At 40.7% G+C, this 561538-nt stretch overlaps 3 protein-coding genes across 5 annotated transcripts; 2 read left to right on the plus strand and 1 right to left on the minus strand.

The window, feature by feature from the left end:
• Window positions 1-68963: 68963 nt before the first annotated feature.
• ARHGAP6 (Rho GTPase activating protein 6) lies at window positions 68964-382451 on the minus strand. 3 transcript variants are annotated; one of them, XM_058018515.1, is made up of 13 exons: window positions 381948-382451; window positions 127729-127888; window positions 110286-110357; window positions 100786-101042; window positions 95986-96181; window positions 92938-92993; window positions 89122-89272; window positions 87746-87894; window positions 84485-84664; window positions 80127-80224; window positions 73757-74019; window positions 71682-71762; window positions 68964-70962 (listed from the first exon to the last, which is right to left on the minus strand). In XM_058018515.1, exons 1-13 carry the CDS (start codon window positions 382449-382451, stop codon window positions 70274-70276), a joined length of 2856 nt encoding a protein of 951 aa, XP_057874498.1. In that variant the 3' UTR covers window positions 68964-70273. The 3 variants fall into 3 exon arrangements, with proteins under 3 accessions (XP_057874498.1, XP_057874499.1, XP_057874500.1); XM_058018516.1 differs by lacking the exon at window positions 381948-382451 and adding an exon at window positions 228419-228484; XM_058018517.1 differs by lacking the exon at window positions 381948-382451 and adding an exon at window positions 189135-189147.
• A 5132-nt stretch (window positions 382452-387583) lies between these two features.
• LOC131096945 (uncharacterized) lies at window positions 387584-392352 on the plus strand. Its single transcript, XM_058045578.1, has 4 exons — window positions 387584-388109; window positions 388176-388720; window positions 391178-391225; window positions 391312-392352. Exons 1-3 carry the CDS (start codon window positions 387584-387586, stop codon window positions 391184-391186), a joined length of 1080 nt encoding a protein of 359 aa, XP_057901561.1. The 3' UTR covers window positions 391187-391225; window positions 391312-392352.
• A 28284-nt stretch (window positions 392353-420636) lies between these two features.
• On the plus strand, window positions 420637-442225 carry MSL3 (MSL complex subunit 3). The gene is made up of 13 exons (XM_058045087.1): window positions 420637-420787; window positions 422641-422723; window positions 423298-423393; window positions 423957-424057; window positions 424960-425051; window positions 425824-425946; window positions 426363-426523; window positions 428443-428601; window positions 429246-429508; window positions 429892-430001; window positions 430187-430286; window positions 430718-430802; window positions 440028-442225. The coding sequence occupies exons 1-13, from the start codon at window positions 420689-420691 to the stop codon at window positions 440125-440127; spliced, it is 1572 nt and encodes a 523-aa protein (XP_057901070.1). The 5' UTR covers window positions 420637-420688; the 3' UTR covers window positions 440128-442225.
• The last annotated feature ends 119313 nt before the right edge of the window (window positions 442226-561538 follow it).

Consider the following 561538-nt stretch of genomic DNA (forward strand, 5'->3'; position numbering starts at 1 on the left):
TGGCCCCTGAGGAACGAGTTACAACCAGTGAATCCAGTCATCCCCGGGGTCCTGTAACCAGGGGTACACAGTTCAGCTTTAGTTCTATGCTTCATAATTAGGCATCCATGATGAATACACACACGAGATTGAAACACAGGATTCCATTGTGCTTTCACTTATTTGCAAACCTGAAAAGTTTATTTTTAAGCTCAGCATTGTATAGAGGGTCTTTTCTTTCCCTCCTGTCACATGAAATGACAGAGAGGGATGGTTATTCTGGAAAGCCTTTTTTTGTTAAATGTGAACAGCAAAGAAATTAAATCCCAGGCCAAACATTTTAGGATTTGAAAAAGGACAAAAATTATAGAAAGCCAAAAACAAAACAAAATTCTTTTTCTGCATTAGGGGTTTTAAAGAAATTAGTGTAATTCTACTGATTTACTTCACACTTATGATAGCATAATAAAGTGTAGGACTGGTGGATTTACAGAGCATTGCACTGGGTTAGTGCTCCTCTTTATGTTTTTGCAGATTTTCCTGTCTGTTTCAAGAAGTTCTCACAGCTCCACATATATCTGTCAGATCTAGGACTGACTTTCAGGCATGTGAGCTGTTTAAATCCAAGGCCTGAATTAAGTCAAACATCTAGTGACTGGTGAAAAGTTATTATCATTAAATATAAACTTGTTGTCTTTTTTCAAAAAAGATTTTTTTCTCAGTTATCTTTCCAAAGTTTTCATAATATTTGTCAAAGTTTGATTTATCAAAACACAGCTGCTGGTAGGAAAGACAAATATGTATTTTTAGTGTCATTTGAAAATATTAGAACTTTAAAAGCAACTCTCTAGGACGTCATGTTTGGCTACAAGTGGATATTCTCACAAAATACTTTTTAAAGTACATTTTTAATCTAAAAAGTTTACATCTCAACTGCTTCATCTCTGCTGTATTCCTCATCTACTTGCTGGAATAGTCATATCCACATGACTGTTTTCATCTTGTCTCAACTCTTCTCAAACTCCCTCACCCTATAAATTTGCACAGCCTTTAACAATGGCACTTCTATCTGGGATATTATTTTAGATATGACTGAGATACTCATCATAATAGCAGTAAGAACTGTAAGCCTTTTAAAATCTTGCACAAAATCCTGCTCTTTCAATTTAAGATATTACTCCATTAGCTCTTTCACAACCTTCTTCTCCAGAGCTTAGCCTTGGGACATATGAGAAATACTTGAAGTCATTTGAAGTGTTAGATTGGCGCATTTCCTAGAACTGAAAATAAAAAACTTCAGCTTCTGAAATAAACAAAAAAGAGCAAGCAACAAGCTGTGTGTTTTAGACATTGTGAAATCCTGGATTTTATTTGACCTTTCTCCTCTTCTGGAGTGCACACTGGGGCACAAATTCTCCTTCCTGATGAAGTACAACTTGCTATACAGCTGAGGGTTTCAGAAGCAATGAAAAGCAATTTTGTATTATATTAGCTTCTACAACAATATGCCTCCCAAGGAAATATTTTCCTTTAAAGTTATTACTGCAAAATATTAAATGCATGTTTAACTTTATGTTAATTGGTAGTCCCATTGTCTTCAAGTGCAGATTCTTTAAAATTACAGCTTACATTTCTCTTGTTACACACAGATGCTTCTCCTCAGTAGCAGAAGAAGATATCAGGAAAGAAAAATGAAATTTCTCTCTAAATGGATATGTGAAAATGTAATGTCTGAATTGACAGGACCTTCTGTGCTTTAGGATTAAGAAATGGAGAAAGTGTACTTATAAAAGATAACTCCAGTAAAATGTATCCCCAAACTAAGAATCCTGGTTAGTGCAGATGTGTGGCAGCCTTTTTCCTAGAAAGAGGAGAGTTTATTTCTGGTTTAAGGTTTTAAAATTATTTTTCATGAACTCTCAAATGTCAGTTTATGTTAAATAATATTCCAACCTTCAAAAGTTCCCTCTGGTAATGGAAGAACAAAACACAGGAGAAAGTAAATTCTCAATATGCAAGCAAACATAATAAAATCAGACCTTTATAATGCACGTTGACATTTTCAAATGCCTTTTTATACTGACATATAAAATTTTCATCCTTATAATCTATAAGAAAAAATTATTTTAAAGATGGCAAAAGACATCTTCTGACACTGAGTGTAATACAGGTTTTTCGGATATTTTGACTTTCAACTCTTAGCATTTTCAAAAAAAATTAATCCAAATTGGGTTTATAATAAGAAAGAAAGAAAAAAAACAGCAATAACCACAAAACCATTAATTTGACCATAAAGTATTTTTGCCTTACTTAATCAAAATTTCAGCAAGCCATAGAAGTCTTAACCTGCTACACTTAATCTTTAGATTTGGACCTAGTTCAAAGCTTTACTAATGGACTTCATTGTTCTGAAAATTAAAATTTAAAAGAAGGGGAGAAAAAATTTAAATAAAGTGTTTTCCAAAGAGATGTCTAAGGGTATTTTTTAATTTATTACCCTGTGGCAACAAAACAATTTCAGAGGAAAACAACCCAAAATCTCTAACAGAAAGAAACTCTGTAAAACAAATAAATATTCAGGTATTTTGTCATTCACATTTTCTTGAAACAAATTTATGTCACATTTTCTTAAGTCCCTTGGGCTTATTTATTTCAGAGTAAATTAGCAAGCCTTGAAGCTTGTGGCTTGTTCTTTAGTTTTCTCTCCTAATAGCAGCTACACAAGGCAGCATCATTTAAAAATGCCCTCTTCCCAAAGCCTATTTGGGTTTACATTTATCATTTGCATATATAACAAAAATTTAGAATACCAAAATGCTGTATCTTTTGATGAAAAACCGGAAAGTTTGTTTTAGGAGCCTCTGAACAAGGATTCAGTTTGAATCTGAAGCTTTCAGAATTCTTGTTGTCTCTGTGAAATCATCTGCGGTTCAACAGCTGTGATAGGGATTCACAGAGGCTAAACCATTATTTAGGGGAAATGTGAGTCTCACTGTATGTCATACATTAGAGTGAAAAGCATGAAACATCCATTTATAAAAATCTATTTTTCCTGTGACAGAAGTAGATCAAAACTCAAGAGTCTGTGTAACAGCTGTGATGCATTTAATGCACTGTTCTATCCCGTTTAAACCTGTTTTGAAATAATGTGTGAGAGGTTATTAGTGGAACTGGTATAAAGAGGGTTTTGACTGAAAAATATTTCCTTTACAGAGTGATGAGGCAAAAAAACTAGAACTACCTTCCTGTGTTAAACAAAGTAAGCCATACCATTAGGAAGGCATCATTTACTTTTTTCTTATTCCTAAAGGTTATTCCTAATTATATTTAATGAAACAGAACTATATTTTTGACACAAGCACAACTGCAGAAGTTTGATGGTCTTAATTAACAAGAGCTAATTAAAGCACTAGGAAAGACTGTAGCAGAATGGTGATTTTGGTCCATTCAGTTCAAGTCTCTGCTGATTTAGAAGACAGTTTGATTCCTTGCTTGCATTCTTTAGCTAGGACTTGTGCAAGCAAATATGAATAACAGAGGAATACTATTACTGCAGGTTTGGAAGACAGCTGAAAGCCAAAAACACTACAAATGAAGCAGTGCAGATCAGATTTCTGAAAGAATTGTTTTTCTAAGCATGGCTGAGGAATTAACATTGAAAACAAATGTTAAAAGCTTTGAACAGTTGTGTGTCTTTACCTGGGTTAGATTATACCATTGTAAGTTGAAAATTAGTCAAACAAATTAACTCTGTGTACCTAAGCATCACTGAAAACAGAATTAAAAGAATTGAGATGTATTTCTTTTTTAAATGAAGTATTTACATTTAAGATATTATTGACATTATTTTAAGGCAGTCCTGAAACTTTGTTAGGACTAGTTTGGAGAAATAATATATGCCCAAATTTTGCTGAGACAATCATGTTGCACATTTTCATCACTGAAATGTACAATATTACAGGGGAATGTTTACTTTGCATACGTTAGTTTACTTGGGCCTGCTCATATATCCTGGGCTTCTGGAAGGAGAATTTTGAAGGAAGTGAGTCCTAACCCAGTGAGTCCTGGGTTAGTCATAAACAGCATCCATCAGGATACTACAGAGTGGCTTCAATAGAAAGTATAACCCAGTAAAGTGCTTTTGTGTCTACCAATTAGTTGCTGCAGAGCTCTAAGCTCTCGGGGAATTCATCTCCAGTAAGTCATTGAAAGTCCAAAGCTATGACATGGGCTGCCCCTGGCCTTAAAGGATCCCTGGGACAAAAGGATACCAGAGGCTGAGACAAAAATGGACCATTTTGCGTAACAAGCCACCTATATATTCCCAAGCAAATTGATGACCACAAAATATTTCTGTACCAGCCTTGTTGAGGACATAAACTTTATCCTTACAGTCTATGCAATTCCATGCACAGAGGCCAAGACTTTTTTGAATAATGGAGGCCAGCTATCAAAGGAAGGACAGGTGCACAATTAACCTGTCATAACAGCCTCTTTTCCCTCTTCTGCCTCCAAGAAAATAGTTGCAAGCAAGGTCTGACTCTCCTACTCCTGAAAGAGTCACCATGGCTGCTCAGCTGCAGAGGCAGTGCTGGCTTTCTGTGCCTGCCCATGACTTCCCATTCAGCCCCAGGTTATCCCCAGGAGAGGATCCATAGTTTGGATGCTGCGTTGGCAGAGGCAGGACTCCAGAGCACAGAGTCTAACCACTGCCTGAAAGAGGCATTGTCCACCCAGTCAGCATAATGTTCAAAAGTTGGCTACAACTGCAATTTCTGTGCAGTGCTCCACCCACGTGGCAGCAGCAAGACATTCTTCTAAAGCACTTGGGAGCCATCAGGTGCCACGTAGCTCAGGATTTTAAGGTTCTGTATTTTAAGCAGGATTAGGTATGAAAGACTTAATGGAATTTCTCAGGGGAAGACAGCAAGAGAAAACGTGCATCACATTTAGGCTTAAAATAGACTAGGCAGGTACTGGATGGGGATTTTTCACAGATTATGCTTCAATTGTCCACCAAGATTAATCTCAAACTCTGCATAGCAAGTGAGAACAAGAGGCATCTGAATTATTGGTTTAATTGAAGCACCTGAAATGTAAGGTAATCCAACAGGAATGGAGACTCTCCATGCAAGTCAGCATGTGTTGGCTGACACACAGCTAGCAAGAAGTAAGACAACTAGTAGTCTTGTAGACTGTAGTAGCCTCACAGGTCATAGGGACACTGTAAGATGAGGACTTCAGGGTACAAATTTATAGCTTAAATTAGTCAATAGGATGTGTGGTTGTAAGGGTGGGATGATGACTTATCCCTTCGGGCATGCAGAATCAGATGAATTGTCTGCTGACCTCTTTAGCTACTTGGGACTTAGCAGAATTATGCTTCCCTGGTGGTCTTCTCATGTTCTACACCATGTAAACTTAAGTTACACTACACGCAATTCTCACTTTTTAATTCCAGCTGAATAGTAGATTTGACAAAATTGTTTCACAAGAAATAAATTCACAGATGTCACAGAGAACTTCCACTTGTTTTAAATCACAGAATTATCCAGGATTTCTCTCCCTGTGAAAAGCTACCCACAACAGCAAAAATGGAAAAGAATCTTTCAATGGAAGTATCAAAATAATGTTTTTATATAACATACACTCCTACTGGAAGCATGTCAGGGTTTATGTATCTCACACCAGAGGAAAGGTAATTAAATTCTAGATTCATGCTGAAGCCTGTTCCAAATAATTGAGCTTTAATGGGAACTTAGTGATTTGAGTCAAGAGGTCGAGGGCTATGTGATCTTTGGCATGACATTTCTCTGTAAACCATGCTGTCTTGTAAAACCATAATCTATTCTGAACCACAAAAATTGACACAACTTTTCAACCCTGGCCTAAGAGGCTCAAAAAGTTCAGGTGACTGATTCCCAGCAAGACAGGACAGGCCATAGAACTGGAAGTGCAGTGAATAACTGTGCTCCTTTTGCAATGCCTGCAGTAACATTAAGGACACTATCTTCCTCACAGGCAGGGGATTCTGGCCTCTTGGAAAGCTTTACAACAACGTTTAATCTACTCTTTCGATTCAGCCTATTTACATCATAGTTTTTTATTAAAATGACTGATGTTTTATGAGAAAGCAGACATGAGTTAGACATGCCACATGACTTAGAAGCTAGAAACGCAGCTTTGATTTAATTATATTATTTATTTATTATTTCTTTTCAAAGTAGCATGACATGTAAAAACTGTGATCACTTCAGCGACTTAAATATGAAAAACAGTAGGTAATTTGGGGTAATAGAAAGGAACTACTATCTCAGGATTTCTAACAACGCACAAAAATGATAGAAATGTCAGACGGTATAATCCACTGCTGCTCATTAATGACCTCGTGTCAATGAGTTGTATTTGTGTGTGAGAAATACTTGCTCTCATTGGTGAGGTCTCAGGTTATATTTGATCAGGGAACTTGAGAATGTTTCCCTGCTTTACATTTGTCTCCCTGGCCCAAACTAATTCTTATAAAGACAGAACCCAAATGCACAACATCATTTCCCACTTTCCACATAAAGGAAACCCAAATACAGGCGTCAGACAAGATGCAAGTGATGCATGGACCAGAACCACAGGGCATGCATCGTATGCTCCAGCAAAAAGGTTAGACACAGCTTTGAAATATTAGTAGGAAACTAATTGAAGAAATCTCATTTGGTTTTTAATGTCTGAAGTGCCCATCAAAAGTGGGTTTCACCAACATCTTGTCACAAAACCCAGACTCTCAGAATGGGGCTCTGCAGGAAGAAACCTCACTCAAGCAAAGATTTGGCTATCAACATTTGAAAAATTCTTCAATATCCACTTTCTAGTCAATGAAAAAGTAATCTAGAAAAACTTGCATGACAGGCATCATGATAGGTACATCTTTCAATTCAGTGAGCTAAGCTAATTTAATTTTATCCCTTCTTTAGTGTATCAAGTGAAAGAATCCCCTAATCAGTGAAATATAATATTAAAGCAAAATAGAATCTTCAATATTAACCCAGTGTAGCATATACAAAACCTCACAAACCACAGTTCTGGGTCCCCAGGTTTTCCGAATTCAAAACCACATGGGTTTCAACTTTCAAATCATAATATTATTTCATTATGCTGAAATATTTAAGATGTTACTACATTTCCTCCTCAGTCTTAGAGACAGATGGAAGAAAAAAAGGAGAAACTACCAAGGAGATGAGTGGGAATTATAATAGCACTGCACAACAAATAATACTATCACCTTTTAAAACTACCTCTTTTCTGTGCATGCCAAATGAGACTAGGCTTTCAAATTTCAAAATTAGAGCTTCTAATGGCAGTTTCATTTCATTTTTGTTCCTTGTTTTTGTCCCTGTGTCACTGTAACCCTATTACATCTGAAGTTACTAGCAGATTCACATCAACACATGAAGGAGAAAAATACTCCTTTCTTTTTGTCTGGCCTCTGAAAGAGTTTTTAATGCCTCCCTTATCTATACGCATTGTTTATAAATATGCATAATTCAGTACCTAATTTGGATAGTGATGGACCAAAAGAATTTGCATGGATCACATTCAGAGCAGCTCAGAGAAAATTACTTTGTCAGAGGCACCACTAGTAATTTGTGCTAAGCAATGGATAAAAAACCTCAAAGACATCTGCTTGAAATACCTATGCGTGTATTAGAATAAAACTAACAGAAATATAGAAATTGTTTCCTTAGAAATTTAAGGCAGATTTAGTGAGCTTTAGTCAAATCAATATTGTTGCCAGAACAAATATTCTGGATACACTGGTTTAGGGATTTGTTTTGCTCAAAGTTCCACTGGAAGAATCCCAGCTACAGACTGCCCCATTGATTCGCAGGACTATGTGCAGGAATATCAGTTTTTCCCATGCTAAATTACAACAGTAGAGAGGAAAGGTCTTTCCATTCAGAAGAATATTCAGCATAAACTGCTGTAAGAAGGCTTCTTTTGAAACATTATTTCTTTTTTGTTTAATTTAGTTTGGCTGATATGAAATTTGAATAAAGACATGAAAGCCTTACGGGAAAATCTGTGGTGCTTCTAGTCTGTAAATGACAGTTTTAAGCCTCTTATTTTTCTTTTTCATTCCCTTTGTTACCATACTATTGTCAAAAAGCACTGGGGGATGGATCCATCCCCTAAAACCCTGAAGGAATCTTAGCTATTTGCTGAGCACACACAGCAGTACACAGTCAGCACTTGTCTTGTGCAGTGCAAGACTGCCTTTCTTCACAAATGCAGAAATACACTTTATGTCTACAAACATCTACACTATAAAGGTCTTTGATAATTTCAACAAAGTGCCCAAGATGTGATGAGACAGATTGCCAATATGTCTCCTAACTCAGTGACCCTTTGTAACCAGCAAAGGTGGCTCTGTGCACTTTTTTCCATTAAGGAGTTCCACTACAGCATCAGCTAAATCAGCTCCATCCTGATGCTTTACTTCACTTCTGACCTGAACTTTCAGTGAATTTTGGTGTGGACCCATAGATCTCTGCTATTTCAGTCCAAGTGCAGGCTCAACAGCGTGACTAAGCACGGTGGTTGTCCTGAAAGGATCCGTACCTAAAGGTTGTGCAGGGGGTTATGGTGCAGGATCCCCTGGTCCAGCATCGACCCAGCTTGTTCCAAATCAGAAACAATACACTCAGCAGTGAATTTGGCTGCTTTGCTCCTGGAATAGAGACTGGCCACCTTCCAAGGAATCCTGCAGTCCTAAGGAGATCTGCTACTCCGCTGTGAGTCATGGGGACTTGTGATTTTCCCTACAGACACCGGAACTTTAAGAATCCATTAATTCTCCTACATAATGTCCTATGGCTCTGTCTCTGTGTGAGCACAGGGAAATGCAAATAGTTCATTTAGTACTAAATAGTTGACCCCGTTTTTTAGTTTTTAAGTTGACCCTCTGCCTTCCTTCAGGGGCTCCATGAAGTCCAGCATCTTTTTTGTCAGACAGCCATACAGATGGGGCAGCCAAACAGTGGTTATGGTTTGAGAGAGCGGTGAAAAGGGAAAGCTGCCCCCTTCCTGTTAAGATTTCACTTTTTTGGTGGCAAGGCATAAAGTTGGCTTGAGACTTTGTGGTGTAATGCAAACTGAATAAAATTACTAGATCTTGGAAGGGCTGAAAGGTACTTACAACCATCACTCATTCCAAGTAAAGGTCTCAGCCTTAAACTTCACCCAACTGAACTGAACTGGCGACAGTGACTCAGGGGAGAGGGCGAGAATGCCTGTCATGGGAGGCACAACTCACAGACATCCCATGGGTGGACAAGACACAAGATGCTGGAGGTGACAGTGCTGGCAGACATGGTGCCACCCTGACAGCACACTGGGAGAAATGGATCTCCAGGAGAGGCTGACAATGAGCACTGCACGCGTTCTCAGGCTCCATCCCTGGGGATGGACAAAGCCACAAACTGTGGGTGGCTCATCTGCACTCACATGAGGCAAAATGCTGATTAGCAGCTTCAGCTTTTTCAGTCTGGGTCTCAACTGGGATAGTGTTCAAAGGCAGAAATACGACAGACTAAAAATAGCTGTCAAAAGCAGAAGTTGGAATCTGGTATAGTATCTGGGGTTATTCAGGCTTGTGAATGTGTGATGAGAGTCTAGGGAATTACAGACCTAACTCTCTTAAGGCATTCCTCCTAAGGCAAACAGTAAAACTCCTGTGATAGGAAATTAAAACATCAAATTGGAGCCTAATCATCTCAGTAGTTTGAGAAAAGAGCTTAATACCTTGACTTTCATTTTATAATTTGCTCTTGATTAAAAAGAGGATGAATTACACATCTGTGTGACTAGATTTTATTCAGACAGTATAGGAAAGGAAGAAAAAGTCAGTTTTGTGGATATTTTTAAATCTAAGTTTATTTCCTTCCTTATTTACAGTGACAAATGGATTACAGTACAAAAGCAAAGGCCGATATACTTAATTTTAGTACCATAGTGACATATTTTCCTCAGTTCACATATCAGCTTTTCTACAGCAACACTTTATAGAAGAGAGTGCAGCACAGCAGAAAATATTGCTGGCTGAAGCTCACCCTGCTAACAGCCACCTCTCTACTACACACTAGAAGAATTGAGAAATTAAAGATCTTTGCCTCTTCCCATTAGAGATGTCCAAAGTAAACCATGAGTTGCCAGCAGCTTTCCTTTTAGAGTTTAAGCCACACTCATCCAAAGCCCCCAGTGTTTGCCCTCCTTTTGCTTTATTAACCTATCAAAGTCTCAGAGAACGCATCTGTGCACAAGCTTGAACTGGCCAGGGGTGTGCTGACAACTTATCCCGTGGCCAAACACAGCGTTAGCTCTTCATCCTGCAGGGCTCCCAGCCTCCCCCACACAGCCGTGAATGCAGCTCCCTGCAGGAGCACATCCCCAGCTCCCACTGCTGCCCTTCCCGTTTGAGATGGAATTTGGTGTAACTCCATCCTGTCTGCTGTCCTAAACAGTTTGTGTGTTCAGACATTCTGTGTTCAAGCATCTGCAAACTTTGTGGGGACATTCCAGATGAGACAGCTGTTTCTGCATCATTTCAGAGAATTTTAGGAGCCACTGTTGAAGCTGTGGAAGCAAGCAAGGACCTCTTTAAAAGGTCTGACTTATCATATTGCTATTAAATGTGGACTGACCACTATTAATCCACAGAAAATTTGTACAAATCTCTTGCAATAAGAAAATAGGTGTGGAGGAAATAGCAGCTTTGCAAAATTGAAGCCTGTGTTTAATTTTCTAACAGGCAAGTTTATGAACCTGATTCCTATAATTGATGGCTATACACACAGTTCCCTGTCCTGAGTTCCATCCAATACAAACATTGGGTTTCCAGCAGAGGAGAAAGCTGTGATATGAGCTGCAGCAAGAAGGCCAAGCACTAGGGAAGAGCACACACTACCCAGATGGTGCAGAATGTACAAGACAGCCTTGCTGCTTCTTTCATAAAATATATGTTTACTTTTAGTAGGTAGGTCTTGATCTAGGAAAAGAACAGGCAAGCAATGGTATATTGCCCAGATATAGCCTGGAAATTAATTTCATTTAGCCTGTGATGTCTTTCTCTTCTGACTTAGACTGTGCTTACGAAAAGAGTATGCATAAGATAGATAGATAGATAGATAGATAGATAGATAGATAGATAGATAGATAGATAGATAGATATAAATATATATATATGGATATATATATATGGATAGATACAGTTTTCCAGCTGATTTAGGTTTGTTCCTTTCTACTCAACAGCGGCTGCTGTCATTCCTTTATCTTTCTCCTCTGCTCTCATTACTCCTTTCCCTCACATTTGTCCTCTTGCCATTTTCTTTCTAAACTGGATGCAAAACCAAAAACATTTTTTCTCAATGTGTTAAAAGCATTAAAAATGTTCATGAAAAGTAAATTCTCCCTAATACATAGCAGCTTGCTATATATAACTGTAATCACAGCATATAAAGCCTATCTATAAAAAGTTCTAAAAACAGTGGGGTTTTCTCACAACTTTCATTTGTCATTGACATTAGCCCTGCTACAAAAAGCAAAGTAACTATAAATAAACTAGTCAATATCTGAAAAGGGAAAACTATTAGAGCTAGCTATGGAGTGTTTGGGTTTTTACTCCTGAGGCTATACAGCAGTAAGCCCCCTATTAAAGTTGTGTTTTCTGAGATCCCAGTGAACTGCATGAAATTCCAAAGATGTAACCAAGGCTTGCTTTTTTAATACTTTAGGTACTTGTTTGCATGTAAATAGAAAATGCCCCTTTCAGCTTTTGCAGTCTGTCTCTCAGAGAGGAAGATCACCAAAAACTTTCCCACAGAGGCAAATAATTTATAACATCAGTCAATGAGCAACTGGGCCTAGGTGCAAGGGACACCAGATAATGAATATAAATGTCTGAGATTTGCCAATAGCTTTTTACTTTATGACCTTGGGCAAAATATTTCAATATTTTTTTAATTTTTGACTTTGGGCAGAACTCCTCATTATTCTTTATGTACATATGTAGAGTCATTTGTGGCTGCCTGCTACCAGAATTATCTGATAACATATGAAATATTTAAATTGTGCTTAGGATAACAAAGTTGATTCTAAGATTTCAAAAGCTGAGATCAGAGTCAAACTGAATTTGCTTTTCAGCTATGGGGGGAAAAAAGAATTGTATTGTATGCAGAACAACACACCATCACTTTGCATGTTGAAAGATTGTCTCCTTAGCCCTATGATTTAGTCAAAAAGGAAGCAAATTTTCTGGATAAGCAACCCACTCTTCATAAATATGAACAGTATTAACTATCAGGCAAGATAAATCCATGGTGCTGTAAGTGAACCTTACTTTAAGGTCAAAGCCATCCCTCCGGCTATTGCTTGCAAAATGTGCAAGACAGAGAATTGTACACATTTATTTTTTCTACTCTATTTCTCTCTCTGTCTTTTTAACTTATTTGACCACCCTGGGCTCAAAGCTCTCATTTGCAGATGAGTGTACTTTCCAGGTGGCTTTCCCCAGCCTTTCTAATGGGAGAAATTTTCTCTTTAAAGTGTATACAAACCATCACTTAAGTCCAAAGAAAAACATTGGCTGAGTGATGTCAGTTTTACGATGCTGTTTATTACCAGCTATATAATCCCAGTTTGGGGCAAGGATTACTCAGCATTTACAGATAATCCACTCAGATCACTGCTACACCAAATGAGGACAGCACAAGGTTATACCAATTTAATCACTTTAGTTTCAATAATCATTTCACAGAAAAAAACCGACAAAGTGACACTAACATATGACTTTAATAAAAGTAATAAGTTTCTTTTAGCTCTCATGTTGAAAGCCACAAGGTGAAAGGTAGAGAACACAAAGCTCATTCAGAAGTACAAGGAAATTGGCAATACCAAGCATCTCCTGTGTTTCTCCAGCCCCTGTAGAATTAGGGTCACTTCACACATCAGCCTCCCAGCAAATCAGATCAAGGAAACTGAAACTGAGTATTAATGAAAATTCAGAAATAATGTCATATACTGATATTTGCTCAGCCACATCAAGCACATTTTGAGAAGCCATGTCTAACTAGATGTGACATAAATAGGGTCTTAATTGCTAAATTTACAATCTGATTTAGCAATCACATGATTTAGGAAGTAAAGGACCTAATATGTTAGGACACAGATATACTGAATGCCTTTCCCTAGTTTTCAGGCACATATTATTCTAAACAGGGTCAGACACCATTCAGCTCAGGTAGAATCACTGAGTTCATCACGGGATGTGGGTTGTGAACATCTGCCTAATTCACAACCTCAGCCATGGAAAAGAGTCAAAAGCCAAGTGAACAACTTTTACAAATATTCCCACAAAAGCTGCAATACATGAATCACCAGAAGACTGAACTTGCAAGTGACAAACACAGAGCAATTTGGCACAGGCATCATGACAAAGATAAAGAGAAACCTCCAAGTGGGCCTGGGGAGACAGCCATGAACTGCTGATAAAATCCTTCTCCTACCCATCCTCATATAAGAAGTACAAAACAACAAGTTATTCCTACCTCTACAATATGTCTTTCACAAAAAGGTTCATTTTCTTTAATAGCTGGGATAAATTCATTGCTCACAAGAGTCACTATCATGCTCTCCTAGCCCTGGCTCTGCTGTGCAAGCAGACAGCTAGCACTGAATAATTTAGCGAGGGAAGGGGGGTTACTTGGAGAAGCAGGGTGGGGGAAGGCAAAGAAAGCTAATAACTCCAGCAGTCCCCCTCAATCATCTCCTAAAAAGGGTCAAAGTGCATCTGCCCTGAAAAATCCAGGCCATGTCTTGCCTGAATTCCTGACATTTGCAGAATTCCAGACACGATTAAGAGAGCATTAACAACAGGGAAAAGCACCGACCGTGTGCAATACAAACAGCAATTATCAAAACCATTGCCAAGTTTATGTCCCAGGGATGCACACTTTGTTAAGTGAAATGGTTCTGATAAGCAAAGTATGGCAGCTAGGGAAAGCAAAGCATGGCAAAAGAGTTCTTTGGTGAGCTCTCTCCCTTGGGCTGCCAGGAGGGGCAGGAGATTCCACAGGGCTGAAGTCATCTGAGCTCAGAGAAGGTCCTCAGCGTGGGAATGACACACCTTCACTATCACCAGTCGCCAGCTTGAGAGGAAACCACCCTACCAGCCAGGGAGTTATCTGTACCTTCTCCTAGGCTTTTCTCCTCTTCTCTCACTCCTTCAGTAAATCATGTTATCAATGAAAACACAAACAAAACCCAATTTAGACCAGAAGAATCTTTCCTTTTTCTTTTTTTCTTTTTTTATTCTTCAAAAGAGAGCCAGCAGAATTTCAAACATCTTATGACTGGTGATGAGAACATGAAGAGAACATTTCACAGTATGTGGCAAACATAAATTTTTAATTTAAAGCATGTAGCTGCTTCATGAAAAAAAAATCCTTCTGGCACAGGCTAAAATGGTTACAGAATCCTGAAAACCAGTACCGGCCATATACATACTGATGTGACAGGAGGCAAACAGTCACCAGCTTGAAGGCAGTGACTGGATCCATAATCTTAAATTAATGTATATGGGGATAATTCACTTAATGCATTCAACTTTCATAAGTTATATCAAAGAGCATATTTTCTTAATTGCCAAAACTGCCAGGAGGCACACAGTAACACATTAAGATGCCAGCTACAATCCACAGTTTGCACCTCTGAAAGAATATTGAGAACATTGTGAAAGGTACAAAAGAAAGGATTTGAGGCAGAGAAAATATCTAAAATATCTTCAAGAGGCAGACATAGAGACTGAGTTTACAGGGAGAGGATTGACAGACGACATGGCTGCATGCAGTTATGTCATAGAGAAAAACAGCAGGCTCATTAATTGAGGAGCATAATCCTCACTGGTCAGAAGCTGATGCCAGATAAAGTTAAATTGAAAGTAATCATTTGTTTGGACTTTGTCAATCATCAACAAAAAGCTATCAAAGCAAACCTCCCCTAATTTCAGATCAAAACCGGATGCCTTTGGGAAGGCATGTTTAAGTTAAACAGGAAGCAATGTGTTCAACATGGATAACAGGATAAAGTGTAGCAGCCTGTGAGATACAGAGAGCAGACCACACTATTGCCTTCCAGCTCAGGCCTCGTGAATCCCTGAGTTGTTGTCGTGGGCTTGCTCAGACACTGCCATGAACCATTTCTGTGCATTTCACAAGGCTTGACCTTCATTTACACCCTGGGCTGCACTGTGCATTCTCTGCATGAACCTCTCCTCAGCCTGTGTCAGAGGCAACTTGTTAGTTCACTAAAAATTCATCTGAACAAATTTAGCACAAATAACGACAAATAAATCAGTTCTGAAACCTGTGTCTGAGAAGCTAATTTTCAAAATATGTGTAAGTTGGTGAAATAAGAATCAATTTCCTCTGGAATGTGCTTCTCCTCAGCAAGGGCTATTTCAATGCCAATGTGCTCTCTCACATCATCTGGTTTGGCTGTTATACTATTAAGTGGAAGTGGTAATGGGTAAAAATGCTAATTTTCTGATGTGACTGAGCAGGGTTTAAGGTCTAGGAGGGTTTAATAGCCTTAATATGCATATTTGAAAGAAACAAGACCTGAAATTTCCAGTGTAAAAATCAGGGAATATTAGATTACAGTGATTGAGAAAAACAGTTGGGAGAAGATTCGGACACTTGAAAACACAACTATGCTAAAGCTGTAAGAGCAATTCTGAGAAGTGATAAACCAACCAACAAAATAACCAAAACAACCAAATATCAATGGAGTTGCAAGGAACGAGGCAGGGGGAAATCAAACCTCATCCCTGCCATGGGCTTCCTGCAGGGCAGCACAGCACAAAACATCCCCTTCCCTCAGGGCAGGCAGAGGGAGCACGTGGGGAAAAGCAGCAGCAAAACCCCAGCAAGGCTGGGAGCCCCCGGAACACTGTCTGCTCCAAGCACTGCCCAAGAAATTCGTGCCAACAGTGTTCTCTGGAGGGGCTGGGGCTGAACGTGCTGCCCTTTAAGGATACAGGACATGTTTGGATCCAAACATTTGAGATGCCACTCTTTGGACCCAAGCACAACAGGAGAGAGAGTGGAAAATTGTGAAAGAAAAGAAAAAAGAAAAGGAAAAGGAAAAGGGGAAGGAAGGAAGGAAGGAAGGAAGGAAGGAAGGAAGGAAGGAAGGAAGGAAGGAAGGAAGGAAGGAAGGAAGGAAGGAAGGAAGGAAGGAAGGAAGGAAGGAAGGAAGGAAGGAAGGAAGGAAGGAAGGAAGGAAGGAAGGAAGGAAGGAAGGAAGGAAGGAAGGAAGGAAGGAAGGAAGGAAGGAAGGAAGGAAGGAAGAAAGAAAGAAAGAAAGAAAGAAAGAAAGAAAGAAAGAAAGAAAGAAAGAAAGAAAGAAAGAAAGAAAGAAAGAAAGAAAGAAAGAGCATAATAAAATAATAATAATTTTAAATAAATATATATATATATATAAGAACAAACAAAGAAAGAAGAGGGAAACAGGAGGGAAAGGAATATAGGATGAGAAATCTTTCCTGTTCTCTCTGAGCCCACAAATCCTCAGGACCACCCTGGATATAAGTGAAAACATGCCAAAAAGGAAAGAGGAAATGCTTTTCACAGAGCTGTTACATTTCACCTCTCAGCTTTAGAAATGCCAGGCTGCCATTTTCAGAACTTATATAAGTACTGGTTTTACCCTCAATTTTCTTTAGTAGTGAATCATTTTACAATAGCAATCTATTTTTAGAAATTATGGCAAGAATCAACTCTCAGAAAGCAGCATCTGTCATATCCATTCCTAAATGCAAACTTGTTTCATCCCATTCTGAATCCTGGTTAGTAAACAAATCCATAAATCCATTTTGACAATGTCATCAGATCAAGCACTGTTTTATTCAGGGGTGCAGGAGGGCATGACAGGACAAGAAAAAACTTCAGAAGAATAACAGAAGACTAATTTTTTTAAACGAAGTGAGAGAAAACATGAACAGTTCAGTGAAAAATAATTATTAAAACCCACACCAACCTCATTTATTCATATCCAGCAGCATTGAACTGGGCCTGTTTCCACCAGGAGTGAAGGTTTTCCATATTCCATATGGGGGAAAAAAATCCTTTCCCAATTACACAGCTATGATGAATTTTGGTGGGGTTATTTTTGGTTTGGGTTTTTTGGGATTTTGTTTTGTGGGTTTTTGGTTTTGGGTTTTTTTTTTGTGCCAAATCCAATACAGAAAATTAGTCACCATCCTTCATTCATCTGAGGGGAAAAACTTGAAGCAATTTCCTTTGGTTGAGGACAAGGAGAGAGCCTGCAATACAATACAGTAAATTTACAGTACCCATGGTCTGAATGCATTTGCTTCATGACATATGAGATATTCATATGGGGCTAAAATACACACATGTCCTGCATATTTATATCTGGCAAGGGGCTACATGACATTTTCCATTCTAAAAGATTTGTGGAAGATTTTATAAAGATTAACTTCATTTAAAATGAAAAAAAAAAAAAGGCAACAACAACAGAACCAAAAGTGTTACAATTAAAAAAAAAATCCTGGATTAGGGAAATGGCCTTTTTTATGCTGTGAAGTTTAGCTAAACTAGGAATTTTCACAACTCTGTATGTACCCTCATAGGCTTTTCTAGGGAAACTCCACATCAAGAGCAATAAATTACACAGGGACAATTGGAGTATGCCTATACCAGTAAGTGACACAAGGAGATGCTCCCAGGCACTGCAATTTGTATCATTTCCTTCTGGTTGGTTTTGACTTACACTGTGGGGAGCACTCACAGACTGTTTCCAGGGATAATTTAGAAGTCAGCTTGGGTCCATTGCTGACAGGTGGTCTGCATGGCTGCTTTGGAGGGTGGGAGTTTGCCAGCACAGCTGAGAGTGCTGCCCAGGCAATGCTGAGTGCACCAGTCTGCACCAGTGCCAGGCTGGTGCTGCTCCTAAGCAAGCACACTGTGAGCAGCACACCTAGAGCTGCTCTTTTTGCCACCAGAGAATGGGAGTCTCCATATGAGCTGTGTCAAGCTTTTCCCACAATCTCTCATGCAGTCTCAGGGCTTCCCACATCCTCTAGGAGGAGGAAGGAGGAGAAAGCTCAGCTCCCTGTTCCCTGCCCACAGACCCCACACAGAGCCCAAAGCACCCTGGGCCAGCAGTTGGACAACTTCACTCATCCCCTCATCCCTAGCAGCAGAAAGCACAACAGGAGAAACTTGCTCAGTGCTTAAATAAAAGTTACATATGCTACAGGAGTGATTATAGTTTGACAACACACATTTCATTTTACTTTTTATACTGATGTTGGAAAATTTTCACAAATTCTTTATGATATTTTGGTTGACAAAGCAAATGTCTGTGAAAGCTACGAAATGCCACATTGAGATTTCTGTGCAAACATTATATATCTGCATCTCTGATGTAAGTTTCCTCCTGAACCAGTTCCCCCCTCCCCCTTGCAAATTCCTCACTGCCAAATAAATGTATTTCCAGCTGTATCTGTGGGAAACAAACAGTGTCATACAATGAATGAGCAGCTAGGAAATGCACACCTGTCATAAACTAAAGCGCATCTCGTGGGATATATTGTATTCCATTCCCAGCTTACCAAGAGAGGATACAATGAAAAAATGGATTGGTGTCAAATGCCAGATGTTTTCAAGCCTCTCTAATTAGGTAAAAATTAAACAACTGCTATGTCCTATATTATAGATATTTTGCAGATGTGTAATTCACATAAACATAAAGTCTGATTTTCATTTACACAGAGGCCTCTTTACACTGCTTTGGCATCACAACATTGCTTAATATTTGCCTTAGTTACTCATGTTTGCATTTCAAGCTCTTTTTTTTTTTTTTTTTTTTTTTTACTGAGAGAGTAAAATAATCAATTTCACATAAGCATCCCAGAATAAAGCCCACAGTATGATGGGGATGATTTTTGCAAGGAGTCTTGAGGGATACTAGAAGGAAAAAGAAGTCATATTCTCTTTTAGTACTTATATTCCATGTAGAACAAGTCTGCTGAGAATGACTAGGTTCAACTCATCTGTACTGTACAACTTTACAAATGTCATTGCATATTTAATTGCAACTGTGATTAATTTGCTCATGAGGAACACAAAATATTAAGCTATTTCCATTACCTGCTTAGCCCCTCTCCTCAGGCTCTGCACAAAACCCAAAGCTGAAGAACATCTAGGGAAAGAAATAATCAAGTAAATCCTGTTTGTACCAAAACAGGACAGTTTCTCATCTTACAGATTAAAATAAGAGGAAAATTATCATTAGTTAAGGTAAAGGGAATAAAACTTCAGTGAAAAAAATCAATATTGAACTTAATTAACTACTTAATTCTGTTCCTAACAATCTGAGGGGGATGGGGGGGAGAGAGTTCCTGTGTTTTTTTTAACAAAAAGGCTGATTTATCTGTCCCACACAGTTATCATACATTAAGAGCTATAAGATGAAGCATACTTCGGTGCAAATAGGTCTGCTCACAGGAACTCAACATGATTTCTTTGTACCCTCAACCCAAGTAAAAATTGCCAGATCTTTCTATAGTCAGATACAAATTTGTAACCATAAAAATTAAATCGGTTTTTAAAAGAAAGAATATCTCTTTTATAAAGAACTAAAGATGGGAACATGATTGACAATGTTTATCAGCATCTGACTCCAACTATTTCAAATACAGCTTTCTCATTCTCCTCAGACATGGATGTTTGTATTAGCACTGCAACTGCAACACAGTCCCTCCACTGGGGACTGCTGCTGGGAAGAAAACCCTGATAAACCATATGGTTAATAGAAAGAATGCCTGGACTGAAAATTATTATTACTACAGAAGATTAGACAAACACATTCACAGTGTATCATTTTGCCCTTGGAGAAGATTCAAGCATGGTTATTAATGTATTTGATTTCTTTCTCAGCATTCCTGAATTATTATTTGTCTTTTAGCCATCTGGTCCAATTGTTAATTTTCCTTAGAGATGGGCAGTCACACCATGTGCTTATGGTAACCATCATTTTGGTAACTATTTTTTTTGCTATTATAGGCAGTATCTGTCCAAATGATATTGCACTAGTTGAAAACATTTGTCCTAAAATCCAACAAGACATCATGAGATAATCCTGATTAAAATGCTGTAAGTTTTCTTGCTATGATACAAATTGCTCAGAGAAAGAGTGTGTTAGTCTAATCCCCATGTTCAGCTCTGTTTGGAAGAGAGTTTTGCGAATTGCTGAGAGGTCTGGTTTCTTGCTTAATTTCTTGTTCATTTTGTGAAAAAATTCAAAATTACAAGGGGAGAATTGTTTTTCACATGCACGGAGCATAAGGATGAAGGCTGCCACCTGTTCATGGACAGCATATGCAGAAGTAACCTCAAATATGGGCTGACAAGGCAAGGAGAGCCCAGGAGACATCAGCAGTTGGGCTAGAAACACCATCCCAGTAATCCAAGATACTGTGCAATATGCATGTGGGATAAGTATGTCCAAGACCATGTAACATACCCTAAAAGTGACACATAAGTCCTGTTCCTCCTGATGTAGTCTAAGCTGCAGGGCATGTCAATGTGTGTAATGTTGTCTCGGTTTGGAAAGACAGATGTCTGCTAAGGAAGGCAGGAGCCTCCCCTGAAATGGAAAAATGTAAACCCCCTCCCTCTGAATTGTTATAAATTTGAAATTAAGGGGGGCTCTTTGGAAAAAAATATGGGAGCAGGAATAATAGTTCTTTAATAGGGAAGAAAATAAAAAGATAAAATAAACAATGCAGTAAACTAAAACAACACTGACAGAGTCAAAATACAACATGGCACCCTGTGGGTCAGGGTGCTGGTAATAGTCCTGTTGGAATTGTGGCTGCAGTCCTCCTGCAGTGGTTCTGTTGGAGCAGGGATCCTGTAGAAAGGTGTAGTCTTCCTCTGGAGATCCAGTGGAAGAGGCAGCTGCTCCTCTGGGAAATCCAGTGGAGAAGCTGGATTTGGTTTCAGAACCTCAAGATTATATCCAGGTAGCAAAGCTTGGCTCCTCCCTCTGGGCGGAGCATCTCCCAATGGGATGCTGTAGTTCCTATCAGTCATGCAGTGACATTCAATAGCTGTTATCAGCAGATGCCTCCCCAGAGAGAGGAGTGGTTGTGGAAGAGATAAGGAAAACTGCCCACTTAACAGAAGACAACTGCCATACAGATGGCAAATAGAATACAATTTGCTTGGCAATCCAGGACAAATGTCAATACTTTCATATCTTTTCTGTCACTTTTCTCTCATTTGCTTACTTGTTATGTCTCCATCTCTCAATTCTTTTCCAAAGTCTTGTTTAATACTTGCTCTGCCACTTTTTAACCTTTACTTCAATCATCTTTCTTCCCTGTGAAAGAATGGGGATAATTTCATGGCACGATGCAGCATTATCCAAATGCACTTGTGCAGGCTCTGGACTGGACAGGCAGTGTCTGGATTCATTAGCATGCACTCCCAGACTAAATTTCATTTGCTAGACACATCTCAGAGAAGCGTTAGTTCAGCTGCTTGTGGTGGCCATGCCTTGGTGTTCCATGCTTGGTGTTTCAGTGGAACATTGCTGCACCTCGCTGTATCAGCAGACACTGAACACAGCTGCCTCTGGTGCTCAGACTAAGGATCACCATGATTTTTTTTTTTTTTTTAAATAATAGGCACTCTCAATTCACTCAGGCATGAAAAAAGCTGCAAAAGTAAAATGCTGGTTGAGATGTAGGTCACAGGATCCAAACAAATTACACTGGCATTGTCCCTTCTATATCCTTCTCTCAACAACATCAGCACAAACAATTAAATACCAGTAACAAAAGGGCAGTATCCATCTCAGCAACACTTTACTAGTGGAGCCATTGAAGAGGGCAAAAGACTGATAGCTGCGTGTATTGCCATCCATCACAAGAGCTCAGCACTTATGCAGGATGTATTAGAGAGAACTTGCCCCAGGAGTTATGGTCAAGGGGATCACAGAGGAAGGAGGAAGGGGCTGCTCCACCCCATTCACAGGCAGCAAGTAGCCCAATGAGCACTCCCACCTCCAGGTTCCAAAAAAATGCTCCCAACCTGGCCCCATGCCTGCCCAGCTATGCCTCCCAAGGCCTGTCTGGCAACTGCAAGCTGCTCCAAGAGGAGTCCCACAGTATGGGGAACAAGCTGAAATACACACCTGCCTCATATTGGAGTAGGAGAATTTCTTTCATTTTCCACTTGTCCAGCAAAACTACATGTGTGTGAACATGGAGGACAGATGCATGGCTGAGCTGGAGCTGCTGAAAACTCCTCACAAACATCTGCATCACTCAGTGGCTTTGGGAAATATCAGCAAGGCTTTATAGGATAGTGGGTATTCAGGTAGGGGAAAGGAAGTTTACCAGCAGTGTTGAACAGTGGGGACAGAGACCTCTGTCTCTCCCCACCAAAAGCCAGCCCAACCACTCATTAAAATATTCCTCTCTCTGCCAGCACAGGAAGAGCTCTCACCTCCTCTACAGCCAGTAGATACTTTGTACTCTAACCCGAGTACCCTTACCCCACACAGACCAGACAGCCTGATTCCCTGTCTCTGCTCCTCACCATCCTGCCCATTCTCACCAAGGAAATCATTTCCTTCCTCCAGTAAGAGCCCCTTTCCTTCCCTTGGTCACCCCTCACAGCACCCCTGTGCTTCCAGCAGCACTGACATAGCTGGGAAAGAAGCTGTGGGAAATGTTCTCCCTGTACCATGGGGAGAAGGAAGCCAGGGTCAGGAGGGTCCCATAGCTTGGACCTGAGGATCCTGCATCCCCACCAAAGATGGGAACCAGCCACCACTCATCCTGCAGTGCTCAGCTCCCCTGGGGATTCCTCCGTAGCTGCACCAGCATCACGAGGCGTTTGGTGAACAGATACTCCTCCAGAAGGTGTTCTTCAGCAGGAACACCACAGGCAGCCAGCAGTCACCATCTCCTCATTCCTCTTCATCTCGGTAGACAGCTGCCTTGGGCAATCACATCATTAAAGAGCCCGATGGTTTTACTTCCACCCACTCCTTTTCCCAGCAATCCACTGAGCCCCTGGCCACCCAGACACCTCTCCCCTGAGCCTTCCCAGCCAGGAAAAACTGCTCCTTGGGGGCCTCAGAACAGACCCAGCTTTTAAGATACAGCAGCAGCAACAACAAAATGATTTGGGAAGGGTTTTAAGTACATCTGGTCCTCTAATGAGTTTGCAGCATGGCCTCTTCAATGCAACTGAGGGGATAGAAGTGAGCAGCAATCAAAGGATCCCTTTGTCCCATGGGAGCACACAATACAATATATCACCAAACCTCATCTGTTTTAATAGCTTCCCTTCCCAAACACACCCTGGGCCTTGTAAAGCAAGAAGAGTCATTAGACCATTGGCCTCACCTTGAGGAAGTTTACTGTTGATCTGTAATCTCTTGGGTTTTATCTCTGAGAAAAGAGCAGTGGCACGTCTGGAAGAACCTCTGTCTACGTCAGTCCCTATGGCCCTGTTTGCTTGCCCCCACTGTGAGCCTCTTCAAGAGCTAAACTGCAAACAAACCAGCTCCTACTTTCAATAAAATTCAAAGGAAGTCTTCGTTGAGATGTACTGGGAATCTTAAGTGCCAAAACAAAACCTTTGTGTTCCAGTCCTTAGCTTGGGGATTTAAATGGGATGCCTATTTCTTTAACTTTCTACTTTTAAAGAGCATTCCAGTTCTTACTACATCAGTATTTTTATTCTGAATATGATCATTCCTATCACAAAGGAGGAACAGATGGACTTTCTGCCCATTATTGTAAAGCAATTTAGTTCCCTCATATTGACTGTGTCAATATTGAACTCCTGAGCTTGAATGCTATCAGAGAGTGAAGCCCTTGCCGAAATCCTTTCCTCAAAACCACAATATTTCTTGATGTGTGTAACTCTGAATGTCTTAAATGAAGCATTCAAGTGTAAAGAAGATAAGGATCTTGGAATTTGGTCTGTGATTATGAACACCTTTCTATTGGATTGGTCAATTATCACACATCACCTCCCAAGTAAAATAGATCCTTAATCTTTTTGCATGAACATGTATCTGCATTCTAGCAATACAAAGATTAATCAGAAAAAAACCTTTCTGTGTTACTAAATCATACAGAGGAAACAAAATAGAAAGTTTAACAAAAATTGTTTCACTAAGCTTGTTCAAATAGAAAAAACAAAAAAACAGGTGGATATGTGACAGCTATAATTGATACAAACAATGTTTTTAATTTCAACTCAACATATAAGTATCTTCTTTGTAAGTCTGATGAAATTAAAAAAAAACATAAATCTGTTTATCAAGTTCATCATGCACAGAACCAGAAATAAATGGTTTTAAACTGAAGCAAATGAGGTTCATGTTAGATGGGAGGTTCTGTAAAGCATTTGAGAAAGATGATTGCCTAAGGAAACTCAGAGATTTCTATCACTATAATTCCTACAAGAACAAGTTAGACAAATTTGACAAGACATATATTATATATTCACCCACGACTTCTTGGCTCAGGAAGGAACAAAAAAAATATTCAGTGCAGATCCTTGTTCTGTGTTATTACCTAAGTGATATTAATTTTTAATTACACAGTATTTACTACCTATCATTTAAGAAACATGTAATATGTTTGCATTTTTGCAGTTTTCTTTCTTATTTGACAAATAAGAAAACAGCAGAAAAATTGTTTCATTACAGCCTTTAACAAATCTATAGCAAAGTCAACAATTCAGGAGTTTCAGCATTCATTCTTATGTCCATTAGTGGGATTTAATGGCTCTTCATAAAGGACTAGCAAACACAGATTTGTTTCTAGAGACACTACCCAGAAATTCTTTGCTATTGGTGCACTGTTTCAAATGAAATATCATTTAAAGCAAGTTTTATTAGTTTTAACTGTGGCAGCTGAACTTGCAAAAATATTCCTTCTACCATCACCTTGAGATCACAAAAGAAGTCCCAGGAGACTTCAACCAACAACTGCATGAGCTGACTGTGGTGATGCTACATGTCATGTGTGGTGGAATAGGGAAATGCAGAACTAGGGTTTTACAAGCAGACTTGAAGGGGAAAAAGAATTTAAAATCTCTTTTAGGGCTTTGTGCAACATTAGCATCTTATCTTATTCAAAATACAATTTTTAGATTTTATCAAAGTACCTAACATCAAGTCATTAAGAATAATTTTTTTTTTTTTTTTGGATCCTATTTTTTTTGGATCCTATGCTTCCCCTTACTTTTTTTTCAAAAGCAACATGGTCAGGCTTTGATTTTCACATAAATTTAGAGTTCAGCTCTGCATTTGTTTTTTAGAAAACAAACATACTTTCAAATCTTTAGAAATGGTTTATTATTTAAAGAATCATATTTGATACATGAATTGTGATAAAGTGTACTAAAAACGAAGCACAGATAATGATGAATTGTGCACAGGTAATAAAGAACTTGAAGACAAAAAGCTTCAAAAGCAAAAATAAAATAGTCAGAATTAAAAAGCTATTAATAGCACTTATGGAAAGTTCTGAGATAAGATAAACCTGAAATACTTTGAAGTGTGCATTGAAGTGAAGGAAACAACCTTCCCTTTACTCTGCTTCATCAGCAGCATTGGTTTAGAGTCCTTCCTGGCTATGTGCACCCTAGGAATATATGCTCCTGAAAAGTAGTTTGCTGAATTGAACACTGGGAGGGTGAAAAAACTCATTATTTTATTAGGAACCCAAACTTCTTGGATCTGTCTCTTTGGCTACATTTGCCAAGGAGCAAAATGCACTGGAAGAATAATTTAAAAATCAAGAAACATTTTTCCAGCAGTGACATAATTTTCCATTTTGGTTATAAATGTTTTAAGGTATTTCTAGGTTTGCTGTTATAGCCCTTTGTTTTAGTACCATCATTGTATCCCATCACATAATAAATATTAGCATGCACAATGTACCAGTTTGTATAAACTGCTGTACATATTTCAACACCTACCTACCTTCAGTAACCTTGTCCAAGTATTGAGTTAATCATAACTGTACATAACTGTACTGTACCAAAGTCTGTACATTTGAGCTTTTGCATTATTTTTAATTTTGTCTGAGTTGTAGTGTATCTAGCCCCTCCATAAGACAGCCTTCATTAAGAGTGTGAGTGAAGAATGTCCTAGGAGTAGAGACTGTGTGGAAGCTGAGGTTCACGTTTGTGCAAGGACACCTCAGGCCACACCATATCAGTAGTTTTGATTCCTGGGCTACACCTGAAGGAAGGAGGAAGAGATTGATTCTTAGGAGCAATGCTTACAAACCAACACATTGTGGAGGTTGAGATTTTGTTTTCTCATGCACACCTGAGACCACAGCCCGAAATCCCAGCAAATACTTACATTATTGCAATAAAGTCAGCAGTAGTTGTGTCTACCTCATTGAAGACATGGTTAGAGCATTTCTCCATTTGAGCTTGTTTAAGCCACAACTCAGATTTTGCCAGAGACTGCCATAACCAGGCATTCCTCAGTTTGGGAAAGAGACAGACCGACCACTTTCCATCCTTCACGTGGATCAGAATAAAAGGCATGTGTTGGGACAGGCACATGTGGGACAGCACAATGTGCTGCATTTAAGGAAGGAAAACAGAATTAAGACCAAGACCTGCTGACACACATTGTGTGAAACACTTGCTGAGGACCATGGTCCAATACTAAATATATGACCTGGAGTCTGGTATCACAGGCTCCAAGACTAATTATGCTGCTGAACACAGTGGACAATTTTGTAGCTCTAACTGTGTCAACATCTCATTTTCCAACCTGTTAAACTGAGATAGTTCAATCAAGCTAATCTGTAAAGTATTTTGATATCTAGGGAAGTGCATGCTATGGAGAAGCTCACATTATCTTGCACCTGCTTTGAATGGGAACTGGATCTAGCTCATGTTGCAATTCATTTGGGTTGGCTGGCTTGGAGGTGCCCAGTACCAAAATTCATGGCAGGCCTGGGCTGCTTGAGACCCAACCTGGTAGGAGCAGATTTGTCTGCTCAAGAGAGATTTTAGGTGCTGAGATCCAGCGTGGTGCACGTGCGTGTGAAGCTGCCCTCCCATGGACAGCATCAGCCTCCCTGATCTGGAGGGATGAGAGGTGCAGAAGGTCTCACTCAGCACCACAGAGGGGCAAGCAGGGGTCAATTGTGGCTTCACAACTCCTGAGAGCAGGACTGCTAAGGTTTGTTTCCCACAAATATCCCAGTAGCAACATTTCACTCTTCCCCTTCAGGCAGTCTCTGACTGCGGCCCAGCACTGCTGAGGGAAGGGAGAACAAGGAGGGGAGGGAATGGATGCTGTTACATAAATGCTTCCATAGGCCTGACTACTGTTTCCTGGGAAAGGAAACTCCATTCATCAAGTCTGTAATGAACTGACATCTCATCAGCAGGGGAAACAAGAGGAAGGTACTTGTGAAGGGAGAAATCTGTCCCTCTACATACAAGAACTGTTTTCCTTTGCATGCCTAATCTGTGAGGTGACTAAAGTTTCACCCACTAGTGCTATAATACTCACATGGGAAACATTAAGTTAAATATTACAAAATTAAAGTGTAAGAGTTATTGGAAACTAGAGCCGAACAAAATATTAGAATTTTCATCCTGGGGGAAATTCTAACATTTCAACGTTTGTTTTCATCCAAAATTAGAATGGAAATGTTGAAATACCTCTTATTTCAGAGAATGAACATGTTCTCAGCTACTTTAACATTAAAATGAATTTGACAAAGGTGTTACAACATCTCCTGGGAATTGTTGTTAAGGTATTTTGTACTTAGAACCGTGTTAACAAGGAATATTTCATTTGGGTTATTGAACCAGAACTGTAAAAAAATGCTTGGGGTCAGGCAGAACTTTCATTTGATTTTTGTTTCCTTTGAGGTTATTTAACCCTTGTATCCCCTTTAGCAAATGAAAAAAAAACAAAACCCAAGAAACAACAAAACAAACAAAAAATACAGAGAGAAAAAAATCTTGCTCTGCTCTGAAAAGGAAACAAGTTTTGCAACCATTCAGTTTGAAGATATTCAACAGTCTTCTGGATTTTCTATCTGATCCTCATATATGGTTCTTTTTGTGGTTAAACATCAAAATGAAAAAACTAAATTTGTTTTGCATGTTCTTGCCGAGAGGAACTATTAATACAGACTCTAACAGTTGCTTCAGTTGATCCACAACTGAATTCATTGGGACAATAAATCACTGAAAAAAATCTATCTCGTTTTTAAAAATATCTTCATAGGCTTCCTTCTTTGGTTGTGTGCCCCATAGTTGATCTTCAAGCCATGAAGTTGAAATCCTCTCATGGTATTCTTCAACACTGACACCTTAGCAAGTAACATCCTGGAAACTTACTTTTTTTTTTTCTCTTCAGAAGGAATAATTCTTTTGTCCTGATATTGTGTTGCTGGGTGCTGCTTGCTGGGTAGGTCACTTCTTTTATTGGAGTATTGCTGGCATGCTGGCTGAAGTCTGCAGACTTAGTAAGTGATGGAAGTGAGCAGAATGGAAAAATCTCAGGGAAAAAATGCCCTTATGGAGGTGAAAAGGTATCTTGCTGTAATTAAATGCACTCTAAAACACTTGAGAAGCAAAAAGGGGGGACCCCACTGTTCAGATTCATTTTGCAGATTTAATCAGACTAGAAATTTTCCACTTACTCACAGATCATTCATTGATCTTCTGATGTTAGTTTAGTTGGCTGGTACGTTCTAAGGTCTCAGACCATTTTTTTCTATTAAATAAATAAGACCTAAGACCTCAGATGTCTATATACCCACGTTTTAAAAAATTCCTGTCCATATTTTTTTTTTGCTGTTCTCATACAAAGGCTAAAGGTTAGGGTTTTAGTTTAAACATAATATTTTCATGGTTCATAAGAAAATCTGTATTGGTTTACATTTTTGGCAACTTTCATAATACCCTAGTGATTCCTAGAAGTCCTTGTACTTTCCTGCTGGTGAGAGATACTTTCCATAAAATAACATAGTATAAAAATAGTAATTATTAACTCACTGTGATGTATTTTCTTAAGGTGCAGAGAGTGTGTCCAAAGGAATAAATATATTCAGTGTCCAGTTTTGTGGCCATGTCTTCCAGTTAAAAATTATTATGTTGTATTTAAAAATGTACTTTAAAATCAGCATTAGAAGTTTCACTAATGGGAAAGACAGGAAATAATCCTAGTTACTTGTAACATCCTCATATCCCCTACATCTGACAGACAACAACAGTTCAGTGTTTAAAAAGGATTTAAAGAGGATTTTGAAGGGTCTTTTCACTGCAGAAAAGTCCCACTTTGAAAGCAGCTCTAAAAATAATTCCAGAAATTCCAGCTCTCTGCTCTGACACATTATCTAGGTTGATACCTGCAAAATGTACATTTAAAGGCTGCAGATATTTTATATTCAGTATACTGATGCAAAAGAATTTTTCATATTGTTTTTTCCCTAAAGGATGTTTGAGTTGTCAGGAAAGTGTGGATTCAGCAAATTCTAAATAATGCACATAAAAAGCCAAGCCCATACACCACTGCTATGCACAGTGCTGCTCAGCTGAGCTCAGATCTAGGAGATGCCTTAATTTAGGTAAAGGCTCTGTGACTGGGAATGGTTGGTGACTGGTGGGAAATGGGTTGGCCTTCACACACACTGCCTGAGCTGAAGATGGGCATTGTGATGAAAGGTGATCCTGCCCAAATTACAGGAGTTCCTCTAAGCTAAATTTGTGTCCTGCATCCCTTTGCTGACTGTGCAAATACAGAAGAGTGGCATTTGTTCCCAACAAATTTAACTTCCCACCCCTGAAACAAACTGTGCTTGCTGCCATGAGCCTTCCTAGGCCACAGAAACTGGGCCTAGCTCAGCTAGGTCAGACTGAGAAAGGCTCAGCTGGGTCAGACTGAGGAAGGCTCAGCCAGGTCAGACTGAGAAAGGCTCAGCTGGGTCAGACTGAGGAAGGCTCAGCTGGGTCAGACTGAGAAAGGCTCAGCCAGGTCAGACTGAGGAAGGCTCAGCTGGGTCAGACTGAGGAAGGCTCAGCTAGGTCAGACTGAGGAAGGCTCAGCTGGGTCAGACTGAGGAAGGCTCAGCTGGGTCAGACTGAGGAAGGCTCAGCTGGGTCAGACTGAGGAAGGCTCAGCTGGGTCAGACTGAGAAAGGCTCAGCCAGGTCAGACTGAGGAAGGCTCAGCTGGGTCAGACTGAGGAAGGCTCAGCCGGGTCAGACTGAGGAAGGCTCAGCAAGGTCAGACTGAGTAAGGCTCAGCTAAGTTAGACTGAGGAAGGCTCAGCTAGGTCAGACTGAGGAAGGCTCAGCTCGGTTAGGCTCAAGTCTTTGCAAATGATCCTTGTCTTGCTGAATTTAAGATGGTGTTTCTGCAGGACCATACAAGCCCAGGTTGTGTGTGAATCTCTGAGAAAGGTAAATTAGTAGTAGTGCTGCAGGGGACTTTCTTGTGGCTATTCAATATTGATAAAAGTATTATTGTCTTTTTATGGAATTCTCTTCAAGAAAGAAATGGAATTTTATGTCATTAAAGCTTTTAGAATTTCTCAGAATTATTTTTCTCCACCAAATCCCCTTGAATGTTCCCATCAAGTTGATTCACTCTAAGATTGGAATACATTAACAGACTGAAAACATTTAAAATTTTATATGCCTGTCTTTACCAAACACACTCACAAGAAGAAGTCTAGATTCATCTACAGAACAAAAACAGATGACAAAAAGAAATAGTTCTAATAGTGTGAGACATGTAGATTTTACAGAAGTATACCCTGTAACATATTATATATGTCAACAAGAAAAAAAAGTTGATCTATTTCTGTACATATTTAGTACAGACAAATTTCTAATGTTTCTTAAATTGCTTGAAAAGATGTCTACCAAAAATTACATCCAGAGGCATCTCATGTCACTTTGAAGTAGAAAGCAGAGCTGCAGGAAAAGATATGGTAAAAAAAAAAAGCAATCCTGGTAATCTTTCACACAAAAAATTCACCCATAGATCCAAAGCAAGTATAATATATACATTTTAAAGATGGAGAAATGCATAAGCAAGGAAAAGGAGCATTAGCCTATTTGCTTAGGTTTTTCAATTCCTTTCTGCTGGATTTCCACTTGGATTTCCCTACTCCAGTAGCTGTAGGATCCACAGAACAGCATACAGTAAAGCAGTAAAATCAAATACTAAAGCAGATTAAATACAGTGAAACAGTGAAGATCATGAATGGAAACTCTACATTAAAGTGTGCAAGGGAACACGGTGGGTGACAAGCTGTAAAGGAAATCATTATTAGCAGGATAATATTAGGAGAATCTAAGGCAAATGTTGTGATTTCATGAAGTGTATTTAACTACTTTAATATTTTTATTAGTAAGTGAAATGAAAAAAAAATCAAAATCCTACTTCGGAGAAAATAAACTCCTACCTCCTAACAGCAGAACTTTACATGCTTCTCTAGAAACAGCAATGGCATGTGTTCATCAGAGACTGTACAATTCTCACAAGTAAAAGCTAAAAGCTGAAAGCCAATAGCTTTGTCACACTGACAAAGAAAAACCATAACTGTTCCTAGGCTGGACATGAATACTAGAGGTTCTAGAGTTACAGCCTATTGACAAAAACAGAGACCTTGCCTCAGATTTTGAGAGAGGCAGGAGCAGACCAGAACTGATTTAGCTAGAAAGAATGAATACCAAACTATCCCTTATATTCATATATTCTTTTTTACTTCTTGCATTCAAAATTCCTGTCCCTTTATTTAAAATATTTCCACTGCTCAAATTTTCCTAATCTTTCTTTCTTTTATTACTACTTTGTCTGGACATGCTGAACAAGTTATTCCTATTTATTGACTTCAGTCTATGAGGCAAATTCTGAACATGCCAAAACAACTCATACAGATTGAGTCAGACGTGTCTGGTATCATATTTTGCAGAATACTTAAGTTACACATGTAAACACACATACACCACTGTGAGCTAATTTTTTGAGATATGTTCATTTTAATATGGTTTCCAAATTCAAGTATTTCCAAAAAAAATTTCTTGCGTCCTTTAATCTACTGATCAAGCAACTATGAGTACAAAATGAGTATTGTACATAGTCTGTGTCATATCAGAACCAGCTACCTTGAAAATTTCTCTAGGGATAAATGAGGGAAAAAAATCCTTTGAAATAAAATAATTCTAAGAATCCTGTATGACTCTTAATGACAATCTTTCATAATTATTTCACAACCTAGGTCATATTATATCTGAAGTGATAAGCCATGTTATATTTGAAATTATATGAGAAAAGCAGTAAAAATTGAAGCCAAGTGTAGTAAATCATCAGTTCTAAAAGATTAAATACTTAAGGAACCAGTGCCATAAAAGGAAACTTGCTGGAATGAGGAAAGAATATCGGATATGTTTCATCTTCAATATCCCATGTATGAAAGAAAAATTGTTCTTTTCATAATGCAACTTCAATTGCACAATTTAAAACAGTTCCAGAGCAAACAGCATGCAATCAAGAGTCCCAACAGGTAGTTATTGCTATGCACTTAACACATGAGCTCAGGTACTTGAATATTCTGCTTTTAAGGGAAGAAAAAATACTGATGCTTTTTACATGTAGAATTTCTAAGTAGCTAAACATTAAAGATTGTTTTTTATCCCTTTATTTCTGTAAAATGCTCCACATTCCCATCATATATAATGTGGAAGCACAAATCCACCCATACAATGTGTTGCCTGAATGATACCAAACAGCTATTCCTTCCTGTCCCAGACAAGGTAAAGTTGCCTTGGGAAGCAACAGCAGCTTTGGCAGCACCCAGAAAAAAATACATCCACAGGCACAGAAAGCAGCTTTGCCCCCTCAAAGCCAGATTTAGCTCAGACAAAGCAAAAATCCAAAGCATCAATGAAAAGAAGGTAAATATCTTGTCTCTGCAATCAAGTTTGGAAATTCTAGATAATCTAAGTATTGAGAGAGGAGATCCTGTCTGCTCCCCAAACTATCAATTCTTCCTCACTACTGAACTGAAAAGTATTTTAGCCTTTGCAAAATCCAGTTCCTATTCACTTTTCACTTCAAATACCCCTTCAATTTTGCAATTTGGATTCTTCCTACCATTTGCAGCCTTTTGAACTTCATTGTGGATACTGCTCAGACTTCCTTTCCTCTTATTTTTAACCTTTCTTCCATCCTCTCTCCTTTATTCTTCACAAAGGCAAGACCACAAAGGCACAAAGGCTGAGATTTTAAATCTCAAACACTTCTGCAGAACTACACCTTCCAGGGAGGCATTTGGGCAGCTTGATGGTGTGTCCTTAACAATAACAGTTATTAGGGGCTACGTTGAAGGAGCTCATTTTCAGTTAACAGTCTGTCTGAGCTCCTGTAAAACTGCTACGTTATAAATCACTTCACTCTGTTATTTTAAAAAAGGGGTAGCAGACAATTAGCAATATAATTATAGAATTATTATGCTCCACAAATTATACACCCAGGCCCCCAACACATGTAGCTGCAGGGCCCCAGTGCAGCCAGGAAATTTTTTTCTTCTAAAGAAACAGATGTGTCAAGACAGATTAGAAAGTTTTTGCAGATGCATATGATTTTAGGTTTGTTTTATTTTTTCTTTTGCTGATGTCTTCTGTAAGAAAATGTACAAATGAAGATATGGTAATGATGTAAATGAAGGCTGTGAAGTTCAGCTTAAGATTCCAAAATTTAGCAAGCCTAGCTTGCATCTTGAAGTGAGGATGCTTGTGTGACACAAAGATGAGCCAACATTACAGAGGGAGCTGAAGGCCAGCTGGCTTCTCCTCTCAGAAGAAATCCTGCAGAATGCTGAGCATGTCCAAGCTGCTCTGACAAAGATTGGAGTCACTTGCTGGTGCCAGGGCAGCAGCTGAGGACCCTCTTCTGCAGAGCTGACCCCACCAGGCCTGCTGCTACTTACTGGCTGCCCCAGGACAGTAAAATACAGCACTGTTCCCAAGAGCTTAGTTAAGCCTCATTAATCAAAAAGGGTTTTGAGACAAAACTCTTGGCTATTTTGTACAGGTGCCTACTTAAAATGAGCAGTAGTACTTGACTTCTGCTTACAAGAACATAAACATGAACACAGGTAGCCAGAGAAATTAACCCGCTGATATGCAAGAAAAGTTAGAAGCTGGTCATCTTCTACATAACATGACATTTCCATAAGGTATTAAGAATCATCTGAGTTATCTATTCACCTAAACCAATTTGGCACACTACCCTAGCCCTAATCACAAACATAACACAGAAACAGATTGGAATTGGATCCAATCTTTCCTTTTATGAGAGGGGATGAGGGAGAAAGTAACAGTTCTTTTTTGCCTGCATGGTGAGGCAGCTGCTGAAGTCTGTTCTAATAATAAAAAAGCAGGAGTCACCAGGATGGGTTTGCATTCTCAAAGAACAAAAAACAAAAACAGCAACTGCTAACTGCTGCATCCCACATCTTTGAGGTATCTTTGACAAACTTGAGGCACAAAGGAACATGTACAAGGTAAGCAGCATTCAACATGTCCGGGGAGACAGCAGTTTAAAATGCAGCAGGATTTCCAGGCTGCAGTGGGGCTGTGGAGTATTTCTGTCAGAAGATCTCCTGTCTCACTGTCTGGGTTCAGTTTTCTACATAGCTCCATGCTATAATTAGTCTGATAGCTGTGCACTTATTTTAATGAGTAGCAAAGCAGCTGCTGGAGTTGCCTATAGCTGAATTGGTATGTCAGCTTATAAATTACAGTTCTATTGCCTACACATTGGAGCTTTAAGGCCTAAAGACATTTCTCTGCAATTTGCTAATTATTGTAATTGTGATAATTTTCCATGACCACCTCTTTACCAAACAAACAATATATTGAAGAGTTTTAATAGTTTAAACTGTCTCAGGAGTTAAAAAGAAAAGCATTTAGCACTTCCAGCATGGTTTTCAGTGTGTGAGTGCTAAGAGAACAAGTGGATACTCAACTGTTCATTTAGCTCTCAGGTCTGTAAAGAATGTCAGTCTAGCAGAAATGCCTACACAGATGAGGAGGTAATTTTATTATAAGGAAGTGAATTCTCAGTCTGCTCTCCTTCCAGACATTTGCTGTTTTTTCTCATTAATTTTTTAATGCCCAAAAAAAGCAGCTTCTTCAAGCATCTCCTACTGGCATCCACTGAGTGGCACAGCCCTGCTCCAGCAGGAGGTCCCTGAATGAGGAGCTCAGGAATCTGCTCTTATCCATCAAACCCTCAATGACCTTCACCCACCCTCACTTTCTGCAGTTCAAGCCCTCATCACTCTGGCACCCCTGCTATATATTCAGTAGAATTCATGTCAGGGGTATGACTGCACCCCAAAATGGATTTCAGAGAGGTTAGCACTGTGCTTCAGCTGTGGACATCTATTTTAAAAAGCCAACACCAGCATGCCCCAGACACTTGTAGTGACTTCCTATTTGAACCTTATCAGCTTCCCCATGATCCAAAATAGCAGACAGCACCTCAGTAGCATGGGACCTTGGCACTCAGTGGTGTTGAGCTGTTATTCTGTCACTGCCCAGGGTCAGCCACCAGAGCGAGTTTTTCAAGGAGCAAATCTAGATGGGCTGCCTGCTCCACTGCCACTGACACCCTGCTTCCCTCCCTGACCTCCTCGGGCTCTGGAATCTTTATAAATAAAGGTCAGTAGGATTCTAGCACGGTGTTCTCTGCCTAGGAAAAAGAGAGGAAAGCACATCATTGAGCATGTATATCCAGAGTGAAGGAGAGTTAATTCCCTCTCAATTAACACCTCACCACTCTCTCCCCTCATAAAAAAAAACCATCAAGGAACTAATAGCCTGCTCTTGCCAATTCTTATTAAATTATCTGGAAGCTCACACCAAATTATCGTGGTGGCTCCATCTGGTCATATAAACCACTCTCTCCAAGTTCTTGCCCTTTGGAAAAGTCATCTGTTCCTATGTGAGAAGAGTGGCAGCCCACCTAACACAGCAGTGATGTGGCACCTGATGGAATGGGGGGATGGAATCCACCATCAGTGTACCCTAATAAACACCCACAGTCCCAGCTCCCTGGCATCTGGCACTGGGTGCCAGGGTGAGCTGTCAAACCCTGCCCAGCTTCGCAAAGCACAAGCAGAGCCACATGGGACTTACAGCTTCTCAAGTCCTTTTCAGTGCATGCCTAAGAATCGTGAGTCTCTTTGAGAAAACAGCCTTTTTTATTGTAATTGTTTTCCTTTTACAATATTACAGCATGTAAGTGTGGATGCACAGTAGTTATAAAGCCAGAAAAAATCAAGGGTGGACGTTCTGTACCAGCAGGAGGAATATTACTCCTCTGCTCAGTCATGAAGACTGTCCCTAAGGTGACAGGAGAAAGGGCATGATCAGGATGGTCTAAGCCCAAGCATCCTTTCTGAGCTTGGACTGCACCTGGTACCTAAGCCATGATCTCATCCAGCTGAGGGGGAGCCACAGTGGCAGAAGGAAGCATAGTGACAGGGAAGGTTTGCCCTACACTTTCATAGTTCCCACTAGACCTGTTTTTGTAGGCTTTTCTAGCAAAGCAGATTAAAATATGTATATCAAACCACATAATAGGTACATGAAGAAATCCAAGCTGTTCCTGGTGCCCTCTGTAAGTACTTTAACTGTTCTAGCAGTGATGGTAAAATAGAAAACAAACTAAAGAATCATGGATTGTTGTTTGCTTTTCACACTGCACTTCAGTAAATATTATTCATTGTCAAGACAATTATTCATTGTCAAGACTATTAAGTTGTAAATTAGAAAAAAGGGTCATTATCTGCAAAGGGCTTTGTAACAACTTCTCATGTGTCCTTTCTCACACACAGACTGAGCTGCTGCGTGCCTGTGTCTGCAAGCCTGGGAATAGCCAGCAAAATCCCCACGGCTGGCTGCTCCACAGGCACGGGAATGCAGAACTCTCTACATTCTGATGGGGTAGTTAAAAAAAGCCTAGGCATATTGTGGTTCTGGGGTTTGACATGGCTAAAACCCTTTTTTGCAGAGTAATTACCCCAAAAATTTTTACTTTGAGATTTTATTCCAAAATAATGAATCTGAGGAACCTTTTGCCATTAGTTTTCTAAATTAATTTTGGGAGGAATCCTGCTTATATTAGAAAACTTGACCAATACATTAAATAGAAAAAGCTGCCAAGATTCTATTTACCTTTAAAAATAATTACTTAGTCATACACACTGAAAAAAAAAATTCTGAGAGCTTTAATTATGTCTTCATACCTTGTATCTTAAGTCTGCAATATCAGGTAGATAGAGAAAAACAAACCAACCTCCCTGCACTTTGTCCCTTCCCAGCTTTCATTGCTAGTTATTAAAACAGAGAATAAGCAAAACCACAATGAATGCTCTTGCTCTTAGATTTTATTGAAAGATTTTGGAAGACAAAATTGATTCAAAATACTAAAGACAAATCTACACAGAAATCTGTCCAGATCAAACCCAGAAACATGCATGCATTTATTTTTTCATTAGTTTTGGATAACCACATTAAAATTGTATTTCATGGTCTCTCATTCCCATCTTTGCTGGATATGAACCAAAGAAAGTCCTCACTTGTAGTGAGAAGTCCAAATTTCCACACTGGGCCTTGCTCTCAGCTCCTTAGAAAACCCCAGTGGCTTAACCTTTGGAAGCTATCAGTTTTCATCTAAAAGTGTAGTTTGAACCTGTATTTTGCATCAGTAACCTACAAGATTAGCATCAGACCATGCAGGATGATAGTTTGAATGAGTTTCAGTCAAGCTGGGTATCTTTCACAATTGGACATTACTGCCTATGAAAATGGCATTAACACACACTGACATTGATGGCTGGCATCAAATCATCAGCCTCATTAAATCTCTTCCCTACAGAAGCTAAGGAAGTCTCAAAAGCATAAATGCAAGCTAATTTTGAGTAAGACGGGAAAATCGGATAAAAGTGCATAATTATATGAAAGAAAATATTTCAATATTGTTGGTTATTTCCAAGGACTTTGCCAATTCCTCTTTTTATCATCCTCTTCCTCTCCTATTTTAAGAGTAATCTAGAAATCTCAGAGAGAACTTCTAGAAATTTGAAGAAATCTCACTTCTCAACTTGATTCTTCAGGGAGATGGGTTTCATTAGTATTATTATGATTTCTTTCTTTCTATCAAAAGTTACTGGCATTTAAAGTTCATCTGTGAATTGGTGTCCAGTAATGCATGAAGGGGGAAATATGCCCTAAAGAAGTGCAACTGAAGTGTGCAAAAACCAATTTAAACCTCTGAAATTAGTATTTCAGAAACTATGTGTTTTGATATGAAAATGAGATTTAAATGACACAAAATATGATAAATTTATTTCTTTGCTCTGTAATATCCCTTCCAAATTTTTCAAAGCTCTGTGGCCAAATCATCTTATTCCAGTCACATCAGAAGAGCACAACTGTGAGGCCTGTGCTTGCAAAATACAGTCCTTTAAAATGGCGAATAAAAGTGCCTGACTGAAATTCTCAGACTGAAGGGGAAAACAAGAAAAAGGAAGTTGTAAGGAGGGAATGATATCTGCAGCAACACTTAGCAAGGATGGACAAATTGCAGTGGAAAAATAAACGGCCACTTCCTTTTCTAAAGAGAAACTAAATCAGAATAATTTGCTTTGATGTTGATGGGAAATCACTGTATACTTTGAAACTTTGGGACCTAATAGGCTGCCACTCGACTGGAACCACAGTGTCTGAATGTGAGGAGAGAGGTGTGTGGGCAGAGGAGTTCATATGGACAAAGCACAGACAGGGTTGCCCCCAGTGATGTGAAAAAGGAACAGGACAGCTGTGCTTCAAACCAGTTACCCACTGGATTTCATGGCTATTGTTAATAACACTTTGTAAAGAATATTTATTTAGTGTTAATTAGAAAATTCAGCTCTAAGGGGGAAAAAAAAGCAGTTGTAAAATTAATGTCTCTATAGAGATTGAAGTGGTCCATTTGGAATTTCAAAGGCAGGAAATTCATGAAAACGATCATACAGTGGAACTGTAAAGCATTCAGTGATATCAGATACTTAGGGAAAGGGCTCAGTATCTCAGAGGCAGAATCTGTCACTGATTGCTAAGTATATCTAATGGTAACTTATTCAACAATTCATGTCCATGAACACAACAGGAATACCCAGTATGTGAGCTGCTATTATTGAAAATGTTCCCTTTATTACCACAGCATATTGGGAAGTGCTATAGCTAAGCACACACTCTAGAATGGAGTGCACACTACACACTCTAAAGAAAAACTCTTGCCAACCTTAACATCTGTGCAGGGCTTTTAATTTATGAAAGAATTGCAAACAGGCAATAATGAATGGACTACAACACCAATTAGTTGTTTTTATTAATAAACTATCCATTTTATCCATTCTGACAGCCATTGCTGCTGTTTGATCAGTGAGTTCTACAGCTCCTCAGATGACAAAAGCAAGGCAGGACTGAATTTTGTCACAAAGCCAAATTGCAGGGTAAAACCTTATGTAAGTTTTTATTTCTCCTCCATAATTAGCTAAAATAACTCTATTGCTGTTGTCATTCATCTCTGACCAGCTCACCTTATTGCAGTATATTTCTCTTTCTAGCTTGTCTGTGCAAAGGTATATAATTCTGCCCATATTACACATAGGGATGGGCCAAGAAAAAATAATTTTCCCCATATGTTCCTTGTGATGTATTTCAAACTACAACATAATCCACAATATATAAAAAGCCCTGTCAGATGCCATATGCTAATGGCAACTCTTCTCAATACTTTGGAAGAGTCCTGGAGTCCCCTCACTACTTCCCTTCCTGAAGGAAGGAGGAGCATCTGACAGAACTAAGCCCACATTTTTGTGATTTAGTGCAAGTAGAATATGATTCCTAAATTTCTTTGAACAAACCCTCTACATTACCTGTACCCTTCTTTACTCTGATCTACTAGCACCATGGGAACAACATACCCTAGGTTTACCAGCACCACCTCTACTACTTCAAACTAAGTTTAATGACAAATGCAGAGACATTTTTAGCAGAACTCTCTACTTTGCAAGATTTAAAGAAGGGGTTTTAGATGCAAGCACAGAAAAAAAAAGATAAATTACTAAATCGTAACTCAAATAAAATCCGATGCTCCTGCATAGCTGTTTCAGCTCCACTCTGTCAGAACCTCTGTCTTGCCTCTCCTTGCTGCAGGTCCTGGGACCCTGAACTCAGATACTTTCCTACCTCCCCAGCTGCTCCCTTTCTTCTGAACTCAAATTTTCCTGCTAATTCAAGTGCCCCATGACAATCTACCTAGCTCAGTTTTTCAGACTACTCAGCAGGATTTCTTCAGCCCCACTTTGCTTGTAGCCATCCAGGAACACATGATCCAAAAATGAACACTGATGAGACTGCTAAAACTGCATGTTTAAGACTAGTGTCCTTAGTCAGCCCTGGTGTTTGCCCCCCACTCAGTGCAGATCACTCCTTTGGTCCTCTAGAGATTACTAAAATATTCATATTAAATGTCATACAATGCATACATTTTGTCCAGCTCGTGATCTGGGTCCCTTGAGAGCTTTCTGTGGAGACCACACAGTGCTTTCAAATAGCTGAGAAACACTCTAAGAGGTTAGGAAGAGAAATCCATCTCTGCAGGACCACACTGAAGATCCGTTTAATTCAGAAGATGATGTGAGAGTAGTGAGCATTTTGGAACAGAGTAAGAGACAAGGGAAAGCAGACAGAGATCTTTCCCTTGTATATTCTACTAGTTCCTGGCCCTGCACAATCTAAAACTTTCTGAGCCAATGGTCACATCAGCATCTTAATGTTTAATAGGCCTGGGTGGAGAGTTCTTCCATGAACTTGTGTTATTGCTGTGCCTGGAAATGCTAGAAAGGCAAGCTCTTCTCCAGTCATTTGCTTTTACTGGGGTTCCCATGACACAGGAGGCAGTGAAATGCATAAGATGTTTCAGCACTTCAGAAGATAAGTACCTGGAAAACAGACAGCTGACTCAGCTTTGGTCTGGATGAGAGCTCAGTGCTGCTGTTAGATGGAAGGAAGCCTCTCAAGGGTAAACCACAAGCCTGGAATTAAATTTTAACGGAATATATCTGCCAGGCTGTGATTATAAACCACTGCACATTCAAGGGAGCTTTCTCAGCTGCCAGATGCCCAAGCAACAACACCCCAAAAATCTACATAACAAGCAGATGCATCATTTCAGAGCATGAATAGCAGCAGTCAACCTCACCCAGGCTCTCATCACACCAGAGCAGGGCTCAGCAGAGGCACCAGCCACTTTCAGCCAACCTGTGAGGTTAAGGGTGTTGGGTTAAATAGTTTAATGGTGGGATAATGTACAGGATTAACCACCAGAGGTGTTTCAAGCAGTGGGCAGCAGGAGCCTAGAGCTCAATATCCAGCTGATCCAGCTAGTGCAGACGGTACTGCCTGTCCCAAACCTGGCGCTCTGCAGAGCCCAAGGCTGAACACGATGGCAGTGGTTTCCTCCACCCATAACAAGGAGTCAGAGTCTTTCCATCTACACAGCAAGATTCAGGCTTGCAAACAAACACACAGCACTGACAATATAGGAGACAGCCCTGAAGGGAAGAGAGCATACAAATGTCCCCAAAGAAGTAAAGTCTATGTGAGTCTCCATTCCAGGAAAAAGGATGCATATTTCCCTCTGTGTAGCTGCAAAAACATTTATGGCCATACAACAAACTTCTAGGTGGACTTAGCAGGTCATGAAAAAGTACTGAAAATATATTTTATTTCTGATGATTTATTTTTCCCAAAACAAACACTTCTTGGGAGCCATGGTGACATCTAGACATCCACAGATTTCTCAAGTCACCGTGTGGGTGCAAAGTCAGAGTCCCTGAAGAGCTTGGTCTCAGATTCTAACTAGACAGAAATGCAGAAAGAGCCAGAGGCACAAAAGGCTTGCCTGGAGTCAAAAAGGCCCAATATCATAGAAAAGAAAAACCCTGCTTCTCCTGAATTCCAGGCTAGTTCCCAGTGTATGCAGCCCCAGGGTCTGCACAAAATTCAAGCCATATGAAGGACAAAGAATTATAAAACCTGAGGCTAATGAAGATAAACCACGGACAATACCATAAAGTGGATGTATGTGGTATAAGCTCAACAGAGCCAAGAAAATCATAGAGAATCCTTTCCATTAGTACAAATAGATGAAATTGATGTATATTTGTACAAGTCTTCTCCAAGAGCAATGGCATTAACCCATGCTGTAATGCAAACCAAATGCAAAGGGAAATCATGTGACAAAGGCCTATTGAAAACAATAAATAAACATACACACATTTACACATACACACACATATATGTATATATTGTATTCTATGAATTATATATATTAAATGAATACTCTAGAGACATCTCATGGAAATCACTCTTGAACTCTTCTTTCCAGGATAAGTTTTGAAGTTAAGACTTCTGAAAAACTGTGCTGTGAAAAAAACCTAAAGAACTCACCTACAATATTTGACATGATGGGTATTTGTAATTTTATTTTCAGTCCTTTGACATTCCTGCCAGATGGGTGCATTCTCATCCTCTCATTTTTTCAACCTTAAAATATCCTTTATCTGCATATCAGCAATTGCGCTGAGTGTTCATCACATCTTTCTGGTTAGCTTTCCAATATTTGCAGCAGGATCCACTTGGTTGTACAGAAAATAAAATCCTATTATACAGTCTCCTATATACAGGAGACTGTACAATATACTCTGCTGCTCAGCCATAGCAAAGCAGTCTTTGTAGCACAATTCAAAGTTTGCCATTGCTGCTGTAATGGCAAAATAAACAATTCAGGACCGTATTTGGAACACCAAATTTCTGTCCTAAAGAATAAAATTGCTGATGAAGATGGTCACAAAAAGGGCTGACCCAGCATTCCTCCAAGCCCTTCTTTGGAGGGTGGCAATATGAGAATGGATCCCAAGTATAACTAGTATTTCTATTAATATATGATTATTTTCCAGTGATGGAAATGTTTAACCTAATCCAAAAAAAGCACAGATCTGGTTTGGAACAAATTCCTTTACTGCATCATGTCCAACATATGAATTACTGCAGTGCCTTCATGGATATTTTTAATTGTCTTGTTATATAAAACATAAACACTCGGGAAAAATGGGAGGAAGATCCTCATTTTATAGAAAGCCTGCTGATTCCCTAAAGACTGGAAATGCATTTCAAGCGTTATTTGTCTTAACGCAAATCGAAGCCATGGCTATTTTTGATGCAGTGACTGAACTCATAACTTATAAAATGAAATAAAAACATTTGTCAGGAGTTGCAAACCAATTGTTGAAAGGCGTGCATTTATCATGGGATGTTAAATATAAATTTACACAAGTCCAGACGGCTTTCCTGTGATGAGCCCTTTACAGAAATATTTAATGTTCAATTCAATTCATTCATGGCAATTAGCAAAGGCGATCATAGTAAAGTGTCTTTAGCAGCCAATATTTGTCATTTGGAGACTGGAACAAATCTCAAAAATCGAGTTATGAATATGGGAGTGATTTAAAGTTTATTAATAATACAACAAACAAACCTGATTTCTGTCTCTTCGAGGAATCATTGCAATTTGCAGATTGCAGTGCAAAATGAGATGGAGCACAATGATTAACCTTGTGAGCTACAGAATAACTACTATACATGTAACAGATGTCTGCTGTGACAAGGGGCACATTACCTTCATGTTTATATTAAGAAAGAAGAGGGATTCAACTGTTTCATATGGGAGAGTTGTGGGAAAGATCTCAGAAAGCTCCCTATGAGAAGGTGGGGAATTATAAATATTTGCAAGTGTTTATTCAGGTGCCACTACAGTACACGGCTTGAATGCAAAGGGGAGCGAGGAGGAAAACATCTGATCTAAATGTTACTGGATTCATTTCACTGGTACAGATATTGACCCAGTTCATCTCATTTGGTCAACACCAGCCCCGAGCCAAAACTTGCATGTTCATTAATATCAGATGCACAAGCAACAGGACACTTTTCAAAGTAAAATCTTGCTGGAGAAATAATATTACTGAAAGTAATTACTCCTGAATAATTAGAAGCACAGGAAGCAGCTTACCTTCATAAAGGTGGGTTGATCCCAAGATGTTTGGAGACACGGCCTCGATACCCTTCTGCTTTCCTTGTGCTGGGCTTTAGTATTGAAAGCAGCTGATGCCGTTGCTCTTCTATGACCATCACCCCCACCAGTTTGCACCACAAAGCCAGGTTCTTCTAGAAATGTGTGAAGTCCATCTTTGCATGAGCTGGTACAAGGATTTAGTGATTTTAGTTGGAGTCCTCTTCAACTTCTGATGGGAGAATGAAATTATTTCTGCCCTATATGAAAAACAAAAAACCAAAACAGCAAAGCAGACAATAGACAGAAAGGGTCGGATTCAGCTAAAACAACTGACATATTGTCATATGTATGTGTGACCCCTTGTCAGCTTGGGGCTTCAGGTCCCACCACGTTCAAATTGCTCATCTGAAAATGGAGCTGTAAGTGATCTCCTGGGCAGCTGTCTGATTTCTGCTGAGCTCACTTTGCCCACATGGTGACACCTACACAGAGACATCTAAATGTAGGTGTCCTAATTTGCAAACTGAATATACCTGAATTTTGTCTTTATGAAAGAGAGACTATGAAAACCAGGACACAGTGAGCCTGTTTGTTGAGATGAGCCTTCCCTCCCCACCCGTGACTCTGAGCATCCAGAGAGATTGAAGTTTTGGAGGTCTTGACAGCAATTACACTGTAGGGCACCCATAATCATTCTCCTCTCTAAAAACTGATCTCATCATATAAAAAATTGAAGAGTCACAACTGGCTGTTTCTCTCTCCTGTTTAATAACCTTGAGCAGTCCAAATAACACACATTTCATTCCAAAATCTTGCTGTTTAAGTTTGTCCCCTAATGGGAAATAGCTCCAGTGCTCACCGAATTCCCTTCCTCCCAACCACTGCCGGCAGGGAGTGGGTCTGGGAAGAGAACTGGTTCAGAGCACACCCAGCTCCATTTGTCCCCATGGACAGTGGCAGGAAAAGATCCCAATTAATTCAGCTTTAGGAATGCTGCCATCTGTACTGACAAAGGCAAATCATGAGGCCATTGTCAGCTGGTGCTTCCTTTGCCCAGTGCTCTAGGTGGCTGATAAGAATTACTATGCTAAATGATGATAAACTATGGGGCAGGGGGAAAAGAAGTTAGGCTCCAATCCAATACACCCCAAGGCTTCCCCAAGTGTGGCAAGGATATAAACTCAGTAGCTGGGTATGCACAGTGTTTATTAGCTCTGCTTTTCTTATCATCAATTTCTGATTTCATTTTAAAGATCTCCCAGAGGAACTCAAATGAAAAAAAATCAATTTATCTTCCAAAGCCAGACAAAACTGGGATAATGTCCAACCAAGGGAAAAATTGAATTCAATCTGCATCTTAGTTGAGCAGAGCAACTTCATTGACTGGCTAGGCAAGCATGCTTTATGTTTGGGGCACAAAAGGTGTGAAATTCCAACTGACTTCAAGAGAAACAGAATCAGGTCCTCCAGAAAACAATCTATAAAATATATATTCACTAAAACCCACAGGCATAAGCCTAACTGTATTTATTTCACAGAGGTTATTGGTATAAAACTGCAGTATCATCAGGCAGCAAAGCAGCATTTGGCTCAGTCTCCAATGAAAAAACTGAGAAATGCTGTACATGTAAGGTTTGTGGCACCTCCTGCCTGCCAGTTCTCTCCATGCTTCTAAAATACCAATTTCAATTGAGACCTGGCAATCTCATGTATATGTAAACAGACCTAAATTGCATGCAGTGCAAAATGTGCCAGGATCAGAAAGCAAAGTATTACTAAAAATGGCTTTTTCCTACAAACCAGAAACTGGAAGTGCAACTACAAACTCTGAATCAAATCTCATCTCTAATACAAAACCATTGGCCCTGCATGGTCTCAGTGGCACCAATTAAAATTGTCTTTGTTGGAGATGATAATCACAGGAGGCAGGAAAAGGGACACACAACATTTCTGTTTGACCTTGGAACATCCCATATGCATGAAGCAACGTGAGAAAACATAATCATGCACAGAAGATGTAAAATAAGATAAAGGCAAATTCCTGTGGAGAGGAGAGAAGCACCTCAGGCCAGCCCACATGAGCAAATAGCCACCAGGAAAGGGAGCCATGGCACTGCAGAACATGCTGGAGCCCTGACAGATGATCAGCCTGGGGATTGTAAAGGATTTCAGGGCTGCCCAGGGTTTCTCTTCCACACTGAATTTCATGTGAAATGTTTAACAGAATGACTTGTAGCAAAAACAAGATGGTATTTGCTAAAAGAACCACTCAGTGTAATTAAAATATCAGGACAATCAGAGGAATGCAGTAACCATCCTTATTCCCTGATCTACCTCCTCTGCCTGAGAGTGTGGAGAGGTGAGAGGAAGGAGAACAAGATTTCCAGTTTGCACAGCAGGACAGAAACAATCTTGTGGGCTCCTGCTGTAGTACTCTACTTGTGTACTATCATCTTTGCTGAGGATGCAAACACAAAGGTCTACACCTACTTTTCAAAATTCAAACCAAGCACAACAGTAAGCAAAAGAAAAACTAAAAATAAACTTAGGATCAATAACTTGCAAATAAGAAACATAATGGGGAAAAAACCCAAATCCTTCTACAGGAAGATCATCCTGACAAACTTAAGCGCTAGCTCCTTTAATTTTGTACAGGAAGAACATAGCAGCAGTCTGGAAAATGGTGAAAGAAGGAAGAAAATCTAAATGCCATTTTGCAGCTGCAGGTGTCTGGACCCAGCATTTATACTAAACATAAAGAGTATAAAGAGCTTTCAGATCAGAAAAATAGCCTCTTCTGCCCAGGGGGAAGAACCTATAGAGGCAGGAAACCAGCTGTAAGGACAATTCTGACTGAGGACATTCACATGGGAATTGGGAAAAGGCCTCTAATAATCTACAAAGCTAAGATGTGGAGCACTCAAAAGAGTAGTGGGATTAGACCTTAAGCCCATAAAGAAGAATTTATCAGGTGTTGGTAGCATATGGCTGTCTAAGTTAGCAGTGGGCTGGACAAGGTGATTGAAGTCCTTTCCTATCTGTATCTGTATCTGTTTCTGTATCTGTATCTGGTCTCCACATAATGAGCACAAAGAAACATGGCTACTGTAATACAAACACCACACATCACCATTTCAGAGATTTTTTTTCTGCTGAGGTAACCTGCTCACTTTCATCTAGGTAAGTAAAGTAGATCCAAAATAAAGTAAGATAGCTCCTTAAAAACAACAACAAAAGAACGATAAAAAGTTGAAAGTTCAACATTTTTGATCAAAAATAGTTATCTGGTTAGCTAGGTTTAATTTTCATCCATGACCCTCATCTCCAGAATGCCAAAATTCCTTAGGTCCCAAAGGCAAAATCTGTCTTCAAAAGTGCTTACCAAGGAGCAAGCACAGCCCCATGAGCTGCTGTACATTCTGGGTACCCAGCATGGACCCTTTGAGGCAGAAGCTGGAGTCTGAATTTTGGTGTTCAGCTTGGTCCCTCAAGCACTGTCACTGTGTGAGAAGGGCACTCCAACTCTGCTGCCTTTAGCAGCACAGCCACGTGTCTGTCCTTCCCACAGGCACATTCCTCTGACAAATGGGAGGGAGAGCAGGGGCAATGGCAATATTTGGATTAAACTGATTAATCTGGAAGTGATCCAGTTCTAATCAACACTTAAAAGAAAAGCCCAATTTCTTTCCCACTGCCAAAACTAGGCCATAGTCTCCCTGATCATCCAGCAGTATTGAACTCAGATGCATTTTATGTAGCTAATTCACATATAGTCAGACAAAATGGGAAGAACAACTGCTGTCTTCCAACATATTAAAAAGGACCCAAAACAGCTCAGTCCAAATCATCACATTTGAAAATATGTTCACCACACTTGCAAAAACTTAGGACCACCTTTTATTTAATTATTTCCAGGAAATAATGGAAAATTTCTATTAAAAGTTAAATCCCAGGATCACTGTTAGCAGAGTGCACAATGTAGGAGATCCTGGTTTAATGCAGCTTTCAGGAGTCAGATTTTGCACCATGCTTCAAGATGTAGTTTGAAACAAACATCTGGTTATTAGTTGAACCCATTATTATAAAAGTGAGCAATTCTGTAGCAACAGAATATGTGAACAGCTGAAAGAAATACAGAATCATGAATCCTAAGCAAATAAAAATCTTTCATAAAGGAAACATTCCAAAATATATTTCTAAACAATGGTTGATTGCAACCAAGTAATTCACACCCCGTTGTGAAACAAACAGTAATAATTTCTAGCAGACACTGGGGCTCAGAAACAAATAACGATCCCCTTTATTTCCCCCTCCTCTTCCAACTGTGTTTACAAAAAAAAAAAAGTGATTAAAAGTAGAATATATTAAATAAAAGAACTGAACTCACTTCCCACTCTAAGGAGAAAGTAGTTCAGTAAATGCATTTTTTCCTTTAAGTGCTATTCCCAGCAGAACAGTCCTTTAAAAAATCAATCTACAAGCTTCAAAGTCAGCTCAACACTTTAAAAAAATCACTTTCTATCAAAAATATTTTTGGCATGAGGTTTGGCTATTGTTTTCAACACTCCTCCCAAAGGCTGGTATGCTGTAACAGAGTGACTACAAGCTCAGGCCCCACATAGGTGACAGTAGCTGTATGCACTAATTTTGCAGTTCCTTGAACTTGCATGAATGGGGGCAATGCTCACCTATGCTCTGTGCTGAAATCACACAGCATTTTGGTTTAAAATTATTTTGCACTTCAATACAATTAATATTTTGTATTGAAACTGTAGAGCACATTTCCTCCTTAGTCAGACAATGAATGTTTTGAGTTCTTTGAAGCATTCCAGTAATAAAACTCGCAATGTTAATAATGCAGGGTTTTTGCCAAAGCTGTGTGAGTGACACTTTCTGGCACTCTTTTAGACAGGTGAGGATGAGGATCAGCAATTAGGTGTCAAGCACAGAAGGGCTGCCAAGGCGCCACAGGCTCTCCTGGCCCTCCAGGTCTGGGCAGGTGGAGCATCCTTGTCCCCAGGACCTCCCATTGTAGGACAGATGTCCTTGTGTCTGTTCTGTCTCTGACCCAGCCAACGGCAAAGGGAGGCAGCTGGCTCAGGGGCAAACCTCAAGCACGTCATAAGTTTCTGAGGTCTGTTTAATCCCTAAAAAGTTGGGTCAATTTGAGAAATCTGTATCCCCATCTGGAATAAAGACCAGTCTGCTACGGGACCCAAAGCTTTAACAAAAGCAGAATCTCCAGAGATTTTTAGTGGTCTTTGTGTCAGAGAAGAATTAAAGTGCCAATGTTGAGGGGGACTAGGGGGATTCTTTTTAATCATTGACATTTTGTAGTTGATCTTTTACTTTGTTGCAAACCCTGAGGCTGTTTTCTTTTTACCAAACCATTCACCTGCAGCAGAGGTATGAACTTCGGCATTTCAGTGGTTTGAATACCATGCAAAGATTGAGGGTATTTTTTGTGCTACATACACTGCTAAAATCAGTGTGCACATCCTAATGGAAAAAAAAACACCCTGAACAAGTTAGCCAATGCTGAATTTCTCTTTTTAAAGAACAAAAGAGTTTGCTGAAGCCTGATGAGACTGACCCAATTTTACAGAAATCTCAAGAATCTGCTACTGCTCAGTAATAAAATCATAACAGAAATCCAATAATAAAAGAACTTTAACAACAAAGTTATGTGTAAATGATTTTGCTTTGCCAGCTGTTCTAAAATGCCATTCTAAAACTTTTCCTTCTAAAACTTTCTCTGAAAGTTTTTTTCCCAAGTTAGAAATCACAGACATGAAAGTTTTCAAAAGTAGAAATTTGAAAATTTTTATTGATGCAAATGAAATAATCTTTCTGTCCAGAAAGATGATTTAAAGTTTCTTATGACCATGTTTGTTTTTTCCCTTGCTCTTGCCTTCTATAAATAAAAATTATTCAATTGTAATGCAGACCATCCTTATATAAGCTGTATGGAGCAAAGACAGACTTTCTTTTTATCTATCTATCTATCTATCTATCTATCTATCTATCTATCTATCTATCTATCTATCTATCTATCTATCATCCATCCATCCATCCATCCATCCATCCATCCATCCATCCATCCATCCATCCATCCATCCCATGGTACTTGGAGCAAAGCAAGTGTACACTGTAGCATACAAAGCAAGGATGCTTTTTCACAGAAAGTGAAAGATGACCAAGGTGCTGCTGCTCTTGCACCATTCTAAGCATTACTTAAATTCTGAGGCTGAGGTTGTTTAGAAAATTGGTGACTGTGACAGAATCAGCCCCAGGAGTTTGTATTACTTTCTTGTAGGAAGGCGGCAATACAATTGCCAGGATGCTAAAAAAAGAGATGTCACATTTTATTTTGTCTTGTTTGGGAAAAGGAAATATTTTCCTGTTAGTGGTTTTGATTAGCATAACCTGACTTCTCTGCTGTGAGGGACAATAATGCCCCTCAAGACAGAGGGAATAGTGAGTCAAACCCTGCATTACTATTTTCCCTGTAGATTTGATTTTTAGGCTTTGTACCATCAAGGAACAGATTTTTGGCTCTTCTACAAGTTCCCTGAAAGTCACTACCATGGCCTTCCCTCTCTTCACCTCTTTGAGCAGGAAAACTGGAAACAATAAAAAGACTTTAGAGAAAAGCCATTCTGTCTCTTACCTCTGTGCATCATCCCCAGAGGTTTCAATGCAAGTTCAGCCTCCCTGCAGGAAGAAAGAAGCAGCAGCTTATGTCCGTGAAGGCTCCAAATTGGACCTTATTCTCCATGCTGTGGATCCCCCAGATATCCAAGGAAGATAACTTAATGAATCCAAAAAACAATCTAATTAGGAAAATTATTATGGATCTGAACAGGTGTGCCTGAGCAATTAGGCGTCTGTACTCTGAGTGGACCCTACTTAAGGAAGTAGAAATAAAAGTTTTGAAAATTCCAAGACAGTTGGGAACAAATTGCGTTGCATCCAAAATTTGCACACCATATGAAAAAAACTCTTCAAGCCTTATTAGGCCTTTTCCCTATCATCCCTCTCCTTCTAAACCTCCAGCATGGAGATTAGGCTCACACAGACCACTTACATCCTCATTTCATGCCATCCAAAAGTTCAGCTGCGCTGAGTGTTCAATGATTTGGGGAGGAAGGATTTACCAAAATGAATATTTGCAAATGGTCTACAGGAAAAAGAAAAATTCAATGGACTCACATACGATGAATAAAATACTGAAGCTCCCTCACATATAGATGCCAAAGGTAAGTTTGGCTTCTTCAGCTCTGTGTGTGTATATAGAAATATAAACCCACACAGGGTTACAATGCAGAAGCTGTGCTATGTTTGTTTAACAAATGAAATATAGATACTTAAATGAATATTAAACAGTCAAAACTTTGTTATTGTAGTAGAGCCAAACGAGCGTAAAAATCCATAGAATAAATAATCTATATAATCCTCTGGTTAAAGTAATTCAACAGACCAACTCATATCAACTCCAAGGATTTGCTTATCCCTGTCTGCCTAACTAGGTCTCTGTCTTAAATTTAAACTGCAAATAGGATATGCAGTTATCTTCTGAAGGACTTTGCAATTGCTTTTCTCTAAATTGTTTGTAGGATTCAGCTGGTTCTTAATCTGGATGGGACGAGATATGTCATACAGAGAGCCTTGTTTGCAATTTCATTTCAGGTTTTTGTAATCAATTTCTTAATAGGATTATATTCAGGGTTCATTCAGTTATCTCTGCACTGAGCCTTAAGTTTCCTTGGCCCTATACTTTACAGCAACACTCCTACTGTGACATTGGATAAAGTTGTTTACTCCTTATGTATCTGTAAATATCAGCACTGAGTGTAAATGATATAATGCTGAGCATGTATTTAAAATAACAAAAGATGGAAGAAAAGCTAGATGTCATCTCCAAGCCAAGTGTACAGCATGAAGGAGAGATACTCTGACTGCTTAGAAAATATTTAATTCTAAACCCTCAGAAGCCTAAATTGTTAGCAGTTAAATAAAGGGGGGAAATGGGAATAAGTGGGATCATATTTCTCTGAAATGATTTCATTTCTGATTTCCATAAGAAGCAGAGATGCCTCTTTGAAAATCCTGATGGACACTGATTGTAACTGCTCCCTCAGCCTGTGTCAATCTCCTGAGGGCTGCTACAAAAAGTCCTCAGGCAGAAGCCAAGCCACACTGCTTATTTTTGTTTCCTCTTTTTACAGCTTCTGTCCAAATACTTTGACCCCAAAATTTTAGGGTTTAGAAGACAATAATACTGGGTGTCAGTCAGTCTCTCTAGCAGTTTCACCAGGTGAAAGGACATTAACTACAAAGGCTGTGAGCACCAGGTAAGCCAGCACAGGGCCTTGCCTTAGAACAGAATCACAGAATAGTTTTGTTTGGAAGGGACCTTTTAAAGGTCATTTAGTCCAGACCCCCTGCCTTAAGCAGGGACACCTTCCACTAGGGCAGGTTTCTCCAAGCTTCATTCAGCCTGGCCATGAACACTCACAGGAACGGGGCATCAGCTTCTCTGGGCAGCCTGTGCCAACGCCTCACCTTCATTGTAAACAAATTCTTCGTTGCATCCAGTCTAAATCTACTCTCTTTCACTTTAAACCATTCTGCCCTTGTCTGATTTCTACATGCCCTTGTCCAAAGTCCACATCCAGATTCCTGTAGGTCCTCTGCAGGTACTGGAAAGTGCTATGGGGTCATCCCAGACACTTCTCCAGTCAGAACAGAAACTCTCAGCCTGTCCTCACAGGAGAGGTACCCCAGCTCTCTTACCATCTTCATGGCCCACATCCTCCTTTGTTGGGGGTCCCAGGGCTGGACACAGTGCTCCAGGTGGGTTTTCACCAGTGTCCTGTTCCTTCATCTTGATAAAGAGCCACAAGGTTTGTAGAGAGGAATGGGGATGTGCATTTTTATTCTATACATGGATGTACATGATTGGGGTCCAGAGTCATCTCAACAGAAGGTGCCTGTGGAGCACCATGGGGTGCAGTGGCCCCTGCACAGATGCCTGGGAGGGCACTGGGCAGTGGAGGAAGAGCCTCTCAGAGCAGGTTACAAAACAGCCCCCATTTATATAGAGACCTGCAGAAAATGTCAGGTCAGTCCTGCTCCACTGGCTGCCAGATCTCCTGTGCTACCTCTGCTGGAGAGAGGTAACAGCCTGCTGTTATTCACAGCCTGCTCCAAACCCACCCAGCCTCTCCCTGGCTGCTGCTCCCCAGCGCCAGCCTATCCCCACTCTGAGCTGGACCTGGGAAAAGGAAAGGACCCTTATAAGGACGTTTATAGGGGAGGAAAAAACACCCCAAAAAAGCCTAAACATACAGCTGAAAGAGTTCCTCCATCACTAAGAAGTCCAGCAGTCTGGAAGTATGAAAGGTCTGGGAGCACCGACAAAAAAAATTTTTATTAGAGCCATAATAAACAGGAGTTTGCACCAGTATTCCCACTGCTGAGTATGATTTTCCTTGAAATCAATTATTAGAGAACAGATAGCTTCATAGGGAAAAAACCCTGACATGGCATCTCAAAAACTCAAAAATTAATATTTTAAAATATTGTTGCTAGTATTATTATTATTATGAAAAACAACAAAAATGCCTTTTGTTGTTACCTTTAAAACCCATACTTGATGTGATTTTTGTCAGTTTAGAATCTGCATAAACCTCATTCTTGCACAAAGCAAGAAAACAGACAGTACCTCATGACATGGGTTCAGGGGTATATGGTGCAGCTTCTCTTCCATTGTGGACATCTTCCACTTCCTCTGAAGACACAGCTAACAGCCATTTTTTGTATTTCTCCTTTTCTCTTCCTACCCCTATAACCCTCCATTGTTTCAGTCCTCATAAAAAAAAAAATTATGCAGTGGTCAAGCACACCTTCAGGGTGTCTTTTCTCTGAGAATCACAGCTGTGGCCAAAGACCAAATGTTTCTTATTTGCCTATGAAAACTCTCTGATAAGGGATGCAAGATAAAAGGGTGGTGGGTTACCAGAGGGCAATCAGTGTCCCAGCCCCACAATACTGACCCTACATAGGAATATCTCTGCATTTCCCCAGGTTATCCCTGGACATCAGCCCTCCTCCACACCCTCTTCAGACAACACTGGTAAAGCATCAGCTCCTGAAAGGCAAAAGCAGTGCATGGCTGTCAGGTATGCCAGTCCCACGGGGTCACAAACCTGCTGCCAGCAGCACCTGTGGAATGCAGCAGGGCTGGAGGCAGCTGGGTTGCTCCCCAAGGAGAGTCAGACCGGGACAGAAGGGGCTGAGCATCCATGGCTGCAGGGAGGGATTCGGGCTGGAGAGGAGTCACACCGGCAGCAAAAGGATGGGGTGGAGGAGAGGCAACTTTTGAGCCCGTGCAGCAAAGGCAGCAGTAACCCAGTGGGTGCAGGTATTGCAGAGATAACTCTGGGGAGACATGCTAAGAACTCCCTGTAAAAAAATCTGCCCATTCTCCCAAAGTACTGATGACAGGAGAGAATGAAGTAAATTAATCAATCCTTAACTAAATGCATGTATTCCTGAAGTTCAAAGTGTTTTCCCATTCATTGAACAAATCCTCGCTGGCTAGGATATTTCCAGTCACCTTTGTTTAGAAATCCAGTCAGTTACTAAAGAGAGGAAAGTTGGATTATTCCTGTGCTTATCTTCCAGAAGAGCAAACTCTTGCAGACTCTACTTAACAACCTAAGAGGGGAAAAATAAACAAAACCTTAGAAAGGTTTGAAGTCTTTGTGGAAGAAAGGATCTAATCCTGATTGTGAGAGGATCTTGACAGTATAATAAGATAAAATAATGCATCCCTTTAAAGTCATACTATACATTTTGTATTTTACTTATATACTCACTGGAAAGCAGAACTGAATCATAAAAATAAAAGTTATGTGAAATGCAGTGTAAAATATAAATGAGCTGGTTAAAGGACATGTGTCTCACAAGCCAAAACAGAACAGAATTTCAGTCTAGATAGCTGTACCTTCAGCATGAGCTGAGGAAAAGGGGAAAATGTGCACAAGTGCAGACAGGTTTCATATGTGCACACCTGAAGCTTTGCTCTTGTGGAAAGAAGAGGGTTGGGTGGTGCATGTGCTACACTGCATGGGGGCAAGGAAAGAGCAGAGGCTCAGGCTGACTACCAAGGCAGAGCTCCCAGTCTTAAAAGAGATATTTTGAGATTTTTAACATCCATTGCAGATAGAGTCTGAGGTGGTCCTTTAAACAGAGCTTTCATGCTTGACAATACAAAGGTTGTTATGTAGGACTTCCAGAAATACGCACACACCTGTCTCCAAGGGCTTTAAAACTGGCACAGTAATATTTAAATCAGCTGAAAATGCTACAGGATAAATAACATCTCCTCAGGGTAAAGAACTGGTTATTCCCTCATTCCCACCCCAACCTTTACTTACCTACAGACTATAGACTACAATTGTATTTGTCATATTTGGGAACTTTCTCTTGCAAATACCAATTGTTTCCTCCTCTTGATAGACTAGATTTTTTTTCTGCTAAATTTTCATTGTATAAAGCATCTATTTTCAAGAACCACCAACAATTGTAATGTAACTTCCTTATACCTGCAAGTGCTCTCACCTGCATTCACACTGGTGCTCACAGCCAGCTCTGAAGGCAGACAAGTTCACTGCAAGGACTGAACATGCTCAGTGTCCAGTATGTTTTTAGTAAATACAGATTTCTTAACCATCACTCTGCTGATTGCAAGGGCCAGATTTTAATGTTACAATAGAAAAACAGGTTTAACACACACCTGGAAGAAAATCTCAGTTTGCAGCACAAATTTACACAGTCAACTTTGCAAATAATATCCTGGTGTTTAGCGTGGTCTTGTTCCAAAAATCCTAGAGGGAACTCAGTAGTTTCCACTCCAAAGAAACAAAACATCTCATTGCCCTCTGAGATTTCTTGCATATTATGTATAAACCTTCAGACACCACAATGAGTGCAGTGCATAAAAAGTAAATTATGTATATTTGGAATTGTTGTGTGCAGCAAGTAACCATGAGAACTAACAAGAGGAATACAAGCTCTTACTCAACCTAGGGTCATTATTTTCTGCTTTCTTGAATTCTTTCAGGTTATTTAGCAAGGAACCAATTCAGAATTCACTGAATGGCTATGCCCCTAGGACCAAAATCTCAACATGGTCCAAAATATCTGAGAAAAGGAAAAGAAAGAGAAGATATTTTTTCTTGCAAGAATTTATTTCTCGTGCAAGCCATAACCAGCATCTCTGTCCTCCTGAAGATACCTGTGCAACCCTGGCCCAGCAGCCTGAAGGACCACACTATTTATCCATCTTTCAGCTAAATGAGCACTTTGCTGCTAGGCACCATCATGTGCCTTGGAATGGATATTTCCAGTTCAAGAGCTGGTCTTTAGGCCAAAATAAAGAACATATCACTGAATATGTTGATTTTATTTTCTTGGAAATAATCCCACATTTCATTCCAAATCAAGCAAACACTTGTCAGGACCTAAACCAAGAATTTCAGTCAGCACTGCTGCTCCCCCCAAATACACACTCCTTCATTCAAATGGTCAGGAAATTTACCTGAGGCGTGTGAAATTTAGTTTAAATCTCATTATGTATGTAAGGGTATTTAATTTTATCATCTGCCTTCTACATGCCTTGTTCTTCAAGTGATGAGGGTTGTCTGGGCAGAGTTCCCTCACTCTCCACAACACAGAACTTTGTGGAAAATACTGGGCTACTGCCTGTGGGAGGAGCAGCATTATGTCTCACACTCCTAGCATGTCTCACCTCTCAGCACTGCTGCCTATTTATTTCTAATATCTGCACATTAATAATGGATGACATAGCACCACCAGGTCACCCTGAGGAAGATCTGCCTGCAAATACCCTTTAGCCTTGCATTTCATAACCTATCCTCAGAAAAACTGGGATGGGAGGAGGAGAGAAGGAGCTGAAACTCCTGCTCAGGAAGAGAAAGTGGTCAAAACTTGGTCTTCCACATTCCTGCTGGACTGGCTATTGAGCAAATTGCAGAGATGACTGACTCCCTTCTATTCATCTAGCATAAAACAACAGAATGCACACTGCCCAGCAAGTTCAGACACATAGCTCTAGGGTGCCAAAGCTGCATTTTTCCTTGAAGGAAATAATCCCTCTCCCCAGTCCCGTTTCCAAGGGGATTAAAAAGAATCTGTCAGCCCATCCCTCTAGGCTTGCTTGTACAAAAGCAGCACTCCATAAGAGCACTTATCTCTTGAGTCAGAATAGTTCCTCCATCTAGTAAATAAAATATTTTTTGGTTTGAATAAAGAACCATTCATAGTTAATATCTTTACAAAGAACTTTTTATATAGTTCCAGAAAATAAACCTGCAACTAATATCCTGAGTCTGAGAGTGTTACTGATCTTGCCAAGTCAATCTAATACATTGCTTTAGAGAGTAAGAAAGATAATGTAGACCCTCTGGGTGGGATTTCTTAAAATGGGCTCAGAGGAGAGAAGTTCTAGAGGCAAATCAATAACAGGGAAACCACCCCTTCTCCTCTCTGGACAGTAGAAAAAATATTCATATTCCATCCCTGTCCCTCACAGCAGTGGTACATTATGTACCATAGATCCTGGCACAGATAAAACCCTTATCTTCCCTCACCATCCTTATCTCGCTGTGGTGAGCACAGGATGGCCCATAAAGACAGCTCCATGCTGAGAAGTGTTAAAGCTTCTGGGGGTTCATGGCTGAGAAATGCAGAGGCATGGAAAGCATGAAGTATACAACAGCACAGAGCAGAGAAACAGAGATATACACAACATAGAGAAAACAAGGATTCTTTTCTTTCATAAACAGTTTTGTGAGAAGAACACATGGATGTAAAAACTAAACAAAGGCTGCAGCAACTGCCCTTGGTACAATGGGAGGAGTGGTAGGGAGAGAGGCAATTTCCTATGATACTGGTCCCAAGAGGAGGGGGTCTACACAGAATTAGTAGAACAAAGGGCTTAACCACTTGCCCAGCAGCTTTCTCTACAACTCAGGACTAAAATGAGGGGTCTTCTGGAAGGACTGGACTTCATCAACAAAGCATTTGTTACCATTCCTGTGTGTGGCTCCATCAGTGAGGGGTGCTGCGAGTGCCTGTCATGAACATGTGTGCCACTGTCAGTCAGGGCAGCAAAAGGTCACTGAATTATCCTTTAGCTGAGGCAGATTAAGCCAAAAAACACACTACAGAAGGCCTTCAGTTGCTGCAGGATCTTAAGTGCTGATACCCAGTTTTTGTGCAGGAGTCCCAGACATTTTGTGGAAAAAAAAAGTTTGTGGGATGAAAGAGGGCAAGCAAAGATTCCTTTGATGGTGATAGACTCTGAAAAGAATTAAAATGGTAATTTGTCTGAGTTGGTTAAGCCTAGGTATACAAAAATCTCCAAAATGCTGTAGCTGGCTGTTGAACTAGTAGGGACATAGCTATCCCATCACAGCACTGTGTGAACACAGTAGATTTTAACAGCCTGACTGAAAGCCAAAGCTCATCATCCTCTTCAAAATCCTAGAGCTTCCTGACATAGTGATGAGCTGCTTTGGAATACTGATCCTGATGTTTTACATTACAAAACAGGGTAACTCCCTATTTGGCTGGGATGGAAGGTGTTGGGATCAGCAAGGTTGAAGCTGAACCTCCTGCTCCACCACATGTGCTCCCATATCTGCTCTTGTCTTCCACAAGAGTGGAGGCCTCAGGAACCACTAATGAAGGATAGCAACCCAATCTGTTCTCCAGATAGAGCTTCCAAAAGGAGAGATTTGGGAAACTGTGTGGGTGCTTCCCAGTGGTCAGGATACAGTGGCCATCCCAGACTTTGAGAGAACAAGTTGCCAGCATGCAATTCAGCCATCCCAGGTGATGCCCAAGACACCAGAGCACAATTAGGAACAGCAGCACAGCTGGGATGCTACCAAGGATGGGACCTTTGCTTATAAATTTGTCTTGAGAGAAAAACAAGGCAAAACCCAAACATTTTGGGTAGCTAGGGCAGCAATATCAGATAACAATTCTGAAAGGGGACTTTGTCAATTTTTATTTCATGCTGCCTGAAAGTTTATAGGTATAAGAAGTCCTTTGTAAACTACTGCATCGCATCACAGTATGTTCATCTGAGCCCACCTCATTCGCTTTGCCAAGCATCTATCATGCAATATAGAGGTAAATGCTAAGAAACATTTTAGGATTGCTCCTGTCTGTGAGAACAGGCATTGGGATGTGCCCCCCCTCATGCTTGGGATGACAGAAGAGCTGAAAGGAGGGCTAGTGTTGCTGTTCCCCAGGTGCTCTTCCAAAACTTTGGGAAAGCACCCCAGCCACACCTGGGGCTGTGCAAGGATTTGTCTTTTCCCCCTACAATATCCAGGAATGGATGTCTAAAATAAATGAAAGTCATTCTAAGGGTCTTCTAGAGATGACCTTTGATGTGAGCCATGAGGACATTTCTTGGGACACTGTGCTTATAATTCCATCAAGTGGTTCAGACACCACCTGAAGAACACACAAAGGTCTCTCTGCTGTTTCTGTCACAACACACACATTTGCTTCATACTGATTCTTCTATACTGGCTGAAATCTCAGTTCTCCCAATGATACTTTCTGGCATTCAGTCAGGTGGAAGGGTCAGTGTTCCATGAGTCTGTTCTGCCTTGCAGTGCCATCCTGTTAACATGAATCCCCAAACAGATTTTCCCTGGCAGCCCAACCATTCACTATTCACTCCAGAGTGGCCCTGGTGTTAAACATGTGACAACAACAAGTAGAAACACTGAAACAGAACTTAAAGCCCTTTGAAAAGATCTGACAAACAAAGCTATTTAATGTCTGTTCTGCTGTATCTACCAGAGTATAATGTTCAGGAAACATGAAAGGGACTTTAGCCCCCAGACTGGCAGACAGCTGGGCAATGAGACGCTTTCTCTGTTTAATCCCTTTTCTAGGAACATAGTCTAAAACTCTCACACTTTACAGAAAAGGTCCACAGGCTCTGACATGCACAGTTACCCGAGTTTTCTGCTGGTCTTGCTGTGTGACTTCTATCTTGGTTTACTGAATAAATCTATAAAGCTGAAAGGAAAGGCCTGTGTGGATGTATTTTAAGAAAAGTCTTTTTTCCTGTCTCCCTTCTCACTGAACATCTAGTTCACAGGGGACAAGGTTGGCAGGGTTTTGGCTGCAGCCACGAGGAACTGAGCCCAGCAGCCTGCTTGCTGGTGGAGGAATTAAGGTATTCAGCATGTTTCTTGTTGATGCCAATATAATGGGTTTACATTAACACAATTGTGCAGTGAGCATAAACTTTCTGAGCAGAAAGGTCTGCTCCAGTTGCCCTGCTAGTGTGTTTGCATAGGCCTGCCAAATAAACAACATTCCCTGCTGGGTGATTGGGAACAAGTGTGAGAGGTCCTGAGTCTAAAATGCTAATCCTTATGGTATAATCTCATCGCTGCTCTACAAAGGCTTCTCCAGCCACTGGATCTGACAGGGTCACACAGCACAGCCTGTGGGCTGGCAGTGAGAGCTGGATGCATGGCCACTCTGAGATCCTGCCTGCAGCTGAGCTGAGGATGCAAAACTCCTGGGGCTCATGGATTTTTGCCCACCTACCCCCTGGCACAGAGTCTTGTCCTGCACAAAACTTCCAGGCAGGGAGGGATGTGCTATGGAGGGGATCAGAGCCATGGAAGGTGTCTCCACAGCACTCAAGGAGAATGGCACATCCACCAAACTGCCTACAAAGATGTGAAGTGGATCTGCACCAAGGGGCAAAAGCATCATGACTGTGGTTCATGTTTCCTTTTTCCTCTCCCTCCCATCTAAAATACCCTTTAAGGTTTTTTCAGAGGTAAATGCAAACCTGAGGGTCAGGACAAGGCAGTTTTTGGCTTTTGAAATTGAGTGAGTCCAAACCTATCCCTACAATGGACACGCAGAGTGTTTGCTGCCCTTTTCTAATATGCAGAACTGCAGAGAAGTGCCCTCCTTGCTGTGACTAGACAAGTTTATAGAAACACTAGGTTTTGTTTTTTTAAAGGAAAAAATTAAGAGGGAGGATAGCATTTGTTATTAAGTTGTAAATACAAATCATGACCTGGAAACTCTGATCTTATCCTATTTATTTTAGTTTTCAGGGACTCTGCATGTTGTGGCAAATGTCCAGAATTAGGCAGAAGTTATCCACATTTTACCATTATGATTGATATGCTTTGGTACAGCAGAATATGGCATCAACACCTTAATAGAATTGTTTTGTTGTATGTGGTGCCCAAATTTATTTCCTTGCCTTATACTGTACTCAGTTCTGTCTCAATCCACTGGCTGATCAGAACTGACATGGGGTATTTCTTACTTGCTTGAAGGAAAAATGGTCATGGAAGATTTCTTTAAAAATCTTTCCTATGAAAAGGGATGGTGGAGCTTTCTGTCCTCCCAGTCTTCTATGGTTACTTTTATTCTTCCACTGCCATCTGCATCCCTGATGCTCCTTATCCACAGCCTTAAGCTAATCCCTTGATACCAGAGTAAACAACCACTGCATGTTCTCCCTGCCCACTCCCTTAAAACACAGAGCAGAAAATTGCCTGAGGGTAGCATGAATATTAAACCAAAACTCCTCTGAACAGCTGTCCTCACAGGGCAGTGCAGGTTTCTGCTCCCTCTTTAGCACACAGGGCAGATCCTACATTCCCTGTGCATGTGAAGATGCAGAGACAAAGGAACAGAGCAGACAAACACCAAACTAAACCAAGACCCCACAGCAACCACAAAGAGGACACACACCACAGGCACAGCTCTTGTAGCAGGAGCTGAGCACTGCCCTGCCCATCCAGGAGGGTGTGAGAGCACCTCCATGCAGTGACAATTGGATGTCTCCTTGTGGGTAGGGGCAGGAGTGATGAATTACCCCTACCAAAACAGAGGTTTCTCTGGGATCCTTAATTTCTTTTCAGAGCCTCCCATTGGCACCTCCACATGATTCTACATTAGGAGTGAAACAGAAATTTTCTGGTACCAGCTAGCAAGGGCTCATTTTGCAGCAGTAACTCTGCTGCTTTCCCAAGGCTCCTGGCTCAGCTTGTCTGGCTCTCAGGGACAACTCTCATTTGGTGTCTGAAGGTGTCCCAAGGGCTGCCTCAGAGTATGAGGCTTTCCATTTACTCACAGCACAACATGTGGTGCTGGCACAGGGCACACAAAGCTCTCCCAAGCTCCCTGTGCCTTAAAACACCATGGGCCATACCCACATGCTCAAACCCTTGGGGCATTTGAGTCCCAGTGTAGCACAAGCCGGAACAGCTCAGGCAATTTAATCTTCAGTGCTGAGCAACTATCCAAGGGTCCTAGGGCACAGAAACTTCCACATGGATCCCAAGTACTGGGCAGCACCATCTTCAGGTGTGCTTCCCTGTCCTTGGGGAAGGCATCAGCTTCTCAGCTAAGCTCTGCCATCATGGGCTGTGGGAGAGACACACACAGTTCTGAATTCTGCCCCCAGAATTCAGCCCAGTGGGAGAGCCTTGAGGAAGGTGGGACCTGAGAGCTGTGTGTGGCCCATTGATGAGAGCTGTGCAGCTGTTGCACTGCCCTTGGTCCCTCCCATTAACCAGTGGGATGGTGAGGTATTTTCAGGGTCCCCCGTCATTGAGAGGAAAGATGAATCTAACTCCATGTTCTTAGAAGGCTATTATATTATATTATATTATATTATATTATATTATGTTATGTTAATTATAGAATGCTATACTAAAACTATACTAAAGAGTACAGAAAGGATACTTACAGAAGGCAAAAGGATAATAATGAAGACTCGTGACTCTTTCCAGAGCCCTGACACAGCTGGACTGTGATTGGTCATTAAGTCAAAACAATTCACATGAAACCAATGAAACGATGACCAGTTGGTAAACAATGTCTAAACCACATTCCAAAGCAGCAAAACACAGGAGAAACTAATCAGATAATTATTGTTTTCATTTTTCTCTGAGGCTTCCAGCTTCCCAGGAGAAGAAATCCTGGTGAAGGGATTTTTCAGAAAATATGATGGTGACAGGATGGGAGAACAAGATAATAGATACTCAGGGTTTAAATATGCCTGGTACATCCCAGAAGTATTGCTCAAATGACCAGGTGACAGGAGGGACATATTGAAGATTACTTCTTCAGTCCTGGCTAGGGCACAAGGCAGAAGAAAGGAGCCCTAAACCCAGAAGAAGAGCAGAACAAAAGGCAGTGTGGCTCTGTCCCTGCATTTGTGTAGCAATGCCATTCCAGCAAGGTTTAAAATTCACACAGATTCTCACACCCATCTTCTCACTAGCACCAGGATTAGGCAGAATTAATTCCAGTGCCATGGAGGACAAGACATGCAAGAGAACAGGGCCTCATCACACCTGCTGGGTTCTCTGGACCTTGCTCTACTCTATCACACCACTTCTCAATGTTTCCAACTACAAATCTTGACTCTTCAAGGACAGGAAAACTTGAAGATTCGGAAACTTGTCTGCTAGAGGCAGATATGGGAAAACAGCATTCACTTTGCATCACAAACTTTGTCTCCATCTGTCTTTCCTTATTTTTTAAATTACCTTTGTTGTTCCTTTAACAGGGGAGCCTCCCAGCTCTCTAGGTTCTACCACTTGCTTGCCACTGTCAGAGTTATAAGCAATAGGTTCAGATGAAACCAATGAAAGCACCAGTGGGATGAGGCTGCTACTCCGGAGCTCTTTTTTTTCACAGGCTGAAAAGTGGCTTGTAATACTGGAGCCAGGGCTTTTTGTGGTTTTTTAGAAATATTTCAGAAGAGCCTTCCTTCAACTCTGAGCTCTTTCAGGGCTCCAGCTCTCCCTGCAATCACAAATAAGGCCACAACTACACAATGTCAATACCACCCTGGGCAATACCACCCTGGGCATGTTTTACGGTAACCTTTAGCTGCTCTTCAGATCTACAGAAATAGCTTGTGGGTGAAAGGAAGAGTTTGTTCAGCATTTCACCCTTTTAAACCTTTTTTTAGGAGAAAAGCCAGATGCTGCTTCCATATTCAACACTCCATCTCCCCAAAGTGATTCTTGTCCTCAAGTGAACAGTGTGTTTTTACTGCAGTAACCCTGCTTGGCAGGTTACCATGTGCATTTGTTATTTTCTGCATGATAAAGTGCTTTTTAGTTTGAATTTATTTATTTATTTATTTATTTCCTTCCTTCCTTCCTCCCTCCCTCCCTTCCTTTTTGAATGGTGTCTCTAACTCACCTCTGTGAAGCTGAAGACAGTAATCAGGGCCAGGTAGTCTTTGGTCTTTTCTCATAATGATTGAAGAGTTTCTGTACTCTAAAGGATGCCTTGCTTGGTCAATACTCCTTTTTCAAAGCAGACAAAATTTGGATTTCTATTAAGATGATGCAGAAAGAAATATTTTTCCCAGGCTCATTATATTTTTTTTAATTGAAACCCATAGCTATGGTTGGAAGTAAACAAAAGAAAATGGAATTGAGCAAACACAGAAAAAGGAAATGGTGATTGAAGTGTCTATTCATGTCCCTTTTGTTCAAAAGAGACACTGTTAAAAGCTATTCTCTTTTATTTAAAAGTTTGAATAATCATTAGAAGAGTGCACAGAGTCTGGGGCTGAAGTCCTCCCCCAGAGAGTGTTTCAACCACCCAGCTGAATACTGCTCTCACCTGCACCTGCTTTCACCCCTCCCAACTGCAGCTTAAGAGAGAATGTGGATCCTCTTTCTTCCTTCCTACTCTACTCTCTGACTCTAAAACTCCAGTGGCAAAACCACTTACTTTCTCAGAAGCAGAAGAAAGAGAATTAACACCCATCTTGCAAAAGGGAGATTTCATCTGCCTGTCTCCATTTGCCAGTGTCACTTGAGAATCAATACAAACCACCTTTCTCTATATATATAATGCCCAAATTAAGTTACTTCTAGAAATCATATATTCATTTTTAAGTCTCTGAACAAATTATTCAATTTTTTTGTGTTCAACTTTGTTGTCTGTTCATAAAAACTTTCACTTCATCTGGGAACAGAGTTTCCAGTGAATAAAGAAATCCAATTTGAAAACAAACCAGCCAAGCAAGCAGTCACACATCAAAACAAAGGTTAAAATCCAGCCCAGGTAGTGTCCCTCCCTCACTTTGCACAAAGCCAGTATTTCTCCCAGAGCTGAGTGTGCCATCTCCCCAGGCCCCCAGGAGCAGCACTGACTCTGCCAGCCCCACAAGTCCCAGGTTCACCTAGGAACCACAATGCTGAAGCCTCTGGGTAAAGTTCATTTTCCTAAGGGCTGGAAACTTGTGTTGAACATTCACCATCCCATTTCTGGTTTACTAGACCCTCAGGTGGAATTCACTCCAACAAATTTGGAGTGCTACCGTATTTGGGTGACTTATTTAGGCTCCCTTTATATAGCAGGGGAAGGAAAAAAATAGGCCCTTCTAGCAAACAGACCTTCAAAAGAGACTGTCCTTCAAAGAAAGACATGTAGGCTCTATCAAGGTAGCACAGAAATACCCACTTCTTTCCACTAAATAAAAAGGGAGCCTGTGAGTAACTTTTCCAGATGCAGATACCACCTTTTGAGATGCTTTGCACTTCAGAAAAAATTAAATTAATGCTATTCTCAGAGATGGTGCATTTTATGACCCAGCAGCCTGAGTGTCTACATGCCTGGAATAGCTGTGTGGTCTCTGCAGCACTGGATGGCTGCAGACACTTCCCCTATAGCAAGTGTAGCACAGCAGGCCTTTACAGTTCCCAGTGATGTAAAAGGACTTGGTAAAAGTCCATTACTCTTTAATGCAACTGAGAACCATTTCCACTGCTTTACAGCTCTGTGAGGTTAAGTAGTGCACAATGGAGCTACTATTTTCTTTTTTTTTTTTTTTTTAATTAATGCAAAACAACAAGGAAGGGAGAGACAGAGATGAAGATCAGACATCCTGTTCCCCAGAGAAGAAGGAAGGCCCTGATCCCTGCAATGCAGGGCAAGCTGGTGCTCCAGAAAGGCTGGAATTGAGATTTCTGACCTCCACCAATGCCTGTGAAACAACAAAACCAGTGAAAACCCAGGTAACACCACCCTCACCACACCATACAACCACAAGTTCCAGTCCACTGCACCTCATCGTTTCAACAGCAGAGAAATTCTGAGTGGCAGTAATTTATGGTGGCAGCCTGGGCTCCCAGTGCAGACAGCAGAGGGCTTGAGATTCCATGTACCCCAGGCAGCAGCTGGGTTGGCTCAGGTTTGTACCTCAGAGCCACTCTCAAGTGCTTGGCTGGGCTCCTGGCTGCAGGTTGAAGCAGCAAGCCTCAAGGTTGCTGGAGCACCTGACAAAAGAGCCAGTCTCACCCTTTACCTCTCCCCATCTCTGACCCTGTCCATCCTCTTCCTCCCCTCTGCTCACCACTTGTGAGAGCCACTAATTTTATGTGTTCCATGTTCAGGACAGGTTTTAGCCAGATCAACAAGCCCTGAACTCCTCCCACCACTCCTTTAATGCAGATGTGATAGAGACCATGACCCTTTGGTAAAACAGGAATCCTCCTCCCAAGGGAAAGGGTCAGAGAAAAAGCTTTGGTACCCTCACACTAAAGACTTTCCCTGTAAAACGAGCTTTATGGCTATTCAAGAGCATGTGTATTCAAGCTGGTCTAAGGGATGGGATAGTTAACTGGGGAAGAGGAACAAGGTGCACCTGACCCCTGAGCTGAGGAGCATGGTCTTGGAATGCACAACACAACAGTGCGGCCATGTCTTGTTTTAAAAGATGGCAGCAACATGAATGTTTAAAGTAGTGCTTTAAGGTCTGTATTTTCTTTCTCCCCTGGCTGACAGGTTCCTCACATCTGGCTTGTGCCTAGAGCTGTACTGAATCCTTGCATTTTTTGTTTCTGCAGCAGAAGTGCCCCATGGGCAACTGGCAGGAGCCTGTCCTTGGAGCACCCACATCCCATCTCTCCTGGGTTCACCTGTGAGTGCAGCACAGCCCTCCTCCCAGCTGGGAGACACCTCCTGAGAGAGGGAATTCAGCCCAGGAGGGGAAAGAGTTTATTTACAACCCTAGGTGGGAACCAGCGTGGTGTGATAAGAAGTGATAGGAGGGAAATTGAATTTGCCTAGAGGCCTTGAGACCTCCAGAGGGGGCCTTCTCTATCACATCTTCACTAAAGCCTGTGCTTTATCGGACAGTGTGATAGAGACATGAGTCCTTTGCTAAAACAGCAATCTTCCTCCCAAGGGAAAGAGTCAGAGAAAAAGCTTTGATACCCTCACAATGGAAACTTTCCCTGTAAAATTAGTTTTATGGCTATTCAAGAGCATGTGTATTCAAGAGCATAGGATCATTTAGAGATCTAAAATGGGATATCCCACACAGATTTATCACTCAAAATAAAACTAGAAACAAGATTTCATGGTTACCTTTCTTACAAAATATATATTAAAGAAAAAAAAAGGCATACAAATTATGTCATTGATTTCAGCCTGGAAAGACTTACAACTAAAAAGTACATTCTTAACCTGCTCATGATAACTCTGTAATTTTCATTTGAACCCTGTTCAAATGAAAAGTACAGAAATTATATAGTCTTGCCAAGTGTTACTTTAATTTATTGGAATTTATTTTGTATCTTTTCTCTTCCACATGACAATCTGTTGAAATGTGTGCACACAAGGCTGTCCTCCAGCAGTGGTCTTGTCTTTTGTTTTCATCTTTTGTTGCATAAACTCTATGTAGATGGCAATACAAAGATATATATAAATACATACAATGAGAGGGAGTGGAAAAAAGCAATCTCTTAATGAGGCTGAGTAATCCTCAGACATCTTTCACTAAAAAGGTGCAGGTGCTCCTGTATTTAGAAGGGTTTGAAATGAAGAGATGGACATCCAGTAAATACAGTATCTTCTGCAGTAAGACTTACACTATGACTGGTTTTGACTACCTAGGAGCTAATTCCCTGTAGCAAATCTGTATAAAGCCTGGAACAATATTGAGGTAAGATCAAATAGAGAAGATTGTAAGAGCTCATTTTTGTCTGTCTTTATGTTCCACAATCATTTTAATTTGGGGTGGACTGCCTTTTTTTTTGGGAATAAATTGACACTGAGCTGCTGCAACAAAGGGACACATGTGAACCTTCTCCTGTCAAGTCTCATACCACAATAATATTTGGAAAAGCTTTGCAACTACCAGAAGAGAATTTTATTTATTCTTCATAAAAAGAGCTATAACAGCCAAAAGGCCAAATCCTGCCCCTGTCTACTTGGCTTTGTGCTTTTATCTTATAACTTTACTGGGGAAATGGAGATACGATGAGAAATGGAGATCTGAAGGGAAGGACTCTTTTATATGATGGATTTTAAGCCTCAAACCAAAGTAAAACCTTGAATCTTATATATTTAAGTTGTATTTGAAGGTGGCCCATAAGCTCCTCTTAGATGTTTTTTATACAGACACTTAAGAATGCAATAAAAACACATCAATATCCTTAAACCTTCAAAAAAAAGGGAGCAAAAAATATGCTCATTGTTTTACTCAGCTTTTTATTCCATCAGTATGATACAAGATAGACAACATCACTGAGTAAGTCTTCAACTTCATTAAAATTGAGCCTAATATGTTTAATGAAATTATTTTGCTATGATACACTTTCCCTTGTGGTGTGCCAAGAAGGAATTTCTCTGGAACGCTGGAGTACATTGCCACCCGCTGCCCACAGGCGGCTCTGCAGCTGAAAAACAACGTGAACAGAACAGCAATATTTAACACAACACAACATACAGGTACCGAGGCAGCGGGACTGACCCCGACTTTGGCACAAATTTCATGGAAACACAGTTGTGAGCTTCTCCAAATGTCACGTTCTTTCCTGAAACTCTACTTCACTCCCTTTCATGTGTCTGTCTGCATTTTTTGCATTTCTCTAGCTTTCTTAATACTGGAGCTTTGATATTTCAAAGGAAAAGCCATATTCTTTCTCAGTGTTACACATCTCAATTTATTAGGTTTGGTTTTCTAAAATTTGGATTCCAGTTTATTGTTTTAAAACAATACATAAAACCACACATTTATAAATATATATATTATATCCTGCATATATAACATTGGTTTTCCTTTGGAATGGGAGGGCAGACTTTGCACTACATAGTTCATTGGTTAAGGCACAATGTTGTTCTTAGATTCTCTGAGCTGCTTCCTATCAGAACCTAAAAAAATACTTTTATAATCTTGTATCAAATTTTGAAGTTTTTTGCAAATACATGTATAAGAAAAAAATATTTTGTATTTCCCCCTCTAAGCTCACTACTACCCTTATAAAATATATGGCTTTTCATGTTCCACTTTATTTTAGTGTTTTTCAAAAGGCAGTGAAAAGAAGTACAACTTTACCCCTTAACAGCTTTTTTTTTTTTTTTAATATAATATATATATATAAGCACAGAAACCAGCTTGTGCACTTTCTATAGAATTCCAATGCATATCATGGTAATGTAAGTGCAGTGATTTTTTAAAAAAGCAGTCATGATTGATTGACATCTGTATATGAAAACATAACATGATTATCATACAATACCCATTACAGAATATACAATCATCAAAACTGCAGATATATAAATACATTTTTAGCAACATCAAAGCAACACTTTTATCTTATACACAGCATATGAATACAGAGTTATTACACTTAAATTTTCACCTTGTTTTTTCTCAAAAGCTTGCTGAAAAACAGGAACATGCTGTAGTTGCAAATTAACTGCTTGACAGTGCTGTTGAGAAATTAAAGTGAACAAAGTTTTAAAAAAGTATATGCAATTGAGCTGGTATAAAACAAACAGCCTCCCCCATTTTCCAATGTCCCCGTTGTTTTCCTATGAGACGGAGGCACGGGTAAAAGCGGCAGTTCCACAGAGTCAGATCATACAAGGGTTTCTGGGAGGGCATCAGGGTTATCAGCTGATAACAGCTCCCAGATCTGCCACCTCTCCCTTTGCCACTCATTCCAGTCCGCCTCGGAAGCACTTGTACTGTTCTGGCTGTGAGGTGCTGTGGGACAGCTGTGACCCGCTGGCGTGTGCGGGGCCGGCTGCTCCTGCCTGGACGTGGCCTGCTCAGGGGCTCTGCCTGGCGGGCCTCCAGCTGCTCTCGGCCCCGAACTCTTTTCTGGGCGTTGAAGTCTCCACAAAGAGTGCAGCGTTGAGGAAACACTCGAGCTGGTTTTTGCTGGGCCTGGGTAAGGGGGCGGCGGCCGCTCTTTCCTGTAGGAGGGCTTGGCCGTGCTTTGCAAACAGCCCGCGCTCGAGTCGCGCTCGCTCAGGTCCTCCACGCTGCTCAAAGTCAAGCGCTGCTCCGAGCGGGAGTGGGACAGCCCTGAGCTCCTGCAGCCGCCGTCCCTGTGGGCGTCACTGCACGGCCGGGACGCCGCGGGATGGAGCTGGCACTCGGCAATGGCGGCCGTGGTCTGGCTCCTCCGCATCGCCTGCCGGCCGCCGGCCAGGTCCGAGGAGCTGCCCTGCCAGCGAGGGGAGCACGTGGCCAGGTTCCCCTGGGACAGGGAGCACTGTCCGGGCCGCAGCGAGCTGCTCTCGTAAATGTTCCCGTAAGAACCTGGGCGTGGGGTCAGAAACACAACATGAGCCTGCAGAGCCATTCCTGGGGCATTTAACAAGCTACTACTGCTTTTTCCTTGGACTACATGGTCCAAGGGAGAGGAGAAGATTGCCCAGAAACCTCATAGCACCTTTCAGTATCTGGAGGGGGCTGACAGGGAAACCAGGAACTGTAGTGATAGCACAAGGAGTCATGGGTGCAAATTGAAAGAGGGGAAATTCAGGTTAGATATGAGGAAGAAATTTTTACTGTCAAGGTGGTTAAACACTGGAACAGGTTTCTTGGAGATGCTGGGGATGCATCCAACCAGTGTTTAAGGTCAGGCTGGGTAAGGCCTTGAACAAACCAGTTTAGTTGGAAGTGTCCCTGTTCAGGGGAGGGGGGTTAAGATTAGATAATCTTTAAAGTCCCTTCCAACCCTTATCACTTTATAGTTCTATGATTCATAGAATCATAATAATTTAAAACTATTTCTTGAAGCAATTTTAAAATAACTTTTAAAATTATATTTAACAGTTTGAAATGTTGCTGTTTTCTGAATTTCACTGAATACAGAGAAGTATTCACTGTGTTCCTCTGTATTCTACTTTAGAGTCACCTTTTTAAGTCCAGCTCTGGACAATGTGAATTCTACAGGTTTCACTGTGATTTCCTGACAACAAGAAATTGTTTTTTTCTTTGTTAGATTTGGGCTTTAAAATTGAGAAATTACTGACCTGTGATTACTGGATCTTTGCAGCCACTTTTCAGCGTTGAATGCCAAGTGCCCCAGATATCAAAATGATCTTCAGAAACATCTGAACAGCAGTAAGAGCAGGGAAAAGATGATTAATCAATCATCTTCAAGACATTATTTAGAAATACACAAGTAGAACACTTTATGCATCAGAGTCATTAACATCCAGTGGCACCTTCACTGTGTACCTAACACAAGTACCTCATATGTGAGACCCCACCTGGAGTACTGTGTACAGTTCTGGTGACCCCAACATAAGGACATGGAAGTGCAGGAAAAAATCCAGAGGAGAGCTATAAAGCTGGTAAGAGGACTGGAGTACCTTGTCTACAAACACAGGCTGAGAAAATTGGGGCTGTTCAGCCTGGAGAAGAGAAAATAGTATGGAGACCTTGTAACAGCCTTCCAGTATCTGAACAGGGCCAACAGGGAAGCCAATAAGGGACTCTCCATCAGGAACCAGTGACAGGGCAAGGCGTAATGGGTGCAAATTGAGAGTGGGGAAATTCAGGTTAGATACTAGGAAGAATTTTTTTACTGTGAGGGTGGTGAGGCACTGGAAAAGGTTGCCTAGGAAGGCTTTTGATGCCCCAAGCCTGGCAGTGTCCAAGGCCAGGCTGGTTAAGGCTTTGAGCAATCTGACCCCCTAATGGGAGGTGTCCCTGCCCATGGTAGGGGGGATTGGAACTGATGATCTTTAGGGTCCATTCCAACCCCCTGACATTTTATGATTCTATGTATTTGCTCACAGCTACTTGTTTCAAGAACAGACCCTGCAAGCTCTGTATGGGCAGGGTGCCTGAGTTTGCTGAGTTCTTAAGTCCTCTGCCTTACTGCAGTCAGAAAAATTGCACAAGAACAGGGGAATTTGGTCCACAAAAGGTGGTTTCTGGCAAAGCTCCCTCAGGCAGCCCCAGGGGTCACCATAAGGCATGATATATCAGCACAAGGAAGCTGCCACTCTTACCCAGAAATGCAGCCACAGGACAAAGATTTAATGAAATGCTGGGTTATAAACAATTTAATGCCTTTTTCTGATTTCACTAGTCAGTAGAGGAACTTCCTAATTTGTCCTGGTCCAGTATCATTGTGATGCATATTAAAATCCAAAAGATGGTTAATACAATAAAACTTAATGTAATTTCCTATTCATAACTTAATAGAAATCTGACCAAATTCTTAAACCTCTTCAGAGATTTAGATTTTGAATACAGAAGATAAATTCCAGTTGGCATTTATAAAGCATATAATTGAGATAATAGTCTAAATCCCATTAAGTCCAAAGCAAATTAAATGCCTAGGCAGTGCATCTGAAATTAGGAGGTTTTAAAAATACCACCAAACAGTTATGTGCATCCCTAAGCATTAAAAGGTCTCAAAGTTTGGCTCACTAAGTATAAAATTCATGGATGACGTTTTTTAATATATATATATATATATATTTAAAGGAAAAGCATCTTGAAGTGCTGATGAGCTTATTTAAACCACAGTTCTTTACCAAAGAAATCACTCAGGTATGCACTCCACAGGTAGCTATGGGAATAATGGATCCCTGCACTAGTATTGCTCAGTGTGTAATTGGTTGCAGATGTAAAGCTGTGCAGCTCAGCTATGTTTTCCAATGACATGGTGTTGAGGTCATTCTTTGCGACTGGAAATCTTAAAATCTCAGTTTTTTCCAAAGCCTGAACCATAACCTTGCAGGTATTACAGTCCCATGGATCAGGACTAGACTTTGCCATGCTATCAGAGACAGGCTGAAAAACTGGACATATATAGTTCTATTTTCCTAATTAATATGTCCAAGTTTTGAGAAGTGCCATACCATGAGCATCCCTGACTGATGGCTGAGTGAATGAGAAGGACTCAGCACAGATCCTTTGGGCTCAACACAAAAAAAAAAATATATTGGTCTGTCATTTTTTATAAGGTTATTTACGCTATTGCTCCTCAAATCCTGGTTGCTGATAATACAAATCTGGCCCTTTTCAATTATTTCAGGAGTGTCCATCGGTCACTGAGAAGGAGGAGGAGCACAAGCAGGATGCACTATACCTTTTTCAGCCTGTGATGCAGAAGAATTCTCCTTTGGCTTAGTTTGCAAGTGTCCAACCAGCGTGTACTGCTCAGGTACCTTGTAGAGCTTATCTGGGCTGTGGGCAACTTCTTCTGGCATTGCCACCAGCGAGCGCTCGGACAGCACTGGGGAGTTGTTGTCATAAGGGGAGACATCACCACTGGAAGCTTTGTTGGAGTCTGTGGAAGAATGTCTTTCTCCTGTGGAGTAGGAACCTTCTGACCGCAGCATCTCAGGGCTCCTGAGAAATTTTGATGAACAAACTATTGTTAATAAAAGAATGCTTCATGTTCACAGTTACAGGTGCAGTTTGGCATCAAGGCCAGGATGGAAGGGGCTCTGAACAATCTGGTCTAGTGAAAGGTGTTCCTGCCCACAGCAGGGGGTGTGGAATTAGGTTACTTTTAAGGTCCCTTCCAACCCAACTATCCTATGATTCTACGATCATACAGATAAAATCAAACACATGAGAATGGTCACAGCTGCTGAAACGAAAACACTTCAGAAACACTTATTGAGGTGGATTTTCCATGAGTAAAACTTTTGCCATGAAGTGGCCAGCAGAGGCCACTCAAAATCAAAAGATGATGTTGTCAAGAAAGAAAACAACAAAAACCCACACAACTGTACAGTAAACCAGAGGAAACTAAGCAGTTAATAAATTCCTTATGTTACCTTGACAATGTAGCTTGTGGCAACAATAAAACTGAAGGCGTGATAGGGAAGATTAGTTTGATGCTACGCAGTATGCTAAAACAAATTTTTGTATTCTGAAGTTTTCCAGAGAGAAATCAAACACTTAGCTTGCCTGTCAAACTACAAGAATGATCCTCTTCTAGAGACATAAGAAGGTAAATGTTCTACAGGGGACAAACAGATGTATTTACTGTACTTATGGCTGGGGCATCAAAACTGGTTCCACTGATACCTTCTACAACTTCTTTTACCTTTTCACCTTCACACCCCCAACAACATGAATTGCCTTTAATTCTGCCAAGAAAAGGCAAACACAACTCCCACCTAAGTACAGCCAAAGGTCAGAGAGACAACTAATTTTTGAAATGTGCTGGGAACATTGATGGAGATTTCTTGAACTGTCACAGTTTGCCATGCAGGTAGGAGGCAGGCTGTGAGTCACTGAATATCCACAAAGAACATGCAGAACTACTCTGTAAATAAACATAATTTTTTCCCTGTTGTTCCTTGCTAACTCATATTTCTATTACTCATTTTTCATTTCTCTGCACCTCTGTTTTGTAAATGCTTATTTTTTGCTTGAGTCAAACACTTCTTTAAGCAACCTCTCATTAATATCTGTTCTAATTTCATGTGATACAACAGAGGCTTATTCCTCTAAATGCCTGAAAATGGTCAGTCCTTTTCACAGTCAAATCCAAAGACAGCTTGAATGTAGTGAGCAGCCAAAATTCATTTCTCATTATGGAACAGTAGCTGTCTTTCCAGACAAATAAAATAAAACTGAGGAAAGAAAATAAAGAAAACACAAAACAAACCACAGGACAATAAATATTAATACAAAAATAATGACAAAACTTAATACCACTTTCAAGCTGTTGGTTTTTTCCCTGGCTGATTTACATATCCCATGCCCCAAAAAATAAAATATATACAATCAGCAGCATGATTACTATGTTATTCAATATTCCTTTTTTCTTTTCCAGTATGAAAGCAATCATAATGTGCTGGTAACTAATTAAATAATGTTACTCCTCAGTAACTCTCAGTGACAAAACCATCACTGGACTTAAACTCAAGGAAGCCCAAAAAGCAGAGCTGCCATTTGGCAAAGTTGCTCTGTCACAAGCTTCCCAGAGAAGCATGTTAATGCTGGGGAATCATTAAAAAAAAAAAGTCTCAAGTATGTAACTTCTCAACTAAATTTCTTATCTGAACATAAATCCAATGTAAATTAATCTATAAGCAGACACACACTGAGGAACTATAGTTTTGTAAGTATGTATAATTCTATCAAAAACCTTTTTTCTTGTTTTTTGTGACTTGCTTCTTTCTTTCTGTCCTCCTAAGTCCTAAAAACCCTCGTGCAGTGATATGAGATTTAAGCAATGTCTTGGGATTTTCAGAAGAACTAGAAGGACTTAGAAGAACTTAGAAAAAGGGAGAAGGAACTAGAAGAACTTAGAAAAAGGGAGAAGGAACTAGAAGAACTTAGAAAAGGGGAGAAATGTTGCTATCTGCAAGTTTCCTATGACCAAATGCCCTTTTTTCCAGCCTTCTAGATTGAATGTCATCCAAACTGGAAGGTTTATTGCATGTAAGTCTTTGCAGCATCAAAACCATCAAAAGTCTCCTGCACAGGGTAAAGACAGAGGTAAAATAGCACTTAGCCATGGCAAGGTAACACAAGGAATAAGGGAAATGGAAATGAAAGAATGTGGGAACATAAACTTGAATTTTGTGACACACTGATTTCATGTCTTACCTTGAATGATCTGTTATAGTCTACCTCTTCTCAAGACAGAGCTCCTGCTAAAAATTTACCTGAATGGAAACTTTCAAGTCTTTGGAAAGATTCAAACATTCAAGTTTCTAAACTGATTTATAGTTTTGGCTGGTAAGTCCATACTATTTTTTATATACATATATAATATCACTGTCAAATTTGTTCAGGCAAAATAGCTTTAAAAATCAAAGGAACTGCAGTGGACTCTGTCAATCTTACTACAAGAGACCATCAAAATGGATTAAATACTTAAAAGCAGGAAATTGAACTCATACATTTGCAAGTTTGCTTCACAAACAAAATACAACAACTTGCAAGAAGACTTTGGTTTGCTTCTTTGCAAATAAAGAAAGAATTCTCACAAATCCCTTAAAATGAAAGTTTTGCATCTGTTTGCTTTACTGTTTGAGTTCATTAGCAAATGGATGTTTGCTACAATTCAAAATTCTTCCCTTGGACAGTGAGATTCTCTACCCACTCACCTGGGAGAAATTAAATTGGAAGGCAAACATAAATACTGTGTAAGATACCCACTCCTCAATATGCAATATATGAGGAAGGGTAGATAACTGTCCCCATAAGGAATAATAGATGATTATGTGCAATCAAATGTGAGGAATGGGAAGGCAGGTAAAGTATTTCTCAGGGACTATGAAGTATGTTAAGGAAAAGATTTTAAAAGTGGCTAAGTACTAATGGAAATATTTGAAAGCAGCAGAAGAAACCTATGCCACATAAATTTAAAAATACAATTTCAGATTCCAAAACAACAGGCATCTTTCTATGAATTGATGTTGTCCACCAGAGTCCAGCTGCATGGGTGAACTGGAAATGTGTTAATCACAATAACTGCTTCTACTGAGGATATTCTTACTTTTCTACTAGCATCAAGGTTATCAAAATAGGAAATCCCTTTCTGTTTCTGGCAGAAACCCTTTACTGTTATAACTTAAAGCTTCTGAGTGGGAAAACAATTACACCTTCAAGAGGCAAATCATATGGAGTGATATGGCTTGGCAGCACACAGTACTAATTTCCACACATATTTGAGTAACACAGGTGCTGCCAACAAGGCAGATTACTGTGGGATCGTGATGAGGTTGCTGCTGTAACAGGGTAAAGGACTCAATGTTTCAAGGAGCCTCTGCAGCTTTAAAAACTGCATTTACACATACTGCATGACCTGTTGTATGGCTTCATTTTGTGTCACAGATCAGGATGGATTGAAACTCATTATCATACTCCAAAAACATCCAAAACTGCTGTAACTTTGCAACTTATTTACTCTGAAAGGACTACTAACCATGATAAGCATTAAATAACCATAAGAAATAGATTTTATTTTTTGTTAGTTTAAAGATGCTTCATCTTACAGCTGTAAACCCAAATTCCATTGCCATCAAGCCAACATACAAAAAATTGGGAAGTCACCCACAAAAGCACAGTTCACAATTGCTGCCATTTGTAATTAGCACTTTATCATGAACAACTTCCATAAATTCCCTGACACACTGTTCACAATGCTTAGCTCTTAAGAGAACTGAAAGATGAGGAACATGTGATTTGTCCTCCTCTGGGGAGGAAAAGAGATTGTGTTTTCTGTGTTAGATCAGAGCCAAGAAAGCATTTATAATGACAGCAAGAGCAGAAATGTGAGGGCAATTGCAGAACAGGACCTTCAAAGCAATTAAAGTGACATTAAAGTCTCAAAGTTGATTCTATACTTATGCAGTCAACTAGCTTTTCTGATGAAGACTGTCTCAAGAATATATAAAGTTTTTTGTCCACAGATCCACATTTGTATTTTGAGTATGTGACCAGGCAATTTCCAATAAGAAAGATATATTTTGGAGGCTCATTTTTATGAAATCAAGACAAACATCTCCTTGTAGTCTGCTGTCTCACATTTCTTATAGGAAAAATAAGCAACACATTTGTAGCCTCAAAATTGAGATCATGTTGTGAAATACATTAATCTCTTAAGAGCATCACACTCCTAGCAATAACACTAAGCAACATTCTCTCTAATTGCCTGGAATATTTTAACCAAGAAGTTGCAACCACAGTGAAAACATATCTCATTAACACTAAAAGTAAATTACTTACATGACAGCAAAGTAGAAAAAAAATGACAGTAATTTTTTCCTAACTCAGTGATATTTCATCTGCCCATTACTGACAACACAATAAATTAGTACTACTGTAGCTATATGCTCCTGTTTGGCTTCAGAACATTTCCTTACAAAATGCCTTTTGTCAGTTGTGACCAGCTTTTCACAAAAGCTGCATTTTCTCCTGAAGGTGTGCATGCTGGCTAAGAGTAAGAAACTTCAAGGAAAAGTCAATTAAGGAATCAGGATCTAACAATTACCTGTTACATCCACAATGATTTGTGACTAACTTATGCACAATAGGTATGTGTAGTCACAAGTGAGATATGATTTGATGTCTTTTTGTTATACAACAGTGAAATCCTGCATGAAGTTTTTATTAGCTTGAGCTAGAAATTATCTGATCATTCCAAACTAAGGGCTGAAACATATGACATAAGCTCGACACACTACCTTATGTCATATGTTTTGTAGTGTCTGTCCTGATTGTAGTCTTGGCTTCTGGCAAATGTGAAACAAGTCTTAAAGTCAGTTTATGTACCTCTAACTATCCTGCACTTACTGTGATCTAAATATACACATGATTACTTGTCAATCAGACAAACTAGCTGAAATTACTTCACACAAAGAAAATTACCCCAAATCAGATGATCTGTGATAATTTTCTACTTCATGTGGTAAAGTTAGGAAACTAATAAAATCCTTTACAACTCAATATATACTGCACTTATTTTTGTTTCCAAATTTTATAGTTAAAGAAAGCTTTTTCCTGAAGGTGTTAGTTAAACTATTTCTTGTATACCTTTCCCTTTGAAGCCAGGCACACCATTACATTACCTCCAAATATAAAATGTTAAGAGGGAGAGAAAAAAAATCATAGCTGACTACACAAATTCAATTTTAATTATATTCTGAATGCACTAGGCACTTTCCACAAACACAGGAAGACAAAGTCCAATATGTCCCAGAGAGTTTAGAGTCTACAAACCCTCTTAAAAATTACTTAAAGCAATTCTATCAAATTTTGTGATTTTGGGGTCTGCCATATTGGGATTCACTAGAATAATGACAATGAGTGCGTGGTCCCATAAGAAAGCCAGGAATACTCTTAATCTGAATGTACAAACTCACAGCATTAAGGCACAAGGGTGCAGGTACACCATACACAAGAATATGTTATGTATCATAACTGCTATAGAGACCAGTGTGATTTTTTTTCTCTTCAGATCCTTCACAAAGCATACAATTAAATAATATCCAAAGTCTCCATAGGGCTGCTGTTGTGGCAGCTGGCTTGTTCACAATGTCCTACATGTATAGGATAGGAAAAGAATGACAGAGTGGTCAAGCAGCTCGCTGTGATGGTGTTAAGGCACTCTAGGGTGTGTTTCAAGGATAGTGGAATACATGCTTCCTGTTACTGAAGACTACAATAAACCCAAGACACAAACCAGCAGATGACTAAAAAACATCCTGTCAGATAATAGTGCACTGAATATTTTTATGTACATATCATTCTGTTCTCTGCAGCAGAACACAATCTTTCCTCTGAATCAGGGAAACAAGTTTTGTCCTTAGAAAATGCTGTACAAGAGTCAGAATTTCTTTGGCAGAGTCTGTGTAATAGGGAGGATATTTCTACTCCATTGTAGACAGTGCAGAAGAGCTGTGGAAAACTAGAACCTTTTGGACACTTCCAGTGGGAGATAGAAATTCCCAGAAGAAAAAGGGATGATGAAAAAACAGATTACTCACGATGACTGGGAAGCTTTCCTCCTCAGCAAATAGTCTACAACATCTGGATCAGTCTCTAATAAGCTAATAAGCACTTCATTCTGTAAATCAGGGGAAACCTATGAAGACATAAAAGAATACTTAGTTGGAGGTTAATATCCTTTCATATACATTAATTTTGGTGCTATGCTTAATCTAAATGAACTAGTACAAGTACATTTACAGAAAGTATATAAAATATTCAGAAGCTTTCACTTAAAAGAGAAATTTCATGTAAAAACAGATGAAGTAGGACTGAAGATCACTTTGTACAATGTTCAATGCTGATTACTGTTGAATAACTGGTAGGTGTCCAGTTGGTTATTATATCTGGAAATAACAGTGGCATCACTTAGATATCACAATCTCTAAAGCTACCGTTTAAGGTATTTACTTTACACCACACTTCAAAGATCTGAGGACATTTACCAATCTCCATCTCTGCCTCTCCAGCCACTCTGATCAACAGACTCAGAATTTGTGTCACCTTTGGAGTTTGGCCTTCTGATGTGCTTTCTCTTTGCACTTTGTATGGATATGAACCTTCAAAACCCTTGACAGCTTCAGATGCTGCAGGATACAGCAACATCTCCTGGGCAGGTAGCAGAAATGGCACCCCAAAATCTGCACAAGTAAACTTTGTGTTTCCAACTGCACTTTACATGACTCTTATCAATCTTCAAGTAAGGATTTGTCTGCTTTGTCTGCATTACAGCAGAACGCTCAACACAAACTTCAAAACACTGGAACAGATGAAACCATCCAAGAACAGCCCAGGTTCACTCATGACACGTGAAAGTCAGTGCAAGACAATCTCAGCAAGGGGTCATCAGCTGGGCAATATATGTTTCTGGATGTAATCTGTCAGAGCCTGAATCTCTTGAGCTTCAAGTCACACTTCATGGACCATTTGTTCTCCCTGATATTTCCTGGGAAATAGGAATAGCATTACTAACATGTTCCCCAGAGGAATATCCCGTTTTGGAAAGTATTTAAGGAGTCTAGTTACATAAAAGGCATATTTCTTAAAATAAGGAAATAATTAGAAAATAAATAAAGATATGCATAATTTAATTCAAACTGATCCAAAATCTCTATGAAAAACTTGTGTAACCACATACTCATTATTTTAATATTGTTTTCAATCTCTGAACTGGAAAAATATCTTACTGATGGTCACTGATACACTGGTCTTTAAACAATTCTTTTTATAGGAATATAATTTTTAGAAACCTGGTGTACTGTAACTTCTCCATTTAGACAGCCTTTCTGTACACTAGAAGAAACTCCACATAGAGTTTAATGGTAACAAAAAAATCCACACATTTTTGTCTGTATCTTTCTACTCAGCTTTTTATCAAATAACTTTCTAAGAAACTACTGAGAGAATTTTGTCAGAAAACAAAAATACATCTTGCCTTATTAAAAAGAATGATAAATCCATCACAAAAAGTCTGAAAAAGTTCCATGAGAAGCTCAGTTCCAACAGAAAGCTTCTCTGAAACCCAAACTTAATGGTTCTACTGATTCATAGGGGTTTTACCAGAATGAATCTGCAAGTAGATTTGTACTGATGGTCTCCTTGCTAGGTGCCTATTGGGTTTGGGGGTTCCTCCTGTGCACAATTTTCTTCAGTTTAGTTCAGTAACTTGGCAAGTACAGAATTGATATGTAATTGCAAACTTACACTTATAGAGAACTACAACAGCAGTATCTCAGGAAGATGTCATCATATCACTGAATTGCTTCACTGGTAATTGCACCCAAGTAGATGGATGAGAACTTGAAATCTGGGACAGAAGGGAAGCCAAGGGAGCTGGTGAAAACACAGCTCTAGAGGACATACAGGGACATATCAGAGGGCTCCAGGGTTGTGAGGACTCCAGTAGAGTACCAGATATTCTGAGATTTTGGGGTTTGGTGCAACATGACAGTCATAGCTGTTGACATACAGAAGGGTGGAGGAACCCTTGAAGTGTCTCCTTTTGCTGTCCCTGGCCATTGATGTGGCACAGAATGGCAGTGTGTGGCTGCCTCCACAGTGGGAAGGTCACAGTAGCCTCTAACAGTAAAAATATGAAATTTCATATACTCTGTAGCACTTCTTTGCAGCAGGGCTGGATTTGGACACTAGGAGATGAAATACATGAACAAGCTGCTGATCTCCATTCTTCATGCAAAGCCAAGCCAAAAATGAAGAGCGGCTGAGTTGTGCTTCCTTTCATTCAGCTGCAGAGACTGGCAAAGAACAATCCTTAATTTTAATACGTCCCCAAGACTCATTGAAATGGGCAAGATTTGGATATGAAAGTGATTATCATCACTGACATCAATGAAGCAATGACCAGATTCCATCTTCTACAGGAAATCCACTTTTGCATGCTACTGATGCTAATCATAGTTACTCAGTAAAAATGGTGCTCAATATCCTGGGTTGTTCCAAAAAACAGAATTTCTCTGATCCACCAATAAATCAGAATCATTCTGATATTGTGGTCCACCACTACATTTTGTTTTCCTAGGGTTTGGTTCCAAATGTTCTTCCAGTTTCAATGCTGAAACCAATCACAGTTTCATAACCTCCCCATATATAAAAGTAACAGAAAGAAAAAAAAAAACCCAAACACAAAAGCATCTGAGAATTAATACACCATGTTATAGTTATAGCTGAATGTTTAACTCCAGATGTTCTCTTTTTTTTTTTTTTTTTTTAATGTAGCATAAACGTCGAGTATAAACAGTAAAAGCAACTCTGGAAAACCAAAGAAATTCTTTTTCCCACACTCCATTTAACCTCCAGAAGAAAGCTGAAGCACTGAAGAGAAGAAGGAATAAATCCATCAGAATTAGAGCCCTGATGCAGGTTAGTCTAACCTTAGCCTCATCCTTTCCACATTGAAAGTCACAATGCATGCCTTAAGTATTATGGACTGAGTTGTGTCTGCGCTGTTAGAAGTTCTTAAAGAGAAACAACAATAAGAGCACTTCAACTATATTAATTATTCTTATTCAAGTATTATCTCAAACTTGATAGTGCCATCCACACTCTGGCCAGCAGACCTTCACACAAGAGTGCAGTTCTGTCACTTTCTTTTACTGAGGTGGAAGGAAAAACAGCACCTAGCATTTCCCCCAACTGTAAAAAGCATTAAAAAAAAAAAAAAGAAAGAAAACACAAAAGAAAACTACTGCAAGTGTCTCTCTGGTACAAGAATAAAAATAAAAGGCAGGAAAACCACAAAGAAGTTCATCTGAGGCTAAGATATCTGAGGCAGGGCTCATGATTGCTTTCTCATGCTCTACTCCCTTGTTGAAACCCGATAGACATCTTCCATTTACAGTTCTATGTGGCCATCAGCCCACAGTTCAGGGTTGTTCATCTTCTTCCAACAAGGTCTCCAGCACTTAGCTTTGCTGAAGCACTGAAGGTTTCCAGAGTGTTCTTTCTGCCTTGGGAACTTATCTCCTCAGTGTAACATACAGTGCTGCTTAGTCTCACACAACAACCAAAGTTTTTTCCACTTCTTCAAGACTACTGGTTTTGTTACAATGTGTATTTTTACAAAAATGAATACAGAATAATGAAGACCACTGCTAGGTCTGACTGGCCTCTGCTACCTCCAGAGCAGGGCTCCCTCAGACACAAGTCATGCTGAGCTGACCTACAATTTTGTAGACAAAAAGAGGATGAGATAAAGCCACAGAATGAACTGCTCAGGTTCATAAGAAATGTGACCTAACTCAGCTTCATCTGGAGTAAACAACATGTCCAACTTCAAGGCCATCAGCCTTCTTATGAAGAACTTGCTTCAGCTAAAGAACTGAAGGGAACTCAGGAACTACACAGATTTATGTTTTATTCCCTTTACCCAGCTAATAAACAAGAAAGCTTTATCCTTCCTCTCCATCCGACCAATAAAAAAGCCTTGGGTAGGGAAGGTAATTCCTTAAATAAATCAAGGATGTCTTAATCCCTGCAGAAAAATTTTCTTCCTGACTTATAAAACTGAGATGTGAAAGATCATTTTCAGTCTTGTCTATACATTGCTCAGTATACAACTGAATGGCCAACTCCATCATTTTCAAGATCTTCTAAAAAATGTACCTTTACCTGCACAGAAACCATTCTAACCAAGATATAAGCACACATTTTTAATATTTTTACTTACTGCAAATCATTCTCCTTGCTAGAAGACTACTCTTTGTTACCAATAACTACTGATTCTAATTTAATGCAGCTTCTACAGTTTATTTCATCCTCATCTACTTTAATACTAATCAGCTATTTTTGTATTCATCTTACAAATATATAAGAGAAATATGAAAAAATATCCACCCACCATGAACAGGGTTTCATAGTTTTCAATCATCTTTTGCACAACAGCTATGATAGCAGTACTCTCTTCAGCTCGAGCTGAGCTCTGAACTGAGAATTCTTTGTCTGTAGATTTCTGCTTGTGCAACAAGTTAGGGCCAAAGATGGTGGCCAGGTTAAGCGATGTCATTTTGTTCCCAGTAATCTAGAAAAGAGAAAAAAAAAATGAGGTGGGGTCTCACAGGCCCTAATGTATACAGATATGTATATAGACACATCTATACACACTCACACTCCTAACACCCACACACAAACACACACTCTGTCCCCCCCTGATTTGGTAGATGCTTCATTCATCAAAACCAAAACTGCTGCTTGTCATTAAAAACGAGCAACTTTTAGAAACACCTTGTTTTGAACATCTCTGCAACAAGCACTGTAGATTTTCTGGATATATTTTCAAGTGGATTAGAGGAGTAGAAGGTGGAAATGTTTTCTGCCTTTAATTCCCTGGGAGCTCAACAGTGGCAAACTTCTGAACTCAGAGCAACCTCCCTCCTACCTCAGCATCTCAGCACGTTACTGTCTCCTAGGACCTAATGCTGAAAGCTCCCGGCTTTCTCAAGCAGCATTCATGATTTGAAACAAATGCAGTGATACTTTTCCACATTTAAACTCTTGAGATTATTAAGGAGCAGGCTCACTTCTTTTATGAGTATTTTCCTGTATTTCTACAACATGCCAAATGTTTACTTGTTTGGTGGCTTGTTTTAGTTTGTTGGGGTTTTTATCTTTTTTCCTACTTTTATAAACCTGTGCTCAAGGAAGCAACGTTAACCTGAATTTTGAGGAAACAAAAGGCTAGGAATACATACTAGACTAGACAGGAATTACCTGAAAAATATGTCATATACATTATTACATCAATACTTTCGTTGTCATATTTGTGATTGGACTATTAATTTCCCTTTCTATTCTTCAATAAAAAGTAAAGGTCATTTGAACAAATAGTTTTTAGAAAGGATATAAAGAGACACCAAAAAGAGATAGTAAAAATAGAACTTCAAAAGTGAGTTGTACAAAACATGATTTCAAAGCCGTATTTTAAATTTTTTTTTGTAGTTGATCATTCATCAAAGACTCTAGTCAAACTTTAAAATTGCACTGACTACATCTGTTTTATTTTTCAAAGAACTCAACTAGACAGCACAGAAATGACAGTAAAAAGCTTTTTGTTTGTAGGAGCCATGTGTAGTGTTGAAAAGAACCTGTACTAAGTAGGTGCATGGGCAGTGATAGCAAACATGTTGGCTCTTTGTTTAGAGATCCATCCCAGCAGGACTGTGAGAACAGCAAACCTTGTTTGCACAGCACCAAGCACCAGCTGTTTCTCAGGTGACCTGCTTTTTAAACTCTGAGTTTTGAGCCAACACAGATGCACAGGCACAGGGGGCCTCAAGTGTGCCAGGGCAGCCTCAGGCTGTGCCCAGATCTGCATGTGCAGGCTATTTGTACAGTGAGCCTTTTCTTAAGGGCAGCCTCAGGGCAGCCTTAAAAAATGTTGTAAACATTTCCACCAAAATAAACTGAATGAGCAATTTTAATAAAATTAGTCATCCATCTTCATCTTTGTTAGAGAAGGGTTGTTGAAAGAAATCAACAAGAGGGCCTGTGTGCCAAAGCTTGGCTGTTTTCCTTCCAGTGATAGCAAACAGTCTGATAAAATACTTTCTCTTGCCCTGGATGCTTTTATTCACTTAGTTCTTCATAAGTTGCTTAAATAATTGTGAGCAGAATACTGTATTATCTATAAAAGGTATCCAGTTGCACATAATATTCCTGATGCTCACAGTACTGTCAAGATAAGTGACAGAAACCTGCCTTACCAAAACACCTGTGGCAAAGCTGATGTACCATGGCTGAGCCAAATGAACTCTGCTCAGCAGCATCCCCTAGCCCTGCAATAAGATCCTCTTGGGTACATTCCTGAACCAACAGAGAACTCTTTGCAGGACCAGGGGGACCATGACCTTAGCTGGCTTATACATGTTTTTAAGCACACTAAAGTATTACAGGCTGCTTTTTTTAAATGTTTCCCATCAGAGCGATATAGTTTTTTATCAACTCCTTGCTGAGAACAAAAATAATAGCATTTAAAGTGGATTTAAAAGTGAAATGGGCCTTGAAGTCACATGCAACACTGGAAGTTAGGACTGGTAAAGATGGAATAACTGGAAGTTAGGATTTGAGGCAGAAATTTGGCAAAAATAAGTCTCAAAGTGCTAATTGTTGAAATCAGACAGCTGCAAAAGGGATCCAAATCTGACAAAATCAGCAGAATTTTCCATCTGGAAGACAAAATTCTCAAGGAGTTTCATAAGAGTCTCAGAAGTAGTCTCTGCTGCAGTTCAGAGGACTGAGAAGTCCTTCCACAGATAAACCAGTATATTTTTGTCAAGCACTGACAGATTATATTCATTTTATTCATTTAACAGAGTTGCCTCCTTTTACACAGCAGCCTACTGGTGCCAGCACTTCCCTGGTAGGAAATGGGAAGCCTGGATTTTCAGGTCTTCTCCAGCGTGAATGGGCACAGGGTGCAGAGAGGAAAATGCTCAGGGCTAGAGCTCAGCCCCATGGCTGGGGGTATTCTTGTCTCTGTGGGGTGAGTGCACATCAAACTCTCCACAGAATTTGGTCCAGGCTGCAAGAGTTAAGGAGGTCAGAAAGAAAATGGGCAAAGATGAACCCTGACTCCAGCTAGTGATGAGGTCTGTCAGTTGCAAGGATACAGATGGAGTTCCTGTCCTCTGTTTATTTTTCACTACCCAGGGCCCACAAGGAAGCAAAGAGAACCAAGGAGCGAACTGCTCTGTCCAAAACTAATGTAAAAAAGCAACAAGAGCAACAACAGAGAATGAAAAGAAAATGAAGAAGCATATCCTTGCATGCCTGACCTTTTCTGAGTACTTTTCCCATAGAATATTATGGGATAAAACAAGGCAGCAGGGGAAGAATGGATGACATTAGACGTTCTTGACAGCAAGGCTGGTACACTGAATCTCCCAAAGGAAGTGGTAGATGCTTTATTGGTTAAGTCATACAAAAATTAAACCTTCACAGCCCTAAGAACATTGTAAACAAATGGCAGAAGTACAGACAAACAGATAAAGTCTCTCCCACCTTTCAGGGATATGCCACCATTGTGTATGTTTCAAGGCTTTAAAGATCTCTTTTCAGACCATGAATTCAGTGAAGTCAAAGGACACAAGTGACCAGGACTTACCTCTTGGCCATCCTTGTCTCTGGTGTCTTCTGCATGGCCAGCTACTGTGGAGAGGAACTGCAGCAGGCGGTGAAGGGTATCGCAGTTACAAGGAGGTAGAAGATAAATGAGAAGCTGTAAGGTGCTGAGCTGCTCATCTGGCTCTAATACTAAGAGGGGAAAAAATATGTTCTAAGAAATCACTCCAACTAACCTAAAAGCAGAACAAATATACTGATCCCAACCCAAAGGAAGGTATAGGAATAGCTTTGTTTAAGAACCATTTTCCTTACAACATCAGAAGAAAAAGAGAAAACTCTAAGGAAACATCAAAACTCTAAGAACTACTACTATGGGATTTTTGCCTTAGTTGGTCAACATTTTGCTCACGAGATAAGATTTTTCAATAAGATTTTTCTTATCCTGAAAGAGAGCAAAACCCATGTTTTACACTCCATCACTGTTACTGGACTCAAATATTCCTTACTTTTCTACTTACTCCATTCATTTAGGTATGGCTACTGGTATGTACAGTAGCTATCAAGCATTCCAGTCAGGTTTATGCTTCAGACATTTTTAATCAGTTTTCTTACAGTTTTTCATCTCACAGAAGTACCAGGAGACTGGAAAGCCACCAGAGCAATAAAGGACACTCTGCCATCACTACCATCTACCATCTAAATGGTAGCCAGTGACAAAGGTGGGACAGAGGCAGGATCTCAGACATGAGGGCTAGAAAGCATCTGAAGAACCCATACCAGGCAGCTGCTTAAGCTTGAACTGTCCAACTTAACTTTTTTCCTAAATCCCTGACAGTGTGCACTTGGGTCTTAGGCAACACAATTGGGAGTACTTAATATGATGGCTTTGAGGACCATCAAAGAAGAATAAATGAAAGGAACAATATGAAGAAACTGGAATTTTTCAAGCCAAGCTGGAACTTTGGTCAGTAGACAGATCTAAAAATTCTAAGAGACAAAGATTCAAATGGGAGTCTGTGACCTGGCACTGCTGGATCAAAGACAGGGTCAGGTTTTAATAGAAAACATGAATTCTATCCTTACAAATGCAAAAATATATATAGTTAGTGAAACCCTTGTTCTACTTTTCTGGATTATATTTCTACAATATAAAACCAAGAAGTAAAACCAAGACCTCAGTAAATTTATACTAAAGAATATACTATATTATTTATATTCTTATACACTATATTGTATTATATATATAATTGTTATTAAATATAATATATAATTTATAGTGTATTAAACAAATACTTGGAGAAAATCGAGGGCCAGAGCATTAAAGGAATAGACTAAAAGAAGGCTATTAGTAGAGACCAAAGAATGCAAACAAATTAGCCTTTGAAAATTGATAAATCAAGATGCTGTAGAGCTCACAGAGAGTGTTGATGAAAGGTGTATAAAGCTCTCTGGTGAGAAGTGGATCAGGCATGTCACGCAGAAATTCCTTTAACAAGGCAGCAACATCATGAATGCTGTGCTCTTCATCTAATACAACATCTACACCTCGGTCAAACTCTTCACGTAACTGAAAAACATCATGAGAGAAAACTACAGTCACTTATTGTCCCCAGTAATGCATCCCAACACAGAAAATCTTTAGAAAAGCAGATTTACTCCTTTTTAATTTCAAGAGTGAGCATGACTAGTCTTTGGTAAGGTCAACGACATAATTAATATCTAATTGCTGCTTAATATGTAATAAATAACTTAAGGTTTGCACCAGGCTGTAATAAAATACATTTTTTTTCTAGCTAATATATGACACTCTTGTATGAAAACATGTATCCAAGAATAATTTTTGCAGAAATGCAAGATTCATAGCAAGGGCAGAAACCAGAGAAAATAAGGAAAATTACAAGACAGGCTCTCATATCACCTTACTGCATTATGGACTCAGAAAGACTAAAATTGCATTTTATAACACTTATGATTTTGTAGAAAAACATTATTAATAATATCATGTTAATATCCACCAAATTCACATATCTCTTGTCATTTAAGACTGTATGTAAAGATAGGTATCAAGCAGACAGGTTCACTAAGACTTCACAGTATTCCTTCACACACACCTTGTTCTGCTTTCCTAATTTAGTTATGTTCATTAAGTAATCATCATTACAGAGTTCACAAACAGCAAGCTAACATCATTACAAGGTATTGCTAATTTTTTCCCCTGCTTTGGTCCTCAGACAAATGCTGTATTAAAGGCATCACACTTTGAATTAAAGGCATCACACTTCCCAAAGGCAGATGAAAACACTCTTCCAAATCCAAGATATCTTATGAAAAGGTAAAAGCTTGCCCTTCTAGAGGGATTTTCCAGCAGAAAGAGCAGAATACTTTCCTCAAGGAAGACAGCTTCACCTTTTACTGTTTTTGCATTTTGAAAACAGTCTAGAGGTTTTAAAACTATTTCCTAGAAAAAAACTGTACCTTTGCTAACCTTATGAGGTATCACAATGTCACACCTATCTTCTCAGAGAGTGATTACAGCTAAATCTTATAAACAAGAAAATGTGAGGTATCAGGTTTCTTCATCAGGAATATTACAAATACACCAAAGAGAGGAAAGAAGCTAAGTCACAAGCAAACTACATGCCTGTAAAAATTTGTAGCAAATCTTGGTCACATGCAAATCTATCTTCGGTGTGTTCAGTGTGAAAATCCTTTGTTTTCAGCTCAGACTGTGCTTTCATATTGGTTGATAGATATTCATTAAAAACCACAGTCTCCATTCTAATTTATTAGGATTACTTTTAACATTATTAATATCAGTCATTATTAACAATAAATAATTATACTATGATGACCAGAATATGTTCTTTATCTAATATTATTCTTTGATTTATGGTCAAAGATTTTCCAGTGCCAACTTGAGAACTTCATTTCCAGCCTAATTCTACTCTCCAGACTGGTGACAAAAGCAGAACATCCCTGCAGAGCACCATAAATTACCTCAATCCAGAAGATTGTTTCTGTGCTTAAGTGCCCAAAAGCAGCTGAGGAAACAGATTAGCACTGCATCAGGAATTCAGACTTCCCAAATAGCTGGCTAAATCACAAACTGCTGTTACAGACTTGAATATGGCACTTGTGATCTGATATCCTGTGAGACCTACAGAGATATCCTAAGCAGCAAAATATCATAGAAGCCTTGATGAGATGTAGCCACATTTCAGGCCCAGGTATCATGGCTGTTAGAAGTGTATATTGTACATTTAAACTTCAGGTCTTTCAGACTCCATTCACATGGAATGCTTTCAGACTTTGGAAGATACAGGTGGTGAACTACAGCATCCACTGAATCTTGGATATGAGAGATGAGGACATCTGTGCTGGAGCAGGGGATAGGAGAGCAGAGCTCCAGCTATTTCACTCTTCATCCTCAGGGTTGAAGCTGCCACAATGTCACCAGGCCCAGCATCAAGGGTTCCCCATCCCAATCTTGGCAACAATGCTCAGACACAAGATGGAACCTGGCACCCCGATGCACCAGATCTCCCACCTTGAGTCAAGATGAGCTTGGGAATCTCTGTCCTACACCTCACTGAACATGAAAGAAGAAGTTTGCAAGAGATACAAATGTTCTAGGTTTTCTCTTCCTGCTCACCAAAAAAACCCACCTCTGGCACATGTATCTACTTACTTATGTATTTACTGCAACAAACTACAGTCGAAACAGGACATTTTCTAACTGAGGAAGGAAGGCAAACAAAATATGCTTACTTTCTACACAAGAAAAACTAATGAACAGCTGCAAAAGCACACCAAAATCTAAGTGCTGGGTTTGGCTTTCTACGGTTCAGAAAATGAGTGGAATTTTAATTGAATCAAGACTTTCCCATGTGTTCATGTTGACAGCATTTATTAATGTAACTACAAGGGCCAAGCTGATGCTTGTTGTTTAATGAAATATATCAGCTTACCTAGTTCAATAAATTAGTCCATGTAATAAAAAACATAGATACCCAAATCTCTTGATTTCCCCACCTTTTGAAAACAAAGTAGAACAAAAAGTGGTGAAAGTCATTAATGTTCAGAGTAAGGCTTAGTTTACAAGTGAATGATAGAAGCTCTGCTTTTTCCCCAGATGTATGATGCAATTGTACTCACCCCTAATGATTATGTATATTTTGACACTGAAGCTTGCAAATGTGAGACAACTTCACTACTTTATCTAGTTCAGTGTTGATCTGAAAACTGCCTCTGCTGATGTTTTTATAGCCTAGTGTAACACCAGTGACTCAGGCATAGAAACTGCTGGAGAATGAGCTACAATTCAGTAGGCTATGCTGTCATACCCGCCAAAATCAATTCAGTTTAGCTATTCAAGGTAACTTTCCAGAATGATAAAACATTACACTATGAAGTTTTTGCAACTTTTTGCAAAGAACTATAAACTGTAGGATCAGATGCAGTCAAGCTTTCTGTTGCCTTTTTTTTTTTCTGTTTGATGATTTTTGTCTTAACTTCCTGGGAGGGACATTTTCCTCTATCTTTTCATCTCTTCCTTATGCATCATGCAAACACTAACAACCATCTCCACTGCTCTAATTCAACATGTATTCCCAGCTGCTGGGAATGTCTAGGTGGGTATATCTAGGAGCTAACACCCACATTTGACTTTATCTCTGGAACCTAATTGCACACCATCTGTGCTTTTTCATAATTTAGCTGATACTAAGACTTGGAAGGGTCTGCTCTGAGCTTGAAGTCTAGCAGGGGTAAAAGAAAGGTGATATTTAGAAGCAGCAATCTTAGGGTAAAAGAGATTGTTCTGTACTTGCATGTTTTCTCATACCGTGAGTTTTCCAAAGAAGATTTACAGTTTGAGTTTACTTTGGGAACTTCAGCTGTTTCTGAGATGAAACGAACAGCCAAGATTTTTTTTCCCCTGCAGTGTGACCTTTGGAAAATTTCTTCACTGTAGTTTATTTGGATCTCCAACCCTGTGCTACTTTTCCAGAGCAAAACATACAGAGACTGTTAACCTGCTGAGAACCTGACAAGGATTTCACCAGATGTAAAAGATACTGGAATAGCCTTTTATGAGCCATCAAAAAATCAGCAAAGTCACTGACCCAGAAAGACTAAATTTCACCATGCTACAGATGGGAAAGAAATAACAGAAGGAATCAGATTTGTTTATATTATAGCTGATGAAAGAAAATCATATCCATATCCACTCACCTGTCTTACTCTCTTTTTTGAGCTTCCAACTCTGAATATTCCTACTGTCTGGAGACCTGCAAGTGAAACATATCATAGCACTATTTTACTGTTAAATTTTCTCCTGAAAATTGCATTGAACCAAAGCATTCTGACCTATGTGTGTACTTATAAGAATAAATAAAAAGAAAAGTAACATATTTCTCCACAAATGTTTACTTACCATTGATGCAAGATGTGATTAAGAAGCCATCCACTGTGGTTTTAAAGGATCACACTTAATCTGCAAAATGGCATCTCTGTGACATTTCTGATGCCACTTCAGATGTGCCACTGCTATGAGGAACAGAAGTATGCAGAGACTGGGGCACTGCTCAGGGTTTGGAGGTGTAACTTCCAGGACTGATATCAAAGGAAACAGGCAGTAAAACAACTAAATATGTGGGCACTGAGCTGTGTATTTGGATACAGGATGAAGCTGGTATTTGGGGTAACTCACTGGCTCCAAAGTTCCTGTCATGACAAAGTTGAGAGTCTCCTTCAAAGGTACCTAAATTGGGCACTCAGGCAGACTGTGAGAGGGAAGAACTTCAACAGGGAGTTGTGTGCACTTTATAAGGTAGGAATAACTATTATATAGAGGGAAAGCTATAAAGAAGCATTGTGGTACTTTAGGCAAAGTGCAGAAGTGTGTCATTTAGACTTAAAGCGATTAGGAAATTTGTGTTGTCTGCTATTTCATAAGAAATCAGTTCAAACCTTCTTGTAGTCCTGCAGAAAGCCACTACAAATACAAAAAATTATAATTTGGTTCTCAAATGGACATATTTGAGAACTAACAGGACCTGAAAAATTTGAGAGGTGACATGGTCTTTAGCAATGACAATGTGCGTGGAAATTTTAGAGCCTGAAGGCCTGTGTATGTAATATAATTTTACATGGTTATACAGTTTTGCAAAAGGGATGAAATTATCCATAAGCTTGGAAGTTTATGGTCTAACAAGGACTACTCTGCAGCTCTAATCTCTACTGACATACAGGAAGTGTAAAATTTCCTTGTGAAATGCCTTCTGACAGCCATTAGGCTACATTTGCTTGCTGGAGATGTGTCAACTTGAACAGTATTTGGAGTTGCAGATCTTCATCACAGAAATTCAGATAGGATTCTGCTTTTTAGATTTTAGTCTCAACATAACACCTCTTTTCAAATCTTCTCTCTTTGGTTAACAGAAAATTACACTGATGGGCTACCATTTAGTAAATCCAGGAACACTGGCGGGGAATCATCTGAGATGGAGATTACACACATTGGGCAATCTGCAGGCTGCTTACCCATTCCTACACATGCAGCGTTTTTGCTACACTGCAGGTCTACAGAAAGCCAGGCCTTTATATCTCTGGGATGTGAATCCAGGGAAAATAGGGAAGGTGAACAAGGACAGGTGCTCTAATGTCTAAAAACATAACCATTTTTGTCATATAATGCTCAGAATTATCCTTCAAAGCAGTCATCAGAAACTGCTGGTGATTTGTTGCTGGAAAAGGACTTATGCATGTAGGCAAGTATTTCAGAATCATGAATGATGTTGCTACAGTGTCCACCTTCTACCACTTTTAGGTTTCTCTCAGTGCCAATGACTGTCTTGTGAAAAGCAGATTAAATTCAAAATTGAAGAATTTGCCCCAGATTATATCGGATTATTGCACTGTGGTATATCACAGTTTATTCTTAAACAAGGCACAATAACTCATCATAAATTTCCTTTAAAAGAAAACTTCAGTGTAAAGGAAATATAAAGAGCATCATATGGAAAAGAACTTTGTTATGAAAGTGCATTAACAGGATTAAAAAATTTATCACAGATGATCAGGTGACATAAAATCACAGTACACAAATGATGCTCAGCTGGATGGCTTTTTTAGCTGACTCAGATACTTTTATGTTCTCCAAACTCAGCTACCTTTGCTTAAAGGGGTGAAAGTCATTCATCTCAAATTTAATCATCCCATCCTTACTTGTCAGCCATGGTATCTAAGCTCTGTGAAAGCCTAACAGCAACTATCTTTTGCAGTGTTCCTTGATACATTAGTAAGGAAGATAGTTTTCAGTTATGAATTGTGAAAGCTCAGCATTGTTGTTTAAATTGCAGTCCCTCATCTTGCAAAAGCCTTTCATTCAGAGTTAGTAAATGATTTCTTGCTGGTGAAATTAGCATCAAATACATAATTTGCTGTTACAATCACCATTATTTTATGGTTTGTTGATTATCTGGCCACGGGATAACTCCATCTTCCTGTGGCCAAGTTATTTCAATTATCATTAAAAAACTTTACAAGGCTAAGATCCATTGGCAGAGATGGTGAGCAGATACCTAGATTGACTATTGTTTCTGCATTAGGTAAAGCTGTGGGAGGCTTGTGTCTGGACAATCATGAACACACAGGAAGAATGCTGGCAGGAGTTTGTGATTTCCTTTGGAGAGGGCAGGCCTGAGCCTGAGGCTGGTCAGGAGGAATCAAGCCAGAGACAAACTGAGTATTCAGCCTTCAAGCCTTGCAGGGAACAGGAAGATGCTACTTGGAGGTTAATATATATGTAGCATGGAATGCTTTCTTATTCTGAACCCCCATCTTCAAATATCAGAAGCCTTACAGCATAAATAGTTAATCTAGATCTCACAGCTTAAGATCCACTGGCTGTGCATGACTCCAGACTGACTGGAACATTTCAGACCTTTTGTTCTGAAGGAACAGGTAAACCTGTGGGGTGTGAAGAGCTGTTTCTGCAGAGCTGAGCACCCCCAGTACAAGATGGGTGACCTCCAAGAAAAGGCTCCATCCCTGTGCTCTATGGGCCAGATTACAAGCTCACAGCACAGATCTTTAGTTTGGAAAGCTATCATGTACGGAATTACTTGTGAGACAGTATTTTTAGCAAGAGGCAAAACATGAGGGAAAATGTCTAGCTTTCAAAGATGTCCTTGCATATACTTACTTCTCAAAATAGGCATTTATTTATATTATAGTAAAAATACATCTGGCACTCCTGGGAAAACAAAATATTCTTACCATGCTTTTCCAAGTGCTGGCAGCAGCTATCTACAAGCCGGGGAACCTGCCTGTAAATAGGGTTCAGGCTTAGTTTCTTATCTCTTGCCTTTTCTTTCTTGCTCTGAGCTTCTGCTGGCAAAGACAGCTGGAGAGCCTCCAACAATCTTGAGTGATTGTCATCAAGATCTGTGATAGAGTCCACAGACATTGCACCCTGTAAAATACACACACGTGAACAATCAGTAGGGCTGGGGAAATCTCAGCATCACAGGACGTCCAACAAAGACTTTTGCCTACCTGCATTTTAAACATAAATATAAAAATATAATTAATATATAATATAAATATAAAATATCATTAATATAAAATATAAAAATATCATTAGCTACAACATTTTTATAAATTAATTAAGTTATAATACCAGTGTAATGGATAGGAATGGTACCAATGTTACTCTTATCATATTACAATGAATACAAATTAAAATACTGAAAATTGAAATGCTTTCCACTCCTTCACTCCATGCTTTTACTGATGTAAGCCTGCATATACTGCAGGGCAAGGATGAATCATGGTCTGTGGGTGCACCTCTGAAGTACTGTATTCATGTGCATGGAGATATTTAAATATTTTTAAATCTTATTGACTAGTTCTTCTGTATCTTGGACCATTGTATCAGTGAAATTTATGCAAAATGATTAACAACCATACACCATATATATTTAACAGTTAATATCCCAAATTCATACATCTGTGGAGTTTGAAATAATCCCACTCTATCACAGAATAAAGATACACCAGAGAAGTTGAGGTGTAATATTTTTTAAATAATTCTATTTCACATATCTTAATTTTTTAAAATCACTAAAATTCCAATGAAAGCTTTGAAATCCAGGTTTTGATTACAGCAAGGTGCAGAAGTTCAAGCAGTCTGTAAAGGATAAAGCAGCACAAGCAGCTGGAGGTTTCTGGCATGTTTTAATTTTCACACTTTAAAAATAAGATTTTTTTTCAAAGCACAAGATTCCTGTAATTTCATTTCTCATAAGTCTTATTAAACTTAGGAGGCAAAAAAACATTCTAGGTCCATGTATAATAATAAGAATAATATTAATATTATTAATAACAACAACAATAAATAATTAACACAAATAAAAGTTTCAGATTTTTTCCTATTAAAAATATCTCTTGGAAACAATTTTCTTTCTTTCTGAAACAAAACATAAATTTTACAATAACATAAAATGTACTGTAAAGGGATGAAGCCTGTCATCCTAAGAAACAATAACAAAAATGTAAATTTCTACTCAAAATTTTTCTGACAATTATAGTTTGTTAAAAGCTGACAGGCAATTTATAGACTGCTAGTCAGAACTCTTATGTCTATTACATGAGAACTTGAGAATTAAATGAGAATTGCTTACAAGGGAATTTAAAGCTCTAAAAGTATTTTGTTCCATCAGCCCAGCCAGCTGAACTTTATGAAGATTTTCAACTCATAGGCAAAATTCACAAAAAGTCCACTGAGATTTCAAACTCATTCATACATTTCTAGTTCTTAATACCTTAAAAAAAACCCATTTAACTTATCAGGTATAGTTCTGTTTCTTGTAACTCATGGTAGATGTATAAATGAAACACAGTGAAGTTTTAAGATTTTTTTTTACCCACATTACTATAAACAATTACTAGATCCTTTAGAATGCAACTTTTGACCTTTATTTCTGATGTCTCTCATAAGTACATCTGCTTGATTCCTTTTACCATTTCCTGCCAACAGGAAACAAAAACACAAACAAAAAAACCCTCCAGACCAAACAAGAACCTCTGGCTATGATCCATGTGTGTAAAATTCCAACTGAATGATATTTTGAGTTTATTTAAGAGTTTGGCATTCCAAACATCAAATAAAGGAATTGGCACTGAAAATCCTAACTCCACCCTCACCAGTGCAGCCCCTGTGTGACAGGTGCCCTCCTTTATAACCTGCCTTTATTGGTCCCTTCCTGTCTGCAAAGCATCCTCACCTCATGAATCATTATCAGAGTTACTTAAATCGGATTCAGATCCCTAAAATAGATGCAAATACAGTCAGTTCAACGTGGTCCTTGGGCATTTTATCAAAGTTGTGGATTAACTGGTACACTGAGCTGGCTTTAGGAAGAGTGACCTTGAGTTCAGTGACTGAAGTCATGGCTTGGCAATAACAAGTTCAGGCCAGCTCTGATTTTACAAAGTGCACAAGAAAATGTTACCAACATACTCCACAAACCCAGCTCAAACTCAGCCAGACCTATTAGTCTGGGCTCAGTCTGACCTACCTGACTGCTCAGGAACAGAGGAGGAGACTGCACACCACTGCTCCAGGTCAGTAACACACACACTGCAGTGCCCAGCAACTAAAGAAAATCAAGTTCCATCTGCCAGCCATTACCTTTGCACATGATGGATGCCAGTCCCTGCTCCCCCATGATGAGATCAAAACCTAAATACACTGGGGAAGTCTTAATCTAAGCACACAGAAACATGAAGGAAAGTGGAATTTAAAGTCTCAACTTCCAACTGCTGGGCAAAAATCCTACACAGAAAATGCAGCAACAGTGACTTTTGTCAAGCTGTTGAAGAGAGAACCACAGCACTCACACCATGAGCTCTGCAGCCAGCATTACCTTCTTCTAACTCTTATTGAAAGTCTTAGGTGAGTGTTTGAAGACTCACTTTTGTGTTTGAAATACACAAAAGTGAATGACACAGTTGCAAAGAAGTAAATGGAATAATGATAAACAATCTCTCCAGTTTAAGTTTAAGAGGACTGGACTCCAGGTGTCTGTGCAATATTTTTGTGATAAATTGGTTGTATCAGTTGCATTTGCTAACAAATATTTTTTCCTTTTTTTGTAAGCATTTGTCAGTTGAAAACAGGGCAATGGTGCTCAAGAGATAAAAGATAAGTGCAGGCTTCCTTATCATCCCCTAAGTAAGCTCAGGGCAGAGGGCTAAGTGCACTGAAAAACAGAATTATAGAGACAGACAAGATATGGGACACGAGTTGATATTAATGTTAAATAATGGGAAATTCATGAAGTTTATTAGGTAAGTTCATTCCCTAAAGAAAATGCCAGATCCCTCATGTCACACTGTCCACCTTAGGCTAACTTTTATTTCTCTGTGGGTGAACCACGTCCTACTGCTTCTTCATGGCTGTGGAATAAAGGCTCCAATTCTGCCCTCTGAAAGCTGCAAAGGCATTAATGACAAAAAAATCCCCAACTATCCAAACAAACAAAACAAGCAAAACCCTCCCTCAACTTCTAGGAACTTGGTCCTGATGGATCTCTGTGGATGTACCAAAGGATCCATGGCCTTCTGCCTGCTCACTGGTCAAATACAGGTCAGAAATCTTATAATCCAATCTACGTGAAAAGAACAGCAGATGAGTCACCTCTGGACACATGAGTTATCTTTCCTATGAAAAAAGGTTCTGAAGCCAATGACTACATACAGTGAAGTTTTATTTTTTGTCATTGACTGCCAAACTCTGAAAGAAGTTCATGGGTTTCCCTTAACTTAGTCAAATTCATGGGTTTCCCTTAACTTAGTCAAGTAACTTTGCACTTTTGTGTGAACACAAATGCCTGCTCATATGGTTCGCACAGACAAACAGATGTGAGTTAATGAGTACACAAGACTGCAAACACCATGCTTTCAGTTTTGCAGACAGAATATAGACACTTCAAGCTTCAGCTGGCAGCTAGACAAAGAAAGAGTCCCATGACCTGCCTTCTGCCTTCTCTCAATTTGCAATTTACTCCAGTTCCACCCCTCTTAATCCCTGGTTTGAAGAGCCCAACAGAGAATTTCTATGAAGCAGTTTTAGGCTATGGATGAAAGAAGGCGAGGTTCTTAAGAAAATACTTTCTTTTCCAGAGTCTGTTCTTGCACCTTAATTCTTGCTCAGATTTATTAAAAGGGGTTTTATTCAAAGTATTGTATTATGCAATTTTTTTCTCTCTCCATTGCAAATGAAATTAAAAAGCCAGAAAGTCTAGAACCTCTATTCCATGGTAACAAAAGAAAAAAAATTACCAACTGTAGAACTAGAAAGTTCAGAGCATAAAATTTACTTGCAAGGAACAGGTTTATGCTAAAAAATTATCAATTTTACATGCAGATTAATATTCAACCTAAACCCACCACTATGTGTTTTGCTGTCAAAGGCTTCTTCCTAGTCTGCATGCAGAAACATCCTTTGAAGACCCTGGCACAAATCTAGTCTGACAACTCCTTACTTACCATGGAGGATATGATAAGGGTTAGAACATGAGGATTTTTATTAATATAAGGATAGGGGTTAACAGTCAAGGATAATTATTATTTATTAATATAAGGATTGGGATTATTATCAAGTTAGAGCTAGATTAAGATAAGTATACCTATAAATATCAAACACATAGGTTTAGACTTTAAAACTGCTGAAAAAATTAGGTTAAAGACAGATCGAATTTGTTAAATCTGAAAGACTTAGAAGGAGGTAGATAAAGGGAGCAAACAGGAAGACTTCTAGATAATCTCTCTGCCTCTTTGTGATCTGTTACAGACTCACAGGGTCTATATGACCTTTTCCCACCAGCATCAGCAAAAGAAGATTTCCACTACAGTTAAGAGTTTTCTGAAGTTGATGAGGCTGACTTCCACCTGAATAAAAACCACTATTGAACAGAAAGTAGTCCACAGTCCACACACACAACAGGGATGTCCTGGTCCAGTCAGACCCTCTGGACCTACAATCACACACCCCATTGTGATGTGTCTACTTACACGCCTCCTTGCCCGTGGCGCTGGCTCAGGTGTGTTAGGAGAAGTGGATTCATTCGGTGTTTCTGAGGTGGAGCTGAGAGATGAGTTACTGCTGGAAAGTTCTTTGTTCTGTCTTTTAGTTCCAAATGGCAAGAGAAAGGCCACAAAATCTGAAACATCTTTTTGCTCTTCTCTCTGAGAGTCTTGCTTGAGCTTGTAGGCCCGGTCATTAGCAATCACTTGAGACAAAGGCATTCCAAAAGCCTGGGGAATAAATTCTGCAACAACAACAAACGCCTAATAGTTACCAAACATCTGGTATTTATTTAGTACAAAAAGAATTAACTCTTTCTTTGTTAAGAAAAACAATCTGAAGTCTCTTTAAATATACAGTAATTCCAATGAAGTGTTGGACTCAGCAATAATAGCAACAACCATGCCAGGTTGTTGTAGCCTATCGTATCTGAATCATACATCCAGTCACATAATGCAAGATACTCTGCACAGGATCTGGAAAATCACTTGAGATCAAATCTAATTAGGATGTTAACTTCCACCAAAAGTAAATGAAGTCAGGCACTTCTGGTTACATGTAGATGGTGCACAGGGGCATCAGAAGCTCTGGTAACCATCCTGAGACTGAGCCTCATTGAAGTGTTCCAAAGCTCTCCCTCCTGTTTCAGATCCCTCCACCAGGCTCCTTCCTCATGAATGCTGTAGGGCACCAGAGTCAAGGGGTCCTGGCATGTGCATGGGTTTCATTACAGTTCAGAGAGTATCAATCTACCTGTGCAGAGAGCTTTGAAGTACATTCACCCCTCAGATTAAGCCTTCAAAGATATAATTTTAAATTTACACAAGAACTATACTGTTTTAAATACTGATAAGATTGAACCTGTTTAATAGTGCTATATCAGTGTAAAGTTCCTTTGTAGCAGTAAAAAAGCATGGACACATGGAAATATAGGAGAACACGTTTGTCTCCACTAAGAGAAAGAACATAATCCTTTCACATCAATACAACTGTAATGTACAAAACCAGCACATATCTCAGATCTCAAAGTAAAATGCTTAAATATTTTACAAAATAGAAAAATTTTTTACAGTGAATCAATCAGCAATTACAAAATTCTCATCAATAATTTTCAAACCATATCTATCTGAGATTAGCAGAAGCAAAACTACTGAGACAGATTTCCAACTAGAACTGGCTTGTGCTCAAAAGAAATAGAAAAAAAATTAGTTATCGATGCTATTCACTCTGGTGAAAATAAGTGCAACTTCTACTAGGTTGCAGCTTCAGACATGCTCAGATCAGGCATAAATAAAGCACCAGAGATTAAAGCCAAATTGCCAAATTTCTTTAAGCATCAAAGAAGGAATTATTAAAAAAAATACTATACATCTCTTTTGCCACAATTACGTAAATGATGAAACCAAAATTCCTCCTGGGATTTTAAGTCTGACTAGGTCTTTGATGACACTTGCTAATTGTATCTGGATTTGTATTGAATAAGGCATTGAAAAGAAGAGGATATTTTAAGAATCTTGAATGAGGACACTACTAGTCTATCACACTAAAGAAACAACAGCCCATTGTTCTGATTTGGTAGAAACATTCCTGCTCTTTAGAAGCATGAAATGTTAAGATATGAGTTAACTTTAGTGGCCAGTCAAAACTAAATCAGGAAGCAGTGCCTCATATATCAAGCAACTCTGGAGGTGACCTGTGAGTAGAATGACACCTAAAACCATCTGCATTTAATTTAGGACAAGAAAGAATATCCTCACACAGATATCAAGCAATGCAGGATTTGCCAGTTCCTGTTAGACTTTTCAGTCAGACTTTAGACTTCAGTTAGAGTTCAGTTAGACTTCTCCCTCCTGTACTCAGCAGAGTGTGTCTATAAAATTATGACAGTATTAATTTTTTTTGACTGTCCTGAATTATCTTCCTAACGAACATTTAAGATGATAAATTTGAAACGCACATGTGCAACACGTGTCCCCTCTGGCTGTCTAACCGGGTGCTTTCTTATACTCCCAGCACCCCTTTTTATTTGTCCTTCTACAACATTTCCTGAGAAAAGCCAACACAGTATATTCCTCTGGTTTGGCTCAGAGCTGCCTATGATTCAGACTGGGAGAGGACAGCAGTATTTATTTAGCTCATGTGATGCCCAACAGCAGGCTGGGGCCATTGATGCTACATCAACTGGGGCAAGATCAGCAGGAGATGAGCTCTCAGCACTGCTTCATTAAACAAGTTTCATTAAAATGACCCTCTCCTGACTTCAGTATGTGAAGGCTGGCATTTCAAGGTAGGCATTGCCCCTCCCTGGAAACTCTCAGGTGTGGGATTCCAGGTTTTTAATTGTGCTTGCTCAATGTAGCCCAGAGAAAGGACAATGAGCCGCTACTCCAGACTGCTCTGATGTAGACCTTCTCAGGACACAGAACCACTTCCTCAATTTCTCAGTGTCTGGCAGAGAGGTGGAACTGGATGAAAACCAACTGGCTGAATTTCAGATTAAATACAGATGGCAGTGGGGCTGGCTGGCAGTGGTAATTACATTGAAGAGTTGGCAAACCCAGTAAAGTTTTGCTCATTTGTTGAAATTAGAGAATCAGTTGCCCCCTCTGCAGACTGCCTGCAGCCTCAATTCCCACCAAAATGTGTGTGTGGCTGTGGTGGCAGGGAGCATGTTCTACCCACCACGCTTCAGAAGCATTCAATCCCAACAGCTTCCTTGTTGGACAGGTAATTAGAGTGAATGTTAGCCCTTCTGTCATTTCAGATTCATTACCAAAGAAAAGCTGTACCATGTGAAGTAATTGTGAAGTAATCAGCAACCCAAGGATGGGACAGAAAGGGCTGCAACTCAAATCACAAGATGTGTGGGTTTAAAGCTCCAGTCTCACAAGAAAGGTAAAAGGACCAACTGTCTTTTTACAGATGCATGCTGGGGATCCCCTCTGTCAGAGAGGTTTCATTTGCATGAAGAAATGTACCTTAAAGCACTGGCTCAAGCCTTGGTCTGCTGTATACATACTGAGTGCCAAAGCTACTAAGTTAGTTATTCTCTGTAAATTCAACAAAAAATTGATCACTTATTCAGTGAGGAGACTGGGCAGCTTAAAAAGACATTTTGCAAAAAGCATCATGTAAAAATGTGAAACAACCTGGCAGATTGGGCAATCAGCTTGGAAACAGACTTGTATCCCTAGCCAGCACCACTTTTAATACACTCCAGTTTTCAGTGTTTACTGGCAAAGGAGGAAATTTACTATTTTGGAGAAGTGCATAATTTCTCTTACCAGAAAGTCAAGCTCGCAGCTGAAACAAGATTCTTTAAAAAATTTTGATTGAAACTGATATGTTCCTAAGAAATCTTTCTTTGGCGGTAAATCATCATTTTCTAATAAAAAGCAGCATATCACAGAAAAATTCCTAGCCAGATCAAATAGGAGTTTCAGTGATCCCAAATCCTCCTTTTTGCTAATCAAATGATAATATTCAGGATGTTGACCCACATGATTATAGCTTACCTGACCTCATGTCACCCATCCAAACATAGTTTAAAAGACTCTCTGAAGTTTCAGCTGGTGAAAACTGCTTTCCATCCCACAGAACATAACAGTCTATTAGGAGCCAGTGAGATCTATATTCTAGATTCTAATGAGTCTTTCAATACTAATAAAGTGAAAAGTAACTGTGGTTAGGGTCCTTAGCATTTGGAGTTTTTTCTTAAGTACATCATAAATGTTGGTTTTGGGTTGCTAAAATCTGTGACCAGGATTTACTAAGGTGCTTGTACCATATCTATTTAAATGACAGGAATAGCTTTTAAAGGGATATTTAAATGGGGTCTTTAAGTCAATCTCCCCAGCTAGCAGACAGGGTAACTCTGTTTCTGCTAGATTTCTGCTAACTGAAATCAATTATTTCAGATCTGCAGAGACAGTGATGGAAGCAGAAAACACGGAAAAGAGAAACCTCAGTCCATAATGGGAACTCTGAAACTCCTTCCATCTGAAGGTTCTTCAAAACATGCACTGACTCCAGGAGATTCAAGAGAAGACAGTATTTTCAGCACCAGTTCTGTGGCTGAAAATCTCTTCTTCAGCTACTCACAGCTCACTGATCTTCAAGGAGTAATATATGGCCCTCCCAATTACATATGCTTTTTTGTGGGAGTAGGTCTGGGGTTTTTTTACAAAAAATTAAAGAGACTATTTGGTACTTTACTTGACTTCAGTATAAAATATGACACATTATTGATTTAAAAACCCTCTTTTTATGCCTAGAGAGCATGAGAAACATATTCAAAGTTTTTTTTATAGAGGCATGGTAAGCTGGTGGAAAGACTTTAAAAAAAAACCAATTTCTGATAAACTACAATAAAAAAGAGACTGCATTTATTCAGTTCCCTCCTTAGGCACACAGACACCACAATAGGCTGAATTACTGAGAACAAATGCAAACATTAATATATTAATTTACTGAGCATGAACAGGAAGTAAACACAAATGACATTTTCAAGAATTTTGAACTAAAGAAAAATTGAACATCTGCTGGATTTGCATATGCCACAGAGTTACCAGGAAGGCCTTTTCTCGTGAAGTCCTGCATACACAGCAGCTCTGCTAAGGCCCCAGAGATGAACCTGTTAAGTATTTACATACCATGCAGAAACATCAGCAAAAGGGATAATTCTCAGTTACTCAAGCAATCACATAACAAGTGGTTATAAATTGTGAGCAGGTCTCTTTGTTAACCTGTAGGGTTTTCTGGAACCAAGGCAAAACAAACTTGGCTTACTGATAAAATCTTCTAGGGCGAGTAATTTCTGGGAGGCATCTCTCTCAGGAATGCCTGTGTGTACTCTAGAAGTAGGTCTGCTTTCACTGACACCCCTATCACTGGCAAGGGATGGCAAAAAACCCTGCTTCTGCTGCCTTAAAGATTAGCACTGAATTCATAAGGGAACAATATCCAGCTGCCAGCAGACAGCATCCTGAGAATGTCTTATTCCAAGCAGCACAGACATGTTACTGCTCCTTCAGCCTGAGTACTGTTTGTTAGCAGCCAAAAGCAATGTTTGGAGACATCTGTAGGCAGTAGGATTGAGGGTCATGATGGCCATTAATAACAAGGAGGCCGGGTAAAGCAAAAACACTTGAACGATAGAAGCTGAAAATATTGCTTAAATGTCTGGGTGGAGTGCTGCTCTCCTGTTTAGTCTGTTTACATCCAGCAAGTTTTGCTATATCCTGCTTTGGTGAATTACTCAGAGATATAATAACAATTGAAAAAAACATTCCTTTTACAATTTCTCCACTTTTAACGAGATGTTGACAGATATAAAAAAGGACAAAGATATATGAAACTCATTTAAAGTGCATTAAATTCTACTGTGGTGTCTTTATTGGCCTTCAGAAGTGTGACAAGTTGCTGAAACTCTCACTTAACAGACAGGTTGACTGATCATCTAAATAAAATGTGAATTTAGACAGTAAACCCTCCATAGATTGGACTGAGTCCTAAAATACAAATTATTAAATCTCCAAACAGTCCTAGAAAAAATAAGTACCATTACTTTTGGTTATGCCTTTAAAGCATAGATGCCTGGTGGGGCAGGTGGGGAAGAACAGTCTTGGGCACACATTAGAGAGAGGTGGCACCTCTCCAGAGAGTAACCCCACAAACCTACACCATGGGGCAGTTCAGTGCATGTCAGTGCTGAAGGAGAGGGTTTGCCAGGCAAGAGCTGCAGTGAGGCCTCCATCGTGCATCCCTGGTGACCAGCATGGTGGCCCTTTCTTTCCACCTCTGTGGCCTCCTCTGCCAGGCACATCCCTGCTATCTTTGCAACCCTCACACATGATCACATGGTGCTGCATGGCTGTCAGGATTAACCTTCAGGAGTCTGTCCTTACAAAAGGAGATTTTCAGGTGGCCCATACACTCTGGGCAGGACCAACAACATGCCCCCCTCAGCCATTACTTGTCCGGGTATGTGGGGGATCCCAGGCTGGGACAGAGAAAACACAAAATGTTTGGGATTAATTACTCTCTCAGTTGCAACTGTGTTTACAAAGTGATGCTGAAGGGATGGAAATGAAGTCTGCACTAAGGCAGCTGCATCTCCTCTCTACAGAGTGTCTGGTGAGCAGCTTCCCTGCTTCCCCTCCGACATCCTGCCGCCTGCTCTTGTTTCCTTCTCACAACAGTGCAGCTGGACAGTTACTGAAAAACCCACCACAAACCCCCCAAAGGAAACACAAGGAAGGCATTCCATTCAGGCATGAGCACTAGGGACCTGCCTGGGTGGTGTGTGCTCCCAGCCTTTTGTGTTAGCACACCCATGTTCACAGTTAGGAGTGTTTGTCCTGGAGCAGCTGCCCAGAAATGGAAGATACCCTCTCTAGAGAACAAGCCTGCTGTGAAAGGCATGTCAAGGGAGGTTAACTCTGACTCCAGGTGACATGGAGGCCACTGTTCAGGGAAGGTGGTGGGGCTCGATCCTGGCGTGAACATGGCAGGCTCATCCTCATGTAGACCAGCAGCACAAGGCCTTACATTTTTCTTTCAGAGCTAACTCATCAGCTGAAAGCTGGGCAATACTGTCCCCCCTGACTCCTGAGGCTGGAGGAGATGCTGGTGCTGCTGCTTCCCACAGGAAAACAGCCACCCTTCAAGCACAGTGCCAGGCTCATGCCCCCCTGGCACAAACCAGCACTCCTGGTTGTTCATTCCCTCTGCTGTGATGCATTCATAGTCTGCTAAACAAGTACCTGAGTGGCAGATGATCTTTAATAACTCAGAAGGGCAGAGAAAAGTACACGAGGATCAACCATGGCCAAAAAACCTGACAAATAACATATGCTGCTATTTGGGCTATTTTTGCCTAACACTTGCTGTTGGCAAATAGTAAGAGTAGATATGCCTTTCTTTTCACTCTGCTAACACAACCTGTTCAGAATGTGACTCCTTCCAATTTCCTGGACTCTTACTGACCAACCCAAGTTTTTCCTAAAGGAAGGAGAGAAACACAGATTCTACTGTTTGAAAAGTGCTGGGGTATTTTCCTCTCAGAGGGAATTTATATTTTATAAAAGTTCCTATAATACTTTATAAGTGGACAGTGCATGTAAAGCATCTCTGTAACTCAGAATAAGACAGTGAGAGATGTGAGAAAAAGGATAAAAGCAGATGGGATAAAAAAAGGATAAAAGCAGTATGTTTGAAACATCTGAATTTCAAATAATAATAATAAGAAAAAAGGAATTAAAATTAGGAGAATCAGCATAGTGATTTCTAAAAATGCTTAGTATAAGTAACCAGACAGTATGAGCAAGGCTGAAAACCAGGAAGTAGATAAATTTAAACAATGATGAATAAATACAAAGTGCTGATCTTTAGTGGCAACTAGCAAGCCCTAAAAGGCAAAGTGCACTCAGAAAACTCTTCAGAATAAAAATCAAGTATATCCCCAAAGCTACTAACTGAATGAAGTATAACTGCATATAAATGTTACCATGCAAGGTAGAGACAAAAGAAAATCCCTCAACAAAAGTGCAATAGCAGAAAATAATATTATATTGAAGTGCTCAACTGGTGCAGCTGTATAATTATCAGAAATAAAGGTCAGCTGAAATAAACCTGTAAGGAAATAAAATAGAATGCAAGGCAATATAAGAAAACAAAATGTTTGAAAGATCTTCGGCAACAGAGAATTTAGTGGAATAAAGACCAACTCTGGGTTAAGGATTTGTATCCATCACCAAAAGGACACTTTCACTTCTCAAGGCACTGCACCAAAGAGCATTGGTGGAGCTCTGAAAGTGCAACTGCAAGGATCTACCAAGTCTGGGTGACACAGCAAAATTCTGGCTTTGGTGAAATATCAAAGCACTTTATCATGGTTAAAATCTGCTACAGTAATGAAAAAATGTGACGGAAAAAAAAAGCCAAAATGTTTTTTAACTCTCAAACTTCTAAAAATAAGCTTTCAACAGAGACTACCAAAGTCATCGTATGCCTAAGGAAGGAAAGATGAAAGCTCTCAGCAGACCAAAAATTTGTGAGAGACAAAACATTTTAAAATGCAGGAAGTGGTTAGCCTTTTCTGATGCAGAAGAGCACCTCACAGGCCCTATGAAGCTCAATCTCTGGCAAACACACTGAAGAGCAGAGCAGGTTTTGCACAGAATTATGTTGCTTTGCACTCTTATCTGTATGAACAACTACAGAAAAAAAAAACCTAGCAATGACTAATTACCATGTAACCAAATGTAGTGAATTAATAGGACAATGCAAAAAAGAATTTCCCCCAAAGGTGGCTACAAAATAACTAAATCTCTTGCTTAATGACTCCTCCTGCATGTGGCTTCACTCCTATATCAAGTAATTCTTGTAATGAATTAAAAGTTTGGTACTTGCAATGTAATAATGCAGGAAGCCACTGGATGCATCAAACCAATGTGTCAGGGCACATTCCATTTTAGAAAGATTAATACAGTATTTTCCAGGATCAATTTTAAATCAAGAAAATAATAATAAGGTATTTTAACTCATCAAACAAATAAAAATGAAAAGAATAATATTTTCTTCTTGATGACTACGTAAACTAACTTGGAAATGGGGATGTTAATTTTTACCGTGGAATTTTGAAGTTCCATTCTTCTGCTAAACTAGACTTAAAGTGAGGACAGCAGAGTAACCAGGTCACTACTTCTGTCAAAAATTCCTGGATTTGAGTGCATGTTTGTGAAACTGGGATATCAATACTGAGTTTTATAGCCATTTTTCCAGAAATGAACACAAAATTAGATGCACAATTTCCTACATGCAATTTCACAGACACTTTCCAGCATCTCAGTACTCAGACTTGGTTCAAATGGCTCTGAATTACAGGTCAACTTCAGGCCTTGGATTAGGGCCCAGCCCATAAAGCTGATTAGTGTCTAAACAAAAGAGTGCAACCATATCTGTAAATCCACGTCACGTGGGGTTTATTAAAATCCAACTGATCAGTAGCACTGAAGCATTTATGTATTTTAAACAATGGTTATTTTCCTAAGGTTAAAGAAAGAAAAGCATACCAACAGACTTGCTTGGGCAGTGCTGGGTTTATGTGCTTTGTAAATTGAGAGTACAAATGCAGGTAAAGAACTGGATCACGTTATACAGACCACATTCTGCACTGGATGGTGAAAGTGGGTAGAAGGACAATTGGAGAAAAGATGCAGTCCTTTAAGTCTTCCTTTTTTTTCTCAGGAAAAAAAAAACCAAACAAAACCGACAAAACCAAATCAAAACCAAAACCTTTCACTTGAAGAGATCTGACTTATACTAAAGTCAAACAGAAAAGATAAAACGTATTTGTTAGGCTGAAAATAAATACTCAGACAGTATATCAGCTCAACAACATTCTACTTGAAAAAATATTTATCAGACTAAAGAAATCTCATATGCAAAACTAAGACCTGATCACCAAATATGTACTCATTTTTACCTTTGTCTCTGTTCTTCTCCTTTCCTAAAGAGTCCAGTTTCTTTCTTAATGACTTCTTCCTCTTTTGTCCATCTGTAAGAGGCAAAAAAAAGAAAACAAGAAAAGGAAGTAAGTGAAGAGAAGCAACCCTGAACAAACTGCTGCACAAGCTGTAGGAGCATGCAGTGAGATGGTCACAGCACTGGGGATCAGGAAGGGTGTGAGACACATTTCACAAAAGCTGGGGACTGTCACAGCCCTCTGGCCCCAAGGAGTGTGGCTTTGCTCACCCCAACACTGAGGCTGTACTGGGGAACACAAATGTATCCCCTGCATGCTGCTGGGCACATTTACACATGCATGGTCACTGAAGAGTTAACAGCGGACGTGTTTTGCTGGATGCTCTTGATAGCAAAGCACCGTAAACCTAAAAGCTATATCCTAAAGAATAGCCTTCATCCATGGTCACAAGGCTGTGATTCAGGGGTGGAACTAAAGGTAGTATTTGGAAAGGGAGGATTACTAACCTCCAGGATAAAGCTCTGCATACCAGCCATACCAGTTGGGTGATAGCTGACCACCTTCACATGACCCATCTGATCTGAACTCATGTTGGGAGCTGGCACTTGAGTACAGCATGTCCAGATTGGTTCAGATGGATTAGAGCCTCAGAAAAGGTTTTGTTCTGACAATCGACATATTGTCCAAGTTTCCACTTGGGTACTAAGGACCAATGGTTTTAAGCAATATCAGAGGCGGGTTGGTTCTTGAAACAATTATATCAAAAAGTTGGCTATCATTATTTCCTTCAGCAACATCTTTCATAATGAAAAGTCAACAAAACGGAATTTTATTTATTAGGTCTCAACAAATACCAGGGATTAAGTCAGGGGCCTGCTTTAACTTGTACCTCTGGAATTTTTTAAGTTCTAAAGCAATATAAAGTGTCTACCATAGACACTGCTCTAGATAAACTTTAATGAACATGTACCTTTGCCCTTACTGGTTTTGTATCATGGTAAAACCTCAAAAATAAGTACACCATATCCATTTCACTTTTAGAGCAAGAGAGTCACCAAGTAATGTGTCTCAACACATTTTTCTAGTTGTGTAAGCAGGTGTCTTAAATAAGTCTTAAGTCTTTTACAGCAATGAACATACCACAAAGGAGTGAAGTGGATCTCTGTTAACAAACTCTCATCTTTGCAATAAGGAGTCATGAGAGAACACAAGCTACTTCTCCATACCTTTCCCTCAAATCCTTCTGAAAACCAAATCCAGAATATTACCTGACAGACTGCTCAAAAAATCTGACTTTTTTATAGCCAATTAATATCCTTTAATTTTAAAAGTAACATTTCTTCTTTTTAGTTTTTGTAATGGTGGTTGAACCAACTCCACTTGTACTCTGCAGTTATTTCCAGGACACCACAGAATCACAGAATGGTTAGGGTTGGAAGGGACACCTCTAGCCCCCTTCCTAGGAGATAATCTAGTCCAACCATTGCCCCAGAGCAGGATCACCTGGAGCAGGTGACACAGGAATTTGTCCAGGCGGGTTTGGAATGTCGCCAGAGAGGGAGAATCCACAACCTCCCTGGGCAACCTGTTCCAGTACTCTGACCTCCTCAATGTAAAGAAGTTCTTTTGTCATGTTGAGGTGCAAATGCGTTGTGTTTTAATTTATGGCCATTGCTCTTTGTCCTGCTGCTGGGCACCATGGTAAAAAATCTGGCACCATCCTCTTGGCACCCATATTTGAAATGTTTATATGGACTGATGAGATCTCCTCTCAGTCCTCTCAAGCCTAAACAGGCCCAGGTCCCTCAGCCTCTCCTCACAAGAGAGATGCTCCAGACCCCTCATCATCTTTGTAGGCATTTGTTTGACCCTTGCCAGTAGCAGATTGTTTCTCTTGTGCTGAGGAGCCCACAAGTGGACGCAGCACTCTGGACGTGCCTCACTGAGGGTGAGAAGATTGGCAGGATCACCTCCCCTGATCTGCTGGCAAAGCTCTTCCTGATGCACGCCAGGATACCAGCAGCCCTCCTGGATGGAAGGGCTCCCAGCACCCACAACTCTGGTATTTGGTTCCTGTCTCAAGGTACAATTGCCAAGTGTTGGTTATATTAACTCTCCCTTTCCCACACCTGCTCTGGTGAGAATTCATCTCTCTGAAATGAGAGTTCAGCAGTATAATGGTGGCAATTCATTTCCTGATATGGTCTATGATTAGATTTTCCCCTTTTTTCTTAGCTACATGACAAGGCTAAAATTCAAAGTCATACTCTGATTGATGAAAAGCCCAGACTTTTCACACCCTCTGACATTTCCTGTTGTTAAGATTGAGTGTTTAAGAGAAATTCTTTCACCTCTTGGCAATGTGAATAGTTGGTAGCCGGCTTACATGCACCTGACAGTACAGCTTGTTTTTATAAGGTTCTCTGCTACCATTGTGTTCTGGCTTTATATCTATAAAATTATTTTCAAATTATTTTCCATGTTATAAATTCAAATTACTGCTTCACAGACTCTTTTTGACAGATGATTTATATTTCTTTGGAGTCATATTCTCCAAAAACTCATTTATTGATATACTGAGACATAAAAAAATGAGAGAAAGAATAAAAATTTGATGTAAAATGCAGTGTTTTGCTATGATCATTTACATTTACAGTTCACCCCACCCCAGCAAGAGAAAAAGAGTTGCATATGAAAATAAGGCTGAGAAAAATCTCAGCAAAAGCTAAAGCTCAGAAGATCTAAAGAGGTCTAAAGTCAGTTCAAGTTTTTATCCTCCCCAGCAAAAGACATGACAAATTACAGTCCATATGCTGTACATAAAAATATGTTTTCAAATTATGTTAACACAGGGCACATCAGGCACGAACATTGCTGAAATATTCATAATGTGTTTAAAGACTTATGCAACCTCAGCAGTTTTACATATTAAATGAATTCCATTCACAATAATAATGCTTGCAGTGAGCTGCAGTGTGGCTTTGAAAATATAATTAATATCCAAAACATTATTGAGAAACAAGCAAAGCATCACTACCTACTCTTAATACCTACGGCATGGTTTTTAATTAATTAGCAAATACTTCTGCAAAATAGCATTGTATTAGTCTGAAGACCTATTAGGTATGGATGGATTGCTATTTTTAATTTCCACTTTGGAAAAGTCTAAACCACATAGTGATAAAAGCTGCTGGGCTGTTATCCAGCCTTTTGTGTCAATAAATTCTCAATTTATGTCTTCTTTCTGTAGATCAACAATACACTGCTCCTTCAACAGGTTCCACTCAAGAACATCAGCAAGACTAGAGAAGCACTCAAATCACAACTGTCACAGTGAAGGATGCTGTGGCTTTTTTCCTTTGCTAACCCATTCTGCTTTTCCTGAAGGACACCTGTGCAGACAGCTGTGCAGATCAGCTTGTTTGTCAGAAATGGACTTCATCTGTACAGTGCTTACTAATTTATATGCTTGCTGCATTTCTCACTGCAATGCATACATCACTCCCTAGGCATCTATTTATTAAGACTGGCACAATGAATATTTAAAGACCAAGAGTCTAGAATCAAACTCCTGAGTGCACATTAAATTGCTATGTGACCTGTTTTTCCAAAGTGGTGAGCACTTCCAGGTTCAGTTAATGCCAAAAAGACCTTTCTATCTGAAAAATTAGGTCATCTCTTCATGACTCTGCCAGTGAACCACACAGCCTACAGAATACAAGACTATTTGTACTGATCTACAGACTTTTTACAAGAATTGAACAATCTGACTTCTGAGATTATCAAAGCTTAAATATTATGAGTTAAAGTTGAAATTCACCTGCAGTGTCATCACTAGCACAATTTTTTTAGCATTTATTCTATCAAATCCCAGATTTTCTACAGACCATTTGAGGGCTTAGATTTCTAAGTGAGACCATGGTTCTACAAACTAGATAATAAGAAGTCATTTTCACACTGAGGATATATAAACTTCAGCTTTGACAGTCAAAACATGAAAAGAAAGAAAGAGAACTTTGTACGTTTTTAAAATTATTGTTCTGTTGCTTTGCACAAGACCACCTACTAGCCACTTACCTTCTAGGACTGCAAGAGAGAGTAGTGCAGGCTGAATCCTGTTACTATTTACTTCCAGAACTTTTTTATTTAACTTATGTGTCTGGAAATGAACAAGTCTATTTGGTAGGTAGAAGTGTTGCTCAGCATAAGCTAAAGAATCACAGATTAGGTATAGGGAATTAGCTCAGAATTATACAGTTAGTGGCAAAATTAATACCCAGAGAGTCTTGGCCTAACAGTTTTGGATTATGTCACTTAATATCCTGTGAAACCCTAATCCAATATGCTTTTACTAATTAGAAAATGATGCAGTAAAATAGTACAACAGCATCCAAGCTTTGTACATAGTTTCTGGGACAATATTACAGTATTAGGCTTCAGATAATGAAAAAAATACCCTCTCAAATATGCTTGAAGTGAACCTGTAACAAAAATAGGATTTTTCAGCACTTTCCTTTTTTCCAGCATGGACTGGTGGATTATCTATAAGAATGATATTCCTTTTATGTTACTTACATGCAAGGACACTTTCTATTACTCAAAAACTTAATAAATTCATACAAATCCTTTAAACGAATTTAACTCAGCCGGCTTTTGACATAAGAGGTGATATGCTGCTGACAGGGTTGGAGAACAAAGAGAACTTCCCATTTATTGGCAAGTTCCTTTGCTTAAGAGAAATAAGTTTCTTGTCCATTTAGGGAAGAATGTTTGTCAAGTTCCACAATTAAGGGCTATTTTAACACAGTGTAAAAAGAGGACCTATCTCAGTGATTATTTTCAGACCCATAGCTCAATTACCAAAACACAAACAGATAAAAAGGTTGATATTATGAGATTTCTAAACTACTTCTTCATAGTAATTCTAATTCTATTCATGGCCATTTTTCTTAATAACTACTAGTAATGGGATCTAACAGCTCTTAAAGGAAAAAAAAAATATATCTTCTAAGACTGCAATCAATTCTGTCTTGAAAATTACTAAATTACTACCAATGGCACCACAAAGCACAAAATTAGATCTCTCTTGAGCACTTGCTGGTTCACTTCACTCATCCAGAGCAACTCATTTCCCAAGTGCCAGCCTCCCCCAGCCAGCCTGTGTGCCAATGTCAAGCTGCAGTCTCTGTGGCCTGTGCAACACTGCAAGTAATTGAGAGTGTCAATCAGAAAACACTGCTAAGTTCTGTTGACAGAGCACAATAAAGGCAACACTGCACTTCATTCACTGACAGTTGCAGTGTTTGTGGTTGTAGCTTCTTTGGGTCACTATACAAAGCAAATTTACTTCTGAATATGCACTTGGGGCTGCTCTGCTGAAGAAGAGGGTGATGGTTTTACTTAGCCATTTCTGTGACTATAAATGTTCATCTTGAAATATTTATTTTTAAAAACTTGTGGAAATGCCCTGCCCCCAATGCAGTAACTTCCAAAGCACTGCCAGCTGCAACACAAATGTAAGATTAAATTCAACCAGAAAAACAGGATTCTGGCACATAAAGCAATACAAAAAGGCGAAGGCTGAGCCCTCAAATATTTCTTATCACACTCACCCTTTGCCTCAGCCATACACACACAAGATCTCCATCAGTGATGAAGATTACTGTATTTATTCAGAAGCCTTGGACTATTGTCCCATTTTTCCTTACTGTCTATGTTCCCCACTTTATTTCATTTTGACTTAAATCAGCATTTCTTTATGCTTCTCAGCTGGCAGCTGATGGAAGAAAAGCCATAATAATTCAAGAATATCCCACAGCTGCAGTCATGGCCTTCTAGGTGACATCTGGCTCATGGATGCTCACCTCAGTCCACAGCACCAGGTTCAGGCTGCTCACCAAAGGCACCACACACAACAGAGGCAGCTTTCCTCTGATGCAGCAAACAAGCTTCAGCATTCCCCTCTCTGAGAGGTTCCTGAAGACTGTGCTCATGGCAGAAGGACCAGCATGAAAAAGGCAGAGCTGAAGTCAAAGCCAGTGTTTCAAAAGGGAGATCCCTCCTGTTGGACTGTGCACAGGGGACAGGGCTGGGCAGGGGCAGCACCTGGGCCAAACAATTCTCAGGGCAACCATGAGAAACCAGGAGAGCTGTGGGGAAAGTCAACTGTGCAGGAAGCAACGTTCTCAGCAACACACAGTGCATACAGTACAACCACCTGAGAAAACCCACAGCCAGCAGACAAAAGCGTGATTTTAATTCACATCTTCTACATCCCAGCAGACTCTTTGGTAACCTGTGGGAAGTGCATTTTATCAGACCTAGCCTTCAGTGCCTCTGGGCTGAGGCACTACTAATCGTTAAAATGAAACACAGACAAATTACAAAGTCCACTTGTGCAGGTTTTAAGTGATTCAGCTGCTGAAAGTTTAAAAGCTGCACTACACACAATTTCTTTACTGTTGAACAGTAAGAACTTGGTGATAGTGGTAGACAAATTAAATTATTTATCTAGAACGTATTCATAAGTTTCCATGGAACTCATCTAGAAGGCAAAACTGATGGAAATCTCACCAACTTCCAAAGAAAGCTGCATCCCTATAGGAACTACAGTTTTATTTCTCAAATAACAGTTCACAATAACCTCCTGTGTTTCCGATACAAACTTTTAAAAAACCCCAAACAACCAACCTCACATAATTTGCTTGCCAGGTACTTTATACACATCAGTTGATACTTAACAGCAATTCCCAAGGCAAAGGTGATATATCAATTTATACTTGCTGAGCATATTACCAGTAGACTGCCCTGTCTTTTAGGAAAACAAATCTGAAAAGTATAGTTCCAAACTAGATTCAAATCTAGAAAAAAATGCACTACTTCTATTGAAACCTATTTGCAAGGCCTATTTCTATCAAAAATATAGACTCTAACTGCAGTGAGATAGGCATTAACTCTCCTTCACATAAAAACCCACAAACAAAGCAGATACAATAAACAAACAACCACCAAACAACAACAATAAAAAAAAACCAAACAACCAAGACCACCACCACAACCAACAAAACAACAACTTACTTTGGCCACTGCTCTAATTCAGATAGCAAATGCTATCCAGGTCCTGTGGCTAGAGGAATCATAAAAAAATGACATTTCCACTCCATTTGCCTACATGTTCCCTGGTGCATTTAAGGATTTAACTAGTCTCAAGTATATATGTTGTAAAGAAATAACTACTTCTGTATTTTCAAATACATTCTTCCATGACTCTCTGTCATGAAGAGACTTGCATTAACTGGTGGGCAAATGCAGGTGCAATGTATTCTAAGGGTGAGAACCAACATGGGATTTGAGCTCTGGAGCAAGGTCAGGGCTCCTGAAGCCACAGCCAGAGGAGGGGGATGTCAGAGCCCACCCAGGCAAGGAGAAGAGCTGGGAAGGAGCAGCTTCCCAGGCCACTGCGCTCCCGCTGCGCAGGAAGCTGCAGGTCCTACAGATGAACACAGCACAGCTGCACCAAAAGAAACTATTCAGCAAGTACAAAGTGGATGCTTGCCTTGTTTGTGCAAGCTGTGTATAAATATCCTTAAAATAACAGAATTCTTAGTAGTTGCAGAATTTTTTGAACCACCACAACAAAACCAAGAATAAAGTTTCTTATCTTTCCTTTTAATTTGATTTTTTTTTTTTGAAAGTATTCTTCAATCTTTTTGCATTTGGACAAATGACTGGAAGTAACTGCATTGGAGAAGTCAGGGAAAAAAAACCTGTTCAATTATTTTGCCATTCCTGTAATGAAAACATATACAGTTTTTTTGCCATTTAAATATTTTTTAACTAATAATACATTTAAGATGGCTGCATTACACAAGCTCTGAGGAACTAGATATTCAGTGAGTTTTAGTATCCAAACACTAAATTATAATTGTTTGGGAACTGATTTGTTAAATCTTCAGCTAGATCCCTGGAAAAAACTAATTTTAACCTAAAAATAAACAGCTGCTCAAGTACTTTTCTATGCCAGAATGAGGAAAATGGCTGCTGCTGCCATACATAGATGGGATGATGGAAGTAACACAAAAAACCCATGCTAAGCTACCTGGCAGCCTTTAGAGGATTATGAAGGAAAGGTCAAATACCCTTGTGTGTGGCTGTTAGTGGAAAGCAGCAAAAAGCAGGCAGATCCCTGGGAAGGGAAAACAGATACACAATGCCAGGTCTGACTTCCCTGTGCATAAACCCACTCAGATTTTCAACTCATACACAGCTCTGCTTGCTTCAGCACCTGCATTAGCACAGGACTGCCTGCGTCATAAGAAATCCCAAGTCACAGTAATCTAACAAAATAATACCAAAAATCCCACCTCCCATCCCCCAACAAAACCCTTAACAAAACAGCCATAGAAGGTGGTCCAGGTCTTTTGATGGAACACATGCCTTGTGTCAATAATGGAAGTAAAACATCTCTAGGCCCACTGAAATTAGGGGCAACCACTCCTTCTAGGCTTCATATTTCTACATTGACACTGATTACAGCATTCATGGAACAGTAACATCAAGCAGCAGGTGCAAGACAAAATATAGATGCTACTTTTTCTCATTATAGCAGTATCCACAGTGTGGCAGGAGTTTCCCTGGTCTCCAAAGATAGGAAAGTTCGTGACTTAAATAGCCTGGGATACACCAGGGACCCTGCTGCTGCCCCTCTCTCTAAGTGGAAGACACAGAAACCGTGATGATGGGCAGAGGTTTGAAAGCTCTGAGAAAGACTGAACAACACTCCCTTCTTGGAGTGTTTTCATAACTCAGAAAAACTGTCAACACTAAAACAGGTCAAAAAAACCCAAAAAACAACAGGTTAAAATTATCCACACTAATAAATGAAAACAAGTACAGTCAATGAAAGTATTTTAGCTGTACTGAAAAAAATTCAAAATACCAAATTAAACCCAAACAGGAGCCTTGATGCTATAGTCTGAGATAGAAAAATACAAATACAAGCTCTAAAACTGCTTTCAGTTCACTGAGGAAACAGCAGGCAGAGAGACATTGACTGTCTCCTGGCTTCAACTGCTTGAATAAAAATTTTATAATGTGGAGGGGGAGAGTAGTTTGACGCTATTGCTAATCAAAATGTCTCAATGTGATAAGGAGAGTTACCTTCAATCCAAACACTACAGGGTGGGCCAAGGCCAGAACAGACACAATCAATCACCAGCATGCAGCTGGCCTTGGATTTACTGTTATCAATAAAGCCACTTGCAGGTGAAGGAGCAACCAAACTTCTTCACATCTCAAATCTTTCCCCCTGCATTGCTCTCAGTGTGAGCATGAGTTGAGCTCTTCAAAGGAAGAGAAATTCCTTTAACCCTCTGGAATTTAGGAGACCAGCCAGTGGTCACAGAGATGGTTCAAGGCACCCAGGTCTCTGTAGATATGACTCCTCTGTGTAAGTCTGTCCTCAGACTCTCACCTTAAAGAAGAAGCCACATAAGAAAATAAAACAGCTTTCATAGCTTACTCTCTCTAGGACTAATTAAACTAGTCCACAGTAGTCCTGCTCAGAGCTGTGATGGAGAAATGAAATGAGAAAGGAGCTCTCAGTGTGTGGAAGTGAAGTCACAGTGCAGCAGGTCTCTCACTGGACAGTTTGGTGGCTCAAATAACTGAGCTGTTATCCCTCTGAAAAATGACCAACAGATCTTACTTCTAATAATGCCTCTTTGTAGTAATTACCTGTCCTTTGAATCATCAATCATAACAGAAACAGGTGTTGAAAATGTAAACCACAGAGCAAAAAGACACAAGGAGCTCTGCAGGGAACACTTGGGTTGACTTCCTGCACAGAAATAGAGTCACATGGACATCTGTCTAATCTATTCTTAAAATCCTTCAGCAGGAGATTACATCTCCATTAAATCTCAAGGCAGCCTTTTCATTGTAGAAGCCTAATACAAAGATATATATAGTACCACAGCTCTGATAAAATAAATCTATCTGGAGTCACTTTATCTTTCCTAATCAGTATCGAGAGACATTATGCTTCTGGCACCAACCACAACTGCACTTAAATCATGCCTGTGGAAAAACTAGAGAAAATTTATTACCCAAGGCAAGAAAAAAATCATCAGGAATATTCCCTAATGCACTACTGAAAGGAGCAACACACACAAGATAATATAAATAAGCCTGATTTTCAATTGAAATTTTTGAAGAAGTATGCTGGAAGAATACATGTTATACTGATGTTCCATGCTGACAAAGCTCTGCCAAAGGCAAGCAGAACATGGAAACTGGTAGGCTGCAATGTCAGTATTCTTAATAAAGGTTCAAAAGCTTTTTCCTTGGCTGGTATTTAAATTTACTGGTATTTATTATTTGGCTTTGAACCACAATAAAGCACAAATTCATAAGTCACTATCAAATCACTGGACATATACATTTGACTGTTGGCAAAACCCGGACAGCCTAGATGGCATTCAGAATTAAAGGGTAAGTACTACATGAAATGTTAAAGACAGATTTGGCAGAACACACCCAAGAATGTCTCTGTTACACTGGTGCTTTCTCAAAGGAAAAAGACTGAAATACCTAATTTTGCAAAGCAGTTTTAGAGCCTCTCAATGTGTATTTTGCTTCCCAACACTGATTCTCTCTACCATGTGTCTCAACTTTTAAATGTGGCCAATGGTCAAGATATATGTTTTAGAATCAAAGCTGAGATTTTCAAGTCTGACACTAATACAGACAAAATACCAAATATACTTACATGTACGTCAAGTCAATAGCTATTCCAAGTGTACTCCTAAAGAAACTATATTAGATAGGATTTTTTTTTTGGTCTCAGAAGTAATTTTTAAATTCTATGAGACATAATATCAAATATATGTGGTATATATAACATCAAATACATCTCGCAGCAATCTCCGGATCTGATGTTTCAAAAGCAGTAACCTAAATGTACCACAAAGAGCATCTAAATAAGCAACTGGCCTAGTAACGAAAACCCTGGTCATGAGCCTATCTTCTCTAACTTTTCATGATATATGAATATAAGATATATGAACTTTTCATGATATATGGAAACACGGATTGTAATATTTCCTTATTTACCATAGGAATTTAAGCAAGATCTCTTTCCTTCACTGTGAAGGGAACTGAAAGACTCCTGCCTGTCAGTGCTCCTGCCGAACCACAGCTCAGTATTCCTTCAGTGTCCATCCCTGTCCTCATTCCTTTCCTCTCTCCACAAAATATACCTACACAACAGGCAGGTTCTCAGAAATTACACAAATCTTTATTTTAAATGTGCTAAGCTATAAACTTATTTTGTCATATTTACATTATCAGTGCCATTGATTTTCCTGTGAAGCCTACAGCGTTTTCTACCTCTTTTCTGTGTTCCTACAGCACAACGAAAATGCATGCTGCTTCTCAATCAATCAAAGCTCCTAGTTATTTACAAAATACTATTTAGTAAAAAGACAAGATTTTTTTGTTTGTAGTGATTTTTTTAATGAGTAAAACATTTTCCTTTTAAACCCATTAGCTTACCTCTGACAGAATAGCTAAGTTGAATAAAGCTTTCCTGATATAAACAGACATGTAAAACATGCCACGTGATACAAGAAAATCTCGGAAATCAATTTGCTGAGCATGGCATAGCCTTTTATAAAAAAAACTGCCTCACAGCAAAAATTAAAAAAAGGAACATCCCTCCCTCTTAAGTTTTGAAGATAATAAATCATTTCCCCTGTTACAATGTTGGAGAAATTCTATTCTTGCAAGCTTGAAGTATTTCCATTTTGTTCTTTTCTCAACAGTGGCAATAAAGTGAATTTGAAAGAAAAAATCCCAACAAAAAATTCTGCAAATTTCCTTACTGGGAAGGAAAAAAAATGAAAAAAGTTTTTTTCTTGTTTTCTTATCTCTCTGCCTGGAAAAACTCCTGTCACCTTCACTTTGATAAATGACTGTGTAGCATAGTTCAAGATTGTGTCTCACAACCTCTACCCTGCAGCAGCTGGGACTTCTCCTAGCTTAAAACATTAATTCAATTTTCTTTCCTTCTTTATTTTTTTTTTTTACCCAGACTGAGAGATACTTAGTTTTGTTTTCTTAGAATGAAGAAAGAAATCCTTGGAAAAATACATTTTTCCATGAAATATTTAAATTGGATGCACAGGTGGGAAGTTTCAGTCTGAAAATCAGCAAGTTGAACAGTTTTCATCTCTGACCAGTCTGTCTGACACAGCATAGCCAAGATTTACTAATGTAGCATAAAGGAGGGGAATTTATCTCAACCTCACTTGTCTTAAATATGATCTTCATGAGCTCTACTACATTGAAATAAAATCCATGGACTCATAAGCCAGAGACACTATTTGTATGAGAAGATTCAGCAGAGGCTGGCATTAAGAGGGGTGGTAAGAAGCCTCTATAATCAGAAGATACTCCAGTTGAAAAGCAGCCAGTCCCTGAGCCTGTAATTCCACAATGTATATGCTGCAGTTTATTTAGATGTTTTCCACTGCCACAACAACTATAATGTATGCAACATGGTCAGTGATTAAAAACAAAGAGCAGTTTGGAGCCCTCACAAAAATGCAAGCCCAGATAAAAATCATAGTCACTCTCAGTGTTAAGGAAAATGAAAAATGAAATATAATGGAGAGTAATGTAAACAAAAAACAGATTGAAAGAAGCATGCCCTGCCAAAATAAACGAGAAGCATAGAATTGTGTAACTCTTAATTCCCTTTTCTATTCAGAGCTTAACTGGAATGGAGGGGCAAATTTTTACCATTTACAAATGAATGCTAAAAATTCAGAAAGCCCAGCCATGTTTCCCTTCATTTCAGAGACAGGGTTGTCTCAGCTCTCAGTCTGTAATCACACACTTATCCAGCCCTGCTTGTTCAATCTCACCTTTACTAAAACAGGTCATACAGGAGAGCAGTGCTCACTCCCTGTGCACATGCACGGTGTCACATGGCACAAAGCTCACATGCAAAACTATACACCAGCACATGTTCAAGCAGCTTCCTTAAAATCACCTTCCTTAAACAACTGGGACTGCATTTAGGCTTCTAAACCTGCCCTTACATCATCTTCATTACAACTAAACAAATTACCTGAGAACCAGATTTGGCAGCAGAATTAAGAATTACTTTCTCTCTCCCAGAACATCACAGAATCAAAGAATCAGCAAGGTTTCAAGAGACATTCAAGATCATCCAGCCCAACTGTCAACCTAGCAGCAGCATAATCACCAGTAAACCACATATAACCCCAAAATGCTCTCCTTATTGATTCTTGCTCTCCACAAATCCTCCAGCCCCACTGCAAAGCTGAGAAGACAACATCCTGTTAGGAACTGCAAAGAACATAAGAAGTAATGTTCTCTTCTTGAATAAAGAGAAGACCCAAATATGATCCCTGAGTCTCAAATCCTATTTTCAAGCCCCTTCACCAGCAGGTTCCCATCATACCTTCAAAACCAAGGCAGATGCTCTAGGAGCTGAAATAGGGTTGAAGCCCTAATTCCCCATTTGCTCAACTCCTAGTAGTTCCTACCCCTGCTTCCAAACACAGGGTCAGTGAAGTGGGACAGGACTGTTAAGAGAGTCATTATAAACATGAGATATTTAGGAAACTGATCCAATCAAACCTCATTCAACAACCTCTCAGCTCAAGAGATATCTTGGAGACAATGAACAGAAGAAAATGAGCTCCTCTGCTGCTCTGCTCCCAGTTTTACTCTGCAGAAGCCATCTAACTTGAGTTAGCATTTGCTTGTGAAGACCTTCTGTAAAAGGTTCATTTTTCTCACTAATTCTGTGCAAGGACATACACAAAACCGTAATGTCACCAAAAAGTAAGCACACCTGAAGTGAGCAGCATCACCATTTTTTTCTCCTATTTTAAAGAGAAGATTGACTTCCCTGAAATGGGAAAAGACACACTATATTGTAAACATGAACTGCAAAGAAGCATCAGCAGAATGGTCCTGTTGTGACATTCAGAATGTCAGCAAATTAAAAATCTTTCACAGAGTAATTGCATTGGTAAAGAAACTGTGTAATGCTTTGCCTGGAAATTACATCCTCTTGCAACTTAACACATTAACCAACAAAAGATAAATGACTCTTGGTCTAATTTCTGGTGGCAAATGGGGGAATGACATGAGAGCAAAAGAGGAGTTGATTACAGTATTTGAAAGAGAAAGGCAGAAAAGCAAGACAACAAGAAATAAACGTGAAACATCTCATGGTATATGTAAATCTAGTACCTCTTGACCAACTTGAATTTGTTTGAATTACCTACTTTAGTGCAATTGTAGCATATTTTAAATGACATGCTGGTTCAAGAAATTCCTGTGGGAAGTGATCCCTTCTCTGTGACCACAGGATATTTTACTAGGAGATGTTAGTAATGCTCTTCATTAACAGTAATAGCTACAATACAGTGAAGGAGAGGGATTACATATGAGGTATCACAGTCTGTGCATCCCTACACAAGGGTGGGAACAGCCAGATGAGCCCTGGAAGAGGTAAACTGCACTAGCTGTGACAAAGGGACCCTCTGAGCATAGGAGGACTGAAGCATTGTGAAGAAGCAACCAGTAACAGCATGTCTGTGGTTGTAAGATAAGGCAGAGGCATCTGTACTCTGGTTTAACCTCCATGCATGCATGTTTGGCACTAGCACTTGTTAGCCATGAACAATGAATTTTTATTCTTCACCATAACTATGCCAGTAAATGTAACTATTCAAATGCCTGCAGGAAGTAAGTGCCCAGCAGGCACATGCATGTTCTAATGTAATTCTCTAGCAAGTTTTGAAAAGCAGTCAAAGAAACACAAAGAAGTACACCTCTATACATAGACTTCTAAATTTTCTAATACATAAATAGTTGCCTCTACTCATGAATATTTTCATATGGCATTCTCTGAAGTAGAGGAGAGTTGTAGAGTACATATCTCATTTTTCTGGATCTCTCCAGACCTACAGAGCTTCTCTAGCTCTCTCAGACAGTACTAATTCTACATCGCACAGTTTTAACAGTTTGTTTTTAACTTGAGTCTGGTTTTAACTTGATGGCTGTGATGGAATTTTATTTTATTTGCATTCTTGCATGCCCAAAGTGCCCAAGCCAGTTTCACATGGATAAAATTTGAAATTCCCAGTTTACACATGATGTTTGAATGTGATGATTAACTGGATGGATGCCTGTAAACTCTTGTCATACATTTTCATTCCACACATTTAAAAATTATAGGAACATGAAGAGGACTTCAGAGTGTCTCTGCAAAGGGTCTAAACCAATCTAATAATTTCAGAATATGGTAGATTTTTATTCTCCTATCAAAGTACCAGCACAGATGTAGCATGATGGATTGACAGAGTGATTATTAGATATACCCACTTCAAAATATTATTTATTTCTGTTGTCAAAACTGGTGCCAAGCTTTGAAACAGGATGGACAGCTAAATACAAAATGCACCTTAATTCTAGCTATTACCTTCACTTCCTTCAATAGATGGTATTACAACATTTTGAAATTCATTTGTACTGGCTATTCCTTTGTGATGTATACCTTAAAACACAGAAAATCTAATGATGTGGCCATTCAAAGCAAGCATACAGATGTGCAATTACTTGGCTCTTATTAATAATCTCACTGGTGCATCCAAACTTGAGAGCAGAACTGAATAGCCAATTTACTTCTCAGTCAAAATGAGCCAAGAGATTAATGAAATTATGGGGTCAGCACCAGCAATGAAACAGTAGCCTGGAGTTCCTGACTTTTTGAAATGCCTTTTATTTTTAATTGCTTAACAAAAATGTATATTCTTATTTAGTTTCTATGCTTACAATTACACTTTTCAGATTCAATATATCTAAAATTAATTTCATGTTTTATATTTACCCATGTATATATATGCTGTGAAAATAAAAATAGTTCTTGTGTGTGATTCAAATCTGAAAGACTCCTCAAGTATTTGGCCTTTTATGGCCAGATAGGTGGTGGATACCCAATCCCTGAAAACATTCAAGGCCAGGTTGGATGGGACTCTGAGCAATATCTAGTTCAAGATGTCCCTGCTTATTGCAGGGGGTTGGCCTAGATGACCTTTAAGGTCCCTTCCACACTAAGCTATTCTGTGAATGTGTATACTCAACTGTCTTGGATGATATTACCACACATCCATCCACATATGTAGGACCTCCATATATGTATTTTCATTTCTCTCTGGAACAGCCATTGGCAGTTCAGACTGTCAGAAATTATTGGAATGCTCTTACTGTTCCAGTTCCTCCTAGGAATATCTGATAAAATTGTTTTCCTGTTGATCAAACTTGTTTTTGAGGGAGCAGGGAAGCTGGTGAGGCTTGAAGAAATTGATAAAATCCATCTCACTACAAACTGATGCCTTGCTATATGCATGAAGTTGGACTTTGTTGGTTTTGGCAGGAGTTTTCTGCAGATACTAAAAAGCTGATGAATACAAAAGCCTGTCTCTTTGACATTTGTTTCCTACGTCATTATTTTCACAGACTGGACAAATTTTTTCTGCTTAACTTAGATCCACTAAAGAATTGCTCCTGTGGCATCACTGTGTAGATGCTACCACACGGCACCTCTGGTCAAAAGTGAGAATTCAGTGATCCCTTGTTATTCCTTATGTAAGTACACAACTGCAAAGAAACCACAGGAAAGCCAGATTTGCAGATGACTGCACAACAGCTATCTCTGCTGTGCTTGATCTGCAGCCTACAGGAAACAACAGAAACTTTCTCATTATTGAGGTTTAGATCTCTTCCATGGTAACCTAAGCCCAGGTCCACCACATGCACATATCCTGCATCAGGATTCCGATAGCTGAGCTTCTCCTTTTCATCTCCTGTTTCCTAGAAGTTTGATGTTTTGTGCTGAAAATTATCTTGTTTTCTAGGAAATAGGCAACACTGTCTTTAGGAAAACTTGGGTAGGACTCATATTATTTGACATAAATGTCTTCACTATCTGAACTAGTGATAGCTGGCTTCCTTCACAGACAATGTTACACAGAGTGAAAAATACCACTTGTATGGTAAGATCTACCTGACCTACATAGACATTTAATTGTGGATATCAGGAAATGTCAGAAAAGCATTTTTCTCTCAACTGAGTATCAAGACATCCCGGCATGAATGGGTCTGATTTAAATTATCCACCCTGTAGATATCTGCCCTTGATCAGGTGATCCCACCCCTAGGTGGCCCAAATTGGACACAGCAGACAAACAACTCTACTCATAATTTTTATGCAATAACTGTGGTTAAGCAAAACTGAAATGGAAGACAGTATCTGTGGAATAAAAAACCCCCAGTGTTTACTGCTGTGATATGAAATCAGTGGCTTAACAACCTAAACAGAGACAGCTTATCAAGCCCTTACCTTTGGGGATAGTAATCTGACAGCCCAGGTCACAGTCCTGCTGCAACTGATAAAAAGCCACTTCCTGCAGCCGAGCACGCTCCAGCTCCGAGAGGCTCTGAACGGGAACTGACTTCAGCCGCACGCTGCGCCCTGACATGCTGTTCCAAGTGAAATCGCCCTACAGGAAACCAAATGGAAAAATATGAAGCATCATAAGGTATGCACAGTTTAATAAACAGAACCATCTCTTTTACTGCTAGAAAAAACAACACAGGTTCTTCCCAACAAAAGGCCATTTTCTCGGACATCGCTAACTTTTCAAATATCTTTATTTTCCCTAGAGCAGCATTCCTTAAAAGGGATACAGACATGCAAAACAAGAAGTCAATTCTGTCTGAAGCCATTTAATCAAGTATTGTTGAAAAACATTAGGATTCCAATAACAAAAAGCACAAAGCAGGGAAGGGGGGGAAAAAGCACCCTTGTCTGCTTTTCCCAGTTTACTTTCTCTGTACAGCACTTGATGTTAATTAATTATCTTCCTGCACCTCAGCCAGAGCAGCAGATCTCCATGGACAATATCCATCTTAACTCCCACATCTTGCTCATCCTACTCCAGCAGACTTGGAGAATGCACTGGCAGAGCCCCTTTTCCAACACATCTCATCTCCTCCTTACGACAAGACTGTGTTTAGAATACGAACGACTAAAGGACAAGACATTCCATGCTTTTGAACAGCTGCAATAACAACCTATTTATTAACATTTATAGAGAAAAACAGCATGAGATATGCTACATCTCTGGAAGGTACCAATTACGCTTGGAAAGCAAACTGAAAGCTTTAGCTGTTGTATATCCCACCTGTGAGAACCTATACAAAAACAACTATTCCAAAATACTCCCAGTATTCAGCTTGGACCAGAGAAGTAATCATCACTCAAAGAGAAGAGTGAGCACAAACACAACCTTAAAGCCTGACAATTAAAGTAAAACTTCCAGAATTCATCTCAAAGAGCACAGATTAGTACAGGGAGAGAAAGAATTTGTTTTTCATTCTAACCATGTTAAAAAATAAACATCAGTCTTGTCAGTAAGTATAACCTGATGCAGCTGCTGATAATGAAAAAACTCTGTTGCACACCAGCTGGGTGGTAAGAAACCCACCAACCTGCCTTTTATCACAGCATGGCAGACTTACAATTAATAGACTTCACTCTCATTTTCAGTTTAAATTTCAACATCTTTACCTTCACTGCATACTAATTTTTTTTCACTGTAAACTTATGATTCATCTGTTCTGCACATCCATCTGCAGTCAAAGGACGTCCACTGACTTTAAAAATTATTGGTGGAAGCTCCTTAATATAAAAATCAGTAAAATTAGACTTTACTTAGCATCTTATGCATCCTGATGTATGCAAACATCTCTTTGCACATTTCCATATATTTTGCCCATATATGTGCATGTACATTTATATACACACATACAACCTGTACATACATTTGTATTTAAACGCATATGCACACCTATGACTGAGTGTATCCACATAGAAGCATGAGACAAAAACCATTAACAAATGTGCAGCACCATTTAGCAATGCTTTAATCCTTTAGATTAAAGGAATTACACAGTTAACACCCTTTCTTGTGATTCACGCAACATGTCTGAGTTTAGCAAGGAATTTTTTTTTTGCCAGAGTAGTTTTAGTAAGTCATTAAGCAATCATAAGAGATAAAGGCATTACCTCAATGTCAGCAACTGGACCTCTACATCTTAATGCATGTACTATGATCAATGTCTTTATAGTATTTATATGCACATGAGCTACATATGCAAAACTTCTGTGTTACCCCAGTATTTAACTACTGTAATTTGTTACTTCATTTTTTTTTCCTCTTCACCTTCTTACTCTTCTGGTGCCTTACTGTTGACTAACCAGATTTTGTAACCTTAGACTAAAGGTTTGCACAGTGTTACAAGCCAAGCTGTGTAGCTTAACTCAAGCAAAACCAAACCAGCAAGAGTCACATAAACCTTATTTGAAAAACTGCAAGTAAACATTTACATTTTTTAAAAAGCTGTTGTCATTTATAGATAAAAGCTATCAAAAACATCATCCAAAACCAGACAATGTATACAACAAAACTAATTCCTTTCCAACCCTGATAATGCAAAAGAAACTTCACAAGCACAGAAGAATGCCATTCAATCCTCGTGAACAGATAATATAGAAAGTATTCTAGAGTCAAAATGGTACAGACAGAGAAATATAAGTTTTTATGATAGAGTTCAGGGGTATTTTATCTTAAGTTATTTCTCCATCATGAGTATTTTCATAAACAAAAATATCACTGGTATGTCTACCATAAAAAATTTGAAATCCTAACCTTAATATTAAAACAGGAAAAGGAAGCAAAAATGACACCCTGAAGAGAATATTAAGGTAACAGAATACATGTCCTGTTTCCTGCAGACCACAAAAACCAAGTGCAGCATGGGACTTCTAAGAATTACCACAAATTAGACAAAAGTTCCTTAACTGAATTCTGCAGGAATTATTTCTCTTTTTCAGGAATGAAATAGAATTATGAAAAATAATTTATAATACAATTACAATAAATGAAAAAAAAACAGGTTTTTATTCTGCCAGTTTGCAAAGCCCCCAGATGTTCTTGGTGCTCACTGTTTAGCTAAAACCAGTTATTTGCAACATCAACAGGTTGATGAGATTAAAGAGTGTGCAATCACTCTGCCCAATTGCTGTGCACTAAAGAAGACATACCTTTTCAACACTTGATGGGTTTGATAAAATCTCTGCTAGGTCACATTAACATAGGTTTTTATTATGCTAATGGAACACATGACTAATAAACTAAAATACTTTTGGAAAATCACGTGGTAAGTAGGGCCAATGAAATCTCCTAATCTTTAACAGTTCAAGAAATGTTTCCTTGAAAAATTCTGTTTCATTTTGCAAATATATATCACTTCTATATCACTGTCTTCTATGAGTCAAAACACAGTATTTGAGAATTTAATCTATTCAAATACTCTGATGCTTTACAAAACACAAGGTAAATTAAAGGCCTCATCTTCCTCCCAAAACACTGCACAGTTATACAAACAGCCTGTAAAGATTGCAAAATCATCCAGGCTTGGGAGAGGTCCAGAAAAGTCAAGCTCCCTTGAAGAATGGGTGCTGGTGTAATTACATCTGCCTAAAGCTGTTCAGCACTCTGTGGGGCAACCAAAGGAGGACGAGGGCAGCACAGACATGAAGACTATTTTCTGTTTCTCTCTCCATGAGAGGAAACACTTCACCTGCCTAATTCAACATCAGCCTGCCCTAGCTGGAAGCTTAAAAGGAGCAGAAGACCTTTAAGCAACAAGTCTGAATGATGTGTTTGTTTTTGAAGTTCATGCTTGTATGTGTTCAGACGTAGTACACAGGTTGCTCTCTATTATTTAGATTATAGGACTGTAAGTCTGAATATGCTCTGCAAATGATTCCATCACCAAGAAGAAAAAGGCAACACACAAACAGAAGAGTGCAAATAGAAATACTGTTCTGGGATAAAGTGATCAGCCTGACAGGACAAACTGCTAACTGCACAGCTGCCTTCATCAAAGAATTTTATGAAACCATAATCTAGACTAAAAGCCTTCTCCGTTTTTTTCCATCAACCAGTCACGCATTTTTCCTCTCAATTCCACAACTTCAGTTGCATTTTCTCTCTGGCAGGCCCATTAACATCTAACATCTTTCCTCCGCTCAACCAAGCACTTCACTTACCAGGTAACTACCTAAAATACCAGAGCAGATGACTCAGCAAAGAAGATTGCTGGAAAACTGCACCTTTTGCCTGTGAAGAATCTGAATCTGTCCATTTTCCCTGTACTTCTTGTCCACAATCATAAGCACAATCATAAGCACATTTTTAATAAGACACAGACTGCAGCTTTTCTGATGTTCTTTCAAGCATTTTTCTAATAGGTTGGATGTTTGGTAACTCCAAAATAAACATTAAGTGGTACATCCTGACTTAAGTAACACCATGCACTTAAATTACTCCTAAGCATGTCTAAGCTATTCTTGTGTGCCTGACCTCTTTCTCCCAGGCCTCCAACAGAAAATCTTGCAGATGTCTTTCAGAAAAGCCTCACTCTTCTGTCTTTGGTACAATACAGAAACTGGCTGACAACTGCATAGAATGCTGAATGTAGATGCAAATCTATAGGCAGTGATCAACCTTGATTTCTGTGGAGTTTCAAGCCTTAGTGAGTTAGGTGGATGGGAAATAAGGTTGGGAAATAAGAAGCTTAAACACATCACAGTTTCATAAAAAAGAATTTAATACAAGATGGAGAGTGCAATTTTCATCTTTTGCCTTATTGCTATTGTTAATGACTTTGGTCTGGACTGATTTAGGTGAACACCATTATCAGATTAGCTGTCTACTTTTCACTAGTCTTTACCTCAAGTCCATTTGAAACCACTGGGATCAAAACCAATTATGTCTACTTTTTTCTATCCTAGCAACTTTTAGCTATGTGCTTGTATTAGATGGGTGTCCACTATAAAAGAACTCAGTGGTTTTACACAAAAACATTATATTGCAAATAATTTGGCAAATATAGTATTAGTGTCTTAATTCTGTTTGTTTAATTACTTCTTTAAGCTTCATGAAATCATATATCACTGCCACTTTACAACCTTTTGCTTCCCCTGGTCATTTATTTCAACTCTCTCTATAATTATTTCCAGACTCCTCAGGCATAAACTCTCACAATTTGTCTACTGGTACAGGTAATGTCTCTTCATTTCCCTGGTGTTGCTATTAGTAAGAACAAAAACCAGTTCTAAAGTAAAAGTCAGTCACTTCAGTACAGCTACATACTCTGTCCTATTGAATCAACACTATACAGAATAGTGTTCCTGGACAGGATGAAAATGAAGGAGAAGGGGGAAAACTAATTTAAGCAGCCTTTTAAGCATTACATGCAGTTAAGAACTGCATGGAAAGTCCTCTACTAGTGCTATCTCAGATAACCACCTGCAAATTAATGAAGAGTTAAGAAGCAGTAGATGGTACAAATGTGCTACAACCTGACCCTCTCTGCCACCCTCATTTCAGATGCTCTCCCATAGCATCCACAGCTCAGTGCATGACAGGCAGCACCCTGGTTTCCAGCACGCATTACAAACAATTGCAATCCAAGATGCTCTCAGATCACACAGATGCTCCCAAGTGTCTGCTACTACTGCAAAAGAATTCCCTCAGATGAATGAAATGCCACCTCAACACTATACAAAGAAGCACAAGACTTGCTGTGTGACATCAAAGCATTCAGAGGAAGAGATCCAAACATGGATGTACAAAGTATGGGGCCCCAACAATTAATCTTCACTAAGAAAGACTGACTTCACTAAGGTTGTTATCTAGGGTGACATCCTGTTCCCCTTGACGTCAGTGGCAAAATTATTAATACAATGTCTCCTCTAGGAAGAGAGTAAGTACAGTCCAGATGATTCTGTGGTAGTTTGAAGCCTTGCACTAAAGTTGCCTCATTACACACTAAATTGTATTTAAGTGTAGTTTTGCCAGAAAGATCACATTTTACAAAACACTGGTTGAGATATCAAAACTACTTAATGGCAATTAATATAACCAGTGCATTGCCACAGACAGACACTTCCTCAATTCTGGTCGCATTCCCAAGGCTGGAAATCCACGTATTCAGGATCAGTACTGCAAGGGAACTCCTGTGGGAACACTGGAAACCTGGCATTCCACTCAGAGGAGACAGAACTCACACCCACAACAGAAACACTTCATCTAGCAAGAAGGCATGAACCCGTGTCCAGGTAAAGATATCCATTTCAGACTGCTAATTACAGTGGTGATTTCCATTTATCAGAGTAAAAACTAACTTTAGTCTGAGGATAAACAGAGAGCAGAACAATGAGCATGCTTTCACAGCAGTATTAAAATTGTTGAAATAAAGGGGAAAATATTTCCGGATCAACCTTTCCAAGTTTTCTAAATGCCTCAGGATACTATTTCATGTTTAGAGTATTTAAAAGGCATTCTCTTACAAAAACCTGATGTGTAATGGAGATGTATTTAATTCCTTTTCTGACATTAATAAACCTGAATGATGTACAAAGATATTGCCCAGCAAAATATTCATCCCTAACATATGGACTCTATACTGAACTTTTACAACTGATCCACAAACCAACCTACAGAAGTCAGAAAGCTGCCCTAAAATGCATCAAAATACATGGTCAGTTTTTTTTTATTTCTTACTTCAGCAGATATGAATATTTCTTAAGGGATTTATGAGGAAGAAACACAAACTAGACATGGCCAAATACCTTTCTGGAGGATTCAAAATAGAGACAACACACCTTAAAAAGCCCAAATCCAACTTCAGAATTACAGATGAAATTTTGTTGGTCTTCACATAAGCAGCTTTTTGAGTCTTTTCATGTGTAACAGAGAATTAAGATTTAAGAATTAAGCCATACTGCAATACTCTGAATTTTGCTGGAGGTTAAGGGTACAAGCAGTGCTGTCACAACTATGACTGCATGAAGTAGCAAGCTGAAAAACTGCAGTAGTTAAATCATCTGAGAGCACAGCAGTGAGCTACAAAAGTTTCATCAATCTCAACACGAAAGATTTGGGATAGTCTAGTTTCACTAAGAGAAGAATTATTTTCCCTTCTATTGGTTTACTTAGTGTACATTTTGAGAGGCTGGTGCCTCTCAAGTTTAACACTTTTCCAAGTGTTAAACTCCTGCTTCATATGGAATAGCAAAAACTCTGCAAGCTAATGGCAGTTGAACCAAAACCCAATACAGTAGCTGCAGAAATATTATTTTTATTATTATATTTATTATTAGTTGCAAAGATTACCTAGAAAGACTCCACACCAGTTCCTATGACCAACACAAACGTGACCCCAACAGCCCTCAGTGTTCAGCTGCCTGTGAAGGTGAACGGAGAACCACAGCCATGATACACTGAAGACTGGCATCTACTCTGAGTTTTCCTGTGCCACAGGTTATGGAAAAGGGGGACTCTGTCCTGAGGACAACTCTTGCTCATTACTACAGGTTACAGTAATCCATTCATTCCCTGAGTGCCATCTATAAAAGCTATGTCCTTACTAAAGGAAAGCTTCTAATGAGATTCTGATTATTGAAATAGTGCTCCTTCTCCTAAGCCTAAGAAAATTAATGTTAAGCAAACAAAATAGTAAGACAAACTATATGTGAATTGTATTTAAACAATCTGAATGAAAAAAAAAAAACTTTATGTCCTATTTGGATATATGATCCTGTAGTACAAAATATTCCAGTGAAACAATGAGGATCTCTGCTTGCACAGCACAAAATTAATCATTTCTGCACACAATTAGAGGTATCAATGTGACCACAGCCAATGCTTTGAACAGTTAGGAGTGGCATGTATTTGTATTATGGTCTACATAAAAGAAAAAATGGCAACATTTTAGAAGAAAGGAAATTACCTACTATTTAAAAGAGAGAATGCGTGTGAAAGAGTACACATTGTAATTTCCAAGCCTGCAAAAATTGCATCTGCCAAAGTATTGTACACAAAGCTAAAAATATGTATTTGAGTACTTTAGTTTATTTCCTGGATTTTGTGCTTTGAAGACTCATGCAGATTACATGATCTGACAAGGATACTGTCACAATCTCATAATGAAAGTTAAAATCAAATAATTCTATAAGAACTAAGATCTGACTAACAGTATAGTCTTTAATTCAATACAGAACTCTATTCTTACTGTTTCAAGTGGTTCATACCAGTCTTTTCTATAAACTCGTACAACTGACAGAAAGAAAAATGAGGTCTGTTCCACACAGGAAAACAGTCATCTGACTACCTAAATACCAGATCTGTCTGAAAAACAATTCTAGGGTGTTATTTTCTTCTTTTGGGGGGAGAGTGGGGCTCTGTGTGATTTACTTGATAGGTACAAAATGCAAGACATCTCTAAATATCGACATTTGGAGAGTAAAGTCACAGCTCTCAGTTACACAGATAAAATACAAAGGACTTGGGAAGAAGTCTGGGAAGTAGTGACCTGACCTGGAACAAGAGTTTGAACCAGGCTTTCACACATAACGAAGCATTTAGGTTGGAAAATACCTCTGAGCTCATCACATCCAACCTTTGACTGGACACCACCATGCAAACTAAACCACAAGCACTGTGTGCCACACTGTGTGTCATTTATTAAGTAACTTCAGGGACAGCAACTCCACCACCTGCCTGGGCAGCACATTTCAATGCTTAACAACCCTTTCAGTGAAGAAATTACTCAGTATGTCCAACCTGAACCTGCCAAGGTGCAAATTGAGGTTATGTCCGCTCCTATTGCTGATTGCAGAGAGCAGTAAGATCCCCCAGACCTTCTTTCTCCAGGCTAAACAATCCCACCTCCCTCAACCACCCCTGAAAGGACCTGTGCTCCAGGCCCTTCCTCAGCTCCACTGCTCTCCTCTGGACATACTCCAGCACCTCGGTGTCTTTCTTGTGGTGAGGAGTCCAGAACTGGACACAGGGTATGGGGTGTGACCTCGCCAGTGCCCAGGACAGGGGAAGAATCACTTCCCTTCACCTACTGGCCACACGATTTCTGGTACAGGCCAGGATGCCATTGTTCTTCTTGGCCCCTGGACACTGCTGGCTCATGTTCAGCCACTGTCAGCCAGCACCCTCAGGTCCTTTTCCACTGGGCCATTTTCCAGCCACTCTTGCCCCAGTCTGAAGAGATGCCTGGGGTTATTGTGGCCAAAGTGCAGGACCCAGCACATGGTCCTATTGAACCTCATGTTGCTGGGCATGGCCCATGGATCCAGGTTTACCCTATCCCAGACAACTGCCCTACTCAGGAAGCCACTGTCTACTCCAACATCTCCATCCCTACTATGCTGAACCTCAGTAGAGATTGCCAGAGCCATCTGCAAACTCATTACATAAATGGCTCCTCTCAGAGCTGACTTGGACCCCTCTAACAGTGACCACCCACCAACTCTGTACTGTGACCATGTGTGCTTCCTCATGCCCATTCTCTTTCTCATAAACTGGCTGAGATAAATGCTGAAAAAAGGTTGTAGGAGCCATTTTCTTATTTAAGGAAGTTTTCTTTTGAGTCATGAATTTATATCACCAGACAGCAGTGCTGCTGTGTAAGCAACACAGGAGTTCTGCAAGGCAGGGACAAGTGCATTTCAAACATGCAACAAGTAAAAAATTAGCTTTTAGAGAACAGGAGTTTTCACTTCTTTCACTACATAATCACTCTACACTTCAGTTTTACCACTCTCCCACTATGTTCACACACTACCATTGCTACCCTGTGCTACACACTGATGTCATGCAGCCCAGGACAAGTCTGCACCAGTGAGTGTGTTACAGTGCTCTGACAATCTACTCCAGTTTATTGGGACTGCATTTCTTCCTTTGTTTGTTGGGGTTTTTGTAAGATCTGGGATATCAAATTCCACCCACACCAGCAGCTGTTTTGCTGATTCTCTTTCCCAAAGACCCTACAAAGATAATTCTCTATGGAAAAGAAAATACACAAACTCTAAATTACAAGGAAAAATACTGTGAGTACAAAGAGGTGGCTTTGCACTCCTTAGTATTATGAACACTTTTCATCCATGCAATTACTTTTCTTTCTATGCAATGAAGCACAATGTGATCTCTTTCTGCAAAGCACAGCACAAGACATTACGTTAGCTTAATGAAAAGCACTATTCTGGCACTTCTTATAAAAAATTTACTGTTTGCACACATGACTCTGCTGATTTGCCATTAATTTCAACACCCAACAGAGTTTAAATATTTTTTAAGAAACCACTTCAACTATACTGGAACTATTCAAACAGCTCTGAATGGATATACAGCTATAGGTCAGACTGATGGATCTTTGCATGTACCTGGAAAGATCACTAAAAAGCACCTTAAAGCTCACCATTGTTAACATGGTGGCTTGTTAAAAATGTGACTTCTAAAGTAAGAAACATAAAATGGATCCACATGAATAAAAACTGCTACAACATCAATTTTCAGGAAAAAAGGTATATTTTCTAAACTGCCCCTCCAACCTGAAGGACCCCAAATTCAAACAGACATTCCACCACTTCTTTCTTTGTTTTAAAACAGCACATTTACTTTGGACAGAAGAGGGGAAAAATAGCCATAAAGTTCCCACTGTTATGAAAAACAGAAACAATTGCTAGAGTTACAAGCTCCTCACAGACCGAGCCAGATGATGAACAGCTCTGGGTCTCTACTTTCTTGTATGCAGTTAACTCAAACTTAAAAATGCAACAGTAACACAGTCGTGGCCATAAAACCTATGCATACAGATACTGTTATTTGCCAAATTGAACCTAAGCAGCGGCAGCTGTCGTGCCATCAGCTTTCAAAACCCCTTTATCTCAGCATATTTTTCTCACAACTGCCTGGGTTACGTGCCCGTCATGCACAGAGCACACAAAAAAGAGAATAAACATGTCACCACAGAATCCAAAGCAAACCACCTGACGAAGCCACTAAAATACAAATCAGCCTAATTACACAGTTTGGTTTCCAAACATTAATGTCACTTCTCATTCCACAGTTTCATTGCTCTCAGTCTTTATGAAAACAGGCATGGTCAGGAAACTGGTCTGAAAACAAACAGTATTTGAAGGCTCTCAGTTTGTTGATGGATTTCCAGAGCCTGGTAAGTGCTTGGTAGTGCCTGCTTTTCCCCCACCCTGAATCAAAGACGTTCACTTCTCTTCAAACTCATCTAAAGCGCAAAAACATTAAACCTGATGTCACCATGAATGCCACATTCAGACCATGTTCTTCATCACACTTACCTCTATCCCAGGACATACAAGATTATTTGGTTTCCTTACCCATTAACTGAGCTATCTTTTCAGTGTTCTTTTCAGTCTTCAGTGTTCTTTAGTATTTGATCAGATATTCAGGCTTGAATTAAGGACACGGATCCAGATATGCTGCATCATAAAATAAATTAAGAATAATGTTGTTGACCTGCAGCTGTGTACTAAGCAGCTGAGAGTGAGCCTGGCTGGAGCAGCTGCGACTCCCAGGACACCTTTTGCTGCCAGACGTCATGAATCTTAAAGAGGAAAAATTGTATTTTCCTTTCTCTGCTTTGAAGCAAGCTGAGAGGCTGGCCCAAGGAAAAGCTCAGTCACACAGACAAGTTGTGACTGGGTTCCCTGCTTCTTACTCCAGAGATGTGCTGAGCTAGTGCAAGGAGCTATGAGGAAGGGGCAGATCTCCTCCCAAAAATCCTTCAACCTGGGGATGTGAAAACTCAGAACTATCTGCAACTGCCCCAACTCTCCCTCTATCAGGAGTAGCCAAGAGTGCTGGACACAGCTGCCGTGGCACCTTAGAACACAGCAAGGAGCTCCCAGCAGCTTCTGCCTGACCTTCTTGCACAGAGCTTTTTAAAACACCTTTGAAAACTTACTCAGGCAGGCCAGATAAATTTGTAACATAATTTGACAACAGCAACACAGAGACTGAGCATTTTACACAGTCTGCTAGGGAAAAAAAAAAATCCTTGATAAAGGCACTGCTTCATAAATAATGTCTGTCATGTTCACAGTCCCCATACAGAATGCTGTCATCTATAGTGCGTGGGCAGAGAGTGTAGGAATTTGTGAGAAACAAACAGTGAATCACCAATTATTCTGATGGCAGCTCTGCCCTGTGTGGCTTTTCACCAAGTCATTCTTCAGAGAGACAACTTTGTTTGTTGGCTGGCACGACCGAGTGCTTCACCGGATTGCACACAGAACCACGGGCTGGAGTTCACAGCAATGGCAAGGCAGATTATGTAGTGCAGCTTTCTGGGGTTTTTTTTCCCCTCCAAATATCTACCCAGATGCTTTGTCCACATCTAAATCAGCAGGCTGAAGAGCTGCCCACCAGCCAGGGTATGAGAGCCCCAGCTCAGAAACTCACAGTCCCTCTTGGATTGACAACTTGGCCATTAGCCTCACTCCTCACAGCACCAAACTCAGACATCAGATGTCCATAATTCTGAAGCCTTATGAAAAGCCCAGGGAAATCAACACAGAGGCCTCAGCATTTTCAGTGCCTCAGATCAGACATCAAATCCTCAAATTATGCAGCTCCTCACCTCCACTTCCAGCCTCCTTCCACACTGCTGCCCAGGGCTGAGAGGTGCCAAGACCAGCTGGTGTGCTGCACATTATAGGCATCACACCAGACAAGATTTCCAAGGAAAACAAGCTCTCTTATGTGCAGAGAGAGCTGAAAAACCCCAGCAAAGTACTGTCACTGACTGCTGAGAAGCTGCAGCCAAAGAGCAGTGTTCTGTTAGTCCTCCCAAAAATATGCTGTACATTTGTAGTCCTTGCAATCTTTCTTCAAAAGTAAGTTTCTTTAGCCCACATATCCCTTGCGCCAGTATTCTCTGAGTTTCCTTAATGAGCAAAACTCTGCTATTTATATAACTGGAAATGGGGTTGTGCTCCTTCTTGAGCCTGGTTTACTCAAACCATGTGATGAAGGAACTGCCATTTCCAGCTCTGCAGAGCAGCTGCCCTGCAAAGAAAGTACCTAAAAATCACCAATTCTTCGTGGTGGCCTGCATAAAGATAACATTTAATGTCTGTGAAGTATTGAGATAACCGTTTCCAATTTTACTTCTGAGCTCCAGAGACAGGTTTTTTCCTTTATCTTAGATTTTTTAAAAAGTGAAACAATATTGGAACTATAGGTACAAATTCATATTTATTGCAAATACAGGTTGATAGTGTTTCCTTCTTCGAAACTGAATTCTGCTTTGAACCTGGATTCTTCAGGTTATTCACTATACACTAAAAGTGTTCCCTGCAAGAAAACCCAAGGTTCTTTGGGGCACGCTGTCTACACTGTCTAGTTGAACTTATTTGTATATAATTTCTATTAGCTACCAGCACATCCAGGGAGTTATCTTTCTCATTTCAATCTACAGTTTTTTGTAATGCACAGCTTTATATTTAAAAACATGGTATCAGAATTAAATGTTATGACACAAAATATTCACAGCTTATGGAGAGGTTATAAAAAATATACCCTATCAGCAACAAAAAAAGGAGAAAATGAGCATTTGTTTTGTTCTTCAGATTGATTTTTTTTTTCCCAGAACACTCAAAAACGTTCATCGCAAAATTTTGAAATGAGCTTGGCCTAAACTCTCATAGAAAAATTACACACTTCTGAGATTGTAACTTTGCCATTCACAGACAAGGAGTATGGGACTTTTAGTTTGTTTCTTAATTGTGCAAAATTCCAAGGACTCACTCACACTCTGGAGAGGTGCGGGATTAAGAGAACCAAATTACCAGGCATTGAGAATTCCTCTGGCTGATCTCTTGTTACACCAGTGACCAACTGTAGACATAAATGCCTCATGGGACTGCCAGAAATAGCTCCAGAAACAGAATTGACCTAAAATTGCAGGTTTTTTTCAGTGGGGAAAAAAATAGGATTTTGTCTTAAAAGAATATTCATAAAAGATATGTTTTCTGTGGACAATAACAATGGCATGGTGAAAATCTAAAGTGCATTTGCAGCAAAGAATGATGGTTTTGGTCCAAAATGTGCCAGTGTGCTTCATGGGGGATGCCGTTTGAGAACTTTGTACGCATAACTATGTATCTTACCCCTTGCAAGCTGGAGTTCCTAGAACAGATTCCTTCCTCCACCTCCAGGGATGGCATTGTACCACCAAAAGCCCTCCAGGCTCATGAGAAAGAACCTAGGGTATAAAACCTCCTGCAGAATGACTTCTAGGAGACACAGCAGAACTATCATGAATAAAAACATACTGGATCTTTACATTTCCATGAAAAGTAACTGAAAAGCACTAGTTTAGGCTTTCCTGTATTCTTTTTCAACTCCACCATGGAGCCTGAAGACAGACTGAGCATTCACAGTCATACAAGGTTATGTGCACTAGGTTCAGCTGAAGCAGCTCATTCAAAAATAGAAATAAATAAGAGAAGTAAAACAACCTCTATTAAATTTACACTTCATATGATCCTAAGACCTGTGAAAATAGAGAAGTGGTTGCAAGTTGCCTATGCAAAAAAGGCACTTTAATTATATCTCTGCTGTCTGGTCCAGTAACCACAAAACACCCATCTGCTCCAGACACTCTCTGCCTGCACCTCACAATCTCTAAAAAGCAGAAAGCAAATAAAAACCAATTAAATATATTTAACTTGGGGGTTTTTATCTCTTGATTCTAAGTGTTACCCATCACCAGAAACTGAGGACTCCAAAAGAGATGATGTAAGTACTCTGACAAGTTGTATTAGACTCTAATAAAAGCCCACACATTGACACAGATGACGAGAGAACATGCAGCCTCACTCCTTTTTCCAGAAAAGGAAAAAAACATCATAAGGAGCTGCAGAGACTGAAAGTCTGATGGAGAATAGAAAGGCCATCCTGGAGGAACCAAAGCTGGGTTTGCTCCAACATGCCCGTGCTGTGGCTGTAATCTCCAAGAAGAGGATTCCCTGTATTTTCTCAAAGACTTTTTAAAAGCAGTCATTGCAATATCCTGAAAATGCCACTTTACAGCTTTGTTTTCATAAAACCACAGAGCAGATTTTATTTTTAGTGTAGCTCCAAAATCCAGGTGTGACAAGCAGCATTAGGTACAGCCCACACCTCACCAGCTCTTGAGCCACAAGGACAAACTCCCACCTTTGGAGGTGTTTAGATATCTGACCTGCAGAAAGTAGAGCAAAGAGAGAACTATGGACTCAACTGATATTTTGGAAAATTCTGCACTAGATTTTAAAAAAGAGGGGGCAGCAAGAGCCTTGTCCAGGCCTCAGAGGGAGCTGCATGGCCAGGGAGGAGCTCACAGCAGCTCCAAGTCCTGTTTCAGAAACCAAGCTCAAAGAGCACAGGCCCTACTCCCAAAGCATTTGAAAAGACAAGTCTCCATCCACAGTCTCCAAAGGAAAGACAAACATAAACAAACTCAAAGGCAGACTGAAAACCTATTTTTAGATAAATGAAGAGCACAAAAACTTTCCAATGTCCTCTCCTTACCCCCTCTTCTATTTCTTGTCTTCCCCTCCCCTTATTCTCTGCATGCCTCGGCTGTTGACTGTCACAGGACTGTCAACGCCCTCTGCTCCTATTTAAATTTTTAATGGCAATCTAGTAAGCATCCCCAATCCAATTATTTTAATATGTCTGTGTTAAGTAGTCACAACAGCTCCTCTTGCCAACATTATTACTACTGCAATTAAAATATATATTAGTCAGCTCAAAGATCCACTAAAGCCTCTTCGAACTTCACCCTTCATTACTGATTGAGCAAAGTGTTTAGTGAAAAGAAGAGGAACCAAAAGTGTGGACTTTAAGAGACAGTATGAAGCTCTTGCAGAAAAAAGGCACAGTCACAGGAAGTCAAAGAGCTTTCACTGCAGTGTCCTTGTAAAACCAACAACTGCCTCCCAGGCTGAGCTTCCTGCTGAAACTCGCACTGCTGCTGTACAAAGAACTCCCCATCCCACAGACACATAACAGCACTGCATACTGCTTTTGAACTTTTACCAAACTCTACTCACATCAAAATATCACAGCACTTCGGCTGACTATCAAAGATTTCCAGTAACATATGGATCTAGAGATTAATTTTGAGGTTTATGAAGTCTAAAGAGCGCTTATCTGCATTATGCCCTTTAATGAGCTAAATAAGATTATTTGATACAGCTCATTAATAATCACAAAGTACACTCGAAGGGAAACTCAATCCAAAAGCCTTTATTTTGAAATAAGAGGGATTATACACTTAAGTATCATTGCAATATGCTTCCAACAGGCTGTGGATGAGTTTTAATTGATCGCCTTAAACACGCTCCTTGTTCTCCAGATCCCCAGGGATCTCCTACAGGAACTTCTGCATTGGGGGGAAAGTCTGCTCATGCCAACCACCTTCAGAAGTTACACTCACTTTAATATAATTACACAAATGTACTCACATAAGTGTTGAGCTCTTCAGAGTATTCCCCCTGCCTTAGCTGCAGTGTGACAATTCTCAATAGCTGAAGTTGTTGCTGTTTGTTCAGAAACAGAGGACGACAGAAAAAACTGGATATAAATAAAACTCTTTAGGAGCCTTTACTCAGGTCTGAAGAATTCAACAGCTGCATCCCATTCAAAAAACGGAGCAGAATAAATATCCTCAGCTAAAAGAATGGCTTTCCAGGGGCCAAGCTGAAAATTTGGTACATTTCTAAAAGAAGACATTGATTTTAAAGGCATTTGCAACACTTGCACATTCTGTGGCATTTTTATGAGTTTATGTGGTATCTGGTATTTGCTTTAAAGCTTTATCTCCAGGAGTTATGTGAAAGTCTGGGCACATCTCAGTGTATGTATTTACGTAAGGAATACAATAAAACTCCAGTTGTTGCAGAGAGAAGCCTGCAGGTGTGCTCTGTGTGCGGCTGGAAAGTGACACTGAGAGCACTGCATACAAGAGGAGTTTTGGTAGAGATGGATACAGCTAGTCAATAATGCTTCCAGCCGGAAACTGAGGGAATAATAAAAATCAAGCATTTGTTCAATCTATAACTTGGTGTTTATTATTCCACAGAAGGCTACTTCCCTTACACTTCTCCATTCAAATCCTCCACTGAATAAACATTAAATGTGCTTTTTCTCTGACTTTTCACACAGCACAGGATTAATCAAAGTGTACGTTACTGGTGTTATTACTCTTATCATTATTATTATTATCATCCATAAATAACTCATTACAGACTGAGCTGGAATATCCTTCAGGAATCCCTTAGACTTTGTGAAATTTCACCTTTTCCATTTGACAGAGAAATGAAAGCCAATAATAACAAAAGTGCAGGCTAATTATGGATGTTTCAAATGCTGACACATCAGCTGTGGAGCAGACCAGACCTGCAGTGGGATTGTGTTCAAAATACCACCATCTCTAACGAGACATTCTCAGCACCATTTCCAACCAGCAACGAGAAACAGGAACTTTTGGGGAAGCAATTAATTTTGTTTGGCTCACAGAGATAAGGGCAAACCTCCAGAAATGCCTTTTTCCCCATTTCCTCCCATGCAGGGAGGGAGTGCAAGGTGGCCAGCACAGAGCTGTATGTCTATATTGTGCCTAAATAGCAAACATGTAATGAATGAACTGAATTCCTCCATTAAATTTTCCCTGGCTGCTGAGCACCACTAAGTCTCCTCTGAGCCCTGTGCTAATAAGGCTGCAGATACACAAAGTTGCTTCTCAGTGGCCAGCTTCACAGCTCCTTGATAAAACCTGGGGGTTGGTGGCAAACTTGCCAACAAGTTTCCCAGGGCTGAGCATTCCTTCAGCCCCAGCCTCTCCCTCAGGCCCCTGAGAGAGGTGGCTTGGGCAGAGACTGCCCCCACCTTCAGTGCACTGAGCCATCCCAACAGAGCCCAAGCCAAGCCTCACACAAAGCTGCAGACCTGCATGTTCACTGCACAGCTCAAGGCCATAGTTCATTAATTTCATGCCCAACAGTGAAAATGCCAGCTGCAGATGAACCTGCCATTGCTAAGCTGGTTGACTGCTGAAATTCCCTGAAGTCCAATTGGCATTTATAGCCATGGGGCTGGGTGGAGCATCCCTGGGAAGAAGGAGATCACAGGCTGCATTCTTCAGCTGCTCCAAGAGCCTTTTCCCCCAGGAGCTGGGCATTAGCTGTGCTATTAGCAAACAAACAACAGTCGGTCGCAGTTTTCAACTATAACTACTACTGGCTTTCAACTAATTTGGTACCAGCCTCTAAAAGAATGGTTTCCAGCAGCACAACATTTCACCCTGAAAATTGCCCCAATGAGTTCTGGTACTAAGGATGTGAACTGCCACAAAAATGAACAGCAGTACAGAGAATAAAATCCCAGATGAAACAATAATATACTCATCACGAGTTCTGATGCATTGTGGCTATGGAACTAACAGCAAGTACTAAAAACCAATATAAACCAATGATGCTTTAAGCTCCTTGCCTTTTACTGTCTTCACTCAAAAATCACCCATAGCCTTCAACAGGAAAAGAGTCCAAGCTCTATCAAGTCCATTAGGGACTTGGCTATTTCTAGTCTGTCCTACACAGGAGGCATTCAGGTTTCAATGGACTGCAGAGAGTAGCAGAGAGAAGTGCAAAGACCAGAGAATTCACATACTGCAATGACACAGTTAATACTGTCCTCCTTTCTCATCTTTTCCAAAGGGCTAAAACTGCCCTCTATCTGAAAGCAAATCAGAAAACAATAGTACAAATACCATCCACAGTTCACACTTCCAAGAAGACTGTTTAAAAGCAAATAATCTCTTAAATTGCTTTCCTAAAAAAGCTCCATTTTTCTGCTAGTTAATAATTACAAAAGAATTTTCTCAAATTTACTGATGGTGGGAAAGAGCACTGCAGTTAGAACATTGTTTTCTTGTAGAGAACTGAAATAACATTTTTTTCCAGATTTCCACAGAGATGTTCAGTGGAAAAATGCCCAGTATCCTAAAACATTTCTCTCTGGAAATTAATTTCACTCTTTCCTTCCCATACAGTCTTTTATGAATGTGCAGAAAAGCACACAATAAAACACTATACAGCCTTTGAAAGCACACTGAAATATTATTTTCTTATATCTGAAATGCCTGGCTGTGAGTTTATTATATAGTATTCCAAATCAATAAATATTTTTCTACCAGCCTAAAAATTCTCAGGTTGTTTTTTTAAATAATTTCCTACCATTGCACCTGAACAGAATCAACAAGTTCAGTTTGGTTAAGTTTTTTATACAAATAGGTGCATAAAAAAGGAGTGAACTCCATTTAAACCTGCAGCTCTAAAGTAAAAGACTAAGATGCCAACTATTAAAGCATGACTGCACATTTCAGGTTCTCATTTATTTTCAATTCTTCTGGTAATTACAGAAGTAATTCTAAGAATCATCCATCATCCTGATGAAGATGCCTTTACAAAACGTGCCGACTTGTTTTTTCACCGTACCATGGGTGAGGGGGTAAGAATCATTTCAGACACGCGAGATGAACAGTTTGTTTAAACCTTAGATTACCCAGACAAAAACTCCCAGACAATGATGAGAGAAAGAGGGCAGGAGAAGGTAAAATGAAGAGGGAAGAGGCACTGACCCAGCTCGTTTATCTCACGGGAGGAGAGAGCAGGGTCCATTCCAGAAGAGGAAATCATTTCCATCACAGCACCCACACAGCCGATTTGAGTTCGCCTCGCCTTTTGCAACAGGAGCTGCTCTGTGACAAGCGTGACTGAGCCAGCCAGGCAGCCATCCCACACCTTGCCACTGTCCCTGCATGACACGGGAGGCTCCTGTCCAGGGGAGAGCTGACAGAGGTGGAGCTGCAGCCTCAGCTGTCCCCCCAAAAGCTCAGGGTCAGTGTGCTACCCCTAAAAGCACTCACCTCCAGCACTGGGACTTGGCCATGAGCTGAGGGGCAAGTCCTGAAGGCACACAGGCAATCTCAGCTGGCATCACTTTAGGTTTCTAACCCTCTTAGCCCGTTTTTCTTCCATGTTTTTCTCCAGTCCTACCGCTCTGTGGTAACTACTCCCCCTCCTGCCCTTCAGCCCTGCAGGACTACCACAAAAGGAAAACAACTGCTCTGCAATACAAAGGCAAATGACAAACGAAGCAGCTCTTAACATCACAAAAGAATACAGCAATAAATCAGAAGGATGAGGAGGGAAAAGGACGGTCATTTATCTTCTGCTTAATACCCCTCCTGTATTACAGCACATGCAGTATTTCAGAAGCAGTACGATTTTGAAGATAATTACCCCTTGTAAACCGTATTCCCTTTTTACCCCCCTGTGATGAATTATCTGAGGCAACTCTAGAGAATGGCAGTCCCAGCTGCATCCCACTGGCCAGGCTGTGCCCCAAGGGTTGACTCTGTCCTGCTCCCTAACACTCCTGTCACCAAACAGCCTCTCAGCAGTCAACTGCTTTGCTGTATAATGTAGCCCTGGGCTGGCCATACAGACTCATTCTAGACAACACCAGGGATTGCCTTTGCAACGCCTAAAACTAAAATAAAATGTACTTGCCCTTATTAAAACATGGTGCACAGAAAGCATTTGATAGTCTACTGATCTGTGTACCTGCAGCTGCTTAGATTTATATTATGCTGGCATAAAATCAGCAAATGCTTGAAATAAATATAGGACTTTTTTTTCTGAACAAAATGCTTCAAAGGTCACTTTGTACTACACTGTTGTTAAAGAAAACATCATTAATCAGGATGTTACCTCATGTTTTTATTTGAGTATCTTGTTTCATAATTAAGGATCCACATTTTGAATGTAAAAAATTATATTGAGTGTTTGCTCCCCACTGACCTTACCACCAGATTTGATCATTCCAGTTTGAATTAATAAGGCTACTAAATCACTTCACATTTGTCCTCATGTAAACACAGTCACAATCTGCTGCTTCACTCTTGGTCACATTATACACTTCCTCACAGACTCTTCTTTATATAAAAGGCACCTTCTGTATAAAGACATACCCTCTGGACAGATGATAAACTCCAAACTGCAGACATTTACCTTGCCAACAGTACTGCCTTGCTGTCTCGCGCCAAGGATGCAGAATTTATTGGTTCTGTTGACAGCCACCATGGATTTTAAAACTCCACAAGCCAAGAAACATTCATCTAAGCCATCATGTGGGTTTTGTGCTCTGCTGGACCTAGACCTGTTTTCTAAATCTTGGACTCTGCCTCACCAGTAAAACACCCCCAGGGAAACCAGTGCAAAACACAGATACAGCTGGAGCCCTGCAGAAACTGTAAGGATTCAACATAAAATGTGGAAGCAGATATGTGCGTCTGCATTACAGATATGGGTATACATCACCAATTGAAGAGAAAAATACCTTACATTTAGAACAATTAACTGACAAAATACTAAAAACAGAATAAGAACACAGTTGTTCCAGGTTCAGAAGCAGGATGAAGACCTTACAGCTTTCTCCCATGTCCCCCATTTCCCACCCAGGCTGAGTTACTGTACGCCTCTCTAGGTGTGCTAGGGCAGCCTACAAAATTCTCATTGTGCCTTGCTAATGCACTAGCAAAGACAACTGAAACAACAACAAAAAAACTCCACCTACTAAAACTTACAACATGCTGTAACGAGTTGTTACCTGTTTTAATTTGCTGCGTATTTAACAAGTTTCCATACAAAGGTACCAACAGGGGCTGAGCATAAAGAGAGCCATGCAGGACACAGGTCACAGGGTCCTTCATAAGGTGCAGTGGTTTCCAGTGGGTTAAGAGCTAACCTCACCTTGTTTAATCTACGGTGATAGTGAATATTCCTGCCTATCCTGCTTGTATGGCATCATGCTCTGAAGGCTTTGCAGGTTCCCAGGTGCTGGTAGAGACAGACCCCACTGTCCCCAAAGGGGTTTGTAGAGGCCCAGAGAAGTTGGCTTTAGTCACAGGGCTGTCACTGCCATGCCAGCCCTGACCAGAGAGCAAGCACAGCTTCATGTACATCAATGACAGAAGCTTATATTTTATAAATATAAATATTCAGAAAGTATGTGACCCCTAGGTTTGCCCCTACATTTAGGGGAACACAGCATAGTGCAATGATTACCTGTGTTAGCACTGCTAACTTGCTGCTATGGAAAGACACTATCTGCTAGCTCCTGAAGAGGATCAAAATGAATGTATTTGCAAAGTGTTTTGCCAGTCAAAGAGCATATTTATGGTTGGCTGCCTTAGCTCTACCATCTGCTAAGCTTCAGCAGCTCTGTGATGTTCCCACTAGCATGTCTTATCAGTGCTGATATGGCCAGTAGACCAGAAGGTTCTGTCACTCAGGGCTGAAGTGCTGTGTTGTCATCATGCTGGAGAAAACCACAAACCCACAACCAAAGACTGAAATGTAGATTCACAAACTAGACATGTCTGAGCTCCTGCAGTGACCCAGCTGGCAGGGAACAGCCTTAACCCACACTACAAAACTGCTTCCCCCTGCAGACTGGCCATGTCCAAGTGGTCTGTCAGAAGTAACTCCTGGCCTGTGCCTGCTCTATACACTGATGGTACAGATGATCCAGCCCCAGCCCCAGCAAAGTTCTCTGACACAGTTTGATCTCTGTGCAGCCATGGCCCAAGAGAGCAGAGCAGGAGGCAGAAAGGCAGGCATGGCATTGAGGGATCTCCAAGAAATGCTCTGCAATCAAGTGAAAAGACATGAAGCAGTACTGTCAAGAGTAAAGCAAGGTGGCACAGGGAGAAACATTTTCTTGGCTTAATTCTCTTTCATGGTTGTACTACACCTATGCTGCCTATTGCCTCACCTTCAGCATGCATATGAAAGAGAGAAAGAGCAGGTCAATTCTTCAAACCTGCACAAAAAGAGGTAATACTGCATTTTATGGTTGATTTTTGCTGCCCAAGCTTTGTGAAATATTCATGTAAGAATGAACTTGTGTGTACACTCTACAGTTTTAACTCACAACAAAAAATAACCTACATTTCTCATTAATATCAGTGCTATACAATAATTAACATGTTACCCAGATTAGGACAATCTTCCCAAGGTACTCTCAGTCCTACTGACAGGGTCACACTAAAACTGGCTTAAAACTTCTTAAACTGGCTCCAAACTTCACCCAACCTTCAGCTAGACTAAGGTCTAATGCCAGAAGATTCAAGGTATCCCAAGTCAGGCGGTTTATACAATTGTTACCATTCAATGCTGCTTTCTTACAAAGCAGACACTGGGACTGCTTCTCCAACATTACACATAAATTGCACACTGCAGCTGACAAAGCTGAAGCTACCAGTGCTATTTACAGACAGGGCAAGGACTCCTTTCACCTGCTGGCAGCACACACCAGCCAGTGCAATCGCATGGCCAAGTGTGATGCACTTACGCACAAGATGACTTGTTCTTTTCTGTGACAGCCAAATCAATAAATCTCTGAAAATACAAAGGATATTTCTCCTTTGGCCACTCTGTTGTATTTGACTTGCTGTTGGCAGTCCTTAGCTCTGCAAGAGCTAACTGCTGCCACAGAGCTGTCTTCATTGCACATTTTACACCAGATTTGTCAGTTCAGCGTATTTTTCTATTTTCACTCCTGCACAATTCTCCTGATTCCAGAACAAAAACAAAAACCCCATGAAGGGCTTGCTCTGACACAACAGGCTCCTTGATGGCTGCAGTATTCCAGTTACTAAGAGGAGATTCCACTGTTTCCAAGCCCCTCTCTCCTGGTTCTTCTGGGACAAGAGAACACTGACATTTTCCTGAACTTTGGAAAAGCAAATGAAAAAAAGGAGATCTATAATCTACCAGATTTATTTTCCTACCTTGAGAAGGCTAAGAAGGAGCTTTGCAGCCTATTTAATCTTTTTCCTTTAGCCCAGAGAAAATTATCTTTCCAAAGGAAAGGAGCTATTCCTCTCACTCTTTGGCAGAAGGTGATCCCATTACTCCTTGAAAAGCAATAGCAGAAGGGATATTCTCATCTCCACAATAAACCACTAACAGGCTCTAAGTCGTGCAGAGCAGGAAGTTCAGGTTGCATAAGGATTTTCAATAGAGGCTGGCTGTGCCAGCAGAAAAGGTACTTGTCATTTTCTGTTCAGTTAATGCTGAGCATTTTACCCCAGCTAATGGCTACCCAATCAAACCACTGTTCAACTCCTTCTCCTACTTAATGCAAAACATTAACACCAGATCCTCATTAAAGAATTCTCACATGATATGAAATTTTATGTCATAGAAAATATTTGGATTGTTTCACACTACTATTGCATTATTTTTCATTGTGTGAAAAAACATCTGTAATCTACTGTGCCTTACTCAGTATTTCTGCAATGTTCTTCCTTACTGAGGCTTTAATAATGTTAATAATATAATCACATTGGAACCTTGAGTAGTATAATAAAATTTTTTAATTACTTAAAAATTTAGTGTATTAGCCTTTTATCACTATGAAAACCCTGAATATTTTTTGTCCTGAAACTTCACACCAGGACAGCAGAAACGCTATGTCTAGCTTGCAAAATACATGCCTAAATACCTGAGAAGCCAGGAGCTTTATACATAAAAACTGAAATTTTGTTTCCTGAAATTATTTCTGAATATTATCAAACCCCACAGTTAATCTTATTTTCATGACCTGATATAGCACTACTAACATGGAACATGACCTAAATTGGCTTATTGCAAGAAAAGCAAAATACCTTACTTCTCTTCAGCTCCCAGCTGTGACAATGTGAATGATGGATGACCTCAAAGCCTTATTTGCAAAGGCATGAAGTCATTAAGTGCTGCAAGATGGAAAGCCCTTCAGAATGTGATCCAAATGCAGGAATTCACCCATCCACTCTTCTCCTCTTCACTGGGGAGACCAAGGATGCTCCCCATAGGGAGATCTGGGTGCTCATTCTCTGGGAAAGGCACGAGTGACAGTTCTGTGATCACTTAAAACTATGTGCAAATAGATACTAATCCTCTTCCTCCTCCAATACTAAATCTTGAAGCTGTGAAATCTTTTTGTTGGAAACCTATTATTTCTCAAAACGATGAGAACGGGACAAATTCCTGCCGTGGAAATATCAACTCCACCCAGATTCTTAGCTCTGCTCATAGCAGCACACTGAAGGCGTGACCTCCTTAACTTTGATGCACACTTCTGAGCAGAGGTCACTTCAGCTAATACTTTCAGCAAGACAAATGCACCACACCATTATAATAATAAACGCCATGAGAATTTGGCATGAGAAAATGCTATGATCTGTGAACTAAGTTACAGTAAGATAGATAAAACAGCCAGGGAAAGGAGAAAAAAGAAATTAACTCTAGCGAGGGAGTGGTCTTCAAGGCAGCTCTTAAGTAAATATTTTTATCAATTTTTTTTTTAAAGTCTTCTGAGATGTTTCCTAAGAAAAAGATCGTAAACCCAACCCACAAAAAAATCTTTAGAGCAGAAACTCAACACAGCAAGAAGAGATCAGAGATCATGCACAGTTCTCAAATATTTTTGCAGATTCTCCATTTGCTAAAGCTTATTGTTGTTTTTTTAAGGCTATGACTGCTCCCACATTCCTATCTCAGAATCTACTAAAGCTGTGCTGTTGGCAAGTATTGCTACATTACTTTTAAATGACATTTAGTCCTTTTGCTCTTGGTACTCATGAACAGGGCTTCAAAATTAAAGGGAACTGCCCTCAGAGATTGCAAAAACAATGGGGACCAAAACCAAAAGAAGTTTAAACATTTGCATTCTGTCTTAAGATAAATTCCAAAGTCCAATTTTATCACCAGTTTGCTGTTCTCACCAAATACTTAATAATAAATGAACAGAGTATCCAAATTGACTGCAGAAAATCTGTCCTTGGTATCTCAGACGCTAATATATGACCATTCTTTTCTTCTGATAATGACAAGTAAAGCATTATTTTTCCCCCTCTTGTTACAGATACTAAAATTTGAGAAAGACAAAGCGATGAATGCTGACCACTTGCCTCCTTGGTGCAACATTTGCTGCCCAGTGGGCAATGGAGTCACATTATGACTACAACAGTAATTCAGTGTTGTTAAACTTCACAGTGAATAGTCTTCCTACTTTCTGATGCAACATCAACCACACCTATACAGAACTATGAAGTGAAAATTCCAAATGGAAGAATAAAGCTGATCTGTACACAAAGCATTGTGACCAGATTTTAGCAGACCTCTTGGAAATTAAAGCCTTGTCTGATCAATGAGTGCCACTGGCTGGGGAAGGCAGAACCCTGGTGCTGAGAGCTGCTGTGGTGCAGGGAAGGACACCTTCCTTCAGATCAAGGGTCCCCCTAAACCCCCAGGGCTCCTCCAGACAGCCAGTTCAGCCAGTGGTCAGAGGGATGGAGGAGAGCCACAGCCCAGCACACACACACACACCATGGAGGTGTAGGGCATTGTCAACCTATGTCAAAGTCCCATACCTTCTCAGTGATTTCTCATGGGCACATCCTCACAGCACTGACTCCTTCCTCACAGTACAGACAACAAACTCCATCTCTCTTCACAGCACAACTAACAAACTCCAACTCTCTCCTCACCCAGCTAACCCTGGGTACTCTTTTGTAGCGCTCGTCCTCTTACTGGACACAGCTGTGGCCTGTTAAGGGCAGGCCTGTTCCTAATCTTTGGTGATTAGTGCAGCTGCAACTCCTCTGGTGTGAGATTCCCTTCTGCACTTCCTTTATTTTCTTACACTCTATCCCCCCGCAGTAGGGGAGTGGCAATAGGGACAGAGACCCCCACCTTGGCCTCAGAGGGAGAACATGGCATTTACCAGCCCTGTGCCATCACTGCTTTCAGAAGGCTCCCAAACTCCCCATGACCAGCACACAGTAAAGTTTAGTCTTGCAAAACCAAACTTGCTCTCCTGATACCTGGAACGGCATGATGTGACAGAATTGGCAGCCATTCCAGGCCAAAGGGCAAGATTTCTTTTCCAAACTCCTACAAACTTTTAAATCTTTCCATAGAAATGAAGCAGAGATAGCAACACTGTTTTGACTGCAAATGCTTAATGTAAAAATAAGCTCCTAATGACTTCAGACTGAAGGCAAATTTGCCAGTCAGCAAAACACTTGAGTACATGCTTAGTTTGAAAAGTTTTGCTATCTATTGTATGCAATTAATCTCTTGGATCACAGATGCAGGCTGGGTTTTGTAAGGCTGAGCTATTTTGCACATCATCTCACTCATCCTGCCATCCTTTGACCTAAAGAGGTGCTCCCTGTGTTGAATAGAGTGAGGTACAAGACAATTGCCTTATATGTTTAACTGGCAGATGAGAGAGCTCATGCTTGAAAAATCCTACCCTTAGTGGCAGAGCAGTAACTCAAGAGACAAATTCATCACAGCCACACTCGTCATAGGAACTCAAACACTGCCAGCCAAGCCCAGGCTAAAAGCTATGTTACTTCAGGGTAATTTTACCTCATAACACTAAGGTAAACAAAATGCATCTTACAGTTTATTTGACCATCCAATACAACCTGTTTTTATCAATTTCAGCTACAATGTAAAGTATTTTAATCCTTCTGACACACTTGTTCACTTTAGAATAGCTGGCAGCAGGCAGACAGTGATTCACTGAGTTACATCAGTGTCAAACAGCTTCCAGTGATATAAAACCAGAGCGCAGCAAAGTGAACCTGACTCACTGGATCTTCAGACAGAGACAATCCATTTTAAAATGAGTTTGGAAGATGAAAACACACCATCATAGGGAATATCCTGGTTATTTTCCTGGTTTATCAGTCCAGAAATTGTTTTGAATATGGAAGTTTGCACAGTAAATTAAATTCTGGGTTTTTTCTATTTTATGACAAAGAAATTTGCCTTAAAATGGGAGATGTTCATACATATGTATTCAGGCAACTTCATATTCATAAAAGTCCATTATATCCTTTAAATGAAAGGGGGAAAAACCCCCCAAAATCTTGTCCAGTTTCAAGGAGCTTTTTTTTTTTTTTTTTGCCTGAACCAGAAAGTTCAGAAGTGTTGAGTATTTGGAAAAGGTTATCTGCATAAAAGAAAACTTGATCATTACATCAGGAAAAGAAAACTGCAGATTTTGGAAACTATGATATCTGGGATTTGGGTTTTTTTCCTGCTTTAGTGTTTTAGCTAGTACAAAAATATTTCCCATTCCTCTAAGAGCAGATGGCTTTAAGTTTTAGCCTTGTGGACTGTAGCAGAGAAGTTGACACAGAACTAGAAACACAGAGTTTTCATTTTCATGAAATTGTAACTGTTTAAAAATATAGTTTCAGTTCATGAGACTCACAACAAAATATTCAAAATGCATTACTGCAGGAGGCTCTGCTCTCTTGGGGAAAAAGACAAAAAAAAGTTTACTACAATGTCTTGTCTGCCTTTTCACCAGGCAAAATCAGAATTTCTCAAAAGTTATGACATTGGCCCAGTAGGCAACTCTAAACCAGAATTTTCTGGCTTCCAGACTCACCTGAAAAGGCATTCTGGTAGAACTGTCAATTTAACATCTGCATCTTTGAATTATCAGAAATTAATCAAACTTTGTAAGTTCTGACACAAGTCCAATACTTTTTTTCATGGAATTATTTGACTTAAATTGTTGTGTCTTCTTATAGGGCTGTTTAGCACCCAAAGGATACTGAAAACTTTCTCTAGGAAATGATGCCATCCTAGGTGTTACAACTGATTCAAAGCATAGCAGAACAACCAACACAATGCTTGGCTTTGCCATCTGTTCTCAGGCAAGGGAAAATACCAAGCTAACATACCTATGGATTATCATTGAATCCTTTTCTTCAGTGGATGAAGGAAGAACTTCTTTGGAAGGTGGCAACACTTCTGAAATGCTAGCAGAGCCTGGTAAGACCTCAGGTGACATTTCAATTTCTTCTGATTTTGTCTGTATACACAAAATCTCTATCACAAACAGCGTGGCATTCACTGACTGCCTGTGAATGTGTGTACAGAGGCAGATTGCTACTGCACAAAAACCCCAACAACTGAACATTTAAAAGTGCTGTGTGTCAAGACACCTGAAAAATTAAATGCCTCAGTACCCTCATGGTCCACCTAAGTTAGGAGAAAGCAAAAGAAACTTCTTCCCAGCATGCTCCATAGTTTGAATTCAAATAGAAGGGAAGACAATGTATGAAGCCATATGCTACATGGACAGATATGACACTGTACTGTGTAGTCCAGACATTTTCCTCTGAAATACCTCACAAGGGTAAGCATCTGGCATGCTTCTTCTGTTATCACAGAATCATAAACTGGTTTGGGTTGAAAGGAACCTCAAAGATCATCTATTTCCAGCCCATGGGCAGGAATTCCTTCCACAAGGCCAGACTGCCACACCAACCTGGCTGTGAACACTTTCAGGGATGGGACATCCACAGCTTCTTCAAGCCAGCTTCTCTGAGCAAGTGTTTCAGAGCCTCACCAACCTTAAAGCAAAGCATTTCTTCCCAATATCTAATTTAAACCTACTCTCTTTCAGTTTAAAGCCATTGCTCCTTGTCCTGTCACTATTATGCTTCTATTGTATCACCCTGCCAATTGAGGAAGAGGGCATATTTTAAAAAATAGTAAGACCCCCATTTTGGAAAATATAACAGTGTTGTTATGTGGTTCAAAAAGATGCAGATCACCAAATGACAGGGAAGACAAGATGTGGTCTTTGAATAAAATAAGTATAGTCCAGACAGCATAACAGGCAACATCCTCAAGAGTCAACACCTGCCACCAGAGCATACATGCTACATTTACATCAAGAACACAACACAATCTGTGTCTTTCTCCAGCTCTGCATTCATCCATGGCTACAATTCCATAACTGCTGCCCACCCTGCCAAGCACCAGGCACAGATGCAGAGCCCCCCATCAGCTCCCCAGCACAGCCTCACATGGCCCCCAGCAGCAGGGATGCACCCCAGGCTGGGGGTGTCCCCAGCAGCCCAGCCTGCCACGCCTGCTCCATCTGCACAGGGGGAGCAACTCAACTGCCCGAGCAGCCTCAGCATCCCAGACATGCCAGCCAACCCATGTGGCCCCAGCTTGCAGGGGAATCCCACCTGCCCAGGTGCCCCATGGACCCACCATCCTGCCTGCTCCTGGACAGCTGGAGCCACAGAGCTTCACCAAAAAGAAAAAGCAGGAAGCAGCAATAAAAACGCTTCTCCTTCATACCCACCCTCCCCTGAGTCAGAAAGTGTGTTAGTTAAATCACTGTATCCATCCATCTCTGTGCAGTCACACTCTTGTCAGGTTGGGATTGGTTTGTATCAGTTTAGCTTCTTCCAGATTGGAGCAAAAGATAAAATTTTAAACCGATTTGTAATTAAGCAATTATTTGATTGTAATTATCTGATCTGACAGTCATCTCTCTCTGTGGAGCTGTGATATCAATACAGCCTTGAGTCTGTTCTGTCAAAGTTCATCAAGTTACACGGAATTTCAGAATAGGAAATCTGTATTAACAAACCCTACAATGCTGCCCAAAGGGAATACCACACTCTGCAGGACCTTCCATCCTAGAGGAAAATATAAACATAAGCACCATGGCCTTTGCAACAGAAAGAGCCAATAACATATCCTGCTATGTTTAAAAGAAACCAAGCCTGCACTGTAGTACATGCTCACTAAGTGATCCAGAAGGCATCAAGATTATAGGAGGTTCTTCTAACAGTGCAACAAGCTTACACAATACTTAGCTCACCACTTTTCTCCTCATTTCATACTTTGAAGTCACTAATGCTTTTACTCATCAAAAGGCCAAAGAATTTCATTCTTTCAGAATCTTTGAACTCATTTCTTATCACCACTAGAAGAGACAAAACACAAACCCCATCACCTCATTGCATGAGAGCTCTCTGTAAGGCTGGTTTTAATTTCATTTTTTCCTTTTCCTTCAGGATTAAAGATCAGGAAACCAGGAAAAAAAAAAAAAAAGCTGAAGCATTTAAGGCATTTTCACTTGCTTTCAGAAATCAATCCATCTCCTGCAGTCAGCAGTGCATACCTCCATTAACCCTCCTCCTCAAGGAGCACTCTAACTTAAAAAAACTAAAGTGTGTAAAAAAGAAAAGAATAAAAATACTTCCAGACAAAAACAAAACAAAAAAAAAATCCAAACCAAAAAACAAACCAAGCAGCAATTCTTTCAATGATCTTTGGATTTAAAAGGTGAGCTTTGGTACACGTTGTACCAAAACCAGCAGTGATTGAACTGAATAAACACATTATCCTGAAAAATGGTCACACTGGGGTTTGAAAAGCTACAATATAACACATTATAAAGACTACCTGATAACTTTAATCTGAAAAAATTACTTGAAATACAGATGTTATTTAAAATACTTAAATAATCCACACCATGTATGTATTTCATGATTGAACTTAACCCTGTTACAAAGTACCCTGCAGTTCTTATAAAAAAAGAGAATTAGATCTCCACAGACCGTTTCCAGTTTTGTTTTTGCAAATTATACAAGAACACAAGGCCATACTCATTCCCTTAACAAGGAGGAAAGAGAAAAAAACCTTTTTGAGAGAACTGATCTTAATTAAAAAAACATATTATAATTATTATATTAGCTTCACTAGCTCCATGTCACAAGAGAGACTTAACCATTTATACTTCTGTAAATTGGCACACTCAAACAGGGAGTTATTAACTATAATATCCTTAAATTAAATTGGACAGGCTTATACCATAAAAGTCAATGCAATTCAAGACACAGTGCCAGTTCACAGGCTGTACCAGCATCCTCAACAGACATATCTAAGGGGAAGGCAGGTGAGAGGTATTTCCTACCAATGCAGTGAGGGCTATCACTGGGCTGGTGTGCTGGGAGTCGATTTATGCCACACTTGTCAGAATTCCCTTTCCCAAAGAGCCATGAAAACAATGAAAGAGGCTTCAACCCTTCCAGTAAAAAAGATCTCCTGGAAGCCAGAGCCACACTGCCTGTCAGCCTGCTGGGACACAGAAGTGCTGCCAGGGCTCTCCTGGAGAGAGGCAGCAGAGCCGGTGATGGGAAGGCAGAGATCCAGAAATCCAGCCACCAGTGGTGAGCACAGGGTGCTGAGCCATCCCAGTGTGTCCCAGAGGGGAGCACAGGGTGCTGAGCCATCCCAGTGTGTCCCAGCAGTGAGCACAGGGTGCTGAGCAATCCCAGTGTGTCCCAGAGGGGAGCACAGGGTGCTGAGCCATCCCAGTGTGTCCCAGAGGGGAGCACAGGGTGCTGAGCCATCCCAGTGTGTCCCAGCAATGAGCACAGGGTGCTGAGCAATCCCAGTGTGTCCCAGTGGTGAGCACAGGGTGCTGAGCAATCCCAGTGTGTCCCAGCAATGAGCACAGGGTGCTGAGCAATCCCAGTGTGTCCCAGAGGGGAGCACAGGGTGCTGAGCAATCCCAGTGTGTCCCAGAGGGGAGCACAGGGTGCTGAGCCATCCCAGTGTGTCCCAGAGGTGAGCACAGGGTGCTGAGCAATCCCAGTGTGTCCCAGCAATGAGCACAGGGTGCTGAGCCATCCCAGTGTGTCCCAGCAGTGAGCACAGGGTGCTGAGCAATCCCAGTGTGTCCCAGCAATGAGCACAGGGTGCTGAGCAATCCCAGTGTGTCCCAGAGGGGAGCACAGGGTGCTGAGCCATCCCAGTGTGTCCCAGAGGTGAGCACAGGGTGCTGAGCCATCCCCAGTGTGTCCCAGCAATGAGCACAGGGTGCTGAGCAATCCCAGTGTGTCCCAGCAATGAGCACAGGGTGCTGAGCCATCCCCAGTGTGTCCCAGAGAGGAGCACAGGGTGCTGAGCAATCCCAGTGTGTCCCAGAGGGGAGCACAGGGTGCTGAGCCATCCCAGTGTGTCCCAGAGGGGAGCACAGGGTGCTGAGCATTCCCCAGTGTGTCCCAGAGGGGAGCACAGGGTACTGAGCAATCCCAGTGTGTCCCAGAGAGGAGCACAGGGTGCTGAGCATTCCCCAGTGTGTCCCAGCAGTGAGCACAGGGTGCTGAGCAATCCCAGTGTGTCCCAGAGGGGAGCACAGGGTGCTGAGCAATCCCAGTGTGTCCCAGCAATGAGCACAGGGTGCTGAGCAATCCCAGTGTGTCCCAGAGGGGAGCACAGGGTGCTGAGCAGTCCCCAGTGTGTCCCAGAGGGGAGCACAGGGTGCTGAGCAGTCCCCAGTGTGTCCCAGCAGTGAGCACAGGGTGCTGAGCAATCCCCAGTGTGTCCCAGCAATGAGCACAGGGTGCTGAGCAATCCCAGTGTGTCCCAGCAATGAGCACAGGGTGCTGAGCAGTCCCCAGTGTGTCCCAGCAATGAGCACAGGGTGCTGAGCCATCCCAGTGTGTCCCAGAGGTGAGCACAGGGTGCTGAGCAATCCCCAGTGTGTCCCAGAGGTGAGCACAGGGTGCTGAGCAATCCCCAGTGTGTCCCAGAGGTGAGCACAGGGTGCTGAGCAGTCCCCAGTGTGTCCCAGAGGTGAGCACAGGGTGCTGAGCATTCCCCAGTGTGTCCCAGAGGGGAGCACGGGGTGCTGAGCAATCCCAGTGTGTCCCAGCAATGAGCACAGGGTGCTGAGCAATCCCAGTGTGTCCCAGCAATGAGCACAGGGTGCTGAGCAGTCCCCAGTGTGTCCCAGCAATGAGCACAGGGTGCTGAGCCATCCCAGTGTGTCCCAGAGGGGAGCACAGGGTGCTGAGCAATCCCCAGTGTGTCCCAGCAATGAGCACAGGGTGCTGAGCAATCCCAGTGTGTCCCAGCAATGAGCACAGGGTGCTGAGCAATCCCAGTGTGTCCCAGCAATGAGCACAGGGTGCTGAGCAATCCCAGTGTGTCCCAGAGGGGAGCACAGGGTGCTGAGCAATCCCCAGTGTGTCCCAGAGGGGAGCACAGGGTGCTGAGCCATCCCAGTGTGTCCCAGCAATGAGCACAGGGTGCTGAGCAATCCCCAGTGTGTCCCAGCAGTGAGCACAGGGTGCTGAGCCATCCCCAGTGTGTCCCAGCAATGAGCACAGGGTGCTGAGCCATCCCCAGTGTGTCCCAGAGGGGAGCACAGGGTGCTGAGCAATCCCAGCGTGTCCCAGAGGGGAGCAGTGGCATTTCAAAACTGCTCTTCAAGGCACAATCTTTTCTGCTCTCATCTCCTTGGTGCATGATAGAACTGCTAGTTCTCGTTAGCTTAATTGTCGGGGGAGCATCCCCTGAAGCCAAAAGAAAGTCAGAATTCTACTACCAAATCCACTTTTCATCCAAAATATTCTGTATTTTTAGAATTCGTGGCTAATTAGAAAAAAATAATTACTTTTTTCTCTGTTATAAAAACCAAAGAAATGTAAGACTAACAGCAACCACCTAGAGAGAGAAGGAGGGGCAAAAAGCTTCACTCGACTCCAAACCAACCATTTGCTTTTCTAATCAACATGAAATATAACCTTCACATTGTGCTGCCCATCCACAGTCTTTTATTCTACATACTGGCAACATCCCCCTGCATGGATGTTTGCTCTAAGTATCAAATGGTATCAAACATTAATGGTTAATGTTAATGGTATCAAACATTTCAAAATAACTGTATGGTAATTGTTGTTATTTAAAAAGCAAGTATTTTCCACACTACACTGGACATCTTGCAGAATACCATTATTTTAGATAATTCCTCAGTGTCCATGCCAGCCTTAGGAAGCTGCACGCAGCTCATCTCAAAGACCTACAGAGGAAGAAATAGGGACAACTGGAAAGGAGCTATTGCAGCACTGGGGATCAAGCACTTCAATTCCTCTCTAACTCCACCACGTGGGATTGCCCCACCACATAACACAACAAACAGAAGAGTTTAACCTCTACTTGCTTCCTTGGACTGGTCCTGTATCTGCCTCTGGATCTCAAAGAGCAGCTTACAGCAATAAATGTTTACACACAAAACACAGGAGGTGCAGTTCACAAGAAGAGAAAAGCAGCAGCAATGGGGCAAGAAAAATCTCCTTTCCAAAAGAGATTACTCAAGATAAAAAAATCAAAGAAGGCAAAAATAGAAGAAGACAATTTAAAAAAGAAGAGATCAGTGTTCTGATCAATGGGGGGAATGGTAACAATAAGCAGTATTGGAATGACAAAACTAATATTGATTAAAAATTTACTAACCTTATAGCACAAGTAGAAGCAAGAATACTGAATTCAAGTGGAAGATGTCCAGCTTAGTTTGTTGTTAAAACTGATTTGCAAGTTAAGACTGGAATGATCGCCTTCATTTGTTTCTGAGAACCAAAGTGAGACTTTTAGAGAAATGAGAATCAGGAACTGGTATCAGAAAAAGGAAGACCCAAATTGAGTTCATTTGAATAAGACTGGAAAAAACAGAGCCAACAACTTCTGCATGTAGGCCAGTGGATCTGAATGGCAACCAAAATCTTGCATATTGACATTTTGAGGTATGTCTGCATCTTCTTACCTACTGGCTTACTATGAGCCTGCTTCCAAGGTCACAAACGACAGCTCAGATCCACAATCTACTGGGAAGAACACTGGCACATTAACCATTTGCAAACACAATAAATAAGTATTTCTGAGTGCATGCTTTTGAAAACCATTCTCCTAGGATGGAAATTTTGCAAGATGAAGTCAGCTCTCAGTTAGATGTCTATGTACTACCACCTTGCAATGACTTATAACTGTCATCTATGATTTCAGAAAGGTCCATTTTCATGACTACCCTGACAATAGACATGAAGTGACAAGAGAATAAGTCCAAACAATCTTTCTTTCATACATAGTTCACTTCTACAAAAATGCTCACTACTTCAATGTCACTTGTTCCAGAATCCCTTCCCCATGGATTTACCACTTGTAAATTTTGAAAGCAGCCTGACCCAGTTTGCTAACTCATGCCTGACAGAGAATCATTCTCTTATTTTCTCACATATTAAGCAAGGAAGAACAAAAAGTAAGCTCAACTCACCATGAAGCAACATACCCACTACCTTCACATTCTGTTCTCAGAAAGAAGTTACACACCTGGATTTAAGTCTTATTCCCTCACCTTTACCTTTGATATACAGCCTTTCATATCAGAAGAAAGCATAAAGGCATAACATATTTATATGGAGCAGACAACTTGAGGAAAATCACCTGCATCTTGCTGAGCTCCTTTTTCTTCCCACAGCTACTGACTTACTGCAGGAAAAAGGTAACCTCTATAAATGCACATCATATTTGGCACAGGGCACTGCTGGAACTCAAGGTAGAGATAAAAAATGCCAGAAAAAAAACTCCTTTTCTTCAGTCTCAGCCAACTGCAAGATAATTAATGAGACAAAAATCCTGTAAGTCACTGAAAGGGACAGGAAAAAAACCAAGAAGGGGAAAATGACAAGAAAAAGAGTGGAAACCTCCAGCAGATTGCAAGAGACATTACATTACCAACCTGAGAGAAGATAAAGGAGTTTCCTAAGGTACAGAATCAAGTTGGGCTGAGAGTGTGACATAAACTGAATATCCCATTAGAGACAGTGGAAAAAGTAGATGGAACTTCATGAAAAGCAAAGGCACATTGGTATAAAGCAAAGAATAAAGAAGAGACAGAGAACTTACAAAAAGAAGATGAAAATTCATGTGAGACCACAAGAAATTAATTTAAATTCATCTAGAAAGCAAAACATCTATTATTTCCCCAAGAGATTAATATCTCTGTCTCTTGATGCAAGTTCACATGCAAAGACTATTTATTATTGTTCCTGAAAAAAATCAGCAAAGTACAAGAATTCTCAAGTCTAAAGCATCCATGGGAAATTTATCTTCATGACGGCTAAAATCAACCAAATTGCAAAGTTTCAAATATCGTAACATGACAAAAAAGAACAGCATGAAGTGACTCGGATATTTTTTTCCATCACTTACATTCTACCATCAAAGCCCTGTAAAATGACTGAAAAACATTATTTTAAAAACAAGAGAGTTAAGAATTTTTTGGGGCTCCACAGGGATTCCCAGCAACTCAGCTGTTTGTGGAATGAAGCTGCCCTGGGAGGCTTCATCTCTTCACCAAGCAGGAGCAAAGGGATCCCATCAGATATTAATTGTCCACAGATAATGTTACCAGCAATAAGATCAATTAGAGAATTATCTCCTGAGAGAAGTATATTATGCCATTAACTTAAATTAGTCTGCATGTTATCATATGTTAAAGAATGGAGAATTTCTACGGAACTTAAAAACTTAGTGCTTGAAGTCCATTTAGATCCCTGTAATCTGATTAGGTTCTTGATAAATGAAGAGAAAGGGATGATACTGAAGGCCTCTATAAGGTAGAAATCACTCCCCTGGAGCTGAGAAAGAGAGCAGCCCACAGTTGGAGCAAACACTAAAGAGCCCAACTGGAACAGACTGCTTTGAAAGAGGCAATTAACAGAGGCCTTGACTGCAAGGTCAGCCACTCTCCTGGTTCCTCCCGTCCCTTCCCAACCACTTGGGCAGCCCAGAAGAAGCAATTGTCCATCCAAGTGCAATATCTCTATGAAGAGAACCACTGGTAAGATCAGGAACATGGACATTTCTAGACACAGGCTCTTCTTTCACGCGACTCAGCATTTAAATTTTGTGTCTGTGCAAGGACTGTTACTTTACACCCAAGTGAGCTCCTCCTTAGGTTAATGGTTACACTGGTAACTCCAAAAGCATGCCTGCTATTATTGCCAGATCATATTTTCTCTCCCATCTAGTTATGCAAAGCATGAACTCAGATCAAGCTAAGCATGGCACCAGGGAAAACAGCTTAAACAGTAAAGACTAAATGGAGGGGGCAGAAGAGATCAGAAATAGGAAAAGCAAGGTTGAGGAAGGAACAGGAAATGCATACCTCAAGGTGGAATTCCTTCAGCCCTGGTGAATGTCAAGACGATCAAACTCCCCTTGATCATACATTGTAGAGAAAGGTTAGGCACTTATTTCTTTCCTGAGCAGCCCAGGATGCATCCAGATACTTAAACAGTGTCCTCCTTCATCCTCTTCCACAGAGGCTTGGGCAAGATAAAACGGGTGGCGATCAAACATTCATTAAATGAGAGAGGAGCCTTCCAGAGAAGAACCAGGGCAGGAAGAAAAGTCAGTTCACATTACAACCCACAAACAGAGGAAGGCAGGTAAATTAATAACTCCATCCCTCCTCAGCACAGGGCAAGATGTGGCTAACAAGATTCCTGCTCAGTTATCAAATTTTTCCTCTTCAAAACTGTAAGAAATATGTTCTGTGCCTCCCTGAGCTCTCCTAACAAACACACACCTCTTTCATCAGACTATGGATAAATTATCTCAGTAAAGCTTCTGCCTTGGTAATGCTAATCTGTAATGATTAGAGAAATGTACATATTGCTGTCATCTTCCAAGCCCTGCCCAAACAGTAACTAGCTGACCAATGAACACTGCACTGGGACTGTTAGCACAGGATTCATGTGTTTGTAAGAATGTATGTGGCTAATGTTTACAGTCAGCATTTAATTTATGTGCTCGATTTCACCTTCCAAGAAAGGTCACTCCCTTAAGGCAGGTCATCTGTCTGCCTGCAAGGGAAGGGTGAGAACCAGGAAGCAGGGGCTGACTCAGTGCCAGACCCTGCCTGACAGTGGAAAAAGCAGCTTCAGAAAAGCCCTGGAATGGTCCCAAAACCTCCCCGCCTCCCGAGCCAAGAGAAGAGAGGGAGAGAAAACTTTACAACTCAGGCAGGGTAAGGCCGGAGGTGGCTGACATTTCAAACAATAGCAGACTAAACTGGAAAAGTAAACCTTGGGACACAAAGCAGGCCTGAAGCAACTCTGTGATGTAGCACCCTGCAAACACCCAGAGGAAGAGTGGGTATGTGCAGGAGAGCACCCAAGCGCTTCTTTCTCAAGCCATTCGTCACCCCACGTGTTCAGGCTGTTGGAGCCAAAGAAACCTGGCACCACCTAAGCCAATATGCCAGATTTGTTATCATTTGGAGAGCCTGCTTACTTGTCTGATAAGATCCCAAAAGGTAAAAGATGAAGGCAATGCAGCACTATCTCTCTCTATGGGTAAACAGCTCCTGTCATCACATTCCTGTGAGCACATCTACAGCCCGAGGGGGACAATCCATGAGTGACCAGTCTTAAACCACAATAAGACCATGTTAATAAATCTCTAGATTGACTACGTGCACAGTAAATCAAGATATTTTTATTGTAATCCCATTAACTGAGAGCTTTCCAGTTAAGCTTTTCCCAACCTGCCACTGTCATCTCCTCTTTCCAGCCACAGTTTCCCTACCCATTTCTGAGCTCCAGTCTCCAGGGCACTCCACTGCCAAGCAGCTGTTTTGTAACAGCAAGGTAACTGCACAGGATTATTATCTAGATGTAAAATCTTAATTGGTGAAAGCTCCTGCACATTTAGCTACCAGAAAAAAAACCTCCAGCTTCTGTTCTCAATTGTTATCTCCTATGTTACGTACCTGTTAGCAGAGTTTAGCAATCAACAAGTGGTACAGAGTAATTTGACTGAGAGATAAGCCTAACAAGTTAGGTGGGATGACTATCACCATGAAGGCCGTGTTACTCTTCAGAAAGAAAACCCAGTGTCAACTAGAGAGGCCCAGGGAAATGGTACAACCATTTCCCCATTCTGCTTACATTTCCAGGCTGAGATGCTCTTTGTGGCACATGCTGGGGAAGAGAGGGCCAGTCCTGGACCTTGGGAAGTCCCAGCTTGGTTTCCTCCAGCCCAGGAGCACAGCTGCCTGCCAAGGGAACCTGCACTTCCAACAGCACAACTTTCCTGCATGAGAAAAGAGGCAGCCTTGATCCACACTCCTGAAAAGAGGAATCTCACCACAAGTAGCAGAGGCTCTTCCATGGCTGCCTTTGCTTCTGCAGAAAAAGCAACACCCTGGCAGTATGGAAGCTCTCAAAAGCTGACAGCTGCTACACTCTCACAGCCTGGCTTGATTTACACCCCTGAAGAAGTTACCACCCAAATCAATAATGACCTCACCACAGTGTGATAAGGTAATTGTTATTTTTGAGAAAAATTAGTATTCTGACAATGTGCCAGAATTTGGCATTGCTAACACAGATGCTCCATGGTAAACACCTCTAGGAAGGGGTGAACAAACGGCTGCTATTCTTCCATAACTTGTGTTAGGAGTTTGCACTGTTAAATTTAGGTGGCAGAAGCTGCATTTGTTCATCAGTGAGCATTGTAAGTACAGTTGTTGATGCTCCTGTCCTTATTTTGCCCTATCAGTTTTGCTAATAGAATTCCCCATGAATGAGTGTCAATACCAGCTTCTACTAACAGAGATTATTTCCATACCCATAAATACATGGAGAGCTATGTAACCACCCAGGCTGCACCAACGCAGCGAGAGCTATGGAAATTCTTTCAGTCAGAGATCTGATGTGTGCACAGTTCACACACCTCACCAGCACCACCACACAGACAAGGGGACAGTGACAAACCCACTGCTTGGCCAGGAAGCATGGGAAACAGCAGAAATACAAACCAGGATGAAAGACTTGTCAGATCTGTGAATGTAAAGAAGTGTGTGACAAAGAAGTGACAGCCCTACACAAGTACTGCTGTTACATTAGATGTTAAACACACCTCCTTGTAAAAGTGCATGTAACTATCAATATTCCAGGCAATGTGGATTATATAAACACTTAGAAACAAAGGCCGGGCCTCACTGAAAACTCTCCAAATATCTTTGGGTTAAAAATACTGCAGCCCTTTTTGCTGCAAGGTTGGGCTCACATTTAACACTCCAGGATATCATATATCAAAGAGAGCTTCCTCTTGCAAAGAGCTGAGTGCCTTTCTTAGAAAGCTACCAGAACTTCTTTCCTTTTTATTCTGGCAGTCTCATGTAACCAAACTTATCATATGCAGACATTAGGGAACAGAGATAACACTCCATAACTCTCCATATAGTGGACCAAGTACTGGATAAAGACCTACTGCAACTGGTCCAAACAGGGCTGGAACTGTCAAAAGTTTCACTCTCAGGCTATGAGCACAGCTGATCCAACAAACTCAAATCCAATTCCTTTTAGCAGAGCATCAATTGTTCAATTACAAAAGTCAGCATATCTCAGTCACCTGTTATCTGCAGCTAACTCTGTAACTGCACCCTTATGTAAGGCTGTAGCTTGCACGTTGACTTGCCAGGTTTCACAGGCTATGGAAGAGCTTTTCCCAGAGGCTCCAGCAATGCAGCACCATGAATTCCCATGCTCCAGGCACCACCTGGACATCTCTGCCAGGAACCCCCACAGAGCAGGATGGTTACAGTGCAACACCAATGGTGCCAAGGGGGTGTTTCTTCACAGGATGTGATCAAGGGATGCTCAAGGAATCCTCAGAGGCACATCCTCCTCACCACAGCCTCACAGGGTGAGCTCTCTGAGAGCCACAAGAGCCCACTGCACAAAGCCCCGCTCCTTAGCTAAGGGAACCAGTAGGGAAGGGGATGCACTCACCAGGGGCTGCCCCTCACAGAGAGGAGAAGCTCCTCCTGAGGTGTGCAGAACATTCCCTGTGCGTGTCCCTGAGCCTCCCAGCCTGAGGTGTGCAGAACATTCCCTGTGCGTGTCCCTGAGCCTCCCAGCCTGGCAGCATTTGCACTGACACCCTGAGCATCACCTCCCCAGCCACTGCCTCAGCTCCCTCCCTCTCCTGCTGCAGGGGATTTAGCAAGTCTCTTTGATGCTGGGCTGGCTTGGGCAGGGTAGGTTGCACAGAGACAGCCAGGAGACATCTCCTCCAGATCATGTTCTTATGTTCACTGCTGTGAAGCTGTGCAGTCTGTAAGACGCAATCTCCTCGCTGCAGCTTTGGGGGTTTTTTGGTTTGTGTTGAATATAACAACCTTCTACCATTCAATTTAGATCAGTACCTTTAGTGGTGCATTAGTACTAAACTACACAATGGAAACCCAGTCATTCCTACAGTTTTATATATGACCCTGTTAACAGAGTAAAATCAATAGAAACTAAATCAGATTTTTTTTTCCTACCCAATAAAATGCAGTGGTGCCTCAGGTGAGCTTGTGCATCTGCCTTAGAGAAAGACAAGGGCATTGGAAAAAGATAATTCTATTTGTAACAAGGTGAACCCAAGCCAAGTCAGCTTTCCTTTCAAAGACACAGAATTTTGCTTGCTAAATTTAATGTTTGTGGACAATTCTGCATGCTGTCTCTTAATATTAACAGCTGACCACCTGTTTTCATAAAAACCATTTGCTGGAAAACATAGAATTATTCTGTTCAGTTTTCCAAATTACAGTTTTCTGTCTTTAAAAAATGCTGGAGATAAAGACAGGAGTGCTGCTTTCTGACCATAAAATACTATCATCAGTTGCATAAACTGGGCTTCAGTTCAACTCCTTTGGTCTGTAATGTCATCAGTATGAAGGCAGAAAAATCTTTGGCTTAATGCTACTTTGAAAATACTTAAGAGTAGCTATTTCTAACCATTTAGCAAGAATTCACTTTCAAGACAACTGCAAATAACTTCCTGCCATTTTTAATCTGGGGAAAAAATAAGTAAAAAGTGATGACTACTTTTCTTTCAAGTTTTTTAGGGGAAAAAATGCATGTGTAATATCCATGCCTAAAAGGATTTGAAATAACACTAGTTTATTGTTATTTCAAAGTTTAGGTTACTAAATTAAACTGGCTAAGCTTCTTCTGATTATCTTCATATATTTCTGCCTCAGCCTTCCTAAGCTTTTTACTGATGCCAGTGATGACTGATTAATCTTACAAACTGCAAGTAACCTGCCTTTGCTTTCAGATTATACCATTTCTTCAGGTGAGAAACTCCAGTTTATCTAAAGAAAAGTCTGAAGTGGTTGGCTAAATGAGACACTAAAATATTCATATCACCCAGCAAAAGTTTAGTTGTTCAGACAATTTACGTAAGTGCTGCATGCCTACAGCTGTCAGCAGCATTGGCACACTCCAGATGAGTATCCATGAATCAGAGATCCAATAATTGTATGAAAAGGAAGCCACATACCCAGTTTTGGGGAAAAAAAATGTAATAAATACCTGCATGTACTCTCATGTCAGAGCATAATCCACAGTATTAAGTACAAGACTTACCTGAAACACAGTTAAATACAGCTGAGAGGAGAAACACTTAACTTCAAAAGTAATGGGAGGTTTGCATACTGTGTAATTGCACCCTGACCATCACACTTTCTCAACAATTTTTTACATTTTATAACACCATAGAAGAACTGAAATGTTAACATTTTCAGTTACATACAGTTTTCATATCACAGGTATCCTTATGTGATTCCTCCACATTCACTAACAATTCAGTGGAGCTGAAAGACTTCCACTTTGTGTGACCTAAAGGGCAGCAAGAATGCACTGATCTCAAGTGCAAGGTCTGCTGGTGTCCCTCTGAAAACATGGAGTGCTATTTGGCAGTCATGGAATGCTGGACAAGGGCAGTCAGGGGCAATGGAGGGGATGAGAGCCAGCCTAGAAGCCCAGATGGTAATGAAAAAATAACTTTGAGGAGCTGAATCAATCTATTTGATAGAAAAGCAAGAAAGGAGATGGGCAGCAGTTGAAATAGCACAGGCTCCTTAAGATTAAAGAGATGAAAGCAGGTTTGTCCTGCTGAGGGAGAGATGGTGAGACATAAAGGAGAATCTTGTGGTAGGGTGACCCTAAGGGACCCTGAAGGAGTGAGAGTAAAAGAGATTTGGAGATGGGGTTGTGTCACCAGGGCAAGTGAATGAGTCAGAGAAGCAAAAAGGATAAACCATGTCAAGGTCTGGGTAAGGATGGAGGAGGACAGGGTTGTAGGAGGAAGAAAATGGCAGACAGGATGCTATGGGACGAACACATTCATATTGCAGAATTCAAACTCTGCAATTTCTTTTCTAATAACTACTGGTCACTAACACATGAATATCTAAAAGGAGATCTTTTTGTCAGTCTTCCCTTTAGCTCAAATATTTCAGTTATTTCTCTCATCTCACGTGAATGCACAAAATGCCAAAATGAATGCAAGAAGGCAGTAATTATCCTCTACTGAGTTTTAAAATGCATAAAATTGGTAGCAAAGGTTTATTACTTTTTCATCCGTGAAAAAAAATGTGCATGCTTCATGCACTGCTTCCCAGCAACTTGAGAGCAGTGAACTTATTCCAGTTAAATACCTCAGTGTCATTCACTTGAAAACTGGGTCTTAGTTCAGTCATAGTTTTCTGAAAATGCACTGTGTAATACTGTCATGAATTCTACTGAAGATAACTTTTTTCTTTTAAACTGCAAAATGAAAGACGAGAAACAAACCTACAGATCTGGGAGCTCTGGTTATGAGTTGTTAATGCTCAAAACATTAGCAAGGGCATCTGTAAAATAAATCTTACTTCTGAAGAGCTAGGTAAACATGTTTGGTTCATGAAAACAAGGCTTAAAAACTGAGTAAGAACTGCAAAAACATCTATTTAAGGTTCTGTAACTGTGCATATTTGTGTTTCATTTACAAATATATTAATGGCTTAATACCTGCTCTTCAATTAAAATCAGCAACCTTAACTAAGAATTACCTCTGATTTGGCATAAAGATCCCAAGGGGGAGGTAAAGAGCCCTTTTGCAGCCTAAGTCTTCCAGTGACATTTCAAAGAACAGGAGCATTATCCAAACTCTCTTCCCCTGAAATGCAGCTGTTAAATGCCCTTAAATTTCAGTAGTAAAAATCACCACTAAATTAAAATATGTAAATTTAAACTAGTGAATGGACAACAGGCACTTTTTTGAAACCTAAAGTGAGTGTTTCTATACTCTGAGATGTGATGTGTGGTTTCCACTCTTGTATCATTCCTCCTGGATAATAGCAAGCAGCTGAGTCCCAAAAAATTGCAAGGGTTAAAGTCTCTCCATGGACAGCAATTACTGGAGCACATCTGTGCCAGGGCTGCTTCTGTAACACTGCTGCAGAGACAGCCAGCAGAATTCCCCTCTGCCACAGGTTTGCATCATCTTTCATTTACTCTGTAATACATAATCATTCCTACACTACAAAGAACTCCATAGTAACCAAAAAGAGTTTTAACAACTTTGCAAAAAAAATCACGGTCGGGAGGAAGGGAGAGGATGAGAAGAAAGGAAGCTATGAGATAAAAAACCTTGTCCCACTGATATCCACATCAAACAAAATTTCATCAGGCAGAACAAGGGATGCATTTGTCCCTTGAAAAGCATTCTTTTCAGAGATGCTTGAATCCCTGCTTTCTGTTATGTAAATAATTTCTTTTCTGTTGTCTCTGTTAAGATCACGAAGTCTTGCAAACGACTCTGGGCTGGGCAAACACAGAGCCATTTCTCAGCTCAAGTCATAAATTACCAATTGTTTTAATATACTGGAAAATTGGCAGGAAGCGGGGGAAGGTACGTCAGTTACACAAGGCTTTACACCATCACTTATCCCTGCCTTCCATTAAAAAAGCCTTAGTTGCTGTGGCAACTGTCAAACCACACTCTGGTTCCTCTTCCTCCAAGATACAGAACTTCTCCAAAACACTCACACACAACACAGCTCTGCTCCAGCCACAGGACAGGTTCCTGGCACTTTTGCACTGTTTAAAAAGAGGCTCTCAAGGAGCTGACAAATCCTTTGTAGGCCTTTTATTCCAAGGATTGCTCCTGTAGAATAGAACTCCTTAAGAAACCCTTAAAATTCTTGGATTTCCCCCATACATCTACCCTCTTTTTCTTCTCTTCCTTTTTCCCCTTCTTTCTCTGCATTATACAGAATGTTACTCCACTCAGCTTAATTCTCCACTCCATCCTCCAGCATTAAACAAAATGCCCACACATCTGTCAGATGTCCCTTCCCCTCTCATTCCTCCCATCCTGGGAGAGGCACATGCAATGGGACAATGTCACAAAACACATTGCAACATCTCTAGGTCAGGAAATCCAACAGCAGAGAGAGGCTTCCTACCCAGCACCTGAAGAGAAAATCCCTCTTCTCAATCACTCCTGGGAAACCCCTGCTCTGTCACCAGGGAGGACAAGTCTTTTCTCACTGGTTGAAATTTTACTCCATGGGACAGAGATTTGACCACACTAAAAAAAAAAAAAAAAAAAAAAAAAAAAAAAAAAAAAAAAAAAAAAGCAACAAAACACCAAAAAAACCAACCGACCAAAATAACCCCACTCAAAAAAATTACAGAGAGCAGAGAAGAAACCATTAGCATGAACAGAAAGTTCTGTCAGAAGCAGGACAAAATCATACACTACTGAAGAAAATCTCATAAGGAAGTGAAAACATATTCCTCCCCTTTGTGCAGCATGCCAATATTAATGATAAGCAAAGTTCTGGAAGTTCTTACGTGTTCAAGGCCACCACCCAGGGCAGGATGCTTGCACAATAAAGGGAGGGCTTACCCACCTTCTATCCTCCTTCAATCCTTAGAAGCTCCATCCTATTTCTAGCTGGAATGTGATGCTTAAGAAAATGTTCATGCCTAAATGTTTTTTTGTTTTAGGAACACTTAACACAAGCAAATTTGTTATACAAAATGGGATGATTATTTTTAATTGCTATTCTGAAAAGAAAGCATCATAGTATTGCACACATTATCTTCAAAACACATACAAATTCTGCTCTTCCAAAAGAATTTCCACCTTGGATATACTTGTCTTTTCCAGTTTTATAATGATTCTTCTGAACTGTGTTGTAGAAGGAGGAGGATTAATGGTTCCATGTAGAATTCTTTTGGTTCCTCTAGCAAGACCTAAATTACCCAACCACTTCACCCTGTAGTTCATTTCTTCAGCACCATAAGCATCACTTTCATTCCTTTCTACCCACACACTTGTTTCTCTGACAGGGCAAAAATGAACCAAAAATGAACAATGCACTTGTGCTGCCTGCAGCAGCAAGAAGCACTGAGGCAGCTATGGGAGAAGGGCATGAGTGTCCATGCAAAGTTAATTGCAAAGCAATATGCACAAGCACACCCTGAACCCAGCTTTCTGGGAGTTTACAGTGGAAACAGCTGCATACTGGCCCAGCTACACGTTATAAGTAAGGTCATTTCCCTCCTGGGAGCAGTGACACACCAGCACTGCTCTGAACCACAAACCAGTCTGCTCCCCAAGAGAACAAAAATCACTCCTGCAGCTAAGGGAGCTGCACTGAGGGATGTTTGCACTCACTCCCAGCTCTGCCCACCAACAGCGGTCACTGAATAGGCATTGGTGGCTGCTCTTCAAAAATTCTCAGACCAGCCAATGTGCTTCTGCTGCACTTAAGAGATTGATGGACTGTTCCCATACCTTTGTTCTTCTGGTCTCTCTCTTTTGTATCTTGTGTTTGAGCAGGTGCCCTAAGGAGGTTTGTTTTTCTGTGCTCAGCCACTCTTTTCCTGCTTCTGGCGCTGCCCCTCTTTTACCATATCCCTAATTTTGTGGTACCCCATGATTTATCCAGGCTCATGCACTCACAGGACAAGGGCTCAGGCTGCTATGCTAATGAAACAACCCAGAAGGAAGTGCAGGATACCATTTGCTTTTTATTACCACTGAGCACCTGTACATCTTGCACAGAATGAAGAAGCAGGGCTGCCAGCAGCTCAAGGCCACCTTGGGACATTTTGACTGTCAGGTTTCCGGCTACAACAGAGAACATCACAGCAATAAACAAGGGCTGCTGTCATTTGCACTAAAGTTCCCAAACCACAACTTTGAGATTTACATCCAAAAAAGGTGTGATGGAGTAGAGCCTAATTCATTACAGTGTGCTTAAATACAAAGCAAAGCAAGCACTCAATCCCATTAATTCACCAGCTAAGATCAGTCTGAAATCAGCCAGGGATCTTCATCCTAAACATAAAAACATCCATGTAGTTCCAAAGCCATACACCAGAACGCTTTCCCAGATGTGAACAGATTGGATTGAAAAGTTACTGACCATAGAAATTCATCACCACTTCTCAGCTGGCATATCATATTTCGGCTTTTTTTTTTCCTATTATCCCTATACAAAATTGTCCAGATTACACAAATCTCTTCAAATACAGCATTTTAAATGTGACAGCCAGCTGACAGAGCCAGCCATTGAGCACAAGGAAAGTATTTATAATACTTTCTTAAATACTTCCTCTATTATTTACAGCTTTATGTTAAATGTTACATTATGAGCTGTATCACCCATTTTTGCTGCTCTAGTAGTTGCAAAGTTGATTTCACTTTCAGTACTCCGCCTCTTTAATCTGAATTCTTTTGGGTTTGAATGATCATGTATAACAAGTAGCTCTGCTTCCTCAAATATTATTTTACTAAAAGCTATTGTAAAGGGACACATCTTCAAGCCAAGTTTTACTCATATATAAACAAGGTGACACTTTAAAAGCTGAAATTATAAAATGTGGAACAGTATCTGTCTAACTTCACTACAGAGAGAGATTTTAAAATACTTTTTTTTATAACTTCAGATTTGATACTTTAGAACGTTGTCTCTGTCTGCCCATAAATAATGAAGTGAATCTTTCCTTTAGAACAAGCAAATTTTGGTAATATTTTGAGTTCTGCTTTACCTACAAACCAAAATGGACCTCTTACCACACATATCCCACTCCTGGAGCTGATCAGACAGCTCTCTTTGGATAAAAAAACCCAATCAAACAAACAAACAAAAAATACAACCAAACAAACAAAACCCCAACGAAAACCCCCAGGGCATAAGGAGAAAAAGAAACTTACACTCATTTCCCAAGACAGGAAGTTTGAGTACATATGGCCTGATAGAAGGAGGGGGAAAAACCCCTCCAATGTCTGAGCCTAGCAGCTTGGCTACTTCTGAATCCGTACCAGGATACAGCAAGTTCCTCCTTCCAAAAAAAGCACGATAAGTCACACACTATAGCACAAGCCCTTAGGGGTTTTGTTTGGTTTTTCCGGTTTCTTTGGGGGGAGGGGGGCTGTATTCGTGTTTTTAAGTTTCTAAACAAAAAGTTTTACAGCACTACAGAGGAGTAAACAGCTCCAGGACAGGGCAAGGAAACATAAGAAAGTTTAGATTAGGAAAGATTTCCCCACATAACCACCTGCAACAGTACCAAAAAGCAAAGAAAATCAATCTCCTGAGAAAGCAGGATTCTTTTTTTCCCTTTCATTCTTTGTACTTTCATTCTCTTCATTCATATGAGGAGCTACTGTTACTTAAAGGTGATGCACTGCAATTGCTCAAACAGCTTCTACTTCATCTCCTCCAAAGGCAGTTTGTAAACCCTGCCCCCCTAAAAAACAAACCACAAAGCCCCCACTTCCCTTAGCAACATTTTCATAGCAAAGAAAAAAATTTTGCAGATATCAAGTACCAGTAGCATATTGAGTTATCACGGATTTTAAAAAGTAAAATAAAAACCTGTATTTCAACAAAGTGCAATATAATCACATTCCAATAATAAAGTCAACATTATGATGTAGAAAACCAACAGGAGACTGCAAGATCTTGAATATCTACTGCTGAACCACAGAATAGCATTGGTGAAATAAGTCAATACTTTCTTTTTAGAGGAAGGAATCCAGCTCCAACCTCTTGTTAGGACATATCTACAATATTAGTTCCTAAAATATCAGTCTTAATCCACAGAGAATTTTCCCAATCAAATTTCTTTTGCTGCTGTGAGAAGACAGAAGGCTGACTATAGCTTATGGATGTACAATGACATCTGTGTATGGACTTGGCCACGTTTCTAACTGCATGTAAGAGCACAGAAACTCAGGCTACACAACAAATCAAGTCTGGCCTGCCCAAAAATTTTGTTTGCATTACTTGCCCTTTTGTTTTTTTCTGCTCCATATTCTGGAAGCTCCATAGTCCTCTCCCAAGCACACACCTGGCATAAATGCTCTTACATGACAGTGCCAGCTCCCTCCCCATCAAGTGCACAGTGCAAATCTGTTAAGTGCACCACTGGCTCACACAGCAAGGGCTGTTGTGCTTTACTAAAATGAAAACACAGCTTAAAAAAGGAAAATCCCTCACTCCTTTCTACAGAACTAAGCTATCAAAATGTTGCTCAGAAATTAGCACTGGTTATCTGAGTGCAGAACTTGATCAATGCAGAAAACAACCAGTCAAGCCACGTAGGCACTCAGAAATTAATGACTACAAGTAATCCTGAGATATTCAATTATTATTAGCATTTGTTAAATGTGAAAAGGAGAAAAGAAGATGAAACAATACCATGATTATATTGACATACAATTTACATCAAGCTATGATGTCACTTGCAATGACAAGATGAGGAATTCACACATGCACTAAAAGAATGCAAGACATTCTGAATTCTGTCCTGAAATCTTGTAGAGTTCAGAGAGCAAATGACTTTACAAATGCCCTTGCTTATCATGATTCCAGCAGTATTAAATTCACTGTGAAACTACGATATGATATATAAGGTTTGTGGGTTTTTTACAAGGAATCTCAGGAGGAATACATTGCAAACAAAATGCAACAGAAACTTACCAGTCAGATGCATCTATATTGATCTTGCCCCTACATCCACACGGATAAGTAGCAGAGCATCAGAAAAATAGCTGTTTGTGAGAAACAAGCAGGAGCTTATCTCCAGAAATAATACTATTTTTAAAACTTTAGCACATCTGCTATTTCAGTTGTCTGTAATTGTCACCCCAAAGACTGACTCACATGTCACATGATTTTTACAAAAAGCATAGTTTTGTTAAACTATGCATACATTTACTTTTATTAACCTGCTACATATATAAAAAATACATCTGTGGATGTTTAAAGGGGCAGTACTTTTCTGGACTTTTCTCCTTGGACTCCTGGCATGTCCTGCTCTTTCATGTTTCAATTGTTGTTAAAGCTGTAGTTACCATTCGAATTACTGTCATAGATCAGGTTAATACAAGTGGCTTGTCCAAATGCTTAACAATAATAATAGAAGCAATATAAACAGGCTCTACTGCAAGGAATAAAATTTTAGAGCATTTTTTTGCATCTGGATGAAGACATACCAAGAGTTTCTATGTAAAACACAGCAATCTTGGAAGCCATGAAGCAGGCTTGTTCAGTCACACTGGCCCAGCATCTCATGTGAGCTGCATTTCCTGCCTAAGCACCACAAGTTCTGTCAGACAGAGATACCAGCAGAGGCAGGGGAGCAGAGCCTGGTGTCTCTGTAAACACCCCAGCAGAGCAGGAACCAGAAAAGCACCAGCAGCTGGACACAGCTGAGCTGAAGGACGAGCAGAGGAAGTGTGAGGCTGTAGTGGCCAAGCTAAGAGTGAGGCAAAGATGGCAGGGCAGGGAGAAGAAAAGTATTTTACTTATCATGTCCCAAGCCAACATTATCAACCAGTTTTTGCCTGCTCTGTTCAAAACTGGATGATTACTGTCATTTTAGTTTCATTTTTCCATGCTAGCACAAAATCAACTCCAAATGGTTTCTAAGTACCCAGGAAGCAGCAACCCACACCAACTTCCAACACCAGTCAGCTTTGATGAAGCAATCCCATTTAATGAAAAGCTATTATGGTCTCAGATTACAACAGGGTGACATTTGTGAAAAGCTGTTGCATTTCAGAACCAATCTTTCATAGCAATCAAAGTATGAACATGTACACTCACAGAAGAAATGTAGAATCCTCCTAAATTCTTTTCTGTGGAGAGAATGGGGGATTAAAAAAAAATAACAGTGGGGAACAGCATCATCAAAAGAAAGAGAAGCAGTTACATGTACTGGAAGGCTGCAATAAGGTCTCCTCAGAATCTTCTCATCTCCAAGCTGAACAACCCCAGCTTTTTCAGCCTGTCTTCCTAGAAGAGGTGCTCCAGCCCTCTGATCATCTTTATGGCTTCCTCTGGACCTGCTCCAGTTCATCCATGTCTTTCTGATGCTGAGGAGCCCAGACCTGCAGGCAGCACTCCAGGTGGGGAGTCACAAGGGCAGAGTAGAGGGGGTGAATAATCTCCCTTGACCTGCTGGCTACCCTTGTTTTGATGCAGAGTACCACTGACCTTCTGGGCTGCAAGCACACACTGCTGGCTCACGTGCAGCTCTTCATCCACAGGAGCCCCCAAGCCCTTCTCTGCAGGGCTGCTCTCAGTGACTTCCTCTCCCAGTCTGTGCTCGTGTCTGGGACTGCCCTGACTCAGGTGCAGCACCTTATCCTCAGGCTTGTTGAACCTCAGGAGGTGCTCACAGGCCCAACTCCTCAAGTTTGTCCAGGTTCCCCTGGATGGCATCCTGAGCTGCTCTGGTATCATCTGCAAACTTGCTGAGGGTGCACCAATGCCACTGCCCATGTCACTGATGAAAATATTAAAGGGTGCCAGTCCCATGAGAGTCCTGAGGGACACCATTTGTCACCAGCCTTCACTTGGACCTAGAGCCACTGACCTCAACTCTCTGTCCATCCACCCAATTTCTTACTGACTATTGATCCACCCTTCAAATCCATGTCTCCAAACTGGAGATGAGGATGTTGTGTGGGACCATGTCAAAGCCCAAACAGTAATCTAAGAAGATTACATTGGTCAGTTTTCCCTTGTTGACCACTGCAGTCACTTGATCACAGAAGGCCGTCAGGCTGGTCAGGCATGATCTGTCCTTAAGGAAGCTGTGCTGGATGTCTCGGATCATCTCCTTGTCTTGTATGTCCCTAAACAAGGCTTCCATGAGGATCTGCTCCATCATTTTCCAGTATGGCAAGGAGGTTCACCAGTCTGCAGTTCCCTAGGTCTTCTTTTCTCCCCTTTCTAAAAATAGGACTGATGTTTCCTTTTTTCCAGTCACCGGGGACTTCATTTGACTCTCAAGACTTTTCAAATGTAGAGAAATATATTCCATCTTTGGAGTAATCAATAATTCAAATAATCTATTACCAGAAGTGTAAACTTTAAATGACTGGGCTGCACATTCACATTTTGTCTTTGTGTCCATGTATAAACTTTTTCAAGCTAAACTGGAAGAGTAGGGGGAGGGATCGGATTTTACATTAAATAGAAAATGCCATGAAAAAATTTATGTTAGCAGTAATGCTTCTGCACTGATTAAACTACATGCAAGCCAGTTTTATAAATGCACAGCTCTTGAGGACACAAGCTCTTACAACAGTTCTATAAATATGCTTTGTAAAATGTTTATGTGGGCTCAGTGTGTGGGCAAATTCACAAATAGACATGCTAACTCCCTTCTTCCTGATGACCAATAACCAGAAGAGGAAAAAGAAGAGATCCCTTTTAGAAGAATAGTCTAGACAGTTCAAAAATAGCCTCTGTTCCCTTGCCAGGTACATACAAAACTGAAAAAGTAGGAACCATGGTGCTTACTTAAACCAGAATGTTGTTTTGACTGTTTTCCATCCACCCTCAACCTTCTGGATTTCAGCATGGAGATTCACCCGTTCAGTTCCCAGAGAAGGCTCCTTCATCCCAAGGCTTTACTGAGAAGAACCATCAGCAGGTTTCCAGACCTTCATATTGAATGAGTATTAGGAGTATTGGTGATGCAAAGTGGCAACAGGTTTCAGAAGCTGAGATGTCTTCAGAGCTTTGGCTGATCCTTTCCCTATTTGTTCTAATAAAATTCTTTTCTGCTTGCTTGCTAGCTTATGACACATGCTTGGCCTGGGGAAGGAGTTAAAGGTAGCAAGGGAAATCACATTCCCTCTTTCCTGTCCCTGTGTTTCAAAAAAAATAGCAAAGAAGAGCTGTTTATTCTTCCAAGTCAGTGTGCATGTTCTGTGCACTCAGGATGTCTTCCTCCACTAGAGACATGTGGAGTTAGATAACATCAATTTATGTTAAATAATCTTAAAATAGAAACACATACAGTGCTGTTTGAAACTTACTAGATAATCCTTTCTCACAGTCTGATTCTGCATGTTGTTTTTTGTTTTCTTTCAGTGTGTGGGAGATATTATCTCATGTTTCAGTGGATGTGGTCATTTTCTCTCTGTAGCCAAGTTTATGGATTCTTGCAGGTTCTGTTCCCACATTTGGGGACTCTACATTTCCCTCAAGATCCTGGGTGAGCAGGAATTTGTAAAACTCCACTCTGCAAGTGAGCCTTCACAAACGTGAAGTGACTGAAACTAGAGAGCCCAGGGACAGCAAGAGCTGCTGCAGGAAGGTTTATCACGCAATGATCTGGGTGTTACACACTCTAATTTCTCAGCAGAGTGCTAATGCTGCATGCACACCCTGTACCAATATAATAAAGTAATGCTGCAACCATCACATCATATCATAGATGGACCAATTTTAATTGACAGTACTGAATTATAAATTATTATGTTTAGCACCAAACTTCAAGTCTGTAAACACTAACTCCATTCTGCTCTTACTAGCTGCTATAAATTTGCCTGTGGAGAGACTAAAGTTTAATTGTTTTTTTATCTTCTCCTCACAAAGTTTTGATACTGTCAATATGAAGACAGTTCTGCAGGTGAAAACTGATGAAGTCACCAAGCTTCTAAAGACTGAGCTGCCATGACCTGGCTCTGCTCAATATTTCTCCTGCCATGGCCAGCAGGCTCTGTAACTGCTCCTTTCCCAGCCTTCCAGCATGCTGTAAATTTCTCCAGTAGCTAAATAGTCAACACAGCACACTATACCGAAGACAAAAGAGATTGGGTTTGGTGCAACTAGACAAAGAGAAAGTGAGCCTAAATTTAACAGGTTTTGTGTTGTGCCTACTTTTTCCTTGGCCCCCTTCCTTAACTCCACAATATGCATCAGCTCTAACTCGTTTCCCAAGGAACATCACCAAAGTCATTGTCAATCTCTAGACTCAATTTCCCACAGAAAGCATGCAAGTTCCTAAACCCCAAAATATTACAAGTGGGAAACATTAATTCTGGATGGAGTCCAGATCTGATGATACAAAGTACAACTAAAGGCTTGGCAAGTTAACAAATGACAGAAGCTGCCTAACCACATTAAGAAATACCTCACAATGCACACACTTCAAGAGGCATTTTCTGAAGCTTTATAAAGTACCCAGTTTCTTGTATTTACACTCTCCAAAAAGCCACTGTTAATGGTTCTCATAAAGCACAAATCAGACAAATTAAATGCTGCAGCCAAAGGTGATTCCTCCCAGCCCTTAGAAGCAACCATGCTTACACTGCTGAAATGATGATGCATTTATATATATATATATATTTGAATGCAAAGATGCTAGAGTTTTACTCCATGATATAATTCAAGCAAGAAGCAAAAGAAAAGGAAACAATAGAAAATTACTTACCTGGGAAAAGATCCTCGGCAGACTATCTAACTTTATTTAAAACTACAGCTGCCTGAGTTTTGCTCTAAAAAGTACAAAAAGTTCATACTTGTTTGCCCTACTGAGTGGAAGTAATTATTTTCTGAACTGACAAGTCATTGTGAATGTAACTTTGCATTTTTAACCCCAAATCGTCTTAAGTATAGACTGAATCCTAACTTTGATCTAAGGTGTCACACCACCAGATCTATTTGAATTCCTACATCATATAGGGAGACTCAATACAACCGAATTTTCACAGAGCAGGCAATCAAAACAACCTGAGGTGACAAATTAGGGTAATGCTGAAGGAACTAAAGCAAATCTTTCCAAATCAATAAAATCCTAGACCAGACTTCCAACCTATCCCACAAGCACCAAACTTGCCTAATAAGCTGCTATTCATCATTCAAACCTTAGGCTGCAGAAAAAGGACTGTATATATGGTATCAGATTAAGAGAGAAACAAGAAAAAAAATATTGACCCAGCCTTCTGCATCATGATCCTGATCAGTTTTTTATTCAGCCAAGTGTGTCACTTAAGTACACTATTGCTACACTTTTGCTCCTAGAGAAATTGCATTTTGGCACCTAGTTCATAACCTGTTACAAATGGCCTTTTCTGTTCAGAGATGAAAATTCTGTAATGGGTATTCCTCCATTTTCCCACAGGTGTGTCAGACTGCACCGAGTCAGACATGGGGATGTCCTTCAAGCAGACCTGAGGTTCATGCACAGCAAATCCCCTCCTGTGACAGAGAGCACTTCAAAGCCTGAGAGAGGCCTCTCATAATGTGGAGTTTACACTCAGAATCAGACAACTCTGATAATACTGCATCAAAACAAACAAAGAAAAAGACAAGTCACTGAAGTGTTTCTGTTCCTGTAAGCAGGAATGGCTGGAATGAAGGTAAACAGTGAGCATGTGCATGGTTCCTTGCATTTCTAGGTCTTCATGTTGGTACTTCACTAAGGGCTTTGTATTTTTTCAGTCAGTTTGGAGAGTTCCCAAAGCACTGCTCACTTCTAAAATGCATGAATTGGCTTCCCTGGAAATAGCACTCAGCTGGAAAAGAACATGAGTTATAAAAGTAAAAATTACACCAGGGAATAAAAGAAAGAAATCCTCTGCCTTTACATTTTAAATTTATGAAGCACTTTGCTATAGTGAAAAATTCACGTAGCACAAAATCTTGGGGAGCAGACTGAAGAAAAGAGAATTTTGACAGCCTGGTTTTCCTTTAATTCTATGTTTCTTCCATCTCCCCTTTAATCAATACTCTGCTGCCCACAACAGCTTACAGAATCAGAAGCACTCTGGGCACCCAGATACTGCATTATCCTGTAGACAGAGACCATTTCAGTTTTCCATACAGCCAGACTGGTGTGGTGGAAGATGTGTTACCCAAAAGCTCAGACATTTCCAGAAAAAGTCTTTGCTAACAGCCAGTCATCATTCCCTAAGAAAGATGAGCTAATTAGAAAATGAGTACATTTTTGCAACTTCTTTGAAATATCATCTCAGGAGCTCCCTGAGTTTTCATGAGGAATAAAATCTCCTCCTGCTTTTTTTCAACAAGACCTTTAAATTCTCCTCTTTCCTTCGGGTAGCTTTTTCTACAGCCAAGACCATAACATTTCCTTACATTGTTACTGATGCTCTCATTATGAGTGCAGCATTTGCTCTGGAAATATAATAGGAACTCATAGATTATATTATCTAAACTAAGTACTATTTCCCTTCCCACTCATTTGGAAACTATCCCAAATAAAGCCTAACACACAGTTTACAGTTCATGCCCACTTAGGATTACATTAACAGCAGCAGATTTGCATGTAAGTAAATGCATCATAATTCTATGCTGTCACAGCTTTTGGTTGATGGACACTTGGAAATTCACAGTAAACTCTGTGAAGTGCAGTGAAGTTTCTGTGTTTTTAAACCACAATTACATGAAAATCTGAATTTCACGTTTCATCCTGCCTCTTAAAGCGAGGTTTGAGCCCTCAGAGTTGTGCAGACAGCTTGGAAATGTGAATGTTAAGAAAACAAAAATCTAAAGGCTCACTGAATACAGATTTTTTAAAATATATCTCTATATTTTTCAAACCATCTCATGATTTCCTAATGCTCCTGATTGGACAGTTTGGCTGCAAAGGATTTTTACAGAAGTTTAAAAGAGTTATGGCATGCTATGAGAAAGATGTAAATGCATGCACAGCTTTCTCTCTGTCAAAGCATGATTTGCAGGTCTCCTTAATAAAAAGGCAGCTGGAAAGCAAAACACTTTGAGGGATTAACAGCAGAATTAATTTGCTGTTGGTTTGGTCATTTGTGAATTTTACAGATATGCTCCCACAGCAGAGAGAGAAACCAAATTATTTATAATGCTCCAATAGGAGAGCAGTTCTAGTGTACTACATCTGGAAATGAATATTTATATACTGAATAAGTTTTGCTATTAAAATTAAACTACACAAAACTCTAAGCATGGACTGTGTATCTTTTAAAAATACAAACAAAAATACACATCACTGCAATATTGATAATAAACTAAAAAAGCCCCAACATCCACAAGAAATTACACAGTTCAATATCAGACTATGGTTATACATAAGTTTATGTCCAAACATATCTTTACTCACACCTCACTAAACAAGGCATATCTATTCAGGATATGAAGTCAAAACAGTGCAACAGTGATAGTTACCTTCACAGAACTCAGATGATTTTCACTGTGGTGAAAATAAAATACAGGAAACTGAGATTATGTCAGACCATTACAAAAAACAACAAAAAAGAGAAGAAGAAAGAGTTAAATCTGATCTGGTTAAATCTAAATCTGCAGCCCTTTATACCTGCTAAGCACTGCTGACTGCATTTCAGATCACTCTACCATGTGCCAGTGTTCCATTAAATGGCAGCCTGTGAACTGCACTCTGGGATAACTGCATGTGAACAAAACACATCCTCTGCTCTTGCTGTCAAACCCCCAAGCAACCAAACACATACATGAAATGAGTAATATTTGATATTCTCTGAATGAGACACTCTGAATATGAGAGATATTCTGAATATAATGATACATTCAATATTCAGAGATGATATTCTCTGAATATTCTCTGAATGATTTCAATGCTGAGCATGGTAGTCCATAGTCCACTTCAAATTTAGCTTAGTTTAATGTATATTCAACTGTTAAATGTTATGATCTGAGACAATGAGTGACTTCTATTTGAGCAACATGTCTTACAGAAATGTGGTTTTCAACTTCTTTGAAGACCATGGTCAGGGTAACCCTTTCCAAAAAAAAAAGCACTGTGTGCTATAGATAAAGCTGTAGATAACTGTAGATAACTTGTACTAAATATAGAAGTAATGTGAAGAATTTCACCACATAACATTTTAATAAACATACACTTTAATGGGTTGATGTGCCACCAATCTCCCCTCTATTCCACAAGATTCCACTTCTTCCTCTCAGAAATAAAAAAAACCTAAAACAGTCTGGAAAAAAACCCCTCAAACTATTTGCAAAGTAAGTTCACCAAGGAATTGTTTTGGATTGACACTAGTATCACATTTTCTTCTGACATTCTATAGTCTACTATATTTAATCACAATCAATATTTATATTGCCTAACTTTGACACACATCAAGGTAACATGTCTGACATTATACTCACTGTAGGCAGTTCCCACTTCTTGGGATAACAATTCAGTCAGATGTAATGCTAAATAAGATTTTAAGACAGCAGATGGCATCACTTAGTTATTTTTAACTGTTGCACACTGACCATTTACTGTGTATCATAATCCATTTTTCATTATGATAATCCATAATCCAGGAAATAACAGCCAGGATGAAAACAGACTGACTCTAAGCTTTGAGAGGGACTATGAAACCAGATCTGCTATTCCATCTTTATTTTAGAATTTCTTTCTCAGTGTTCCTTGTATAACATCTAGGATATTGTAGGGTGATGAAAAAAGTGAAAAAGAAGGCAGAAAGATGTATTTCCTTTGTCAATTCAGATGATATGCAGATTTGAAAATGTAAACATTAAAAAAAAAAAATTGTCTTTACACAGGTTCAAACTGCCTGGAAAAAGGGGAATTCAGAGATGGCAATGTACCCAGTCATTTTTCTGGACCCTTTTCAGAATAATAGAAACATGCTCTACACAGGGTGTTTGGCAAGGTCCTGTCACAGCAGTTAGCAGGTGTTACAGCCACAGAGTGTGATCACAGAGGTGCATTTTCCCATGTACTGTGAGGAACCCGAGCTTACAATGCCACCAGGGAACAGTCAGCTGGACCACCTTCATCAGGCTCGTGGCAAGACTGTAAACTCCAGGATGGCAGCCCACGGTGCAGACCTGCTGCCCCTATGCTGGCTGATTCCAGGTAAGGCTGTTGGAATCTGTCTCCTCCTGAACCACAAACAATTCCACAGTATAACAGAGGGTCCCTTGATGCATGGGAAAGGGGGAATAAACCATACAGAGAAGGGCAAAAACAAGATCAGAATACGAGAAACACTCTCCTCCTCACCCACACATGCACAGTTCTGCTTTCCTTTGCCCACTCCTAACATTTTCTCTGGTCTTACTTTTGTAAAAGTCTTTTCAAAGAGCCATGCTGTACACACTGTCTGAATTTGGAGACTGCAGTCTTAGAGAATATTGAGCAATTCTCTGCAGGGTTCCCAAGAGCATCCTTACTTGCTGGGTAAGTGCAAATGCCCACCAGAATTCATGCTGAGTGTTTAGTGTGCATTTTATAGCAGCCAAGAGCTTGACCTGAGCATCTTCTGTTGGTAGTAATAGATTGTTAATGAATAACAAGTCACGAAAACCAACAGGGCAAAGGAACTTGTGTGGAAGCTATAGCTTTCTTCAGAAAAGAAAAAAATACTGCAGAAAACACTGAAAAAAATGTTAAAAGCAATGAAGGCATTATAAAGTCTCTTCATTTTCCATCTTCATAAAGTTCAATTTTCTCCCCTAGTGTTCAGATCAGCATTATACCACCAAAGCATTCATCCTTTATGCTCTAAGCCTATGGCAGAAATAAGCCTTTTAGCCTTTTTAGTCACTCAGAGCACATCATTACACCTCTGGAAAGCAAACAGAGCTCCAAAAGCTGTGAGGAACAGAGGGCAAAGAAGAGAAAGTATCAGTCTCTGGTATAATTAATTACTCTTTTTTTTTTTTTTTTATGGAAGTCACTTTCTAAAGTGTTGTTAGTGCATATATTAGACAAAATTTCTTTCCTCCATGGGTTCTTTTCCAGCCTGCTAGCAATACAAATTGAATGTTACTGAAAATAGAATCCATAATAGAATGAATTAAACTTATAGATCCAACAATAATGTGAATCCAAACTAACAGCAGTATTACTGATGTCATGATAATTGGCATTGATACTCACTGTAGCCATATGCTTTCTGCTGAGTCAGTTTTTGAAATACCGAAGTCCAAAAGACAGACAAAAGAATAAATTCCTAGAGGTCACCAAATAGTTGGTAATGTTATTTGTAGTGAACATCACAACCATAAAAACACAAATTATCTGATGCAGTTGTCTCCAGTACCAGTGGTTTGCCTCAAGTAATCTTGTCCTGTCCTAGGGTAGAGCTGCAGCTCCACAAAACACAATTTGGACACAAAATCCACAAGACACAAACTCAGGAGGTCTGTCCTCAGTGTCAGAGGTGAGGTCAGGTAGACTTTAAATTTTAGCTGAAGGATACTCATTGAAGCATCAGACCATATTCTGACATTACTTAGAGGACTAAAATTACACACAGAGGTCTTGCAGGGCTGTCTAAACCAGAAGCGAGTCAGCTGCCTAAGCCCTGCTGCAATCAGCAGCTATTAAATTGCTTTAAACCCTGCAAAATACCACTGAGGACTTCCAGTGGTATTTTACATACATTTATGTACCTAGGCATTTCCAAATATCTGGTCTCTAGATACAGCTGGAGCCCTTTAAAATTCCTCAATATGGAAGCCATTCTGTCCTATTTTATGAATTTTGTGGTAACTGAATCTCACAGTCAACCTATGTACTGCATTCTTTATGCACAGGCACACACACAGAAACAGAGGAAAAGCATTTTCTAAAATCACAGGGAAGTTCTGTAGACATGCCTACATTATTTTACAGTCAGCTACATAGAGCTTTTGAGCTAAGCTGTGTTAATGAAGCATTATATTCCCCCCCCCCAGAGAATTTATTTATTTTCTTACGACAGGAATAAGCAGATCTCCAGAGCTCCAACAATTCCTACCACAAACCCCGAAAGGATTCAGGTCATGATCTGCCTTCCTGCACCTACAGAATAATTTCCTTCCCAAATACCCCTTCCCATTTTTTCTAGACTAGTCTTCCCACCTAAATTCTGAATTTAAATAAGCAGTAAGAACATTTCTCAAGTGCATATAACAATCTACTTACACCTTTATCCCAATCCCAGCTGTCCTAGTTGGTTTGCAGACACCTGTGCAGAAAATTCCAAAGGGACTGGCAATCTCCTCAGTTCCTTTAACAGAGTGCAATTCTGAAAACAAGACAAATTATCTCCTCCTTTCTGTCTTCTACAGTGCTTCTGAACTGGTGGTAGGAGGAGCAGAAAGTCTCCCTATCTTGCAATGTGAGAAAAAGCGAAAATTCCCATCAGAAGTGACTCACCAACATTAATCATATATACCAGATTGAAAGGCACTCAGAACATGAAGTCAGAATCCCAGCCTCAGCTAAGCAAATGAGAAGTAAATGTCTCAGTACTACCATATTCTTTTAACTGCTCTATCTGTACAGTTTTGCACAAAGAAGCTGATGAATATAAATTTATTGTTTCTAGCACTGAACTTCCACTGAGAAGTGCTGCAGAATCTTTTGGAAGAACAAGCAGCTGAGTAGCATGGAACTTCCTGTGTCTTGACATGAATAAGCACCAGTGTAAAAATTTTCACATGTAAAGCATTCATATTCACATGACTTGCCACCTGGCCTGCGCATTAAAATGAATATCCTTATAGCTTAACCAAGCAGATGAAGATCAGAATCTTAAATAACCAAATTACACTGCAGGTCAAGATATTTAGTCTCCTGTTTGCTTCTCATGGGGAGTACTGTGAATTTTTATTCACCAGCACAAAATCCAAGTAAAAAAAAAATCCATAGTGTACTGTTTAAATTCAGGAGTACAGCTGAATATAGGGGATGAATAGGCTTAAAGAAAAATAGTAAGAAAAAGTCCTACTGACTCCAAAAGAAAGTTTGAGAATGAGAATATTTATTTTCTTATTTAAAAAAAACCACAATGAAGCCATCTTTGGACATATACACATGCTACTTGAATCTACAAAGCAGGGAATTTCCCCATTCACACATCTGCCATACTGCTCTACATTCTTCATAAACTGGACTCAGACTTTTTGTCTTTCTAGTAGTCTTAACTCTATATAATACTAATGATCCAAGTCTCACAGCACTATACCCAGAATTATATATAATATATGAACAATATTCTATTAGCCACAAAAAACCAACTGTACGAATACAAAAAGTAAACAACACTCCTCCTATTTTTCAGGGAAGTATTCCAATGCCCAGAACTAGATTATAGTCTGTCACAGTCCTGTAAACTCAGGATAAATCAAGTGCTGCTCTAGCATTACCTTGGCATAAAAGAAATCAAGCCTCACTGCAATACAGTGCTTGAGCTGCTGCCAAGTTAACAATTTCTATTGGCATTCCATTACATTGCATTTCTGGAAGCTGAGGCACAATTTCAGCATGAGCAGCGCTGCTCTGAGCAAGAGACCTGTTCTGTTCAGCTCAACACTCACCTGACAAACAGGTTTAATATATAGCACCGTGTGACACACAAAACCAGGCAAGGATGTAAATTTAGCTCCTCACTGATTGCTCGAGGATATTTAACTCAAACATTGTAACTATCACTGTAAATAATAACAATACTTACGTAAATCCTGCCTATGACTTGCAAACTTAAGAACAAAATGGTCAGATTTTCTTCTGAGTAGATGTATTTAAAAGAGTCCTGGTTTAAACTGGGTTCTGTTAATACTTCAGACATTTATATTTCCCTAGAGAAATGCCTGCATGACTTCAGAGCTTCAGTCTGTTCTATTTCCTCACACAACACAAGACCTTGCTGCTTCGGACAGATCACGTCTGGCTTCTGTATTCCCTCTCCCAAATCCTGACAGGGAGCAAGACCCCCAGGATGAGCACAGGGATAATCTCACTCTCTGTGACATGGGAGTATGGCTTTTTGCACAAACATGCTGCTTCAGACTTAGATCACAACCACGCACTTTGAGAAGCTTTCTGAGGCAGATTGATGGTGTGCCCTCATCCTTTGAAAAAAATCAAACTTGATTTCATCATCTGAAATCTGAGGTACCCCAAAACACTCCTCACTTCTGAGACACTTGGGTCTGCTTGTGCATCATTCAAGAAAACAAAAATAAAGAAAATAGAATCATAAACTGTCCATGATGCCACATTTAAAGGGGTCCCTAGCAATGTCAGTAAACTAAGTTAGCCAGTGAGAAAGGAGTTTAAAAAGTTAAATGGCAGGGTGGAATAGCTACCAAACTCCAGTACAGATCCAATACCATCTCCCTCTCTCTCTGTTATGAATACAAAGGAAGACAACTCTGCCCTAAAGGAAGCTCACATCAATCTTTCAGTAAATGTTAGCTGGAGCAGGACCAGGCTCATTTATTCTGCTTTCTCACCTTGTTTGTGGAAGTTTTTCCAATGTCTTAACTGTCAAAAACACTGGACACAAGGAAAGCCTTTTTTAAAACAGAGCCAGGCCAAGGTTCACAAACTCTCATGAGGTTCCTGAAGGTTTTATCTTACAGATTTCAGTCCCTGCTTTGTAAAGCAAGAAAGACAGATGTTCTAATTTTTGGTGACTAGGCTTTTCCACATGTATTTTGACACGTTTGAAAGAAATGCACTTAGTAGAAAGGGTTAGAGACATCCTAAGATGAAATGTCCCTGAAGAATAACTCCATATCCTCTAGGTAAAGATTTTATGTAGTAAGTAAAAAGAAAAACTGGTGATAAAGTGATCCAAATTGCTACTGATGGTCCCAAAACCATGTTATTGTAGTCTGATGAGCAAAAACATGCAAGATATTGAAAAGTTATATTAATAACGTACAAAAGTTCAGTCTAAGGACTATCACTTTAGTTGTTACATAAGATCCTATGAAGAAAAAAATCGAAGAAGGCAAATATTTGTTTCTTGGTAGATTTTGAGAACATAAAAAATGACTGCTTGATTTTACTTTGAAAATTAACATCTTTACTCTCTTTTGTGCAGTGTTAGAAACGAGTGGGAATAGTACCTCACAGGATTTGAGAGTTGTGACTATTAAGAACAAATCAACCATGATCAGCTTGCAGTCTCCATTTATAACAACATATACAGCTTATTGAATCCAGAGCAACAGAGGGGACCAATCCATACTCCTGTGAAATTCCCAGCTCTCAACAATCACTCAAATTCACATGTGAGAAAACCAAAATAAAAGGTTGCTGCCACATGCCTAACAGGGACTGTACACAGGTGTTTAAATTTCAAGTGGAAAACTGCCCAGCTTTCCAGAGCCCTTCTGTCATGATCAGTGAAATGTCAGTCTGGTGGCCAAAGCTCAGCCCCACCACACTGAGATCCACACAGCAGTGCCTGAGAAGGCAGAAAGTACAGGAGGTGGTCTCCCAAAGGTACATGTGAAAGGCCACATGCTTACAGGACAAAGAGATGACCAGTTTTCCTTCCAAAACATGGAAATACGCTATTCTGAAAAAAAAATAGCCTCATGGTCAGAACACTACACAGATATCAGAGTATATTTCTAAAAAACAAAAAAAAAAAACCCAAAAAACCCCCAAAAAACAACACCCCAAAAATAAACTAAGAAAAGGGCGAATGAAAAAAAAAAAACCACAAATAAACCATCAAATCAAACTCAAAAGTCAGACATGACCACCAGTGAAAAAAAAAAACAAACCAACATAATGAACCACAGCAAACATAAACAGAGATTCCACTTTTAGGCTATTCTCTAACCTAGTGGCTTGTACCTCTTCCAAGACACCGGCCTTGGAACCTCCCTCCAGGCCACTCTGGAGAAGAGTGAACCCAGATTTTCTGGGTCCTGTGGAGCCCTCTCTGGCACACTGATAGGTCTGTGATGCAGCTCCTGCTTCATCCTTTCCATTGCTCAGGGAGCTCAGGCACTCAGTCAAGGCTGCAGCTTCCCCTCCAGAAAAAGCCATTTCAAAAGTCTGTTACAACTTTGCCGCTTCCCCCCCTGTTTTCACGGAGCCCCAAGGAAATTGTTTAAGGTCAGCAGGAAAGCATTTGCAGGGCAGGCACAGCAGTGCAGCAGCAGTGTCAGATGCAGACCCCACCCTGCAGCTCTCTGCCCAACTATGAGTGCATCCATGTCCAAGGTCCAGGGCTTAATCCCTTCTCCTCTCCAGATGCTTTACAGCAACTGCTCTCAGACAGGCTGGAACACAGTGTGAAGTGCTAAATTTCAAGTACAAGTCTCTGCTCTTAAGACTCTGATTCCTCTTCCTTGTCTGTTTAGAAACATGCTGAAGTAACATACACCATAAATAAAACAAATGTCTTTGGAAAAGGCCTCAGCAAGATGCTCAGAAAGTCTTCTGCAGTTTGTGATTCAATCTGTTTCCTTCTCCAGTTTAACCTGACACGTTGGCTTGTTATTAATCTGTGTGATACTTCAGAAATTTTCAGTAAGTCCTAATGAAAAATTTTCCTCCCATTTAGACTAAATGTGAGTTTTCGGCCATGTTATCTGAATTTTTTCACTGATCAGAGAACAAGTTCTAAACTAAGTTCTCCATTGATAGAAAGGGGCTGATCTGAATATGGAAAATCAGAAATTGCAATCTAATTAGAACACTCTCATGAAATTTAAGTCTCAGAGGCGAGGGGACAGTTTTATCTTCTACATTTCTAATTAATTTTTACCCTGTTAAGTACACCCAAATTCCCATTTGCTTTCATTTCTACCTAATGATATAAAAGTCCCAGAAAATTATGCTTGTAAACAGGAATAATGACCAGTCTTGATGGTGATATAACAAGAAAGGAACAAAAGAAGGACCATGAAAAATTGTAGAAGTAAGCATTCAATACCCAAAGGGAACAATTCATGGGAAGTTAATGAGTAGCCAATATGGGACCGAGCAGGAAATCAACAGTGTCAGAAACCTATGGAAGAAAAGCAGCAAATGTAAACAAGGAGCACACAGAATGAAAGAGGATGTTGGCAACAGGTAGAGAAAAATTCAGGGCTTTAGAAAATGAGAAGCATTGAAATGAATTTCAATTGAATTGAAATCCATTGAAAGTCAGATGCAGGAAGGTGAGAAAAAAACAAGGCCAGAAGAATCACAAATAATTTCAAAAAATAAGCCACTGTTAAAAAAAATATGTGATACACAAATTTTGGCAGCCTGTCAAATTTTAATTACATTTTCTATTACTAATTATGTGTTCTAATTGATTGAATAAGACAGAATTTCAAGAGTTTTAATGTTACCCTTTTTTTTAATCTCTGCGATCTCCTCATCACGGTGGAAAACCAAATCTCTTCAACGACCAGAACAGGACATTTGATAAAAGATAATCTCTGTCCCTTAACACTACAAGAAACCCAAGTAAAGGTCTATGCTAAATGAAGAACAAGGCAGAAACTTCAACTACATCAGTGAAATAAGGTTTTATAGGTCTTTGTGAAAATAAACCTCTCTGAGAAAGCAACCTATGTTACTGATATACAACCAAGTTACTCACACACTCACCTGAAGCATCTCCATTTCACCCTAACTGTTCTCCAGACTGACTTCCCTTTAATCAAATCAAAGACATAAAGACACTATTGGGTCCAAAGCCAGTGTTATCACCTCCAGGTCACCTCCTATCCCTCCTCTGTGGGCAGCAGCACAGGAAGGGCAGGGAGCAGATTCAGGCATTTCCCCTGCAGATGAGTGCTGTAAGTAATGCCTGGCCCAAAGTGCTCCTGCTCCTTCAGGGACAGTAACACAGAACATGTTGTTATTTACAAACAAATGAAAAAAGGCCAACTGCACACCTTTCACTTATGATGCCTTTCAACTACATGTGTCTAATCTTAAAATTATATAACTTAAGGTGCATTGGCCATGGGAACATGAACTCATTTTTGTACTACTGCTTTTCCTAAAATTACTTTAACAGGCAGATTATTCATTTAAGATAGAGCATTAAGTCTTTTTGTTCAAATTCAATGGGAACACTTATGCAATGCATGTCAAAATTAAATTAATGTGCATTAAAATCTGGCCTTTGATGAGATTCAATGTATAGAGAGTAGTGCTTACTCTGGAGCCACCTGGGAAGACATCCTTTATCTCTTTTTTTAATTTTAGCATTTAAGACTAATTCTTTCAATAACTGTTAATGCTTAATTAAGAAAGATGAGAAGTAATCTCTCTTAGAGTATCCAAAACAAATATAAATGCCATTTCAGAACATCTGTTGTTATAGATTAGGTATAATTAATATTGTTGCAAATGGAAAAAAACTGGATTAAACTGATACTGTACATCATGGGAACCCTGATAAAGTAAAAAATCCTGTTCACAGCTCTTTGAGAACAGAGGATTTTCTGTATTCTGCAGAACTGCATAAAATGCAGAGCAAACAAAGATTAATCATTTCTGTGCTCATGGTCACTAAAAGGCAAGGAAAAATTTTACAGATTTTATAGAAGAAAACTCGGTATGAAATTGTAGGGAAAAAAATGTTCAGAGTACCTGAAATTTTGCTGGAAATGAAAGAAAAGTTCAAAGGAAAGGAAACTTCCATTTTTGCAGTGGAGAAAGCAGCAGTGAGAAAATTAATCTTGTGCATTAATCTTAGCATTCCTCCCAAGTGACTCAGGCCTGCAGAAGAAAACATTCCCACTATCGGGTTAGAAAACGTCATGTTTCCCACACAGAAGGGAGGAAAAAAGCCTGAGCAGGGCTGGTTTTACTACTTTTCTCCTGATTAATTTGCTTGGAGACCCTTCTGTTGTTCAGTTTCAAATTGTTGAGGAAAATAGTTGCCATTTACGAAAAAAAAAAATTGAATTAGTCCTCATATGTACAATAAGCTTGAGTCAGAGCATTTCTAAACAGTTATTTAACTATTTATAATTTATTCTAATAGTTCTTGGTAAAAGCATCTTAGAACCACATCAGCAGCAAAACAGAAGATAGGCTAATAAACTCTGTGGCAACGTTTACACGCTTAAGAGTTATAAATACAATACTTTATGTGGTGACAAGCAGAAAAGAGAGCCCAGTAAGCAATGAAGAGTGGGCTCCCCCTTGGTGAGCTGGAAGAGTGAGAGAGGTCAGACAGCCACCAGCAGCACCTGAACCTCCACCATTTCTAATGTCTGAGCCAAATGTCTCTTTAAAAGCGAAACCCCAGCTCTGTTGGGAGCACTGACCACACACAGTTCTCAGGTGCCTCTGTAAAAGCCAACGCTGTTACCAACAGGGAAAAAAATGTGTGTGCAAAAAGGACAGTCAGTTCTGATGCTTCACTCAAACCCTCCATGCCTGCAGAGCGGAATCCTCCTGCTGGGCACCACAGCACTAAGGGCAGCTACAACCGCTGCTTCCACAACCAGCGGGGCTCACTCAGCAGGCGGCTCCCGAAGCTGAGCCCAAGGGAGCAGCAGGTGTGCAGATGTGCTGCAGATGTGCAGATGTGCAGATGTGCTGCAGATGTGCTGCAGATGTGCAGATGTGCCCCAGCTGCAGATGTGCCCCAGCAGGCCTGCCCCAGCAGGTGTGCAGATGTGTCCCAGCTGCAGGTGTGCCCCAGCTGCCGATGTGCCCCAGCAGGTGTGCAGATGTGCCCCAGCTGCAGATGTGCAGATGTGTCCCAGCTGTAGGTGTGCAGATGTGCCCCAGCTGCAGATGTGCAGATGTGTCCCAGCAGGCGTGCCCCAGCAGGTGTGCAGATGTGCCCCAGCTGTAGGTGTGCAGATATGCCCTAGCTGCAGGTGTGCTCCAGCTGCAGATATGCAGATATGTCCCACCAGCAGATGTGCCCCAGCAGCAGGTGTGCCCCAGCAGGTATGCAGATGTGCCCCAGCTGCAGATGTGCCCCAGCTGCAGGGGCTCAGAGCAGCAGTGTCCCCCCTCAGCAGCAGGAGAGCCTCGTGCCACAGCAGCCCTGGGCCTGCTCACCCTCCCTGGGACAGGAGAGCCGCCCCTGTGCAGGTACAAGAGGGAGCAGCAGGACGGTCACACCCACACCTGCAGGACTCAAGGCAGACCCCGATGCATTTGGAGGCAGGATGGGCAGGACACAGCTGAGCACTGAAAACTGATTTAACTAATTTACTGTCTTCATAAAACATGTGGGACAGCAAGGTAGAAGACTCAAAAATGCCTCCTGTAGAGCCAGGTAAAAAACACCAAAGCTTAACCACTTGCAAAACAAGAAGGAATAAATTAAACTATACAGAACACTATATAGATTTTTGTTTATTAATCTTTAAATTATTGCCCAAACAGTTACTCAGCTGAGCTTCTGATTTGTTTTGTACTAGTGTCACATGAAAGTTGAATTTTGAATGATTTTTTCTCTATTGCTATTTATACATGTGGCAACCATTTACAATTCAAAAACAATATTTTACTATGTCCCTGAAAGAAAATTATCAGTTTGGACTGAACAGTTTTTCTGTACCAGCTTAGGTCTTTCACTAATTGCCTTTTCACAATACAACATTTGAAAAAGAACTGAGATTTCTCAAAATAATTGTATTAGCAAGGAAGGAAGGCAAAATATTAAGGGCAAATATTTCAAGTTTTTAAAGCCAAGTCTTCCTATTATCAAGCCCCCCTCTATTCCCAACTTCCTGCAATTTTATTTTATTCTACCAGACAGAAACGCTGTAGAAAGACATAAAACATGACTTAAATGTTTTTCCTCTCCTTATATATCTTGCATGTTAGGTCAGTTGCTCCACTTCACAGCTCAGCTGAAAATTTGTAATAAAAACACAGAGGTAAAATACATTTGAAGAATGCTGCCATAAAATATACAAATTCTTTTATCTTTCAAAGAAACTCAAGGAGTTTTTCCACTTGTCACACAATGGTAAGTGATGTAAGATAAAAGGATGGAATGAAAGTTATTAACAGATTTTTCTATCTTTCTTCTCTATCTCACAGTGTTTACAATATCCTTAGTTTTGTGTTGTTAGAGGGATTTTCTTTTTGGTTGCTGTTGAGTTTGGCACAGACAAAGTATCTGCCAGCCATTACCTATTAGAAACTTCTATTAGAAACTTCTATACAAAAAAAAAAAAAAAATAAAGCTTATTACTAGCTCGGTGTTCATTTTCATCTGTCAGCAGGTTACAAAGAAAAGATGAAAGTAAGCACAAAGAATTATTATATACCAACTACATTTGACTGATGAGTTTTCAAGGTGATTTTAAAAATTAACACTGTCACAAAATGTGTATATTGCAGACTTTGCATTACATATGTGAAAAAAAGACTGTGGCATTTATTTCAAGACAGAATACAATACAGAAAGGTCAGATTTTATGTTCTTATTAAAAAGTTTGAAAATTAACATCTTCTTTCCCCTTCTGTCACCAGGTTCTTAACAATTTCACCAAAATGGAGCACCAAGTAGACAACCAGATATACTCATTTTTTCATCCATTCAAAGCCATTTTTTCATCCCTTCACAGCCCAATAATTATTGTAATCGGCATTCATGTTAACATTCATATTTACTGATTTGTTATAAGCACCTTTCATACATACACAGACATGGATGTGAACTTGGGGAAGGATTATAAAAAAACTTCATAAAGGACTCTACTAATGTCATCAATGTCTGACAGCTTCACTCAAAGACTTCACCGGAAAGATACAACCCAGGAGTAGATTTTAAACCTAGTTAACCCTCACCCAGTAGGGCAGAAACTGCAGATTTTGTTTCATTTGGAGTACCTGGTGTTCTAATGCTTCAGAGTATCTCAATCACCACCCAGTAGGGCAGAAACTGCAGATTTTGTTTCATTTGGAGTACCTGGTGTTCTAATGCTTCAGAGTATCTCAATCACATAAGAAAGGCATCTCTTACAGGCAGAATCTATAAAAACAGGAATAAAGCCAGATGTTGATCCCTAATAAATGAAATAAGAACAACTATCAGACAGACATTCTCAGAATCAATAGAGATAGGGAAACTTAAACCATTGAGAAGTGAAATAACATCCAACAAAAAAGTGAGTAGAAGAAAAAGATGCCAAATTCTACTGGCATATTAGATTGGCCTCAGGGTGGGATATTCAACCTCAAAAAAGTCAAACATACCAAGTAAGGTCAACTATAATTTAAGATTTGTTATAGTACCCTTATTCTCTATTAAAAAAAAAAATCAGAGAATTCTTTGACCCAAATTTTACATAAATAATTAGAAAGCTTAGAATTCTAAGTGTTAAAGAAACAATCTTTATATAGGTCCAGATCTTAAAATGTGAATTTTTTATAAGAGCCCCTCAGGTATATTTCAAGCTGTCAGTTTGGTTAGGAGGATACTGAAAGCTTAAGAGTAGAAACACTCTGCTGAAGTCAGTAGGTCTACACACACTGAATTCAGTCACACAGGATTTTCTCTTTAATGCTGATGCTCCAGAACTGCTCAGGAAAATGCTTTCATGGTAGATAAAGATTAAAAATACAACCCACTTCGTTTAGCACTGAAGTCAGCCATTACTCACCTCTTTCATTCAATAAAGATTGACTTCTTGATCTACAAAACTTGCTGGTCGTCTATCAAAACATTACCTATTTGCTCCACTGCTTATTATTATTAGGGATCTTTCTCAGGCCTGCCCCTCATTGATATTGTCCCATTGCCTGTAATACTTGTCTTCTAATCCAACTCATCTCCCTGGATGAGCTCTGCATCCTCCTTTGCCCATTTCCTCCTCTTAAAGAGTTCTTGACTCTCTGCAGTGCATCTTCCTCTTCACTTGCTTTTACATCCGTGCTATATCCTAGAAATGCACCGACAGAAAAGGACAATCCCTTGGAAAACAGGACTGTTCCCCCTGCTTCTACTCTTCTTGCACTTATTAAAATATCAGTAGTTTGGTTTCTTCTTGGCCTGGAACACAGGCATTAGGCAGCTGCAGCAGCAGTGCCCCTGGGTGAGCGCTGTGCTAAGATCACAGTGCAGAACACTGTGCTCACACGGCAGCTCCACAGTGACTGGGAGCTGCCTTTGTCACCCTTCTGTGGCAAAGGAACAGGCCACTTCCTGCGCATCACTCAGTAAGAGCGATCCATTTTTATGGACAGAAACCTCTTAATACAAATATGCAACAAACTAACGTTTATCCTCATGGAACTTCCTGACATTTCCAAAGCATAAATCATTCAGAAGAGCCGTTTCAAGTCTTGCTGTCACATAAGGCACCTTCAGAGTATACATACTGTACCATTAAAGCTGCTTTACACAGTCAGAAAGTGTAAAGGAATGTTACTGTAATTAACAACTGACCATTTCACTTTGCATGTAAGGGAAAACACATTAAAAAAAAAAAAATCTGCTATCTGTGACAGTCCATCAAATCCCTCTAAAATGCTTTGTTTCTGTTATTTACTTTATAAGTGACCTGGAAGGCCAAACTGGGACATCACAGCACACCACAACAACTTTAACCTTGCCCAAATGCTGTGGGGGTTTTTAATTAAGGAGACTAAAAATTCAGTATTCTTATATAATAAATAACACAACAGAACCTCATTGTAGGTATTCTTCAGAGCAACTAAGAATGTTTAATCACTTTTTTCCTAGGATCCTCCTATAACTTGACATTACAAAAGTTGTACAGCATGTTAGCAAAAAATAACGCACTGATGGGAATATCCTGATAGAAGTGAAGTAATCTGCCACTGCCACACTTGAAGCAATTTTCTTCAAACAAAACAAAAACAAAAAAAAAACCAAACAAAAATAAAGAAACCACAACTACAAGACCTAAAAGATTATTTAACCAATTTAACCACAAAACTATAATTTATTTTCTAATACGTCTCTTCATATATACTAACTAGCTCCTGTCTCTTTTCTTTTAAGAAAGTACTAGACAACTTGACAAATATATGTCAATAAAACAAACTTTAAAAAGGTCTCCAGGTGTTCAACCCTGCAAAGGTCTGAGCACCTGAAAGGTGAGATGTTCCCCAGACGCTTAATGCTTAACAAGAACTTTCCGTATCTCTTGAGGCCAAACCTAAAAGAGCTTTTTATTTCTTGGTGCCAACCCAATTAACATAAATGTATCTTCCTCATGATGTGTTTTCTGGGAAATGTGAGCAGTGTCCTGTCTTTGAATAAAGCTTTATCTTTTTGAGCCACAGAGTTCTTGGTAACATTTTAGCCATATACATCTGCAGCTTACTTTGTGTGAATTAATGTGGCTTTCCCATCAAAGTTGGCTTTAACATCATAAATAACTGACAAGTGCTAAATAAAATCTTTGGAAAGCAAAGCTCAGGATGAGATGGAGATTCCCTGCAGCCACCCCACCTGGCACCAACACAGCAGAGGCCACCACAGCTGCTTGTCCCCACCGGCCCAAAGCTAACGGGGGCATTCCAAGAGCTGTGGCTCCTGGAAATATATTGAATGTCACATTCACAAGGAACATAACTGGGCAAACCAAGTGCACCACTGGGATGGAAGTTACTCTGAGAAGATGCAGGTTTTTAAGGACTAATGCTTTCTGATTCCCTGCTTATGAAAAATCCTGGGCTAGCATATAGCCAAGTTTTCACAGGTTTTCTCCCATTTTTCAAGTTACAGAGCAATATACACATGCTAAAAATCAGGCAGAAAAAAAAATATTTACAAGCACTTCTGGCATTTGCCCTAATACATCATTGTCTACCATTTTCTTTGACTTTCTACCTGTTCTTTCCACCCTAAACCCATGCATCAGTACTTCAGCCCTTTCACCTCCACTCCTACATGGTGCCATCCCATAGTGATATCCATGGGGAAACTCACTGTGCCCAGGCTCCCTACACACTTCCATTTCTCCAACTCAGGCAAGGAGAAAAGGTAAGATCAGGGGCTTGAAGAGAACCATCAAGAGCTGTTTTAGAAGATGACTGAGCAACACACATTTCCAGCATAGCTGTATGCATGCATGCCTGCTCTGTGCATGCATACCCGAGGTCCAGGGAGGTAACACAGGCAAGGAAGACAGAGTCTCCTCTTGCTGGCTGAGAAGGCTGTCTGGAGGAGGAATTAGAGGGCAAGGACAGGACTCTTCCTCAGCACTGGGCCTCTGCCAAGACCAGGCAATGGGATGAAAGGACTTGACCTCTGAAGCTGGCCTGAGGATTAAATAAGCTGCTTCACATGGTGTACAAATGTAACTGTTTTGATTGTGGTTTGCCATCCTACTAGACTGTAATACAAGGTTTTCTCTCAGCATAAACAAATTACATCAAGAGTCTTGTGGGACACCATGCACACATTTCCCCCATGAGTACCTCCTCTGTGTGACATTGCACCAACCCTGCCAGGCACAGGCCACCACAGGCAGATCCCTGCTGGACACCATCATGGTACTCAGTCAAGACAATATCAAAAGGGACAGCCCATGCAAAACCTAATATGACAAGGATCCTTCAATAACTTTTGTAAATGACCAAATCTCCTCATTCTCTACCCTGATGATCACCAGTGACAGCTTCTCAAAGCCTAATGTGAAGATGACAAAGGGCTGGGTTCCACCACCTTTACCAAAGAAAATACAGAGGCATGGAGAGAGTAGTTTTGAAGCTAAGAATATTTTAAGTAACTGAGTTAAAAGCAGATGCAAAAATTTTTACCAGCAGAGGTAAACCCTAAAGCAGAATCTGATAAAAATCTGAAAGAAGTAGCTTCTACCAACTGAATGATTGAACTGATGTATGTTAGAACATTCTTTCTTTCATGTAGTGATACACTGAGCCTGGTCCTGTAATAAATACATCCAGCACAAGAATAATCACATCTACTGCCAGGGATAAGAGGATTCTGTGTACATGGCAATCAGCCCTGGTCACCCTGAGTGAAACACTCAGGGAACTGCAGGGGAAAAAATGAGAATATAAAGTCTATTGTAAAGATAGAGAGCAGTGTCATTTCTATTATTCACTTCATTACACTGATGAAGAGTTTCTCTGATCAACTGGGGAACACAGCCACAAACTTCAGACAGCAGCTTTCCAAAAGGAACAGATTTAGCAGCTTTCTCATTTTAAATTCCATGAGAACACTGATACTGCAACAAATCAACCTCTGTGTGTTTCCAAAAATCCAGGGGGATATTTGTGTTTAACAATATAACAACACATTAATGCCTCCCAAACATTAACAATGTGACACTCATAGTCAAACAGAAACTCACTCATTCACAGCTAGAATGGATGATTAAGTCCTAGCTGCTAAGAACTAAAGAACAGACCAGTTTAATGTGTAGAAGGGATGATGTGTGCAGTGTTCTCTCTCATCAACTGAAGACAGCTTCTTGAAAGGCCTTCTGCAGGTTCAATGAACACTAAGCAACAGAGGTGAGCTGAAGTGAGTACTTGAGCTACTAAGGCTGCTGCCTCAGCATGAAGAGAATCTCTGCACTGAGGGGTCTTGCATGCAGCCAGAGCTGGCAAGAGCTGCCATGAGCTCCATGGAGGTGCCAGAGGGCTGCAAAAGAAAAGGACGTATCCAAAAACCTTGTATTTTAACACTAAGGAGAAATTGGAAGCTTGCTTATCAGAAATATCTGCTTTTCACATACAGGACAGCAACGGGGAAAACCATTCAATGAGAGCAGAAACCTTTAAAAGGGAGCAGGAAGGAAACTATTCTACTCCAACACATCCTTACCTCACTTCACACATCCATGTGCCTACTATCTAGGATTTGCACACAGGTTCTTATTTCAGTCCAGATCTTGTAGGGATTCCTCTGTGAGTACTGACGAGTATGAGCAGTTGAGTCCAAAACTTTGTGCACGTCACGTAAGATGAATACTGCTCAGCTTGAGTAGAAATAGCCACTGTTAGAAAAGGAGCCTCCTAAATCATTAATCATTTCTACATCAGCATACATATTCCAGGCACATTCCTTGCTCTGGTGCACCTCTGAGAGTACACATTTACAGTCCAGAGGAAGGCTACAAAGAGATGACAAATTACCTCACACTTTAAACCAGAAATATTTGGCTAACTAACTGGTACTGAGGAGCATCCAAAACAACAAAATGTTGTTATTTCTTTTCTGCTACAAAGCTCAGCACTCTGCTCCTTCTTTCCCCTTTCCTTTCAATGAGTGAAGATGGTTGGTCCAGCTGTTTTTATCTCAGTGACTTGCAACACCTGTGCTCTTCTTCACTAAAACTACACGTGGCTCATCACAACAATTTGTTCCTGAAAGACACTACCAGTCTTCCATTGGACCTTTGCATCTGGTAAAAATATTAAATGTCTTTGTAAAATCACTGTGGTGTAAAGTTACAATGTTAGAGGTCTTTAATTTCCTTGCTTTTGTTTCAAAATATTATTCACGTTTGATGAAGATTTCGTAAGATATCTTAAGTCCACATGTTGGATTTCTTGGCCCTGAACCATGCATAAAGCTTTCCAGCTTCCCTAATTTCATACACATGAAAACACGAGGAGGGGTGAGCTGCAATCCAGCATAACTACAATAGGAAGCTATGAGTAGTGACAGGTACTATGTCTGCTGAGTATTACAAAGCTTTGCTGGTTTACACACTTCTTCCTTACTGTCAGTGAAAGATTCACACTACAAAGAAAGAAGGCTTGCATCTACAAACCACTCAGGGAAAGTGGGTATGTAAAAACCAGAGAACTTCACTGGCTTTAGAGGACAAGACCATTTCTCTCTGTGTTAAAACCTTTCAGATACTAGCTCACATTTTTCTGTATGGTAAGACATGAAGCTACCTGCCACAGAGGAAGCTCAGTGTGGAACCAAGCTTGTGTATACTTGTCCCCACTGTGTGAACAAGCAGAGCACTTGGTATTGACTGATTCCAGCCTGGGACCCTGCTCCCTTGCAGGTCACTGCAGCCATGTCCAGCTGCCATCACAAGGCTCCCAAGCCAGCTGCAGATGACAAATGCTGCCTGAGTTGCTGGGAATGCAGACTGCCTCTGCTGCCTGCAGGACTGGGCAGACATGCTGCACAAAGGCACACAAAGCTCATGACAAGGTCACCTCTCAGGCCCACATCACAGCTGACCTGCCTGGCCTCTAGGGAAACTTGGGTGCAAAGCAAGAACTGCTCAGCATATGAGCCAAATATAGCTGGAAAATAACTTTATGGAAGAGGCCCTGGTTCTGAACTTGAGCCAGAAATGTGCCCTCACAGCAAAGAAGGCCATCAGCTCCCTATGTTGCATAAGCCGCATTAGACAAAGTGTCACCAGCAGGTCAAGGGAGAGGATCCTTGCCCTGCTCAGCATGGCTGAGACACTCACACTCGGGATGTGGGATCCAGTTCTGGGGTCCCCAACACAAGAGAGACAAGGACTGACTTACTGGAGCAAGTTCTCCAGCAAAGGACCACAAAGATGATTAAGGAATGGGAATGGGAGCATCTCTCATACAAGGGGAGGCTGAGAGAGCTGAAAGGGAAGAGACGCCTAAGAAAGGTCAGAAATACCTGAAGGAGGAAGCAAGTACAGACTCTTCTCTTTGGTGGCAAGACACAGGACAAGAGACAGTGGCCACAGGCTGAAATTCCACTCTAAACATAGGAAGAAACTTCTACAGTGAGGGTGGTCAAACCCTGGCATGGATGCCCACACAGACTGTGTAGTCTCCACCTCTGAAGATGCCCAAAATAAAACTGAAGAGAGGCCTGAGCAAGCTGCAGCAGCTGACCCTGACCTGAACAAAGAATTGGACTAGATGATCTCCAGAGGAACTCTTCCAATCTTAACTATTCTCTAATTCTGTAAAAAATAAAGAGTAAAGATAAGTCATATTAGCTTGTAAAACTAGTAAGAATGCATATAAAGAAATATGGGGATTTTAAGCTGACAGTGTCAGTCACTAAAGCTTTATCAGGAGACTCAAGAGAGTCATTACTTTCACTCTTCCTCCTCCACAAAGGAAAAACTGTTTTAACTCCATAAAATTTCTTCTGTCAGATAAACAGAAACTTTCATCAACAGTAGCTAACCAATCAGCTGAGAGAATAAGTGGCAAAGTAATACTTTAAACAACCCAGATTAGTACATTATGCTATTTTCCCCAAGCCTTCACTGCCAGTCTTGAATTTTTAAAGTTATTAACATGCTAATTAGTACACTGAAATAAAAAGTACCTATTGTGTTAAGTAATTACACCCCAGAGAATATTGAAAAGTTTGTGAAAACAAATTTCTTCATAATTCAAAATGATAGCACACATTTTTTCATTATGCAGCACATGAAAGCATGCTGGCTGCACGCTCATATTTCATCTACTTGTGGCTAGTGAAAATCATTGCCAAAAGCAGGAGTTCTCCTTGAGAGAACAAACAAAAAAAATTAAGTAAAAAAGAACATAATAAAAACATTTGTCTGAGTAACTCATTACTGAGTTACATGAAATTAATAACCTAATAAATTTTTTCATTTCAAAGAAATCCATCTCACTTAGATTTTATTTTACTATTTCATGCCAATGATGAGACTGACTCAAATAATTTACATTCAAATGTGAATGTGAAGTTGCCCAAGACTGTGCGTCTAGGGAAGAAATCCAAGGAAACAGTCTGGTCTCTTGCTGCAAACCAAAGAAAGCAATTCTCAAAATAAAAACTGACATTTTGTGAAGTCATAAAGCAATAAAGTCAGACCATTTCTTCCTTTGAGGAGTTTTTGTCTCACTGCCTTGAAAGGGTGATATCTTCCATTAGGACTCAAGGCTGTTGATGGGCAGCTCCAGTCAAACCCACAAATCCTGGCATCCCCCTGACGCTGACACTCAGCACTGCCCTGACCAAATCTCTTGCCTTCCTGCCAGGATGCTTTTTCACAAAAGCTCTGTCCCAATGTCTCAGCATCTCCTGAGCCCATTTTCCCACAGAAAGGGACTCAGATGTGCAGAATTAGCTAATTGCATACTCCATGACAAATGGGACATGTGACTTGCACTGATGTCACAACAGCATCAGCTGTGGAAGTTGACTCAATGTTAAGGAGAAGATAACATGAGAAGACAGCACAAGTCTTTATGCCTGGTGTTCCTTACTAACAGAGGTAAATGAACTTCTCAGGTCTGCAAGCATTTACCCACAGCTGGATTCAGCTGCATCCTGTACGGCCAAGGCATGCTAGTATTTATTGTCAATAAAAATACTGAGTACTGTAAAGTAGGAAAGGTTGTTCTGCCCTCCGTGTCATGATGATTACAAATGAAGACAATGCCCAGTTAAAGAGACACTATTCAAAGTCTGCTAAAAAAGCCATTTCCAGAAGTAAAATAGAGAGACACTTGGGAATGCTTAAGCTGTGCTGGAGTGTCTGACATACCAGCAATATCTGGGGGGGAAGAAAGAGTGAGAGAAGAAACAGCTCCCATTCACGTTAAAGGGATTAGGATCAGAGTCTTGCAGACAGAGGTACTCCACAAGCCACACAGAAATCAAGTATGTTTTAGAAGTTCTACATATAATAGAAGCAATGCCAGGAATTTTTTCAGAATAGACTTTACTGCACTACATATATTTCCAGCCAGATCATACTCACAGCCTGTTGCCCATACTAGAGAGCAGCTTGGCTAAGGCAAGGCCATTCCAGAGAGGCTTCACAGATCAGAAGATGCATTAAGGGATTTGATTTACAGGAATTATTTTAATGTTTTATCTAAGTGATACTGCATTAAACCTATTCTAATACCCAAATTAATACAGTTTAGAATAGGAAAAGAAAAGACTGCTCTGTCAGCTTGCAAAGCCAAGCACCTCCTGACCATCCACTCAATATATATTTCATAATAAAACCACACATTGGAGAGGGCATTAAATGTTAAATGTCGTAATGTAAGAGTAGTGAAGCACAGTGCCTGGTGGGAGCAAAGTTATGTGAAGTGCCCATTTCAACCACAACAGCTCCATGTGGGAGAAAGAAATGTAAGGCATATAGGAAAGAATGAAGTTGTCCCAAAGCAGCAATCCTATTTCTCACTTTGTTCAAAGGCTCACAGGGTTTACCTTCTACATAATAACTGTAACCTAAGGAAACACACTGAAAAAATTACAAGCAAATGAGTATTCCACCACTTTGATCCTATTAGCAAACCATGTATGCTGAAATCCAAAAAGCCTCCTTCACTGCAGTCTTTAGTAATTCATGGAAGCTAACTAGTGAGTGCTTGTAAAACACTCCTCAGATGCTTCTTTGATGCTCTAGCTCAGCTAGGTTTGCACAACAGACACAAACCACACACTCCCCAGCCACTTGAAACAATTTGAAGGCAAAGAAGCCCAGATGCACACTAAACCTCCAGCTAACTTTCACAGAGCTTCGCATTTCTGCTGCTGTTTCTGGTTTCCATTTTATTCCAGTACCCCTCCCATTATTTAATGATTTACATAGCACCTATATCCATAGCTATCAGCCATCCTTCCCATACAGCCTTAAAAGGACTTGTTTAGATTTGCAGGGGGAGGGAGAGGGGAGGAAAGGGGGTTTCTTCAGACCGCGCTATGTCAAGGTTGTTGGAAGCCAGCAAATCCTGGCCTCCTGACCCATTTTTAAATAGCAAATTATCAAAACAGTCCTCACGCTGTTTCTCACTAAAATCACTTTTATGATTCTGCTCATAGTGAGAGATAGAAATCTGCATTTTGGTGACAAACAGAATGTGAAGCATTCTATAATTTTCACTTTAAAAGGATGCAAGAATCGCTGGCTCCTTACAAACTTGACATACTCAGCACACACACAAAAATTTAAACAAGTCCTTTTAAGGCTGCATAGCTTCTGTCTTAAAAAAAAAAAAAAAACCCTCACATATTTGCTGGACTGGGTTGCTAGCGCTTCCCAGGGCTCTTCTCCATCCCTTTATGAGAATCAAACTGTGCCCTGTCCCCAGCCAATCCCACCACCTCATTCCTCACCAGTGGGGAAGGGATGGCCAAGGAACATTTCTGCCACCTGGCAGAAACCTTAGAATAAATTATAAAATATAAGAATAATTTAAAATTACACTACAAATGGCAAAAACAAAATGGATTCAATAACTGAAAATACATATTTTTTCTTCCTGGCACAGTGAAACTAAGGCTCAATCTTAATTTTCCTGATGCTCTTGATTACCAATCTTTGCTGGCTTCAGTTTTCCATTTCCTGCCTTTGTGATATTAATGTACTTTAAAGCCCAGAAGACCAATTGGTACATAGGATCTGTCCCCATCATAAATACATTCCATAATACAAAAATTCTAGAGATGAAAATATCTTCTAACTTTTTCAGTTTTCATATCTTCTAGCACGTTTTGTCTCCATGACTACTCAAAGCTCTACTTTTCATTTATTCTGTGTGGAATGAGCCTTTGAACAGATACATACAACACTAATAGTCCTTACACACAAAAACCACCACAAATTCCTCAATGCAAAAATTTTTAATATAAAATATTTGTTCTGTGAAAATCAATATTTCTTGTGGGCCCTATGAGTCCTGGGCAAAAATATTTCAGTCAACATTTTTTATGAGAAGATGTGACAAGAGAAAGGTGAACAGCAACAGACCGAGAGGCTGTTGAAGAAACACCCTACTTCTATGGAATAAGCTCCTAATTGCCAACCTGAGTTTATTTATGCCCACTTTAAGATTCATAGCTGCGCTTTCATGGAAAGAATTCTTTCTTTTCTGTTTATTCCCTTCATGTATCATTGACAATAATCGCAGCCTTCTCATCTTCCCTTTCACTACGCTAAGCAACATTATTCTCCTTCAGTCCTCAGGATGAGGATACCTCTATTTCCTTAATTGTTTTCACACAATTTCTCCAAACAATAATTCATCTTCCTTGAACACAGGGCATTGGAAATGTACTTATATTCCCAGTGAAACTGTATCAGTGCTCTTTGCAATGCTATAAACACTTTTCTTTCTTTCCCAGAAATCTAACAGCAAATCCAAGGCATGTGGTTAGAAAAGCAAAAACAAAAAAAGAATACCCTACTTTTCAAAAATGCAACAACTATCAAGGACAACCATCAGATTATTCTGCGCTATCTGGCTATGGTAAAATTATGCTTCATTTTCCTTGCCCATTGATCATTATTCTTTCTTTTTTATTACTTCCTTGTTCTAAACTCTTTTTCATAACAAATGTCAGAATAATCAATCTGTTGGTACTCAAGTCAGATTTTTTCTTCTTTTTAACAGGTAAAAATATATTTGTTATTCTCCAGTCATATGTGAGCAGCTCTGGAAGGACTGACCTACCAAAAATGCTTGAGATCAGATTTTAAGGTTTATGTGTCAATCCCTCCAATATTTTGAGCTGATGTCTAATGACATAGGCAACACAAACCTTGTAGAGAAAGTGACATATTCTACAACAATGAATACAGCTAGGGAGAGGACCTTGTGCCATTATTACTGTCATCTAGGGATGGCCATCATATGGTTCCCAGGATCCAGGAAGATCAGACACTTGGGTTTTATTCTTAAAACAGAGATTCTATTTTTCAGGCCATCATTTACACAAACAATCACAGCACCTTCAACATTACCACTCATTGACAGTGGCATAGAAAATATCTCCTTTTGAGACAATTTCTGTATTCTTTTTGAGGTATACTACTTATTCAATGCATCATGGCTTCATCTCAGTTCCTGATTCTGTCTGAAGGACCTCTTTTATTTGCATCAGCCTCCTCTGCATAGGACTCAGCTTGACCTTTTACAATTTGCACAGAAGCCTTTAGCCTTCTTTGTTTGCAGGATCTCTGCTTACCCTTTATTCTGAGGCAGTTAATTGTCCATTTGCACTTCCAATAGAATGCTTTATGAATGATTCTGAAAGTTTGGGGACTTTGCTTTCTGGAGAAAAATAAATTAACTGTCCCCTGACCTCTTCTGTTTGGTTAATTAATTCCCTCAACTTTATCCCCTGCATTTTGTTCAAATTCCATTTGAAATTGGTTAAGTTGTCAGCATTTGTTCCAGAACTGTTTTCATAGTCAGCTCTTCCATAAGGTCATTCCTACACCCCAAAGCCAAGCCAGAAATGGAGTGATCTTTTCATTCAGTAACTATTAGGAGAAATATGTTGACTACTACATCCAGAAATATCCTTGCTATCATTATTAATAGCATCTTCTCCAAGGACTAAAAGTTTCCCATAGATATGGATCTCCCAGTAGTATTTCCTTCTCTAGCAATGCTGACTTCTACACAAAAGCTGAACTTGGCATCTAGAGCAGACCCCTAACACGCCCTCAGTGCACCTCACACCTGCCCAGGTAAGGTGGAGCAGGACAAGGAGCAGGGACCTGTGCACTTGTCCATCCCTCAACCAGCAGCTGGGATGAACTCCTCATCACCCCCAGGCCATTCTGCCACTGTGTGAACAAGCACAACTAACACTGTTGCCTATTTCATAAAATATTCACCCAGAATCCATTTTTAAAGTAATCCGAATGACAGAAAAATTTTAAATTTTAGAAACTTTGCCATGGTTTTAAAAAATTCTTAACTTTGTGGATCCCTTCTATCAAAAATTGTGAGAAAATTAGCCAGTCTGACCTAACAAAAGATTTTTATCATTATTAGACATATGTTTACAGACAGACAAGTTTGAAGAGAATTTATTCTTAATTTGGCATTTCAGAAGCACCTCTCACCTTAGCAATGTAACAAAGGCAGCTCTAAGTACTTGAGTGCAGTTGTATTTATTAACACTTTGCATGAGTCACCACTTCCAAATGCCTTATGCTGTCCTTAAAATCATACTGGCATATATTTCCTTTTAACATTTTGCTAAGTGCTACTAAAACTTTACAGCCCTGGGGGAAAATTATGTAGGAGAGAGCTGGCACACTTACACTTGAAACAATGAGGACACATAGATCTGTTCATCCTTTACCCATTCAGATTCACAACAAGCAAAAACACACCTTTACTTAATGTAATGTCATCCGTAAAATTTTGCAAGTATGAATGACATTTCCCCCAGAAAATGCAATGTATCTCTGGTAGGCCTGCACAAAGGGCCACTGGTTAGCACAAGATAATGATCCTAAATCCTAAGAGTAGCCATGTAAGAGAGGAAAAAAGTCAATATGAATTTTAAAAAATATGTATTTAATTTCAGAAATAAATAGGTGCACAATAGATTCTCTTTAAAGTATGGTCTGACTTCTTAGTCTTATGTTTCCTGTTTTGAAAAGTTTGGCAAAACAGAAAGAATAGCACCACTGAAGTGAGTTAGTTATGAAGAGGACTGAAAATGTTGACATTATTTAAGGTGGTGAGGTCATCTCTGTTAAACACCTATATAAGCTCCAGGCAGATATGTGCTTTTCCCATTTACATCCCAATATATCCATAATCACTGACAGTGAAATGTAAAAGATGGAGTTTTCCTCCAAATTAAGCTATCCATACGAAAAGGAGTTACTATCACAAGAGCAGTGGTGCAAAGAAAAGGAACCTGTCCATATGAGCAGAGGGTTTGCCCACAGTAATGAACATTTGCTTCACCCCTGTGGTTTAACGTGGCAGGGACACACCCAGGAGCCTCCTCCCCAGCTGCTGCTCCAAGTGCCAGGAGCTCTTACACGCCCTGGGCCAAGGCACAGAGGCTGAGAGAGGCCAGGGGGCTGCAGCAGCTGCAAGGGATCCGTGCTGGGGCTGTGGGCTGGCTGCCAGACCCAACAGCAGCAGGGTCACCCTGTCCGTGCCTTCCTCTCTCCCATCAGTACTTGGCAACTTCTCCTCCTTTTTGTCCCCCCTTATCTTCAGTTTGCTGTCTCCCAACTCCACCTCTCCCTTTTCTGTGCCCAAAACCAACCATTAACAGAGACATTTCAAGAGAAACTCCAGCAGAATGAGGAAGATGAGGTAGGTCCTTGGCTTCCCTCTCCTGTTCCACCTGCAGAGGCAGCAGATCTCAGTCTCTGAGAGGATGATTTGTCCTAACTAAGGAAGAGCAGAACAAAGTAGATTAAAGCAACTATTTAAAAGATGGGAAATAAAAAGAAAAAAGTAAAGCCATCAGCTGAAAAGGTTGCCAAGAGCAGTACTCATCTAAATGAAGAGCACTGCAGCATTGATGTCAGCTGCTAACCTTGGGCTCCATTTATAGTTGGGGTGAGGAAGGGATCATGACAGAGGACATTTTGCCTTTGACTTCAGGCCATGAAACCAGCTCCTGTCACTCTGCTCTCACATTTTTCCCTACTGTGTGTGAAGTCCATCCCTGAAGAAGGCAACAAATGCAGAGGACACTTTCTAGGCAGAGACAGAGAATAAGGGTGTCCCTCCCTCACAGCAGAGCCAGCATCCTTTCTGCAGGCAAACCAAATAAAGGAAGGAAAGCTTGGATAACTAACAGGCCAACAAAAGTGCAGTTTCAGCTAAAAGCTCACATATTCATGGTGCCCCAAGAATAAATTTAAGTCAATATGAAAAGTTGGTCACAGGGGTCTGGAAGAGCCCTTTAGCTGAAGCAGTGAATGAAAACACCATCCAATTTCTGAGACACAGACCCTGGTGTGTTTATCTAAAAGGTTACACACATATCTGTGTGCAACAGCAAGGGGCAGGGATCCACAGCTCAGGAGGGCCCCCATGTCTTACAGTCTGAGATATTGGCCAGGTGAATTCTGCTAACTTTTCAAGTATTTTCCTTCCCAAGAAATCACTTTCCAGTTTTAAGCAATTATGAAGAGTTAAGGCTCAAAGACTGATTTTCTCATAAAAAGTAAAAATAAAGCAGAACAAATATGCTTCTTTGAAACTTTCAGGAAAAGGATCAGTCCCCTAATTTGCCAGAGGTGTAAGTAATAATTGCACTAGCATGTTTCCAGAGTGATTTTTATCTCTTTGCTATTGCCATTCTCTTTGAAGAAGAAGCAGATTCTCGGGAGAGCAATAATTAATAGTCAGCCCAGAGATAATTTCCTCCAATCCCTCTGCAGTGCTAAATTGCATGAATCTGCAGGAAACAGAGTAAAGTGGACAATATAAAAACAATCTAAACCTACTACAAATGGGAGGAAGATGTGTACCAAAGCAATGGGGGGCATGCACATGTTTAAGAGAGCTCCACAAAAGCTGCTATTTCTTTGTCTTTTTGCTTTCCTTGATGCACAAACCTATAGAGATTTACTAAGACTAGAAGTACATGTTTCAGAGGTCATTTGGGAAGCAATTCAAATTCATTTAAGATTGCATACATGTAAACCTATGTAAAGTGCAGGTGAGCAGGGAGACTACCAAACACTCCTGACACAAATAAAAGAAATCCATGACTAAGAGACAGGATTGTCACACACCTTTCCCCCCAGAATAAGGCTAAATGGCAGACACAGTTTTGATGCCACAGTAGAGAAATCACACAGGAGCATCAAAAGAAGGCACCAGAAAGCAGGCTGTCAAAACTAATAAAGGACCTCAGAAACTTCTGGATGAATTATTTTTATGCCTCAAATCCAGCCTAAATTATTTTTATGCCTCAAATCCTGCAGAAAAGGCACCTTCTTGCAAGCACAGCTACAAGTAAAAGTGCAGCAGTGTAATCACTGCAAGTTCACCTCTGCTTTACTAACACACATACCTGGGCCCTTATCTTTTTCTCCAAGTTGGTATAGTGTTCATTTCTGTAACTAATGCAATTACTTCTCCTGCAGTCAAAACTGCAACTTTTTTCTTCTTTCTTTTTATTTTATGGAAGTTAACACTGGAAAGAGACAATTAAGGAAAAGGAATTCTGAGAAATAATTATACCAAACTCACAGGTGAGGTTTCAGTAACACTAACACTGAAAATGCCACAACAGTCCATACTCACAACTGGGGATTAGAACAGCAAATCTAAGCTTGCATCATGGCATGCTGCTCTCTGTTTTACAAGATACAAGAAATTACTGTACTCATAAAGGAAACGTTTTTAAATGGATAGCTGAACTTAGTTTTGGCAAGGTAACTTAAGCATCTTCCAGCAAGCGTTGCAACCTCAGGAGGCCAAGAGCAAGCCTTGCTCTCTCCTCCCATGTGGTGGCCATTGATACCAATGATTTCTGTTAAAAACCAACTGTGATGTGGGGATTGGGTAATCTTATGGATAATCTGAAGTGAATACTTCCAACAGAAAATACAAGAACAGTATAAAAGACACACACAACTAATACATTGCAATACACATTCATATAGAAAGACAAGCTTATGATTACAAAGATCTATCCTTCCCCAAAGAAACATCTTTTGAGCATTGCTCCTTGCTAACGTGATGGTTTGGCCTTTATTTACATGGGTATATCAGCAGGGCTGCTTATGTGAATGTGTAATTCAGCCTCGAGTGCTGCTCTTGAGTGAAGCTGATGCCTCAGTGAGCAAACAAATCTGCAGCTTAAGTCTGGGGGAGCCATCAACCCACAAGACTAATGAAAACCAAGACATTGGTAAGTAGTTGACAAGACTCAGGATTCATGGAACACCAGAGGACAGGAGTATTTTTTCAACCCTTTCTTGAGTGTCAACACAGTTTCTATACAAGGAGCTCTTTTAAAAAGTTACTCAGACAGAGATGGCACCAAACACAGGTGTATGCTGGCCAAAGGGACAGTGATCCAGCCAGCAGGAGCAGTGCTCAGGAAGGAATCCAGCTGCACCATCAGCAGCACTGTATCTACAATGCCCACCCAAACACCACATTACTTCTCTTGTTTGAAAAAAATGTCAACACTCCTGTAGCTCTGAGGAGGGCAGGATAGTCCTGATCTCAGTCTTCACTATATTTGCTTATTTATAACCATCACTGAGGCTCAAAGTGCCACTGGTAGAGGCTGGGACCACCTGAACTGCATGTGGCTTAACATGGACAAAAAGGACTCCCAAATGCAATGAATTTGCATGATAAGGCATAATTATAATGGTGACATGGAATCCAGGAGCCATTCATTTACCCACTTCTGCTTCAAGCAGGGAAGCCTTGAGGAGATTCAAAGAAACTCACGTAAAAGCAACCTCATTTGCCTGATGAATGGAATCAAAATGTCTGTTTCTTTGTCTGCTTTGGAGCCGGATTGAGAAACTGCATTTAGAGTTAAATCTATGTCTAAATACCTAAACACGCACTGTTATGAGTCAGAGTATTTATTGTTGCCTTTCTCCAATCACCCTGCTAAAACTGCATTCAAGCTTGCTTTAAAAGGGATCCACAAAGATAGCTAGAGGCCAGTTTAGGCAAAATAACAAGACATTAATTCCTCATGGTAACTCATCCCAGAAGAAACGTGACCTCCCCTTTTCCCCCTTGATTTTGCCTTCTTAATAGATAAATAGAAATTCTACTGAGTTCACAGAAAACTGAGTAGTATTACCATTAGTGGGGAAAAAAGCTTCATGGGAGAAAACAGCAAGATGAATCACCAAGAACATAACAAGGTTATTTGTGAAAAGCAAGGAAATACGTACACACTCTATTACACATTATTGCTTCTAAATGCACCAAAATGCATTAAGCACTTTACAGAACAAGCTATGTACAAACTCTGCTCTTGTCAGTTTATAAATCTGGCTTCATAAACACTGAAACCATCCTCACCCCTTGTCAAGCAGCCATGTGACTGCTGGCATTTTCAGAAGCAATGACTGAAATCTGCTCTCTGTTTTGAAGTTTGTTTTACACCAGACCTCGGGAGCAGAGCTGCACCGTTTCAGAAAACTTCACTAATATATACTGTAAAGAAAATACTCATCCATGTAAAATGAAACCTTGACTTGGCCTGGCCTTGCACACTTAGGAGAGAGGCAGTGTTAGACAAGAGATCAAACCTACATGTGTCTCAAACACACAAGAATAACACACACAATGCTATGACAATCTGTAAGGACAAGGGGAAAAACCAAAGCAGTCATTTTAACATCAATCTTTGGAGCTGAAGGTCTATCTGAATTTGAAGAGTTCAAACCAAAGCCCCACCTTGCAAAAGGACACCAGCAAAATTAAAGTAAATATAATTAATAAATGGCAACAGCATGAAGATCTGAGCTCTACCAGCCCTAAATTGGGAGAATGTGTATTATCAAATTACACACATAACTTGGGAAAAGTGATAAACCTTGTTATTTCCTGTAAATTTTAGTGAAAGGGACACTCTAATCTGCAAAGCCTCACACATTTAAGTCAATAGTTATTAATAGTCAATGTATGGTATTATGTGGTATATAGAAAATCGATCAAAAAGTATAAATATTCCAACAGAAATCATACAAAATGAGTTAGGCTGATAAATGTGCTCTGCACAGCATTTTTATTAAAAATTGTTGCCCATGATCTACAGAGCATGTGTACTTCCTGATAGTTCATTTTCTCACTTTCCTGCAAGAGAAAGCATTTAAGAGAACTTTAAAATAAGCAATACATAAGAAACCACCATCAGAAACATGATAGTAAAGGAAAGGAATTCAATAATACTTCTTCAGCTGGAATTTCAGGCATGAATTCTACATAAAGAGGAAATGACTTAAACAACTAGTGCAAAATATACTAAGATATAAGTAAACTCTGCTTAATATTGCATGCTAGCTAAAAGAACAGACACTCTATTTGCAGGCATAGGTAATAATTGTAAGGACTTCCTGGCAATAATAGTTCTTGTCAAACACTTTGATGTTATGCCCGAGAGAGATGAAAAAAAAAAAGCAACAGCAGCTTGTTACTAATCAGATTTCCTCCCTGTGCGCATTTTAGTTACTCTTTATTTAGGGTAGGGCAGAAACACTGTCCCCTTCACCTTTTTCAATCTTGCTGAGAGAAAAGGACTTGCAACAGCACAGAATTGTTTTGCTGCACAGCAACAATTACTGGGTATTATCTGGCAATGCCACACAAGAAAGAAAAAAGCCTCAGCTGGCCAGATGAACAGGGCCAGCTCCTAGTAAAAGTATATTTTCAAATTCAGCTGTACAGACCTCAAAGTTGCTGAAAGACACTATATTTGACAGTCAGCCAAGTAATTCTTTCCCATCACTTCACAGAAGATGACTAAAGGCACCTATGACATATTTAAGGGCACAAAAATAGTTCATGCTTACCTGGGTTTGAGAAAGCCTGCACCAACAAAAATACATAGTGGGATGACTGTACATGGATGATGGAAATGCAGGAAGGAAAAATGATACAAACTTGCGTGACAACACAGTATTGACAAAATTAAGGTCACAGCCGTGTAGCAAGGGCCTCAGTCTTGACTCAAGTTCAGCCTAATTTAGAGACCAACAGGCACAATGGCAATATTAACTCATGGCCAGAAATGCTGTTCTAATACTGAAGGATTTAAATACTCCCCAGCCATTGTGTATACTTCTAGGAAGTAAAACACGTAATTCAGCATCACTCACAATAAACTATCCAAAATCATGCAGAGAGACTCAGTAGCTGGAGACTCACAAATTTCGCATAGAAAGGAGTGCTTTCAAGACTACAGTGCTATCAGAAAATAAAGATTTGCAAGGACCACTTCCAAAGCCATGAATCACCTGTAGTGGGACAACCATTGTTCATTAGAGAACTCACAGCAGGGAGAATGCCTCCCCAAAAAAATACAGTTAGCCAGAAGGGAAATCATCAACTGATCAGCATCCAAAAAGGACAAGACCATCTCTTCTGTAAAGAAATATAAACAACTCTTTTTGTTACAATAAAGTAACAAAAACATTTGACAAAGTAATGTACAATGTACAGAGGACTGCACAGTTCGCTCTTTTTACCCCTTTTCTCCTCTGTATTTCTGACTGAGGTTAATTCTGCCCTCTTGCAACATTTTATCATAGTAAATTCCTAAAATTTAGGAATTCGACATTGCTTCACATGGGCTGTGCATTCATGCATGGAAAACCTTGACTAAAATGCAGATACATTGTAGAAGAAGACAGGTGAGGGGTAATGAAGCTCAAAAATTTGCATTTAATTAGTCCATTCTCCTGTGGCCTCAGACTGAATTTCAGATTTACATCAATCTAAATCGAACCTTGCGAATACAGTTCAGGGTAAGACATGCAAAAATAAAAAAATTTAAAAACCAAAAGTATTTATAGAGAAATTGAGGCCTCAGTAACTCTGAAAACAAAGCTCATCACTAGCAACTTCATTTCTTCCAGCCACAGTGTCCAGCTATGGGCTCACTCAGCCACAAGGAAACAAAGCAGCCCAGAATGATGCACCAGCAAGACCCTTACCCAAAAGGCAAAATTGTGTGTCCAGAATCACAACTGAGCAGGAGTTCACCTTCTGCTGAAGAAGGACTGTGAACTGCCCCTGGAAATCCCAGTGGCTTTAAATCCAAACCCACCAGGTCATGCTGAGAGCTGGACTGACCCATGCACATGTGTGACACTGCAGTTTTCACTCCTGGAAAACTTCGGCTTGTGTCCATCACGCACAGCTGGGAGTGAGTGGTGCAATTCTCAGGTGCTCACAGTCTGTGTCACAGCTGGCTGTCATCTCCTGTGCTCCTCCAACAGCAGCTCAGGTAATTCAGCTCCTGAGGTCACAAGGACACGGCTCAGCAGCTCCCCTGCTCCTGAGCTAAACAGAGGTGTTGGAATGTCCTGCCTGTCACCAGATAATGCTGAGAGCTATGCATGTGCATCTCTCCAGTGAAAACCCACCAAACCCACCACTGAGACATGAACCTGGGCTCAAGACATGAACATTTTGCATCTCTCACGGCAGGGGCAGCCCATGTGCTTCTCAAGGGTTGAAACAAAACCCCCTGGTCATTGCTGCTGCTTGTGCAAGACACTGCAGACACCACAAGAAGAGATTCAGCAGCTACAGCTCTGAAGGATGTGCACCCTCCAGTTAAAAGCCAAGCCATGTACTTCCCCTCCTGCCACCTGTTCCTGCCATTTGTCCAGATGTGCTCAGAGGACAGAACAGGCTGAAAACTCTGCAACAAAAACGTTCATAAAGGAGACCACAGAAACACACATCTGGGAGAGGAAGCAACCAGCTAATTGGGGGTTCCTCAATTACTCATAGGGATCTCTGCCTGCAAACAAGAAAACCCCTCTGACATTCTACCAAAAGTTCCTCAGTGCCATACTCTACAGTAAAATAAATCACTCAGTTTTATTTAAGATAACGTTCATAGAAATTGGGAATATTTCCAACATTCAATATGTGCAGCTACAAAATCTGACATTTAAAGGGATACATAATAACAGTATGCAAATATTAATGACAGCCTGCAGTGATACAGAACAAGAGCAATTTACCACAAAAGAAAAAAATAAACATTTAAGGCCAGAGTACCAGTTAAAGGATGGTTTTATCCAGAGGGTCACAGGAATGTGAGACAATCTGCCAAGGGAAATGGAGGGTGTGGCCTCTGCACAAAGTTGGACTCCACATCTGTTTCATGAGCTGGGATATATTTCAGCAAGAACAGGACTAGGCAGCAAGTACCTATGGTTTGTTTTCTTCCAGCACAATTTGTTTATGGTTAGCTGTTTGCTTTTTTTTTTTTTTTTTTTTTTTTTTTGGTATGTAGAAATAGCTCTAAATACTGTGCTTATTCAAAACCCCATCTGAAAAGCAGAAATACATTTTCAAGTTTTTAAGCAAGCTTAATCAAACAATGATCTTCAGATTCTTTTCCACAGCTTGTGTTTAAACAAAGTGCTTTGCAAGCCTCAAGATCTTTATTAATAGGACCAGACCAGAAAAAATACAGTAATCACACAAATGAGAATTTCAGCCAGCAAAGATACTGGATCCAAATGCCAAGTCACGTATAGATGAGTGTAACAGAACCTTTTACAAACTAACAGGAAAAAGGGAAAAAAATACTCATCATTAAACAACATTTAACTTAGGTGTCTGCATCAAACCTGACATCCCAAACAACACAACTGACTTTGTAAATATTTAGAACTTTGCAAGTATTATACCTTTATCAACATCAAAAGAAGACAACAGCAAGTTTCAGGAGATTAGACAGGCCAAAGTCTGGGTGCTACAGTTATACAAGATGCTCGATTTCAAAGAAATTGATCATCTACAGTAAACAGTGAAGACTGGCTCTAATCTACTGTAGTTACATAGAACTGTAGTAGTTATAAAATCACAGGATCATCATCTATCTTCATGGCAGCACAGCAAAAGTGACTGATAATCAGATTCACATAAACTAATGCACAAAAGTATGAGGTATTATTTAGAAGTAAACAATTCAATTGTATGATGTAATAGCAACAGCCTCCAGTATAATTTCCACAGCTTCAATCACCTGTTTCAAAAATGCAAAGCATCCATGTATGAAATAACAGCAGGCAGTTAAGATCAGCACTTACTCTTCCTGCATACCTGAGGGCACCACAGCCTGAAAAACCCAAACTTTACTCAGGTTGCCCTTAGCAACTGAACACTAAATACAGTCTATTTAAGTACTGCTGTAATATTCAATTTTCCATCAGCATATCATAACATTTTTTGCTTTAGTAGAGAATATATTCAGAAAATCCTTTTAAATGTGAGCTATCAATAACACTTAGATAGTAAGCATTAGAAAGAAAAAACATTACTTACCTTTCTTTTTTAGTCAGCCATGCCTGATAAGATCCAGGTATCTCCCAAGGGAGCACTAAGGTTTGACACCCCTTTAGAGAAACTTAATGTGAACCATGTGGACTTGTCAGCCAAGGCATGCTACAGAAAGGCTGTCAGATTCTTTTTGTAAGCAGTACAATGCATGCAGACCTCCTTTATTCCCTAGACAAATAAAAGCCATTTCACTCCATGAAGTGAAATGTCTTTCTATATTCTCGAATGTCATAGAAAGGCAGCAATAGTGTGGAATTTGAACTCTGAGTACATCTTTTCCAAGTCACTAAGAGTTCATCTGTATTTCTGCCACAGGTAGAGGTATTCCTTTAGAACAAGAGCAGCAAACACACCTAGCCCAGAAATAGTAGTGCGTAAACAACAGAGGTCCTTAGTAGACAAATGAAAGAAGTTCAAAAATCCCTGCTTACATGATAGCATGTAAACCAGAGTATTCCTTAGGTGTCATTTTCATTTGAGATTTAAATTCTAAATACACATGAAATTTTGAAGAGCTGTAGCCAGCAAAACTACTTTACTAAATATAACTCTACAGAAACAAATCTCCTGAGTAAGTAAATTTCCTTCCTCACAGTTGTACACAGACATTTGTGCATAAAAGGTAACCAATTTGCAACTGAAGATAAATACAAGTAGAACCAACTACCTAAATATATCTGTGCCCTCAATCATCTTCCATTTACTTCACTCTTCAGGCTGAAAGAAGTGTGAAGACACATCTGCAAATTTCAAAAAGCTTCTGGAAAACAGAACTGGAATACAAACCATCAGCTTGTGTGGGGAATATTGACTAGGTGGAGCTCAACATTTTTACTTCAGGGTAGTTCTGTATTCACACCACCATCATACCTGAACAATCTCTAAAGACTAGCACGTTTGCACACACAGGTTCTTTAGGAAGAAAAGTATTTCCATAGGGGAAGAAATAATTGAAAAGGACCAGAGAACAGCCTTGCTCTAAAGTCACCAATAAAGGACATAACAGAGACTGAAATCCTCATCTTGCACTTCATCTACATGGCTAAGCTTCGTTCCAGGCACAGGTGCTGATTTTAGCCACACATGACCTTGCTGCTCAGGCAGAGCTGAGCCCAAAACATCACCATGAAGCTTTGCAGAGGACTGGTGCTGGTTGATTCAGTCTTCTCCTGGAGAAGCTGTATAAGCATAAACCTTCCTGGGGAAGGGGAAGCACACCACCACACCTGAGCCTAATGGTTGTGCGCCCCTCTGCAGAGAAACCCTGAAGATCCCCTCACGTGGGAGTTTTGTTAAACAGCATCTTTGCAAGTACTACTACAAGAACTGTAATTGCTCTGCAGGGACAGATTATGCTAGAGATAAACTGAATAAAGGGAAGCTTTACCTCCTGCTGTCTATACACAGGGTGGCCACTTTTCTCTGTACTTTAGGCCACTTTTATTTCCGCACAGTGTCTGGGAGCAGACTAATAAACCACATCAGTGTGGCTCTGCACCTAACCTAGCAAGTCCTGCCCAACTCCACCTGCATCTGCCCCCATCTTGTCCTGCACATGAGAGGAAGAACAGTGATACCCACATGTCAGTAAGAGCTCCCAGAATACATGAGGTGTACAACAGCTATAAAAAAATAGAATCTGATCAGAATGGAAATCTACTTCCTGTAACTTTTTTAAATCCTGTGACACACACCAGCCCCTTGCTTCCTGGATTCCAGCTCTTTGGTGTTAACTCATGGCCACTTTGCATAGCAGATAAAAAACAGCTGGACTCACTTCAATTCCATCAATCCCAGTCAAAGCTTGGTCTTGGTGTTCATACTGAGTGACAAAGAGAGCTCACTTCCTATATTTATACATGCTCTTTAGAGATTAGCAATAAAAGTACTTTCAAACGTTGCAGAAGTGCAAGCATGAGTCACCACTGTCACTGGGAATTTCACCCAAATGAAGAATGAAGCACTGGGCTCAACATTGCTCAGAAATCATATTCCTCCTTCCAAAAAATCCAACGTGCATAAGGTGAGATAAGTCCTTGACAAATAAAATCCAAGAATCAGATGCCAGAAATCTGACATTTAACTATTCCTCTACTGCTAATTGCCTCTTCTGTAGCTTGTTTATTTGGTGAATTTGATAGTTTTCTTCAAAATTTCCTAATTTGAAAACAACACCTACAGAGCAATTAAACCTCCTGAACAAGTTAACTCTGCTTGTGACTATTCAGGATAGGAGAAAATAGGCAGCTACCTTTTGTGAAGTAGAGATGTTTAAGATTTTTTGATGGGCAGGAACTTACTCTCCAGCCCACAGCCTGTCCTTAACCTCACGAAACCTAAGCACAAAAATACACTATGACTGATCTGGGTACACACTGGCCCAGCCTGGTCCTGTGCTGTTTCTTGCTGGCAAGACTGTTGGCAAGAGAGAGAAACCAGTCAAATGGTCTAGGTGAAGACAGCATTCTTATTAGTCCAGTAAAATAAATTAGTTGTAGGATTTCCCACAATTATGGTAACAAGCGTGGTCTGCTTGTGGCATGTAAGTTTGTTGTTAAAACCCATGAGTGGCTGAAGTCATAAGGCAATGTGTCCTGAAATCAGAAACACAAGGAACTGTCTTTAAAAGAGGATTCTTGCAAAACACAAGCAAGCCCACAGGAGGATGGCAGTGCTTGGGTCCTCTTCCCAAGGAGATTTTTACCATTCCAGTTTACAGCTTTACAGCATCACCACCAATCTTGGTACTCCACCTTGAATTATTCTAATATCTAATTCTTAGTTATCATTAGTACAACTGGAATACTGGAGGAAAATGTGTGTTATCCTCTTTTTACTCCCTCTGTGCTCCAGAAAGCAGGAGGTTTCCTAGTGTCATAGTTTCCAGTGAAAACTGCTTCTTCTGTTTTCTCCATCCTTCCATGCAGCCTCGTGGATTTAAGACACTAACGAGGGAGCAGCAAGTCTGCCTATCAGCCCAGCAAGGGTCAGCTGGGCACAGGCTGAGCAAACACACAATGCAGTGCCCCAAACACTGCTGGAGGCTGGGAAAAAACCTTCTTTTCTCAAAATACTCTCCAATGTCTGAATCTGAGGTGAGAAGCTTAAACCAACTCAAAGTTGTTGTCCAAGGACTCACATATCCCTTCCACTCTGGATGCCAGAACACTCAATTTTTGGCCCCAAGAAAGTCTCATATTTTCTCCTTAGATGAATTCCCCAAGGTATCTCTCAAGCCATGGCAGCCACTTCCAAATCCCAGCTCCTCCCCATTTTCTCATATTCCCTGGTGAAAGACAGTCACAGTTTCCTCATCAGGGTAAAATGTCCTTTCCCTTGAGGGAAATCCTTTCTGGTAAATGTTTCAAGACAAAACAAGATTAAAGATATTACACTAAGATTAAAATGACTATATCCAAACCAGATCATTCTCCAATCTTTCTGCTTTGAACCACTGAGGGACCGGCTGATTGGGCAACAGCTGAGGCTGTTTTGAGTCTTTTTGTCACAGGAAAAAATTCTACATCTCAAGTAACCAATGGATCTCTCTGATGTTTTAGCCAAAATACACGACGCAGCTTTTTAGTTCCCCCATAAAGCTACTAAGATGGAGGGGGGGAAAAAAAAGAATTTAGCAATAAACAAAAAGAAATCCCAAGTCAGAAAGGTGACCATCCCTTTTAATGAAACTATAGAAAACTGTTCCTGGAACATTTGGAGATTTTAGTATCAGTTACAAACACCATGATACCAAAAAGAGCTTTTAATTCAGAGTAATTCAGCCAGATCATTAATGTACAGATAAATTAACCCATGTCTAAAAAATAAAGAGTTCAGTTTGGCCAGGCAACATACATCAAGAATGAGATATTATTTACCTTTCTCTAAGTTTTAATACAAATGTCATCTAAACATATAAGAAAGGTAAAAGAGTCTTTGGACTAATGAAACGATATGAGGAGGGAAAAAAATTGTTTCTCTAATCTAATGCAAGTATAACTGTCTCCCAGTCTGCATTTTGGTTTGTTTTTCTTACACCTACTCCTTTAATAACATATTTTTTTTCATTTTCAACTGGCTGGTTTCTTTTAATTTACTTTTCACTGAAAACAATATTTCAGCATATTAAAATGACCTCTTTGCCTAGAGGAGTTTTTAGGTAAGTCAACACCAATGCCGAGTTCAGAATGGAACTGTGACATAATTATCAGTCATTCCACTCTCACTTAACACACACAGGATCCAATGTGCTATAGGTGATGGGATCATAGCCACTGACATAACAGTCTTAAGCTATTAAGTCTGTGTTTGCATAAGCTATGCTTGCAAACACACTAGGAAGCCACAGAATCACAGTGCCATCCCTGTTGATTTATGGCTACATTATTGTGTTGCACTGGCTGTAGCACACTGCAGAGCTCAGGGGCTGGTACAGCGGATGGAATGCCCAAACAACACGAATTTTCCAAGTTTAGCTGACTCTAGCTTGGTCCTGAGGCTCAAATACCCTCCAAGCTGAGAAGCACCAGGAGCACATTCCCCAGTTCAGCATCACCTGAACAAATGCTGTTTCCCATGATCAGTCCACCCTGAGACACGAAGCAAAGCAAACAACTGGGAAGACTGGGAAACTGCCTTCAGAAGCACAGTGCTGTCTGGAACGAAGATGCCAGTGCAGATGCTTCCTTTTATGAAAACCATGAAATTCAAATTATCAGTCCTGAAAATCAGAAGAGAAGCTCACCACAGAAATCACTATAATTTCTTCTGCCAATAAATTAATGGCTATTAAATGCTATAACACTGCATAATTTTTATTTCACAGTTATCAAAACAATCCAAGAACTTGATTTGTATTTACACCATGCAACTACTTAATGAGAACGGTACTTCACTACATTTAAGCAGTAATTACTAAGGTTCAATACAAGAAAGCTCTACAGTCTTAGTTCATCATCAAGTCAACACACTTTTCATCTCATCTAGGTTTTCACAGACTCCATGTTAAGCCTGGATTATGCACAGCATCCAGACCCCAATTCTCCAGGCAAGCCAGTGATATAAACTATAAATGTCACTTACCTCCAAGATATAACTATGTGTTGCGACTTCATCATTGAAATATATCCTAAAATAGTAAAACAAACTTTGAAGTTTCATTCTCAGGTGTGCAATTTCCCTTTTGCTGCGATATACAGCAATCAAAGACCAGGGGTTTTGTCAAAGGGGCAATGGTCATCCGATATGGCTGGCCATCCTTCTTCCCTTGCATGCCTGCTGTCCTGAATTCAATGCACTACCTGCTGTTGGCTCCAAGCATGAAACAGGACTGATACGCAACTGACAGAAACAATAATGTGTTTGCAACTAGTAGTTAATGGCAGACTGACAAGCACAATCACAGGAAGTAATAAAAGTTTCATGGTGCTAGCACGTGACGTGACTAGCAGTGGTCACCACATCGAAATACTCACGGCACCATTACCCTGCTGAAAGAGTGGTTCCAATTTGTTTGGTGTATGACAACAAGAGTCCTGATGAAATCACTATCACTACAAAGGTATTTGTTTCTATTAACTAATTTAGCTAACTTACCATTACCTCTAAAAACTCATATTACTACAGCAGCTGAATGCACTAACACCTACAGTTGAGTGGGTACAAAAATATGTATAGAGACAGACATTAAACCTGCTGCCCAAAAAAACCCAAGTAGTCTCTTCCAAATTGTTTACACAAGGTTTTAAAATAAAAGAGTGTATAAAAAGAAGTTTAATTTCATGTCCAATACTGAAGGAATCAAAGTGAAGCGCGTAAAAAAACAAGCACATCGCAGTGTGTCCCGTAATTGATACAATTAAATATCCATCAACCCATCCCGCCAATCCAGCCGCCGTGCTCCCAGGACCAGCGAGGCAAGCCTGCTCCGACTGACAATTCCCACACAACTTTAACAACAGCAATAAAAGTATTCATCACTGACATGGGTGCAAACGAGAGCGGCACCAGCCCTCGCATGCAATAGCAATAACTCGTGCTGGAGTTTATTTATGACTTCAGGAGAGGAGGCAGCTGGCTGTTTTTACGCGGCTTTTTTTTTTTTTTTTTTTTTTTTTTTTTTTTTTTTTTTTACCCGCCGGAGCAAACGAGAAAATGCTCCTAATAAGGCTGGTGGAAGTGCAGCGGCTTTTCAACAGGACCAGCTCTCATGAAGGAAATTAAATAAAGTAGGGTGTTATTATCGGAACCGCCGCGGGAGCGGAGCCGGAACCAGCCACCGAGAGCCCTGCCGGCGCTGGGCTCACCCCAGCCCGCGGACGGGAGAAGGGCAGCGGGGCCGGACCCGGGGCTCCCCCGATAGCCCTGCCGGTGCAGGGCTCACCCCAGCACCAGGACAGGACAAGGGCAGCGGGGCCGGACCCAGGGCTCCCGGGATCCCCGAGCCGGAGCGCCCCGCTACCCCGGGGAGAGGCGGCACCGCCACCGCTCCGGCCGGCTGCAGCCCGGCTGCCCCGCATCGCCCGCTCCTTTATTAATTAAAATATATATATTTTATGTCATCTCCAGCAAAGCGCGACACTCCCAGGTAGGAAAGCGGGGAAAGCCTCCAGCTCAGCGCCGTGCCTGCAGGCTGCGCGCATCGAGTCCCCGCCGGGGCAGGACTGCAGCCGCCTCCCCCTGACCCGCGGCTCCGCGCCTGTGCGGACGGACAGACGGACGCTCCCACACCCCACGGCACACGTGGGCGCCCCGGTCCGCGCAGCCCCCCCCGCCCCGGCACTCACCGCGTAGCGCAGCGCCGGCCTCTCGCTGAACACCGAGTCCCCCATGGGCGCGAACGGGCGGGCGGCGGCGCCGCTCCCTGCACCCGGGCGCCGCTGGGCACTGCCCCCGACCCGCCGTCCGCCGCAGCGCTGGGCTCCCGCCCGGCAGCCCGCGGCCCCCGGCGCTCCTCCTCGTAACTCCCGCCCGCGGCCCGCCCCCGGCTGTCCCCACCCCGCGGCGGGAGCCGGCAGCCCCTCGGCAGAGCCGGGCGGCAGCGGCAGGAGGCGGCTCCCGGCGCTGCCTGAGGGGCGGCGGTTTCGCTTCTCCCGCCCAGCGCTCAGCCCGGCGCACCTGCGAGCCCTCCCCGCACGGGCGGCTCCGTTCCCGGCTCCGTTCCCGGCTCCGGCCCTCCCGGGCGGACCCCGACGCCGGCTCGGGGCCCCGCGGAGCCGCCCCGCTGTGCCGAGCCCCGGCTGCCCGGCAGCGGCGGCTCCAGCCAGCCCGTCCCACAGCCCCCGACAAACCGCACCAGCCCCCGGCAGCACCGGCGGCGAGGAACCTGGTCCTGCAGGCGAGGAGCTAAAGGTGAAGGAGAGAGGGACAAATAAAACATAACTTTCCTGTTCATGGTTTTACAGTGCGTACTTTCAGTGAACTGGCTCGTGATTCTTTAACACGTAGACTTTCAAAACAAAATGCTATGTCATGGCATATTTGTTATTTCATAAATGTGTCTTTACACAAACTGTAGAAGATCAAACACATTCTGAAGGAAAATTGCATTCTGCTGTGTTATATAATTAGTAGTGACTTCTGTGTGACTTGCCTGGGGAGATTATTCCATCAATGGAAGTGTTTAAAGATGTATAAACCTCCCCCAGCTACGCATAGCCTAGGCCAGGCTATATGTTTCCTGAGCCCTCTTTCACCCTTATAATCATTTTTAAATGCCCTGTACAAATTTTGGTAAGGGCAGCAACCCCCCCAGTTACTCTCAGCTGTTCTCTGAGAAAGTGGCCTTATCCTAGTGCTGCATGACATAAATGGAATTCATCAGTTTCCAACCTACAATCTAGGCAAATCCTACTAGTCCATCACATTATCTCAGAACACAGGTAGCACAGTACTTTAGGGGAAAAGGAGAAGGTATTTTGAGAAAAAAAAAAATGTGTACAATATCATAAAATATATTCTGGAAAGATAAACCAGTTGAGTCAAAGTTTTTATGTGCTCTGATGCTGATGTACTGTACTCAACAAGCTTCCAGTTATGGATCTTCCATGGATCTTAATCCCTATTGCAGAGGAAATAATCTTTAAGTGTTCCCATGGACAGTCAACTTGGCATGAACAAAGAACACAGTATCTGCATTTACCAATAAAGTCCATTTTTGTCTCTTGGGTGAACAATCTGTGCTACTCCCCTTCCTGGAAAACAAGGCAGGGTAGATACTTGAGCAGTTGCAGAGCATCTATTGGAAAGCAGCACCCAACAGAAAGAAACCTTATATAACAAACTTCAAATCATCAGAATCTCCAGGCAGGTAGGCGGGAGAAAAAAGGGTAAAAAAATAAAACCCTGAATGTCTGTTTTTCTCTTCTATATTTCTACTTCTTATTTCAAGGAGATGTTTTCAGTTGGGAACTCTGCATATATCATATGCTCTGATTCCCAGTTTGTCTGCTCTGCAGGTTTGACCACAGAAAGTAGATGAGCAAGATGGGAAGAGGTTTGCAGGATTTCTAGGCTCAAGTTCTATACCATCACCAGCTTCTTCTAACCACAGATGCAATGCAAAAGAAAATGGAAAACATTGCAAAAGGATTAAAACAGAGGTGTTATTTCTAATAAATACCCCAAGGTGAAAAGAATAAAAGGAGAGCAGAGCCCCCATGGTAGAGAAGGTAGAGAAGCAGCAAACCAGTAAAGGGAGAGATGCAAAACTTAAAGAAAACAGAGTAATTCATGGAAAGGGGAAAAAACAGGAAGGTAAAGAATGCCCTAGAGGGAGAAGTCAGAGAGGGGAAGGACTAAAGGTGAAATTTCGCAGGTCAAACTTGTTTGGCTTAGAAACTCATTGCCACTGAAAAGGAGAGTCTGCCTCCCATTAACCCTCTTCATCCCCCTCTCCCAGGCACACACTGCCACCACCTCCCTTCCCTCTGCCTCCGTGCTTCTCACAAACCAATACAGCAAATGAAGCACACACCTTGCTTTCCATTTAGCAGACTGATTCAGCCCTCTGAGGGAGGAGATGACTGCCAGAGCTGGCACAAAAGAAATCTGGAGACTGTCTAGTTGGGAGTAGGATACTGGGGGCAGATGAAGAGCATGCATGGAAGTGCTTTGCAATAATAACAGGTTGTTACATTAGTGCAGCTAAGATTAAAAATAAAGAATACATGATAAGGAAACTGCAGTTGAACTTTTTATGATGACAAGGAAGAAGTTGTGAGCAAAAACTTACAGATTGGGGGTTATCAACCCCAAAAAGCACAGGATACTAGATCTGGCTTTATTCTGTACACATAATATAAAAAACAGGGAGAAAAGATTCCTTGTCTACCTCGTATCAGAATTTAAAACTAATTGCTGACTAGCAATTAGTGTTTTCAAAGGCCAGATCTCAACAAAAGCTTTCTGGATTTTGAACACAAGCTACTGTGGCTGTGATTAGAAAGCTCCCTTACACTGTATTTATGGTGGCCAAGGAGTTTCTGATTTCAAACTGCTCAGGGTTTGGAGCCCACCCTGGACTGCAGTGAAGAGGAACCCACTGAGCTGTATTACTCAGCTGCCTGCAATCATCTGCCCCTCTCTTAAGCCACTTAGCAGCCAAGATTTACAGACAGATCTTTCTGGCCATTCTGATTACATTTTACGCTTTCACATTCCACCCTTATTCACTTATGATGCATTTATGATTCCTCCCTGCTGTTCTTTCCAAATTTTCTTCCTCCTTAATTTACCTGACAATGTGTGCCCAAGGAACGCATGCAGCTCACTTTGGGAAGTGTAAACCTCCCAGGTCAGCTTCTCTTAAGAGAGGACACAAAGCATCACAGTTATCTTCCTGTATGTTCATTCCAGGGCAACTCAATCAATTCATGCTTTCCATGATTCCCATTGTGGCTGTTCCTTACACAGCTTTCAGGAGCTGTAATGTGGGATTTACATCTGCAAACAGATCTTATTAAAATTGTCAGTCCTCTCCTGTGTATCATTTGTCATTGACAACAGAAAAGAAGAATGAACAGTTTCATTCGCTAAAATTTAGTTGCTTACAACACAGCAGCTGGGAAATTAGTAGGTAATGGAATCTTACCTACCTGATCATTAATGAAGCCAAGTTTTGTTTTTCCAATATTACTGTAGGAACTGAGTGCTTTCTCAACAGTAACTGCTAATAAACAAAGGAAAATAGCTATACAGTTTCAGACAGCACACAATTATGAAACTGGAGTGAAGAGACTTCTCTACTTCTCTGCCATGAACTTCACCTGGAGCTTGTGACTCGAGGTGTCTGATGTCTCATCAGATGAAGCAGGAGAAAGTTTCCAAATGCATCCTGTTTTGGGAGGACAGCCTGAATGATCCTTACTGCAGTAAAGGATTTGTCTTACCTGAATGTAAACATCTACAATCCCCATCTCATCTTACCACCCTATGCTTCCCACTTCTACAGGAAGAAGCCCACAGATCTGGTGTGTATGTATGTCATTCCAAGTAGACATCTAAAGCAGGGCACAGAAATTGAAATGCTACTTCAGAGGAGGTCCATGACAATGAGGTCAGAGGCTGCCCTTCAGGCATCTGCAGTTAAGTGAGGAGAAGCCCACCTGGGAGACCAGCTATTAAATCTCATCTGACTTTCAGTAAAGTCCTTAACTGTCTCAGTGCCTTGGTTCTTTGCATTCAGAAAAGCAGGGGCCACCATAGAGGTGAAAACACAATCAATATCTTCAGGTGAAAAAGCCTGAAGCAAGCATGAAGGTCTTGTTTCACCTGACCTTTCCAGTAGTGCATGAATGCAGCTTCCATACAGAGGTAACTCCACATCTGGAAAAAACTTGCCTCTGTGGCTGCTGAACCAGAGCCAAGAGTGATACTGGCAGCACACTGCTTCCTTGAGGAATTAGCACTTTTCTTATCCTGGCCAAATGTTCATTCAGGTGCTACAACTAATGGTTTAAGTCTATTTCCCAAAAAGAAGAGAGAGAAAAGATGACAGACAAGTATATGAAATGCATAAAGTTCTATAAACAAAACCTAGAAACTAAGGAATCAGAATTTAGGGATAACACATTACAAAAATATTTTATTTAGAACCTTTTTTCTTTTATTTATTTGCTACCTATCAAAATATGTTGATAACTTCTCACCAGTTTGTAACAGAACTTAGGGAAATAGTACTTAATGCCCATGAAGAATGAAGTGCCACCTCACTCCTGGAGACGCTTCTTTACAATAACCATGCAAATCTTCTTAGACAGAAAGAAATCCTATTTGGAAAGAACTTGATCACTGTAATTTCCTCGATGTCTGAAAGCTCTTTATATGAGATCTAATACATGAGAAGAGTATACATACCCTGTTACTGCTCTCAAGGCGTTGCCCAAGTGTTGCTCATACTGGTGAAGAAGTGAGTGGGAGGCTGGTGCAAAGCAACCTGAATGCAAACACTCATCTGTGCTTGCAGCAGGTGGTGCAAGGAAGAGGAACTGCACCTTGTGCACACCCTGGAACGCTCCTACACGGCCAACAACGAGGAGCCCTCGAGGGCAAACCAGACTCCAGATTATAACCTAAAGCTGCAGATGTGCTGTGCAGAGGGGCAGGAGGAGCAGCTTTTCTCAAGAATGTGATCAGTACATACCTAGAGGAGGATCCTTGACTCTTCTCCATGCCCTCTGCCTGTGGTCACTCAGCCAGAGCTGCCAGAGCTGCTGCTGCCTGATGGGGCATCAGCCCGGAAAGAGCAGCAGCAACAAATGTAGCCTTAGGGAAAGGCTAGAATCCAGACAACATGGCCCGGGGCCAAAACCAGCTGTTCTGGTAAGCACTTGATACAAGAAATGGACAACCCATGGAGCAATCCCCAGGGAAACCTTTCCCATAATGTGAAAGATGTTAGCAAACATCCAGGAGTTTGTTAGCACTGGTGGGCTACCAGAACCTCACACAGGATAAATCACTACACTTCCTAATTTATAAGTCCCTATATATATATATGCATACTGTGTAATTGACTCTTGGTCAGTGATGTCCTACATGTGTTAGTGCATATTACTGCACTATGAGTTATCAGCAGCATGGCAAAGAAATTTAATCTAAAATACTTTTGGTTTAGAAAAAGGTTAAATTAATTTGTATCCCTTACATGTGCACAATGGTCTCTGTTTCCAGCATCAGTGAAAATTCACTAGAATATCTTTGAACTAAAACTGCAAACCACTAACTTGTAGGTCAAAAAAGGTACCCTAAAACATAGCATAAAATATTTTTTCAACAGAAATTATCATTAACCTCATGGGTCACTAGAATTCATTTGGGCTTTAAAGCTGCAAAAGAAAATACCAGTTATCCTGTCATATTTTTCTCACCTTAGAGGCTGTAGTTTAAATAAATGTAACCATTCACAGTTTCATGTGAAGATGAATGACTGCGTTTCAGGCCTAATTTTTTTTAAATGTTTGATTTTCCTTGCTGACACAGACCAAGATAAAAATAAGGAGAAGAATGCTGGAGTTGGGGGAGGGATGGGGGAAAATAAGGGGGAAAAGAAAGAAATGTAACTTCCAGGCTAAGAGTATCAAAACAGCTTAGGAGACTTAGGCATGCAAGCCAAAATCTCAGTGAAGTCTCATCTCGGTAAATCATACATATCTGGGAAAATAACAATTCACTGGAAGATTTTTCTAGTTCCTGAGAGTGGGTAGATCTCCATGTATTTCCTTCCTTGTTTATCTCCTTGGAACTCACCTTCACTGTAAAGTAAAACTGGGCTGTGCTCTCACTAGCAATTATCCTTCTCCCTTAAATGTCTTCCAAGAACTGAAGAAGGAGAAAAACACAATTTTCTTTCATTACATATGACTTTTACAGAAATTGCAGCTATATAAGAAAAGTTTTTAAACCACTAACTTGAAACAAGTCACTCACAGATACATGATCTGGTTGCTCAGATTAGAAAGAAGAATGCTTATCAACAACAGACAGAAGCATGGGCTCCTATCTAAATTTACCATCTAAATATTTGACAAGAATTTAGGAGGAGGAAGGGCTCTTTCACAAACCAAAAGTTTATTCAAAATTGTTTCATGAATAGTATGGGATTGTTAAAATCCATTTAGTCTGCGGAGTAATAACTACACAATAAACCTCCCAAGAAGTAACGTGACTACTGTACATTTTGATTTAATGTTGTAATTCATAAACCAGTTTTGCAGTGTAAAAGTAATTACTTCAAGACTGGAACAAGACCAAGCCTCTTGTGACCCACAATAATAATATTCATAATGTTAACAAACCTCTTCAAATGAAGTCATTGTTTAATACATTTCAGGCTATATGTGAAGTGGTTACAAACATCATGTTTTTGTAGTTGTCAATAATTTGGGGATCATGTAAGCAGATGGACATTGTGTTCTTCTGGATTTCAACTGTAAATTAAGAGTCAGCGTATTATTATTCATAGTATTCACTGAGGCTGGTTGAAAAGCTAGTGTTCCAGCTGAGAAGGAACTTTGCTTTTCAAAATTTGACTTTCATCTGATTGAGTCTAAAGCCAACATTTTCAAAGGTTTTGTGAACTATTAATTCCTTTTTTTTTTTTTTTTTTTTTTGGAGCCAGATAAAGACAAATCATGAAGCAGTCTGCTGGTTAGCAATGTGCCTGACAAAAATTCCTCTTTTCTCTGAGCCCTGGCAGAGCACTCATGCAAACTGCCCTTGGAGTGACAGTCCCTGGGAGGCATCCCAGTGCATCTCTGCTCCAGGGCAGGGAGCCTGGGAAGCCAGAAAGGCAGGCTGAGAATTACTATGGAATTAGGATTTGCCACAGTGCTGTGAAGCCCTGAGGCCTTGGCACTGACAAGCTGCAGGGCTGTGCCATCCCTGGCGGTGCCAAGCCCTGGCAGGCAGCCTGTCCTGTAGCTGGGAGGCCTCTGCAGAGCAGCTCTGCCAGCCAGCCCACACTGGTATTGGAACTGAGAATTTTCAGGATCACTGGGCCTGGCCTTGGATCACTCTATGGATGTTACCAAAGATATACACTCTTGAATCAGTCCCAGGCCTTGGGCTATGGGACAGCCCAGGAGGATTTTTTCTCAGTCATAAACCCAGAGTGTCCATGCAGCCTGCTTGTAACTCAGGGATAGTTGTCCTGGATTGATTAGAAGTGAATACAAGGAGTTGCAAATGAAATATTTGAAAGCCAACAAATCAGTTTTTCCCACTATAGTAAATTTCTACTCATTAGCATGATTAATGGCTTTTGAAATGTTTCTTCTTTTGTATTTATAAAACAGAATCGTATCCAATAACCTCACACACTGAGTTCCTTATGAGGTATTTTGAACTTGTATATCTGACTGTCCACTGAGTTAGCAATGAGCATCTTTACACAGTGCTCTAGCAATTTATATTCAGTGTCAGGTTTTACTCTGAAGAACAGGAATGGTTACAATTTCACTGCGTGGAATCTGAGGGTTTCAAGAAGTAATGAGTTTTATTTAAGCATAATTTTCCCTGGCCATAAGTTTCTTGTTATTTTCACCTTGAGACTGCAAAAGCATCAAAGCATATTTGTTTTTTAGTAAGAAGCTTCAGTCACCTAATGATTCAGGCATAAAAGTCCCTCTGACCTGTCATGACAAGTGAGAGAAAATATGAGGGAACAGACTTCAGTACTCAAAGGGAAGATGGAGAAATGCAGGATGTTAAACACTCTGGATGACTCTTACCCTAAGTCTAAAAACATTGTAAAGAAGTTAGGAAAAGAGCAACAACAACAACCAAGTCCAAGTGTTCCAGGTGCATCTTCGGATTGTTCCCATCAGTGTCTATGCATGAGTTATGCATCTTGGTCCCCATTTGGTCTTACTCTATACAGATAGTAGAGTTGAAAGGGTTTGGGACATGGCAGTCTGAAGCAGATGCTGTGTTTGAATGTGCTCAACACATTTCCAGACCCAGATGAGTGCACTGATTGTATGTGCCCACCTGGAGAAGCTGCCATTGCAGACACATCCATTACAGAACCCTAGAACAAGCTGTGCTATTCAAAGGTAGGAATGACTGTGTTAAAGACCTTTGGTCCAACTGCCTGGATAGCCTGTTTCAATAGTCATGTGTTTCTACAATCTAAACCAATGCAAGCTGGAGCTTGGGGAAGGGATCTGCAAGAAGCCCTTTCTTACAAGTCCAGGCAAAATGGATTCATACCTTACCCCATAAGACCCACGGACTAACTCAGTACTCAGCAGTGCACATTGCTGAAAACATAGCCCAGTAAACACAAAGCAAAAGGTGCATTTATTGTACTTATGTTCTCCCCTGCAGCAGTCATGACAGCTGTACTACATGTGACTGCATGTAAATGTGGCATGTCACTCTCACAAATGAGTCTACATTCCAAAAGAGCTGAGTTTAACTGAAGAGTTATAATATGTTAGTGCTCAAACTGCTTCCCAGTTGTATTCAGACAAAAAGGTTAAATCACCCAGCACTTGGGCGTCTGGTTCTCCCTGTTACCTGGAAACTGGAGCTCTGAGTGCAAGCACTGTAGAGAAAGTGATTTAAAAAGCAACGGGAACATGAAAGCACCATTCATATAAGACATGCACCATCATCCAAGCAGTTTCTCCGATTGCAGAGCTGTATTGTTTTAATCTGCAGGACCCTTTACTTGATGGAAGTGTATGGAATTCCTCATAGCTTGGGTGCAATTATTCCAGCGTACCCCATACTGTGGCTATTCCCCTTGCAGGAGTGGGAGGAAGGTGAAGGCAAAGCACAATCCACAGCCTTCCAGATCTAGGGCTCCAGAGGTGCTATAGTCCCAGTGCTGCTGAGCAAGGACTCTTATGCTAATCTGGGAGGGGAAGATCCCCCTGGGCAAAACAGCTTGGGAAAGGCTGGGTTGTATAAAAATGTTGGCCATTCTCAGGCAATTGTTTTGTAAAAAGGTAAGCTATGAATTGAAAGCACTGAAGCTGTTGCTAAAGATTCTCCCACCAGTCTGCTCTCCTTTGGCAGTAAGGACGCCCAGTTCCTTTGTAGTTAAATTCTTCTCAAGTGACTTGTATTGCTTTAACTGTCCTGGTAAGTCTCGAAAAAATGTAAGTATGGAAAAGGGCTTGGAAAGGCTCACTGCAGTTTTACACTAACTTGATAATAGTGGTGATTTCAATGAAGCCAGTATAGGGAAAAGCAGGAATAATGCAGCAGGGAAAGAGAGCCGTACTAGAGCTGTGCTCTTTATTCCCCCTTTTTGTCCTGTTTCCTTGATTAAACAGTCGAGGAGAAATCTTGGAAGTGATCCTGTACATGATTTGTGCTCCTAAGCAGAGCCAGAATGCAGCGAGCCAAGCGCCAGGCTGAATATCCAAACTTTTGCTGTTTACATTGAGGCATGTATTCACAGGGTGCTGGAGTTTGAGACCACTGCTCCCCACACACCAGCTGGGAGGTATCAGAGTCCGTGTGCATTATCCACCCATTCACCTCCAATTAGAAAAAGTGTCCACAAGATGCTGAGAACATCAAAGTGTTTAGGAAAAGGAATTCATGCACACAGGACAAAGAATTTAGGCTGTTTACAACTTTCCACTCTCTGATGTTTATTACAACCCCCACTATAAAATCTGTCTCCATCTGCAGTACCTTGTAGTGAGAGAGTTAATGAAAACCCAAGCCACATTCCAAGGATGGCAATTCAGAATGAGATCGACCTCAGCATTGTTTTGCTAAGATCTCAAATTGCCAATACTGCAAAATGAAGTAATGCTCTCTGTCAACATGTAGTATGCTCTATAAATGGGATTGCCTGTTCATCTGTCAGTAAAACATGCAGAAAAGCACTATTTGATTGGCCTGAGAGAAGCTGACTGCTTGCTTTGACTTCTTCCTTAAGATTTACTTGAAGCGTGAAACTGCTGAAAATCTCCAGTGAGTAAAAAAGACAAAAATATATTAAAATTAATTAAAATAATTTGCAAATAGACCTCACTTTATGTAGTTGGTCTTGAGTTGGCATTTCTTTATCAGAAGAATTAAATCCAAACTTAACTAAAGCACTGAATGTTGAAAGTTAATTTCCATGGACTTCAGTATTAACTTATAAAACTTACATCTTTTTACAAACAGAATATTACTTCAATAGTTAACTCAGAAACCTCAGACAGTTTTAATAAATTTATAGACAGCTTCCAGATTGAATTTTGCTGATCCAGGCTTCTTAGGCAGAGTTTATGGAGCCAGACTTGTCATATGAGCTATTTCTATAAGCCTCAGGTAAATATACACAGGGTTTGTGTTGTTAGAGAAAGTGTTTTTTTCTCTTCTAAAAAATTTAAGTTAATCTTAAGCAAAAACAAAAGTTCATTCAGTACATTTTGTATTTGTTATTTTTGACCCATTTTGGGAAGTATTTTCCTTCCACAGATCTGCACTGTCCCTGCTTCTGTCCAACTCATTTTAACTCTTTCATTTATTTTACCACTCTGTTTCACAGACTGCTGCTCTGGTCTCTGAGTTAGAAACAGCCAGATGGCACAGCTGGAGAAAAGGAAAGGTTTTTCAGGTATTTCCTTCTCCTTCCCACCCAGCAGCTCTCATGTGCTCCCTTTCCTACCTGTCTGCTTCAACTCAAGTTTCATAGAAAAGTTTGGCCTGTATTGCAAAACCAATTTAGAAGTGTAAGTTATTACTCATGTAGCTGAAGTCTTGACATGGATGCAATTACAGGGATCAAATGGATATGTTTTATTTCCATTGCAATTCAAAACTGCTATGGCCATCTAAAGCAGCTTTATTGGAATATCACTCTGTAATAACAGGGTTCTCCACTTTACGTAATTTGGAATTTGTAAACTCCATAGCCAAAGCTGTGCCTCTTAAGATTTCACTTTAATGTTCTTTCGATGGAGTGTCATGTAAAAGATTACCCATAAAACCCAGAATTAGAGTCAAAAGTACACCAAAGTACTCAGAGACAGGATGTCAGGATCAAAGGATCTGTAGCTTTCCTTTTAGGTAATACATGGGCCTGCAAGCAAGATGGGAAAACATCCCTCCCCCAGGTTTCATCTATAACATCTCTCCATCCACCATTGGTACTAAGCTGAAATTTGCAAAGCAATGCAGTTTGGTTTTTTCTACTAAAGTATGATATAACATACAGGCAAAGGATTGTTAAGTCTTGCTATGACAGCTAATGTGATGAAAGGTATTAACAGATAAAGAATGAAGAAACTGATATTGCAATACAACAGGGATGACCAAAATTCTTGCCCTTTAGCTGAGAATGGACACTTTAATGTGATCAATGCCTGAGCTTGAGGGCCTGCTGGAGCAGTTCTCAGAGATGAACACATGATGGCCAGAAGTTCCCACTGCTCCTGTCTGAGACACCACTAAATTTCTGAAACTGGGAACCCAGTCAGCTCAGCAAGGTATTAATTGTCCAAGCAATTACTGTTGGCTCAGCTCTACTCACAGCCAAGGATACAGATCAGTCACTGTGCAGCACAACTTCACTGCTGCCTCATGATGGAATTACAGCCCTTGAAATGCCCTGTGAGGACTGGAGAGACTGGCTATAACCCATGGAAACTCCAAACAAAACAAGAGCAATGTTCACATGACAGACACCCAGGCACACTGTCCGAGATGAAAAAAAGTAGATTGTCACTTTTTGTTGGTTCTTATGAGAAGGCAGGCAGCAGTATTTTGCTGATGATGGTGTTTAGGCTCGTGTTGTTCTATAGAACACTCCAACAAAAGAGATGAGACAACAAGACCATGTCTGAAAATCACCCATGACAGACTCTCCTGCTCCCTCTGTACTGTGCTGCTACCAGCTGTACCAGCACAAAAAGTTCTTTTGTGATCCTGGGTAAATTAGTATGCTAACAGAAATTACTGATCCCATGGGTTCACAGAGAGAAAAAACTGTATGCTGCTCCTTATTTAATTTTAAGTAAAAGCATCTTGGCTTACTTAAATGGTCCACACTGAAGATTTGACTGAACCATAAACATCCAGCTTGCATGCATCCTGGTCAGTTGGTAGCTCTGAGACCCACCAGCACAGTACAGTGATGAACAGATGGTTGCAGTGATCTGTGCCATCAGCCTAGAGGGACCCAGAAGACAATGCTTGTATATGTCTGCCTACCATCTGGATTATTCCAACAAATGGGATAATTTTTAGACTGCTGTGGTTGCCCTGCTGATGTGTGAATGAATGCTCTCAGTATTGTGTTACTTCACTTCAAAAACATTGTGAAACATCCACATTCATACACATCTCCCTCTTACTCTTCATTTAATCACAGGCTGCTGACAATGGCTGTAATTCAAGGTAGCAGCTCACTACTCACATAGCTTTGAGTATGTCTGTACCAAAGACTGTTCATACTTTAAAAATTCTAAATCTAACTTGGTTAATTTTGCCTCTGATTGTTTATAAAGCATTAGAGCAGTGTGGTGAATCCCACAGTGACCCCTGGAAATTTTAACTATGGGATTCACATGGAAAATTGCTTCTAAACCAAAGGCAGAGGAAACTACACACCTCTGGTTGTGATATCTGCTATATCAAAGCTTGATCTGCTACCTCTGGTATGATCTCAGATCCAGCTAAGGGTCTCAGATGGAGAAGCCAATTCTCAGGCACAGTACTTCAACTGGACAGAAAGCCACAGAGCAAAGTTTCACTATTGCACCCTGTGTCATGACCTTTTATCAGTCCCTCCACATTCACCTACAAAGTACCATCCAAGGAGCAGAGTGTTCCACCTTGGACTCTGAAGTGTGTAATCCCGCCAGAGGTGCAGCACAAAAAATGCTGCAGGAGGTGCCAGCCCATGAACCATGGTGCCCATTTGATGGAGGCTAAAAAGAGCGTGGCAGTTCTCCTGCTCGAGGGCTGGCTGACACACAGACCTACACTCTCCCTTGTTTTGGTGGGAATCCAACCACAACAAGTGCAGGACAACTCTCAGCTGAGGGGAGGAGAGTTCACTGTGCCTGCAGTGAACTGAAGCCACCCATGGGCCTCAGCCTCGCTGCAGCTGGACCATAGCATTCCTTTGGAGCTCATGCATTTCTCAGAGGCTTTTCTGTTTGTTTTCTTAACAAAGCTTTGCAGACTTTTTAAGTGAGGGAAGGGAGACTCAGCTATTCCCCTCCTTCCGTTTTAAAAAATCAGGCTCAAGTTTTTAAATACATATAGGAAAAAAAAATCTCTATTAGAATCTCCCAATCCTTTAAGGTCTGAACTTCATGGCTTTTTTTAGCTGACTCGGGATCTTTTAATGTTTTAGCTATCACATTTATTTTCAGCTGAATATTACTAAATGAGCAATTCCATTATGGCAAAATTGATATTATTGTAATTGAACAATATGAGATATATCCAAAGGAAAAGAAATTAAGTGAATCACTCTTCTTTTGATTTAATTCGGAAGTTAAATCGAAATACCTAAGTGAACTTGACAGCATCTGTCACTTTGTCTGCAAGTAAATTCTTATTTCTTCCCTCCAGCACTGGAACATAAAGGTGCTGCCAATATGTGGATAAGCAGTGTGCATTACACAAAACAGCAGTACATTCATGCCTTGTGTTGTAATGGAAACTCTCAATTTAAGATCTGAAGAGCAATAACAGAGAGAAGGAAAACTTGGAGCTACAATTTTTATCATAGCTGGTAGGATTTTTTTCCCCACGTGAGGTCAGGGAAACAGACTGGAGAACTACATTTACAACACTCCTTGTCAAGCACAATAGGACTGAAGCGTTGTTCTCCTGAGTTTCACTCAAACTCAGCTGGCTGTTGTGCCCATGTCACTGAGGGTGGAATTTGTCTTAATAGACTGCAAAAAACCAAAGAAGTTTCTCACTTAATGAGAAAGCCCTGAAAAGGTTTGGTATCTGTGCAGTAGGTTAAACAAACAGCTGCCCTACACCTTTCAAACATCGAGACTCTGTGCAGACTCATGAAGGGTTTGATCCATCCAGGGGTGGATTGCCACTGGAGGAATGACCCTGCATTCCTCTACTCTTCCCATGTCCATCCACTCCAGGTTTAGTGTGTTTGTGGCAAGGCTGCCACTCTGAAGGGAAGTTAATAGCCTTGTGGTGGATTAACTGTCTGACACATCAATTCCCCCTGAGGTCACTCAGCTGCTGTAGTGTTGCAGGGGAAGTGGAGGAATGGATGATTTCAGGTTGCTTTTAACAGGAGTAATTAAATCCTTAAATGGGCGTAATTAAGCATTTGATGCAACTGTACATTCTCTTCTCCCAAATCCTGGATATTTAGGGCACACTACTCCAAAAAGAGATGGCATTATGTATTGATTTTTCTACCAAAGGAAATCCTTTATCAGCACTAGGAAATAATTCCATTGTGGAATTTACTGTAGCAACAGTGAGAACCAAGAGTAAAAATGGGTTAAGGATTTAAAAAACTCAGTAAAGATGTTCCCAGCCATCAGTGGCTATTAAACAACATCACTCAGATTGTTTTGTACAGAAGACCCTAAATCACTAACCACAAGGAAGGGGAAAATCTAACTTTTGTCTTACACTTCTTAATTGTTCTGCTGTCTACTACACCTTCTTTAATCATCACTCCTGCCTCCCACAGGAAAGAGCATTAGGGTGTTAGGGATGCTCTCTTCTTCTCCACCAGGGTTCCAGTTCTTATGTTAATGTACCCACACCTCACAGGAGTCTGGCACCTCACCTGTGGAGACCCTCTGTGCTATCACTGGCATTCTTGACGTGCCACTACCAAAAGTTTACAAATGCTGAACTCCTCTGTAAAGAGTTGCTTGAAAAGGGGAGCCTGAAAAGGGGAGGAAAGAAAGGAGAACCATGAAACCAAATGTCTTCAAAGAGAAAAATGAAGCAGGGAAAACAGTTTAGCTGCAAAGTGAACTGCTTTTGGACCAAGTGATACCAGCAAAGATGATTTTTTTACTAAAAGGATAAATAAGAACAAATACCAAGAGGAAATATTTTTTTTTAAATTTTAGATTTCAGATTTGATTTTAATTTATCATGATGTATTAACTTAAGCTTTTGCATAAAGATTCAGGTTTGGACAGATCAAGTTTCTCGGCAGAAGGGGCCTTTAGGTCTCAGTAGGCTGAAGGGGATGTAGTCAGAGATTTCAGTACTGCTATTCACTGGTGCCCCCATTTTACAGGACATTAATTTGCCTTTCATTCTAGAAACCAGGATGCTATAAAAACAGATCTACAAATGAAAGCAGGTGCTCAAGAATACTCTTGAAGAAGGATGCTTTGATGAACTTGGAGCCAGAGGATTGGTGTGCATTAATTCATGACATTGAAACACAGTCCTTTGATGTATAGACTCATGTTCAGAGAACAAGACCCTCTGCTGGATGGCTCTTCTGACTTTTCTTTTCAATTCATCACTGATGGGGAGACCTAGGCAGAGCATAGCATAATTTGACAGACACCCTGTCCTGAGCCCCAAATGGCCCCTGAGCTGTGTGCACAGCCAGACACTCCCCTGCCTCCTTAGGGCACAGCCACAGGCAGGTCCTGCTCCCTGCCCAGCACAGGCTCCACGCTGGGAACAGCAGGCACAGGGGGAGCAGCAGAGCTTCCACAGCTCTGCCACAGAGCTGGGCACAGCAGGCACGAGGGGGACAGCAGGAGTGGAAAGTATGGAGTCTGCTAGAAAGGATAGAGACAAAGCTGACAACTTTGGTGCCCACAGTCAAGCACACTTACTGACAGGGAAGGAGAAAGGCAGGCCTGTATTTAACAAAAAAAGCAGATATTCTCTCTTGAGAAATGCTTACAGCTTTGAAAGATCAACATAAAGCAGCAGCCTTATCCCTGGCCTTCTGCAGAGGCCGCCAGCAGTGCCTGTATTCCCCCACTGTCACCACTCTCTCTGTCCCCTCACTTCCCAAGTGCTTTGGAGGCTTGGAGAAGGCTCTCCTGGAGAGCCCCACTCATTTACTGCTGCTCAGACATGCAAAACCCATGCATGCCTTGGCTGCTGCCATTTATTGAGCGTGGACTAGGAAAGAAACCCAATTGTTTGGTAATTTTTTAAGTGGACACTACTTTTAGATTATTTGGGCTTGTTGTCCAGAAGCAAAAGGGCATTTACTTAACCCACCACACTGCAGAGTTTGCAAGCCAGATAATTTGTAGTCTGCCGAAGATAGGGACCTGAACTCAAGAGTGTCTGTTGCTCTTTAAAGCTATTTTTGCTGTCTAAATGCTAAGGATTCAGAACAGAAGCACAATGTACACCACAGCTTTACTCCTTGTTTTCCACTGACATATTTTTCATATTTTTCTCCATGAGCTCAGGGCAGTGAGGCAAAGGGAAGGCAGAAAACTGCAGAAGTTTCCCTTTTCTGCAAGGAAAACAGTTTTGAAGAACCATAGGGGATGGAGACTGCTCTCCTGACACACATTTCAGAGCTGCAAGGAAGAAAGGAGCTCCTGGTTGGCCTCTTTCCTCTTGCTGCCACTGCTTTAACATCACTATCACCCTCAAGCATCTCTGCAGTAGGGGACAGGGTAAGCTCAGAGTCTGAGGTGCTCTGCCCTCTTGGATGCCTGATCATGGATGTACTCTCCACTTCACACTTCATTTACAGCCACATCTTGTTCATAAAATCAAAGTTTTTACCAATCACCTCACAGGGAGGTGATTGGAAAAAACTGTGCCTTTATGAAAAAGTTTTGCTTCTGTTCCAGTACATAATGTAAATTATCAGCAGAATATCTCAATATTTAGTAATTTGTTTTTAATTTAAGGGAATCTATTGACAAAAAATTGTTTTTTCAGTATGGTGAGCACTTTTTGAGGTTATACTATGTGTTAATGAAGCTCAGCTTTTCCACAGAAAATAAAGTTTCCTTATAATCACTCTAAGAACTAAGCTGGCTTTCAGCACATCAAACTCCATGGGAGATGCAAATCCTTCCTTTTTTGTTCTTCAACCAGTCTTACATATTTTCCCAAATACATTGTTTTGTTTGACTCACCTTTTCTCTGCTGGTGTATTTCTTTGGTCACCTGCAGTAATTATTTTCTTTCTGTTACTACTTTTAAAAATACCAACATTTTGGTTTAAAGTCATTTAATAGTGCTCATGGCTCTCCTCTTAGACTGTGTATTTTCAGCTCTACCTGCCTTCTCATGAAAGGTGGCCTTAAGCCTAATTTTTCCTAACTTTTGAAGTTATCCCTGTCCCTTGTTCATTGAAGTGGCTTGTTGTTTGCTTTCTGTTCTTCCCAGTGTTTCCTGATCATTCCCAGTCTTGTTCAGTCTTGTTCTGTCTTGTTCAGAATTTGACAACTTAAAGGGAAGACAAAGGATAAAAAGAACTCAGAATCGTTACCATGACCTGTAACAATACATGTCCAGGGCATACACCCACTGAGAAACCCCCACTGTACACAACCTGAAACTAAAATCTGCCATTGCTTGAACACATTTCATCTTTAAACTGTGCAGTTTTCCTATAGGGAAGAACTGGATGTAATCCTGGATCAGATGCAGCAGAAACATTAGGAGCCTTGCCTGGAACAGACTTGGCCTTTTTGCAAATTAAATTACTATATTGTGTGTTTAATTTGTTATCTATTAACGCCCAGACCCTCTCCCTCACTGTTACTATATAACCTTTTTTTCTCTGGGTTTTGATTGATAAAAGTTTGTCTTTGGAGGTTTTCTTTTTCCTCTCATGGACATAACTTTATAATGTTGAATTTCCTCTTGGGAGCCATAGATTTTGCTAGAATTCTCCAAGGCAGTTTCAGTGCTCCAAAATTGTAACTTCCCACAAACTGCAAGAATCAACTAGTTTAGAATTCCAGATCATTCATGAAAGCAAAATTAAATACGGAGTTACCCTTGACACAAAGATATTTAAAGGTGTTCATTCATTCCTAAACTCAGTTTCACTGTGACGATACCAGCCCTGAATTTCATATCAACTGCCTTATTAAAAAGCTTGTGATTTCTTCAAAAATAGACAAGCATTGCAAAGTTTTCTGTATTCTAAAGATATATATTCCCCACAGTCTATCAACATACTATATATGTATAGTATATATTTCCCCCAGTATATCAGCCAGTTACCACCTGACCGTTTACAGAAGAATCTCTATTTGCTTTTTGCTCTGCTACATCATGAAGTGAGAGAGACTGGCCAGCAGCTCCCTGGGTTGTTTACTTAGCCATTTACAAAGAGGAGACCTCAGCAGAAATAAGTGCTGGTATTTCCCCTTTTTATATCATCTGAGTGGCTCTGTTTCTCCCTTCAGGATGCTCTGGTCCAAATCTCCAGGTCTAGCTTATCCTAAAGTGTTCTACTTATCTGAGACCGAGGAGTTTGTTATTATGAGTAAGGAACAGCACAAGTTTTCCTCCCTGGAGCTGTGCACCAACCCTGGCTGGGTGTGAGCTCTGGAGGCCAGGAGCAGGGTATGGTTCCAGCTGGAGCCTCTCAGCACTGGCACTGTTTGTCCCACCAACAAACAGTGCCAGCTCATTCCCTGGGGAACATGGACTAGCCTTTTCTGAACCACCATGCAACAGCAGGAGCATTCTCCGCTGAACAAAAATCTACCTTCAAGTCACAGAATATTCTCAGTTGCAAGGGACCCACAAGGATCAAGTCCACAACCCTGGCATTATTAGCACCACGCTCTAACCAGGTGCGCTCATGTCAGTCCCATTTGACCACTTAATAATTATTCTACTGTGTATCACACTGTAAAATGCATTCAGCCATTCATAAGCCTGGTGACCCAGAATTCCTTGATGCCCAAGAGCTGTCTCCCTCCCAGCAGCATCAAAGGCAAAGCCCCACTGTACAGCAGTTGCACTGCCCTGAGCACAGAGCCAGGGGCGGGACCTTGTTCATCCAGAGCTGCTGCCAAACCACTCGCGCTGTGGAACCACAGCCCAAAACACACAACGTTTAATCACGAAACTTGCTTAGGCAGCTGCTGAAAAGGAGAGACAAGTTGCTTACACATGCATAGTCCTGAATGGACTATCTTATGTGGACTTCAAGGTGCTTCAAAAATATCATCTAAACCCAAATATTATTTAAGCCATCTAAAAAGAAACCGCTTCTCTGCGAGTCAGAGCTCTGGTTCACACGCAGCGAGGTGATGAAGTGGGTACTGACATCCACCAACCACTTGCTGCTCAGACACAGTGACCACAGCAGGGAAAGCTGAACTCTGAAGCAACTTCTAGAGCCCCACAGCCCAGGACTTCAAAATAAATTGAAATTGTATCACTGTATCAGGAAGGGTATGACAGTAACCAGCTCCTGTTTCAAATCACCATATGCAGCTAAAACATGATTATATTGTATTAAGTAGCTTTCTGAATGCACATTCATATTAGAACAGCAATGCTGTAGTCTGTAGAGGGAACATGGTTTTGAAGTTGAGAGCACAGACCATGGCTTCTGATCACCTGGAATTCCTTATGCTGGATCATAGCTTGCCTGTGGACTAGGCAGTACTGCCAGCAGCTCACTCCCCTGCTGGTGCACATTTCTTTTCCAGTGCTTCTCACAATGTTATTACTGCTTTTCCCTCCAGTTTTAGCAAAAATTATAACCTTATTTAGCATTTTTTGACTGTATTCTTCTACTTATTGTGATATTTTCAAAGTTTCTTTTGACTCATTTTTTATTTCGCCCAAATGTTTTTGTAGCCTGGAGAAAGACTCTGATGTCAAGATGGGCCTAGCTTTGAACCCAGGGTGGAGAAACTTTTGATACACTTCCAGACTATTTAATTCTCTACTCAGGTCTCTCGAGTATCCAAAAGAACCAACTTTCCCAGGCCCTGCTTGCCTGTGAGATGCTGGAGAGCAAAGCACCCAGTCTTTCTGAGAGGTGAGGTGCTGATTACACAGCTTTCAGCACATCCTGAAAGCTGATGCCAAAAACTAATATTGTTTTTGGCATCACACAGACTTCTTCACATACCCTGTAGAGGGAAAAGCAAGTGCAGGAAGGTGAGGGGTTTTTAATATAACTTTTAAAAGAAGAGAAGTATGGTGTTGAGAAAGACAACCTAAGATCCAGCTCAGACTTAGCCAAATCTCAGCTGCATCATTCAGGAGATTTGGCTCTTGTCCTCTCAGTTCAGTGTGGTCATGCATCAAAGGTTACTCCACAAAATTGTATTAGACTGAAAATTTTACACTCTCTCCTCTAGCACTCAGGATGGGTGTGCTGCAGAATTTCAGTATAAACTGCTGGTACATGGAGACAAGAAAGCTCAGGGATTTCAACACCCCTCCTCAAGTAAGTTTGGCACTTCTTCCCAAACTGATGTCATATGTGTCGTATGTGTTCTTAACACATTTAGTAGTCAAGAAGACAGCCATCAAAAATGATCAAAACTTCACAAAGCGTGTCTTAGAGCAACTCTATTGTTAAAATAAAAAGTTATCGGTAAAACATCAAAGTGTGCTGAACAAAAAACCCCTTATTACAAAACAAAATAATTTCTACATATATATAACATATTTATATATCCACACACACGCATATATATGTATGTGTGTGTGTGTATAAATATGTGGAAATTATTTTATATATATATAATGTAAATAATATATAAATAACATTATATATATATACATACATATATATACATACATATATATACATACATATATATACATAAACATACACACACACACACACACACACATATATATATATATATGGAAAAGGAAGCAGGGCAATGCAAACTTTCCCTAGAGACTGGAAGCAAAATTTTCTTTATTGGCAACTACCCAACTAACTTTCCTTAAAATACAATACAGTAAAAGGATCTTTTCTTCCCATCTCTCATGTTCAAGTTATCCAAAATATTTACCTCCTTACAGTCACGTGCACCAAGACAGCCTCCTGAACACTGATTTTGTTTCATGCAAGAGGGCCCTTGGGTCAGACTGGGTGGGATGGGGGATGTCTGTGTGGCTGCTGCCCCAAAGCCAGCACCCACGTGTGGTGCTTCCCTACAGCCACTTCTCCCAGAGAGGAGCGCATCCCTCTCAGCATCCCTTTCTCCCCTCCTGCAATGGACAACAGCTGTAAATTAGGAGCACTTCACCAATGCTGGCTGGAGGTCAGAGAGACCTGCAAACACATGGAGCCAGCAGCCTTCCCAGCTCCATGGTATTCCCAGTGATATTCCCAGAGCAGCATGATTCCTTCAGCATGGCTCTGATAGCAGAGTCCTGGGTGTGAGCTGAGACCTCTCTCTGCCAGGTGCTGCACAAAGAGCATAAACCCACAGTTTACTGAAAAAGCAACCAGAACCTGAAATGGACACTCCCTTCCTCCAGAGCAAAGGAAGGGAAAATAAATAAGTGAGATAGATAAATAGAAGCCAGCAGAGAAATTAGTGTCTAGCCTAGAAAATATTTCAGAAAAAGGGTGAGCCTCTCAAAATGGTATCTTGAGAAAGAAGCACAGTTGCCAGGAATCAGAATAATTTCCCACCAGGTTTAATATGTTTTAACAAAACATAATTAATTTCTTCTGTCCTGAAAGAATATTTAAGCATTCTTTTAATCAGTGGGAATTTTCTCAACCTTCAGTTCATGGCTGTTTTCACTCTTGGCTTTGGAGCAAAAAGCTCTAACCTATTTCTCTCTACCACTGGAGAAAAATAAAAAAAAATCAAAAAAGGAAAAAAAGGAACCAGGCATAGAAAAGATGCTATCAGTTTCTTTTCCAAGACAAAAGAGGTCTTTTAAGATTGCAAGCATGTTCAGCACTAAGCCTCTGAAGCTAGTGTATTTCCCCAGGTGTATTTTCCTGGATGGAGTATCTGGTGGAATAGCAGCGGACGTCATGGAAGGCAGCCCATTGACAACACACTACTGGGAACAGCTAATCATCCTGCTGTTTTCCTGCATGACCATCACTTACCAGGTATTTGAGCTAGTATGGAGAAGACAGAGACCATGTTCTTATGCCATGCCTGTGAGAAGGACAGAAATCTGACTTTTGCCCAAGAAGATGGACTGGATGATTCCTCAAGTCTGTCTTTTTTCAACACCCAGGAAAAAACGGGACACCATGTTTCTCATACTTGTTTGATTTAAGGTAAAGAGAGATTTCAAAAAAGGGATTCTCAAAAATGGAAAAGAGTAAACTCAAGCAAAAGGACAAAACCATGAGACCCAGTGAGCAGTTATCAATCAGCAGTGGAAATAGGTTTTGCAGTTTATTTAACGTGGTTTTGCTGCATAGTTTGGCATTTGAGCCATATACTGGACAGTTTTTTCCCGAGCATTTTTCTGAGCATATTGCTCCCAAGATGGTGTCCTTTTTACAACCCAAGTCACACATCCAGAGGTCTTTTCTAGCAGCAATGCCTTCATAAGCATATAGATCTGAGAAGTGAATTTGCTTATGGTGACTTGGTATGCTCATGTGGGACATCAGGGCTCTGGCTGACTCCTGTGCATTTGGTGTCCACAGCACATGGTGACATGGAGGAGGTCTGCTCTGCTCTACACAAACCCAGGGTAGGTGGGACAAGCACACACCCCACAAGGAAGCACAAGTGCTGCTGAAATGTGGTGCTTGTGACTTATTTCTTTTCCAGAAATCTCTCCCAGAACAAACACTTTTCTTTCCTTGTTTAAAAAAAGCCTTGTCACTAATGAATCCAGGAGAAATCTGCTTTTTAGCAGGGCCTGTGGCAATAGAATGAGGGGCAATGGTTTTAATATAAAAGGGGGGGTCATTTTAGATTAGATATAAGTAAGTTTTTCACAGTGAGGGTGGTGAAACACCAGGACAGGTTCCCAGGAAGCAACCTGTGGTACATGTCTGAACCCTGGAAACATTTAAGGTCAGGTTGGATGAGAGCCTGGTCTTATTGAAGATGTCCCTGGTCACTGCAGGGGATTGGATCCAGATGTCCTTTAAACACCTCTTTCAACTCAATTATTCTACAATAATCCAAAGGATTTCAATAGTTCCTCTTGTTGTCAAAGTAGTATCAGACAAAACCCACATTTCTTCCTGAAGGAAAGCAAGTTCCAAAAAAGTTATACAGCACAAATTTTAGAAAAACATTACATTATTGTGCAAATGATCACAGTTTCTTATCACATTAGGTATTCAAGCAATTTCAAATTGATTCTCCCAGTAACACTTGTAAACCATATTAATAATAATTTTAGAAAACATTTACCTATATCCAGGGATATCCATTTACCTATATCCATATATGGTATCCATATCCCACCAATTGATTACTCAAAAGTTCAGTGAGCTAAAAACCCACTTGTTTTTCATCCAGAGAGAAATCTTTAGCACCCAAAATATGTAATTAAGATACGCATCCAAGCATTAAAAAATATGTTTATTGATAAGTACTTTTCCAAGCCAGCAATGTTGAAGGCCTAAAGCGTGGATTTTTCTAAGGATGGATTTACTCATGTAGGCATATTTACTGTAGATGTGTTTTTATTTGTGTTCATTGGTGCTGCAGGTTACACTAGAATCCATAAATCTATCATGCTGTGCTTTTTATACCCTAGAAATTCAGCACTGTACTCTTGAGGCTCAGCATGGTAAGTACATCAAGTGACATTCCCAACAACACCGAGGATGAGTTTTAATCTGCAGCTGTAGTAATAAGACTCTGCCACTGAAAGCCTTCAGAAGCTTTGTGCCAGCACAATTAAATGAGGATCTAGAGAGGTTTGCAGGGATGCAAACTAACTTTTCATTTGCTTCATGTGCACAAATTATATTTATGTATCAGCCCATCAGCAGTGTTGATGTGATCTTCAGCATCAGCTGGATGCTGCCTGATGAGATGGTGCCTGTGAGATCTCATTAGCTCTGCCCGGTATCTCAAACCTCTTCTCATCCACAGGGCAGTATTGGCAAGAGAAGCAATAATGATGGCAGAGAGAAAAGGTTCTGCAGTGCTGTCTGAGATTCAGGGCATCTCCCAGCACCTTAAGGAGTGTTCCTAGATGAGATTTCCAGAGGGACATCAGTCTGAAGCAAAAAAATGGATGCTATAAAAGGTAGTGTTGGTATGAGCCTGTGCTTGTTTTCCACTCTGCCACAGCCTCAGAAGAATGAGGTAAATGACTCAGCTCTCTACACAGATGTATAAGGCATTTCCACTGGCCCTGGAAGATCCCAGTTTTGTGACATGCAGTAAATCAAGGAATCTCTGCCATCATGAAATCAGGCTTCTCCACAAAGACTTTCAACTCCTGGGACATTTTTACAATGAATATAATTATCCTCATTTTAAAGCTGGCAACAAAAGCAGAGAAGAACATGGAAAAGATCACACACATGGGTCAGTCTTCTGTGGCAGATCCACTTAATTCCAGGCAAGTACTTAAAACAGAAGACTGTCATGAATTTAAAACTGAATTTCCACCATGTCCTGTATTGGTCATGCTGAGGAGTATTATTAAAATTAATTCAGCCCAAAATCTTAGGGTTAAAGTAATTTTTAAATGTAGCCTTAAAAAAAAAGAAATACATGAGCAAAGACAAGATCTGCAATAACAGAGGGAAAATTAATTACCTAGGCAGACTCCTTTTCAAGTTCATGACTCATGCCAGCATGTAAATGTCTGCATGAAGCCAGTTCTTAATGCTAATTTTGTCACTGTAAGAAAATCATAATGTTCTCTGAGAAAAACTGAGTGCATACCTTGCTATTGATTTTTCAAGAGTCTGACTGACAGAGTGCTCTACTATAACAGCAGATTTGTGCTAATGCTCTAAAATGCTTTGCTAAATTTTATCTTTCACCACAGATATAGGGGACTCCTGACCATGCTGCAGTTGGCCTCAGCTCCAGAGAAGCTGTGGTCACAGCCACTTAATTAATCCCTTTTTACTAAATATAGACATGCAAGTGTAGCTCTCAATAAGCCAAAAATCCCATTCCATGTAATGACAAAACCACAGTACAAAGAATACAGAGAGTAGGAGTAAGAAAAGATGCATTTTTGTTAGAACTAATCTGTGGTTCAAATGTTGCCCCTGCTGCTGTGCTTATCAGCCTGGCTGGCACGGGGTCGCAGTGCCTGGCACTGACAGAGCTGCTGAGGACCCAGCCCTCCACAAGACCCTCCTTGGAACTATCACCTCTGAGCCCACAGTTAATTTAGAGACATGAGCTACCAACTGGAGGTATCTGCTTTTTATCTAAGAATTACCAAAGTGCTCCTTGGGTTCTTTTAATCTGAATGGAGCATTACAAGAGAAAGTAAATGTGTCTCATGGTCCATATGCACGGCCCTACTTGGCAACATGGTGCCAAAAGCTACACATGCCATGGCTGGAAGTATGTGGGCAGCATCTCCATTAGGGGTCATGACCTCATTAAAGTGGGGAAAAAAGAAACACAGGCACACCAACATGAGCATTTCTCTGCTGGTGGCAGGCAGAGCCCAGGCAGCGCAGGGAGGAGGGAGCCAGCTGCACTGCTGGGCTCTACCACCCCAAAAGCTGCTGCTCCTCTTCATCTCCCCTGGAAAGTCCCTGGCAGTGGTGGGGTGTCAGCACCATGCTGACACCAGAGGTGTCATCAACACAAGGACCTCATTGTGACAGGGCCTCTCCAAACATGCAGCTGCACAAGGGGCCTGAAGCACCATGTCTGACAAGAAGGCACTGAGCTCAGCAGAGGTTTTTCACTGGCAGGCTGAGAGCAGGTCAAGCGTCCTGGCAGCCCCTGGCATGCCACAGGCTGCCTTCCCACTACACAAAGCAAAAACAGCACAAGAGAAAGGTTAAGATAAGGAAAAATGCCTCCTGCCCAGCATGACTTTCTCTTTGCCTATGGCAGCATGCACAGGGAGCAAGGCTCAGTCCACGAAAGCCAAGGCCTGGGGAAAATGTCACCTGCTGCACCCAGCCTCACCCCAGACACTGCGCAGCAGGGGAACAGCATCCAACTGGTCCAGTGTTCACAGGGAAGGGGTAGGAGATGAAGGTAACGTGGGGAGTGTCCCTGTGCACCCCTACATGCCCCTATCCTGCTCTGCAGGGTGGCTGGGCTGGCCCCAGGCTGGCCCCAGGGGAAGAAGAGATGAGTGGAGGGTAAGACAGAGAGAGAGTGCTGCTTCATCACATAGAGCCACACAATGCAGCATTGGCACCCAAGCCAGCACAGGTCCAGGCAGGGACCTTTGTTTGAAACAATGGCACATGGGGTGGAAGTCTGAGCTTGTGTCTCCAAAGCAGCCCAGTCTTATCCCAAAGTGCTGAACCCAAGCAGCACCTGGAGGCAACATGAAGATCTCTACATCCCACTTTCTAGGCTATGTGGAGACAGTACTTACATTCAAAGGTGTTAGAGGGAAAGGTAACCAAAACATGTATTCTTTTTATTTCCAGAAAAAAATTATATATCCTGCACTTTTTGAAAGCTAATTTTAAATGTGAAGCGATTGGTTACTAAGCTCCTTAATTCCTTGCAAGTATTCTCAGAAAGAGAATGTGATCAGCCTATATTGATTTTATGACTTTGTTATATTTTATTCCTATCACTGTCATGGACTTATGCACACATGGAACAAGCAGGCAACTGGACAAATATTAGCATTTCTAGCTAAAGTGAAATAAAACCATTTGCTGGATGTTCCTGCTTCTGTAGCAAATCAATAATGGGTATTTAAATTGTTGTTCAGACATCAAAGCTGAGATGAATAGGGACATTCTCATTTCTTTCCTGCTGCTATGCTTTCAGGCTGTGCCTTTTAAATAAGACCTGGCATGTGCAATTCACATCACAGAATAATTTATACTTAAAAGGTACAGGTATTATTTTAGAACAACATGCCAGCCACCTCCATACAATGGTACATTGATTTGGCCTGTTCATCTTAATTGCAGCAATTAAAAAGCATCCCCAGTAATCTGTTTTGTGGCTTGAATACCTCCTTCATTATTGCATCCAGACAGCACAGCACTTGTTGGCACTAACCACTCAGCCTGCCAGGGAAAATCTATGGCACACCCCTGCTCAGGAACCCATCCCATGCTAGACAGCTTCCAGAAACCAGGACAGTTCTGGGGCTTGAGATCAAACTTGCACACAGTCAGGATTATATTCTCAGGGTCCATTAATTGTGCCAGTGTCACTTCCCAAACACAAAAAATTCTCATCTTTGTGAGGTCAAATCTATTGGTATTTTACTATATTTCATGGGAGGCTGGAGAGGGAAAAGGCAGGGTATCATGAGGTGTCTGAGGCAGCAATGATTCTTAGAAATGTTATGGATGTATTTATTCAACTAAGAGGTTCTTTACTGGATATATTATTGGATATGTGATTTATTTGTTATTTGATGCTCTGCTCAAGATTAATTATTTTAAAGGCTTTACTCTGTATAACTAGAAGGGTGAGGGATGGCTCAATTTTACAGAAAACAGGGATGTGGCTTTTTAAATACCTGAGAAAATATTTGCATTTGCAAAATAGGACAAACACAAGAGCATAAATCAACAAAAAGCACTGCAAGTACACTGCCAAGGACACTGCCCTTAAGGAGGCCATTTAGCTTGTGTAACTTAGGCCATACTTGGAGATGTACAATTCCACAGGAAGGTTATGTAACTTCTCTTCTAAGCGATGCAGAAAATAACAGTAATTAATTTGTATTTCTGAAATGTGCAATGAAAATAAGACGCCTGCAGGTCCCAGATGCATTCTGTAATGCCCCTACTTTCCTGCTCTGGCCATGTTGACTCCAACACTGCATCAACCTCCCCTTTCCTCTGGGCCACCTGCAATAAAGCACCATGAGCCTCTCTTTGAGAGTGAGCAGGACCACACTTCTCTACTGACAAGAGATTAGGAGCTCCACTGAAGCAGAAGCTGATCCTTTGGAGAGGTCTGTGGCTCTGTAATGCTCTCGAGCCTTTGTCTTGCAGGTATCATCAAAGAGATGCAACAGAGGCTAAATCTGCACTTGTATTTTAAATTTTAAGCACCAAGCAGACCTATTATGAAAGCAGCCAAGGCATAAGTGGTCCCCAAATGTTGCTCCCAGATATCTGGTGTAAACCCTGGATGAAATGAGGAAACGAGCTAAGGAGCTGAAGAGATGAGTGGGACACAATCCCCAGGCATAATTGATGGCTGCTTTCACCTGATCTTCATGTGATGAAACTGAGCCTCTGACTCATTACATTAAATTATATTTCCAAGCTGCCACAGTGGAGAAGTGAAGAGCAAAAATATCACTCAGAAACTGGGAGCTCTGGCTTTCAACAGCAGGTGGACACGGTAAGGAGCCAGAAGAAACTACAGCCATGGTGGCATCTTAATTTCAGTCAATGTTACTTGATTTGGCCAATAGTATGTCCCTTACCAAAGGCTTTGAATTTCTGACTTTTAAATAAAAAGGCTGGCAAAAAAAAATCAGAATTGTAAAGACAATAGGCTATTAAATAAATATTCTTCAGCTCTTCACTTCTATCAGGTATCCATCCATAGGTACTTAGCTGGTCTGTCATGTTGGTATTAAGAACATATCCCAAAAAATCAGGATAGAAATAGCAACACTCTTATAATGTCAGGTGACAAGAGAAAAAGGTATTTAAAAGGTATATCTATACAATAAAGAAATGTTTTCATTTTTCAGCTGATTAATAAGTTAAGAGGTCTGATGTGTTCTTGTGACACAGAGTAAGTGCAAATCAATGCTCAGCTTTTAAACAAGTGAAGTCAGTGGACCTCCTAAATTCTGTTCAAAAACTATATCTGCCCTCTATGCCAACAGTTCATATTGTCATGGCCTATTATTGAAACACTGGGTTAGTTTTTATATCAGTATCGTGATAAAAATGGAGTTTGATCACACATTTTCCATGGGATAGCATCACATATACTTAATTCTTTTCTGTGGTGGCTTCCATAACTCAATGGAAAACATACAGTTTAACAAAAGTTTAGGTCTTTCTGAACTACTTCAAGAATATTATGTTTTATGCAATCTTTAATATCTTTTTTTGTTCTCTGTGAAATTACACAGTTAGTATGAACTTTGAATAAGAAGACACAAATTATGAAGCCTCTGTTCTCAAAAGCTTCATGCATGGAAAGAAAATCCAGATATCCACCTAGAGAATAAGGTGCAGACGTGATTTCCTTCCCTTCACTGTGTTTTTTCACAGCTAACTGAAAAATTGAACAACTTTTAATGCTAGTTAAAACCATGCCAACCTATCCCAGCCAACCCTTTCACTCAGTGTTTCCACTGTCACTTTTAACCATGTCCTTCAAATGTGAAGAAATTTTTTCTCATATGCACGTATTAAAATCGCTTTGTTTTCTTAATTGCTCCTTACAGATTTATTTGGCTATATAATAAAATAAACTAATGTGTCTCAATCTGTTGCAGTCAATACTGTGGTCACACTCACTTTTTGTTCTTGTTGGAAGTATTATCAGCAAACTTGGCTGCACATAGCCCATAATTTACCTATAAAAATAGCCCAAATAATCTAGCAGTAATGCAGGCTTTACATAAGTGAGTCCTTTCCTGTAATCCCTTCATTGTGATCCTCCACGTGGTTACTATACTGAAGCAACACAGGAAGAGCTCAGGAAAGATATTTAGTGTGCACAGAGTAAGGGATACTCCCTGGTGCAAAACTCCTGCAGTTCAAGTGAATGACACAGACTGAAGCTATAAGGTCTCATTTTACTATGAGATTGATGGAATGGAATAAATATAAATCAAGACACTCATTCATAAATATTCATGTCACAAAAGCACTCTCTTGGTAATGAAAAGCCTTTCTGAAGGAAAGGGCAATGTGTTAAGAAAATAAAGGACTGCTTCAATCAGGGAACAGGGTCAATCCACACTAACTTTTTGTGTGTGGGGATATTTGTGGCTAAGATACTATGATAAACCTTGCACATCTTCAGTATATTAAACTGTAATATCATGAAGCCTTTCTCTGACAAAGGTTTGACACGCATTAAAGATAAGTAAACATGAGTACTTTCATTATAGGCTCAAGCTCAGGGAAGTTAAATGTGGCATAGTTGAAAGAAAAAAGAAACCTCCCAGTAATGTTTGGTTTCCCATTTTATTCAGTCACTAGTCCACATGTCCCCCTGAGTCCATTACATTTCAGTCCCTAAATTATTATTTCTCATTCTGTGTTCCTGATATTATCTTGATATTCTTGGCATATGTTAATAACACCCACAGGGCAGATAAACTGTTCTAGTGGTCTCAAAGTAATAAAAGAACAGTTCTTACCAGGCACAGAGGAGATTCCTCAGAAACCCATTAACAGCTGCAATGATTCACTCAGTTTTCCATGGATCTGTATTCGCTGTGGCATCAGCTTTTCATATTAAGAAATGTCAGATTTGGTAAATCCCCAGTAAATGGCAATTTTCCCTCAGCTCGTGCAGTTGGATATGCACAGCTTTGAAGATCTGCATTGTGGGATGCAGTCCAGGAATGCATCTCTTTGGTTCAGGGGATTTGCCCAGCTCTGGAGCAACCTCCACCCTCCTCATTTTATCAGAGAGCCAGGATACTGACTTAAATGAGTTTTTGTATTTCAGGCATCACTGCCCCCCTTACACCCCCTATCTTTCTTAGTATGGTGTCTCCTCCTCCCATCTTAGGCTTTGTCTAGCTCCAGAGAAAGCCACTGAGGCTCACAGCTGCTTTTTCTCACTCTGGGCTCCCTCCACAGAGGCAGCAGGAACAGAAAACCTCCCCAACCTGGACTGCTCAGCTGCTGACAGCAGTGATTTATCCAAGACTTCTCAGCAGCCATGACCTAACAGCATTTCTGAGATGTGACTTGAATTCACAATTATGAAAGAGCTGAATGCTGCAGCTTATGTGGTTTTTAAACCCTCATATCTGTTGTCACCTCAAAGCATGCTCCAGGTCAAAAGGCAGGGTTTATACACACAAATACATACGTACTTATTTCATATTTAAACAATGACACAAGCGTTCCTCAAGGAGGATAACTGCACAACCAAGCCTCCAGCTAACAAAACTCAATGGATGTGAAGTCTGTGTGTGTTCATACACAAATGACAGATTTATTTGTTTATGTGGTTTTTCTCACAATGGAATTCTTACCGCCTCATCACATCTTATCAGTGACTTTCCACGGTATCAACAAACTCGAGGACATTGGGAAAGCAGAAATTATTATTAAAGTATAACAAGATTGTATTGGATAAACAGGCATGGATTTGTTTTACCAGTGGTGATATTACCCGAATATCTAGGTTTTAGGGCAGGTCAGTACATAGGAAACAAGCAGAGAAGCCTCTGAGCTGTCAGGTTGCCTTTGGACAAGGCCATGACAAACCTGACCTTGTTTAAGTTTAGGTTTCCTACTGGCACTGACACTTCAAAGGTGGGGACTCCTGAACCAGGGGCCCTGGGAAAGGAGGAACAAAATATCCTCAGCAACCAGCCAGTCAGCAAAGGCTTGTAAGGCTGTCACAGCCTTGATGACTGACAGGAAAAATGAAGAAAAAGTCCAGAGTAGACAAGGGGGCCCCTAGAATCACAAACAACAAAGATAAATATTTTTTTAATAGACTTGCCAACGTCTGATGAAACAAATGAAAGCTGCTAGCTGCCCTTAGATGTTGGTTCTGGATGCCAGTATTTCCCAGGCTTTAGCTCTTTTTGCTCTGACTTAACACACCATGTTGCAATTTATGGAAACAGATTTCACAGTGCTTGAGAGCAAAGAAATGTGATTTTTTTTTAAAAATTGTTGTTATTTAGAAAAGTTGATCTAGAAGGCAGCAGTCCCAGCTCCAACATGCCTTAATGGCAGTTTAAGTAGAAGTGTATTTTTTAATTTATTCAAATTATAATTAGGTAATTATAAGCAATCAAGAGAGAGCTGTTTAAAAGCTACTGGCCACAGCTGTTAGCTCCCTCATCTCGTCAGCAATCAGCACCCCCCAGCTGGGGGATTTAAGCAAACCTGGTTTATGACAGCCAAGTGTAAGTGCTCACGTCCTCAATTACTCAGCTGAGAAATCAGTAGCTTCTGGGAGCAGGGCAGTAAGTTTGTTACAGCTCCACATGGACCTGGAAAGGGCAGATCTGACTGTGCCCACCAATTTGAGCTGTTTTGTCTCCAAAAGTGACTGTCAGTTTCTAGTTCATATTGCTACTAATATTCCTCTCTGGGCTGTTATGATCGTGTGCATTTAAAATGCTGTTCTCCTCTGAAAAATTATTTTAATTAAAATGATATTCAGGGGTCCCATATTCTTTGGTTTTTACTAATTATCTCTGCACATTTTTACAGTTTTCAAGCTAAAGGGTGCTTTCACTGACTGCCAGCTCCCAAATTAAACATGGGATCTGAAAAGGCTTTTTATTTCTCATGTCATGTTTTCCTGCCCTTCCATCTTCTGGGATTGCATAGTCACTGCGAGGAGAGCATCTTTCAAATTCTCTTTGCATAAAACTCACAGATGAGCCTGGCTGAATGTGCCTGACAGCACAGCACATGGTCCAGCCACTGTGCTAGGTCTGTGGATGAAATGGGAGCACGGAAATACTTAAGAGCTTAAAGTAAGCAAGACATAATTACTATGAAATCATTAGCAGAGAGCACAAAACACAGAACAGTTAAGCAGAGAGGTGTAATTTGGATACACAAGCAAGCAGTGCTTAAAGACACAGTGAGAGAATGCATCCAGAGCAGTGGTTTTTGTCCAGCAGTTCATCATGTGGCTTTCTTCTTCCATCAGCTCTCCTGCAATTCACACAGATTGCACACACATGGAAACGTAATGGAACTAGGAGAGGATTTCTAATACAGCACAGTCTTGAAAACCTGAATACATAATGGGTTTTTCATAAAAAGTTTGCAATACACCAGATTTTTCAGGATGAGATTTGTGTTAGTTACTTTGGCCTCTACATACCATATTTGTTTGTTTCCGAAATGCAAGCTAACACGCTGAAGTTATACAAGCCAAGCCTATTAAGAAGATCACAGTTAACTTTCCATGGAAACCCCTATTCAGAAGTCAGGAAGATTTAACTTAGCCCATTAGAAACAGTCAGTGGAGACACAGATTCTTCCAGTCCTTGCAAAGGACTCCCACCTTGGTATGCACTTAGCCAGTGTCCAACACAGAGAGCAAAACATTTCAGCCCTTGCAAATAATGCTGCTCTTTTGCCTGCTCAGAAACTATGAGCTAGAACACAGGGGTGCACAGAGCATAAACTGGGGACAGATTGGGCCCCAATGACATCCAAGTGCAGTGCTCAATGCAAGGATATGAAACACCCTGCACAGAGAGAAAGGATGCACGGGAAATTTCTGAAAAGACAGGAGTGTAACCATCATTGTAAAATATATCGTTGTACAATATTAAGGTTAAACACTCTTTTTGCTGTGCATTGTCCTCCCAAAACAAACAAACAAACAAAAAACCAGGTGTACCCTAGTAAATACAGCTGTGAGCTAGTAGTCCAGGAGCAGCCTCAGCAACTTTTTTCCCCAAGAAACCCAAATATGACTCCTGACAACCTCTTCTGTGGGCTCACAGAGGCAACTGCCCCCCTAAGAAAACTGCTACTCCCAGAATCCAATGAATGAATTTATCAGAGGGTGCAGGGACAGAGGACATGTAGGGAGGAGAGGCTGGAATAAGAATGCTCAAGAGAAAGGGGTCAGGGGAACCAGCACCTGCACTTCCACTGAGGAAATTATTCTATTCAAGAAAAGTGATGGCTTTATCACTAGAAAATCAAAACAGTTCTTTGCTTTCTAAATGTTTCAGTTACTCTATCAGTCTGACACTTCCATAGAGGTAGCACACTCATAATTGCCTCAAAAACATTGTGCACTCAATCCTTGGAAATAAACTTACTGAAAATACTGATAGAATCCACAGACACACAAGTGCTTCAAATTATATTTGGAAAGATACTGCTTGAGGCCTGACCTATGCACTCAGTTTCTGGATGGATATGACTATTTCTAGAATTTAGAGGTTACTGTGTTTACACCAGATGTGTCAAAGCAACTCTCCTAAATCAAGATACTCTAGCAACAGCAGATCAAGCAGAGATGGGACATAAGGCAGTGAGCAGTTTTCTGGAGGACTCTGTGGCTTGGGCTGCCCTGGAGGAGGAATTCAACCCTCTCAAGTCCTTCACAGCCCCTCTGCAGGAGGTGAAGCCCCTTCAGGCCTGCAGGCTCTGTTTCTCAGCCAAGGACCTCCCAAATCATGCCCAAATGATTCAAGATAACTCAGTCCCTGGGGTTTGATTAACCTGGCTCTACAAGTAAATATGAGGAAACACAAGGGCAGGTGAATGCATATAAAGGAACCACTTTTTTTGTTTCTTTTGTTTAAATTAAGAATATTTCTCATTCCTTCTTGTGCAACAAAGATGATCTGGGAGCCACTGCATGTCCCAACACCCACAGCCTGGCCAATGCTGCCAGCTCCCCCAAGTCTTGCTCCTGATCCCACTGTAAGCAGATATACACTGGCTTTCCTATTACTCACCTGTATCCCTTGACATTTGCCATTTTTGTCACATATGATTGAATGCCAGACCACTTTGAGATATGGTCTTGGTGGTTTTGTGTACATACATGGGTATGAGAGAGTAGGTGAAAGTGTGTGAAATGGATTTTATTTTAAAATGAAACTAATTTCCCCTGCCATACAGCTCTACAACAGTAGATAGTTTTTGTTTCTGAAATGTTGCATCTTTTACTATGCTGTGGCCTTGATTTTGTTGACCATCATCCAGCTGCTGTTATCATACAGCTGTGAAGTAAATGTGTGGCCCTTCTATAAGTAAGAGCAAAGTTAGTTTTGTTTTGTGTACTATGAAAAAGCCCTTCAGATGCCATGCTGTGTACAAGAGAACTTAATCCATTTTTGAGGAAAACCAGTCTATTTCATTTCACATGGCAGAATACCAACTGGACATGATGGGTGCAGGATCTATTAATGCACTGCTCCCTGTGGTGCCTGCAGTGAAGCCAGTGCTGTGTGCTCTGAGCTACTGCAGCTGGGTACCCTCTGCAGATTGACTGGGAGCTGAACAATGGCACTAAATACAGAAAACAGGACACAATTGAAGTTGTGTTTTAAGCAACTTTAAGGAAATGAAGAAATGAATGCTGATCACTCAGAAAGGTGAATAATGAGAAAACTAAGGAGAAATGTATAATCAAAGCTTGAGCTGGACTCTCCTAAGGGTTGCACATCACTGTGCTGACCCAAAACACAGCATCAAGATTTTGCATCCTTCATTCCAGCATCTGCACCTGCACAGCAAAAGGACTGTGGTGTCCTACCTCATCCTTAATGCACCTTAACATACCTGCTTTGTAATAACACAACTGCACAGAGTGACATAATAAACTTCACACTTGTCGTTGCTTTGTAAAACTATAACAACTTTAGGGCTGTTTCTTGTCATGCATGGTCTGTACTAGTTTCTTATTAAGCATTAATGAATCACCCACATACCAGCAGCACTGAACACTGCTGAGCAGGACCCAGGTCGTGATGTACCTGCTCCTACCCAGTTGCAACAGAATATCTCTACCTCTCCCACAGAAAATAAAGATGTTTCTACAGCCAAATCACACCAGTTATTCTAAGAAGCCATCACCAACTTTCAGTTACCAGAAGGACTTAAAAAGGCTACCAAGAAAATCAGAGAAATTCAGAACAACTTTATTAACCTGGTAGCTGTAAAACAGCAGTTCATGTTGCATGGCAAAGCTCAGTCTGCCTCACCAGGCTCTTTCTTCCTCTCCTTAGAACAGACAATGCTCAAGGGAGCATTTGGAACAAAATTCTTCTTTGCTAATAGCCCACTAATTACTAGGATTGCTACATCATATATGCACGTGTACAAGGAACAGCAGCAGTGATGTCAGGGATGCCTTTGAAAAATGCTGAAGCTGAAGTGTTCCAAGCTCTGCAATTCCCACTGTGTACACTTTTCTGCTGTTTCATTTACTTAACATGTCAGATGAGGCAATGAGTCCTCAATTCCTTTAGAGCCCAGAAAAAGAAGCAATAGTAAAGGTGATTGTGCAGCTGCAAGCTCACGTGAAGCCTGACTCAGGATTGCTTTCATAACAGACTGGACACATCATTTGGTTTTACCCTGATAATGTAACTTTTTCAGTAACTACCAGGTGAAGTGTGCCCAGAAGTCTAATAATTTCCGTGAACACTCCATCGCAAACCAGAGTTTTACCCCAAACAAGTGCACTTGTACCAAGAACAACTATTAAGAACTGCATTGCACAAGCCAGGACTCTCTGGTTCAGAGATCTTGCTTAGAGCAGAGGCAATAAATCCATTACTTCCTGTAAGCATAGCCCACTGGGTCGATTTGGGAGTGCCCAGAAAGTTTTGGAGAGGTAAATTTAAAAAAATGAATAAAGTCATCAGTAGACAGACAAGCAGCTCTGTGGAGTTCATCTGCAGTTACCCACAAGTATGGCACTGAGACTAAAGCTCATATAAAACACTGGATTTACCTGAATCTGGTGCTACACAATTGCATGGCAGTTCAGTTTGGGATGTAAGACATTTGAAAGAACCACAGAAAAATCCTCAACAGTTACCCTGACAAAATTTCCAGGCATGTAGGGAACAGTAGATCTAGAGAAACACAGAAGCAGAATGATGTTGAGCATAAGTAGCAAAGTCAGAGTGAGACCATGCCCAGTACTGCAGGAAACCAGAAATACATGGAGAACTGAACCATCAGTGTTCAGTCAGGTGGCTTGAACAGAAAATTATTGGGTTTTTAAACACAATTCCACCTCTCAAATAATCCTTAATATTGGTTTTAAACAAAATTTACGAATTTCTCAATGTGGTCATCTTTTTATTCTATGAACAATTTTATATTGGAAACATGTAATTTACAGATGGTTCATTAATTCAGAGTCAAGATCAATTATTAAAAAAGAAAAATTGCTTTCCATTTATTTAAACAACTTGAAATTATTTCATTATTTCATTTAATTCATGGTTAGTTTAAGTCCATTGCTGTGTATAGTTCCAACAGCACCATCCTTCTGAGTTTAGATATGGAGCTGTATAGGCAGCAGGTAACAGAGCTCATTAAAGTGTTAACAATGTTTCATTTCCTTCAGTCAACAAAATATTTTCTAATACTTTAATTTTCATGTTACAGTTCTTTGAAAAATCTCACGAATTAGAGGTGTGCATGAATCATAAGCATCCATTTTATGAAAAAAAATTGTATTTCTGTTCTTTTTTCCATTTTAAAATGGGATGAAAGGCTGGAAATGTGACATATTCTACTGAATAGATACTTCTGAGAAATAACAGCCTGTCATACCACCTCCCTGTATGGCTGTCACTCAGCATTTCAAGCAGCCTGCCTTGCTCATAGCTTACCTACTGCACTGGATGGGTAGGAGGGAAAAGCAGGCTTCACCTCCATCAAGAATTGCAGCAGAATTGCATACATCACCAGGGATGTTTTGATTCTAACATACAAGACTTCTCTGAACAAAAGTGCACTTAAGCACTGTGGTCAGCACACATGCATGTGTTCACATCCAGATACTGTTTGGTAGAGGTCAGAGTGCACAGATATTGAACCAAGCAAAATCCTTGTGATTTTGTCTGTATGAGGTACTGAGAGATGATGATAAAAATGGAATGCCAATGGAATCATCTTTAGGATGAGAACACTATCAGAGCACATCTTCTACTCAAAAGACTGGAAAAGCCTTGGGAAAAGACTCAGACAGCCCTTGGAGACTTCTTTTTGCTATACAACAAGAGGCCTGTAGATACAGAATGGAGGTGTGGTAAGGGACAGTAGCTCACCAAACTTTCCACAGATATGGTTCCAGCTACAGCTAAAGGGCTCAGATTATAATGGCAATAAATTTTAAAAAATCAAATCAGGAAGAAAGCTAAGACTATTAGAATTTGCTTCTATACAAGCAAAGCTCACTTTGAGCCATTGCACTCACAGGTAGACAGACACAGGAACTTGGGACTGAGGTGAGCAGTCCTAGAAATAAATCTCCCAGACACACATACTGTTCACCGTTTCTAAATTCACTCTGCCCTAATCCATGTGTTATTGTAGCTGGCTATTCTCTTTGATCATGGCAATTGGCAGTACCTTGCTACAGCCAAAGCCTCTGCCTGAAGTCCATGAACCTTTGATGTGCCACCCTAGAGGAAATGGGCACCTCTGGAGTGGCACAGTGCCAACATCCTCCTGCTGAGCCCGGGTGGCCTCGTGGGCTTAGTGCACAATACTCAGACACCTGGCACACTTTCCTGCAATGGGAATATTTTATCTCCTAAATATGAGATTATTGATAGAAATTTGGGCAAACCCCTGTGTCTCCAAGCTGCAAGGAGCACTTACAAAGCTCTGACTCAATGCATACCTGTGGCACAATGTTTGAACAAGCTCTGCTGACAACCTGCAGCAACAGCTGGGAGAGGTGTGACCTTCCTCAGTTCAGAGCAATTTTGAAAACCAGTGATAAATCAACATCAGCTTTGTTAGCAACCTAATGAAATTACCAGAAGTAAGAGGGAAGATCACACTTTGAAGTAAGCAGCTTAAATAGCTTAGGAACAGCATTTACGATAATGTCAGTGGGGTTTTTTTCAGATATTCTCAGCCAGGAAAAATAATATTGAATTCTGCATCTCAAGTCAAATCTTCTCCTCTCACAAACATCCACATCAGACAAAACTTTCTGTAAATCACCTAAGCACACAGGCAGAAATAGGTAAACATCTCCATTTCTCTCACTGGGAAGCTGTTGCAGAATTTTGGGCCTCTGCAGGCTCAAAATATTTCCTAATTTCCAGCCTACATGTGCAGCTCTTCAGAGAATCTGTTTATACAGTAGGACAGGCCTAAAACTGAAACAGTCCTAAGCATTCCCTGATTTTTATCTTCCAGACAGGCAACAATCAAATCCTTTCAGGTTTTGCTTTTCTAACCCAAACTGCCAAACTCTCCATCCCACCTCCTTAAAAAGTCACTTTGCTCCCTATATCACATCACTTCATTTGTCTGATTTGCAAGATCCAGCTCCTTCCTTCCCCTTAAGTAAGGGATATGTGAATCCTCCTTTCTCTTCATTACAACTCCAAGCTTTGAGTCATCAGCATATTTCACTAGTACTGTTATTTTATTGCAAAGGTCTATTGAACTAAATTGCTCCCAAGGCCAACAGGAATTTCTCTAATAAGTTCCAACATTTCAGCTTCCAGCACTAATTGTCATCCCTATTAGCCAATTCCTTACTCATCTCAGATTTTTCTCCTACTAATCTGACTCATTGTATATAATGATTCTCCATGTAATAAAAACATTTTGGCCAATTAAAGAACTATACATCAAAAAACCACCATATTAAGGGAAAAGCTCAGGCAAATACTTCATGAAATCATCTCCCAAAACCACTAGAGCCAGAACAGAGTAAAATCATCTGCTAACTGGCCAGTCCTCCAGTGGGGAATACTCAGCCCCCTTTTCCCTTTGTCTTCACCCAGCCTGAGCACACAAAGTGAGCGTGGCATGGCTTTCACCTCAGCTCTGGCTATTTGCATTGTAGGAGCACTTGTGCCAAAGCTGATTTGGCAGGGTGTTGGCTGCTCAGTTAAGCTGCTCCTGATGGTGGTTTTATGCCAAGGTTTGACAGTGTCCACCCAAGTGACAGACCTTTTATTCTGTTTCACTGTGCCCCAGCTGCTGTGAGTTGCCCATTTCCAGTTGGGAGATGGAGTGAGAAAGGGGGGAATAACTTCTTAGACAGCTGAAGTCAGATTGTCAAGAGCACCTTCAATGACATGCTAGAAAGAGCATTTTAAACTAATCTCCCTAAATCAGGAGATGAAGTGAATTAAAGCCAATCAAGGGTGCAATTCCATGTTACAGGTTATGATGAAGTGCCACCAAGAGGTGCAGCACAGCTGCACCAGCTCCTGCCTGACCTTACAGTGCGCTGATAGCAGAAATTCAGACAGAATAAAAACTATCACTTCAGGGGTTTTTCAGAAAGTTGTTTCTCTCTCAAGCAGTTTGCCAGAAGCACCAATGCCAGCACTAGTGAAGCTGTTTAAAGCTTTACTGGAATACGTGTACTCATCAGGCAGTTGTGCTGCCTGCAAAAACAATTTATAAAAAGACTTAAATAGAAGGAATGCAGATTTTTTTTCCCTTTCCTTTCCTTTCCTTTCCTTTCCTTTCCTTTCCTTTCCTTTCCTTTCCTTTCCTTTCCTTTCCTTTCCTTTCCTTTCCTTTCCTTTCCTTTCCTTTCCTTTCCTTTCCTTTCCTTTCCTTTCCTTTCCTTTCCTTTCCTTTCCTTTCCTTTCCTTTCCTTTCCTCTTCTTTTTCTTTTTTTCTTTTTTCTTGTTTTCGTTTTTCTCTTTTTCCTCTTTTTCTTTTTTCTGTGCCAGTGAAGCCTGTGAGCCCAGATTCAGGTTGGGTGCTCCCATCCCCAGCTGTCTGTCTTTCCCCCTTGCCAGAAAATATTTTGCCTGTAATAGGGACGACAAAAATGGATGTGTCTGTGATCAGGTAGCCTGCCTGAGCATCATCATCCAGGTCTGTTTTCCCTACTTCAGGCAACATCTAAAGTCATGCCAGCAAAGAACAGCAAGGATGTTCACTGAAAGATCTGGGGTTTTGATCACCAGAGACATAGCTATCACTTCCTCAGAAGGATAAGTGGAAATCTATCCTAGGCCTATGTTAATCTTACATCCATTTAACTCTTACACCCACTTGTAAAGAATTTGTGTTGAGCTAACTTTTGCGGCATATAGCTTTGTGTTGTCTAAAATAATGCACCAGAAATAAGACAGTGGTCTGGGAGACGGAAGCTGTTGAACCCCGAGAATGAAAAATCTACATTAGGAATGAAAATGTTTTTCATTTCCCCGCAGAACTTGAAGCACACAAATACTCTAGGCAGTCAGTTTGCAGATGAAAGTAAGTTTTTCTCATAAAATATGGCATTTCAAATGAGATATGCTAACATTTTTAATTCATGTGCTTCCTTCTAAAGAGTTCTCTTGACAAAATTGTGAGTGCTCTTATCAACATTAGGAAGTTTTGCCATATCACTTATTCTACATGCCTGAGTGAAAGACTTGAGCTTCCCAAGGAGTGCAGTAATCTCCCATTGTTTGAAAGGCTGTATTGTTTTCCTGTAGAAGGGTGAAGATGGAAAAGTCCATGTTTATGTACTTAGGTACATTCTTCATACACAACCAGGAAACTCTTCTTAAAGTATTTCCAAACTCAGGTTCAAATAATGTACAATACTGTAAATCCTGCCCATGTGTAATCCCATCATCTGAGATGAATCATGTTCCTCTGAAATAAGAGAAAGTCCCATGGGTTGTCTTGCTGAGGAACTACTAACCATGGCAGAACTAGAACTATGTATGAAAATGAAAATTTAAAATTCTGAATCACATCAAAGTATTAAAAGCATCAATATAAACTGCTAGGCCAAATCCCCACATTTGACACATGCAGCACATGGTGGAGCTAGCATAGTCCTGAGCAGTAACTCTACAAGCTTTGCACTCTCGTGCTGTTTCCCATGCTCTCATACCACCAAATATTCTTGATTTTACGCTATAGAACATATTTTGTGTGGCTGTGACATAGCCACCTCTTTATCCCATATACTTTGTTATTATTTCTCTTTGCATTTCTCTCTCTAACAACACCCAGTGTGAATCTTGTGCAGCTTTGGGAGGTCAATCTCACCATACAAATCAGAGGACAGGGCACCTTCTACTTCACATATACTTGGCCAGAGGTAAGTCTCTCTTTCTGTCTTGAGTTAAAGCAGCATGGAAGGCTGACAAAAGAAGACTTGCTGCCAAATTTACTGATCCTGCAGACCTGTGCAGCCAAACCTCTACCAAACCAATCCTCTGGCAGCAGCACTGGCATAGGGCATCCTCAGCTCCCTGATGCCTCTTTCCCTTCTCTGCCCATGTCTGAGCACCACCACACTCATGGTGCCAATGTGGGATTGCACTGTTACACAGGCTGTGCCCACTGAGACCACGGGCATTTTGGCAGCAGAGCAGAGTGTGGCAATTTGGAGCACAGGGGTAGGGAAGAGGAAGCAGTGCCAGAGGAAGGCCTGCATTTGGAATAAATAATCAGAAAGCTCTGTATCAGCACAGTTTACACAGATAACCTGTTCTTAAATTTCTCTGGTTAGAAAGTGGAGAAAGTTGGAAGGAAAAAGACAATGTAAAAAGTGAGGATTCTGTTTCCATCTCCCACATTCAGAAATCCTCAGAAATATGACTTTTATTTTGCTCTCCACTAACTTCATCCCAGTGTACAAAACCTAGAAGTATTTCCCAAGAAGCTGAGCTGTTGGTATTTGAATTTTTCTCAATTATCTATCATTATTTTTTGCTACAAGTTATTTTTTCCTATTCGTTCACTGACTTTATAATACAAATATTACAAATTCTAAACTCTTGTAAATATTTGCTGTATAAATATTATAATTTACTATGATAAATGATCTCTAAGTAAAAGCTGATCTCAGTCAAGATTCTCATATTAATGCTATGGACTACTAAAAAAAAAAACTGTATAGAAACAGGTTTTGTTTTATACAACATACAACAACATACCATCTTTTATGTTCTGGGTCTTTTAGCCTCGCCAAGAATTACTTCATCTGGAAAATATCCTGGTAGGGAGACGTACTTGTAACTTTAGATACCATGAAGCACAAGTCTGAAACTTCAAACTTCAGCACTTTCTTCATAACAGTAAGGGGTAAAAGAACTCCACTTCAACTGGAATATAAATAAAGTTAAGTGAAAATATTATTGCTAGTAGTCCAGCTAACAAGCAGTAGCAAAGAAACCAACAAAGTGAAATTAAAGCAATGTTAAGTCATTTACAAAATGTCAAGAAAATTCAAGATTCACAAATCTCCCTTTTTGTGTAGGGCTTGCTACTTTTGTTCTACATGCCTCAACGCTGGGTGTAACAAAATCATAGAAACACAGAACCACAGGATGGTTTGCCTTGGAAGAGATGTTAAAGATCTTGTACTTCCAAGCCCCCTGCCATGGGCAGGGACACTTTTCACCAGACCAGGTTGTTTAGGGCTCCATCCAACCTGGCCTTGAATGCTTGCAGGGATGGGGCAGCCTCAAGTTTAGCGGGCAACTTGTTCCTGTGTCTCACCACCCTCACAGTAGGGAACTCCTTCCTAATACCTAACCTACACATACTCTCAGTTTGAATCCATTTCCTCCTGTTGTCCTTTCACAACAGGCCCTGGCAAAAAGTCCCTCTCCAGCTTTCTTGTAGGCCCCCCTTTGGGCACTGGAAGGATGTTGTAGGGTTTCCCCAGAGTTGGAGCTGAACTACCCCAACACTCTCAGCCTTTCCTCATAGGAGAGATGCCCAAAAGTAAGTCTGGTTTCCTGACAGCTTACTTTCAAAGAGTGTAATATCTTGAAGTCCTATTCAATGGCAGAAATTTTCATTCCAGGATTTTCACTAAAAACCAGCAAGAAAAGAAACAAACAAGCACAGAGAAAAACAAACAAAACACAAGCATTTCAGCCTCTGAATATGTCTGGATTTTCAGGCCTTCAAAGCTTGGCCACTGCCAGCCTAAATCTCTGGATGTGCCAGTCTCCAATATCCAAAAGACTGCCAAAGACTAAACCCACCTGCAGATCATAGGAGGGAAGGGATTGAGTTGTGCATAGGTGAGCAAAGCTTACTGCTGGCCAGTACCTTGACACCTGAAGAGACATCAAAGAACCACCTCATAAAACTACTGAGATGCTGCTGTCATTCCTGAATCACACGTTCTTTGTTATGCAGTTCTACCTCTCTAATGCAATTTCTCCATCATAGAAAGTTTTTAAAATTTATACCAGGCAAGCACTGCTAAAGAAGCAGTCACCAGAAACGTATCACTGAGTGCTCTGACCACTCTGTTCCTCCAGCTCTCCAGCTGCATACTTGGAGGCAGTAATTCTCAATTATCTTCCCTTCCCAGAGCAGTATGAGATCACTGTACTAAATTCTAATCTCTTCACAAGAGGCTGTTTATACAGGCATGTCTGTTTGGCTATGGGAAAGAGAACCTCTTTGCACAGGTTTGTCTATATCCCACTGAGAGCCACTAAATATTTATGTCAGCTTAAAAATTAAGATGTTTTCCTGATTTGTTTAATCCAGTTTTAGTGTAACTGCTTCCTGAAGTGATGGTCACACCTTCCCATCATTTCTGCCTTCATGGTCCCAGTCTCCTCCTCATCACAATGCTAAAAATTGTGTGACTGCATGATAAAGGAAATGACTCGCTGTAAATTCACCCAGTGGCAAAAAAAGCAGCAAAAGATGAGTTTTCAGCTAGAGCAGCTCTCTGGTCCAACAGCTTGCTATGTAGTCATGTCTTTACTGAGTGCTGACACAGGAAGCAGAAAAACAACAACTGTCTTAAATCATGAAATAGCAACCTAACCAAAATATGGCAATAGTGGCTGAAGGTATTGTATGCTCCCTAGGGCTACTCAGAGTACCAGTCCAGTCAGGGGAGTGGTGTCACAAGGAAATCTCCACCTGCATGACCCCAGGGACCCCTCAGCAGTCTGACGGGCGCAGTGCAAGCAGGGCCCTCACACTCCCCTCATAATTAAGGGTGTCTGTGTCACAGTATATTAATAGTGCTGTGCAGAGAAGAGCACAAGCAGCAGTTATTGCTATCAGAAAGGCTTGATACAAACACCTCTGCAAAAACAGCAAGGCAATTTTCTGTGAGAAGCCAGGAAGCTGGGCCTAATGCTTTTGTTCAGCATTAGTTATTCAGATATTGTCATACTTTCATTTTAGGGAATGGTTGGCTCTGATACTTTTACATCTTTCTTTTGTGTTTTTATGATTTGTATATTCAGAAAAAGTTTTCTGTGAGATTCATTATCACCTTATTAAATGCCTAATCCTGTAGGGCATGGCGACACAAATATTAACTTTAAAATTCTGGCATCAAATATAGCCATGTAATTCTACCTTGATGTTAAATTTTGCTTTTGTCTAATTTAGATGACCTTGAATGACAGGTCAACAGAAGTAGAACTACAAACTAAGCACATACCAAAAGGTACAAAGCCTGCCATGAAACCAACTCCAAGAAACACTGATTTATAAGACATACTTGTGCCCAGCCTTGTGCCAAAGACAAGGAGATGCTGCCTCCAGAAGAAGTCAAATGTGAGCTGCTTCTTTCCTCAGCAGGAGAGAGCAGCACTGGGGGGCAGCTCCACACCAGCTGGGCACTCCTGGCCATGGTCTGCTGGGTTTGCAAGGACCCCATTTGTGAGCACAGATCTGTCCAGCAGCTGTCACAAAGAAAGGAAAATAAAGCAAGAACTTGCCATAAAAAATGTTTTCCCCATTCCAGAAATGTTTTATAGCAAACTAGTTCACACTTTTGAAGATTCTGTTGTAAAATGAAAATGTCACCAAGCACCAATATGGTGCGGCACTGACACAATAATCACCTGCACCAGTGAACTGTGGAGTTAATGTCAGTTCTCCAGTTCCTTGAACACTAACTTTGGTCCCCAAAATGTGACCCAAGTAATTGGGGTTAACAACAGCTCAAGTCAGGACTCTGGTCAGTTCAGTTTTAGAAAATGCTATTGTAACAAAGACCTATTAAAAAGGTGTGAGCGCAGCTCCTCACTGATTTTAATTGTAACAATCCCTATGAAAGTCCTCTCCTGTTTTCCCCATGCTCCTTCAAACACACTGCAGTCACAAGGGGGATGTAAACCATGCTGCAAGGAGGACAGCTGACAGTAACCTTATCTTTGGCCTCTGGATAATGTGGTGACACAAAACTGGGAGGCTTGCCTAGGATTGGGAGCAATCTCCCTCCTTCCATCCTTATCAGACCATAAAACTGGGGCATGTGGTTTCTTTGTCATTCCTATTGTCTCATGCTTCCATGCTGAACTGGAATGTCAAGAGCACACAGTGTTACCTTAGCAAGAGAGGGTTCATCAGCTGAGATGTGACACAGAAAAGAGCCCCCACATAAGTGGCCAACTCCTTCTAGCCAGAGTGGCTCATCAGGAGCTGCATGGGGGTCCTCAGCACGCCTACATGATTTTTTTTGCCCCCTCCAAGAGACATTCTCTTGCACCCTCTGGGGTCCCTGTCACTACTGAAATGGAGGCATTCCTCATGACTTATCGGTCCCCCAGTCCTGGTGCTGAGCTTGATTTCTGGTTGCACAGACCAGACATGTCAAGCTGCCTCAGAGGGCAGCTGCTCCTTTCTGTAGCTGTGAGCTCATCTGAATCACTCCCCATCACACTGATGCCAGGGAAGAAGCAGGAACATTCTGCAGGGGGAAAGCCTCACAAAAGCCTCTCCCAGGTGCAGGTAGGAATGAGGAGGACTAGTGAACAGGCTAATGTGCTGATCTAGATTGAAAATAAACGTTAACCTGTTTTGTGCTGGCTCCATTTTAAGTGGGATGGCAGCTCTGGTTGAGCCAGCTCATTGTGTGACCTGCTGACCTGTACAAGAGAGGTGATCTGTCAGCCTGCTGTGGGGACATCAAATCAGAGTCACTGCAGTGACCTACACAGGGACCTGTCCACCTGGGCACAGAACTCATTGTTCATGAGCCTGTGGTTGGCCAAACACAGAGTCCTCCTTGCCACAAGGAGAAAAAGCAGCACACAAATTCCACTGGGGAATGATCCAGCTTAGCTCTTCACTTTCCCCATGATCTTAGCCTTGATGACTAACATGATAATCCCGTATTCTCAACAAAACAAAGTTTATATGTGACTGGTTTATATCCAGGCCTCAAGGGCACATCAAGGCTGAATTTCTGACTTCTCTGTGATAATTAGGTTTGGTTCCAGTAATTTAAATTCTCAATGGGGTTTCTGTCCCTTATACTGAAAGTCTTTAGGCACTGAAAGTACAGTAAGACATTTTTAAATGCCCAAGGGGTAGACTGGAGCTTTCCTGATAATTCTGAGTGAGAAGTGACTAAAATGGTACCTCATGATAGTCAAATTAAGTTTGGTCACTTTGGGTTAAATAACTGTTTGTCCTAGCCTTGTAAAACCTTGGCTGGGTTTGAGAGATGAACTGGTTCACTACAAAAAATGCCAAGACCTAATGAGAGGTGGAAGACACATTAGGGAAGATCAAGAGAGGAAAGAGTGAGTCTGTCCCTGATGGCAGATGTGAGCTCTCAGCCTGACCTACTCATAAGGTGACTTCAGAGTCCTGTGAGCCACAATTGGTCCTTTCTTAAGGATTTTTGCAGTCCCACACATGCTCACATTTAAGATGCTATTTTCCTTGAGTTTTAGTATTTTAACACTTGTGCCAAGCTTAAAAGGTGATTCACTGCTGTATCACAGCAAATGCATTTCTGTGCAAATTTGACAAGCACAGTAATAATTCTCCTTTCCTCTTATGATCCTAATCTCTGGCAAGAAACTGTGAAAAACTATTTCCAGCAAATAACTATGATAAGTGCAAACAATTCAGTGACATTTTTATAGCAATGTGCTTTCAAGCTATCATTAAGTCTGTGTGAGAAAAACAACCACAAAAACCACTGCAGCACACTGAACCCCAACTGAAGGCTTTAGTGCATCTGTCACTTTCCATTGTATGTATATATATTAAGAAACTCAAACCAACAAACCTTTCTGGCATGCAGAACTGTTGTATTCATAAAAGTTAGCAACATTAGGCTTCAAAAAATGTACATGCACATCTTTCAGATTTCTACACACTGATTTACTTGATCTCACTGCAGTTATCCAGAGGTACTAAATTTTAGGACTATGTAAAAATTTGAAAGATGGAGACCTAAACTAGCATGTTGCAACTCTTATGGAAGTACCAGACCAAGAAGGAACAAGAGGATAAATAAAACATTGCAAACTCCTAATTTCCACACAAACCTTAAGGAGAAAGGGCAGTGAAAACAGACATCTGTGTTATGCTATCTCTGGACAGTGCAGTGTGTGTTTTGTCTAAAATGTGAGAGACCATCAGTTTTAAAGGTCTCCTTTCCAGTGGTATTGATGTTCATCTTTGTGAGCACCTAACAAAAATCAGTCAAGCCTTTCTAAACCTGCAGACAAGATTATAGTTAAACAGTTTGTCCTTCACAGCTCAACACTGGACTTGTTCCCTTAGGAAAGATCACATCAGTGCCAATTCACTCATATTCATGCTTTTTTAAACTGAATTCCACTAGGAACCTTTTAATGCCACTCTTCCATGCAAGCTTATGGAATAATGAAATATAGAAGAATATCCAGTGCTTGGGCACTGAGAGATCATGATATCAGGCTGGCCTGTCACCTAATGAGAAATGAATTTGCTTCTGAAAACATATGAATGCCTACATTAGCTCCTTTTTTTCTACCCCTTTCTCATATGTCTCAGTGTTTAAGGAGTTATACATATGATCTTAGAAGGTTTTCCTTAGCCAAAAAGGCATTACCTAAGATAAAAGACAGCAATAATAAATGATACAAAATAAGTACAGGACTCCCACTGATCTTGAAAGAACATGGATACTTCCTGAGTGAATTAAAACTCATATTGCCATACACTTTTAATTTTTCGCACTCAAAATCCTTTCTACCAGTACTTAAAATCTTTACTTGAATGTAAAGGATATCATTTATTCGGCATCCCAGTATTTATTGGCCACTGGTATTTTGCTCTTATGGTAGGATTAAAAAATATATTATTCACTGTATTCATATAAAGCCTATTATTTTGTACATGGTTATAAACCACACAGGAAATTTGTGACTTTACCTGATTTCAGCACAGTCAGAAGTCCCCCAGATCTGGGGATATTGGGAATCAGTGCAGCTGGAACTGGACTGATTTCCACCTTTATCTTTCTTTTCTGTGAAGTTTCTGCTTCCCCAGCTGGAGGAAGCAAAACACAATAGGCTTCTCATCCTAAATCTAGTGAAGATGAGGAGGAAAATGCTGTGAAATAAGCTGAAAAGAGCTTTAAGAAGGAAGACTTAGCTTTCACTTCACATTTCCACTGAATGGGAAGCTGGGCAGAGCATCAACAACTGAGCAATGCAAATGGGGGAGAAAGGACTCAGGGATGGGAACGCAGAAACTACAGGCTACTGTGTGAAGACAGTAACAGGAGATGAAATAGAAGCATTGTGAAGAAAGGGATGCAAGGAACTGAGGATGGGGACTAGTGAGCAACCATTTTAGGATAATTTCTTGATGTATGCAATGCATTTCCTTAAGTGTTGAGCAGATCAATGAAATACTCTGCTTCCAGGAGGAATTAGAAAACAAGACCAAAGCAGAGTAGAAGTTAGAAAACAATAGTAATAACTCTCCTAGCTATGGAGAGTTATTACTATTTTAGTCATTATTTTAAACCACTCTGTTTGTATTTTGGGTCATGTTATGTTTCTAACTCACAGGCAAAATACTTATTTTTCAGTACATGATTATACATGGTATTTCTCTGCCACATGTTTGACTTCACGTGTAATTTGTGGATTTAAATTTTTTTTCACAGCCCCTCTGGATTTGAACTTGCAATGGTCTCTGCCATCATCCTTTACCTCACAAAAGTATTCCAAAGATGTGTTCCCCAAATACTAAACTTACATCACTTGAACCAGCATTCAGCAAGAAACCATCCTGTGGCTTAAGTTTTCCAGCCAATTCTCTTTCAAGCAGTGAGGAAAAGCATTCATAGCATTCTTAGTATTCCCTGCCCTCCCAGCCCACACTTTACAGTGTTTTTGTTGGAGGCAAGAAGAAGGAAACATACAGAATAACCTCACTGAAAAGAGCCATGGTTTAACACTACAAAAAACGAATTCTGCTGCATCTGCCACAGCATATAAACCCTGCTGTATCCTGTCCAGTGGCAGCCAACATTAAAAGTGTTGGCATTTTTCTAGTGCTTTCTATCTTAAGCTTGCTGGCCTAAATTAGACATCTAAAATTGCTAGTCCCTTTTGAAAAACTGGAAGGTTTTTAAATACAGACCACATTTTCTGAAAAGCATGCAGTAATCCATGCCTTTTTCAAGATTCTTCAACCTGGGCAAACAAAATCACCCACAACTACTCTTTAATATCTCCAGCAAACAAATGCAGCATTTCATCACCAAACTGAGTTTTTGAGTGCTGCAGCCCTACCATGTAACAATGGACTATCAAGAGGGACAAAGGTACAAGAACAAGCTGATGAGAAAGCTATTACCCATCCCCAAGTGCCCCAGTACAACTTACTGTTAAATGTACAAGGAATCTGCCAAATCACTTCTCTAGATTTCCCTACCCCAAGGCTCCCAACCATTTCAGTCCCGTGGGAAGGCTGATCTATTAAACCTGCCTCTGGCTAGGATATCCTTCTTTCAGCAGGGCTGCTCTTTGCTGTACAGAAAACCTCCAGCCCACAGAAGAAACACACAGCAAGCTGTGTGCAGCCTTGCCAGAGGGACTACCTGCACACCAGGCATTCCTGCCAGGAAAAACCATGGATTTCAAGGCTCTTATAGCTTCACACCCCATATGTGACCCAGCTGCCTTGGCAAAGGTCTGGAGCACAGAGCTGGCCTCAGCTTTGGGTTGTAACCACAGAACTCTCCTCTCTGTCAGCAGGATGAGTCAACTCATTTAATTCCTCTTGATAGATGGACTTTTATGCAATTTCACCTGGTCTTCTTTCTCCCAGAAAGAAAACTATAAATATTTAGGCTTCTGAAAAATAAAGAGGGCCAACTTCCTGAACGTGATCCACATGCAATTCTTTTACTGCTACAAGGAAATGGAGAGTGAAGATATTTGAGTGCCATCTGGACAAACAACTTCCATCTACATAAACATGTCTCAGCAAGTTCAAGTCCCATGGGCAGGATACTTGCCACCAACTTTTAGATTCACATGACCCTTCTCACAAACACTTCCAGGCCTTAAGATTAGGCATCTCTATTCCTGGCACAGCCTTTTGGGGCATATCAGGGGAAGAAGGAGCTGAACTATCTGACTCTGGTCCCACCAGCTCCATGAGACCCCAGTCACACAACTGCTGCCGAGTACATGGGACGTACTTGATTTGTACATTTGGCAGCCCTTTGAGCAGTTCTTCCCTTTCCCAAACAGTAATAGATTTTAAAAGCTGTATTCAAGTTTGGTTTTAACTAGTACATAATGCTTCTTGCTGTGTCAGGGCATAACAGTGTGTGAAGGAACAGGGGCACCCCAGACCTGCTGGGAAGACCTGGCACATTCTCAGCCTGACCCTTGGCTCCAGGCGGTGAACCACGCTGTGTCAGACAGTTCTCTGGCCTGTAACAGGGCACTGTGCTCGCCTAAAGCAGGCAGGAAAGCCATAAGGCTGTGCAGGAGATGGCTGAGTCCAGTGCATCACTTGCCTGCTCTGTCTGTCCAGGTACAACTGATGTCCTTACTGGAATCAAGAGAAATCAGTGGGAGTCAAGCTAGAGATGCCTCTCCATTTCTACTGTTCCCCTGCCACCACCTTTCTCTCTCCAAATCCTCTTCCACCCAGTCTCTTCTACAATATCCTTCAAACAGTTTTGTCATCCTCTGACTCCCTTTCCAGCCCTTTAAGTGGCTCCTCTCCCTCAAAATGGAGTCAGGCTTATTCCTGCTGTGAGGAGCAGGGAGAGGTGGAAATCTCTGAACAGCTTATTCTCCAGCATTATTCTGTGGTATGCCTCCTGTGCTGGGGAAGAGGTGGGAGAATGCAAGATAATTTGTAGGTGTACTAAGCAGTACAATGGTAATTGCATTATTAAAATCCTCTAATGTAAGACTGCCTGGAGAAAGAAAGAAAAACAGCTAAACTGCCTACTCAATATTTCTTTGTATAAACAAGACCATGGAAATGTATGCTGTGTACCATGGAGACTGGCTTATGAGAGCCTCCTTACAATCTCTGACACTCTCTAGGGCTACATTTGATCTGTTGTTCACTTGCCTCTCTTGTTTCTTTATTCCGTGTTAGCTAGTTATTCATAAACAGGAGTTCACACCAGTCACAAAAATGCTTTTTTACCTTTCTACCAAAACCATTAAATTCCTACACCAATATTTTTCAAGAATAGTCAAGAAAAATAGAATATTTTTCAATCAAAGTCAAGAATCAGAAAGAGGAAGCTGTGAGAAAAAAACTAGGGATATTTAAAGGATCATTTTATTAGTGCTAAAAAAAAAAAAAACAAAAAACAAAAGAGAGAGAGAGAATCCAACAGAAAACAGAACCAACATGTATTGATTTTGTACCACTTTTTACACACATGCCAGGTAGACACAGGCCTCTTTTTACTCCTACCTGATGGCAGTCCAGACTGAATCCCTTCTTTAGGTAAGCCCTCCCTCCCACAGGCCTCTTGAAGCATGCTTACTCTGTAATCATTTCAAAAAAGCCCCATTCTCAAACAGAGTTCAGAGCTTCAGTAACCACCTGCCTGGGGTCACAAGCCCTGTCCCTAACTCATCCCACACTTGACTCCCCCTGTCCCCTACAGAGTTGGCACTGATAGTCAAGAAGCAGAGTCTTACACCTGGAGATGCTGCTACAGAGCAACACTAACCACAATGCTTCAGCAGCTGAAGCCAAAGCCACAGATTTGGCTAGACTAACAGCCTGCTTAAAGAATCCATTTGGAATGTGTGCTGACTGTGCCTAGTGGCTTTTCTGGATATCTCTTCATGCTGACAAATAAAAAGTATTTCTAAAAGGTATGCCTGGAAGTAAACTAGGCTTGGCCTATAGCTACAGAAACTACATTTCAGGGACTGGAAGAGACCTCTGAGACAAGAGCCCTGGGTATGGACAAAGATGACAGTATTTGCTCAAGCCAAAATCATAGCTTCCTGAGGAGACAAATATTTCATGAACCTGCCTTTACTTCCATTACTTTCATTCTGAAGAGTCTTAAAGTCTCACTAGCTGGAAACCATCTTCTCATTTCTGTCCTAAGGTTATTCAGTGCCACATTATAGCCCTTTAAATCATTAGCTTAAATAGCTCTTCTCTTTCATCCCTAGTATTTGGTCCCTACTAAGAAAGGATAATCCTACTGCCTTCCCAATGTCCTTCTTTTGTGAGGCTAAGCAATCTAAAATCTTTTGATCTTTCCCCTCCCTGATTTTAGCAGCACTTACTTGGATCTACTCCAGCCCTGGCTCATTTTACCTGAATAGGAATGCCCAAAATTGCACAAGAAGTCTTAGTCATGCTTTGTACAATGGAGTAACACTTTTTCAAATAAAATTATATATACACATGTAAATCGATAGTTTTCCAAAGACCATAATGTGTGCCATGAATGCTGTCCCTCAGGGGCTGGTATTGGGACCAGAGGTGTTCAGTGTCTTTGCTGGTGACATGGACAGGGAGATCCAGTGCACCCCTGGCCAGTTAGCCCACGACATTCAGCTGTGGGGCCCACGGGAGGGAAGGGATGCCATCCAGAGGGATGGACAGGGATGCCATCCAGAGGGATGGACAGGCTGGAGATGTGGGCCTGTGTGAACCTCATGACCTTCAGTGAGGCCAAATGCAAGGTCCTGCACCTGGGTACAGGCGATTCCAATCACCAATACAGGAGAGCAGACTGAGAGCCCCCATGAGGAGAAGAACCTGAGGGTATTGGTTGGCAAGAAGCTCAACATGACCTGCTCTTGCAGCCCAGAGAGCCAACTGTGAGCTGGGCTGTATCAAAAGCAGTGTGGCCTGCAGCTCATGATGCCTAACCTACTGATAAAGGTAGAGGTATGAAACAGCAATACTGCTAAGACTCAAATATGCTGAGAAGGAAAATAGTAGGGGCAAGTATTTGTGCACTTACTTTGAAATTTAAAAGTAGTTTCCATTTTTACCCATTTTCCTGTTCTGCAAATTCCACTACAGTAAAGCGACTCATTCTCCAAAGTGTTCCTCATAAATCTTTACAATTTCTATACTAAAACAGTTTTGGAGCAGCTGTAGCATTGAGAAGGCTGTGCAAATACACCAACACTTGAAAGTCTAAGGATTTAAAGGTCATCATTTAGGAAGACTACAGCACAAAAACCCCCAAATTTCTATCCTGTGAATGGGTCTCTCTGAGGCCTGGTGTATCAGAGCAAAGGCTGGATCTCAGCCCGTTCCTCTGTCACTGCATGTTTAACAATAGCATATGAGCACTGGGCAATTATGAAGTTATCCTTACACTGACTGGCTTCCCCCTCAGTTCTAGCAATACAAGTGTAAGGAGTGCCACAAGCTACATTCAAAACATGCTGGTTTTTATCTATGTACTTGTCCCTCTTCATGTTCTGCAGGAATGCAATCATGCAATTTCAAAAAACACCAGTTCTATTGCAGAAATATAACCTGGGAGCACCACTCAGCATCCCTCAGCAAAAAGTATGTTGTGATACTCCACTGGAAAGGATCTGTCCCTCTGTCCAGATAATGATAAATTCATTATCATTCACTGCTGTTTTCAGGTACATTTGACCTGCTACAAGGCAGTATTTGTTCTATCTTGCAAAGAAGCTGGGCAGAAGGTTAAAATCCTTCTCATAACCAGAGGCCTAACAAATACTCAGCTCTCCTGGCTGATGGGGCCTCTTGCTGAAAGCTTGGCCAAAAACAAGAGGAGATGTGGCTGAATGAAGAGAAGTTGTGCAACTGTGTGCTTCTGGAAAACCACCAGTTACATGGCATAGCCATGCCCTCAGCTTTCTCTTTCTCAGAGGGGAACTGTTCACAGCAGCTTGCCCAATATCCTGAATAATACCCAAGAGCAGGAACTGAAGAGACTTTTGAAAATTTTGGGCAGTTTTAGAAGCTACCTCTGAGAGAAAAAGTGGAATTTGTCAAGGAAATAGGTCATAAACACATTAGTGTTGCCACTTCAATAGCAAGGGCAAATATGTTACGAAATGCTCTGCTGGATAAGAAATATACTTTTGCATAGGGAAAGAGGGAAGAAAAATGGAAAAGTTAAGCATAAAGAATGCAAAAAGCTGGCATATTCTAATTTGCAGATTGACCAGAGGTATATTAAGTTTTTTTGATATATAGTTAAAATGCATTTGCTGGTTTCAGAAAACAGAAGCATTTGTTCCACAAAAACTGGAAATTTTTAAACTTGGGAAGAAGAGAACTAAGTCATACCAAGGAATATTTTATGTCCTCTGGGACTGAGTATGGTGGAAACAATCTGCAAGTTGGCTGATTGAAATGGATATTCCAGTGTGGAGTGTTTACTCCATTTTGCAGAGCACTGGAATACTTGATCTTGTAAAACGAGGTGCAACCTATCATCTGTGTTCATCTGTAGGTTTTAATCACACCACTATACAAAGCTGTGTTACCATTTGCTCCACTGAGACTGCTCCAGGAAGCTAAATCCACATGTCTGATTTTGCATCTCTCCGCTGTGATGAACCAAATGTTTCCTGGAACAATTTGGAGCTATTTAGGGAGTCCTGAGAGAATTACTTGATCATTTACTACTCTTGTCAAACAGAATACTTTCTTTGCTTTAACTCCCACAAGCCAAGCTAAAGCACATCTCCAAACTGACTGAGTTTTCTATCTGACCACCACACATGACAGCGCCTTTAGCACATCAGCATTTTGAACTCTGAGCATCCCTGTATGAAGCCTTTGAATTATGACCTCTGAAGTTTCATGAAGGAGGAATGCATGGACAAGACGCCATAAAAAATAAAAAATGAAATATTTCAATCTCCAGCATAGAGGCCACCTGGGAAAATCTGTCAGTAGGAGGCTGACACATTATTAGAGAGGTACTTTCTTCTAACCAACAAAGTGTTAGGCCATATGTAGCTAGGAAAATTAGCTGAAATACATGTGCTAAATTACACTGCAGGGAGAGATCACACTTCTGGAGAGACTCATAAAATAGTGCTTTCAAAGGGATTGTCCTCTGAGGGGTCTCCTGGAGCATCACCCCCAATGAACATCATAATGTTCCTTTTCAAATTGATTGGCAAGTGGTCTCTGCAGGGCTCTTCACATTTCCCTTTTGATGTGTGGTAGCATTTTGTCCAAAAAGTAGGTTCCAGTCTTCAACAGAGAAGTAGATATTGGAAGAATTGCCCAAAGTCTTGTTCTGGGTGCATCTACCATACAGACCTCATTTAACACCTGAAGAGTTACAAGTCCTGGCAGTATCCAGCAGCCACCTGTCCTATGGGACATGCAAACACAGATAACAGCTCCAGTTCTAACTTTGTGTCTCAGGACTTAAAGCTGCACCACTTGTTTCTTCAATGCAAACATCACCCTTGATGCCACAAGCAGCAGAAAAGAGTCAAGCAACTCAAGAGAATGCAGTTACCAAGCATCTAGGTTTAATTCATGTAGGATGCCAGCCTGAGGCAACAATGCAGCACCAAAGAATCTGTCTATGCAAGCTTTAAAGCAAACACCTGCTCTGTGACACAGAAAGGTGTATGCTCTGAGAAGATTATATACTAAAATTTAAAAACCAAAATAAATTATGTTGGACAACATTTCCAACGTAGCAGATGCTCTAACACGAACCAGTGAACTGGAGGGAGAAGGTTTGCAGGTCAGCTCCAACTGAACTTGTGCTTCTATAGGAAGGGAAAGAGAGAAGCAGGAAGCACACAAAGCAAACCCTGCCTGCTTTCCCCTGACTCATCTTCCCACACCACACACGCTCCCAGCACGGCTGGTGCACAGGCAGGAAAGCTGGTGTGCCACTATGAAACTACAAATTCCAAATACTCTCCTTTGAAAAAAAAAAAAGTTTGGGATTATTGAAAAACTACAGCCCGGAAAAAGCTGAGAACTGCTAAAGAAAATATTTTCCTTTAACAGGGTGAAAAACCACGGAGTTTAAGTGCCCTTGCTAGCAAGAGAGCTGCTTGCAGCCACACACGCAGAACAACACTCCCTCGTGTGGTCTCTGAAATAAGAGTTCTTCCTTCCTGAAAAGCTGAATCAGAATTGCCACCAAATACAGGCTGGGAAAAGCTCTATCAGCTTTAGCCAAACGTTGACATCAAACCAGGGACATTGGAAAACAATGGCAAAAAAAGTCTAAACTCTTCAAGAGGGACTATCCCATGACAAACTTTAATTGAAACAGATGCCATTGAACAGCACAGCAGGTGCCCAGCTTTTTCCTCCCTAGGAGTGGTGGCTTCCAAAGTTTTTGACTTTTTTCTCCCAGCAGAATTTTTTTCATTTTCAGTTATTATGGGAAAACTCTGAGGTGGTCAAACAGAAACATCTGTTTATTTCTGTAAATGAGAACAAAAGCTAGGGTTTGGAAGAACAGAACATTCTTCATATAATTTTATCCTTTTTTTCCTAAGAACTAGCCATCACTCCTGTAGCTAGGCATCAGAAATAGGCATTGCTTCAAGCTTAATACTTGTAGCATTTCTCAAGTGTTTTGTCTAGCTCATTTGTCCTTATCTAAAGAAATAAGGGATTCTTTTTTCCCTTAAGGGATTCTCAAGGAAAACTTAATTTGTATTCAAATACATCTAACTCTCAAATTATTAAAGCCTGTGTGAACCTTTCCTTAAATGCTGGTAAAAGTTGTTAAGCTTTGTTTCTGCTTAACGGGAAAAGAAAGCGTGAGGGAAAAAGTGAGTCATCAGAGGAGGCATCCTCATGTTGTGTATCAGTGAATCACTGAACACTCTTTGCATCACAGACGTCCCGTGCAGCACCCGCAGTATCTGCCACAGCTAAAGATGCAGGAACTTGTGTATGTCTGTACATAAACAAAAATGAATGACGTTTTCTTCTACTTTACAAAGCTGCATACACATACTCCTCTAATCTCAGTCCAGTGAGGTTTATATCTGTATCGTCAGGCTTCTTGAAAACTACAGCTTGAAAAATGATTAAGCAAAACATTTTCAAACTCTGATCCCTACATTTGCAGCAAACATGCTGTAAAAGACACACGTCCTGACGCACAGGCCTCGGCTTTTTGGTCAGTTGAAATGAACACATCTCCACTGGTACATGCTGTAATCATGGCCTGCTGTTCCATTCAGAGTCACTGCAAAACACCATGTACAAGCCCCCAGGAAGTAAGGAAAATCACTAAGCAGAGTTCTTTTTAATTAATAATTTTTGAAAAATTAGTCATTATTCCATCACAAAGAACAGTCACCGACAACCTTTAAAGTAAAGCAGTGTAATGTTCTAACTCCCAATCAATAATGTCTCCTTATTCCCATACATATAAAGAAATATCACATGGCAAATTGCAGCTTTTTTCTTTCAAAAAAATCTCACATACACCCACAACCTTTACAGAAGGTGCTTTAAAAGCAAATCTGATGGCTATGGCACGACTCTGAAGTCATGGGCAATATGAAAAAAATAAGCAACAAAACTAAAAGAGCTATAAAAAAGAAGAAATGGCTGAAATTTCTGAAATTTTTTTGAGGTGAAGACTGGAAAAGAATTTTCTCTGGAACTGGTTTGCTAACTGAAACACTAGTAACAAAGCAAGAGAGGTTTCTCCAAAGTCCACACCTACTTTCTTTTGGATATGACTATGCCTGGCTCCTGCTGACAGGGCAGCCACTCCCTATCCCATCCCTGCAGTCCCCATTGCCCACACCAGGAGGAACCCAGAGTTGCAGTGGGGCTGAAAACAGCAAACCCAGGACATGAAAAACAGTACTGGAAAAATCCAGCCTGATACAGTGGAGCTGTCTAAACGTTCATGCACTATGGGGTGATATTTCATGAGCCTGCAACTACAGCTTCAGACAAGCCAGGTATACACAGAGTTGAGAGGCCCCTCAGCATCAATTCCCTGGGCTGGCAAGGGCTGCATTTTCCCTGAGAGGATTCATTTTTCCAAGCTCTGGGCAGCATTGACCCAGGCCAGCACATAACAGAGCGGCTGTGAGCCACGATGGATGCATCTCCCTCGCAACACAACAGAAACAGTCAGATTGCCAAGAAACACTGAGTGAAAATAATTTTATCTCTTTTCACCTGCCAAGCAATCAATTACTCAAAAAATTAATTTGTTTTGCAGCAGCTCATGAGCAGACATGAACAGAGTCTTAGACCAGACAGAGGACACAGGCAGTGCTCTGGGATGGGACAGTATCAATGCCAGGGTGGGCTGCTCCACTTGGGTTCACGTGGTAACCACATATCTCTGAACAGAGAGAGACACAGATCTCCCAGATTTTTCTGGGAAGCTGTGAGAAAGCTCAGAAAAAGAATTAAAACAATTATTATCTCAATCTCTGTACCTGGCAGGCAATCTCTGTTTGTCAAAGATGTTTACAAGAAAGAGTTGTCCCTTCTTGACCAGTAGGTGAGAGAAGATTCCTAAAGGCCAAGCAGGTCTTAGGTCACCATTGTTTCTATAAGAACTGTGGATTTCTAACAGGTCCTCTTAGGCCCACTATTGTTTCTTTAAGAACTGTGGGTTTCTAATAAAACAGTGCCTTTTCATGCCTTCTGATGATGGTCTCCGTATCACCTTTGTCTGTCCCCGATATCCCTTTGGTGATAGGTTCAAGCAGGGCTCACATCTCCAAGGATTCAGCAGCAAACCAGACAGGCACTGTTCAACTAAAATCCCAGCCTTTCAGGTGAAGGCAGTGCTGGAGGAGGAGCCAAAGTTATTGAACATGAGAGCCACCTTCATCACACCTGTGGTCCCTCCCTGGTGCCTCTGCTGCCTTCAGCAAGCAGCACGAGCAATCCCAGTGACTCTGCAGGACCCCAGCAGCATTCCATGAAAAACCATGGAATACCACTCACAGCTGGGGAAAGGGAAGCTTCAGGCAGCATGCAGAGAGCTTCACACTTCTGCCAACTGCACCTTGCCAAGCTGCCTCCTTTGTGAATGTCTTTAACCCTTAATTTTCCTGAGAATTTCAGGACTGATAGCATGTTATGTGACACCTAAAAGAAAAAACTTGACTACAAGTACCTAATTAGAGTGTACCAGTCATTTAAGAACATATTCATTCCTTGAGATAAGATATCAAAAACAGTATTTATGAATCTCAAGAAAAAAAATCTCATGCATTTTTTCAGTTTTCTGCCAGAAAACCAGATTTGAGGTCATGGATAGATGTAGGGGGATAGAATATAAGTAAAAAAAGGTGGCATAGAAAGTAATCTTACCCCCTAAAGAGTTGCAGCTGGGTTAATTATCAAAGATTAGGAGCACGCCTGATGTTAACAGGCCACAGCTGTAGCTGATAATAAGAAGAGTGTTATAAAAGAGTGGATTGGTTGGCTGAAGGGAATCAGCCAACTGGAATCAGTTGGCTGCTGTGAGAAGTGCATAGAGGAGATGTCTATGAGAAATATCAAGAAGGTATGAAACTAGCAATGTGAAACTCTTGCACTAAACAGACCACAATATGAAACGTTGCAATGTAATGACAACAGAGAGAGGAATTGGAGAAATTTATTATGGGCAGCAAAATTAAATTATTACTTCTTTACATGTTTCATTTTTTCTTTTATATAGAATTATTTATATATTATTATTTATATATTATTTATATATTATTTTTATTTATATATTGTTTATAAGGAATTATGAAGTATATTTAAAAAATTCAAAATAAGGTAACATTCATCATCTTCAATGAAAAACAGAGGCTTGGAATAATGGAATTTAATATAATCTATAAACTTCATTTCAGCAAAATTTAAAAATACCAATTACCTTGAGAAGAAAACAAAATTAGCAGGAAAAAATTAAGATATCACAGTAAGACAATAGTAAGATAATTATTTAATATATAAAATTAACAAAACTCTTATTTTCTTTTTAAAATTAGTGGGTTTGCATCTTTATTAGTAAGAGATCCCTATTTGCATTTTTTACTTTGTTCAGGAGCAGACCATATTCCTCTTCTCCACTGGGTGGCACTACTACCTAGAGTAATGCAAATAAAGCACTACCGAGTGATGTGCTTGACGACCACATGAAGTCGCCACAATTAAGTAAATGTCTCTCACACCTTACTGCTCTGAATTTATAGAATTAAACCACCTAAGACAACCTGAGACAACCACCTAAGCTAGTCTGCTGATGTGCAAAACTACCCCTTCTTAGCCAAATAGTCGTGTCTGATAGTTTTGGAATGAGTATTGCTGTAAAAAATAAGATATTTCAGCTTAATTTAATTCATTCCATTGTGCTTGCCAATGCTGAATCATCTCTACAAAGAATAAATCCAGAGGGATGTATTAATACAGTAAAAACATTGTCATTATATGTGAAACAGAAAAATACAAGAAGAAAATTTGGATATGAAATAACTCCCAACTTCTAGGTCTGAAACAGCATTTGAGCTTTAGCAAATATCAGTGTTCAAGCAGTGAAGCAGTCCCAATGAAGTGCACCACAAGCTCACAAGCACACCTTGATGAAGTGTGCTGAGGGTGTCAGAAAAAGGCAAGAGAGTGGATGTTATTGTGTGCTGCACATGAACAAGATACCTGGGCTCTACAGAGCATCCCATAAATCCCATCACCATGTGCCGTGACCATTCTGCCTGTTTTCCTTCCAGGAAAACCAAAGTGTAGGGAAGGAGGAAAGAAGCTTAAAATCCTAGTTAGGTGTTAGTTGGCATGAAGGTGTGCACACACAAATGCTGGGTTGGGAAATATTTGGGGTCATTGTTTAGACAGCCATGCAGCACTAGCAGGAAATACGTGAGGAATAGGAAAACTTCTTCACAAGCTCTCTTTTCCCCTCCCTTTGGCAAAATTAAAAAGCAGGAGGTCAGTAGTAAAAAGATCAATCCAGTTGTTATTCAAAAATCCATATAAATAAATATAAACAGAGAGAGGGTTAGATTACAGGATAACAGCCTAAAAAGATTTTCTGATGTTGTTAAGGATTTAATTTTAATCTGGTTTCACTGTAAGTCTTAGACCATGATCCCTGAGTTCTGTTTGTTTGGTTATCCTCTTTCTCTACTGCTTCTCCCCACTGCTGTTGACCTCTGAAATAGACGGTCTTGATGTGCACACACCTAATGCGCATCAGGCTTTCATCCTTGAAGGACTTGCACACAATTAATGACAGGACAGTGAACCCAGCATTTTTTGCAGCTCCCTCACTATGGAGTTCTGTTCTCATCTTACTATTTTGTTCCAAGCCTTATCCCAGGCTTGAGCATCTTCACAGCTGGGAGGAGGAACACAGAGGAATCTGTCCTGACCGACCCTTCTAGGAAAACAAAATGAAAACCCAAATCAACCTTCCTATGTCAACCTCAACTCCTCTGAAAAAAAAAAAAATCAAAAGACTTCATATCCCCAGTAGTGCCCTCTTAAAAAATGAGAATAAAACCTTCCCGGGGTGAGGGCCATTTACATTGCACACCATCTTTCTTCTTTTATATTTATTCCAGAAAAATCCGCTTGAAAGGATTTATAGTCCGAACTGAGAGGCCTGAGCATGCCCCAGCTGGCTCCCACACAGGGAAGGGGAGCTGTGCATTCCTGTCCCCCACCCCTGCATGCACAATGGACAGGGCTGCCCACGCCCATCCCCAGGCATGTGCAAAGGGAAGCTCAAGACACAATGTGCAGTGCGTTTGTACACTGCTGAATTAATGTAAATGTAATTTAGAAAAAGAGAAACCTCTTTGTGATATGCTCTACCCACTACTTCCTTTGCTCTGGTATTCTCTCTATGAGCACGTACATTTTGGGTAAGAACTTGATTAAAGAGCCAAATTTGTCTTTCCCTGAAAGGTTTGTATTTAAAACCTCCCCACAGAAACAAGGATGGAATTCTTTTTCCTTCTTTCACTTACATTTAGAATCCACATTTAATCTAATTTTGTTGCTTCCTGAGACTTCATGATTTTTGTTTCTATTCATCTCTAGACCAGCTTCTGGAAATTGTGGTGTTTGTTCTCTAACAGGAGACTAGAATAGGTGGAATGAAGTTTTTCTATAATAATTGTTCCTTTCGATAAAGCAAGCTACAGGTTTCATTTACGTCACCAGGACGAAGTTATTTTTATAATGTGATTGTTACTCAAAAGTAACCAGAATTACTCTATTATTGCCAAATCCTGTTTATCCACTTACTGTTTTGAACATCATCTCAGTTCTGGTATTTTAACTATTTGTCCAGTGTTAGCCTAACCCAATTTTCTCAGTTGATCCAAATTATGAAAAAAGAGGCAATAGGGAGAGAAAGAAAAAAAGAAAGAAAATCTAATACCAGGTGTCCTACACACATACACGTTTTGCAGACCATTTAAAAAAAATGTTTATTTCACAAATTTGGAAGAAAAGCTCTAGTGGGAAAATAAAAATATCAACCACATGAGCCAAATCTATCACCAAGAGAATAACCTCTTCCACTCAAATGAGTTTTGGATCAGCACCTTATGAAGGTACTTTCTCTAATGTAATCTCTACTCATGCATTTGGGCACTGGTTGGGGTTTGTCCAACAAACACATTTTCCTGCTCCTTTACCATATCAACCACATCAAAGAGACAATGTCACCTGCAGAACTTGGCCATACCTTTATAGTAAAGGCAGAGAAGGCATTTTCCTCCTTGTTTCACACTCCCAAAGTCTTGGGCTAGAGCCCCACTGTGGGGCTGAGCTCTTAGGAGATAGAGTCAGTATTTTTTGGTGCATACCGTGGGTGCCAGAACTGCATTTCTGGTCATGCTGAGGCAAGTGATGTTCCCCACCAACCTTGAAAAGATGTTGCTCTCTATTTTAATGAGTATACAGAATAAGCAATTTTCAGCTCCATATGCCACATTATGTAGCAAGTAGAAATAAAGTCCTGCTATAACAGCTAGACTGACTGACTAACACACAGCTGCAGCTGCACTGCTGGGCCCAAGAAACATCTTGCCATATCCAAGACAGGCTGGGTTTAAAATGAGCAGTCTTTTTCCTCATATGACGGATCTGCAAATAATCCTACAGATCTCTCAGGTGTCTGGATATGTAGGTTATGCAGAGCATGTGCACTGCTATTAATTGCTATATCCTCTTTGTAAAGCAGCCTGTCAACAGAGGACTTGATGCAGTCTTTGATTCCTTCACTTGACACTTAATGGGACATTCTGTCATGCGTTTTTCGGTGATTTAAAAAATACAGCAGGATCTATCTCATTTTACAGTGGAATTCACCAACAAACTCTAGGAAGTGTGATCTACACACACTTCCTCTTTCTAAAACAACACATTGTGACCTTGTCTACTTGTTCGTATCACTGTGTAAACCCTTGTGCTCAGCTGTATACAAACATTAAGTCACTGAAGACAACTGGAAAACCCTGACAGCCCCAACCAGCTGCAGCTGAGCTATTCCAAGACACAGCTACCTATCAACGCCATGAAATCACTGTACCTAGAAGGTCAGAACAGGTTAGACAATCTATTTCAATTCTGAACTATCCTTATCATCAGAGAAATACTGATGTTGATATGTCTCCATTTCATTCTGTTTTGGAGAGTCTTATTGCCTGTGGATGCAGAGAATTATATTGCCTGTTCGCCTGTGGTTATATGCAAGAAACTTGGAATGTTTATCTCGCATATTTTCTTTAAATCAATAAAACCCACTGCTTTCAAACTTTAATACATAAAATTCTGTAAACTTTCAGTAGATCAGAACCACCTCAAGATGGCCCACATAGTTCTTGATGAAGGATGCCTGAAAGTGGTACTTTTTCAGTCAAGCTCCAGCAGAGCCAAGTAGAGCAGGCAGATGTCTTTGCATACAGCCTTTGTATACAGCAGTCCTGTTTATGCCCACTGGATGGTTTTGCTTCCAACACACGCCACTCTGAACCACAGATTAAATGCAAGGCAACAATGACCACCACATCTTCCTCTGCAGACCTTTTGCCAAGCAAACAATTCATTCCCTAACAGGAGGATGTGCCCTTGATAGCTCATAAACAAACACGGAATTTTGTACTCAACTTGTATTTCACACCCAGCTAACAAAATCAAGTTTTAATCCTATTCAGTTACCAAATTCATATTGCCTAGATCACATTTTTCTACCTGTTCTTAAAATTGATTACTATGTTTCTGGCTGTGTGTTTCTTTAAGGACAGTCACCAATTTAACAGAATCGATAGTCATTTAAAAATCCTTGTCAGATCTACTATTTAATTCACTTTAAGATTCTGGCAATAACCAGAGAAACACTCCCTGATTCACTCACTTGAGTCCACTTGGTTGTGCTATTTTCCATTCCCAACCTCTGCTTCCAGCAGCTCTCTTTCTTTCAATGGACACCACTGACAGCTGGAGTGCATTTTTCATTTAATCATTTTGGTTCTCTGCTCTGCAATCTCTGCAGAGCAAATGCAATCCCTTATTTTCTAAAAAAGAACTTTACTATTGGCACATCTCTTTTATGGTAACCAAGCAGGATTCGTGGTTTTTTACTACAAGTCTCTGTTTCTGACTTTTAGACATTTCTTTATTGAGGCTTCTGTTCTTTTTTCTAATCTTTATGGAAAATGCACTGCTTTCTTCTGACTACCTCAAAAAGTTCTTTGTTTGACTGGGCTGAGTAGGCTGCTCTGCAAGCATTTCTCCTCAGTTTGAAATACCACCTCCAGTTCCTCTGTAATATTAACACTATTCACCAAACTACACATAAAAAGAGTATTAACAGCTTCATTGGTTATTTGGTGAGAGCCCTTTACATCTCGGAATAGTTAAAAACCACTTTTTCCAACCTCCACACCTGTTGTGATGATCAGTGCCAGCAGCCTGGTAATGCTGACTTTCTGGCACAGGGACTGAGGGAGGGAAGAGTTTCCCTGGGCTCATCTCCATGAAGCTGTGCAAGCCTGAGTCCTCTTTGCAGAGCCACTTACTGGCTTTTCTGCCCTACCTTTCAGATAATACACTGACACTTTTCCTTCCAAATGTTTTTGTCTCTCACCCTGATCAAACAGTCAAAATGAGACAGCAGCCCACCACTAATGCCAAAAGTAAAGAAGAAAGTAGTATTAAAATCAGTTCTTTTGCTCTCATAATGTCTTTTTTTTTTCCCAAAAAAACCCCTACCTCTGTAAGAAAATACAAAGAAGAAACATTTATTTCAAGACATCTGACTGCTCTAACCTTTCTAGCTAATGTCATCCTCATTTTCTAAGTAAAAATTCAAGAAGTAGAATCTCAATCAAAGGCTGAAGCAGTTTCTGTGACCTTTCCTTTATCAACCCTTTCATCTCCCGCCAGCAGGAAAAGCTCCCATCACCTTCTCCCAGCACCCACACCAGCCCACAGCCAGGGAACAGAACCTGACCCTGTCCACAAATTCACAGAGTGTGCTCTTGGACCATCTGTTTGCTCTCCTGGGCTGCTCAGAGTGTGACCTCTCCAGAGGATGAGTCCCTGCCAGATACAAACCAGGTTCTGTGCTCCATCCAAAGGGAGGCCAGCACAGGAAAAGCTTTGAAAGACAGTCTACCAAAAGAAAATTGCATCAAATGCACTCTACAGGACTCTCCCAACAGCTTCCCTAGGAACCAAGGGCTTGTGTGACAGAAAACAAACAGAAAGTCATTAAACACATTTAACACAATAAACACTTAGAAAAAATATATTTTAAAAAACAGAGGCCAGGGATTATGGATTTGCAAAGGAGTGACCCAGAGGATGATGACAGCTGCCCCTCAGCACCAGGAGACTTTTTCAATAATACACATTTCAGGATACTTTTACATTAAAGTAAAATACATTTTTCAAGAATTCAGGCACTACAGGGGATGAGTTTGCAACTGATTTTGTTAAGAATCATCTTTCTTTTCTCAGGCTTTTTTGTTGAACTGTGATAGCATTTTACTATCCTGCAACACTACTTTTAGAAATTATCCACCAGTGATATAAGGAAATAAAGGAATTTTGTCTTGCCTTTATATTAACATCTTCATCTTGTCATTTTGTGAAAGATATATTAAAACATGGAAAAATATCCCAGGGATCTGTGTCTCTTCAATATTAAATGATCCTTTTGTGAAGATTTTATCTTAAACAGTATCTGTTTCAAGAAAATGCTCATTTCCTACTCAGAGGCCAGTTCTTCTTATCATTTTATAAACATGGATTTTGCAGATCTTTCAAAGCAAGATTCTTCTCTTTGCTAACTTTTCTAAATTAAGCCAGTACTGCCATATGTTATCTGCAGGATATGTACAGAACACTCCCTTACTGCATCTTTTGGCCTGCATCATTGTAAGTTTTCTTCTAAAATATCTAATTTTTACTATCTCTACACACACACTCATGCTTTACTGCACTCATGTTTTACTGTGTAGCTGCCCTTCAAAGCTGTGAATAACCAAAATGACTTTTAGGCAGTCCAGACCAAGCAAGTGAAATGCTTCACTGATCAACACCAGAAACTGAGGCGTGAACAAATACAAGCTTGTGGATTACAGATATTTTATGTTCCCAACTGCCTCCACTAAGTGGAAGATACAGGGCCACACCTTCTCAGGACAGTAATTCTCCTACAGCTACATTGGGGCACAGTTAAATAATTTACAAAGTCTTTTGCTGATCTGAAAGCGTACTTCTCACATCCAGCAAAAGGCACAAAAGAAGACTTTGAGGGTTCATGCTAGGCTGCAGACCAGGTGCCTTCCACCAAACATAACTGGCCCTGGTGGCCTCTCCCTTCCTGAACGGAAGAAACACAGTAAACACCACTGATGCTGTTTTACCCAGGAGCAACCTGGTCCATAAAGCTGGAGGAGAAAACTCCTTTCAACTCTTCCCTATTCAGGTGCAAACCCCACCAGTACTCTGAAAACAACCCACAAAAGCCAGCCTGTGGTTAGGCCAAAGGGAAGATGAGATGCTGGCAGACACACCATGTTCCCTCAAAGCACAGCATCTGATTTTTGCAGCGATGGTAGGAGTGCCCTGCCAGCTCCCCAAAGAAGGGTTTTGCAACACGACAGGCCACTGGCATGCTGAGCCTTACAGGGAGAGTCAGTCAACAAAGCAGAACACCAGGACCTTCACACCAGTGAGAAACCAGAACCACAGCAAGAGCTAAGGATGCTTGGTACACATCCCACATTTAGAAATTATTTATTGGGGAAATAAACTCGTAAGCAATTTATCCTTTGATATTCGGCTCGCAATTCCCCATGGAATCATAGGTACTATAGAAACTATTATAAATAATCAGTAAAAAACCATCTGCTACTTACACAATGTTTCATACACAATGTTTCCAGTATGAAACCACGCTTGAACTTAACAGATGAGTTCTTCTAGTATGGGAACATTTTGTGGATAATTCTCCCAAATGAACTTAAATGCTTTTATATTTTCCATGACCAAATTTAAGCTTCCTCACCCTCTCTTCTTGATGGCAGCCCATTTTGGAGGAAGCTGCCCGATTTTAAAATGCAATAAATTCTCTACAAGAAAATATTTTCATCTGATTCAGAAACTCAAGGATTGTCACAGTAGCTCACCTGCAAACATGAGGAATAATCAGAAAGCTGCTACAAAGAGTAAAGTTTTAGCAGTAACTTCTTTTTTCATCAGAACTCTAGTGCTAAAATTAAACCGAGAGGTTCTTCAGATGAAGTTCTGCGAGATAACATGGTAAAGAAAAGGGGTGATAGCAACATGTCTTCAATTATTTTCTGCTGTGATTATATGATAAATGTGTGCTTTTAAGTCTCATGAATAATCTCTGTGAAAAGAAGAGGATGAGTCTAAGTCTGGAAGATTTCCAAGTGTGTCTCTCCCACATCCTTTCAGATTTCAGTTTAACAAAAACACCCACACATACATACAGGAGGTCTACTTCCATACTAATGAGTAAAAGTACTCACTAGCAACCTAAAAGAGGCTTCTTTAATGGATCCAATGAGGCTTAAGCACAACTGCCATAAATTTAACATTTGGTCATTTTCTTGCCAGCATTCTGCCATCACTAACATCAATATCTCTTTAATGACACACAAGTTCTTCTCGTAATTGACTGAACTAAAGTATACCACCATGAGAGAGCTGTTCTTAAGCCAGTCAACTTTTTGCTTCCCAAGAGTTCAAGGACAGGATGTGATATCCCTTCTTCTGTCGTTTCTTAAGAAAATTCAAAGCAGAGAAAGCTCCCCAGAGCATCCCCAAAGATTCAGTGTTATCTTAGCATTGACTCTTTCTTTGTTCTGTGCATATTTAATGTTGTTTCTGCAGAGCTGAAACACCACTGCCAAACACCAAGATTGACTTAGGGTCTAATCTTTCTCTTGAAGAGGGCAAAACATGTTATTGCCTTGCCTTTGCGCCAGCTTCTGATGGGCCCAGCCTGTAAGATTGGTCCTCAGAGTGGAAGCCCTAAAAATCCACAAAAGCAATGTTGTAATACAGCAACCATCTGGGGAAAGACCAGTGTGTCCCTGGAGCAGCATAGAAAAGACTCAAAGGAAAAGGCTGAAATCAAAAGGCCCAAGCACAACCTGACCCTGCCAAAGGTGAAATGGATTATTTGTACTAACCCTGGCCAGACCGTGGACTGGCTTTGTTGATATTTTCTTGAAGAAAACCAACTGTCCTGTACATATTCAAAAAGAAAGGGACATGCTTTATTTATTTTTGCCACTCTCCAGGAAGAGTTTGTTTTATCATCCCAGAGCCAGGGGTCCAGCTTAGCTTTTAATTCAAGGAGAAATGTTTTTTGTATACAAAGAAGTAAAGGGGGAAGACCCAAACCTACACTGTCTGCAGTGATCCCCTTCTAGTGCATTAACTCCTCTCCTGCCAGGAGTCCTGAAGCTTCCTGAGACATAGATCCAGAGAAAAACAGAGGATACAGGATGATAGGATTTCCCTTTATAAAAACCTAGGACTACAGAATAAATTCCTTCACGGGAAGAGCACACTGGCAGCACAACCCATGTTCTGGCCAGAAGCACAGACACTGTGGCAAGTGACAGCACAATGTGGGCTCTGACCAAATGACAACCAAAACAAGAAAGCCCTCACAGATCCGTAATTCCATCTGTAATATTCATGGAAATGTCATGCCTACAAGCGTCTGTGCAGGTCTCATTTTAGGAAGTGCACACTCAGTTTTACAACAGAAAGTACAAAGGATTTCTGGATTAAAGAATAAAAAAAAGTCATTATACCTGCTTGAAGGGAAAGCATGATTGTGATTCTTTCTTTCACTATAAATCATCTAAAGACAGTCCCTGAAAAGCAAATGCTTTCTTAGACCAGTTTCTAGGTCACTCTTCCTGAGCAGAAAATATGGAATCTTCCTGACAGACTTCATGCCTTAGGCCTCCTTCACTTCCACTCTCTTCTGAAACTCTAGTACTTGGAGCAACCAAATATGAAATACATGTTATTTACATAAAGTATTACTGGAATATGCATCCTGATGAAAAAGCCAAAACCAAACCATTCCTTTATTTTAATTGTCATTTTTAAGAAGTTCTCATCAGGGACTGACAGGCTAGGATTCAACTGTGCAAATCCAAGCTGCTCATCAAGAGGCTTTTTATAGGCAAGAGCAACACTTCCAGGATACTATTCCTGCCATTCTTTAACAGGTACAAGAAGTGCTGGTGTTGTTCTCCCCACAGGACTGACTGCAGGGACACCCTGGGGGATAATGCCCATGTAGAGATTTACATTGAGAACATCCAGAATTAGACTAGACAAACCTCTACCCTCCAAGGACAAGGAGAAGGGGAGAAAGAAGGCCTTGGGCTGAGAAGGGTGCAGCTTGAGCCTGGGGATGAGCTGTTCTCAGAGGGACAGGTCGGTACCATGAAGCCAGCACATGCAGCTGGAATCAGAGCATCCAACACAGCAGCACAGGGGTGGCCTCCAGCCCATGGCATCGCAGCAGCAATGGTTTGCTAAAATTGGCACTTTACTCTCAAGTATTGGCTGTCTTAACACTTTGCCCTCTTCCTTGGAAACAAAAGATTTTCCTCTGAAGCTCCAAGCAGGTTACTCTGAAGACACATCCCCACTGCATTATCTTAAAGACACAGGCCCCCAGTGAGGAGAAAAGGTTCAGTTAGGGACACCAGCAAAAGCTTTGATTTTTAGTGATTAAGGGATTCAGGCGTGACATTTCCTACTCCCAATTCCATCTCATCTCTTTCAAATTAAGGACTGGATTCAATCAATGGCTTATTTTTAGAGGCATTTAATCATAATAAAAAAGTAAACAAAAAAAGCTGGAGATGAGACAAGCTCTGTAGCCTGCCTTCTTCCTTAACACTGCTACAGCTCATTACCAGGCAATTCAATTCAGTTGTGAAAATGCCAGTACCTATTCAGATGCAATGCAGAATCCTGTAAAACATTCCCAGGCCTCTGGACAGCAATGAGAACTGTTCAAAATTGAAAACAAGCACAAGACACTTTCTTACAATTATAAGTAGCTATGGCAGAATATTAGCAAATGTTATTTTAAAAAAAGCTGATATCACCCTCACCCTACAGAAGGTCTTAGAATTACCCTGTTATCCAATTCTGAATACAGTGTTTTAAAAAAAAAGTGTTAGGCTTATTGCCTGGGTCCAAATATTTGTTTTTTCTAAAAAGGGCCTGAGAAGCCAAGCAAATCAACTGCCTAAGGTTTCTGTTGGAGTCTAGAAAGTATCTGAAGTTCAGAACAAATAGGGTTTGTCACATGATGTGGGAGAAAAATGAAGGCAGAATAATAAAACACAACATCAGCATCTCCCTGGGAGAATCAGAGTTTTTGCATCATGTTCTTGCTAGTTCCCAATTTCAAGCTGTGTATTTTACATAAAAATGTAGTATGATCATTCTTATTAACTTTGGCAGGAAATCCAGTTCAACCAAATGACTACTTATTATCGTCTTTGACCAAAACCATGATTAACATAGAAGAACCCAGTAATAATATTTTGATGATTTTTAGGAATTTCTTATATGAAAGGGAGGGGAGACCAGAGACAGGGGAAATGATTAAAGAGTGTGCCATCTAATGAAATTAAATTAAGAAATGTCTGTGAAATGGAGTTGGACCTCAAAGTACAACATGCAAGAAACAAAATACCCTACACCTATGATACTGAATTTTGGAAGGCAGACAACTTTTCCCCATTCTCATCCCTGGGGAAGCCCCTGAAGCATCACAGAGGAGTCCTCACTGCTGAAACTGGCAAAGGAAATAATCCATTAATAAGCCCTGACCCACAGCAGCTCTGCCATCTGTGCCACACTCGCGGGCAGATCTTTCTGACAGAGGCCACTGCTGGGGAAATCATCAAGCCCATGATGCACTCTGAGCCTTTCCAAGCAAACCTCTCTCTCTCTGTCGTGTTTCTTTCACCTTCCTTATGGCAGTGCAGGCAGGAGGGGCTGAACCCAGCACGGGTACCTGGCTTTGGGCACAGCCCCCAGCTTTGCCCTTGGCCCTGCCCTGCCCAGCAGTACAGGCACACTCCAGACACTGGCACCTCTTTGTACTGCTGAGGCAGCTTTGCAGTTATACTCAGAATTAATAAACATAATCACCATTCACTTCTGGAGACAGAGTGATCTTAAATGCCACTGGGAACAAAAAATGATGCTGTTACAGGAAAGAAAACTGCACACCACTACAGGGTGAAATCATGAGGATGCAAGGCATAAAATCAGGCTGTTGGTGACAGGAATTTTCAGCATATCCTCTGCAGAATTGATTAAAAATGTTCAAAGCACAGAGTTAACTCAGTTTCAAAATATGACATGCTGCTTTCTTGCAAACATTTCCATTAAATATTTTCCTGATCACCATCCAGTTCTCCATCTGCAAGCCAAACAGGATTGCTGTCAATCTCACTGAGCAGCAGTAACTCACCTTTCCTTTCTAGCTCCCCTCTCCTGGAAGCTTTTCCTATCCAGTAAGTGATATTTGGCTTTAAGCTAATTGAAAGTGTCTATACTTAAATATTCAGGACTCCTAAAACAGTCTTAGGAATTCAGGGAGGAACTACAGTCGCCCTGTCCTTAGTGGAGACTGTCTTCTGCAGATGGCAGCAGCAGAGGGTAAAACTTCTAATATCAAAGGAAACAAATCTCTTCCTCTCTCAACAGCTTAGTAAAATAAATAAAATAAAACCTGAGCAACATTAAACAAATACCAAGTGAGAAGGCATACCCATTCTGTAAGCCACAGATTGGTGTTCTGTTTGCAGTATGAGCTTTAATGGAAAAACACACTTCTCATGTGGCAGATCCTACACAACTATTACTTCCAAGCAAGCCTTTTTGACATCATGCTCTTTTTGAGGTCCAAAAAATTACTATTATTGGTGTGCTACACTCCCATTACAAGAATGAATGTTCTCTGGTCCTTTCTGTATCCAGGTGGCGAAAACTTTTATGCATTTCCTTAGCCAGCATAGCTTATACGGATGCCTTATTTATTTCCTCTCACCCTTCACTGATTTCCACTGTCTTCCTGCAAATTAAGGAAGATTAGAAGCATTTTAACAGTACTGGAAGATTTCCATAATTTTTCTTTAATACAAAAGAGTCATTAGAAAGAGATAATAGCCATCTGCAAAGAGATCTGTAAATCTAGGACTGCTCAGCATTCTAATGAAAACAGAATCCCAAAGGCATTATCTTAATGCTTCTAAAACTGGCTCCCTCTGTTTTGGGGAAGGAAACCCACCACACTAATCATCGCATTTTGCAGTTACTGTAGAATTAAACAGAAAAGCCACCCGTGGTTGCAAGCGGCTGAAACAAAGCATTCAGTAATACATGACAGCTAAAATCAAGTTCCTCCTTCTTGTTATTAAAATGCAGTACACATGAGAAATATTTTATTGTCTGCTTCAGAAAGATGGTAACAGTCAATCTGAAATTTGTATGCTCTAGTATGGTAATCCAGTTTATCCTCCTGTTCACCATCAGTGTTTATTACACCCAAAGATGGGAGATAAGAAAAAAAACACAAATGTAACAAAATGAGAACCAGTGACTCACCTTGGGGACCAAGAGCTTATGGAGAGGAAAAAGGTGGAAGCTTAATGCTAAATAAGTTCTGAGCCTTCACTGTAACTTGTGCTATATAATTTGCAGAACTAATGTTCTGTATATTAAATAGCAGAACAAAGTAAAATGACTTTGCAGAACAAACTCAAATTACTTTATTTTCTTATACAGGTGTTATTGCTGTAGCCACAAATGAAGGGAAGTGCATATGGCAGAAGAAGATGAAGTATGGTATTATTAAGAATTGGTGCAGAAATATGACATAATACATAAACAAGCTATTTAATTTGTGTGTAATTGTAGCAAATTGTTACAGCTTGCCTGCGTTTACAACAGGGACAGTTGTGAGTAATTCACCTTGCTCTGCTCCATGTCCCTCTAACAAAATATATCTCCTGCTGACAACACCTTTTTTTTTACCATCACATTGTTCTTCTGGGAGGAAAGACAATGGAACAAGAAGATGGTATGAGCAGTATGAAATTAGATTTCTTCTGAGTCTTGAACTCAGGAGTCATTTGCTATGTTCACTCCTCAGCCTAGCTCTTCTTTTTCCACCCCCACCCAAGAGATAACCTATCAGTACTTAAACAGGAAAGCAAAGAGGAGTGGGAATGTCTTTCTAACTGAGGTCTTTGGTGTGTTAATTTTTTTTCCCAGCCTGTTTATTTTAAACTGCTTTAAACACTCAGCAAGATCATGTAAGTGCTCTGAGCCCCAACCTGGCAGCAGGGGCACCTTGCAGGGCAGCGAGGCTGGGCTGGCAGCGTGTGAGGCTGCAGCAGAGCAGTGTGCACAGTGTGCAGTGTCACCCACTGTGGGACAGCATCACCCACTGTGGGACAGCATCTCCCTGTGTGCCCAGGGCTCACTCACTGTGGGACAGCATCACCCACTGTGGGACAGCACCTCCCTGTGTTCACAGGGCTCACCCACTGTGGGACAGCATCACCCACTGTGGGACAGCATTATCCACTGTGGGACAGCATCTCCCTGTGTGCCCAGGGCTCACTCACTCTGGGACAGCATCTCCACTGCTGCCAGCAGCAAAAGCTGTGTCTGCATCTAGGAGTGACAGAGACAGCATCCTGTGCACAGAAATCCTGAATGGGGAGGTCCAGCATTCACCACACAGAGATGGATTTTGTGGTCAGTGCCCTTTCCAGCTGGAGGGCTGGTGTTGAGGGTAGGACACCACAGCTGCAGCAGCTTCTGCCAGAGGTGTTCCCTGTGCTTTTTTCCTTTGGGTCCCAAGCATATACTGGGAGATTTAAGATATATACTAAGACTCCTGTCCCCACCATGGTCCACATCCTCCCCTTCACTGCCACACAAGCTTACTGCCATCCCAAAGGCTGGCACCTCTTTAAAACCACATGAGCTCTTAGCACTGGGCTCTCACAGTGGCATTCACAGGAGTCAAGCAAGTTATAAACACAAGGAAAAAAAAGAGAGCGAGACACCTACCCCAAGAGCACACTACTGTTGTCTCTCCCAGTAAAAACTGAGCTGTGCCTGTTTTTCATCCCACTTAAACTTGTCACTGCCTTGCTTTCTGGCTTTCTGGGATCACACTAGATATGGCCACTGATGCCCTCTAAGGGATTTTTGTAGGGATCCTACTATTAATAGAACAATTTGCCTTCCCCTCAGAATTGACCCGAGGGAGGCACTCGGGATGGAGCACACGGCACCTCGGTGCAACACAGCACCTCTGGAACACACAGCACCTCTGTGGTCCCTGCCAAAATTATCTGCCTCAAAGTATCCAGGGTTTGTCCCTGCTGTCATGGCTACACCCTAGTCTGCAGAGAGAGAGGGGGAAAAAAAAAAACCTACATGAAAACTGGAAGCCAGGTTTGAGGGAAAGCTACAATCTGGCCTTTCTACTGGCACTGGGGTGTGGTCTCTCAAAGTTGCATTCACACCACAAAGAAAAAAAACCAAACAATCCAAACCAAAACTTTCAAAAGACAGCTTGCATTAACCCAAAAAGCACAGGTTTTGTAAGTGTAAAATCTCAGAAAAAATATATTTTTTCTTTACAAATGCCTCAGTTTTCTTAAGAACTTTTCCCAATGGCCTGCAGCATTTGGCAGCAGGTTCTTGGTAACAATGAGGGTTCTTGTCACTACACTTCCCCCCATGGGAGGTATCTCAGAGCATAAGGATGGCTGGGAATGGTGACCTTTTCCCTTCCACCACACAAAACATTCTTCTAGGTCTATGACACCAGGGTAAGCAGCAAGGTCACTTTTTTCTCTAGCAAAACACACTAAAGGCAGTCCAGACACCATGGAGACCAGGAAAAAGTTGATGGTTGTGAACTGAACGATATTTTGAAACACGTACTTAAATTTTTTCCCAAAATGTTTTACTTTTGACAGATACTTACAGATTTCTCTTTTTTCCTCCCAGGCTGTGACCACCTGTGATTTGACTGTGCAGGACTTTGCCTTCCTCACAGAATAGGGAAATTAAAAAGCAAGTAGGGGGCTGGCTTCCTCCAAGAGCTCTTTTTAAAGTCCTCTTTGCTATTCACAAAGCCCTGGTTAACACTGATGAGAAGCATGGGTTTGGGTTACTATGGGTTGCCTTATTCTACAAATATCCCCTGATTTTAGTGGGATATTCTTAAAAAAAAAAAAAACAAAAACACAAAACACAGTATTTCCTACAGTGGAGTGTATTCTCAGAGTATAGAACATATAAAATACAAGAAATATCTCTTCTCAGTTCATTTCCAAATTTATTAGGAAGAAGGGTAAAATATACAGTCTATAAATTCAAGTGAGCATTTGTACATGCTTTGCCACTCATGATCTTTCAATGGGTAGAGTTCTTCCTGAATTAAATACTATTTTTAAAAGGAACCTGTTGTTCTCTTTAAAATGTCATGCATTCTTTTAATGCCATACACCAACACTGAACAATGAAAACCATTTTATCCTTCTGGAATTCATACTTATAAAACATAGTTCTGCAAAAATAAATTATTTGAAAAAAATTTTTCATCAGAAGTTTTGAATTCTAATAGGTTTGTAATGTTCATCTACCCTGTTTCTAGGCTACAGGTACCATGGGAGCGTGATTCTATCAACAGATAATGTATTTTCACTGGAAAATTTGCCTATTACAAAGAAACTATTTGAAAAACAAAAAATGTTCCAAAACTATACAGTAATTAAGTGAAAACTAAAAATTTGTTGATTTGTCTGTATACAAATGTTTTAATTCTATCCAAAAAGACTCAAAAGCTAAAAACAAATTTTGCCTTAAAATTTTTCATTTTCAAGTTTTCAACCAGTTAAAAGACAGAAATGCTACAGAAAGCACATTTCAAATTTCTGGCAGCTAGAAAGCCACGGTTTAAACAGGGTTATAGGCATCCCACTGTATCCTTTCATAGGACAGTAAATCATGTACATCCTCACTGAAAATTTGCTCCCTATCTCTTGTATAAAGTTCACCAGCTTACAGTAAGTGAATTCATTATATTTCTTTTTCAGGTAAGTTAAAAGTCAAGGTGTATCTGACAGACTCTTACAAGCCAGAGTAACCATGCAAACAAGGAGGTGCTGTGGAGAGAGGTTTTAAATGGACACAGAACAAAGGGCCTGAATTGCCATCAACATTTTCCTCCTCTACTGCTCTAACTCTCTGGAATTTGCTTTCATGATTAAGTTTCCAAAGGCTGTTGCAATACCAGATTTGCAACATCTTTTGCAGTTTTGGTAGCTACACATGCAGAGTAAGCAGCAAGTGGAGTCACACAGGGCTGGCAAGATCACCACACATTTCAGGTGACAGAGACAACCCTGATTGGGTCAAAGGTACAGAGAAGTGAGCCCATTTGGGGATACCTGTCTTGGTGGCAAAATGAATCTGAATTGCAACTGTCTGAGTACCTGCTTGTACTTTATTATTTTACAGATTCAGCAAGAGAAAAAGAACATTTAGGCCGATTTTAGGAAAAAAAAAAAAAAAAAAAAAAAACCAACAAAAAACTTCAAAGTTTTCTCATTGAAGTTAAACAAGAAAAGCAGCCCATATTTTACTGCAAGTGAAAGGAAGTATTAAAATTTGCACTGAAATGCCTGTTCCCTGGGCTATTTTCTATCACCATAGGGAAGGGGGGACAGCAGCTGTGGGGGCAGCAAGGTGCTCAGCTGTAGGAAATGACAAGCTGCTACAAGCACATAGAAAACCATGCTGGCCAGGTCTGGATCTGAGCATGTGCCCTAACCACGCTGGCACCCCCACCCTTGATTCCTAGGGCTCACCAAATATGTAAATCTTTTATTTTATTGTTTTTAAAGGAACAGGATTGAAAGGAGACATAAGGAGTGATATATACCCTCGAATATAACTTATTTTGTAGATCATATTACTTTCTTAAGAGATGATTGATATGGCTTTGAGTCCTTTTGGTCTTGAACCCATTCTTCACTATCACTTCCTCATCAAGAGGAATTACCACTTTAGCCTGAAGCATTTTGTTGTCCAAACCTAATCAGCCAATCATCCCAAATTTCCAAATAGTTGCACAGAGAAATCACATTCCATTTTGGGACAAACTGTTTTCAAAAATAATGTTCAACTCAAAAGTATGTTTTTCATGGTTTATGTGGATCCACTGCAAAAAAATGCCCATAAATCCCACTTTCAGGTTAAATGTAAGGCATTCCACTCCTTTCTAAGATGAAATAAAATGACCAAGACATTTAACACTGTTACTGTTAAAGTTTTTGAATGTTGTTTTGGTGGAAATTTTCTTCCTAAGCAAAATAAAGAGCTTGAGCACATGTTTCTTCCCCTGAGTCAACAAGTTCCTGTGTGCCAGCTGGTGTGCCATTATCTTACACGTGCTTAGAGTTAGATAAATGCAAGCAATACAACTTAAATTCTCCTACTTTCACTGCAATCTAAGCTAAATTGGATTACTTAGTTCCTTCCATGGCCAAGCAACATGAGCACACAAAACAATTTCTTTACTAAAAGACAGTGCATTATGAAGCAGCAGTAATGTGATTATGCAACTGACACCCAATGTATCTACTGCAGTGCTCCCAAACTCATAATTTCATTAAGTTTTAATTGCTTTTTTAGACTACAAATGCAATATCTGAAAGCTATAACAGTCTTGTAATTCAGTTCCCTTCCCTCACCACATTACTAATATTTCCTACCAAATTTCACTGGAGTTTAACAAAACTTGTCCTTTGCTATTAAGAAAGAGCATTCAATATTACAAGACACAATTACAGAGTGCCTAAGAATATTGTCAATTAGCAAGATGACTATAAATATGGAAATCTCATTACAAAGAGCTGTTTGAAACTTAAACCAACCAGCTCCTGACAAAACATGCTAAATTGTAATTTTATTCCTATCCTATTTTTAAGGAGAATGCTGGTGTCACAATAAGAAACCAGTTACTCTCACTTCAGTCTTGCAAATCGCTCTATGAGGAAAAAAACCACAAAGGTTGGTTTAATTTTTGCTTCTAACAGTATAGGAAAAGATGGAAGGAAACAGAAAAGGGAACATGTTGAAATTATTAAAGCACAATGGTCACAGGGAATTGCCAGAAAAAACAAACAGTATAAATTGAAAGATGTTTTTTAAAGACTGGATTCTCTACTCCATTACAAAATTGAGTGTTTTCTTTTTGGATGGATAAGGAACATTTATGAGAAACATCCCTTGCATAAACTGCAGCACAGCAGTCAAAAGTACAGCAGGTGTTGAGGGACAGAGGAAGCCTTCTCCTTTGAAGGACCTCAAAACAGGGTGGATAAAGTACACATGGATGTTACTTTGTTAATTTGTGAATATTTGTACACAAACATAAATACTTTGCAAGTTTGCCAATTATAATGACTCTTTTAGCTTCCCCTGAGGCCAAACTGTACAGCAAAGCTGTCCCCTCTGGCAGACACTGCAGATTTCTCATTCCACATTCTACATGAAATGTTAGCAGCAGAGTTACTATTCAGAGAAAATCTTTATGTAAAGGCAATCAACTCATACTTTTATCATAATTTTATCACTTCTCAAGCAATAATTGTTTTAGTGTTAATTGATTATAGTTTTAATATCAAGAATAATATGAATATTCCATTACAGAAAAAGTTCTTCATCAACTACTTCAAAATGTGTTAAGAAAAGTGCTATTGGTTCCATATAAAAAGTGAAATAAATGCTTTTCTTCCTTGCTTTTAGACTTCACATTTAAAAGTCTAATGAACAACTGTAAAGTGCATGGGGCTGCTATGAACTCAAGCTCAAGCACTTGCACTCTTTGAGCCAGGAACTTATTACTGGATATGGAGTTTACCCATGCAGGAGACACAGTTTGTGCTCCACCAGAGGAAAATGCTGGTGCTCAGAAGGGTCAGAAGGTTCTGACTGTGCTTCTTTCCCTTAAAGCCCTACACTCTGATGGGGCTGTGTGTGAAAGTCCACAGAGGGGACCAGCTGGCAGCCAGCAGCTCCTCACATGTCATCTGACCCAGGGCACATTAGAGTTAAATCTCAGAGCTTGGGCCCATAAAATAAACTTCATGCAAGATATTAACAAAAAGTTTTATTTTTACATTAACAGGATACACATAATACATTTGCTATGAAAATAAATCTCGTTGAGCGAACCAAAAAATGCCCTTATTTCTAATAATAGGAGGGAAAATTACAGTTGGCAAACTTAAGAGACAATTAAGCCAGTGTTTCAGAGAACTCCAGATCACTGCCAAAACAAATATTCAGATAAAAGAATGCAGCTTCCACTCCCTGCTTCCTTATTAACTGTGTTTTCTTCTCTAGCCATTACAATTAGGTTTGTAAAATATACTCAGAAAGTATATGGGTCTCTGTTTTTCATTTAAACTTGATTGTTGTTTCTGAAGATGCTACCAGCTGCTGAAGGAGAAAGCATTGCACTAATATTCACTCTATAAATAATGTAAGAAAAAAAAGGAAAGTCACTGCACAGCAAGGTTACATGAGGACAACGTGGGAAATTCAGTGTAAGGGACTGTGAGGCCTCTCACTTGGATTTCCAAGTGCAACATATTCATTGCATTTTATTAGCTGATTAACGAGGTGGCTGGCAATTCATCTGGAGCTACCGAGGTCTTTGATCCACCCTCCCTACAAGCGCTCCTCTCAAGAGACACAAAAGTTCTTTGCAGCTAAAATCCCTGTGTCCAGCAGGAGGATGCTGCTGGGGGCAGCACGGTCTCCCCACACCAAGGGGACAGGTCCAGCTGTCCCATCCACCCCACAGAGCCCACCACTCACCCGTGTGGGGCAGCTGAGGCTGCATCCCCCACGCTGTGCCATGCAGGCACATGAGCTGGCAGTGTGCTTTCTGTCTCAGTGGGAGGCTCTGAGGGCTCTCCCCACTCCAGGTCTCAACGGGACATGCAGCTGCTGCATGGGCACTGCTGGACATGTCTGCTTGCTTTGGGGAAGCTCTCAACCTCCAAAAGCTCTCTTGCATGCACAGGTATCAAAATCCTCAATACAAGAATTTCAAAGAATTTTTTTACACAGAAATCATGGCCTCAGAGCTGCATATGGTTTGTAATGTTCAAGCCTAAAAATTTCCAGTAATAAAACCCTTCAGTTTGCTCTTGGGTGCTGAAAAAAGCCTCTCCACACAGTGCTATAGGCAGACATATACAGAGCCCACTGGACCAACCATCTGTGGAGCAGCAGCAGTGAAGATCTGGACCAAATGGCTCAAGAGTTCTGCTAATCTACAGCTGACAAATGCCAAGGTTTAGCTCTCTATGGTAGGGTACAATTCCCTGGCTGCATGCAGCTTACAGTGGTGTCTTGCTGCTTAATGTAAAGCTTTAGAATGACACAAAACAGTACAATCTTCATCAGACACTCTCAAAAGGCAGAGAATTGCCTTACAAAAGAGGCAGCTTTATGTAAGTGTTCTCTTTTCTGCCATCTTCACTTCAGACCAAAACCCTCAAAGCTGTCCTTATCTTGTGGCTTTGGATGTCACTCCAAGCAACACAGAACAGCAGGTGAAGTGAATCCAGGGGGAGCAGCAAAGGAAAGAGGCAGGAAAAGCAGAGTGACAAGAAGCAGGAGAGAGCAGCTTTCATCTTGATCAAGATGAGAGTACAGAGTCTCTGGAGAGCAGCTGGGATCTCCATCTGTACTGAAAGAACAGAGACATGATAGTTTCACAAAGCTCTCTGAGATGGGATGAGGCAGTCCTAGACCTACACCAGCTGAGCATCACAGCAACAGCTGATGAGCTTTACAGTCAAATATTACCCAGAACTGAATTCTTAGCATGCTTCTGTAATCAGAAGAATTAGTTAGCATGTTTCTGTAATCAGAAGAAACAAAATTTTCTAAAATAATCCTATCTTGTTTTAATCTTCCTCCCTAGTAACAGGGTGAGCTCAGAAGAATCAGAGGCACTAAAACACCCAGCTCATATGGGTGTGTGCATATATTTTGGGAGGCAGCCTGGGGCCTAAGCACAGCCATCTAGTGCCACTTCAAATGCACTTTAGGGTAAACAAGACTTCTGGGGGACCAAGCAGAGTGATGTGAGCCCTCTGCTGGACTCACAGCAGGTGGGACAGCCAAGGTCACCTCAACTGGTTCCAAACAGTTGTGAACCCCAAATGCCCGTCTCAGTGCCAGGGTCACCTAAGAAATAAATTAGGATTCTGAGAAAATGAAGACACATTTTTCTCTAGCAAGCTGTAAAGGGCATTTTAAAAACAGAAATCTACCGGTGGCAGGTCTAAACCTACACCCTTTAGCAAACAGCAACTGGTGGAGAAATACCTTATGGTTAAAGTTTACACAGAAGCGTCACTATGGAGCCACTCAGTAAGATGGAGACAAAAAAGTGAACTCCAGTGACACCCTGAAGGACAGGGGTCTTGCAGGAATTAGAACTGCTGCTTCTCCTGCCTCATCTGGAAGGCAGTACCCACTGCAGCTCTGCTGTGAGCGAGCTTCTGAGTCCATTAACTGGAAGCTGATGCTGCTGTTAATGATTAAAATCCAGGTTAAGTTTTATGGACACCTAGCTGTAATGGAGTTTCCCATATCCAGCACCCTGTGCCTGGCACTGACCAGCCTGTCATGGTTACTACAGGGATCAATTGTTACTACAATTTCAAGTGTCAGTTGTGCCCAAGTCTCAATCATGCACAGTTCAATGATAACTTTCTATTAAGAAATCAAATGTGCAGAGTAGAACAGTAAATGAACTGCAGTGCTAAAGATTTGCATATAATCATTAACAAAAAGCCAACACATTACTTGAATTTTTTAAGAAGGGAATCCTATGCTGTATTTTCCAATAGTAAGTTGCAAGGGATAAAACAAAGCGAACATGAAACAGTGCTAACAGCCACTTTCAAACAGAAATTTAATTTATTCTGTCCTGACCTGTGTCAGATTAAAATCTTTTCTCCAGTAACATTCAAAATTACCTTCTCCAAAGCTTTAATACAGCAAAGGAAGTATAGGAGGAACAGGAAAAATTTGAAATAAATGAAGTGGGCAGATGTAGATGCAATCTACCATGCCATTCCTCCATGTTGATATTTCTGCAGCACTGATTGGCCACACTAGTGTTTGCTCCCTCTGGTTTTATGTCATTCCTGGGCAGTGAGGGAGGGGAAAAGGGTCAGGCTGTGCTGTGATTCTAGGGAGAGGCTGATGCTGCTGTCTTTTTCAACACACTGAGTATTTCCTGCAATTCTTGCCATCATTTCCTGGAGCCACAATTTGACATTTCCCTTAGTAAACCTCCTTTGCATCAAACAGATGCATCTTTTACTGCAGTCCTTTAATTGATATTCCCTTGACAAGGTATAGAGCAGCATGAGGCAAGACCTAAGAGTAGATTCTCAAAAAGGCAAAAACTAACTCTAATTCTGGTATCCCTGTGCTCATCAAAGTCACAGGTGGCAGAAGTCTCACTCTCCATGAGGGGATGTCCTTGCAGGAAGCTTGAAGCAGCTATGTGCCATCACAAGCAACCAAACACCCTTTTTTAGCTGAGGTCTCTGCACCAGGAACACTGGGTGCAACTTCAGGAGTGAATTAATGCTTGACCACCTTGTTCTTCAGCTGCTGATGTGGGGTTCATTAACCTTTCTGGGTTTAGGCTACCTACCTACCTACCTGCCCCTCTGACACCCTGTGACTGTCACCCCCTGCGGCAGCAGCTGCTCACCCAGGGCTCTGTGAGGCTGGACTTCCAAACCAGTGGGGCCAGATTTGGGTACAAGATGAAAGTGCTCCCTCAGGACTTTCCAGTGCATGTCACACAGCCATCACGGCACCACAATCTTTTGCCTCTCCATTTCTGTACCACTGAAACACTTGTATCAATGCATTAGCAGTTCCAAAACAACTGATGTGCTTCAAAATTTTTAAAATTATCTGGTGTTCTTCCTCAAAGCAATCTTTTAGTTTCAAAATGTTATTTGCATAAACAGCAAAAATACTTGAAAGGCAAAATTCCACCAAATCCTGTGAAATTAATCTTCTCATTCAGTCTGAAATAAATATGCTTGTTATTTATCATCCAGGATTTACTTAAATAGTTTTGAGGACTTGACCCCAGAGGAATGTATGCATTTCTGGACATGCTGACAAACCAGTAACACCCCAGGCTCACATCCAACACTATCGATTTTCATGGCTGCCAGTGTGAGTTGGAGACATTAGGATGTTAAAAACAGCGCAGCCACACTTACAAGCACTCCCAACAAAAAAGCACAACCAGAAACAATTGCAGTTACTAAATATATTCAGTAAAACTCCCAAAGCATGCAAAAGCCAGCCATGGCAAATGCCTGCTTAGTAACTGGATCCACTCTGAGACTGCCCTCGATGTCCCTTGGCTTACAGGAAAATGACATCCCTTAATGAGGACAATCAGGAAGATGGGGAAGTTAGGGAAAATGCTTCTTCATTCTACAATTATAACTTAATTTTGAGATTAAACTGATCATTTAATGACTCCTACCAGTTTGAAAACAGGATCCAGGAAGAGAAGTGACCAAGCAGAGACAACTGCCATGTCCCATCTCTGACAAACTCCCAGCTGCTAAAAGCAGTGTTGCCTGGTGGGAACTCCTTGTGCACCCCCAGGTGGGATGAGCCCCTCATGTCCCTCCTGCCTCACACTTCTGGCAGGAACACAGATCTGGGGACATTTCCAGGAAGCCAGAGTGCATTTGGGATGTCTGTCTCTCCCATCTTTCGGTACACATCCAAAAACCAACCCAAAACCCTCCAAAATGTGACTTAGGACCTCAAAACCTTGATGTGGAGTGAAGACGTCCCTGAGGAATGGCAGCTGCCTGCTGAGCTGCCCCAGGAGCTGCCCTCATGGCAATGCTCATCCACACCACTCTTCTACCTGAACCTGACTTCTGCAAAACTGGGCAGAGCTCTTCCCTGTCTCCCAACTCGTGCACAAAATCAAAGTTATTCATGAGGGGCAGTGTGGTTGTGTGAGATTCGCTCGCGGAGCAAAACAACCTAAAAATAACTTGAAACTACCACTGGGTAGTTTCTATTTGTCCTTATCTTTCAAGGTATTTTCTGCAAGTCCAAACAATTTTTTTTCGTTTTGGACAACTGCAGTCATCACATGTGTACATCCCCCACTTAGTATAAGCTTAAGGCATGCAAAAAACAGAGAAAGACAACAGATGGCAATGGGAGTGGATGAGAGGGTATGGCATCACACCATGGGAAGACCTTTTCCAGCAGCAGAGGTCCTGGCAGAGAGGGAATGTGTGAGCAAGGCCACAGGAGAAGCAGTGGGAACAACACCACCACCACCAACACAAGGCTGATGCAGCCAGCTGAAGGGACACCTGCACTGCAAAGCTCCATATCTGAATGTGTGGGAATGGCTGGGGTTTATGAACCTCTCCACCTGAAAAAAACTCAGAGAAGCACCTGCATGGAATTTAGAAAGTATGAGCCCTGGAAAGAGGAAACAAAAATCAATCAAGAAATAGTCAAAAAGGCAAGGGAAAGAATCTGACCCTGAATCTAACATATTGCAAGATGAATGCATTTGCAGGCAAAGCACTCTCCACTGCTCAGTGAAAATCAGGAAGGTATCTAATATTTTCAGGAGAATGAGTCCACGAGCATGTGCTAAAGGTTTCCAGCCTGAAATTTTGCAATTCTTTATCTGCTGTTTGTAAATGATTTCTGATTTATTTTCCCAGCAAGGAGAAGACAGGCTAATCTAAAAATAAGCTGTGTGAGCAAAACCACAGAATTACATTCAGAGCTTCAGCACTTGACAATTTTTAGGCTGCAGTTCCAAATCATCTCATTTTCTTTCAGCACAAAGAAGCGGCAAAATATTTTGCTTAAGTGAGGTCATGTAATACATATGTTTGATAGATAGACATAAAAATATCCTTTTGTCCCCACCACTGGGCATGCTGAAAACACTATGTTAAGAATAACATCAGGATGCCTCATTTTCAAGCATGAAAATCCTAAATGGTTTACATGGCAACACATACTACTCAGGACTCAGAGCTTTCTCTTCCACCTTTGCTCCCTCCCTAAATAAGGCAAATGTGGTTACTTTAAGTTTCCTTCAGAGGTTGTGCCAAAAATTCAAAAGAACAGGAATAAAAATCTTTCTATGTAGATTTTCATCAAAACAGTATACTTGCAAGAACAATGGTGTGCTATTTTTTTTAAAGATTACCAAAAAGAAAGTGCCAGGGTTATTCTGTAAAAAACTTCTCATAAAACCTCAGTCTCTGTGCAGCAGTAACATCGACTGTGTTAGTCAATGTGTGCTGCTAGGTCTTTCCTCCTAAAGAAACTATTTTAAATGTTTTAATTCAACAAAATCTAATCAATTTTTAAACTCTCCTATCTCTAATTATAGGTTTGATTTTATAATCATCATACAGAGAGCCAACCTTGCCTACCGTTCATTCACACATCTGTTAGTATTCCTACCACTGTCGATGTGACAAGAAGCCCCAAACATTTCTACACTTTTCATTTTAGCAAAGCTCTTGGTCCTGAAGCATCAACAGCTTTTAGGGAAGACTCCACACTGGAAAGGGGAGTTTGATAAATATTCTTCCATTTTGAGTCCAGTTCTCTAAGGTAACAAGGCTAATGCCCTTTTTCCTCTCTGTCTGTCTGTTAGTCCTCTTACAGCAGCAATTTGTGGCAGCACAAGGCATATTCTCCAGGAGCAGAGGAGACTGGCAGAAGATGAGCTGCATTGCCACAGGCTTTGCAACATCCCTGGCTGACGAGCAGAAGCCCAGAGGGAAAAACCACAGAGTGAGCACAGCAAAAGTGTGTTTGACCTGCTGGGCTGCCTGTCACTGTGTGTGCCAGCCAGGCCATCACAGGGGACCTGGGAGGGACAGGGCCTGTTTGCCCCCTGGCCAAGCAGTGCCAGAAGGATGGACCTACACAGGGAAGGATGGGAGAAAGACCACCAGAAATATCAGTGACTGCCAGCAATTAATATATAATATTAATAAAATTAATATTATTAATTTATTATTAATTTACTATTAATTTACTATTAATAAAATAGTCAAGTGACTACCAAGTCAAGGGTGAGACTTAGGAAAGAACACATTCTGTTAGTCTTTTTCCTCACAGGACAGCCTGTTATATAAGATATATAGAGATGGAAAATAGAGAAAAGCTCTGCTTTTTTAGTTTTTGGGCCCACAGCTCAGTGTGCTGTGAACAGCCAATCAAGAAACAAAATCACAACTATTAAAAGAGCATGTGGGCATATCTATGCACCCCCAAGGAGAACGGTGCTGGCACCAGCAATGTCCATTCTCCCCAGAAGTGAGGTGGTAAAAGGTGTGTTGGTGTGTATCTGTGAGCCAGAGGCAGACAGATACCCAGGGCAGTGGGCTGGATTCAGTCACTAAAGCAAAATATTTGCTGACCCTCCACACCTGCAGTGCCACAAGTTCCCCACCCAGACACCAAGCCCTGTCTCCTACCAGCAGACACTGCCCTGCTACAATTTTAGTTTATAAAGCACCATTCTAGAAAGTGTTGTTTTTCCTGCAAATCAAAACCCTTCCAGGTACCTGCTCACAGGGCACAGATTCCCTCTGTGGCTGAGAAAACTATCTGACAACCCAAAGCCTCCTTTCCTCCTCACTGTGCTCACTTCATTTCACTGCATGTCAGGAGTTTTACTGGTAGCTGCTCCCAACCAGACAGCTCATGGCAGTGAGGGCTGGCAGGAGCTCCCAGTATATTTCTACATGAATGGGAAGTCATTCTCTCTCTGGAGGGTTTATAAATGAGCCCCTACACTCACAGCTACCAAATGTTTCATTCTAGGCATTTTATCTATGTAAACCAAACAGATAACAAGGAGAGCAAAGACCATGGAAATATTTATTAATCAATTAAAGTCTTAAAGATTTCTACAGCACAGTGATAAGGAGCAAATTCTCACATAAAACGCCAAGGCATATGGAGAAACTGATTTTATATGAGTCCAGAAAATGTAGGTTTGCACAAAGAGAAAGGAAGAAAAAATGAGCTATATACAGGTTTCAAGATAGACACTAGATACCATGAAAGCAATATGCAATAAATTAATGCAACAGAACATACAAACTAAAACAATGTGAAAGGTTTATTAGCCAAACCTAGGAACTATAAATATAGACTGATTTACTGATAGAATACTTTTGGATTGATCTGTTTTCTCAACCATTCACTATATGTTAATTTTATGACAGCAGAGAAAAGATGTGTAAAAATACAGATAATACATAACAACACTTGTTCAATGTGTGCAAAATTTATTCTCCTTTTCCCTGTGTTGCAAAGGTGCTTATTTCTCTCATAAACACCATGTCTGAGGAAACCTGAATGTGAACATAAATGGCTTCATTTTGTTGCTTTGGTGTACTCAGTTTCACGAAAATGAAGCATGACAGCGTGAAGGTCACTGCTCAATATGCACAACACCGGAAAAATTAAGAGAGTACAGGGACGCCCTGACAGAAATGGGGACTTGAAACAGGTTTGAAAAATAACCCAATGCAGCAGGATCCCAGCAACACTGAAATACCATAGAGGCCTAGGTGGTGCCATCTCTCCAAATTTCTCACCATCTGAAGACAAGAAAGGAGGAAGGGGCATGCAAAAGCAATGCCACAGTTCCATTATATCAATCAACTGTTCAGGATCTTTACCCTGAATGAAGCTGTGTTCTCCTAACTTGCTTCTTCATAGTGATTTTTAAAACTTTGAAGCTGAAATTAAAGCAGTCTCAACTGATGAAAAAAACAACTGAACTGAATAAACACACCAGAAAACAAAGTGCTTGTCTCCACACACTGTCACTGCAGGGGCAGGTGCTGCTGGGACATGTGTATGCATCTCCCCAGGTGATTCTGGTGAATCTGTCACTGTGGTAAGAAGGAGCTTTTAGTCTGTCAGCCACAGTCACAAGGGCATCACCGGCGCTTAGCACAGTCCACAAACAAAGCCAGGTCCTAAATTCAACTCTTCACTTAGCTGGGAAACAACTAAAATGTTGCATCCCTTGTGTGTTACAGTCTTGCAACAGCGCCAGAGAAAGGGGGAAAAGAGGAATTTTACAATAAAGCAATTGGACTTTCTATTTCTAGCTATTTTTTCACTTACATTTTGTTAACCCACTTGCAAGAACAAAAAAAAAGGCACCAAAAAAATCCCAAACCGCAAAACCTTGCTATCATCATTCCTGAAAACTCCTTGGGCAAAATGCTTTCCCTTTGGAACATGACAGTTCTTGGAGCATGAAACATTTCAGCATGAAACATTGTCAAACCCATATCCTTACAGAAGAAATAGTACTGTTTTCCCAAGTACTTCTTACCTCCCTGACAGCTCCTAGGCTGGCAGGCAGTCTGTGCCTGTGGGAGACCAAAAATCAGGCTCCCAGATCTCATGACAGCATAAAGACCCTCACTGATATCTATTTAAAACTTTATATGTGCCACCTTTATAATTACATAAAACTCATCCTGTGGGAGCACTGACTCCAACATTTCTAACAACCTTTAGAAAATATCTTTTTGCCTCCTTCTTTCAGGGTAAATTATTGCCATTTAGAGGTCACAGAGCATGACCCTGCCTGTGCTGGCTCTTCTTTGGAGACAGAACTGAGAGAGGCACATGAAGAGGAGCAAGTGTTCTCTGAGCTGCACTCTTCCTGGGCAGTAGGCAATTCTGTCTGGGTCAGGAAATGTTACCTCCTCAAATGGCAATTTATAAACAACACTGTGGCTTGTAGGACCAGCTCATACAGCCTCTAACTGAATGTTTTATAATTTATGTGAAGACCAACTTCAGAGATTTAAATACTTCACTGTAAAAGGTGCAAGAGTAGACATCTTTTCATTGTTTTGCCCTAAAGCTGTCCCACTGGGAGGGGAAGCCCTTGGAGGACAGCAGGGGAGCTGCTGGTGCTAAGCAAGGGCTGGAGAGCCCTGGGGTCATGTTTTACATTGGGCAGGGAGCCTGCTGCCCACATTAACATCCCCCAGCCGTGCCTCTGTGCCTGTACCCATACATTACCTGCTGTTCCTGCCTGTTACAGCCCATAAACAGCACAGGGAGAACTGAACCCTGTGCCATTAGCAGCTGAACTGGGCACCTGCAGAGGCACAAAGGGCTGCTCCATTGGCACTGGCATCTCATAGAGCTGCCTCTGCTGTCACCTCTCCCCAGCCCTTCTCCTCCACCACTCAGGGCAGAAGGACAAGCTGCTTTGCACTCTTGTCCCCGTTTTCTCTCTGGGTGGTTTACTTACTCATCTCCTTATTATTCACAGTCTCACTGAAATTTATTTCTATCCCACAGACAGTGATGGTGGAAGCAGATGAGACATAAAGGAAGTTGCTTTTGTACAGAGAAGGAAAGAAAACAGTCTCTGTAAATAGAGCATGATATTAACAGGCTGATGCCTGACACTAAGCAAAAATAGCATCTTCTCCAAGAAACTTAATTTGCTGTAAAGATCACCAGATATGTGAGGATCTTTGATCTTCACAATTATTCACCCATGAAGCCTCTTGATCTAAATGGCCAACACATTTCCTTTTGGGACAGCAATGGGGACTTCTCTTTAAAAGGAGATAATCATGTGTCAAACATGTTTAAGAGAAGAACTGATATTAAGAAGTGAAGTAGACACAAAAATAGAGCATAATCAGTGGTAAAGTAGAAATTAGCATGCAAATTAATAAAAGCAGGAGTTTAGAATATGAATGCAATGAGTGCCAAGCAGACTATGACATTCTCCTTTTATGTCAGCATGCTGGCTCCTTGGCAGAAAGACAGCTGCTGCTTTTGTTTCTTCAGCAGCCTCCCCTGTACATGCAAAAGAAGTGGTCTCAACTCACTTCATCCTCTGTTTATTGATGAGAAACTGATGCAACAAGGAACAAGCATTGTCAAAATATTTGGGGTTTAGCAGATCTTGCTTTGACTTCTATAAAGCTTGGAGTCAAAATGCAGCTGCAGGCAAGCCTGTGCTGCAGACTGCCCAGTCTGCATCCTGGACAGCACCAGGGGGCTGAGTGGGGCTGGCAGCCCTTGGTGCACACCTGAAAACTCCAGGGCAGGGTGACACCAACTCTGCCTTGCCCCGAGCACCACCAGGCTCGGACACCAGGGCATTAGCTAATCCACCAAGAGGGCCAAAACAGTGAACTGGCAGCATGCACTGGTCCCAAGGAAATATGAGCAAGAACTAGAAAAGGCACAGGAGTGGAGATTCGCCTTTAAACACATCTGAAAGACATGTAACCACTCAGGACCTGCAGCGAGACAAACCAGACGAGTTCTTGGGACCACAGTATTAGGATTCCCAGAGTAAAATGAGCACCATAAATCTTTGCTTCTTCCAACCAAAAGCAACACTGCCCCAGGTGCAGGCAGCCCAAGGCTGGGATGGAAACAGCACTGGCTCACCAGATCAACCAAGATGAGCCTTCACTAGCAAAAAAACCTGAGAAGCAGCTGTGTTGCCTTGTCCCAGATGTGAACTTCTCATCTCCGAGAGCAGCACAGTTTCTGTGTGCTGCAGCACGGCTGCTGACCTACAGTTCAGTCCCACACTCTGCACAGCTGCTGCTGCTGGACTTTCAGAGGGAGAACAATTAGTCAACAGTTTAGGGTTGGAAAACAAAGTACTCAGTGACATAAAAATGGTAAAGTGAGATGCTTATTCCTTTTCTCACTAGCAGTTTGAGTCTCCAGATGGCATCAAGAGATGCCCACAGCTCCTCATGTACCAGAAGAACACTTTTTCTAGCCTACCTCAATAATACCTGAAGCATTAACTTCAACAGGATGTTAAATATTTTTCAAGGCCATGTATGTATGTGTATATATATATATATATGTATACATGGTATGCTGATTTGTTACAGTAAGATTAAAGTCACATTTTCTCATCCTAAAAAGAAATTATAATTTTAAAATTAGATGTTAAACTTAGCAGAAAATTAACCTAGGTACATTTTTAATGCAATGACATTTAAAATAGAAATAATTGTTTCCTATACAAATTTGCCCATTCAAAATGTGAATCATATGATCTAATTATTTTACCAGTATATAAACAGTTTGGGGTTTTTCTCTGGCACAAGCTATGAATACACTCTTTTTCTATTTCTGTCATGTGTAAACACATTTTTCTCACGACTTCCATATTTCAGTATATGGAGGGTACCCTGCAAACAGCACGTTCATGAAGCCATAGTGATTGCAATAAACCATTTATATGCAAAGCACTGAAGTTTCAAACCATGTGCTTTTCATTTTATGTGTACAATAAAATTACTACACCTGGACTAAATCCAAACAGAACCTCAAGTCCCAGATCATTAACAACTTACTTTACGTGTTTATGCTACAATTCAGATCTGAAATGAGACCATAAGAAGCCATAATAATAAAATGCTATAAAACTACACAATGCTGTCAAATTGAAATATCTTTTAACATAGATGTATTTACCCGATTTTAAACAGACTTGTTTCCAAAACTATGTCAACATCTGCTATAATATTATATTCAAACTTTCAACAATGTTCATCAAGTCAGAACAACCTGATGAGACCCTTCAGTTGTCAGCAAGAGTGACATAAATGTCCCAGGTGTGAGATCCCACCTGGAGCTCTGCACCCAGGTCTGGGATCCTCAGCACAGCAAAACAGGGACCTGTAAGAGGAAGTCTAGAGGAGGAGCACAGACGTGATGAGAGGCTGGAGCAACCCTCCTGAACCCTGTGAGGACAGGACTGAGGGAGCTGGAGTTGTTCAGTCTCAAGAAGATTCCAGGGAGACCTTAGAGCAAGAAAGAATACAGACTTTCTTTATAGGGCCTGTTGTGATGGGAGAAAGGATAATGGTTTTAAACTGAAAGAGGATAGATTTAGACTAGTTATAAGGAAGCAATTATTTACTGTGAGTGAGGGTGGTGAGGCACTGGAACAGGGTGCCCAGAGGTCCTAAGTGCCCCTAACCTGGACTGTTCAGCCAGGCTGGATGGGGCTCTGAACCGCCTGGCCTAGGGGGAAGTGTTCCTGCCCATGGCAAGGAGATGATCTTTAAGGTCCCTTTCCAAATCAAACCATTCTATGAATATACACATAAGCAGTTGTTGTTTCTATATGTATTGTTTATTACACACATATCCTTAAAATGAGAAGACCAGTATGATTCTGACACCTTATGGCACTGTGACACTACATGTATTCCTACATTCATGTCATAAACTGATTTTTCTGAATCAATGTAAAAATTGAAGAATTGCAGAAAATACAATTTTCTTGTACAGAAGCCATTTCTGTTTTCTTCCTGAAACAACTGCCCATAATCAATATCACTATAAATTAAATCAAGAAGTTCATCAACTCAGTCTTTCCCATTCTTTCTTCTAGGAAGGCAGAGGCTACTTTTTACTTTCTTTTAAATAAATTTAATTTATATTCAGTGTGAAGTGCTATTTCACAACACAAGAAAGGAAACATTAATTTCTAGGATGACAAATGCTTTGATTTTTCAGTAATGTGTCTCCTTGTTTTTCCAGCTGAAATTATTCACCGAAGGTGTATATCATTTTTATTCCATGTTCAACCAAATTCTGACACAAATTTACTACTTCTTAATGGACTGTTTATTTTATTTGATACAATAAATTAGCAAAACCACTCAATATAGAGCAGTAGAAGAATGAAAAAGAGAAACAAATGTTCAGATCCCACCCATGCCCTGTATCTAGAATTATTACCTCACACATGGGTCTCATCTGCCTCAAGCTGAGTTTAGGAAGAGTGCAAATAAATTAACATCATCTTTGAAAGCTAAGGCGGGGTAATATTAAAACATGGGGGGGGAAAAAGTGCAATTTCTAACTATGGAAACAATTATTGAAAAATTGTATATTCATTATGTGACAAAGGACTTAAATGATGTCTGCTCTAGAAACTCTTTCAGGAATGGCCTGGATAGGGAGTCAGAGGATTTTAGAATGCCTGATGAAACACAATTTACCTATTTTGTACATTTCTTCAGTGATGGTGACATTTTTCAGAGTTAAAAAGAATTCTCTTTGAAGAAAAGAAAAAGTTACATATACAGGAATAAGATGTACCAGCTCTTCATGCCAAATATAATCACACTTATGAAACTGATCTATTTAGAAAATATAATACCACTAAACCAGTTGTTATAGTTGATTAATCCAAGCCCTTCTTGTTAAAAACAGATGGCACATGCAAGAATAACAAAACACATTCTGAAGGGTTTCTGATGAGAAAGCCCATTAACTTTCATTAGTTTCTTATATATACAGAGCAGTAACAGCTGGACCACAAATAATTACAAAATATAAACAGAATGGAAGGCTGAAAGCAGAGACCAGTTCACAACATGTATGGACAAGTACTTTTACAGATATTGAGCAGATTTAAGCTCAGGATTCTCCTGGTCCTCACCTTAAAAAAAAAATATTCTCTTTTGGAAACATCATCTGGAAATATATATCTATGAAGAGAAGCAGCATTTTCCATTCTCATGAGTTCCTAAAGTGACTCTGTTTGACTGTACTGAGCTTATGTCCATTTATCCAGCCCTTCATCATGGCCTGATTGAGGCCCCACCATCCTTTACTTGTCTTTACTTATCCTTTGCTTGTCTAAGTTGGATGGTGTGCTAAATGAGAGCTTGGAAAACATTCAATTATTAATAATGCTACTTCAGTGTCCTATAAGATAAAATGCCTGGAATGAAAGAAAAGCCACAGGAGAAGAGAAATTACAAACTCTGCTGAGTGGCCTGAAACCCACACCTTTATTGAAGGCAATGAGAGCAGCTGGAGCACAAGGGAGGAAACAGCAAAACATACTGTCATCATTTGACAAACATCATTACATGTCTGAAAAGCAGGAAGTTGGAGCTGAGGCTAACCAGGGCACCGTTCAGCAGCTGCAGATGGCTTTTATGTACCATGGACTGGAAGGAGGAAGCCCCAGAGATGGGCAGCACAGACCATATGTCAGTATCTCCATGCAGCCTGTTCCTCTGGGAGCCACCACGGTGGTGACCACATCCAATCCTGCTGCAAAACACCCACAGCATCACAGAGCTCTCACCAGCAAATCTGTGCTGGCAGCATGGGGCACCAATTCCCCAGGGTCCCCAGGCATCATGCTCCAGTGCAGCAACCCAGCACCAGCCCGATATCCCCATCCACAAGTCTGCTGGTGTGAATGCCACTGCCCCCCATTCCCCATACAAAACCCCATCAGCATGGTGCAGCCACAGGCACTCTGCCAAGGTTCCCCACTGCACCATTAATGGCCAGGGAACATGGCCCTGCTCCTTGGATGGGCAGAAACCATAGTGTCCACCATGTGGGCAGACAAGCCTTCCTGCATCCAGCAAAACCAGGGCACTGCTCCAAAAGCCCTCTCACTCAGGAAGTGAACACTGTAAATAATTGCTAAACTTCATCCCACTTCAGTCTGGATCAAAATGTACAGCCTTTCTGCAGCTATGAGAGCTCTTATCCCTTCTGCACAGGGCTTACAGCTCCTCCAGACAGGACTCTCTGTAACAACCAGACCAATTTCTTTGGAAGCCCCAGAATCATCACGTGAATTCTTAGTGAAAAAATTTACATTTCCTCTTCATAATAAGCATTCAAGGAGGAAAAAACAACATCTGGAGCTGAGTCCTCTCTGAGATCATGTATCAGGTCACAACCTCAACATCCTTCAACTTTCAAAAAGGGAACAGTTTACAGTTTAGCCCTTTTCCTATAAAGTCCTTTCAGTTTCTTTCCCATTACCCTTCTCTCTGACATGCATATTTTAAAAAATTTAACTGCATGAGTCTCCTGGCCTTACCTGAGGCAGGTATGGCCCTCTGCCTCTCTCCTGGCTGTAATCCTGTCTCCTGATATGGCCTGCTGCCAGGAACACCAGGGGACAACCCCACTGGCTTCCTTCTTAGATGAGTAAAAAAAGGAAACTTTGTGTGAAATGGCATGCTGTGTGCTAAACCTATGGTTTTTCAACACTCTTCTACCATTTTAGGATGGATTAAACACTTTGCTTTCCCTGTATCCTGCAGCATGCTGGAGGCAAAACTCTCCAAGTTCCCAGAAACACTTCTCCAAAGCAAAGAGGATCACAACAGGAATGGGCTACGAGGACTCTATTACAGCCTTCAGTCAGAAGCAAAGCCTGATGTTAAAAGAGCCAAAGAGAATTTTGGGGGGGAATAAACATTGTAGTAAAAAACGAAACATGCATGTGGAAGACTTGTGCAAGAAACAGCAATGATGTGAGCCACGTGCAAAGGCTTACAGAGTGCATGCAATTGGTTTCTGTCCATTAGAAGTCTGCTTTAGACTCCCATTTAACAAGAACTGTAGCTTTGCCTTGATTTTCTCTGATCATAATATAATAGCATTATTATGAAAAATAACAAATTTGCATTTAGAAGACATCTGGAAGAATTATCTTCTCCAGTTGGCCTTGATGATAAATTCAGGCATGGAATTTCATACTTTTCATACTCTTATTATCTGCTTCCCTAAGCACTAGCATTGCCTAGTGCTGCCCAGGGGAGAGCTGAAGGAGCACCCACACCTCCTTGAGAGCAGCCTCCATCAGGAGCTGGGAAGGGAACAGGATTTCCTAATTAGGTCTGGAGCTGAAGACCAGCCTAGAGCTCAAACAAGTCCATAGGGTTAGACAAGGTCACAGGAAGGGTCTCTGCCATGCAGGGAATTACAGCAGTACCTTCTGCTATTTCCTAAAGCACATGCACAAAGCAAATTCACGTGTAAAATGAACAGAGGAGTTCTCCTCAAGGCAAGGGCCTGTGTTTTTTATGGGTGTAGCCAGTATGCTTCTCTGACTCTCAATGTTTAAGCAGCACTTACTGGATAAGAGAGGATTCAAAAAACCTGGAAGTGTCACAAGTAGTTACACCAACCTGTTTGGTTTTCCCAGCCCCTACATTCATAAGCCAGTGCTTCTCTGAGTTTGCTCAGAAACTTCTCACCAAGCTCCAGACTCCATCCAGCTCTCCTTAGCAAGCAGCACGAGGCAACTCTTGCCAGGTCTGGCCCCTGGCTAGGGCAGAAGCCAGCCCAGCCCAGCCCAGCCCAGCCGGGCTGAGCAGCTCAGGAGCAGGCTGGCTGCAAAGCCCCTCAGGCTGCCCTGATGCTCCATGGGCAGCCCCAAAGCCCAAGCTTCCAAACAAAGCCCAAGCTTCCTGCTCTGCCAGCAGGAGGGCCTCTTACAAACAAATATGAAATGCAACATTTCAGAAGAAAACATTTTTACATTTACAGAATTCCATTAAACCCACTGGCAAAGCTCCCACCAACTGCAGCAGGATGCCAGGATTTTACCCATTATATTTTAAGCAAAAATACCCAAAAAATCCACATAAATAAGATAAAAAAAAACCCCAGCCATCAAAAAGATACTGAGAGGCCCTTTGGGGATCTTCACCTAGGGACTATCAGACTCCCACATACCATTGCAAAGTCCTTGGTAGGCCCAAGTGCTGTCCCACGCCTTTCCTCTTCAGCCATGTAAACACTATAGTGACATCTCCAGAGATAGGAAACCATCTCTCTCTTTCCCCAGGGATCCTGTGGACATCTGATTAAAGATGGTGCTGCTTTCTTGGGACTCTTCAGAGGGATGCAGGAGATGCTGCAGAATGGACGGAGTGGAGCTGCCTATCACCCAGCCCAAGGGAGCACCGTGCCAGAGACAGCAACGGAAGAGCCAGTTCCTGGAGAGCTTTTTGCAAGTCTAGACAGGAAGCTTGAAAGAAAAGGAGTTGCTTCATAGAGGTTCAGATTTGATTTTTTTCCTTTTCAATTAAAAGGATATTCCTTTAACATGATATCATATATTCTATATAAGATAGGCAAGACAGTGACTCAGGCACATTAAAACTTGTGCTTTCCTTCTATTTTTCCATGACACAAAAAAAGCTATTCATATGTTTTAAATATGAACAATATCACCTAAACAATATCTGGAAAATAACAGCAAATTTTCTATCCAAATGCTATGTTAAACTAGAACTAAAGTTATGTTAAAGTAATAATAAGATAATTTACTCATTATAAGTTAATTGCAAATAGAAACATAAGCGCCACATTTTCATTTCCTCCAAAACAAGCACTATTACCCATAAAAAAGTAAAATTCAAGTGCAAACTGGAAATTAAAATATCAAGCATTGCTGCAGAAATGTAGAGGAAGGACACCAAAGGAGCAACTATGGACTTAAACCTCTTCAGGTTATAAATGGTTTATATGGCCCCAGACAGTACTAGAATGAGATGGTTTTCACATGGGAATCTGATTGCCTTGTGTTCTGATTTCTTTCCTCCTCCTTAGGTAAGAGATCTCTGGCACCACATCCAGGTCTGATAAAACACTATTCCTTAAAAACAAACAAATAAATAAACAAACAAACAAAGACATTAGCAAGAGAAAGAAAAATAATAATTGAGCAAAATAGTGGTGACAATGATTCCCACTATTTCAGTGACTAGTAAGTGGGTGAGAAGCTAAAAATGACATTTGGGAGAAAAACCCACTTCATATACCAGTGTTTTGAGGAGTAGAGGGAGTGGCTAGATCAGAGTTTGGGGAAGCAGTAGACAAATTTCAATGTGTGGGATTCTCCAGTGGAACTAAAGGGCAGGCTGCAAAGCTGTAAATGGGGAACAGGAATTCCAGAATACCACAAACCAGAGGGTGAAAGGACATCCCAGTGACACTACCAGGGCCTTCAAATGCCTCCACCACAGGTCTGGCTGATGTAAAAACTTTACTGTTTATTTATGCAGATTAGCAGTGTAGTCCCCAGACATTTGCTTCCACCTTGACTTCAGCAGCGCATCCTCGTGTCCCTGCCCATGGCAGGGTTTGGACAAGATGATCTTCCAAGGTCTCTTCCAACCCGAATTATTCTATGATTCTATGTTCCTGTCCTTAGCATCTGATCTACTTGCTCTATATAAACCCCACAGTAGCCAGCATTCATCCCAGAGACCAGCAAGGCCAGGCAAGAGTGAAGAGCAAGGACAGCTCCACGGGGAGGCAAAGGTGGCTGAGATGACTTTGCCACAGCAGTAACCCACAAGGAGCAGGATGCTGACCCACCACTGAAACTCACTCTAGCTGTGCTTGCAAACCAGATAGAAGCTGAAGGGCTGCCTGCAAAGTCCTGCTGCTCTCTCAAGGCAGGACTGTTATTATGTAGATAAGAAATGGAAAAGTGTGTTGTTTACTATAAACTCTGCTTCAGGGACACTTTTAGTCATGTCTTACTATCTAATTAATAATCACATTGAAGTTTCTGTGCTGAATCAAGGGTAAGGTACAAGGCAAGCAGTTGTAATGCAGATCTCTGAAACTGGAAGCCAAGAATATTTTTTTTTTCATATTTCAGAAGTGAAGAGGATCTTTTATCAAGATTGGCAGCAAAACTTTGCATTTCTTATTGCTCTAGAAGAGCAAGAGTAACACTGGACTAACCAGATGAAGAAAAAAAATTCTGGCATCAGAAAATCTAGTTCACAATTTGTGTAGGATGTTATAAAATATCCAGAAAAAAAATTGCTTCTATAACCTTAAATATATTTTCATAATTGGCACACACAGATATAAATCCTCAAAAATCAGTACTGATGCTTTTATTTTGTGGGGCAAGCAAAACACCAGACAAAACTTGATGTTTATATAAGTTACAATAGTAAAATATTTCTCCATTTAAAATATTCTTTAGACACTAAGTCATTTATAGGAATACTGTAATAAGACTTATACAATTTGACTGACAAGGAGGTAGGTTTTCTAGTAGAGTTTCTTGGTCTTAGTGCAGCATTACTGGAAGCTAAGTGAAAAACAACTCCATTATAAAAATTTATTTGAACATAACAAAAGGAATGTTCCTGGAAGAAAATCATTACAGTGCAGATAGTGACCTGCTTGTAAAATATGTGATTAGCTAAGGCAAAATTTAGAATAACACTACTTGCTTCTTTCCTTTGAGAGAAAACTATGGGCTTTGAAGGACTTTGCTAAAAGAGGCTGAAGCATTTCAATACCACTGGTAAAATGAATTCTTTAATAAGCTTATGATGCCTAAACTCTTTGTCCAATGAAACAGGTCATTCTTAGGATGGACAGAGTAGGAGGAGGCTAATTTACAAGCTGATCCCAAGGCAGGCTATCCAGCATTCCAGAAGGCATTTCAAGCCAAGATGGAGCATGGCCATGGGCACGTTTCCAACTGGCACTTGGCACAAGCCATGCCTGCAGCCTCACTGCTGTGTCACACCCCATGTACTGGAGTGCACCTCACAGCACCTGCCCCAGGGCAAAGGGCTCCCTCCTGCTCTGCACCACATGAGCTTTATTCCCAAAAGGGTTTTGTGCATGGGATGATGACCACAAGCACAATCAGAAGTTCCTCCAGAGTCTGCAAGACAGATTGCTATTGGAAGTGCTGGGTTTTGCTTCATGAAGGTGCCTTTGCTTCCTGATAGCCAAGACAAGCATTGGTCCTCAGTGTAGAAAGAGGGCAAGGATAGGATGGAGCAACTCCTCTGGAAGAGGGAATGTCTTTGATGTTTGCAGCTTCCCTTATCTGTTTTGATCTTTTTTTTGTTACAACTGCTGCCTGTCATTATATAGTATTTCCTTATTGAATATTTTGCTTTGTGGTTTAGTAAATACAGATGCAGTCAGCGATACTTACTCAGCTTAGCCTGACATAAATGTTTAAGGAGGCTCACTGCTGGGCCACATATATGTTGCAATATATAAATTTATAATGTATACCCAGCGAAATGGGAGAAAGGATAAAAAGGACAAAAAATTAGTAACAAGAGCAGAACAACAAGACAGGTAAGTTGATTTACTTTGAACTCAATTGTTTCTGCTACTTGGAAGGTTTCTTGGTCCTTCTGCCTGTTGCAGCCCAACAGCTTCCACCACAGCAGGTGGCTCATGCTATGTGAGTTAATGCAAAGATCAAGGGCTTGAGGGATTGAGCGTCTCCTGAGTAATTCCAGATTTGCTGGGGTAACTTCAGCTACACTGAGAGATGAGAATTTGATCCTCTGTCCTTAAAGAGATTAGTTTTACGAAGGAGTTATGCAATTCAGAAAAATGAAGGCTGTGGTCCCACATTCTTCTTCTCCTGTTTTACTGTATTTAGCCAGCCTGTCATACCATGGTTGTATGTGATAAACAACTGAAATGTTCAAGTCTACCCAGCATTTTACTGTGCAAGGGCATGCATGGGCAATCGCTGCTTCCATATATGATGCAGTGTTTTCAAACACTGTGACACCAGTGCCAAAAGTCAGCACGCTGACAAGAAATGCACCAGCACCTAAATTAAGTAATTAAAATGTTCTGTATTGCAAAAATCCCATCAATCTCAAAATTTAAGGCTGCCTTCACAGCTGTTTGTGCCTGATGAATTCCCATAATCTCTTAAATAGGCTTTCTCCACATAACTTTGCCTGACAGAGTCAGGGCATTAAGTTTCTATCATTCCAGAAACACCAAGATTTTTTCCTCAGTCTTTTCAACAGTGGATGATATATGTTTGCTGCATATCATCACCATCTTTCTGAGCATTACTGAAGTATGCTACAAAATCCCAGAGTTACTTTCTTGCAAATGTATTTTTGTTTCACTAATCTCTGTAAAAAAAGAGAGAAAAAGAATAGCAAGAAACTTTACTAGAGCTCATCTCTGACTTTCTTTTCCACAAAGAGGATGTTCCCCCTTGGTTTACAAGAGATGACACCTCCTTCACCTGAAGATGGATGGGATTCTTGGTGAATGCATGACATTATAGAAGGGGAAAACAGAGCTACAATAGGACACTACTTCCTGCAACTTAATGCTTTTGAACCAACTTTCATCATTCAGGATACTTAAATATGGAGGAGGTCATCCACAGAGGAGAGCCAGAGAGCCCACAGAGCAGGGATGGTGCTGCAAACAGGTAGCTGGCACCTGTGGTGCCACCCATCTGGGACCTGGCAGCAGAGGAGCACAGACTGGTATTGGGCATCTCCTTTGTCCCATGCAGCCCTCTTGTTCCCCATCAGAGCCCTGACCTCCCTGCTGGCAGCCACAAGGACTCCTCTTCAGGGAGAGGCTGTCCCTCTCCATGAACCCAGAACACAAACCCCACAGACTCACAGCCCCAGCTCCTTGCTGGAGTTCTGCCACAAGTGACCTGATGGTAATGAAGTGGGGACTTGCAACAAAATGGAACTGGAAACAATGAAGTTTTATGCCCTGGAACAAGTTATTAATTGTAGGCAACACACGTTGTAAGCATAGTAACTTGAGACCAGATAGACATTATTACTAACAATCTGATCCAGTGCCATGCCCTGAATCTGAGGCTAATCATGAAAATATTTCTCTCACACCCACTCACTTCAACAACAAACACAGCCAAGGGTAATAAATTACCCTTTTTTTGTTGATCTGCCTATGTCCAGAGTTTGCTGTCTTTCTGTTTAGATCATTCCAACAAGAACAGCAGAGACACTTCTCCAGCTGACGCATTATCAGTAACTGCACTTCTTGAGAGATATTTTGCCTGGTTTTACCACCCAAGAAGATATTAATAGATAAATAGAAACAGTGAAGAGGAGAAAAAATATCAATACCTTAAAAATTGAGCACAACCAGGTCTTTAAAGTAAACATATGCACTCCATCCTCCCACTGGTAATACACACTTTTCTGGAAAGGTTACACACTTTACATGAAAGTGTCAGTCTTAATGTGTGCCAGCTCAATGTTCCAGCACGGCTCCTCTGTGGTGCAGGCCCCAGACAGCTCTCCAAGCTCACAGAGTAGTTGTGCCTGACCTCCTGCCTCTGTGTCCTCCCCTGGCCTGCTCTGGCCATGCTTTATCTCATCCATGGGCATCCACATGTGCTCAGGCCCAAGGCAGTGAGGTCAGTCAGCATCCTGAAGCACAGGTTCACCAAGCCCTGCTTTACTCACTGCTGCTCTCATGGCCTTTGCCACCATGGTCCAGCCAATAAGAGTTTTCTCCTCCCAAAATCAGTGCCTGGCTATTTTCCTTGTCACCTCTACTCTTGAGAAGATGGTTTTGTGATTATAACAATTCAATAAATCAACCAAAGGTCTTCAAAAGCATTTGTCAGATCTCCTCCCAGCCTGGATAAATGTTATTTAACAACTTCATTTTACAGAGCTTTTCCCTCTGAATTTAATGCTTAAAGCAATCATCCATTTTGGATGATACAGGTGCTCAAGTAACAAAATCAGGATTACTGGGGAAATGTGCTACAGTGAAAAATGCTTGGGGGTATGAATTGCATTCTGAAGGGTAATCATCTACCACTTAGCACAAGCAGCTCTTTTATAGCATTAAACTGTCTGTAGTAATATAAAATGCAGTGTTGGAATGTAGCAAATGCACCAAAATACCACAAAAGAACATTTTCATATCCATGAATACATATTTTCCATCCCAAATGAAACTATTGCTTCCTTGAAAGAAACAGATGTTATGGCAAAGCTGGTTTCTCTTTTAGACTGATGGTTTTTGTCAATTTAAAATTTTTCAGCTAGTATTCAAGGATATGATTTTGATCAGTCATTGCTTTACCATGGAAATAGAAGGAAAAATGAAATCTCCCCAAGATGATGAATCTTAATCACAGTAGGGAAAAACAGTATTTTGTGCTGCTTCTGTAGAAGCAGTGACACAATTATAAGAAAATAAACTGAGGTAGACTGGCAGCTCAATTTCACAGCACCACTAAAAGCAAAACTTTTATGGTTTAAAATATAACATTGCTCAGTACTCTACTTTGAGCTAAATTGATACAGCAAGACAATTCAAAAATTCTTAATGTTTTCATTTTATTTTATTTCCCCTTTGAAATTCCTAACTATTCAGGATTGAGTTGTAACACAGCGGTCAGGAACTATGCCTGAAATATTATGAAAGCAATATTATTTTTCCATTTGTCACTTGCAAGAAAGTGAGATGATACACTAAGATCACCACTATTTTTTCTTAGCCTCTGTTTGTGGTAGCTGAAAACATCTGTCCCACACACAGAGGTGCAGCTCACAGGCAGCTCACACAGCTCGAAACGTCAACTCTTCCCAGGCCAAGCAGATGTAAAAACACAGAGAGTGTTTATCACTGGAGTCTTAAAAGTGCAGAGTTGCCTGCCTGATCCTGCATGCTAAGTACCAAGAGCAGTGTGAATAACATTAACTGTAACAGATAAAACTCCGAAATTTGCTAATGATGATCTACATTTCAATATGGACCCTTTCATTCCTGGTCCAGTCATAGCAAAGACCATGAAAATACACCCAGGAAGGGCCTTTGATCATGGGTGGTTCCATGCTCCATTATATTCACCCTGTACACTGCTGAATAAGACAGCAATAGAAATTTGATCCAGGCCAGGAACAGACACACAATTACATTTTTGTTGAATAAGCCAAATCACTATACTGTTATGCAGGCTGCAGAAGGCCAGAACAACATCTGACACAGAGAAATCTTGCTGGCATAAGGTTAACTCCTAAGTATTGAAAGAGCAGAAGTCAACATTGGATGACTGCTTTGCTCCACATGGCCACAACATTTCTGATCTGAGAACTAGGACCAAAAAGTTAGATGGATTTGTGACAGGCTCTGCATTCAGTATGAGGAAAAAAAACCCTCCAACAACCACTCAGTTTGCAAGAAAATAAATGGTTAACAAAGGAATGATCTTGCCTTCAGAAAAGTTACTAAGGTGTTCAATATACTGCCTGTGCTTTCCATAACCACTCCAGACTATATTTCATAAAAATCTTATGAGACTAGAACTGCTTAGTCAGAAAAGAAACATAAACCTGAATTTTAGAAATTTGGAGAATCAAGGAAAGGAAGATTTAACCAACAAGTGGGAGGGATGGAGAGGACCTGCCATTCACCCTCCTTGTGTGCTCAGTCAGGTCTGTGGGAGACAAAGCAGTGTCCTGTACCTCTGCTTCTCCTACAACGAAAATTGCTTCAGACTGATCTCTCTTTTCAGTAAGTCTGAGTGAAGCTTAATGCTCTTTAACACAACTATTAACATGTTACTAAGTCCTCAAACAGCATATTTATAAAGGACATTACAGATAGGAATTACCATTCTCTGGAGCAGCCTAAGATCATTGTTAATGTTTAGTTCTTGTCAGTCATCCTCCATACAGCAACACTAACAGAGCTAAAAATAGCAACACAATTTTGGAGAAGGATATTCTCCAATGTAAACAATTCATAAATTAAGGCAGATTTTTAGATTGTGTATATATCACCAGGAGAGCCAGTTAATTATGGCACAAAGTAAATTGTCCATGAAAACAAAATAAAACCTTCCATATTTTCTTAGACTGCTAGAAAGAAAAATTACTGAAATTATTCTTTTTTCTGACTCTGTTTAAAGTGTCATTGGACTGAACTCTGGATAACACCCAGGAATCTGGAGCCTCCTCTTTAACTAAATGTGTATCTTCTAGAATGGAGCTGGAATTAGCACATAGCTTCATGTTTCAGATAACCTGCCTTTAAGATACAAGCAATATATTACAAAATACTCAAGAATTACTCCTCACCTGCTAAAAGAAAAAAAATAAAAGCCTGTAGTAATAATAGCTGATAGTTGAAACACACAGAACATACAGATTTTTATCTGCAGTATGATCAGTCCAAATACAAATCCCAAGACTGTCTTCTAATAAACACCCCACCTTGCTGTAACTTCCCTAGGGGCATACCCATGTTACTCCTAAGACACATGCAGAGCAGCATGTGGTGGAACAGAAGAAACATATGGTTTGTGGTTCTTGCCCACACCCTATTTGACAGTCGTGGGTTTAATAAAAGCTGGTTGGCTTAGGTTAAATTACTGGTGCAAAACCAACCAGACGTAGCTGGGCATGTGCACGTGTCCTCACGGGCAGGGATCCCAGTGCATGGTGTGTGTGTGTGTGTGTGCTGGAAATGTCTGTGTGTGGTACATGGGAACACACTCTCTGTTCTCCCTGGTGTTTAAGGAGAGATCCAAGGTAAAAGACAGCAGTCACTGAACCACAGGGAGAAACAAGGCCAGGCAAAGGAAAAGATAATGAAGAAAAAAAGAAGGGAAATTGGAATACAGAATAAAGGGAGGAAATGAAAAACTGACAGTATGCATAGCAGAAGGATAAATCTGCGGCTAACGTACAGGACAAAGAGTCCTTGCCAAGCACCATGTGCAACCACAGTCACATCTTCCCTTATTATTTCAGTTAACACATCTGCCAAGCAGGAAATACTGAGCTACTGCAGGTAGGAAAGGAACACTGCAGAAAGTCCTGCAAGTAACACTGCTGAATTGCTGTTAGCACAAAATGAACTGAAGGTGTCCCAACCTTTTTTGTTCAAAAGCCAAATAAAGCCTATTATTTTGAAGAGGTCAGAACTACAATGAACACCTGCTGACAAGACTTCTGCCTTGTTTTGATCTGCACCCCAAAATCACCTGGGAGGGACTAGCCATGGGGAGGCAGGGGCACCACTGCTGCTTGGGAGGGACCTCGGGTGATGGGCTAGTGGGGACAAATGAAAGCAGTCCCCAGCCTGTCCATTCTCAATGGGACCAGCAGCTATTCCTAGCTGCCCACACTCAGCTCTCTCCTTCCCTTCTTCTGCCACCAACAACTCAGGGGAGTGGAACTCAAAGCAATCACCTGCAAAAATCTCCCCTTGGCTACTTCCATAGAGATGCAAGAGTTTGAGGAGGCCAAACCTCCTTCTCCTCTGTTCCAGCCAGGACAGCAGAGGAGCAGCTGAGCTGGGCAGGGTACAGGCTGCTGGGCCCCCAGCTCACACTGTGGCTACAGCTGCAAGACCAGCAGCAGCCACACCACAAGTGCCAACACCCTGCTTTGTGTTTTCCCAGGAAATACCCCCCTCAGTGCAATTTGGGAATCTCATTTTGTACACAATGAAGCTTTTTCTCCAAAACAAAGACATCCAAAGATGCCAAAACTGAAAACCACCCAGCTCTAAGTAAAGGAAGCCCCAGGTAACCCTATAACGTTTGCTCTCTTCCACTGGAATCCCAAAAATAGCTGTTGATCCAGAAACTACTTCAGGCCTCTTCAGAGCAGCTGGGGATCTGAAAGCTGTCTTTTACTTTTCCACGGTATCTCTGCTGACCTAGCCAGCAACCCGGTCTCCTAATTTGGTAGCAATCCTCTGGCTTCTCCTGCTGTGAGCTGTGTGTTTGCTTGCAGACCAAGGAAACTGCTGCCAGGCAAGGATCTGTTTCAGCACAGCAAAGGGCAGTGGAGGTGAATTTCTAGGATGATGAAACCTGCACCCCAGATATCTTGGGCCCACATGCCCAAGAGTAAGGAAGCAAGAGAAAAGAATGAGTGGTTTGGTATTGCCCAGGCCACAAACAAGACCGTTAATAAAGAAATTGCAGCATTGATACCTAATTTTGCCTCACAAAACACAGTTCTTTAACATTGTGGGGACAGATACATCTTCCTCCACCTCCCCAGTTCACCCCTTGGTTCAGGGAAGCCCCTGTCTCTCAGGCACACATCCTCATCAGCGAGTTATGGGGCTTACGTGTCAGCCAGACTAAAAAAAGGCTGCTCTGGAAAACACCCAAAATTTTCAGCCAGGTTGTTACAGCACTGAATAGGGTAGAGAAAGACCCTGAACCTGGCTCCTCATAGCCAGATGACGGATTGGGAGAGGTCCATCACTACTAATTCATAGGGGTTTTTTTTCTTTCATATATGTATTTGCCAGTAGGAATCCAACCCTAGATCCAAAAAAAATACACAATATAGAAATTTTCTGCCTGTGTAATTAGAAATTTCTGATACAAAACATATTTTAAAAAATTTGCAACCATCTCTACAAAAGTTTCTCATTTGTAAGCACAAACCCAGCATGTGCTCTGTAAATGTGCAATAGCTTCAGGGTGAGAGTAAATTTTAGTGCATTTCTCCTGTAAAAACCACATACAAACACAAAGGCAGAAGGGAGTTCTCCCTGTATTTCAGCTGCGAGGACCCTCCATCCAAGTACTGAGCAGTAACTGCAGAGAGTCCTGTTTCCCCCGTGGGATGGAAACACATAAATTCCAAATAATTCAAGGTGAGCCAAAGAGAAAAATTGCCCAGGCAGGATAAAAAATTCCAGCTGCACACTGACCGCAATACAAATCAAGACAACTGTTCAAAGAGCTGTGCCAGGCATCCAGATGCTGCTCTGGCATCAGATCTTCCACAGCCTGATAGCAGCTGGTTCCAGGGATGGCAGCCAAAGCCTGCACATAAATCAGAGAAAAGGAGAGAGAAGGGAGAACTGACAGCTCACCACCTGATCAGCACCATTCCTGCTATATGGGCATATGCATGTTAGTTACTAATCATTTTATATTAAAAAGCCAAGATTGATACCAAGGCCTATGACCTTGGAATGAATAGGACTGACATCTGCAAAAACCTCACTGCTCATGTAAGGCAGGGCCACTGAGACAATTCTTTAGGATACCTGAATAAGAAAGAAAAACTGCTTGAGAGCATGGAGCCAGAGCCTTCCCTCAAGTTTCACAATTTCTGCAGAGTGCTCTGTCTTAAAATGTTTACTTCTTTGATTACTGGAGCAATTGGGGGTTTTCAAATATTCTATGCATCTGTACCTATCCCCCTTCCTCTAAAACTGCTGCCTACCTTCTGCTGCTGAAACCCTCCTTCAGCCTCATGGCACATGATTTGGGCACTGCACCAAGGAACTGCCTCAAACTGAAAGGCTGGTATGTGTCAAGAAATTGGAGGCAACTTGAAATGTCCCTATAATTAACTGTCCCCAGGTTGTGCTTCCCAGATAGTTTCATGCATGCTTGTGGCTCAGAAAACACATATTGTCTACACTCCTTCCACTCCCAGCAAGCTGAGACTGATAAAACAAGTTACCAAAGAGCAGGAGCTTAAGTTTCCCCTCCACTCTGCTCTGCCTCTCTGTTTTTCTCTGGGGAGATCCCACCTGGATTCTGTGCCCAGTTCTGGGGGCCCCAGCACAAGACTGACGTGGTCGAGTTGGAGTGGGTCCACAAGGCTGGAGCCCCTCTCCTATGCAGACAGGCTAAGAGAGCTGGGTTTGCTCAGCCTGGAGAAGAGAAGGTTTCAGGGAGACCTCACAGCACCTTCCAGTACCTGAAGGGACCTGCAAGACAACTGGGGAGGGACTTTTCCCATGGGCATGTAGCAACACGTAGTAACACTTAAAAAAAAAAAAAAAAGAGGGAAAGTTGAAACTGGACATAGAGGAGTAAGTTTTTGTGATGAATGTGATGAGACACTGAAACAGGTTGCACTGTTGTAGATGCTGCAATCCTGGCAGTGTTCAAGGCCAGGCTGGATGGGGCTTTTAGAAACCTGGTCTAGTGAAAGGTGTCCCTGCCCATGACAGGAGTCTCATGCTCTTGGGATCTTTAAGAGACCTTCAACCCAAATCATTCTTTGGTCCTGTGATTCCAAGTAATATTGAATTGGCAAACAGAAGTAGTGACTGACAGAGTTAAGTAACTCAAAGGACCTGAGTTAGGTGTCTGCTTCTGGGAACATTTCAAGTAGCCAGAGTTCAGTCACTGTTGTGACGTGGTAGAAAAAAACTGTTGTGGTTTACACACAGATGGTGACAATTAACTCGGACACTATATTCAAGTTACATAGGACAGAATGAATTAAGCTGGATCATCACCAGGAAGAAAAAATATCCTCTGACATGAAAAGGTTACAGAAGGAAAGCTTCCAGCATGGACAGAGTTGGAGTGCAGCTCAGCCAGAGGATCCCGTTCCCAGGCCTTTACTAACAGCAGCAGTAAATTTAATTCTCATGAGAGAGATAAGCTTGTGCTTAATGAGGGATGTGGACTGTATTAGCTACAGGATGCATGTTCCTCTCTCTTGCATGGAGAAAGGGACACAACAAATACATTGTTCCTGGTAATGTCCCTAGTTATCAAATGACCCAAAAAGAAAAAATTACTCAAATGACCCAAAAAAATATGGCCATTTTTATTTTTCAGTAACTCTCAGTAGCATTTCTATTAGTGTCTCCGTTAGAATTCAGATTCTGAGATCCTTCAGCCAAGCAGAACAGCCCAGAGGTGCAGCCTGGCCCAGGGTCAGGTCCCCAGGAGCCACCCAGGGAGGAGAACAGGGGCACAGAGAGCTCAGACATACAGGCCACTCCTGTCCACCCACCTCCACCACCACAGGGGCTGCTGTGCAGAGAGGAGGACCTGGCTCTATGTACCTGTTTGGGGGTGCTATATTGGAACAGATAAGACTCAATGTCCCTTTGCACATAGAAAATATTAGGTGTGCTTCCAAAGTCCATCTTCTGGGTGAGTTTCACCTAAAACAACTTCAGCTTGAGGGCCTGAAGCTACTCCCAGGCAAGCCAAAACACAGGAGGCAGGGATGGATCAGACAACTGCTTCAAAACGTGTTTCTGGTTGCTCTTTGTTCCTTCTCTATAACTTCTAACCTTTTTTTTTCTTTTTTGACAGCTATTGAACTGTGTCTACAAAATTAACTTATTCCTAAGGCCCATCAAATTGCTTAGACCCACTATCAGCAGTGAAAAATTAGATACAAGAAACCTGAACCACGCCCAGCTTTTTCTACATTCTTTTAAGGATCAGATCACAATTATGATCAAATATATCCCATCCCCAAAACCACAATTAATTCCTCCACCAGATTTTCTCTCAACATTCCTGATCATCAGTGAGCTTCAAATGAACTACTTATTTTGACTAAGTATCTCAGAGGAAGATGTTATTTTCTTCCACTTTGCAGAATAAAAATGTTATGGTTGGAGGCACTGGGCAAGACCATGTGCTGAAAAGCAGGAAGAGTAATTGCACTCTCACAAACAAGGTCATCACATTAGTAAGTCTGGCAGCTGGCATCTCTACACGACTGAAAGGAAGTTCTCTACACCACCAGAGAAGTTTCTCAAGCTCCAATTGCACCAAGCTAAATAGTCCGGTCTTGGAAAAAGAGGCTCCTCAAGTCAGAGGCAACATGTGTGTTTCCTCACAGCTCCAAGGGGTCCCTGGAGCAAAGGGCCAAGGTATGCCAGTGATCCCAGTTGCGCAACATGGAAGAGGCCCCGCTAGAGATGACAAAAATCATGTCTCACCAAACTTTGTGGGTCTTGCCTGCGTGCTTCAAGTGCATTTGTTTTCTTTCTTGAGCAAACCTGATCCTTATAAAAGTCATTATAAATCAACCCCGGCCTAGAATGTTGTTCTGCTAAAAATACAAGCACTCTTTGGTTCCTCTTATGCCTGCTCAGCAAAACAGCACACTGCTGCTGGAGATGCAGTGACAGTGTGCTAACTGGGCTGCCCCAGGGGGGCGAGGACAAAGGCTGGGAATGAGCAAAGAGGGGAGAGAGGGGACAGAAATTCCTGACTTTGGGGTCATCCTAGTTGGAACATCTCCTGCCTCAGGCCCATGGGCTCTGGAAGTGGTGGTCTCACAACAGACAAACTGCACTGGAGATGGAGATGTGGTCCTCAAGGGAGGCAGCCAGCAATCCCATCTAGTCAAGCATCTCCTGGAGTCTGTCTACCTTTGGTAAGAATTCACCACACCTAAACTGCTCTAGAAACCATCTGTTTCTTCAATCAATAAGATTGTTCTAATAAATTTACATTTATATTTTTTATTCATTCTAGTCTTTAACAAGAATTTAAAATTCTTGAAAGTATTCTTCTGCATATGTACAGTAATTTATGTGTGTTATACATGATAGAGAAGTTTCTTAGAATAGTTTCCCCTTCATTTATCATGTCCTGAATAACTCATTTGCTGGCCCTTGCCCAGAAATAACACAATTATTCCCATGTTAGTGCTGATAAAGCTTTCCTTCAAATCATCCTGAATTTTCTTTCCTATTTTATATTATATACACAAGAAAAAAAAAAAAAAAAAAAAAAAAAAAACATGGACAGATGCACTAAAATGCACTAAATTAAAGAATTACAACAAAACAGAAAATAAGTTTACTGCAACTTTATATACTGAAAACAAAATGTGGTCACACCAAGGCAAAGTCCAGAGCGAGAAGTCAGTCAACTCAGCATGAAATTAAACAAATATGCAAGGAAGAAGGTCTACAAGAAGGTCCAGATTTCATCCAAGGATGCAAGTTCAAAGGGGAGGCAAGGTGACAGCTCAGGGCACAGAAACCTTCTTACATGCATGGAGAGTAGGAACTGGTTGTCAACAGAGGTAATAAAAAGCAGCTTGCAATATCCTACAGAACAAATTGGCTGTTGGTGGGAGCTTGCTGAAGCAAGTGTTCAGGGACTGCAAGAGACTGATATCTCTATCTCTAATCTGCAGACTCCACGATTTTGATTTTCATTTTGCGGTCTCACCTTTGGTTGGGATCTAAAAGGAGATCAAGAAAAATGGGAAAACATCAATAAATCCACTCAATTTCCCTGTTGAGTAAGACCATCCTGGAAGATTAACTGCAGCCCACTTTCAATACAAAAATCAAAGGATTGTGCAGAAAAGGCTGAGAGAAGTAACTGAAATAATCCAATAATTGGATTCAAACACTGGACCCAGATCTCAAATCTAATGTCCAGCCCCCAAAAAAAGGAAGAAAATAAAAAAGAGCAAAGCAAGGGAAATAAGGACAACCAATGTTATATATTGCCAGAATATTCCAGGCATAGCCTAGTTACTTATGAATATACATAGTTTTGACTAAATGCCCAACTACCATGCAAAAATGATGATGGTAACTCTAATGCAACTTTGTTCACTATAGCATAAATGCCAAACAAAGGTACAATATTCCACATATACTCTTTCTATGATTTTGTTAGGTATTTATTTTAAAATGGAGTCAGCCAAAACAAACAGCAGCCAAGAATCTCTGCCAGTATATGAGCAATCTGCTTCTAATATTTACCATATTGCGGGCTTGCCTTTAGAGAAAAGGAAAAAAAAAAAAAAAGTCCAGTGTTTGGATACAAGAAGTCACATGCAAAATGCTACGTGTCACCTCTTGCTGCATCATCCCCTATGTACAGGTAAATTCCTCTTCCATTAGAAACATCTGCATCCCTTTCAGAGGATGAGAGACCAGCCCAGTGTTTCCATCAGACAGCAATGGCACTCATCCCAGGACAAGCAGGTGGTTTTTTTCAGTCTGCAGCATTTCATGATAGCACTGTTCCCTACCACTGCTTATCTTCCAGCTGCAAGTGATAGCATTTCAAATTTTGAACCAAATAAATCAGAATTAAGATATTACCTGATCCTCTATATTTTTAGAACTAGGTCAATAGTTACTTTTTTTGCTGGAGCCAAAGAAGTTTGAGCAAGACAAACTGTGTCAATCAGTACAAAATGTATTCATTAGTTTTGCATGTGTATTGGCTTAGATGTCTAGTTCAGCTTCACCATTTGTGTACTGAAATGAAATACATTACAATGAAGCAGACAACCTTATTAGATTTTGACCTTCATTACTAATGCTGTCTGGTTAATCTGCTGTATCAGAAATGTAAGTTACATGTGTGCTCAAAGATGTGCATACTGTGCATATAAGCATTTATGCATTTCTAACCCATAAAATCAAATTTCTGCTTTTGCATGTTGTGTCAGAAAAAGAAACCACAATGGGACTGTACATTTGCCTGATAAAGCTCGACTCTATTACAAAAAGCAGGCAGTGCCCTTTCCCCTTCTACACAATACAACCAATGCAAGGAGAGTTTCTTTAACAGTTCCCAGTCCTACCCTGTCAACACTTAGCCTGTAAAACCTGTTGGTCACAGTATTTTCTCCACTCCTGTGGAGATTTTGTTCTGATTGTGTCCTGCTTTCCTAATGATCTTCCCTTAACCACTCATGTCTTTAACACACCATCTTCCCATCCAGGAACAGTTACCAGATCACAGGGAGTACCTATTCTGCCTTAAAGTTAAGCCTCTATGCCAACCAAAGGACAGAACTTTGGGGAGCAGGAGGCTTTCAGGCTTTTGGCTATTTTTATAATGCCCTTCTTAGCTTCACTGTGAGTAAGTTATATCAAACATTTAGTTAGGTCATCCAGTCCGCAATACATCTTCTATGCAACACAAAAAGGCTAAGGGGAAGAAAGGAATCAAATTTTCAAACAGGTTATGTATGTGACATCTGGAGCCAGTGTATCTAACAAATATTAGTGTAAGTATTCATTTGCATTTAATTTTGTACATATTAAAACAAATGTCACAAGTTGATTTATTTCAACTATAAGATGCTGGGATAGATATAGGAACAGTTGGCCTCAACAGAGGTCAACCTTAATCATCAGGTCCTGTTCTTGCCCTAAAGTCTAATACATTATTCAGGATACAGCAGCAATTAATCTGAAGAGCACATAGAGAAATTTTATTTATGCATAGGCATTTGGAAAAAAGAAAAATGCTAAAGCAGAAATATATACTGTTGTCTATTGCCAGTCTATTGCAAAACACACATTTCAGTCTTCCAAACTCTCAGTGCAGAAAAGTCTCAAATCGGATGGGAACTGGCATAACTCTTCTAATTCATAGAGCAGTTTATTTAACATTTAAAGATTTGATGTCTCCTCTGTGATTTTTCTGTCGTGTTCACACGCATTATTGCCCTTCTATAAAAATAACTTTATTTTTAAAATATAAACTCCGTATGATGAACAAAAATAACAGTGTCTCAGTTGAATTTCCTGCCACCCCAATTTCAATGCCTAAAGATGTGGAGGAACAAATCAGTAACAATTGGATTTGTGCTCAGATTTCACAAACATGATGAGGAAACGGAGACTGTATTTCATCAACCTAACTGCTCTCATCTAACATAAATATTAAAAATTTTTCCTGGCATCCATCATGAAATAATCACTATAGTTTTTCTCGATCATGTATTCAATTAATCAAAGAAATCTCAAGTTCAGTTAAATTCACCTTGCATTACAGAAAGTCAAAAGTTTTTTTGGTGTAGTTACAGAGTTTTTAGTCCAGTAAGGACATCTCTGGCACTGGGATAATCCTCTACATGCAACTTTCCTCTTCCTGACTGGTGAACAATATCCTGGGAGGCAGCCTAGTAGGGACCTGGACCTCTTTTGCTTTGTTTTATGTACTGAAATGGCAGTAAAGAATAAACATTCAAGAGTTTTTAGAAAGTAAGAATAAAGACTGAACACTGTGAAAATAAAGGCAAACTACAAAAATTTCAGTCCACAATCAATAAATAAACTCCCTGTTTTAAATCAGCTGGTTCTGCAGCATAAACTTAACTTGATAACAAAGGTCAGCGGATTCTACTGGGAACAGATGTGTCAGGAATAAGGGAAGGATATGCTACTGCCATTTTTGGAGCTCCTTTATACAAATCCACCATCAGATACATATAAGAAGCACAATTAAGGAGAAAAATAAACCTGCAAGTATCACATTTCTAGAATTTTTAAATTCAATTAATAACTATAAACTTGAACTGCATGACTGTTTGCTCAAAGCACTATAAAAGAGCTTTAGGTGTCTTCAACACCAAATGAAACTACTGAAGCTCAGGAAGAAAAGAGGAGGAAAAAAAGAGATAAACACTTCTGGCATAATATTCTATTCAGAAGCTGGCAAAGTTCAAAACCTTAGTGGACTGTGGTAAGTACCCTGTAACAACTTGGCACATTTGGGGCTCCATGAGAAGACTGCATAAGTTAGAAATTCAGACAGAACTTCACAAATACCTTCTCTGGACATCCAGCCTGCGGTGTGGGAGTTGTCTTTCAAAGCTGATAAAGTGCTCTGTAGGCCATTGATTTTTCACAATTATTTTGAACTAAATCTGTGTCAGTAACAGACAGAAAGCTTCTTCCAACCATTATGAATAGCAATTAAACAGCAAAGCAGCAGAGATCCAAGAACCATTTTCTTGATTCCTTTATTGACTATGTGATAGAAGAGCCACAAAAAACCAGTCATGCTGGGCTGTGAGACAAATGGCAACCTAATATCAACTGTAAATGTCTGGGTTTATTTAGTACCCAGAAATGTGATGAATCCCCAATAGATATATTAATTGCTGCAGGAATGCAGATGAATTCCTGCATGAATATCCTTCAGCAGCGTCACTCTTTATCCTTTCTTTGCTGGCTGTTGAGGTTGCAAATACTTGGAGCAGGGAGAGAAAATAAATCCCAATGTCTTCTGATCTGGAAGGATATGAAACAGAGCACTAAACAAGCTCAGAGAGTTGCCACCTCCTCTGCCTCACAGAGTCTCAGGAAACATTAGCCTATAGCATCTAACAGCACATTCAGAACTAGATAGATAGATAGATAGACAGACAGACAGAAGATTAAAATTATTTACATTACAGTTTTCACACTGAATTTCCTTGACTGACATTAGTTAGAAACCAAGACTATTTACATACACACAAAATCCAGCCGTTTTATTTGGAAAGCCTTTCTAAAACAGTGTGAGCACAGTTCTACAGAAAACATTCTTCATCTCTCCTGAGTTTAGTTTTAAAAAGTTATCATAGTAAAAGTTGTTGGGGCTTTTTTAAAGGAACAACTGGTGTAGTCTTTAAAATGGCTTATTTATTAATAAAACATTTGTGTGCATGGTGACATTTGTTAACTGTCTTGGTGCTGCTTTGTTATGACCCCATCCTTTGTAACACTGAGATTCTTATAATTCAGGCTAAAGCTACTGAAGCAAAAAGGTGAGGTAGTACTTCATGAGCAGTTACTTTCTGTAGAGCTCTGAAAACTGGATATTTTAATATCAGTTTATATTTCAGAAGAGTTGACCAAATGCAAAAAATGTAGAACGTAAAACAAGCCCATCAGGACTATTTACAAGGCTAAGCTGAATATTTGAGGCAGAAATTTTACAGGAACATGGAAGATGAATATTTGTTTAATTTTGACTATTTATGGCACACTACAATACAATAATGATTTCCAAAAATGCTCTGGAGGTGTTAGGGCCTTTAAGACACCTGTTAAGAATTTAAACAAGCCCATACAAAACAGCAGTACTTGCACAACACACACAGTGACATTATGGTCAAAAGGCTTTAAACAGAATAGTCCAAAATCATGTCAGTGCTCATGACTTGCAAAACCACCAAGGAAAAATGATGTTTATCTTAAGTGAATGTCAACAAAAGCCTTCCACAAAGCTCAGCGGTCAAGTGTTTTTTGTAAGTCATTACCGTTCGGGGAAGGTTTGTATTAATCTCTGTAGTGAGATCCAGCCAGGAGAATTTCCAGCCTGCAGCGGGCAGCAGCCAGACAAACGCCACACAAGGGCTGGTCCCAGTTCTTGACACAGCCCTTACTGACAGGGAATGCTGCAAAGCACTGCAGGGATCACTGCTTGGTCCTGCAGGAGCCATGTGAGGCTGAGACACAACAGCACCAGACATTTTTTATTGACAACGCCCTGCCTCCCCATTGCCATAACAAAGGTAATTCATTGGGCTGCCTTTTCCGTCCACACTCCGGCGAGGCTGAGCTGTTTCATTCATGGCATCTAGCTTCAACGTGGAGATATAAATGTAAATCCCAACTCTGAAATATTTACCCTTCTCTTTATCTCTTCAGTGTCTACTTCTTTAGTATTTCCTCTATTTTGCCCAATACAACAACAGTGTAAAATGCCTCCTCTTGGGACACACCGAAACTATAAATGTCGGACAATTCCACTAGGAAGAGGGGACTGCTTGCTTTCTAGTAGTGTGAGGCTTATTTTTATAGTCTTATTAACTCACAAGTTACCAGGCTGTACACCTGCCATTATTCTAATATACTGTATTTTGGCTCCTCTGCCCGTCAAGCTACCACATACTTTTCAACCTTATAGGAGAAGAAACTTGACATTTTGAAGAAGGAAACATTTCTGTAGACAACAGTAAGGAGGATGTTTCAGCCAGCAAACAAAACACAGAAACCAGTCATCTGATAAATATGTATTTTACCTTTAACTGCAAACTCTACAGTGTTCTTGTTAAACACATATGCATACTTGGCCAATGAACTTAGAAACAATTTCAGAAAATTAGTAAGACAGTCCTTACAAACTGATCATGTGACTGGTTTGAAAGAATCTTTTTTTAAGTGAATGATAAATAGTATTCCTCTTTCTGTATACTTGCCTTTCTAATGAACAGACTTTGTTTATACCTGATTATAGCAAATTAAAAAGTGAATTAAAAATTTAAAAATTTAAAAAGTTAAAAAGTTAAAAATTAAAAGTAAATTTAAAAATTAAATTTAATAGTCACAATACACAGGAGAGTTTCAAGCTTTTGTAGTTCAAATTTTATTCAAATAAATATTACAGAAAACTTCAAATGATAGAAAAAGACTTACTACAGACCAAATTATTCCTCCACAGCTACAATGACTCCTACTTAACATTGTTACTCCCAAATTCAGCAGCCTCCACCCTCCTTGTGTAGGGGTAAAAGCAAGCATGGAAAAGATGTTACAGAAGGGCCATTAACACACTGCAACTTCTTGGAACTCGGAAGAATGTTGTCTCCTGTGATGCTTTACAAAACCAAACACAGGGGGTTTTTGTGATATTATGCTTCCTCAAGTGTTTTTAACCCTAAATTAGTCAACAAATCCTGTGCACCGCTCCCACAAAGGCCAAGGCTGTCTATCTGGAATGTCCTTAGAGAACTTTATACCATAAAAAGTTGAATCTGTGACACTTTTATGTAAGGATAAGCTGGCTGGAAATCATGCAGTCATGACCAGCTCCAAACAAAGCCCCCTGTCCCTCTTCCCATGAGGGTGATAACACTAAATCAGCCCTCAGAAAGCTGCTATCACACAAACCATTCCTCTTTTGGAGAGACAGACAGCCTCAAGAGCAAACACCAAAGACACCAAGTTGAGAAAGAACAGATCCACGAGCTGGGAGTTTTTCTTTAGCTCTATGCCAAATATGACATCATGCTTGAACTACAAACAAAAGCTAATAATAGTTTCTGATCTTAATTTACAAAACAGAGTTTTTACACATTTTTGGAGTCTTACCAGAGTTGAAAGATCCATAAAACCTAATCATTGCCCAGCAGAACATTCAAATTCCTCTCCAGCAACTAGAAACAATTAATTGCTCTGCATCTAGTACAGCATCCCACAAACATTCAAAAGGTCGAAACTATTGATTACCAACTGCCAAAGCCCATTTATCAGTAGGAGGGGAAAATCAATATTTGGTATTAAAATAAGGTCAAGTTATTGCTTTTTCATTTTAATCCAGTGTTTTCTACAGTAAAAAATAAATAAAGCCCTACCAGATGCTCACAACACAGGATCTAGGGAACCTCCTTGAATTTTGAAAGAAAAACTGAACAGACCTGTCCCACCAAGGATACCAGAGCTTTCAGCAGTTCAGCAGAGCATTATATAAGATAGCTCTCAAAGCTAATGGAAAAATTTGGTGAGATGAAGTCAACCAAGTAAGCAGTGAAGCAATGACACCAATTTTGCTCAAACAGTGATTCTTCTAGTGCCAATGCATTGCTCCAGCTGACACCTACCGAGAGAGGCAGCAGCTGGAAAAAACTGCTTGAATGATGTTATTTCCATGGAGAAAGACAGTGCACATCAGCAGCTATCATGACTAAAGCAACCTTCGATATTATAATCACAGACTCAGACATTTAGGCTGTAGAAGGTCCTTGGCACATCAAAACTGAGGACTACATTAATGTTGGTGCAGCAGATGGCTGGCATCTCAAATATCTATCTGCAAGCACTCCCATCATTATGTAATTAAAACTGTTCTAATTTCAAGGCTGGTTCAGTCTTTCCGGCTAAATGTTGATATTTGAAATGCAGTTTACTGGCTCACCACTCAGGACAATCTTACAAATCAATAGACCTTCCTGGTGGTGTCATCCCCATGATTCTGGTCCTCAGCTGTCTCACACTACAGGACAGCCAACCAGTGCAATGAACTGAAAAGGTCACCTTGGATCAATTAATTTCACTCCACTTATGACAGAAGTCCTTTCTAATTTCACCCTAAATGCAAAAAAATCATATTTTTTTAATACCTGAAGGTCAGCCTATGTCTTCTATCCTTTCCTTCAGTTTCAGTCACAAATTCAGCCCAGGGGCTTGTACTTTAATTTCAATCAAGTGTTGACTATTTTAAGTTCCAAAACCAGATCTGAAGCTCAAAATTTCTAATAAGCTTACTTCCTCTTCTTTAGGCATTCCTTCTTCATTATTTCCATTCCATCAAAGACACTTCCAGCGCAGCAAAACAAAATAAACTTGGTAAGAACCAGACTCTGGCAGGTCCTTTGGAGATGCTTAACTTTTAGATAGGAAAAGATCACAGTGCCCAGGTGCTCTGTTCCTCTTTCCATGAGTTTACAGACCTGGGGTAGCTTCTCTGCAGAGTACCAAGTACAACCAATATAGTGAAGAAAAAATCTATTACTGTTATTGCTCATGAAATAAAACCCTTAAGTCACATGCTGCATTGAGTACAAAAACACAATGAAAGCAGTTTAATGCCTACTTAAACCACTGCTAGGAGGAAATGCTCATCAATCCAGGGTGGTGAGATGTGGGTGTGAGTGACTGTCACCCACCACAGGGACCAGGGCCAGCTACACAGGAAAGGGGCAGGAGCTTGTTCCCTCCTGAGCCAGCAGTGGAGGGGATTACCCAGGGCAGCTCTCTCTGGAAACCAAAGCCAGCTCCCCATAACTCATCATTTAATTGGAAGTACTTTGCAGAGCACACTGCAAGAGCAAAAGAGCCTCACAAATCTAAATTGCTGAAGTTGAAAAGAAGAATTTGCGTTGTGTACCCTTAGCAATATGTTTTTGTGATTTTAACTTTTTTTATGACTTCATTCCATTCCTGTAACTCTGTATTTTGAATAAACATGCTTTTATCATTAAATCTCCTCAGTGATAAAGCTGACTCAGAGTAATATGACACACACCAAGACCTCCTTCTTTCCAGGGTACCGACTCATCCTTCCAGGGCAAACCAGCGCTCTCTTTGTTTCCCACTGAATAGCTCAAAGCCTTCCTGAAAGCCTCCCTGCAGTCTACCACAGGGGCACAAGGTTTCAGCTATAGTTTCTCAAAAGCTATGTCTGTGCAGTCCCCTTCTCTCAGCAGTGTGAAGTCAGTGGGAGAAAATCTGAGAACTCGAATATCAAAAGAAAACATATTCACACTCAGCTTTCCAGGAAAAAAAAATAAAAGAATACAAACAATGCTGTAACAAATATTCAACAGAGTCCGTAAGGAAACGAGCATAATTCATAACCTTTAGGTACCACCACACCTCAGGGTTCCTGCCTACTCCACCAGTTTGTAAAGAAATAGGAGGAACATCTCAGTTGAGACACACAGCCTGAGCCTCAGCAGCTATGAGCACAGAGCCCCTTCATTAGGGTGGCTGATTAATTACCAAAGATATTCATCATCCCCAAGCTATCACAGGAGGGGGCCATCCCTGTGGGAAGTCTGTTCTGCCTGCACATGTTTGTGGAAGGCTCTGAATGCAGCAGTTTGGGCAGAGAGGTCCCGGTTTTGGGGTACCAGCAGCTGCACTGGCTGGCACGCCCAGGTGCCAGCAGCCGGGGACACTGGCAGGGATCCAGAGGCAGCTACAGGCTGGACTGAGAGCAGGTATGTGCAGGCATACAGTGTATATTTGTGTACAAAGATGTGCCTATATTTGACTTTCACCCTGCACAGCTGGAGAGGACAAACCAACCAGGCCATTGATGGCACTGCTATTTGTGTCACAGCTGTGCATCCTGCCTGTGCTGATCTGTGTGTCTGTGCAACTATGTTTATACACACACACACACACACACATATATATATATATATAGTGTGCACAGGTGCCTCCTGGGGACACAACCACACCTGGGGACACAGCCACAGCAGCCTCTCTTTGCCTCTTAGAGTCTGCACCCCCTCACTCTGCACATTCTTGAAATGCTACCAGCCCTCCAGAATGTATTTGGAAAATTATTAGTATACCTTAAAATGTAAAGTGCTGTTGGAAAGCATCAAGCAGTTCTCCTGAAGACTGCATCACCAGATACCAGCCTGAATCATAAAATGCTCTGCATTATATCCCTGGGTCCATCTGAAAAAGCCTAATAACTACAGAAGTCTTCAAATGTCTTTACATAACAATCTGAAATACAAAAATACACTGGCTTACTTTATACTGCTAAAACACTTAAGGTTCTCTCTTTTAGCATCTCAGAAAGCAATCAAAGAATCACCCTTCTTTCAATGCTAGATTCTTGTAAAAACAGTTTCATCACCTTGATCATGTGTATCTGAATGTTGTTACAGAGCAACATAGATAAAACAAGGAATTGGACTAATTCCATTTTCTTAAGAAATGTATACATATAGGTAACTAGAAAAAGTTCAAGAGGCCATCCTCAACAAGAAAATAAGGATATACTACAAATACATTTTGGAAAATGGAGGAAAAGAGTTTCCTGCTCTCTGAGAACTCATTTCAGTTGTGAAGTACAATGAGGACATACGACAGCCAAGACAGCACAGGGGCAATTTATTCACTGGCTCAAAGTGACAGGAACAGTCTAGGAAAAATTTAAATGAGGAACCAGTACTAGGTACTGCTTTTCATTGGGGTATATATAAAACAAAAAACAAAGAACTGATTCTCCTCTTCTAGGTTCAGTTTGGAGAAGCAGTAAGCTCTGGTTCTCAGTGTTACTCAGGATGAGATAAGCTATACCATGGGAGCTGCAATCAGTTACAAACATGGAGAGTTTTGAGACTTCCAATTTCTAGTGGGAATGGGGGTTCTCTGGTGTAGCTTTAGCTGCTGGGAAAGGGTCTGACACTAAGTTCACTGAAGTCTCTCTCTGACTACAGACAGCTTTACATCAGGTACAGAGGACCATGCAAGGTGACTAACATTTATAGAGCAGCAACATCAGGACCTGAGGGGATACAGCTGGTAAGAGCAGTCTCCATCACAAGGAAGATCCTGAAGGGATGCCTGTGGGCAGAAAGGATATTTGGCTATGGGCAGAAAAGCCAAACTGCACAGAAATGCTAAAAGAAGACCCCAGACCAGAGTTTTCACATTCCTGATGCTGAATTCTGCACCAGTCATTGAATGTAACATGAGCCACAAGGTTCTTCAGAGGTTATGAATTAAAACAAAGAGATACAGACTTATTTGGGACATCAAAAACATACTGCATTGGTACAGTACAAAGCACTGTAACCAGGTACACACATTTATTTCCCATTTAAGGCTGTAGACATTCGGGTACTCTTAAATTTTTAAGCTGTCTCAGACTTCATTTAAGCAAACATAGTCAGGAAAAGAACTGACTGTGCCCGAGTTCACATAACTTAAAATGTACAGCTGCAATCCAGGTTTATAACCTGTCATCTGGTGGTATATCTGTGGCTGCTGCTACACAAAACCAAAGTGGCAAGAAAACCTCTTATTCTTCCTGAGACTATGCTTAAGAAGGTTAGAAACTTTTTTTCTCAGACACAGACACTTCACAGGTAATCATATCTTCCCTGAAGATAAGGATTCTCAGAGTGGCTTAGTTAAAGCCACTTAAGTTAATGTGAGGATTATGCTGCACCTCCTGAGGATTATGTCATCCACCTCAGAACAGCAGTGCAGGTACAGCAAGTCCCCCTCAGCAGAAGGATGGCCTGAGATGGACACAAATTTCCCTTGGGGTGCTGGAAGTGCTTCCCCAGGGGTGAATGAGCAAGGAAGAGACTGCCATTGAGTTTAGTTTAGCGTGCACCCTGTTAATATTAACAAATTCTTACTTTACTTCAATTTGAGCCAAGGAAGGCTCTACGAACAATTTAATTTGTGCTAAGAAACACATATTTAGCATAAAACAGTTACAGTGTGCTTTGATAATACCTCAATTACAGAGAATAAAAACCTGTATGTTTCCTATTAAAATAACAGTATGAGTTCACACTGAGGTTAGTTCCCAGCACCAATTTTCGGTAGTCTAGCTCAGGAGGTTAAAATCCAAAAAGTAAGCTTTTCACCATTTATGGCTCGTGTTTTCTTGTTTACACTGCACTCTGCCTTCAGAGAGACAAGGCCAGTCAATTAGAGTTTCAGTTCTCCAACATCAGAGCTATGTTACAGTGCATGGGTTTCCAACACTAACAAAATTACTTGTATCCAAAATAAAACTATTAAATGAAATTAAGAAAAATATTTCACGTTCATAGGAGCAACATAGCTATTCAGAGCAAATTAAATGCCCTGTTTTACACTCTGAAAAATTAATTTAGAAGAAAAACTGCATAAGCCTAAAAAAATTGGGGCGTGCCATACTAAATCACAGAAATATAAATCACACTTATTGCACTTATCTGGTTATTTTTAATCCTAAAAATGGAATTGTTTGAGGACAAAGTCACTTTGCTGACTGTTATAAAAGAGCTGTATACAGGTTTCATTAGGCCATATGGGGATGGGGGCACGCTGCGGACATGCATGCACACCAGGTCACTCTGCAGGATGTTCTTGTGCGCCCCACCACAGTAAAAAGTTGAGCACTACTATTTTAGCTTGTTCTGAATATATTCGTTAATGTTAATCAGAAGCTCAACAGCAAAGGAGGGGAAAAAAATCCACATTTCCTATAAAAAGCTTTGAAGAAACCCCCAAATGCTGTTTCTACCCCATGGGAAAGTTCCTAAGAGGTCCCCAAATGTGCCTCATGCCTTAATACAACAGGAAATCTAGTTAGATTCAAATGCTGACACTCTTGTGTGCTCTATCCAAGAGGTTTCAGGTCATGAAACAGACCTCACTCAGCTAAATACTACACTCATGTTCACAGGACAAACCGCAGCAATACTTTCAAACCACAGCTAATCCTATCCAAATGGGAATGTAATCTGTTTGAATAAATAAGAAATAAAAGGAAGAGTGAAGCCAAGGAATAATGAGTGTTTCTCAGGGCTGTGTGTCTCGGCTGAGTGTTTGAAAGTGGGGTTGCATCATTTGTACTGCATCTGCTGGAGAAGACAAAATGTGCCCTGTAAGGCAACACGGACAAATGTCTTGGGACAGAAGACTCCATGCGTTAAACTGTGATTTTCTGCCTGCTGGAGAGTGCTCTTTGAAGTTACTGTGGACGAATTCCTTCTGTAATTGTATTCACACAGGCACACACACTTGCATTATGAATTTTTTATCTGCTTCTACAGCACTGAGCATTAGGCACAGCCAGTGATAGAATGCCTGATTCCACAGCATAAGGTCTGACTAATGCAGAGCTCCTTCAGCAGCAAGCACTAACTTAACTTATATTGATGTCCAAATACTGCATTCCTGATGCTTTTTGCCATAACCACTCAAAATGTTTTAAATGGCTGCAGTGGAGCCTACATTTATATTGCAACTATTCCTACTGCAAAATGATTCTTATATACCATGCAGAATGGATGGATATTGCAAATCAATGAGTTTCATCCCCAGCAGAAAAATCTTTCACTGCATAAGTTAAAGATAACATACTTGGTATGTATAATGACAAATAAAAGCACAGTGGGTATTAAGTGCCTGGGTATTAAGATGAGGTATTTGCCCACGTGTCACTCTGGCACGCTAGCTGTGCTGACTGCAAAGGTTACAGCCCCTGGCCTGCCTCACTACCTGTCATCTCCCCTTCACTGGAGATTAGCACCTGCCCTGCACTGCTGGCACAGCCACCCCAAGAGAATTCCAGCACCTTTTCAGCAGAATCAGCTGCACTAAGAGAGCACAGTACTGGAAGCTAGCCTGGACAACTGAGACTTAACACAACGTGCATCCCACAAGTGGCTGTGCTGCTCACCTGGAGCACTGCTGTGCAGGTAGGAGCAGCCTGTGAGCAGCTGGATGGGGACTTCTCTGTCTCAGGAAGCTAGATAGGCAGCGTGACCATAAGCAGGACACAAAACCCTGTTTCCTTGCCTGGCATCACAAAGTGTCATGGATTTGCACCCACAAGACACAGCACCCCACAGACCTACAGACAAACACCAAACCTGCTCTGAGCACATATCTTTTCCAAGTCCGGAAGGGACTGAAGTGCTGAACACTGCAGGTCTGGCAGATTTCTTTCATTTATGTATCATTTTTAAAGAAACAACCTCTTAATATGTATGAAACGTGAAATGAGTGTTCCCAATATGTCCTACAATAAATCTCTCTGGAAATACCCAAAATCTCCCTCCCTCCCTCTAGATGATCCCACCTTCCCCATCAGGATTTCTTCAGAGTTTGGGTCTAGGATGAAGGCATCCTAAGCCTGTACCTCCAGTCCTCTACTCCAGCTTTTTAGTGTTTCTATTTCTCCTTCCCTGTGAATATTCATGAACTAGCTTTTATAACTATTCCTGTCATCCAGAAGAAATTTAAGTGGAAGCACGTGTGACTTTTGCCACTTTCCTTTCTGTCCCAAGGATTGAAACAGCCACAAGGAAACTGCCCAGTATGTTATCAGAATCACTTGTTTGCAGTTTGGCAAAGTTTGTGAAGTGGCAAGTTCTGGAGCTGTCTAATGGCAAAATCTGGAAAAGAGCTTTCAGCACATTTGGAAGAGAGGTCCTCCTGAAACCAAAAGAACTACAGATGTTTTTAGCTGAACTTAAACTCTACTGGAGCTGGTAATGCAGGCATCTTACTCCCTCAGCTATAAAATACAGCCTCACTTTTTTCTGAAATGATGACCTTGAAACTTCTTTGAAAATATCCCTGAATAATAAGATCTAAAAACCACTAGAATAACTCATGAATTATATAACCATGTGAAAAGCATAGAGCCTCTCTCTCAACAATAAAGATTCTCAGAGATAATACAAGGACATTGGTGATGGGGTGATCTGTAAAGGACTCCAAATATGCCTGTAACCAAAACCTCTTTAAAGTACAGCCTGGGTTAAATAAACAAAGACTGATCATTACAAACAGCAGCGCTCAGCTGAGTTCAGTCACTGCATATCTAAAGGTCCTGCTGGATGAATATTCAAACAATGCATTCAGCCACATGACCTTGGACTCTGCTAAAGAAAATTCCAGAAGACCATCGAGGTCTGATTTTCCTCAATCTCTCTGGGCAGAGAACGCAGAGATTAATGACCTGAAAGCGTAATGCAACAATCTGCTTGAAAATATAAACCATACTGAACTAGAGTTGTGAAAAAGGTAAATAACTGCAAATAGCCATAAGGCCACTTCAACAGATATGAAAACCACAGTAGGGGCAGGGTAGGAAAGGAAGGGAATAATATAAAACTGCAGTATCAAGTGACAGCACATAATATGCCGAAGAAAAACTTTGTAGAGAATGGACATAAAACTGTGCACACATTGTGACATTTTGCTGCTGTAATCAAACTTGAGAAAATGAGAAAATAAGCCAAGAGTTGACAGTACTCCCTACTCAGAAGAGCTGTGATGCTTAACACATTGTTCAAGTACACTCATCAGCTAGAAGAAAGAAACACTGAAAGGAATCTACTACTTTCTGTAGTAGACAAAAGCACAGATTTTGCAAAGATCTCACTTTGAACAAAATATAGTCTTCTTTTTCAGTATCAGTGCTTACCTTGGACCTAGGGAGTCCAAAAGCAACAGGGGAGTTTTTTCCTCCACTTTCAGTTGTTGCATATACAGACAACTGCAACGCTGTGCCAGGTAAGCACAAGGACAATGAGTTTATTGATCTGCATCCCACTGGGCACAGTCTGTGCTCTCATGGGATACATAGATACTACACAAAAGTTTCATACACTGCCTGCTTGGCCAGCTCCAGGCTGGGGATCACACTCTGCTATGCAAAGTACAAAGTCACAAACACAAAACCACTCATCCTCCCCCCTACAGTCCCCACTAGCCCATGTAGGCACACGGTTTGTGGTAATTGGGAGTGGGGCTGAGGCAGAGCCCCATCCCCAATGGGCTACAGCTGTGAGAAGCAGGTGAGCAGCATTGACAGCAATGAGCCATGGAGTGCCCAGGTGCACTGACCAACCACCAAGGGATGCGCAGGTGCAATGCACAGACATGAAGGGTATAAAAGGTTGGGCTAAAGACCAAGAAGGGCAGACATGTGCAGCCTTCTGAAGTGATATGGTGATACTCTGTATGGGCAGGTGCTGGAAGCCTTCTGATGTGCTATGCTGTTACTCTGTGTGGCTGAATGCTTAAAGCCTTCTGATATTCTATGGTGAGACTCTGTGTGTTGTGGCTGTCTCAACTGCAACAAGCCCACAGGGCCAGTTCTGAAAATGCACTAAGGACAGACCAGGGGGCCACAGCCACAGAAATGCTTCTTCCCAGCACACAGATGCACTGCTCCTTTGCTCTATTTGTCACAGCCCAGCGCCAGCTGGCCCAGGAGCACACAGACAGCTCTGAGTACATGGGACATCCACGCTGATACAACTGAGTGGTCACCGGGAGGCAGCAGAGCATGATTTTTCTTCCCACCCATCCCTGACGCTTCTGTGCTTACATCACTGCTCATGTGAGTACAAGCACAGAAGACTTCATTTTCTCCAAGACCGCATCTTAGAAACACACAATTATGGACTGGTTTGGGATGGAAGGACCTTAAAAGACCATGCTACCCACTACCATAGGAGGGACACCTTTCACAAGACCAAATTGCTCAAAGTCCCATTGAACCTGGCCTCAAACACTTCCAGGAATCCACAGCTTTGCTGGATAACTTGTTCTAGTGCCTCATCAGTCACACAGTGAAAAATCCCTTCCTAACATCTAACCTGAACTATCCGCTTTTGCTTTAAAGCCATTCACCCTTGTCCTGTCACCTTCAGGTGCTGGAAGGTGCTATAAGGTCTCCCTGGAGCCTTCTTTTCCCAGTCTGATCTTACAGGGGAGACAGTCCAGCCTTTTGATCATTTTCATGGCCCTTCTATGGACCCACTCCAACAGATCCACGTTCTTCTTATTTTGGGGGCCTGAGAGCTGGATGCAGCACATCCAGTGCTGGTAGTGGGGTCTCACAAGAGAAGAGTAGAAGGGAAGAAGCATCTCTCTTGACCTGCCTAGGTGCTCCTACCCGTGTTCTGGAAGAGCCACTTTGAAATAACAGCGAGGAAAAGAGGTACAAGAAGTGAAAACAAGAAAAACACACAAAAGATGCCTGATTTCTTTGCATCTTCTGTATTCTATATTTATAGTGGAAGGATATTAGCAAAGTAACATCCATACTTACTCTTCCTGAAATATACTGTTGAGAGATGAACATTAGAAAGAGCAGAAATAATGAGGGCCAGGTATAATTTGCATCCAAGGATTTTGGAGACTAGAAGTATCAGTGACTGACAGAATAACTATTTCTGTAGAGATAAAAACTTTAAAACAGCACACAAGTCATTATAACTCAGCTACAGACAGTGTATGACTGTCCTTAACACTCAGAAAATATCTCCAAAAAATTAAATTTCAGAATGTGAAAATTTCATTACTATAAACTTAAGCTTTGTTATTGTATTAAAGAATTTGTATTAAATTCAAAGAGTAAATAGCTCCTGAAGTTTGCAAGGAAGCAAACACTCAACAGGGAAACAAACTTCTAATCACAAACTATTTTGTTGATTATAAAGAGCATTTTCTTTAGTTCAGCCCAGTTCAAGAACAGGTTTCCTTAAAGCCTGGAGAACTGATTTGGAAAAGTCCTTACTTCCAACCTATACACACTTGGCAGAAGAGGCTGACACAGCTCCAAAAAGAAATGGAGACCAAAACCAGTCCGTTCAGACACCAACATAGTCCTACCTAAAAATGCTGTCCAAGAGATCTAACAACCTGCCCTCAGCTGTAGAGGCAAAGCACAGTTTGTTCAGTTTGCTTTTTCAAAGATCCTGAGTAGCTGATGTAGGCTGAGCACACAGTGGTGCCCTTGGCATTCTAATTTCATACAAAAACAATTGTATTCACATTCTCCAAGGCTGCTCCAGGATGTGAACCCAATGAAGCTCAGTGAGTGCAGATAAGCAACAGAGTGGTTCAAAATACACACACCTGATCCAAATTAAATTAATCATTTTAATGCAAATTAACTGATTTTCTGATAATTCTCTTAATTTCAATAACAATGTGGTTTTACACATTTTCCACTTCTTCTATGTACTCAGTATTTTTAAACCAATTTTATAATACTGATTTTCTGCCTTATGAACTGAATTCCAAGACATCATCTACAAATAAAACATGACCACATGTTATATATATTATTCACCATTTATAAAAAAGAGTATGTATGTAATTTGTCAGTCTGAACAGCAAAAGAAGTACTAAATTAAGGAAAAGATTATATTGCCATTGACACTCAACACATGAAACAACTATCAATCAATGTAAATCATCTTGCAAGAAAAATAACTCTGAAATATGATCCAAAAAGTTTTAAGCCCCTCACTTACTAAATTAAGTACACATTTAAAATCAGTGATGAAAATCAAACTGCAAACCCAAATATGATTTAAAGGTCTACTAATAAAACATAACAGAAGAACCAGTCAGGACACAAAGGGTTATAACTCAGATAATAGGCAGCATATGACATCCTTAGCACTTGTGAAATTCTCATAAAAGACGAAGTAACAAAACTTAGAGAATGGCAAAAGCACCTGAGGACAAAAGACAACTGAATAATTCTTAGTTTGCTAATTTATTGTAATTTTAATGAAATTACAGATGTGATTCACACGTTTGTCTGTATTTTCCAGAAAAATTTTACAGGTTTAGTGATAGTCCCAGTGACCACTTTCCTTCTCTTTTCCTTGATTAAAGGAAGTTTTGTTTCTCTAGATAACCACAGCTCATGTCTGCAGTTACATGTATTTTAGTAATGGGATAAGGCAAAGTTTTGATGTTTACCTACTCAAAACACAGAAGAAACCTTTGCCAAAGCTATTTGATGAGAGCCCCCAGATCACTTCAAATTAGCTACATTTTCCCTGGGAGTCTGTCCCTTATTCCTGAAGGCTGTTTGGCAGCCCACAATTAAATTACCCTTAAGAAATTAATCCAAATCACCTTTAACTCTTTTCAAAAAGTTAAAGGTGAATGCATTTTCAAAAAATAGCCAATATACAATTCACCTGAGCTCTGAAAAACAACAGGGAAACCGTGGAGTGGGAATAGGTGATGACACCTCACCTATCCCTGTCATTAGCCAGGAAAGCATCAAGCATTTTAAATAATCTTAATGGAGCAGGCCCCAATAAAGCAGATCAGAGTGTAAAATAGATAATGAAGACACTGAATAAAGACTGAAAATATTTTAGATTAAAACTAAAAGAGGCCTGGCCTTCTGAAGGCCTGTGTTTATACAGATTGTGCTGAAGTGGATGGAATTTTAATCATTTCATTGGCAGCTCACCATTAACAAAGCCAAATAAAACAACACCAAAAAAAAAAAAAAAAAAAAATCAACTGCAACCACTCCACATTTCCACACATATATAGAACTGTAACAAAGTAACTGTTGTTTTTTTGAATGTTCCCAGAATTCCGATCTGGATAAACTGACTTAAGAGAAATAAAAAAAGAAAAATGGCATCCCTCTCTTTCAGGCTTTTTGGCAGTTGGTAAATTTAATTCTGCATGAGAGGCCACCTCATAAGAAGACAAAGTGTTCAAACCCAGAAGCTTTTGATGATAAAATTGCTCATGTAACTTTGACTCTAAACTCAAGTGGGAAGCAGTCATTAAGCAAGTACACAATCACCAGAATTTCTCTAGCATGATGCTCTACAGGCTTTTTCTGTAACTCCAAACATAATAGCATTGTTGGTGGAAAAAGCAGTGGCCACGTCACGTGAAAACAGTCACATGCAAAATCAAAGAGCACTTGTGAAAGTCACATAATACAAGTCACCAGTTATACAGAGATTTCTCCCTCATACACAGAAAAGCATTAAGAATGCAAAGAGGCGGCCAAACTAAATTTTCAGCTAAATTAGCTACGTGGAGTTCGTCTTCAGTGACAGACTCAGGAGTTCCTCTGTGCCCATCGGTCCTGCTGGCTCTTCTCCCAGCCCAGGGGCAGGACCTTGGTTCACACTAGACCTTCCCAGCCCACACCCTGGCCTCTTCATTTCTACATGAAGGAAGGAGTTAGACACAAGGGAAGCAAGGTTTAACCTATTCAGGTGGCTCTTGGATGCCAGCAGATGGGGATCAGCTCCCCAGCACATCCCTGTCCTAACACAGCACTTAGGTGATGTGCTACACTCAGTTCTCAGTTTGCTTGGCAGTATTTGATGAGAATAGCACTGAACAGGAAGATCTGAAGCTCATTTACTAAATACAAGCCTAAAGAGGACTCTGGAGGAAAATATTATGCTCTAGAGCTTCCTCAGATGTGAGGCCAATAATCAATCTTTCTGTTTGTCCAGTTTTCACACATAAAATTCAGCCTGCCAGAGCCAAATTCTGGAAATACTTTGTCCTTCATTTGAACACACACAAATTATTCATGCACAAATCTATACAGGAATATACAGATGTTCAAGAAATATATTTGTAATGATGGGATTTGGATTTGTTGTTTCAAATCTTATCTTTTCAGCTGCATGTTTGTTTCTGGTCTCAGCAGGTGTAAGTGAAATTATATTTATATGGAAACATCAAAATCATTAATGTCCTTCAATTCAGGGAATACAGAATATAATACTGCTTGTATATATAGAGACAAATAATACATATTGTGTTGAATGCTATTTCTAACATGAATGACATGTCAACTGTCTGCCTCCAAAGTGTGGTAAGACATCTAAGAAAAGCTATGCAATACCCCATACAAAAATGATGAAAAGCATTTCAAAACAAATGCTATCTCATAAATTAATTCATGTGCTAATTGACCAGCTGCAAACAGCACAACAGGTAACTGAATAATCATACCTTGGAGCAAGTCATAGGAGCAACATGCTTTCTAGATGAATGTTGTTTACTCCTCTTGCAATATCATTGAGTGTCTCTATGAAAATTGCCAAAGCCATGAAGTACTGAGTTATCTACAGAAAAAAGGACAGTGAAGTGAAGGAGTCTCAAAGTTAAATAAGCCTGTGGATGCATGAAGTCTGGAAGGAGACAGATTGCATCTCATAAAAGATCATCAAGATACTCATGCAGGGACACACTGGAGTCAGCCACAGCATTGCTGATGGAGTGAAACACGGCAGTGATTGATGGGACAGCCTAAACAAATATGCCCACAAACCAAAATTTTCAAAATGTTCTTTAAAGAAATATGGTAAATATGAAACAGTGTCAAGTAAAAGCAAATCAGGTCCTTATCTCACCACTGCAGTTGACATTGTATTACAGCTTCCCAGCAGGTGTTCGAGTTAGATTAGGCAGGGTAACATCTAATAAATACATTCCTCCCTACTATGGGGAGGCAAATTAACTGTAAAAACAAACCCCCATCACAGACAGAAAGAAATACTGTCAAGTGAAGACTGCAACAAAGTCCTGACTGACAACATCACACCAGAGCTTTATTATTGAATAATACTTTTCATTTTATTAAAATAAATATGAGTTAAAAATGGACCATGTGTTGTGATTCCCTGACAAAAAATATATTGCTTCAGTCCCAAAATAGGAACCAGAATACCCTCTAGTTTTCCAGTATAAAAGAACACATTTCCTTCCTGAGCATTACATGATCAACCCTAACTTTAAAGCTGAGTTATTTGTGACCTTTTCCTGTTAGGAAGGGCAGGGTGTTTACACATCTGTTGAAACACCAAATCATTTGCAACTAATAATTAACTGATTCCACAAGGTGTTAAGACATGTTTTAAATAAGACCACCACTAAAAAAGAAACCAAGGCAATTAATATTAGCATGCTGCTTGATAAAGCTTCATATTTCTTGGCCATAGCAATCTTCTTTTTAGTTTAGTTTTGTTTTTGTTTTTTTTGTTAAAAAAAAAAAAAAGCAGAATTTCCTACAAAAATCTCCAATTTTCCAACCAGAAATATTTTTCCTACAGACTAATGCCTTTTTTGCAAAACAATCAAAGCACAGCTATTTGAAGTTAGACACATTCTAGCAGGATAAATGTACCATAAATACTAATTAATTCTTCATGTGACCAACTCTCTCCTATGTCTGTGAGCAGAACTGGAGCCCAGGATCAGAAATCAAACAGAAGCTGATACTTTAGGGAGAATCAACTATATTCCTTTAAAATTGAAGTTTTTATTTTTTCAAATAGTATAAAGAGATTTATCAATTAAGATGAAATACATAATTCAGTGAATTCTAAGATTCAACTTGGTTGCTGCCATTTAAGATGAAAAAATTCAAAAATAAAAGTATGCAAAATCTTGTTTTTAAATATTCACTCAAGATTGCCAATTTCTTGTCCTGTTAATGGAATTGCATGTGTTGAGGAGAAAGGTATCCAACAGGGCATGGGGACACACACCCAAGGACAGCCAGGGATGTTCAGCTGTGTCACCAGTGCCACCACTGCTGCACAGCAACCCTGCAGTGGCTGAGCATGGGCATGCAGAGCTGTCCCACGAGTCACAAACGCTGCACAGGGAAGGCTTTGCCTCCAAAAACACGGATTTAGAGCTGGCAGAACAGGCTTCACTGCATCTGCCACTGGATCCCTCCTGCTCTCCTTTCAGGAGAAGTTTGTCCAGAAAAAGGTAAATCATTAGATTGATTCCTCTTGGTAATGGCTAACTACCAGGGCAAGGACTTCTGTAAAAGCCATCAGTGCCCTAACAAGGCTGAAATATTGGAAAGAGGAGCTGCCTGTTCCACTCCAACTTCTCACTCAAAGATCTCCTCAATCAAGGAAATGAAATCCCCGTCTTCAAGGACAAAAGATAATAATTAATTCCTAATAATTAATTCTCAACAATTAATTCTTAAGTGACAAGGCACCAATAATTCAAGTCACATTTCTGAACTTGCATTTCCAAGTAAGATATTTTGCCTCCTAAACAGAGAAGGGTCTTCAGGTTGTGGTGGTTTTGTTGCATCTTTTTCTCCCTTTTTCCCCCCAGTACTACAAAGTGGTCACTGCAAAACAAATTAACTTTCTTCTTATCAAAGCAAGCTCTCACAGAAGTAGTCCCTGGTTAGGGGAGGATGACAGTTCTGAAGGCAGCAGGATTGGGATCAGGAACTGCAGCATGCACCTTGGCTATAATCCCCAGCAGCTTCCTTCAGAGGTGTAATTACAAGGTGGAAGCCTGACAGCCTGTCCCCAGAAAGGTACTGAAAGGAGAACACAGACACCCATCCAAATGGAGACAGTGAGGAGCTCTGGCTGCACCTCTCCGTGCCGGAGGGCTGAGGTGCTGACAAGGGAAATGCTGTGCTTGGCTCTGTGCCCCACAGCTGCTGCGCTCCAGCCCGGGGAATGGGCAGGAATGGGGCTCCAGGGAATGGAGCCCCCCAGACTGCTGTGTATGGCTGAAGGCTGGTTTACCCTCTCAGAGAGCAATAATGAAACAGGTATTTGGAGAAGAGGCTTGCTATTGCTGCTGCTGACGGAGTAACAGTTCAGAAGTAGTTAAGTGGTCATAACAAACAGGTAAAAAACCCTAAAGTTCATTAATAGTAACATTGGAGGAGGCTCAGCACGACTGTTACACATAAAAAAACCGACAGCCACTTTCTTCTACATCCTCTGCACCTTCATTAAAGCACAGGCTTGCAAACTCAATGTTTTCATACCGAATTACAGAGCTAGGTTTCAAGGCAAACATATGTAAACACCCATTAGGTAAGTGTTAATAATTCACAGCAAGATGCCAGCTCTCCAGTAAGACATTTAATGGGCAAAGAGACCATTGCAAAAGGTCCTTGGAATAAACTGGACAACTTTCAAACAAAAGGATCTCCTTTCTGTATTAGTATTGTTCATCAAGACTTAATTTTGCTGCTCTTGAATATTTTTAAAATAAAAATGTTTCTACCTAATGTTTATATTTGTGTATTTAAAATCACACATATAACCTGTTCCTTTTCTGATGGTGATTCCTCTGCCTTTGCTAGCCAAAAGGCCAGAATGGGGAGGTATCAAGTGTCAACCAGGATTCAGCTGCCTACCACAGGGGGTGGTACCCTGTGGAGGTAGGAAACAGCTACCACAGTACCTGGGTAACTGATTCATCCCAGGTAACTGATTCATCCCAGGTACTGGGAAGTAGCACCATCCCACACACTCAGCAGATTGATGGGGTAACAACAACACTGCCCAGGGGGATCAAAAAAGATTGTATGACACCTCTTGGGAAGAGGAGTAAACCTGCCCCAGGGGAGGAGCTGTCAGAAACCCAGCCAGCTGGGACAGGAGCTCAAGTGGGTGAGCTGTCCCTACAGGGGCAGGAGCTGAACTTGCTTCATCTCTGGGTAATCTCACACATAAAGGTGTCAAACTCCTTTCACAGCACAAGCATCGTCCAACACCACCCAAGTAAGCTATACCGTGTGCTAATCCAAACAGACTTAGTTCTGTAGAAATAAAAGTAGACTGATCCTTAAATACATTTACTTTTAATTTATTATTGTGACTTACCAGATTAGCAAGTTTTATTATATTTCTTAGCTTGGTCACTTAGCTTGTGGGACTGTGGGCACACTACTTTGGGACCTCAACAGACCTTGTGCCACAGCCACACACTGCATCAGCTTCTCAGTTTAGAGATCTTTACACCATACACCCTACACAGTCTCCAGGACTGGGAAAATCTGATGTCTGTGGAAAGGGAGGCAGGAAGGTAACAAAGATCAGTATTTGCCATATTCCTCCTATCACTGACCCTTGTCTAGAAGCTAAAGAAAGCTATATTTATATGCAAATTACAAATACACAGCCTTTTTAATACAAAAACCAGGTAGAAATCCTGGGCAGACTGCTTTCTTCTCAGTTGCTCTGGTCTTCTCTTCCCTCACCTTTCCAACACAATGCTGCTCTGCTTACATTCATCCACAACGCTCTGCAAAGGCACCTTGGCTTTGACAATGCCACCTTTTTCTCTGTAGCATTCCATTGTATCTCAGCCTGCTATCACACCAATTATTAAGCATTTTCCTTCCTAATTAGTCCCATCTTCTCCATCATCCTCATCTACTGCCTATGTTCATTCCACCATGTCAGGTCTCTGTCACACAGTTTTCTGCACTGGGAACTTCTCTCCTTCTCCTCTCATTTCTGAAGAAATTACCACTAAATATTATTTTATTATATTAATTCTATTTATTGTTATATTTATTAATATATTTTTATTATATTTCTTATTATGCTTATTATTACAACATTATCCACATGCTTTAAGAATCTCTAAAACTTAGCAAGGCCAAACATCTGCTTGCTGAGTCCACTATATATCACAAAACAGTCTGTACAAATCTTGGTGCAATTGTATTGTCTTTATTGTATCTATTGTCACTTATGTAAAATTTCTGGAAATAAAAGTCACCTGTGTTTATACACCTTGTACAGTGATGTCCTAACCCACAAATAGGGTGCCAAGATACTATGGCAATGTAAAAATCACCTCTGCAATGCAGGGTGACCTGTGATGCAGAGATGCCCACACAAATTCCCTGGATTCTTTATGGATTTGCACAGGGCTGGATGCCCATTTCTGTCCCTCAACCCCCCACAGTCAGGGCAGAAACAACAGATACTCTTATCACTCACTTTTACTGCCTCATCCCTAATTTGGGCATAATCCCAATTTAAACCAGCTATCTAACATCTAAATATCATTTCTCTGGGCTGTGTGGTTTCCAGAAATAACTGAAATCCCCTTCCCCCATCAGGGAAACACACCCAGCAGCAATTGCCAAACCCAAGCCCCAGTGCCCTCCTCTGTAGGGCCCTGAGGCACACAGACCTGGCTCTCACAAACCCTGCGCGCATCAGCCACCACATCCACACGCTCATCTGTAGCTCTGGCTTTTAAAGCCTTGTCCCTCCCCAGTGCTTCAGTGAGCACCCCCAGGCAGCTCCTAAGGACCAAGCAATCACTTGCCCACTGCTTCTGTCCCACTCTTTGGGAGGAAGTCAAGAGATACTCCAACAAGCATCTGAGCTGTGCATGCTGTAAATAAGCGATATATTTCTACAGAGTGGACGTAACCCTCATCCATACCACAGAGGAGGAAGAAGGAATATGCAAAAACTTTCTTAGTCCCTGCAGCAAAATCTGTAATTGATCCTTTTCCAAGCTGAGCAAATAAATTTTTCCCTCAATGGTCTTGAGCACTGTCTCAACCCTTTTAATTCAAATATTTCCTAAAAAGCTGGGAAGAACAAAAGCAAAATCAGAAACAGAATATTTCCAGAGTTATCCTAATACAAAGCATGCATAAAAATATTTCTTCACATTTCTTTCAAATACAGTATGTTAGATCCTCTTCTACACATTGATGTTGTGCCAGTTGAGCACAATTAATTAATTCCTCACTCTAAAGTAAAGGCAAAAGCCCTCCAGTTGTCTTTGGGAGCAAGTGACCTGCAGCTATTTGATCTCACAACCACTCCTGTGCCTCATTGTTTGGGAAGCTCCTCCACGGGAGGCTCTGAAGGAGCTGGGTCAGGACACCCAATGTCACCTGGAGCGAGCACCGTGGTGCCTGTGGGGAGCACGGCACTGTGGAGCTGCTGTACTGGGATGCAGGGCAGCATCCCACTGACTCCCCACAGCGAGCACTCACACACGAGGAGCCCTGGCTCTACCCACTGCAACCTTCACCCACCCAGCTCTGCAGGCTCTCATCTCCAGGAAACAGCATCTCAGAGCTGGGAGACGTTTCCTGACAAAATTAAAAATATTGACATTAAAACCTTGACTTACATTATTAAGAAATAGTACATTTTGTATCATTTTCATTTTCCCTGACATTGTACATTGCAATGTTGTATAAGTAACAGCTTTTTAGTAACCTGGACTCCAGATGTACTTAAATTATTGTGGAATGCTTAAAATAATATTTTTCAATGTGGTAATCATTCAAGTCAGAAAAAAATACAGACACAATGAGTATTTCCCATGCAAAAATATAACATAGCAAACATAATTTCCAAGTTTAGAAAGAAAGAAACAGTTTATGTATTAAATATAAATATATTTTACAGTCAAATTGTTTTGCCACAAAGGTTAAATAATTCCCCTGCAGTTCACAATTGCAAGCATCCCAAAGTAGCTCTAGTTTCCTTTACCCTTAATGTGCTCCTAAACTCTTCTCCTTTCTCCCATCAAATATTTGCAGCCTGACTTTCCTGGGCAACTACACCTCACAGAGGATGTGATAATATAGAGATGTAATTCCCAATTTCTCTTATCCAGGATTCAATTTCAAGCTTCATTAAGGTTTGACAAATAAATTAGAGTGCTTTGCCACTGCACACAATAATCTTCACTTCTAAGGCAAGCCCTAGCAATTCAACTGCTTATCCTGAAATATATATATGACACTGAGTGCATCAACACTCAAAGCTTGGAACAACTAACCCAGTTCCACCTCACACCATGCAATCACTGACCTACAGATCTCTGTTCAGTCATCCCAGTCCTTCCAAAATCTTTCATGCCTTTCGCCAGCAGGGCTTCTCTGCCAGAAAAGGCTGGGTTATAAAATAACAAAAATAGTAAAAAAAATTTTTTTAAATAATCTTTGGACCTGATGGGAGGTCCCATTACACTTCCCACATGCTGATTTTTCTGTGTCCTCAACAGTTCAGCAGCTGCTTCTGCTGCACCAACACCCCCAGCACTCAAACACAAAAATGGATTTGGAAGCAAATCCCTTCCCTTGCTCTTCTGGCCCTTTCTCACTGGCTCCAAGGGACATGCCATGCAAACTCCCCTCTGCTTTTCTGTTTTCAGCCTCCTCTAGTCTTAGACTTTATTTCAAGAGGGGTCAGCAAGCAAGCCCTTCGGTAGCTCCCCGTGCTATGTACCTGCAACAGAAATCCCCACATTCTCCTTGGGAACATCCTAACAAATTGCTCCCTTCCAGCTTTTCTTTGACAACCATATTTTTTCTTTCCCATTGGCTTCCACTCTACCTCCATCTGTCTGAGTCAGATCCAGCACAAGAAGCCAGTCACCCTCTTGCAGAGCACTATGGTTATTAAATGCCTTTATCTCAGCTAAGGGTGTGTGTTTCAAAAAACTGTAAGGAAGCCAGAAATAAATAATTCACTGCAGTAATCTTATTCTTTTCACCCATAATTCAAGTTAATTCATCTTAAGCCTGCTATCTTCAGCACAAAGAAGTTCTATAGTTAAATCTCATGCTGAAAGCTAAGTCCAAGTAGTTGGACTTGGTCCAAAAGAAGGGGCTCCAAGAGCTCAAACCACTTAGGAAAGGTGTCCTGCCACCTGAGACCATGGCCACCACAACTGCAGTATGGCCATGAAGATAAGCTCATTGCTGCTCCCAGTGCTTCTATTCCCAGGGCTCAACAGCTCTTCAACCTGCCAGGTGATGAGGGATCTCTCTATTCCCTACTCCATCATCAGGACTCAGCAGCTTTGGCAGAAAAGTTTGTGTTTGTGGAGCACAGGCAGTAAGGATCATGCCCTGTTATCTCCACCCACCCCTCCTGCAGTGGCACCTCACTGTCCCTGCAGGATAAGGGAAAGACTTCCCTGGTAGAAAGCAAAATGCTATCCAGTTTCCAGCCAGTTTGTCAGACAGATTCCCAAACCAGGCCTTCAAACACTTGAGATCTTTGCTTAAAAATGATTTCCAGAAAGGAAGCCCAGACAAATATAGCAGTGCAGCCTAGCTCCCTCTCTGGAAGTCCCCTCCCAGCCAGCTATAACACATAAATTACCAAAGAACATCAAGTTACCATAGAACAGCAGATACTCTCTTTTTGATTTTGGCACCTATGCCAGACCCCATATTCTATAGCAATCAGTATTTCCATCTGATCAGCTGGATGCTCCTGGTTAAAAGAGCTAAAGTGAATGCATTTGGACTTCAACAATGCACTGATACAGCCTTCAGATGTGTTTCTAAAAAAACAAGCAGGTAAGCTATCACAAGCAAAAAACAACCAATCATAGTAGAGGCAAATATGATTTAGCAAGTTATATCTACCATCACAAAACAAGCACAAACAAAGCATGAACATTTGAAACAACAAAAGCTGAAAATGCTACTAAAATGAAAAACTGCACAGGGAAACATATGAACAAGGCTTAAATCCCTTTTGCTAAAAACCAGTATTCAGTTGTGTGGAAGATCTCAGCATTACAGTCCTTCTCTAGGAAGGAAGAAGAAAGAAAGAAGGCTCTAATTACAGTAACAAAAAAGTAACAATACAGAAGATCTAGATTAAGATTTTCAAAAGCTATCAAAAAAATTTGGGAACTCAAGGTTCATCTTCAGAAGTGAGTCAAAAGCTTCAGAAAATCTCATTGCAGAGATGATGGTGAGAACTATTCAGGGAGCACCAGCACTGTGGCAGCCAGGACAGACCATGCACCGCTGGGTGCAGCCCCAGCCTTCCATCTGCCTGAAGCACACTGAGGGCCAGGTGGTGTGGCAAGCAGAGCCCCAGCGTGCTGAAGCACGCCATGACCTGAGCACCTTGGGCTCAGCACTCCCAGCAGTAAACCAGGACATCACACCATGAGCAGGGCAGGGCAGGAACACCCAGGCAGGAGTCAAAGCTCTCCTCTGCCCAGCGGTGGTGGCACTTCAGTAGCAATCCTGCTTTCCAGCTGATGTTCACTTAGCTACTCATTTACCATACTGTGTTGTCTTCTGCCCTTCCTTGTTTCCTTCCATTTGAACCACACAGCTGGAATCACCTTTTCTTCCTCTTATGTTCTGGTCCATGAAGGAAAAAAGTACTTACCAAGACTGCAAACACTTATGAGTCCAAGCTTTGTTCTACTGTGGGCAAGATCCTTCAGTCAGCCCATTCATACTCCATGCTGGAGGCTGAACCTGCTTGACAAAACCTTTGCCAGCTAAATGATGACTTGCCAAAGTAATTTCTCAAGAGCAAGGAAAAGACACACAGGTCTGATACTGATCAACATGCTTCAGAAGCTCAAAAAAGCCCACTGCTGCATTGTAAACAGCAGCAAATTATGACCTTTTAAATAGCAGAATGGAAGCATTTATTTCAGCAAGCCAATTTGGTACCAGCTTTTTCCAGGCTGTGTGGCCCCATCTGCCTATTCCAGTTCAGTTTAGCTCTGACTGATCCCAGTTACATAACTGTACCCTTAAGCTCATAAATCGCAAGGTCAGTATCAGGTTAAACTCTTGCTGTGTAAGACAATATAGGCAAATCCTGAACAGTCCCATTGCCACACCTATTTTTCTCTGTGTTTGATGCAATTCCCAGCTCAAAGCTCGGCAGGAGATATCCTTTCCTTCTTCCATTTCTCTCACAGGTTATTTTTACTTTTATAATGCAAGATGACAAAAATGAAATTTAGAAAAGCTAAATTGACAGCAATGCTTCTGTACCATCATTTTATTATAGGCATTGAACTGATGTGTTTTAGGCAGCATATCATATGGCCTGTCATGAGCACACTGAGCTACCATGAAATGGTAGGAAAAGTTAACAGTGTTCTACCAAATGTTCAATATTTTTAAGTGTAAATAACCCACAAAAACAGACAAGCTCAATGTCAGAACAAGTATGTCCTAACAACACAATGTCCTAAAGGTGTAAGCCCTTCTTACCCTGGGCTCCCTGGTGCTGGAAGAAGCAGGCTGGCTTGGTTAAATGAGGCGGCAGGAAACCAACCTGGCAAGTAGTTACTGAAAGTTCCCTGCCAAATCCCTGCTGAAGTTCTGCTAGGGCACTGTCTGTCTGCCTCTGCAAAACACTTGAATTTCAGAAAGGTTTAGCTGGGGTTTGTTTTGAATTTTACTGATACCTTTAAAGAGCTACTGTGGCTTACTTCGCATTTGTGAGACACCAGCAGAGTAGGAGTGAGAGTAAGGATATGCCTCACAGAGTAGAAACACACCAACAGCTTTGGAGAATGATTGAATGAAAGAAATTACTCTTCCTACAAGCCTGCTTCCAATGCTGGTGCTGGAGAGCATCATAATTTCTGCAACTCAACAACTTCTGTCCCATCAAAAGTATGTTGCAGCACAAGGGAGAACAGCAGTTTTCATTCTACTGTGGAAAGAAATTATACTTGGGAGTCACAGAATCACAGAAAATATTAGGTCAGAAGGGACCTCTGCAGGTCATCTGGTCCAATTTTCTACTCAAAGCTGGGTCTCATCTTCAAAATTTGATTGAATCCTTTGGGCCTTGACCTATCAAGGACTGAAAATTTCCAAGAACAGAGACTCCACAGCCTCTCTGGGGAGCCCATCTCAAAAGTTAACCACTCCTGCTGTGAATGCTTTTTTACTTAGACATACTCAAAATTCCTCATGCTGCAACTTGTGACTGTCATTGTGCAACTGACAATATCCAGCTGTACCTTCTCCTTAGTCCCATGTAGGTAGTAAAAGTGGATTTTCATTCCCCCTTGATTCTTCTCCAGGCTGAAACAAACCTCATCCTTTCCTCATGCACTAAGCACCCTCATCCTTTAAGTGTCCTGATGGCCCTCCAGTCCATTTGCTCCAGTTTGTCAACATCTCCCTTGTAGAAAGAGCCTAGATGGGGCCCCACAAGGGTGAAGTCCCTTCCCTTGACCTGCTTGCTACCTTTCTGCTCATGCAGTATGCAGATATCCTGCTCTCCACATTACACACCTTCCACAGCTCACTAAATGATAATGATGGTTAGCTTCTTTTCCTCTGGCCCACATGAGGTGGTGTAATTTATCTGCATTTGGGCTAAAAGACAGGTGGGAGGCTCTGTCACACAATTTACTCCAAGAAAAGTATGTTTATCTGTTACATTCACTCTGCCTCTGTTCAGGAGAGGTTTATGGAGCAGAAAGGCTCCATCTGAGCCTTGGCAGGGTGAGGAAATCATATGTGCTCATACCTCAAGAAGAGAAAAGCGCTGAGAAGCCTTTTGGACAGTGTGCCAGAGACTGAAAGTACGTCAATTTGCCAATGTAAATCTTACCAACTATTATGCTAAAAAGTTTCTTTAAAATTCTCCATATATGTTGGCTGCCAATTACATTGGATTCCTTTAGTGAATACAGAATTAAGGCCCTTTATCTCTGAAATATGTAAAACTTCTAATTGTGTCTATTTAAGTAACCTGGCTGCCTCATTCTCCTGGCTTGCTGTGGTTTGGTACCCACTCCCTGGCAGAGCCCACTCTGTGTAGCATCTCTGAGTTCACTGCCCCCTTCTAAAGACCTACAAGACCTGTTCCTGTGGTGTGCTGGAACAAAAGCTGTCACTGGATGCAGACACAAACACATGCTTGAGAAACAGTAGTGAAGCAATGAGCAAGAGGCACGCCATATTTTGTCAGTAGGAATGTTATGAAACAGCCTCAAGAAAACTCAACCATATTTTTCTAATTTATGATGGAGTAGATAGAGTCTTATTTTGGAGTATGAAAATGTAATTTATCCCAATCTCTCTTTCCCCACCACCCCTTTCAAATAGTAGTCTGCACTGTCATCAAATTAAATTAACAGTTAAATAGAGCTGATTTCCAACCAGGACGTTATGAGGATTTAACCTTCCTATACACACATACACTTACAAAAGGAATTGTGGTGATGAGATTGAGAGCAACATATTACCCAGAATCCTTTTAAGATTGAAGACAGGGGAAAGAGAAAAGGGATTGATTATGGTTTAAGAAGGGCAAATTTGAAATATGGACTATCAAAATAACAATATTTGAGAAGTGACAGCAGATGTCTCAATTCACATTCTTTAGCTTCAAATTCTCGCATTTCACATAATTGTTAGCTGGCCCCAGAGCCTCATAGCACTGTATAAAGAAACAATTGCACATCTTCTAAAAACGGAAGATGGTGAGATCTCTTAAACAGCTTGCCCAAAGACCCTATTGTGCCAAAAATTTTATGGGTTTATTCAATAAATTAAAAGGAATACCTCCTGTGGGAAGCAAAAGACATAACAGAACTGAAAACATTTCCTGTAGGAGGAGTATTTTTAAATTTTTACAGAGAGAGGCAAATGAAAACTGAACACAGCACAGCCAACTGGTTTCTCACCACATTAGTCTCAGTAGGGTGCTACTCAACTGAAATTACCCTTCAGAGAAAAAATGAGAAAGTTAGTGCTCAGAAACGATCTTGCCATATTACAACAGTGGCAGAAAACAAAGGGATAAAGTAAATAAAACCTGAAAATAGAAATGGAAATTTTGTATTAGTCCTCCTCTTGCAAAATCAGTTATATGTGCTCAGCGGAGGTACATGTAGTTCCACCACTGAAAATCAAGTCCAGGCTAATTCCAAGGCAATGCAAAAGAAATCCTAATTGCACTAAAAAACCTAAACCTAAATCCTTCCTTTGTTAGCAAGGTCTGCAACACACTTTGTACTTTGCTGAAAACCAGTTTGTCCGATTATGAGAAAAATACTTATCATTTGACTTGGCCAATCCAAATAGCAGGCAACAGCTACAGTAAAACAGCTTTTTTTTTTTTTTTTTTTTCAGTATGAATTTCAGGTGATGAACAAGACTCAGTATCTTCCTTTTTAATTTTTGGCAGGGAGGATAAAGGAAGCTATTGATAACAAGGTGTATTAGAAATGGGTAAAAGACAAGCCCAACATAAAAAGGTCCAAGTGTGTGGAACAGAACTCAGAACCTAAGAGGAGAGAAAGAGAAAAGCAAGTTCCTGGCAGCCACAAGGAGAGTTTGTGCATTGGACTGACTGCTCATGTGCCTCCTCACTAAGTGCAGTGCTCAAAAATCTCTTTCTGACCCCACACACTCAGAGTCCTCACGGGTAAATAGTGTAAGTAAGAAGGTCTTTTCTTTGAGAGGATACAGATGAGATGAAGTAGGAAGATCCAGAAAAGACAGTTCTGGTTTCATAACTGGGGATGCTGATGCAAGCTGTTCCCATGGCCAGGACTGTGAGGATGATGACCCAGGGATGATAGCTTTAGGGTGTGAAACTGATGCTTGGTTTTATGAGCCAGAGACCTACTACAGTACCTAACCTACTTAGGTCCAAAAACACAAACATGTGGTACCCAGCATCTGGTTCCAGTACAACAATGTGGCAAGCATCAGGCACTGGAAGCTCATCAAATCCTTCAAAAACTCTCTCAACTCTCCCGGGGATTTAATAATTCTTAACTGACAACCGGAGTGGAAAAAACATGTAACTTGAAATAGCCAGTCTGTACACATCTAGGAAAAACTAAAACTCAACCAGAAAGCCTCCACATACATTTCCATTGACATGTATTATTGTTACAGGATAAGAAAAGACTTAAAAAATAAGAATTATTTTGAACAAGCACAGCTTAAAAATTTGTACACAATAATTAATACAAAAGCTTTAAAGTGAGGTGAAGAAAGTAAATTCCTAGGACTGAATGGTAGCTAAAGGCTTGCTTCCTTCCTGATACTCTGGTTTGATTAGCAGTCACTGGCCAAAAGGAAGGCACACATTTGAGTACTCTGTTGAAGTCTGAAAGCTCAGTACCTTCCAAAACTGCCCAATGAGTTGCAAACTCAAATGAAGTCTGAACCTTGCTCTGAACCTCCTTATTGCTCTCCTTACAGTTTCTGCAAGGTGAATGGAAAATTTGGCCTCTTCTCCCACAATCCAGACACCTGGTCCAGCTAGCAACCAGTGGGACCCAGGATGCACAAAAGTTGCATTTTAAAATGTTAGCTTAATTTCAGTGGTGTTTATGCTCTCAAATACTGTGCCACATAGCCAGAGAATCAAATATGAGCAGCTTTATATCATGTCTAAGGAGACTAAGACAGGATTGGCATTATGATTTTGATTTTTAGTATTTTTTTTAATTAAGATTTTAACTCTACAACTCTGACACTAATACACTGAAGTTACTACTATGCCATCATGACTGTTCTGCCCTACTTGATCAGAACCCCCTGCTGGCTTCAATTATGAAATTTACATCTGGAAGGAAAAAAAAAATCCCCCAAACAGGCTTAACACTTGTACAGCCTTAATACTTGTACAGCCAGAACACTGTAGAAGAGACTTCTGAAATGTTCTTCACCTGCAAGCTGTCACAGCTGCAGTTCTTCTCATGCAATAGAGTCTGCAAAACTAAATGTGCTTCAACTCCACCATCAAGTCAAGACAGCAGTCTGGGTTGTTAATATTTTAGAGGTTACTCAAAATTACTTTTCAGTCTCATTTCTATTATTTTCACAAGTTCCTTTCCCATTACTTAAGCAATGCACACTTGAAAAATTCTGTCTGTCCTAGCCATCAGCCCCCATATTCTCATCCAGTGTCTTCAGACGTAATTTAGTCGAGAATGGGAAGAGACCACTTGCCAAAATCGGAAATACTGAATATATTTAGTTCCTTTTAGTTGCATTCCTGTCATGAGAGACCCACAACATTCCTGCCCACCAAATTTCGTAATTATAGAACACTTACAGCATTGAATGGAATGGACTCAGGCTGAGACTAACTAATCTGTATGTCCAGTGGTTTGGAATGTCTTAGGAAAGAAAATAAAGCAGAACAGTGTTTATATATATATATTCTCTCCAGAACAGAGTAGTTCACTGGTAAATACCAGCACATACAGTTTTTAGTTTATAAAAAAAAAAAAATCTTCCAAAGTCCAGTTCTCACACATCTTATTAAGAAGACCCCTCAACAGAAAAAATGCAAGTTATAGATTTAAACATGCTACACCCCCATTTTGCTTCCAGGACAGTTAATCAGAGCTCTGTAAGGGAAAATGTTCCAATATGTCTTCTATCCATACAGCAAAATCTCTGGGTGAGGTATCAAGGTGCTTAAGGGTAACAGATACTGCTCTCACAATTGATGTCCATCTAAACCACCACTGACACAGCTTGAGGTCGTTTCCTCTTGTCCTGAGAGGAGAGAGGACCCCCACTTGCTACAAGGAAAGAGAGAATCTACACTGCCTTTCCAATGAATTTAAACTCCTTAAGTACCAAGCCAGTGAATTTACCAAAGCTGACCTGCCAAGGCACCTGTCACCTGAAACCTGTGCTGTGAACGTTCACTACTCCTGATGGCCATGCTATAAAATAATTCAGCTAAACCAATGTTGTTCTGGTAGTGCAGATTAGTTTCTCCAACATCCTTGCAGCTCATCACAGCCTGGCCAGCCAGCAGTGCAGGAGACACTTGGACAAATCCTGGCTTCTCCCCCAAGACCTGGTGAGGAACCAGGGCAACCTTCCCTCCCATGCCATGGAAAACTCCTCCTGTAGTGCTCAACAGCGAGCAAGTGGATCACAGGGTAGGCCAGGAGGAGGAGGAGGAGGAGGAGGTGTGGAAGGCTGAGCCATCCACCCACAACCCGATTTCACTGAGAAGCAAATTGCAAGCTAAGGATGCTGCTCCCTGCCTCACAGGGGCCAGGCATGCAGGTGGGAAGGCTGCAGATGTTTTGCTACCATCACTTTAAAATCAGCTCTCCCCCCAAAAAAGCATACTAGTTGGAGATGGTAATGTTTAACCAGTCAGTAACACACAGATTATGACAGCAAAATAATCAGACCATATAAATTTAAGTGTGCAGATTTGGTTTCTTACAACAAATAGATTACTCAGAGACATTCCCATGATTTGCCATATTTTTTTATCCACTTGCTGTGGCTTTCCATTACCATTTTTAAGACAGAAAAATAAGCACAAGAATTAACACAACTTGAGACTTCACACAGATCTATTAATCTTGAGCTATTCTGATCCCAGCAAATGTATTTCAGACAGTCAGTCAGTGTAAACACTTGCATCCTTAACTCGTGCAGGTCTACTCAGGTATGTTAGCATAAATGTATCACAAATTTTGGCAGAATCAAGGCATTAAAGTATTTCTAGGTATTTTTACCATATTATCCATGATATTTAGCTTACTTAGAGACTTACCTGAGCATATGGAACACTTAATGAAAGGATAATAGACTTAATTTTGCAAGTTAAAGTGCATTTTCTTTAAGGAAAACGACATAAAAGAACAGCTGAGATCAGATGGGAATTAAAGATGAATGCTTTTTTCCCCTTATTAAAAATCCCCCTTGGCTTTGTCCTCCTGAAACCACTGGAAATGTAGTTGCTGATTTCCACAGACCCAGGAACAGGTTTTTTATTTAAGCAGCTTATATACATAAGCAGAAAATAGAAAGGTGAAAGAATGCTTGTCAGAGAAGTAAAGTTCTGCCAAAGAATAATCTTTATAGTTGTAAAAAGGTTCTTGTGAAGAAAACAACATGTCAATAAAGAACTGCCAGGTCACTGGGCAGTGAGAGACACATCTGTCAGATGATGCTTCATATTCAAAAATCTGTGGACCTAAGAATACAGGGCAAACACATTTAGGTGTGACCTGAAATTGGAAATCCCCTGTGCATTCAGGCATTCCATTAAAAATTATTTATGAATGGTGGCATGAACTTCGCAGCAACCTTTCTCTCCCTAGGCCAGTAGACAGGCTTGTCATATAAAATGCAGAAGTCAAATAATTACAATGAAAAAAAAGGTAAAATAAGCAAAACCTGACTGGAGCTGGGCCAGGTGCCCTGCCCCTGCAGCCCCAAGGCGCCAGCTGTCCCAGGGCAGGATTCATCCAGTGCAGGCTGCAAACCCCACCTTCAACGTGTCCCTGTGCATGCCACCACACTGATGCAGCTTGGGACAGTGCAGGAGGTCTGGCCCAGAAGTTATCATTTTGAAGGGGTTCTGATGGGGAGTTCCATGGCATTTTCACTTCACTTTACTCCTTTAAAGATTAAGGTAGCGGGGGAGAAAATAATTCCCACACTTATCTCCTGGTCCATAACCCTGTTGCTTCCACAGTGGGTATAGAGCAATATTTCCTAAAAAGGGCAATTATAATGAAGGTGTTGGAATGAAGGTAAAGAAAACTGATTTTGCATTTATTTTATTCCCAACTTACAGGATGGGAATAAAATACTAAACTACAACTAAAACTTTCAATGTTTATTTTCATTAGGCAGTCATCTATTCAGTTGTTTTTTACAGCCAAGTAAAATCATTACTGTGATGTATTTTATTTCCTAAGCTGAACAGAAATGGAACTACAGATTTTTCTACTGAGAATACAATAATTTGAATAATGGGACCTTTTAAAGCTATAATATTATAAACAGTTACTTCCTTTTCACCCAATAAAATGTGGGTTTTGCCACCTCCTCAAGCACACTTGCTTTGCCACAGCCAGGATGAAGCTGTAGAGACAAAAAATCCTTCACTTAAAAAAATGCACCTCTTCAGATAAACACTAAATAGGAAGCAAACAACTAAGTCCTTTTTTAATAATGCTATTTTATAATGAGACCAGACTGAATGTCCATTAGGATGCATCCCTAAAATAATAGGGAGAACAACAAAAATATTATGTATGAGCAGTTTCTTCTAAAATATACATTTATATAATTTGTAGATGTCTTTGCTGAACAACTAAGTTCATGTCTGTATAGCGTCTTGAAATAGCAACTCTGAAACCAGCGAGTATCAGGTTAAACAAGAACTGACATAAAATTCACAATGACAACACTGGCCCACTGCAGGAGGCCAGCACACCCTGCTCCTGACATCACAGCCTTACCACTGTAGCTGCTGGGACAATGACATCCCTCCCAAAAAAAAAGGTGAGGTGTTAACTATTTAAAAATGCTCAACACACACCAAATTAAGGAAGAACCAGTACTTTGCTATATGCAGTCTGAAGATGTGATATGCTGTGTGTTTTGACACACAGCAGATCTGAAAAAAATGCCCCAAGTGTCCACCACCATAGATTCAGTGAAAAAAGGAAGACCTGCCTAGATATACATATCAGAAGCCATGCTGTGAGTCTTGGACCCAGTAAGGAAACTCTGCACAGAAACCTTATGTACATTACACTTTTTGATAGACCTTATAACATCATTAGTGGATAAGCAGCAAACTTACCCATAAGTAGTGTGATCACTTTTTATCTCACTGTCCACTGGAGGTTTTTATCCTTGATTAGTGTGATCACCTATTTTCTCACTGTTCACTGATGCTACAAATCCCACAAAGTTCTTTGACACCATGAATTTTTTACTATCTTAAAATTCAAGCATCAGGATGAAATATTGCTTAGAGTAACTTCTGATTACAAGACTTCATAATAATCCATTTTTAAAAACTGCTAAGATTCTTCACCACCTCTTTCAACCTTAGCCAGCATGTGGATGTTGCCAGCATGCCTGAAGTTGCCATCCACATGTTGACAGTCCATTCCAATTGGCAGACACTAACAACTTTTACACTCCAAGCAGACAGGGAGATATGGGAGCTCAGGGTAAGATGCAGCCTTTGCCTATGAGAACTGCATTTTGTGATCTTGTGCTTTGTATCATGATGCCCAGTTTGGCTTTGATCTGATATTGCTATGTAAGGTAACCATTTTACAAGAACTTACACATCCCATGGCAACAATGGGTCTGTTTTATTGGTGCATCTAATTATTACCAACTGTGTATAATAAGTTCATCTGAAATGGAAATGGAAATGCTGTTTTCTGATCCCAGTTCTCCAGAAAGCATTACTAAACAGTTAAGCGGGAAACCTCATCACCATGAACAGGATGGAGAATTTCTCAAAACAAAAAAAATTTCTTCTTCTTCTGCTACAAAGGGCTCAGCATAACCAACTCGATGAGCAATTGCTACCAGGAAACAATGCCACATTTTTTGGAAACATTCATCCACATGGTATGGTATCTGCAGCCCAACATCGATGACGTCCAAGTTAAATGAATAAATATTTGCATTGCAAAGTTGCATTTGTCTTGGAATACAATTATTCTTCATGTGGTACTGACACATGTGCATTTTCAAATAAATCACAACTCACTGGGTGTGTGCACATTAAAAACAATTTGTCTATCTTGTTAGAAGCCATCACGTGCTTTAGGAGGTGTGAAACTGGGAGGGGAAGGTTTTACAGGCCTGGGACACATACACACGGAACCCGTCGAGGGAACCTCAAATATCCGGCCGTCCAGCGCCGCAGATGCCAGCTGCCGGCACCAACACCCGCGGCGGCCTCGATGGCCCCGCTGCACCGCGCACCCACCGCGGTGGGGCAGCCCCGCCGGGCCGGGCGGCGGCAAACACGGGAACGGGAACGGGGGCGAGGGCGGCGCGGCGTGTGCCCGTCCCCGGGGGCGGGCGTGCCTACCTCGGATTTCCACACGACGTAGGCGGCGGGGCGAGGCTCGGGCGGCGAGGGTTGCCCCTTCCTTTGCTGCAGCCAGCGCCGGGGCGAGGAGAAGATGCTGTTGGCGGGGCTGGCGGTGCCGCTCAGCGCCAGGGCCGAGGGGGTGCGCGCCAGGAAGGGCAGCTCGCAGCCGGGACTGCGCTTCCCGCGGAGGCTCTCCTCGTCAAAGAGAGCGCTGCCCGGCGGCGAGCGCTCCAGTGGGGTGCAGGGGGTGGAAAAGGAGGCGCCGTGGGGCGGCGGGGCGCCCCGAAGAGCGCGGCGCTCCCCCGGGGGGCTGCCGGCGGCCCGCGCCCGCGGCGCCCGCCCCGCGCCCTCGCCGTCCTCCCGGCCGCCGCCGATGATGGCGGGGTCGAGGCTGCGCGTCTGGCGGAGCCTCCGCTTGGAGAGGCTCTTGGCGGCGGCGGGGGCGGCGGCGGCCGGGGAGGAGCAGGAGAAGACGCTGCTCAGCAGGCTCTGCGCCGACATCGCGGCGGGCGCTGCCCCGGGCACGGCGGGGCGGCCGGGGGTCCTGCCTGGGCTCTCTCTGCCTCTGCCTCCAGCCCCCGCCAGGGCGGCGCGGAGCGACCCTCGGGGCGTTCTCTCGGCCGGGCTCAGCCCCCAGCAGCGCGGCCCGACGGCGGCACCGCGGGGCTCATGGCGGCGTCCGGCGCTGGGGCTGCTCCGGGGCTGCCGCCGGCGCGGTCACTTTGCTGGGAGGGAGAGGGAAAAAAAAAAAAAAAAAAAAGTTACGAGAGAAAAGGGGAGGGAAAACGGCAGCAGCGGAGCTTTTATCTGGGCTCGCCGCAGGCTGCCAGAGTCACTCCCCCCTCAGCCGCGATGGGCAGGGAGTCGCGGGCCGCCCCACGCACACACACACACGCACAGCCGGTCGGGTCCGGCGGCGGCGGGGCCCGTCCGCCTCCATTCACGGGGCGGGAAGGGCCGCTGCCGGTGTCGCCCGCACCTCGCTGTGCCGCGGGACGGCCCCGTCGGGGGCGCGGGGCAGGCGGCCCCGCCGGGCTGCGCGGGCACCGGCGCTGCGGGCCCTGGGACGGTGCAGTTGCGTTTGGGGACGGATCGAGCAGCGGCGGGCAGCTGTTCTCCGGAACGATCGCTCCCGAGGTGCAGCCGAGCCTGGGTCTGACCCTTCTGAGCCCTGCGCCGCGTCCCACTCCGGCCCCGCTGCTGCTTACGGAACCTCCGTCCGCCCCGGCCCGGCTGTGTCGGGCAGAGATGATGTCTCCAGAAAAAACTTCCAGCAACAAACAGGATACTCGCATTGTGCGGCACACGGGACAGGGTCTTCAACGGAGCTCGATTGGTAGCTGTGTTCTGGCCCACGTCTCTCTTCCATCCTCTGAAACACCTCCTTTGAGGGCGCATGGACGGGAGCCCCACAGGCAGCGTGGGTCACCTGTAACTCGTCTGCTGAGTACCTCACTGTCACAGAAAAGGACAGGAGTGGGACCAGTGCCTCCTCAGGACAAGTAACTGAACATGTTTATCTTCCATTGAGACTTTCCCTGTTCCCACTGCAAGCATAAGGAATGAAACATTTACCAGAGAGACAGAGCAAACTTACAGAAAGCAAAATTGTAAAGAAATGCAGAAACAGAACGCACAGAGAGGGACAATACCATGCAGCTCCATGAAGGCAGCCAGCCCCTTCTCACCTGGAGTGAAGGAAGCAGCCCCTCAGCTGCAGAATCTGGCTCCTGCCGCTGCTCCTAGCTGGGAATATCAACAGTTCTCCTCCCCTCACTGGGGGAGTTCAGCTGCGATGTTTGTCAGGTTTTTCCTGGATCTCCAACACCATCATTTATTTACTCTGTGTTTAAACTTTATTAAGTAACCTTTAGCTTCATGGGTCGGTTTGGTTCTGTTGCTATTGTGTCAGTGAATGCTACAGCTGCTAAATTTTTCAAGTTGGAAAGCAAAACACACAGCACCAAACCCTGTTTTTCTTCTTGACCTTTTATTTGTGGAGTAAGTGGAAGATGCCCAAGGACAACCCCTCTGCAAGTGGCGAACCTCCCCAGTCTCAGATGAGCTCACAGTTAGACTGCTGATTCCATGGGGCCTAAGCATCCTTCTTTTGACTTGAAAACCCACCAGCTCCAAAAACCCCAGTCTCCCCAAAACTGTTGCAAGCAGCTCTTAGAAAATTTGTTTAGAAAAAGATTGGTTATTTTGGGAAAAAAAAAAAAAAAAAAAAAGTGCTTTAGAAAATAACACAAGGGTTATTTTCTCCTCCTGCTGCATTTTCTCCTCAAACCCTAGTGAAGGGTTGTGTTGTTCTCTCTGGGGTCCTGGAGTCAATGCAGGTAAATGCTCTATGGCAGCACTTACTGGTTTCATCAATAGAGTAGGCAGTTCTCTCCTCTGTGGCTCTGTTTAAAGTGAACAGCTACAGCACACAAGTACATCCTCTTTCAAAGGGAGGTGTTCTGCTTTTAGGTAATGTTTCCAAATTAGATTTTTTTTTTCTTGGTCTGCAAAGTAACTTTTCCCTCTTATTTTCATAAACTGTCCTATTGCCTAATTCCAAGTTCCTCCACAGCTAAGGTTGCAGCTGTTTCTGTTTAGAGCTTCATTTCATTTTGCCTCCTCATTAATGCCTTCAATAATGTCTCATGCTTGAGACTAAAAAGAAGGTCTGAAGCATCAGACAATCTGCATTTGTTTTTGCAGTTCTGAGCCTATTCTAGCAATTTAGTTGAGACACATCTGCAAATACAAATATACACGTGTGGCTCCAAGTATTTGCTCTTTTTGTCCTGTACAAACATCATGGGAACATAAAGGGACAGGAAGACATGAGGAAAAAGGCAGAGAGGGAAATTCGGAGCTGTAAGGAACTCATCACATGAGGAGCAGAGAGGACAAGCACATTTGCCTCCAGAATTCACCAGCAGCAGTTCCCTGAAGCAGTGAGGTGCCCTGCCCACTTTGAAGGGCTGACACTCCTGGGCACAGCCGGTTGCCAGCAGGCAAACCCCCAAGTTTCCAATTCAGATCCTTACAGGCTGCACACACAGCCTGTGAAAGGAGACTGAAACGATCAGATAAGTGCATAGTTAGGAGCATTCGTCACAAGCAGCAGCTCTAAATGAAGTGGAGGCAAAGCATTCTTATTTCCACCTGCTCAGCCCAGGTATTACTTATTGCTCAGCTGGTTTTCTTCGTGAAAGCCTCCATCAAAAATTACAGTTTTAATGAGACAGAGAGGATCACAGCTGCAATTCAAAGAGTAAATGCAGCATGTGCATAGAGATGATCCATGTAGACAACTTCACTGCTGCTCTTAGCTGCTGTCTGCATCTTTCAGGGGTAATAGCAATAAAACCACTTACTGATTATTTTTGAAGTTTCTGTTCATTATCACTATGAACTGCATTATTGTGAGACCTGGCATCACCATCCTGAAATAGGCCTGAGCTCTTAGTGGGCATGGTGCAGGCACAGGACAAAAACACAGTCCTAATTCCCAAATTTTACTGATAACTTCCAGCCACAAGATACTGTCTGGGCAGCCATATCTGCAGAGGATTAGTGAGATAATACTGGTTGATCTGATGCTGCTAGCCCTTCTTTTCTGAGGCAAAACACTGGAACAGGCTGCCCAAGGAAGTGGTGGAGGCACTGTCCTGGGAGGTATTTAAAAAACCTGTAGAATTGGCACAAAATTATTTCTATTTATGCCTTCATTGCCTTGACATTCACCAACAAAGTCTCCCAGCCCTTTGTGCCTCAAGGTGAAAAAACCTCTAAACAGGGGGAAAGGACCAGGTTGTGGATCTTTTCTTGAGGAGTCACAGACAAATGAAGTCTCAGGAACCAGAAGGGATGAATCTGAGGGTGCTCAAATAGCTGGATAATGTCGCTGGAAAGCCACTTTTTATATTTGAAAGGCCATCAAAATTTGGAGAAATACCTAATGGCTTGGAAAAGGCTAAAAGTTGCACCTGTCTTCAAAAAGAGCAAGGACTACCTAAGCTGCTAGAGGCTGGTGGCTTCACTTGAGGAAAATCACAAAAGCAAGTTCTCTTGGAAGAGAACTTGTGGGCACATGGAGGAGAAAAATGTGACTGGAAAGACTCAGCATGGATTTACCAAGGGTAATCATCAATACTGGAACAGGTTATGGGATTCCTATCACTGATGGTTTTCAAGATCTAACTGAAGCAGGCACTAAGCAATCTTGTCTTAGTTGAGTTTTTGCCTTTCTGTGACCAGGAGGTTGGAGTATAGACCTCTTGAGCTTCCCTCCAACTTGAATCACTTTCTGGTTCTAAACAAATATTAATTTTGAAGCAAAGTCAAGAAAACCTTAACCTTCAGAAAATTTTCAGAGACTTTGTGTAAATGGCTATCACTTGACTTTGTAACAAGCATGTAACATGCTTACATTTTAGAGAAACTATGGTCTTATTGTTATTTTAACAATGTCTGGTTTTATTGATGCCTGGTTAAACTGAAATTGGAAGGAGTGACTGTCACCTGTTAATGGTTGAATTTTAAAAAAAAATTTTTTTATCAAAATGAGAGTGTATTCATCTTAAGAATGAAAAAGCCTGGTTTGTTCAGATTTCTGAAAAATCCCTGAAAATAAAGGTGATTTGGAAAATAGTAACTTTTTGCTACTCTAATTATTTATTTAGAACTTATTAAGCATTAAAAAAAAATCCAAAGCCACTCTTTTACCTTACTTTTTTTTTTCTTACAGAAGAATTCCTAAGTTTGTCATTCCTGGGATTCGATTTTTTTGTTCAAAAAGGATTTAATCTAAAATGTATCTCTTCCAGTCTTTCTGTGAAAATGAAAGAACTGTTATATTTTTTTAACAGAACTTTTGTCTTTGTTGTGGTGCAATTGATCTATAAACACTTCGGCACAGCACTCAAGGCTGCTCGTCCAGAAGAGAAGTGTTTGTGGGAGTAGCTGTGGAGTGGGGTGCATAAGTCCACACAAGGAGCCAGCACCCAGCTTTTACTCCAGTGGGGCTCAACCTTCCTAGCTAAGCACTACTCAGTTCTTAGCTAGGAAAGCTCAATCTGTGTGACAGCATCCCCAAAAAAAAATTAAAAAGCAATTTTCTGTAAAGAGAAAAAGGCTTATTTATACTGGAAGGGAGAAGCAATGTAATGCCATTGTTCCTCAAAACATTTGCTATACTGAAGCAATAATAATGACATATAGGGATATGTAGTAGGCACCTTATGTAGACATAAGGTGCTTACTACATATCCTTACAGAAGTTATATATACAGTGTGCAAATCTGTTATATAGCATATGGTATATGTAACTAAAAGTGGTGTACGTATTTGTAAATGTGTGTGCACATACATACGTACATTTAGATATACATGTATGTATGGAGCATGCATATATATATACACGGGGATTGGGGTCATTTTTTGAGCGAGAGGCAGAGCGTTCCGCTCTCTGCGCTCCCGTCCCGGCATTCCAGCGCCGCCCGGACAATCCCCTGGAACGTCCCGGGGATCGCGGAGCCGCGGGGGGCGGGGCCGGGGCCGCCCGGGGGCGGGGATTCGGCTCTGGCCCCGCCCCGCGGCCCCGCCCCCCGCGGCGCGCGCCGCCCGCAGCCGCCGTGCCGATGCCACGTGGGAGGCGGCGGAGCCGCCGCCGCCGCCGGGCCGGAGTCGCGGCCCCGCTAACGCTGGGGACGGCGCTCGCCGGCCGCCGCGAGGAGGGGAGGTCGCGGAGCCCCCGGGACCGCACCGGGATCGCCGAGACCCGATGGGTGCTCGGCGCGGTGGCGCCCGGCTCGCGGCTCGGCCTCCCAGGCCTAGAGGCGCTGGCGGCGGCGGCCGGGCCTAGGGGCGGCTCGCCGCCCTGGGCGGCGCCCTCGCTGCTGCAGGTGCCGGCGGCGGCCCAGCCGGCCCCGCGGCGGGACGGCAGCGACCTGCCCGCCGGCGCGCCCGCCGCCCTGGCCGTGCTGCGGCTTCAGCCCGGCGCCGAGGGCTCGGCGCGGGCGGCGGCAGCGGCGGCGGCCGGGGCCGCGCCGCGCCTGCGGACCGTCTACGTGAACCCGCGCTGGCTGGAGCGCCAGGCCGCGCTGGGGGCGGCGGCGGCAGCGGCGGCGGCCGCCAGCCCCTGCGCCGAGGCGGCAGCGGCGAGCGGCGCGGCCGGGGCCCCGGCCCCGGCTCCGGCCCCAGCTCCAGCCCCTGCTCCTGCTCCGGCCCCAGCTCCGGCTCCGGCAGCAGCGGCGGCGGCGGGGCAGGGCGAGGCCGAGGCGGCGGCCACCCCCTACGTGGGGCTGCGGCGGCCGCTGGGCTACAAGTTGGCCAAGGCCACGAAGGAGCGGATCTGGCGGGGGGAGTTCATTGACCTCTTTTCCTTGCTCCACACAGAGCTGGCCCCCGAGCACGGCCCGCGCCCGGGGGACACGCTGGACCAGTGGGTCTCGGCCTTCCTGGTGTACGCCAGCGTGCTGTGCGAGAAGCACCCGGCGCGCTGCGGAGCCATGTTCAAGTACCTGGACACCATCCGCAAGCTGCACGCCACCTACGGGGGCACCTCCTGGATGAACTACGATGAGGATTTCCGGCGGCGGGCGGCCAAGAACCCCTCGCTGCCCTGGGGCGACGTCGACTTGGACCTGTGGATGAAGTGGATGGCGCCCCTCAAGTCTCTTGTCCCCAGACGCCTGCGTACCGACAGCGAGACACAGGCCTCGCCGGCCCAGCCGCCACCGCCGGGCCAGAGCCCCAAGCAGGAGGAGAAAAGCCAGGTGTGATGGGCCGATGGCCGCGTGTTTCTCTGCTCTGCTGGCCGGGCATGGCGCTCCCTCGCATGGGAAGAGGAGAAAGGGGCAGTTGGGGTGCCCTTGTTTGGTCGGCAGCTCTCGTTTCGTGGCACCGACCCTTTGCTCGTGTTGACTATAGGGACACGGTATCGTGGGTGCCCGGCTGGCCACCGTGAGCGGTGTGCACGCGGATGGATGCTCTGAGCAAATGTTTGAGCATTTATTGCTCCAGGCACCAGAAAATAGGAACCCCATTAATTCCTTCTTCTGGTGTATTTTTGTATTTTCCTGAAGACATTAGAAGAAAGATGTTCTGTGGTTTTGTTCTTTTCCTTTGAGTTGTCTTTAAAAATCAACTTTCTGAGCAATACAGTTATCTGTATGTAAGGCAAAGAGTACAGACTCTCCTTTATTATGGGAGCATGTGGGCAGTTGCAGACAGCATGGGATGGCAAAACATTGATATGAATAAAGCTAAACTTAACAAGAATGGCCACAGTGTGCAAATTCACCACGATATGAAGATTAAACCTGTTTGGAGGCTCGCTAGATTTAATTCACAAGTTAGAGCCTGTTTTGTGGGAAAAGATGAGTGTGATTAGCAGAAGCAGGGAGGACTTTGTGTACTTGGTTTGCTTTCAGTACAGGCATCACTGTATGAATTGGTATAGTCTGGTGGATGCAGGCAGGTCTGCCCTTTGTCCTGCCTGAGGCGTGATGCTGAGCTCCACAGCCAGCTGCCTGTCTGTATTGGGGTTGTGCTGCTTCTCTTGCACCGGTGACTGCAGTCTGCCAACTCCCCAGCACAGAAAATTCAGCTGGATGCTGAGCTTCATGCCAGCTGAATGGTGACAGATTCTGTTATAATGGCTATGTTTATTTCTAATAAATTATTTTTTACCATTGTAGAAAGAACCTTTGCTTTCCAGAAAAATTTTTGTTGCTTTATCAGATGCTGTGCTTGTCTGATTGCCAGCACAGGGGGACTAAGTTCTTTGCTTTGACTCATGTTAGCCTGGTCCCTTTTCAAGGCATCTGAAAGTGCTTGGTGTATCACAGCAAGTCTTGCCTTTGGTACATATCAAAAGTAACTTCTCTAGGCCAACCTGTGACATAGAAAGGGAGCAAACACCACGCAGTAAGATAGATAAACCCAGGCCTGCTGGCCTTGCACCTTCTGTGGTTGATGCTCTGTGTTCTGCAATTTTTCTGATATGTCTGTTTACATTTCTCCATTCTCAAGGTGAACAGCTCAGTTCTTGTTTTCCTACAGATCTTATGTGAGCACCAGATGGGCAGTGGCTTATAGCTTTCATCTCATGTGAGACTGGACCTTCAGCTTGTCATGTTAACCACTCTTGTAACTTCTTCCACAGCAGCTGGTCTGTCAGTGCTGAGCTTTGCTGGGTTTTCTGCTGAGGCACCAGGGGTCTCAATCCCCATTGATTTTATAGAAACTTCCTAGTTGATTTTTATCAGTGGCATTGTTGTATTTTTTTTCCCCCAGAAAGTGTAAAGAAAAAAAAAATAAACATGTTTATTTTAACTCTTACAAAATATCAAAAGTTTAATGTTTGTAAAATGAGTGGTACTTTCACAGCACAATGAAAAAGTAAAACTTGGGCAATTAATTGTTGTGGTTTCAGCCACCTTTCTGTTACTGGAGCAGTTTTTAATTGGTAGCATATAGTGTCTTAACTCTTTAAAAATGTCCTTAAATGAAATGACGGTTTAGGCAGCTGTCAAATGTAGATGAGGCCTAGGATAAAGCATGAATTTGTCATTGGCATGGTCACAGCAAGGAAATATTTTCTTGGAGGTGACCTGTGCACTTTCCCCGTATCTCCTCAGTTTGTTGCAAGCTCTCTTTATGTTGTATAAAACTACGTCAACAAAATAAGATGCGACATCACACTTGGGCAAAAGAACTGGAGAATTAAAATGGGAGAGAATAGCCTTTTATGGCCTCAAGACTTAGAACAGAACCTAAGCTTTTCAACATTCACACTGTCAAGAGGAAGAGGAGGTGTTTTACAAAAACCTTTTTTACCAGGCTGTTGTTTTGAAATTATTTTCTTTTTGTAGTTTCGAGGGATAGTGTTAGGCAGCTTGACTGGATTTCATTCCCCCTTTTAGTCCAAGACTCCTTGAATTTCAGCGTCATTTAGTTTTTAGTGCCTGTATCTCTAATTCTGCATTTCCACAGAGGGTTAAACAGTAAAAATTAAGTCAAAGTGTAGAAAGCATTGTGTCTGAGCACAACTGTCCTTTCTAAGGCACTGGTGAAGAGCTGTAAATTTGCATTACATGGAAAGAACAAAGTGAGAAATCCTAGTTGTAGTTTCAGTGCGATAATTGGTGTGTGTGTAGGATAGGTGAGAGTCATTCCTGCAAATTTATGTCTGTGTGTATAACTTCAGACAACTCTTTTTTTTTCCCCAGACTCCATGAAAACAGAAGACCAGTTGGGATGGGAGTCAGACTAAGTGGGTGAGTTTATTTATAAAACTGAATAACTTTGGATCTTAAATATTTGCAGATTTGTTAAATACAGAATTTCTTATTGGTGCCAACAGCCTGACTCCGTTGGTGTTTAAGTGGAGCTCTGGTATTCTAGTGCATTCTTTTACCTCTGCTTCTGTTGCGTTGCAAGCTGTGCTAGAGAAGACGTAGGAAATTCATTTTACCAATCAGCAATTGTAACAATGGACTACAAACCTGCAGAGCAAGCCAGTTTGCTGGAAAACAGGAATTCCTGCAGCGCAGCACTTGTCACAGACTATCCAAAGAGGGCAAAGATTCAGGAAGGTGAATAAATTGAACACTGGTTGAATGAGGTCAGGAGCACTCTCCCGGAGGAGAATCCTGCCCTAAAATACTACTTTGAAAGTAAAAGCCAATTTAATGCGCAGATTAAACCTTCTCATTTGACCAAACTTGTGTGCAATCCTGGATCTTTGCAGATCACAACCGGACACTTCAGAACCCTATGTATTATATTTGTTTAAAAAAAATAAATCATAACTTGTATTGTTACAGCTGTTACTTTTGCCATTTCATTGAGAGTATCTGCAACATAAATGTGTATTTGACTCAGAAAAGTATCATACACTTGGGATAATAACTCAGGTTGTCAACAGAATTATTCTGTTAGGCTCAGTATCCTCTTTCCATTGTTCTGCATTAACCATTACTGTCATTGTCAAATAGCCCAACTGTGCATTACAAAATTCTTCATCAATTATAATGATTGACCTAAGTTATAATTTTGTTTTTATCCTAGTAGATTACTTAAAATCGTGACCATCAGACTAGACCTTTGTAGTTTGGTGTTCATGAAAATCTTTTTCACTGATTCACAGTTTTCATTTGGCATCTCAGTATGTTGTTTTCTTCTCCTTTTTCCTTGCATACTAAGGGGTGTGGTCAGGGTAATGCTATGATCCAGTAATGCGCATGATGGTAAGGGTTGGCCTTTAGTTGTTTCAGGAAAAAGCTGCCCTTATGTCCTCTCCCTTTCTCAATATTTCCAATAATATGCATAACATAAAGTGTTTGTAAATTGATATCAAACTGTTTGTGACTTCACCTAAATAAATTTTTATATTTAAATGCTATTCTTAATCTTACCAGGTTTTTTCCTCCCTTGTTCTTGTATTGCCACTTCACTTTTGTATTTGCTTTTTTTATCACCTGACTTTTTACACAATTTCTGGTTTTCAGTTATTAAAGCACAACTGAATTATAATTAACAAGTGAAAATAAATTAGCCTTTGGAATTTTCTTCCAATATTTTGCATAAAGACTTCATAATGTAGCTGTAGCTATCATAGCTTATTCATCTGCCAGTTTTTGAGACAGTGATAGCACATATTGGGCCTTGAAAATGAAATAGCTTCTGTACTAACTACTTAATGGTCTCCAAAACTGATCTAGTGAATGCTGAGATTCCTGCATTTGATACAGTAGAATATAGAGCACTTTTACATGTTACAAAAGTACTTTTTGTTTTCAAGAAGGGGCTTAAGCTCAATCATGTGATCACTCATGGTATTTTTCCTTTGTCCTCCTGTTTTAAGAAATCAGAACCTGGTTACTCACTGGTCTGTGCTGTGTTTGTTTCCATCATTGCTACATGAACCACATGGCTGCTCCATCACTGCAGGCATCTCTGCCTGAGCAAGTGCTGTAGTGTCAGGATTTGGGAAGAGGTCTGGGAAGATGTGGATGTGGAGTGAGGAAGAGTGAGCAAAAACTGGTCTCGTCTGTCTCCCTGATGAATTGTACGAGTGTGAGTCTTAACCTACAGACTCAGAGCAGCACAGCAGCAAGTTTTGGTTTTTGTGTCTGCTTTGAAAGCAGCATAGCCAGCTGGAGTCTAAAACACTTCCTAATGTTCTTTGCTGAGTCCTTCTGCCAAGAATGTTTTGGTTTGTTTGTTACTCCAGCTTTATACAGTCTGGTCCCCTTCCTGGCACTGTCACCACCCAGTCTCCTGCTTGCTGCTGGTTCTGGGTTGGACCACCCTGTCTTCCATATCTGCTGTAGAGAATTGCCAGAGCTCCACCTTGCTCTCCAGTGCCAGTGCCTGCTTTAAAGTCACTGTCTGCTTTCATAATGAAGTTGTGTTTCATGTCATTGGCAGTGATGTTTTTGCAACGTGTGGGACCTCCTCCCCTCTTTGCTGTTTTTCTTCTTCACTCTGAGCCACCCTGTAATTTCACTGTGGTACTTGTGCATCCTTGCATTAGGGTTTATGGTTGCATGTGTGCTTTGCCTCTCATTGCTGTGCTGTAAGATTCTGCAGGAAATTTCCTTCTACACTAGTTTCTCATTAAAATATTGCACTTCAAGGGATTTCTAAAAATTTCAACAGTTAAGTTACTGCATGGATTTGCCTCTATCCTTGACACTGGGGATAACCCTTTAAAGTGCTGTGTGAGGATAGGGCACACATTTGGAGAGAGGCTTGGGATTTGACCAGTGATGCATAGGGAGTTATTTTTCTACAAATACTATTTCCTTAAGTGCTATTTCATAGCATGGGGGGATGTCTTTGGTATAGTTGAAATTTCTTATGCTTTGCTCTAAAGATTTTGAGCATTTGTACAAATATGCAAAACTTTTCAGTAAGACTGAGGGAATTTCCATTTGGGAATATTTGTGTAGTGTGTGGGAATTTATTTGTATGGGAGGACCTGAAGCTTATGGAAAAACAGTTTTCTCTCAATTAACTAGAATTAAGGAGTGTACTTTTGGCGAGTAATTTCAAATAAGTTTATTTTTAGGGATTTCTAGCAGGATAGCTTTTTTTTCCCCCACAGATGTGCTTTTTCATGTGCTGGATTTATATGCATTGTTATTGCAAAGAACAAATCAAAACTAATGCAGTGTGATTCTGACAAAACACAAAACAAGTTGCAATGTAGGGATAAGACTAAAATACGTAGTTCTTTCGGTAAGCTGACGTGCTTGCGGAGTTCAGAGTTGAGCTGTAGCAGAAGTAGAGTCAAATAATTGGGATTTCTAACTTCCACCTGTGTGCAGCAGTTCAGTTTGAGGTATTTAAAGCATCTGAAAAGACAAGGCTTATTAGTAGGCTCTTCTGGCCTTATTAGTACAATGTTGTGTCTTTAGAGATACGGTGACAGTAGAATGTTTTGCATGTGAGGTAGCCTGTGGCATCTGCAGTTGAGCAAAATTACTTCCATCATCTGATGAGATCTTCTCAGTGTGACTTCCAATTTAAGCTTCAGACATTGCTTTCCCATCTTCTGCTGTCTTGAATCATTGTACCAACTTGGTTATCTTCTTTATAAAAGTCTGGTGAGCACAGCAGACATCTGAGGGCAGTGTCTGATCAGCCTGTCTGTATTTACAGAGCCTTTCATGTGTGGTTAGTTCAGCAAGGTTGTGTGGTCTAGCATGGATTAAGTCAGAGAGTGTCTAAGCGTGGCAGGGTGGAGAGCACACAGGAGGCTCCCAGATATCTGCAAGGCTTGTGTGGTTTTGAGGAGCCAGTGGCATTGGCAACATTTGTTTCTGTCCACTCCTCTGGTAAAATCAAAGCCCCCAAGACTGTTGTAACCATAGAGGGAGGGGATGTGAGTCAGTTCCAACAGCTTTGGTGTTGGTGAAGCTGTTGCCTGGTGAAGTTACCAAACTTCTTTTCAGGTCATAGGCTTAACAGGGACTGCAACAATCTGTGGGAGTGCTTTGGTAACTCTTCCTATGAAGAGATTAAATCTCTGAAAACTTGGCTGGAGAAATGATAAAGATCTTATTTTCCCCTCTTGTTTTGGTACCCAGGTTTGGTTTTTGCCTCAGCCCAACCCAATAAAGGAGCTTTGATCCATAAAATCTTCTAGGTCCAGAATTTTTTTTTTCTTCACCTTGAAATTCTCATCAAAACCACTTGGCATTGGTGCAGTTTAGCAGTTTACTGGGCAATCAGCAAAAGAGCAGCAGAGATTTAAATAGCTGGAACGTGTTTACAATATCTTGCTATTTGTAAACTTGAAATAATTCAATAAGTACTTTTACCTTTTTTGGTGGTTGTAGCTCTTTCTTTACTTTAAGGAATACTTTATTTTCTGCAACGTTTCAGGGCACTGTTGCTGTGTCAATATTTCCAAGGCAGCAGGGGAATGTTTACATAAAAACACCAAAGTGTTTTCTTTAAATTTTTTAATTGCAAACATTTGCGTCCATAAAATCCTTTGCACAAAACTTAGGTTGCTTGTTATTTATTCCATTCATAGCTAAACCTGGATCATATTCAGTTTCCAGATTTTTTTTTTTTTTTTTTTTTTTTTTTTAGTTTTCTGAACTGTGCAATGTGAGGATTTTATCTGAACCTACATCAGCAGGTGTAGAAGATTCCACCTGCCACTTCAAATGGCAGTTCTAATGATCTGAAGTCAGGAGTGGTTGTTTAAAACCAGCTACATTGCTTACACTGGCTGCAGTGTAAGTGCTTTTGATACAAGCACCATCTGCATTGCTGATATTCAGTGTCCATAAATGCCCTCTGTTACCCCCAAATATGAGGTTACATGAAGGTAGTGGGCAGTAAAGCGTGTTGATGTTGGTTGGTGGGGCTGCTTAGTTGATAACCTGCAAAACAACATGGTGGCAGAGGACTTGGAGTGTGTGTCCAGGAGTAGATGTTGCTGGCATCAACAGGGACAAGGCATGTCCTTGAAATGTGTAACATGAACCAGGAGTTCAAACCTCCTCTGCCTAAACTTCCTGCCCTGCACTTGGGCATTCTGGCATGTGTCTCCCACCATACCTGCCTAGTCTCAGCTCCTGGGGTTTTTTCACTTTGTAACAATGAAATGTCATTGATGGTGTTTGGAGCAAACAAATACCACCAGGGCAGGCAGATGGTTCCCTGCTGTGTGCATCTCCCTGGGATGGTCTATGCAGTGCTAAGGGAAAATATTCTTTTCCCCATCTTTCAGCTGTGGAATGATAATTACACAAGTACTTAACAGAGGTGCTGGGATTACAAATGTTAGCAAGTCCACACTGACATTAATAAAGTAAGGTTGGTTTGAGGTGGGGAAATCTCTGAGGGTGCCTTTGCTCAGGGCATGCAGGTGTGTGTCTTGCTGCACTTGGTGTGTCTGAGTGGACTTGAAGCAATCAAGTCCATGAAGTGGTGTTGGACTGGGAGAAGCACTTTGTTTTCCTTGCCTGTGTCACTTTCCTTGTCCTTTCTCCCTCACCAGCACTCTGCCAAGCGGGATATGTGACCTTGTTATTGAGTATAGGTGGATACCAGGGGAAATCTCACTACCATTACATGGGATTGCTGGGAGAAATGACTGAGTTTACACCTGTAAGATCATCAAGTTTTTCCAGGAGCAGCACAAAAAATTTGGTGGTATTCAAAGGCAAAAATAGCGACTTTGAGGCTACTCAGTCTGGAAATTATTTTCCCACTCAGGAAAAGAAGATGTAGCTTTGTGGCTTAGTGTGGCCAGTGGAAAAGCTTTGGGCAGAATATCTCAAGGGGGTTTGGTTGCAGAAAGTAAATTACACGTGCACCAGTATTGCTGCAGGTGCTGTGTGGGCCAGTATGTGAGCAGGAAAAGGAGCCCTGGCCAGTGGGTGAAGCTGACCAGGCTCTCAGTGATGCTGATCCACCAAGCTTGAGGGCATTTCATGGAACTGATTACAGAACTATGGAGTCCAAGGAGGGACCTTAAAAGACCACTTCTTGTGCCTAAGCATGGTTTAAAAAAACCCCAAAACAACAGAAAATCACACAGCCACAAAGTACTTTCATTGTATGCATGGGATATAGTTGCAAATGCTTTCTGAGAGGACAGTGAGTGATACCTGGTATGCACCATTTCCTACCATGCATTTTCTGGTTTAAACATTTTGATTACCTGCAAATGAAATGGAGTAAAATTTAATCTTTCAGTGTTAGAAAACAATACAATTTACCTGTGTGTTACGACAGGTATGTCTGTCTTAACACACAGGTAAATTGTATGTGTTAAGACAAAATGTTCTTTACTTTTGTTAGCAAGCATTTAAAAACACGTTTGATTTGTTTGGGGTTTTTGGTCAGTACTCAAAGCATTGAAAACAAACCCTTAGCAGGTTGCAATGCTGTTGCACTGCTGAGAACAGCACAAGTTGTTCACAGGCCTGTGTTGCACAGAGGTGTAAATAATCTCAGTTGTTCCCCTCAGATGGGGAGGAATGGATGGGCACATCCTTTACCTGCTTCTTGCATGAGGAAGCTGTTCATACAGAGTGCTTCCCCAAATGGAGGAGCTGAGAACGAGACCTTGGCTCACCTGCTTCCCCACTGGTTCACTGCATCAGAGCTGCGGGGCTGGGATAAACTGTTCCTTTTTGCTTCTCTTGATCTGCCCAGCCCACAGACCCTGAAAGAGCAGTTTCTGCAGAGCATGGGAACAAAGAAACTTTCCTTTTGTGTTACTCCCCCCCCACATTGTTCTGCAGCTTCAGTCTTGACACCTTGTTCTCTGAAGGTCCTGCAAGAAGTGCTGTAACTGAGAAACAGAACCGGCTGAGATGTTTACTGTTGAGTGTAAGAAAAGTGCAATGCTACTTAGCTTTCCTAAGTCTGGGAATTGTTTGTTATAGCCTGGTTAATATCTCCAAGTGGTAGAGGACAAGATAAACCTACTTATTGCTGTGGCTTGTGTTGTCCAGGAGAGTACCACAGCGTGCCCTGTATATTGAATAGCATGAGCATGGGAAGATTTGGCTGTGGTAGGAGGTAAAAATTACTCAACAGATATGTTCTGGTAAGATGGCTTACTCTGTGGCTTAACCTGGCAAGCCACGGGAAAGTAAAACATGTCTTCTCTTTCACAATGCAGAAGTTACTTTCTTGAGAGGATGTTGTTGCCTTGAGTGTGTGGGCCTTTTTGATGTAGTGTTTTAAAAGTGATGATGCAAGTGATGGGCCCTGTCAAGCAAGAACTGAAACTTTGAAATGTTTGCTGTAGATGCTTCATCTGTGAGTGTGCTCTGCTCAAGACTACTAGCAATTAAATTAACTGATGTATTCATATTTTAATGTCTGTGAAGTTGCACCACAGGTTTAGTGTCATTATTGATTAATTGTTTTATGCGCAGCAATCAAAGGACCTAATCTTCTGATTTGTCATCTCCCCTCCTCCACCCCCTCCTTCCCCCTTCCCCCCATTCCAGTCTGTGGGAGAGATGCCAGTGTGAAAAGGGAGCCCCTCAGGCATCGAGGTGAAGGCTGGGACTGACTTAGGGAGCTTCAGAGAGTGCCATTTACCTGATGTTCTCCTCTCTGTTGCTGCACCCTTGAACACAGGCAGGACTAGAGGCAAAGAGCCAGCAGCACCTGAGTGGGTCAGTGGGTAGGAGTGAGCCCTTTGAGATAGGTAAGGATGGGAAAGTTGCCAATATTTAATAACTTTCACCTATGGTGTCCATTCTAAGGATTTGGTGAAGTAGGAAATGCACTCACCCCACACACTAGTGCTTATACAGAGCTCCAGAAAAGGGATGAAGTTTGGGGCTGGCTTTAGATTCCCTGCTTTCCCTCCTTGTCTCTTTGCTGTGCTTGCTGTGGAGGCTTTGGCAGGAGGAGAGGGTCAGTTCACCACCCCTGTTCCTTGTGACACCTGGCTGGTGGAGTTCCAGGTGATGCTGGAACAGTTGGTGCTGCTGGGAGAGGTGGGTGAGCTGTGGCTGAGGGCTGGTGGGAGCAGTGCAGGAAATCACATTGTGCTGTGCCAGGGCTGCACAATGACTGCCTGAGTTCATCATGCTCTAGGAGCTCATGGTGGAGACAGAAATCTAGTTAATGTCTAGAAAAGATGAGTTTGGCAAATCTGTATGTAAGTATTGCAAATTGTAACTACAGAGCCACAGGAGGCTGGAGAAAACATAGTCTACTGGGGAAAACAGTAAACTAGGGCCTCTTTCAAGCAGTAAGGAAATGGAGTCTGTAAGACTTTGTTGTGTGTCATGTTAAGGACAGTCAATACTGAGTGATAAATTATAGTGATGCATTGTGTAGATAAAATTATTGAGAGTGGCACATGAATATTTGTTCCCTGTGTTGTTTCCTGTTGCAGTTTCTACTCCAGTCTTTGTCCTGGAATTGTTTGGTTTTTTTTTTTACTAGGAGTTTCCAGAGGCAGTCAGTGGCAATGCCCTGAGTAGAAACTCTTCAGAGCTCTCCTAGATACACTCATGGTTTACCTTTCATGTGTGCTCCTTTGCTTTTATGTAGGGTGGATTTTACCTCCTGTTGTTCAGTGTAGTTTTCCAGGGCCCTTGGTAATTTCTGTTTCCTTTAAAGATAATGATTCAGCCCACAAATTTCCAAATATCCCAGTGTTCTTCTAATCCTTCTAATTTCTTCCAAGTGAAGGTGCTTCGAACATCTCTAAATACCTCTGCTAGGTAGTGGGTAAGAGAAGCTCAACTTCTGTGTGTGAGTTTATTTTCTTCCTTATTTTCTTGTCCTCTGACACACTGTGCAAAAACAGTACAAGGTTTTACTTCTCATGTTCATAAAACAAAGCTTAGTCACCTGACCTAGGATGCAGCATTATGTCAAAAAAATATCATTCAGCCCATTTTGTTCAAAGTGAAGCTGCTCCTGCTGCAACTATATAAAAATTACTCCATTTTTTCTTAACAGATGAGCCTCTTATGTTCCACACACTCATGTACATTTATTTATTTCTAATTTTACAATTGAGTCTCTTCATTGTTGAAGATGTTATTTTAACAGGTTGTGGCATCAGAAAAGTTACTTGTTTCTTCCAGAGAAAAGCAATTCCTATAAAACAGAAACAGTCCTGAAAACCCATCTCAATTATTCTAAGATGCTTTCTTCCTTTTTATGCCCTGAAAGGAAAATTGAGTGATCTAGGAATTTGCACAGAAATTTTTCCCACTTTACTGCAAAGCCCTAGAAATACATTATAACAATCTTTTCATGCACTTTTTACTGCACAAAGGTGTGTTTGGTAACAAAACATGAGTCTTAGCTTTTCCATTAATGAAGGTGGCTTGCAATACTAGTGAGATGTTTCAAAACATTTTTAAAACAGAATTTTAAAATAATTTCTCTATTTACTTAGAGGATAAACAAATTATGTGAACCAATTTCTGAGACTATATTTGTAGCACTGTCTTTAGTTTCTATTTTGGTGGTCTGGCCTGGAGCCAGACTTTTTTTTTGTTAACTTGGAGTTTTTCTGGCACAATGCAAAAATGGCTCTCTTTTATTATTCCGAACATTTTGCAAAATCTCCTTTCCAAGTAGACTTTTCTAAGTTAACCAACACTTGTGCAGTTATTTTCTACTTCTTAGAAAACCACAGCTGAAAGGAGCAATTAAAAACTTGATTGCTGCTTTAAATTTGGAATTTAATCTGTATTTAACACAAATAAGCTCTCATTTCAAGATTGCTTAAAGCAGCTGTTTCCCCTGTCAATGTTAATCATACTTTTGGGTATGTGCAGACTGTAGGATCTGGCACTTGGGGATTTAGAAATCATGGGCTCTCATACAAGTGATTCCAGATGGGTGGATTTTTCCTTTGGAGACTCCCGGGCCTTCCCAAGACGTGACTTGTACCAGGCAGTCCACACTTGCAACACGACGCCTCTCGAGAGTTGTTTGGTGTAGCTGGGCTGTATTGTCCTTGGTAAAGATGCACTGAATTGCTCTCACCCAGACTTGCAAGCAGATTAATACTAGGTCTTGCCAATATCAATATGAAAAGAAACAGATGAAAAATCCCTGGAGGTGGCTCTCTGCATGCTCCCTGCCTTTCACTGTCACTGCAGGAGCAGGGAGGTGCCCTGTGCAGAGACAGCTGAGCTGGTCCTGGCATCAGGTGCCACAGAGCTGTGGCAGCATCCTGGGCATGTGGGTCCTGGTGAGTCCCAGTCCCTGCTGGCTATAAACAGCATCCCCAGCAGGAACACAGAGGAGGGGAACTGCTGCTTGGAGAAGGGAGATGCGCACCTCTGCGGTGTGAGGTGCAGAGCTAGGATGTACTCACACAGCAGTCTAACACAGGAGAGCACTGGACCCAAGTCACGCCAGTCCCAGCCATGGCAATGACTAAACCTGCATGTCACTGAGCTGTGAGTCGCTGTACAGGATGCAAAAACATTGTGCTGCCTACCTTTACTCTCCTTCCCCCCAAAACACAAAGCTGAGTTTATATAAATGTAAAACTCTCATATGCAAATACCAAGTGGATTTCATTCTCAAGTTTTAAATAAATGTCAATGGTCTAAGCATGACAAATAAATAAATAAATAAATAAATGGCTATATGTGTCTGTTTTATTCATTTTGCAATTCAGAAATGTTTGTTGGAGCCATCAGACTTTTCCCAGCTCTCAAGCAGACAGGGAATCTTATGTTGGGAAGTCAGCTGCCTCAGGTGATGCACTACTCATGGGTGTGTTACATCTATTAACTGCAACAGCAATCCCTGTCTGAAATTTGGGGTGGTTGGGGGGCGCAGCTACCATCTCACAAGTGCATCACAAAAGGCACCTCCAGTTGGACCAACTTGGGTAAGCAGCACAAGGACAGAAAATCTGATCATGAACAGTTGTAGGACAGTGTCTTTTGGATGCTCTCTTGGTGTTCATCATTCCTGTACCCCAGGAAAGATCCCACCATCAAAAAAAAAAAGTCTTTTTTTAAAAACAGGATGAAACTTCACATGCACAGGCTTGGTATCCACAAAGTTTCAATGTAAACTTTTATTTCCTGGGCAATAAGAGTTTCCACTATCCTCCTGAGGCATTGATAGTCTTTTCATTTTCATTCTTTCAGCAGACTACAGAGCAAATAACAAATGAGTACTTTGATTTTTACCAACTCCTAGTAGTTGGCCTGTTTTCATAATGCAGAAATTATTACACAGATTGTTGTTTTGGCTGGAGGAATAAGTTCTAACACATTGCAGATACTTAGTAGGGAGAAATTGTTCTGGAGACAACCATGTGTCCTGGGAAAGAGATGAGAAAAGATAAACAAAATAAATGAACATTTGGAATGGAAATAGTGAGGTAGTAGCTGCCCAAAGTGGAAAGCAAGAATTCAAGTGTATTTCTTCTCATGCATGTGCAGTAGTTTGGTATCTTGAATCAAAAGAAAGAACACACAGAATGCCCATTCTTTCCAGTAACTGCCTGCATGTTCACATCCAGCTAACATTTGCATTTTCAGTTTAAGCAGGAATACTGTAACAAGTCCTAGCAAACCAACAGACAATATATTGCAATTGTTATTACTGTATTGTTAGTCATTTTTGTTCCCACTACATTTAGATACTCATTTATTCTCAGCTTGAAAATTTAAGGTGTGAGCTCTGCTTTTGATTAGCTATATAGACCCATCCCACAGTGCATCACTCATTGGTGGGATTTTAATGTGGTAAAGCTAGACTGAAATACAGCATTAGCAATGGACCCATCCTCCTTTGCCCTGATTACAGGTCAGCTGAGGATTTCAGTGGTGTGGGAAGATGTATGGCAGATGTGAATCAGCAAAGCTGGCCCTGCACTGCACTCATCTGGTCCCCTGCCAGCATCAGAGCCATGCCTGCCTGACAGCAGGAGGTCACACTCAGGGCAGTGCTGAAATATGCCTGGTGTTGGCAGGAGGGTCCCTACTGCAGAGCCCTGAAATTCAGCACAGTCCTCAGGATCAGCCTGGCAGCAGCTCGTGGGTAGGAAGGCACTTTGTCATTCTCCTCAGGACGTGCTGAACAAGTCCTTAGCCAAGCAATGGAAATGAGGCATGTTTCCAAGTCGTGTCAGTGAGTTCCAGGGAAGTGCTTGTCAGTAACTGTGTGTGCTCCCACTCTGCCTTGCTAAGAGATGTGTTTCAGCCTCTCCTGGAGAGGGATGAACTTTTGCAGCTTGCAAAGTATCTGTAACTGCTCTGGCTGAGCCTCAGACTGATTTTTCAGCTCCTTAAAACAAACCAAGAGATTAAAAGAAAAAGCACTCTCAGTCTGTTTAAGCTGAATTTTTGTTCTTCTGAAAAAATAAATATTTCCTTTTAAGCAAAACAATTCTAGAAAAAGTTGTAGGGGGTAAAAAGACACAGACCTATTTCTTACTGATGAGAAAGAAACAATAATTTGACAAGGCACCTTTCAAGGATGTCATTTGCTCCTTGTCAATACATACCTACAATACAGATTTAATTATTAAATCTGAATTATTCCTCTTCTAAAGTTTCTTCTGAGCTTTCTCTTTACACATAGTCACTATGCTGTTTGTTTCTTTCTTCCTCTGTCATTAATACATTTTTTAATTTTTAAAAATTCTTTTTACTATTAATTTGATTAAAAACACCACAGTTAAGTTTTTTTCCTTGCCTTACCACTGGGACCTTCACCCTGCAGCCAGTTTCCCACGACTGTCTCTTCATGTTGTATGCCAGAGCCTCTCTACGCCCCATCTCCCCACACCACCATCCTCTGCTTGTCTTGCTTTGCCTGAGGCTCTGCACGTCCTCCCACCTGATCTTTCTTCACACTTCAGAGTGCCATCAATGTCCCTCTCAATCTCAGTTGGTCCCCATGCTTGCCCCTACTGTGTCCCTCCCCACACCCCAGTCCCCACTGCCTTCCTTGACACCTGCATTTGCCCTCCCAAATCAGCCCTCAGATTAGGAGATTCTTCTGTTCCTCCTGATGCTTTATTTTCCATCTTACCCACTGACATTCCTAAGCAGCCTGGGATCTGGGTGAAACCCTGAGCATTTGTTTTGCAATAAATAAACAAACAAACAAACAAACAAATAAATAAATCTTTAAGGCTTTTCATGTCTCTATTCAGAAAAGAACACAGAAAAATACTCTTGTCCTAATAGAAATCACAGGGGTAAAATGGCACAGAGGGGGAGTAAGGAGGACAGATGAAGCAAATCACAGAAATCACAGAGGTAAAATGGCACACAGTGGGAGTAAGGAGGACCGATGAAGCAAATCACAGAAGCACATAATGGGTAAGGTTGGAAGGAACCACAGTGGATCATCAGCTCCAGCCTTCCTGCTCAAGCAGGGTCATCCTGGAACACGTGGCACAGGACTGAGTCCAGACAGTTCTGGAATATCCCCAGTGATAGAGACTCCACAGCCTCCCTGAGCAATCCAGTGCTCAGTCATATGCACAGCAGGACAGTTCTTTACCTTCAGGTGGAACTTTCTGTGCATCAGTTTCTGCCCATTGCCTCTTGTCCTCATGCTCAGCACCACTGAGCAGAGCCTGCCTCTGTCCTGTTGACACCCTCCCTGCAGATACTACAGACATTAGTGAGATCCCCTCTCATTAATCTCTTCTCCAGGCTGAACAGGCCCAGCTTCCCCAGCTCTTCCTCCCAAGAGAGATGCTCCAGCCCCTTAGTCATCTTTTTTGCCCTCCAGTGGATCCAAGTCCAGGAGCTCCATGTCCATCTTTTATTGAGGAGCCCAAAACTGGACACAGCACTCCAAATGTGGCTTCACCAGGGCTGAGCAGAGGGCAGGATCACCTCTCTACTGGCAATGTTCTTCCTAATGCATCCCAGGATGCCACTGGCCTTCTTGGCTACAAGGACACACTGCTGGCTCATAGACAGATGGTTGTCCACCAGCATCCCCAGGTCCTTCTCCACAGAGCTGCTTTCCAGCAGGTCAGCGCCCAGCCTGTACTGGTGCAGGGGGGTATTGTAAATTTTGCAGCTATTTTTTTGTTAATTGGTACTGCCATCACTCAATAATCTCCTTTTTCAGTGTGTCCTATATGCCCATAATACTGCCTAAATTGGCTTCATTGCCCCCCTTCCACTTCCAAGCCTTTGGGTCTATAGCTGCCATGTTCCAGGGAAGCAGAGAATGCAGGAACTCAAAGGAAATGCCACAAATGCCTGCTGACTGTTTTTCCCAACTATTCCCAAAACAACCTACAGCCCTTTTTTAGGCTGCAGCCAGCAGCATGTGTGTGCAAGCAGGTGAATGATTATCTGGAGAGATGAGGCAATGTGGTTTCACTGCAATGCGAAACCTCCCCGACTCCATGAGCTCCTGGGTAAGACCGGCCCCACTCGGCGTGGCAGGTGCACTGCTTTTGGAAGACAAGGCAGAGAAACATATCTTGGGAATATTCTGCAGGTCTGCAAAGGTTTGAGGCACAGCTTTGTGAGCAGCTTTTATTTTTTACTCCAGTCACGAGCCTTATCATGGGTATGACTTTGGGAAAGGGTTGTGGTCAAGAGAATCAGGAGTGCATTCAGGTTTGCTGCTAGGAAAAGAAACCAGCAGCAGCCTGTGGTAACAGAGCATTGCAATTAAGCCAGGTGAAAACTAAAACCACATTGAAACTCTCCCATAATTTGAGGTCTTTGAAATCCCAAACTATATCTACTTTTTGTAGCTTAAGCAGGTACTGCTGCTAGACACTTTAGCTATCTATCTTAGGCTGAGTCAGGGGTGATCTCATGACTGAAATCCTACCACGTGTTCCTTTCCTGCTCTTCCCAAGACTACTGTATGAACAAGTCAATAACTACACTGAAGATTACTTTCAAGAACCTCTTAAATACATAATTTTTAAAAATTAGCTAAGATATTCCACTGTTAAATATAAAATGTACTGCTCCTCATTTGTGGCAAATTCACTTTTATAGCATTTTACTAAATGAACTTAAGTCAAAATCATTCTCTTGAAAAATGAAGCATTCTTTTAAAACCTATTAAGATCCCCAGTCTGTTTCAACTTGGAGGAAGCAAGGCAAATAAGAGACTGACTTGATCCAAAGCCATCTGACTGAAGAGAGATTTTTGCTCATTTTTTGAATAGGTTGTCCCATAAAAAATGATGTAAGTCATGGTAATGGATACAGAAGTTGTATTACTAGATCTCCCAGCAGCTCAAATCTGGTATCAGACGTGAACACCTCTGCATTATGCCAAATCACAGTGAAAAGTATTTCAGGTATGTTGATTTCTTGCCAGGTACAGGAGAACAAACAATACCACAGCCAAAAGAAAGTGTTATAATACCTTATGTAATATCTTGCATATAGCTTATGTAATAAGAATTCAGACAGCCTGTGTAAGTCTAGGACAAGACATACCTCCTACATACATTTTTTGAACCAGTATGAACCAGCAGAGTGAGTTTGCCCAGCACCTTGCAATTTGTATCTATTAGATAGGGTATGAAACACCCTAAATAATCATGTCAAACCACAGCCTGAGCACATAATAAAACAAGCCATTTCAAACAAAATTTCAATCTTACAAGCACAGTCATGTAGCTGAAAACAGAAAACACACACATGGTTAACCCCTCATGTTCAGAATTAAGTAATTAGCTGAGAAGTTGCACAAAAGGGAGGTTAATCCATGATTTCCACATTTCAGTTTGGCCACAAACCTGGCAATGTTTAGCTAATACCCCAGAGATCATTCTAGGCTGGAAGGATATCTTTCCACCCTCAGCTGGAAATATTAAACAAGAAGTTCTCTGCGTGGTGGGATCCAAACAGTGCTGCTATAACATATTTGTGCAATCTCTGCAGCTGGGCTTCTCAAGAGGTTCATGTACCAGAGGTCCAGAGGCTCTCAGTGGTATCAGAGGCACACTTTGCACCTGAAAATATGAAAAGGGCACATCCTAGAAGAGTGTTTCCCTGTTGTTAAAATATGGAGTGCTGTTCATTCCCTTATGTGACTCTTTAATAGAAGAAGCCAAATATCAAGAAGAATCTTTGCATTTGCCTCCACAAGAATCAAGGATGCTTTTGCAAATTATTTGCACCAAAAATCATCTATTTGAAAAATGCTATCCTATAACATCATGAAAAAACCCAATCCAAAGTCCAGGAAATACAACAGCATGCTTAAACACCGCTAACAACACAGAACCATGCCAGGCTGAGGGTGAATATTCTGGAAGTTTACTTTTGGCTCTGTTCAGCCCTATTAATTAGGAGTGTTGCAGAAAGTTTTACTATCTTCCCAAACTCCTTTGAGATCACTACTAAAGGAAATATAGGCAGTGATGTAACCACAGCAAGTCTCTCAAAAAATTAGATACTTAATTTTGCTTAAACAGAAAATACATCCTGAGGAAGAGAGGAGATTTATTTTCATAATAGGGTGGAAAACATAATCATCTGTCTCCAGAGAGACTATAAACTGTTGGCAATAAACATTTAACAAATAAAATGTAATCTGGTAATCAGTTTAGTGCTGTGCCTTTACCCTGAAACATTCTGTCTGAACTCAGAGCAGAACACCATTAACACCTGGCACCCGAGCTATGGCCAGGCAATGCCAAGCTGGAGTGAAGGCATTTCCATACACCTTCCTGCATCCATGCCAAGAGCACACAGAGCTGTCCTGAAATGCTGAAAACTAACAACTGCACAAGGGAAAGAACAGTGCCACAAAGAAGCCCCAGAAAGGTGGGGAGAAAGCTGCAGTTATCCATCAGGCCCTGCTTCCCTGTACAAGAAGGGGCTCAGCAGTGGCCACTTGCTGGGAGTGCCACAGTGCCCCAGTCAGGGACAGCATCCCCAGCAGGGTGAAAGGCTGCAGTACCCTCAGCTGGCCTGGGGAGCCCAGGCCGCTTACTTGGGCATTTATCTCCCATTTAGGAGATAAATGGGCTTCAATCCCTCCCTGGAAGTAAACTTTAACAATTCATACTCTCTTTTAAGCTGGGAAGAGTCTCTGTATTATTTTGTAGCTTGCCCACATTTAGATTTCACTTCAAGACATCGTTAAAGTGTGGGAGATGGCCATAAAGCAATCAGATGAAGTGTTTTCCTTTCCTCAGACTGTGTTTAGCATTGAAATGACAGGTTACATTACTGTGGAGTAAGGACTGCATTTGTTTACTCATTGAAACATAGTCAGAATTCAAGAGTATTTGAGTTCCTTTTTCAGCCTTCAAATAACTGTTTTCACATCTGTTAGGTTTTTCTGGAACTCAATCAATAAAATGTCTTTTATTTTCATTTTTAAGTTCATGTTCAACATATAGACCATATGTTTCTTAACATTTTATGTTCTGACTATATGATCCCCTATAGGCATAATTCAGTTTCCTTGTTTCCTTTTCAAAAGATAGTTAAAACTTTCTCAGAAACTATTTTCTAGTCCTTGATATTCTCAGATATCTAAATATCTGAGAAAGATAAATCTATGCCACTTCCAGTAGCCAAGGCTATTCTTAGTATACATGATCCAAAGAAGTTTGGACATTGCATGAGTAGTCTGATATAAACAATTGCATTCAATAAATAAACTAAGTAGAAATATAAAAAACAACAGTGTAATGCAATGTGATTTAGTTTACACAGAAATCTAAGTGCAAAATGTCATAGTTTGGATGACAAATACTGTATTAATATTGGATAAAAATGAGCCGCTTGCTCCAAGTAGCTTCTCTGTCATCCCAACATCCTGTCTTTCCAATATCAGTACTGGAAAGAACAATATTCTAGGTTATTGGAGTCATCCACTTCATGGCTTATTCAGCCTTTTCCAGCTCTCCTCTTATGTTATGAACAATCTGAGAAGACCCCTAAGACTCGTATCAGCATTCACTGCCAAGAAGATTTCAGCCAGCACCAGCTCTGCAGGTTTTGTCATGAACTCCCCAAACAGCCCTTGTCTGATGCTTGATGGAGATGAATCCCAGAGCTCTCCCCAGGCCCCTGAGCCCTGAGGTGCTGGGCATAGCAGGAGCAGAGCTGGACCAGGGCTGAGGGCCCCTGCTCCTCTGGGGCTTGAAGGCCTCTGTTAGCCAGCCACCTTTAGTCACTCTTAACTGGCACATGCAAGGAAAATAAGCGTAACACATCTTGTAGTCCTGCTGGCTGACTCCAAGATATCTTATCTATTTCTTTTTTCCTAGTAGGCTGTCAAGAAGATCATCATTCAATTCATTTAGAAATAATTCAGAAGTTCTCTTGTCATGTCAAATGAAAAACTGTTAAGAAAATCATTAAAGATTTTCACGTTTTCTCCAGACTTGGGTCCACTGTTTTTGACATGATTCATCCTGGCCTTGGGCTACTGACTGTATACTGACTGCAATTCCCCTTTCACCCCATCATAGTACAGTATCTACCAAATCTAGCATTGTTGAAGGGGTAAACTACTTGTGATTGATTTAATTAGGACATTAAATTGTCCTTTAATGTCCTGTCCCCACTACAGATGGGACATCACCCTCAAGTCTGTCCTTCTGCCCTCAGGAGCCCAAGAGGGTCCCTGGAGAACCCATGTACACAAACAGGGATGATGTTCACCCTTTGACTTTGGATGTGACAAAGCAGGGACCTTCAGTGTTGTCACACTGAAGTAGCTACTAATATTTCACCATGTGTTACTACTCTTTGCTGAATAGGAACAGAGTTCAGCTTTTGCTTCATTTCCAACAAAACAGAGACTTTCAAACATGGGCTAATCATGTGTTTTGCTGAATTTTCAGCCTCAAGCAAAACAACCAAAGAACAGAGGCGAGCCCACCATCTGAGAAGCCTTCCTTCTTCCTCTTTCCAGGGTGCATTACCTCTGTTTACTTGTATTTGCAAATGGTAAAAAAAATAAATTGCACTGTGTGTTCTTTAGTTGAACCATTCTTCCCTGGGAAAGGCTGGTTAGTCCAGAGTGCACCAAGTAATATTAGAAGGCAAAAATGACAAGAAAGAACAAAGACACATTCATTTAGCACAAAATAAATACGTTGAGAAAGGAATTACTCAAGGCTTGAAAGAATATGAACTCACATTTTTAATTCTTTATGTAACTGTGACAGCAGCCTGAGTAATCAACAAGAGGAAGAAATTGCTTTAAATTAGCATAAACTACATGCTCAGTTTTACTAATAAAAGACAGTGGGAACATTTATATTACTAGATTATGAATAATAAATCTTATGTCTAAAATGGAGTGAAAGAAAAAAACTAAAAAATTCATGCTCACTGGGAAAACAATTTAAATATTAGGTATTAGATAGGTTCGATTAGGGAAAAACTCACAGAACTATCAGAGGGAAAGTTGTTATTTTCAGTTAATTGAGGAGAATTCACTGAAGGTGGGGTAGACCAGGCTATGGTAGTTTCTCTGCCTTAGATATCTAAATCCTCCTCTACTCACGCCTGAGGAATTGCTGTGGTTCATCTGCTGGACTAGGCTAGACTGACAGTTTTAACTCTTGTCATCCTGCAGTCTGAGAATGAACCTTGCCTGCAGCAGGGGCAGGCCCAGGTCCTGCCTCCTGGAGGAAAGACCCAGCCAGTGGCCTGAGCAGTCAGTCCCCATCACTGAGTCTTTTTTCACAGCAGTATTTACACACAGTGAAGCAATATTAAGGGAAGCCTGGAGAAAGCTCATTGTGAACAACTTTCAAATTGAATGTTGGGTGGTATTCTAAGAAATGGGAGAAAATCTCTGGCAATGAGGGTGTGGGGAAAACAAAAGCTTTATTTTTCCATTCTCATTTTCAGACTGGTTTGTGTAGCCTTTCTTATAAATTAATTAGGATGGACTGAGTGGGAAGAAGGGATGGGGAACTTGTGCACTTTATTTCTGAACTGGTTTCCAAGTCAGAGCTTGGAAGCAAAGGAAGAACTGAAAGGATTGGATTTCACACCACAAAGACAATTCACAGAGATCAAATTGGCTTCTCAAATTCTTTCCCACACCATCTGCTGCTCACCACTCCTAGTCCTTGACTCGTAAACCCACCTCTGACCTCTACCTCATGCCAAATATCCTTCATTTTATAATTGTAGACAGGGCTATTGTCTGTCCACAATAATTTGTCTCAGTTTGGGAAGAAATGAAGAAAATATGGGAAGACACATAACTGCTTCCAGAACTACACTCCTTTCTATACTTATTTTTCTAAGAGCCATCAGTCAGATCCTCAGTCTGAGGATACCAAAGGCCATTCATGGTTATTTCCCATGAAATCAGGACTGCCACTCTAAAGTACTTTTTGCAAATACATGTCATGTGGGGAAGGGCATGGAGAGCTTCACTGTTTCAGAGAGAATTTTCGTTTTGCACGCTCAGGAAAATGACGTTCTGTTCCAAAGCATCTGCGTGCCAAGTTTGTAGCTAGAGTCATTCTGAAGCTATCCAAGCAAGGAAGGAAAGGAAATACATATACCAAAAATGTTTTACTCATGGAAATTTATGTTTAGGGTCTAAATAACCTAAGAGATGCCTAAAAACAGTTTATGAATTCTGAAAAGACAGAATCACTTAAAAGCATAGGGGCCAAATAAAGCATTGAAAATATCAGACTACTGGGCAGATTACAAACACATGAAAATGTTCATTTAAAGCTTTAAAATTGGTCCTATCTCCACCATTATTTCTTTAATGAAAAGAGTAAAAGTAAGTTAAGTCAGGAAATAATCTCCCCCATGTGGATTTTTGCTTTTCAGCCCATTTAGAAATAATTCAGAAATGCTCTTGTCATGTCAAATGAAAAACTGTTAAGAATGCTTCAAGGAAATATATCTTCATTATAGCAGGCTTGTTATTTGGATCTACCAAAGGTTACCTTGGTAACTTTTTACATTGATCTTCAAGTATAATTCACATCCTGTTGTATTAGAAACAACTAAACATTTCAAGAATGCTAAATCATATTTCAATATCACTCTGTACTTTGACTTTTCAAACTGCTTTGGCTGACTCGTTCAATGTGCAGGTAAAGAAGCAAAGGGAGGAACAGAAAGTGTTGACTGAGTGATCTTTCAGAATAAAAGACCACATTGTACCTTGTTATCTAAGGTATTTCTTTTTTAAAGTCTCTCCCCTTCTTTATACTTTGGAATAAGGTGACCATGAAAAATAGAGCTTAGCAAAAGAATGGGCATATGAAAAGAAAGACTTTACTGTACCATACATCAGTTGAAACTACACAGCATGTTTGGCAGCAGGAGGACATGCCTTTCTTTGGAAAAGGTAATTTCATAGATCAAGCAGAAAAGGTGTAATTTGCTTACCTGTACTTTATAATAACCCTTCTGCCTCTTTTAATAAATGCACAGTCAGTTTTGGGTTGGTTGGTTGTTTTGTTTTGTTTTTTATCAATCACCATTTATTTTCATTAATTACTAGATTATACTCTTACACCAACATGAGGAAAAATCTTGAACTCATGCATATTCTCACCCTTCCCTTTCTGAGTCATGCAAAAACCCTTGCATCCAAAGACATTCCTGGGAACATGCACTCCAACCAAGCCATTGTGAAGCTGTGGCATGGGCAAGTTTCTTTTGTTGGGATTCTTTCCTGATCACTACTAGAAATCTTCAGGGAGGTGCTCTCAAGCTACTTTGTTTGGGTTTTTTGCTTTTTGGTGGTTTGTTTTTTTTTTTTTTTTGGTTTTTTTTTTTTTGGTTTTTTTTTTTTTTTTTAAGAATGGGAATGAAAAAAAGGCTTAGGTGGAAAAGCAGATGCAAATTTTGTCACATGCCAAATAGAAATAGCAGCCCATTGTGTTATGGAACAAAGTGTCAGTTCATCTCTCCCCACCCTACAAAAACGGAAAGTGGGTGAGAAAAACACTTCAGAAAAACCAAATGGTTGTGTGCGATCACAAGTGATACAAATAAAAGAGGGGAAAGTAAACAGTGTTGAAATAGAAAATGGAGGTGGTAAAAAGCAGGACTGCTGGGGTTACAGCGGTTACATTAAAGAGGAAAACAAGAGCCATGCGTGCATCCCAAGATCCCTCCAAAAGTAAAGAATTTCACCTCAGCCTGTGCAACTGCCTGAATTGAGGACTTCTCTGCAGACCACATCAAGGGACTGCCTGCAACTTCTAGCAGCTCTAGAGCGACACAAGCATCAATACCAGGGAGTGGCTCTGCAGAAAAGAAGAAAGCAAAGAACACTTCGGTGCTATGGGACGGCCGGATGGAAAGGGCTGACTTCCAAGCTGTGTTCCTGGTGACCCAGGCTGACAGCTGGGGGCTGCCTGCTGCTGCACAGCCTGGCCGTGCTCCACAAATCCAGAAAGCAGCCTCCTCTGCCCTCGGTTTCGGGGCATTGGGATGCTCTCTAGTGAAATAAACAGGGCCAGGAGACTTCTTTTCCTTTTTAATGCCTTTATTAAAAGTGATCAGCTCAGGATTGGGCGGCTCGACAGTCTGCAGCGTCCGTCGTCTCTCCCAAGGCCGCTCAGAGGAGGAGAATATGCGCAGCTCTGGTCATTAGGGGCAGAGCTGGGGAATCAGATCCTCTTGGGAGCCTTTTAGGCCTCCTGATCCCGTCAGATGGTACGTCGGTCTGCGTCTCGCTCCCTCCCAGACCTGGCCCGGGGGATCTCGAGGACAGGGTGAGGAACGACGAAGGTTTCCCGCATCTCTGCAGGCCTAGCGCTCTGCTCCTCACATCCAGACATCACTCCAGTCTCTCAACTCTTATTTGGCTCGTTGTTTTTGGGGTCTTCTCAATACAGTGGGGGACCATGCTGCATTGGTTTTGGAGTCACTTTGCATAACCCCCCCCACCTTCTCAGGTGTCTTCACTATGAGAAAGGTACAACTTAGCCTCGGGCAAGGCTCTGCTGATACAAAAGGAGCGATTAGCCTCAACGACCCGTGATTACAATAACAAAACACACAGAACTTGGGCAGGGCCAGTGATCTGGCTGCCTTTTTGAAACTTTCTCATAAAAAAAATATTAACCGAATTTTTGTTCATAACATCTGGCACTGGCTGCATCTGGTGTGCCCCACAACGCCCAGCTGACCCTCCTGCAGTGGCCCCAGCCACTGACTGGAACTGCACATGCCCTCTTGCACAGCCTGCCTTGCTCAGCACTTCTCTGCTCACCAAGGCAGACACAAGGTCTGTTTCTTTTTCTTCCTTTCCAAGCTCTGACTTTGGGGCAGCAGCTTGCTGTATTATTTACGATGTTGCAGTGTGAAGGCCAGGAATGAGGGAGGTTTGCATTCCAAGAGAGCCATTTCTTTCCCATGAAAAGTATGCACAGTCCTAACACCCAGAGTATGTTTTCTACTACAGACAAATAATTTCCATGATACGTGGTGTGTATACATACCTTATTTCTACCTCTTCTCCTACAACTTTTGCCCTCTGTAGCAACATAAAATAATGACAGACTCTAAAGGAAAACAGCAAAATTTTGTCCATTTTTCTTGTATTTATTCTATGCAGATGGGGATGAGCATTTTAAAAGCCTCAATGCACACCCTTTGAATTACTTATGATTATGATTATTTAATCCTTTTTTCCCCCTCCAAGTACTTCTGCAGCTTCATTGACCCCTCTCTGCTACGGTGGTCAAGCCTCTCTCACAATAAGCGTGTTCAGTATGTTTTCTCCTAAAAGTCTTGGGCCACCAAAAACCTGAAGATAAAACTGGAAATACAACTGAAGGCATGAAGATTGTACAGCCTGCTGCCTGGATGCCTGCAGGCCCCATGCCTTGATGCCAGCACCATTTCACACTGCATGATTCCTTCACAGTCCAGAAAGGTAGAAAAGTTTTAGCTTTAGCTCTCTGCTAGATTGAAGTTTTATTGTTATTTCATAAGACAGTGACCGAAGCAAAAATCCTGAAGTCAAAAGTAATGTGTATTTGTAATGACTCTACCTGGAGTTATTAAAATCTTGATTAGTTTCTAGGAATATTTGTCACTATATGTTGTTTGTACTTCAGTCCAAGCTTCTGCTCAACTTTGCCACAGCTATATTTGTTCAATCTATATTCCAAGGAGGCTCCTTATTGCACACACAGCCATGCCAGGACAGCTGGTAGTGGAGGGGGAAAACAGCCAGCAGCAGAAACTTCTTAAGCTTCTTCAAGGAATCCTGGCCTGAGACCTTCTAAAATAAAATAAATCTCTACCAATCACATGCAGTATAATGTGGGGTGGGGTTTTTTTTGCCCAAAGGGCTCTAAAGTTATGACCACAGCACTAGAAAAAACAGGGCCTGGAAATGAGCTTAAGCACTGAACTGCTAATTGCCCATTATGCTTAACTGCAAGCATGTGTCCTGGAAAAGGTTTGGCACATGTCATCTCCCACTGTCCCAGACAGAATCCAGACCAGGAGATGGTGAGTGTGCAGCCCATTCCAGCAGACAGCATGCACCAGGCAAACACCAGAGCAGCTTCCCCTTTTCCCTCTTCCTGTGCCTAGCATCACCTTTTTTCACTGCCTTCAGACTCTCCAGAGCATAGGACACATGTTCTCAGCTTCATACTATGAAAATGTCACTCCAATAACCCTTTTTTTTTTTTTTTTCAGGAAAATAAAGAGCCAATAAAAAGCACAAACATGCTAACAGTTGTATCATAGGTCCATGAAAAAGAATCAGCTGGTTTGTAAAATGGATCTGGTCAGGTCTTGGTACTTGGCCAAAAAGGCAAGTGCCTTCACTTTATTATTTATTATTTGTTTTATTTGGTGTTATAAATATAGTCCAGCTGCAAGAATCTGGTCTTACCTTCAGGGATGGCAGAAGGCACCTGTGACGTTGAGGTCACCATCATTTGGGCAATACTGTCAGGCACACTGTGGATGGAGCTGCGAAGGGCCAGGAGTTGCATTCAGTGATCCTTGTGGGTCCCCTCCAACTCAGCATATTCTGTGATTTTATGATCCTGCTGAAACCCTTCTAATGCCTTGAGGGCATTAGAGCCAGGAAAGATTTTTTATCTTGTGCAGAACAAATGTTAGTTTTGATCCTAGAAATAACAATTGCTTTGGCTGAAACCTCTCTGTTTAAACAGACACCCAAATAAGAACATCAGGAGGAATGTCCTTCATAGGTAACAATAATCTCGCCATCTGTAGTTCTTTTTTATCCTTGAGATATCTGTAGCTTTAAGAGTAAATTAGGGTGGGTTTTTTCTTCTCTTTGTTTTTATTTTTAAGATCTCAGAATTGAATTATGTTGAAACAGGAAGCATGCTTCATTTAAGTGATGTCAGAATTTCTTTCTTGAGCTGTTCATGGGAAGAATACTTACTTCTTTTTCTCTGTTTACACTGAAGGTTCATGAAGCCAATGTAAACAGCAAAAAGAGTGTAAACATCAGGGATTAACTTTAGGAGATTTGAAAGCAACAGGGTTTGTCTTAATAAAATCAAGCAAATAATTAAGCAGCAGTGTTTGCCTTAATAAAATTAAGCAGATAGTTTAGTATTTATGTGTATATATATATATATAGTGTGTTCCCATTATTAAGCATTCACCATTTCAGCTTTTTGAGGATTTCTCAAATAATCAAGGATAGCATTATGTTGGTGTTAAGCTAATTTTTTATTAACTTCAGGGAGAAGACAAGTGGGTTATTGCTTCATAAATGTGCAGAAACTCACTGAAGTTGTATTCTCTGCACTGCAATACAGCAAGATTTTTACACAATAGAATATTCTTAAAGGGTTGTTGTCTCTTTCTTGTGAGCTGTGCTTTGACTCTAATTGCCTCCTCCTCCTGCTTATTGTGGATGTCCTTTGCTTCCTCTGAGTGTCCTGTGATATTATTTGGGACATTTCCATGATCCTAATACTAAAACTCCTGGTTATAATTACTTTTAAAAAACGAGGGGGCAAAAAAGAAGAATGTCGCTCTGAAAAAAAAAATTATATATTATCTTGTCCTAATCAATACCAGTACAAATAATTTTGCTTTCTAACAAGCAAAACATAAAAGATAACATGCAGGTGATGGCTGTTGAAAAAAAGTTTAGGAAGAAAGTTACACAGTTTTAAGATATTCCAATGTGGCCAATGTGATGAGAGCTTCATAAAGCCAAAATACTCTCAGAATGCTTCAAAGTGTCTGCTTGCCATTTCCAGGCTGAAAAAAATCAAGGAGGGATTTTAAAGAACTCAGTGCAGGGCTAAAAGAATTACTGATTTCTTAGGCAGAATTGAAATCTCACCGGGATTTACAAGCAGCAGTGACAGTGTGGGTGCTGGGGTTCATGGAAACACCCCTTGTCTCTACTGCCGTGTCTTCCCTTCAGCACCGCACAGCCCAGGTGAGCCAGGTAAATACACACCCGAACAGCGATCCCAGGAGAAACAATGAAAAGCAGGGCAGATTCAAACAACAACAGGAACTAACAGTTTTCATATTGCATCTTGCCAGACTATCCGGGTGTGTCTTTAGGCTGCTGTCACCTTTGTTGGCCTGCGGACGTGCAGCGAGAAGCGCGGCACCAGCAGCCGTGCGGGCAAAACTGAGGGTACACCCAGCCTAACCGCGGCACTGGAGGCTCCGCACAGAGCAGACCGTGGGCAGGCCGCGGGCACCCCTGTGCTCCCCTCGGTGCTCCCAGTGCTCTGGGCAGGAAGGATCCAGGCGGGGAATTCTCCTCTTCAGGGGACCCCGACACCTTTTCCCCGCGGGGCCGGCGCGCTGCCCGCGCCCGCCGTAGGACTACACCTCCCAGCGAGCCTTGCGCCGCCTCCATCTTCCCCCTCACAAACGCTCCTTGTTGAAATAAAACCTGTCCTTGATCAAAACTTTCTCAGAGCGTCCTTTGAGCCTGCGGGGAGGCGCGCAGCTGAAACAGATCCTCGAATTAGCTGAATTAGCCCTCATGATCTCGTTGGGTTCACTTTGGCAGGAGGCCGGAGTCTCCACTCCCGGGCTGCTCTGCCTCCCAGAGGAGCTGTAAATCTGCTTTTCTTTCCTGGAGGCGATGTAGTGTCCTGGGAATTTCCTCAAAATACGTGGTGGGTCAGCTCATCTCCTGCTTCAGCAATATTCAGCAAACCCGGCCGCTGCCCTCTCCCACAACCCACCCCCCTTCACTGTTCCTCAGTGTCTGGAGGATGCTCCTGCAGATGCTGCCCGACATTGCAGCCTGTGCTCTCTCCTTGCTGCCTATGAGTGAGGAGCTGTAGTTGAAGCTTTGCTAAATCTCGTAGATCTATACCGGCCCTTTTGTTTATGTGCTGTACATGGCAGCAACAACTCACGGCAGGTGCCACATGGGCAGTATGTAGATACACACACAAATACCATTTTCCAAGTGGCTGTCACTCTATATTCTTGATTTTGGGCAGCCATTTGGCAATCTTCACTATGGAGGACTCAGTAGCTTTGAAAAGTCCATGTTCTGTATTTTACCTAGAAGTAGGAATTGCCTGGGTAGCACTATCACAGGTTTTCCATAAACACACCAGCATTTCTCCTCTCCCGTCTCCCTTTGGGTGGATGTGTAGTCAAGCACAGCTCACATACAGGATTTTGAGAGCCCTGCTAGAGGAGGAGCTTTGGTAGGAGACCTGGCAAGGCCAGGGATCTGCAGGCAAGGATTATCTACAGCAAGGTGGCTCAGGGAGATAAGATGGATGTACATGTGCATCTATCCCAGAGTGGGAGCAGGGAGAGAGTAGAAAGAGCAACAACTGGATCTCAAATGCTATGGCAGAGAGCTGTATATAATATTAGGAGACCCAAGTAGAAAGAAATTTGAGTCCAAAGATTTGAGGAGTAGATTGGGTGGGAGCCATAACAGTGGGCTGGGGTGAACTAGGAGAAGCTGAGATGAACAAGAAGCAGAGTCTGCAAGTGGACACCAGTGGGGAGGAAGGAAAAGGAGGAATCTAGGAGGCAGTGTGGAAACACATAAGCTGTTTATGCAGAAGTGGTGTGAGGTTCCTCTTGTCTGAGTACTCTTATCACCAGGTTGGAGGCAGGGACACGAGCACAAATTGGTGATTCTCCTTCCCTTGTTTTGTTTTGTTGTTGCTGGTTACCCCCCATTTTTAAAGCATGGAAACAGCTTTGTTCTCCAAATGTGCAACACTATTTTCTTTATCTCGCAAAAAAAAAAAAAAAAAAAACAAAACCAAAAAAACCCACAAACAAACAAACAAAAAAACCAAGCCCCAAAAAAACCCACAAAAAGTAACTTAAGTAACACTTCCTGCAATTGACATTGCATTCATGCACTTTTGGAGCCTGTTTTCTAACCTTAGCATCCGTGGGCACTGAACAATTTCAGGAATGCCTCCTTAATTTCTCTCTCTCTTTTCCATCAATTGGCTTCTCTCACCAAAAAGTTTCAGCAGAAGGTTTACAGGTTTTCCTACCATTCCCACTATAAAAAAAAGTACATATAAAAATATGTATTTTTGAATCAAAAGAAATTGAGTACTCAGTCCATCCTATTCCAAGGAGCAGTCACCTTCTCAGAATCTTGTTTTCTGGTACCCCCTATCACTTTTTACCTTCAGAAACTTTCTGGTAATACACTAGAACTCCATGTTCTTTCCCATGGCATTCCTCACAGCTTCCAGATTTGCTATCAGCCTCAGTGAGTGGAAAAAAGATAGGAGGATTTAAAATCCTCTTCTCCTTAGCACCAAACTAGTGTATGCACAGTTGCACAGTCTAGAGTCATCCATCCCCTGAACAGCTTCTACAGAAAAACAACTTCAGAAATGCTAAATAATCACAAATTAACTGGTCTTTCCACAAGGCTGGCTAAGCCCAGGCCTCCCTGTTATGGTCTTGTGTAAATCAGAAATCCAGAATTGGCATAAAAACTGCAACAGCCTGAGGGAGCATCTAATAACACCGTGTGGGAAACTGCAGCGTTCCCCTGGCTGAGCCCCATGAGGTCCCTTCCAGGCATCACTCAGCATAAACTGGCAAGAAAGCTGAGTATTGATTTTGATTATCTGCACTATATGTGTGCTTGTAGAATCTGAAATTAAACAGCGGATTGGGTTTCTAGTCCCAACACCCTATTTATTTCTGGTTTTATTTTCCTGAAGGAAGGCTGAAAGAACAACGGAGAGCAAAACAAACCTAGCGGGAGGTTACAATGTACACAAAGCCATCTTGGGAGTAGGGGTGGTTCTTCGCTTAGCGGAGAACGCGGGAAAGAGGGTGAGGGATGGGGATGTCTGCTGATGTTTAGGGGAAGCAGCAGCAGAGAGAAGGGCCGCTGTTGTTCTCGGGGTGCACTTAACCCTCACCCGCACCCCGCTCCGCGGCGGGCACAGGCCCAGCGCACGCCCCGGCCCCCATGGCGCCGAGGCACCGCCGCCAGGGCCGGGAGCTCTCGCCTCCTGCAGGGACTCCCCCGGCCCAGGGCGGGCGGCCGCCCCTCCGCCGGCGGGACGCGTCCCCCGCGCCGCCGCCGCCCCTCCCGCCGCCGGCTCCCGCATCCCGCGCCGCGCACCCCGCGTGACCGGCGGGGCGGGCACAGGCGGGCGGCCCGTCCCCGCAGCGCCCGGGGCCGAACGCCGCACTCCCGCCGAGGGCAGAGGAAGCCGGGCGCTGCATCCCCGCTCCGTCCCGGCCGCCCGCCCCCGCCGGAGGAGCCGGGGGCGGGGCGGGGCCGGGCTGTCCGCGGCGCCTCCCCGCGGGAGCGGGCGGGGCTCCTCTCCTTTGCGCCATGATGAACAAATGACCTCGCGGGGAATGAAATTTAAGTTCCACCGGGGAGAGAGAGTTCTCTGCTTCGAGCCCGACCCCACCAAAGCCAAAGTGCTCTATGATGCCAAGGTGACCGGCCGCGCGCGCTCCTGCCTCCCCCTCCCGCGTCTCCCCGGGCGGGAGGGCGCGGGGCGGGGCCGGCGCGCGGCCCGCCCGCTCCCGTTACGGCTCCTGCTCTCCCGTTACCGCTCCCGCCGGGCGCTGGGCGCGCCCTCGGGCGGGAGGCGGCGCGGGAAGCGGCCCTGGGCCCGGCCGGGGACGCGGCTCCGCCGGCAGCTGCACTTGTTGCGGGAAACGGGCGCCGGCCCGGGGAGGGGGGAGCAGGCGGGGAGGCCGCGGTGCGGGGGCCGCCACGGGACAGGGAGACGAAGCGAGGCGGTGCCGTCCCCGCCGGGCCTGGCCTCCCTCCGTTATTGCTCCCTGCGGGCGGCTCAGGCCGGTGCCCCGGTGGGGCTCAGCTCTCTCCCCGCGCCACGGGAGCCCCGGGGGTGGGGGTGCGCGTAGCGGCTGTTTGGGAGCCTCTGGGCCTTGGCCGCGCCGGGAGCGGAGGCGATGGGGCCTGCCCGCCGCGGCAGGTAGACAGCGGGGCCCCGAGCCGCCCTGGGAGCGCCGCCGGCCGCGCTTCCCGCCGTTCGCTCCCGGCTGAACACCTGCAAAGTAATTCTAAAGTCTCGCTGCCACCCCTGCAGTTTTCTAGTGTAGCAGGATCTATTTCCTGTCACGCTTTCCCACGCTTACTGCCCGCCCCTCTGCGTTTCAGAAAGGTGTAAGTGGTAGCGCTGGTGAAGGAGAATATACGGCAATAGGAGAGTGAGCAGTGCGCGGTGGGCCGTAGGTGCTGCAGTAAGAGGTGACTGCCTCAGTTAGGGCCTAACCGTAAGGGTAGTGAGAGTAATGATAGAGCTTTATGTAAATAGTGTTGCTTTAAGGTATCAGTGGTACACAAGATTATTTTTCAATCCTGAATCATCTGTGTCCGACTTAGAAACAGAATTCTGGGTGTTTTTTTGTTACAGAGAGGGATAAGAAAGGAAGTGTTGTAACTGGATCCTTAATGAAATTAGTACTTTTTGCTGCAGGTTTGTGAGTGTGCTTATGGGTGTTTCTCAAACATCTTTGTTTAGGAATGCCACCGTCCTGTAATATTTTGCTGCCCTTTTGTTTTTACATTTACTCCAATGTCCTAACGACCTGGCAGCTGTAGTTGCTATCCCTATAAACTATAACCTGAGTACAAAAATGCATTGTACCTCTTCTTCTTTACTGTCAAGTACTGTAAACAGCATAACTGTCTGTGAATCCATCAATGGTTCTTAAATTCTGGACACCCAAATTGAAACCTCACTAGTAGCCTAAGTACTGATAATGATCTATATTGAAAGCTACTCAAGTATAGGCACCATATCTTTTTCTTCTGAGGTGCAGGCCCTTTCAGACTGGCCATTGCACATTTGTAAAAATGGAAGAAAACAAGGACTGAGATATTCCCAGAGCCTCTTAATGTTTTGTGACCGAGAGTCTGTGGTGTTCAACAGAGCAGTATTTCTATGGTTTATGTATAGAAAACTGTGTTTCCTGCTTAGGTGCTTGAGCAGACAGCACAGAAGAGAAAGTGTAAGTAGCCCAAATCTGCATATCCACGCTGTGCTACTGCACAGTTTGATGTTTCCCTTTTTCTGTCTTGAAAGCATGGGACCTTTGAGGATAGGACCAAGACAGTGAGCAGTCTGCAATGTTAAGAGTAGTCAACAAGAAAGCTAAGTTTTCTGATCATTTAGTATGATCCTGTTCATGTCAATATTAGCTGTCAGAATATTGTCTGTTTAATTTTCTTTTTTTTCTTTGTGCATAAACTTTCTAAATACCCGATGGCTTACTTTCTCTCAAGTTTTTTAATATGTACCCCTCATTATTTGTTTCAGATTGTTGATATTGTTGTTGGAAAAGATGAGAAAGGCAGAAAGATTCCAGAATATCTGATCCATTTTAACGGTTGGAACAGAAGGTAAGAACCTATACGTGTGGTTTCAGTTCTTCCATTTTTTCTATGTTATTCTGCAAAGGTAGGCTTTGCATAGAATATCAAAGGACCAATGTTTGCAGGAGTATTTTGTTTTTGTGAATGCCTTTAATATACTTGCTCATGTTGACATTTGTTTGTATCCATAAATTTCAGTGAATCGGTTTGATAGATGTGAGTTTAAACCTTATGGGATATCTGCCTGTGCCATATACTTATGGCACCTAAGTTTCCATTAGTAAAAGGTATATGCTTTGTTAAATCTAGCTCTGCATTGTTTGATTATCAGTACATGAGTGCTGTGTCTTGACTGTGATTGATAGTATGTGTCAGTGCTAGAAATGCTGTTTTGGATTAAGTCAAGGCTTGGCAGATTTTAGATGGCAACGTGAGAGCTGAAGCCACGTTAGCAGAGAAGAGTGCAAACCTTGTGATGCAGGGCTTGCTTCTGAGTGGCATTAAACAAGTCCTTTGTAGATTTAAAGTGTATTAATTCATTGACAATCATTAGTGGCATATATTCATAGTCATTTTTTACTTTCTTTTGACCTGTCCTTAGCTGGGATAGATGGGCAGCTGAAGATCATGTTCTTCGGGATACAGACGAAAACCGCAGATTACAGCGTAAATTGGCACGGAAGGCTGTGGCTCGCATGTAAGGAATCCTTTTGGCCTCAAAATTAATCAGATTCATTTTCAGATTCAGACAGATACATCCAGGTGTCTACAACTGAGCTTGGTGTCTGAGCTCATGCTGTAGGTGGTAGATAGATGCATAATGCAGTCAGTGCATTCTAGAGAGCTTCTCTAAGCTAGAGACATGTGGATTGTTACTAACACTCTAAATGACTAACAACTCAATAGCTGTGTTATTCCTAACTATTGCTGTGAAATGCCTGTGTGTTGTATCTGCATCTTCCCAAAGAAATGCACTTGCAAAACACTTCAGGAAAACCTGAAGTATTTTTGAGCTAAAGGCAATAATCTAATATTGGTTGGCTATGGCTAGAGGATCTGCTTGAGAACGTGAATGTGAGGTAATGTACAGACCTTGGGGTATCCAGTCTGAAATAGGCATTGTCCAAATAATTTCAGCTTTAATTAATGAAAATAACTCAAACATAGATTTCCTGTGAATTTGCACATAATCAAATTAGTTAGGATAAACAAATGAAATAATACTACCCAGATGTCAGTGAACCATTTTACATTCTGTAGGAGAAGAAAGGGAAGAAAGAAGAGACGCTGCAGGTTGCCTGGTGTTGACTCTGTGTTAAAAAGCCTTCCTGCTGAAGAAAATGATGAGAGTAGTGAAAACTGTGAGTTTGTTTTCCTCCTTTGGTGACTGGTGGGATGCCTTGACCTGGGGATAGGTGCATGGTGTCAGTTGCCATGGGAGTTGCCATCCTGGTCCTTCCTATCTGAAATACTCAAAGGCAGTCATATGAAGAGTGGGAACTATGTTTCATGCTAAGCATCTGTTAAGTTGGAATATCTGTTTTCTTCTTGTAGTCCAGAGGTGTCTCCTTGCATCTCTTCTATTCAACTGTTTTAATCAGTGATTTCAGAGCTCAGTACTGTTTTATTTAGTGTAGTGTTAATAGGTGTGAGAACCCCTCAGATTTCTTCGTTTGATGTTCGGAAATGCAACATTTCCCTGCTAGTGTTTGTGTATTTTTGAGGGCAATAAGATTATTTTTTTCCCCAGTCTACCTCACACAAAGGTCTGTTTCTTGTCAACTGACTGTCTGATTTCACTTTCAAGACAGATTTTTAATTTCCTGCATTTTCCTTTGTGACTAGAAAGCCAGCAGGAACATTGGCTGGCACTTAACTGATGTTCTGGGAACTGCTGCTGCACAGATTCATGCCTTTTGATTGAGTGATTAATATGTTAATCCTCTGTGGAGAACTAAAGTCCAATGAAAATGTGGGTGTTCAGGAATGTAGGGAGCTTTTAAAAGTGAATGTTTTTCAGTTAGAGAGGAGGCAAGAATACTTCCTATTAACTCACATGTTTAAAATATTTGTAGTGGGCTGTAAATAATGCATGTTTAATTCAATTAGAATTACTCATCCTCATTAAATATAACAAGATAATTGTGGTTTTTTTAGTGGGTTGGGTTTTTTGTTTTTTGGGGTTTTTTGCATTGAGGCCTCAAACTGACTGGTCATAACCTCTGTAATGTAATAATGAATATGTGAAATCTCTTTTATGCAGCTATAAGTAGTTCTTCTTCTGACGACAGTGATGAAGGAACAGATGAAGAAATAAAGAGTGAAGAAAGTGACATAGATGAGAGGACAGAAATGGTATTTTTGTGTGTTCCTTAAGTTAATAGTATTTATTATTTATTAGTATTAAGTATTGGTATTAATAGTATTTAGTATTTATTATCATCTGCACTTGAAATTCTGGGAAAATTGAAGTAGATAAAATATAGGCCACAACTGGTTATTTAGCTGGAATTAAAAGTATAATTTTCTTATTCCTGCTGTTTACTGTGATTGTGATTTTGAAAATTACACAATGTCATTTTCTTATAGAACTGTATGATATACTGCTAAAAATACACTTTTTTTCCCCCCTCTCATTCTACACAAAAGACTCACGTGGAGAAAATGTAGCAGACTACATTTTCCACTTTTGTGGGTGCTGTAAAAATTTGCTTGTCTAGGCAGGTTGAACAAACTGATAGCAGCAGGATGTTTGTCATGTATTTTACTGTGAAACAGGCATGTCAACCCCCCCTGGTTTTAAGTTAAAATGTAGAGAGGACTGTTCTGTTTTCAAGAAAAAAAACATTTATTTTTCCACAGTAAACAGTTGATCTGAAGATGTGTCGACTTTAACAACTACGGTGTGGGTGATCTGCAACAGCAATACCTAACAAATTTGTTTGCTTTTTTTTAAAGTTAAATACTTAAGAGAACATTAAATTAAAAAAAATTTAAAAATGAATTTTCAGATGTTTTCAAGAGCAGTATTGTTAAATAGTTTAAGCCTATTATCCACTTGTATCCTTACTATTGAAGTTATTGTTTCACAACCAATATATTGTTTTCTTTCACTGATCTGTTGTAGAAAGAAGAACAAGACACTCATACAAAAAGGGACATGGAAGAAAGAGCAATAAGCATAGAAATTCCTGAAGTCTTGAAAAAGAAGCTTGAGGAAGACTGCTACTATATTAATAGAAGAAAAAGGGTATAAAATAAAAGTTGGGGCTCTAATGTGCATAAGGGCGTGAGGTAGTTTTTGTTTATACAACTGGAGTTTTTAACTTCACCTTTTTAGCTTCATTTGAGCTCAGGGCAAGGAAGAATACAAAGAGTGTAGGGAGTAGCATTCTCTATAGCTATAACAGTGGCTTGTCATATTTAGCAGTGTACTGTTGTGGTTCCTCATGGTGCTTTAGAATGCAGATTGGTTTTGAAAGCTGCAAATGCAGCAGGCTTGTTAATCTGACCATGTCTCTTCTTTCTCCTGATGTTGATAAAAAATTCAGTTTAAGGGTTGAAATTATACAGTCCTGAATTTGCTTTATGCACTAGATATTTACTAAATTAGTTGGTACATTATAACTTAGGGTTTTTATAAGACATTTTTTGTTTCTTTTTCAGCTAGTGAAGCTTCCTTGCCAGACAAATATAATAACCATCTTGGAGTCATATGTAAAACACTTTGCAATTAATGCTGCTTTTTCAGCCAATGAAAGGTCTCGGCACCATCAGATGACTCCACATGCTAATATGAATCTTCATTATGTGCCACCAGAGAAGAAGTGAGTAATCTTTAGTCCACTGCTGTTGTCACAAGAAGAATGACCTTGCATTCTGTGTTCTGTTTTATGGCTGTTCACTTCTGTGAGCTTATACCATAATGTATATTTATTTACAGGGCTCAAAGTATTTGACAGATAACTATAGCAGAGTAACACTGATAACTTGTTTACCAGTGAGAGAGTCCCTGTACTCTGAAAAGTCATTATGCAAAATATCAATATTCTGTTTTATCGTGTAAATTCTTATATTCTGAATATTGAGATCTGTTTTGAAGAATGTGTTGCTGTTGTCAATGTGGAGAATTTCATATCTGATATAAGAATAGCCTACTTAGATAAACTTGAACAGGTTCATGTTTTAAAAAGGATAAAAATTTAATACAAACACTTATAAAGATCTCCAAGTGCAAGTTGTTGGTTTGTTTTAAGTGGATATATGATCTTAAATCTTAGAGTCAGTATGTAGGGAAACTGTGGTAACACAAGTCCTGATTTGTTGAAATTCATGTTTTAGTCTGTTTTCTCAGCTGAGCTGTCTGTTCTTCTACCTTGTTACAAATGCATTGACTATACATGTTTGCGGTGTGGTGGTTTTTCATTGTTTTGGGGATTTTCTTCTCTTATGTTAAAGATTTTTGATATTAGATAAGACTGCTTCTATCTAAGTACAATGGGGTGAAATCTTGTTATTTTTATCAACAAGAAATCCTGACTTGTGTTAGTGTTCTATTTCAATGGTGTGTATTTATGCTATTCCTTGAAGTATTTTAGCCTGAGTGTCTTGTTTTACATTTGGTGTCATTTATTCTTTGACAGATTGACACTTCCTTCTTTGTAGTATAATCTCCCAAACAAAAGGTTAGATAAAATATCAGAAATATAAACAGAAGGTTTTACACACATTATGATTTTTACAGGTCTATGTTTAAGTAACTTCCTCAATAAAAACAATGTTTTACTAAAAAAAAAGGTATAGTTTCAGTGATCATTAAGTGGGAGAAATTCAGCTGACATCTTAATTGTTTTTCCCTTAGTGCTCTAACACTGAAGGTTATTGACCTTCTTGGATTTATAGAATTTCTGCACATGATGGTCCCCTGGCCCAATTCATGTGTATCAGTGTTAGTAGGTGGTATGAAATATTGGAGGTTTGGAATTTCTAACATGGATAATTTTGGGAGAATCAAATTGTTAACCATACACATATGTGCACTTGAAACATGAGAGGGGAAACCTTCACAAAGGTGAGAGGTGTTGCTGGTGTGCTGCACTTTGTGTTTTTGGTTCTTGTAATAGCTTGTATGGTCACCACCTAACCTTGTAAGTCTTCCACACAGACCTGAAACTGAAATTCCTGGTAGCCTCCAAATGTAGTGCTCTAATTAGGAGAACAGACCACTGGAAACTGCTCTCCCATGCAAATGTATCTGGTTTTGTTGGTTCACTGGATAACTCTTGAGCACAGCTCAACTGCAGCTTAGTAGCTATAGGTCAAATTCTGCTTTTGCCTTTTAGACAGAGATTCCGTCTATTGAGTACTTACTTGTTCTGGTGCACAGGTGCCTCTTTTTCAGCATAGGTGAACTTGGAAAACCAAAAGAATGTTTACCTGACAAACATCTAATGAACTTTATTTATTCCACGGTAGATTTTATTAGTTTAGTGAATAGTGTAATATAACAGTTGTGTGATTTTGTTTGAGGTTGTGAAGCAGACCTTTTAAAAGAACTTGTATTTCTGAAGTTAACAAGAGCAATCACCTTCTTTTTAAGTGTGTTTTTAATCACTTATCATTCCTTAGTGATTGAATCACCATATTGTAGTTATGTTAATCGACTGTATTATTGAGCAATTTTGTGCAACTGTGCTGAAAAATAGTGGCATGCAACTTTGAAACTTGTAATTTTTTTCCCCTCTAGTGTCGAGCTATGTAAAGAGATGGTGGATGGGCTGAGAATAACCTTTGACTTCACACTTCCCTTAATTTTGCTCTATCCTTATGAACAAGCTCAATTTAAGAAGGTGACTTCATCAAAATTCTTTCTTCCCATCAAAGAAAACTCAACAAATACCAACAGGTAGGTTAGATATAAGAAGTTTATTATGCCTTATCTCAAAAGTTAGGAGAATGTGGTATCCTTGGTTCTTAACTAATTTGAAGAAAAGTATACTTCTGGAGAATAGAATTCAGTAGAAGAGCTCATCACTTTAATAGTTATTGGAAGGAGACTGTTTTCCCTGAATAAAAGTGTTCAATAAGTGTGACAGTGTTCGCAGGGGTCTTGGGATGAGGAAAGAGACAAGGATCTGACTCCATGTTTCAGAAAACTTATTATTTTATGGTATATATTATATTAAAACTATACTAAAAGAATAGAAGAAAGGATTTTATCAGAAGGCTAGCTAAGAATAGAAAAAGAAGGAATGAATAACAAAGGCTTGTGTCTCAGAGAGTCTGAGCCAGCTGACTGTGATTGGCCATTAATTAGAAACAACCACATGAGACCAATCACAGATGCACCTGTTGCATTCCACAGCAGCAGATAACCATTGTTTAAATTTTGTTCCTGAGGCCTCGCAGCTTCTCAGGAGGAAAAATCCTAAAGAAAGGATTTTTCAGAAAATATCATAGCTACAAATAAGATCTGTGAAACTAGAAGAATTTCTTTTGTTGCTAGAGCCCTGACCATCTCAATTGTGTAAACCTGCCCTAATTTCCTAGAAATCAGGAGGAACTTTCCCCAAGCCCTCCTCTGCTGAATCCACCCACGCCTCAGTCGACTGACAGCCAGCCCACCACAGGGGAGCCAGCCACGCCGAAGAGGAGGAAAGCTGAGCCCGAGATCCTGCAGTCTCTGAGGCGTTCGACGCGCCACAGCTCCAACTGTGACAGGCTGTCGGAGAGCAGCGCGTCCCCGCAGCCCAAACGGCGGCACCTCGACACCCCCGCCTCCATGCCAAAGCTCTTCCTGCACCTGGAAAAAAGTAGGCTTTTCTTCTTACCTTGTGGGCCTAAACAAAGCATAAAGTTCTGTTCTTTTAGTGCTGCATGGGCTGTAAACTCAGAGAAAGAAATGGAAGCCGTTAACTTCTTGTATCGGTTCTTTAACTCTGAGGCCTCATTACCGAAGAGAGAAATACAAGGCAATATTGTCAGTACTTTGGGATATTTTTCCACAGAATGCAATGAGCTGCTTTTCTGAGAGTCTATTTTAGGATAACCGTTATTGAATTTCAGCGTTTTAAGACTTCAAACATTTTAGCAGCAGGCCTTAGATGCATTTAATGGCTTATAGTTCCAGGTAGTAGTTTACAAGTAATAAAATTTTTCTTTTTTCTTTTGTTTTGTTTTTCCTTTCAATTTGAAGAAACTCCTGTCCATAGCGGGTCATCTTCACCTATAACTTTGACTCCTAGCAAAGAAGGGAGCACGGTGTTTACTGGCTTTGAAGGTAGAAGAAACAACGAATTGAATGAGGTAACATTTTGATGTTTCTGTCCTAGATGTAATGATTGAATGTTTTGCAGACCTCAGAGTAAGGCTATGTAAGAAAAGATTTTGTTGGTATTACTTATTTCATCTTTGAATTTGAAGTTCTATACATTCTAAATTGTTTATGACATAAAATTTTCATAACCGGTATTTTCATATTTTATCTATAGGTTTTGTCCTGGAAATTGATGCCAGAGAATTATCCACCAAGTGATCAACCACCACCTCCTTCATATATCTATGGATCTCAACATTTGCTGAGGATGTTTGGTAAACTAATGCAAAATTCTCTGCTCAAAGTTGCTTTATATTTTTTGTTTCCAGTCCTGATATCTGTGTGATTTTTCTGTTTTCTTTATTAAATTTATTTTTATTCTTGGAGGAATGTACATTTTAATCTATTTGGAACTTTAGGCTATTCATAGATTTGGTTATCTTTTATTGGCTCTGTATGCCTTCATTTAAGAAAGGCAAAGCAGTGTTACTTCCAGTACACTGTCAAACATCACTAAACCCAGCATCATTCACCTTCTCAGCATGTTTTTGTTTAGTAAGGCTTTGAAAGATCAAAAGTAGCTTGCAAGGGAAAGTGGGGTCTGTGGTGAGAAGAAATTTTTATATTCTTTTCTATGTAGTGGATAAAAGTAATTTGAAGTTGCATTTACAAGAAGAGGTATAAACATTATTTCTTTTATTCACAGTAAAACTACCAGAAATACTGGGGAAGATGTGCTTTCCTGACAAAAACCTGAAGGCTTTAGTAAAACACTTTGAGATGTTTCTGAGGTAATGTGACACAGTGTACTACAGCAGTGTTTCTATTGTTACATAGATCTAAATGTCTTGGAATGGCTAAGGGGACTTAAAATAAGATATTCATTTTCTATAACTACAAGATTAGGATAAAATTAGTATACCATTTTAACAATAGCAATTTGAGTAAAGATGAATGTAAGATTTTTCTATTTTTTAATTCCACTTGAAGGGAATCAGAATTTTCTACTTTCAATTTTGATAAACACATTGATATAGAACTGAAGTGTGAAAGTTTGTTCATATGTATAGAATGATAAGTCTGACTTGGTTAAGTAGCATGTTTTATGAAGAAATGCAAAGTCTGCATTGGTATTTTTTATCAATATTAGCAGGAGGAGAAACTTGTTCTTTAAAATGTGTTTTAAAGTATGCTGATTTCTTAAAATAAATGTCTGTCTTAACTGAGCTTTGAACAGAAGGATTTCTCTGTGATGCAGTACAAAGGTTTGTAGGGATACACAGCTCTGTGTGGCTGCACTAGCTCCACCACTGGAGTCAGTAAGGTCATACCTGCCCCATGATTGGTTTATCAGGTACTGTAATTAGTATTTCTGCATGACATTGTGCATGTGGTTAGATATCTAGTGTTGCTCTGTGTTGTGCAGTGTCAGTACACTGGAAAACAAAATTGCCAAGGAAAACTTTCAGAAAAAGGTGTTGTAGATGGTAATGGAACAGATATGGAAATTGTAGATTAAATTTGGTCAGTGACATAGGGAAAGGTAACCTAGTATTACACCAGCATAAAAAAAACCCTTGTGTTAGATATCAGGGAGATGAAAGCTTTAAAATGCTTTTACTTTAATTACTTATTGAAAATAAAAAAAAGTTTCCAATGTCAAAAGTTTTTACAGTACACAGTTTTTCTCTGGGAGCAGTTAGTTGTCAAGTTTTACTGATTCCATTTTGCATCTCTTTTGTTAGATTCTTGTTGGCATTCAAAATACCTTTAAATTAAACAGGACATAATTAGAGCTCATTGTTGAAAGACTGTTTTTGCTTGAAGTGAATATTTTTTAGGGAGCTTAACTCACTGTGGATCAGATCAGTTTTTATGAGACTTTTGACTGTTCAGATTCTCCTGTGTTGGTAGAGCAGATCTCTGTTCTTTAGTGTCTTTAATAAGCATGTTTTCATATCCATTCTTTAATAAACTTTAATGGAGTAGAATAGATGGAAGGAGAAACATGTCCCCTCCACCCCATAAAATAAAGGTTGCTTATTGGGAAAGGGTTGCTGAAGGGAACTGAAATTTCTAGTGATAGTATCTGTATGTGTTTTGCTTTTCCATCTGAGCATTTCATTGAAATCTGTAGTCATCTATAAATAGAAATAAAAATCATATTTCCACATCAGCATTTTTAGGGGAGATAGAACTGTAGTTTTGAAGCAAATCTTTCAGTAGTTCACCTTTTCCATGCTTTGTGTCGTGGAGAGTCCTCCAAATACACAACTTGCATTCCTTTCAGAAAACACTTAACCAGAGATGTGCTTCAGTCCTTGAGGCCAGGCTACAACAAAACCAAATGAGCCCCACAAGGCAAGGATAATGTGGATATCACATATCTGTTACAGCAAAATATTTGAACGCTGGTTTTTTTCCAAGCACTTTCTTTTTTGACAGTGTCAAGAAAGCTTCAAAGTTACAGTTACTGCTGTAGGAAGCATTTGATCTTTGATAGCTTTGTAATAAATACTTTCCTTAGTCTACTTTCCTTGTCAGCTATGCTACTCGGCAACAGAAGCCAGTACAAATTTTTAGATACTTTTTTCTTAACGTGTATTCATATGGTGCTTTGAAAAATTTTTCATTTGAGTATTTATTTCTCATGATGCTTGTCATTGGAAGTGGTCAAAAAATTATTTTCTAGACATTTGTTCGAGCTTGATTTTTATCACAGAAATAGTTCTGCATTTTCTGGTTGTAATCACAAGAAAACTTGAGTTTGAGGTGACATCTGGTACTGATGCCTGGAAAATAGCATAGATGTTCCCAACAATATTAGAGTGAATATAAAAGCAAAGCTTTACTTGAAAGCTTTCAGGTAGACAATATGGCAAAAATCACACGTGGTATAGTAATTCCACAATTTCTACCATATACTGTCCAATTAAAAGGTTAATTGGTTAGGTAATAATCCCTGGGGTCCTGCCCCACTGAAGGCAGAGGTTTCTTTTGCCCCACTGTTTTTATGTCTGGTCCAGATTCTGGTTGAAAAACAGAATGTCTGTGTAGTTGGTTTTCTTCTTGGAGTAAGACTAAACAATATTTTTAAGGTTAGCTTTTTAGATGTAGGGAAGAAAGGTAGGAAAATTGCTAGAAGCTACAGCCATGCTTTAGCAATCTACAAAGCTACAAATACCTGAAAGATACAAAAACCTAAAAATCTTTAGGCATCAGTACTAGTTCTTCAGTTTTCACATTCTGCCTTTTCCTTTTTGGGAATTAAAAGATTAATGAGTGATTATTATAAATATTTTATATCAGTTCTGTTCTGGCTTAACTTTTGAACAGTAAGATCTTCCCTACAACATCTGTATGCATTAGGTAATAGCAGCCAGTTTACTTAGGACTGCTTAATTATTTTTGGGGTTTTTTTAGTGAACTGCTCTTGAGTGAGAAGCTTAAGTACTCTCCTTTTCTTTATTTTTCTAATAGCCGGCTCTAATAGCAAAGGATTGATGGGTCTGCTTGCATTAATTAAACTACTCCTGAATCTTCTTTGATGTCTAGTAGAGTAGTCCAAGCATTAGTAGTTTATGTATTCTTAAATAAAACTTTCATGCACTGCACAACTGATTTAGTTCTTGCGTAGATACTGATATAATTTTGATTTATGCTTTTGTGGCTAAAATTTATAGTTTACCATTTATATTATTAATCTCCTGTGAGCTGAGAAACTGACACTTATGTAATGTAATACTTTTTCTGGAAGCTTGTTGTCCTGAGTTTGCTTAGTTCATGATAGATACATTAAATTAGCTTTGAGATGCCACATGGATAATATTTTCCAGTCATGCCCTCAGACTGCTGCTAGACAAGATTTTTCTCAATTTCCCATACAACATATATTTTTAAGAAATGTATGAAATGCATCTTTTTGACTTTCTTGTTAAGTAGAAACTCTGCCCTCTTAATCCAGCTTCCTACAAGTGTGTAAAATGAAAATTTCTTCATGGAAAACAGGAAAGTTTATTTCTCAATAATAGAATTTGCAGAAGAAAATTAGATTCTCAAATTACGTACAAAACTCTGAATCTTAAATTATTTCTGAAATAATTCATAGTACTTGCAGTCTAAAATATACTCACCAGTTGATTTCAGTGAATTTCACTTAGTGCACATTCAGTCTGTGGGAGTTAATGCTTTAGCTGGTGCTTACTGGTGCTAACTGTTAATTGGACTAGTGAAAGGCCCCTGATTAAATCTCCTTGCCTGTTAATAGCTTTAGAGTAAGAGGAAGTATTAGCTTTAAACTAATTCCATTATTTCAGCCACTTTTGAAATAAAATGCTGCATATGCTCTATTTTACAATTTCCTGGCATTGCAAGGGGCCTAACAGGCCTCCAAAGGTTGCCTCAGTGGTGAGAAGTGACTGACAGGAAGATGCCCATTTCTATTTTGCTATTTCCATTAATTTGCACACAGCCTTGGCTTGGAAAACTGTTTTGGAATTAAAGGCCCCCTCCCAAGTCTGTTAACCAATAGGAGCTACTTAAGAGTTAACAGTATGTCTGCTTTTACAAGAGCAAGACCCATCTTCACTGAGGTAATTTCAGAGACTGTCATTTGCATTTTGGGAAAAAAGGCAAAATGAAGTGGTATAGAAATGCATAGACAGATATTTTGACTTTGATGAAATACAGAAGAATAAATAAGTGATGAAATATTTCTAAAATACTTCTAAAATTTCTAGTAAGTTTTTTTTTTAGATGATGCCAGTGTATTAGTTCAGATTATGGACAGGTAACAGTCAAATATTTTAGTTTTGTTAAAAACCCACAGATATTTCCAACTCAGTATTTCCTTTAAGCTTAAATATCTTTTTTTTTTTTCCCCCACTGATGCTCTAAAATATGCTTTTATCTATTGTGCCACTCTGCTCCATGGGTAGGAAAATATTTTGATGCTGATGAATTTTTCTGTGAAGGAAGCCAAATCAGAGGACTGTAATAATAAAATGTGTGTATACAAAGTTGACAAGTTGTTTCACGTAACTTTAAGAAATAGATCTCTGGTCCTGACAGCAAATTTTGAGTGTAGTAATTTTATTATATATAACTGCAGTGGTGAATCATCACCACTAGTCTGTGCTAATGTACAATTATGAGAGGTTATTTGTGTCTGAGAATGAAAAAATTAATCATTGCAAATGGTGAATGAATTAGAAGACATCTTTAGTTAGGCAAAGTTGCTTTGTAATAGAGTTCCTGTTCATTGTGAGTCATTGTGGCTTCAGTTGCAAAAAGGCAAGTAATTAAAAATCACATTCTGAAAGATGGAAAAGAATGCAATTGTGCCAGTGTTTCTTATATTGTATTATTAATTGATTAATATTGTTGAATTATACTGGTTTTTTTCCTCTCAGTTTTTTAAATTAACCAGTTACTTGGTTATGACACACTAGAAAACTTCATAGAATTGGAACATAAATTGAGAGAAAATCAAGTTTCTGGGTATAAATGGAGACCTGGGTTTAGAGTGCACAAACACGTGAAGCAACATTTTTTTCCAAGTTTTGAAACACTTTGAAGGGAAGGAATTTTTTGTGCCCAGTTGGGTAGAAAGGGGCCCTCTCAAACTTTTGGCACCTTTAGGTAGAATGCTTCCCACTGAGTACCTGGTATTGTGCAGGTTCTTACTTTCAGTGGGCTTTGTTGGCTGCTTGGTCTGCAGAATGTGCTCATTGGTTTATTGTCCTCAGCTAAGGTTTTGCTGCATTGCCAAAAGCTGCTCATGAAACTCTCCATGTGGATTGCTTCTCTTCCTTCTGCTTTCCAAATCTTCAGGTGCCTGGGAGTTTGAATGAGCATATTGGTAGTCAATAGCTGAGGCTTGGATCATGTATCTACATGTAGAGGTTGCCCCAAGTACTTTAAATGTGTTATGGTAGCTTTTTTAGAAGGCAGCTCTAGGGACCTGTGCTGGTCTGGTCACGGGGTCTTCATCCTCAAGATAAAACCAAGGACTCCTGTATTGAGCTCTTGTAGGACTGTTTTTTTCCAAAAGGTCCTTGGGAAAATTAAATTTGCACTCACTCAATCTGATTCTTGGAAATGTTATGATGGTAGCTTGGCATCTTCAGGATTCTCCACACTTCCTCTTGAAAGGCCAAGGAATATTATCTCAGTTTCTGTATATCAGTGAGTGATAAGAGTCCAGTCAACAAAACAGGCCAGTTTACTCCTTTAGCATGGTTCTTTAGCCATTGGGTATTAGAACAAACATCTGAAACCTCGATTCACTTCTTCTGTTGACTGCAATGGTGTTATGATGGACTTTGTCATCTGAACAACTTTCCAGATGGAGACAGGCCTGCAAACTGGGGAGGAGTGAGGGTCAGATGGTTGTATATGTTTCTTCGTGAACCTAAAGCCTTTTAGTTTTCAAATCCTGCACTTGAGTAGTAGTGTCAGAGATGAGGTAGTTCCTTAATCTGCAAATGACATTGCTTTTGATGAGGTGACTCACAGAGCTAGGACTCATAATGGTCTTCTAGCAAATTTGGATAGATCATTACAGTAGCCTTTCAGACAGGTCACTGATCTCATCAAAGCATCTGCTTACTTTTTAAAATTCTGTAGGAGAATTTTGTAAGGTCACCTTCCTGGAAACTTTTCCTTTGGACTCTGTCTTCTTATACTTTAATGGCTGAGGATGTCTTTCTGAAAACTAAGGTTTTCTTTTCTTTGTCATTTTCACACTTTCTGGGCTGTCCCTAAGTTTATTCATGTGATGGTAGCTGACATTTGTAAGAATTTTTTTTCTTCATTCAGAGACTTCTAGTAATAAATCTTGTTGGTGGTGTCAAGGCAAGGCCCACCAGAGTGTGCTCTTAAAACTCATACTAATTCAGTGACTCTTTTTGATATATGTTCATTACATGTGTCATATGGCCTTCTAATGTGGATAGTGATAATTCAGTTCTTCTTTTTGCTAAATCTACCTGTATAAATCAGTCAGATGGTAGTGTATTTATGAGGCTATTGCTTGCTTAAAAACACCCACACTTGAAGATCAGAACATAGCTTGAGGAATTCCTAAGTTGCCCACATCTTTTTCACTTGTCTCCATCCCCTCTAGACCTTTCTGAAGTGTTGCCCTTCTAGGAACCTGAGGTTGGAGGAAAATAACTGCATTGTGCCATGTTACCTCTGTTCTCTAAGCATAAAGCGTGAGTTTGTTTTTGAGGACATTCATGATGAAAAATGCATGCAGTCTCAAATCAGTATGGACTGTGCCTCCCAGAAGTTGGTTGCTCATCAGCAGTCTTGCTTTATAGATGTATTCATAAAGAGGTATTCATATAGATGTATTCATTTTACTCTGTAAAAAGTATAAAAATGAAAGAGGCAATAATGCAGCAGGTGACTGAACGGATCAGATTTGTAAGTTAATCATGAAACAATTTCTGAATAGCTCCATAGCAATATGCTTTCTGATCTATTGCTGAACATTGGCTCTGTCTGCTAATTACAGCTCCCTCTGTCTTTAAATCTTGGCTCATGACTTTCAGGTAGCAGTGTAATTGATCTTGATGCTGGTTTAGCTTGTCCAAGAGCAAAGCAATAGTGAAATATCTGTGAGGCAGAAGTCTTAGGAGACTCCTAATATTTCTGTGCCAGCCTTCTGCACTCTGATGTCTTTTGAATAGAAAGCAGCTTCAGAAGGGCCCCTGCTCTTTGTATGCAGGTATAGAAAGGATTGTGACAAAGGCTGACTGTGTTCCTTCAGTAGTTTTCTTCTACTTCTCTGCAGAAAATAATTTGTGTTTGCTAGCTCTGGGGTGTTTTGCTTTTCACAACTGTTATGTGCAGAACAGGGAGATGTATGTTTGACTGTGTGCGGTTTCTTTTGAGTTGTAGCTGTAGCACACCATCTCAGCTAAAATTTCTCATCTGTACCAGCTGTCACTTTAGCATGCACCAAACTGGCATGTATCACTGATGATTTAAGCAATAGTCAGGAAATTTGGAAGAGAAAGTGAACCTGTTTCCCATTACATGCTGATAAAATTCTTGGAACTGTCAGCTACCCAAATGCCCTCTGAAACATGTTCCCTTCTGTGATCTAGCTTGTAGTACTGTGTTTTACTAAATGTTATCCAAAGATAGTAAGATTTTCATCAACCTCTGTAATTTTTTTAATGTCTTGGAGTCATTAATGTGTGTTAATGAAGAATTATCAATCAAATACCACTTGTTGTTCATCTGAACTGTATACAATCTAAGTACATCCAAAGTTAGGTTCAAGTCTGTTAAGTTTTAGGCTTTTCCACACTTGCTTCATACCAACCCCTCATCCTAGAAAGTGATTTGTCGCTAACTAAAGTCAGAGGTCATAGCAGTTGATGACTTGAGTATTTTATTAGCTTCTTAATTGCTATTTTTTTTAGTGGTTTGAAACATTTTACATCAGAAACCATTTAGGTCCCTTTATATACTGTTAATTGCAGAGCTGCTGTGAAATAAAGAAGTATGAAGGAAGTTGACAATGTGCCTTCTAAATTAACAGTGACACACCATAAAGGATTGATTTCTTTTATAAGAGTTTCTATTTCTCACTGCTTTTTCTAGTTACATCTAGTAGGATGTAACTAGTTATAACTCCAGTTTAGCATTTGTTTAGCACTTGCAAGGATTGGGGAAAAATCAACTCTCTTTCATTTATCTGCAGTTTTGTACTGTCACCATTTTCTATGAGCTCTGAGCAATTAATATATTTCTTATTGAATATAAATGCTTTATTTAGAGGATCTTGCCAGTATTCTTTGATGCTTTGGCTCTCTTTAGATCAAAGAACATGCCTAGTTCAGGCAGTGCAGCAGTGAGTGAGGTTGGAGAAGGCCTGTAGTTTTTATGCCATTTACATGAATATTTTTTTTAAAATTGTACTTTCTATGTCCAAAGTGTTGGCTATGCAAAACAGATTATTTTCAGCTTCCAATAGTGAAGTCATCAGCCCAGCCACTGTTTCTTGAGAGAGCACAGATTCTGTAAATGACATTGTTTTCTGTTGTTTCTTTTGCTTCCTACTCTTAAAACATGTAGCTAGCATTTTGCCATGCTTATTGATGCTGATCTTTAATATCCAGGTATTTTTGAAGGTCTTTGTTTTTTTTTTTCTGAAGGACAGCTTGAGTGTAATCTTGAGTTTAATAACCATTTTGCCCTTTTTCCCCTGTTTACATACCTAGTACCTTTGAAATCAAAGGAAGGAACAGGGAGCTTATAGTCATTCTAGCTGTTTGTTTCTGGTGTTTGTAGCAGCACTGTTTTAATTTTCAATCCTAACCAAAGAAACAGTTGTGTGTTAGCAGAGCAGGAAAACATGATAAAATACTGGGTGCTTGGTGGTTTGAATAGTATTTGCAGACCATCTTGCAGAAATATGAAATTAAGGAACTGAATTTGTGAAGGATGTGTTTTGTCATTGAAACCCATATTTAAATCAGAAAGATGGAGACCCTAAAGGCACATGAAATATATGAAAAATCATAACTTTACTTGCCTTAAAAGATATAGTTTGGCTCCTTAATGAATCCTGGCTATTTGTATAAGATACTGACAAGGTGATAACTGAAAATACTGGTTTGGGCATAAATGAAAGTAGTGTGCTGAGCAGGTAACTTACAGAAGTTGCAGAAAGATCTCTTCTTTTTCCTTCTGTGCTAGTTCTTTGAATTCTTTTTCTGAGTATAGTTTAACTTTCTGGGGGTTTTTTTGTTTTGTTTTTGAGCTTGAGGAATTTTTTTTTAATTCTTGTTGGATTTCAGAATGCTAGAGTAAGGCTGTTTTTCACTATGTGAAACTTGTAAAAAATAGGGCAAATCCTTTGTATGCCAAATTTCAAAGAGTAATAATTCTTAATTCCCAGGCTGTGTTTTTGCTGAGCTTAAAAATCAATTTGAAAAAAGCTTTTCTCTTAAATGTTTTATATTCTGTTCTTTTTTTTTGGTGTGCTTTCTTCTCAGGTTTTTAGCAGAATACCATGATGATTTCTTCCCCGAATCTGCCTATGTAGCTGCATGTGAAGCCTACTACAGTACTAAAAATCCTCGGGCCATCTACTGAAGCTATTAATAAGGATTAAATCCTGCTATACATAGCCCATGACAATGCTATTCTGCTACATGGCTACAAGATGAGAAAGGAATTAAAACAACTTCTGGAGTTGAAGACATTGGAAAATATCTTTATGATGGTTGGATTACTTAGGAATGGAGAACTGCTTTTCACAGATGTGTATAAACAGTGGTGTGAGTCACTTAGAAGGCTGGATATAAATCTGACTCCAGATGAATGAAGAAGCCTTGTTCTGACTTTACTGCGCAGGACTACACAGAGTAATAAAAAGCAAAGGAGGCAAAAGCAGATGCATTGGCAACAGGACATTCTCATGAAGATAAATTACCATGTTGTGTTTCATTGTAGCTCAGCCTCTCCTGCCTGAGAAATAAGACTTGACTAAACAGTTACATGAAGAGAATTTGTGACTGGTATCTTATGGATTGTTTTCCTCAAAAATTACATTTCATCTGTGGAACTGTCATGATAGAAAGAATTGCTTAATGTAAAGGTGGCTTTGCTGTTTGGCTAGTGTGACATCTGCCTCAAAAATGACTTTGTTGCTTGAATGACAGATGTGTTGCTGACTTTGCATTTTGCAGAGGTGTATATAGACCTTTCATGGTAAAGCTGACAGGGTTCTGAGCAGACCAGACACAGCCAGGGATTTGGCATTTACCTGGCAATAAATGATTTCCAGAGCCGTTATGAAAGAACTCATTTTCTACAAGTAAATGGGAAAGTCAGTGAAGTCATTGCTCTTTAATTGGCAAACATTTATTTTCTTAATAAAGTTCACAGTGGCTGCTGTGTGGATGTGTGATTTTGACTGTCTAAAACATCTTGTTCGTGCTCAATTAGTATTTTTGAGGGTGCTAAGTGTGCGTATAATGAGAGGTGGGAGCACTGACAACATATGGAGAGGAGCCCTTTCTGTATCATTGGATGTTCTTCTGCAGACTTGAAGGATGTCTCTTTAGACTTTTTTAGACACTTTGGCTCTGGAAATAGCAGTTCAGTGAGAACTGAGTTCCTACAAATGTGACAACACATTCAGTATAAAGTAATTGAAACATAATTCTTGTTGTGGAAACCACATGCAGGACTTAAAACACTGGCCTTCAGAATCCTTGGCTCTATCAAGATAGACACAGATTTTAAAAGCACTGAGAGAAAACAGGACTGGGTTACAGACTGCATTAACGACTCTAATCCTTCTTGGTTCAGAAAACTTCCACCTATAATGCAGAGCTCAAGTTTCCTCACATTTGTAGAAACTAGTAATTTGAAGGCATCCTCTTTCACACATAAATGGCAGGCTCAGGCTAAAAGGCAAAAAAAAAGAGTAAAATCTGCTGTTGATATTCATTGTTACTTTTCAGAGTTCTGTGGTGTGCTCAAGCTTACGAATTCAAAAGATTAGGATTACTCTGGTTTTAGTAATTTTATGAAGAGTCTGCTGAACTCAGTTGTTAAACCAGTGGCATGGATGCATGCAGATTTGATGATTGTTAATTCTAAAAATTGCCATTTAGCAGCACTACTCTTTTTTAAACACGTTTCTCTTGTACCAAGAAAACCCCGTATTTGTAAGCTTTCATCATTCTTGAATGACAGAAGTTTTGGATCTCTAGCAGAATCCATGTACATCAAAACTTTGCCAACATGTTTCATTCTAGGTTTAAATGCTGTTTCTCTTAAAGAGAGTTCAACAAAATACAGACAAACTGTCTAACACGAGATGAGTCTAGGAATGCTGCCTGAAACTTCAAAATTAATCCTTTCTATTTTAAGAATGCTCATGTGCAATAGGACTGATCTGGTTTTGTTCCATTTTTTGCACCTGTGAGTATAAGACACATTACAAACTGAGTCCTGTTGTGTGACTGTTTAACTGTTGAAATGAAAATTTCTGCATCAAGGGGTCGGGAGTACTGTTGGTATTGCCTTGTGGAGATGCTCAAAAGATGTGAGGGGGTAAAAATTCTGATGGTCCAGTTATAGTGTAGTCTTTGTGAACAGAATTTTTCATAAAATTCTCTTGAGGCTGCCGTTGGATGTAATATTACAAACTATCTTACTCTCATAAAAACCAAAAGCTTTTCTCCAAAGTTGTATGCCTTTGTGCTTCTTGACACTTCTAACTGATATAACCTTGATATTTGAATATATATTTGAATTTTAAAAGTTTAGTTTTATAAATTCAGTTACAGTAATGTGCAACTTTGACATCCCTCTTTACTGTTACTCCTCATTTAGGCATTCCAAATTTTAATACCTGATTTTTAATTTTTTTTAAGCTGCAGCAGTGGGACACTCTTGCAAAAACTTGAAACAGAGTGCTCAAGAGGGACAGTTCTTACTGGTCTTCAAATATATAGAGAAGTACCAGAGAGGGCCCCAAAATTCACTTGGAATGTAATGTTCAAAGGTTCTTGAACTCAGGAAGCTTAATAATGTAGCTATAGAGCCCGTGTGAATCTGGAGGAACTCTTTCAGTGTTCTTGACTGATCAGATGCTTGATGGGATCCACATCCATCTGAGGTGATGAAAGATGCACTGAACTATTTGCCATTATTTAGTTGCTCTTTGTAGAGTTACTCACATTGTGTTTTCTAACCTGGTTGAGTCACAATGGCATGGACTAGCTGCAGGAATATGAAAGCCTGACTGAAGCAGGCTGCAGGAGCCTTCAGAGGACAAGTCTGCCAGCAGACTTGAGAGGCAGTCCCCTGGAGCAGAGGAGTTGAGGAAGCAGGTTAATGGGCAGTGATAGATCATACCAACGTACCTCTTTGTACAAGGCACATGTGCTCTGTTTCCAAGGGACAGCAGATTTGTTTGTGTATTTCAGGAAATTATCCCACTGTAATTACAGTGCACAATTACACTGGTAAGTTTCCATGCTGGAGGTGGGTCCTGCACTTCCCTTCAAGAGTGGGGTGCTCCCATAGTGGGTGTGATGTTTTGGATATGACTGTTCTTGGGAAAAGGCAGAGGAGAGCAATTGCAGCCTAGGTTTAGAAGCAATGGTGCAGCTGATGGGTGGGAAGAGAGCTGCCACCTGCACACCCAAGGTGCTTGGGCTGCACTCGTGGGACTCATTTCAGTACCTGCTCTGACTTGGCACAGGAAGGTGCTTGAGGAGCTTTATGTGGTGCCACAGGACTATGAAACTGACCTTATGTTTAGTGCTTTACATAGACAGTAAAGTTTACCAAAGAAGAATAAACAAAACAAAACTTTAATATTCTTCTGTTTTATTCCTGATTTTAAGCTTGATTCTGTACCTATCATTCTTCAGGAAAAAAGAAGGAAATCAATACTGTTCTTTCAAGTGCACTGTCCAGAATTGCCACGTTGCCTTTCATTTTGCTGTTGTGTTTTTCAAGCTCCTATTTTAAAGCTCAGGCTTTCATGGGGGTCCTTTTCAACTGAGATGATGAATGTGAATGTGACCAAATGCTAATTAAGAATATCTTCCATGTCCCATTCTGAAAGCTTAGGCACATATTAGGGTTTCCCTTGCACTTGGTGTGGGCTAACAGCAAATGTGTCGTCACTCCTTACGTCAGGAATGTGTGATAGGAACTCGTCAAACACTAGTGGAGGATAACCTTGCTCTGGATTATGCTGAGAGAAATGCCTGCAGTCAAGGAGGAAATAAAAAGCTGATTGGAAGTAAAAAGCTGTTACTGCTTTTCATGTTTATATCATCAAAAATGTTATCAACACATTTGGGGAGAATGCCGAGGAGATTGTTATTGGAGTTAAAATGTATATGTGTATATTAAATCCTTCATTTTGTGAAAATTACACATTTTCTCCACTGGCATCTTTAGCACATCTTCCAAAAATATGTATACTGGGGTGGAAATAAGCTGCTGAAGGCAGGGGGCAGGAAGGAACATTTATTATTCTTCACCAAGTCTCAAGTCAAGCCTTTATTGTAGTAGCTGGCTGTAGGAAAGCACAATGCTGACAGCTCTTGGACAGAGAGCCTCGTCTTAACTTTGGGCTGTTGCATGTTTGGTCACTTTCAACTTCTGGACCAATAACAGAGGCAGAAAGTAAGATTGCACTTCAGAGCACATAAAGGCTAGTCCAAATTCAAGGATAAAATGCCATAGCATGCTTTGGCTAAATGTGTTATGTTTTTGTCTCGTGTACTGTAGGATCTTTGTGATGGCACTTAATCACGTTAACAAGTCAACAAGTTCCATTTTATACCTTTATACATGTCAGTGTCTCAAGGTTCCCAGGAACAACAGTTCCAGATGGTATGTTCCTTTTTTGTTCCTTTGACCATAGTCAGTACAACCTTGATGTGTTTACATAGTCAGCTTTTTCACTTGCTTATGAAACAATGAATTTGGAGGGATTTTCTGCTTTTTGTATAGCTGCGTGCTTTTTCTGTATGAAATTAGTGAATACAGGTACTACGCTGCTAGAGTTGGAGGTAGAAACACTTCAGTATTTCTGTCTCAGTTTTTGGTGGTTTTTACTTCAGTGACAACACCCCCTCCCCCCAACTCCTAAACCAAAGTTTGGAATATATATGGCTTCAGGAAAATGTTATCAGCAATGACTGAGTAGCAGATGTAGATGCTTACTAAGATCTAACTCTGTGCATTCTCTCTGTTGCATGCATAATGTATTTTCCCCATCTAACTCACATAGCAGATGACTTTTTTGCATTAAGGGTAAAGATTATAGAAAGCTGAATAAAATCAGTGAAGTATAAACTTGTGCTCAAAGATGAAAAGAAGTCTGTCTTAAAAAAGAAAATTAGGGGGAAAATGAAGTGCACATTGTTCCTCCTGTCTGTTAGTTGGGAGTGGTTGCTTAGGTCATGTGAGCTGGGCAACAGTGTTAGGAGAACAAACAAACCTCAGATGCAAATTGATAAATCCCCTCACTAATACTGACCTTTAATAATGCATTCCATGGAATGGAGTAATTTCTCTGCCATTTTGTTTCTAGAAATGGTGGGAATTTATTATTAAAAATTACTTTCTTAACCAATACAAGGTATTAGATCTAATTCTGGGGAAAGCAACCCAGGTATTGAAGCATTGAATCATATAAATGTGTTCTTAGGGATATTTTGGTGTGATGCCAGAAAACAAAGTGTGTTTATGTAGCAAGAAATATAGAGAAAAAAGTGTTTAGTTCCTGGCAAAATTAACAACAACGCTTCCATTACAGTGATAGTGTTCAGGTTGGGCTTCTAATAGATAATATCAAGTAGATGTTCAATTTATTAGACATTTTTTAGTCTTTAATTATAAGGTATTAATAATTGCCAATCTGATAATTAAGTTAATAATCTCTTAAGTCCATGAAACCAAAATATCTCCCAAGTATTTTCTTTCTTTACTCCCTTCTTTCCTTGCTTATATTTTTTCTATTATTCTAGAAAGTTGTAGAAAGCATGCTCATGAAGTTCATGGAGAGAAGAAGGGTTCTGACTCAGACTAAGCAAGTCTGAGCACATACATTGCTTAACCATTTATGTGTTTCTGATTCATTCTGAGGTATAAGCATCACATCTGTACAACATATACTAGGTTTTTATTTGTAGGCTCAAAAGTAGAGCCAGAATGAAAGAGTTGAACTGAATGGTGTAAATATCTAATTGAGTAATGGATAATTCAAATATGCCTGAAATTAGTCCCACTGTATGTATTTATATGGTAGGGATATTTTTGTTTTATGTGTGGCTTTCTGAGTCTGGTTACTTGATGCCAAGCATTATAAATGAGGGCCTTTCTCTAAAGTGTAAAACTGATTAAATGTTAACATGAGTAATCAAACATCAAATTTTGCCATAAATTTGAATTCAAACATAGAAATGCTGCTATCCCATGTTATAAACAAACATTCTGCCTTTATTTTTGCAGAAGCTTTTTAGAAATGGACTATATGACAAATCTGGTGCCAGGTGGCTGGCCTGGTGAAGGTGTTGTTTTCTGCAGCAGAACTAAGGTAAGCTGCAGCTCTCCCCAGAATGCCTCCAGCCCTTGCAGGGTTCTTCCAGTGCTGGGCTGGGGCACTGGTAAGCACACAATGACAGAGTCCTCAGATGGAACAAACCTTCACAAGTTGTCTCATGTTTATATTTCAATGACAGCAGTACAGCAAATGCCTGCATAGTTGATATTTAGTGAGCATTTTCATGGCTTACCTTCTGTTTTGTAGGCTGCTGAGTTAAGAAATCAAAAGTAGTTCTGTTTCGGTTTCACATGCATGTTTGAGTAGGAGGTAGATTTTACTAATTGTTTTTAATCAGATTAATGAGGAATTTATTTTCTGTTGCTGTGAGTGACTACTGCAGTGATAAAACTTCTTTGGCACCAGAGATTTAAACATTATTTTAAAAAATCATTTATTATAAACAGGGTGAGTAGTAACTAATTGGACATTTCCTAAAGATTTTGTTTACTGGCATATGGATGATATGACACATGTAATGTATATGCAGTATTGCCAACTGTAGGCATTAGAAATCATGAGTCAGACCCTTAAAAGTCTTGGAAGTGGTTAAGAAAATGTGACAATTATCTTCTGTTCTCTGGGCCCCTAGGGTAACATGAGTCAAGCTTGCGACAAGACTTGCCTGAGACTTTAAGAAGGAAAACTGAGGGTTTTGACTAATCATGTGTCTTTTGGAGTTGGTGCTTTAGAAAAAAAAAAAAAAAACAAACACAAAACCTTGCAAGACTGGCAATAAAAGGATGATTTGGCAATGCTCTAATAGAGCAGGATATCATTAATCTGAAAATAATCATAGACTGAATTTGTTTGTGAACATCTGTGCGAACATAACACAAGCCTTGGGTAGTGAGGTTTTCTGGGTAGGAAAGTTATAACTGCTGATCTACAAAACAGACTGCCTTTGCCAAAGGCATAAACCTAAATTTGTAGATTCAATTTTTTAATTGTTTGGAATGACTATTAATAAAATGAGAGAGATAAATTGTTTACCATAGTAACAAAATTATGCTGTGCATGATGATGAAGCTGATGAAATCATGCATCAGAAGAAAATAAGAAGTTAAATGAGAACTCTGCTGTTTCTATGTGGTATGTGCAAACTTCTTATGTTGTTTATGTTGTTAGACCCACTCATTGAATTAATTGTCCATCTCTTGCTGTGACAAGATAACAAGTTGTTGCTGTTTCCTTAGGCCCAGCTCTGGCAAGGGTAGAAAGTATCTAAAGAAAAATATAGGCTGAGATCAGAGGAGCTAAAGAGAGCAATCCACAAATCCTTTCTTTTTCTAAATCTAGCACAGCAATCTGTATGGCTGTAGTTGCCTAAGTTTTCTGCAGTAAAGTTATTTAGATGTTAAAAAGACAAACTGGGCTTTCAGCACCCCTGGCAGGCTTGCAAGGCCATGTGGGATGTACAGATTGAGCACCAGTTTTTCACTTGGATCTGCTGGAGGACACGTGCCTCTTGCCAATGGCAGTGCAACCTGTGTTACAGCAAGAGCAACTGCTGTGGCAGCAGGAACAGGCTGGAAATGCTGTGGCAAGTCCTTTAGATACAGTGGTTAAAGGTGGATTGGACAGTGGGAGATCTGGGTTTGGGGCCTACTCCACCTCAGAAGTTTAGCTATGCGCTCTACAGATCCTGTTGCATGAGCTTCCTTTTAGACTGCTCCTAACAAAGTCACTTCACAGAAAAGGCCCTGAGAGCCACAGCAAGGAAGAATTTTCTTTCTCATTGAGCTAGAGAATGATATTTCCACTTGCATGTTCTGATTTCCCCATACAATACCTGGTTTCCTTTTTATTTTTTGCACACCTTGAGGACAGCCTTGCCACCAGCCTGCCACGAGATACAGAAGTAATTTATCTGAGAAATACTAGCCCAAGTTGTGAGCATTTGGAGTGGGCCAAGGTCCCACTACAAATATGAAATTTGAGTTCTTCTGGTACAGAGCCAAAAAAAGCCCCCAACCTACCTATGCCTCCAAACTTGTTTTTTCTGTTGCTGCTCAAGCATGTAGAGTAGGATCCAGCCCAGCAAATAGGGATGATGGATCTGATATACCCTTGTCTGAACAACCTCCACAGTCCTTGGAAAGAAGTAGTACTTCAGGGAGTGGCTGATCTTGCCCTGAAGTGAGTGTGGGGCACAGGATCTTGAGCCACAGCACCTACTCTCTGCTTAGAGAATCTGGAGTCCAGAGCTTGACACAGGTGCTTAGGCATACATTTACATGAGAGGGTCCCTCCATGCAGAATTAATTATAAATTTAAACTGATTGGAGCATTCTAGAGCTTTTACTTCATGGTTTTGCTCTCCTTTATTTTGGGTATTTTTGTAAATGTAAATCACTCTCACTCCAAGTCCAGGAGAGATTGGCTGTTACTCTATCTAGCTATTACAAAAGCATTCAGAGGCTTGTGGCATGAGAGGAAAGATGGAAAAAATAAAGCACAGAACCCATGAAGAATAACTGTTAGTTGTGGAGGAAGAGGGCTGGCAGATGACTGGCTAATGTTGCACAATGTGCAGCTGAAAGCAGGCAAACAACAAGCACAGAGCAGGTAGGATCAACACTATGGTTTCACCTGTCTCTGCTGCAGCATTTATCCCATGGTTGCTGGTGTCAATTGGCAGGTGCAGGCAGTCAGTGAAACCTGGGCTTCCTCACATCCTGCAGCAGAGACCCTGTGCAGAAAACCCCACAGCAGCTCTTGCTAAAGCACTGTGAAAGATAGTGCTGCTGAGGGAGAAATAAACCCCAGCTCAAACATCCTTCTTGTGGTAGGACTGCTTCTTCAGTCCCATACCAATCACAGTTTTTAATTGCTCACATCAATCATTGCTTTTCTCTTCAGAAGCCTGTGATGCAAAACCAGTAGAGGGTGGAACCTGGGTTCAGTTTTGACATTTTTCTCACCTAGCCTGTTGCATCAGTGTGAGAGCAGCCGTGCTTTTTGTACTTCATGGATTGAAGCCATATGTGGGGATTTAAGTAGTCAGTGACACCTTAGGGATAGGTAGCAACACACACACTGCCTTGTGAGGCTGCCCTTGCCTATCTCCACCTGTCTTGAGGGAAATTGCCTCTGGATTGGTGGCTAGAAGAGACTTGGTGTGAGGCAGTGTTTAGATTTGGGATAAAATAGCTGGTGAATGAGGTGGGTGTGTGGTCTATGTGGGATTGAGGGCAGGCAAGCTGTGGACCATCATGTGGAATGAAGGACTGGATGCAGCGTGGGATTTTATGTGACTTTCCTTAGGATTAGGAGTAGGTTGGTTTTTGAGCCATTTATGAAGCTCTGATGAAGAGACTGCAGGGCATTGAAAGGAGCTCTTTCTGAATATTCATTTTGCTAAATACTTTATTTCTGTCCTTAAGCTTAAGGCCATGCAAATTCTAGCCTGTTTGACACTGTGTTTGTCATATGTACAGACATTTGGGTGAAAAACATAACACTACATTTTCAACCAGTGTTTAGATTCTCCCTGATATGCACTTTTTAAAAAATATGCAAACAATTTTGAAGTCAATTTATCCTTAGGCTATGTTAAAAAAATATGAAAAAGATGCAGCAACACTTATATTTGGAATCAGTTGAACCCTAATTTAGCTGTTCAAGTGTTTGGTTTACTTTAAGAAAAAGACTTCTGAGTAGTTATCAGAGTTAACAAATCTCAAAACCCCAAGTATGCTTCCTTAAGTCCATATGGGTCACCTGTGCACTGAGCACAGATGAAAGGAAATGGTAACAAATGGCTTTCTACATTGAAGGGGTTTGATGGAGGCTTGCTTGTCCAGAGCAGAGTGCTCAGTGCCTTGGCAAACAAGTGCTGAGGGTTCCATTGTAGGGGTGATGGTGGAAGTCAGTGTTAAAAGAGGTATAGAAGTGCAGAGGAACTGCTCAGAAATATGGTGAAAAGTGGAGTTTGTGGACTTGTAGTACATGCTTTCCAAACTGTGATGGATGTAGGCTTCTCTCTCACTACAGATGAAATAATGAAAAATTCATAAGCAAAAGAAACTCATTTTCTGGGACAGTAGAGGTGCAATTAGATTAATATTCAGAAGATTGTAGTCCCCACCTGGGATTTGAACTCTGGATTAGAAGATTAAAACTGGATCACCATATGCTGTTCAATCTCTGTGTGTAATTTGGTAGTTGTTCCTCTAAATAATTAATTAGATAATGCTCCCTGTCAAGTAATCAGTTTGGGGTTCACTCGAGGAGAAGTAATATAAAGTCCATCAAACCAGAGAGGATTTTATTAGGACAACCATGATTAAAGTTTCAAACTCTAAATGAGGACTTCTTAATTATGCTGTTCAAACTGCAGAGGGAGAAAAACTTAGTGTATTGAAAGATTACAGAAGTCACCTCTATTTTCTTTGATTTTGTCTCAGAGCAGAACAAGAAGAAAATTCACATCTTTCTCTTGGAAAAGTGAGTTTGACAAGCCTTGTGGAGTTATGAGTGGCAGACCTGAAAGCACAAGAGGCAAACCAGTCAAAATATTTTTTTAAAAAAAATACCTCTCCTAGTTTTGATGACACCATTTCCTTGAATGCAGGGTTGTGTTAGGCATTTCCCCAGTAATTTTATAGCATTTATTGTGCTTCAGCTGAAATGATACAGAGCAATGTGAAGTCAGCATCTTTGCCTCTGATTAAGAACTTTCTGCAAAAATCCAAGACTTTCAACAAAGGAAATCCAATCTTAAAAATTCTTTATAAATATCCCAGTACTAATTGCAGTTTTAATAAAAAATGACTGAAAAACCAGAAACCAAAGCAACTATGAGGGGTAAAACAGCAAAGTGGGGCTCACTGGGGGTTAGTGTTGAGCCTAATACTTACTTCTGTATAAATGACCTAAAATAATAAGAGAAGAAAACTTACACATCAATCAGATTCACAGATGGTATCCAGAGGCTTCAAAGAAAGAAGAGACAACAGATAAACGACCAAATAAACTAGAGTCTAGAGAAAAAAGGAGCATTCAAGGACAAGATGCAACTTTGATACATGTAAAGTTCTTTTGTGGATTAAGAGAAGGCTAAAAATGTAAATGTGTTCACAGGAGAACACAGACTTGATTTCATCAGGAGACAGGGACAGTTTTAGCATCTCACATCCTGTAACCAGGGGCAATTAGTTTAAATTCTATTTAACAGCAGTTTTTTGGTCTTAGGAGCTCTGTGCCTGAGGTCTGCAGAGAAAGCTGCAGGATTTTGTTTTCAGATGCTGCTAGATTAAGAGAGCAAAACTTTTTGCATTTCTTGTTCCCATTTTTGTCAGTACTTGTCTTTTAAAAGGATGAGGTTTGGCTGATGTTATGTTTTGACATTGGTGGGAGACTCGCCCTTTATCAAAAGCTTAAAAAAAATCAGTTTGCCAGTGAAACTTGTTGACTTTGCATCCATGTTTGATGAGGTGGGTCTGTGTGTAGCTAAATGTATCTTTATCCACCTGTGTCTGATGTTTGCTTCCATATCTGCAATGAAACCTCCTTGTTTTGATTTGGCACACATAGGGCTGATTGGAAAAGCTGTGGTATTTAGCACAGGGCTGTAAAACTGTATGAGTTTGTTATCCTTGGATAAAGGACAAGCAAATAGTGCTCTGCCAGATGAGCAGGTAGCCAAGAAACAGATGACCAAACTGATTTCTGGGTAGCAAAGGACATTGACTGAAAAAGGGCACCAGTATTTATAAAAGGAAAGAGATAATTTTACAAGCAGCCTTTCTTTGATTACCAGAGAAAGACAGATGTAACTTGGCTGCAGGGACCAGAAGAGATAGAGCTTCAGCAAAACCCTGGAGTTTCTGTGACCACCAAACATATCCAAAAATGTGATGGAAAAACTGAGGCAGTGATCCAGATGTTGCTATTTTTCTATTTGATTTTCTGTATGACTTTGTTTCATGCATTGACTCAATAACGTGATTTTTTTTCTCTTTAGACAAAAATTGGCAAAATTTTATGTGCTTCTATTTCTGTGGATCTCTGAAAAATTAAACAATAAACCAGTACATTTGTAAAGGTAGCTGCATGTATCAGAAACTTGGGAAGCCTTTTAGTGGGAATATGGAGGAAATCAGGCTGTGAAATGAAGCTGCTCATGGTCTAGGATTATTGTTGTCCTCCCAGATAAGGATGTGCACATTACTGCATGACAATGTCTAAGGCTGTGGGCAGCCACTGCAGTGGCCATGTGAAGTTGAGTAGTTATATAGGAAATAAACAAATAGGGTTATTATTAGTAGTAGTTCTAGTAATAATGTAGTATTAGTAGTAGTATTACTATAATTATTCATTTTTATTATAGTTTTTAATAGTTTGAAAATAGTCAAAGCACTGTTGCTGCAGGAATGAATACACCTTTGCATTTAACATGGTTATCTCAGGGCAAGACTGGTAATAGTCAGAAGGGCCTGTGGTTCACATCTGCCATTATTAGCCCAAATTCATAAAGGTTTGAGGATCCCTAAATGGGACTGAGTAATTTCACATATTAAACCCTAAATTTTAATGCTTACTTGCCATTCCTTAAGCTAGCTCTTTATACATACAGACTTTCACACTTCTGTTCCCCAAGTATTAAATATTTTATTTCTGTGCACAGAAAGCTGTTAGAGCAGTGGTTAGAAACCAAGCCTCTATACTTCTGATCAAATTTCCCAGTCACTGGTTAAAAGATCAGGCAGCTTCTCTCTAGTCCACTGATTTTTTAAATCACTTTTTGCTCAGGAATATAACTGCAACAGGAAGGGAGAGGAACATCCTGAGCATAAAGCCTGCAGCAGGATGGTTGGGATAGCAAGTGAGACCTGTACACAATTTAGTAATTTGGCTAAAATGGAAGTCTCCTGCTTCCCTGTCACACAGGCAATGACTTTTCCCTGTGTTACACAGGCCTGAGTACAATGTACAGCTGCAGTGCAGGAGAAGACTCCAGGCTAGAAATTCCCACCTGATGCTAATCACAAAATCCTAGAGGTTAGAAAAGACATTTAAGATCAAGGCAAGCTGTAAGCCTAGCACTGCCAAGTCCACCATAAACCCTGTCCCTGAGTGCCACATCTACACATTTTTTTCAATATCTTCAGGGCTGGTGACTCAACCACTTCCCTGGGCAGACTGTTCTGCAGCTTGACAAACCTTTTAGTGAAGCAATTTTTCCTAATATCCAATCTAAACATCCCCTGGCATGGCTTGAAGGTAGTTTAACTGTGACTCAGGTGTGGCCACACGAGCAGTGGGCTCTCAGGCAGGTGACTCTCTGAGGTGTCTCTCAGCAAGCCCTGGAGCATCCCTGCTCCCAGCTCTGCCTGTCACAAATCCAGTGGAGGTGGCACTCAGCAGCCAGGCACCAGGAAGGCAGACCCTGCAATGGCTGCTGCCACAAAACTTGAATCCTGTAATACATCTTACCCATGGATCTCTGACTTGCAGTGCAGATAACAGTGTAGAAGGGATGCTAAAAGCCAGCAAGTTACTTGGCAATGCAGTAGCAGAAGGAAGGTGAGGATGGCAGACCTCTCTACAACTGCATTTTCCCTGCTTTTCATTCTTCACAACCAGGGGACATCTGTACAGTGGGATGGAAATTTTCCCCATTTCCCGGACGCCACTTCCAATGCAAATTTTTGTCATTTTCCTCCTCGAAACGCTTCTCTTGTTCCATGTCTTCGGGGCTCTCTGTGGACCGTGCAGATTTGACTGTGAAATGTCCATGCTCACCTCCCTCCTGCTGGTGGGGAAGGAGTGTAGGCTGCAGAGGAGCCACAGAGGAGTGGGGCTGCTAGCATGGATGTGGCCCAACAAGCCTTGTTCTCAGTCATCAACCTGCATTTTTGAAGCAGAGGTTATGAATGTTGGCCTTTCTTGTGTTTTCTGGAAATGGCTGCTGTGAGATTCCCAGTCCATCACAGCATTAACAGGTCACAAGCAGAGACTTGGTGTGCTCTTGCTTCTGCACAGCATGAGCTCCTGCACGATGAACCTCATTTCTACAAACCTCTATAAACGTTTGGGTGCACATTTTGAAATGTACTCAATTTTGTAATAACTATAATTCTGTAATTTTATTCCATAATGGTATAGAAGGAATTTGACCACTAGCTAGCTGTTTGAATGGCTGAACTGTTGTTGAAATTATAGTTTCACCTTTAGTGATAAAGGACCTGATAAAGGACCTCTGGATCTGCCAGCCTTGAGTGATTTCATGTGCATTTTTGGGACATTAATTTTTCATATTTTGTTTTTCTCTGGTAATTACAGCAAATCTAGATGGTTTCAATTTAATTAAAGTATCTTAACTTGGCAGGGCAACATACTCATAAGATACAGAAGTTTTCAAATATTAAAAATAAAGCAAGTGCTTATTGTGAGAAAAAGTCTTATTTATTTCAAGTGAAATGACAGACTTTTCTCTTATATTTAGCCTAAGTTTTAAATCACTAACTAAGGGCTAACTATATTGCATAATTAAGCAAATCTTAGATGAGTCCAATTGTTTTACTGGAACTTGAAATGTATATCCTGCTTTCTAAAATGTTTTTTCAATATATTAGCTTCTTCTTCTAAAATAGCAGTTGGGAATAGAGAGCAGTGAGCCCATATTAAATCTGAGTTGAACTATATTCTTCAGAGATGTACTGCATTATTTTTAAATGATGCATTCATGGAAACACCATAATCTCACCAGAACTACTGGATCGTGTTGTTCTAGGGCTTTCTGTGTTTTCTGAAGTCACTGCCTCTCAGTCTAAGTGCATCACTCTTTTAATTATCTCCATATAAAAGCTGTCCATATTTTTAGAGTTACAGCCATAAGCACCCTGACATAGAAGCAAATACTCTGCTTGTTTCAGAAAAAATATCTCCTTTTCTGAATATTTTGTCAGAACCTCTTGCGAAGAGTGAACATGGAGTCAGCAGAAGCTCCATCAAATGATGATGTCTTTGCCCTCTCACTGGGTGATGTGCTTGGAAGTGAGAGAAGATTTTCAAAAGGTTTCATGCTATATCAGTGTCTGTAAGTTCAAGTTCACAAAATCATTTCTCATTGGTCTAGAAATCTCAGACAACATCTTTGTTTTATCTGCTACATGATCTCCAGCCCTGCTGAAACATCCTGAACATAAGGTAGTTGGATATTTCTGGTTTTGAACTCTAAAGATGAGGTCTCCAAGAAGCATCAGATAATGAAAGAGAAGTAATTTTATCTTTGGAAATGAAGAGGATTTTAGTGTTTCTTTCAAAGTTCAAATATTTTTCAAGCTTTGAGTATCAAGTGCTGTATTTTATATATCTCTATATCACACTTCTTTACTGTGCACTGTGCATGTGTCCAAGCACTGGAACAAGCTGCCCAGAGAGGCTGTGGAGTCTCCCTCACTTAGAGATATCCCAGAACTGTCTGGATGCATTCTGTGCTCTGGGATGATCCTGCTTGAGCAGGGAGGTTGGAGCTGATGACCCACTGTGGTCCCTTCTAACCTGACCCATTCTGTGATTTCTGACTTACAATGCTTGCTCAGTGCCATAAATATATTGAGTAACTCAGCTGAGCAAGGCAGAGCCACCTCAGAAAGGTTCCTAAAATAATGACATAAAAACAATTTTATGTGCTGGATATTTTGAGGGGTTAGTTTGGTTAGTTTGACATAAGACAAGTTCAAAAATTACAAAGAAAAGTGGTCAAACTTCAGCAGAAATTTAAATTTAACAGAAATCTCTGTCTGTATTGCATGCAAATATCAAATAGCTTCTTATGGTGAGTTGTGAAAAACTGGCCAGAAAAAACAGTAGACTGGCACTGGTAGGCTTGATCTTTAAATTATTGCTTTTCAAATTACTGCTGAATCTAGAGGGCCACCATAAAGGGTCATCATTGCTGAATCTCTATCTTTACAATAAATTTAGATTTTATTCCAGAGGATGCTGGGGCAAAAATTTTGCCATCATGACAATTGAAGAGTTCTAGTTTCCAATAATAATATTAAATGCAGAACACAAAGAGAAACTCAAGTTGGGCTTGAAAGTGCTTTATCAGCACAAGGCATTCAAGACAAGAAAATATTGATTTGAAAAATGGCAATTGATTTACCTGCTCAGTAAAATGTCTTGGAAAACATGAAAATTACAGCTCATAGAGAAAGAGAGAGCAGCTATTCAGTGCCCTCTGTGCCTTTTTTTAGCAAAGGGTTTGGGGCACCCTTCCTCCCACTACAATAGTGCTTGGTGCTAGACAAATTTGGGGGTTTGGGCTTTGTTTTCGGTTTGGTGGGTGTTTTTTTGTTGTTTATTTGGGGTTTTTTTTGGTGGCTTTTGGTAATGTACTGCATGCAGATGCCTAAGCAATACTCCTGTTTTGAGATATCTGGGCTTGTACATTGTTATGCCTGAAATATTGTCTTGGCATCCTTGCCTTTATGCAAAGTGAAATGAAGCATTGGCTCAAATCTAACTTAGCTGCAAGAAAGGCAGTTTTATTTGTAATTGAAATTAAGTTAATATATGCACTCTGACATGTCTCAAGGCAAATGAAATTCTTTGTTTTATGTAAAATATTTACATACTTTTCTATGCCTTTTGCATCTTGTTGTCATTCCACCTTATATTTCTATGTTTCTTGTATCTCAGAGAACACAAAAATGGAAAATGAAGCTAAAAAGCTTTAAAGAAAAGCTTTAAAAATCTTATATTTGCATTCTGGAAAATGCCTCATTAATTACAGCTGGAGATATGAGATGTGAAAGGCTGCCAGCAGAGTGAACTCAGGTTTGTGACAATGATCATTTTATGACTTGCATCATGTCAGTCTCCCAGAAGATTCTCTCCTGCTCATAGAATAAGTGAATAGTGAGTAAATGACTTCTTACAGTTGCCAGGTAGCTTGGAGCTCAGTGTTGTGTACTAAAATTATGCTTATTTCCATATTCTTGGATTTAGTTTTTATGTTTATTTCCATATTCTTGAATCTAGTTTTAGTTTGCTTGCCTGGCATCAAAACTGTGAGAGGAGTGACCCCACATTCCTACTCCTTGTTTTGTGTTTGAGGATGATACAGCTGAAGCAGGTGGACATTGTAGCTCCCATCTATCACGTGGTGAGTACCATATTCACAGGTCTTATTTGGGCAGACTGAGGGGACAAGGGCTTTGGAAAGGCAAAGTTCCCACTAATGCTGAGAGCATTCCCACCTCTCTTCATGTAGGCAGGAACCTGTTGTAATGGGAGACAAACCAACCCTATTCATGAGGAGGGTGGCTAAGTGGCAGGATGGAGTAATGAAAATAAGAGGGTAAGACAGACCCCAAACCCCTGAAGACTAAATGGAAACATATTCTGGGCTTAGGAAGATATTGAATATTGAGGGCCAAAAAAGGAGTAGAGGAAAAATTAATGATGTTTCATCTAGTAGAAATAAATAATTGCATTGAATAAAAGATAAATCTTGTATTCCAGTCTATACAGGTTGTCAATACCAACATATTCTCTCATTTTTATTGCTATTATTTAATAACTCTTAAGTAGGAGTAGCTGCAGATGAGAGCAGTTGTTCCTTCTATGGCTGCATTTCGTTATTTTGATTTTCTTTAGTTAAAAATGTGAAATGTGAGTCGATCTGACACTATAATACATTGCTACATCGTGCTAGTAACTCCATCATGGCAGGCCTGGGACCTGCAGAGTGTGCAGAAGTGTAAAGTCTGGATTTAGATAAATGAAGTACTTATGTGCAACAGTGCTTGCAACAATAATGTTATCTGACAACGACAGCTAATGCATATGGTACAATTTTTATGAAATGTATGAATCATCTGTCTTTGGGGAACTCATTGTAACTTCCTTCTCCTGATTCTGTGTTAATGTAGCAATATAATTTCTGTTTCTCTCACATTTTTCTCAATGGAAAAGGAGCAGCAAACACCAGCATTTAATAATCACAGCCTTCAGAATGCAGCACGAGCTACAAAAGCATACAAACAGGCTGGGGCATGCAGAGTTATGGAGGAAAGAACAGCGTGTTCCTCAAAATCTGCAAGCACCCATTTGGAAAGTGCTGTGAAGGAGAGCTGCCATGGAGGTTGGTACCAGTCCTTGTGCCAAGGCTTGCTGTGGATTATTCTGGACCAGTGGCTTCCCCAGCAGTAGATGCTATTGAGATTTCTCACACAGCTTTCATGCTCCATCCTTTGGAAAGATCCTTGGAAAGTGTTCTGGCTATCAGGGAGGGAAATTTTTGGGTGGGCTGCGTGCCTGGTGCATCACAATCTGGGCAGAATGGATACCTTTGGATTGCTACAGTTCAGCTAGCAATTGATTTTCTCTGGAGACAGGATTAGGGTTGCCAAGACAGTTTCTTGGCCCAGTTAGCACTGACACTGTGGGCTCCCCCTGGAAAGCCATGCAGGCCTATCTGGGGATGTCTTCAGCTAGCACAGGCTGGGTTGACCATATTGTCTGATCAGGAGTGTGTGTGTGATTGTGTGTGTCTTTCATTTGTTCATCCCTGCAAATAGACCATAAACCAGTTCCAGATAAAAACCTTATTGAAAAACTATGATTACATTTTCCCAGGAAAATTATAAAAATTATGAATAACCCCTCTTACATTTTCTTTTTCTGAAGGACATTTACTAATGCTTTTCCAGATTGAACAAGGAAAACCTACTCCTTTTAATTTCCTGTTCCACATCTACTAAGGTAATGGCTACCAAAGTAGAACAAGAGGGGCATAACCCAGGAATGCTTGGCATTGCAAAATCCCAAGAGGGTTGAAATCTCAGCAACCTTTTCTCATTAAAAAATAGCCTACATTTAAAATTAAATGAAGCATATTGTAACAAAGAGTAAGTGTGGGTAGAAAAGAATTGAGAGTGCTTACTGTGGTGTAACATTTTCTAGATTGAACCGATTACATTCAGAGTTTTCTGAAATCTGAATTTGGGCATTCATATGTGGACTGCTAAGCCTGTGAAGTCAGTGCAGTCCTTCTGTTGTCCCAGTGGTCTGTGAATTAGGGACTTGCTGGGGATCTGGATTAGCCTGGCTGCATGCAGAAAACATTCTTGCATCTTCAAATCCTATTTCATCTTTCTCATGTCTCATTGTCCCCTAAGCCCCATTGCCTGTTTAAGGATCATAATGACAAGAACTGCAAATAAGCCGTGTTTAAAATGTTAATTTTTTTATATGGAAAACACAGCGGTGACTAAAAGAGTAGTGATTAAAGTCTCAGGTTGAATGTAACCAAGTTTCCCTGGTCTCTAGTTAGACTAATCAGAAACACTTGGTTTTTGTTTGGCTTTTATTAACACTTGCTTTTATTGCTTGACTTTAGTGATGTATCAAAGCATGCATTTGAGACTGTCTCTGCCATGCCACTACTTCTTGAGCAGATTTAATTTCACTTTGGTGGGGAGATTTGGTGTGCCTAACATTGGTGCTGAAATCCTCCATGCTGTCAAAGACTGGAAAATAATCTCCTCCCTATGCCTTCTGCCACATACACAGATGTAAAAACACATCCTGGGGCAAAATCATGAGCATGCCAAATCCAGCAGGGCCATTAAGGTCAGGATGGAATAGCATATACATGTGCCATATATGCATATCTATATATATATCTCCAGTACAGGTAGGATTTATAGTAAGAGGAAAAAGAAGTAAAAACACAGCTGGTAATTTAATTAATTTGTTTTTGAATGAAGAACAACTAGTTATCACCAAAGTTATCCAGAGGATAAGCTAAATGTTCTACGTATCACTTTGATATATTTGATTTCTTCAAATGGAATTAGTTCTAGTTTTTTCATAAATAATACCTCTTTTTTATAAAAATTTTTTCAAAGCTTTCAAGTGAGGTGAGATTCGTTAAACATATCCAAGGATGTTGATTCTTACACTGGTCAGGACTTGAAAGAGATGGATATGATAACTCTAGAGCTGAGTCCTGTCCCAAACATTGCCCCATGGCAGAAGGTGATACTTACCCACTTTTTACTTCTTCCAAATACCACACATGCACACAATGAATCTGTACTGGTTTTATTTGGGATAGAGGCAACTTTTTTCATATGAGCTGATATGGGTTACATTTTGGATTTGTGCTGGTGAGAGAGGTGTTGGTAAAACACCAACATCTCAGCTATTGCTGAACTGCACTTGAGACAGAGCTGAGAACTCTTCTGCTCCTCACCCCCACCAGCCAGGAGGCTGGGGGTGCACAAGGAGCTGGAGGGGACACAGCCAGCACAGCTGACCCAGGGCATGTCCCACACCATAGGGTGTCATGCTGAACCTACAGGGCTGGGGAAAGAAGGAAGCTGGTGATTATTTAGAGACATGATTTTTGTCTCACCAAGTCACTGGCACATGGGGCGGAGTGAGGCTTTCCTGGAAATGGCTGAACACCCATCTGCCCATGGTAAGTGGTGAATGAGTTCTTATTTTGCTTTTTCTGTTAAACTGTCTTTATCTCAACCCATGAGGTTTGGTGCATTTACCCTTCTGATTCTTTTCTCTATGCTACTGGTAGGAGACTGAGTGAGTGGCTGTGTGGGTCCAAGCTGCCTGCTGGGGTTATACCAGCACAGAATCAATTTCATACACTTTTTACAAGAATAGATGACAGGAGGTTATTAGCTCAAGGTTGCAAAATGAGTCAGTAAAGGGTGCTGCTGTCCATTGGGATCTCAGCTGATCTATTGAGCTATCACAGGCATGATTCTTGGCTTGAATAGCTGGCAGAACTGTGTGACAGAACATGGCAGGAAAGGATACCATCAACTTAAAGGAAACACCAGATTCCCTCAGCTGAACCTTTTCACAAAGAAAAACTGGTACCTCAACTTCTGTCAGCTACTTATTAAAAGTCAAGTATTCAAGGTTGTCTATTAAAATGCTGTTATGAAGTGTTGCCTTCTGTTCTGTGCCTCCACACTAATAAGCAAGATATTTAGTAAATCAACTGCTTTCAACAAACAAGAGCCAGCTAATTAATACAAAACCTCTTTTGCAGCACTGTAAAATATTATCCAAAGCAGTGAATGCATCTAGAGAACAACAGAACATAGTTGTTTATTGCAGCATTTCATTTACACAGTTGCAATTGGCAATTATTTAGAAATTGTTGAAGTTTTAGAAATATTTATAGTATAGTATACTGAATATTGTAAATTTTTTTAAGAGTGCACGATATGATTTGCAATGCACTTTATGGAGGAATTCTTCACAACAAAGCTAATTTCTTCTTCATAAATATCTTTATAGACATTGGTAGACAAAGCTGCAAAGGAAATTATGAGACAAGCATGATGACACTCTGAGATTGTCACAGTGATGGCATCTTGTCTTTGTGTCCATTTGCTTTGTTTTATCATTTAAGTTTTCAAATGTAATGGCCATCTTTATGATTTTCATTTTTGCAGTACCTTGTGCAACAGATTGTGGTTCAGACGCTTGGTGGAGTACAGCCCAGAGAACAAGCAAAAGGAGGTGTGCTTCTGGCTCTGCATTTCTTGTATCCACCCCTAGGCTGCTGTTGCCTGTCAGCTTTACTGTAGGATCAATTAAACCTCAGACATTTCTTCTGCTTCTGGACATTTTAATATTGGGTATTTTCAAAAGATACTGGTAATCAAGCTGGGACCCTCATCCAGCCAAGAGTGTGTCAGGAAGTAAGAAAGTTTACTCTTTTGAGAGTATCTTACGAGATAGATATGCCACATGACTGGTTAAATATAAAATAAAATGTCCCTTTTGGTTGTGACAGAGGCACACTTATGCACTAATTTCAGTGGCACTACAGACATGAAGAGCCAGGTTGTGGGCACATGCTCAGGTGTGCCACGTACTGTTGTCATCTTATTGCAAAGTCCCATACCTTCCCAGTGATTTCTCATGGATACCTCCTCACAGCACAGCCAACAAACTCCACCTCTCTTCACAGCACAACTAACAAACTCCAACTCTCCCCTCACCCAGCTAACCCACTCTTTTGTAGCGCTCTTCTTCTTATTGGACACAGCTGTGGCCTGTTAAGGGCAGGCCTGTTCCTAATCTTTGGTGATTAGTGCAGCTGCAATTCCTCAGGTGTGAGACTACCTTCTGCACTACCTTTATTTTCTTACATTCTATCCCTCCACCACATACTCCAGGTCAAATTGGTCCCCTAGAATAACGAGGTGACTGCACTAAAGCCAGCCCTAGCCTGTAGTGAGGTCACATCAGCTCAGGAGTGGGTGCCAGTGAGGCAGGAAGCATTGTCCAGCTGCAAGGCTTGCAGGCTTTCACACAGTGTCATGTGCATGGCAGCTCCCCACCAGTTTTACACAGCAACCCACTGCAGGAATGGGCAAAATCTGTGTGGAGGGATCTTCTGCCTGACCAGGCTTCACCCATGAGTTACTGCTGCAGGGCTGTTGTAATTGTGGCACAGGTCTTGGGCAAAGGGCTCTCTCTCTGAGCACCAAGCACAAGGTGCCAGTGCCATGGGTTGTGTGGGGACAAGCCTTCTCTGCCCAAGCTCCAGGCTTTCCCAGGAGCTCCTGCCTGACTTGCCATGCAATTGGAGAAATACAGAAGCTTCACACACTGTGAATGTCCACTCTTCAGCTAAAGTTACAGTGGGAGGCATTATTATTATTATTATTAGGATTAAAAATAATCCTTTCTCTTTTATTAATTTATACTTTTTATTAAGTATATTTTATTAAGTATGTATTTATTATACTTTATACTTTTTATTAATTTATACTTTTTATTTATTTATTTATACTTTTATTACTTTTATTGCTTGTATTACTTTTTATGGGCAGTGACTGTACAATGTCTACATCATTTGGGGCACCATTGCAGCACCAGGAGATGAAGCTGTGTGTTAAAGTATGATTTATCTTCATCATCAGTTGGTGATCCAGATAAATGCATAGGATGCAGATGGTATTGGGCAACGAACTCAAATTAATAAATTTACAGATTTTGTAAAATCTGAACTTAGATAAAAGGGAGGAAAGCAATTCCCCATGTGCAGTGACCCCTGTTTACTTCATTATTTTCTAATGCCCCATGGCCATGTACATACCTGCTCTCCACTTCCCATCTCTCTAGGCAAATCACTTGTTTCTCTCTCCCATACTTTGACTGTGTTATTCAGAGAGCAGAGAAACTGATACTCCAATTCTTGTGCTATGCCATACACACTGGGACTCAGGCCTGTAAATGACTCCAATACAAATTACTGTAATAAGCCTCATTAACAACATATTCCCATTAGGATGGCACTTAAACACATTAATAAAACAAAGGATGTGTTTATGTTCCACTGAAGATAACGTTACTGAGGTGTACCTTTAGAATTCAATGTGTTTTTTTCACCCAGCCACAGCTTGTAATTCAGTCGTCTGAAGCTGTTGATCTAAACCTCTGCTTCAGCCCCAAGGAAAGGAGAGCCTAGATTACATGTTGTAATCAGGAAAATTACTGTTTGACTGCTATTGACATTTCCTTGGCACTTCATCACCAGGCTGTGAGTGCCCACAATCATTCTTTGCCTTTCTGCTGCATCTCATTCCAGTCAAGGATCTCAATACGTGTTACAAATGGCACTAGATCTGGTGAGAAGCTGAGTGTCGGTAATTGATTGATTAGCTGTCTTTTTAATAACATCTACCCTTTTTATAAAATCTGGGCTTTGACATTAAAGCTCAAGTTTGATTTGGCAGCAGATTTCAGATTTGTACTCTTCATGCAGCTGACAGCAACTGTTGTTAGGTTTGGAAAACAGAGTTACATGATTTTAAATCCCTATATTTTGTGTATAATGCTCAGGTTTGGAGCTCTCTGCATTATGTGTGGTTCCCATTCTCACTGCTTTGACAGAGTTGAGCCAAAAACTAGCAAGTCCACCCAATGCCTGCAGGTTTATGGGGGAGGATGTAAAGCAGTAACAAGGCCTTTAGCACTGTAGTGGTTTAGATTGGTTTTGTTGGCTGTTATTGTTTCTAAATGGCTTCCATTTTTAAGCAGCTGTAGGTAGGGCTTGTTGATTGTGCTCTTTCAACGATGCAAGAAGATCTTACAATCCAATTAAACAGAGTTTCCAGCAGTATCTCTGGGAATTTTTATGCAAACAGTTACATTTACAATATGAGAACAAGCTGCATTATTGGGTTTTTCTCAAACTGTCAAAACATTTAGCAATCCTATCCAGGCTGGAGCTGCAATCTTGCCTGCTCACATGAAACAAAACATCACACGTGCAGAGGGAACAGAAGTGTGAACAGTCGGCACCAGAGCTCTTTCTTCTGCCCTGAGGTGGTGAGTGCTGGGATGGAAGAACTACCATCTCTGGGTGAGTCTACTTTCTAAATTAAATTCTTTGTATAATTTATTCAGAGTAAAATATGCTTTTAATATTCCTTGCTGTCATCCAGGAAAGACAGGTGCATAGAGGATGAGAGAAACAGCTTGGGAGATGGTGGGTTAAAACATTGTACCCTTCATCTGTTGATTGTTAGCAGTATCAGAGGCAATATGTTTTGAGGCTCTTTCAAAGCTTTAATAATAATTTGTCTGCTGTTCACACATGTAGATGTTACAAAAAGGGAAAAAGATGCTTAATAATGTTCCTTACATAAAGTTTTTTTAAGAAATGTTCTTAGAAGGTTAAAAATCAATGTGAATGAAAGGAAGAGTCTAATGATCATACACCTAGTCTTTGAAAAAATCTCATTAATCTTTCTCTTATTTTAGACTATAGAGAAAGCAGAGCTTTTGATAGACTAATTACAAGCTGAAATGTGTTTATTACCTTCTTTTTTATATCTTCTCTTTTTCTGTTGATCAGGCTGACTTGATCCATTCATCTCATCTTTGAGCTCATTTCATCAGGAACTGATGAAGTTCTTAAAAGAACCTGTGATAACTGATAAAACCATTTTCTAAAACTTTGTTTAGAACTCTAACTCCAGATACTTCTTTTTGACTTGGAAGAGGGGAAGGCCTAGATAAGAGAACTGTTTTCTGCACATCAAATTTTGTCCCCATTCCTGCAGCTTGACTCACCTGTCCAGTGAAAGGAGCAAATTATTAAATCAACAAAAGTAGCCAAATCTGTCCTCCCTCTGGATAGTTTTATGAAAACAATAATGCTATTGTTTAGGAATACATCTCCTCTTCTCTCACTTTAAGTCAGCTTTGTATATGTGACAGAATTATAGTCTCAGGAGCAAAATAGAATATTGTGGCAGAAGTACCTGGTAAACACTGAAACAACTGCCTAGTCGCAAGGAAAGTGTCACATTTATGAGGCACAAGAAGGTACATAAAATTCAGTGCATAAAGGGTATCACCAGTTGCTGTCTCATCACCATCCAGGAAGCTCAAAGGGCTCTGTCTTTCAGAGCTATAAAGGAAGCCAATCTAATGAGATAATGATGTTGCAAGAGAACATGGGGTTTACAAAATATGCAGACTCATGTTTTCTAGCAATTGTTCAGAGGTAGAATGAGTTGGGCACTTCTGAGAGGCCTGGCTTGAGGCTCTCTCTCCTTCTCAGTCCCACCACAACCCATGGACAGAGTGGAGCTCTACCAGACCAGGCACTGGGCTGGTAGGGGAGCACTCACACTGTCCTGCTGCAGGGCCTGCATTTCCATCTATTCTCTTTCCATCAGCTTTGCAGGGGAGTCAGTCACACCACAGTGTCTGTGTGGTTTGTCTCTCTTTTGGTCTTGAAAAAGATGGAATTTCTCTGAACAGATCCTCCTCTCCTGCAGCACAGCCACATTATGGGTACAGACAGTGACCACGTGGAGGATAAATCTGCTTGGAAAGGAAGGGCAAAGCAACATTTTGGTGCTGCTCTTTCCCCCAGCCTGGAGCCTGTGAGAGACAGCCCACACAGGACTCGGGAGAGCCAGAGTGGCCCAGAAGTACAGGAGGGTGCTGGCTGTCCCCAGAGCTGCCAATGCCCACAGGCCACCATCTCACTGTCAGCTTTGGTGAGGCTGAGTTTGCATGGCACACAGACAAGCTGTGCCTGATGTGCTGTTGTTCTTTTGCTCACAGTTGTTGAGTTTTAATGATAAAAGTCAGCTGCATTTTCTCTTTTTTCCTCTCCAGCTAACAAGACTCAAAATAGGGGAAGGATTAAAAAGCAGTAATGAGACTTGATATAATTTTGCCCATATAGATCAATGAAAGAAATAAAAGCTCAGCTTCACTTCAGCTGTATGTAAAATTTGTGGGAAGCTCAAGTGCAGCTACGATAATAATAAAAGCCACAATACCAATGATTTACTCCTTTATTCCTGGCTTTTCTCTATTAGGTTTCTTTTACCAGAGATAATGAGGAATCCAGAAAGTGTTTCAAGTCAGAGAACTGCTTTGCTTTTATGGAGCTATCGTTTGATGTTGGAAGTAAAATGCTATAGATGATAAAAAATTGAGGTATGTTTCTGATTAAAAGGTAAAATCCAATTCTGTCTATAGGATATTGACTTGCTCTTTGCTGTTGTGTGGCTTCAGGCAATTTGGGTCTCTTTCAGTCTTGTTTCTGTTCCCACCTCCCATCTATCTATATTGCAGTCTTTTGTGGTTATTGACTAACTCCTACTGTTGTATAGTGCCCAGCATAGGGCAGTCTCAATTCCAGCATTGTGCCTCAAACTCTAAAAAAAAAGAAAATTGAGTAAGCAGTGACCAATTTTCTGCTCTCTGACACCAACTGGGTTAAAATGGTTGGAACTGAAAAGCTGTAGAAGCTCCAAGGGAGTTCTCTGAATCAACATTATTATTTGCTATTGCACCAGTGACACTTCCTGGATAAAAACACTTGCCCATGGTCAGCAGGGTCCCCATCTAAAGGTGACTGTCAGTACCTTCAGGACGCACTCTGTGTCCAAGAATTTCTGTGATTCTGTGAATCCCTGCAGACACAGCACCCAGGCACTTTCATTCCTGACAGGGCCTGCATTCACCTTCCAAACTATGGGTTGCACCTTTGTGGTGCCTGAATGAACACCAGAGACCGACGCTGAGCACTATGTATGTGCCATCTCCAAAATACTTTTCAGTTTAATGTAACGAGACCAAAAAAGTTGTGACTTGTCTTCCTCATAAAGTCAGACACAATACAAGTTCTTAAGGTTCCGAATGTCAATTAAATGTATTTTTGAAGGCTTCCTGTGAATGAAAATATCACTTAATTAGCTGTAACCTTCTAGAAACTGAACAGCCTCTAAAAAGCCTTGCAGTAGATGATGATAATTTCTTTAGAAATATTCCTCATTTGATATATGTTCTGGAAAGGAAAAGTGCAAAACCAATTTGACTAATTACAAAGAGATTTCCTTTTCTTCTTTATATGTGAGGAGAGATAAGGTTTCAAAAGAAAAAACTCCCTTGTTTTTGATCAACATTTTCACACAGTGAAAATTAACCAAGTTATTCTGATATACCTGATATGCAACAATTTTTTTTTTCCTTTTTAATTTTCAGACTTATTTACTTCCCAAAAGGCTACAGGAGTGGGTTTGGTGAGAAGCTGCCAGAAGTTTCCTCCATGTATGGCAGAGCCAATGCCAGGCAGCTCCAAGCAGTGCTAACACTATCAGCTCCCTGCTGGGGTTTAGGAAAGTAGGCCTGGGCTACATGAAGGATGGGAATAGAATTTTCTTCAGTAATTCTCCTACCTGGACTGCATAGGTGGGTTTGCAATCAGAGATGCTCTCTGCTAGGATTGTGATTGAGCAACAGAGACTCTGCTATTAGGTATTCTCTAGGGCACTTTATTTTCCCAGGTTCTAGGAAGGGAAGAAGATATCAGAGAATGCTCTGGGCTGGTGAAACTATTTAAAATGCCTTTGGATTGGATGTTTTTCTTTTTAAAAGGCAAAAGAAAAAATTAATTTGAATTATTATTGAATGTAATTTTGCAAGGGCTTTCAACAGCCAAGCTGGCCTGTTTGTCTTTTCCCTTTTCCTTCGTTTAACCATTCTTTCTTTTTTTTAACTATCAACTGAGTTTGAGAAAATGAGGTTGTGTAGCAAATGTCTGGTGAGTGGTTGTGCAGCGTGGGACTCATTAACACACAGAGCCTGCCTGTGAGACTGTGCTGTGCACCACACTCCTGCTTGCAAACCCAGCTGCAGAAGGGATTTCCAAAGAAAGAGCACTCATCAGCAAAGATTTGGGTCTGCAAAAGTCATGGGATGTAGAGCAAGGCATTGCCATGAAAGCTTGCACATCCTGGAACTCTGTTTATGTGAGCAGTTCCATATGTTTCCATGGAATCGCTCTTGGAAGTCAAATTAAGGATATGAAGGCATCTCCCTGAGCTGTGTTTAACTTTCCTAAATTGTTATGACCAAGTTATGAAAATTACTCCAACACAGTCATATACCTAAGCAAGGGGATATTTTCTCATGTCTAAGGCAAAATAAGGTCAATTTTCTTCCTTTCCCTTCTGAATATCTTCTCCTAAACAGTCTGAAAGAGATCACTTGCTTTTCTGGGCAGTGACAGTGAGGGGAACAGCCAGCTCTGATGTGGAGTTAGTGGGGGACTGCAGCTGTGCCTCAAGTGGGCCAAAGCGTCCCGGAAGGGGGCCTGAACAGGTGAGGTATTTCCTCTAAATGTCAGTGGTCAGTGCAAACTGGCTTTCTGGAATAAAGCCATCATAATACTTCTGGGCTGATATTTACTTTTAGAAAATGGGTTTCAAAGGAGGGAAACCATTGTGATATTTTCTCCCCTACAGCTGCAGTCTTACCTGCAGTAAGTTGCTTAAAGCCACAGAGCCCCTGGGAGTGAGTGGTGACTGTCCTAGCAATTCTCAGGGAGACAGGAGTGTCATGCATTTCCTAGCTTTGTAATACATGCAGGCAAGAGCAGATATATTGTCTTGACCCTGAGATTCAGCAGTCATCTGGTAAAGACTCCAAATACTCCTGCAGTGAGAATTTTATGTGATGAAGTGCTCCTAAATCTCCCCTGACTGTTGATTTGCACACATGAAAAATGAAGGAGCAGTAACAAGTCTGGTAGAGTATCTTAACTGGGAGTGGGGGTCCTGCACACTCAGGGCTCAGAGAAGCCGTCTGGTCTCCCACTGATCACCTACACGTTCATCTGTGTTCTGGGGGGAACACAAGCCATTTGTATCAGTGCTAGCCATGCCAGGATTTTCAGACTAAAATTAAATGTGAAGTAAAATGCTTCTAGAGCAATCATTAAGAGAAATAGAGGAGTTGGATATTTTCAGTAATAATTGCAAAGTACCTTGCAGACTGTAGTGTCTGCTCCAGGGAAGGTTTTCTCTCTTCCCTGGCAGGATTACCAATGCACCCTCTGCTGCAGCAGTGAGTGGAGCAAACAGAAGGTGGGTGTGGAGCTCCATAGCATGTTAGGTGTCTCAAAAATAGGCTCAAATGTTTTATTCTCTTTCTGCTCCCATTTGATGCTATTTATGTTAAGACAAAATAGGATGTATAATATTATTGTAAATAATTGAAGAGCCACAGCCCCTTAAAGTATTTCCTGCATTGCACTCACAGCCATTTGGAATTTCAATATGAGAATTGTCAAAATGGCTGCAGTGTCCTTATTTTAGATGTGGTAGGAAGAGAGAACACCAAGCACAGTCCAGCTAAAGAGGGAAATAGAAGTGCTGTCAGATTAAAACAGTGCTGTCTGAGATCTGTATTTTCAGAAATACCTTAGGCACCTCCCTAAGGTACCTTAGGAAAGGAGGCCTAGACAGAGGGAATAAGTAACTATATCATTAATTCATACTCATTTTTTGTGGCTCAGAATAAGAACTACTTCCAAGATACCTGGTGGCAGTCCTGGAGTTGCTGTGTCATACATTAACACTCCCATCCTCCCAGAACCTCTGCAACACCTCTGGTGCAGGGCAGCAGCGCCCCAGTCCAAACTCTTCTCATCCTTCTAAATGCTGTTTGCACTGTGGTTTTACCTAGGAGCCTTGGCTGTGTGTCATAGATTCACAGTACCAAATGGTGGTGAAACTAAAATAGAGAGTTCTATTTCCAGGCTTGCAGTTTTTATATACACCAAGAGACAGTCAGGAGGAGGTGGAGAGGCAGAAGTGGGCAATGCCCAGCTGGACTAGCACCATCATTTCTGCCACAGTTTGAGTGCAGTGGCAAGCTCTTGCCCCTGGGCATCTACTTGTGAAGGCTGTGAGAGGAAGACTGTGTGAAGGCTCAGTGAGCTGGTTTACCCTGGGAAGGCTGGCAGTGATTCCCAGCTCAGCTTGCTTACAATAGATGTGAAAGATATGGTTGCCTTGCACAAGCAGCGAGCAGGGCATGGATGAACCCCTTTTCTCAGACCTTGGTTCTCCCAAGGCTGTGGCCAAGAGGTGGATTCTCTTCCTCTCCTGGGGTCTCTGCCTCCTTCCCATCCACACTGTCCCACTCAATCTGTGTTTTCTATCAAGTGTGCAATGTAGCTCTCCCTCATTCAGCACAGTGTAACTGAATTACTTTTGGTGGCCCAAGTGCAAGATCTTGTTGAGGCATCAAGGATTTGTCTAGCTTTTTTTTTTGGCCTGTGTGGTGTGGCTGGTGTGAAAGGATTCTGCACATTTTTCCCCATTAGGACCAGAGCACAGCTAAGAGCCATGGAGTGGTATTCGGCCCCAGGAGGTACTGAGGCCATTGCAAAATTTTAAAAGACTTTCCTCTGACAAAAATCCTTTTTTTATGCCAAAGGTTTCCTTCATTTTTTTACCAAATTTGAGCTTGTTTTCTCAAAGAAAATCTCTAGCCTCTTTAAATTCGGTTTGTGCTTAGAAGAGAGGTGTGAAACATATTAGGCAGATGAGAGAAGCTAAACCAGTGTAGGGATAGACTGTTCAAGGGACTGAAGTTCTAACTATAAATTATTTAAAACACTGAATTTGAATTTACAATATCCCTTTAAATCATCCTCTGTATTCCATAACTGGAGGTAAGACTTCCAAAGATATTCAGCCTGCTGCCCAGTGCTCAGGATCTTTCTTTCCTTTTCTCGCTGGCTAAGTACCCGATAGCTTTCACTTCCTCTCTGATCATGCTGCATTTTAAGTTTCCTTTAGGTGGACTTTAAACACTTGAAATGTGAGTTCACAATGTTCTTCTGTAAGGGAAGACCCTCTTCTGGTTTTTGCAAGCATTATATGGTTATCCCCATCCAGAAAAAGGTACATGAGGAAAGGGATGTGCTTTATTCCCTGTGTTGTGTAAGACTCTCCTGCCAGCATCCTGGCTTGATTCAACACCGAGTGGAGGACTGCTGCTGTGCTCCTCATTTTTCACTTGAAAGGGGAATGTGGATACACAGAGAGCCATGTTCACAGTGTCATCTTCCTTATCCCTGTAGTAAATTGGGCTGGCTCAGAAAAAGAGGTTATTTTTCCTTATCGAATGTGAGTGCTAGGATCCAAGGCTCTGCTTGCTGCCTTGGAGAGGCTTTCAGTCTGCTACTGAAAGTGCTAAATCCTACACTTCTGCTAACTGGTTGGAGGAAGCACCATCCCCCAACTGTGTGGGTTTCAACAGTGATTTAATATATTTTTAAGTGCTTTAACACTTTCCCTTATATGTGATGGGCAATCTCAAAGCCTGGATGTTGGATAAATTACCAATAAAAGCTACTGCCGCTGTTGGAAAGAAAACCTCATGCGGCTTCTCGTGCAGACATTGTGTTTGTAAATCACTCAGGGCACATGACCTCTTAGCCGTATCTTGTTTCCAACTTGCAAAATGATGTAAAGTGATTGGGCTCCATGCACTCACCACCACTCTCCCCCCTTCTCTCATCTGTGTGATTTTCCTTCCCCCAAGTTGCTCTGACAGAGTAAGCCCAGCTTGCTCCAGCCTTTTCCAGCTGAGGGGCAGCAGGTGCAGAGCGGCTTCATGCGCTCCCTGCTCCCGCCAAGGGCAGGGGTGGTGACAGATCCCTGCCTCCATCATGGACAGGGACTTTGGCAGTGGGAAAAAGCAAACCCTTTGCATTCCCTGGGACATCAGTGAAGTCATGGATGGAGTGGAAGAGGAGCAGTTTTGCCCGTGAGTAGCAACACTTAATTTGGCAGCTGCTTTCCGTGCTGGCAGAGGGTTGATCCATGGTGCTGAGAGCTGCTGCTGCATCACCTGGGGACACACTGAGGTCCGTGTGTCCCTCAGCATGGCAGGGGTGCCTGCAGCAGCTGCCCTCCAGCCCCTCAGAGGACAGCTACAGGGTGGGCACCCCTTGTGCGGTGTCACAGGGGGCTATGAAGTTTTTGGGAGCAATTGAAAGAGGAAAAATTCGACCTGGGTGAATTTCTGAAAGAGAAGACAGCTCCAGATTAGCTGATATGGTAATGCATGTAATTTTTAAAATGGCAGTAGAAGAGTCTGCTTCTTTCTTCTCTTAAAAGCTTAAAAATCTTGCCCAGAATAAGAGGGCAAGACAGTATTTGTTTCTACCTGGATACTGTGTCTTTTGCTGTTGAAGACCTGGATATGCAGCTGCCAAAACTGCAGCAAAGAGGATGGGTTTGGAGAGGTGAGAGAAAGATTGGCATAGAAAAATATATGTTGACAGGATTTTAGGCTACCATAGTGACAGTGCCAAAATTTTCTTCGGTTTTAATCTTTGATAAGATGAACAATCCTGGCTGAATTTCAGTACTAATTGAGGGTTTCCTTTTGATCATCATACACACACCAGACTTCAGCACAATCTTTAGAACTACTTAACAATGTACGAAGATATTCAGATATCCTTCACAATCAGTAATATGGACATATAAACAATCAGATTTTTTAATTGGAAAAGATGTTTTTCTGATACAAAATCTGTCAGGTGAAAACCTGAATCTCACAACACTTACAGACCTCCAATTCCCATCTGCCTGAGCAGGCTTCCCTCATTCCTAATGGGAGCTAGGGTACAGTACAAAGCTGTGTTGGATACACCTGCTCCTTGATGCCTTGATCTTTGTAGATTAAAAAGGATTTAATGGGGAGGAAGTTATGGATTTGGGAAGAGGGAGGGGAAAGAGCTTCTTTTGGAAGGCTGTGTGTTTGCTGATGTGCTGCTGTACAATTGGCCACAGTCTTGGTCTTTTAGCTGTGACTGTATTAATTGCACCACAATGTTTCTTTCTTTCAAGGGAATGGGGAGAATTAAATCCTATTTTCTCATCCAAGTTATTCCTCTGAGCCAAGATCATGTACTCAGTTTTGGCAGATGCACTTGGACATGTGCCCTGTCTCTTTGTTTGTAAGGCATCCTATTCTGTCCTGGTTTGGGGAATGTGGAGTGTATCTTTGTCCCCCAGGAGTAAGTAAAGAGCTGTAAAATATACCAGCATATTCTTAAGGGCTTATGAGCAGGTAGCCCAGACATTGCAACTTCCTCTCCTATCACACAGTACTGCAGGACAGATATACATATATATGTATAAATTTATATATTTATATATGTGTGTGTGTGTGTGTATAAAAATCTATTATATATATATATATACACACACACACATACATACACACATATGAGGATGTTTGCCAACTTAGATCTGGGATAAATTACCCCATTAATCAACCCTTCTGCCAAGGTTTGTGGGAACAGGAGGCTTGGGAGTTATCCCACAGTCTCATTGGTGCCAGGGCTTAAGCTTTCCCATGGGCACAGGTGAGAGCTGCCATGGTTGCTGCCATCCCATCCCCCTAGTCTGAGCTTAGTGCTTTGCTGGTGCAAACAAAGAAAAAACTGCATTTTTGAGAAAAAAAAATGCTGTCTTACAGCCTGTTCTTTCATTTACACTAAGAATCAATGGGAAAAGGAATGAGATAGCACAAACCCCATCAGCTTCCAGCAAGAATAATTACACTTCTCCTGCTGTTATAGAGAGCAAAATAAGACCTGTAAAGGGCACCATATAAAGGAAGACAACAAATTAGGGGAGTGTGGATACAAATCTTTAGGACAGTGAACAGTGTCCATTTCTTATAATATTGTCTCTTTGTTATTGTTTTCAGTTTAGTCTCAGCTAAAATAAATCTTGAAGTATCATTTATACTTCTACATGTGGCTTCCACCCTCCCTCCATAACACAACATTCAGTGTCCATTTAGATGGCTACTAGTGGTTGAAAATAGTTGGCCCTAATGAAGTACATAATAAACCATTGTACAAATATAATTTTCTCTTGCAATCATGTAGATCCCCTACCTGAACTCAGCTCCACTTTGTGAAACAAGCACGGGGACTGAAGGTATAAGGGATTCAGTAAACTTTGCAAACTCTTTCTAGCTTTTCTTACCAGCATTTGTATCACATACTGAAACAACATCAGATGGACTCCTGTTCTGCAGTGCCTACACCTTTCAGGATACAGCATATTAAAATGCTGAAGTGACTTTAATCTTCCACTTCATTCAGTTTAGGGTTTTTTTTTAAGCTGGAGATAAGTATTTTTGTACTAACCAGTATAACTTTCACTGAGGTCACTGTTAGGTAGGATGAACTTTGGCAGTGACATGGCTTGTTCTGTCAGTTCTAGGATAAGTATTATTAATTTAATATGTGAATAGAAACACAGCAGCTGCCTGACCTCCACATTAGGAGGTGTATGATTTGTTAACTGTCTGTGAAGCTTTTGATTCACTGAGAATCTTGCTCCACTTGCAGTGAAAGCTTCCAGCAGATGTTTTTTGATGGATTTCAGGGTGGTGGAGAAGCAGTTCAGTGAGCAGTGCAACCAGTCATGCTTTGATTCCTTGGAGATTTATGTCTTGAGTTTGAGCCACCTTGCATACACTGGTTCAGCCTGGGTGGCTTTTCTCTACCTCACCTCCTCTTTCCATTAATCATGTTCCAGCTAAACTCCCTTCATTCTCCTGCTACTCTGTCAAATAACCTTGAAATTGGCCAGCAGCTTCACAAGCTATTAGGAATAGTAGACACATAGTTAGCAATGTCAGGTAAACATAATAAAAAACAGTTGGTCTGTACAGATCTCTAAAACAGGTAACATTCAGTTTTAGCATTTTACATTGGAGGAGAAGAATATGTTGTGTCTAGGCCAAGCCCTAAGAAGTGCCAATTGAAGTACCTTCAATTCCTATTAAATTCCACACAAACTTTCAGGCTCTGATCAGAGATTAGGATCTGGCTATGACTTCCTCTAGAATTGAGGCAGGTACCCCAATAGCTTATAATATTATAATATGCTAAATTAATCTGAGGGAGAAAAAAACCAGCAACTCCACTTGGTGCAACACCTCAGAACAGTAGTGATCCCAGTTGTATTTTAAGTGCCATGCAGACTTGCTTTTGGTAATAAGAATTTCTGGAGCTTATTCAACCATTTTCTATCTCACTTTGGGGCAGATGCTATAAAGGCCTAAAGCAAAAAGAGCTTCACCTTGCAATATTCTGTCACAAGTACAACAGACTCGTGATCACAGCTGCAGGGGATGAGCACCATGGTATTTGAGGAGGTAGAATGTGTATTCCTGAATCCTTCCAGTAACAGTCCCTCACCTATCAGCAGTCATTAGCTGCTGCACAGCGCTGGTTTGAAGCAGTTTCTTGTGCAATTGCGTAAGGCCCTTGAGTTTGGGGTCAGGTGCCCAGCCATGGCTGATGGGCAACAGGAGGTCAGGAAAGAAGGTGGGAGAGAGGGGGGCTTTGGTGAGAGGCTTTGTGCCTACCCAAGGGCTGTGGGGCTGTTTCTGTGCTGGCAGAAGGGGTGGCTGGGGCTCAGGCAGCAGCTCTTGGAGCAAAGAGAGACATTTTGGCTCAGCTGTGCCTGGGACTGGAGGGAAGAAGGGTGAGAAGTAAGGAGCATTTAATGTTTTGATGTGCAGTATGCTGCTCTGCATCTTCTGCTCGTCTAAAGCTGAAGGTCACCTTAGATTGAGGAGTGCTTTGGGTTTGGGTCAATACAGGAATTGTCTCATCTTTCCGCAGAGCATTGATGGTTCCATTAACCAGCTGGGGTTTTGTCTGAGAGGCTGCATTTTGCTGCAAGCCCAGCTTGTGCCGCAGAGATATCGAGCCTGGTTTGGAAGCTGCAGGAATGAGGTTACTCAGAACTTGTGGCATTTGGGCTCTGCTATCACAGTTAGTGTGCTGATGCCCACTCCAACCCCATGCAATAGTATTTTCTTTTTAAAGAAGAGGAGACTGCTTTTGAGTTTGTTGAGGCAGTCAGGGTGAGTGACAAGATGGTAGAAACAGGACCTGACATCCTTTCCTGTGGTCAGGTAGGTTGCTATGGTGTTTAGGAATAAAATGAAACTGAGAAGGAGGAGTAGTTCTAAGGCTGCAAACTTTTATTGTTTAAAATCACTTTAATACACAGATGGCTCTACACAAGCCCTAGTATTCATGACTTACTATGTTTCACTAAGTTTGGTATTATTAGCTTTTCAGGAAATAAAGGCCTGAGGTGCTCCTGGTAGCTTCTATACCAAATGTGTACAAGCAAGAGATTATTTTACTCTTTTAGCTGGAGAAAAATTCTAATTAATTTTACCTTTCAGTCTATTCTATTAATTCAGAATCTACTGAGAAGCTTTTGATTAACCAAATGTGTCTTTTTATTAAACAAATTAGAGCCATTCAAGAAGCACATGAGAAATTTGTAAATCCACTATTAGAAGAAGCTTATTGATGATTTTACGGTAAGAAGTTAATTTTCCAGGAAGAGAAGACCATTTATGTTTCAGTGGGACTGGGCATACTCAGAGGTGTAGCATCACATCAGAACATAGAGGAGATAAGCAGCTGAACTGTTCAGGATGTTCCTAATTGTTTGTTTCCTGTATGAAAAATCTGCTTCTTGTATATTAACACTCAGAAATGTTAAAATATGAGTTAAGAGTAAATAAGCTGAACTGCATTTAGTCACTGCACCAGCTCTCTCAATAAGAGTTGACCTTTACTCAATTAAGCAGAAATTATTTTCAAAGTGATAGAAACTAAGTGGTGCAGTAGAGGCTATTAGGTTGCAAATTATTATGTATGAGGGATCTGCAGTAATTGACAATGGTTCTTAATATATAGCAAAAATGAAGTCATTCAAGCCAGAGTGGTACTAGGGCAGGGAGCACACCCAGATGCTCATGTGGGAGCTGGCATGCAACATGTTATTGCCTCAAAGCTTGTAGTCTAAGCACTAAATTATTCTGAGACTTTTTAAAATATAAATGAAGGCATCTGCAGGAGACTTTGATGAAGTTTACCTGAACTGCCTTAAAAATGGGCTGGAATTAACTCTGCTGACCACTGTGCATAACCAGGTTATGGAATGGGAGTGGGATTCTGGAAGCAGCCAAGGAAAGCTGAAATCTGTTCTGCCAGTTGTCTCAGGGAAGTGGTGAGGTGCAAAGGATTCAGGTCTCCCTTGGGAAGGGAATTGAAGCTGTGACTGAGCAGGGAATACCCCAGGATGAAGAAATGGCATTAAAAGTGCCTCTACTATTGAACTTGGTGAGGGAGTCAGAGACTGCCAGCACTGGTGCAAGGTGGCAGCTCATAACACCATCAGGGTGAAAACTCCAGCACCACCCAAATCAGACTCTATATATCTCTATTCTGCATCTCACTGTAGTGAAAGGTGCCACCATGTCCAGCTCCACATCTAATCTGGCAGTGCAGCTTTAACTCATGCATTACATTTTCTGTGAGCAACACAAAGGGCCCGGAAAACTTTTCTGAATCTCCCACTGTCTCCTTCATACACTTCCTAGTTTTCCTGTTCCATTTGGCATTTTTGTGCTTTCTCATAATGGGCATTCACAGAACAACAATAAAGAGGAAATTTGGTGAAGAATAAAGGTAAATTTATTAAATCTAGCAAGTGGGGAGAAAGATGATGTGTGCTGCATCTATAATTTTGCCAATAACACTGTGACAGAAATAGCAGTTTAGGGTTTGCATTCAATTTATGCATCTGCATTTCTTCTCTGCTGCTTTGCAATCAGACTAACAGCCCCTGCAGAGAGCATCAGTGGCAACGATTACATTATGACCTTTTAAAGCTTACTTTCAGAGTAAAGATTTTTATCCCATATTACCGATAATTGCTGACTGAGTTTAATACAATCCTCCCAGTGTGCTGAAACTGCAGCGTTTGTGATTTCCATGATTTGATAGATCAAGTGTCATGGCTTTGGGGGAGACAAACTGTTGTAACAGCATCTCTGCCATTTGGTGATTTCAAATATCCTACCAAGAGGCTCTGTATTTGCTGTATGACTCTGCTGCCCTAATCTTGCAAACCACATCACCCTGCTGAATTTATAGCAATGTAAGGAGTGTAGGCAGAGATGAACTTCAAGGGCTTATCAAAGCTTTGTGATAGTGAGGCTCCTGTTTAGTTTTATCTTAAACCAAACCATGGGAGCTGAAAGCAAAAAGGTGGTACCCATACTTCAGCCTGCCATGGCATGTCCGTCCTTGGCAGCTGTTTACTGCATGAGGCCCAACAGAGGTTTCATGTGACACCTGTAAAAGCCAAGGTGTGGTGGTGTTTGTGGGTCCCCAGGATGAGGGAAGAGATGAGAATCTTGACTCCATGTTTCAGAAGGCTGATTTATTATTTTATGATATATATATATATGTATAATATCGTAAAAGAAAATTATATACTAAAACTATACTAAAAGAACAGAAGAAAGGACTTCATCAGAAGGCTAGAAAGGAATGATAATAAAATCTTGTGACCGACCAGAGTCCCGACACAGCTGGACCTGTGATAGGTCATTAATTAAAAACAACCACATGAGACCAATCAGAGATGCACCTGCCACATTCCACAGCAACAGATAACTATTGTTTACATTTTGTATCTGAGGCCTCTCAGCTTCGCAGGAGAAAAATCCTAGTGAAAGGATTTTTCAGAAAATATGTCTGTGACACCAAGGCACAATGATCTGTGTCTCTGTGCAAAACTGCTTTGGCACACATCTTGGTCATTTATATGCCTGCCTTCAATCACATGTAGTGTGTTAGTTTGGACTTGTGACATATGTGTATGCCAGAAAAAATCTGGCACAAAATAAAAGCACAATCAGGTCATCAGCTCAGTATAAACCAAACAATTCCAGCATAGCATTTTGAAACAGTCTAGAGGGACTCAATTGAGATGTAGACTGTGTCTTACATATTTCTTGCTTCTTATAATAAGGAGCACTATCATTAATAGAGTCCTAATAAACAATTTGCTTATAAACAATTGAAGGTGTCACAGCAATTGCTAGATCATTTTCCCTGGAGAAATACCATTAACCTGAAAACACTTGGTAAGGAAGGCCTTATACAGTTCCTGAGACATTTTGTGGCTACTGAATCAGACCAATAGTCAATTTGGCTCCTTCAGCAATAGCCTTCCTCCAGGGCTGCAGCTTAAAGAGCCTATCTTCCAACATATATGCACATACACACACGTGTGTGCAGGCACATACCTGCATGCACAGGTGTGTGCGCACATTCCCATGATCGTTCCCCCTCCTCCAGCCAGTCCTTTTTTTGGGACAGAGCAAAACTGCAGTATGGTGGAGTGGTCATTCCTGGTGTATATCCCTGGGGAAGGTTCACTTTGCTTTTGCCATGAGCTGAACTTGAACAAGGTATGAAAGCCCTCAACAGCCAGGGGCAGCCAAACCCACCTGGAAAAGGTGCTGTGATCATGCTAATACCATCAGAAACTGGGATGGGACTATTTGTGTGAATTAAAAAACAGATCTTCAGGGAAGACTGAGAATGATCCCAATGAATTTTAAATTAAGGTCAAATTTGGAAAAGTTTATTTTTTTAATTTAGGTTTTGCATCCTCTGAATGCGGATCAAGATCGGTTGACTGGGAATGACTGATTTGCAAAGTCAATTCAGGTGGCTTTTAGTGCTCAGTGCAACAAAAGCTGCTCTGAACCCTCACTCTGCTGCTTATCTTTTGGATAAAGATGTCCATGCTTACTTATGGCTGACGGCACTTTGTTTCCCCCATGAAGAAGTAGCGCATCAAACCTGTGCCAGAACTTCCACTTTTAGCAGCCTCTTGGAGATGTGCTTTTACACCCACTTAATTCTTGGTATTGGTTGAGGGGACAGCTGATGCATTGCCAAACATGCCAGTGGTATACTGAGTGAGAACATATTCACTGGGTTCTGGATGAGACTCCTGAGCTGAATCATGGGTTCACTAATAGTAACAACTCCTCTTCACTGTAATTCCTGCTTTTGGCGTCAGGGCAATGGCTCTACATCAACAACCTGAAAGAAAAAGCCTTTACGTCCCATTCCTTACTGGTTTGTTAAACTAACCAGATTCTAAGAATGAAATTAATATCCCCTAGTGTGTAATTTCCTCATTAAACAGAGAACCAAATATTTTTCCAGACCTCTGCTTTATGGAATCCTGTATAAACAAGCTGAGAAGGCTCTCTCTTAAATTTTTTAATACATTTATCATTTTATGAAACACTGAAATTGAGATCTGACTATTAGCTATAACAATTTTAATGCTCTAATTAAGCAGCTCTGACATCCGTCCTTTCTGTGTATTGTCTAAAAGAGCATTGACTATGTGCACGGGAGTTATGAAACTAGTCAGCTAACATTCGAACAAACATTTTAGCAGCACGCCCCCACAGTTTTCAGAGGCTGAACTTTTGTTTCAGCTGTGATGTTATACAATCCTATTTCCATGGCAAACTTACAGATACACACTTGTCAAAATTCATGGTTTATTTAGCAAAACTGTCGAGGCACATATGTGCTGTATGCATTCCCCTATTCATTACAGACATGCTTTTTAAAACAGCGATTTCCTGCTGCAATTAAGTGTGGTGCTTGGACTTCAACACATATGTGTGGCATTGAAAGGGAATCTGGCTTGGACTCCTATCACTAAAAAGATCAGCTGTCAAGAAACCCTATGTGGCTTTCTACTGTTCCATCTCCTGCCTATTACAGACTTTTAAACATCCTGTTTTATTTGATTTTTATCAGTATTTATCCTGCATTCAGAAGGCATCCTTTCCTTCAATAAAACTGCACTTGCACACACCTTAATATCAGATATTTTGGGCACTGTCTATCCATGAATCTTAAAGTGACTGTTTAGTTAGTGTGACTGTTATCTGTTGTGGCATCTTCTTCACAGAGCCCAGGATAAGTACACAGGCAGTCTGAGGACAAAGCAAAGGAGGTGCTCCTTCCAGCACAGATGTGTGTCAGGCAGGCAGTCTGAGGCAGGATTTTGTGAGCCTTCACCTTCCCCTGCAGACAGAGGTGTCACCTCCGTGCTGTGTCTGGAGCAGTGGAAAAGAGCAACACACAATGTACACTGAATGCTCAGGCCTTGACTTTCAGCTGAGTAGAATCTCAAAATCTGGTCAAAACATAGAAAACTTCATGGGACACAGATTTTTTTTTTTTTGTTTGTTTGTTTTTACTATATATATAGTTTGAAAATATTTTCAGTGCAGAGAAAATTCCCCCTTTTGCCTTTGTGTCCCTCCTGTGTCCTTTTCCTTATTATTTTCCTTATTTCTTGTGCTCTAGTCATAGTCTTTGCCCCTCCTGTCCCACTTAGGAGGCATGCCTCCCCATCCCCAGTGCTCTGGTCCCATTTCACTCATATCTTTGCTCCCAGTTGTCTCCCTCACCACCATGTGCCTTGCCTTCTCCCATTCTGCTGCCCCAATTTCTGACCTAGAATCAGCCACCCCTTCTCTCATCTTGGCACCTCTGCCCCTCTTTCTCTCAGGGTCTTCACACTCTTCACTATTAATTCTAATCACAACCATTCCTGGGCTCCAGGATCAAATGTATCTTGCTTCCTTTGCACCTGGTGCCCTGAGAAAAGATGATAGTTGCCAAAATATGATAAATATAGGCAAAGTTCCCTGCTTCCCATCCTAGTGTCTGTATCCATGACACTGGGCAGCACTGCACCATGGAGCCCCTGTCCTTCACACAGCTGGGTTCAGCTGCCTAGAAAGGCAGCGGTGAGCGGTGAGCCAGTGCAAATGGAAACCCAGCTCCAACATGAGAAAGCACATTCTTGTAAAGGATGATGTAAGGCTGCTTATTTGGGCATTATCAGACCTGTCTATAACAAGGAAACCCAAGCAGCAAACCAGAAAAAAAAAAAAAAACAGGCAAAGAACTAAGGAATCCAGATCTAATTTTGCTTGCTCTGATCACTAAGATGACATAATCTCAGCTGATTGTGTAAATTATAATTGCGTGGTGACCCCTTTCTCCCTTTGCTGGTCACTCCTCCACCCCAAGATAGATGCAGTGCATGCTATCAAGCCATGACTTAACTCTGAGCCAGCTCAAAGCATAGTCACAAAAGAGTCAAAATAAATTTTGGTGCTTGAAGAAGAGAACCAAAATCCCTTTCCTGTCCTTGTCCAGGCATGGGGAGGCCACTTTGCACAGGGGCAAACACATTTGTATTGGGATTGGAAGGGGAGAGGGGAGTGGACTTGAAGAGGAGGCTGTGCTTAGCTCTGCATGAGGAACCACTGGCCAGAGCTGGGGGAGGGAAGGTGGGAGCTTACAGGGTTACTTTTATTTTTTTCCCCTGTCAAATAACACTCACAGATCACTTTTGTTTTTCCCCTGTCAAATAACATTCACTAGCACAGCTTTCCCTTTCCCTATTCTAGCTTATTCACTTATTCACCTCTTACAGGCGTCAAACTGCCTTTCCTCACAAGACCTCTCTGTACATCAAGCAACACTCAGTCCTTAAGCTTCCCAATTTTGCCATGTGAGACACACCTGGGATGGTGTAAGAGAAGGAGAGGGGCTGGGAAGGAAACCCTGGCCAACTGGACTTTGAATTTTTTTCTTGAAATAAAAAAGAAATACTAATTAGCTATGGTGATAGTATGCCAAAGGCTGTGGTTGGAGGGAAGCCCCAAAGGGAGCATTTGAAGCCCTATTAGATCAGTCCATATAATTTGATATAAACACCTCACTACATCTTGTAGCCATGCTTTACCTTTAGTAGCACCATGCTGCCAGCTCAGAGTACTGAGCTTAGGCTGCAGGAGTGAGAGAGCAGATGCTTAATTTTTTGGACTGATCCACAGGAAAATGGAGAGCCCTGCCTGAGTTAGACAGATTGCAGCTTTTTGCTGTACCACAGGTAATGATCATGGTATGGTATATTTTAAAGTAGTCACTTTTAGTGCCAGCAGTTCTCTCTGTAGCATCTTTGAACCTTCCATATGCCACCAGCAGCTATATTTATAGCAACCTTAGTTTAGTGTCCTTTTCAAGGCTTAAAGGTTTTTTTCTAGTTTATTTGTTTTGCTTTGTTTTTGGAGAGAGGGAAGACAAGAAAAGGAACCAAAAGTTAGTGAGATCATGTGGATGTGAAAGAAATGTGCAATTGTGAAGCTTGCCTGTGGCAGAAAGGCTCCCTGAAAGGGCAAGCTGTTACAGCATTTCAGCAATTTGCCTGTTCTGTGAGGTTGTTAAATAATCAAATCCTTCAGCTGAAATTGCTCTGTCTCCGCTCTTGTCTGTACCATGGTGCAAACAGATATATCTGTTGTGGTCATAGCTAGTTGAAGTTTCTTATTTGACACAGCTGGAGCTTGATGCTCTTACTAGTAACAAATATTCAAGGATAAGCAGAAGTGAAGCTGAGTAGAAGCCAAGTGAAGTTCCCTAGTTTGTTCCAGAATAAATCAAAGGGTCTTCTGAGGCAACTGTCAGAGGTTCAGACCTCTCCTTCTAGTAAATGAACACAATTGTTTAATAGATTTCCCCTTGCTTTAAAGGGAACGACAACAGCATCGAGGACACACAGTCAGTAACAATAGTCCCATTATCCCATCATGGCTCTCTAGGGGAACAGCCACATTTATTATTTTGCTTCCACCCACACCAGCACCCTCATACTGCATCATCCTCCCTTGTTTCTAGGAGTGCTGTGTGTCACCTATGGAAGCATAAAACTCAAACAAGGCTTTATCTCTCTGGTTAGCTTTCCTGCATTGTCTGACTGGGATTAGATGTCCACAAACTTAAAGCTGCATTAACACATAACAAGGCTTAGGCAATTTGCTTGAATTATTCATACAAAATACTGCCTAATTCCTTTTTGAGTTGATTTAATTTATTCCTCCCCTTGCTAAATGTAGAAAAAATACATGTTTTCTACAACCACTATTATTAAGTAGCTCAGGCTATTCCCTCTGCCTGAACATCAGACTTTTTTCTTTTGGAATTAGTAATAAGTTACATGCACTTGGCCCAAGTCTTCACTGCTCTGCCCTGCACAAAGGACAAAAAGCTATATGTAGAGATAATAGCCTATTGCTTGTTGTTTTAAGCACATGTGTGATTCTTCTCCCTCGAAGCACGCTCCCAATTTGTGAGCAATCTGTTCATCCAGTCTTTCAAACAGAGTACTTTTCTTCCAATGCCAAAATTTGAAATAACAGAACTGTCTCCTCTGTCTTTTAGTCTTTTGTGCACATAGCCACCTAAGTAATTATTAATTAACAAGAACCACTTTCCAGATAATGCATTGTTCTTCCTCACCTAAAAATGAATTGGAATTTCCTTCATTCGTGTCACATGGGGAGTAACTGGAAATACCTGTGAAGTTTTAGCCTGAAGTATGTCCATGGACAAGTTTTAATAGTCCTTTTTCCTGTCAAAGTTGTTGTGAATGACCAGCGTCCTTTACTGCAGCAACTGCAAAATTCACAAGTGCTTTATACCAGATTTTCAGTTTCTTCACCAAATGAGCCCTTACAGGTCATCAAAACACCAGCAATCACTTCATTAGCCATAAAAAACTTCCCTCCTCAAAGTGCTTACCATGTACAAATCAGGACAGAGAACTGTGGCACAGAAACAGCCATGGAGGAAATCTGAGACGTGAAGCCAGATTTGTTGCATGAGTAAATACATAGTAAATAGCAACTGAATACATGCTGAAATAAAAGCAGTTATCCCAAACAAGAAATACCTACCTTATACCTTTTCTTCCTTTTTCAAAGCAGCCATTTATTCATGTTAAGCATGAGTTTGTAGGCAAAGTAACTAAAAGAAATGATGGAACCATTGAAAATACATGTTTGCATTTTTGAAATGATGTAAGTACAAGTACCAGGAATCAAATACAGATTACTGAGTTGATAGCTACTGACAGTTACCATGGGTATCTTTTGATATATTTATATTTATCTAGTATATATAGATAATATAATTTCCATCACTCTTAAAATAAAAGGTTAAAGTAACTATTGCCATATAAGAAATAGGTATCATTAGTGAGTCTTCTCCAGTACTGCTGAATGTGCAACCATATGTGGTGATCAGTTTCATATGGCCATACCCATGTGCACCTGCAAATAAGAAGCTCAAGATTTGTGGATGTTTATTATATGAGTTCAGCAGAAATGTCTGCTTGATGGCCTTTTGTTTTAATAAATAAACTGGCTTTCTTTTGTAGGATATTTTAGATGTGTTTTTTTTTCTCTACAGCTTGAAAATTTCTTTTCCCAAAAAGTGTTTTAGGAGAGCATTTGAAATGGGTTTCTGTTGGCTGCTATGGATATAAAAAATGCTTAAGTGCCTCTTAGGAATTTTTAATGTTCTCTGAGGCAAGAGAGTCAGAAGAAGGAGTTAAAAACCAGAAGTGCCATAAGCAGAAATAGATTTTACAGTCCTTCTACTGGAACACAGTACCATCCCAGTGGAAGTCATTAGACATTTTTTCTCCGTATATAATGAAGGGCTGCGGTGACTCATTCCTGAGTTGTAAATGAATTTTTAAAACCTTTCAGAGCCATGGTCAGGGACACTGTAAAAATGAACAGCTCAGAATATTATTCCAGCCCATAATTTCTTAGCAAGGAGATAATACAGGTCAACTGCTGAGTAAACCCTGCTTTTGGACATTGAACTTCAGGTCAAGTGTATTGCTAAGAAGTATAAGTGCTGATGAATGAATGAAAATCAAAAGCAATTATGAACAATTATATCTGTATAAAACTAAACATGTCTTTTTGCTTTTTCTGTTTTAAAATATTAGTGACCAGAAATCAACAGAGACAAATCAACAAACTAATTTCTGCAGACTTCTCATCCAAGTGCCTCCTATTTCTGTTTTTTGTCTCAGGTCTGTGGGGTCAAAAATGACATCATGTCATTCTTTCCCACATAGTTACATTATTGCCTTACTAGAAATAGGAAATCTCGTTTCAAGACTATTGTCAGCCATGTTCCTTTCTAGCCTGTTCTCACTTAGCCTCTACTTTTCAAAGTAATTGTTTTTTTTCTAGTGTGATTTTATCCCTTTTTCCATTATCTGGCCTAGTAACCTACGTTACTATGTTGGCCAAAGCACAGCATCACTTTCCCCACATGCTGTTGTAACTTAATTTTCTTTTTGTGTGTCACAGGGATGTATCTCATGTATCTCACCAGCAGACTGAAAGATAGGTATCACTGCTGACAGTCAAGTATCTGGTCAGGCTGGAGGTGGTGCAGAGGAATCACAGGAAAATGATACTTTTACTTTTTTCTGTGGCTTTTGGAAAATTACTTTTGTGTTGTGTGCATCAATTTTTGCATCTGTAGGAAGCACATGGTTACTCATCTCAAAGGACTGCTAAAACTTAGTTTATCAATAGCTGTAAAGCACCATGTACTCCCAGATAGAAAATACACATATTTTAGAAGATTAAATTTAATACTTGTGGAATTTAGAGGTTTTAAAAATGGTATTTCATCTACTCAGAACATCAACTCCAACCTACACAAAACAGTCCCTAAAATACCCCCAGTCCATTCATGAAAAACATGGCAAGTCCAAGCACTTCTGTTCAATTCTGTGTTCAGAAAATATTCAGAGTGAAATCCTGTCCTTGCCAAAGTGAGTGGCTAGGGTTTTGTTTCCAATCTAGATTTAGAGTCTCTAGACAGTAAAATGCTGCTTATGTCCTTTGGAATCATATTCCAATGGCTTATTGCCCTTATGGCTAAAAGTCTTCGGAGATGGCATTTCCCAAAGGAGTCTACCCATCCTTAGATTTGATTTTAACCGTGTCTTCTACCTTTTAATTGAATATTAAATATATTCAGAAAAGTATTTAATAACATCTTGTGGCTGCTGGCCTTTTCAAAAACAATGTAGCTATTTTCTAATAATCTGAAAGCATATTGCCTTTCCAAAAATCTTGATTTATATGAAGGAAAGAGCTCAGGCAGTGGAAAAAAAAAAAGAACCTTCTCATTCAGAGAAATATTAAAGTGTTTTTCAAAGGCCGATACTGAGAAAGTAGAGACAGTGGAAAAATGAAAAAAGAGTTTATTAGGAGATATATATCCCTTCTGTACAATTTAATTCTTGAGTAGAAGAAAGTACATAGCAAGTGTTTTGCTCTTATTAAAAGAAAATGAAGTCTGGATGCATGGTTTCACACCCAATATGATAACACTGGTATTAGGTCAGCAAGGAATATAACTATAGGAATATAATTTTTTCCCCTTTCATACTGCTGGATTGCAATTTCAGCTACAGGCATGTGGAGACGAGGGAGGAAAGAAATCTTACAACACTTCAGGCATTACCCTGGATTTTAATGACAATATGTGATTGATGTTACAACATCTTAGTTAAATGCCTGGGTTATTATGCTGTGGGAATTCCTGTCAGCCATAGCTGCATTGTTGCTCAGAGCAGAGCTGCAGTGAATTTCACTCCCCATTAATAAGGTAAACTAGAACAACCTATATCTCCATGCTGTAGAACTGAGGTCACAACAATAATGTGGCACTAAAATTTGCTTTAAACCACAGAAATTTTATCCCAACTGGCCTGAGGACTCGACCAGATCTTCAGGGGATGTTGCTTCCTTTTATCATTCTGTTGCATCTGTGGTGTATGATCCACATCTTCCCACCTGTTTGGAGTTTAGATCCTTAGACAAATGGAAAGGGAATGAAGCTCATAGTGTGTACATTTTTCAGGATGGATGCTGCCTAAACTGCTTGTTAATCACTCAGCCTACAGAAGGGACACCAAGAAATGAGACTGGCAGTTAGTGAATAAAGCTCAAGAAGTCTTGCAGCTTGCCTCCTGTCCAGAGGAGCCACATACAGGTTGGACAGCTCATCCTCATGAGGGGAAGGAAGCTTGTGGCAGTGCAGAACGGAGGTCACTCACACTGCCAAGATGTAGTCTCAACAGGAGAGATGATCCACTCTCTCTTCTCTGCCTGCATCCCTGAGGTGTTCTGAGGCCAAACTCTCAAAGTCGTGTTTTATAGCTCAGTACAATTGTTCTGGTTGGTACAGCTTCATGTTTAATGATTTCCATTTAATGGGAGTCAGGAAACGTTAAATGTCTGGTTACAGTGCTGTACCTGTGTCTCTTAAGCAATGAAATCAGCATGGACAACTCAGTTCAGCAAATGCTAAAACATGCTGGATCCACATGGATTATACTGCTATATTTTAAATCATTCAACAGAAAATGCAATTCTCCTGTCTAAATGCATGTCTCAGTCCCTTTGAATCCAGTAATAGGTCTCAAGAAAGTTTTGCTGATGCTGTGATTTCAAAGGTGAGCGTGACTCTACCTCCTGCCCCAATTATCAGCCAGTTTCTTTAATAATTCAAAATCCTTGCTAAAATCCTGACCTTAAAGATTAATAAAATGATCCTTTATAGCCTTTCCAAGTTAGGCCGATTAAACACAGATTTGGCACAGACAACCTGAGAAACTTCAGTAGCGTTATTCATTTAGCTAACAGAGTTACCTCCCCTGCTGACGCACTCCCAATTAATGCCAAGAAAGGCATCTGAGCCCGTGGAAGGGGACCGCTTGTTCCGTGCTCTCCATTACCTTGGACTTGGTCCCAATTTAATGATAACATCACTGTGTTTTTCTTGAGAATTGTAATTATTTTATGGAAGTGGGTAGTGTTCTGTCCAGCTCACAAGCCTTCCCGAGAGGACAGCAGGCCCCAAGCGTGGATGGCAGCAGGTGTTTTGGAGGGAAGCATTCATTAGCTCCCCCAAAAGCACATGAAGAAAGGCGTGGTAGTGGGTGATTAATTTATACCCTGGAGTACAAAGATATCTGAGCTGAAGTACTTTATAATTGCAACTGATGGTCTTACTTATATCTGCTCATCAGCTTTTCCAGACCTAGGCTCTGCTGCAACCAAGCAGAGCCAGTTTAGCTTAACTCTGCCTGGAAGCAGCTCCGATTAAACTGATGCAACTGTACACACGAGGATGGATTTAAAATTAGTTTTTTGTTATGCTAGTGTTTATGAATGCCAGCTGAGTCACTGCAGGCTGAATTTAAACCAGTTTACTAGAGTTCATACCCAAAATTATCGGGGTTTAGCTAAACCAGTTTAAAATGTGGCAGTAGGGGTGGCACTGGCTGAACAAGTCTTGCTGCAAGGCTCCCAGGGAGGAGGGCCATGCTGAAGGACAGAGCCCAGCCAAATGCCCATTGTCTCTGACATATCTCCAGGGGTAGAGGTGACATGGGTGATGGCTGTGCCTGTTCCTGGGAGGAGGAGAAGGAGAGCAGGAGGTCTGATCCCAGGAGGACTTGAAGAAATAGAATCATAGAAACATTTATGTTGGAGAAGATCAAAATCATCAAGTCCAACTGCTGACTCAGCACTGCCAAGTTCACCACTTAACTATGTCCTGAGTGCCACATCCCCACATTTTTTAAATATCTTCAGGGACAGAGACTCTTACTGGAGTCCTGCCAGTCAGCACCAACGGGGAACTTGTCCCAACACAGAGCTAAGATATTATTCCCCTTGCCCAAAGAACAACACAAGTTCAGCAGATAAAAGCTCTATCTCTTGAACTATTTTGGGCAGTTTTCCCCACCAAACCTTAGTAACTCTGCTTTCAGGATTGGAGAAGGGAGAGAGATCATTTAACCATGACTGATTTTACAATTTCCAGAATATAAGGTCAATATAAAATGATGCCAGGAAGAATGAAGTCTAGTTTATGTTCTTTCAATGCTGCACTGGAGGCTTTGTGTACTGTCTCTTGTGGGAGATGTTGAGAGGCCCCTCCCAAGCCCTGCGCAGAGAGGAGGGTCCAGGTCAGTGCAGTGGGGCACATGGGGTCTCCCATGGCAGGGAAGATTGGAGGTGTCCAACTCCTGGAAAAGGCAGGGGGCCTTTTCCAGAGGCCAGAGGCCTCCAGAGGCCTGCAAGGAGTGTGAGTGCCTCATGGCAGGTGGGGACAGAAAACTGTGCCTGGGGAAGCACCCTAGGCTCATGGCAGCACCAGGAGGAGGCACTGAGGCATGGCAGAGGGAGATCCCCCTTCCATGGGGACAGAGGCCTGTGTCTCCTGACCTGGCCTGCTGAGGGGGGCTTGGCAGATTGGGGCACCCCTGTTCTGCACAGGCACCTCTGCTAAGGCCAGAAGAGGTCCTGGTGCTTTTCTCCTGGATCCTGACTCTTTGTGGAAGGGGCTTTAGCTGTGTGTATAACTGTTGTCAGCAAGAGTTTTGGCTTTTACCACTACAAGCCCCACTTCAGGAACTGAGGAGGGCTTTGTGGGCACCTGAGGCACACACAGTCCCTACGAGCAGGAGATGGAGCCAGGCTCCCCACTGCAGTGCAGTGTTGGGTAGGAGGACAAGAGGCATCAGGTATAAGTTGAAATGAGAGTTTTGGGCTGTGGAAAAACAGAAACTGCCCTCCTGTGAGGGAGGCAGTGAGCAGGTCACCCTGAGTGTCTGTGCCATCTCCATCCTCAGAGGGTTTCAAGCCCCAGCTGGTCCAAGCCATGGGCAGCCTGCTCTGGCTCCAGCACGGGCCCTGCTTTGGGCTGGAGACCTCCCAAGGTACCTCCTGGCCTGAATTACACCATCATCCTATGATAACCAATGTGTTTTTAAACGAAGACCACTTTGCAGGTGCAGCACATTATACTTGGCCCTTAGCCTCAATAAGGTCTTGTGGCAGTAAATTATATAAATGATATAAATTATAGAGATGAATCAGTTAACCATCATTTCAGTCAGTGTTATTTTCACTTTCATTTAAGGAAGCAAGACGTTTTCATTTTTGCAATCCCATGCACATGAGGGAAAATTTCCAACATATATGCTTAAGTAAGTAACCTCTTTTTGACAGCGCTGAGCTCTCATCAACTGTCTCTTGAAGGGAAATTATTGCCAACTGAGCACTTTGGAAAACTTCTTTCTTTGTTTATCAGCCTACATAAGACTTTTGGACCCTAATTTTTGGCACATTTTCTAAAGTGTCTCTGCTGCAGTAGCTTCATGTGTTCTGAAATGGTAAATTCTATCCTTCCAAGAAAGGAGCATTATTATCACAGTCACAGAGTATGCTGAGTTGGAAGGGACCCACAAATACCATCAAAGTCCTGGCCCTGCACAGGACAATGCCAAGAGTCACACTTGTCTCTTGAGAGCATTGTCCAAGCACTTTTTGAACTCTGTCAGGTTGATGCTGAGACCACCTTGTTGGGGAGCCTGTTCCAGTGCCCAACCATCATACCTGTGTTATCATTCTTCCCAGATTAGAGAGTGGCTGACCCATCAAAAGTCTCACAGTGAGTGAAAATTGATATTTCAAACACAACCACCCATCTGTTAGTCATAGATTTCATTAGCAGAGAAGCAAGGTCCACCATCCTTATCCAATCAGGTACAAGTTTTGCTAAAATATAAGGAAAATTATATTAAATATGAGCCTTACTATGTTTACCTAAAATATCAAATTTTGTGTATGTTTTATTTTTAGTCATATCTGTAAAAGAAAAGACATTTTTTGTTTCCAGCCTTTATTTATATGTCTGTTTTCTTCTCTTTTTGCAGTAAATTAGTCACTAATTTAATCATCTCTAAGATCCATATGCTCGCCCACACCATCCTTCATAAGAGTACAATGAGATAAAGATTCTTATTTGCTGCACTAGGGTATAATTAAACTTTCTAAATTTCAATTATTTCAATTTCTTACCATGAGCAATCACATGGCCTCCTGCAATAAAAGGAGATATTGTTTGCATTTTAAATGCAAATTTTCAGAATTTTCTACACTCATCTTTTAATTTAGCTTCCAGTCTTTGATAACATGCTTTACCTACATCAAATTAGTGATATACTCCATGGTTTCTTTTGTTTTGGTTTGTTTTTTTTTCCCTCCTATGGCTGTATTGGCAAGTTTCACAGCTGAGCAGTATGACAAATACCATATGTTCACCTCCAGGCCACTGTGTTATTTGCTGGTAACTGAAATTCCTGCTGCTGTTGTTGCCCTGTGAAATTAAGAGTGACTATGACACTTGCCTTCTATTACCTTAAGTCATCTTCTGTATCTAGGCAACTTTCTAGAGTCACTGCTCCATGAAATGAATTGAAATATGTGTAGATTCACATTTCTCTTTGGTGAAACACAAGCAACATTTGAATTCTGAACAAAAATGAAAAACATTCCAATTGGAAAGTTGCCTGCAAAACATTCAATACTTTTCTGCCTTTATTCATTTATTTCAGCCTATATTGCTTATGAATCTAATGAAATGCTGGGCTAGAGCTCCATTTTGGTATGAAATGACTCAAAGGAATAGCATAAATGTCCAACTTCATGAACAGTATATGACAAATCTGTAGAGCAAGTCCTTTGATTAGTTTATCTAGTGGCTTATAACTTTGCTTTTGAATAAACAGGGATTATCAGACTGAGGTGGCAGGAGATTTTGCTATGAATAGTCATGCAAACATGCCTGTCCAAAATCTTGTACAGTTTAATGGAGCTATACCTCTACCTTGCTTTGATTAATTGACTTTTAAAATGAGGTTTTGTTCATTTTTGTTTAAAATTTCAAAGAAAGAGGGCACAGAAGAGCAACGGACGAAATTGCCATTCCCTGAAAATCAAAACACCAGTCAATAGGAACTAAGAGGTCAATAGAAAGGCAGGATTGAGCCTTTTATTTCCTAGTATATTTTGAGTCCTGCTTCCCACAGGGGAATGGCTGACTGAGTAAGAGATTTCATGTTTCTTGTTATTTTTAATCTTCTAACAAGAGATGCAGCCCACCCAGATCAAACTATTCTTTATTCATTTCTGGGCTAGTCCTGGGCCAAAGGGTTTCATTCCTTGCTGCACTGCCACTAAAGAAACTCCTGGTCCTTCTCTATCCAGAATATCAGCTCCCTCTTCTCCTTTGATTGCAGAAATCCTCCTTAGTGCATTGGGCTGACCCTTCCTCCTTATACTGAAATCCTTCATCACTGCAGCCACTCACCTGCGGACATGAAGCAGATCTCTAGTTGGCAGCTGCAATGGAAGTTTACAAAACTTTATTACACACACTGTCTCCCAAGTTAGCAACAGTGCTAATGCTGTAAGGGGAAGAAAGGGGGGGAAATAGATATCAAATTCCAAGTCAGCAAAAGTGTTATTGCCTTAAGAAAATCATTGGCAGGTTTAGTGTGGGATCTTGCCAGGACTTTGCAGGAGCGAGGGGAGAGAGCTAAAGATACTGAGTTGGATGTAATCTATATGCTTACACAGTAATAAATAGTTCAGTCTGCAGTCATAAGGAGGATTTACAAGGTGTTCTTTCACCCAATAAGACTTTCCTTAAGGAGGTGGATCTGCTCTTTCTACAATGTGTGAGGAAAATTAGCACCCTAGAGCAGAACCTGTAAAGGCGAAAACAAGAGCTGTCTAGGTAGGAGGAGAGACTTAAGGAGCTTTGGATCTGCTTCCCTCCAGGCAGTGTTATTTTGGGCTGCCTAGAGATGCCTTCACACCTGTGAGCCCCCTCCTGGAGTAAGTTTTCGGAGAAGCCAGGACAGCTTGTTCTCAAAGCAGCAAGCAGGTGTTCTCCTTTCAGTGTCCAAGAAAATTCAGTCACTCAGAAGCAGTGGTGGCACAAATTCTTCCTTGTGGCTTTGTTTGCTTCTTCGGGTACTCCAGATTCCTGTGAGATACATGACAATTGCAGATGAGGAGGTTTCAGTTAAAGTAGGAATTCTGATGAAATCTAGACTCTGAAATTCACAGTTGTTGTCCTGAAAACATCTGGCTTAACTGTTACATATTATTAGTGAAAAATTTGATCAATCTATGTTTTGGGTTAGTGTATAGAAAAATGTAGAGTATGTAGAAATTGAGAGAATTGGAAAGGGTTTGCCTACAAACAGTGTTCTTCAGTGACAGTAATTAAATTGTGGTCATTTTCTTACTTGGCATTGCCAAAATCCAAAGACACTTTGGTTTGTGTATTTTGGGACCATCTAGTCCTTGGATCAAGGGCACAGATGGGAGATTTGAATCTAGATTTCTCTCTTCCCTCTCTCCCAGACATACCTACATCCCTTTAAAGTTGTAAAGGAGGTAGATGAAGTCTTCAAATAAAGTGATTTTCTTTTGTTCATTTTGAATGCAGAAAATACTGGTAATATCAGTTTTCCAGATAATAAAGCTGAAACCTTGTGAGATTAAGGTGTCAAAAGAAGAGATGTTAGAACTAGCTGGTGCAATTAGGCAGCAGCTTATTTAAAAGAAAGTTTGGCACCAAGTATTCCGTGGAAACACAAGAAAATGGTTTGGTTGTTAACAAAATGCACAGTGTTATTTTAGAAGAGACATTAGGGTAGCAAATTTCAGTCCTATGTCTAACAAAGACTCTGTGACAACTGTGGAAATGATAAACAAGTTTGTCTAATGTCACCATTGAGTAAGACAATGAAGCAGTAATTAAAGGAAGTTGTTAGAAAGCAATCGGAACGGGAAGAGCTGCAATACTCACAGATAAACACTGATGCTGTAAAAGAAACTGGTGTTTTCAATCTACTGACACTTTATTGTAAATGCCACATCTAAAGTAAAATAACCTTAAGAAATTTATTCAGTCTTTTAAAAACTAAATTTTTTTGGTCAAAATTCCTGAAGTGGGGCCTGTTACTGAAATTAGGTATCATGAGGTGTGGGAATTATGATAAGGGAACAGCAAGCTATAGAAAATCAAGGACTACAGGTAAATACCAAGGTACCGTGCTGGCAAAAAGCCAGCCAAGCAATGACTGCAGAGCTGCACTATGAATACTGTCAAATACATTTCAAATGGTGGTAAAGCTCACCTGAAGTGCAATAGAGTGTGAAAAACACCTGAAAAAGACACCTCACAAAACTAGGTAAACTGGCAGTGGAATGATAGATGGAGTATGTCAACAAAAGTGCATCATGGACAATACTGCTACTTTAAAAATAAAAAAATGCATCTCTAATGCATTCTTAATGCATCCCTAAGAATTATGGATGGAAAGGGCCTTCAAAAAATTCACCAAAGTCCTCTTTATCTGCAGCAATGGTCAAAGTGTGACTGGATGTCTAAATGAGAATATAAGCAATAATAAAATTAATTCTACATTGTAGATGTAGCATACTTTATTATACATGCCTAAGGTTTCTTAAGGCATAATGTGTGGGTGCATGGGTGGGAGTGCAGAAGTACATATATGCACTGACATAAAATATTCACCTATCTACAGAGCTGAAGTTTTAGAAGCAATAATATTTAATACAATAATCCTATGATTCAGATGTTCTGTGCAGTCTTGGGGTGTCATTTCCCTGAAGTGCTAATGCTTCAGCTATTCTGTCTGTACACATATGCTCACTGAAACATGAACATGCAAATTTCTGCTATGCATATAAAAATATTCTCCCCTGTTTCACTGTTTTTTATAACATTTTTCCTGCTTATGGACTCCTTACAGAAATGAAAGTTTTCCGTAGGAGTATAAATGAATGGACAGTGACACCTTGTTTCACAGAGGAGTTGAAGAAGTGTATCAAAGAGATGTGAAATCAGGGTACAGAGAAAGGCAATCAGGTGGTGTGTTTAAGGAGATGCCTGATGTACCTAAAATACAAAAAATCTGAAACATACAAAGGTACCCTTATATTTATCACTGGCACAGTAAATTTACTACCATATGTGGAACCTGCTGCCATATGATAACCACTGAGCCCAAGATTCTCTGGCAGTTAGACAGGTGTATCAATGACAAAAACATTGAACCATCACGTAAAAAAGAAATTAATGGAGACAATGAGGCTTAAAATTATAATCCCTGTAACAGCCAGGCTTTCTACAGTGTTTTTGGAGTGATTTGAGGCACCTGAAAATACAAGTAAGCATTGGAGTGATGGGTAACTGTGATTTAGTAAGGCAATGCCACAGATCCCAGTTTGTTGCATTCCTGTAACTTAAGGTGATCTCAGTAACTTTGATGACTGCATTTCCATTGCTCTTTGATAGCAATACCTCATGTTATGTCCCAAAGAGTGATCTTTTAGCCTCCAGTAAACCTCAAAACCTAATTTTCCCTTAAGAATTACAGCTTTTTTTGGCACCTTAAAGTAGAAACTGAGATCTATGTGAGATTGTGTCTTGCAAGGCTGCTAAGTTAGCAATGATGGAGTAAATTCAGGATAAGTAGGAATCCCAAGTGCTGTTTCTGTTGCCCTAAAATTGAAAATCATTGAATCTGAGCAAAGACAAGTGAATATCCATTTTTCCTGAATCCTGAAATAAGCATTGAGTTATATGATTTCTTTCAATGCATTTTTTATTTAGCTCATCTATATCTTAGCTCAATTTTAATACTCAAATAGAATCATAGTGAAGTAAAATGTTAAGTACTGAATTTTAGACTGAGGCACAAATCTCTGAAGGCCATTTAAGCATTTGCTATAATGCTATACAAGGAGCGGGATTTTTCCTTAGAAATTTCCCCCATCTAGATAAAAAGAAAAATAATGTCTCTATTGTGTGTCTTTATAGCCTTTTGTCATACTAGTTTTTACCACAATTGTTACTAAGTTTGCAAATGCTAAAATGTTAAAACTGGGCATTCACAAGCAAATGCTTTCCACTTATTTGTAACACTTGGGTATAAAATTAATCAAATCTTTTGAAGTGTTCAACATGCTCAGTAACTGCAATGGCAAAAATGGAGGAAAGTCCTCTGGCCAGACAGGCCTTTCTAAGTAATTAATTTTTTTTTCTCATTTTGTGTGTTAAAACTGTAATCCAGACTGGCTGATTTAGGGGTGGTTACCTCTGTTCAGCATGTTTGATTAGGTAACTTGATGTTCCTCTGCCCGGGCAGTATGGAGACTGACAGTGCCTGCTTCCTCCTGTGTGAGCAGTTCTTAGGACCAGGTAAGCCTGGCAGCGAAAACTTTCATTATGATGAGGGAAATGCTTGGGAGAGTGTTGGTGGCTTTGATCCAGTGGTAAGTGTGGTGGAATTGTTGGCTTTTCTTCCCTCTTCCACTCTTGAATTTGCTGGGCAGTTTTGTCTGTACCTGTCTAAAGAAATGAGAGACAGAGCTGGTGAAAATTAGTGGCCTAATAGAGGACAAAGAGCTTGCAAGTATCTTCATATAACCAAAATATAACCTGGTGTTTCTGGTTTGGGGTTTTATTTCAGTTTCAGTAGAAAATAGGCAATCCTCTCAGGGAAAACTAAAATTGGAACTTAACTTTAGACACTCAAGTCAAACAGCTACACTTCACAGACAAACAAGAATACAGCCTGCATTTGCTCACTGCTCATGGCACTCCCTTTCCCTTTCCCTTTCCCTTTCCCTTTCCCTTTCCCTTTCCCTTTCCCTTTCCCTTTCCCTTTCCCTTTCCCTTTCCCTTTCCCTTTCCCTTTCCCTTTCCCTTTCCCTTTCCCTTTCCCTTTCCCTTTCCCTTTCCCTTTCCCTTTCCCTTTCTCTCCCTGGTTTGAGTAAAAGAGACTAAGAGCAGCTTTATCTGATTATATCCCAAAATATTTTGCATAAATTGCTCAGAAAAGGAGACAGAACTGCTTTGCTTTCTCTGTACCCAATCCCTTGGTAGGTTGTTTTTTCTCATCTGGGGTGATATAATTGATGCCAGGGGCATTCTCTCTACCAGCATCCTTGCCTCCTTCCTACTGCCCCATTCTAATTGCCCCAACCCTATCACATGCTGCTGCCTTCTCTCAGATTGCTGCCAAGAAAAGAGAAGAACCAGAACCAACCAGAAGAGAAGCTTTGAAGTAGGTAGGGCATATTTGTTCCTGTTCAGTACCAGGTTCACCTCCTCCCTACATCTCTGCTCAGGGTCCCTTTCCAAAGGTAGCACTGATACCTTTGCATTCTGACCTTCTAATAGTAATTTAGAAAAATCCAAAATGATCAAATCATTCTATGAGGCCAAGTTCTTGCAAGCACAAGTGTTGGCATCCACAAGGCTGGAGGCAGGAGATCCCCATTCCCATCCATTTCCTCCTAGGAAACAGCAGGGTTGTTCCTGAGAACAGCTTCTGATTTCAAGAGCTGGAAGAGATCAGATCCTAATAACAACCATGCTGTTCACACACACAATGCTCAATTTTCTTTCTTAACTGAATCAAAGCTACTTTTGCATAGTGCAGGTTTCATTGTAAAAGGTTCACGTTGTTCCTGAATTGTTTCCCCGTGTGTTCTGTAACAGCTTTGCTGCAATCAGCAGAGATTGCCCCAGAGAAGGAGCAGGGTGAGCTCAGCCAGTGTGGTACATGGAAAACAGCACACTGATTTCTCCTTGTTCTTTTCATCTTAAACATTCTGGGCTGTAGAAATAAGATCCAAGAACTTCAAAAACATACCTGTAAAACCTTTTGCCAGGTAAATTAAATCACTCCTTCCATGGGCTGCTCTCTGCAAGTGCATGAGGGCACTGAAGGGAGAACCATGTTAATTTTCTTTGTATTTGTTTGAAGACTACTTTATATCCACTAGGGGATCTTTACATCGCGTTCTTTCATTTTTCTGCATTTGAATATATATCTTAATATTGCCTTAGAGTTTTGTTCCTAATTCTAAAAGCAGGCTAATTGGTATGCTATTTGCCGTTTTGGTTGCTGTTTTCATTGTGAATCAGCAGCAGATATCTATATTTACAGGCTGAAAGTGAGTTATAACTCTCTCCATTTTTGTAAAATATAGTTTTACCTTTTTTTTTTGTTTCCTCCCAGCAGCAGTAAGTCTTTGAAACAGACCTTCTTTTTCACCATCAAAATAACACACTGTGTACACTGCAGTTATTAATCACAGCCTATCACTGAAAATACTATTTGGAGGGTGAGGCAGGTGTTCTATGTCATGTAAATATTCAGAATTTTTCCCTCCTCTTATGAGTAAATAGTTTCAGGAAAATGCTCTGAATTGTTAATATCCGGTGTGCCAGCCTCTGAGAGGCTTTAGTAGTCTCTGAGTTGAGCAAGCAGGAGAGATTGCTCTCCTCCTCATTCTTGGATCAGAATCCATTCCTAAGAGAGAGTGCCTTTCTGGCTGCCCATGGGGCTTGTGTGCCCATGGAGAGCTGTCCAGAGCGTTTGACCTTTCTTTCAGCAATGTACTTATTACAGGCAAATAAAGCAAGGGTTGCCTAGAATCTTTGCAGATCTGGGGACATTGATTTCTCCTTCAGTGGTTGTCAGCTCTGCTGGTGTTGATCCCTGGGGTTGCTCCCCTTTGGTGTCTGTGTGGGAAGCAGGGGTGACAGAGCCACAGGGCAAAAATACATTTTAGCTCATTTAGGTCTGTGAAAGGCACTGGGCAATTTGTTCCCTTCTTGCCACTCTGCCCCTTCTTTCTTATGTGTGCTAATTGCTAATGTATGCTGCAGTAAATATTATTTACTCTTCTTCTCTCAGGGCAATTTGTAATTCATAGAGGGCTGGGAACAGCTGGAAGGCAAAGCAGTGATCCTGAAATTTTCTGAGACTAAAGTCAATGATATTTTTATGGTCATCTAATTTTCCTGGGAGTATTCTGTGTTACATTAAGTGGTTGTTATGCACTGATGAGCATGCCTAATAAATGTAGCCACTTCCCTCTGATAAATTATGGGAACAAATTTGAATGCTCATTAACGTGTATATATTAACCCTGTGTGAACATTGTAAAGGGTTCTGCAGGGTACAAAATTATCACTGTGACTTACTCTACTGTCTGGATCTAGGTTTACCACTTGGCAGGAGATCAGCCTGAACGGAAATAAATAAATTACTTCTAATAAGGGAAACTGTATTAATATAAAACTGATTTAAAAGCCCATATCCATGGGCAGTTCCTTTCCTTCAGTATTACCATTGAGAAGATATTGAGAAAAATGACTGCAGGAATCAGTATAGTAGTGAGAGGAGAGGTAGGGAGAGCCCTCTGTGCTGAACTGAACCAAGTAGAAGTGTCACCTTGCTTTATTTCAAAGGAGGCTGGGGTCTCTGGGAACAGCAACCTGCTCAGGACCTTTACAAGGCCATCACTTGTGTTTGTTTCTTTAATATAAAGCTATTTTTCCATAGCCACATACAGAGGTTTTTACTGTTGCCATAAACTGAGGTACAGTCTCTTTCGGGCAAAGGAGTATTTTTCTTCTAGGAAAATTCAGCAGGTAATAGGTTTTTAATCATAATATGCAGAATAAGTCAAAAGGAGTAATTTTAAAAAGTAGCTTTTGATCCAGTATAGCTTTTCCCCAGGAGCTTAGATCAGATAACTGGTTGCATTAATTGGTACTCAGTGTAGGAAGAGATGCTAAATACTTCTCCCTGTCAATTCACCCAGATGTACAGAATAATCCAAAGAAGCACATGCAGTAACTGACAGGAATGAATTCTGAAAGAGCTGACAATCATGAATAATGCAGCAAGGTAAAAAAAATATTGTGGTTGAGAGGTAGTTCAGAGGCTCCTCTTCTAACACCTTCTTTAAATGCATTGTTCATAAATAGAACTTTTCCTATGAGTTGCCCTAAATTAGACAGCATATTATGAAGGTAAGCTTACAAAAGAGTGGTATCACATCTGTAATGTTTGAAATATAAAAACCTGGGGCCTGGGAAGGAAGCTTTGCTAAAATGACATGTTTGAATTTGTAAAACAAATATTATCTCTTTGCTGTCTGTATGTATAACAGAGACAGATTTCCATGGATTGGGATATAGACATAGTAAAAGAGATGCTCCTGCACAGATTACTTTGTTTGATAACCAACCAGCTGAGATCCGGTAGAAAGCATCCCAGTGGCCTCAGTGGGTGCTCATGAGGGAATATTTTCATATTCCTTACCTTAAGCACGTAATTTGAATATGTAGGTGATGCCAGTATTCCCTGAAGCTTCAGTCAACACATCATTCTCTCGTTTGACTGTAGTTTTGGTAGATTTGCTATTTTTGTCTGCATACATTTCCTTTTCACCTTTGTCAGCTTAATGCAAGACTCCAAGAATAGAGGTTCTGAGTGCTGCTAATGCCCCCAGCAATGACCACAAGCAGAAAAGTAAGAGTAAAAAATAGGAGTACTTCACAGAAATTGTGCTACTTTCCCAACATGGTCTCTTAGCCTCTGACAACTCACAGCTCTGAAACTGAGCTCAGAATTGGTGACCCTGTTTCAGATGCACTCAATGGATGTTTCTTCATAATGTACCCATCTGTACCAAGAATCACTGTCACCCCTGTCAGAATGACCTCCACAGTTTATTGTGAAAACTGTGCTTTTGCTCTGATACTTTTGACCAGTTTCATGAGTTTGGTGGGGGTTGTTTGTTTGTTTGGCTGGTTGATTTATTTTGTTATTCCCCAGTCCATGTGGATATTTTTCCAGTGGTGTTGCTTAGTTTCCCTAAGAACTGTCAATGCCTGAAGACGGCTAGTTGAAAGCCCAGTGAGTACCACTGGGGTGCTTTCTCTCTTGTTCAGGAGTTTGTGAGGCAGGAATTCCCTCAAAAAGTCCATGCTGACTTTTTCTTGATGCCCCAAAATTGTCCATGTGCCTCACATTCTTTTCTTTACTATAAGTAGGTAGGAAATTTCACCAGAAAAGCAGTTTAAATTTTGCATTTATATTTCCTCTGGGTGCCTTGATTCCTACAGAATAGTTTTGGTTTTATTTTTTTTTTTAAATAAAAGATATCTTTGCCACCCTCCAGTTCAGAGGGTCATCAAGGATACATGTTGGACTACAACAAAATGCAGTAGTCATTTCCCATAATGGAGTTTTCATTGTATGGGAAAAGAAGTGCCAGACTGCCATGTCCTGCCCACTATAGCAAGATGATGAATATGTAGGTCAATTTTTAGCAAAGAAAGGTAAGCATATAAAAAAGTGAAGCAAGCACAGTAGCATGTACCAAGGCTCTGTGAAACACCAGCATTCATCAAGAGCACCCTCAGGGGTGACTTGAGATTGGGTTTTTACACAGACAAAGCATTTCTGGAGCCCTTGCAGTGTTTTTCAGAGCTATATCTACCCTGCCAAATAAAAGATGACATGGTTTCAAACCAAGTCCCAGTGACAGAGACAGGTTTGTGTGTATGCTGTGAAGCAGGAGCCTCTTGTAGATCATGGCTGTCTTGCAGGCAGCTGTTTAAGAAATCCATCCCGGAACCAAGGGCTTAGAGAACAATTATGCTGTGTGGACAATCAATAATCGAGCTTGGCCTTGTTTTATTTAGGGTATAGAGGCACTCAGTGTGATCCTTCTAATAAAGAGGGACAGCTTGTAAAAGGATAAGAGAAACAGAGTGATTTCTGAGTAAATAATCTGATCTGGGGAATGATGTAAATGACGAGCAGAGGCACTTCCATGCGGCGTGAAATCATTAGTGTTATGTAAGAGCTGAAAGCATTCATGTAAGGCTGGTGCACTTGTATCAGCGCATGGATAGTGCTCTTACTCACATTTAGCATCCTTTTATTCCTGGATCTGGGGTCACTTGGGAAGATCCATCTACATAAACTGTATTTAGACTGTAATATTTTGATGTTAACTGAGCTGAAAAGGGCTCTCCTGATGAGCTCCTTCATGAAAAAAACAGACAAATCTGAATTTTGGAAGGAATGATTGCGCGTGTCTTTTTGATACTACTCAGTGTCATGAAGTCTCATCTGAAATATGACCCAAGTAAAAATGAAACCAAAATGGATGAGAGTGTTTCTGCTTACTCCCCTGGTGTAAAAAGAAGATGGTGGTTTCAGTGGCTGAGAGCTCAAAGTAAAAGCAGTGCTAAGGAGGCAGGTAGTGTGAGTGCATCTCAGGCCAGCCCCTCAGATGCTGAAATAAGCTGTATTTAACACTGTCTGCTTTTCAGGTTGAGATTTCTTTCCACAGTTGTTTTCTTCTTGAAGCTCAATTAACAATGATGTTAATAAAGTTCCCATTTCCTGATACAAAATCTTCATTCTTCCTGGACTAAATGGTAAGCATCAGTTAAATAATATGAACAAATTCGCCCATGCTGTATAGCTTTTAAAAGCATAGTAGACATGCCTTGTTAACTAATTGAAGAATTTCAGAGATATAAAAGCACATGATTGGCACATAATGTGCAGTCAAGGGAAATACTATCCTGAGAAGCTTTCAGCAATGAGACACCAAGCTGCACTGCGCAAAGTTCACATAAAAGAGCTAATGGGCTTCACTGGAAGAATCCAGAGCACACTGATCCATCATTGATGAAAACCCAGCTCAAGGCTAGCTAGGAAAATGGTGCCTATTTTGTTTCTTTTCTAGTACAAAACATATTATCTTTTAGGCCTCAGAGTGCAGTCTACCCAACACACCAGTAAAAAGGTGTTCTTTTTCAAGGATGTGGTTTGCACAGCCTAGGTCATCATAGACTCATGGAATCATAGACTCACAGAACAGCTGGGGTTGGAAGGGACCTTTAAGGGTCATAAATCCAACTAGGATCTTGCCCTCCATTACAACCACCCTAAAAGACTTTTTCTCCATGTCATGGTGCACAGTGACTCTCTCTCCCAGCAGGACACAGCTCATTGCCCTGGAGCAGAGGATCTGGGAAAGATGCTGGCCCTCTGATTAGAAATCAGCACCTTTTTGATAATGGTAGTCAATATAATTCTTTGTGTGCAGTTTCAGTTTCCTCAGCATCTCAGCAACTGTCCATGTTTTGACTCTCTTATGTGCTTCAGTCTTTTTTGGAGGGAGGGACCCCTAAGTAATGGAATTATTCAGGTTGGAAAAAACCTGTAAGCTGATTGAGCTGAATCAAGTCTGAGAGTGTCAGGGATGTTTTTTTAATATAGACTTACAGTCTTTTCTGAACACACCTGAGTGAAAACCGTGTAAGCCAAAGGGAACACAGCCACATAGGATACCTACAGCAGTGTGTATCCTATCCTCAATGTAATTTTCAATCAGTGGAACTACACTTTCATTTCAGGGAGACAGAGAAGCTGTTATTTTGGATAACTACAAATTTAGGCAAATGGAAATTGCACATGCTCTTCTGCAGATTCAGACATCTTCAAGGGACAGGCTAAGACTGTTTTCATGAATACCATTCCCTTTTAAATCAGTTGTAGTAGTTAGCTGCAAAGAACTGCTTGGGTACTTTGATTTCATTTGTTTTAGAACACAAATCAGGTATATTTAGCTAATCCTCTAAAATTCAGCTGCATTATATTCTTTTATTAGCCTCTCTAAAATGCATTTTTACTGTTACATTTTAAAGAGGATTAATATCCCTAGTATAAATCACAGTAGTCTCTTCAGTTATGGTGCATTTTAAGGTTTACAGATTTTAAATTATTTAAATGTTGTTTTATGTTGCCTAATTTATTCTGTTAGAGCTGTTGAGAGTGTAAGACTGTCATTAAGGTTATTTTACTGCTTGATGCATCAGATAAAAATCTTTTTGAAGAGCTGTTTCTTTCTCAATTATTATCCAAAATCTCAACCAGTACTTATCTTTTTCTTAATGTTTGAGAACAACTGTAGACAGATATAAAATACTAAAAAAAATTAGGTCATTATAAAAATTTATTTGATAATAACCACCAGCAGGTGCATTGTCTGTATGCCACTGAAAAATTTAAAATGCTAGCAAGCCATATTCTGCTGTCTAAGAACCTGAATATGAGCTGTCACATGAACTTATCTGGAATTCCTAGATATCTTTTCTCCCTGCTGTCATTCTGCTACAGACATTTTTCTACAATTTTTTCTCACCTGATGTGGATTACATGGGACATTCTCACTTCCAGAAAAGACGATTGCAGTAACTCTGCAGGTGTTACCCTCTTTTGTAAAATACAATTGGGGTTGATCTGTGAAAATCTCAGCAGAGGTCTCCTCTCTCCCACATGTGCCCTGTTTACTCTGAATCACAACTTCCACTCAGAGTGAGCTGCAGAGGCTTGGCACAGCAAACTGCCAGGAGACCAGCGAGCCTGGGGCAAAATGAGGACATGCATGTTTTCCTTTCGATGGGGATTTTAAAGCCATTGCAAGTGGCTTACATATAATTCCTTGGATTTATTTAAAAAGTTGGTTTTAATAGGTGAGTGGGGTTACAGCAAGAATGAGGAATCTAGTCACAGTTTAGCCACTGATCTTCTGGATGATCTCTTAATAGTCATGTGACAGGACTTTCAGAAAGGGACTGAAATTTGGGTGTCCCAGTTTAGAGTCCCATTTCTGATTTTTATTTAATTGACTTTTCATTTATTTAGGAGAAACATTTAAAAATGCTGCCTGGTTATTTTAGGTGGAAACACAAAATAATTCCTTTGAAACAATCTGAGTGCATCTTAGCCCAGACTTTTTGTGTAGGAAAATACTTTTACAAATTTCCTTTCTGTTGTTTTCTTATCCATATTATGGATCCAGCAATACTAATCATGTACAACTTTTGCATTTTTGTTAAGGATATTTAGCTCTGCTCCAGCTGAAATCACTATAAAGCTGTGAAAGCTAGAAATCAGGCGTTCCTATCTTTTGAGCCTACAGTCAAGTGTTTGTACATGAATTTGCATTTTGAACCCATGCATGTTTCAAACTGGTTTGCAGCGTGCTGAGAGCGGGGGCAGATATGAAAGTTGTCTTAAGGACAGCTTCTCAGTGTGCCAACTGGATGCTCTTCCAAAGACATTGCTCATGAGCACCCATTGGACTGCACTTTGCTGGCAGGAGAAGGGAAAGGAGGAACATCACAAACCCTTCATCTCACGTGTGGGCCAGTGCTGAGCATGCAAGGATGTGCCCATGAAGGAGACAGAGAGGGATGTAATCATTGCACCTGTGTCTCTTTGTTCCAGCCTCATGTTCCTACATCTCTGCCAGGGAAAAGATTCACTTCCAACCACTCTGACACAGCCTGGGCAGGGCAGGGCAGTGCAGCAGTGACTCCTGAGGGCATGTCAGAACCTCAGGAATGGCAGAGCTCAGCTCCACTGACCTCCTGGGTGCATCCTCATCTTTGTTTCCAAGAAACTTCAGCACAAATTCAATCAATCAGGCGGGGACTTTATTTTTATTTAAAACTGCGATAGAGGAAAGGAGAAAACTCCACCAAGATCTTAATGTAGGATTATTTCCTGTAGCCATCTCACCTATACTTTATACATATATATATTCCTTGTGAATAATTGCAGTCTAAAGAAGAAGGGATTGAGAAGTTTGTGATGGGTTTGTTAATTCTCAGATTCAGAGACCCCTACGGTCTAGGTGGGGATAACCTGTTTGGTGGGGGATGGACTTAACCCATAAGGTCTGTGAAGGCAGCTGTGCAACAGTGAAAAGTGCAAACCTAAGACTGGGATTTGCTGTTTGAAGTAAGATTTAGAATGTAATGAGGAATGTAGGGTATTTGGGATCCTTGCTGGAATGTGGAGGGAAACAGAGGCAGCTGAGAGCAAAAGCAGGGAGCCCCAGTGACCTGACAGATAAGTAGCTCTCCATGAGAGGCTTTTACATTTCCTTGTAGAGTCACCTGCTACTCTCCCTCAGAGAGATGCTCCTGATCAGATCCACAATCTACCTGCACACCAGCCCTGCTGACTGAGAGGCAAATCTGCCCTGGCTCTGACACCTTCCAGCAGTGCCTTCAGTAGGGCTGATGTTGCTTAATTCAGATTCCAATTAAATGCAGCTTGTGTGTGAATGAGGATATAAAATCAGACTCAAATTACTGAGTTCAGTTGCTCTCCACCATAGAAGAAGATATTTGAAAAGGTATAAGGAAAATGGAGCTGTATTTATAGTACAACACTGCAACATTGTATAAAGTAATTAATTAGAACAATTGAGAGATCATAAAATGTTTGTATTTTTTTCCTTTTTAAACTGACAAGCAGAAATCAGAAAGGAGCTGATGTGAGTTAATTGAATGAAAATGAATTTTACAAAAGACAGTAACAACCTGCTTAAGTGTTACCATAACTTTTGATATTTAAATATATGATGCTTATCAGACAGCTTTGATTAGCCTTTAAGCAAAACTAAATTTTGTTTTAATCAAAGTTAAAATGTTAACTGCTTATTTCACAGTTTGCTTGTGGTGTATTAGCAGAAATATTTTTATGTAATGTAAAAAAGATTAAATGCTAACTAGAAGGATGATTATTATTTTAGAATTATTTATAATTTTATATAAATTATATATGATGAATAATTGTATTTATTAATAATGATAAAATATTATCTAGATTAATACCGATTAAGTATTATATAATTACCTCCCTTCTTGTAAACTGTAAATGAATGGTGATATTCACTAATTCAATATTTAAAATAGTTTAATGCAACTTCTGATACAAGGGGGTTTTTTTGAATCTTCTCTTGCTTCCCAGCCACATATTTAGTGAGTTTTAATATATAACTGTGTATTTGATACACCTTTGTCAATGAAGGCAAAGTCAAGAATGATTTAGTGATAAAAGCAGTTTGTGGTTATCTGTGGGTGTGTGTTTGACACTTTGGATTCATCTTTTCCTGTCTTCCAAGAAATTTCTCAGATCTTTATCTTTACAATGGGTAATTTACCTGGATTTGAGGGCCAGACATACAGGGATGTTCCTTATCATATAATATTAGGAATGTTAGAGATACTTTCAATTCAAGCCTTGTAGGTAAAGACAGATGCCTTGCATCCTGAGCCTTTTTTTTTCCGGGAAGTCAACATATAAGATAAGATATGATGTTCCTGGGGAAACCACATCAATTCTTGCAGCACTGCATGAAACACAGAATCACACATTACCCAGGGGTACAGACTCAGGACAGTACAGGACAGAGACTTGTACCAAGGGAGCTCCTAAGACAAGGGCAGTATAGCCACCAGTAGGGAATGATGGCCATTTTGTCATTTTCTCCATCAGCAGGGAATGGTGTCCCCTACTTTAGGGGACAGAGCATGCTGGCTGGCTGCATCTTTTGACTAGTCAACAGTTGCAAATTTTATACTAGTTTGACCAGTAAGGATTATGCATGTATTAGAAGAAAAGCAGGACTTCCATCCAGCTGAAAACTGTCTTTATTTTTTCTTCCCTTGCAGCATCAATATGTTAATTCAAATGTTGATTAAATTATCTTTTGTCTAAATTAGAGCAAGTTCAGGATGCCCACTAAGGGCAATGAAACCATCACCCCTTTTCCAAATAGGAAGCAGTCTGCTATTCAGTGAATGCTCTTAAATCATCATTTAACCATCATTTCATGGCTTCATTGAGATGTGGGATTCCACCAGGACTAGCTCTGAATGCCTGCTTTGCAAATGAGGAAGCCTGGACCTTGGTGTCATCTCCCACCATGGATCTGTTGTGTCTCCTTCAGAAAGTCTTAAGCAACTGCAATGTATTCCCTGTGCTCCTGTAAACTCCTTTAGTTTGTTATCTCTTACAACTTGTCAGTCATGGCTAATGATGTAGTGGATGCAGTGGAAAATGGATGTCAGTCCTTGGAAGACCATCATTAAGCCATTAATTCAGGAGTGTGTCTCTCCTTTACATTCCCTATGAATCTATATTAGAAATATAAAAATCTATTGTAGATGGTAAGCATGAAAAGAGCTTTTACTGAGATTTTTATAGTTGCACTCAGAATTTAGTAATAAATGTGCCTTTTAAAGAAAAGCTTGTGGAACAATTTCAGTTTTGAGGTAAAGGGGCAGGGTGAGGATTAGCTATAAATGTGTGTGTTGTTTCACCACAAATTTAATCTCAAAAAGATGAGTAGATCATATTGCTCTGCAAGCAACCAAAGGGATGAAGGAATGAACTCTAGGACATAATTTTTAGAACAGTTGTTACTTCCCAATACCCTGCTAGGGGTGACTGAGAGTGAAGCAGATGTGTGTTGGTTGTATTTGGAGGAATTCTTTGTAATGAAGGTAAGTGACACAATAGGTTAAGTACAATGAAATGACATGACACTCTCTCTTAATAAATAATCATTTATAAATGACAAGATAATTTAAAAGCTGTTGCCATACAATAGGAGCTAACATGGTTCAAAATTGTTCATAAGAAGGAATATGTATTTTCCCATCATTTTTTACTAGTTTAGTTCACATATTTCTGTGATTTCAGGTAGTTAAAAGTCAAGCACTTTAAAGGAGCCCTTTACTGAGCAAAAGTTTTGATAAATTTTTTAAAGGAGCCCTTAAACTGGCTATTTCAGGTTTTTTTAACATGTCTCCACCCCCCATTAAATCACTGTTAGGTCTTCTATTTATTCTCACAGATTAAAAAGTTATGCTAAATTAAGGGGAAGATGGAGTTATGCTACGCTTGCTAAAATCTGGACTCCAATGTAAACAGACATAATAAAATGACTACTTTAGGCCTCTTCATAGTTTTAAAAGTCTTTTACAAGAAACTAGAATTGGCTGAGATGATTGCATTTTTTGCAGTCTGTAGAAAGAAACAGTGATGTTTCAGAAGTGCTGACTGAAAATAATACAGGGTTTTTCTTGCCTACTAATTTGTATCCTTGTATCGTTGGCTTTTCTCCTTACAATTTGCACAGCATGGTGTGTTTTGAGGCAATTATAACACCAATTCTAGAATAGATTTCTCTCCTTGACTGGACATAATGCTGGAAAAAGGGAAACAGATTTTTCCTTTAACCCAAAGAAAATGAAGAAAGTTGCTTTTTAAAGAAAGCAACTAAACATACACAACATATGTTTGTGATTGAGAAAGAGCTACATAGCTCTGATCTGTGGAATATTTAGGCATTTGAATGTATTTAGATTTAAATAGGCAAATGTTTGTGTGTTACATTAACAAAGGAGTTAACATTCCCCTGGATTATCAGTATAGTCTCAACAATGTAAGGCATAGCACAGCAGTAAAACACATGCATGAAACACCTTTGGAGAAAACAGCCTTTTTACTCTCATCCATGACACTTCCCTTTTTCTCGTTTAAATTTTTTATCTTTAAAATTAGTGCATTAAAATTTCCAGCCAGCCCGTGAAAGCAGTTAATAGAAATTTTTCCATGAAAGCAAGTTTAACCCTACATTTCCCCTGAAATTCCAGAGCAAATCCAAACTAATTATCCCAAAAATAAAAGCAAAGCCATAATTTGTTCCTTTTCTGGCAGACAGTAGAAAACGAATATCTCAGTTGGGTACAGCACGGACCCTTTGCACAGCAGGGAATCAGTAATTGTCATTGTATAATGGCCAGGTAGGCCCTTTTAACACAGGTTTTGATCAACACGTTAACATTCATAACAACCTTTCAGTATTTCTAGGGAGACTACAAGAAAGGTAGGGACAGACACTTCAGTGTGCCCTGTTGCAATAGGAAAAGGGTTTAAAAATTTAAAAGTTAAAAGGTTTTAAATTAAAAGATGGTCAATTTAGATTAGGGATAAAGAAGAAAAGGAGAGTGGTGAAACAGTGGAAGAGGCTGCCCACAGGAACAGTAGATTCCTGCCCCATTCCTGGAAGTGTTGAATGCTGAGGGAACATCAGACTCCAAGGTGCACACTCTGCAAGTTCAGCAATTCAGATTTAGACAGAGCAGCTGCAAGGGGCTCTCTTGTGGCAAGTCCTTGCACACATAGCATTAAACTTGGCTAAGGACAATAATTATAGTCAGTATCTATGGAGAACAAAAGAAAATTGAAACTGCCATGATAATCTTTGGCAAGAACAGACTAAGATGGGGACTTTCCATCTACACGGGTACGAATGTGGATGATGAAATGATGAATGTGCCAGAAGAGATTCTGCCTCTGAAATAAAATTAGAACAGTTTAAAAAAGCAGTGGAATTACCTCCTCAATATGTTTACCTCCGATTTATCTCTACCTCTGTTTTGGAATTTGTAAAGCCCTAAATTAATTGTACTTTAGTTCACTGTTTATGCAATGTTTACACATTGTTTACACTTGTTTCAGTTGAGTCAGAACAATCTCAAAACAGTCTTGAGGGCAGAGCATGCTGTACCAGCGTTCAGCAAATGCTGCCATCTCTTTTTGCCATCTTAATGCAAAGATTGAACTTCACCCAACCTGTCAGACCAGCTTTATTCTCTTTGCTTGGCTAGAGCCAGTACAGCTTTACTGAGTTTTAGGGAATAAAACAATCCAGACTTTCTTCTGGAAGCTGTCAGCTATGCCCAGAAAATTTGCAAGTGTTCATGGTAAGCTGTGTATAATGCTGCAGACTGAGGGATCCCATTTTTCAGCCATTCTTCCTCCCAGTTACACCAATATGAGAACTCTGCAAGAAATTGCCATTCTTTACTCCCACATTTCTCAAAATGATTACAAGAAGTCTGTGATACCCAATTATTCCCACATAGTGCCTTTTTTTTCATCTCTTCTTTAGACCTTTTGACCTACCTCTCCTGCAGGAAATTTTACAACCAACTTCCTAATGCTCTTGACAAATCTATTATTAAATAGACACTAATCAAATTGCAAATTACAAAAAGATGATATTATGTTCTATTAGTGGTTTCTAATGGAAATAAAAGCTACCACATAAAGCTAATAAAGGTCAGTTGACATATGGAGAATGGCAATTAAAGCCGTAATCAATCAGCAACTGTTACCGTTTGCAGACCCATTGCAATGAGCTCTACATATCTATGCAATATTCCAGATAGTTTTGACTCTTTTTCACACCAAATAGTCCACTAGAATATTCTATACACCCCCTGACATTTTGCAGAGCAGTTTCTGCTACCAATTCAATTATAATTTTTAACAAGGCATTTGATGTTTTTTGGAATCTGGAAGACCTGTTTGACCTATGACATTTCAGTTCAGAGTAGGGGCTTGCTTTGCCACAGAGTAATCATCCACTTAGTCCTGTGCTTGGGCTGAGTGCACCCTGAGTGGGTTTGCAGCTGACCCCAAACTGAATGGGGCAGCTGACATTCCTAAAAATGGGACACCATCCTGTGAGACCTTGGCAGGCTTAAGGAGTGAGAGCATGAGAACTTCATGAAGTTCAACAAGATTCTACAAATAAGTTGAAGAATCCCCAGTATCCATACTGGCTAAAGGATTAAAGAATTGATGAAGGCCCCCCAGAGAAGGACTTAGAGGTACTAGCAAAAGAAATATTAGTCATGAGCTGGCAGTGTGTGCTTGCAGCCCAGAAAGCCAACCACACCTGCATGGCCAGCAGGCTGAGGGAGGGGGCTGTGTCCCTGTGCTCTGCTCTTGTGAGACCCCACCTGGAGCTGTGTGTCCAGCTCTGGGGTGCCCAGCACACCCCAGACATGAATCTGATGGAGCAGCTCCAGAGGAGGACCATGAAGATGATCCTCTGTACAGAAATGCTGAGAGAATTGGGGTTGCCTGGAAAAGAGAATATCTGGGGAGATTTTTTGCAGTATACTAATATATAAAGAGGGGTTATAAGAATATACACAGGCCCTTTTTACCAGGTCCTTTATTATCAGGACAAGGGGGCAAAAGTTTTAAACTGGAAGAGGGTAGGTTTAGAAAAACTGTGCCCAGAAAAATGGTGGTTGTCCCATCACTGGAAGTGTTCCAGGCCAGGGAGAATGCAGCTTAGAATGATCTTGTAAAAAAAAGACTGTACCCATGGAAAGAGAGTGGACTAAATGATTTTTGAACATCCTTTCCAACCCAAAGTTTTCTCAGTTTCCATGACTCTAGACTTTCCACATGTGTTTGTACCTATCACTAAGGATAGGTATCATTTTAGTATTAAGGTAGCTGAATTAAAAGCACTCTGGGACTGCTGTACAGCAATAAAAATTATCTGAAAGACATAAACCCCTTTTATTTCATGAATATTGAATGTTAACATAGGTTAAAGTAAGCAACACAGCTAAAGACTTAACAGTTTAAAAGGTATGTTCATCATTATAAAGAAATGATTTATAACTGATATTAAAAAAAGTGTTATTATGTCAAAAGAAGAAAATACTTTCTCAAAACTCAGAAAGTCTTTCTCAACTATGCATTACTCTGTAACTTCATGCCCACAACATAATTAAGATTTATTCTTCCAGATGTAATGAAGTGGAATAAGTTTTTTCTCCTTTATGGACAGACTCAAACACTTTTAGTTTCAGTGAGCTTTGACTGTTTCTTGCTGCTGTGTAAGAGCATGGCAATCTGTTACACCTATGCTTCACAGCTGGATGGAGCTTACAAGAACCATACACAGCTCCTCTACTTTGATGATGACAGTTCAATCCTTTATCCTGAAAGCACCACATACCTGTCTGCACAGCACAGGGAGATTCTTCAGCAGTTGTGCTGTCAGTGCCTCTGGGATGTTCATAAAGAGTAAAACACTGAGACAGCAAATAATGGCATATGAGCAAAGGTTATACTTGGACTGGAGTTCTAAAACTAATGCAGATTGTGTCTTAAAAAACTGTACACAAAAAATAATCACTTCAACTCAATGAATCTTTACAACAGATACTTCTAGTGTTTAATCAAGTGTGTATGACTTTTGAGTCACAAAGATCTTCCCTATCCTTGAGGATGCCTAGAATAGTTTGATCTAAGGCAAGCAGAGAGGGTTATGTTGGTCTGCAAACTTGCTGTAAAATGAACAAAGACAAGTTGCAAGCCACTAATACTCCCTCTACCTGAGGAGAGACAGGCTTACTGGAAAAAGTGCTTCAACAGGGAGAAAGAACAAAAATATAAACATGTATAAATGTGTAAGTTACAGATGTTTGAGTTCTTTGTAGAGCTCTCTGAACAACTTTCACTAGGGCCATCCTGCACATGTGAAGCCTTTATTGTTTATACTTGATTAACTTTGTGCTTCTTCCTTTTAAGCAAAACATGAGGCAGAAAGGGGATTGATGCTGCAACACACTGCAGTTGCAGCCCACTTCTACTTTGGAGAAAAGGATAGGAAAAAAAGAAGAAAAGTAGGGATCAGTTTTTTGTTGGCAGGCCTTTGTGAGAGTTTTGATGGGGAACAGAACTCTGGGCAGCCACATTATTTCGCCTAAATTCGTCCTTGTGGCTTCAGTCAGTCAGAATTGATATTGCTGTGTGCTGCTGTTGAAGTGCACAGCTGAGCAGCTGCTCCCTCTCAACACAAAGAAGGCTGCACTTCAGGACGTGTTCAAGTGATTCTGATTTTAAAGCTTTTTGGGGTTCTTCAGGCTAAAAGGCATTTTAACCACTTCTGCTGCTACTGGTGTACAGGGAACAGACAAAAAGTTCCCTGGAGTTGGTACAGATGAAACTTGAATTTAAATAGGACTTTGGTAGTTCTGGAGGTTTTTCATTCTTCTTTTAATCTGTGTTTAATCTATAGTCTGTAATGGCCAGGACTTATACATAATTCTCTTTAGGGCATGATCCTAGTGTAATTAGTGTCAAAACCTGACTTTAATTAATGAGTAGGATAAGGCTTCAGGGATGGCCATGCAGAAGAACTTCTCAGCCTAATGAATTGATTTCCATTGAATCGGCTATAAATATAATATCATTAATAATGAATTGGTTCATTGCAAGGATACCAGAAGACACTAGAAATGAGCAGATGTTACTTTTTTGCCTCAGAAGCAGGTTCAAAGGGTTGTTTCCCCATTATGTTCTCTAACAATGTTGGCAGAATTTATAATGAACAATGTAGGCCTGTCTTGGGCAGAGATGAGGAGGCAGAGGTTTATAGCTGTGATGCCTCTAGGTACAGTTAAAGCAAAGGTCCTGAAAACTGATCACTCATGCCACAGAAGAAACAGCTGAAGGATCTTCAGATATCCTTGCAGACACTGCATCTTCCTGAAAATCATCCCTGCAAAGGTAAGGAGTAGGTAAATAATGAAGAGATCATCAAAAGAACCAGCATTAAAAGTTTTGGTGACCAAAAGTATTTCTTTGATGAGGAGGCTGGAGCTGGCACCAAGCAGACAATTTCAACACTTCCATTGCCTGTAGGCTTCACTACTCTACACTGGGAAAGGGATTAAAAAAATGCCACACCGCCACCAGTATTCCTTTTTGGGAAATGAACATCCTTAATGCATTGCTCTTTAAAGGTCATGACTTTTCACACCTTAGTTTTGTTGTTTTGGTCTAACTATGTTAGACTATGTTCTTTCTAATCACACTCAAAAATCTGTAGATGTCTTCATTTGTGCACAGACTTCTAATTAGGAATGGAAAAGACCCCAGAACAACTGGATGGGAAAAAGTAAAAATTACCATTTTGATTCTCATACATATTCTGTGAGCAGCATCCAAACCTGATTCATCCTGTATTCTCTTGCAAATGAGCTATGTTTGAAAAGCTCAAGTTTTGGGAAGTTCAGAGGGCTGGAGCTTCCTGTTCCTAACACAGAGATGACAGAAACTTTGTTTTACATTTGCACAGCTCAAGGAATGCTCCAGTTACAGATGGGGAAGGATTATTTCCAGCCACTCTTATGAACTTTGTTTTCCAGATCAGTAGGAAGCCCAAGATACTTTACATAAGTACTGATGTGAAGGTGTTTGCATATAAGCTTATTTTACAGGAGTCAGGAGCTGGTGCTGTGCTTTCACAGTGTAACACACCCATTGCCTCAGCAGTCCAGTAATGCTCTCTTAGCATCCTCCTTCATTACAAGTCTCAAAACAGATGCCCTTAGAATTGCATGTCCATATTCCTGATAATATCTTCCACATTTTCAAGCCTAAATCCTGGTCTCTTGTGTGGAAAGAACTAATTCTCTGAACTGCAGAAAAATACACAACCCCAGTGAATTCCTCTGGATATTGTAAGTGACTAACATTCATGAAAATCAAAACCTCTCATTCAGATGTTTTAAAAATAACCTAAGCATTTAATATCTAAGCATGCTTGTTCAAAAATGTCTTTTAAATGTCTCTTTGTAGGCATTTTAGAGAAAAAAATATGAGTTTGATTTTTCAAACATGGTTTCCAAGTGAACCTATCTAAGCTGAGTGTGCAGTTCTGTACCAGAAAGAAAATGCACAAAGGTTTTAGCAAAGGTGAAAAAATATGCCTTTAAATATGGAAGTCCAATTAAATTCCCTGGGCTCCAGTTGCTTTTAACAACTGAGAAAAATAAGGAAGAAAAATAGGTTGATTTTCATGTATTAGTTTAGATTTAGAGAAGAAAAAAGAGGCATCCATCCAAGGTTCTACATTTCTGCTATCATTAAGCACACAATAAACACATTCTCACCACATTAAATAATCACTTCAACAGGAACTAAGCTGGCCAGCCAGCTACCTACAGGGAGTCCTGGGGGACAGATGAAGGAAAAATGAATACCTGTGAATACTCTGGGAAAACAGTAAATCTCCACTTTTCAGTAGCACAGCACTCCTGCTTCTAGCCAACATGAAGGGCAAAAAAGCTCAGTCAGTCTTATAAACTCATTATGATACAAGATGGAATATTCCCTGCCCTGATTATTTTGCCAAGTTAAGTGGACAGGGTTATTTTGGGTGGCAAAGAGAACTTTCTGCTTTGGAAGGAAAAAGAGAGCCTGGCTGATGATGCTAACAGATCAAAGGTGGGGGATGTGTGGATTCACTGAGCTGTGGAAAAATACCCCAGTATGCAGAACCAAGGGTGTTTACCAGACATCTGCTTCAGGACCCAAAAAGAGGATGTACACAAGCAATGGGTTGCATTTTTTACTCACTTTTTGCATATGTGAGTAGGTTTTCAGGCATTATATCATGCACTGAATATATTCACAATACCATACAAAACAATGCAAATCAAATGTTTAGCTTACCAAAATGTGTTAATGATCTAAGGGTGCAGTCTAATCTGTCTGGAAATAATTAGTGCTGAACACTGCAGCAGGAAGGCAGAAATGCCACGCACAGTTAAGTATGCAACTCTAGTCTGCAGGGGAAAACTCTGCCTTGTCACAGAGCATGATCAATACATGTCCAAGGCACCAAGAGTGATGAGGTTTTTTGCAGCTGCAAAATACATCCTCACATTCTTCAATTTTTTGCTACTGAGATTGACATGCTAAGGTACATAATGTCAGGGAAATGCACCTTCAGTCTTCTGTGCAGTAAAGACACAAATCTATGGATTGGTTTTTTCTTTCTGGTCACAGTATTTTGAAACTGAAGAGTTTTACAAATAAACCTCTTAGCTTCCTTAGAAAGGAAATAATTACAGCTGTAGTAACAATTCTAAGCCTTATGAAGGAATTCTTCAAAGGTCCTATAATAACAAAAGAAAAAAACCCAAACATTTTCATATATTTCTCGTTGCATTTGTAAGTTTTATGAGAAACTGATAGGGTTTCATTATGGGAAGCAATTTTTGGATGTTAATTCTATGCTCATCTGTCTCCCCAAGCCCCTCAGACATTAATTAAACTTTTATAGCCATTCAAACTAACATCTAAACATTCCAACTCAGAGCTGCTTAAGTACAGCCTCAGGCTATATCTGGCCCAAATCCACCAGAATGGCTATGTGCCCAATCCTCTGTTCCAGCTATTGACTGTTCTTGACCCCTTTTCCCTTTACTTTTATCATCTATTATCTTAAGGGGGCTTATTCTGCCCTGGTTCTATTTTGTCCAATGACATAACAAGTTCTTTTTTTTTTCTGTACCCCTCCCACCTGTGGCCAGGAAGTTTTCTTCCCAGTAACACTTTCAGAGCCTTGAAATACCTTGACAGTTTGACTTTATTGAAGTTCCACAGCGGGTGATGGTGATGGTTGTTTGAGCTTGTGCTTCCAGATGGCATGAGATCAATACATGGGATGTGACTCACAGCTAACTGGATATTTGGCCTTTGAAGTGAAGTGTTGCAGCTCCTTAGTAAGTGTTCCAAGCCTTACAGTTCTGAAGGGAGCTGCTGGCTGATATTTGGTGAGGGAGAGTTACAAAAAGTGTCAGAGCTGAAGAACATTTGGGCTGAGGTTTGCTGTCTGAGCTTTCAGCTCGTCCTCATCTCCCATCGTGTTTTATACTTCCAGCATCTAGGTGTGCCAGGACTTACACAGATGTCTCAGCTCCCATTAGCACCCGTGGAGTTTTTAGAGAGTGATCCTGTGAATTTTGGGTAAAAAAACCAGTTATTCAGACATCACTGAGCATGGGAACAACATCTCCATTGCATTTATTTGGACCTTAGACAAGCAACACTTACCTGGGGATACCTATGTTGCAGACAGATAAAATTGTCAGCTTTTTTGCTCACAGATATGCAAATCTTCCAACACATGACAGTTTCATGAAAAATATTCCTAATTGGAAAACTGAGTGTTTTCCCATCCACAGAGTCTTCAACTCTTTGGGTAATGTTTTCTAGACATATGGTTAGCCGTGACGTTTTTTGCCAGTTGAATATTACAGAATCCTTCAGATTTAGTAACTCATTCAGAAAAATGTATAGCAGCAAAATAATATTACTCTCTGGGACAAAACCAAGTTTTATCAGTAACTAGTTCAGGTTTGTGAAAGAAAGCATACCACTTCATGTGAAAAGAAGACACTGTCTGGCCGCCAGTGGATTCCAACAGTAATGGCAAGGCTGTTATGATAGCCTTAGGAGTCATTTGTCAGAGTATTTCTGATTTTAGCAAGTATTAAGGAAAGGATTTTTCCATTTACATTGCTTTATTTTTGACTAGTTTTCTAAATCCTGTTTTGGATGTGGCAAAAGTGTTCCTTGCTTAGACGTTTCTCTTACAAAAAACCCCACCCTGTTTTCCTTACATATCAAAGTGTTTCTTTAACTGTAAATCCTAGATGGCTGTATCCATGATGGTAGATTTCTGAGGAGGACATCAGCTCTCAGCAATATTTAACAGTGGGACCTCAGTCAGCTGCACTATGAGGTCTGGCATCCCCCAACAGCATGATGAGGCTGGGCCAGGGAGTGGGAAGCCCAGGGAAGAACAAGGTCTTTTGTCTGAAGGTCCAGCTGCTTTAACTCTGATAGAAAGACAAGTAAAATGTCTCTCTGCATTGTAGCAACTATATTTAGAGAAATACTTATGACTGCCATATAATAATATAAAGCAAAGTCTTAGGTATTTAGCAGTTATGGAGAATTAGGAATCCTGGCTGAAAATTTGGATTCCAATGGTTCAGTTTGTCTTTGCCCTTTTAAATCAGTCTAAATGCTTGCCAGCAGCTAACAAATACCTGGTACTTGGTACTGCAGGAGTGATACTCTGCTGAAGTTAACAATGGTAATTTTGATTGCTCTTTCAGTGTGTAACTATGCAATCATTACACTTCATTAATCACATTCAATAGATGTGCAGTTCTATTTACTAGTTCAGGCTGGGAAACTTTCACAGTTCCCCTCTTCAGAGATTATTCCTATCCCCAAAAGCACTATTACCCTTTTTACTCTAGGCTCTTACCAAAGCAAGAAATCTCAAATTTAATGTTTTGTATTTACATTATCAGTTACTAGATGTGGCAAGCAAACGCTCCAGTATTTTTTAGAACTTAATATTGCAAACTGTTTATACATAAAGCTAATAGTTATGATTATGTTTATTGCTCAATCTGCATTCAGAAAAGCTTAAAGAAATGAGGAGAGAATGCTTTTGTGAGAAACCTGCTGTCCAAGTCTGTGAAACTTACTGCCTCTGGGCAGCTCTACTTAAAAGGCTTGTTCCTGAATCCTGTTTTCTAACCAAGAACAGGATATTCAATTTATAGTGTAAATGTGCTGGGGCAGAAAGAACTGATTATTAAGTTCAGTCTTCTCTTTAGATGGGAAGTAAAGAGATCTATACCTACAAAATGCAATTTTTATGAGAGTTGATCATTAATTCTGGATCCTGACACTTTGCAGTTTTGATATATTAAAAAAGCTGTTCGATAGATTTGGCAAATCTCAAAGAAAACTAATTAAGAAAAAAAAATTATTACATTCTACTTGTTTCTGGTAAAGCTGCATGAAGTTATAAAGAGAATGCCAAAAGAATTTCCCCTCCTTTCTAATCCTTATTCATTTTTTCTGAAGATTATGAATTCTGAAGATTATGATTATGAATTATGAAGATTATTTATGAAAAATCTACCAGAGAGTCATTAAGTGCCAAAAGAAACGGCATATATGTTAATATCTCTCTAGGAGCCATGGCTGTGGCTCCAGGAAATGAATTTATAATTCATGCGAATATAGTTAAAATTCCTTAGTGTTTGTTCCTGGATGTTACAGGACAGGCTCTAAATATCAGAACTTGCAAAAACTATGCAATAAATAAGATCAAGCTGTTCCTTGCACCAGAGAACTAGTATAGAAACTGAGTTTTTTTTCTCTGCTTTCTTCTGTCATCTTCATCTTGCTTAAAATACACAGCAAGAGTTCTGCCAATTGGGATGTAAAATGCCTTCTTGATTGTAGCATATAATTAAATCTTCCCTTTCAGCTTTTTCTCCACATCAGTTTATAAAGGATCTACTTGAATTTGAGGCAAAAAAAGACATCTGGCTTCATGGTTTTGTGTGGGCTGATCTAGTTATATTCCTTTTTTAAATATATATATTTGCACTGAGTCAAACCTAAAATAATGCACACTCCTTACCCACTGGAATATATTCCTACATACTGAGAGGTGAAATAAATTCTGCCACGATCACTGAAAATATGCCAGAGCCATTATTGCACATTGCGCTACTTTGGCCCATTACCAAAAAGATTGAAGTCCTACACAAACTGTGTCCCCTGCCAAACCCCAAACCAAATACCAAAAAAATTCAAGCACTCCAAAACCTTCTCTTTCAGGTCCAGCTTGTGACTTTAGTTAAAAAATTAAAACAGGTAAAAACTACTACTACAGCATGTTGTATGAGAAAGAGAGTTTTTAAAAAAACCCTGCCTATTTTCCTAGAGCATCCCAGAACTACAGGTTTCAAAGTACTGAAAACATTTTTGCTGGGTCAACATTGCGCTACAACACAACACAACATCATGACAGCCATGCATTTGGAGTGTCCTTGATAAGAGTCACAAGGCTGCTTTACAATGAAGCTCATTAAAAATGATCGATATTTAAAATTTTTTGAAAGAAGCGACAATCATATTTCTTTGATGTAGTTTTGCATGCTGAAAAAAACTGCAGTTTTAAAATAGTGGTGGAAAGTTTAAAACTCAAATGATATAATGAGAAAACTTCACGAGTTTTTAATGTCTAAAGAGGGCAAACAAAGCAGCTAATCCTGGTGGTGAAAGAAATCCATAAATCGTGGGTGGTGGAGCTGACAGGGTGAGCTGTAATGCAGCAGCACTCTGGGATGGAGGGGGGTCCCTCGCTGGCCATTGAGTTGCACCACAAACAGCAGCACTTGGAGTACTTGAGAGGGATCTGGCTTGTCCTAAATCCATCTCCCACAGTGAAATAAAAAGAAATGAGAAGGTTTAAGTGTGTTTCAAAGATGGTTGTGCTTTAAGTCTGTCAAACCTTGGTGAGCATCAGTCTGGACTATGTGAATTTTGTTGCTTGGTAAACCCTGGATGTTTTGCCAAGTGATAAACTGGATCTTCCAACAGCCTTTCTAAACTGTTGGGATTGGGATTGCAGTCCCTCCAATTATCAAGGCTGGCTCCTCTGCCTCGACTGTGCTGTACACACAGCCACCTCTGTGCCACCTCTGTGGTGCAGCATCAGTTTATCCCATGGGGGATCTGCTAGGGTTGAGACGCCCGAGGGATCCACTTGTGAGTACCTTGTAGCTGTGAGTATAGGCTTTGAACTGCTTTTGAGAGAGATAAGGAAGAAAGGTCTGTTGGGCAGCATTGTGTATGGTTCTTGATGATAAAGAACCATGTCAAACCCCCAAAAAAGCTCTGAAAACAGCTTTGATGGGACCTGTTCATCACTCCAGCCATGGCAGCTGGCAGTGTTCCTGAGGGATGACACACCCCACAGGGAGCCCAGCAGTTCCCTTGACACCCCACTGGTGCTGCAACTTGTAGCAGGAGAGACTAATATAACAAACTCCGTACATATTCCAGTAGATCCCTTTGCCCAGGTACAAATCACATTTTTAGAGAAAGGTTAAAATTAATGCTCGTTTACCAAACTTCTACCCTTATGCAGTAATTAGCAGCAGCAGAGTTGCAGTTGCTAGTTGCTAAATAAGCCCAGGTAAAACAGGCTGAATGATGGTCTCTTAAACTGGAACACTTGCAAAAGCTACATGGCAGCTGCTGGGTGTGGGGCCATGCAAGAACATCAGCCTCTGGTGAGCCACGTGGCTTCACTTCTACCTAGCCTGTTCATTTTGGTCACTGGCAACACCAAATGGCACCCCAGCTATGGTCAGAGATTTGCCCCCTCAGTGATGGAGCTCTCCCATCCTGGAAATGCAGAGCTCAAGCCACATCCACAACCCCACACTCATGGGAACAGGAATTCCATACTGTTCCTGAGTGAAACTGCAGCTAAAAGAAAAGCTACTGTTTGCCATGGGGAGAGGTGAAGAATAAAGGATGAAGACGGGCAAAAAAAATTAATTTATTGCCAAGCAGTAAGGTAAAATCAATGCCAACAGATGCATGTTCCTAGAGTAGTGCCATTCAGATGGGGCTGCAGCTGGACTCCCCTGCTGTGGCTGTGCCGTGCCATTCCATGCCATGCTAGTCCTCTGTTAGCCAAACAGTGAGCAGGCTGCAGAGCGAGCTGCTGGGCCACAGGGACACATTCCCCTTGCAGGGAGGGGACAGGGCTTGGGCAGGTTTGGAACTTCCTAAGGTGTGGAGCCAGGAGACATCCAGGGCATTTTGTAGGAAAGTCTCCCTAACTGACATGTTGATAGCAAATTAACCCCAATGAATTGCATGCACACAGCCTAAAATATCTGGGACAGAGGTGAAACAAACACATCAGTTTTTATTTCAGTCTGTGCAAGGAGGAGAGCAGCATAAGGCATACTTACAAATGATTGTAAATTTAAGCACCTCCTGAATTTTTAAAAAGTCCTCTGTCTCCTATCTTGAAGGTCATGTTAAGTGGAAAGCATTTCTGATCTCTTTATAGATTGCCACACAGACTAAACCTTTAAATAAGCAAGTGTCTTGAGCACATGGAATGACCATATTTTGCAGAGTCTTGGACCTTTACCAAATGTATTCCTCAATCAGGTTGGGGTGCAGTTTATAAAGGCTAACACACTTTTAAGAAAGATTTGAAGTGACAGCTTTTCACATGCCCATTATCTGAGTGGTCTGAGCCCTCTCTCCTGCAGTGAGGCTGACAGACTGTGTGCAGCAGGGAGGAGAATGAGCAGGGAAAACCCATGAGAGCTGTATTGCCAGTTCCATTCCATGTGTGCATACCTGGCTTTCCTCTATGAAGAAGGGATGGTTTCCTTTTAATCTATTACCACATTTTCAAAGGGTTTCTTTTCCGCTTGAAATGTGACTGTGAAAAAATGTCAAGTTTTGCGGAACAAATTCACTCTCTGTGTGGATCCAGTCACATCTGTTAACCACAGTGATGAAGCATTAGCTAGTTCTCAGCTGAAATGTTCTGGCCTTTGTCCAAAGTATTTTGGTTTTTAGCCTAAAAACAATAATGTTCAGTTCTAGTGTGTAGTTTTAAATAAAAAAAGAAGACACGTCCTCAATTTTTTTTTATTTTGGTAATGAAAGCAAATGCTTTTGGCCCTCAGTTTCCGCTCAGTGACAAATGCAATTTTTGTCAAAAGGTGGTTTCTGTAGAAAATTTTACCAAGCTTATCACATATCAGCTCTACCTACAGCCAGCAAAGCAATGCAAGCTATCAAAGCTATTAAAAGGAAATTTTTTGGCTGTTATGAGCTTTGGCATTAGTTACTAGTAAGTAATCCTTAGCTGAATAGCATGAGGAATGGGAAGAAGAGTCAGAAGCTGAGAAGCAGAATTGGCAAATGTCACAAGGAAGAACTCTTACAGGGAATTGCCACTTTGGACACAGGGATGATATTGTGAGGAGGCAGTATTTGTATTGCAGATGATGTTGTATGGCTCTCTACTTATCCAGAAGAAAATAAAGCCTACAAGGAATGGGCAGAGTGAAGTCCAACAGCTCACTCTTGTTTATTGTCTATGTCTAGCTGTCTTTTAGGGTGTTACTGCCACTAGTCAGTTGTCTCTGCACATTCATCCTGTCTCAGGTAGCCAGTATTTCCTGTAGGAATGACAAGGAGCCTTGAATATTCCCCATAAAATTCACAATTTCTCCCTTGGCATTTCAGTATGACTAATAAGATTTTTGTCATCAACTCTAATGAGCATAAGTTTTAGTGTAAGCATTTCCTGTGGACACATCTCCACTTAATCACCACACCAGACAAGCATGAAGCAAGCAGAAAAGTTCCTCACACAACAGATCTTGGCACCGATGCTTGGAGGAAGATTTATGTCTCCTCACAGGACCCCTTAACAACCTGCAGATTTGAAGAAAAGGAACAGAAGAGATGATAGTACCTTTTGAAAAGAAAGAAATATACTTCTCTGTGGAAGAATGATCTCATGGAAAGCAGTCAATATAGCATGTTCTGCTTCCAGCCCATATCTTATCAGCTCGGCAGATTGCAGATTGCCTGCAGACATCCTGTCTGGATGCCCTTGGGAACGTGGTAATTGTCTTACTGCATTCAAGCACACAGCATCCTGAAGTATGTGCCTCTGACCATGCTGGAGGGCAGGCTGAGAGGCTTGCTGGCCAAACAGTTCTACAGCTGTATGGATGCACCTGCTTCTGCAAATTAGGAGATACTGAGTTCTCATGCAGAATCTTGGGAAGGCTAACATGTATATCTGCTACTTATGGAAGGAAGAGAAATAAAATCAGATACAATGACACCAAAATATATAGAGGGTACCAGAAAAAGAAAACAGGTGTTAATAAGAACTAAGGAATACAGAAGGAACACGTGCTGGCTTGCAGTGGAGATGGAACTATTGTTAGGCAAAGAAGATACATAGGGTCTGTACAAGCCAATTTAGAGGTATCCTGTATTGGTAACTACTTTCCTGACACAGCAGATCTGCAAGAAGCAGCAGATCAAGGAGAAGAGTTCAAACACATTCTTTTTCAGCTGCTGCCATGATGAGGACTCATGGCATTAACACCCTGCCTTGGGGAGAAACCTGGATTGGACAGTGCAGGGCAGATACAGAGCTGGATTTGGGCACACTTAATTTCTGAATCATCTCTGGAAAGCTAAGGAGAAGTAGGTTGGATTGTCTGAAAATATTCCTAATACAGTTCAACAATTCAAAGTTTTAAGATAACTGATGATGTTAACATAAAGTTTTATAAGTAATTTTCTGCCAGTTTTTAAGCAATTCCATGTCATTAGAATAATACACTACTAATTTATATAGTTTGCTCTAGCAAACAAGACTCAAGAAAAGATTTCACAGAGTGAGTTGTAAAATTGTCATTTGGAAACTAGGGAGCATCCAATATTTATTTCTCACCACAAAAGCAGCTTGTGTTCCTCTGATGTGTTTTGTATACTGGAGACATACTGGAGCTCTAACTTCTGAAGTGTTCTCTGCTCTGGGATTTCAGCTTCTGCCAAATTTCTAGCCATCTAATGGTTTTGGTTCATTGTCTTTACAACCAAATGAGACCCCAGGTTTGCCATTGGCATTAGCAGGAGCATGGTCAGTCAAAACTGGATTATCATGGAAAGGAATACTAATTTGTATACTGATGCTGACTGACTTTGGTTTGACTTTGGATCAGAACTCTGGAAAAATATATACAGCTAGTGAAAGAAATTCAACATTATAGTAAAGTCATTTGTTCACCAGCTGTTAAAAATAAATAGCTATACAAATTATGTGCCATAAAATAAGACTACTGTTATGCATAAGAATGTGTCTCTTCCTTCGATGACTGTTCTTTGATTTCTGAAAAGGTGGTGAATATCCACATCCTTAGCAAAGCTTTATTTTTGCTGGTGACATTTGTTAATTGTGTTTTTATGCAATACAGGTGTCACGAAAAATGCTTTTAGGTCTCCATTAAAGAGTGGCTGTCATTCTTCTTCCTGTTAAACTTCTTGCAACTAGAAGAAGCAGCATGTAGTCGTATGTAGCACTCCCATCACCTCCCAGAGAAATAAAGAAGTTTATCACCAAGGCAGCATTCACACTCTATTGAAAGCACACAAAACCTAATGGAAAATGTGAAAGAAGATGAATGACATGTAAGTGAAAAGTTGCATTGTGTTGTTTTGATATGGAGAATTTAAAGCAGGATAAAAATAATGGTGCTGATCACTTACTTGGTGTCTTTTAATGAAATTCCTTGGAAGAAATCTTTATATATTCTACCTCTGTGAGATATGGCAGATGAGTATGTGTTTCCATTTTGTGGAGAAACAAATTCAAATTCACCAAAGTTGGGAGGTAGTGATCCAGCTGTGTATTGAAGAACTTGTGCAGATGTGCAACTGCAGAGCAAGACTCTTTGCTTTGATTCAGTATTCTCCTTCATCTTGTTTGGTTTCCAATACAAAATTTTTCGGTAAAGTGACTTTAATAAAGAGCCTTCTGTTTGAATTATTTGACAGTCATCTTTGATATTTAAGCTGTGATATGTAATTCTTCGTGATTTTTATTCGTATGCAAAATACTAAGTAGCACAGCTGAAAAAGAGAAATTTTAAAAATAAAAACATCCCACTTTGCAACATTCAAGTACATGCTGATTTTTCCTTATCTGACTGCAAAAACTTTTCTATATCAAGAGCTGAAGGAAGATAGAAGAGGAGGCATTCATCAGTGAGCTTTATATACAGATTCAAACTTCCACTAGGCCTTTGAAAAATGCAGTTTGATTGCAGGTTTATGCCTACTCTACTGTATGGGCCAGATCCATACAAGAACTTGTGTAATACTGAATAGAAATATTAAGTGGAGTCCCATAGATTGTTGGTCAGCCCTTGAACATCTGAGGCATGTAATAGATAAATGTGTTCCAAGGGAAAGTGTGAACTGTGAACTGCTCATCCTGAAAACAACATAGAAATGAGAAAATAATGAGTTGCAGGTGAAATGTGAATGGATTTCAATCAGATGTATAACTGGTTTGACACAAGGCTACTGTCATTTCACTCTGACAGATTAGAAGTAATAAAAAGGTACTAGTGCAATCCGTAAGGAGTTCAAAGAGAAAGTGTTGCATGGAAAAACCTGACAGTAGTGTACATAGCATTACTGCTTGGGGAAAAACATACTGAAACTCAGATTTCTTCTCTCTCCTGTTCAAAGCACTCATTGCTTGTGAAGCCAAAACAGAGAATCTTGGTTTCACAGGCATTCAAGCAGATGCCAGGCTGCAATGATGTATGCTTGCTGTATGTACACACAGCATCAAGAGAAGGCAATGTTATTCAAATGAACCTCTGGTTTACTAGATGAATTTAATTATTTCTGGTTTGTTTTTGCCCCTAGGGGCTAGTTTTTGATGGAATAAATTCAATATTAGTACTTACATGACTTGCAGTATACAAGCAACACTGTTGAGAGCATTCCAAAAGCAGTGTTCAATTATAGCTCAGTGAAGTCAGTAAGGACAATGAGGTTACATCTGTTATTCACAACCTTCAGTGGAGAAAACTAGGTTGCACATAAACTGAATATATAAGGAATAAAAGAACATACTGAGATCAAGCATAGATAAAATTTTGACTGGATACCTACATCCTCAGATTAGTTTCTCCCCACAATAACTAATAACATTTTCTCAATAATGAAGAGAGAAAGTTTATATACTGGGCAAAGTCTGTAATTCCAAACTTCTCACATCTAAGATTCTCACAGCCAGCCATTTTAGGGAGATTGACTTTTGGATGAAACCATTGCAAAAATTTTGTAAAGGAGATTTCTTTCCTGCATCCCACATTAAAGCTTTTCAAAATGCTAACTGCTTTCAAAAAATCATCTATATCAGCAGAAAACAGAGTGACGTACTTTGGGGTTTAACAGAGTGATTGGCAGTGATTCAGATAAGTCCTTGTAAAGTCATGAATCTCCAGTTAAAAAGAGCTAAAACATTGATGTGCTTGGGGGAAGATAAAACCAGTATTTATATACATGAGGTCTGCAAGAGAGCTCTACTTAGGCTAAAGAGCATTGAGGTCAGTGCTCACGTAGGTTTGCAGTCATACATCTTTACTGGCACATGCAGTTGCTAGTAATTAAAAAAGATTATGTTTCAGCTGCTGCTTTGCCCGAATAGCTTCCCAGGCAAGTGCAGGAATGAGTGGGAGAAGGAGGTGTGCAGCAGTGGGCTTTTAATGCTGGTGGGAGGTGGCAAAGCAACTGTGTGCCTGCATGTGTGGTTACCAAAAATAGTAGACAACCCGACTGAGCTAATATGAAAATGCTCTACTGAAGGGTTGGAGCATTAAGGAGGAAAAATGTTCTAAGAAGGTCCCCTTCGTCCTCCACAGAAGGTGCTGCCACATACAGATGCATGACAGAAAATGCTGACATTGTCTCTGGTTTGCTGTGGGATGTGAAAGAGATGAAGGAGATAAAATGAGAAATGCATTTCTTATCCTCCACCATGTTTTGTTACCATGAAGCATCCTCACATTTGGAGCACCATTTGTGTCTGAGGCAGTGACCAAAAGGCCATTTGGAAGAAGCACTGACCAGTTAAAACCAGCCAGTTTGTGTCCCCTGCACCACCAGCAGTGCCTTGATGAAGGAGTGCGCGTTGTTCTCTCAGTCACCTTGTAGATGGTTGTGGGAATGGTCAGTGAACCCATCCCTCCTACTTAGGAGCACCTCCATCATGAAAATTGGGTGGCAATTCTAACACTTCCTTTACACTAAAGAAGGCATAGGATGTAAAAATGGCATTAAAATTAAGGACTTGAGAATTACCTACTCCGTTAAAAGGCATATAGCGAGAAGTTAAATACTTGTCTAAGATACATTTTGCTAATGATGATTTCAATCTGATTTGAATAATATTCTGATTTGTAGATTGACCTGTCAAACTGACTGCCAAAATATCCTACACAGCCCTCCAACACAGTAAATATCTCCATTAACAAATCTGTTACTGAAATCTGCCTTCCTTGGAGTGGAGACTGACTTGGAAGTAAAGTTTCTCTTTCCCATTACTAATTTTTTTTGGTTGCAAGTGAATTGGCCCAAGAAACTTTTCAAAAACCCCTTACAAGTAATTTAATGAATGCAATTGTTTTGCTCATTACAGCCTTTGCTCTTTTCATCTTTGTCAGATATGGTTTTCCTCTTATTCCTTAATGTTGATTGTGGAATCTGCCATCCCGCTGGAAGGCTACCATTTGTGTGGATACCTTAGCTGCTATAAGCTCCATCTTATTTACAAAATAGAAATATGCATTTTCCTGGAAGACAGGAGGGTAGTGCTGAGTCGCATCACTCTAAATATGCATGAGTTTTGAAAATAATTTTTAATGCTTTATAACTTCCACAGGAGTCATTATACCAACATCTAAACAAGAATGATGCAAGGCTCATCAGAAATCCTTGACAGAAATTAGGTACAATAATAAATAAATAAGCATGGAGTATTGCTATGTCTGGATCAAGTGATCTTAAATTATGAAGATCTTTAATTTGTTGAAATTCCAAAGTCTAATTTCTATGTGTGCCACCTTTAGCCTGATTGCTGCTTGTGTGGTTATAGTTTGTCTGGGTTGTTCATTAGCCACTTTCAAAAGAGGAATGTTGCTTGTCACTGCTGATGTCACGTGACCTTTCTCAGGCTCCAAGCACAGCAATCAAAAAGGTGTGAACCTATGTGATACAGATCTGGATACCTGTTTTGGGTCCCCCAGCAGCTCAGTCACTGGAAACAGCCAGAAACCACTGAAAAGACAAACTGTGACTGCTCACAGCTTTATTTTGAACAGACCTGACCTGTCAGTCATTGGAAAACCATCTGTGAGCCGCTTAACCTTGATCATAATTTGTTTCTTCCAGTTTCTGAGGCAACTCTGTGCCAAAATATGTTGGGGTGGATATAAATCTTTTGGTGGTACATGACTTCTTGGGTCACAGTTCCAGCTTGCTTATGGCAGGGCGTCAGATTCTGTTTGCTCAAGGCAGTAAGGAATGTGTCTAAGTTAATTATTACCTGGGACTTCTGTATATCCAAGTTTCTAAAACAGAAAAATATTGTTAAACACTTCTGGCAGCACTGAGACTCCTCTCTTTTTCTTACATGTCCTGGATTGATTCCACCATGCATATTCACCATGAGTTGTATCTAATTCTGCATGTGGGATTACCTCATAGGATCTTATCTGGCAGGTGCAAGGTTGGAAAAATATAATTTAAAATTTTCCCCTGATTTTATATTTCTCTGTAACTAAGGAACATATACAGCAATAACGCTTATTGCAGCTCCATAACATACCTGAAAATCAATTTGCTTGTTTTAACAATCTGTTTACTGATTTTAAGATGATAAATAATAGCATATGAAGAATTCTTCTAAGGATGTCAAATGCTTTATATAGCTTTGTTGATATAACAAGAGTGCAGAAAAATTACTCGATTTAATGCAAACATCAATACATACAAGTCAAACATAAGCTGAATGTTAAACAAACACATTGCACTTCCAAATGGATCATAGATACAAGATTAGCACCACCACTTCTCTCCTCCAGCTCTGCCCACTCTTTTCAGTGAGACTGGGACATGCTCAAAGCTCCAGCACTGTCAGTCTGCCCCCAGTTACTCATTCCTGTTTTTCCACACCCCAGTTCCTTTCACTAATGGCCAGCACTGGAGATGAGCTTGGAAGGAGGGGAGGAGCCCACTTTGCAAGTGAGAAATACTGTATGAAAAATTCTGACAGGGGCTGTAAATATGATAAACAATGGGAAGAGAATTCTTACTGAATACATTCAACATCATGGTCTACCTGAATTATGCTCAAAACCAGTGTGTGGATCATAATGTGTTAGGGTTTGGGAGGATGGGGGAGTGTTGGGCTTTTAAGAAAAGAGCCAGAACACTGCCAGAGCATGTTTTTCACATGATTGCTGGCAACCCTATACTTTCTAACATATAAAAGGTTTTCTCCAAAAGCTTCCTCCAAACCTCTTGAAGGCCAGAGTCAGTCACACCAGCAAATATAATTTTATGGAATACTGCATCAGGGGAGCAGTAGCAGTAGGCTGGCAGCTTGATAGACCAGTGTAACACCAAAGTCCAGTCTACATCTTTCTTTCATGCCTCTGAAATACAGAGGGAAGCTCTGAGACACAGACCTTTACTTGAAGTCTTAAGTTCAGAGTTTCTCGTCTAGCTTCTATTCTTCTTTGTTGTTCAAAAAGTATTGCCAGTCTGCAGTACCACACACCAAACAACTCAGATAGACAGTAAATGGAAAGAAACAGACACTTCTAGGCATTATTCATGTTAACTGTACAGCAGCAGCTGAATTAGGTCAGATGAATCACATCCCAGAAGCCGCTGTGGCAGCAAGCAGTGGGTGACCAGCAGAGACAGCCAACTGCACCATGGGCCTCTGGTGTCAGACGATGCGAGTCCTGTTTAGGAGGATTGTTGCCAAGAACAAATGAAGCTAGAGCATTAGCTGTTTTGAAGAAAAAAAAAATCACCCCTTTCATGCCCTTAAATAGGGTTCATAATGTTTTTATTTTTTCCAAACTGAATTTGACTAACATGCTATTTAATAATTGCCCTATGGTGCTGCCACCATACTTGACCTTCTGATACTTAGAGACTTCTCTGTATTGAAATGCCATCAGACCTGAGGCACTGACACGATAGGCAAAGTTTTAATTTTTTAATAATTCCTGTGAAGCAGTAGTTAATCTCCTGTCTAGCAGCACAGTCAAATTGGCAACTTATCAGCACTGTTCTGTGTATTCATTTATTTAGCAAAGCCTGCCTTTGGCTTTACAAAATGGTATTGACACCTTATCCTTAGAAACCATGTTGCAACCAGTGGACTGAAACCAATGTAGAGTAAAAATAAGTGCTGGCCTCACTGTAACCTAGAGCAGCCATGGAAATCAGGATGAGGCTGATTTGGCTCAGTTTAGTGGCTATTCCTTCTCTTATGATGTGATTCATTGGACTCAAACATATCTCTATAATGAGATGCATTACATCTACAGGTGTCTTATTCTTTAGTGATTTTGGAGCCTTAGGTGAGGGGATTAAAAGTCTGCACTTTGTAAGATAGGTCTCATTCTTCCAATTAAAATGGAAAACTGTTGTACATAACAGTGAGGTAAGAATTAATTTTGTTGTGAGTTCTAGGAGCACTGTTATTGTGGGTTTAGTTGATTTTTGTTCCTTTTTTTTTAGCAGCATTACATCTTTTCTAAGGTTATAGTCATGTTCATCTCAACAAAGTCAATCGTATTAAAAGCAAATCCTGTACTGGAATTACCAGTTACATAACTTATGAAACCTTTTATTAAGGCCCAGTTGTTGTAGCTTCTACTATATATATATATATTATCATTGCTCTACTGGTTTCAATGTGTGTGCATCAAATCATGCCAGATGAGCATCTGGCCCCAAATGTTCAGTACGTGACTCTCAAGATGCTTTTAAGAGTGTAGTGAGAGGAAAGGATCATGTTAAAGGCTAGTTCATTTCATCACTGGTTTGCTCACAAGAGATGCTCTGAGAAAAGCAAATAAAATACATCACTTTTTACCTCTCTAGTTCTTTCAATGCCCCTCTTGCTGGAATTTCAAAACAGGGAAGTCCAGAAAGGGGAAACTGCTGGTGCTGAAGGTTGGCTTCTGGGACCTATCTCATTTTGTATCATGTTATCACTGCAATGATATCATTAATTTCTTCTGAGTAATGAGTTTGACCCCAGTGTCTAATGGTACATGAATAACTTCTGCCACATCTTTCATAGTGTGGGCAGATACCAAGATTTCTCTACAAAATATTAGAGAATCTGAAAAATGAGTAATTAAAGATCCAGATAAATCACATGCAACTGGGAGAAAACACAAGAGCGCAAGTAAGTGATCAGATTATCTATTCAAGTGCACGTGAGGGAGTCATATGGGGTAAACTACCCACATCATCCCTCAAACTGTTCCACAAATATTGCCTGAATAATCTTTCATATATGTAAACCTTTACTTCTCTTTTGGACATTTGGAAACTAATGCAGTCTGAGTAGCTGTGAAGGCTGTTGAATTAGTGGGATATCTCCAAAAACACTTGGAAGGCTTGAGAGGAAAACTTGCTATTTTAAAAAGTGGCTTCTGATTACAGAAGTCAGATTGGTGGCATCTTGTATCTAGATGAGTTTAAAGAAAGTGATCATCTGTGGCTAACCCTTCAGGATGACACTCACTTTGAAAATACAGCCCCACATGTCTCAGGCTAAATACTGAATATCAGGAGCTCTGTTTGAACAAATGTCTCAACAAATTGTCTGTTAACGATTTGCTCAATGCCAGAAATAAAATTAGTTTTAGAGCTATGATCTGAATTCAGAAGTGTGGCCTAACCCCATATTTATACTGCACTTGGAATTTTTCAGTGCCCTGGAGTTTTTTAACCCTTAGATCACACATTCAAACCACCCTTGAGAAAACAGCAATTACACTTGTTATAGGCCTGCTTAGCTGGAATCAAAGCTTACCTTAGGAAAAAATCCTGTCTGCTTTTTGCACAAGTGGAGATGTTGACCTCATCTTGTGATCCCAAAAGAAGGGCCCAAACACAAGTTTGCTAGTAGACCAGAGTGTCCAGCTGTCATGTAATAGACCCTGCAGACATCAGCATTTCAACAAGGCTGGCGGTGGAATGTGTTCAGCCTGAGAATTAAGACTCTGGGACCTTCCACTGGCACTTTTTTAATGGAAAAAATACATAATGGTCTCCATTTCACTTCTCCACTGTGTGAAAATATGAGTGGCACAGTACAGTAAAAACCCACTAGGTTGTCAGCTTTGCTTTTACAGCAAGGCTCTGGAGCCTTGGAGTGGATTTCCCAAGTGTTTCTCAAGCCACTGCAGCCACTGCACAGAACTGATTCTGTCTTCTCTTGCTCTGCTTGGGGCCTGCAATGAAAGGTCCTTAGCCTTGGTCATTAGCCTTTAGCTGAAATGGTCTTTGTTAAGCCGTGGTCCCTTCCAACCTTACAGATTCTGTAATCACCACTGCAGCAATGCCAGCAGTGTTTGTGATCCAGCCACCTGTACTTCTGTTCTGGAGTTTTTCACCTCACTAGGAGAGATGGTACTTTGTAATTTTGCCAGCCTAGGTGAGAGCTGTGGGAAAGCAGGTGGGTCTGCCTTGTTGGAAATGGAGATGCCATTTAATGAACTGCTTTCAACACATCCATTTCCATGGTGGCTGCCTTTGATGGTAAAGACTCATACATCTGGTATACAGCTCTTGTTTTCCTTCTCTTCATCTACTTGGATGCAGCAGCTCCTGTCACCATTGCAGTCTGGGGGTAAGGGCTGGTGCACTTTCCCACAGCTTCCCACATGCCTGTCACCCCAGCCTCACTGTACAGTCTGTCCTTTTCCTTCCCTGAATGAAGCTGTGTCCATTGCTGTACTCCTGGAGTGAGGGCACTGGGTGTCTGAAGAGAGGAAGGAGTGCTCCCATGGAAATTCTCAGCTGTCATCTGACTTTCACAGCTGAAGGATTTTTCATGCAAGATAACTGGGGAATGGGTTGGTATTCCTTCAGCAACTGTCTCAGCACCATTGTGTTTAAATTGCAGTGTGGATTGGTAAGGCAATGTTTTTTCTTTACTTGAAGAAATTGTGTTTCTTACAGGTGTTTTGTAAGATGCTTAAGTTCTGGAGCTGTACGATCCTGTTAAAGACATAGTTTTCAAAAACTAGTGGCATCCTCCTTTGGAAATCAGAGCTCTTCAGCTCAGCAGAAGAAAACTTAGACATACACTCATTTGTTTTAGTGGACTGCTTTGTACTGTTTGTCCTGTGATATTTAACTGATAGAAAGTCTTTCTCTTGCTGTCATGTTTTTCTTTGCATAAGCAGAAGAAGGCTTTATTTCATTACAACCCCCAAAGTTATATTCTATTCCAAGAATCCCAGCCAATGAAAAGAAAACAAAGCACAGCTATGCTTATCCCTCTTTACACCAGCAGACACTGACACATCATTAATATTAGGCTGGAATCACACATGATCCAGTCTGCATCAACATACATTCCTATATTTGTTGAGGTTAATCTCAAGGCTTGTTTCAAGGTGAAGCTTCCCAACAGTTTTCAAAATGGTCATTAAATCATTACAGCCCAGACCACGGGACTGCAATTTTCCCATTGATCCTCCCGTGTCAGCAGCATGGACATGGATTGGCGTGCGGGAGCGTCACTGCCATGGAGCCCCCCCGTGTCCCCCATTGCCCCTGGTAGCTCTGAGCCAGCAGCAGTGTCCATGGCTCCATAGGCAGCCTGGAGAGGCCGGGCAGCACACACAGAGGAGGGCTGTGTGTGCTGTGTGTGTGGAGGGTGCTGAGAAGGAGGCACAGATTCACCAACCCAGACCGCCGTGCCCAGGACTCTGCCACCCGCTTCCATCAGCTTCAAACACAATGGATGTCTATGATAATCCTTTGGGAATCTTCACCGTGATTCAGTGAGTAAGCTAACACATCTGTTCTTCCCATTTCCAGCTAATGGGAATATAAATATTTAAATATATGCATACTTTGCAAGGGCAATATGGTTTTGAATACTCACACCTCTGTGCCCTTAATGGTAAGGCATGTTTTGAAATGACTTAGTTAAATGCTGAAAATAGTTTGACCTTTGAATTAAACTAATCTAAGTAGCATTTCAACAAGCAGTAACACAGGCATTCTAGATAATTTATTGAAAATGCCAAAATGCCATAGAACTGCAGTGAACTTCAGAAAGTGAAGAAAGGAATCAGGCATTTTCTTTCTGCAAGGAATGCTGACTCTCTCAGAAGTTTTAAGAATGTTTTAGTAAGCATGTATTTATGTCAAAAAAGGATTTGAAAGATCCTGAAAGTAATGAAGCAAGTTCCCATTAAACTGCATGGTATGCTTGTCTTTGAATAATGAACTCATACTGTAGATAAATTATTCAAGATTTCACTGTATTGCATGTATATCGGGTCATAGCATAGGATATGATGTTTGTTTTAAGAGTGCCTCTCTGCATTTATTTGCTCAAAGAGGTTGTCCAGTACTTAGGAGGGCTGGGAGATGGTGTGCCTGAATTCTGCTCCCAGTTCCACCAAGGACAATTCTTCAGCTCCAACTCAGGTTGAAGGTTTTCTTGTTCGGTTGGTTTCATTTTGGTTTTCTTATGTTGCTGTTGTAATTGTCTGTTTTCTCTTTTTGAATCTTGGTATTTTTCATCTTTTTGGATGCAAAACTAGAATTTAATAAATAACAGTCTGTCAGGAGAGTTAAGTTTTGCACAGTCCAAATCTTCAAGAATTGTAAAGGCTTGGACTCATCTGGTCCCTTTCTACTTGAATAGAATTGTCTCTTCCCATTGAACTGGACTACAGCTGAAACAATTTTCTCTGGATCTTTCAGTAATGTGGGTTGTTTGTGAATGATTTAACTTGTTTAGCCTCTATTTAATTTTCCACAAATGGGGCAAAATAAAATAAGCCCAAAGACATCTGTAAATTTTCATTAACAATATGATTGTCAGATTTTTATATCTATTCCTTCTGCATTGTTTGCTTTTCGTTACTCTTTTTTAAGTTTTAAATCTCTGCTGCAAATTTTTTTGAATAGGGACCTTGTCTTTGTAGGTCACCAATGAAAAAGCTAGCATATTCTGGAGCATATTAAAATAAATTCCAGAATTCTGAATAGTTTCTTTATGAACAAAACTCTGCCCTTCCTCCCCTCCATGAATCCCAAGGCAGATGGATCACTGCTGTGGGGCCAGCTTGCTCCCTTGTTCTGGATGCAGCAGTTGAATGCAGGAATTGGGCAGACTTCAAAAAGAAAGAACAGAGACACAAAAAATAAAGAACTACATTCACAAATATTTTCCTTTCCCCACCTTCCCTACTCCAAAGACAAGAAAACAAACACCAAGATGGAATACAAATCCCCACAGTCTCGGGAGCAGCAGAGGATGGCAGCTTCAGCTCCACGCACACGGGACCTGCTCGGGGCAATGCTGCTGCTCCTGGTCTTCCAGAGCTCGGGACACTTTGCCTTTGAGGACTGCTGGGCTGCTGTGTAAAGCAAGGCAACCACTGCCAGTTTAATGGGGCATAGCAACTGAACTCCAGCAGGAGGACTTGCTGAATAAATTGATGGAAAGATAGGTTCATCTTTCCATACACTCCTTCACATTTCAGGGGGGCTTCAGGAAGTGTGTTTGCAAATTTGGACCCAAAGACTGTACAATGGCTGCTGTTTTTAAAGTTTCTGTGCACTGAAGTTATGCTCAGCAGGCTTAGAACTGATAATTAATTTTTTTCCAAGTGGAATTCTTTGAACGTACTACATCAGAACAAAAGATGCTTGGAATGAGTGGGCAGAGCTTGTGCAGGCTCTACCATAGAGCCATGAGAAAGGCAGAACTCTCTATTATGCACATTCCCCTTAAAACATGAAGAAAGCTGGCAAGTCCTGAACAAGCATAAGGAATTTGAAAGCTTAAAAAGAATGGAAATATTCAGACTCAGTCATTACAGTCTCAGTTCTTTGATTATATGGACAAGAAGAGCTAGGGATACAGAGTGAATTAAATAAGGATTCTTGTATAGTCATCAAGCCTCTGTATTATCTGCTGCAGAATTCAGTCTGACACAGGCTGGGTTTTTTTCCCAGGGCACTGAGCTATTCTCCAAAGTCAGTAATACAGTAATACAGCTCCCTACCTGCTGGTGGTATAGCCACAAATCTTGATCAGGCATATGCTCCTTGGTATATATGGCTGAGTCTTCATCTCTGTGAAAGCCATTTATCTCTATACACAACTGTGCTTCATTGCATTCTGAATGGAGAGAAGCAAGAAAAATCACGTCACACCAAACAAACCCCCCCAAAAAACCCAATAAAAAAACTCCCAAGAAAGCAATATATCTAGCAACAGCTGGGCAGTGAGGGTTATGCCTGTATGTTGGGGTGTTCTCCTGATTCTGTTTCTTCCCTGAATGCCCATCTAGCTCACTATGAAATGGACTTGCTGGAGTTTAACCAGAGGAATCTGCTTACTGGAATACAGTATTTTGATGTCTGTGATTTGGCAGCAGTAAACATCTCCCCTATGCAGCTAGCTGTACAGTACTGTTCCCAGAGCACCACTCCTGACTCACAAAGAATCATAAGACCAGGTGTCCCACCATGGACATGCCTGGAAGATGACAACATCTGGCAGTGATGGCCTGGGACAAATAAACACACTTTTGGAGCCAATTCATATCAAACTTGACAGAATAGGCTAATTATGTAAAGGATTCCAAAACCAGTGATGTGTACTTCTCATTGTTAAACTTTCAAATTACAAAAAAGACAGGTATTTCCTGATTTGAATATCTTTTTCTTTGTAACATTTAAGTCCTACCTTTCCAATAAAGAGGGAAAAATAATTTACTAGTTCTCATAGTGGTTCATCAAACGTACCCGTTTTATGTTTAACTGTGTACAGACAATGTGAGCAGTTAATGATTGTTGTCTCCACAGTCAGAATCTCTTCCTACACAAAGGATCTCCCTGGACCAAGACCACTCCTAAGTGATCCCAACATGTGTTTGTGTTAGCAGTTTAGTACAGACCAGGAATGTACCCAGGAAGCAAATATTCTGTCCTGTTTACTGTACTTGCATTCTCAGTGTGAATGAAGGGGTGTTGGAGCACACAAACTGCATGTCCCTTTGCTGAATCAAGTAGATGGGATTCACTCAGTATCCTGCGTAGGGTCCAAATGAGAGATAGTCTGAAGTAATATCCCTAAAGTGTGTACAGGTTGGCCCTCAGCTGCTGTGTACCCCCCATTTCACTCTACAGATCCACTCCAATCACACTGTGCTACTTGCCAATGCAGAGATGCCCTAGACTTCAAAAGGGGACAGTCAAACTGAGCCTGGCACTGAGCCAGATCAGCTATTAGCTTGCTGGCTTTTGCAGCAGTTTGCACTGAGATTATGAAGAGGTGCTGAGCAGGAAATCTATGACTGCAGTGTGGGTGGTGTCTAAAGCAGCTTTTAGCTTTGGGTTCGATGAGGGTGTCTGAAAGGGGGGTCTTAGTGACTTTTTTTTGCTTCTAGTAAAGATGCGTTGTTCTCTCTTGGTTTGTTTTCTTTTCACACTATGCTCATCATCATTACGTGAAAGGTTGTGTCAGGATACAGCAAGTTCTAGCCCATGCCAACAAAAATGGCAGTAAAACCCACTGTCACAAGCTATCCACTTTGGAACAAAAGCAAGGTAGAGCAAGTGGTACAAATATTCTGTCAGAGAGATCATCTGGATGATATAGCTGGATCTGTGACCTTCCTTGACTCACAGAGGATCTTTTTTGCTCAATAGGCCACTGAAATAGCTGACTTCTGGCTAGATTTAAATAAGCCACTTGTAAATAATTTTGTCATGTGTACTGGGAGGGAAAAAATCTGGCTAAAATTGATTTTGTTCCTGTACTTTCACAGCATTTTGCCACAAGCCCTCAGTATTGACAGTTTTCCCAGACCTACAGTGAATTCACAGTGGCTGCCCTAAATATCTCATGCCTGCTATTTTCTCTTTTCCTACAAGTTCATGTTGAATAAACATTGAAACCATTTCTGTCCTTGAAATATTTGCATACTGTGGTTAAGTCTCCAAAATGGCAAATGCGTAAAATTGTTCTGTGATCAAATCTGTAAGTGATACTTTCCTAGGAAGGTACAGATGGGCACGACAAGCAGCTCACCATTAATCCGAGTTATGCTGTGTTTGAATCTACTGTGAAGCTTGCATTCATTTTAAAGGGTGGAATATTGGGCTTATGGAATCCTTTGGTTCAGTCAGCTGTTCCAGTTGAGCTAAGAGCAGTGTAAGTGATTATGGCTATCAACTCACACTAGGCTATTGTCCTGTTTTTCTGGAAGGAGGGGTGCCCTCAGACATGGGGAACTGAGCTCTTTTTGGACAGGAGAACAGCGCTGGTCTTTGAGATGGTGACCCATGGCTGAAAGTAAAGGGTTATGGCAAATGGTACTCTCTTGAAAAAGGACTGATGGCCTTGGCAGAAAGTCACCTGGCAATGTGTTCAGTCTTGGCTCTGCTTTGAGCAGAAGGTTGGAAGAGAGACTTCCAGAAGTCCCTTCCACTCTGAATAACTCTGTGATGATGTTAACAGGACAGTGGAGAGGAAATATGCTAGAAGTAGCTTATGAAAAATAAGTTAATGTGACTCTCAGAAGTCACAGACCTTAAACATAAGCAAAATAGTGATGTTGATGAAATCAAGAGAGCTGCAGGCAATTACAGCACAAGCGTGAAAGATTCTATTAGGGAATCAGATACATGGTTAAATTGGCAATAACACATTTGTCTCCCTCCTCTTTGATGTCCTTCCTTCCACCTTAATACCCAAACTTGCCAGCGGCACAGTTTGTAGTGGTGAGTTCAGTCTTGACAAAGTTAATAAACTGAAAAGGCATTTTTTTGTTGTGTCATGAGATTGGCCAACTTTTTGTTGATCTTTCAAACTGGGAGACCCAACTGAAATACACCTTTCAGTGGTTCTGATGATTTAAATATTCTTAGCTGCAGAAGAGCATCCCCAGGTTGTTCAGTTTCAGTTTGCAATAAAATCTCAGTATCAGAATATCTCAGGCTTGCAAGAGTCTGCATGTGGTAGAGCAGAGTTTATTGTGGGCTGAGACATCCTGGTGTTCAGCATAACAAACTAGAGGTCCCTCAGAACTCAGGGTAACTCTCCTCTGCAATCCACCATGAAAACATGGTCTTGTGCACCTCAATTCAATAGCAGGTAGAATTTTTTTGTAAATGGTTGTCTGGCACCTGCCATGAGTCAGCTTTGATAATGTGCCTTTTTGAGCACTGTTTTCAGAGGTACTCATTGCTTGTGTCTCCACTGACAGTGAGTCTGGAACAGAGGGCCCTTACCTGCGGCTTTGCTAATCAAGCATCAGTTTCTGGTTTTGATAGCAGAATTGGTGGTCATTGCAGAGAGTTCTACAGTATATTTCTGTGATTTCATGGTGGGTTTTACTGCAGAGCTGCTGAGAAAGGGAAATACTCATTTGCATGCTGCAAAGCATAGGCAAGGAGCCAGATCTGTGCTATTACAATATCTGATCTCTGTAAGGCAAACATCCTTTTGAAAGGAGCTAATGTTTCTGTCTATTCAATTCTGATTCACAGTTCAGCACTTTCCTCATTCAAACACCCTGGGGAAGAGTTAACTGTATTTTTCTCTCTCCTTTTATCTTTATTCCTGGATTAAGTGAAGAAATTATTGGTTCATGTTACAGCCCTTTTCTCCCCTTGCAGTAAGTCATCTGCAATATTTCATGCTATGGGTGTGCTGCATGTCATGTATACCCTGTTCATGTCACACTGAAATAGTTAATTATTTGCATGACAAACATTCAGGTTTTATCCTATGAGTTGCCCCATAGGAGGCACATACTGTTAACTAATGCATACATGCACATATCTTAGAATGAGCTTTCCATCAAAAGCAAAATATTGCTATAAAACATTTAATAACAAATGCTCTTGATTATTTTTCCCTTCTGTTTATGAAGAACAATCATAATATTTAGTATAGTCATTAGTAGAATCTCAGCACTAATTTTTTATCTGCTGTTCACTTGCTGCCTATGCTTCACAAACACTTTCCAAAAATCAAATGATAAGAGTCACGAGCTGTAGTCTCTTCTTTCTGAGGGGACATGACTGACTATTAAAAGAATCTTTAATTCTGTGAATACAAACCTTAAAATTATTTTTCTATAAATACCACGCAAAATGCAATTCATATTTATCACTTGTATTCCTGCCAGGAAATTTAATTGCTGTTCACAGAGAGCAAGTACGGAGAAACAAATTCATTTAAATATTTAAACATTTAAACATTTCCTATATGTTCTTTATTTGTGAAAAACAATTTGTGAAAAAACAATCCAAACAAAACAAGCCCACAAAACTCTTATAATAGGGAGCACTTTACATGTATTTATCAACACAAAGACTAGTCATGTCTTTTTCATCAGTCACTGTGCTTGTGCTTTCTCTAACACAGCAGTTGCCCTCTACCTACGCCTGCAGTGTCCGTATGGACCCCTTGCCTTTCCAGATGAACAGGCACAGGAGCTGATTGTTCTTGAGTTGATCTTCCATGTAAAGTCTGGGGAGCATTTCAGAAGCCTCTCCCTGCTGAACCAACATTCCCAGCGTGCTGAAATGCTGAATAAATAACTTCCCTCCAAAATCAATGCATGCTATATACTGCTCCTTCATTTAAATACCATCTTTTTTATCCCTGGGCTTCAGGGTTAGAGTTCTGTAATGTGAAGGCAAGTTATCCCTGCATGGTTTCTGGCTTCAATCACAGACCAGGCTATTCAGGAATCTTTTTCTTCCAAATACTTCTGCCTGGTCCCACTGTGGCTTTGCTGACAAATTGTGTGCTCTGTGAGTGGCAGCCCACGGCAGCATCAGGTGTGAACTTTAGGCCTTTCCAGCCAGTCCTTCCTCCCCAGGGAGGCAAAGGCCCTGCGGGTGCCCAGAGCCTTCCTGCTGCAAACCCCTCATGGGGTGGTACCTGCTGAGGGAGCACCACGCTCTGCCTGGGGAGGATGGGGGTAAGGAGGCTCTGGGGTGCCCAGCAAAGGCATCCCGGCCTGGGTGGGTTTGTCTGTCTGTCTGTCCTCTCGGCCATGCCTTTCAGCACTGCTGAGGGCGCTGCACAACAGCTGTGCCTCACAAACTCAGCTTCCCAGGGTAGGAGCTTCCAGATTAAACTCTCCATCAGCTCTTTAATGGTGCTACAGCAAGAACCTTTTGCAGGAGGTACAGCTGCTTCTAAACACCCGTGGTTCAACAGGTTAGCAAAGACGTCAGAGTTTCCCAGCATGCCTGGGGTTTCACTGAGATCCTGCCATCAGTCCCTGGGATCTGAAGGGGAGCAAGAGGCTGCATTTCATTACATATTTGTATTTCAAATGAGACTTACTTTTCTTTTACCTCAACAGTACAGCATTAATGTTTTGCAAATGTTGATATATTGAAGCTGGAGCAGCACAGCTCAATGGATGCTAATGAGCTTTAAACAAATGGAAAAGACATATGAGTGCTTGCCTAGTTCCAGCCTTGGCCAGCTGCACCAGGTAGCAGGGGAGGTTGCTTGTGGGATACAAACAAGTAGCATCAGTCCTCTCCAGAGAAATTGCTCAACATCTCTGCAGATACTGACACAGGAAAATATCTCTCCAGCTGTCAATCCTTCAGACTCCTACAAGAGGAAAAAATTGCTGTGGTTTGTTGTGACTACTTATCAGTTTAACTGGTTTATATAACCAAATATTTTACCCACATAGAAAACTATTTCAACAGTCAAATACAACAAAGAATTGAAAAAATTAGATGTGGCACTAGGAAAACTGTATCCTTTTCTGTAAAATCATAAGCAAAGGCAGGGAGAAAAATCTCATGATTTTTTTAATTTTGAAATTTGCTGTTTACTTATTTCTAAATAGTTATGATTGCTTTGAAAGGATACCTTAAAAATTAAGGAAGAAATGCAATTTTTTCCAGGACTTACAATTTTATTCCTTGCTGAAGGTTATAATTTTTTTTCTGTGCAATTTATTGAGCTAGTCAGTAAGAGAATTTGAAAAAAAAAAGTAAGCAGTATTGAGCAGTCAGTATATTACTGAGCATCTATATAGGAGGAAAGGTTTCTTGTAAATTAGTATTCCTCAAATCTAAGAAGCTTTCTCTCTGATTCATATGGGTCAAAAATGTTCCTCTCATGAAAACAATTTAGAAATTCAAAGGTAATCCTATTCTAGGCTCTCTGCCATCCAGGTGCTTGTACCCAGCAGGAAAAAAAAAATCTCTTTAATCCTCTTCTGTTTTTATAATTACTTGTTTTTCCTCTTCCCGGCTGTTCTTCTGTTGAACACAAAAGTTACCACATCCAATTATACCTTTTTGTCCTTGCTTATAAAATCTTCATGTCTCCTTACTTATATATTAACACAAGATTAATCACTTGATCAATCTCAGGCTTTTTTCTCATCTGGCACAGCGACAGCCACCAGCGATTTGGTGGCATGCTCTCAGGGTTTTTGTGCAGCCTATGCATGTGTGTGACTGCATGGGGGAAAAAAGAGGATGAGCTAGAGAGAAAGAAAGAGCAAGAACACCAGGATCACATTTAGCATGGTAAATGCCATGGCATTTTGGAGTGACCAGCTTCCACATGTGATCATCTAATAGCTTCTGATCCGTGTTGTTGTGCATTTCACTGTTTATGTAAGAGAGGCTGACAGGAAGGGCACTTCTTGGCAGTTAATGATCACTGTCATTGACCAAGCCAATCAGTCAGTAACTGGAAATATCTGACCTTTATGGCTTTCTTCCTTTGATGATTCTCTTTAATCATATATTTTTTTAACCTTTCCTGTTGGATCTAAAACTGTGTACTTTGATATTAATGTAATGTGCCATACTAGAATGAAAAGATTTTTCTTTCTCGGACTATTCCTGACAGTTATTGTAACCAAAGTGAAAGCAAGATTAGTTTCTGAAAGCTCCATCATATTTACACTTCTAATATTTTCCTTTACCTCCCTTACCTTTGCTGGAGCTGCTATCACTTTGTACTGTCCACTGCATATTATCTTGAGAGTTCATCTCAGAAAAAGCCCTGAATTTGTCAATGATTGTTTGCTTAAGGTCTGCTACAATATGAGTATTTTAACCTAGGGGATTTAAAGGTTTCCAAAATTGAATTCTCTGACAAAAATACACTGTGTGATGAAGACTGTACCCTTTCTTGGGAAAAGGATATTAAGAAGATTTTAATTTACAGATTACTTGGGGTTTGTTTGGTAAGCCATTGTGAGTTCAAATGTTGGCATGAACAGAAGTCAATTTACTAGAATGTATCATATTCATAATGTTCTGAAAAGAACTTAGCTTTCCAAGCCATCTTGTGAATAGTTGCATTTATTACAGCAAATACTTGTATACTTCTGGCCAGGGAGAAACATTCTGATTTATTTAGGCACATACGAATATGAAGCAGAACCTCAGATTTACAAAGTGTGTTATCATCTAACAATTTTCTTAAAAATCATGGCTAGTCAGTGAAGTGCTGAAGGCCATGTTTTTCTTGGTGGCCCTCAGTGAGCAGAGAGCTGGAATTGAGCAGGGGTGCTGCTGCTCTGACCTGCTGGAGCCTTGGAGTGATGGCTTTGCTCCCCATGGCTGAGGCTTGGAAACACATTGGCTGTGCAGCAGACGTGGGGCAAGTTCAACCCAGTGGCCAAATTGATTTCCATGGTCATATTTTGTTTTGTCTTCTGGTTAAGCCTATTTCATGTACAGCATAAAAGACACTGCAATACACAAGAAAAAGGGACCAGTCCAAGGGCACTGAACTGGACACTTTGCAAAGAGAAAGGAGCACAACTCCAATGATTTCAATGGCATTCCCATTAACATAGTGCCTCTAGCTGGAAAGATGCAAGGAGGTTAATGTTTGTTAATGTATTCTGGTCTTCTTTTGGTGAAGCTCAGAGATACTGTCCTGTCCAGTGTGAAATCTCTCTATTTGACTCATGTCATGGAAAAGGTTAGAGTTATTAGGAATCATACCTTTAAGCAATAGACTTTCTGTATTACAGCATTCTGGTGAGTTTGGGCAATATTTGTAAAATGATATGAAAATTACTTCTTGATTTTTTAAAAATTATTGTTTGTGAAGCGTTTGTTGAAATTACTATGCTGCAGTGAATTGGTGAAAAATTACCTGTCCCTGAACACCTGAGATACTACAGTAATTTTCTCTACCTAGAAAAATACAATATTGGTATAGCACTCCATGAGCATTGTGTGGCTCTCATTTCTGGCACCAAGCAGCCAAAGAGCAAAATGAACTCATGTTCAAAATGCCAGGCCTCACCTCCATAAATTCACAAAACAAAGACCTGTATCTTGTCACCACATAGATCCCTGCCTTGTTTTGCTTGGTAACCCTATGCATCCCCTGACTGCGCTGGTGACAATTATGATGATATTGTGAAGTGCCCTGACACCAGCTGCTGAAAGATGCCATCCCTGAGATGCTGCTAAATAACCCCACAAAGCCAGGCTCCCCCCTTGTGAGGGAGAGCAATTCGTGCTGTGCCTGGGAAAGGGGACACTGGGGAGTGAGCTCTGCTTTGCAACTCAGCTAATTAAACATTAATGAAGCCCTTTCAAAAGAGGGAGCTTTGCTTCACACATCTCAATGCCTAAATCCAATCTGTAAATGTTTGTTTTCCCCATTTTAGCTTTTTAATTTATTCCTCAATTTTGTAACCTCTGAAATGATAATAAAATGAACTAGATTTGAAATAGAAGTCTCCAAACAGCATTTTGGCAATCTGTTAGGAGCTGGAATACATATGGATTACTCTGTAAATCTAAATTATTGGCACTCAGGAGAGATTATTTCCATGTATTTTGTTTTATTGTGTAATATTTTGCAGCTATGGCTGCAGTGCTGTTATTAACTCGCAATAGTTCTAAACCCAGGTAGGTGATAAGATCATTTACTCTGTAAAATTCAGGCCTCCAAAGTGAGATGGTGCTAATCAGTTGAGCCACAGGAGTTCCAGCTGCTCACCCTCTCCAAAGATTTGACCCCTACTGTATTGGAAAAGTCTCAACAGAATTTTAGTTTGTAATTGGAAACAGTTGGTAGAATATATGTTTTTCTTGACTAGCTATAATAGAGATAAGATACCGAAAACATTATCACAGCACAGGATGATTTTAATTCATACAAAGAAATTTATGGCAGGAAAACAGTCTTTCCAGATGCAAAGATGGGTCTGCATATTGCAAACATGCTTTTAACCATTTGGAAAGAAGTATTTTCTCCATTGAAATTAATTCCTTTTCACATTAATTACTTATGTATCTTTAAAAATAAGGCAACTCTCTATGTTAAATGACAGCTGTCCTTGGTGAAAGATAATTTTGCAACTTGGGCATTCAGGAGATGGGGTATTGCCACAGTCACTCTTGGTCCTCAGGCAAGTGATTCTATTGGATTTCTTGCCTGTATAGTGAGATAAGTCGTCCCTCATAGCTAAGGTAGGATTTTCCTTCCTTTTTTTCTCTCTCTCCACATCCTTGCACTTTAGATGGATTTGAATTTATTTTCTTAGGGAAAAAAAAAAAAAAGAAAACCAATGCTTGCTCAAGAAGGACACAAACTGACTTAGCAGAAAAAACCTTGAGAATTGCAAAGTCTGGCACCAGTTTCCACAGGGAGGAGGAGAAGACGATGGATAGAGTCACTCTCAGATGATCACTCACTGAAAGCTGTGGAGATGTTTGTTCTGGGCAGTTGGAACCTGGCTGAGGGATGTCTTTCACCAGGGCCTTTCTGAGCCCAGCTCCAGCCACCGTTGATGCAGGTGGTACTTACTGCTCACAGCTTCCCCAGCTGATCTGGGCTGGATGGAGCTTGAATCATGAAGGGCTATGGCATTTCAGAGTTGTACAAATGTAGATTGCCACTGTCACCACATACACAACAAACACCAGATTTCTTAGGTAGGTCAGTGACCAAGATGGAAGAAGACTTGCCAGTTCCAAGTCCTGCATTTAGCATGCAATAAAACCTCTTCCCCCAGACACTCACAATATTTGATTTGAAAGTATAAAAATGTATTACTCTTGCTGTGTTATGTCTATTGGGGGCTCATTTAATGCACTTTTACTGTCCTAGCCCAATTGATTCAGACATAACTGAAATAAAAATGTTATTTAGAGAAGCAGGTGAATGTTATGTAAAATCAGAAGAATGCCATTCAGAACTTCAACTCATACTAACCTACACAAAAATGCTGGAGGGAGTGTTCTGCTTATTTTCTCAAACTATCACTTATGGCTTATGTTTCAGACCTTAAGTTAATGACAGCAGTTAATTCAAATAACAATTAGAACAGCCATTTGGAGGTGAAGTGGTTTTAACTTCTCACCATTAATACATCTTATGCTAGCAGAACATGCGATGGAGGAACTTCTCCCTTCAAACAGTAAGCATTTGTATTTGTTTGATATGTTTACAGACTGATGTTAGTAGTTCTTTTTATAAGAAAAAAAAAAAAAAAAATAACATGAATTGCAATTGAATAGCAAGTGGCCTTAGCAAGAATAAAGGAAAACAGCACAGGGCACTTTCACATACTTAAAGCAACAAAGAATGACTTGTCCAAGCATCCTGTCAGCTCTTCAAAATGAAATTCATATGATCAGACATCCATGCACATGATCAGGCATCCATGCACACTGTGGTCTGTGTTCTTTGCACATTTTTCTCAGTCTCATCCACTGAGCAGCTTGCTCAATAAAGCCCAAAGGAAAAAAAATCCAAACTATAAATTTTCCTTATGCTTTTGATAAAGGTGTTAGATTATCTACATTATCAACATTTGCAGCAACATCACACACAGTTTGAGATCTTGTCAGAGCTTACAAAAGTAGCTGAGCCAGGTCTTATTGGCAGGGAGATGGCAAACGTCCAGCAGCTCCCAGGTGCTGCAGAGTTCAGCAGCAATTAAAGATGTGCCACTCTGCCTCTGAGCCAAGACCATGATAGCATGTAAAAACTCAGAACAAAGCTATGAAGATCCTGTCAGCTTTTGGAAACCATGTAAAAGTGAAGTTCTGGCTACATGTGGTCATTAAAAATCCCTTCAAGCGGTTGGAAAATATCGTGCAATGCCTCCTTTATCCTGGACAGGTGCCACTCAGGTTTAGTTCCTCATCTGGCAGCTGATGCTCCCTCTGTGGTCTCACTTTATGGACAGGGCTGGTGGATGGGAGCTCTGCTTCATGCATGGCTTTCATTCTCTGCATGCCCACTGTGAGTGTGTGCTCTTCAGCTTTCAGCTTGCCTGAGAATTCCATCAATGAGAGCAAGTGTTAAAGTCAACATGAGGAAACTGGGTAACCTCGTTACTTGAGAAGCATTGTCACACAGGAGTTTTGGGGAATATTCTAAACATTTACATGTAAAACCTGCTTACTGTTCCACTCAACCACTTCAGGACTGACTACCTCTTACAGTTAAGACCTTTAGTGTTTTCCAGAGATCTTTTAGAATATTTGAAGTTTACCATGCTCTGGAGCATGCCAACATTCCTACCCCCTGCAGGCTGGACTGAAGGTCAAACAGAATCACAGAAATATCTAAGTTGGAAAAGACCTGTACAATCATTGAGTCCAACTCTTAATCCAGCACTGCCATGTCCACCACTAAATCATGTCCCTTAGTGCCACATGTACTTTCTAATACCTCCAGGGGTGGTGACCCAACCACTTCCCTGGGCAGGCTATTCCAATGCCTGGCCACCATTTCTGTAAAGGAAGTTTTCCTGATACCCAACCTGAACGTCCCCTACTGCAACCTGATGCCATTTCCTCTCATCCTGTCCCTTGTTATCTGGGAGAAGAGACTGACCCCTGCTTCACTACAATCTCCTTTCAGGCAGTTGTGGGGGTCCCCCTGAGGCTCCTTTTCTCCAGGCTAAGCTTCCTCAGTGTTCCTGTTAGGACTGGTGCTCCAGACCTGTCCCCAGCTCCTTTGCCCTACTTTGGACGTGCTCCATCATATCAGCACCTTTCTTGTAGTGAGGGGCCCAGAACTGAATACTGGCTCCAAGGTGTGGCCTCACCAGAGCTGAGTGCAGTGGGATGATCACTGTCCCAGTCCTGCTGCCCACACCATTTCTGACTCAAGCCACGATGGTAGAACACCATACACAATTTGCATTGACATACAAAACTACTCAGTATCCACAGTCACAGAAACGAAGTATCTTTTATCTCCTGACTGCCAAACTAGATAACTGAATAATGTAGCTCTGCAGCTACAGCATGGAAAGTGAAAGGTGTGAATGGTAAATGCCCTCAGGTCTCTAAATTACCTAAAACATTCCTTCAGTATCTGTAAGACGGTTTGGTTTCACCGACTGCATTACAACTTACACTGTGGTTCCAGTTGAAAAACTGGGGTTTGGCCTTTCCCAGTGCAAATATAGCCCCAATTTTTTTCTCCTCCTGGATTTTGCATAATAAATAAAGCTGCCACTGGTTTCCGAATATATATATATATATATATATATATATATAAAATGCTGATTCAGAGCTCAAGGTCAGTCTATGTCAGAGAGACAAAAAGGAGACCTTTATGGCTACATTGTTGGGGAAAAATATTTAAAATAACATCACTTCAAAGCTACACAACTATTTTAGGCATGTGGTGTGATTCTTGGGGTTGTCCTGTGCAGGGTCAGGAGTTAGACTTCAGTGATTCTTGGGTCACTTCCAGCTTATGGTATTCTAAGATTCTATGATTTTAGAAGCTACAAAAAAAAATTGAGGTCAAGCAGTCAGCAAAGTGATTCTGAAATGGTCAAGGCTAAAAAAAAATAAATCTATCACCATGATCTATTTGCACTTCATTGTCTGGGTATCACCACTGAATTCTTAGATTCAGACAGCTAGAAGTCTCGAAATAATTGGATAAAATAAAAAGGAACAAAGATTTGGACTAGAATACAATTTTTTTTCCCTAAGTTATTTTGAAATTGGTGTGGAACAAATTGCTACCTGCACTCTTTTCAGTCATACCAATAATAAACCCATAAATAAATACAAAACTGAAATAGAGCACTGCTTTCCACACCTCCTGCCCTTGATCCCTGCAAGTACCAGGAATCACTCTAGTTGTCTTTCACATGGTCCGATTAAAAGGTTTTTGAAATTCTATTTCACAGCCTTTGTGTTTTGAAAATGTTGTTATCCTCAGTTCTTTTCAATAGACAGAAACAGAGGTCTCCAGAGAACCATTCATCTCATCTTAAGATAGGCATCTAAGACAGGTCAGCAAATGGTGTTCTGAAGATGATTCTATTAACTATAAAGGGAGAGTAGACTCAGATATCCAACTTTTAGAAGTCTGTAATTAGACAAGATGATTTTTCACTCATCAAGCTACTTTTAGACAACTTTTTTTCCTCTTAAAATATAAATCTCAACTTTTTAATTGAGAAAAATACACTACACCCTTTACTAATTTTAGAGCCCTGCACATAGTAAGAGGGACTTTATTTTTCTGCACTCTAGACAAACTTTCAAGCCTTTCCTACTTCCCCCACTTGAAAGGCCAGCATACTACAGGGACATTGCTCTCTCTGCATTTCTAGGTGTAATTCAACTCAAAGTGTTTGAAAACTCGTGAAAAATGTACTTGTCACATTTTCAGCTCAGGTTCAGAGACTTCCAGTTCATGTATGATTCAAAGGATCATCTAAATATTAGGATGCCTGTCCAAACTAAAATGAAATTCCAGATACTTGAGATTCACCTGTCATTGAAGATAATGTTCCATAAAGAAAGCCCCAATTATTCCACTAGCAATGAAATGCTGAGAATAACAGTAGTAAAAATGGCCCTTTCTGAATTTACAATGATGCAAAGCTATGAGCTACCAGGAAGATGAACAAGGAATGTGGGAGACATTTTCCATTATTCATACTAGGAGCTGTACTGTGCTCCTTGCTGTGAACATACCCAGCCTGTACAGCCTGCCCAGAGTCAGATACTGTCCACCCCAAACAATTGCATGTGTCAGTTCAAATTGCTCATTGAATGGTGACACCTCACTCATTTCATGCTCCTCACCCTTTTCTCTGTATCATTCCTTTGTTGTGACCCTTTCTGTCAGAGATGTTAGTTTTAGAGCCAGCACGAGATTAACTGCATAATGCTCCCCTTTCAAGCCTGCCTTTGCTTTATCTCCATCCAGCTGAGCTGGACCCCGGGATGCACCGAGCCCCCCCGGGAATGCTGCAGCTCCCTGTTTGCATAACAGCTCACTCCTTTCTAACATGACCACAATAAGAAGACGGGCCACATTGTTTCCAGAAATAAAACAGATTAATTCTAAACCTACTGCAGAACCAGGATAATAATTCCTTTTTTTTTAGCCGTGTGTTTAACCATTTCTGAGGAGTCTAAAATAGCTAGACATTTGTGTGTGTGCTATTCTCATTTAAGGAACAATCCTCATCTGGGTTTACCAGGGATTTATGTTTTCCACCCCCAGTTTAACAAAATACATTCAGAAAAAAAAATCAAAATCAGAATACTGCATCACTATTTGTTAGTCTCCTCAAAATAACATATTTAGAATTTTCCCTCAGTCCATCCACTGTTTCTTCAGCCAACGATTACTCAAAGATATGTTTACCTTCTTTCAAGGAACAGTTATTACTACATTTTTCCATGAAAGTCTATATCTGCTCTCTGCTGATTAACCAGCTAATTGACACCTTTTATGAAGTGGGTTTTTTTTTTCAAGTTTTTCCCCTGCATGTTTATTCTCTGCACAAGGCATTGATTTTCTCATGTTTCCTCTATGCCAGGCAGTTCTGACTTCTTCCCTTCAAGCTACGCTGTAATAAAACAGGAGAAATGCTGCAGTATTCTCTCCTTAAAAAAGAATAAGATTTTAACATGGGTGGTATTTACAAATAAAATTCACCTCTCTTAAATTTATGCCTCTATAAACTAAGTTTCTAATAATTTAAGTCATTGCTAACTGGCCATTTACATTCTCTACAGTCCTCAGACAGAAGCTTCCAGAGGGTAATTTATCCCCTGCTAAGATGGGTGCTCAGGGCAGGCACCTGCAGGAGATACTGGCTCCTATCTCATCCATTAAATAAACACAGCACCTTAATGATCTGGCAAAAACAAGACATGTATGGTTTGGCAGAGTCAAGTTGCAGGAGGTGAGATTTGCCCAGTGTCTGAATAACTTTAGGAACTTCTAGTTTTGAAGAACCCCAAACCAGCAGTTTTCATATAATCTGAAATAACTTTCAAGTGAAATGAGTGGTGCTGGATCATTTATCACAGTTTAACATGGAAATTAAAGCAATCACAGAGAAAAGTCTTCCAGGTGATTACAAAATTCCCCCCCCATTTCTGTGCTCTTTTGGAAAGATAATAGGAGTTTTGATTGTGCATCACCCAAGGATACCCTGCCTGTATACCTAAGAAAGATGTATTTATTACAGTGACACAATGTTGTTAAGTACTGCTTAATATCCATGTCTTGCTGGGGAGGGAGCAAAGAAGAAGAGTTATTTTATCTCACTCTTAAATATACTTCAACATATAAATTATATCCTTTCTTGAATAAATTTAAATACATCAACTTTCCCAAAGTTTGAAACTGCAAGCGTTCTAATGCAATTTTTCACATGATATAGGTAAAGACATCAAAACTATCTGATATTTATCTATGATAAATATCAGTTCACCTACAAATAGCATCCTGCTGAACCTATGTTGAACAAGAAAGTATCAGTAGATTTGGGACTTAAAGCTCCTAAGAAACCTGGTAAGCTTATCTTAAATATTTTGCAGAATAATATAGACTTGCACAGATGAGAAGTATGTGAGGTGGGTTGAGTGATTTTTATTTGCCATATGCATTTACTGCACTGGGTCTTGATGAAGTCTTTCCTCTGCCCCTCACTGTAGACCCAAAGCAGGTGTTGCACACCTAAAAGCCTCCTGAAACAGCAGGATCCCCCTTATCCCATGCCTGCCTGTGATGTTGTCAAGGCATTTCCTAATCTCCATCCCTGCTGCCTTTTGACAAGTGTATGCAAGATTAGAACTAAGAGAAGGAAAATATCTTCTAAGTAATATTAGTGGGGGGAACTTTTGCACTATGTGACAAAAGGGAACTCTACTTTCAGGCCAGCAAGCAAGGAATAGAGCAGTTTTAGCATGTAAACTTTTCAAAAGTTTAATTTGCTTTTGAAAATTGAATTGCTGTAGCACAATATGGAAATCTTGAGGGAACTCTTGGTCTTTTACTGAAATAAGCTGTGGCTTTTGACAGTGATCTGTATATAGGTTATGGCATGAGAAAAACTATTGGGAATTAATCTGATACTATGAGGGGGATCAGATGGGACTCAACAGGACAAGAGATGGTTCCAGTTGTCTCTCCAAAATGGCTTCTGCATTTTTTAACTTGTGGAAAGCTCTTTTTAAAGTTAGTGCTTTATCCCCAGGAAAACTAAATTGTCAGGAAACCTGAATTTATGATGAGCCAATGTCAAGATCATGTAGTCTCAGCCCACTGTAACCATGTTTGCTATCCCTAAGTAGCAATTCAGCCTTTCTGCTATTCAGAAATAAATGAGCATTTTTATCTGCTTGTGTGCAGAATTTATGAAGCATACAGGAAAAGTCCCAGGTCACAACATTATTTACTTAGTGCTGCAAGGGGAGTTCTCTGGCAGCAAAGAAGAGCTGTGATATGACATGTTCTTAATATTTCTCTTTCCCCAGCCTTGTTATGTGCCCTGCAGTACTATGAGAGAAACTCTCATACCCGTTCTGGGAAATAAGCACATCTGGGTGCCTCCCTAGAGAGCCTGTACATTAATACCCACAGCATGGGGAACAAATAGGAGGAATTAGGGCTATGATCTCATTGGAATCACAGGAATGTGGTAAGATTCTTCCCACAATTGGAGAATTATGATGGATGGAGACAGACTTTTTGGAAAGGGTGGCAAAAAAGGGTGAATTATGCTGTATGTGAGGGAGCAGCAGAGATGAATGGAGCTCTGCTGTGGGATAGGTGGTAAAAGGGCTGAGAGCCTGTGTGTCAGGATAGGGGACAAACTGACATAGGTGATATTGTGGGTGTCTGCTACAAACTGCCTGGGCAGAAAGAAGTGGATAAAGTCTTCTTCAGAGACCGAGAAAAAGCCTTGTGTTCACTGGCCCTGGTCCTCATGGGGAATTAGAATCACGGTGGTATCTTCTGGTGTGCTTTGACTGAATAGATAATGATGGAGCTGCTTTGCTCATGTCATACTTACAAACAAGGAAGGGCCATTTGGGAATCTGGGGCTGCCAGCACCCTTGGCTGCAGTGATTATGATGACTGGAGCTCAGAAGATGGAGTGGAGGGAACAAGGCAAAATTAGGATTATAAACCTGGACTACAGCAGAGGAGTGATGGCTTAAACAGCTGGAACAGAGTCTAGACAGAGTTAAGGGGAATATAAAAGGATATTTATTGAAGGGCCTTCAAAGGCCACCCCCTGGCAGTACCAGAGCCACAGCTTTGGCTCTGCCCAGGTGGCTCCAAGATGGAAGCAAAAAAAGAGGGCTTGGTCACAAGATCTCAAATTTTATAAGTTTTGGTCCATTAACATATTGGAGCTAATAGCCCAATTACAGCCCAGGCCCGTGAAGTCCCATCCTTGTTATTTTTCTCTCTTCAGTCACATTGTTTCTACTCTTGGGCCTGAGATCTGGATCCAGCTGTGCTTGGGTCCCTGGCTAGAGAAGGCATTGTTGTGTCTACCTACTCTGTGAAGAGAGCTAATTATCCCCTTATATGAAACACAGACCCACACACCAAAGCAGCCTAAAATCAAAAAGAAGAAGAAAAAAAATTAGAAAGCTAAAACCCAAGGTAACAGGAGACTTTGGCCTTTTTCAGAGATCTGCTTGGAAGAATGCCATGCAATATGTCCCTGAAAAAAGAGAGGTCAGGGAGAGCTGGTTCATTATCAAGGATCACTTTCTCCATCCTCAGGGGTGGTCCATACTAATGAGCAGGAAATCAAGCAGAAGCAGTAGGAGGCCTGCATGGATAAACAAGGAGCTCCTGACTCAACTCAGACATTAAAAGGAAACATACAGGAGGGGAAGCAGGGATTTCAATGACATTTATGGGAAAACTCATCAAACATCAACAGTCTCAGTTTCCTAAAGAAAACTTGGTAGGGGACAGGACAAGGAATTCTAGTTACAGAGAGCAGAAAAAACAATGCAGTCTATGCATTTCATATGGCACTACCTACAGATCTGAGCAGGTTTAATTCTAACTTGGGACCTATCCGAGAGAGAGTAACTTTTACAGAATAAGAGACTTATCATCCATTGGGACAAAAAATGATCTGTGTTGCTGGTATTTGAGATGATGTCTCATAATTTTCCCAGTGCCTTCATATGGCTATTGAAAGGAAAGAGTGATTGATGTACAACTGGAGGGTCTTCATATCTTTGGCAAGTAAGACAAAGCAGGCCATCAGCCCTCTGATTGCATTTCATACAGTGGATATTTTCCAGCTCAGTGCTTAACCATTAACTTCTCAAGGTAAAATGACTACTCAGCGCAGTGAATATATTGAACATTGTAGAAAGACACAGGAACCTTTAAATGGGCCAGAGTGGCTCATCCATCACTCCAGCCAATGGTGTGTCTATTCCAAATCCTGTCTGCCTGATATTCAGCTGGAAGGAGTCCATGAGCCAGGTGGTAAATAAGTTGGCTGTGCACAAACACAGATCAAAAGTGGTGTGAAGGCAGAGGTGATGGAATAATGGTAAACAGCATCTGAAAAAGTTTCAAAAATTTGCATTACTAAGTCTGCATTCTCAAAGCGCTCATTTTTTCCCCCACTTCTTTTTTAATATAGAACTTAATGTCTACCATTTCACTGATGCCTGGGGCCAGAAATCCATGGAGAGAATCTGGTACTCAAAATACAGAAACCTATCTTCATTTTGCAAAGTTTCTGACCAGACACAGTGAAAAATAGCAAATACAGTCAATAAAAAAATACATATACTTTAGCACTTCCCTGATCTGCAAGGAAAATTTATGAGCTTCAGTTTAAAAGATGGTGTAGAAGAATTTCTTGGACTATAAAACTTTAAAAAGAGGATTGTTTATATGTTCCTTGAAGAGATAACCACTTCTGCTTCATATAAATATATATACCTATATATACACACACAATGATTTATGAAGGTGATATAGTTAGGGAGCATTACAGTAAGGAGCAGTGATCAATGCACCACAAAGACATAAAGTTATGTGCTAATGGGTTTTTGATGTTGCTGGAAAAAAACCCAGGAGTGATAATATTAGCCAGATGATTCAAAAATGTATTAAAAATAACACTAATGAAAGGTCAAACATTGCAAAAGGAACATTGCAAAGCTCTTGGAAAGACTTCTGGGACTCTCAAGGCCTCAGATGACTCTTGGGGATTATCATGAAGTCTTACCCATCCTTGAGTATGTGAAATGAGTAAAATAGCTTTGCTGCCCACATTCACAGTACATTTTTAAGGTCAGGTAGAATCAGAAAATGTTAGAGGACCACAGAAACACTCCCTTCAAAACAGACTTAAGAGCTTCCCAACTTCAAAACTGTTATTAGCAGCAACACTCACCATGCTGCAAATCACAATTCCATCCACTGCATTCCTTACTTTCAGACTTCGTGTGTCCAGAACTAGTAGATAAATTCCTCTCATAGCCAGATATTTAGACTTCCCAAAACTAATAAATTGAGGTCTGCAGTGTACATCCAATGTGCTCAATGCTCTTATGATTTTTTTCAGTAGCAAATTCACATAAAGCCTCACACCTTTCAACCACTCCCAATAAATTATTAAGTCTTTAGAGATCTACATGTGATACAGACTAACGCCAGAATTTATCAAACTTTGAACCAACAAAGGAATTAATTGGAATTGCAGTCTTCACACTAAAAATAATCCAAACCCTAGCTAAACAGCACAATCCTAGAGTAATAGAGAACTATTGTGTAGTGAGTATGATCATATCCCTGCTACAGCAGTTTTATTACAGTCTTCCTTTAGGTGGCATTTGTTTGAATTATTTGACAGTAAATATGAAGAGGGATAAGGGGCTGAAAGTATTCACAAAGTCTTTTCCTCTCCTCTGATGTCTGTCTTTATCTGGTGAATTTAAAATTTCACTTTTTATATTATTTTATTTAATTTATAGAAAGCTTTTTGATACACTAAAATATAACAAAAATTCTCAATATTACAATACTAAGCTTAAATTTAAAGGATATTTTAATTTTAGTGTTTTTAAACCACATTGGTCTAAAACAAATATGCAATGAGACATCTGTCTAATCATCTTAGAGTTACAGAGAGAAAAAATAAAAATAATCCCAGTGACTCCAACTGCTTTTCTTACACACTATCCTATCATTTGAAGAAAAATAATGAAACTATACATAAAGCTGGTTTTAATGGGATTTTGGAAATTTTTTGTTCTTACTAAGGCAATTGACTAGAAAAGCCAACTCCTGAAAATGTGCATTGTTCAGTAAATTTTTATTTGATTCATAGTAGGATGGTGTGAAAAATATCAGCCATGGAAAATAACAGTCAGAGTCTACAGAGATCTTATTACAATGTCAAAACAAGACTTCTTTCATGTAAATTATGCTAGCAGCAAAATATAAATTCTGACCATAGAAGTGAATGGAGAAACTCTTAATCAATTAGTATAGAATATAGATTTTTTTGTCTCTGTTGTATCAGCATATAACTTTAATAAATGCTACTTCTAGCCTTAAATTGGCATGCAGTTACCAGTCCACTGCTTCTGGAACAAATAAGCTCCACAAGATTACCCATAATGTTTGAAATTCAGCCTGGGTATTTCAGGAGGCAAACTGACTTGGATCCTTCACCTCAAAAGTCTTATATTTATTCCTGCAAGTTGCAGAACAATTCAAAGTAATCAGGGTGATAAAAGCAGTGAAATCTCATTTTCCTGAAAGCTTTTACTGTTCTTATTGCAGTGTGTTAGTCTGGTGTTCTTAGTCCAGTGTGTTTTGCAGTTAATTGTAAATTGGAAGGTTTTCAGGTGGATGCTAAGAATGTCTGAATGTGCCCTTTTAGGTGAACCTTTTAAACACCAGATACACAATTACTGCATACAAACTCATAAAAGCTGCAGGCTAAATGACTGAAGTCACAAAATCAATTATAGAATAATAGCAAATTTTTTTCTTTTAAAAAACTTATGGCCTACTGTCACTCTTTCCATTTAAGACTTATACCAACACCCTTAATACCTCAAAGCCATCATGATTAACAAAACAGATTTTTCAAAATCTGTTTCATATTGCCTCCTCAATCTGCTGAACTTCTGTCCACCTCAGTGACCTAAAATTTCTGACTGACAGATTCCAAACCCTGCAGAGGGATCACTTATGATTTCATACGAATAACTTAGAACTAGAAACAGATATTGCACTTCAAATAGGGTGTAAAATTCTGTAAAATGTTTGTGTCTAGTTCTGGCAACTTGTAAGATACAATTGCTATATGCCTGCATTGCTCTGATGGGGAGATAAAATATTTTTGTATTTTGGAGGGCTTTACCCTTGTATGAATATCATTTTCCCTTTCATTCTAAGGACTATGCCTTGTAACTAGGCAACCACGCTATAGTGCATTATAGTATAATATTTTTTAATTCTCTAAAAATGATATAGATATTTGTCCACATTGTTCTCTAAATTTTTCTATAATGCTGCATAAACAGACAAATCATGGGTTTGTGCCTTTGCACTTTATTGCCTTTAATGATTATATTTACCTATATTGTGGGTGATCTTCAGAGCTTATTTCTGCCTTCATTCCTTGTTAGCAATTACCAGTCATTCCTTTTTCCACTCTGTGGGAGTGGATCCAAACCAAAAATATGATCAATTGTTCCTCTGTCCCAATGATTCTTTTGTGCAGGACTCTGTGGTGCTCAGCTTGGCCATTACTCCTTCTCATCTGCAAGGTCGTGACTGTTTTAAGCTCTCTTGGCACCAGCGAGCACCACAACTCTTAACTCAGTGATTTCTCATCTAAGCAGTACTAAGGGCTTCGAGTTTTCCCACTCAAAGTGGGACAAAATGATGATTTAAGTGAGAATTTCTGTACCATATTTATTGCAAAAGATAAAGATACTGTCGGGCTTCTAATAACAGAATTTGTATCTGTTCCTCTACATTATGAATTTAATTATGAAGCAGTAAACAAAAAATTGCAGAGGATTAATCAGTAGCAGAGGACAGCAGGATTTTGCAGTCTCTTGTGGGAAGAGCAGAGTGGGATGAACCTGGATATATGGAATCAACATGGTATGAATGCAATATTACACTTACCTCTGGCATTGCTGTCTCTTCCTTGTCTTGGACCAATATTAATCCCCCAAAGCTAAGACCAAGAAGCCTCCACTGAGAAGTATGGCTGCCCACTTTGATAGATGGTCTTGGGATGAGTGTGACTTCAACTTTGCACTGTGCACCCTTATGCAAAAAGCTTGATTAAATTCAAAGTTTTATTTTTGACATTAAAAAATCCTTAAATAGACAGTCACTTAAACCCTGGTGACATGACTCTTAATTACAAGAGAATCAAGATTATACCAAATTACACTGAAATACAATACACAGTTTGTGGTGGATATTTAGCTTTGGGCTTCAGAGTTCATATACATCCTCTTTTGAGCACAGGGATGGGATTGTGTGCCACAATATAAAAAAAATATAAAACTATTAGAGAATGTCCAAAGGAGGGCAACAAAGATGGTGAGGGGCCTTGAAGGGAAGCTCTGTGAGGAGCAGCTGAGGGCACTTGGTCTGTTCAGCCTGGAGGAGACTGAGGGGAGGCTTCAATGCAGTTACAATCTCCTTGTGAGGGGAAGAGCAGGGGCAGACACTGATCTCTGCTCTCTGGTGACCAGCGACAGCTGACCCAAGGGAATGGCCTGAAGTTGTATCAGGGGAGGTTTAGGTTGGATATCAGGAAAAGGTTCTTTACCCAGAGGGTGGTTGAAAACTGGAAAGGGCTCCCCGGGGAAGTGGTCACAGCATCAACCCTGACACAGCTCAATAAGCTTTTGGCCAATACTGCTGGACACATGTGACTCTTGAAGATGGTCTTGCACAGGGCCAGGAGTTGGACATGATGATCTTTGTGGGTCC

The sequence above is a fragment of the Melospiza georgiana genome, chromosome 2 (genome assembly GCF_028018845.1).
Source record: "Melospiza georgiana isolate bMelGeo1 chromosome 2, bMelGeo1.pri, whole genome shotgun sequence".
Classification (NCBI taxonomy): Eukaryota; Metazoa; Chordata; class Aves; order Passeriformes; family Passerellidae; genus Melospiza; species Melospiza georgiana.

Coding starts and splice junctions, on each gene's coding strand:
- ARHGAP6 (XM_058018515.1), bottom strand. CDS start 382,451: ATGTCGGCGCAGAGCCTGCTGAGCAGCGTCTTCTCCTGCTCCTCCCCG. Junction 127,889..381,947: donor ACGTCGTGTGGAAATCCGAG/GTAGGCACGCCC, acceptor GGTTTCCTGTAG/GGCGATTTCACTTGGAACAG. Junction 71,763..73,756: donor TGCATCACAGGCTGAAAAAG/GTATAGTGCATC, acceptor ACTGCTGTTCAG/ATGTTTCTGAAGATCATTTT.
- LOC131096945 (XM_058045578.1), top strand. CDS start 387,584: ATGCCACGTGGGAGGCGGCGGAGCCGCCGCCGCCGCCGGGCCGGAGTC. Junction 388,110..388,175: donor CGAGGCGGCAGCGGCGAGCG/GCGCGGCCGGGG, acceptor CTCCGGCCCCAG/CTCCGGCTCCGGCAGCAGCG.
- MSL3 (XM_058045087.1), top strand. CDS start 420,689: ATGACCTCGCGGGGAATGAAATTTAAGTTCCACCGGGGAGAGAGAGTT. Junction 420,788..422,640: donor AAGTGCTCTATGATGCCAAG/GTGACCGGCCGC, acceptor TATTTGTTTCAG/ATTGTTGATATTGTTGTTGG. Junction 424,058..424,959: donor TGATGAGAGTAGTGAAAACT/GTGAGTTTGTTT, acceptor TCTTTTATGCAG/CTATAAGTAGTTCTTCTTCT.